Consider the following 576,716-nt stretch of genomic DNA (forward strand, 5'->3'; position numbering starts at 1 on the left):
CCCTATTACTCAGTGATGAATTCTTCTTGGTTTAATATAATACATTTAGAATATTTTCCATTGCCCAAAATATATCATTTGCTTTCTTTTGATAGACTAGGGGTGTTATCTATCATTGGCCTCTTCGGACTTCCCCTAGTGTGGGAGAGTGACAGTGTATGAAACATTACCTTCTGGCCACTATCTTCCCAGAGTGATCCTGTATGTCCAGGTCAGGTAAAGGGAATAGAGGAATGCTTCAACATTAAAATTGGTAATAGTTTAATACTAAATTACATTTAGAATATTTGTCACAATCACAAGGCTCACTCTGATAATTATGACCAATGGACAAAGATTTTGATAACATAATTATTGTCACAATTCTATCATTAATCAATCCAGGTAACAGTCTGAAATTGCCATCAGAGATCGTATTGTTAAAGTATGTAATTGTTCTTTAAGGGCAACTTTTAAGAGTCCAGTTTTTTCTTGAATCTCATGAGCATCAATGCACTATTTTAATACCTAAACAGCAGTGATAGTTGCTGTCTAATATTATCTGATTTTATAATTTACTTATTAGCTAAGAGTTCCATAGTTTACATACTATTTTCCTTTAGATACAGGAGTGTAGAAAGGAGGTGATTATGATTTGTTGAATATCGTTTAAAGTGTATTTGCTGGGCCTTTTGATGAAAGATATAATTTATTTTCCCCAAGACTTTTAGACCTTTTGAAGTATTATTAACTTCTGTTTTTCTGACTGGGAAACAGACTCTAAGAGACTCTTTCAAGTTTACACAGTTATTAAGTGCCAAAATAATAATTCAAATCCAGGGCTGGTTGCTCCAAGAGTAAGCTCTAGCTGTATCATGTTAATTTTGTTAAAGCCCCTCTCATTTAGTAAAGATTGAAGATCCACCAATACATTTATCCTCTAGAGATCTTTCCTTGCTCTCTGTGTTAGTCTGCTCTTTTCTTCCTGGACTTTCTTCAATTCCATTATATTTTCTATCTACTGTTTTTCAAGAATCACAAATAATAGATACTACATCTTCATAAAAATGCACAAATATTTTGCTTTTTCTTATACACATTAAAGAAAATGTTATTTTTGACTTATTGAGAGTTTTAATTTATTTATAAATCTTTTTTTCTCTTTTCTAATATTGATTTAGATCACTAAGAAAGAAAGTAGATTACAGATGGTATTAAATGTTTTATTCAGTTAATTTTCAATGATTCATGTTTTATTCAAAACTACACAATTTTCTCTGAAGTCAAATTATAAGGATAAAATGGACTACTAGTACTTTAGTGTTAGAGAAATAGTAAACTTTGCATTCAGGAAGTTTAAGTTACAGGCTAAATGCAGAATATTAGAAGAATGGAACACAATAAAATTGAGTTAATCTTCATGATAATCATAACTGTTAGGGTGGAAGAGTAATAGTTTAGAGATTACCCAGATACAATATCTGGGACATAAGTCAACTGACATGATGCACTGATAATGTAGGTTTCAAATCAACAATTCTACTTATGATATGATATTATTGGTTATGAACATATTACCTCAACCTTGGCAGGAAGGGATCAATATGGTATGGTACCTTTAGAAATCTAGACCCTACTTCTGAAAATTCTAAAAATGTGTACAAGTTACATCATTGTCTTAATCTTTAGGTTAATAATCTAGAAAAGAATACTAACTTCCACTCCTTTCTCTCAAAATTACTTTGTTTATAACAGTGTCCTTTCAGTTCATTCATCATACCAAGCTCTTCCCTCACCCAGGGCATTTCCACATATATTTATTTTTCTTCTTGCTTTTCCCGTGATTCTCTTTGCCTCATTTGTCAGGTTTTAGCTTATTGTATGCCCTGTTTAAAGCCCTGTTTGCTTCTTGAGAACCAGCATGGTATACAGAGTGAGATACTGTTTGTTCAAGTGCTTTAAAAATGCAAAGCCCAAGTCTGTAATTCATATCTATTTAATTTAATAAACACCAATTCTAATTTAAATCTCCTGAATTAAATTAAGATGGCACCTCTGTATGAAAGCAAGTTCAATACTGACCACATGTTTTATGTCCAAAACATATTACTGTTGATTTTTGGCTTCATTATTGAGTCTTTCTCTCAAGGAAATATCCCTGAATTATGTAGTTAATTTGTTTTTTTTATTGTTTAAAGTATTACAAATAGTAGTACATATATCTCCTTTTCTTTTTTTCCCATTAACCTTTTCCCAGGCTCTCCTACCCACCCCCTGGCATATGCCCTCATCTCCTCCTCTCCCCCCCCCCCATTATAGTGTCTTATGTCCATTGGCTAAGATTATATGCATGCATACAGTCCTTCAGTTGATCTCCCAACTTTCCCGAGACTTCCCACTGTGATTTGACAGTTTGTTCAATGCTTCTCTGCCTCTGTATCTATCTTTTTGTTCATCAGGTTATAATATTTTTTATTATCCATAAATGTGTGAGAACATGCAGTATTTTTATTTCACTGACTGGCTTATTTCACTCAGCATAATGCTCTCCAGTTCCATCCATGCTGCTGCAAATGGTAAGAATTCCTTATTTTTTTTATATAGCAGTATAATATTCCATTGTGTAAATATACCATAGTTTTCTAATCCACTGATCTTCTGATGGGCATTTAGGTTGTTTCCAAATCTTAGCTATTGTAAATTGTGCTGCTATGAACATAGGAATGCATATATCCTTTCTGACTGGTGTTTGTTTCCTTGGGATATATTCCTAGAAGTGTTATTACTGGGTCAAATGGCAGTTCCATTTTTAAATTTTTTGGGAAACACCATACTCTTCTCTAAGTGGCTGAACCAGTCTGCATTCCCACCAGCAGTGCACAAGGGTTCCTTTTTCTCCACATCCTTGCCAGCACTTGTCATTTGGTTATTTGTTGATGATAGCCATTCTGACAGGTGTGAGATGACACCTCATTGTTGTTTTGATTTGCATCTCTCAGATACTTAGTGACTGAGCATGTTTTCATATGTCCCTTGGCTTTTTGTATGACCTCTTTCAAAAAGTGTCTATTTAGGTTCTTTGCCCATTTTTTGATAGGACTGTTTAGTTTCCTTTTGTAAAGTTGTATGAGTTTCCTGCAAATGTTGGAGATTAAACCCTTTTTAGTGATAACATTGGTAAATATGTTCTCTCATGCAGTGGCTTTTTTCTTGTTGTTTTGATGATGGTTTCTTTTTAAAAAAATATATTTTATTGACTTTATTTACAGAGAGGAAGGGAGAGGGATAGAGAGCCAGAAACATCTATGAGAGAGAAACAGCTATCAGCTGCCTCCTGCACACCTCTCACCAGGGATGTGCCTGCAACCAAGGCACATGCCCTTGACCGGAATTGAACCCAAGACCCTTTATTCCGCAGGCTGACGCTCTATCCACTGAGCCAAACTAGTCAGGGCTGATGATGGCTTCTTTTGCTGTGCAGAAGCTTTTTATTTTGATGTAGTCCCATTTGTTTACCTTCTCCTTAGTCTCTCTTGCCCTAGAATCTGTGTCTGTAAAGATATTGCTACATGTTTTTGTGAATGATGTAAGTTGGTGATCTAGTTTCATTTTTTGCATGTATCTGACCAAATTTCCAAGCACCATTTATTAAAGAGACTGTTTTGACGCCATTGTCAAATACTAATTGAATATAATGGATTGGGTAAATTTCCCGGTTTTGTATTATGTTCCATTGGTCTATATTTCTGTTTTTGTGCCAGTACCAGGCAGTTTTGAGAACTGTGGGGTGATAATATAGCTTGATATCTGGTATTATTATCCCTCCAACTTTGTTCTTCTTTCTCAGGATGGCTGTGGTTATCAGTGTATAAAAAAGCTATAGATTTCTGGGTGTTAATTTTGTATCCTCATACATTGTCAAATTGATTTCTTATGTCCAGGAGTTTTTTATGAAGTTGTTGGGGTATTCTATGTATAGTATCATGTCATTTGTGAATAAGGACAATTTCACTTCTTTTCTAACTTGGATACCTTTTATTTTTTTCTTCTTGTCTGATCACTATGGCTAGTACTTCTAGTATTATGTTGGACAGCAATGGTGAAAATGAGCATCCTTGTCTTGTTCTAATTTTTATGGGAAATGAGTTTAGTATTTGCCCATTGAGTATAATGTTGGCTATAGATTTGTTATATAGGGCTCTTATTAAGTTGAGGTATGATCCCTCTATTTCCACTTTGATGAGAGTTTTTATCAAGAAAGGGTATTGAATTTTGACAAATGCTTTTTCTGCATCAATTGATATTATGTGATTTTTGTCTCTCAGTTTGTTTATGTGATGTATCGCATTTATTGATTTGAGTATATTGTACCATCTTTGCATCCCCAGAATATATCTCACATGGTCATGGTTTATGATCTTTCTAATGTGATGCTGAATCTGATTTGCTAGAATTTTGTTGAGAATTTTAGCATCTATTTTCATCAAGGATATTGGTCTGCAGTTCTCTTTTTTTGTGTGTGTCTTTATCTGGTTTTAGGATTAGGATAATATTGGTCTCATAGAAAGAGCTTGGAAGTGTGCCTTCCTCTTGAATTTTTTTGAATAGTCTGAGGTGGATAGGTTTTAGTTCTTCTTTGAATGCTTGGTATAGCTCCCCTGTGAAGCCATCCAGACCAGGGCTTTTGTTTGCTGGAAGATTTTTTATCTCCGTTTCAATTTCTTTGGTAGTTATCAGCTTATTCAGGTTTTTTGATTCTCCTTGGTTGAGTTTTAGAAAGTTGTATTTTTCTAAGAATATGTCCATTTCACCTGGGTTGTCCATTTTGTTGGAATAGAGTTGTTCATAGTATTTTTTCCATAATCATTTATATTTCTGTGGGATCAGTTGTTACTTCACCTCTTCCATTTCTGATTTTGTTTATTTGAGTCTTCTCTCTTTGCTTCTTGGTGAGCCTGGCTAGAGGTACATCAATCTTGTTTATCCTTTCAAAGAACCAGCTCTAGGTTTTGTTGATCTTTTATACATTTTTTTTTTTTGGTCTCTATGTCATTTATCTCCACTCTGATATTTATTATTTCCTCCCTTCTGTTTATGCTGGGCTTTTCTTGTTGCCCTCTTTCTAAGTCTTTGAGTTGTATGGTTAGATAATTTATTACCATTGTTGTTTTTTGTTTTGTTTTGTTTTGTTTTTTGAGATAGGCCTGTAGAGTTATGAAGTTACCTCTCAAAATTGCTTTCATTTTGACCCATAGATTTTGGATTGTTGTGCTTTCATTGTTGTTTATTGCCATCATGCTTCTTATACCTTCTTTGATCTCTTTGGTTACCCAATCATTGTTCAATAGCATGTTATTTAGCCTCCAGGTGTTTGATTTTTTAAATTGTTTTTATTATAGTTGATTTTTAGTTTTATGCCATTGTGATCTGAGAAGATGTGTGATATGATTTCTATCTTCTTGAATTTGAAGACACTTTGCCTGTGTCTCAATATATGGTCTATCTTTGCAAATGACCCATGTACACTTGAGAATAATGTATATCCCATGGCTGTGGGGTGAAAAGTTCTGAATATGTCAATTAATTCCTTTTGATCTAGTGATTCATTTAGGACTGATGTTTCATTGTTGATTTTTTTGTTTAGAGGATTTATTCACTGATGTTAGTAGAGTATTAAAGTCCCCTACTATGACTGTATTGTTGTAAATCTCTCCCTTGATATGTTCCAGAAGTTTTTATATGTATTTGGGTGCTCCAGTATAGGGTAGATATATTTTTACCAGAGTTATATCTTCTTGTTGATTATTCCCTTTAGTATTATGACGGGGCCTTCCTTATCTCTTGTTATGTCCTTCACTTTGAGGTCTAATTTGTAAGGTATAAGTATTGCTAATCAAGTTTTTTTTGTTTGTTTGTTTGTTTTTTTTTTGTTTTTTTTTTTCATTTCCATTCACTTGAAAAACCTTTTTCCATCCCTTCACCATCAGTCTGTGTGAGTCCCTTTTTCTTAGGTGGGTTTCCTGTAGATAGCAGATATATAGGTCATGTTTCCTTATCCACTCAACTACCCTATGTCTTTTGATTGGGGCATTTAATCCATTTACATTTAAAATTATTATTGAAAGGTACTTGTTTGTCACCATTTTTATTCTTTGTCTGTGTTCCTTCTTCACTTCCTATTTCTTCTTTTTACAGCATTAAAAAGAAGACCTTTTAGCATTTTTTGCATTGATGGTTTTGTGGTAATAAACTCCCTTAGTCGTTTTTTGTTTGTGAAGTTTCTGATTTCACCCTCAATTTTGATTGATAGTCTTGCTGGGTACAGTATTCTTGGATTCAGACCTTTCCTTTGCATGACTTTGTATATTTCATTCCCTTCCCTTCTGGCCTGATGTATTTCTGTTGAGAAATCAGTCACTATTCTGATGAGGGATCCTTTGTAGGTAACTTTCTGTCTCTGTCTGGCCACTTTTAAGATTCTTACTTTGTCATTGATGTTTGCCAATTTAATTATAATGTGCCTTGATGTTGGTCTTTTGGAATTCATTTTGTTTGGGACTCTGTGAACTTCTTGGACTTGTATGAGTTTTATCTTCCTTATATCAGGGAAATTTTCTGTCATCATTTCTTCAAACAGGTTTTCTATTCCTTATTCAGTTTCTTCTTATTCTGGTACCTTTATTATGTGGATGTTGTTTTGTGTTCTCCCAAAGTTCCTTTAGGCTCTTCTCCTAGAGTCTAAAAGCTATTCTGTTTGGGTATTTTTTTATACCTTGTCTTCTAGCTCACTGATGCAGCCCTCCACTTCTTCTAGTCTACTATTGATGCTTTCTATTGAGTTGTTTTTTTTTTGTTTTTTTTTTATTGCAGCAATGCCATTTTTCATTTCTTCTTGTTTCTTCTTCATTTCCTCTTGGTTCTTACACATATTGTTGAGTTTGTCTTCCTTATGAACATTTTCAGGGATCTTATGATCATTTCTCTAATTTTTTTTATCTTACATTTTGCTTGCCTCATTTTGTTTACTTCCTTTTCTTGTGATGCCTCCTTTTCTTTTATATGCGGGCTGTTTATTTGTCTCCCCATGATCACTCCTCTCCAAGTGTCTGGTTATATAGTTCTCTCTCTTCTGTGTTGATTTAAAGGCACAAGATACAACAAAACAAGGCACAACACACAAGGCACTGAACACAAATGTATTCACTATACTAATAACCCCAAATAAAGATTACTACCAGAGAAAAGAGAATTAGGGGATTAAAAAAAAAGAGTGCAAAAATGATATTGAGAAAAGGAAAAAAAAAAGTAAGAAAGAAAAGAAAGAGAATAAAAAAAGAAAGGGAAAAAACTATATTGGGAGAAAAAGCCAATAGAACAACAACTAAAACAAAAAAATAAATGCAAACAACCAACACCCAGAGATGAATGCAAACTGCAAACAATAACTAATAACAAGCAAAGAGAGTAAAAGCAGAAGCAAAAAAGATAAACAATCACACAAACAAGGAAAACAAACTAACTAATCAAAAATCAAACAACCAACAACAATATGACAGAGAGAAAGAAGGGCAAAACAAAACAAAATAAAACAAACAAACAAACAAAAAATAAAACAAACAAAAAAAGAAAAGAAAAAGGAAGAGAGAAAAACAATTTGGATAGTGAATAAAGAGAAGAGAGATGTGTGTATGGACTTGGAGCAGGGAAGTGGAAATTAGACAGATAAGTAGAATTAATTTTTAACAGGGGGTAAAAAAAAAAATAGGGAAAATCTAAACCAGGAATAAGGTAAGAAGAAACAGTACAGCAAAAGGAAAAAATTGAGGAAGAGAGTGTTGGCATAAAGGTAAAGTTGAGATAGAGTACAATTATGCTAAAGAAAAAATTAAAATAGAATGTAGAACACTAATCCCAAAATAAACAAAAAATAAAATAAAACTTAAAAAAAATCCAAAATAATAGCAGTAATAATACTGATTAAAAATGAAGTAATTAAAAAGGTAAAATCAAGTGAGAAAAAAGAAAAAAAAATAGTTTCTTAAGTAAAAGATAAAAAAATAAAAATGTGCAGTAGTTAAGGTCATTCACTTTCTCTAACTGTTCTGCTTGGCAGGCCTGTTTCCTGTCAGGTAGCCAGGACAGTTTTGAAGTTCCCTGCATTTCCACTGTTCCTCTGTGTCATAAGCCACAACCCTTTTTTCATATAGGCAGTATTTCTTTATTTCTTAGCCTGCCTTTAGTTGTTATTTACACAAGAGAAAATTTGTGATTCAACCCCTGGGTGGCAGTGTTTCTGTATTGACATCTGGGCCTATAAGTCCTCTCTACCAAGTATTTAGATTTTGTTTTCTCTGCCACACTTAATAATGGACTGCCCCAGATCTGTTTTTTTTTTATTGTTTCTTTCCACTGTGATCCCCAGGTTCCACAAAAACAACTTTATCCTGCAATCTCTGGGAGTGTTTTCAATTGGGAGAGCCTATATATGGGGCTCAGTAATCAAAAGCAAGGATTTAAAGAGGGGAAAAAAAGCCAGGGTAAGCTCGACTTTTTCCTCCAGCACTGTGCATGACTCTGCACACATATCTGCACAAATCTTTTCCCCCAGGCTCTGCGCAGCAGGTATAGGGGTAGAACTTCAGGCTGCCTTTCTGTGCCCAATGCAGTTACGGGTTGATTTCTAGAGTTCCTTTCTGCCAGCATCCCTGTGGACCCCTTCCACATTCGAGGGCTAAGCTGACCCCAATGGCCTCGGATTTTGTGGGGTCCAGACTTCTGAAACTCTAGATTCGGCTGTGTGCATTTCTTCCTCTAGCCTGGATTACAGACCTCACCTTTCTCTAGGTGATATATGACATTTCTGTGAGAAGGTACAAGGCTTGTCCAAGTCTGTGTATTAGCACTGCTTGAAAATTGGTGTTCGTGGGTTCGCAGATGGTTCCTGGGTGTTGTGATTGTAGGGTTCTAGGGAATATCCGATTTCTTTCTAGTTGGAGGTAAGGCTAAGCTTCTGATCACAGCCACTCTACCCTTCAAGATGGCACGGTCTTTGTGGCAGAGCTGGCCACTCCAGGAGAGATTTCAGCAGCAGTAGAGGCTGCCCAGTCAGGGGAGCCTGTCCGGCAGTCCCCAACAGTCCATTGGTGTATAGCTGTCCCTCACTCACAAATAGACACTCCCCTGACATCCACGTTCTTTTTGTTCTCTCACCCACACACTATCTTGCAGCCTTCCTTCCCCTAACAGCCATCTTTCCCCCAAACCCACCTTTAATTCATTTTTATTCTTGCATTTTTCAATGTAATTAAGGTGAACTTTAAAAAATCTTTATTTATAGATTATCTCCCTGCTTAAATAATTTCACTAATTTTCCATTGTAGGTACAATTAAATTTAAAACAATGTTTTATGAGTTATAAAATGATCCCACTTCTTGTCCTCCCCTCTACAAATACTAACAGTGGCCTTTATGTTCTCCCAATGTCCTATGCTTGTTGCTACCTAAGTAGCTCTAATATCTGCTTTATTGGGAACACTTCTCTAAGGATCCTATCTAAGTAGAGAAATGTCCATGCAGTGCCAGTGGCTATCTCACCATATTGATGACTTCATACCAAAATGTTCAGTTATTTATAGTTTTTCTCCCTAAAAAAAATGTAAACTCTGAGCGGACAATGGGAAGCCCTCTTCACAGTGCACTTTACAGGAACATGACAAGCACTCAATTAATATTTGTTCCGCAAAAGGATTCCAACAATTTAATGACATTGTCAAGTATTTAATCATTTCTACCTAAAAGTCACAGTTATTATTAGAAAACTGTTTAAAACATCTTATATTGTGGTTTAGTCATAATTTAAAATATTTCTTTGTATGTGTGTTTTCTACCAAGATAACTCCCTATACCTTTCACTGCACAAAGCTGAGTACACAGCCAATTCTCAATACTAACTGATTGACTTATTGTAATATCCTGTAGTTTCAATTAGCTCTGCATGGCTACACATTTTTGTGAGTGTCAGAAATCTATAGCCAGAGTTTTCAATGCTTATATTGAAAGATAGATTTGTAGCAGTAGATTATAAATAATGAATGAATCTTCTTTTAAACTTTGTTCTGTTGAATTCAGTGTCAATTTGAGATTTTCCAGTCAGAAACCTGGAAGTCAGAACAAAATTTGAAGCCTATACTGTTACAGAAATTGTTCTAATGGTCTATTATATTTATATACAACATTAATAAATGAGAAAATATTCCTATATTAAAAATTTCACTAATTAAGGTTTCTTAGCAAATTAAAGTTTAAAAACTTTAAATTATTTTGAATGAAATAGGAATATTTCATTTATATTATTATTAAAGGAAACTAAAACAGTAAAAAATTCAGCTTATATTCTTCCAACTAATCTTAGCAATTTTTTAAAAATTTCAAAGCAAATTAAGGTTTAAAAAATTTGCATTGCTATTATTTCCATGCAAATCTAGCAGTTTGACTAATATACATATTTTATTCAGTTGACTAAATTTTTATTACAGACAAAATAGCCTAAAATTCCCTTAGAATAATTTATCATTTCACTCACACTATCAAGAATTTACTTAGTGCACAGGATTTCTCTTAACTCCTCATATCCTAACACCAATAATATTTTTGTAATCTCTAAATTACTTTATTTGCTCATAAACTCATTATCCTCCCCCCTCATATTAGAAAGTAAATTCAAGAGATTTGCCATCTAAAACTAGCATTTTAGTATATTTCTCCTACCTAAAATGATTTGAGAATATACTTCATATACAGCCATTTATGAATAGTGGCCATTCTTTAGTAAAATTATATAAAAAATTGACTTCAGTTTCTGTCAATCATTTGCAAACCTTCAAGACCATCAGAAAAACAATGTAGTGATTAATTAAGAATTATATATTGTAAGAACTCAATTGTACAGTAAGTTGTCTTTTTAAAAAATGCTTGTGAAGCCCTAACTGGTTTGGCTTATTAGATAGAGCATCAGCCTCTGGACTCAAGAGTCCCAGGTTCGATTTCAGTCAAGGACATGTATCTTGGTTGTGGGCACATCCCCAATAGGGAGTGTGCAAGAGGCAGCTGAATCAATGTTTCTCTCTCATGGATGTTAGAAACATCTCTATCCCTCTCCTTTCCTCTCTGTAAAAAAATCAATAAAATCTATAAAAAAAAAAAGATTAAAAAATGCTTGTGAAAATTGCAAGACCAACTATTGAAAGATTTATTTTCAAAATTATGTTCAAACCAAGATTTAGGTCAGTTAATTATACAAATAATCTCCAGATGAATATAAATATCCACAATTTAAGCATCAACAAAGTGGTGGTAGATTTTTTTTTGTAGTAGATTTAATTCATACAAAAATCTAATGAAGCAGGCCTTCATTATTAACTTCCATTGTGCAGATGAGGAAGCTGAGAGTAAAAGAAATAGGTGCATTTCCTGAAGCCATCTGGCTAGCAAGTAGCAGAAGAAGGTTTGGATTGACCATAGTCTCATTTCTAATCCTGTGAGGTTTCCTATCTGCAATATTGCTTTCCATCAATATGCAAGTAGGAAAAATAGTACACATTGCCGAAACTGGTTTAGCTCAGTAGATAGAATGTTGGTCTACGGACTGAAGGGTCTCAGGTTCGATTCTGGTCAACGGCATGTACCCTGGTTGCAGACACATCCCCAGTAGGGAATGTGCAGGAGGCGGCTAATCGATGTTTCTCTCTCATCGATGTTTCTAGCTTTCTATCCCTCTCTTCCCCTCTGTAAAAACTCAATAAAATATATATATTTTTAAAAAGAATAGTACACATAATCCTTTGCCAGCATTGTAATTTAAATATCCTTATGCAAATCATACTTGCAAATATTTTCTAAAACTGCAATACATCTCTAGCTAGATTGTCTACTTTCTTGATTCATAACATACTTTTTGCTTCCAGGGCATAGTGCACATGGTCATATAACAGTATAGCTATAATTATTTATTATCTTATTAGTAATACTATGTTATAATTAATCATTATAGTATGTATTGTTTTAAAATTGTTTGCTTACAATTCTATCTACTTACTGAGCTATGTGCATCTGTACTTGTATCTTCAGTCCCTGCAACTGTGCTTGGCAATTTAATAGTGCTCAATAAAAACTTATCAAATGACTGACACATACAGTGACAAAGCTGCCTTTTTTTTTTTTTTTTTCTGTTAATTAAGGTCTCTTTTTCTTTAAAATCCAAATCATGAACTCTTTAGAAATTATACCCGAAAAGAACCTGGTGTCAGTATTTGATATGTGTCATAATATGCCCTTCTGTCAAACTTACTCATATACATAATAACATATGCATAGTAACATGTGGTTAGAGGGACTCAATAAGAAGATGCATTTACTCAGAACTAATCTGTATTGGATCATGCCAAAATTTACCTGAAATTATCTAGTAAATTAAATTTACTTTCACATTACAATAATTGTTTTAAAAAATAATTATTTAATAGTATATGCCCTTAAGAAATATAGACTTTTACAGATGCCCAATTTATAAAACAAGATAAAAGCAAGTTATAGAACAGAATAAAATATTGTCTTTATTCAAACTGGGATACATAACCCAAGCTGTGACTGCTTGTGCTCTCCCTAACAGTCTTTGCAATCTGTAAACAGTGATAATCCCTTTGGACAAATGTAAAATGAACAAAAAATGCTTGGAAAAAGCAGAGATTTTATTAAATTTTGATGAACTGTAAATTATATTATCTGGTAGGAATAGTCCATCAAATCTGAGTATGTCTTAAATAATGTGAGCATCCCACATCAGTAAAAGGCTAGAAAATAAAAACCCAAAAAAGGGAGAAAAAGGTTATCTTTGAGGAGAAAAATATGGACAAGACTTCCGAAAACATAAGAGTCTAAAAAAAAAAAACAAACATATATATGAGCTTTGAGGAAAATCTATTCCTGTACATTCTGGACCTTCCCAGGAATGCTACCAGTTATGGAACAAGCTTACATCATCTCTTACTATCATCTCTTATGGCTTAACTAAAGGCTCGATGCATGAAATTCATGCAAGAGTAGGCCTGCCTTTCTTCTCCCAGCTGCTGGCACCAGCTTCCTTATGGCACCCAGGACTCAGGCTTTTCTCTCAGCTCCAGCTTTGTCTGGAAGGTCCTCTGGAAGGACGTTGAGTCTAATTAGCATATTACACTTTTATTGTTATAGATTAGCATAGCCTCCTGTTTCCGTTCCCTTGTCTTGCTTTCTTCCGGTTATTCTTAACATGGCTGCTAAAGTGTTCTTAGGAAATATATCAGATGCCCTCACAACAGTTTTCTACATCCTTCAATAGCTTTCCATTTCATTCAGAATAAAAACTAACATTTTGCACTGACGAGTAGTAATCCATAAGCACCTCCGGCAATGCCCACCCCCCCTTTTTGCCTCAGTTTCAGGTTCTCTGTCCTTTAAACACGCGAAAATTTAATATGCCTCAGGTTCCTTGCTTTTCTATAATCTCTGCCTGGGGTACTGTCCCATAAACATGAATAGAAGTGCTTTCACTTCTTCTTGGACACTGCTATATCTTATTATTAATAGAGTCTGGCAGATTTGTTAGATTTCAACCTCTTCTCTCCACCACCCTCCATTTCCTTTTCTGATTTAACTATCTCTATAGATGTCTTCATCATTTGATGTTCTCATTTTCTTAAAATTTTATTTAAAAATGTATGTACAACGAGAGTATGGATTTCAGTTTAACTTATTTTTTTATTGACATATTCCCATTACTTTGACCAGAATTTGGCAAGCAATAAGTGCTAAATTTAAAAATGTATTTGAATAACATGTATTGTGGCTATCTGAATACCCCCAGAAAATTGTGCCAAATAGTTTAGAAAACAAATGTGCAAGAAAAGTAAACACACACACACACACACACACACACACACATCAAACTTGGAAACTTTTAATGTTCAATAATCTTATAAAATAACTGCTTAGCATTCTGTTCTTTTTTTATTTGATTGACTGCGATATGACTTTGGTCTCTTGCTTTACTTCAAAAACTACTAACATCAAAAAGAACAACCGATGCATATCTATACTAATAAAAGGGTACTAGGCTAATTAGACTGATCATTTTCCAGACATCCTTCCCGATGTCCTTCCAGAAAAAGCCACGGCGGGGGGGCCAAGACAGAGGTGGTTAGTGGTGACCAGACTGGCAGAGGAGAGCAGTTAGGGGCAAGCAGGCCAGCAGGGGATGGCAGTTAGGGGTGAGCATGCTGGCAGGGGATGGCAGTTAGGGGTAACCAGGCCTGCAGGAGATGGCAATTAGGGGCGACCAGGTCAGCAGGGGAGAGCAATTAGTAGTGACCAGGCAGTCAGGCAGGTGAGTGGTTAGGAATTAGTGGTCTCAGATTGCAAGAGGGATATCCAACTGCCGGACAGTCAGACATCCTCCAAGGGGTCCCAGAATGGAGAGGGTGCAGGCCAGGCTGAGAGACCTCCCATGCACAAATTTCATGCACCAAGCCTCCAATATATATATATATATATATATATATATATATATATATATATATATATATATATATATATATAAGAGAGAGAGAGTAGAAGGGAGTGGAGAGAAAGAGATACTAGAACTCTTGTGAAGGAAATGGCACTTAATATTTTTTTCACTTAAGTTGGAGATGAATAAAATGGTGTCAAACATTTAGAAAATATGTTTGAGTAAACAATGAATGGATAGATGAATTTTTAATATAAATAAAGTTTATGAATTTAAATGTGAACACTTTAAAATAAATTTAAAAATTACAATCCAAGTCTTCTAAATATACTGATAATGCATTGCCTCTTTCTTAATATGAGTTGGCAGAATATAAGCTAAATTTTTACTGTTTTAGATTCCTTTAGTAATATAAATGAAAGTACTAAAATATTCTAGAAACTATTTTATAATTCTATTTATGCTGATACCAAATAACTCCAGACACAAAATTTTATTGCACTTTACTTTACATATGTTTTTTGTTCTCTCTGTCACTATAAAGTATTATTCCTCTCCTATTAATAATTCAAAATTTTTCAAAATTTTTTTATTGATTTCCCATGCTACAACCACATTAGGTATTACAAATTAACTATTAAATAAGACATATTTTATGATCTCTAGAACTATCCTAGCCTTGTAATGTAATCTCTATTTTTCCAGAAATTACTGCCCCAAAGAAGGAAACATTTTTTTGTTTTCAAATCTTGACACACAGACACACACACACACACACACACACATACACACACACAGTACCAGAAAGCTCACTTGTAAAAATGCTACAAGTCATTCTTTTATTAGTGGAGAGTAATCCTATATAATAATAGGCTAATATGCAAATTGTCTCTAAGAGTTGGAGTTTGACCCACCAGGAGTTAGACCACCAGAGGGCAGTGTGGAACATAGAAGGTGTTGGGGACATGACACTGGCAGCAGGCAGCAGGCAGCAGGCAGCAGGCAGCAGTGGAGGCACTGCCATCACCAATGGGCCCCGAAGAGAGTGGGGCCATGGTGGGATAGTAGAGCAGGTGAGCGGGTGGTGCCAGGCCAAGGTGGGTATGAAGGAAGGCCCCAGCCAGTGGCGCAGCAGGCAGCTGGGGAAAGGGAGGTGCTGGCCAACTGCAGACAGCTGCTAGGGACCCTACCCAGGTACAAATTTCATGCACTGGGCCTCTAGTTTAGAGATAATTACCAGCCTCCAAAGTCATAATCCCACAATTCATGAGAGAATGTTAAGAACCCCCAAATCAGCCGAAACCGGTTTGGCTCAGTGGATAGAGCATCGGCCTGCGAACTGAAAGGTCCCAGGTTCGATTCCGGTCAAGGGCATGTACCTGGGTTGTGGGCACATCCCCAGTAGGGGGCATGCAAGAGGCAGCTGATCGATGACTCTCTCTCATCGATGTTTCTAACCCTGTATCTCTCTCCCTTTCTCTCTGTGAAAAATCAATAAAATATATTTTTTTAAAAAGAACCCCCAAATCACTAGTGTATCCTTTTAAGGAATTTATTCTTGCACATTATAGGAAGAAAAACATAGCAATGAAAGAGTGTCTGAGACAGATAATAAAAGAAAATACCTGTGGCAATTACAGTCTTAAATTTATTTTCTTATATATTGTCTTTTATCATGCCTAACTAATGAGATTTTTATAAAGACTAAATGAAACGGTTGTCTGACTTTTAGTGGATGTCACAAAATTATAGTTCTCTTGGTTGTCCAGATCATTATTTAAGAAGAAAATTATGATACATTAAAAAGTCTACTAGTATATTTAAAGATAATTCACATTTAATCTAAGAGTCTATCTTGTATGAATACATTTACTTTTTACATTTTTTCTTACTATTGAATTTATTGGGGGTGACACTAGTTAGCGAAACTATAAAGATTTCAGGTGAGTAATTTCACAACATATCTGTACACTCTACTGTAGTGTGTGTTCACGATCCCAAGTCAAGTCTCTGTCCATAACCATTTATAACTCCATACTCTCCTCCACTTTTCCTAATCCCCTTCCCGCAGAAATCTCCACAATGTCCATGAGTTGTTGTTTTTTTTTCCTTTTTATTGCCCAATCCCTCCACTTTCAGCCCAGTCCCCTGAACACCCCACCCCAAAGATGTGAGCCTGCTCTCTCTCTAAAAGTCTGTCTCTATTTTGTTTCTTAGTTCATTTTGTCCAATTATAAATGAACCTGGAAAGCTTGTATGAATAGATTTAGAAATCTAATATGACCTTCAAATTTATCTTTTGTGTGCCCACTGTCATCTTCAACTATAATTTTGTCCTAGAAGTATACATTAAAACGTCAGTAGATTACAGTCTCAGAAACTCTATGTAGTGTGATGAATTTTAGATTTATCTATTGTAATATTTTTAGACTTTACAGTATGCCTGTATTCAGTATATATCACATATGCCATACTCTATAAAAAGTGAGACTTCTCATCTTTTATGATGGCTAACAACTATGAAGCATAGAACGTGTGAGCCCACTGTAGTTGTACTAGGAGACAGGCTCCAGTGCAAGGGGCCCCTTGGTTAGCTTCCCACAAAGCTGGCAGTCATGTTCTTTTGGAGTGAGGACCAAAAAAATATTGACTAGTGGTAAAAGTTATAAAAATATACTAAATACCTCATGTAACAATACCCAAATTAGAAATTAGAAGCCTATTTACTTACAGTAAAAATATTTAAAATGAATTATATTTCTCAGAATAAAACTCCTTGAATAAAAAGCACAGTACTCTTTCTAAAACAGAGTACATTAAGTCCTCACTTAACTTTGTGGACAGGATTTTGGAAACTGACTTCAAGTGAAATAATTAGTTTTTTTAATTTACTTTTAAAAGCATTTTTACCTTTCTTTTTATTTTATAATATATTTTTATTGATTTTTTTACAGAGAGGAAGGGATAGGGATAGAAAGTTAGAAACAATGATGTGAGAGAAATGTTGATCAGCCACCTCCTGCACACTGCCTACTGCGGATGTGCCCGTAACCAAGGTACATGCCCTTGACTGGAATCAAACCTGGGACTCCTCAGTCCTCAGGCTGATGCTCTATCCCCTGAGCCAAACCACTTAGGGCCGAAATTATTTATTAAAAAACAGTTTTACAATAACACTGTAGATCAATTAACAACTACAATGTTTATTAAGCAATCATTTAATTGCTACTTAGTTAACTATATGTATATTATAATGATGATTAATAGACTTTGAACAGGTTATCCTATATAATAAAAGGCTAATATTCAAATAGACTGAACAGTGAAACAACTGGAACAACGGAACCACTGGTTGCTATGACATGTGCTGATCACCAGGGGGCATGTGCAGAACTTGGCGGGTGTTGGCTGTGGCAGGATGATAGAGAGGTGAACAGGAGTGCTAGACCAAGGCAAGGCACCAGTCACTGTCATCAGGGCGAGCCTCTGGTGGTTACTGAAAATTCTTCCCTCCCACACACTGTGATCCCACCCAATAATCACACCTGCTGCCAATGCAAGAGCCACTGCTCATACCCACTGCCAGCACCAGTCCCAATCACACCTGAAGCCAGTGCTGAAGCCACTGCTTGCACTTGTTGCTGGTGTCCAGTGCTAGTCCCATCACTTGCCGCCATCACCAGGTGCAAGCTATGACTGCTGGCCCTGATCACCCCTGAGGGCTTCTCCACCTTCCCCTGCTCCTCAGGGGTGATTGGGGCAGCAACCACCACTGGCACCCACTGCTGGTGCTGGCCTCAATCACTCTGCGCCATCAGCAAGTGGGAGCAGAGGGAGTGGGGCTGCTGACAGACAGAGGACCAGGGGCCATAATGGGAGGGATCAGGCAGGGGCACGGAGGATGGACTGAGACCCATCCCTGTGCTTACCCAGCCTTGGGGCCCATAGTTCCTTTCAAGGTGCATCAAGTTGTGCACTGTGCCCCTAGCATTTATATATTTGAAGAAGAAATATGAGCCCTTGATTGCATCTATGAGATTAGTTAATATTAGTGCTATCTGGTATTATATTTCATTCATTCCTGGAAAGAAAATGTCATTATAAGACTATCTTCATTTAATTTCCAATCCACAATGTTGTGCACTTATTTTCAATGACATCCATTCATTTTAAATGATATTTTCTAGTAATGTGCATAGATATGTTTCATTAAAATAAAACAAAGATAAACAAAAATGAGAAATCTATAGGAACCATCATGAGGCATGAACCTTCTCTAATTGAATCATAATTCCCATTCAAATGCTTCTATTATAATTATATAGAAGCAACTTAACAGTCATTGCAGGAGGGCTGTGAAAAAGACGCAAGATAATCAAAATTCACTTTTCCTGGATAATGACACATCTAATTAAATGTATAAAGAAAAGGATTACTAAAAGATAAATGTTTCAGCCAAGAAATTTCTTGAATCCAAATCTATTGTTTATTGCTTAAATGTTTGAGTTGTAGAACTTTCAGTGTAATTTACTGAATATCCATGTTAAAGTTAATAATTATATGAAGAGTTATATGTAGGCATTAGTAGTAAATTCTTGAATATCCTCCAGATGTATAAGGGAACTATGACAATAATATGAACACTCATATCATGTAAAAGATTCTCATTGACTAAAAGGACAGTTTAATTTAATTAAACATTGGAATCAGAATAAGTGAGTTTATTTTGCTTTTAGAACAAAGTAAATTGTGACTATTAGGATTCTTAAAAAGTGATTTTTATTATGTTAATGTCTTCTCTATAAGTTTGGATATCTCAAATCTTAATTCAATTGAATCACAAGTCAATTGTAAATTAAAACAGGCTAACCAATCATTCTTTGCTTGATCTTCCAGTCAGCTGCAAGGCACATATTTCTTCCATGTTTGCTACCTCTTAGCATTAAACCCAGTATGCAGTAAGTGCTCAATTAAACTTTTTATTTTGAATAGTGGATAAGTAAATGAATGAGTGCAGTATTTCAAAAAAACATATTTTCAAGGTTTTTCTTTTTTCTAATATGTAAAGCTAAGTCATATTTTAGTAAAGTACTACTTTCCCCTCTTTCCTTCTATTATTTTTATCTGGCTTCTCTTTCTTTCTTTTCTTTTTATCTTTCTTTCTTTCTTTCTTTCTTTTTCTTTCCTTCCTTCTTTCCTTCCTCTCTTCCTCTCTTCCTTCCTTCCTTCCTTTCTTCCTTCTTTCCTTCCTTCTTCCCTACTCACCCCACTTCTTTCCTAATAATAGTATAGTAACAATAAAATAAAAAACATAAAATGACATCTTTTTTAATCATTTCCCTTTACCATCATTTTAGACATACTTTATTTTCTAAATCCTATGTATTTTACTTAATTAGATAAATTATATTTAACTATCTTTCTCAGCAAAATATTGTATGCAGATTGATAAATATAGAAAAGTAGTTAGTTTACATAATAGACTGAGAAAATGTTTTAAGCATATGAAATATCACTGTATGTATAAAAATAGAAATTACTCTTAATCTATTAAGTATGCTTTCATATGTTTAATTCATGTTCCTTTACTAAAACTCAATAATATATTTTGTTTGAGTCATATAAATTACTGACATTTAAACAAAGTACTGCAGAGTAAAAGGGGAATACAAAATGGATTTTTAGGAGAACAACCAAAGAAATTTTACATTATCACTTTTGAATGGTCATTGATATTATGATGAAAATGTAGACATAGGACATTTGTATTATTTATTTTATTTTATTTTAATTGAATTAAAGTTGAAATTGAAATAAAGTCAGAAAATCCACAAAGCACCAATTACTATGGAAACCATTTAATTATATGCACTCAAATTCCTACATGACCTCTGATGGAAAGTTTTCTCTGCCCTGTTTTTGTTGTGTAATTTCATACACTCTTTCCTTCCCTAAAGGAAATACTTACTTGATTCAGTTCTTGGATAAAAATGACCTGTCACTATTGTTTGCTTTAAAGGGCTTTTGCTTTTTTTAAAAAAACAACACTGAATACTGAAAGAAAAATAAAGACACAAGGGATTATAGATCAGCTGCTGTGGTATAAATCAATATTTAAAATGCATAATAGTGACTTTTCTTCCCCCCAAAGTAGGATTTTTTTTTTTTTTTTTTTGGTGTGTGTGTGTGTGTGTGTGTGTGTGCGCTTAATTTCTTGTTTTATTAAAACGTCAAACTATGTCTAGAAAGACCTTGAAATTTAGCTTTGGTTTCTATTTAAATTTACTGCTCAACAACTACTTAGTACAAGAACAGTAATACAATTGCAATTTAATGTTTGATTCCTATGCCCTGTTAGGGTTGCTGAAACTGGTGATTTCATGAATGGACAATTACCATACTCCTGGCTCAGTTAGGGAATCCACTAATTCTCTAACCTCCTACCTTCAGCAAAGGGGACTGGTATGAAAAATCTCCAACCAGTCACACCTAGAAATGCATCATAATCATCATCCTTCTTAATATAAATATAGGATCAGACAATTCTTTCCTTCTTTAAGAAAAAGTCTTTATTAAAAGTATCACATGACCCTTTTATTCTCCCATTGACCCCTTATAGCCCATCCCTGCTTCCCGCCCCAGGCCATCACCACCCTATTAGCATCTGTGTCCATGGGGTATGCATATGTCATACAAGTTCTGTGGCTGATCTCTTCCCATCAAACCCTATCAGCTTCTCTTCTTTAAACAGATTTTTGTAGGATAGTAACCTTTGGATATATATATATATATATATATATATATATATATATATATATATAATAATTCCTCCTTATCCAGAGTTTCTCTTTCTCCAATTTCAGTTACCCACACTTAACTATGGACCAAAAATATTAAGTAAAGAATTCCAGAAATAAACAATTCATAAATATTAAATTATGTGTCATGATGAAATCTCCCACTGTCCTGTTCAGCCCAGCCCAGGATGTGAACTATCCTTTTATCCAGTTTATGATGCCTCCTGCTGGGAGGTCACTTAGAAGCCTTCTTGATTAACAAATGGACTATCCAGGTATGGTGGTGCTTGTGCTGAAGTTACCCTTATTTTCATTAACGATGGCCCCAAACTTCAAGACCATAAGAGGTGTGATTCTGGCCATGTGGATATGCCAAAGAGAAACCTTCAAGTGCTTTCGTTAATTAAAAGGTATGTATGGAGGGGCAGGTACACAACATTCATAGGATTCTGTACTATCCCTGGTGTCAGGCTTCCACTGAGGGTCTTGGAAAGTATTTTCCCCAAATATAGATAGACTACTGTATTCCTTTATTGCTTAAATTCTTCCAAACATTTTGTGTTATGATTTATGTACGAAAAGACGGTGCCTTGACATTCTTTTAGCATTTTCTTCCATTCTCAGTTTGCACTGAGAGGAGTTCTCAGTCTAAGGCTGCACCGATTTCGCAACCCTGGCCCCCTGCACTCAGGAGCCCACCTTCGGATTTCTCCTGTGTGCCTCTGGCCCCCCGCGTGGAGTGCCACCGGAGGGTGTTACTGACAGCATCACAATGGGAGTGTCAGACCGGTGGCATCCTCATCCTTGGGACGCCAGTATCCCCGTTTCTTCTGTGTCTCACTACAGAGGAACTAAGGCTAAAGGTTAAAGGATGCAGTCTATTAAATAATGCAAACCATTAACCTTCCACCTGCACACCGATGGCAGCCTATTAACTTGACGCTGCTCTGATTCATGGTTGGTGTTTACCGGTGCTCAAGCACAATGCCCGCTTGCTCTACTCCCATTGCTGCACAGCAATGCAATGAAGAGGATGAAAAAGGTGACAGGACCCGCGCAGAGGGACAATAAGAGCAGCAGCTTCACTTGCATAAAGAAGATTGAAGCCTCCCCTGGCCCTCCCTCCCTCCGTCCCTCCGTGTAGGCCCCAGTGCACAGCTGCGTCACTTACGGGGAGGAGGAGGCGCTGAGGCAGAGAGAAAATTGTACTGTGAGGACCTTGACAGCTTTTCCTTTCGCCTCCCTATATATTTCCGGCATATTAATTTTTCTCTCTTTTACAAACGGACTCTCTAAAACCACCCTTCCCCACCTTGCAGGAGGCATTTGACTTTCTCAGAAACCCCGGGCGAGCTCTCAGAGGGGCAGGGATAGGGGCTGAGGTGCACGCAGCAGACTGGGTGCGGGGAGCGCTCCTTCCAGACTTGGGGCTCCTTCACTCTCTCTTCACGCTCTCCGGGCGCTGAACTCAGCTGCAAGGACTGGATTCCCCACACCTTTCCCACTGAAGCTGTGCATCCAGGGAGGTGTATCCAGCTACCTCCGCTGCCTCCCTGAGCTTCCAAGCGCTCCGGGCAGCTCCCTCTCACGCATCTCCAGCATCAGGGACGTCCCTCCCGCTGTCAGGACGGAGCTCCTGAGCGGAGATCGAGAATTCTCAGCCCTCGGCTCCCCTCTCCAGCCTCTGCTCCCACAAGTCCTGCGGACCTGACCGCAGCTGAGCCGCTCAGCTCTGCTGTCCGAGCTCCCGAGGCGCATCCCGCCTCCTCGCTGCCTCGGCTGCTGCTCCGGGTGCACAGAGCTCACCAGCCTCCTCCTGCAACCCCGGCTCCCGGGCTTCCCCCGCCAGCTGGCCCCGTCCACTCCCGCCAGCCAGCCGAGCTGCCTGAGCCGTCCTTGCAATCCCAGCATGTCGGGATCCGGACGCAAAGACTTTGATGTGAAACACATCCTGCGACTCCGCTGGAAACTCTTCAGTCACCCGTCCCCGTCCCCGGGCGGCCCGGCGGGGGGCGGCTGCCTGCAGCAGGACGGCAGCGGCGGCTTCGAGCACTGGGGACCCAGCCAGAACCGCCTGCTCAAGAGCCAAGAGAAGGGCAGCGTGAGCACCTTCTGGAAGAAGCCTTCCTCCTCCTCCTCTTCCTCCTCCTCCTCCACTTCGTCTTCCTCCCCATCTTCTTCCTCCTCTTCCTTCAACCCCTTGAATGGCACCCTGCTGCCCGTGGCCACGAGGCTGCAGCCAGGGGCGCCCCGGCAGGGCACCCCGCCGCCGGCCCGGACTCTCTTCTACGTGGAGTCCCTAGAGGAGGAGGAAGTGCCCGGCATGGACTTTTCTGGGCCGCAGGAGAAAGGGCTGGTCCTGCAGGAGCTCAAAGTGGAGCCGGCCAACTCGGGCCAGGCAACAGGTGAAGGATGCGGACACAGGTACAGTAAGTCCCCCTGGGACCTCCAAGCAGCTCCCAGTTTTCACTCCTTCCTCCCTCCCTCCCCTGGGTGTTTTGCTAATTAGTAAGTCTGAAAGGTTGCAGGTTGCACATTTTGGGTAGGAGATGCCAGCAGGGTTTTTGTTTCCCAAGTTGTCCTCTCGTTAAAAGTTTGTTCATTAATTTCTGTCACTTCAAACGTATTGCCTTCCTTCTGCAAGTCCTCAGAGTTGTCATCACAAATGGAATGTATATTCACTTGGATACATCTCTAGGTGGAGCGGTTCTCATGTTTCTGAGGATATAGGATTCTGGCATTCAACTATAGTACTCTTCCAGTTATCTGATGTCAGGTGAAACGTGTTTAGCCACTACTCAAATGCACCTTGTATACTGGTCTCATAACTGGCTTATCAAGTTATCTGGGATCCCTGGGGCTTGAATCTCTATTCCAGGAGGAATGAGGTGCACAAATGAGTAGCCTCCTGGACAGTGGATTTGCACCCCCCTCCCCCCGACCTCCATGAAATAGCGTGTTATTCTCCGTCCTGACTTCTTTTTATCCTTCTCTACTTTTGCCTTGTTCAAAGTCTTAGAATTGAACTGTTGCTGAGCCCACTGGCTTTCAGCTTATCTGATTTGTTGGCTCAGCATGGGATTGTGTATCCTTACTAAGCAGGTCAACATTATTTCCTGTTTATTTCTAATGTTTTTACCTCTTTGGGTAGAGTTCTACTTTTAAAACTTATAGAAAATCTTCACACACATGAAACTTCTTCAAAGTTTTACATTTTTGGAGAATGACTCATTACTCTGCAACAGATAATTGCTGGGTATGGCAAGTAAGGAGGCTATCAAAAGATACGCATTTGTCTTATATGATATCAGAACACATTATTATATGATATCGGAACACATTTGTCTTATATGATATCAGAACACATTATTGAAATAGGAAATTATAATGAATATGTTAATAAAACTTAATTACCTAACAAATTAGAAACAGAAGCAACTTTTAAAACTTGGCTGGTTGAATCAGCTTCTTGTGAATTAAGTCATATATATGTGTACTTTAATTATGTTGACAAATGTGAGTTTAGAGATATAAAGAAATCCTTGAATTGCTTCATTTATATGGATTATGTAGGTTTAAATTTGAATCTTAACAGCCTTGAGCATAAACACAGAATAAATGTGAGATAATTATTTTAAAGAAGAAGTAGCTTATTTTGCATTTTTCAAGTATCTTAAAGTTTCTCCCCCCCACATATAGGAGATCAAATGTAAGTTTATCTATTATTCAAATAAGATATTTTACCAGAAGATTAGAATTTTAGGTATCAATAAGACCATGAAGTTATTTGGTTTATGCATTCACTCATACCTGTAGCTTTAGACCTATATATATTTTTTTAATAAAATATGTTGGGTTTTACCCAGTTTTGGGCAATCATTCATAAACATTTACCAATTCACCTTATATATTTAAAATACAGACAAAACATTTACTACTTGCTATTTTATTAAAATTGATATATTGTGACTCAGTTCAATAAAAAGTAAATGAATTGTTTTGTGATGTCTTCAAGTCAGCTTAAAATATTTGATGTTCTGGGAATATTAATGTTTGATCATTTAAAAAACAATTTGCTTTATAACAAATATAGTTGTATCTAAATGAGACATATATGGCATGAGTAATTTCTGAAAGACTTTCTTGTAAGTTGGAGGATTTGAAAATATTAATGGAATATTGACATAAGAAACTATAATAAAAAATAAAACCAATGACTAATAGCTCAGTTAGGGAAAACAGCATCAGAGTTAGCTCCCAGTCTCTCTCTCTCTCTCTTCTTAACATACATCAGTGCTTTTATTCACAAAGAGTTGTAAGTGAAAAGTATTCTGAAAATAAGCCTGACATTACCTTAAATATTTACTATTGGAATGGAAGTCTTCTATGGGATTTTATATATGTAAACTATTAAAAAATCAAATTTTATTTTATTTTTAAATTCTTATTAATGCTTAAATCCTTTAGATTAATTTAAATTTCTCACTGGACAAACAAGTTAGCACTGGTTAGTACTCTCAGGGATATTGTATAAACCTAAACCTTCATAGAACATTGACTCTGTTATCATGATTGATTGAATTTATACTACTAACCTTAACAATTAGTCATAATCAATATTATCTTAACATGCGATAAAAATAAGGTTCATTTCACAGAAGAGACAACATTTCCAGATTTATATACTGAATGGAAAATAATAAACAAAATAATTTGTAATGTTGACTTACTTTTGTTTCTATCTTAACTTATGCAGCAAATCGAGATAATGTTTACAATGATGAATGAGTACATAAACTATATAAACCCCGAATGATGATTTTGATTACTGTGGTCATTATTGCATCATTGTACTATGATGTCAGTGACTTGATCTTTAGCAATTAGTTATCTTTTATCAACTCTGACTGCTATGCTAAAAAAGTGTTCATATATAAAGCAAGAGTCAGCCTCTTTTCTGTTCTCTTCTTGCATAGTCTCATCTTCTCTCTATTCATCTGGTCTCATACAAGTTAGGAACATTGTTCTAGACAAGTATAAGCAGCTCAGTTTATTTAAATTGTTGTTCAAACAACAGCTGAAGGATGCTCAGGGAAAAGCTGCCCATATTCTCAGAATTCTAGAAAGGTCAAATTATCATGGAGGTGAAACATAAAGGCAGCAGAAAGACAGTGGTAAACTAATTTGTTGCCCAAACCCAACCTTTATCTTACTCCACCCTGCCAGACATACAGAAACAAATCTCAGTATTCTAATACCTCAACCATTATATCATTTAGAATTCTAACTTTTACAGTAATAGGCTCCTGACCTATGCTTTTAATCATTTTTCTCTACTGTTCACACTTAGTTGTTGGAAAGTGTATAAAAATCCGAGCTATTCAGATCAGTATATGTATTTTGATATGAATATTTTTGTCCAAAATTTTATATGTAGTAAACTGGGAAGCCAAAGAGAAATATTTATATTCCTGCAGTGTGTACAGATATGAGTAGAAAACCTGTTTTTTGATTTTCTAAATTGTCCCAGAAGGCAGTCATCTGATTCCATGGTTTTAGTTACAATCCCTAAACTCTATATGTGCAACTCAAAACCTAGACCTCCCCTGACCTGTGGTCTGACAAATCCACCACTCTGTAGTGAATACCACAGAGACAGCACATATACATATAGAAAATTGAGCTCATACTCTCCTTTCCCTCTTGCCCAATGTCCTTCTTCTCTGTCATAGAGGATGGCTTTCTATGCATTGGTTTGTGCAAACTAGAAATCTGAGTCTTATGTTCCAAATCCTCATCCCCACAATTTTTAATACTTTACCTAAAATTATCGCTTTTACTTGAAAAATGCCCCCATATTTGTCCCACTTCTTTCCATCCCCACTGTCTACACCGATTCTAAGATATTGTCCTCTTTCAACTCAAATGCCATCTGCATCATATTCCTTCATTAAATCTGCCACCTGTAATCCATTCTCCTTTCTAGAATCAATGAAATTATTTTAAAAATCTGAATTATTTTGCCACATCCCTGCCTCTCCTCCCCCTGATCTACAAAACATTTCTACAGTCCTCTGACCTCAATCCATACTTTGGGCATCTAGGCCCTGAGTGATTTGTCCCTTATATGCTAGCAAGGCCCTTCAATCACCAACCTCCCCATCACCCTCTGCCTTCAAGACTCCATGTCTTTATCATTTTCTCTGCCTCTGGGCCTAACAAACTTATTACCTCTCCTTGTATAGTGACTCCCCTTTTCCAAACACACCTTTTCCTGAGTTTATTCCTCTTCATCATTGAAATGTCTTGCATAAAGATCTTCACATTTCTCAGAGAAGCATTCATTAATTCTCCCAGGCAAATTTTTAACTTAAAAAAGATTTTTGGAATATGCTATCCTCTTGTTTTATGTTCTTTGAATAACTGCTCTCTACTTCTTAATTTCTTATTATAGCTTATAACCATATATTAATAGTTGGGTTGCTTTTGTTGTTTGTTATTAACTACAGTTGCCCAGTGGACAGGGTGTTTGTTTTGCTCATCATTTTATCTCTATCCCAGAACATGTAGTCACTCAATAAATGCTGTTGAGTGAATAAATATTTTTTATAATCATAATGAGTGACATTGATTACAACCTAGTTATTTAGAAGGTAGCATGATGAATATTTATACTGTGTAATTTAATATTCAGAACCACTCTATGATTCTAATACAATTGGTACAATGATTACATAAATTAGAAAACTGAGATATAAACAGGCAATTAATTTACCCAGAGTCACAGACTTTTAAGCAGTACAGCTAGAATTTTTTTGTAATTCAACTTTTTATTTTTTTTGTTTTAATTTGCTTGTTCTTTTATTACAAAAGGTCTTTTGTACTTCATTGAATGTATGTCTTTGTTTTTTTTCTTTATTTCTTTATTGATTAAGGTATTACATATGTAAGTTATCCCCCATTGTCCCTCCCCCCACTCATGCCCTCACCCCCTTGGTGTCTGTATCCATTGGTTAGGATTATATGCGTGCCTGCAATTACTTGTACTTTTATTTTTCAATTAAAATTACTTGGATGGCATTCTGCAAATAAGCCCACAATATTCAGGTGCCCTCCCCTCTGAACATGTTTGCTTTAAGAAAACAAGAAGATCATAAAGGAAAAAGAAATGAGACCACTAGGTTGAATTTGCAGGTACCCAAATCTCCAGAGCTATCTGAAAGAAAGATGTGAATATAAATGCCAGATTACGTAATTACAACTTTTAATTATAAAAAACACAAAAGATCAATGCTAACTGAAAGACAGTATTCTGGTTTTCATTAATAAATTTCAATAAATACTTTGTAAATTATATTATTGACATCCTTTAGGTACTATTTTTAAATAATTTTAAAGAATTATAGAAATCCTCCCTATTCAATCAAAATCAGCTTTCAGTTAACAGAATATAATACTGATCAAATATTTGTTTTCATTGGTTTGTTTTTTTCCAAGCCTCAAAGAAAATTTGTGTATCTGGGGAAGATGCACTTCTACCAATTACATGTTAAGTCCTGTCTTATTGATTTTAATTAATAGTTCTTATAGAAATTACAGAAAATTGAGATTTGCAGTATATTTTAGAGTTAAATCAAGTATCCAAACATGAAAATGTGCATAATTTTAAGTGGAATCTCAAAGTAATTAGATTCTATTTCCTTCCTCCCTTCCTCCCTTCCTCCCTTCCTCCCTTCCTCCCTTCCTCCCTTCCTCCCTTCCTCCCTTCCTTCCTTCCTCCCTTCCTTCCTCCCTCCCTCCCTCCCTCCCTCCCTCCTTCCCTCCCTTCCTTCCTTCCTTCCTTCCTTCCTTCCTTCCTTCCTTCCTTCCTTCCTTTCTTCCTTCCTTTCCTTTTCCTCTCCTTCTCCTCCTTCTTCCTCTCTCGTTCTTTCTCTCTATATTGTCTATATATAATTTTTGTCTTTTTTTCTTCTTCTTTCATTCTTTGTTATTGCTTCAGGTTAGAGGGTAAGTCTAGTCTCTATTATTCTATCTGGGCTAAAAACAGGAGCACAAATTCGTCTTTCATCCTGACTTGAATAAAATGATTAAAATATTATATATTTTCCCAGGACTTTTTCATCTTAAATGTGTTTTTTTAATTTTCTAATTTCTGGGCAGATAATATGCAGATATTCATATTACTAAACATGATCTAACCAAAACCACTGCAACAGAATCATAAGTTATTTATTATATGAAAATGTCATGCCTTTTGAGAAAGAAAACAGTACAAGTAAATCTTTAAAAACCATCAGTGGATTATCAAGTACCAAACATTCAAGCACTAATTTGGATAAACTTCTCTATTGTAATTACATGTTAATATAACAAAGTTAAGGTAACTGAAAAGTAGATATCATATTTAAATTTTATTATAAATGATAAAAACTACTCTAAATTTATTTTCAAAATAGTAAAGTTCAAAGTTTAATCTTAGAGTTAGAAAGTGAGGATAGTTTATATTCATAAATTCAAAACTACAAAAAATCAACACCAGTTTTTCCATTTTCTCTGAAGCTCAGTTAGTTGTGAATACTGACCTAAGGAGACCCCTTGAGCATTGAGTAAAATTGAAATCTGCCACGGAAACAAAACAAAACAAAAAAATCCCACAAAGATATCTTGAAAAACAGCATCATGGTTAATTCTTCCATTCCCTCTTAATATAAATCCTCCCAATTTTTTGATCCCATAATTTAAGTTTTTCCATAATTTTTTAATTAAGATGAAAATGCTGATTTATATAAGTCAATATCTAGCAATATCACTAAGGAGAAAAGGTGCCAAAATAAGGTGCCATGGCAAACTATCACAAGTATAAAAAATTTCCTATGAAAATCAGTTATTAGAATTGAAATAAGGCCACCTAAAAGATGGAAAAGGTTGGACTTAGAATTATGTGCAGGGAGACCAAGACAAAGTGTCTTTCAAAAGAGAGCTGTGCACATGGCTTTCTGACTACTATGCTGTACATCCAAAACTAATATAGAATTGGGTTGAATGTGGACTGTAATTGAAAAATAATTAAGTAAGTAATTAAATGTGGCATTATCAGCATGCAGTTGGTTTTAGGATCCATGGAGTGATAGTTTACTAAAGCTATCTAAGATATCACAGTTGGAGGAAGCAGAGTGAGGGATACATGGGACTTGCTACTATTTTTACAACTGCAGGTAACTAATTAATCCATGAGCTTAAGGAAACCACCCAATTGATGAGACAGGACTATTCAAAATTAGAGGGAATAGTACCTGTTTATAACAAACAGAATGGAAAAGCTCATAATTCATTAGAAAAATGTGTGGAAGGACATTCTGTTAGTAATAGAAACTGACTAGTCTTAGAATGAATACTGGTGTGGTACCATTTAATAAGTCTCAATAGTAAAAACCAGAACTATTAATCTGTTTCCAAGTAATTAACTGTGCCCTATAACAAACTTGAAGAAAAACTTAAAGTAAATTTTTAAATGTCTAACACTTAATTGAAGACAACTAAACAATAAAGAAGTGAAAATATATAAACTATAATGAGAAGCAAAATCAATCAAATAAAAGTGGCCCAAGACTGTAACAGACAAGTTCATTAAGGCAGTTAAAACTATATTCCTTATGTTCCAATAGTTAACTAGGTTATAATACATATGAAAAGATCAAATATCAAACTTTTAAATGAAAATATAACTACAAGGCCTGAGATGAAAAATATTCTGGATGATATTAATGACAAAGCAGAAATTGAAGAAAAAGATGATGACCTTTAAAACATAGCAATGAAATAATCTATAAATATATAAAAGCCCAGCAACCGAAACAGCAGAACAACCAGAAGGATCAGAACTACTGGTGGCTAGATGTGCACTGTAACAGCCAACCAGTCTGACTAGGCCCCAATCACCCCCTGATTGACCCCCAACATCCCAACTGAGGGCAGGGCCAGCTGGCCTCCCCACTGCTGGTCCAGCCCAATGGGACCCCGTCGTGACAGTCCAGCTGAACCCCATTCATGCATGAATACATGCACTGGGCCTCTAGTCTAAAGTAAAACAAAGAAAATGACACCAGTTGATATAAACAAACAAACAAACAAATAAACAAACAAATAAATAAATAAATTGTAACTATGTAGGTTAAAAATTTTTAAAAGATTATTTTTATTACATATATATATAGAACATTTAAAAGATCAATGATGGATAGGAAAACAAAAACAAAAACTGCAATACGTGTTTTAATTTTATTTTATATGTAATATAAATGTATGATAATAATAGCTTTAAGACTGAGAATGGAGAAATGTAGGTATAATATTGCAAGGTTTTTATAGTAAATGTAAAGTGATATATCATTTGAAGTTAGTCTCAGAAATATATGATAAATCCCAAAGTAACACTATATTAACAAAATAATAATAGCTATCAACCCAACAAAAATATAAAGTACTGTTATAAAAATTATTGAATTCAACTAATAAGAGAGGAAATTGGAACAAAGATAAAGCAAATACAAAATGCACAGCTCAATTATAATCTGAAAGCTTACTATATCAGCAATTACATTAAAAGTAACTATTCTGTACAGCCACAATTAAAAGTAGAGATTATCAGATTGTATAAAAAGTCAAATGCAATTATATTTTGTTTACCAAAAATATAGTCTAAATTTAAACATAAATATTAGTTGAGAGGAAAAGGATAAAAATATATATAAAATTCTAAGATTAATAAAATAAAGTTATTAATAAGAATAAAGAGATGGATGTATTAATTCCAGAAAAAGTATATATCAGAGCAAAATATATCAATCTGATAAAGAGCATATATGTAAAACCTACAGCTAACACTATATTTTTGAAAAGCTAAATGTATTTCCTCTAAGATTTGGAACAAAATGAGGATATCCTCTCTTACCACTTTTATTTAAAAAAAACAAACAAAAGGCATCTGTGTTGGAATGGAAGAAATAAAACAGTTTTCTATTATACAATAATTGATGACCTTTAAAAAAAGAAGTTACATGGCCTTTATGTTTAGTCATAATTGCTTATTAGAACAAAATTCGTGGTATCTATTAAAAAATAATGAGTATTTTTAGCAGGATATGAAATAATTATATACAAAACCAGTTATATTTTTATGTTAACAAGGAACAAATTGAAATAATACATTTCATAGTAATATCAGTAAAGTATGAAATACCTAATAAAAACCATGACAAAAAAATGTGAGAGATCTATATTCTGAAAACAATAAAATAAAGCTGATAGAAATCAAAGATATAAGTAATGGAAAGATATACTATAATATGTTCATGGATCAAAAGACTTACTATTATTAAGATATCTATTCTTCCACAATTGATTATAAACTATACACAATGTTTAAGAAAAATCTTTTTTTTTTAATTAAAAATTGACAGGATTGCCTTGGCTGGGTTGTTCAGCTGGTTGACACATCATCCTGTTCACCAAAGGGTTTCGAATGTGATTCCTGGTCAGGGCACTAACTGGATTGTGGGTTCAGTTCACCTCAAGGCGTGTATGGGAGGCAACCAATTGATATTTCTCTCTCTCTCTCTCCTTTCTTCTCTCTCTGTTGACAATTATTCTAAAAATTCCTTAAAATTTTTAATGGATCTAGACTAAACCAAACAACTTTGAAACAATGAACAAATTTTGAAATAACACTGCCTAACTTTCTGACTTATTTTGAAGCTACATTAATTATGATAGTGTGTTATCAGCATCACAATATATAAGTAAAGTACATACATAATTTTATAATAGCATATAATGATATATGTGTGTGTGTATCTCTATATATACTATAAAATATAAAACAAACAAACTAGTCTTCCAACACTGTGATTGACTGAAAAAAGGGTGTGATGAGCCAAAGAAACTCACTGCATGTTACATTTCTCCTTAACATTTATCTATCTAAGTCAGATGAACTTGTCCATTGTTTTAATTATTTAATACTTTGAATAGAAATTTAATGCTAACTTGTCTTGAATCACATATTGAAGCCAAGCGTCTTTTTAATTTGATATCTAACATTTGCCTTGCAGAACTTGATAGTGAAATATTCACATGGAGTCTTTTGCTGCCTTCCTTTTCTCAAAAGATAAGAGAAACATACAAACATGGAAGACAATCGTTTTACCAAAAGATTTAAAAGAATATCGAATAATTTTACAGTAAGGATTTCTATAAAGAAAGCTCAAAAGTTTTATGTGAGTATATGGTACTTGTACCATTAAATAGTGGGAATCATTTCCATTGCCAATACTAGAGAAGAAGCAATATGACCCATGAGTTTTACCTTAATGACACAGAAAGGAATGTGCTATGCAGTCTTCTCTTTTTTCACTTGCCTTTTATCAAATAACTTGGAAGCACCACTAAACATATTTCCCCCACAGGAAAAAGAGCTCTATCTATCTTACTATCCTAACAGTTGTAAAATATTTGCATATAATAATTATCCCTAAACAACAGCCTATGACTTATAAATAGATATCTTATCAGAAGAATATGCTTTCAATTGTATAAGTGAACTTGTATTATTATAGAGTTTCTTAAAGGACAGTCCTTAAAATATTTTCTGAATGTAAATTTACTTTTTATTTTCCTAAATTGGCACATCTAAGGTGAAGACTCACTTGTATCTCTTTTTTTTCCTATATTGTCTCTCATTATTTTATTTGCCATACCAAATTTTCACCTAAGTATAGTAAAAATCAAAAAATTTATTCATCAGTAAACTCCAGAAAAATATAATTACAGAAACTGAAAATATGTATTATGTCAGTAATAGAAAATAACTAGTCTTATAATAAAAAAATACTTCTAGCTTATGTTTTTTCTAAGTTAATATTGTTTGCCTTATTTTAATGTATTGGCACCCAAGGTTACATGCAACAATGTAAAGAAAACTAGAATCAGCATCAGAAAACCTAAGCTTTTGGGTAAACTCTACCTATATAGGAAAATGTTACCATTGCTGCTTAAATTACTCTTTACCTCATTTTCTCATTGGAAGATGATGGGAGAGGGAAGAAATACTTTATAGCTAAAGCATTCAGGCTTTGTCACAAAAGAAGACAGTGGATCTTTTCCTGTAGTTGAATCAGCTTGACTCTTAGAATAGCAGCATGAATTAGACTGCATTTCTTCTACTTAAGATATGAACTGAGCTCTATTTCAAACACTTAAGGTTTATTCTGAACCAAATGTACACTTTCACTCAGTGACAATTATTTTAAATCAGTTACTTTTTTCCAGAAAATATGACAGCTTCCCAAGATTAAAAGAGGTGTAGAAAACTCCCTTTCTTCACAGAATAAAAATAAAAAGTAATAAAATTAAACACATGAGCAATTATCAAATTTAACTTGTGTTATACAAATTATGTACATATTAAAAGGGATTTTTCAAGGTACAAAAAAGAAAAGATCCTGATAAAGACCAGCGCTACAATATACAGTTTCTAATTAGAAAAAAAAGAAGCAAGTAAATGAATATGAGTATACCAGGATAAAATATCAGGTGATTTGGCTGGGGCTATAGATCATAGACAGACAACCAGACCTTTCAGATCATTTTAAAGACTAGATTTTACTTACAGTGGTGGGAAAACAATGAACCTAGCTGATGAAATTAAAACACTAGATTTGTTTTTCCTGTCAAAATATGTTAGATGGACTAGAGAAAATAGGGGTACAGCTGAAAATAGAAAGACATTAAAAGCTAAAATAACTGTCCTAGTGAGGAAGTATTACTAAGAAAAGAGACAGAAGAAAATAAAACATTTGGAAAATAAAATGCCCCAACTGCCAATTAATTGCGTGTTTAATTGTAAAAGAGGTGGACAGGTAAGAGTCCTAAAAATTTCAATGGGCAAATCAGTGGATATTTTGTTGTTGTTGTTCTATAGAGTGGGTTATGCAAGAAACTGAAAGGAAGAAAATTATTTCTGTTTTGAACAATCTGAGTTTAGAAAGTAGCTGATATCATTATTTTATTTAAAAAAAATCCATGTGGAATAGTTGCAGAAGGGTAAAAGAATATAAAAGTTAAAATTTAGGAAGTTATAGTAGAGAATATATTGGTTCTTAAGATTTCACATAAAGAATAGACCTGAATAGTGACAGTACCAAATATATGGCGATAAGAATGAGTTAGTAACTTGAGATAAAAATGTGGAATTGAAGGAATCAGGAGCAGGGGTTACTTTGTATGATGAATCATTTATAAAAGATTGAATATGCCCAGTAATATAGTTGGATTTGATGGGTCTTGATGTCTTCAATGATTAGAGGGCATAAAAATGACAATATGAGGTAAACTAGTTCAAGCAGCTCACTTGAGTCTTCAAAGGTGAAAGGGCTTTGTTTCTTGAGTATTCAAGGCCCATAGAATAGGTACCCAAATGCAGTGAAAAACATTTCTAGACACTACTTCCAGGTGACAGGGTTGTGAGGACTCTGAATAGCCTATCAAATGAGAATGGTGCAAGGGAAGCAAAATGATGTATGAAAAATTTGAAAGGGACAATGCAAGTTTCAGACTGAATCTCAAAATGAGATTTCCAAGTCTGTCCTCTCCTCACATGCATATTTATCGAGGAATCATGGCAGAGTGTCTGAAAGCACGTAGAGGCTTAAACAAATAAAACATAGCAGTTGAACGAGGAATGTGGGTAGTATGGCCTATAATACCAGAGTTAATGAAACTAGATTGAAAATGCTTGTAACATGTCACTTTTTCCTATTAGACAGAGCTGTAACTAGGTTTTAATATTGTCAGGTATAATTTGCTAGAGAGATTTTATATAGAACTTCATTAGTAATCCATGTAACAGTACAACCAATATTACATAATAATATTTTATTAATAGTTATTGTTATTAATATCTTACTAAGCGTGACAAATTAAACATAGTATATATAAGATTCAGTGCTATCTGCATATGCAAGCATCCCCTGGGATTCTATACCCTGCAGATAACAAGGAACTACTGAATCTTTCATAATATCATCTTGCCATTAAGGTAGTACTGCAGCTAGAATATTTTTATTTAGCCTATTGTTGCTTTAATAATTCAGCTTTGTCCTCATTGAGGTTAGATAATGTGGCAATTGATTCTTGTCATTATTTTGCTTCCTTGAAAGTAACCTGTACTGATAAATCTACTGCTAATCACACCCCTCTCCTACCTGGTATGGCAGGTCAGGTTACAGTACACAGAGCAAATAAGTTTTCCCGTGCTTTCAATTTGGCATCTGTTTTTTGTTTTTGTATTTAAGTCTTACTACAGCAAAGTCTCATTACAGCAAATTCTTTTCAGGATCTTACATTTGGAAGGGTTTTCTTGTTAAGTAGAAACCCAGTTCCCAAAATTGTGTGGTACTGAAAGGTCATTCTGAATTTTCACCTCAACAAGGATGGAAAGTTCTCAAATGTGCCATAGTGGGTGCTAATTACACTAGAAGTGAATCAGCTCATTGAGAATGCCTTTAAGGTTCCAATTTAGGAATTACTGGACAGCCTCTTTTGCTCCCAATAACATATTTGGCCTTGGAACCAGAGACTCAAGTTACACAGCATTAGGAACAGAATCAAAACTATCTCCAAATACCTGTTGGCTTCTGCTGTGACCTGTGGAATCTAGATTATATTATACTTTTGGTGAAAATTATTTTCCCATTCATCACCTACAATAAGCCATGTTATGAATGATCTCCTTCAAATCTATCTTGAAACAATTACAAAATACTATTATATTTTTAAGGAATATTGCTGTTGGCAGGGGAAAAAAAGAAAAAAGAGAGAATGTGCCGTGATATACAAAGAAAGCTACAAATTCATAAACTATCTCCAAAAATAAATAAATGACTTTAATATATCCTGATAGAGCCAACTTCATGGCTGTGCAATCTGCCATTCTCTCAGGGACTTGAGCTTAGAAGAGTCCCATGTTTGGTTTTAATGCTCTACTGTCTCCCTGTTGAAACTCTTAATAATATTGAACAAGGGGCCCTGAACCTTGACTTTGCACCGAGTCCCATAGTTATATAGTCATTTCCTTGTAATCCTGCAAATTAAGTACAAGGAGTCTTTCTTTCTCTTGGGTCTTACATGTTTTTATTTTTCTCTGGAATACTCTGCCAATCACTGAAAAACTATTATTTAAAATTATTGCAAGAAGCTCTCTCAGAAAGAATCCCAAAATCTCAGGACCTTCCCAAATTTCACTCAGGTCTTGTAACTGATACTACTAATTATGTAGTAGATCAATGACTAAAGCAATACTTTTAGAGCAGTAATTAAGCATTTTATCACTCTCTAGGCTGCATAAATTAATACCACATCAGAGCCATTAAACCAGGAACTTAAAAAGCAAGATGTCTATGTGGAGACATAAGGAAGAAACTATTTTTAGTAACATTGGGGACTGGGCAGAGGGTATGGCCATGGAGATTTATTAAATTCACTCTTTTCCCACTTACGTTGTCATTGATTCTCTTAGCTAACTTAGCATTTCAGTGAGTTAAAATACAGGTATAATTCTTTACTTTGAATATTTTGAGTGGTATGAGAGGAGAAACATAGGCATGTAGAAAGAAGGGTGGCAGTTATCGGTTTGCCAAGAGGCAGAGGAAAGAGTGACAGGCATAAAAATGATGTCCTAGCCTCACTTGAGCAGTGGAGGAAGACACAAGTTGCCTTGTAAAAATGACATTTTCCTATTTTTCCCTGAAATAAGTCCAAGTACACTCAGAGTAAAATGGCTCTTTCTGCTTTAGATGGAGAACTTTATTTTAATGTCTTACACTTTAATCCTAAACCTTTGTAAACACAATCTACCTGAAAGCATGAACATGTAAAAAAGGGAATTTTCTATTTTGATCTTAATGAATCTAATAATTTCACTGGGTGAATTTTTGCCTTCTTCCCAAGCAACCCCATTTTCTCAAATCCAATCCAGTCAGCAGAGATGGAGTCAATGTATTCTCATACAAAAAAATAGAGGGTTGCATTATATTTCTTTTACATAAATCAGACAAGTTCACAGATGCACTTTGATGAACTCCCTGCCTCCTATAAGTGGATTCATTTCCACATAATATCTTCTTTAAAGAATCCAATTTTCTCAAGTTAAAAAGAATGACTAGTAATTTGAAATAAAATTAGTTCTCCTGATTGGTAAAATTAAACACAGTTCCTGGTAATACTTTAGTAAAATATGTAATTCCATAATCAGATATGAATGTTATCCTCAAATAATGGCATGGGAGAAATTTCTATTTAGTTAAATATTTAAGGATATTAACTTAGTTCTAAATTCCATATGGCTTTTTTTTCTTAGCCATCATATCCCAGTCTTTGACACCCACTCCTCAAGGATGATCAATCCATATAGGGTAAAGCTCTTTGCATGATATAATTGCTTCAAAATACCATAAGAGATAAAGCCATAAAATACTTTGTCAAAAGCAGACTAATGTCAAATATGAACTTAAATTTGTTAATAAAAATCAATTTAAGTTCTACCAAGTTAAGTAATGCTTCCCCCCCATACATACTTTCTGTGTCAAAACATTTTTCTGATTATATTTTTCTTTCAGTGAGGCAGATGTTTCAGGACATCAAGGAAAACAAAATGAAAAAAAAATAGGCTATTTCTGTTTCTTTTTTAAAATAACTACAGTGGTTGTGAATAGCTAGATTTTACCCCCTATTTCCTTATCTATCTGAAGGTAAAAATCTTTGATTCCTTGATTTTATCCTATGTAGTTTGGGGACATGTAGGATTATGATAATTTATCTCTCATTCCATCTGTTACAATGAGTTAGCTATTACACCTCAAAATTTGTAAACTCTCTAATCCAGACTTCAACACATTTTATTGGCTTTTGACCACCATGTATTTTGAGTAGCTATATATTAAAAGGACATATTTTGGAAACAGAAGATACAGTGTGCAATGGAGAAGAGAGGGACTCCGGTCATTTAGATAAAGTCTTCATTCAATTGAATTATTATAGCTTAGATAAATATCTGATGATCAAGTCATATATTTTAGTGGCAACTTTTGGACAGTGACTAGTGAAATTAAAGAGAATTGAGGGTACTGGTTTTCTCTTTCTTAGAAGTCTATAGAAGTCTGAGCAAGAGCAAATGTGTCAGACTGTCAGCCAAATATCTATAACTAGAGAGAGAAAAGTAAGATTAACAAAGAAAACAGGAGTAACAAAGATAAAGAGAAGCAATGGTAAGGGGTGACAAAAATAGTCTAAGATTCTCATTCTATGAAACTCGGCTCTGAGAGATTTTAAAAAAATATATTTATAGAGCTTACTTGTGAACATGTCATGTAGAATTTGATGAGGACATACTTGTTTGATTTTCTCTCAAACCAGCAGTCTTTTGAGAAGAGCTAATCCAATACAAACAAAATATTTTTTTAAAAAAAATTAGGTTCTAACAAACTAATGGATGCATTCCTAAAACAGATTGAAGAATTAAGATCTGAAAGGAAAGTAGAAGCAGCCCAGGGAATGATGAATTTAGTTGAACAGTTAAAATAAAACAAAATTGCTTAGATCTATAAGCTCAACAATTGAAGTTTTGATGCCCAATTAACACAAAATGAAAGTTTATAAGTGCATGGAGACTTTTTCATAGTAGCAAATGCCAAGTCTGGAAAGATTATCATTTTATGAGAAAACAGCACATGGACTCTGCATAGATCTTATAGTGAGGATTAAAGAGGATCAAAAAACAAGAGAAAGTCATGCAATCACAAAAGCAAAAGTTGGAGCAGAAAATCAGATAGAAAATTCAAGGAGAAAGAAAAGAAGGGGTCTGATGATAAAAATAAAAGAAAAAAATAGTGTGAAGTTTAGATACTGAACTAAAGGAATGTGATACAAAAAAATGAGATGAATGGGACCTATAAGACATGAAATCTCAAGGTGACATTCGGTCCATTAAACATTTGCATGGCAAAATCTCAGATCAAGCAGAGGACTGTGTTTTAAAGAACTGAAATAGCATAAAGTAAAGAATAACAGGTGGTAGATGGGCAAAGAGGAGTCAAATGGGGACAGAAAGAGACTGCTTTGGGCCACAGGCATATGATGCAGTAAGCAGATGATGTTTCATTGAGTTATACACTTGAAATCTGTATGGTTTTGAGAACCTCTGTCACCCAATAATTTAATTAAAATAAGTTAAGAAGCTCTAGTGGAATTGAAAACATATAGAGCTCAGTTTGTCAATAAAAAAATAAATCCAGGATTAATGTGACCTATAGGATTACAGAACACAAATAAATGGAGATATATACCACTGATAACTTACCCATATTTTTCGGCGTATAAGACGACCCCTAATTTTACAGTTAAAACATAGGTTTAGGCCTATATTCACGGTATAAGACTACCCCCCCACTTCAAAGAAAAGACTTACTTTGTCATCAAGATCTGCAGGTAATTTTTGTGCAATTTTGGTCTTTTGCCCCCGATTTTCGGTTGACTTTTTTTTTCGTTTCAAAAGTCGTCTTATACGCTGGACAATACGGTAGGTCCTATGTCATATTTTTCTATCTAGAATGTTTAAGGACATATTACCTAAACATGTGGCTCTACTAGTTTATAATTGCAAATTTACTCTCTTGAATTTTGAAAAGAGAATTAAACATTAGTATTCATGTGAATCAGAATACTTGAGATTATATCCTATTTTTACCTTTTTGTAAATAAATGAAAATGTATTTGGCTTTTAGTTACAAAAATAAATTATATTGAATTTAATTTGCTTAACAAGTGATAGAAGAAACCACACTATTTTTTGCATTTTTAAAATTTTGAATTGGAAGTAAAATATATGTATACCAGCCAACAATCTTTCTCTCTCTGGTGCAAGAAATTTGTTCATGGAGGCAGGAGTATCCCTCAGCCTGGTCTGCACTCACTCAAATCTGGGACCCCTCAGGGGATGTCCAACTGTCGGTATAGTCCCACAGGGATGGGGCCTACACCAGCAGTTAGACATTGCTCTTGCAATCAAGGACTACTGGCTCCTAACCGCTCACCTGCCTGCCTGCCTGATCGCTCCTAACCATTCTACCAGCTGGCCTGCTCACTCCCAACTGCCCCTCCTCCCACTGGCCTTTTCACTCCCAATGGCCCCCCAATGCCAGCCTGATTGTCCCCAACTGCCCACCCCAGCCAGCCTGCTTTCCCTCAACTGCTCCCCCACTGGTCTGCTCACCCCCAAGTGCCCCCCCTGCTGGCCTGCTTGTCCCCAACTTCCCCACCACCAGCCTGCTTGCCTCCAACTGCCCTCCCCTCCTGGCCTGATCACTCCTAGCTGCCATTGCATTGGCCCTGCCACCATGGCTTTGTCCAGAAAGATGGCATATTACCTTTTTATTAGTATAGATGTTACCCAAAATTATAGATAAATCACATATAGTTGTTAACAAAATTAGCTATATTTTATCAAATGCTTTCTATATATACTATACTGAGCCTTTAGCATAAATCATGTTATTTCATCTGTAACTAATATCTGTGGGATAGGTAATAGTGTTATTTCATTTTTCAAATGAGAAAATAGGCTAAGCTATATCACAAAGCCCAATACTTGATAAAGATAGAATTATAAAACAGATTATATATATAAAAGAGTAATATGGAAATTAACCATCAATCTGCTACAACCACAAGCCATGACCACTAGCCAATCAGAAGTGAGTATGAAAATTAACCAACCAAGATGGCTGTGCCAAAGGAGCAAGCAGTAGGCTTAGGTTTCCCTGGTAATGGAGGAAGCCAAGCTTTCCGCAACCCTGGCTGGCCCAGGCCTCAACTCAAGGCTACAAAGTTTCAATTATAGAGGATAAATAAATACCAACAAAAATGTTGGTAGCCATGGAGCTGGAGAGAGCAGGAGGCTTAATTTGCCCCCAGCAATGGAGGAAGCAAAGCTTTCCACACACTCTGGCTGGCCCAGGTCTCCAGTCAATGCTACAAAGTTTCAAATATAGAAGATAAATAAATCCCAGATACCCTGCAAACCAACACAGTCCGCTTGTCCAGGCCGCCACACACCCTAAGGGAACTCCTCCTCCCCTGATCCAGGATACCCTTCAGAGCAAACCAGCTGGCCCCCACCTATGCACCAGGCTTCTAGCCTATCTAATAAAGGAGTAATAATCAAATAGACCATCTCTCCAACACACAAAATGGCTGCCCCCATGTAACCAAAGTTTGCTGTCCCCATGTAGACATAAGATGGCCATGACAAGATGTCCAGCAGGGGAGGGCAATTGGGAGGGATGAGACCTAAAAGGGAGGGCAGTTATGGGTGACCAGGCCTGCAGGAGAGGGCAGTTAGGGGTGACTAGGCCGGCAGAGGAGAGAAGTTGGGAGCAAACTGGCTGGCAGGGGAGCAGTTAGACATCAATCAGACTGGCATGGGAATCTTTAGGGGGTGATCAGGCTGGCAGGCAGAAACAGTTAGGGGTAATCAGGAAGGCAGGCAGGCGAGCAGTTGGGACCCAGCAGTCCTGAATTGTGAGATAGATATCTGACTGCCTGTTTAGGCTCGATCCCACAGGGCAGTCGGACATCCCTCCAGAGGTCCCAGATTGGAGAGGGTGCATGCTGAGCTGAGGGACACCGCCACCCTCCCCTTATGCACGAATTTTGTGCACCAGGCCTCTAGTTCTACTATATTATACTAGAGGCTCGGCACACAAAATGTGTGCATGGATATTTTCCCTAGGCCTGGCCTATGATCAGGGCCATCTTTCCCAGCTACCTGCAGTGGCCCCATCCCCAATTGGAGTCTGATGGCTGGGGGAAAGGACCGACAGGTCAGCCATTCCAGCCCACTCACCAGCCCTGCCACCATCACAGATTGCTCTCTGTGTGTGTGGGGCATCCGGCAGGGTGGGGGCCTTGGACTGGCACTGTCTGCATCCCCCACCACCCATGCCCAGTTCCCCATTTGTCATCGGGCCATCGGAGCTTACTGACTGGAGGAAGGAACTGAGAGGTGGTCAGTGTGCCTCATAGTGACTGGTTGAACAATCATTCTGCCATTAGGGTCAATTGTCCTATTACCCTTTTATTATATAGGATAGAGGCCTGGTGCATGGGTTGGTGCTGGCCAGCCTTCCCTGATGGCAGGCCCAGATTAGGGTGGGGGTCCCTGCTAGGGGACGGGGTCACAAGGGCTAGGGGCCATAGGCAGTTTGCAGGCCTGCCACCCCCCGCCCCCCCGATTGGGGTGGAGGTCCCTGCTGGGTGGCAGGCTGGCTGCACCAAGGGTCACGTTCGTTCTGATCTCTGGTCTCTGGTCGTTCTGCCATATTGGTCACTGGGATTTTATTATATAGGATAGGGAACATTTAATGTACGTACTTATCTATATTTATACAGATCCACAGATGAAGAGATATACTGTAGTAGTAGCTATTTTATGGAACTACACACAGGAATCATCTCTATCTTAATCTTATTTAAATGATAGAGTTTGGGGACTTTTAGCTGACAACATAACAGGATGAAACTCAGGAAGCCTGGGAGAGGAGTAAGTGTATTTTGGCAGGGATGTGAATATTTTGGGATTAGACATTGGACTATCATAGGTAGATCTTAGAATGTCTCTGTCATGTCCACATCCTTTGCCTGAGTATGAATGAGGCATATAACTTGCTTCTAACAGAATTTGGTAGACTAACAGGATATGGTAAAGCCATGATTAATTTTAATTATATTACAAAAGAAATAGGATGATAGATATAGGTACAGATATAGCCATACCTACATTCTTCAGCATACATGAAATAGACTGTCTCCCTGCTAATTTAGAGGAAGTGAGATGCCATCTTGTGAGAAGACCTATAGAGAGAGCCACATGGCATGGATCTGCTGACGGACTCTCACAGCAAAGAAATGAATTGAGCCAAGAGTTAAGTTTAGAAGCAGATTCTTCTCCAGTTGAATATCCAGATTAAAAAGCAGCCCAGACAACATCTGGACTGTACTATTGGAGTCTTTAATCTTTATCTAAGCAAATGAAGACATAATCAACATGTTTATAATTTTAAGTTGTTAAATTTGTGATGTGTTATTTAGCAATAAAAATTAATGTACCAATTGTGCCAGTTATCAGTTACCCAGAATGAAAGTAGTGCCCAGGGTTTGGGACTTTCAGTTTTAAATCTGGAAAAATCACTGAGCAAACTGGGACAAGTTGGTTAAACTAAACCTCCCTTACATTCTTGTTGGCTCTGGGGTGCATTTTAAAGGATACTTTGTGTGATTTCAAAATGTCCAGAATTTTTACAAAAATAATTATCCTTTGTCCTGATACGTACTTTGCAATATTTCTAAAAAAAGGAAATCCCTAAATGCAGTGATTGAATTAAAAGAGTATAAGGATGATACATTTCTAAAGATGATATTAAAACCACAGGACAATCTTTTAAATTGGTTGAACATTTATCAATTTATAGCATCATATTTAAACAAAATAAATTTTAAAAGCACTTCTATTTCTACATAATAGTAACCAGCAATCTGAAAGTGAATTTTTTAAAAAAATATTTTATTGACTTTTTACAGAGAGAAAGGGAGAGGAGTAGAAAGTTGGAAACATTGATGAGAGAGAAACATCGATCAGTTGCCTCTTGCACACTCCTTACGGGATATGTGCCCACAACCAAGGTACATGCCCTTGACTGGAATTGAACTTGGGACCCTTGAGTCTGCAGGCTGATGCTCTATCCACTGAGCCAAACTGGCTAGGGCTGAAAGTGAGTTTAAAAAAAAACCAACAATTTACAATGACATAAAATATTATCAACTACCTAAGACTAAATCTGATGAAAACTCTGTAAGTCAGCCAGAATGAAACATAAAAAAGTGTTGATAAAAGTTTATTAAGACCTAAAGAAATAGAGAGACATCTCCTTTTTATAGATTGTAAGACTTTCTGTAGTTAGTAGGTTTTTATTAATAAATGTTTAGATTTAATGCAATTGGCTTCAGAACCTCAGATAGTTTTATTGATAAAATTGACAACTGATTTTAAAATCTGTGTGGAAATATATAAAATCACCATAACTTTTTTTGAAGATGAATGATTTGAAGACCTACACTTCTTGATTTCAAGGTTTAGTATAAAACTATAGTAATCAGGACAGTATAGTGTTAGTGTACAAAATAGAGATAAAAGATCAATAGAACAGAATAAAGATTCCTAAAATAGACTATCACACATTCACAGTCAATCGATATTTAATCAAGGTTCCAAGTCAATTCAATAAGGAAAGAAAGATTTAAAAAACAAAAAAAAATTGTACTTAGAACAACAAAAAACTTGTATATTAGCAAACTGAAACTAAACTTCTACCATAATCCATATCCAATAACTAATTTTATATGTATCACAGACCTAAATGTAAAAGCTAGAACCATAAACCTTCCACATAAAAATGTAGTAAAATATTTTTATCACATTAATGCAGGCAGTTTTTTTAGATTAGAATTAAAAAGTTCTTAACATGAAAGAAGAAATGAAATAAATCAGATATAAAAACTTAAAATATCTGCTAATGAAAATATACTATTAAGAAATTAATATAAAAGCCAGAGAGTGGGGAAAAGTATTTGTCAAATAACTACTTTGGGTAATAGAAATGTTTTATATTTTATATTGCAGTATGAGTTACACTTCTATATATTTGTCAAAAGAAAAAAATATATCAGTGAGCAATATAATATTAAGGCAAAATTCAGAAATAAGAAGATGGACATAGTTAACTAAATGAAATATCAAACATTTTAATGACCAAAAATATGTCACCAAAAAGCAACTAAAAACAATTACCTGTAAAATTCATTTAAAATGCTAATAACTTTAGGGCATGTTATATATAGATATATAATAATAATAGAAAAATTAAAATGATGATCAAATTTAGTGATTTTGCTCAAATTTGGTAATAGTTTATGATAACATCAAGGAGTCTCATTCACACCCATTAATCTGACAAACAACTTAAAAAACAATCACCTCAATTGAGGTTGGAGTTTTGAAACAGGTAACAAAAGGAGTACTCTAATTTTCTAGTAGAATTGTGAAGTATTATATTAGGAAAACTTTCTAAAGACAGCTCTAACTATTAAAAATATAGATATTCTTTTTTAATCCTCACCCAAGGATATTTTTCCCATTGATTTCCAGAGAGAATGGAAGGGAGATGGAAGTGGGAGAGAAAGAAAGAGAGAGAGAGAGAGATTGATTGCCTATCCTAGCTGGCACCTATCTGGGCATGCCCTTGACTGGGAATAGAACCTGTACCCTTGACACTCTAATCACTGATCCAAGCCTATGAAGGCAAAATACATATATCCTTTAACTTAGAGTTTTTCAATCTTGGCATTATGGATATTCTGGCCAGATCATTGTCTGTGGTGGTGGTGGTCTGTCCCGTGCATTATGGGGTATTTAGAGCATCATTTGCCTCCACCCACCCCTTCCAACTGTGGCAACCCAAACTACCTCTGGACATTGCTCAATATCCTTTGGAGGACAAAGTCTTTCCTGGTTAGATCCACAGCTTTAAGTTACGTTGTCAAAATATTTTTGTTATATTCGTATAGTAGCAATTTTCAGAAAAAATATGAAAAACTACCAAAAGTATAAGTGGTACAACAACACCATAAAGTATTATAGTACCATCAAAATAGTGAATTAGCATTATTCAGAGGAACGTGCATGATGTATTATTTAGTAGGAAAGAAAGAGGGAAGCAATGTAGAAAGAAAGATCAACTTAAAACATAAAGAGCACTTAGAATTTTTATAAGCTTCTATTTGTGTATTTGAAATAAAAGTGTGTCTGTATCTGTTAAATTTTTGCAGCACCATTTATTGAAGAGACTATCTAGACTCGATCATGTGCACTCACCTGTTTTGTCAAATATTATTTGAACATAGTGGCTTGGGTCAATTTCTGGGTAATGTTCTGTTCCATTGGTCTACATGTCTGTTCTTGTGCCAGTAGTACAGCTTGATATCTGGTATTGAAATTCCTCCTACTTTGTTCTTCTTTCCCAGGATGGTACTTGAAATATTAGAGGGACCACTCTGTAAAGTATATGATTGTCTAACCACTATGTTGTGCACCTGAAACTAATACAGAATAATATTGAAAGTGAACTATAATGGGGAAAAATGGAAAATTGTATGTTATGTTTTTCATTGTCCTATACAATGAAAGGATAATATGCAAATAGACCGAACAGCAGAACAACTGAACAGCCAATCAAGGGTAATATGCTAATGACATGCTAAGGATGCTCAACTGCTCATTATGATGTACACTGCCCACAATGGGGCAGATGCTCCAACTGTTAAGTTAGCTTGCTGTTGGGGTCAGGCCAAGCAGGACTGAGTGAGATGGGCAGGACATACCCTGGAGCTCTGCCGCCATCCCTCCTTGGCCCAATTGTGCACTGGTGGGGTCCCTTAGCCTGGCCTGTACCCTTTCACAATCCTAGACCCCTCAAGGGATGTCAAAGAGCCAGTTTCAGCCTGATCCCACAGGCCACTCCCCTTGGGAGGGCGCCAGATGCAGGGCTCACGGTGAGTGCTACTGCACTCTCTCCCAGAGAACTGATTGGGCTGGTAGGAGCTCTAGGCGCAGTGGACTGTGGGTTTCAGCCCGATTCCTACAGGCCATCCAGAGGGACCCCACTCATGGATGAAATCATGCACTGGATCTCTAGTCATAATAATGAATAAATAAAAATGAAGAAATAAAAGAATTAAAAGCATATCAATATGTATGAGAACATAAAATAAATGAAATTGTTAGTAGAAAACTAAATTGTAACACAATTGTGGCTAATCAATATATCAGCCTGTCAGCATATTTATAAAACTTATATGAATAGATATACTAGTGAGGAAGAGGCGATATAAGAAAGATAAGAAGCAATATTAACTTATAGTTTTATCTAGTAGATACAGAATTACTTTAAAAGAATATGTGGTAAATGATTTAATTTTAAAGCTCCTTTCTCCAATTATTATACCTCTTTCTGCCTTTATGATTTCCTTCTGGTAAGTATAAATGACCGTGTGGTCACTTAATGGCTGCACTCTCTGAGCCTTTGCCAAATGTTGACAGGTGTCTGAAATAAGAGCCAAGCAATGTTGGCACATTCCTCAGATTTATTCCCTGGTCCATTAAGACAGCACTCACAAGGCAATAAGCAGACACACAAAGGCAATGAGAGACCTTTGCCAACCTGCATCCTTTCAGACTCTGCCAGACTCTTACACCAGGCTGCATGTTGACTAATGAACAGCATGCTGTACTACTGGCAGTGAACTGCCACAAGAAGATACATCTTGGTACCTGTCCACAAATCCTTCTTTTACCTAATGAATCAGAGATTGAATCACTATCCAAAACCATGGAACGCACTATCATGTCCTAATATAAACCTGCACCAGAGATCTGCTAAAGAACCTTCCCAAAAACATTCCTAAAGAAGGAAATCAATGAAATTAACTGTATAAAGTATGGGTTAAGAGTGCAATATCCTGAGTTCAAATCCCAACTCAAATATTTAACTTACCTAGATGTGTGACATGGGCAGATAAGTTAGCTTCTCTAGACTTCTTTTTCTCATTCATAAAATGAGGCTAATAATGTTACCTGTTTAGTTGGATTGTTTGTTGTAGAGTTAATGTTCTTAAAACAGTTAAACAGCAGCCAGCACATTATAAATATATAAATGTTTGCTATAATTATTATTCCTCTGTTGAAAACATTTATACTATGTTTTTAAAATACTCTATTCTAGATGGGACATTAACAAAGAAGTAATGTTCTAGACATGATAAAAAGGAAAGTGAAAGAGCACAGCTTACATAGGCATCATGAACAGAGAAAGTTATGTGTATCGGTATTTCACTAGGTATCTGCCATAGCATGTATGCCATGAATTATAAATTTTAGTTAATAAGAGAACTACCTGGGAGTCTTTGAATGATAGATATTGATATGCCCTGGCAAATTTTAATTCAGTGAATGAGGTACAAGTTCTACAAATAGGAATTGCTAAGATATGGGGTTAACCATGTCTGGATAACACTTATATGGAACAAATTACTGAAGTTATTATTGACCCTGCTTTGGTTCAGATCGATATTATAGGAAGACCTGAGAATTAATCAACTGCAGTATCTTTGACATGCTTGATAGTTTGTGTTTTTCTCAAATGTGACCATTCTGTCTTTAATTACTTGGGTTAAATAAATATCTTAAAACTGGTCCATTTCTTTGCTGGCCATCAAACTGTGCAGTTTACCAAAAGAAAGATCTAATCATTGATGCTAACAAGAAAACCAATGTGCATGTTTTGAGGTAGCTCATTTTAGAAAATTGGTTGTTTAAATTTGTTCACTTCAACATAAAATGCATTTCATGTTTCTGATAAATATTTAATGCAATATATTACTTTGTATGTGTATATATTTATTTTGGTGAAATAATTACATAAATTTAATTTAAAAAATATGTTTATGCCAGTGTGCTGCATGGAATCTTGACATTGAAAGAACAGCAGAGCTGGCAGCCATTAGTTGGACTCACCATTCTTATTGCAGAGACGAGAACTCCAGGAGACTAAGGCCCTCAAATGTTAATTGACCTTTACAAGGTCCCAGATCTCATTAGTGGCTTTCCAAAGGTCTAGAAAACTATTTATCTACAGAGCCAACCAATACCCTTCGGTAAGCCTCCTGGCCTTCAAATAACCTTGAGTTTGCATATTTTTCATAGTCACATTTTTATTAGTATTTGAAGAGAAAATTTGGAAGTAATACAAATGAAAGTTTTCTATGATTACATTTGTCATTAAAAACTTAATGGCTTATTTAAATAACTCCTTAAACATTATTAATTGGCTAATCCTAAATACTTGTGTGTGTGTGTGTGTGTGTGTGTGTGTGTGTGTGTGTGTGTGTGAATGAAGAGTCTATTTAATATGACCTTTTAAATATAAGCAGATGAAATTGAATCTACCATCCGCACTGTGAATGTTGTAGTAAAAAGAGTGTTGGCTGGTGCTTAAGTGGTCTTAGAGTGTTCTTTAGCATAATTTTTTATTCTTTACCCAGTGAGAGTTAAATTTCCTTATTAGAGCATGCTATGCAGATGTAGGGAGAGGAGCCGAGCAATGCCAGCTCTGTAAATTCTTCCTGTCTCAGCCTAGACCAGGCTGAGAGGTGAGAGGCTCTGCCAGGCAAAGAATGGCCTTCTAGAAGGCACCTGCAAAGAATGGGTTAATAAAAGCTTTCCCAGGAGAGAATTTTTGAAAGAATAATAAATATGGACTGAATTCTACTTGACCTTTTATTTAACGAGGAGAGAGTCTTTGGGAAAGAAAAAGCACAAAACCTAATGAGGTAAATATCACAGAAAGGGCACAGCACATACTCAGAGGTTTTACCTGGCTTCTATTTCATATTATCCTTTCTAAACTTTTTATACATATAATGTGGTTCCTAACATTTTTAGCTTTATAAACATTTTTATATAATTTATTTTAAGAATAATTTAAGTTTATAGAAAAATTGAACATAAAATACAGAGAGTTCCTGTAAACTTCCCAAAGCTGCTTCCTACCACCACTGCCCCAGTTTTCCTTACTATTAGCATATTGCAACAGTGTTGCATATTTGGTACAACTGATGATACAATATTGATACATTGATTTGAACTAGAGTTCATTGTTTACACTAGAGTACCTTCTTTGTGTTATATTACTCTATGGATTTTGCCAAATGCATGAAGTCATATACCCACTATTCCAGTATCATATACAATAGTTTCATTGCCCTAAAAACATTATGGGCTTTACATATTTATTCCCCTCACCAAACCCTTAAAAAGTGGTTTGTTTATAGTCAAAACAAACCACTTTTTAAGTAGTTTGTTTATAGTTCTGCCTTTTACAGAATGTCATATACCTGGAATCACACAAAAGCCATTTCAGATTATGTTAACTTAGCAGTATGCATTGAAATTTCTTCTATGTTCTTTAGTGACTTGATAATTCATTTTTACTACTAAATAATATTTACTTTATAATGGATAAACCACTGTTTGTTTATCTAGTAACCAACTGAAGGACATCTTGGTTGCTTCCAATTTGGGATAATTGGGGATAAAGCTGCTATACATATTCATGTGAAGATCTTTGTATGCACATTGGTTTTTAATACATTTGGTGAAATATCTAGGAACATAATTGCTGTGTTATATGCTCGGAATATGTTTAGCCTTTTTAAAAAATATTTTTTTTTATTGATTTCAGAGAGGAAGGAGAGGAAGAGATAGAAACATCAATGATGAGAGCAAATAATTGATTAGCTGCCTCCTGCATGCCCCATTCTTGGGATTGAGCCTGCAATCTGGGCATGTACCCTGACCAGGAATCAAACCATGACCTCCTGGTTCATAGCCTTTAACTAAACTGTTGAATTGTCTTCCAAAGTGAAAGCACCATTTTGCATTCCCATGCAACAGTTGATCTACATCTTACTAACATTCAATGTTGTCAGTATTTTGGATTTAGGCAATTCTAGGAGATGGATAATGGTATATTGTTGTTATTTTAATTAGCAATTTTAAAATGATATATGATATTAAACATGTTCTTCTATGCTTATTTTTTTTATCTGTGTATCTGTCTTTGGTGAGGCATCTATTTAAACTTTAGCCCACTTTTTATTTTTCTTGCATATGGATACAGTTCTGTTTTTAGATAATTGGTGATTTTTGAGACTTTTGGATAATTCTATCTAGCCCTAACTAGTTTGGCTTAGTGGATAGAGCATCAGCCTGCAGACTGAAGTGTCCTAGGTTTAATTTTGGTCAAGAGCATGTACCTTGGTTACAGGAACATCCACAGTGAGGGGTGTGTAGAAGGCAGCTGATCGATGGTTCTCTCTCATCAATGTTTCTAACTCTCTATCTCTCTCCCTTCCTCTCTGTAAAAAAATCAATAAAATACATTTAAAAAATAATAATCCTATTTAATAAAAGAGTAATATGCAAATTGACCGTACCTCTGCTATACCCACAAGTCATTCCCACCAGCCAATAAGGAGCAATTATGGCAAATTAATCCAACCAAGATGGCTGCGGCCACAGAGCTACAGCAAGCAGGAAGCTTGGATTTCCCAAGAAATGAAGGAAGCCAAGCTTCCCTGCCACCCTGGCCATTCCAGGCCTACAATCAAGGCCAAAAAGTTTCAATTATAGAAGATAAATAAATCCCAACAAAAATGGCAGCAGCCATGAGCTGGAGAGAACAGGAGACTTGAGTTTCCCCTGGTGATAGAGGAAGCCAATTCTCCACAGCCCTGGCCTATCTTGGCCTCCACTACAAAGTTTCAATTATAGAAGATAAATAAATCCAACAAAATGGCTACCACCATGAAGTGAGCAGGATACTTGGCTCCACTCAATTATAGAAGATAAATAAACCCCAGATACTAAGGCCTCCACTTGGGTCACCAGGTGGCATAGCCGGCCTGCAAACCACCACAGGCCCCTTGCCCAGGCTGCCCCACACACCAAGAGAATCCCCATCCTGATCTGAGATACCCTTCAGGGCAAACCAGCTGGCCCCCACCCATGCACCACGCCTCTATCCTATCTAATAAAAGAATAATATGCAAATTGAACATCACTCCAACATACAAGATGGCTGCTCCCATATGATCAAAGATGACTGCCCCATGTGGACACAAGATGGCTGCAGCAAGATGCCAGCAGAGGAGGATAGTTGGGAGGGACCAGGTCTGCAAGAGAGGACAGTTGGGGGCAATCAAGCCTGTAGGGGAGGGCAGTTAGGTGTGACCAGGCCAGCAGAGGAAGGAAGTTGGGGGCCACCGGGCCTGGAGGGAAGGGCAACTGGGAGGACCCAGGCCTGCAGGGGAGAACAGTTGGTGGATACCAGGCCTGCAGGGGAGGACAGTTAGGGGCATTCAGGCTGGGAGGGGAGCAGTTAGGCATCAATTAGGCTGGCATGGGAGTGGTTAGGGAGTGATCAGGCTGGCAGGCAGATGTGGTTAGGGGCAATCAGGAAGGCAGGCAGGTGAGCAGTTGAGAGTCAGCAGTCCTGGATTGTGAGAGGGTGGTTGGGCATCCCTCAAAGGGTCCCAGATTGGAGAGGGTACAGGCTGGGCTGAGGGACACCACCACCCCCTCCACCCCAGGTTTCATGTACTGGGTCTATAGGTGATTAATAAAATTATATAGAATTCAGGTATACAATTCTATAATTTATCAACTGTATATTGTATTGTGTGTTTACTACCTCAGGTCTAGTCTTCCATCATGATTTATCCCCCCCTTTACCCTCTTCTACCCTGTTTCCCCGAAAATAAGACAGTGTCTTATATTAATGTTTTCTCCCAAAGTTGTGTTAGGTCTTATTTTCAGGGGATGTCTTATCTTTCCATGCGCTAGGTCTTATTTTTGGAGGATGTCTTATTTTCAGGGAAACATGGTACCTTTACCCACCCACACTCCTTTCCCTCTGGTAATCATCATATTGTTGTCTGTGTCTATGAATATGCTTGTTTGTTTGTTTTTGCTTAATTCCTTCACTTTTTTTTTTTAACCAGGTCTTCCAAGTTCCTTTCCCCCATTTTTTTTTAAATGTTGAGTTGTGTAAGTTCTTTACAAATTTTTAATATTAACCCCTTTTAGATGTATCATTGGCAAATATATTCTTCCACTCAGTGGGCTGTCTTTCCATTTTGTTGATAGATTTCTTTGCTTTGCAAAAACTTTTTAGTTTGATGTAGACCCATTTGTTTACACTTTTGGTTTGTTTGTCTTGCTTGTCCAAGGAGATATACCAGGAAAAATATTGTTATGAGAAATGTCGAAGATTTTACTGCCTATATTTTCTTCTAAGATTTTTATGGTTTCAAGTCTAACATTGCAGTCTCTAACCCATTTTGAGTTTATTCTTGTGCACGATGTAAGAAGGTGGATTAGTTTATTTTTATTTTTATTTTCTTGCATGCATCTTTGCAATTTTCCTGACACCAATTTATTGAACAGACTACTTTTACTTTATTGTATGTAATTGCTTTCTTTGTCAAATATATTGGCCATAAATGCATGGATTTATTTCTGGGCTGTTCCCTTGATCTATTTGCCTGTTTTTATGCCAGCACCATGCTATTTTGATTATAGTGCCTTGTAGTGTAGTTTGGTATTAGGCAGCATAATTCCTCCAACTTTTTTTCTTCTCAACATTGCTGTGTCTATTTGGGCTCTTTTGTAGTTCCATATAAATTTTTGGAATATTTGTCATAGTTCTGTGTAATATGCCATTGGTATCTTGATAGGAATTATGTTGAATCTATAGATTACTTTGGCTAGTCTGGACATTTTACTGATGTTAATTCTTCCTATCCATGAATACATCATATGCTTCCAATTATCCGTATCTTCTTCAATTGTTTTCTTCAGTCTTTTATACTTTTTCACGTACAGGTCTTTTACATTCTTGGTTAAATTTATTCCTAGGCATTTTATTGGCAGATGACATGACACTGTATATAGAGTAACCAAAAGATTCCACCAAAATACTACTAGAACTGATAAATGAATTCAGTAATGTGGCGGGATACAAGATAAATATTCAGAAATCACTTGCATTTTTATGCACCAATAACAAACTATCAGGAAGGGAAACTATGGAAACAATCCTATTAACAACTGCATCAAAAATAAAATTTCAACTACATCTTACTAATTTTTGTTGCTATTGTTGCCTCCTCAATCTGTCCACTGCTGATAGGGGAGTGTTGAACTCTCAAAAAAAAAAAGTGGATTCATCTCTCTCTCCTTGCAGTTCTATCAGTTTTTGCCTCACATATTTTGATACTTTGTTATGAGGTGCATAGATATTAAAGATTATTATATCTTCTTGAAGAATTGACCATTTATCATTATGTAATGCTGCTTCATATAATTTTTGTTGCTCTGAAGTCTATTTTGCCTGAAAGAAATATAGCTACTACAATTTTGTTTTGATTAGTGTTAACCTTTCATGCCTTTCTTTACCCCATTATAGCTACTATATGTTTTTATATTTAATATAGGTTTTTTTGTAGGCAACATATACATAGGTCTTATTTTTTCCTACTCTGAGAGTGTCCATATTTCAGTTGTTTTATTTAGACCATTTATATTTAAACTACTTGTGAATAGTTTCAATTACATCTGTTATATACTTTTTTCTATGTGTTGTCATTATTCTTTTTTCTTTTATTTTATTTTTTCTATCTTCTTTAGTTTTAATTGAGAATCTTATCTGATTCAATTTTCTGTCCTCTCCCAGCATGTAAATTATACTTCTTTTTTTTTTTAAAAAAAAAAGCAGTTGTTAACTTTGAGTTTGAAATATATAGTTATGAGTAACATAAATCTACTTTCTAATAGCACTACAGCTTCACAGGTAAATCAAATACTTTATAATAGAGTATTTCCAGTTTTTCCCCTTCATTTGGTTATAACATCACTGTCATTTATTTCACTTATCCACAAGCTATAATGCATTGGTAAATGCATTATTGCAATTATTTGGAACAAATTGTTAAATTAATTAAGAATAAGAAAAATAAAAATTTCTGTATTGTCTTTACTTATTCCTTCTTTAATACTCTTCCTTTCTTCATGTAGATCAAAATTTCTGACCTATATCATTTTTCCTTCTCTCTAAATAACTTTTTTATTTTTAATGTTTCCTATTAGGCAGGTTAACTGGTGGCAATTGTCTCTATTTTTGTTTGAGAATATCTTTATTGCCCCTCATATTTGAAAGATAATTTCTCTGGAAAATAATTTTAGTTTTGTGTTGTTGTTTTTTTTATTTCAATATTTTAGATATTATGCTCCAATTTCTTCTTGCTTGAAAAGAATAAAAGTTTCTGAGGAGACTTTTAATGTAATTTTATCTTGTTCTTCTACTAGAGGCCTGGTGCATGAAATTCATGCACCAGGGGGGTGTCCCTCAGCCCAGCCTGCACCCTCTCCAATCAGGACTCCTAGTGGGAATGCCTGACTGCCCATGTAGGCCCTGCAGGATAGGGTCTAAACCAGCAGTCAGACATTCCTCTCACAATATGGGACTACTAACCCATAACCACTTGCCTGCCTGCCATCTTGATGGCCCCCTAACAGCTCCCCTGCCAACCTGATGCCCAACTGCTCCCCTGCCAGCCTGATCACCCACAACTCTCCTCCCCTGCTGGCCTGATTGTCCACAACTGCCCTCTCCTGCCACTACCTGCCTCCTCCACCAGGACCCGCCTCATCTGTGCCTGGCAGTGGAGATGTGGAGACTGGCCTCCTCTGCACTGCACAGAGCCTAGGACCCCAAGTCTCACCATGCAGAGTGACCATCAGACCCCAACTTCAATGTGCATGTGGCCATCTTGTGACAGCCACCTTGTGATGACATGAGGTTGTGACACCACCTAGGCTACTATTAGTATAGATAGGCCTGTTGTTTCCCTCTTCTTCCTGGCTTCTTTGAAGATAATCTCTTTGTCACTAATCTTTTGCAGTTCAAGTATGATATCCCTAAATTTTTATTGTTTTGAATTTATTCTACTTAATGTTCTCTTAACATTACATATGCTACACTTTTTGGATATTTTACACCATTCTTGTTTTATGGTGTTCTTTTTTTATTCTTTGTATTTCAACTTTGGAACTCAATAATGGCACATCTTCAAACTTACTGGTTATTTCCACAACTGTGTCTGGCTCACTGACGAACCTATGAAAGGCATTCTTCATTTATGTTCCAATGTTTCTGAATCTTACATTTCTTTTTGTGTCTTGCTTAGAGTTTCCACTTATTCACTTACATCTCCTATCTGTTTCTTGTGTGTTGTCTATTTTTTCAGTTAGAGCCTTTGCTGTGTTATATTCAACATACTATTTTTCCCATTAGGGTCCTAGACATAGTTATTTTAAATTCTCAGTTTGATCATTCCAAAATTTCTGCCATATCTGAGTCTAGTTTTCATGCTTGCTCTGTTTATTTTTTGTCCTTTCAATATGCCTTGTATTTTTTGTTGTTGTTGTTGAAAGACATACATAAAGTATCAAGTAAAAGGAAATGAGGTTTTATGACTGTTTGGTTAGAAGTTAGGCTGTGTTTAACTGCTTGCTGAAGCTGTGGTGTCAGAGGCTAAACTTTGCTCTGGTGCTCCTCTTTTAGTCTCCCTATATTCTTTGAATATACCATGAGACTCTTTAAAAGCATCTAAGTCTTGCAGTTCTTTTAGCTGCAGTCCCCTTTTATGATGCAGTAGCATTGCCGATGTGGTGGTACAGTGTGGGGTTGTGGAAACACTCTGTAGTCCTATGATTTGGTCTGTCTTTCAGTGAGCCTGAGTTGGGTAGGTAACTCCTTTCCTGTTTTGATAAAATCTCAGTAGGTTAGATTATGGTACAATAGTTCAATATTTTCCCTGGAGGTCAGACCTTGTTAAAAAGAACATAGAACTTTGAGGATATTTCAAAAAAATCACTTTTTCCCCTTTGCCCTGCTGGAAGTAACAAGGGATTTTTTTTTTTTTTTTTTTCAGATCTTCAACATAAGCTTCTGATAGAGGGCTTGTGGGGTTAAAACTCAGAAAAAAACATGAACTTTCTCTAAGACTGAGTCTCTAGAACGTTTACCTCTCAAGCTCAGTTTCTAATACTTTAAATTGATACTTGGTTTTTCTTATTTAGAGGCAAAATAAAAGAGTATTAGCAAATAAATAAATCTACTTAACCATTTATATGAATTTATTATCAAACTTTTATATCAGAATTTACATGAAGCCATAAGCTAGTTAGTTCTTCCAGAGAGGAGCAGACACATACTAGTAATTACTATTTCAACACACAAAATAGTCACAGTTTACACACCAGAGCCTACGCATAGCCACTGCAGGTAATGACCCCAAATACAATGTTGGCGGTTCCTCGTAGGTGCGGTGTTATTTGTGAAACTTAACTTGTGGTTTAAAACTCAAATAGTATATGTCACTTCATAAAATATAAGAAATTAAAACAATTAACTGTATTCAATACACTATACCTTGTTTCCAGAAGACCTTAATAAAATAACCATAATTTGTTGATTTATGTCATTGTAAATAAAATGAAATAAACATTATTTTCCTTTATACCATTTGAAAGGTCCCATGATCAAAACTTGAGTGAACAACATATGATTTAACATGACCAAAGAAAGTTTGAAAAGAAATAGCATATCCTCTTGAAAGTAAAACTCTGGCAGATACAAAATATAAACAAAACTTACTTATACTTTATGCACTATAGTAAGTTTAAGAGTTGATGCATACTTTTGCTGCTTTGAAAAAATTCTAGTGTTACTTGAAATAATGTTAAGTAATTACATAGAAACACATGTAATTCTCATAAATCAAAACTAACAAAATATCAGTGACAATGTTAAAATGAATATTCGGTTAAAAAAAAAACACAACAGAGAGAGAAGACAAATGATGCATATTCACTTATATGTAGAATCTTAAAAGAAAGAGTCTAATGCACAAAAATAGAGATTTGAAAGTGGCTCCAGGAGCTGGAGTGTGGGGGAAATAGGAAGAGATTGGTAAAAAGATATAAATTTTCAGCTCTAAGATGAATAAGGTGTGAAGATCTAATATAAATCATAGTGACTATAGTTAAAATCAGTATATTTTATAATTTAAATTTATTAAGAAAGTTATTTGAATTTTATTAAGAAATCTACTAGAATTCTCAGAAAACATAAAAAGTAAATATATAAGGTGATATATGTATTAATTATCTAGAATTGGAGAATCCTTTCAAGTGTATATGTATATCACATCACACAATATAAAGTTTAAATATATTACAATTTTATTTTTTCCTTTATTTCTTTAAAAAGGTGACAAATGCCCTAGCTGGTTTGGCTCAGTGCATAGAGCTTTGGCCTGTGGACTGAAGTGTTGATTCCAATCATGGGCACATGCCTGGGTTGCAGGCTCGATTCCTAGAGGGGGGAATGTAGGAGGCAGCTGATCAATGATTCTTTCTCATCATTGGTGTTTCTTTCTCTCTCTCCCTCTCCTTTCTTCTCTGAAATCAATAAAAATATATTTAAAAAAATAAAAAGGTGACAAAATTAAAAAGAGAGGGAAAAAACAGCACATAAAAGTCATATAGAAAAACCATTATGTTAGATCCATACCTCAAAAAATTTAAGTTAAAATTAATTTGGAGTTAGCTTGATTTTCATATGATAATTGGGTGTTTACACATACACCAGATAGATCCTTTAGAAAAGAAACCAAAGCATTTTTATTTACATGGAAGAAATAACCCTAGAGTTAACAGAGTAATTCAACCCACCACCCACATTCCTTTAGTGTTAGCTTGGTAGTGTTATCAATGTGTCTGAGATGGTCTGAGTGTTCCAGAAGGTGGGTGTGTCTGCACTAGTCATTGTGCAAGATTGTCAGTGTTTATGGAGTCTGCCTTCTTACTAGACTTCATGGGGTGGCAGTTATATTTCTTTTTACTTCATTCTAATTTTGATTACAATTTGCCGCACTGCTCGGACGTGTTACCTGAGGACAGAGATGGTTATGGTGGAAGGAATGTGGAGAATGGCAGCTCTCGCTGGCTCTAATGGCAATTCTGGATCACAGAGTTCTTGGAAAGTCCCACTTTGGGGAATTTCTTTCCACAAGCATAGTATCTATAGTCTTCCCAAATCTGTGTGTATAGGAATTGTCATCCCGGGTCCTTGCCTTAGCACTGCCTATTTCTTTTTTCTATTTTTCCTTTTTCCCATTCTGTAAGAGAATTTTATTTGAATCATCTGTGCATATTGGACCACAGTATTGGAAGGAATTGATCTGAGTGGCAGCTTATTTCTTGTTTCTCCCAAGCTCTTCAGACAGGCTTAATTTCCATGTTAACAGAAAGTAAATGGAAATAAATGCAATATTTGAATAGTAAAAGAATGATCATTACAAGGTGCTTTGAACAGTAAATGTTATTGTCAACATATTACAGAAGATAACCACTGAATAGAGGATACTTTTTACATATTACCTTTTTCTTCCTAAAGTATAATGTGAAAATGCTTGGACATGTATTCCCAGGTTTGAATAGTGTGCGTTTAATATGGATTTTAAATATTTGTTCAGTCACTGGATGAACATGCCATAACAGCGTTATACAGCTGAGCCAGATGACAAACCGATATTAAGAAAACTAGAATGTGAGACCCGTGAAGGCAGAGACGTAGTTTTCTTAATTCTTATTTTCAGTGCTCTGTTGAGTGCCCTAGAACAGGCTTATTAATATTATTTTACTTTTAAAAACTAAAATCTATGCATTTAGAATCATAAAGAAAATGTGAATCAGAACAAGGGAAAACATGGTTAGGTAGGTGGACAGATTAGTGTTTGTTTGTTTTCATATTTTTAAATTTATTGATTAAAGAGAGAGAGAAAGAGAGACAGAGACAGAGAGAGAGAGAGAGAGAGAGAGAGAGAGAGAGAGAGAGAGAGAGAGATAAACATTCATTTGCTGTTCTACTTTATTTATGCATTTATTGGTTGATTCTTGTATGTGCCTTGACTGGGGATCGAACCCACAACTGTGGCATATCCAGAATCTATAACCAACTGAGTTACCCAGCCAGAGCTTGAATAGTACAATTTTATTATATTTATGGGGGTGACACTGGTTAATATAATATTATAGGATTCAAGTGTACAATTTCATAATACACTACCTGAATATTGTATTGTGTGTTTACCACACAGTCAAATATCCTTCTGTCTCCATATATTTGTTCCCCTATCTCCTCTGCTACTTCACCCCATCTCCCGCTGGCAACTGCTATATTGTCATCTGTGTTCATGAGGGTTTTCTTGTTTGTTTATTTTTTGCCTTCTGTTTTGTGATCAGTGTGATAAAGGATAAAATTCATATGATCCTATTAGTAGGTGCAGAAAAAGCATTGACAAAATACCAACTAAATTAATATTTAAGAACTGTAATATAAAATGATTGTTTTTCATTCTCTTATAATGCAATCTTCCCATTTCCAGCAGAATTATAACATATATTATGGTTACAAATAGAAGTATAAGAACTTAGTACAGGCCATAATGTGCCGTGTAAATTATCTACTATAATTCCAACCATGACAGTGACAAGGGCCCTTGCAGCATGCTTTGTGGACCTCTTTCTAATAACAAGGAGAAACTTTATAGAAGATTTTTCCCAGAATCATCAGACTCTGGACTAAATATTTCTCACTCTACAGGAGGGGTTATGAATCTGACATAATCAATGGAGTTGAGGATAATTCTGTTAATTTCCCTGATTTACTAAGTCAGTAACCTACAGTTAAATTATCAAAAAGGTTTTCATCATGTCTCTATTTTTTTAATTCTATTTAAACCCTACTATCTTCTCTAAGTCTATATCCCCATGTTTCACACATAGATCCTGGCACATACCTGGTGTCCAACAAAGATTTGTTAACTTTCTTCATAAATATTTCTTTTAAATAGATCTCCCATTGTCAGGAGATTTAGACTGAACAAATTAGTAATTTTACCTTTACTTAATATGAGTCTAAAATGTGCTTCAATTTTCTCCCACCTCTTGAGAACTCAAGCTTTAGTGTAAATTCACAGTGCAGACAGTAAAGAGCACAGCTGGTAAACCACAGGGCAAATTTGCAAGCCCTTGTGCTGCTTGATTTAGCTCAGTTAATTACTGTTTATTTTGAATAATTATGCTATAGTCTGTGGTTTAAAAAACATTTTTGTCTGAGCAAATTGATAGAAATATTTATCAATGTCTTTAGTTAATGCTTTAATTTCCCCTACAAAATCACTGTGGAATGCAAAATTTAGCTCACTATTCTCCATAATAGGAGCTGATTTATGCTTAGCCTTCTCTTTTAAATATTTTTTGCTTTATCTTGGTTTTGATGAAGCAATGCATGTTAGTGGTAAACCTGGGAATTCTGACTACCATCTGTCTGATCCACCTGCTAAGTCTTACGTCAACTGATACTCAGGTGTCATTGAACAAAGGCACAGCTTCTGGCATCAAAGTCAATCTGTAAAAGTCCTGGTTCTAATAGGTTTGCATCGCTCCCCTTTGCACAGTTTATTTCCACTAAAACACATACATTTAAAAATAAAATCCAAAGAAAAATGTTATGTTTCTTAAAATCTTCCATCATTCATAAAAAATTATTTTAAATACTAATTGATGATGCAAGTTATAGTTCTTTCCCTGTGTTAATGAACATTCAAAAATTTTAAACGGCTGTTTTTCCCCCCACTTTGTAGTGTATATAGATGTCACACTACAAAGTTGTATACCTGAAACTTATATAAGATCACATATCCATATAAAAAGTGAAATAAAACCTAATGACTGATTTGTTGTTAGTGCTTGGAGAAAGAACAGGCAGGCACATCAGCATTCAACCTCCAGCTCTTAATCAATTGTTTCCACTTCTTCTCAATCAATGTCCTCTTTCTAAAATGGCTCAACGTGTAGCACATAGTCTAGAGATATTTGACCATGAAGTTGGAGCTGACAATATCCAGTGGTCGGCAAACTCATTAGTCAACCGAGCCAAATATCAACAGTACAACGATTGAAATTTCTTTTGAGAGCCAAATTTTTTAAACTTAAACTTCGAAATAGACTCGCCCAAGCCGTGATATTTTTTGGAAGAGCCACACTCAAGGGGCCAAACAGAGGCATGGGGCTCGTGAGCCACAGTTTGCCGACCACAGTCCTAGGCCATCTCCTATATTCAAGGTATGAAATACTATATTATATTCAAGGTATGAAATACTATATTCAAAAAATATATCACCACATTTTAGAAACTTGATTAGTATTTACTTTGTCCTTTACCAATATCTGCAGCCTTAGATATATAAATCTCAAAGTTAAGAGACATGTTGTGCTCTGATGGTCACAGAAAAATATGCCTCAGACTTTAGATATGGTTTCAAATGATATTAAATAAGGTTAATGATTTTAAAATAATGTAAGAAGTGAAGCAAGAATGTAGCAATCAATATTTATTTTCTCCTTCCTTTCCCTAATTTTTCTCCTCGTTGCCTCTCATAACATGTTGGCGATAAGGGAGTTCCTCTGGTTCAGACTGAAGGACTGATGTGGGAGAATTAATGTTGGGCCAGGAACTGAAAATTGAGCAAGTGAGCAGACAGGGCCCTGAGCCAATTTGTGACATTTTAGAACAAAAGAAGCAAACAGGGTCAACAACTTTTATTTATTCTAGGCAACTCTATTTGAGAATGAAAATTATGAACTACTTTTCCCTCCTCCCTATGCATACAGGCACATCCAAAAACATATTCAGAGATTCAGAAACATCAATGACACCATTGACTTGATAATTATGTAGTCAGAATTCTGAGGGCTGTAACAGGAATCAGGTAATTGGAACTTTATTCAGAATAGTTAAAATTTGAAAATAATCCAACAAGAAAATGAATATATATTTTTTAAAAATTTATTATGTGGAATAAATTTTTTTAATGATTTTTTAAATAATTTTTTTTAAAAAATGAATATATATTTTTTTAAAATTTATTATGTGGAATACCATTGAGAAAAAAATATTTAAAAAATGTGATTCTCAAAAATGTTGAGCAAAAGGAGCTGGACACAAAGGAATACATATTTTCTAAACTTATCCATATGAAGTCCTATGAGGAACTGGAGATATCTATGATAATAGAAATTAGACAAATCTTTGCCTGAACAAGGGATCCAATAGGGATTTGGCTGCTAAGGAATACAATGCAGCTTTCTGTATAAGGAACATAAAATATAATTAAGTTGGGATGGTGGCTTCACACATTTACACATTAGTTAAAAATTGACAAACCTTACACTTTATATGTGTGCAACTTACTGCATTGAAGCTAGAACTCAAAATTAATTACAAGAAAGTAGATAATTAGAGGGTCTGAAGAGCTGAAATCTCCAGGTAACAATGCCAAGGAAACAATTTTTAGGAGCCAGTTTTTCCCACCTAGCTTTAGACCCAAATCTCAAGTCTGTGTGCACTGTCATTGGCAGGTGGCCAGGTTATGTATCTATTACATTTCTTCATCTATTCAAAATATTTTTACTCTAGCAAACACAATATAGGCAATTGTCATTTACTTTGTGAAGCTTACTGTTAAGTGGATATTGATCAAACAATTGAAAATATGAAACATTACTACCTTGGCAAGGACTTTCATGACAGATGTATGGACAAAGACCAAGTGACAGTTGTAACACCCTTGTATATATTAATTGATATGAGATATGCTATGACATTCCCATATATTTAATATTCACCTCTAAGTATTAAATTCAAATTTTAAATCTGCAGAAGCTCTCTACATTACCTTAATATTTCTAAGGTTTGTACTGAAATTAAAATTTAGGGCAAGTACTTCTTATTCATCTTTTCATTCAAGAAACCTAGCAAATTATTTGATACCAACTGGTCAAAGTAAATATTCATTCTCTTTTTATGCTGGTTAATTAACTCTCATGAATAATAGTAGCTTTGTGCAATCTGTGCCCACGTCTTTTAATTAGTCCTCTAACTGAAGCTTGGAAATCAATCATTTCTCATAATAGGCATTGTTTATAGCTTATAATTATCTTATATAATAAAAGCCTAATATGCAAATTGTCCCCTCAACCAGGAGTTTTACCAGAGGATGGGGCCAGCCATCCAACTGTCCATGGCCCCTCCCCCTGGTCAGTCCCACCCTGGCCAGCAGTGGAAGCAGGTGGCCATGGAAGGGAGGTCCCAGCTGGTAGCCAGTAGCCATTAGGGACCCTACCCATGCACAAATTTATGCACTGGGCCTCTAGTTATCTTAATATTTTGATGGATATTTTCCTAAAGAAGAAAACATTTTTAGTTTTTATGCTTGGGGTTGTTTTGAATTAACCTGGCTGAGTTTAAGAATGATTCATACCCTAAGAAGAAAAGTAATCCATCCAGTTACATAAACTCAAATATAAATATAATCTAAACTGAAACTTGATATTTTCAAATTTTATTCTCCCAGGCAGCATTTAAAATGCAGTGAAGCTAGGCATTTGTGCAACACAGTTAGTTGTGAGGTTGCTTGCAATAATGTATTTATTAACAACAGAATACTGAATATTTTTATATTCTTTTTTTTTATTAGTAAGAATTCAAAAATACCTCAACAGTTTGCTTTTGCCTCCTTGGATTCCTATGGAGTAAAAAGATGAGGTTACAAGATTTTGTAAAATCAGTAATTTTGTAAAACCAAAATTCCATTTTACTTAAATTGAAGTTTCTGATGAAGAATGCTATCAAGTGGGTTTAATTTGAGATTAGCATCATGATTGTTAGGCTGTATTTTGCATTTTTTTCTATTTATATATATATTTTCATTTACATTTATTCATGGATAAATTTTTAATGACTAAATGGCATGGGAAATTAGAATATGAGTGGAAGTTATAATATAAACATTACTGTATATAATATATTGATCACATCAGAAGTTGCTTGATGATCCCAGTTTTAATAAATGCATTATATTTAAATCTTTAAAGGTTGTAATTGCAGTTTTGTTTTTTTTTAAGTTGAGATTCATCCTTTTTAGAGGTAAAAATTATGTACTTATTAAGGTTGTCTGTGGAGTGCTTTCCTGTAAAAAAGTAAGTCACTGCTCTTAGAAAAATATGATATTGGAATATAGAAAATGTGTATCTCTTAAAGTTCTTATGTTTATTACCTACAATAGTCTACTTAACAAGAAATGATTAGTGATGTGATGGATGTGGATGCTTAGAGCTGTAAGTAAATGTTTGGAATCACTGATGAATTAAAACTGAAATATTTTCAGAGGAAACTTTGGATTTGCCATTAAAAAATGTCAGAACCTGTGGCTAAATTAACAGAAATAAGTATCTCTAGGAAGCAGCCATAATGTGGTTGGGAGAATTAAAGTAAAAATGGAACTTTCATATAACAAATAAAAGTCTGTGTTAATTAGGGTAAAAAAGAAGAACAAATAAGATATTATATAGCTTTGAACAGGGAAAAAAAGGCAAATTCATTTAATTTTTAAAGTTTTTATTTTTATTTTATTTTATAACAAATATTAATTGTGTTCATATAACTAGAATATAATCCTGTTAGCCAAAGATGAATTGGGTAGAAATTCCTGAAACTGATAACAATAATATGCTTGTCCACAAAGGCAATTATAAAAATATTTTAAAATAAACAAATAAAACCTATAATAACACGAGCATAAACAGATGCTATACTCACTTATTCATCAATGAATTTATTTATACTCAATTTAATGAGTATCAATTTTTGTCTTGCACTGACTAAAGGTGAACCATTATAGTTACACTTAAACAAATAGAAGAAAAATAAGTTGTGTATCTTTATTGAGAAGTTGTGAGGTAGATTTCTAGCTCAATATATTTATGCACCCTAAATAATTTATTTAGGGTGCATGTAATACAAATATATCTCAAACATTTTACTTTCACATCTAAATCATTCAAATACTTTAATGCTGGTAAAGTCAGATGATTAAATTTTAAATGTTCATGCATACCTCAAAATTTCTCATGTTTTCAAGACAGATAGTGCTATGTGTATTTTTTGATATCTCTCAAATTTATCACGTTTTGAAGATTAATTTGTTTCTGACTGTATGACAGAAGCTGGAATCAAATACTTCTTCAGCTGAAAAGAAAAATAAATAAATAAATAAACACGTACACAAACAGAAACAAAAAACAAAACAACAAGGAGATAGGCATTGGTAGTGACCCCAATAAACCAAACAGAAAATGGCTACTATGACAAAAGTTAAATAAAAATGTAAGAACTCTCATATTACTGGTCAGATAAAAGTTTAAATTCAGACCTGCCATGGTGGATGGGCTAAAGAAAACACCAGATTTTTTTGTAGTGACTCCAAAGTGGGCTATATTCCAAGAGTAAGTACAAAATTTGATTTTCCTCACCTATTGAAAGGTAATCTGTCTATATTTTATCTTCTTAGCAAAAGAAAATTTAATATTCTTAGAGAAATATAGTATCATCAGGAATATATATATATATATATATATATATATATATATTTTTTTTTTTATACACAATATCTGTTCTTGAATAAATATACCAGGCTTACCAAAAACAGTATTGAATGACCAAAATCAAGCACCTCCTTGCCTAAAAAACTTAGCTAATTAGCAGAAAAATATAAATTAATAAATAAATTTAGTATAGATGCTGGATGGAAGAATGCTATGGAAAGGTACTTTAACACCTCTAAATTAGAATAAATCATTAAAAATGAAATTTGTAGATTATTTTTATAAGAACTTAAAAATTATAAAATTACAAGTAATAAATATTATAAAAGGTGTACAAGAATTCTACACAGAAAACTGCAAATATTACCAAGATAAATTAAAAAACTAAATGAGTGAACAGAGAGACCATATTCAGTAATGGGAAGAGTCAATGTCATAAAGATGTCAATAATAGATTAAATTATTCCTCAATTGAAATTCCACCTTTTTCTAGAGGAAGTCATGAGCTAATATCATACATTCATGGAATGTTTAGAGATCAAAACCATTTAAAAAATCTTAGAGAGATACTCTGTAAAATATCAAAGCCTATTAAAAAGCTATAAGAAATTGAACATTATGTTGCTGATGCTGTAGAATAGAGGAGTATTTAATTGAAATAGAAACAAAACTACACATACTTGGCATATAACAAAGTCACCATTGCAATAGAGTGGAAGAAATATATACAAATTAACAGTAATAAAAATAGTCATAGGGATGTAAAGTATAGCACAGGGAATATAATCAACAATTTTGTAGTAGCTATCTATGTTGTTAGGTGGGTACTAGACTTATGGGATAATCACCTCATAAGTCACATAAATGTATAATCACTATGCTGTACACCTGAAACTAATATAATATTGTAAGTCAACTGTAATTGAAATTAAAAAAATTAAAAATAATTAAATACAAATAAAAAAATAATTAAATACAAAAAAAACACTGGGTTGATTGTGTATCTGCAAAAAAAAATTAACATATCAAAACCTGTTGGGGGAAAGCCCCCAAAGTTTAAATTCAGGATTGATTCCAAGGAACTGACAGACAGCCTTATTCAAATTCATGAGAGTTTTAATAGGAGAAACCTACATACACAGGCGAAGCAGCTGCTCCAGCGGTGGCCAGCGTGGAAGAGACCGACCCTCTCCCAGAGCAGAGTCTCTTTCTTATGGAGGCTTCATGGTAAAGCATATGGTGGGTAGTCACATGGATCACTAAGAAGAACAATGCACTTCTAAATTAACATACACCATCAGGCAGTTATCCACACACTTCACATTCACTAACCTCCTTCCTGCGGCTGACATTGATCTTTGGGCAACATTTCGACTTTCTGGGTAGTCAGCTACACCTGATGATGCAGAGAATTAAAGAGTAACCAAAGGTTATACAGAGTCCAATATTTCCCAGATGCCTTTACTGCTGAGACATATTGAATCTATGAGTAAGTTTCCCTACAATATCTTTTCATAATGTATACAACATGAGTGATAGATAGAGCAATAAAACATCTAGAAGAAATGTGAGAAAAAATGCTTCATGCATTGTGATAAGCAAAGATTACTTAAATATGATTCACAAAGTAGGAAGATTGATAGATTGGACTGTATTATAACTCAAAACGTTTGTTCATCAATCCACACCATTTGACAGTGGAAAGGCAAGCCACAGAGTAAATATACACTTACAAAAATGAACTTTTTTTAATCTAAAACTTATAATTTCTATAGGCAAAGAAGATGCTAAGAACCAACAATTTTAAAATAGCACACTTGAACAGGCCACTTTACAAAAACAGACACTCAAATGACAACTGATAGAATGCAAGTGTAAAACAATGAAATATAACTAAGTACCCTTCAGAATGGCTAAACTTTTTAAACAGAATAGTCAATATCTAGCATTTTTAAAGATTCAGTGCAACTCTCTGTGTGAGTATAAATTACTCAACTAGCATAGAAAACTGTTTGGCAATGTATACTAAAAATGAACACACTGACTTTATGAACCACCAATTCCACTTCTCATATGCACACCCTCAAATTAATTACATATGTGAACCCAAATGTAAGTAAAAATTTCATAACAATCTCTCATTGAAAAACCCATCAACAATAGAAAGGATAAAGTATGGCATATCCATGCACTGGACTACTTTAAAACAATACAAAAACGAACTACTGCTACATGCAACCAGCAAATCTCACAGATATAACTTTGAGAAAAATGCACACACAAAATAATACCTACTGGACACTTACATCAAATTAAAGTTCCAAACAAACAAGGATTTATTTTATTTGTAAAATTATATTTTATCACTTAAAATTGTACTATGATGGGTAAGTTACTTTTTCAGACATATTTGGTCTACCAAAACAAAACAAACAAACAAAAAAACCCCACAAATGTCTTTCTCATTACATTCTTACAGAAAGTAAAAGAGGTAATGTGTATAGAATACTAGCACAGTTTGTGGCAAAGAGTAAATAAATATCAATGAATATCAATGAAAGGACTTTCTCAACTCTTTTATCTGAACCTTTTCAGAACTTGTTTGTTTTTCCTGGTACCAAATTAGTCATTAAATCCTCTTTTCTCTCAAATATGTCTCCACTCTTTTTTCCTTCTTTTTTTTTCCATTACCCCCTTTTGAAGTAGACCTTAACAACAGTATCATACATAGTTTTCCTATCTTTAACCTCTTTCTCTGAATTAAATTTCTACAAAACATCTTTCACTTCCTCACAAAGGTTCAAAATCTCTCATTGCATATACCATAAAGAAAACTATTCTTAATGCTGAACATAATGCTTTCCCAAATATGGCACTCATCTATCATTCACATCTTCTGTAATCCACTAGATTCTTAAGGGTCCACTCTTCTAAGTGTTACACTTCCTGGGAAAGTTTGGTAGTTAATTATCTCTTTCTATGTTTTATTCATAGAATCCAAAATACTCTTTATCCTTTTGATTTCATATCATATTTTTTGAAATTCTATATATTTCCTCAAGATTACATTTAAATTTTACCATTTACATGCAGCTTTTTTGTCCTCTCCATTTAAATCAACAATCTAATCTTTGTTAATTCATTTTTGTTTAGTATGTTTATTGCAATAAACACTTTCTGCCTTGTATTTGTTTTGTTAATTGTGTACTTAAGTTTTTCTAACTCAATCATAGTTTCTTAAAGATCAAACAAAGCGTGCAATTCATTCTTTTATTTCTTTATATTCAAGAATAATGTTTAACTATTGAATTGATTCATCCCCTGCAGGGGTTCTTATCCCAGCATTGTGAAGGGGTTCAGCAATCTGGGGAAATGCTGTGCATAGATTCAATAAGGAGTCCAAAGATGAAAGATAGTTTTGAAAGGCATTGGGGATCAGAGGAGCTCCAGCTAAAGACTTTCTTTGTCTCAGGACCCTATGCTTTTTATTTACACAATTTATCCTAAGGCAAGGTGGAGATAATACACTCCAAAGGGTAGGGTTTCAAAAGGTAGGGTTTACAGAAGCATTGTCAGATTAGAAAATAGCCTACAGCCCTTCAGGTATTTGGCCCACAGGAGGCAATAACATGTAGATTAAGATGTCCTGAGCTGTCTGGCAGCAAATGATTATCCTATTCAGGTTGTGTGGTTGCTTTTTTTTTTTTTTTTTTTTACAGAGAGGAAGGCAAAGGGATATAAAGTTAGAAACATCGATGAGAGAGAAACATTGATCAGCTGCCTCCTGCACAGCTCCTACTGGGACGTGCCTGCAACCAAGGTACATGCCCTGGACTGGTATAGAACCTAGGACCCTTCAGTCTGAAGGCCGATGCTCTCTCCATTGAACCAAACCAATCAGGGCTCCTATCCAGGTTTGGGGGAGATGCTCCACATATTTGACTCAGCCCTTGTTGAGCCCCCAAGCTTCATCAACCTTTGGATGAAACTCTTGTAACCATGACATGCTGGAACTGGCTTCCAGCACTCTCCCACACCACCGCACCCATGATTTTGAACAGAATTTAACATATGTGAATGGGAAAGAGAAGAGGAGTCATATTCAGAGGAAATAAACAAATATAAAAATCCAAGTTAGATTTTTTTTCTTTTTTAATAAAAAGTTTTAAATTTTCTTTGTTGTTGTTATTGTTAATCTTAAGCTAAAAATCTTTTTTCCAATGCTTTTTAGAAAGTGGAAGGGAGAGGGAGAAAGAGAGAGAAAGAGAGAGTGGCATCAATGTTAGAGAAAAATCTTAATTAGTTGTCTCCCACACACACCGTGACAGGAGCAGGGAGTGGAGGAGTGAACTCGCAACCTAAGTATGGGCCCTGGACCAGGAACAGAACCCTTGACTATTTAGCACATGGGGGCAACACACTGATCACTTAGCAAAACCAGCCAGTACAGTTTTCACATTTTTAAATAGTACTAAATGTTGGCACACAACATTAGTTATTCAAAAATGCATTACAGAGTAACTATTATTGAAATATGCATGGCTGGTGTAGCTCAGTGGTTGAGAGTCAACTTATGATCCAGGAGGTCAAGATTCAATTCCCAGTCAGGGCACATACTTGAGTTGTGGGGTAGATCCCAGTCGGGGGTGTACCGGAGGCAGCCCAGCAATGATCCTCTCTCATCATTGATGTTACTATCTCTCTCTACCATTCTCTCTGAAATTAATAAAATTGTATTTTTTAAAATATGCTACAGTGTGTCTAGAACCTCTACTATTAATATTAATTTTATTAAATTCAAATTTTAAGAAATGGCTTTAAATATGTGAAAGCCTCAGTTTAATGGTAACTTGTAAGTTTGGAAAATAAAATATGTCAAGTATTTTTATTTATTTATTTATTTATTTTACAGTTCAGCTTCTATCACAAAAGTTGTCTCTTCCTTTGGAATATAGCTACTCCAAAATACTCCTAACAATACTAGAAAATTATGAAAAATAACCTAAATGTTCTCAGACTTGTACCTTACCCTTTTCACCAGTTCCCATAAGGCAAAACTATTGACTTTGCCTTTATATTTTATAGTTTAGGGGATTACTTGTTTCAAATGAGTGATACTTATGCTACATTAAACAGAGACATAACTCATATTTTATTATGGCTTCATTAACTTTGAATTCCACCGCTGATTGAGCAAATATTTTTCCTTGTGCATCAAAATTTTTGCTGCTTATTGGGAATCTGAATTCTAGTGTGAAAAGAACTAAAATTCTATACAGCTGCCAAGAGAGGAGATATCAATGATAAATAATATGTTATCTAGTGCCTGAATTATTGGAAATATTTGTCATATATTGTAGAAGAATAAACATAATGTAAACTTATTTGAGTTTAACAAATCAAATAACTCTATAAAACCAAAATGAAAAGAAAACTATTTCCATTTCTTTAAATTAGTATTTTATTTTGGTGCTCCCCAACCCCCCGAAAAAAAAGAAATGTGGATTTCCTTAGGAATTTTCTTCATATCTCAAAAGTTAGTAGAACAATTTGATCGACACTCCATAACATCAGCAAGGGCAGAGAGAACCATAACCCGCAGGTGGGGAGGGCCCCTAAAAGCATTGAAGAATCAGCTCATTCTGCCCTATAAATGCTTGGACAATACCTTTATGATGTGTTCCATTCCCATACATTTAAACAGTTCAATTAGTTTGTAACTTACACCTCCTTTAGACAATGTCAGTGTTGGAATTTCTTCCTTGTATTGAATTACATTTGATTAATGGAGTGTCTGCATGAAATGCTTGCCTTTTAACAGGACATATCCAAAATAGCACTATTTTGTGAATATCAAGTACCTGCTACATTGGTATTTCCAAATAAATGGTAATGGCTAAAAACACTGCCTAGAAAGAGGTTGAGAAAAACACTAAGATTTTCTATAACCAAAAATATAACCTGATGAGCTGAAGATAACTATCAGTAAAGAATGCAACCATGCCCTAGCTGATGTGGCTCAGTTGGTTGGGTATCTTTCCATGCACCAAAGGGTTGCTGGTTCATTCCCAATCTGGGCACATGTGCAGGTAGTGGGATTGATCTCCAGTCAGCAGCATGCAGTAGGCAACTGTGTGATGTTTCTCTCTCTTTTTCTCTCCCACTCTCTTCTTCTCTTTCTAAAAATCAATCTATATATATAAAAGCCTAATATGCAAAATGTTCCCATATGAGTTCAACCAGAAGACCAGTCGCTCACTATGACATGCACTGACCACCAGAGGTTGTGAGGAACAAAGGAAGGCAGCTGGGAAAGGGAGGCCCTGGCCAGCAGCTGAAGTCTCCGATTGGCCTGGATCGCTGGCCAGGCCTAGGGACCCTACCTATGCATGCATTTTTAGCACTGGGCCTCTAGTATAATAACAACAACAACAACAACAACAAAATAATGTATTCATATGTTATCCATTTCACTCATTATGTAGGGCCATATCTTCAATGCTCATCTTGTGAGATTTTGGTTTTAGGAAAAGCACAGTATTACTAATCCTGATTAAATAAGATGCTATAAAATCTCTACCTGATACATTTCTGCAACATAAAAAATAACTTATAAGTTTCCACATTTTTATATGAGAAAATATTTTGATTATTATTTTATAGACCAACCTAACTCCCTATCTTGCATATCTATTTTTGTGGAAATCTATGACCTACACATGCCCAAGTCTTTCCTATTGACATAGGTTATACTCCAGTGAAACTTGGCTAGGAAATATGATTTATACTCTGGTTTTGATTTCTATTGACAATTTTATTTCAAGAATGATGTTAGAAAAATATATATTTTTTTCAAATCTGCTACAGCTAGCTATGGAAAATGTGGGATTCATTTTTCTAGGAACAATAATTATTAGAAAATTAGTGCATGCATGTAAAACATTTTAAAAATGATACAAGGCCATTTTGAAACACACAGATGTTGATGATAATGTTTTGAATATTACCTATTGTAAATTTGTTCTGATAAAAAATGACATAATTAGGTCTTGATAGTTGACTACCAGGTTTCTACTTGTCTTTTACTGTGATTAAGAATATCTTTTAATATTACATAGGCTGAAGAAATACAAGTTTACATCATATAATTAAACTCAGATATAAAAATAAGTCAGTAACTCAAATAAGTGTATAAGATTGTCTATATTAATATTTATTTTATCTGAGTCTTAGGATACCAGTTATGACACATAAAAGGGAATTAGTCAATCACCATTGTCCTTCGGGGAATTTTTCAAGTGCACTGTATTTCAGTTCTGCTACTCTTTAAAAAGAGTAAAAGTTAAAAAAAAAAAAAAGGAAAACTTTATCTTACTTCCTTTAACTGAGCATATCAGAATCTCAATTTTCATTTTAATATTTTATAAGCTTAAACCTTATAAAACTTTAACTCTCTAGATAAAAGTTTAATTCAGAGGTAGATGTTGGCTTCTAAAGAAGAATTTATGAATAGGTGTCTTAAGAAGAAAGAAGGCTCCAGTATTATATGTGAATATTTTATATAAGAAAATCAATTTCCATCAAAAGGCTTCCTTTTGATGACTTACAAAACATCGAAGAATGACTTTCAAACTTCGGATGGATTCTATTACTAAAATGAAGGTGATAAAATTGCAAGCTATATCTTTTTCATAGTTTCTCCTTATCGATTCAAGTGATCAATTAAAGTTAAGGCTATACATTGATTATTTACAATTTTAAGTTTATTTTTCATATCTTGGGAAATATTTGTTGAATTGTCACCTCCAAATAAATTGTCTATTAATCTGTTTTATTCCCCATTTATTTTTCCTATTGTAATGTTTTGCAATTTTGTATAATTTGGTTTGTTATCAGTATTAATGTTCTGTCAGAAGACAACAAATAGAGTTATTATGTTTAGTTTGAGGGTAAGCCAAAATGAATTTGAACTCCATCTTCTGAGAACACCACATCATGTATTTTGGCCTCATTTTCTCATATATAAAATTGGGACAAAAATACCTTCCTTTCTCACTTTTAAGTTAAAATGGGATAAGGCACTGTATATAAAAGCATGTTTTAAATGATAAAATCCTGTGCAAATAAACTATTAAAAGTTTACAGACCTTAGCATAGTGTCATTGGTATGTAATAAATTACAAATGCTTGTATTTATGGTGATCATGATTATATTCTTCAGCAGATGGTGGGAGCATTCATGAAGTAACTGTAGTTCATTTGTGAGCTGATTTAGGGACTCATTAATGGTTTTATTGGTAATTCAATCAAGGTCAAGCAGTGCTTGCAAGAACTACTCTGAAATTTGATAAATTGTTGCCTAAGGTTTTTAAATTGTAGGTATAGAAAAATATAGCTTAAGCAAGAAATAATGAATTTTTTAATCTTAAATTTAGAGACAAAAATAAATATGTGAATTGGTTTAATTTATAGACAAAGTGTCAATTTTGTCACAAGCCTTTCTATGGTGGATACTCATCTAAACTTCCTTGACTTCTGTTTTCCATATTTATAAAATGGGATTTAATATTCACCTTCTGGGTAAAGAATGTTACAGGAAATATAAATTAAATAATGAATAAGAATATATCTTCTAAATTATAAATTGCTAATCAAACATTTATTATACTAGAACTAAATATATTGAATTCTATAAAATATGTCTAAGCTGTTACAAGTGAATTTCTCTTTAAGAGAAAATATACTTCTACCAATAATGTAGATCAATTTCAAGCAAGACAAAAATAAATAAAATAATTTTTATAGCCTTACCGTTATGCCTAGCTTTATTTTCCTATATTTTTCCCTATCAGGTATCATTTTTAGGTTTCAAAATCGTTCTAGAGAGCTGCCTTCTTTGATAAAGTTGATATAATAATATCAACCTGTAATAATTAAATAACCTCTTTTTCTTACCAAAGAATATGACTTGTACTCATCAGTCTTTTAACATTCAAATATGCCTTCAGTTAAATCTAGAAATAATAAAAAAAATTTAAGCTGAACCTTAAATTTTATTTGAAAATATACACAGATTTTAGTTATCTATACATTCTAATTAACATTAACATTTTTGATAGGTGTATAATCACACAGAGTGATATCACCTTATGCGTTTTCAAAGGGCCTATTTATTGTTATTTCAATCAGCCTTATTGAAACTGTAGGAAGTATTCACTTGAGTAAAATTTCTGGCAAATATAATTTGTTTAGTAGTATCACGTTTCTTTTCCTAACATTTTCCTTGAGACACAATGCTGTATTGTGGGGTGATTTATGCCACCTGAACTCTCCCCAAAAAGGAATTGAAATTTCTTGTCTGAGTCTTTGAAGGGATATCATTAATAATTTATTTGAATACTTCCATTATGTAAGGGAAATAAGATCCAGTGATACAAAGGGTTGTGTCCAAGGTTTCAAAACTGACCACTGAAAGTACCAATACTGGCCCCAGCTTAGATTTGGAGCGGTTTCCATTCTACCTTCGAATACTGTTTTAATTTATGCCTAGAAAGTTAGAAGCAGCTAGAGAAGCAGGATATAGTTACAAACCTTTATAGAAGAAAACTTACAAATTTAATTTTGTTTTCAATATGATATATTAATTAATATGTTTAGTTATATTGTTAAAGCAATGTGCTCAGAATTTATTTTGCTAAATTGACATCACTAAAACATGACATGCAGACTACTGCCTAGAAGTTAGTACATGTGTCCTTTGCAATAAGATCATAGTTTTAGTGCTTAATGAATGAATTTCATACATTATTATTGAGAAATAGTGAGTGGGTGAAGTAATCTGTCTTTACAGAACATAACCTTCATAAACTACCATATGGGCCAAATTTGTTCCAACATGAGTATATATAACCATGTTCTCTCTATCTCTATCTCTAATCTCTATCTCTCTGACTATCTCTATGTCTATGTCTATCTCTATATCTATATATTGTATATTTCTCTCTCTCTCTCTCTCTCTCTCTCTATATATATATATATATATATATATATATATATATATATATATATAATGCTAATGTCCTTTTGAAGCTAATTTGGATAAGATTAATATTTGTGTGCAGTGAACTAATTTTCCAGATTGAAATAGAATCTTCATTTTCTAAAGTTAACCAAAACTTTGTGATCTTGTGGGTTTTTTTTTTCTTTTAAAATCAAAATGGTGAAGCTAAATTTAAATACATTTATGTCTTACATTTATGATACTATGTTTTTCTGAATAGATTTAATGTTGCACAAACATTTCTGACCATGACTTATTCCTCTATTCTGTACTGGCAAGTCCATATAAATACTATAGTATGTGCATTGGGACAGTTCCATTATAGGGTTCATAAGAGAATACACATTTTATTGACTATACTATTTATAATCTCTATTGCAGGGTAAGTATCTGTTGAATGAATTTATTAAAAGCAGTCAATGTTACTTAAGTTTTTAATTATGAAGGGAAGATATGAAATGAAACATTACTAGAAAAACAATCACCTTACTGCTTTGGTTGAGGGAAGATGAAGAGGAGCTAGTAATGCAGCTTCAGTGCTTGTGTGGTACAGTATAAAACATTGGATGTGCAATCAGGTGAACCTGGGTGCAAGTCTACAGTCTGTCACTCTGTGGGATATTGGTGTCCTATTTATTTTCTGAGAGGTTTGAGAGTAGTTATCCTAATTTTTCAGAGGCTGTGTAAGGGTTCAAAGTGATAACTCATGTAAAACACCATCACAAAGTCTGCTACTATGGTCCGCCTGAATATCTCCCACCTTATTCTTTGTGTCCTTTCTCACTCAAGCCCCCAGTGACAAACACAAGAAAAGGTTTTATTTTTTGCATGTGTCTCTTCATTGGATATATCCTCTATCTAGAATGTTCCACGCAGCTGCTTTCTTGGCCAAATTAAGTCTTCCACAGTGAGCTTGCCCTGACCAAAAAGAGGGTCAACATTATGTCCTCACTTCACTTTAGAAAAAGAGAGCAGACAAAAAAAAAGTACAAAAGAACACGTGAACTAAACAAATATTTCCTTAGAGGGCATTTGAAAGTGTGGTTGAATGAAGAGATGAGGCAGTTTTCAGGAATAAGGTTTACAAAATTGATTCAAAGTTCTCTTGCCCAAGTTTTGACATGTGCTTATGAGTAATGTTATTATTAATATCTCAAGCATTTAAACTTTTATTGGGCCATTTGACTTTAGGAGTCTAATGGGAATTTATTGTACTTTTTGTCTTTTTTTTTTTTTTAATGGAGCTAAAATTGTGATATTTAATTATTAGCCGTTTCCCCCACTGTACTGTTTGCCAGGTGTATATATGAAACTCATCTCTGTATTGCCAGTTCCTTGTAGTTTATCTAACTTAAGGTAAATCTTCCATACATGTGTCATAAATTAATAATGTGGGATTTTTTTTTTTTTAGAACTCAAGAAGAGTTCTGGCAGTGTGACTAAGTTGGTGTGGTGTCATTCTGTGCACTGCAAGGCTGCCAGTTTGATTCCTGGTTGGGGCATATGGGCAAGACTGTGGGCTCCATGCCTGGTAGGGGGCATGCAGGAAGCACTATTGAAGTTGATGTTTTGCTCTCACATCTATGTTTCTCTCTCTCCCTCTTCCTTCATCTCTTCCTAAAAATTCATTTAAGTTATATTTATAATAAAAAAGAATGTAAGAGGAAAACACTACTTTTAGAGTATACTTGATAAATTGTTAGGAAAATGCTTGCAATTGAATGATTCTACTAAAACAATTGAAGATTTAAAAATCAAGATAAAATATGAAAAGCGCATTTGCATGCTTAATTTATTGAGTTTCTCATAGATTATTTTGCTTCTGATTGCAATGTGTTACTTAATGATTTTAGAAAATAATCCAAATTTCCCCTTGAAAAGATCACATTAGAGAAAAACTCACAGCCTTTTTATATGCATCAAGGTTAAGATTTGGGTTGACTTGGGTGTTATAGTTCAAATAGCAGTTTGTGCTGCCTATGTATAAAAGTTTAAAATAACTTAAAAAAATGAATTACTGTACATAACACCCATGAGAATTTAGTGTTGCTGTTTTCTTTTTATATCAACAAAATGTGGTCACAGAAGGTTAAATGATGTTCCCAAGGTTACTCTGTGAGTCATAATCAAAACTGGAAACAAAGCCCAAGAGTCCAGTTCATTTCGATGACTCCGAGATACTGACTTTATAAACTGATAGATCGACTATGTTGTCTAGAGGCTCAGGGGTGTAGTATTCTTTATTTCTTCTTCTTTTTCAATGGATATTTTTGTTGTTGTTGTTGTTCTTCTTCTTGTTAATCCTCACCTGAGGATATTTTTATTTATTTATTTTCTTTTAAAAAAATATATTTTATTGATTTTTTACAGAGAGGAAGAGAGAGGGATAGAGAGTTAGAAACATCAATGAGAGAGAATCATCAATCAGCTGCTCTTGCACACCCCCTACTGGGGATATGCCCGCAACTGAGGTACATGCCCTTGACAGGAATCTAACCTGGGACCTTTCAGTCCGCAGGCCGATGCTTTATCCACTGAGCCAAACCGGTTTCGGTGAAAATATTTTTCCATTGATTTTTAGAGAGAGAGTAAGAAGGAGAGATACAGAGAGAGAGAGAGGGAGAGAGAGAGAAACAAAGAGAGAGAGAGATATGTGAGGTAAACATCAAATTATTACCTCTTGTGTGGGCCCTGACTGGGATTGGGGATTGAACCTGTAACCAAGATATGTACCCTTGATTGGGAATAAAACCTGAGATCTTTTGATTTGAGGGCTAATGCTCTAACTATTGAGTACACTGGCCAGGACATATTTCTTTCTAATAATAAAGGTTAAAAGTCTACTCTAGCTAATTTTAAAATACAATTAGAAATTAGAAAATTAACTGAAAATTCATAAGATTTAAAAATAATATCAGCAAGCTCATTTAAATTCATGTATAGAGGATGACTTATTTTCTTCTGGGCATACCATTCCAAGGACACAATATTCATACATTTAAAAATATTAATGCTGTTTGTTACAAAGCAAAAGAAAAATGTAGCACACACCCAAGCATAAATATTGCTATCAAGTATTTTCAAATAAATTTTCAGCAAACTGATGAGGAATAAAATATAAAAATTTCTGTTTATGTTTTTATGTGAATTTGTCTATTTAATTTAAATAATTCAACATAAGGTAGCTAATACTTATTGAGTACCTACTATTTTATTTTGTCTACTTAAAAAAATAACACAGTTCAAACTGGTTTGGCTCAGTGGATAGAGCATCAGCCTGCGGACTGAAGAGTCTCAGATTGGATTCTGGTCAAGGGTATGTACCTTGGTTGTGGGGTGTTCAGGAGGCAGGTGATTGATGTTTCTCTCTCATCAATGTTTCTAACTTTCTATCCCTCTCCCTTCCACTCTAAAATAATCAATAAATTATATTTATAAAAAATAAAATTATGTAAGGGGAAAGGAAATGACCAAAATGATGGTGCTATTCTAGACATATTGGTAAGTCTCTTTAGAAGATTTTATTTGAGCAGAGATCTAAATGCAGTGAGGGAATGAGCCATGTCAATAACTGAGGTAGTTCTTTATAGGAGAAAATGAATTGCCTTTAAGAGAAAACAGATGTAAAGTGTTCTAGGAACATAAACAGACTCCAAAAGACCAATGTTGATTGAATCATGGGGGAAAAGTAGTGATAGAAGAGATAACATTGAAGAGGAGAACTAGGTTACATAGAGCAATATGGGCCATGCACAGAATTAGGATTTAATTCTGAGTTTAATGAAAAGCTGTTGGAGAGTGTTGGGCAGAGGATGGCAGGGGCTTATTTTTAATAGGACTGCTGCTGCTAGTAAACAAAAGTGAAGGAGAGGGACAATGGGTCAGGGTGGGACTGGTGAGGTGCTGAGACACTTTTATTGGTTTTTAAAAATGTACTCAGACTTTTGCTTCTGAAAAGATGAAATAGATTGACTCTATTTAAAATATATATATATATATATATATATATATATATATATATATATATATATATATAATTGATTTCAGGAGGAAAGAGGAAGGAGAGATAAAAAAAGCTGCATCCTAGATTGAGTCTGCACCTTAGGCATGTTCTCTGACCTGGGCATGTGTCCTGACACAGAGTTGAACCATGACCTCCTGGTTCATAGGTCATGCTCAATGACTTATTCTTCAAGATAAGTAAACTAAAAACTGATAGTAAAAAGAAGACAGACTGGGCAATGAGGAATGACACAGTGTGAGTTCTCCAGGCCTAATTTTTTGCCTTCTATGGCCTAGATTAGATTATGGAGAAGTCATAAACTCAGAAATGCTAATGGGTAAAGAAAAAAGTCTCCAGAATGTCTGATTTCTCTAGTCAAATCCAGGATTGGCCAGCCAAGCAAGACAGATAGTTTTAGACAGAAAACTCTTAGATATTGAAAGACATACATTAGACAGACACAGAGAAGAAAACATTACAGCCTCACTCTCACTCACACCAGCAAATCCTGAGTGGAATTAGAGTTCTACCATTACTACGATGTGAGGAGGTCCCACTGTTGTGGCTTCAGAGAAGGCCAAGGGGAAGTCTAGTATTTCATCCACACATGGTCCCTTCCCTAATCTTTCTCCCATATTCCTTCAGTTGAGACTATATAGGAAGCCTGGATTTCTAGCCCCACTAAAGTATAACAAGATACCTTTTTCCTCCCATTAGAATGGTATCAGAGGAATACTATTGAAGAGTCAAGATTTTTATCATCACTCATTATGAATAAAGCCATTCTTCCATGGTGTTGTGGAAGCCACATGGGAACCAGTAATAACTCGTTCTATCCATCCCAGTTAGAGTGGTATGTATCAATTGAGACATAATGGGGAGCCTGACCTTCCAATTCATTCTACCTATTACTAGCAAAGAGAACCTCAAGTGCCCATTCTTCTCCCACCCTATCTACAGATGCTGAGTTAAATCTCAATCTTGAAATAATGAGGTAGTTCTTCCCTTTTCCCATCAGAGCAATATCAGAGAAGACATGATAAAGCACGAGATTTCAATAAGATCCAGAGGATTAACCAATATAATAAAAGTGTAATATGCAAATTGACCAAACAGCCAAACAGCAGAATGACCATCCGGATGACCATTCGGGACCATGTTATGACACCCACTGGTGCCAGGTCAACCAATGCAGGTGCAGTGGGATTGGTTGGGACCTAGCCATCACCCCATGATCACCCTGCAGAGGGAAGCCCAGGCAACTAACCAGCAGGTTGTGAGGGAAGCCTGGGTCATGAAGGGAAGCAAATGCCAGCAGCTGGAGGAAGGAAGGCCTACTCTTGCATGAATTTTGTGCATTGGGCCTCTAGTAAAATATAATCCAAAAGGCCTGAATTACAATCAACAATCACTCATTATACTGATCTCAAACAGAATAAACAAATATAATCAACATAGACCAACACTAAGATGAATCAGGTATTAAATTATATCACCAGGTTTTAAAGCATTGATTATAGATTTATTTAAAGAAACATTATAAACATGCTTGATGCAAATAAAAATAGGAAGTTTCAGCAAATGCATAGAAAATATGAAGAACCAAGTAGAAATCATAAAACTAAGAAAATGTAATAATTGGGGGGAAAAACCTAATTGATATCAATAGCAGAATGAAGAAGCCATTCTGATGGTAAATCAATGGAAATTGCCCAATCTGAACAACAGAGAGAAAATAGACTGGGAAAAAATAGATCAGCATGTCCTCAGTAGCATGTAGACTATAATAAAATAGAAAACATTGTGTCATTAGATTTCCATAAGAAGATAAGAAGACAGAAAAGAGGGTGACTCTTAAAAAGTACTATAATAAATAATTGCTGAAAACTTCTAAAATTTTACATACAAAGCAAAACAAATAATGGCAATACTACACATAGACCTACATATTTAAGAATGAGTCTAAAATGGGATAAACTCAAAGAAATTCCTATCATGGCACACTATAATGAAACTTTTGAAAACTAAAGACAAACAAAAATTCTGGAACGAAGCCAGAGAGAAACAAAGCATTACCTATTTATGGGAAAAACAATTTTAAAGCCAGCGAATTGCTCATCAGAAATCATGGAGTTCAGAGGAAGTGGCACAATATTTTTCATGTGCTGAAAGAAAAGAACCATCAACCTAGAATTCTATATTGATTGAAAATACACTTCAGAAATGAAGGGGAATAAAGACAGGCTCAGATGAAAGAAAATCAAGTGGATTTTTCAATAGCAGACCTCATCTGAAAGAATGACTGAAGGAGTATCTTCAAACATAAAAAAAGAATTATAATAAAGGAAGCTTTGAATATCAGAATAAAAAAGAAAAGAGAAAAGTAAAATTATTGTTAAATGCAATAGACATTCCTTTGACTTATGAGTTTATTAATTGTTTTTCTCAGTTAACCAAAAATTATAAAACTATCTAATGTGGTTACCACTGCATGAAGATACATTCAATATAGTAAAGGGGTGGATATAAGGAAGGTGAAATTTTGACTCTTTACTCCAACTGGCAATATGTTGACACAATAGAATTTATTATTTATACTAGAGGCCAGTGCATGAAATGTGTGCAATGGGGAGAGGGGACGTCCTTCAGCCCAGCCTTCACCCTCTCCAATCTGGGATCCCCCTCACAATCCAGGACTGCTGGCTCCTAACTGCCTGTCTGCCTGCCTGCCTGATTGCCCCTAACCGCTCCATTGCCAGCCTAATCAATTCCTAACTGCTTCCTTGCCCACCCAATTGCCCACAACTGCCCTCCCTGCTGGCCTGGTCACTTCCAACTGCTCTCTCCTGTTGGCATGGTCTCCCCTAACTGGCCTCCCCTGCTGGCCTGATCACCCACAACTACCCTCCCCTGCTGGTCATCTTGACCACATGTTGGGCAGCCATCTTGACCACATTGGGTTGGTCATCTTGTGGGAGGGTGTAAGGGTCAAATTTTGTATTACCTCTTTATTATATAGGATATTAATAAATACTTAGATAACCATTAATAATAGTATACCAAGGGATACATTAAAATACACTAAAAATGAATAAAAATGAAATTTTAATAAATGTTCAAGATAGCCAAAGGAAAGTAGTAAGAAGACAATAGAGAAACATAAATCAGAGACAAAAACCTAAAAATAAGTAAAATGGCTATTGATAATGTTGTTCTTTAAAAAAACCCATTAAGGTAATTTTTTTAAAAGGCTACATTTGGAAAAAAATCTTTACCAACTATATATCTGCTAAAAAACCCATAACTAGAATGTATAAAGAACTCTCAAACCCAATCATAAACAACACAAACAATCCAATTAAAAAGTGTGCAGAAGTCATGAAGTAATATTTAACACAAGAGGATGTACAAATGGAAGTCACATGAAAAGATGTTCAACATTACTAGGCATTAGGTAAATAGAAATTGATACCCTAATGAGGTAGCTACACTAATAAAAGAGAAAGATGAAAATTGACCATACCTCCGTGACACTTACCAGCCAACCAGGAGTGAGTATGCAAATTAACCCAATCAAGATGTCAGCTTAATTTGCATATGCAGGCACTTAGCTGCCGGGGTGGGATACATGTCATTGCCATGGCAACAACGCAGTAGGCAGAAAGGTGGCTCAGGCCCAAATGAAAACAGTGCTGATAGCCAAGGGAAGGAAGGCCCTTTCTTGCATGAATCTTGATGCATTGGGCCTATAATTACAACATAAAAATTAAAATATTCAATTCCAGCAAATATGTGGAGAAACTGGATCTCTCCTAAATTGCTACTGGGAATGTAAAGTGGTCCAACCACTATAGAAAATAATATGGCACTTTCTTTTATAAAAAATACATTTAGAATGTGACCTAACAACTGTACCCCTAGGTATTTATTGAAGAAAAATGAGTAGTTATTTGTACACAAAAAACTCTGCACAATTTGTCATAGAAGTGCTCTTTGTCATAGCCCCAACCTGCAAAGAGTCCAGACAGCCTTAAACAGAAAAAAAGAAGAAAGAAAAAATATAAGGATTCACAAAACTATAGCAGCCTTCTTTCCCCTAAAGTTCTTAAACTCCTCCTTCCGGATGGAGTGAAATAGTGGCTCTACTCAGTCTCTGAATCTTTATAAACAGACCTGCTGGTAAGCAAAGTACTTTTAATATTTACCAAGACTGATTCTCCTTAAAGAGTTAAAAGTAATTTTTGTTTTATTTTTTTATTTAAGACATAACTTAACTAAATTAATATTACCAATGGTTGTTGCATTTAGTTCCTAAGTCTTTTTAAGGAGCACATTTTATTATTCTATAAATATTATAAATGTTAATATTTGTCACTATGCACAACATGATTTAAATTACATAATGATTTCATGAAGGGCAAATCTTGTTATTCTAATTTCCTGATTTTATTACAACATTAAGAAACGATGAAATGATTAGAGATATATTCAAATTTTGGTTAATTCAGTAATCTGGTTCAATTTCAATAAGTTAATTAGGTATGAAATATATTTATCTCATCCTAAACTTGATATGAAATTCAGATACATGTATACATTGCAAGAATAAATAATGGCTTATAATTTCCTAATGGATGCTCTTTTCCTTCTTCCTCAAAACACACACACAAGACACACACACACACACATACAACTACATTGTTTTTTCTCTTTTGGAAAATAACTGCAAAATTGTATTTCCTCTATTTCCTGTTTCTAACAAGAATTTTTTTTTCTCAATTCTACTCCTGATTTCATACAAGCAGTGGTACATAGAAATGCAGTTGCCATAACAACTGTTCCACAAACTTAAGGAAAACCCATATCATACTAACTGCTGAGTCTCTGCTCAGCAGACAGATGGAGAACCCAGGTTCATAACTTTCTTTTGTTTTCTGACTCTTCTAACCTGAAAAATTCATTTACCAGAGAAGAGAGGTGTTTTTGTGTTTGTTTTATTTTTTAGTAAGTCAATAGTAGATTACTTTTTACATTCAAAATACTTTAGTCTCTTAAATGTACAAGATTTTTAATAAGACAATAGCTCATTTAAAATTCAGGTATATTTATAGACTAAAACAGAATAATAAAATTATGCATGATTTTAAATTAATGATACTTAAGTTCCAGAAAGTTTTTTAAACAAGGTTGTATATATTATTGGATCAATTGAGTTGATTCTTAATATTTAAATAGCTGAAGCACAGCTATTTTTTCCTTTGTTTTTTCATCTTTATTGTCTTCCAACAAAACATTTTAGTGTCAGACTTTAAAATTTAAGGAATAAATTGGCATCATACGAATGAAATTCTCAATCTGCTGCAAATAATAGCTCTCCTTAACAATTCTAGCCTGCCCAGCTTAGCTCAGTGGTTGAAAGTTGACCTGTGAATTAGGAGGTCACAGTTTGATTCTGGTCATAATAATTAAGAGGCTGTCTCTTGCATGCCCCACATGAAAATGGAAGTCACATGAAAAGAAATTACTTACCATTGCTGTTTCTGTCTTTCCCTCTCTCTTCCTCTCTGAAATCAATAAAATTATATTACAAAATAAATAAAAACATAATTCTGGATTGTTTTTCCTCTTACATGCATTTTTAAAACTATATTTTTATTTTTGATACTACTACTGATGTGCTTCCCCCTCCCACCTTTGCCCACCTCCATAAGCCTTCACTCCTCCTTCGCTATGTCCATCATCTCACTACCGAGTGTGTCTATGGGTTATGCACACATTCTCTTTGGCTAATCTCTTCACCTTCTTTCATCCAGTCCCTCAATGTTGTCTTTCTTTATTTTAGAAAAGGCTATAATATGCAAGAGTGTGGTAGGAGAGAGTATAACTGAGGATTTGTGAAGACTTGATATTTAGTCTTTAGTAGGACCGAGTGGTTAGATTGTCATCAAGCAACATTTATTAGAAGTTTAAGAGCAGTGCCTATTATGAGGTTTAAGAGTAGTTGAGACAAAACTACATTCAGGGCTATTCCTTCACCACTTGTATAAAGGAGAAAATATTTTCTTTCAAAACATAGGCCAATAAAACATGAAGTGATTTAAGAAACAGAAAAAATAAAAGCAAGTAGTTCAAAAGAAAAATACTTGAGGAAAAATAAAGATAATTAAAATGTAATGAAATGTACATTTTAATATATATCAGTTGGTAAAATTAGATTTGTAATCTCGAATTAGATATTAAAAGCTCAGCAAGCAACCTGAAATTCTCATTTAAACATCGTATCAGGCAAAAATGCCTGGATCTCATGATAGTCTCCCCAATGACCTAGATGTGAGATGCCTGCTCCTTATTCTACACCCACACATCCACACATGCAACATATAATACTGAAAGAGAGCCAACATAATTCAAATAAATACTCCCATTCAGAAAGAAAGAAAGGAAAAAGAAAAGAGGTGACTCATCAGTACTGATCAATGAAATCCGAAAATACTGTTAAACTAATATCACAAAGGCCCCCTATCCCTGATTAGGCCCACCCTTGCTTCCAGGAAGTTGCACTTGACTTCTTCTTCCAGGGCACCTTCTTTTTTCTTTGTGCTCCTTGGTCACCTTCAATGGTAGACTTGGAAAATAAGCATTTCTTATTATCTGAACAGAATATTTAGGCTGATTTCTGCCTGTAAAAAGCTAATAAACTAAATAAGCTTTTATATGTTGAATTGTCATGGTCTCTTCTAATACAGACTTCCATCCTAAAATAAATAAAATAACTTCTAAAAATTTCAATCAATCAGCCCTATATGTCTAAAACTATACCGACAATTCATTCAAAATCTGACTCTATATATAAACTCAATCACTGTCACTTTGAGACTATCAGTTTTCATGAATCTCTACCTTGATCCTTTTCATTGTGTCATTTTGTCCAACTAAAGGGATTTACAGGCGTCATTAATCTAATCACATTTCTTAATGAGTACCTTATGGATTAAAATGGATCTGAGTTTTATTTTTACTGGTAGAAGGTAGGCAATGTTTTATTTTGTACCCCTCTAAATCTTGCAATTTCTGGATTCTTAGACTTTCACTTATTCAAATGGGACAATTTGTTTTTTCTGACCTCACTCCTTATATATCCAACTTTATCTAACAATTTTCTTCTAAGAATGTCTTTGGCCAGAGCTAAAATATCATTAAGTGTATATTTCTGCCTCTCAAATAGTACTGAACAGTAGGTTTACTAAATGTTTTGCCATTATATAACATGGCAGTTATTAGTTCAATCTTAAGAATGGATTCCTCATTTTTCACCACCTGGCTCCAAAGCCAATCCCAAATATTTTCGGTTACATTTAGTCAGCTGTTTGTAGTGATAAAGATGTTATTTGACAATATGAAAATGTTTTATGTTGTGCACTTTGAAAAATGTTCTCTCCTAGGTGACATTCAAGGGCATTTGAGAGGGAGTGACTGTCATGGTAGAATTGCAATATTGCTTTTTGGTTTTGTTTCCCCTGACCCCTTCCTGCTTCATGGAATGCAATCACTTCAGACTGCCTACACAGAGATCTTATTCTATATTCATCTCTTGTCTTGGTTTTGTGACTGCAAAGTTCTATCCTGAAGAAATGTGTGCTTAGTTGGGAGCCATGAAAAAGGGAAAAGAGTAACAACATTTACTTTGAACTAATTCTAAAAGGGATTTATGCTCCAATTGTTCTCCCTAGTCAGATTTTTTTCTTCTTCACCAAAATAGGTCATTCTATCTCTGTACTTCTTACTTCGTGTCTGTTTTTCCAGATCACTATTCAGGAATAGAAAGTTTGTGAACGAGAAGTAAAACTGTTTTTCTACCTTGTAAAAAGTGCTATATTTTTAAAACAGTCAAAATACTACAACAGTACTTTTAAATGTAAACACATATCCTATACATTGTGGTTTAATCTTTTATATCCACTATTGAACTTAAGAATACTCCCTCATTACAATGATGCTAAATTACCAACTGTATTCACATTGTGAGTGCATGCACAACCAATAGCAATATCTCAATAACTGTTGCTACTTAGAACTCTTTTAAGCAAAAATTGCATGTTTTAGAATATCTTATTAAATCATAGACATTTAATCAAGTACAAAATTTTTTAACTTCTCAATATTCTCCTTTCTCCATATTTTATAGTATACTTTGTTTCCCACTTTTCAATAATTCATCCTTCAATGCACAGTTCAAAGTGTCTACTTCTCTCCCCGCCCACATACAATGTGTATCAAAAGTGGGTTTGCAGTTGTTTGTATGGAAATAATAGCATAGCCGAAACCGGTTTGGCTCAGTGGTAGAGTGTCGGTCTGCGGACTGAAAGGTCCCGGGTTCGAGTCCCGTCAAGGGCATGTACATTGGTTGCGGGCACATCCCCGGTAGGGGGTGTGCAAGAGGCAGCTGGTCGATGTTTCTCTCTCATCGACGTTTCTAGCTCTCTATCCCTCTCTCCTCCTCTCTATAAAAAATCAATAAAAATATATTTGAAAAAAAAGGAAATAATAGCATAATTAATAAATAAAAAAAAGTAATATGCTAATTAGACCAGACATCCTTCCTAACAAAGCCACCGTGGTGGTGGTGGCCAAGGCAGAGACAGGAGCGATCAAGCTGACAGGGGAGAGCATTGAGGGGCAATCAGGGTGGCAAGTGAGAGTGGTTAGGGGCGATCAGGCCAGCAGGATAGGGTAGGTAGGTGCAATCAGGCAGGCAGGGAGATGAGCAGTTAGGAACCAGAGGTCCTGGTTTGTGAGAGGGATACCTGACTGCTGGCAGGATCAGACCTAAATGGGCAGTCAGACATCCCCCTAGGGGTCTCAGACCGGGCTGAGGAAACCACCCCCCCACCATGCACCAATTCTGAGCACTGGGCCTCTAATAATTAATAAATAATAATACAAGAATAGCCCAAACCGGTTTGGCTCAGTGGTAGAGCATCGGTCTGCGGATTCTGGTCAGGGGCATGTACGTTGGTTACAGGCACCTCCCCAGTAGGGGGTGTGCAGAAGGCAGCTGGTTGATGTTTCTCTCTCATCGACGTTTCTAGCTCTCTATCTCTCTCCCTTCCTCTCAGTAAAAAATCAATAAAATATATTTAAAAATTAAAAATAATAATACAAGAATATACTGTTTCATGTATGCACACTTACTTTTGCCCCATTCTGTAAATACATACTTCTAAGTTTTTAAATGATAGCAATTCTATTTTTAGATGTAATCTTTATTTAAAATTAGCTTTGATAAAATAAAATTTTAAGTACCCCCATATTCTAGAATATACAAATAATTAATTTATACTAAAAATTAAATACTATATGTCAGGCAGAGTGTTTTATTTTGATGAAACTAGTTAAAGATAAAAAATAAATAAAATAAAACGCTGTGCATTCTTGATTAGTATAGCAATTCTTTCTTATCCACCTTTGAATTTCTAGCATCTGAACATTTTTTGTGTTTTATTAGGTTCCTTATAAATATGTTTTATTATTTTTACTCATGAGAACATGGGAGCCCATGTTAGCTAATTGACTTATTCAATATCATAGTCAACAAGAGGCAATAGTAGGATAACAATCCAAATATGCTAACTCCCAATTCAATATTTCTATATATGTAACACGTGAATAACTGCAGTACATAAACAATTTAGAACTTTGTAAAATCATACTATACAGTATTTCTAAATCATTAAAACTGAGTATCTGAAAATGTCTTTTTTTTTTGTATTCAGAATAGAGATGTACACATTTATTAGTACTCTACTATTTCTTGCATAGAACCAACCACGTTTGAATACCCACTACAGCTTGTGAGATCCCTGTACATTTCTTTGTTCTTGATTACTTTGTTTAGCAATGCCCTTATAGATATTTCATACACCAAGGACTCTATTCAGCTCTGTCAAGACCAGGATTCCACCCCTGGAGCAGGGAAGGGGGAATAAAACCAAAATAAAACAGTCCAACAAGAATGGAAACTAACTAGACCAAGAAAATTCTAAAGGGGAAGAATAAGATAGAAAGGGAAGGGAGAGTAGGGGAGGGGAGAGGAAAAGGAAGGAAAGGGAAAGGAAGGGAAGGGAAGGGAAGGGAAGGGAAGGGAAGGGAAGGGAAGGGAAGGGAAGGGAAGGGAAGGGAAGGGAAGGGAAGGGAAGGGAAGGGAAGGAAAGGGAAAGGAAAAGGAGAAAGAGAAAGAGAAAAATAATGGTTGAGTGAAGCAAGGACTTTGAGATCCCTCTTTAAATACTCTTGGCTTTCTATGCCTTTTTCTAAGAGCTCCTTTCTCTTTATTATTTTTTTTTAATGTGGATTTCACGTTTACTCATGTTTTTTTTTAAATATATTTTAATGATTTTTTTTGCCCCCCTCCCTCCCTCCCATACATACCCTCCCTCCCCAGAGTTTTATGTCCATTGGTTGTACTTATATGAAAATGTACTTATATGAAATGTACTTATATGAAATGTACTTATATGAAAATGTCTTATAACTCTAGGTAGTACTATTTTGTTTGCTGTTGAGAGTCATGTTTAAAAACAATCCATACAATTCTATCAATTTTATGCCATTTGGGATCTTTTTTTATAGTTTCAGTTATACATTTATCTCTTCCAATTTGTTGAAACAGTAGTGATTCATGACTATTTTAAATTTCTAGGTGCAACTTCTTTTGATGCCATCAAATATTCATTTATCTAGATTGTTTATTTATTACTGATCCTGTTATGCTTTAACAAAGACTCTCTTTGAATATAAAACACTAGCAGCCAAAAGGATATCCTCTTGCCTTTAACTTCAGGCTGTTCCTGCAGAGAGCAGAGCATTTTGGAAGCCTTCAAGAGGAAGGTCAATGTGAGGAGACAGGGCTTGCTCTGACTTTCCTGAACCTTCAGAACATTTCACCTGAGTCAGTGCTTTTGGGACTGGTGCTTTGTTAGCCTTAGAGCCTCCACTGAGAATGCCCTGTCTGTTATGTCAGCTGACTGGGCAATCTATGGCTGGCATAAAGATAGTCAGAGAAAATTTACATATGTAAGGCAAATTAAGCACTGCTTTTAAATTAAAAAAAAAAGTTTAAAAAATACATCATAAGAAGAGTTTGGGATAGGCACATGTTTACAAATTAGGGTTATGATCTGAATTCAAATAGTATCTTTTCAATTTACCTTTCTTAACTTATATAGATATAGGAGTTAGGTTATAACTTTAGGGTGACAAACTTTCTTAAGTCACATGATCAATTAACCCAGAATCTACTACTTATACAGTATTATTTCATGCATATTCTTACTTGGGTGTTTTGTCCAGCAGTAAGAGCATAAATAAGAGGGGAAAAAGAAGACCAGACTCCATTACATAGCATGTACAAAAATTCTTAAAAATAAAAAATAAATGAAGTATCAACCTGAGCATCTGTATTTATGCATAAATTAATTCCACCTCACAATTGAGTAAAGAAGATAGCCACTTAGAGCCATGATCTGTGCTTCAAATAAGTAAATGGAGACCTTGATTCTCAATAGCACATCTTACTCATAGATTATATTTAAAACTAGAGGCCCAGTGCATGAATTTGTGCATGGGTGTGATCCCTTAGCCTGCCTGGTGATTGGACCAATTGGGGCAACTGGAGGTTGGCCAGGCAGGGAGAGAGGCCACAGGAGGTAGGCCTGCTGCCCTGATCGGACTGATGGAGCTGACCAGCTAGGGGGAGGAATAGTGGAAGGTTTGGTTGGCTTGGGGAGGCACCACAGGAGCACACTGACCACCAGGGGCAGCTTCTGCATTGAGTGTCTGCTCCCTGGTGGTCAGTGCGCATCATAGCGACTGGTCATTTCATTGGTTGGTTGCTTAGCCTTTTATATATATATAGATAGATAGATAGATAGATAGATAGATAGATAGATAGATAGATAGATATAGATATAGATAGATAGATAGATAGATATAGATATAGATATAGGTATAGATATAGATATAGATATAGATATAGATATAGATATAGATATAGATATCCATGAAAAAAATCCCTGTTTACTATTGCATAAAATTCTGGGCCACATTTAGTAAAACTAGTCAAAAAGCCTTGGCTATAGTTTATGTTAATGGCAACTTTGAATAGTGGAGATATGGAGGCTTGAATTGGTTAGATTCTTTCAGGGTCACCTGTAATTCATATATATGCACATCTCAGATTCTACATTAGAAATATAATACTTTCTTCATGGAACCTCTTTTAAAAATATTTGTTTTATTTTAAAAATATTTTTACACTTTTGTTTATTTCAGAGAGGAAAGGAGAGGGAGAGAAAGATGGAAACATCAATGATAAAAGAGAACCTTTGATCAGCTACTAAGTTGACAACCACTAAGCCACATCAGCATGACTCTTCATGGGACTTTTATATTATAAATATTAATCAGGATATATATATATATATATATATATATATATATATATATATATATGGCCTGATTGATATTAGAAACTCATAAACTATTAGCTACTATTATCCCTGTGATGTCCTTCTGACCAGAGTTTTTCATATGTGAGCATAAAAAACTAGGGGCACAAGAAGATTCTTCAGGAACTAAAAGGATTAACTGTATTTAAAAATACTAGTTTGTATATCCTCAACTTTCATAAGTGCCTTATTTGATCCTAATTAGACTGTATCTGTGCTGTGCAAACACTCCTTCCAAGTCCCTCTCACAATTATCATCTTCCAGAGAAAGAGAGAGAGAGAGAGAGCAAATTCTCTCAATCCAAATCTTGCAGTAGAGCATTGAGTGTTAAAAACTGCTGGACTAAATAAAAGGAATTCTAGAATACATTTATGTTGAGGAATAACCCCTAGAAAGCAAAGAAGGTTTCTATAAGAAAAAACCAGGACACTTTGTATTTCATCTTGGTGAAAAATTCATGATAAGCCTTTCTATTTATCTCTCCTCCCCCATTCCTCACTCTCAATCTTCCTGTCTATTTATGAATTATAATTCAGAAGTAGTATTGTTATCATGGGAATATAAAGTGCTGTTTCTTCACACTAAAACATTGTCAGATTTACAATATTAAGACTCATTTACCTGGGTCATCTGCTAATTCAGTTTAATGAGAAATCATTTCATACATTAAATGAGCTAAATTTGCTTCTATAAAATTATATATATATATATTTAAAGTCTCTATTAATCTGAATTCTCCAGAGAAACAGAACCCATTATATATACACATTTATTTGAGGAAGTGGCTCATAGGTTTATGGAGAATGAGCATCCTATAATCTGCTCTGTGTAAACTAGAGACCCAGGATAGCTGGTGATATAATTCAGTCTGAGTCCAAAGCCCTAGAGGAGCCAAAGGTATTGCTAATGAACAAAATTCAACCCAGCAAATTTGCAGATCTTATTGGCTTTATCAAGAGATGAATGTGGCAGCATCCCACTTATCAGAAAGGCACACAGAAGGATTGTTTTTATTGGCAGGAAAATGTTGCAGGGAAAAGAAAGGATTGTTTTAAGCCAAATCATCTTTGTGGGTGGGGAAGAAATGCCAAAGATTTTATCTTATCAAGCACGTGACCTCACTAATATTTATCAGAAAAATCCCAGGTTGGTTGTTTTAAAATTCCACTTCTGGGAGAGGTAGAAACTGCAAGTAGATTAGTTATGAAGTTTTGGATTGGGGACATGATTTACCAAAACTTACTGCATTTGGCTGTTGTTTCTTTTTTTAAAAGAGCATTAAACCTGGGCAGAGGGCAGGAGATGAGCTGAGCTGTCCCTGCTCAGCATGAGGTAGAAAAAGGAGGAATGCTTCCTTCCTCTGACTTCTGTTTTATTCAGACCCTCCTTGGATTGGATGATATTTGTTAACATTGGGAAGGTCAACCTACTTTACTGAGTCCATCAATTCAAATGTTAATTTCATCCAGAAACACCTCACAGACTTGCAGAAATAATGCTTAATGTTAGTACTCTGTGACCAGTCAAGTTTAAACATAAAATTAAACATTATGAAGCATATCAAAAATATCCAAAATGCTAGATCACATAACTTTGCAACTAATTAACTTCATGGTAACATTTTTTTTGTGACTTTCATCTTTGATTTATTAAATTCTGAAAATATAGGATCAATTTCATTTTTACAATTTATGCAATATTGAAAAAGCAATACCACTGTCTGCACATTTAAATCTGTGCAGACCTGCTTAGGGGGAGATTACCAATATTACCATTATAAAAGTACATATTTTTCCTTTGGAATTAGCTTCCTTGCATAGTTTTATTTTGATGTAAAAATGTTTATCATGAAAAGTGCTATAATAAAAAAGGAACAACTTGATATATTGTGGCATCTGATTGACACCTATACTTGACACCAATATTAGATTTAAATTTTCACATACTGGCAATAGAAAGGATACACAGACCAGTTTGACAACACTATGAGAAAAAGCAGAGTCATACTGTGAGAGTTTCTATGGAGAATTATCCTGTTTGCTTTAAAAAGTTAATATCATAGCCAAAACCGGTTTGGCTGAGTGGATAGAGCATCAGCCTGCGGACTAAAAGGTCCCAGGTTTGATTCTGGTCAAGGACATGTACCTTGGTTGTAGGCATATCCCCAGTAGGGGATGTGCAAGAGACAGCTGACTGATGTTTCTCTCTCATTGATGTTTCTAATTCTCTATCCCTCTCGGTAAAAAAAAAAAAAAAAAAAAAAATCAATAAAATATATTTAAGCCGAAACCGGTTTGGCTCAGTGGATATGGTGTCGGCCTGCGGACTGAAAGGTCCCAGGTTAGATTCCAGTCAAGGGCATTTGGTCAAGGGCATATACCTTGGTTGTGGGCATATCCCCAGTAGGGGGTGTGCAGGAGGCAGCTGACTGATGTTTCTCTCTCATTAATGTTTCTAACTCTCTATCCCTCTCTCTTCCTCTCTGTTAAAAAAAAAAAATCAATCATATATATATATATATGTATATATATATTATATATATATTATTTTTTTTAAGTTAATGTCATAAAAAAACAAAACAGGAAAATGTAGTTTGGAGGATTCAAGTGGCTCTAGATTAAACACATATGACAAACACATATGACAAACAAATGCAGTCTGTGAACTTGATTATATCCTAGATTAAAAATTAATAACAAAATAAGAACAAGTAGGGAAATGTAAATATAAACTGAGATGGTATTATAAAATATTCTGGATTTTATAGGTAGTGAAAATGGTTTTAAGTTTATGTTATATAATAGAATGACTTTATTCTTAAGACATTCCCGTATTTTCCGGCTTATAAGACGACCCCCTAATTTTACAGTTAAAACATAGGTTTAGGCCTATATTCGCTGTATAAGACTACCCCCCACTTCAAAGAAAAGACTTACTTTGCCGTCAAGATCTGCAGGTAATTTTTGTGCAATTTTGGTCTTTTGCCCCCGATTTTCAGTTGACTTTTTTTTCCGTTTCAAAATTCGTCTTATATGCCGGAAAATATGGTAATTAAGTATTTGGCTATGAAATATAATGATACCCTGGATATAATACCAAGTGTTTAAGGAAATAAATAGGTTTCCATGTTGTGGGGGAGGGGACACATAAGCACCTGCATATGGATAGCTGTAAAGCTATATAGCATATGTAACATTTAAAAAAAATATATTTTATTAATTTTTTACAGAGAGGAAGGAAGAGAGATAGAGAGCCAGAAACGTCGATGAGAGAGAAACATCGACCAGCCGCCTCCTGTACACCCCCTATCCGGGATGTGCCTGCAACCAACTTACATACCCTTGACCAGAATCCAACCCGGGACCTTTCAGTCCGCAGACCGACGCTCTACCACTGACCCAAACCGGTTTCGGCGCATATGTAACATTTTAATAATGAATCTGATGAAGGAATATATCAGTATAGTATTTTTATTCAACTTTTTAAATCGGTTTGATAGATCTAATAGTTTTGGGCATTTTCTAAATAAAAAGCTGGTGAAAAGTGTTATATTAACCTCTCAAAAATATGTAAAGATATACTTTTCCAACATTCTAAAGGTATAGTGAACAAAGGTAGGTGAACAGAAGACATTGAAGGATACTCTTTAAATAGAAGAACCCTTTAAGAGAAGACTAAGATGTATTATCCAAATAGAAAACATCATCCAAACTTCAATGTGAATAAAACATGATGTACTTCTGGGCTTTGTGCTGTAGTTTTCCTCAATATGGATTTTATCTTATGAGAATTCTTAATACAGTTACAGTTTTTCCAGATTGCTTGCTTTATAACCTATGCATCAAGGAGAGCATGAAATTAAGGTATAAAGTGGCTTGAGCTGCAACATATGCTTAGAGAATAACTTCACATCTGTCCATTTCAGAGGGTACCATATGAAATAACTAGCTCTGTTTTGCTAAATTTATCTAACCTCACTGTCTAGCTGATTAATTTTTATACATTAAAAATATCAAGTATCTTTTGCTTACATTCTTTACCTGTACTAGACTTAAAATCATGTAAATAGTGATTTCAGGATAAATCTAAATAATAACTAATATTTTATCAGTTCTTTATACAAATTTTAAGTAATACGCCTGTTTATCCAACATATCTTATTACAGATAAGCTATTTTTCTTTTCATAACCCAAGTACAATAAATAAAATGACACAAAATATTTTGATGTGTTCTCTTACATTATCCAAATAAGCACGAATAATGTTACAATAGTGACAAGAAAAATATATATAGAAATCAGAGCAATGGAAGATCCCAAAAGAGAACCCTGAAATAAATCTACATAAATAATAAACTTAATTTTGAAAAAGAATAAAAACAATACAATAGAATAAACATAAACTTTTCAATAAATTATATTGGAAAATGTCAAAAATGAATCAAGACAATTCTTTATACCCTTCACAAAAATTAATTCAAAATGCATTATAAACCTTACTGAGAAATGCAAAACAATAAAACTCCTAGAAGAAAACATAAGAGGAAATCTAGATGACCATAAATATGATGACAATTCTTTTTTATATGCCACCAAAGGCATGATCCATAAAAGAAACAATTGATTACTGGATTTTCTTAAAATTAATCATTTCTGTTCCATTAAAGACATTGTCAAGAAAATAGGGGGGATAGCCACAGAGTAGGAGAAAATATTTGCAAATGACATATCATATAAAAACAAAACAAAACTGTTATTCAAAATATACAAAGAACTTTTAAAATTCAACAATAAGAAAATAAAGCCTAAACCAGTTTGGCTGAGTGGATAGAGCATTAGCTTGCAGACTGAAAGAAAATAAACAAACCAATTAAAGGAAATAGTTCAAAGATACCTTGTCAAAGTAAATACACAGGGGGCTAATAAGCATATGAAATGCATATTAAAACAACAATGTGATAGCTCTCACCTATTAGAATGGGAAAGTCTAGAAGATTTGACAAAAGCAAATACTGCTGAGGATATGGAGCTACAGGAACTCAGATTCATTGTTGATAAGAATGTAAAATGATTTAGCCACTTAGGAAACTAGTTTGGCAGTTTCTTATAAAACTAAACATATTTTTACCATATAATCCAGCAAGTGTACTCTTTGGTTTTACCCAAAGTGTTCAAAATTTTTGAAAAGCCTACACATGGATGCTTATGGTAGCTTTATGTATAATTGCTAAAACTTTGAAGTAACTAAGGTGAATGGATATGTAAACTGTGGTACTTCCAGGCAGTGGAATATTATTTAATGCTAAAAACAAGTGAGCTATTAAGCCTTTGAAAGACATGAAGTGACTTTAAATGCATATCACTAAGTAAAGAAACCAATCTGAAAAGGCTACATATTGTGTGATTCCAACTATGTTAAATTCTGGAAAAGGCAAATCTATGGAAAAAGTGAAAGAATCAGTGGCTGCCAGGGGTTCGGGAAATAGGGGGATGAATAGGGGGCAGCACAAAAGATTTTTAGGTTGGTGAAACTAATCCATATGATACTATAATGGTGTATATATATGCCATCATACATTTGTCCAAATCTATAGGATGACAACACCTAGTGAACCCTAATGTAAATGAAGGACTTTGGGTGATAATTGTCAAGGCTTATCTTGTAGCAAATGTACCACCCTGGTGGAGGCTGTTGATAATAAGGAAGGTTATACATATTTGGGGCAGAGCATACACAGGAAATCTATGTATCTTCTGCTCTGTTTTGCTGGAAACCTAGAACTGTTGTTAAAAGCAAACTCTATTAATATATGCAGATAGATACATACAGAGAGAGAGAGAGAGAGAGAGAGAGAGAGAGAGAGATGAATCAGAGAGAGATTAATCCAATATTAGGGTAAAATAAGAACAATACAAAAATTAATATGCTATGACATATCAGTAACATTTTTGTCCAAGTAGTTTCAGGATACAGAATGAGACAGACAAGTTAGCCAACATTGAGAACACTGGTAAATGTGGTGATGGTAGATCTACACCCCTGTTGCTGCATACCAAGAAAAATACATAACTTCTAATTTAAGGACAATAAAATGGAACTACAAAAGTCATTTTCTTTTTCTTTCTTTTTTTAAAAATAATTATTTATTGTTGAAAGTATTACATATGTCCCCCTTCCCCCCCCCCCATTGGCCCCTTCCAGCTCACCCCTGTGCTCCCTTCCCTGCCTCAGGCCTTCAGCACCCTATTGTCTCTGTCTATGGGTTATGCATATATACATTCAAGGTCTTTCACTGATTACATCCCACCCACCCACCTCCCCTCTGAGATTCTGGACTCTGTTTCATGCTTCCATGTCTCTGGATCCACTCTGTTCACCAGTTTATTTTGTTACTTAAATTTCACATATGAATGCAATCATGTGATACTTGTCTTTCTCTGACTGACTTGTTTCACTTAGCATGATATTCTCCAGGGTTCTCCATGCTGTCTCAAAGGGTAAGAGATTCTCCTTCTTTTACTGCTGCATAACATTCCATGGTGTAAGTGCACCACATCTTTTTTATACAGTCATCTACTAATGGGCATTTGGGCTGTTTCCAGATCTTAGCTATTATAAATTGTGCTGCAGTGAGCATAGGGGTCCATACATTCTTTCTAATTGGTGTTTCAGGTTTCATAGAATATATTCCTAGAAGTGGGATCACTGTGTCAAATGGCAAATCCATATTTAACTTTTTTGAGGAAATTCCATACTGTTTTCCATAATGGTTGCACCAATCTGCATTCCTTCATGTAGTGGAGGACATCTTTTCCACACAGACATTTGTCTTACTTGGCAGAAATACAGTTAACCCACTCTATTGGAAAACACCTTGCTCTGAGGCCACTTAAGAGACTAAAAATAACAAAAGTCTTTTTTGAGGAAGTGTAATGCCCTGAGTCTTGAAGAACTAAGGTGAAAGAAAATGAAACAGAGGAAAAAAAGCAAAAGAAAAAAAAAATTGTGGGCCTTCTTTGAGCCACCTCAGCTAGTGAAGGTGCCATTATGATTATTAGAGCCTCAGTTTTGTTATTTTTTAAAAATATATTATATCGATTTTTTACAGAGAGGAAGGGAGAGAGATAGAGAGCTGGAAACGTCGATGAGAGAGAAAAATCGACCAGCTTCCTCCTGCACACCCCCCACCGGGGATGCGCCTGCAACCAACGCACATGCCCTTGACTGGAATCGAACGTGGGACCCTTCAGTCTGCAGACCAATGCTCTACCGCTGAGCCAAAATGGTTTCGGCTCGGTTTTGCTATTGATGCTACTGGGTAATTATTTGAATTTGCCTTAAATTAATCTTTTTCTCCATTTAAATTATTAAAAGAATTTTAACATTCAAGGGGAAGTAAAATATAGTAGCTAATGACATGAAGTCAAATTGCCTGGATTCACTTCAGCAACATTTCAACTGTAACTTTGGGTGAGTTACTCACCTCTTTGTAGCTTCATTTATAAAATCCTTATATGTAAAAACCCTGGATGGTCACATCCACAATGACCAGAAGCTCGACCAACCAGAATACAGTCCTGCAGACAGCCCTGAGTTGCCATGGTGACACAGCACTGACTGGTATGGCTGCAGGCATGGTGACCCAGCACTAACTGCTGAGGGGCTGCAAATCAGGCCTGGAAAGAGGCTGAAAGAGAGAAGCAGGATCTGATCCATAGCCTCTGTGGCAGTGTTGATCAGCACTTTCCTCTCTCTTTCTTTCTAGGCTGTGCCTCCATTTCTCTCCAGGACTCCACTGCAGCTGCTGATCAAACCTGACTTTCTGATCAGGTCCCATTGATAGGCTAGAGATGCTGACTGGCATAGAAACCGACCAATCAGAACCAAGTCTGGGTGAACTGGGAGGAAGCAATGGCTGCCTAGTAGGTGGAGCTTTTTATACTGACTGGCATAGAAACTGACCAATCAGGACCAAATCTGGATGAACTGTGAAGAGCTATTGGCTGCCTATGAGGCAGAGCTTTTGATGCTTACTAGCATAGTAACTGACAAATCAGAAGCAAATTGGCCAGCAGAGGAGGGCAGTTGGGAGCAAGATCAGGCCTTCATGGGAGGGCAGTTGGAGGTGATCAGGAAGGCAGGGGAGCAGTTAGGTATTAATCAGGCAGGTAGGAAAGTGGTTAGGGGGTGATCAGGTTGGCAGACAGAAGCTATTAGGGGCAATTAGGCAGGCAAACAGGTGATGGTTAGGAACCAGCAATCCTGGATTGTAAGAGGGATGTCCAACTGTGGGATCAGGCCTAAACTGGCAGTTGGACATCCCTTGAGGGGTCCCAGATCAGAAAGGGTGCAAGCTGGGCTGAGGGACACCCCCCCTCCCACAGTGCACAAATTTTGTGCACCAGGCCTCTCATAGAAGTAATAATAGCACCTACTTCCATGAATAATTGTAAACTTTACTGAGATAATATTTGTAAAATACCTGGTATATCAACTAGCCTGGAGTCAGTTATTCAATGTGCTAGTTGTTATTGTTCTTTCACAAACCCTGCTGCCCCTGCTCTTAGCAGAGAACAATACTGGTTACTTCATGGAAATGAGTGAGCCCAGCTGGTAAGGAAACTTTCTCTTTTTTTATCCTAAGTGTCAGTGTCTGAGTTTGGAGCCTTAACTCACAATGGCTTTGTTAATTTTGCAGTCCAGATCCTCCTTCCTCTGGGATCTGGATACCGCCTCTTCCTTTTAGTTCCACTCTCCAGCCCTACTCAATTTTTTTTTCCTTTTAGATTTTCAACTCATGTATTTCCTACTGGTTTTATTCTTTTAAACACATAATGATTCCATTTCAAAACACTAACGTAACCTCCCCTGTACTAAGATGCTTCTCTCTAGCTAGCCCTAAGGGTATTCTTCATGGTTTATAGTGTTGCAGGTATAATTTTTAGCCAAGTCTTTCCATTTATTGGAACTTAACCTTAAATTGTGATATTTCATTACAATAATCACCATAAGTTACTTAGTAGCATAAAAAATTCAGTGAAAACTTATTTTAAAATATTTCATCAACTTCTTTAGCATTTAGTCAGCTGACACCACCATTATTTTTGAAATTCTTTCATCCATTTGTTTTAGTGGCAGCAGTCTCTTTTGTTTCTCTCCTGTCTTTCTGGCTTCAATGCTTTCTTATCCCTTTAATATCAATGTATCTGAAGTCCTTCTATTTTTCACATACCATCCTGAAGACACCTCATTGTCTTAGTTTCAACTCCTAACTATACAATATTGAAAAGAAGCACCTTATTTTTTTTCTATCTGGGCCTCTCTTTAAACATTCAGACCCTTTATTCTGTTTGAATTACATTCATGTACTTCCAAATCCATAATTCAACAACTGAACCTCCTATATTTCTCATATATGGTCCATTTTTTCCTTGCTTCCAGTCTCTCTAAATAGCACAGTCATCTCACAAGTCATCTAAGCTCTAAACTTCAAAATCATTTGAAAATTGACTCTCTTCATCACTCTAAAATCAGTCGCTAATCCCCATTGATTTCTCATCTCCATATGCTCCAGATGAGATCCTCATTACTTTTGATTTGTACTGCCACCACAGAGACCTAATTAGCCTTGAAAAATAGGGAACATGATGGGAAAGGGGCAGTCTTTAAATCCCCACTTTCTGCATTCAGTTCTGGGCTCTGCCACATTATAGCTAGGTCATGTTTACTTTATCTCCCATTTTTAAACTTATAAATTTATAAAATGTGGATAGTCATACTACCTGTGTCATAGAATTACTGTAATAACTATTCACATATACAAAATCCTACCTTGCATATGTAAATACTTTAATAGATTTCTTTTAACTCTCCTTAAATTGTTCATCCATATCTTTCAAGATAATATATTAAACTTTTTTCTTCCCAATTAAAGCACTTTAAGATTTCACCACCAGCCTTAACTTATTTAAATTATCTTTCGCTCCTTCCCAGAAAGACCCCGAGATTCAGCCACAATTTCCAGACCTTCAATTCGATTTCATTTTTTTTTTTTTCAACATTAGGATTTTGTAGTCAGAGATGTGTGTGTGTGTGTGTGTGTGTGTGTGTGTGTGTGTGAGAGAGAGAGAGAGAGAGAGAGAGAGAGAGAGAGAGAGAGAGAGAGAGAGAGAGGGAGGGAGAGGGAATGTGTTGTCATGGTTTAGGTTAACTTCAGAGAACTATAGAAGAATTTTCTGAGGTGAAATGGTATAGCACTTTTAAAGGACAGAGCAGGATCACTGCTGACCTGCATTTTTGAGGTTGTTCTTTTTATACAAATGTCCATACATTTTCTTAGAAAAACTTTGAGTTCTGAAAATGATACTTTTATTAAAACATGCAAGAAATAATTTAATCTTCTGTACTTGTTTATCTTTAAATAAAAATATTCAAAATTGAAGGGTCTACCACTCAGGAATGACATAAAAATGAAATGATGCAATGTGTTCAAGAAATTATTTTTGAGGGAATAAAAAAAATAAATATAAGTATATTATAATAATATATTTCAACCCTATAATATATATATATATTATATTATATATTAGTGCTTCCAATTCAATGATGAATTCTCATCATGCTGTGAGTCACTTCTCATTAGTATAAATTATTTTAAAGTTTTCCTATAATTTTTTTGCTTATTTTTTTCATGAGCAATATGGCATGTGTAGTTTTAACATTGTTTAAAATTCTGTGTATAAAAATACATATTTGTAGAAATCTACTCTGATTAAAGAGAAAAATTAACTCACATGCCATGTTTACCAGCACATTTTTTTTCTACTAAAGCAAGTGTGTTTTGACTATCTGTTTTAGTTCTCCTATGTTTCAGCCCCAGAAGTTCAGTGAAAATTCAGCAAGTACTAACATGTTATCTATCAGCACTCATTTACTACATTTTTTTTATGACTTCACAATGCTTTAAACACATTGATATTACATAAAGGTCCCAAAGTAATTGGAATAACAACTTGAGCCTTGGAGATTTTCATTATATGGCTGATACAATGAGAAGTATGAGAAACACCCACGTTTTATTTTGTACTTCCTTATCCTTTTTCACTAGTTTTTATTTTGCCAGATTCAGTGATAATTTTCTTAGCTTTCACAGACAAAACATAGCATTTCCAGCCTGGCTGGCATGGCTCAGTAGTTGAGTGTCAATCTATCAACCAGGAGGTCAAGGTTTGATTCCCAGTCAGGGCACATGGCTGGGTTGCAGTCTTGATCCCCAGTGTAGGGTGTGCAGGAGGCAGCCAGTCAATGAATTTCTCTCAGTGTTTCTGTTTTTCTCCCTCTCTGAAATTAATAAAAATATATTAAAAACATAACTGTTATATAATTTATTTCTGTTTTTATCATCTGATAAGTGATATTGGAATTTTTAATGTGGATTACACCAGAGGATTCTGGCATTTAAAAAAAATAAATAAAAACAATGAATACTCTAGCTACTTAAAATGTTTGAATTTTTATAAACCTGTGCACTTTCCTATTCACTATCATTTTTATCTAAGTTTGTTTATAACTTTGGTTGAGACTGAATTTTATCCTATTATTTTAAAAAAAACATAATATTATCATTGGAAATATCACATTCACTTTAGCTAATTTTTCATCTCATTTGTTCAAGGAAAAATCATTTCTTTTTATCTTTCACTCAAATGTGGTAATTTATGTAAGCACCTGAAAAATGACATATTTTAATACTTTGTATTCTACATCTAAACTTATTAGTATTCTATTGTGTGGAGTATATGTCCCTAGAGACAACATCATATTTAATACATTTTTCTTCTCATTTTTTTCCAGCTCTCCTTATAATAGGTTGCAACCTGTTTTGCAAAGAATTATGCATATTTTTTACAATTATGAAATTTAGGATGTATTCAATAAACTCACCTATAATCACTGCTTTACACAGCTAGTCTCTAACAAGTAGTGGTAAAAGGGTTTGCCTTATTAAATCTGAATTTTACCACATGTAGAACACAGCCTGTATTTCATGGGTTAGAATTTGTTCTACATTACAGCTCCCACTGTATCCTAGTTATCTACACATTACAAGCCTACTAGGACAAACATAATACATACTATAATTATTTTTAACAGCTTCCCAATATTTTATAATACATAGTTAAAATGAAAATATGATACTGAATTCCTTTTAGAAATCTCTATGGAACATGATTTATTGAGTACAGAAAACAAAACAAACTACATATTAGAAACCAAAAAGCAGTTAGAGGCTAGTAAATTACAGATAAATGCTTCAAATTCATGAGGTAACTTCCACTCTGATAAAATTAAGATAGAAATACTCCACTACTGTTATACTACCTTCTGGCCCCCTCTGCAAATTACCGACAGGGAATGGAACTTGCAGCGGGAGACCAAAGCATTTGCTACTGTCCAGACTAATTAGAAGAGCTGAGAAACTCCTCCGCAGTCACGCAGAGTACAATGTAATCCGTAACCACAAATTGGTATTTGCTGCTGGGCTCTCCCATTTCCTTTTCTCTCTTTTTGTCAGAAACGTTTTGAAAGTATTATTTTAAAATCTAGAATTGCTGTCAGTATTGTACTTTAAAGTGATACTTTGGCCCATCCTAGGTGGCTTAGTATCAACCTATGAACCAGGAGATCACAGCTCCATTCCTGGTCAGGACAAACGCCTGGGTTGCGGGCTGGATACATGATCTTGCAGGACACAACTGGTCAATGAATTTCTTTCATCATTGATGTTTCTATCCCTGTCTCTCTCTCCCTTCCTCTCTAAAATCAATAAAAAGATATTAAAAAATAAAAGGATACTTTGTTTTTGACAATTTATATTTATGCTCACATTGTGAACTTCTCTTTATATACTTCTGAATTAAGAGGGCACCAAAATTTGGTTTACTTGACTTTCATTTTATGGTGATATTTTTACATGGCTTGTTTTAGTATCTAGTCTACAGTTTTCATGGAAAAAAATTATAAACAGCATACAAAAATGTATATGCAAATAATGATTGAAATGAAGAATAAAAAGGAATTATATATTTATATATATATATATATTACAAATATTGTGTAGAGGTATTTTCTAAAACTTTATGAGTTTCTAGCACAATCACAAGTTTAATATCTACTACCACTCAAATAGCATCTTAGAGCCTCCTTTTCCTGACCAAAGATTACCCAACAAATTACTTCCTGTCGCCCAGAAGTAGGAGAATGTTCTTTAGGCAAAAATCTGCCTTGAGAAACAGGATATTTAATGTTTTATTAATAAATTAAAGCAGAAATCCAGCAATATTTTAAAAGATAGGTGAGAGAGATAAATACATCTTTAAGATTCCAGTTTTGAAAGCAAATACATTAGACAGTTAAAATACTTAAAAGAATATGAACTTGTAACAATAAAAATTAAAAAAAATAAAATATAAACTAATACAAAAGAAGACAAATGCTAAACTAAAGCAAAACTTTTATTCCTAATGAAAAAAATTAAAAATAAAATAAAAAATATGGGGAATTATGCAAAGTAGGGCAATTAAGTACAAAATAAAACAAAACATGTATGCCCTCATAGCCATTTAATTTTCCTGGAAAATGGGCTACTTATGAAATCTTCAAGTATAACAGAATTCTAAAAATATAGTTCTGGAATCATCTATACTAATAAAAGGGTAATATGCTAATTAGACCGGATCTCTTCCAGACATCTTCTGGACATCCTTCTGGACAAAGACACAGTGGTGGGGGCCAAGGCAGAGGTGATTAGGGGTGATCAGGCCGGCAGAAGAGAGCAGTTAGGAGTAATCAGGCAGGCAGACATAGGTGGTTAGGAGCCATCAGGCAAGCAGGGGAATAGTTAGGGGCAATCTGGCAGGCAGGCAGAGTGGTTAGGGGTGATCAGGCAGGCAGGTGAGCAGTTAGGAGTAATCAGGCAGGCAGACATAGGTGGTTAGGAGCCATCAGGCAAGCAGGGGAATAGTTAGGGGCAATCTGGCAGGCAGGCAGAGTGGTTAGGGGTGATCAGGCAGGCAGGTGAGCAGTTAGGATCCAGCAGTCCTGGATTACAGGAGGAATGTCCCAGATTGGAGAGGGTGCAGGCAGGAATGAGGGCCTTCTCCTCCCATGCACAAATCTTGTGCCCCAGGCCTCTAGTTAGTAAAGAGTTCTCTAGGTTTTCACAAGTATTTCATAGATTATATGGTTATCAAGAGCAAATATTTTCTCTTTACATTAGGAAAAATACAACCTGTGGAGAACGCTATAGATAATTTGAATAATAAGAAGTAGCATAATTTAAAAATTCCTGAATAGAGTAATAAATATTTTGAAGACAGAACATTAAATCCTGTGCCTAAATTTTTCTAAGAACTAGATTTACTTACCTAGCAATATTGTAGCAACATTATCTATCTGGTCTTGTAATTTTGTGACATTATCCATTTGATATGCAGCTGTAAAAACAATAACAGGGCAGTGAAATTAAGGAAAAAACTTCCCAGATAGAAGTTGAGCCATCTCTTGAAACCAGTAGCCAAAGTTGAAAGCTAATGAAGAAAAGCCTAACTCCACAATTACTCTTTCTTCTTTCTTCTCTGTCAAAAGTGATGCTCTTCAAAATGGAAAAAAAAAAGATATTGGCTAAAGCAAACAAAATATCAGCGAGGAAAGAAAGAGTGCAAACAACTACTCAAAATAAGTTTAGTAGCTTGTCTAGATGTGTGATACTACATGTTACTCTGGACTAAGAAGAAGGAGGTAGGGACCTGGGACTTCAAAGGGAAGTAAGGCATTTCAAGAGCAGAAAAAATAATGTTCAGTAAACAAATGTTTGCTGAGCCATCTAGAGACAATGGGACTCAGAAAGGATTTTGATCAAAGGGACCTTGGCTAGGTTCTTCCCTGCCTACTATACCTGGTTCAGATTAAACCACAGTTATCTATGGTGGTAGTTCTTCCTGGCACAGGACTTCTATCTTAATTTCTTTAAGGCAGTTTGGGGAAGATCAAAGGTTCTTCCTGAATCTTTTGTTTCTTAAAATAATCTTTATGTTTGAGAGCACATTTTGGGGTGGCAAGTTTTCTTCCCTACACTTGAATTGCTTTGATTGATCCACAGAATAATTACAGAAGCCAACACACCTTTTCATGATCTGAGCTCTGCTTATCTCTCCGAAGTAACCTTTAGCCGGCACTATTTCCCATGTCAAATTAATTAAACATTCTCCTTCAAAAGTTCATGGTATTAATACTTTCCTGCTTCTGAGTGTTCCTCTATCTAAAATAACCCTTGTTCCCATCTCTTCTATCATCGCGTAAACTGAAATTAATTTTAGACTGTAATACAGAATAAAAAAGCATTAATTTGAGCAAAAAAAATATTGCAGCCTGAGGACAGACTCATTCAGGTAGCAACCTAGATTGTGTTCTGCCAATTCTTTTTTAGCAAAAGTCCCCCTTAGCATCCCAATTAGGCATATTTTATGCAAATAGGGTCTCTAAATTTATATACTTATGATTGGTAAAAATTGGGCAGTCCTGATTAGTTGGCATTATGCATCCTGATTAGTCATCATGGAGCAGCTCACATTGGAGATCAGAAACTCCCCTATAATAGTTGATTCAAATGGTATAGAGCAGTGTTTCCCAACCTTCTCTCATGATGAGAATCACCTGGTGGAGTTGTTAAAACACAGATTCCTGAATCCCAACTAAGAAGTGCTAAACTAGAATTTTTGAGAACATATAGGTAAAATTGCATACCTAACTTAGTGCTCTGTATATAACATCTGTGTTAGAGCACTAGTTAAGTATACAATTTTACCCAACTAAGAAGTGCTAAACTAGAATTTTTGAGAACATATAGGTAAAATTGCATACCTAACTTAGTGCTCTGTATATAACATCTGTGTTAGAGCACTAGTTAAGTATACAATTTTACCTATATGTTCCCAAAAATTCTAGTTTAGCACTTCTTAGTTGGGATTCAGGAATCTGTGTTTTAACAACTCCACCAGGTGATTCTCATCATGAGAGAAGGTTGGGAAACACTGGTATAGAGGGCATAGTGGAGGAAGCAGAGTTCAGTCTGAGGTTCTCTCTGGCACAGAGAGTGTGTCAGAAGCCTCTGCCAGCAAGTGGTCACTCTGCTGTTGTCATTTATAAATTGTTGATCCTCAGTTCATCTCAGCTGATAAATTCTCTTAGAGTTCACGTCACATGAATCTTTCTTCTTGGGGTCTACATTACACATGCGCACATTTTTTGAGCCATAGTTCAAAGTTTACCTGTTTCTTGAAGATTATCCTGAATCCTCAAGGCATTATGGACCGTGTGTTTAGTGTTTCCAAAAGATTCCCAACAGCCATCTATTATTGAACTTTTGTTATTTTACTTAGCACATTTTAAGAATATGTTGGTTTCCAAATGTTTCATTCTTATCTCATTTAATTCTGCTATACATTATGCTAAATCAAAGCCAACTCTTAAATTCCATGTTGTTATTGAAAAAATATTATTCTGCTTTTTTGAAATTGTAATGTAAGCAATATATTTGTCTTAATAACTATAAGAAGATAGTTTTAAAGATGTTTGAAGTTGCACAATTAGAATTTCATTTGAGACTTAAAATTGCCCACATTTATCTTTAGTTTTCTACAGAATTTCAATACAAGAAATTCAGTGGATACTGATACATCTTTATTACTCACAAGAGTAATTACAAGAAGCCATTTAGAAAGTCATTATATGTGGATAGAATTGATTTAATGTTTAACAATGAAGAATACCAGTGGATAGATAAATTCTTATTTACTTATGTTAAAGTTGTGTTTAAGTTATAAAGAAAAAAATGACATCTTGATGATAATTATACATAATACTTGAAGAAATATTTGTCTTTTAAGTGTCTGAAAATAAAATTGATTAAAATAAAAGCTGCCTTAGGAATAACTGCCAAAAATAATTTCCTATAGTGTACTTAAAAGTAATACTTATCCATGCCAACAGTTTTTCATATTGGTCCTCATAAGTTTTCTTCATATAAGATAAATGCCCACAAAATATGATAAAAATGTTTATTTTAACTCCATGTTAACCAAATCAGTGAAGTCTTCATATAAATTTAAACTATATTATTTTATTACTAATGCTAATATAAATGTTTTATCAAGGTCTTACAAAAATTAAGACAAATCGATGTCTCTCACTTGAAAACAAACTAACAACAATACCAAATCCAAGATTTGGAAGCATTGCAATTGTCCATCAGTAGATGAGTGGGTAAAAAAGCTGTGGTCGGTACATTTACACAGGCATACTACTCAGCCATAAAAAAAGAATGAAATCTTACCCTTGATATAGCATGAAAGGATATGGAGACCATTAGGCTAAGTGAAATAAGCAAATCAGAAAAAAGACAAGTACCATATGATTTCACTCATATGTGGAATCTAATGAAAAAAATTTACAAACAAAATAGAAACAGATGCATAGTTATAGAATAGGCTGACAGCTTTCAGAGTGGAGAGGGATTGAGAGGCTGGGTAAAAATGATGAAGCAGTTAATCAAAAAACAAAACAAAAACAAAACGCTCATAGTTGGGAGAAGCAGAAGGGTGTAAATGGCAGATAAATGATGATGGAAGGAGACTTGACTTAGGGTGGTGAATACACAATAAAATATAGAGATGATGTAGTATGGAATTATATACCTTAAACCTATATAATTGTATTTAATTGTCACAATAATTAAAACTAATTTTAAAAGTTGAATTCAGTTTTAACCAAGAAAAACAGTCACTTAGTAAATAGTATTAGTAAAATATCTCATGCTAAAATTGTGATATTCCTTTTCTCAGACATTGTGTAAACCCCCTTTTCCTCTATTGTATCCCATAGCTCATACCCTCCCCTCAATATGACTTTTTTTTAAATTCTTTTAGTGTGTCTGTTCTCACTGCATGCTAAGCTCTAAGAATGTATGTTCTTCTATAACAACATAACTTTTAATATGATTTCAAAGAATAAAAATTAGTTAAATGAATGGCAAGTCTATTTTTGAATGAATGAATAATATATTTTTTTACATTTTATTGTGTCTTAAATAGGGGTGATGAGAAGTAGAAAATGTATTTATATTGGTATACCAGGTATTTACCCCAGGGTCCTGAAGTTTGTTGAATTAACCCAATCTGAATAATATCACATGTTGGCTTTGCAAATAACTTGGGAATTATGGGATGAAGGCAATGGAGTTTCATGAAAAAGAGAAGGGAAGTGATTATATGAATAGGAGGGGGAAAAAAGGAATTTTTAGTGGTGCTGATAACCTAATGAAAGAATGTACATTTGATGATAATAAGCAAGTTATTCTTTAGCCATATGTGTTGGTGTTCATTCTAAGAATATCCTTAATTTTCAGTCTTCCTGGTCAAGATGTCTGCTTTTCTGTTAGCTTTACACAGTTGTTTGGAATACAATGTTGCTTTGCCCCAGTCCAAAGATTTTTATTTTACCCAGTTCAAACATTCCAAAGGTTCAAGGACAAAGATGTTCAAAGCTATTCCTATGGGATGGAGGCTCCTACTTCATTTTGAAATGACTGTATATGTCAATTTTGTCACACTTATGGAGACAGTGACCTTAGCCTAACCTCTCAATTTATGTACATTGGTGTCTTCAAGTAGATGGTTTTCCTGACCCTTGTTTAGCTCACCCTAAAAAAGCCATTGTTGTCTGCCATTGACCAGATGGAAGGACCGTTTTCCTTCTTATATCAGTCATTTTCTGGATACTGAACTTCCCACCCCTGCAGGTCTGGGTCTCCCCACAACTGCCCTCCCCTGCCGGCCTGGTCTCCCCACAACTGCTCTTTTCTGCAGGACTGTATTGTGAGAAAGATGTCCGACTACTGGTTTAGGCCTGATATCTGTGGGTCTAAACCAGCAGTCAGACATCCCTCGAGTGGTCCCAGCTTGGAGAGGGTGCAGGGAAATGCCCCCCTACCCCCAGTCCATGAATTTTATTCACTGGGCCCCTAGTTGGATAATAAATTTCTGTTTAGAATAATGGTTTAAAATTTCACACAGGATGTATTGGCCATTAGTTGGCTTTACAGGTAGGTCCCAGATAAAAGTTATTCAATATGAATATACTAGTAACATTATATTAGAGCTATTATATATGATTTAAAACCTAAGGCTTGGTTTATCTAAATACTTTCAATGATCTTTAGGTTTTGTAAATTTTACCTTATTCATCCTGAATCCATGCCCATTGTGTTAACACTCTAACTTAAATCTGATCTATATTAAATTTTACCTGTTCCATGTCTCTATTATCTCCTCTCATGATTAATAAAATAGTTTCTCAATATACATTCTTGTCTGCAGTGTCTTCTCCTGCTAATCCATATGTCTAATTATCTCACTCTCCTGCTTTTAAGTGGTTAAATGCTTAAAACAGCTCTTTTCTAAGTGTTCTGTTATGACAAGTTCCATGAAATATTTATAGGAGTTATACTCTGTGCCACTCTCTTCCTTGAAAAATAAACAAGTATAATAAAAAATAAATATTGTGCCAAAGAAAAATGTATTTGGGAGACAGAGCTAAACAAAATAAAGCTTGTTTTATTTATTTTCATATTCTTTGTTGTTTTCAAGTGAAACAGGAATCTCCAAAGAGAGGAAGTGAATGTGGCATTTTTGTAATTGATTCACTCTCCTTATTTTGATCCCAGGATAAAAGAATATTCCATGAAAAACAGCTCATTAGATTCACTAAGAAGACAAATTCTGATGTCTTTAATATGTCATTTAAAATATTTCTAACTTAGCTGGGATCTCTCAGTGGTTGAGCATAAACCCATGAACCTGGAGATCATGCTATAATTCCTGTTCAGGGTACAAGCCCGGGTTGTGGGCTTGATCCCCAGTGTGGCACATGCAGGAGGCAGTGAATAGATGATTCTCATTCATCATTGATGTTTCTATTTCTCTTTCCCTTCCTCTCCCTTTCTCTTTGAAACCAATAAAAATATATTTAAAATGATAATAATAAAAACCTATTTTTAGCATCTACTCACCAGATACCCGTGTGGACATCCTAATGCATTTGATCACTTCCTCCTATCTGAACATAGCATCCACTTTTCTCTGACTCATTTATATTTTCCCTTGAAGTTTTACTAATACCTTTATTCATCAAGAAATATTCTCATCATGATCTAAGGCAAAGTTTGCATGTGATTTATTGTTAATACTTTAAAATGTTTTCAGCATAATAGGCAAAATTATCTATAAATACAAAAGCCTAAGCTACAGGCTGTCTGGTAGCTATGACGCACACTGTCCACCAGGGGGCCATCACTCAATGCAGGAGTGGAAACCACAAGCATGGAAACATAGAACAGACAGATGAATCTCATAGGGAATGGGGCAGAATGGGGGGTGGGGGTGAGATTAACCAAAGATCTTATATGCATACTAGAGGCCCAGTGCAGGGATTCATGCACCAGTGGGGTCCCTCAGCCTGGCCTATGGGGATTGGGCCAAAACTGGCTCTCCCACATTCCCCAAGGGGTCCCAGATTGTGAAAAGGCACAGGCCAGACCAAGGGACCACTGGTGCACAAATCCATGTACCAGGCCTCTAGTTTATATTTGTAGTGTTTACAATTGCTATTTCAATTTGAGCTTATTTTTATATATTTATTTCCCATTTGTTGTTTTATTTTATTTTCCATTAGTTTCTGGAACTACACCTTTCCCTCTCTAACTAAGCATTAGGTCAATTCTGCATGTAGTGCTTACACTACTGTATGGTTCTTACTCCTTTTATATAAAGTTTCTGATTTGCATTTTTTTCTAAATTGAATACAAATATTTTTTTTCTCTACATTTCCTTATATATTGTTTTTTTTTTTTAATATTTGTATTGATTTCAGAGAGGAAGAGAGAGGGAGAGAGAGATAGAAACATCAATGATGAGAGAGAATCATTGATTGGCTGCCTTCTGCATGCCTGCAACCCAGGCATGTGCCCTTAACCAGAATTGAACCCAGAACTCTTGAGTCAACAGGCCAATGCTCTATCCACTGAGCCAAACCAATTAGGTCTTATTGTTTTTTAAAAGTGTTTTTGAAGATCTAGGTATTATTCTTCTGTGTGTTATATAAGTTAAGTAGTTTTTCCTTAAAAACTACTACTAGTACTTAAATATATTTAGGGTAATTTTCCTCATAGTGATAGTTAAACTATTCCTGTTGACTTTTTGTCTTTAAGATATCTATAATTTATGGTTTGCTTAATTATTCATCTCATTTAAATCATTAAGTATGCATCCCCACTAAATTTTCTTCTGTTAACAGTTTTGCCTTTTCTGCTTACCATTTAACACACCTGAATTTTATATCAGGTAGTGACTTAAGCTATTTTTAATTTAAAGCAAGTTGTCCTAACATCATTTATTAAATATTCTATCATTCTTTCATAGACTAGGTATGCCTAGTGTGGATCTATTTTGTATTTATGCTGCTAGGGATTCACTGAGGTTTTTTACAGAGGAGGGGAGGAATCTGTAGACTCAAGTATTTAGTCAAATTTGGGGATATTTTAAACCATTATTTCTTTAAATATTTTATCTGTCCCATTATCTCCCACTTTGCCTTCTGAGTCTCCATATTATAGTACAATAAATTACTGAAATTCTGTTTATTTTTTCCCATGTCACTGAGATTCTGTTTATTTTTTCACATTTTTTTCTCTGTTTTTTTTTTAACCTTTTTTTTGTCAACTCCTGCTATCACACTCACCAGTTATTTCCATAGTTTAGAAATTGTGATTTCCAGTTCTTAATTATGCTTTTATTTTCTGTTGGATTCTATTTCCCTAGTCACCTCATGCATTAAAACCATATTTTTCTTTACTTTTTTGAATTTATAATAGCATCTTTGAAGGTCTCCTCTACTATCCAAATATTTGGATCATTGTGAGCATTTTTGTTTGTTTGTTTTTGTTTCCTCCTTGGTTCTTTGACATATTTTTGGTTCTTCACATGTTTAGTAATTTTTATTAGCATGATAAATATTGTGTTCATGGAATAAAGAGTATGCATTGTGCTGTTTTCTTTTAAAGAGTATTTTTTAAAATATATTTTTATTGTTTTCAGAGAGGAAGGGAGAGGAACAGAGAGATAGAAACATCAATGATGAGAGAGAGTCAACGATCATCTACCTCCTGCACGCCTCACAGTTGGGATGGAGCCTGCAACTTAGGAATGGGCCCCAACCAGAAAACAAACCATTACCTCCAGGTTCATAGGTTGACACTCAACCACTGAGCCACACTGGCCAGCCTTAAAGAGTATTGATTTTAGTTCTGTCAAGCAGAACTTTATAGGAGGCCTATTTTGGCAACATAATGGATTAACTAAAGCCTTTGTTAGAGTGGGCATAATGTAGTTCTTAATCTACTGTATGATTCTTACTCCTAATATATGATCTTTCTGGTACTTCAGTTGAATGCCAGTTTATAAGGTCTCCCATTCTAGCTGAACCAAAGCTCCAATGTCAAGGCTCCCAGTACTGTGTGACTCAAGAATCTCTGCTCTTATCTCAGCCCAGTAGCAGCCAGGCTCCCAAGTCTTGTAAAGTGTCACCCTGTGCATGTGCAGCTCAACCCTTGGGCAAGAACCTGCAGAGAATTACCCCCACATATGTCTTAACACCACACTTCACACCCACACCTCTAGTCAGTCACCTCCTTTCCAGCACATAATTCCATTAGTAGTATTATTTTACCATACCAAACTTCAATTTATGTTTGCTTAAGTGCACTGCTTAAGTTCCACTTCCCTATCCCTCAGTGAAAAATGGCCCCTCCATGGGGAGCTGCAGTGCATGTTCACATATGTTTATATTCTAACAGAGATTGCAGTCTGCACCACCTATCGTCCAATACCTGAAAACAGTTGCCTTGAGCATTTGGTCTAATTTCATAATATTTATGGAGGGAGGCAAAGCTAGTACCATTTCCTTTTCCATGGCTGAAGCCTGTTACTGATTTGAACAGCCCGTATGAACATAATTCAATTATTTTTGCTCTATCTGCTGATCTGTCTGTCTACGCCTGGGGTTATTTTAATTCCCTTACTACCAGTCTTAGGAACTGGTCGAAGTAAAAGTAATAAAAAAGCAGAAATGGGTACCAGGAAGCCTTAATCACATGTTCATGCAATTTACTTCTGGACCTATGTCAGCCCTTCCCATAGAGAGCATTTCTATATATTGATGAAGTACTGATTTGCACATTCTCCCTTGTGATTTTGTAATCATAATGGCCTTGTCATTTCACAGTTGCTTCCTGGTCTCCATTCAGTCTCCTGTGACCAAATAGTAAACCAGAAGGTGATTCTCAAATCAAGAATTTTTTGGAAGAAAAACTATGATTTTACTCACAAATTCTTTCTGGGCTGCCTTCCATACATAGCTCCCTAGAGCTTCCCTGTAATCTACAGACACTTCTCCTACTATTTCATCTTCTGGGTAGTTATGCAGAACAGTTTGTTCAAAAGCTTGAGTCTGCAACAGAGGCCTTTCTTATTCGGGGCCTCAGGAAAAGCTAGTAGACTTGTGAGTTTATTGGAAAATATTTGGGTGTAGAGCATGTAACTTTGTATGCTATGTCTCCAGTGATATCACTTAAGGTTTTTCACTTTAATGTAATTTCTTAACATATTCAAACTACTGTACCCCTAGAATTTTCACCAATGTGACAGATCTCTTCAATTTTACAGGATTTTGTTCTTCCACCCTCTGGCAAATAGGACATTTAGTGTACTTGCTATTCCCTACCCATCAGAGCCAATAACATATTTTCACAGATGTCATGGAAATATGTGATGTTTTATGGGTTATCAAAGTGACAAAGGTTCTTGAAAACTGAAGGGAAAGGAGAATTATCATATCTCTGTGGTAAGACATTGAAGTGATGCTGATGTTCCTGATATCCCTAATAATATTGATTTAGAAACAAAGTGTGAAGTTTAATTTTGCACACTAAGGGCCATAGATTGCATTAATTTTATTTTTAGAAATATTGCATCTGGAATGTCAGCTACAATCATCATCATTGCTTGATTACATTTATGATAATCTAGTTATAATTCAAGATTCATCTGGAATTTGTGCCTACCACATGAATGAATTAATTTGGGATATGATAGAATCTCTACCTTTTCATATTTTAAGTTTTTAATGTGGCACTAGAATCTGCAAGTTCCTTATGATTACAGGATCGCCTTGATTTAACTGTAGTGGTAGGCATGTGGTGGATTGTTTCTTAATAGACTTGACAGTGTGGGCAAGAAAAACAATATGAAAATTGTGTCAGTTTCTCAATACATCTTTTCCTATCATGCGTTTTCTGGGACTGAGGAAATAACTGTAGGTTGAGTCCATTGGCCCAGTAAACATACCAGGATACAGACTTGAGCAAACGTACAACTTTAACCTGGCTGTCATATACTTCATTTTTGTCTCATGAATATGGTGGCATTCTATAGTTGTGAGGTAATATTCAATTCAGAGATAATATTAATAACTCCTCAAATATTTTGTTAACTTTGTTTTCTAGTATGTAGGGCCTATTATCTGAATAAATATTTCTAGTACAGATTTGTAGCAATTTTCAGGGATGTTTCTTAAAAGAACCTATTCTTAGAATCAGTGAGGACTGATTAGAACTTAAGTGAGTTAAATAAAGTAATTTAGGAAAAGAAAGAGCATAGAGCCCCACCATGGCATTTCAACTCTGATATTTCATAAATGACCTAAATTTTTATGATTAAAAAACTAAATGATAACTTCATGGATTATCTTTTCTACACAGGTTCCTCATGATTCATTCATCACTTGCAGAGACCTTAGTAGGTAGCTAACATTTACTGATCACCACTACTCCATCAAACTTTTTTTTTTTCTTTTCCTATAAAGTGAATGTTTGGCTCTTAGGGGCATATTATCTCTGTCACAATTATTTGACTTTGCTGATGTGAAAGCATCAATAGACAATATATGATCAAATGGGTGTGGTTGTGTTCCAATAAAAACCTTATTTGCCAAAATAGATGGCAAGGTTGATTGGACAATTGACAATGGTCTATAAAGATAATATAGCCAACATGGTTTCTAATTCTTAAGTACCTTCATCTAGTACAATAATGCCATTGATATCAAAGAGTTTAATTAAATCAGAATTAATAGAAATTGAAAAATATACCATTGCTCTCTTTAACAAAACATTTCTTATCAGTGAAAATATTATTTGCTATGCTATTCAGTAGTTATGGTTAAACATGCTTGTCATGACAGATCAACTGTGTTATTTCATATACATGAGATTTCTTCTACAGTATGGCTGGGAAATGGCACTACAGATTCTAGGCTTCTTACTATTATACTTCAGGCTTCCATTAGTCCATAATAGATTTTAGAGCTACACCTTCGAGTCCAGGGTGAGTGGAAGAACATCAATTTATCTCATTCAGGTCAACCTTAATATGGTACTCTCTGAAACTTTTCCTATAGGCAATTCCCAGGTACCTGTCTATATCAGTTAGCACATTACTGTAATTATGTTGGTGAATGGTAATATTCTTAGAGAAAGTCCTGCATTAATTAATCATTCATATATAAATTTTGCATTTTCTCAGAATTTTGTAGCCTTTCTCATTGTCAGAATCTTCCTCTGAGAAGTTGTCTTTCTTCTCAGAATTTGCCTATTTATTGAGGATTTTGAGAACCAAACACATAGGGATTTTATGGAATATCAAATTTTCTTTAATTTGAGCTTGAAGTTATTTAAAATATTTCAATTTTGTAATTTCAACATTTAAAAATACTTTTAATTAAAACAAATATTATATCTATGGATTATGCATTATAAAATTTACAAAGGGAAACAAATATTTTGTCTATTACATGATTACTAGAGGTCCAGTGCATGAAATTCATGCATAGGCAGTATCTCTAGGTCTGGCCTATGATCAGGGCCTATCTGGACCTTCCTTCCCCCAGCAGCCAGCTGCCAGCTGGGGTCTTTCTTCATTCCATGCTTCCCCCCTGGTGCTCAGCACATGTCATAGCAAGCAGTCGAATTCTAGGTCAGTTGAACTCCCAAAGGGACAATTTGCATATTAACTTTTTATTATATAGGACTAGTGGCCCGGTGCATGAAATTTATACACATTAAAATGAAATTAATTATAGGACATATTTTAATATTGCTATTTGCCCTTTCTCTATAATAGAAGTGTCAAAGATGGAAGAAAATTAATAAAAATGTATATGAAAACCTCCCTCCTGTCAGAGTCTTAGGCATGCCATGGGACCCAGAGTCAATTCCCTGCCCACCTGTGTGTGCCTCAAAATCATGTGAGACCCAGACCCAGCAGGCCCCACCTCCATCATAACTTGTTTGTTTGTTTGTTTGTTTGTTTGTTTTAAATATATTTTATTGATTTTTTACAGAGAGGAAGAGAGAGGGATAGAGAGTTAGAAATATCAATGAGAGAGAATCATTGATCAGCTGCCTCTTACATACCCCCTACTAGGGATGTGCCGGCAACCAATGTACATGCCTTTGACCGGAATCGAACCTGGGACCTTTCAGTCCAAAAGCTGATGCTCTATCCACTGAGCCAAACCAATTTTGGCATAACTTGTTCTTTTGCGTGTTTTTTAATTGTTCTGTTTTACCAAGGTATTTGTGTGTGTGTGTGTGTGTGTGTGTGAGTGTGTGTGTGTATGTGTTTCAATGCTTCTGATAAAATGCCTTACTTAAAATTTCAATTATCTTATAAAAGAAAACTGTACCCAGAAGCAACATTAATGACACTATTCATTTTTCTTGTACCTAAGTATTAGCACCTGCTGCTTGAACTATATCCTATTATAATATTTTCTAAATCTAAATCTCTCTGTTGGGTCTCTTAAAATTTTTGAAAATAAGGGTATTTAATATAACCTGACATTTGTTTTAATGCTGATTTACTCTTTCATACCAATATATGATGATGATGTTTCATTCTCTAGCGTAATAATACAGTTAATTTTTAAAAGGTATTTATTTATTTAACATTTCCCCCTTTCTTTTTTTTCATCATTTTTTTCTTCTCCTACTTTTTTCTTTATATCAAAGTTAACTCTAGATGGAGGACTTTTGAGGTTAAAACTATTGTAAGGTTATATTTTAGTGTCAAAATTTTTGGTCGTTTTGTGATCTTTGGTAATGTTCATAATAATCCTATCTAATAAAAAAGGTAATATGCAAATTAACCATCACTCCAATACACAAGATGACTGCCCCCATGTAGTCAAAGATGGCCACCCCATGTGGACACAAGATGGCCACCACAAAATGGCCAGAAAAGGAGGGCATTGTTGGTGATCAGACCAGCAGGGGAGGGCAGTTGGGGTTGACCACGCTGCAAGGGAGAACAGTTAGGGGCAATAGAGCTGGCAGAGGAGCAGTTAGGTATCAATCAGGCTGGCAGGAGAGTTGTTAGGGGGTGATCAGGTTGGCAGGCAGAAGAAGTTAGGGGCACTGAGACAGGCAGGCAGGCAAGCAGTTGGGAGCTAGCATTTCCAGACTGTGAGAGGGATATCCCACAGGGATCGGGCCTAAACAGGAAGTTGGACATCCCTCAAGGGTTCCCAGATTAGAGAGGGTGCAGGCTGGGCTAAGGGACACCACCCCCATGCACGAATTTCATGCACAGGGCCTCTCTAGTGACTTTAATAAAGTTATTATTGTAATAATGACTTATTTCAATTTAAAAATTATTAAGTAATGCAAAAAAATGGAAAAAAATTTAATTCCTCACTAAGAAATCTATATATATATATATATATATATATAAAAGCCCAGCAACTGAATGGTGGAACAACCAGAATGCCCCGTCATCCAGTTGCTGTGACATGCATTGACCACCAGGGGACAAACACTCAACCCAGGAGCTGCCCCCTGTGATCAGTGCACTCCCTCAGTGGGAGCACTGCTCAGCTGACTGGGATGAGTAGTGCTCCCACAGCAAGAGCAGCTGCTCAGAGGGCAGGTCCACAGCCACTCTGTTGACCAGAATGAGTGGCGCTCCCACAGTGGGCCAATCCCTACAGGCCACACTCCCTACCAGTGCATGAATCCATGCCCCAGGCCTCCAGTATTTTTATAAGGTAAATATTTATTTAATGGAATCATAATATGATGAGACATACAGTGTCTGCAATGTCCACAAAGTTTGCAGTGCTAAAAAAAAAATCAGTTATTTTTTCACTTAAATAAAATTATCATTTACTACACTTAGATCTTGCTCAAGGACTATCTATGGATAATTCTTTATTTAATAATATAAAGATGCTCTTTACATTATTTTTATCAAAACAAGAGCTAACTCATCACTCAAGAGAAACAGAGGACTGCTTGCAAATTTGCTTTGCTGTTTTAGTTTTACTCTTACAGACATTAACAAGTTATAATAAATCTGGGGTCTAGTCTTAGGGATCATTTTGTAGTATAATTATTGTATCCTTTAGTATTTTTATAATGTACATAAATGCATTATTAGAGAATGCAAGAGTATATATATTCTGATTAGAGTAGTTATGTTTGCTTTCTCTCTCTCTCTCTCTCTCTCTCTCTCTCTCTCTCTCTCTCTCTTGAGTTCTGGAAATTTTTCAATATTCAACAATCAAAATTCATGCTAGCATTTATCCTCTGCATGTCAGTCACTCTGTTAATATAAATTCCTTTACCAAAAACATATTGTGTGTTCTATTAAACAAATAAACAAAGCAAGTCATAATAAGTTAATATTGGCACTTGGCCCAGACCGTCATCTCATAGAATATTCTTCACTCATTTATTCGACAAATATATGTTATATTCCTAAAACATTCTACAGGCTATCAATGTATTTAAACCACCCTGGATCATTAGCATGTCAGGGCAACAACCCTTCCTCCCACCCAAGCTATGAGGATTAAAATAAATATTTTCTTAAAGAAGTTATATTTAAACTGATCTCTGAGGTTTAAGGCAAGTTACCCACAAGAATGTCCAAATTGTTGTAAAATCACAGAAAAAGAAAAATATGTGTCTGGAATCTCTAAAAGAAAGATGTGACATTCCAGAAACTGGAATTATTTATTATGGCTAGATTAAAAATTGATTTAAAGGGTATTAAAAGTTGAAACACTTTCAAATCATATAAGAAATAACACATGATATGGAATTTGAACCAGGAAGGCAGAGGCGTAATTGGCAATAGTCAGAATTTATGATGTAATAGCTTTAGATTAGCACATAGGTGAGTGTTTTAAAGTGCAAACAGATGAATAATTACTGGTTTTTATAGCTTTTTAAGTTAAGTTACAGTCTTACTTTCTACAAGTAACTATTTCCTGATGCACCACCTAAATCATTTTTGCCTGATCTCAATATTGTTAGCGCAAGAATAGGAAAATATACTTCATCTCCAAATTGTTTGGTATAGGGAAAGTAAATGTTCAGTCTTCAATTGTTTAACCCAGAAACAGGAAAGTATGTTGGTCAGTTCTCAGTAATTAAGGTAATAAATTAAAATGAAAGCTAAATTAAGTCACAAGGAAAAATAATAGTGCCCTTGGCCAAAGCAATTTTATTAGATGAGTGGTTAGGGAAGTAAAATTGAAATGGATTGAAGAATATTTAGAGAATCAGGAGTTAAAATAACGAGTGCATACCACACTTGCAAAACATCTAGTTATAATAGAAAATAGAGAAGAATCACTATGGCTTGAGTAGTTCATGAGGTCAAGAAAACATTTTATTAATTTTATTGTTTTATATAACTTAGATTGGGGGAACCTTAAGCAAGTTTAAATTCTGATGCGAAGAGATCCTATTGAACTTTTAAAATTACATTTTTTGTAACTTGAAGATTTATGTTATTGAGTGGCAATAACAATGTCATATTATATGAAGATTACAGTGTCACATTATACCATCTGAGATATTCTTAGATTAGAAAGCAAGTGTCTGGTTAAATTAATGAAGATATAAAAATTAGAAAGTAATAGAAATAATCCAATGTCAGATTTTACTTAGTACTTACAGAACCCACTGTAAAAATCTAATCTATTTCTTAAAATGTTAAGGTCTCATGTGTTGAACTAATTTTAAATAATGAACCTTAGCATAAAAACCATAAGTGTTCTGATGTGAAAACTTCTTTTAAAATCCTGAGTCAGAGGTTAAGGATAACTAAAGCCTGAGATCAGGAAATGATTTATAAGGAAATGTGCACACACTGTGACAGTGGCTTTATAAGGAGAAAATCAAGTCAAATTTCTGACAGATCAACCAACCTTCAAGAAAAGGAACTTATTTTCAGTTATAATATGGAGAAACTCAAAGCATAAGAAATTTAAGGGGAAAACGTTTAGGAGTGAACATGAACTCTAAAAAATATAGTTTAAAAGCCAATTTCTAGTTCTCTGTTCTTTTAAGATTTAAGTTCTTTCAAATTACTTTTAACATTTTCAGAAAAGCCCATATTATAGTCTATATAAGAATATTAGGATGTACATAAAAGCAGGTGCTGTCTGGTAGGTGTGGCTCAGTGGTTGAGCATCAACCTATGAAATAGGAGGTCATGCTTGGAGTCCCTGTCAGGGCATATGACAGGTTTGTGGGCTTGGTCCTCAGTAGGAGGCATATAGGAAGCAATTGATCAATGATTCTCTCTCATTATTGACATTTCTATCTCTCCCTCCCTCTCTGAAAAATAACAAATATATTTTAAAAACTAAATAAAATAAAAGATGGTGCTATCTTGACAGTAATTAGCTTTTAGACTAAGTACTGTCAAATTCTATGTCCTGTTCATGTTACATCTATGGTCTAAGCCAAGCTCTAAAAAAGTATTATTCTATTTTTTCCCTATTTGTGCTAATATTGCACTCAACAGAAATTGGGTAACTTGAAAAAATATATATTAAAGTATTATCTTGATAACATTTCCCAGGTATAAAACTGTCAGTGAGGTGTAAAATTTTCTGCCCTAGGTATGTTATGTACCTTGTAAGAGATTAACATAAAGATCTGAATGGATCCTTTATACCTAATCTCTTTTAAAACAGTCTGGAGGAGGAAGTAGGAGGGGAGCCTGAGAAGGACCAGCTGAGCCCAGGTTGGAGGAAACACCTGACCATGTGGAATCCCAGTGCCGGGCATCCAGGGCCAAAACTGTATCCCCCTAATGTCAGGTACCCTGGAGGTTCCAATCCTGCCCATCTACTGCCTGTCAACCCTGCCTTTCCTCCGCCCCCTTTCCTCCTCCCCCTAACCCCTTTCCCACTCCCCAGGAGCTCCCCAGGGGAATCCAGCTTACCCCCCAGTCAGGCCTCCTTATTCTGTGCCACCACCAGCGTATCCAGGATACCAACCACCAGGCCCCATATGCCTCTCCATATCCACCACCTGCCCCTGGCATGCCTCCTATTAATCCTTCGGCTCCTGGCATGGTAACACCAGGAATGGTGACTGAGAAGAAGATATGGAAGAAAATGAAGAAAGCTCAAAAAAAGTCACAGGCGCACCATAATCATGGCAAGCACTCCTCCTCCTCCTCTTCCAGCAGTGACTCTGACTAAATACAGGGTCTGGACCTTACCGTCAAGTCTCTCCAGTTCTGCTCTCCCATCAAGCTTCAATGCCATCTTCCACTGGGGAAAATTAGCCATTGTGTCCCTCAACCCATGGACCCCAACCTGAGCATCACTCCTGCTATTCAGCCTTAACTGCTTAGGGGAAATGGGGGGAAAAATGCCATGAGCGGAAACCTGTATGGCTTAGTGGATAGAACATCGACCTGCGGATTGAAAGGTCCCAGGTTCGATTGTGGTCAAGGGCACCTTCCTTGGTTGCAGGCACATCCCCAGTAGGGGGTGTGCAGGAGACAGCTGAAGGATGTTTCCCTCTCATTGATGTTTCCAACTCTTTATCCTTCTTCCTTCCTCTGTAAAAAAATCTATAAAATATTTTTTTTTTTTAAATCTGGAGCTACTCTTCAGGTCAGTCTCAAATATCTTGACTTTTAGACCTTATTCATGAAATCTGGTATCAGACAAGAAATATCAGATCTCAATGGGACAGCTTTAATTTATTTGGCAACTCATACCTCTGACTTGACTCTCCTTAGTTCCCTGAGAACCGATAATAATACATTCATTCTAGGTTTTTAAATGCATCTTGCAGGGCCTTTTGTGACTTTTCTATTTAATGTGTTAATCTGTGGGATAATTCTGCTGCTCTTGTTGCCTATGCCTGACCTACATTCCTAAAACATATGCTGGGAAATGACCATATATTGGGTTGTAATATATAAACTTGTGAAAAGCAAACATATGGTACTGAAAAAAATTCTATGAGTTTAAAATTTTGAGGAGAAAGTTGTAAAGTATGATGAAAATAACTATACCTCATAGACAGATATTGTAGTTAGCATAGGACACACATATTTTCAATTGATTTAAATGTAAAACTTGTCTATAGTTTTTTGGGATAGCTTTGTACAGAAATATTTTTTTAATTATGTGTTATACATTTTTCTTATCTAACCCTAATGGACTTCATTTATTTTTCCCTATTATATTACACTGGCAAGGCTCTCAGAAAACTGTTGAATAAAAGCAGTATGAATAGATTTCATTTTCAAACTCAAAGAGAAATGGCTTCCATTAAATATGATGCTTTCTATCTGAATGAATTAGGTGGCTTTATAAGAGTAAAATGTGCACCTTAATTAAATCCAACTTACTTGTGATGCATTATCAACTATATATTTGACACTTTTTTATTATACATATATTTTTTAATGTACATTTCCGATTTGATTGCTAATATTTGGTTTAGGATGTTTGCAAATATATTTAGGCGAGAGAATGACCATTAATTTTTCTTCCTTGTAACATTCTTTTTAGGTTTTGTATTCATGTTATATTTGCCTCATCAAATGAATTGGGGACAAGTTCTCTTTTTCTGTTCTTTGGCAAGTTCTAAAAAAGAGGGATTTTTGTTTGTTACTATTTATTGCTTTGGTATTACTATGATGTGTAGTTTTCTCTTGGAATTTATGATTTATGTTTATAATTTATAATCTTTAATAGATTTTTGACTTTTGATCATTGTATCTTCAAATGTTTGCCTCATCATGCTTCTCCTCTACTTTTATAGTTATAATTATATGAATATTATAATTTCATACTATGTTTTATGTTTCTGAAAATACTTTTTATTTTTTTATCTCAATATTTTAGTTTAAATATTTTTAGATCACTTTGTCTTTTTCATCTGCATCCAGATTGTAAATTCATTAATTTTCCAAAAATATCAGGTTATAGCATTATATTTATTTATTTCCATTTGATTTTTTTCATATAGCATAATATGCTGTGAAATTCTTCAGCTTGCTGCTAAAAGATATCAATGACAGATGTTTTCACATCTATTAAGTAATTATGACCCATCTATTCAGAGATTCCTGCAGCATCTGGGAGCCTGTTTCTATTCTCTGTTATTCTCCCTATGTCCTGTTTCTTTATAGGCCTGATGTTCTTTTTCTTTAATGGCAAGCATCATATATGTGCAAAAGAAAACACAGAGTCCTGATGAGGTTATCTTTTACTAAAAATAATGTATTTTGACTGTTTTCTGACATTTAGATTAGGAAATTACCTCATTGCAATTAGAGATTTTACTTATTTAAATCTAAGTTTCAGTCTCTGCATTATCTTATCTTTTTTCAATTTCCTTAACCCCTAGGATACAGCCCTTAGGAAGTCTAGGTGAGAGCCTGTGTATTTATCACAGTCCCTTTTCCCTGTAGGTCCTTAAATTCATATGTTTAATTTTCTAGCTCTGTTTAACTCCTCAGCCTTCTACAATGCATTCTCTGTCGTCTAGCATGGCTTAGGAAACATGGTTCACCATGACAGCCTTACCTACCATTCCCTCCTTCATGGCCCCTCTTTTACCTTTCTGGCTAATGTTGGAACCCACAATGCCAATATCCTTTATTTCCCCAAAACCTCATGACACTAACAAAAGTGTGCTTAGCTGCTACATTATATTGGGCTTCTCATAGTCTCACCCTATGCTGCTTATAATTAATAAATACCCAGGGGGTGGGACCAACACAGACTAATGAGCTGACCTTCAGGAATTCGCCTTTACTAGAGGATCTTGGCCCTTCATGGCATAGCTGCTTTAGTAGCTATTATTAAATGCAAATAATCATTTTGATGTTATATGTAACTTTCTTTCTGGTGCTTTTGGTGAAGTATTTAGTCAGCTACGAGTTTTTGCATTGTAATTGGAAATAGAATCTTCAATATTGCCCTCTATCTTGAAATAAGCCATTTTATTGTTATTCATTACTCTCGATGGTTGTGGTGGACACATCATATATATAAAGATGGTGAGAGTACTTTAAAGTCTTCATCATGAAAGAGTAGTTTCATGTATGTTAATACATGTAGTAGCCATACTTAAGTATCATGGACTTTTTGAAATCCTTAAGTTTGATACTTATGATTAAAATATAAATAACTGAAGTAATACATTCTGTATTGTATATTTTTGATCAGTTAGGTACAGAATATTAAACAGTAATTTATAATTTATTGTTAATCTTTTATGAATCATGTTTTGTAATTTCTCATAATAAAATTCACTTATTTCTGTAAAGCAACATTTACCATACCTCACAAAAATAATAATTTAAAATATTATAATAAGATGATCTACCTCAATATAAAATGGAATAAAGAAACATCTTATTAGTAATTAATTTTAGACTAGGCCTGTTTGTATTTTACTATGTCTGCGACTTTTTCAGGTTTACTAACTTTATGTTATTATAAATACAGACAACTTATCTTTTAAATCTTTTTAAAGACAAAACTGCAGATAATTTATAATTTATTTACGGCTTCCTGAAGAAAGTTATTTAATCTAAAATAGATTTTTTGTTTTGTTTTGTTAATCTTCACGAGAGGATAAATTTCCATTAAATTTTAGTGAGACTAGAAGAGAGAAAGACAGAGAGAAACATCAATGTGAGAGAAACACATTGATTGGTTGCCTCCTGCAAGAACCCTGATCAGGGCCCAGGCCAGGGTTTGCCTGCAACCAAGGTATGTCCCCTTGACTGGAATTGAACCTGGGACCCTTTGGTCCTCAGGCCAATGTTCTATCCACTGAGCCAAACCAGCAAGGGCCAAAATAGATTTTTTTTTTAAATACTAATAATGATGAAGTTAAAGAGAGAGTTGTTGATTTTCTTTGTACATTTTTAAAATTGTGAATGTAGTTCTGGACAATCTGTGGGCCTTATAAACACCAACATTTTTGTGTGTGGTTTGCAGGCTGTCAGCAACTAGCCATTCATTAGCACCTCAAAGTGATTTGGACTCCAGCAGCTCTGAAGAATTCTATCAGGCCGTTCACCATGCTGAGCAAACCTTCAGGAAAATGGAAAGTTACTTGAAACAACAGCAACTCTGTGATGTTATCCTGATTGTTGGGAACCGCAAGATACCTGCACACAGGTATAGTAATTTGTCTTTCTTGGAAACATGTATTCAGGCGTTTAAAAGTGATAGTCTGGTAGATAGATTACAAACTTTCATGATTAGAGAATTAAAAATTCATATTTCTAAGAAGGCTTGGGTATTTTTTGTTTGCTCTTATTTATTTCTTTAATAATCTTTTAAAGAAATAAAACAAATATGATCAGTTCAAAAATACAACTTCTGCCCTAGTGGGTTTGGCTCAGGGGATAGAGCATCAGCCTGTAGCCTGCAGACCACAGCGTCCTGGCGATTGATGTGTTTTTTTTCCACATCGATATCTCTCTCTGTCTTTCCCTTTCTCTTCCACTCTCCCTAAAAGTCAATGGAAAAATATCCTAGGGTGAGTATTAACAACAACAACAAAAATACAACTTACAATTATATTGAATGGAAATCAACCTTAAAGTAGTATACAATGAATGGCCAGATGCATAATAATCTGTAATAACCTGGCCACTCAGTGTGTGTGTGTGTGTGTGTGTGTGTGTGTGCGTGCGTGCGTGCGTGTGTGTGTGTGTGTGTGTGTGTGTGCGTGTGTGCGTGTGTGTGTGTGTGTGTGTGTGTGTGTATTATATTATATTAGAGGCCAGGTACACAGTGGGGGGGGTGAGAGGAGGGGGAAAGGGGTTTGGCCTTCAGCCCAGCCTGCACCCTCTCCAATCTGGGACCTCTGGAGGGATGTTCAACCACCCATTTAGGCACTGATATGGGATTGGGCCTAAACAGGCAGCTGAACATCCCTCTCACAAGCCAGGACTGCTGGCTTGCAACCACTCTCCTGCCTGCCTTCAAGATCAGATGCACATGGTCTTCAGACATTGCTTTTTTCGCCTGCGGAGCTACCTTGTATCAGTAGTAGATGTTTAGACATAGTGCCACCTTCCTGCTCTCAGGTGAAGGAGAGTCCTGAATGTCAGGTGGCAGAGAGCTGTCTGACCAACCACTGATTCTCTAGGGGTGGGACTTTCTCCTCCCTGCCTGCAGATGGCTGTCAGGCCACTGAGAGCTGTCTGACCAATGGCTGGTTCTGGCTGATTCTGTGAGGTGGGACTTCCTCCTCCCTGTTGTCAGAGTCTGGGTCAGCACAAACTGGGAGACTGCATCAAGTCCCCCTATACCAAAAGACCCAGAGACAACTCCCTGCCCACTTGCGTGTGCCCCTGGACGTAGCATCCACCCTCATGGAGGGGCTGACAGGCCCAAACACTTCCAGAAGCTGAAAGCAATGAGGCTGGATCTGCTGCAAGAGGAGGCCAATCAGTGTTTTTCTCTCTCCCTCCTTCTCCCTCTCCTTATCCTTCTTCCTCCCACCCTCTAAAAAGAAAAGAAAAAAGAAAGAAAAGAGATATATAAGCATATGCAGGGTGTCCCAAAATGTATAGACACACTGAGTAATTAAAAGCAATGTTTATCAACATAGATTTCATTTTCAAAATGTAATAGAATCAACTGTTAAAATGTGTACAATTTTTAAACTGTAAGAATGAGCATTATTATTTTGTTGCTAATCCTCGCTAGAGGATATTTTTTCCATTGATTTTTAGAGAGAGTATAAGGGATGGGAAGAGACACAGAGAGAAACATTGATGTGAAAGAGACACATCAATTGGTTGTTTCCCACACCCACTTGGATGGGACCCAGGATTGAGCCTGCCCTTTACTGGAATCCAGAATGGAACCTGCAATTCTTCATCCAGTCCACAGACTGATGCTCAAACCAGTGAGCAAACTGGCTAGGGCAAAAATAAGCATTCTTGACCAAATGAAAAATGAAATAATGATATGTGCTGGGGACATAAAAGACCATTATCTTCAGACCAAAACACTAGGCATTTCATGAAACAGCACTTTCTGGTTTTACTTTTGTCCATGTTTAATAATGAATTTAGTTTTGTCAAGAATATATGTATTACTTTAATGTTCTTTCCTGAGCACTAACATCATGAACATAATTGAGGTTAAAAGTGGCACTTGAAATAATGTACTTAGAAACACTTAAAACATTTCATATAGCAAAAAATATTTTGTAAGTAAGTTAGATATGAATACTTTGGGGTAGGCAAGTAGGTCTGTTTCTCTGTACTGAGAGAAAGCTTACTTATAAAGACCATATTTGATGGCTGAGGAATAACTCATTTCTTCCATTTTATTAAATGCAACATTCACCCAGGTATCTCAATCAGCTTGAGAGTTTATAAGAGCTCTGTACCAACTTCACAAAAACAAAACAAAAAAGGCTCCAATGGTCCCAGGCAATATCCCCAGCTCCAGTAGCACCCATGGCCCCCAGCTCCCAGCACCTCCAAGGGTTGGCCTACTCCTGTGATTCAGGAAGGTTTCTGTGGCCCCAAGTTCCCAATAGGACCCCTGAAACCCTGAAGGCAGACAACCTCCTACAAACCCAGGTTCTTGACTAGACCCAACCAGGCCAACTACTACATACCCCAGTTTTTGATCCACCTTGCACCAGGCCAGCTTCCATATCCCCAGATATGGACCTAGAGTAGATGTTGGTTTCCACAGATGTAAGCTTTCTGCTTATCCCAGCACCATATCTTCTTCAGCAGAACAAATCTTCAGGCTGGGCCCCCAAACTCTCTGGTTATGGACTGACTCTGGAGACCCTAAGCTCCGAGTTCCCCCAGCGCCAGCCACAATAACTCCAGCCTCCAATCAGGCTCCTATGAAATCAGGTTCCCAGAACACCCAACACCAATCAAGACCCTGTAAACCTAGATGTCAGGCCCAACCCAGTGGTCCCTTGTGCCTGACTGGCCTCTGTTGATCCAGGACCTCTGTTTGCACATGCAGCCCCAAGTCACAGGGCAGTCACCTCAGACTCAAGTGCCTGACTCCCCCCAATGACACTAGGCTCCAGGTCTACCCCTGCAGAGTCAGGCACTAAACTGGACCTTATGTACCCAAGCATCAAGACTGTCACCTTCTGACCAGTCACTAGACTTGTCCATCCAAAGACTCCAGCAGGAAGCCTGCTTTCAGACATCATCAATTGGCCCTCCCAGAATCCCTGGATAGGCTGACTGGTGAAGGGCTTTGATTGCTCAAGCCAGTCTGTAAGAATGGGAAGGGCACCTACTTCCTTAAATAATCACATACTATCCCAAGACCACAAGGATTATGAGCTGAGAGTACTGTACCGCTCAGACCTGCCTTACAAGAAATGCTGAAAGGTATTTTTTAAAGCTGAAATGAAAGAAGCCTAATAGGTAACATGAAAACATAAAAGTGTAAAACATATTAATAAAGCTAAGTGTATAGACAAATTTATCCTGTAGTATGATGGTGCATTAATCACTTAAGTCTAGTATAGAGATTAGAAGACGAGTGTTGAAAACAACTAGAGCTATAATTAGTTAATGGATACACAGTATAAAGAAGGTATATTGTGACATCAAAACATAAAATATGGGGAGGGGAATAAAAAGGTAGAGTTTTTCTACATGATTGAAGTTAAGTTGTTATCAACTTAAAATAGACTTATATTTATAGAATGTTTTTTGTAAGTCTCATGGTGACCCAAAAACAAAACCCTACAGTAGCTACAAAAAATAAAACAGAAGGGAATCAAAACATAATACCATAGAAACTAATCAATTCACAAAGATATACAGCAAGAGAGGAAGAAATGAACAAGGATACAGAAAAACAGTCAGAAAACAATAAGATGGCATTATAACTTCTTACCTATTAATAATTACTCTACAGATAATTGGATTAAATTCTCCAATCAAAAGATGCAGAGTAGCTGAATGGATTTTAAAATATGACCCAATTATATGCTGTCTACTAGAAAAAGACTCATTTCAGCTTTAAAGACACACATAATCACAAAGTAAAGGAATGGAAAAAGATAATTCAAAGCAAATGGAAACCAAAAGAGATTCAGGGTAGCTACACTTATATCAGGCAAAATAGACTTTAAGCCAAAACAGTAACAGGAGATGAAGATAGTCATTATATCTTGATAATGGGGTCAATTTATTAACAGGACATAATCATTATAAATAAACTAGAGGCCCAGTGAACAAAATTTGTGCACAGGGAGGGAGAGGGTAGTGGTGTCCCTCAGCCCAGCATGTACCCTCTCTAATCTGGGACCCCTCGAGGGATGTCTGACTGCCCTCTCACAATCTGGGACTGCTGGCTCCCAACTGTTCACCTGCCTGCCTTCCTGATTGCCCCTAACTGCTTCTGCCTTCCATCCTGATCACCCCCTAACCACTCCCATGGCAGCCTGATTGATGTCTAACTGCTCCCTGCCAGCCTGTTTTCCCCCAACTTCCCTCCTCTGCCAATCTGGTCACCCCTAACTGCCCTTCCCTGCAGGGTTGATCACCCCCAACTGCCCTCCCCTGCTGGCCATCTTGTGGTGGCCACCTTGTGTACACATGGGGGCAGCAATCTTGTGTGTTGGAGTTATGGTCAATCTGCATATTACACTTTTATTATATAGGATATTGTGGTAATCATTCCATAATATATAAATATTTCAAATCATCATATTGTATGCCTTACACATACAATGATACATGTCAATATCTGAATAAAAGTTGAAAAAAAAAAGGATAAGAGAAATTGAAAAGTACTTGTTTTTCATCATTTATATATCATTTACTGTCCTCCTTAAGCCTACCAATGATACTCAGCAATACATAAAACATCTTTTCCTTTCATGAATTAAAAGAAATCTTTGCCAAACATATTATAGCATTGGTTTCCACTCTGTTTGTGATGCAAAAGGACATAAAACATGATACCTTTCATCAAGAAGTTTTCAATAATCTTGAGAAGGAAAGAATAATCCATAGAACAACAAAGGAAATTATTATAGTTGCAAATAACCTCAACTAAAATATAAGGTTTTGATTCTAAGGGCAAGAAATAATCAAATAAGGAAATGAGTAGCATATGTTAGGGTATTAACATATGCTACTCATTTCCTTATTTGGTTTGATTGAGGATTATGAAATTTTTTCAGAGAAATTATGCTTGAGTTCAGACAGGAAAAAATAGGTATGTTATTTTATAGTGAGAATAATGTGGAAAAAAGAAGCAAATAATTTGTATTTATAAAAATTATTAGGCACTAGCTTAGTGAAAGTAAAAAGTTTGTAGAAAATACTGCAAAATTAATTCATAAAAGCAGGACAAAAGTGATTATGATAGATCTGAAAACCAGTAGAGACATTTGTGTTTGAAATGATGTGTATAATGGGAAACCCATGTAAGTTCTTGTTCTTGAAAAAGGAAGTGACATAATTAAGTCAATAATAATAATAATGTTAGTTAACAGTTACTGTATTGGATTTTTCAGGTTCTGCTTAAAATGCTTTTAAATATACTAGTATTCTAGCCGAAACCGGTTTGACTCAGTGGATAGAGCATTGGCTTGAGGACTGAGGGGTCCCAGGTTCGATTCCAGTCAAGGGCATGTACATGGGTTGCGGGCACAGTCGAGGGTGTGCAGGAGGCAGCTGATCGATGTTTCTCTCTCATCAATGTTTCTAACTATCTGTCCCTCTCTCTTCCTCTCTGTGAAAAATCAATAAAATATATTTTTAAATATACTATTCCATTTTGACCTGAAAGAGAAGGAAATCCTTATTTTCTTTATTTTTTTCTAAGAAAATAGAAAACTAAGAAATGAAGATATTAAGACATTCACCATGTAATTCATACATTGTGAAAATAGAATTCAATCGCAGTCAGTCTGGCTACAGAAATAGTATATTAACAACTAGAGTACTCTGCTTATCATATTTTACAAAGGTAGCTCTGAAAAATGGTCCAGCTTTAGAAAATTCACAAAAGATGAGCACTGCAAAAATGAGCTTATGTAGAGTTCACCTAGCCATGAAATAGGAGTATGTCAATGCCAAGAAAGAGATTAACAGAGAAATATTTTGAAGACTACTTCTCAGAGTCATAGGTCAGATTTCCTGGGAGCAAACTAGGCGACTGCCATTTATGTGTGCATGGTTTATTTAAGGGGTGTCCTCAGAAGAAAGGAAGCAGCATAGGGCAGAGGAAGGAGCAGAGAAGTGATGTGGTTTCAGCTGGAGCCTTGCTCATCTTTAGCTCCCAAGATGCTTTGGGGCATGAATTGCTGCGGGGCTAGTCATACTCAGAGGTAAAGAGGTGGTATTTTTTTCATACCCTTCATGTGTAATAAATATTCTATCAAAACAACACTTTTTTTAATATATGTTTTATTGATTTTTTACAGAGAGGAAGGGAGAGGGATAGATAGCTAGAAACATCGATGAGAGAGAATCATCGATCAGCTGCCTCCTGCACATCCCCCACTGGGGATGTGCCCACAACCAAGGTACATGCCCTTGACTGGAATCGAACCCGGGACCTTTCAGTCCGCAGACCGACGCTCTACCACTGAGCCAAACCGGTTTCGGCAAAACAACACTTTTTAAATGTACCAGTATTTAGTAGAACCCTGCTATATTAAGGGGCTAATACCTTAGAGAAAATATTTAGTAATGAATTTAAGTATGCCTTATTTATTTGTTAGGTGGTGAATTACTTACTTAAGCAGTGGTAGTCATCATCAGAGAAAAGCAATTTCCAAACAATTTCACTGTTTCCACTAACACTAATTTATTTTACTGAATTGGAAAAATTGATTTCCACTGGAGTTTTATATTTATAGTATTAGACTATGTTCTATGAACAGTGATGTTATGCTTTCTATCAGCTCTTAAATAAAAGATCTTGAAATACTCTTATCACTGTACCTTACTGATAAAGACGGTGTTTTCATATAAATTTCTTTCACTTGGAGACAAGTTCCTGTTGGTCTCAAGAGCACCTTGCCTCTACAACATTCGTGTTTATTTCTCCCTCGAAAGAGGCCACAGTGAGTCCTAAATATTCAGACTCATAAATAGGTGAGAAACATAAATTGGAAAATTAAATCTGAGTGATCTTATTGTCTGAAAATAAGTTTTTTTGTGTGTGTTTTTTCCCCCAGAAAATGTAGTATTCACCTCCATCATGTGATATAAAATTTTATTTATTTATTTATTTATTTAGTTAGTTAGTTAGTTAGTTAGTTATTGTTTAAGGTATTACAAATAGAAATACATACATCTCCTTTTTTCCCCCCATTGACCTTCGCCCAGCCTCCCTTACTCCCCAGGACTTGCTCTCAACCCCGCCCCCCCACCAGTGTCTTGTGTCTGTTGGTTGTGCTTATATGCATGCATACAAGTCCTCAGGTTGATCTCTTACCTCCCCTAACCCTCCCCTACCTTTCCGCTATAGTTTGACAGTCTGTTTGATGCTTCTTTGACTCTATTTTTGTTCAATAGTATATAATGTTCTTTATCTTTCACAAATGAGTGAGATCATGTGGTATTTATCTTTCACTGATTGGCTTATTTCACTTAGTATAATGCTCTCCAGTTCCATCCATGCTGTAGCCAATGGTAATAATTCATTCTTTCACAGGAGCATAGTATTTCATTGTGTGGATGTATCACAGTTTTCTAATCCATTCATCTGCTAATGGGCATTTAGGCTGTTTCCAAATATTAACTATTGTAAATTGTGCCGCTATGAACATAAGGGTGCATATATCCTTTCTGATTGGTATTTGTTTTATCGGGATATATTCCTAGAAGTGGTATTACTGAGTCAAATGGAAGTTGCATTTTTATTTTAAGGAAACTTCATACTGTTCTCCACAGTGGCTGCACCAGTCTGCATTCCCACCACCAGTGCACAAGGGTTTCTTTTTCTCCACATTTTTGCCAACACTTGACATTTGTTGATTTGTTGATGGTAGCCATTCTGACAGGTGCGAGGTGATATCTCATTGTTGTTTTGATTTGCATCTCTTGGATAATCAGTGACTGAGCATGTTTTCATGTGTCTCTTGGCTTTCTGAATGTCCTCTTTCAAAAAGTATCTATTTAAGTCCTTTGCCCATTTTTTTCATTGGATTTGTTTATCTTTTGTTGTTATTGTTGTTGTTAAGTTGTATGAGTTCCCTGTAAATGTTGGAGATTAAACCTTTATCAGAGATAACATTGGTAAATATGTTCTCTGTGCAGTGGGCTTCCTTGTTTTGTTGGTAGTTTCTTTTGCTGTGCAAAAGCTTTTTATTTTGATGTAGTACCATTTGTTTATTTTCTCTTTATTTTCCATTGCCCTAGGAGCTGTATCAGTAAAGATATTGTTATGACAAATGCCTGCTATTTTGCTGCGTATGGCTTTTTCTAAGATTTTTATGGTTTCCCATCTTACACTTACATCCTTTATTCATTTAATTTTATTTTTGTGTATGGTGTAAATTGGAGATCTAGTTTCATTTATTTGCAAGTATCTGTCTAATTTTCCCAACGCCATTTATTGAAGAGACTATCTTGTCTCCATTATATATTCTTGCCTCCATTGTGAAATATTATTAATTGAGCATACTGGCTTCTGCCGATTTCTGGGTTCTCTGGTCTATATGTCTGCTCCTGTGCCAGTACCAGGCAGTTTTGAGAGTAGTAGCTTTGTAGTATAGCTTGATATCTGGTATTGTGATCCCTCCAACATTGTTCTTTCTCAAAATTGCTACAGCTATTTGGAGTCTTTTTTTTTTTTCCAGATGAATTTTTGGAGAATTTGTTCTAGGTCTCTGAAGTATGCTGTTGGTATTTTAATGGGGATTGTGTTGAATTTGGGTAGTATGGACATTTGGGTAGTATGGACATTTTAATTATGTTGATTCTACCAATCCAGGAACATGACATATTATTGTGTTTTTTCATGTCTTCCTCTATCTCTTTTCTTAGTGTCCTGAAATTTTCTGAGTACAGATCCTTTACCACCTTGGTTAAATTTATTCCTAGGTATCTTAATTTTTTTGTTGTTGTTGTTGCAATGGTAAGTGGGATTGCTTTTTTAATTTCTTTTTCTGTGAGTTCATTATTGGTATTTTGAAAAACCGTAGACTTCTGGGTGTTAATTTTCTATCCTGCTACATTGCCAAATTCATATATTAAGACTAATAGTTTTTTTTATGAGTCTTTGGGGTTTTCTGTGTACATCATGTCATCTGAGAATAAGGACATTTTACTTATTTTCCAATTTGGATGCCTTTTATTTCTTATCTGATCACAATGGCTAGTACTTCCAGTACTATGTCAAACAGGAGTGGTGAAAGTGGACATCCCTGTCTTATTCCTGTTCTTAGGGGAAATGGTTTTAGTTTTTGCCCATTGAGTATGATGTTGGCTGTGGGTTTGTCATATATGGATTTTATTATGTTGAGGTATGATCCGTCTATTCCCACCTTGCTGAGAGTTTTTATTAAGAAAGAGTGTTGGATTTTATCAAATGTTTTTTTCAGCATCTATGGATATGATTATATGGTTTTTATCTCTCAGTTTGTTTATGTGGTGTAGCACATTTATCGATTTGCAGATATTGTACTACCATCCTTGCATCCTTGGAATAAATCCCACTTGGTCATGATGTATGATCTTTCTAATGTAATGCTTGATTTCATTTGCTAGAATTTTGTTGAGGATTTTGGCATCTATGTTCATGAGGGATATAGGCCTATAATTCTCTTTCTTTGTAGTGTGTTTATCTGGTTTTGGGATCAGAATAATGCTGGCTTCATAGAAAGAGCTTAGAAGTGCTCTTTCCTTTTTTGAATTTTTTTGGAATAGTCTGAGGAAGATAGATTTTATTTCTTCTTTGAATGTTTGATAAAACTCCCCTGTGAAGCCATCTGGTCCAGGGCTTTTGTTTGTTGGAAACTTTTTTGATGACTGCTTCAATTTCCTCCTATTCAGATTCTGTTATTTCTCCTGGAAGGTCTTATTTTTCTAGGAATATGTCCATTTCTTCTAGGCTGACCAGTTTGTTAGAGTAGAGTTGCTCATAGTATTTTTTACTTATTTATGATTTTCATATTTCTGTAGGGTCTATTGTTATTTTACCTCTCTTATTTCTGATTTTGTTTATTTGGGTTCTCTCTTTTTGCTTCTTGGTGAAGCCTGGCTAGAGGTTCATCAATCTTGTTTATCCTTTCAAAGACCAGATCATGGTTGTTTCATTGGTCTTTTGTATTATTTTTGTTTTTTTGTTTCTATGTCATTTATTTTCACTCTGACCTTTATTGTTTCCTTTCTTCTGCTTACACTGGGCTTTTCTTATTGCTCTCTTTCTAATTCTTCAAGTTGCAGAGTTATTTGGTTTATTACCAGTTTTTCTTGTTTTTTGAGGTAGGCCTGAAAAATGGACTTCCCTCTCAGGATTGTTTTGAGTGTGTCCCAAAGATTTTGGATTATTGTGTTTTCATTGTAATTTGTTTCCAATATGGTTTGTATTTCTCCTTTGATCTTTTTGGTAACCCACTCATTGTTTAATAATGTGCTATTCAGCCTCCAATTGTTTGAATTATTTCTGATTGTTCTAATTTTATGCCATTGTGATCTGAGAAGATATTTGATATGATTTCAATCCTCTTGAATTTGGAGAGACTTTGCCTGTGTCCAAACATATGGTCTATCTTTGAAAATGTCCCATGTGTGCTTGAGAAGAATTTATATTCTGTAGTTTTACAGTGGAATGTTCTAAAGATGTCAATTAAGTCCATCTGATCTAGTGAGTCTTTTATGATTGATGTTTCTTTGCTAATTTTTGGCTAGAGGATTTATCCAGTGATGTTAACAGGGTATTAAAGTCTCCTACTATGATTATGTTGCTGTCAATCTCTCCCCTGATATCTTCCAGGTGCTTTTTATGTATTTGGGTGCTCCTGCATTGGGTGCATATAGTTATATCCTTTTGATGTATCGATTCCTTTAGAATTATGAAGAGGCTTTTCTTGTCTTTTGTTATGGTCTTCACTTTGAGGTCTATTTTGTTAGATATAAGTATTGCTACCTCAGTTATTTTTCATTTCCATTTGCCTGATAAATATTTTTCCATCCCTTCACTTTCTGGTTGAGTCTCTTGTTCTGAGGTGGGTCTCCTGTAGACAGCATATATATAGGTCATGTTTTCTTATCCATTAAGTCACTTGATGTCTTTTGATTGGAGTTTTTAATCCATTTACACTTAATGTTATTATTGAAAGGTACTTGTTTATAGCTATTCCTGTACTTTGTGTCTATGTTCTTTCCTCCCTTTCTATTTCTTCTTTTTTACAGTATTTCCTTTAGCATTTTTTGCATTGCTGGTTTGGTAGTGATAAACTCCCTTTTGCATTTCTTTTCTTTCTTTTTTTTGTGTCTGAAAACTCCTAATTTCTTCTTATAATTTTGATTGATAGTATTGCTGGACAGAGTATTCTTGGATTTAGTCCTTTGCTTTGCATCACTTTGTATACCTCCTTCCATTCCCTTCTAGCTTGATGTGTGTCTGCTGAGAAATAACTTGATAATCTATGGGGGGATCCTTTGTAGGTAATTCTCTGTCTCTTGCAGCCTTTACGATTCTCTCTTTGTCATTAACATTTGCCATTGTAATTGTGATGTGTCTTGGTGTGGATTTTTTTTTTTCCTTCCCCATATCAGGAAAGTTTTCTGTCATTATTTTTTCAAATAGGTTTTCTAATTCTTGCTGCTCTTTTTTTCCTTCTGGCTGCCCTATTATATGTATGTTACTTTGTTCCATTTTGTACCAAAACTCCCTTAGGCTCTCCTGCTTTTTTATTTCTTTTTTCTCCAGTTGCTGTTCAAATTGGGCTTGTTTCTCTACCTTGTCTTCCAACTCATTAATTTGGTCTTCTGCTTCTAGTCTACTGTTGAAACCTTCCTTGGTGTTTTTTATTAGAGCTACATCACTTTTGATTTCTTCCTGATTTTTGCATAGGTTGTTGATTTTCTCATCTATCCAGTTTACCAATACTCTGGATTATTTTTCTGTCATGTGTATGCCTCCATTTCACTTATTTTTTTTCTTGGCAATTCCTCTTTTTCTTTCCTCTGGGGATTGTTTTGATGTCTCCCTATTCTAACTATCACTAGAAGGTTTGATGTCTCCCTATTCTAACTATCACAAATACCAAGTTGTGGGGTCCTGGACCATGTGCAATGGGAGCTTCATGCCACTCAAGTGTCACTGAAGAGCTCCCGCATCGAGGCATGTGGCTGTCATGGGTTGGAGGGAGCCACACTTGCTTAGGATCAGATCACCTGCACTTAGTGTGGCCTCATGTGCGCATCTAAAATCAGGGAACCCACCTGCGCCACGCTGAAACAGAGACCCTGCTGGCATGTGTTGAAAATCAGAGTCCCCTAGCACATGCCAGGAGTCAGAGTCTCCCTTTGCCCATGGTATCCGAGTCTCTGTTGCTTAGTGCAAACTTGCATGGACAGATAGGGTCCCTATGTGCATATGTGCTGGGAATTGGAGTCACTGGCACTTCCGCCCTTGTGGCATAGGGTCTAGCCATGTGACTGCACACTGCAGGAAATAGCCTCTCAATGTCTGTGTGCCTAGGCTCAAATTCAGGTAGCAGAGCTGCCCTGTGTGGGCAGGAGGCCTGCTTGTGTGGGGTGGGTCTAGCAGTTCCTTTGGCACTGCACTGAGCCTGCAGGGAGGGGCTTGGGCTCTGTGATTCACAGAAATCTGCAGCATGGATGTCTGGAATCTTGGTGTCTGTGGGTCTGCAGTTGTGGTCGCAGGACTTTGTCTCTAGTGGCTCAAGAGATGGTATTTTTATACCTGGGTTCTAATGGTCAATACTGTTGGGCCACCCACATGTGAAGAGCACATAAACTCCCATTGGGCAGCTCCTGTTGGGCCATATGTAGTTCTACAGAAAGGGTAGCTACAAGAAGTTTATGTGCATCACTAGCCCAGGGCACATTGGTGTGCCTCATAAAGGGAGTATAGGCAAGGCAAAAAACAAAGTCCAGTATAAAAGGAAAGATGGATTTCATATCTTATTGGATAAGTAATGGAGGAGAAGACATAAATACTTTTATAATATCTACTCTGAAAATTCAATATATTGGCGGTACACCAGTTAGAATAAGGGAAGTATAAATGAAAGAAAATCTCACAGGGAAGACTTTGAGTTAGTTTAGGGAATACTGAAATGTTACTGGGATATCTGGTAAGTTTTTTTAGGATTCCAGATGCAAGGCTAGATATAAAACTACCATAATAATACTAATTAAGACCATGGTTAAAAATGATTCTGAAGCAGTGAGTGTTAAGGCAAATATTTAGAACCCTGATTCAAAGCCTAGAGAAATGAAAGGGTCAAGAGTAAGAGTCAGAAGAGAAGTCAGTGAATCAGAGGTAAGCTGAGATAAGAAAGTCTGCACTGCCTTAGCTAAAATGGAGATTTAATGATGGAGTGGGAGGTCAACAACGTTAAATATCACAATAAGTTGGAGTGGACTTAGAAAAGTTTAATAGGTTTTGAAGGAAATACATTTATGGTGACCTCAATAAGATTTTCCAGAGTGGCTACATTAATCCACTTATATATGCATTTTTGGCTCCTGCTTTTCTTGCATTAATAGGAGCTTTATATGCACATATAAAGATATTACTTTCTGTTTTTCATTACATTTCTCTTCTAAAATGTAATGCAAATTTTATGTTCATGAAATCTAAATGCATTACAAAGTTTTCTGCACTTCTCTTACTGAGTTTGCAGTATTTTTGTATGTCACAGTTTTGGAGATTTTATGTAATTATTTAAGGTTGAATTATCTAGGTCTCACAATATTTTTTTTTATATGGAAGTGGCCCTGTTATAAATCAAGTCTTTATATGTATAAGGTTAAAACAGTTAATTTTTTTCTCAATATATTTCTTATGCATTAGGAGAGAAATATAATCCCTCTGGTTTATTATAATTTGTTTTCATATTGCATAATGTTATCTTTTGTTATATTTTTTGATAAAACTAATTATTTGACACCGATTTATCTAATTGGTATATAATAAATATTTGAAGATAACCATGCTTTATTTTTTTTTAAGTTATCATTCATAATGCTAAAAAAATAAACTATAAAGTATATAGGAGTCAACCAAGAGTACACAAGACAATTTTAAGGAAAACATATTCTCTAATAAAAGAGTAATATGCAAATTGACTGTCACTCCAACACACATGATGGCTGCCCCCATGTGGACACAAGATGGCTGCCACTGGATGGCCAGCAGGGGAGGGCAGTTGGGAGGAACCAGGCCTGCAAGAAAGGGCAGTTGTGTGCAATCAGGCCAGCAGGGGAGAAAGTTGGGAGGGACCAGGCCTGCAAGAGAGGGCAGTTGGGTGCAATCAGGCCAGCAGGGGAGGGCAGTTGGGAGGGACCAGTCCTGCAAGGGAGGGCCATGGGGGCAATCAAGCCTTCACGGGAGGGCAGTTAGGGGTGACCAGGCCAGTAGATCAGGGATGTTGGGGGTGACCAGGCCTGCAGAGGAGGGCAGTTGGTAGAGACCAGATCCACAGAGGAGGGCAGTTGGGGGGGGGGGCAGGCCTGCAGGAAAGGGAAGTTGGGAGCTACAGGCATGCAGGGAGGGACCAGGATTTCAGGGGAGGGCAGTTAGGGGTGACCAAGTTGGCAGGGGAGGGTACTTGGGTGAGGACCAGGCCTGTATTATTTAGTAGATAGTGGTGAAAAATGGGTGAGGATGTAGAAAGACATAAAATTGGATTCTGATATAAAAGGATAGAAGAACTAAAAGTGAAATGAAAAATGCATTTAAAATGGTAGAACATAATTTCTAAATCAGTTTTTAAAAGTACATTCCATAAGGTAATTATAGATTAATAGATGGGTGATAGATACACAGATATATAATTGATTGATAGGCAAACAGACACAGAAAGATACGTAAATGGATTGCTCTGTACTCCATTGTTGTTGACACTTAGCATTTTGATGCTTTATATTGACTCCCTAAATTAGATCTTTTGACTCTTTCAGGCTTGTTCTGAGCTCAGTCTCAGATTACTTTTCTGCCATGTTTACAAGTGATGTTTGTGAAGCCAAGCAAGAAGAAATCAAGATGGAAGGCATAGACCCCAATGCCCTCTGGGATCTTGTCCAATTTGCATATACAGGTACAGTAAAAGATGAAGCTTCACACTGATGTCTTGTGGATTTTAGAATTTGAGTACAGGATTTTAAAATTTAAAGAAAAATACAGCTTGCATCTTTTATTTTATTTATTTATTTTTCCATTTGAAAGACTAACAAAGAAAAGTCAGACTACTTTTTCTTTTGTCACTGGAATTATAAATGTATATATGTATACTAGTACATATATCAAATTCCTTCCACTGATAATTTAAATTGGCTTATATGCCCTGGCATGTGTGGCTCAGTTGGTTGAGCACCCCATGCATTAAGAGGCTACTGGTTGGATTCCCAGTCAGGGCTCATGCCCAGATTTCTAGCTTAATCCCCAGTAGGGGGTGTGCAAGAGGCAGCCAATTGACGGCTCTTTCTCATGGATGATTTTCTCTCTCTCCCCCTCCCTTCCTTTCTCACTCTAAAATTAAATTTTTAAAAATTCAATAAAATAAAATAAAATGGCTTATAAAATAAATATCAGATAGAGGCACTGAAAAGAGAAGCAGTGAGGTCATTAATGATCAAATAAGAATTTGTTCATGTCCATATTTAAAATATTGGGAAGCAAAGAGGATTCTATTTTTTTTTTTCATTTTGAAGTAGATGTGTTCAAATAACTCTTTATTCTTTGCAATGTATTATTTTAATTTTAAAACCTTCATAGAACATTTAATGTGGATTCTATTAACTTTAAATGGACAATGAAAATACATAGAATTGTGGAAATGATGAGATTTAAAAGCTATTTGTTTCTTTCTGGTCCTCTAAATTGACATTTTATATTGGTTTATGCACCTTATAAAGTTTAGTGCAAATAGCTTTGCTAACTTAGCAGACATTAGTTGAATGTCACTTGATGTGCAAGTATTAGCTCTGTCTCCGGAACATAAACTAATGAGTAAGCCACGTCTTGCCTCCCAGAAGCCCATGGTCCAAGTGCAGAAAAGAGATGATGAAATACATACGATATAATGCGAGGTATTAAGAGAGAGTTAAAAGGCATAAAACCTGCTCAGAGCATTATCAGGGTTCACATTCATTTAAAACATTTTAATAGCTTTTCAAGACTCGTGAGATTAGAGGAGACGTTATAATAACTTCTTGTGATTAAAAGGAAATAGTATGAGTGGATACATTTTAGGAATGGAATGTGGCTCATTTTGCCTAAACTATTGATGATTATATTAAAAAAAAAAAAAGAAGAAGAAGAAGAAAGAAAGAAAGAAAGAAAGAAAGAAAGAAAGAAAGAAAGAAAGAAAGAAAGAAAAGAAAGAAAGAAAAGAAGGAAGGAAGGAAGGAAGGAAGGAAGGAAGGAAGGAAGGAAGGAAGGAAGGAAGGAAGGAAGGAAGGAAGGAAGGAAGGAGGAAGAAATCAAGGGATGGAGGAGGGAGGGAAGGGGGGAGAGAAGGAGGGAAGGAGAGAGGGAGGGAGGGAAGGAGGAAGGAAGGAAGGGGCTTGATTATCAAAGCATCAGGATTCTTGATTAAGGAGCTGCATTTTTCAATATTTCTGGTCACAGAGAAATAAGACACGGTGCTTAAAGATCAGCATCTAAAAGCAAAAGACCTTGGAACTAGTAGGAATCTAACTTCTTTGAGAGAGAATAGAATCATAGAGAGAATCTTGTTAATGCCAATTTAACACTCAGTGAGTGAAGCCTCTGGAAACAAAAATGCACCTGCTTTAGATGCTGAGTCTCAAAGCGGCAATGTGATGGGGAGAGACATTTCCCAGACTCGGTAATTTTAAAATTATGTTTTGTCAAAGCAAATATTTGCTCTGGGCAAAGTTAAGCAGGTAAGCCTTTATTGAAGGCTGTTGTAATCTTGGAGGGGGACCAGAACGGAGTGTTTACTTACCACGCTAAGGGAAATAAGTCAGACAGAAAAGGGCAAGGACCATATGATTTCACTCACAGGGGGAATATAAAATTGAAAGCAGTAAATGAACAAACAACAAAAACAAACAAGCAAAAACTCATTGGCACACAGTGCAGAAGCTATCAGAGGGAAGGGTGGGAGCAGCAAAGGGGAAAGGGTCACATATGTGGTGATGGAAGATGCTTTGGCTCTGGGTGATACACATACAATGCAATGTGCACATGGTGTATTATAGAAATGTATACTTGAAACATATTATTTCAATAACCAATGTCACCCCAATAAATTAATAATTCTGCCAGAACAAAAGGTAGAAGGGATAATTTTAGAGTGCTCAGGTGGGAGAGAATATAGGCCATCTGTGTTTGCTAATCGGCTGTATCTAAGAGAAAAGTAACGCCTCTCCTATCCTTGGGACAGAGGTAGTTTTACAACTTGAAGCAAGGAGCTCACTCCAATTATGCTCCTGATCTCTCACAAAACTGAGAGACTGGATGCTCTCTCCCTTGATGTCGGCATTTCAAAGGGATGGCTTTTGAGAAAAAACATTTCTGGATTGGAAAACTGTCAAGAACCTTTTTAAAATAGTCACACCTCAAAGGAGGAAAGAAGGAATTTGCATTTACTGTTTTTTTTCTAAAGCAAATCCTCTAAGAAAAAAAGGGAGGTCAAAGGACTAGCAGCAGGAAGAAGCAAGTCTAGTCAGCTGATGGGGAATTGAGATCATTTTGGTCAATTTCAATTTGCATACAACCTGAAATAGTAGCAAAGGATCATGGCCTCCCAGGCAAGAGTAGCAAACACAACCGCCTTATCGTTTCTTGGAAAGAAACAAATCCTGAAACTTACATGCCAAGAATCCTTCTAGCAACAGAAAGGCACGGATCCAACACTTACAGCTGCCATAGCCTGGCAGCCTGGCATTCTCTTGTGCAAAACTGGGTCAAAAGACACTCATCTTGGTGCAGCACAGAGTTGGAAGATGTTTCCAAGCTCCCCGCTGAATGCAATGACCTAGATTGGGCTCTGCTTTTTAAAGGGCAGACAGGATGCAAAGCTGCCTTTCAGCTGCCACTGCCACTTTGGCCTGTGCTCTGATACTTCTGTCTTCCTGGTGATTGCTAAATTTCCAATTGTTAGTTTAGAGAAATGCCCTAGATGAGGACATACTTTTAGGCATAATGTGAAATCTGTACCTGTCTTTAGCTACATACAATGTAACAAATTACAGCAATAGGAGTGACCACGTGAGCAATAGTTTAGGAAGGCAAGGATAGGAGGTATCTGTGTGTTTCTACTTAGATTGCTAGCTGACTTCTAAGACTTTTTGTAGAAGACTAAAAATAAATGTATCCCAGAAAGTGGTAAAAATGAAAAAGCAGTAAGATACTAAAGTTTGGGAATATTTTCTTAAATTCTAAGGTTTGGGAGGCTTTAAAAAAAAACTAAGGAGGATCAACTATATCAAGAATTGATTGATAACTATTATCTGTTAAGGTAATGTGTTCAAAAGACATGAATAAGAGTGCTCAAAATGATTTCAAAGGAAACATTTTTATGAGATCTGAAAAATATCTGAGGTTTGAAAACAATAGGTAACTAATTAATTTCATCAACTTAGAAACTAAGAAAATGAAACAATGGATAAAGTTAGATTAGAATGAAATTGGGTTGTTATCACACACTTATACGCTTGTCAAACTTGTGGCCCAGCAAGCCACTTCCAGCCCACAATGAATATTTTGACTGGCATGAGCTTCAATAATTACAGAGCTTAATAATATTTTATTTGAAGAAAGAGCAATTGTCAGTGGTGAACAAGGGGATCTCTGCCTCAGGCCAGAGATAGTACTCTGCACTCCCACTAGTCTTGCTTATAGGAATAAATTCAAACAAGAGACAACAAATAACAGCAAAAGCAGGCAAGGATTTACTTGTAGGAAAACAATACACTCAAAGAGGATCTGAACAGAGAGCTCAGATGGCAAAACTAAAGGAGTGCTCGGCATATGGGTGTTTAAATGATTTATACCTCTAGGCTCAAGCCTCCTAGGCAAGAAGCAAGTTATCCTTCCAGTTAATGTATTTAAAAAAAAAATGTGTCTCTAAGTTTTAAGTCTCCTTCGTCTAGGTGCTAAGCCATCATTTAGACCACATCCTGGAAGGCTCTGACCCTTTCCTGCTCCCATAGGGTCCACCACCACGACTGTCCATGTTCAGTTTGTCATGTCACTTATTTCCTCCAAGCCCCAGCCGTCTCTCCCAGCTGATACCTTTCCATCTACAGAATCATCTTTTAAAGATTTCATTTAATAAAAATGTATACTTGGTAAGATGCGGAAGACAGCTTTTCTAATTACCCCAATTTTCTCCTGTCCCAGCAAATTAAAAAGAGAGGAAATGGGATCAGGATCCTGGTAGAGTTTCAGTAAAAACTAAATTAAATATTTGGAAACTAATTTTTTTTTTTCTAACTGGAAAGAGACCTAGGTATTGAGGAGTGAGTGCAGTGGTAGTATTAGATCAAATGGGTATAGAGTATTTTGTAAAGGAAGATGTTATCATAATAAAACAAGTTTAATACTAGACATATGTAAGATAAAATAAAGAAAACCAATATGTTTTTTGTGTTGACAAAATTAAAGAAAATCTTAACTTAATTATTTAATAATTTTTAAATTTATTGGAAGCATAAAGGGTAAATATACAACTATTGAAATGTAGACTAATTACTACAGTGTCAAAGTTAGTTTCTTTTCTTAAAAAAAAAAGGAGGGGTGGCACTTTGTTAGGTTGTTATCACACACTTATATGCTTGTCAAACTTGTGGCCCAACAGGCCACTTCCAGCCCACAATGAATATTTTTGTGGCCCAGCCAATATAATGATATGTAACAAACTTTTTAATAAAAAAATCATAACTTAATTTTTACAACATCCTGCTATACATTATCCTATCTAATAAAAGAGTAATATGCAAATTGACCATCACTCCAAGACACAAGATGGCCACCCCCATGCTGTCAAAGATGACTGCCCCTATGTGGACACAGGATGGCTGCCACAACATGGCCTGCAAGGGAGGGCAGTTGGGGGGACCAGGCCTGTAGGGAAGGGAAGTTAGGGGAGTCCAGGCCTATAGGGGAGGACAGTTGGGGTGGACCAGGCATGCAGGGGAGGGCAGTTAGGGGTGACCAGGATGGCAGGAGAGGGCAGTTAGGGGTAATTGGGCTGGAGGGGAGCAGTTAGGTGTCAATCAGACTGGCAGAAGAGTGGTTAGGGGGTGATCAGGCTGGCAGGCAGAAGCGATTAGGTGTAATCAGGCAGAGGCAAGCAAGACACTGGGAGCCAACAGTCCTGGATTGTGAGAGGGATGTCTGACCACTAATTGGGCTGTTGGACATCCCTGTAGGGGTCCCAGATTGGAGAGGGTGCTGGCTGGGCTGAGGAACCCCCCGCCCCCTCCTCGTGTGTGAATTTTGTGCACTGGACCTCTAGTTATATTAACAAACTACAACGTTCACTAATGACTGATTACTATAATCATGTTGCATTCATTTCCCTTATGCGCCTTACATGCAGTCACACCATTCCTGTCCACTAATACTAGCAGCAAATATTTTAGCAGCTGATTGCCATGTTATTAGTCTTGTTTGGTGTGCACAGTAGGAAATATTACACTTTCAGAGAACAAGAAAAATAGGTTTATTTTTGTTACGCTTATTATCTTGTGCAGCTATTCAGTGTCTGGTAAGTTAATGTTCAAGAAAAAATATTAATTTTTTATTAAAATGTATTTTTTATGTTAATGATTATGTGTTTATTTCAGCCCTTTGTATTCAGCATGTCTCTATTGAAATAAACCTAAGTTTCTATGAAAATTGAAGCTTTTGTTTTTTGCAGCCCACATAAACTTAAATCTTGTTTATTTGGCCCGTGTTAGCCTTTGAGTTTGACATACTTGCCAGTGTAAAAGTTCAGGAGTGGAAAAAAGAGAAAAATCACATTGGTGCTAGAAATAATTATATTTCTAACAAGTTCATATCACTTTTCTAAATTCTTAATTATGTTAAGTAACTTTGACATATCTTCTTTTTAAACTTTCCTTAATGTTTTTTTTTTATAGATTTTTACTAGGAAATCTGAGATTAAGAGTCATTCATGGAGAGCAAATGCTCATTTAAGCAACAGGCTGTTTATAAAATAAAATATGTCCTCACTTAATGTCATCAATAGGTTTTTAAGTGAAATAATGTATAATGAAACCAATTTTAGCATAGGCTAATTGATATAAACAAGAGTTAAATTCCTGGGGCATCTCATCAAAATTACAACAAAAACAAACAAAAAACACAATGTTGAACAAAATGACACAATTTGAGGACTTGCTATAGTGCCCTTTTACAACACTCCCCTTAAATTTAAAGTTTGAATATTTGGTTGTGATCCAGAGAATATCCTATATAATAAAATCCTAATATGCAAATTGACAAATGGTGGAATAACTGGTCGCTATGCACTGACCACCAGGGGGCAGATGCTCAGCATAGGAGCTGCCTCCTTTTGGTCAGTGTGCTCCCACAAGGGGAGAGCAGCTCAGCCAGAAGGTGGGCTCAAGACTGGTGAGTGCAGTGGCGGTGGTGGGAGCCTTCGTGGCAGCACTAAGGAGCAGTGAGCTGAGCTGTAGGGAGCAGCAAGCATGCAGGCAGTAAGTAGTGAGGGGTCAGGGACTGCTAGAGGGCACAGGCCAGGCAGAGGTTCCCCCCCACCCCAGTGCACAAATTTTGTGCACCAGGTCTCTAATGTAATTATAAGTTGTATACTAGTTTTATAAAATTCAGTGAAAAATATTTGATTACTTATTGAATGAAGAGAGTCACACTAGGGACTAGAAGATAAAATATAAATTAAGTCTTCATGAATACAGATTGGAATGACAGACCTTTAAACAAGTTTGATATTAAATAGAAGTATTAGCATAGTAACAGTGAAAAAGAGCTTGTCACTTTTGTTTTCAAAAGTAGTAACATATATGTATCATTATGCACTATCTCGGCTGTAAAGTTTTAAAGGAACTTAGTTTTTAAAACATTTTTCTACATGTTCTGAAGTCTCTGTTCTGTAATTATACTCATCTAGAAAAAATACCTATTATTTTTATTATTTGTTTTAACTGCTAACACCTAAATTTGGAATAATGAAGTCCATGCTCTTCTAGAATTAATCTACAAAACATCTCTGAAACATGGATTCAGAGAAGAAAAGGAAAAAAAAATGTTTACAGTTCCCATTATTCTATTTTCAAATTACTTAGAAAGGTATAGAACTTTATAAATTCCATCCTAAACTTTATAAATGTTACATATAAACATTTTTTGTGAAAACATTTTTGAGAATTACATATTTAATATTTCAAATGAACATTGACAAAATTATCATGAGATAGGTCAGAACTTTGTTAGCCTCTTTTGAATTAACATGAGGGGACAGTAATTTTTTTCAGTGTTTGAGACTCTGGAGTGGTTTTTTAAAAATATATTTTATGGATTTTAGGGAGGAAGGGAGAGGGAGAGAGAGCTGCCTCCTGCATGCCCCCTCCTGGGGATCGAGCCCACAACCTGGGCGTGTACCCTTGACTGTAATTGAAACCAGAATCCTTCAGTCTGCAGGCAGACACTCTATCCACTGAGCCAAACTGGCTAGGGCTACTGTGGAGTTCTTAAGCAGCCCACTTAGTGATATAAAATACCCTGACAAAGATCAATAGTAAGATATTAATCTATTACTAGAATAAAATGCCATAACACAAATTGAATGGTACTTTCTGTACTAAGTCAATACCCTTTTGTATAGTATGTGTTATGACAGAGTTCTTTGAAGTTATCTCCTGTCCTCAAAATAGTTTGAGTAGCTTAGATCGACTCCCTTATTGCTATATGGTGAATCACTGCTGATTAGGTTCATGCTTCCTCACAATGGAATGCTACTTACCTGCAGGGAGCAATGGTGCCTAAAAATTTAAGCTCATTAATGGCTAATAGTTCTTTTCCTGTGAATGCACTGAATGCCTCTCAGGTTTTACTGAATGCCTACTATGTGCCATGACCTATAATGGGCTCTGGAAAACACTATGCTGATTACACACATTCCCTACCTCTAAGAGACTTTCCAATTTAGGCTTTAAAATAGCTATCCTTTGTTTTCTTTTTGGGGAGGAGGGTTTATAAACCTAGTTTTGATGTATACAGCCTCATATTTTCTCATTAAGAATGGTATAAAACAAATTTTGAGGGCTACTGTATTGTTTTTGTATCTATATGTATTTCACCTCTAGCCTAAATTAATGACGGCATTGTGAAAATGAAAGAGAAAATTTTATATATTTGAACAGATTCTCTGTATTTTAAAGTGGTCTTTGAGCTGATAAAAACGTATTTCTTTCTTATCTCTTACATAGTCCCTATGATACTGACATTCTTAAAAATAAATTCTGTTCATTGGTGTGTAAGGAAATAGAGTTCGAACAAATATTGGAGATGGGATTACAGGGTTACTAGCTAAGTGTCAGGTCCTGTAGAGAACTGATAAGGACAAGATTTAATAAAGGAAGCTGTCCATAGAAGTAGTATTAAGAAGAGGGGTAGAAAATTAAACTGCCAAATAGCAACCCTTTAATCACCCTGAAGTCTTAACTTGCTTTTTTAAAAACAAACACAAAACTTTGTGTGCTATCAAGTTAATTAAAGACTTATGCTAGGGAATATGAAGATAACTTCTGCTTACTGCCAAATATTTGCATGAAATAAATGCATGAATATAGGAGTTGATATGTTTAATGTTCTGCTTTAATATTGAACATTTAGATCAATATATTCAGCCTAGACTGAATATTCTAAAACCTCCTCATAATTTTTATTGTAATTAAAAGTAAATTATTCTTTCATTTTTATTACTGGTTTAATTCAAGTGACATGAATTATGCAAGCACATTAGCAGGACATTAGTTTTAAACTTAGGATTTTTACTAGATGAGAAAATTATGTTCTCAATTTAACTTATTAAACCTTTAAAGACTGGTTTTATATATAATTACAACCATAACTTGAGTTGTAAAAACACTGACTTAACAATTTTAATAGGATGTTAAAATTATGATTAAATACAGAAGTAACAAAAAATAAAATATTCTGGTGTATATTGATTGCCATCATACCAATACCTTCTACTATTTTACCAAGAAACATTGTGTGTGTTCAGTACTGAGTAATAGAAAGCTAATTTTGAAAAAAAAAATTGTATCAATAAACATGCTACATTTTGTGAATATTGTACAACTTTTGTTGTTACTGAAATACATTTTGGCGTTATGCTGTGGAATTTTATAGATGAACTAAAAAGAAATAATTGTGTGAAATTCAATATTACTAGTTATAGAGGAAGGGTTATGCCTCTCTACACCATAGCTCACATTTACTTTTAAAGTTTCCAAGTAAGAACAATCTCTTAGGTCTCATAATCAACTTTAAAAAATATGCTTTAATTTTAGTTTATTGTTCCTCTTAGTCTTTTAATTGTTCACATTTTCCTCTGTTTTGGGTACTAGAAAAGCAGAGACTGAATCATATGCCATTATACCAATTGTGCAGGGAACATGCTATGTATTCTTGTGCATTAATCTTATAGTGAACTATATTTCCTCAGGATTATTTCATCTTCACTATAACCCAAAATATCTACTTCATACAATTGATTCTGTTAGCTTTGAGTGGCAGTATAGTATAGTATAGTATAATATATGGCATTTAACCTCAGAAATATCTGAGGGTTTCTTCAGCCTTCACCAGGACTGATATTCAACTAAAACTCAGTATGATGTGGGCAACCCAGTGTTGGTTCTGGGCATTTATTCTAATTGGAATGTACTTATTTCTTACTTTTCATTAAGTATTTTGATTATATATTTCAGGATTCCCTTTTTGTAATTTGAGGTCTTGGTCAGGTTACATGGTTTTATAGAGTCTTATATTTATTCATCTGTAGAGTAATTTGAACAAAATTAGCATAATGCTTAGCATATTGTAAGCACTCAATTATAATTGTTATTCATAATAGGTATTTTTATAAGTCCTTCAAATCCTTTCCATAATTTGTTATTAAAAATCAGAGATGAAGACTGAGAACTGGGAAGAGAATAACACATTGTTGATAAAATATATATTAATACTTAATCAAATTTATTATATGATTCTGTATTACAATATACTTATAATTCATATGAATTGTTAAGTGTACATTTTAGGAGTATATTTTTTTTAAAATCACCTTGTTGTAATTTTGCTACTTTATATATTTCAGGTGTGATTTTTATCATATGTTGCATTCAGTATTTTAGCATAACTTATTTCATTTGATCCACCCAGTCACATTTTGAAATGGGCAGTTAAATCAAATCTTATTGTCTTATACAGAAATGAAAACACCTTTAACATAAAGATCACCAAATTTCACAAATATGAAACCATAGTCCAGTTTCCTCAATGACATTGCAGTCCTTTTAACTAACTCCAAATTTACTCAAACTTCTGTTTTATTAAAATGCTTATAAGTACTTATGTTATTGACACATTAAGTGAAAAATATGACTTTCCATTAATATAGTACCAACTTCCATCAAATATAAATTTTTCTTAAAATTAATTTTATTTTATACAAATCATGAATAACCTGAAGAAAGTATATAGATGTTAGTTAAATGCAGAATTATTTGTAACTGACCATAGCAGTATTTGAAATAATTCTCAACCTTGAATGTCCACAAATCATAAGTGCCACTTAAGTATAATTTTGTTTTATAATTTGTCTAAATAAAAACACATAAACATACTATGCATGTTCAATATTTAACATTTTTAATATGTTTCAAAAACATCTCAATTATGACTCACAATATTTGGCTTTATCTGACAGTTGGGAAAACTCAAACACCAACTTTAGGTTTCTAAACAATGCATACCTTTAAAATGCTAAATAGCCGAAACCGGTTTGGCTCAGTGGATAGAGCTTCAGTCTGTGGACTGAAAGGTCCCAGGTTCAATTCTGGTCAGGGGCATGTACCTTGGTTGTGGGCACATCCCCAGTAGGGTGTGCAAGAGGAAGCTGGTCGATGTTTCTCTCTCATTGATGTTTCTAGCTCTCTCTCCTTCTCCCTTCCTCTCTGAAAAAAAATCAATAAAATGTATTTTAAAAATTCTAAATAGATCTCAATACTTTCTTATTTATTTTATTTATATATATATATATATATATATATATATATATATATATATATATTTTATAAAAAAAAATATATATATATATATTTTTTTTTTTTTACAGAGAGGAAGGGAGAGGGATAGAGAGCTAGAAACATTGATGAGAGAGAAACATCGACCAGCTGCCTCTTGCCTACCCCCTACTGGGGATGTGCCCACAATCAATGTACATGCCCTTGACCAGAATGGAACCTGGGACCTTTCAGTCCACAGACTGATCCTCTATCCATTGAGCCAAACCGGTTTTGGCATCAATACTTTCCTTTTAAAATTTAATACAGCTGATGCTATTTGCAAATCACGTATGAGAAAAATGAATATAAATAAGAAAACAAACAAAAACAAGCAAACAAAACACCACTTGAGACTAGACTCTTTTTTAATTTCTTTATTGATTTATTTATCACATATTTGTCCTCATCCCCCCATTCCCATCTCAAACCCTTCCCACACATGCCCCCACCCCCTGTTGTCTGTGACCATTGGTTAGGATCATATGTATGCATACAATTCCTTCAGTTGATTTCCCCTCCTTTCCCCCACCCTCCCCTACTTTCCCTCAGAGGTTTGACAGTTTGATCGCTGCTTCCCTGTCTCCGGGTCTGTTTTTGTTCATCAGTTTATGGTGTTCATTATTTCCCTAGATGATGTGATACTAGAAATAAGAACTAAAAATGAGACAAGCAATAATGGTTTGCTGAGAGGCAAATGAAACAGTCTGTAGTGAGTTTTATTCTGGGCCAACAGTTCTTTTGAGTCCCAATTTCAATGTCAAACAGTTCCTTATGTGTACATGTCAGCAATGATATTTCAGTTCTGGATGGTGGACAAATGGTGGTAATGCAGGTCTGACCCTCTCTGGTTTGGTCCTGGGCAACCTGCAGCAAAGCACAGCTGCTGTCTGCTAGTACAGCAAGGCGGTCAGCATCTTCCATCTCTGGAGTGTTTCTCTTCTGTCTTCATGGCTGGAGCAGTCCTGTCTTCTTAAGACATCCAACCCTAGTCAGTGTGCTCAGTTGGTTGAGCATCATCCCATGTACTGAAAAGGTATGGTTGGATTCCAGTCAGGGCACATGCCAGGGGTTGCTGGCTCAATCCCTAGCAGGAAGCATGCAGGAGGCAGCTCATTGATGTACATAATGTTTTTCTCTCTCCCTCTCTCTTTCTCTCTAAAAATCAATTTAAAATATTTTTTAAAAATGTTTTCTAAAAATTCCATAAATTACTACTTTGCCTGATTTGAGAAAGAAAATTTATAAGAATCATCAGCACTTAATTTTAAATGCTTTGTCTCTCTCAGATAAAGAATAGTAAGGGCTACCCAACAAGGAAAATGGTTTTCAGCTAAACATGAATTGCATGTTCATGATATTCCTACGGAATACCCGGATCTATGACTCCTTTTATACTGTGCTTGAACTTTCTTCTTGAGCACATTGTAGCTACTATTATACTTCTCTCACATTCCTTAACCAGACAAAATACTCCAGCCAAATGGCATTCACACACGTCTGTTTCCCACCCCATCTTTTCTTCTTCTCTGGAGAAATGTTTATGACTAGCGAGTGGAAAGGATAATGCAAAATAATAAAATTTAATGAAGAATAGTAGAAGTCAACCTTGCAAGAATAATTATAAAAATAAGTTCACATTTATTTAATATATAACATTTGCATTTCTGATACAGCCATATCAGCAAAATACAAACAATATTTAGAAATGTGGGTCATTATTTTCATGTTTTCCTGAGCTAATCTACTTTATGTTTAATAAGCATTTTTGAGTAGTACATAAGTTTAATCCAAAAATTACATAATAATACAATTTTTATTTTTCTTACAATTATTTCATTAATCAAATTAAGGAAAACTTTTTTAGGGCCTCAAGTACAAACCTCATTTTTTATATTTATTTAATTTAATTGTGCATTTTACAAAATGGCTTTAGAATGAAATATATAAATGAGGGAAAATAAGGTGTTAGTAATATGATATAACTGGATACACTAGGGTAGTGTTTTGGGAAAAGATTTCATACATATATGAGAATCAAATGTATAATTTCTCAATAGCACTTTGTAATTATTGCACTTCTGGTTAATTGGGACTAAGAAATATTAAGAATATGAATTGTTAGATGTGCAGATTTCAAGAAAAAATTTGAATGCTTATTGTCAAAAAAGTGATCATCTCTGAAAATGACTAATAATGATAGCAGAAAAGTGAAAAGATAGCCTATCAAGTAGATTTGAGAGCCAAATTAGTGCTCCCCCCAAAATACTTGTTACTTCTCTCCAAAACAAACAAACAAGCAAACAAACAAACCCTAAGACCAAACAATCTGGCAATTTCGAAGTCCTGGAGTAGAGGAAGTGGGTGGACAGCCACATGCACAGGTATGATGGTAGAACTCCCAACCCGAGCAGAATAAAATATAAAAATTGCTGACCTTTTTTCACATTACAACAACCCAAGGTAGTGTATAAAATACTTGAGCACCCCAAGATGAAGCAACTTTGTAGATAATATCAATTCAAACCAGGTCTATGAGAACATGATCCTCCATACTGTTACAATAAAATCTGTCCAGTGAGAAGGTACATTCTCTGAGACTTATCCCCTTCTATTTCTCTATGTTCCTGATTGAAGTGAAACACAAAGGGAGAAAATATGGAAAGTCATTTACAAAGTCACAAGATTATAACTTAGTTCATAATTTTGTTTTTCATTAGACAAGTTGTATGAGGCTTTGAAATCCAAATAAAAAAGACCTAAAAAGGGCATTCCAATTCACATCCACAATATCCATGATACGATTTGCACCATAAGAAAATGTCTAAAGATTCCATTTTTATTCATAAAAGGATATATCAATTTGTTTTAGCTTCTCAGTCATCAAAGCAAAGGAAGAAACATGATCACTCTGATAAAATAAAAATAAATATTTTGCTTAACAAAAACACAGGTTTTTTATACTAAAATCTGAGAAACAATGTTTTCCAACATCTGAGAAAATGTTTCTAAATATTTGAATATTTGTAATACCATATGATGTACAGTACTTCACACATCTTCACTAATATGTCAAAAGTGGATATCATAACACATTTCAGAAGTATTTTTGGCTGATTTCAATTCAAATGATGTTGTCCAGATACACAGATTACTAATAATTTCATTAAAGAACAGAATAATAAATCTATGAATTAAACTCATTTGGGCTCAAGGTGCATTTAATTGAAAGGAAAAAGTATTATCTATGCTAAGAATAATTGTACTACATAAAGGTGTCTATTATAAAATACTTAATTCTGTAATAGGAAGAATGAGTATATATGTGGTATTTATGATATACAGTTTACCAAATTATATTTCTTAGAGTGGAAGCTTGGAAAATGTGTATAAAAGTATGAGTTGATTGTATTTATTTACTTATTTTATTTAATTTTTCTCACAGCAAAAATATCCTATTGAGTGACAGGCTGTTTTAACCTCCATAACAAGTAATAAAATGTCTACAGTTGGTTAGGAACAGAGTTATAAATTATAATATACTGAAAATATGGAACATACACTATAATTACAGTAAAAAATTTAAGCTGTGCATAAATGTGTATTAAGGGAATGTTCAGAATATGCCCAGGTTTTCACTCAGCAAACACATCCTTATTCTTTCCAAATGATCCAATCTAATAAAAGAGAATCATGCAAATTGACTATACCTCCATTACACCCACAAGCCACACCCACCAGCCAATCAGGCGTGAGTATGCAAATTAACCTAAACAATATGGAGTTTGACAATATTGGTTCATTAATTCAACATGTACCATTTTAATGTAAAATGTTAATAACTGGGAAAAACAACTATACTGTATAAAAAATTTCTGTACAATACTGTAAGTTTTCTATAAATGTAAAACTTGTTTTTCTTATTCTAAGAAAAAACATTCATTTCCCCTATGAATTACTAACATATTAATTTAGTTTTAATTTCTAGTGTGTCAATTATATTATTTATTTATATTTTCATTAAAGAAAGATAGATGGATAGACGATAGAAGAAATATAATATTTACTTTATGAATTTCATTGGCAATTTTTGTACCTATCTAATAGAATGCATTGTTTTTTCAATGTAACTATATTTATAAGTGAACTATGGTAATATATCAGATTGTTAATATGATACCACTTGTATATTAAAAAATAAAGCAGCATAGATTTGTAATCTTCTATAATGTGAGTTTTTCTTCCCCATTCTATTTTACATGTTTTCATTCCAATGCAGCATAAGTTTAACTATATTGTTATATTGAAAATCAGAGTTTAAGTCTACTGCTACATGTTTTGAAAGCTCAACTGCTCTAGTATTTAAATAAAGTGAGACTATAGATAAAAGTTGCACACATTGGTGATAACTATTCAAAACTCATTTCCTTTTTATTCCCCAATTGATTCAAGGGATGCTTACTTTAATTTTATAATTCTAATTTAAATAGGCTCAAAATCAATCAGTGAGGTTTTAGCCCATTTCTAATTATTGAGTTCAACATGACTAAATTTTTCCCAAGGAACCATACAAAAAATAATTTGGGGAAACTTTTTGTAAACATTTATTTACTCATGCAAAAAATATATATGTATATATGAAGGAATAGTTTCTCTTGTGATGGGTGTTTTGCTGCCTGAATCTGAAACTTGACGGTATGGCAACCACGAGGGAAACAGCAAGTGACGTGAGCTGTCTGTCTCCTGATGTGATGAGCTTTTCAATCAATCACTTCCGGAGACAGCCTTCCTCTGGATTTGACAAGAGAGATAAATATTTCCTTATTATTTGAGAAAAGTTCTCATTGTTTTATGATACTGTATTCACAGGATCTTTCAGTACCCATAATTTTACCAAAGTATAAGCTATTTTTTTGCCAATTTTCTGGGGTACCTAACTTGAAAACATTAAAGCTAAAACCATTTGAGAACTTTATGCCTTGAAAGTTGACTTTGAATTAAAGTATAAAATTACTTTATTTTTTTCATTAACAGTAATCATGTACTTTTTTGGTTCTCTTTAAATAAAAAATATGGCAGATTTTTGCCTTTTACCATCTAAGTCCATAAGATAAATGGGCAGGTTATAGCTATAAAGAAATATATCATGCATGAGGTAGTACAAATTGTGTTCATTCAAGCTCAACACTGGCTAATATTCCATTTGTGCCTTCTGGCTTTTACAAATGGATATATTCCTGGTTGAAAAAAATAGAACATTTAAAATTTTTTGAAATAAACATTGCTTATTTCTTTAAAATTTACATAAAAATTACCAATAAGTATCTAATAAAAATTAGTCTATAGTTAAACTGCCAAAAGTCAAAAGATTTTCTTGTTTTAATAGGAAAGAATGGATAGATGGCCTGTAAAAATGTTATAAAAATTGTTATGAAACACAGGAATAGACCCAAAATTTAAATCTAGACTGAAAAATTATTTCTATAAACAAATATTTTAATATCCTATAACTTTATCACACTGATATAATATCTCTGAATCACTTTTCAAGAGTTGAACAGGGAAGATAAAAATACAAATATGCACACACACACATACACACACACACACACCACATACACACATCCACCTGCCATCTTAATATCAGTTTTACACATAAAATTATTTTAACAGTATTATGGTCATGATAATAACATATGTGAAGTTGCCATGACTATAATATGTTATGTATATTATAAATTCTAAGAAAGAAGTTAATATGTAACACATTTTTTCAAATTATAATATCCTCTCATGCTGATCTTGTGAATAAAGTTTGAATTAAAGCCCTCAGATATTATTTATAGGTATTAGTAAACTTTAGTTATTTTTATTAACACTTGAGCATCCTTTTGAAGGAAAAACATAACTTCTGCTGAAGTGGATACATATAATTTAGTTGAAACTGCATTTGTATGTACTAGATGATTTTGAACATTACATGAAGAATGGACAGAGAAACTGAACAGATATTTTTCCAAAGAAGACATTCAGATGACCTACAGCCACATGAAAAGAGGCTCAGCATCACTAATTATCGCAGATATGCAAATTTACACCTCAATGCGATATCACCATACTTATCAGGTTGACTATTAGCAAAATGACAACAAATAACAAATGCTTTCAAGGATGTGAAGGAAAAGGAAATATTGGGCATGTTGGTGGGATTGTAAATTTTGCAGTCACTATGAAAAAAATATGGGAGTTCCTCAAGAAGTTAAAACTAGAGATATCTATCATAAAACCCAACAATTCCACTTCAGGATATTTACTTGAAGAAAATAAAAACACTAATTTGTAAAGATATATGCATCTTTATGTACACTGCAGCCTTATTTGCCATAGCCAAGATACTGAAGCAATTTAGATTTTCATTGGCAGATTAATGAATAAAAAAGATATGGTTCATATATGATATGAAATAATCAGTTACAAAAATTGAAATCTGGGACAATATAAATGGACCCAGAGGGTATTATGCTAAGTAAAATAAGACAGAGAAGAACAAACACAGTATCATTTCACTTATATATGGAGTCTAAAACTAAAACAAATGAACAAAAAAGATAAAACATAAAAAAGTTCATAGATATAAAGGACAAACTAATGGTTGCAGAGTGGAAGGGGAGGGAGATGGGTGAAAAATGTGAAGGGGAATAAAAAGTACAAACTTTAAGTTATAAAATAAATCACTGAAATTTAATGTACAACATAAGGAATATCATCGTAACTTTGTATGGTAACAGATGGTTACTATACTTACTGTGGCGATCACTTCATTATGCACATAATATTGTAAGTTAACTTTAATTAACAAAGCAAGATGCTGGACTTTATGGACTTATGTTTAACTTGACTATAAATATAGGTTCAAATTATATCTAGCAGATTGGCCTAAAGTTTTGAGAAACACAATCATACATGTTATGTTGTAAGCGATTTTATAACTCTCTGCCCTTACTGTGCAGGTTGCTTGGAATTAAAGGAAGACACCATTGAAAACCTCCTCTCCGCAGCCTGCCTTCTTCAGCTGCCCCAAGTAGTGGAAGTGTGCTGCCATTTCCTCATGAAGCTTCTGCATCCTTCCAACTGCTTAGGAATCCGAGCATTTGCAGATGCTCAAGGGTGCATTGAATTAATGAAGGTGGCTCACAGCTACACAATGGTAAGAAAATTTAATATTAGAGGCATAGCTGTAGTACCAAAGGCTAAAATAAATACTGTCATTGCATTGGACTGCTTTTTAAATTTTAACATAAATGTTGTATGATGGGTGCCTTTTTATTATGGAATACAATGCAAAACATTACATAATGGACTTTATTATGGCTTTATTTATATTTTATAGGCAATACAGATATAAATATTATTTATTTTAGATTTTATAAGTTGCTGTTCCTGGAATATCTATCTTTATACACCCACTTTCACAGCTACCCTTTTTCCCCCATTTATTTAATTTTTTTATTGAAGGGCTAGCAGTTTCTGGAATTAAAATTTTTCTTTTGCATTTTTCTTACAACCTCTCCACTATGGACTGAGTTGTATCAAGCAAAAATTTATGTTCAATTTCTACCTCCACTGTGATGATATTTGGAGATGGGTATTTATATAGATACTAAAAATCATTTGAATTGTACACTTTAAGGTGTGACTTTTTTTTACATTATATTCATTCTAAAAGAGAATAAGCAATTACAACAATTTTATCCTCATAATTTTTCACCCTAGAAATAATAATTTTAAAAACACTTAATATAGCCTCTGTCTTAAGCAAGCCCTATAAAATTGCTAACTATTTTTTCTATTTTTATTATTAACTTTATTAATGATTTGATTATTATTACTGGAACAATCAATTTTAAAGTATAAAACTTTGCCTTTCCAAGTCAGGAGAATAATTCATATAAGATAAAACTCATTAAGCTTTATTATTACTATTTATTAAAAAGCTCTTATTTTGACATTAAACAATTTTTCAAACCACTAATAAAACATTTAGTCATTTAAAAGTCTTCCAATTATTTTTCTTAGATAGAATTTCAATATTATATTAGTTTTCTTCTTTAATCCTTTAAGAAAACTAGTAAATTACATGAAAATGTAGTAATACAAGGAAAGATACATGCTTTATAATTCTATCATCAAATACTTCTTTCAAAATTTTTCATGACTGGGTACTGTACTACTATTGAAATTGCATGAACCATATGAAATCAATGTAAACAAATATTTCATCAACTGAAATATCAAAGTCCAACTGTCAATTAATTATACACATTTTATTATAATTAGGATCTCCTGGTTTAGCTAAGCCGAAGAACAATATGGTTCCATATCCACAGGGATAATGGTCCCTTCTGGTCCAGTTTGAAATTATTAATTTAGTAATAAAAATGTTTTTCTTGCAGCTGCTTAAATTGTTCTATAATTTGTCATTCAATAATAGCAATATTTTTAGGCACTTAAAATGTATGCCTTATAATAAAATGTATTTAAAACAGAAACTAGAAGAGCTTTAGCTAACATGTCTGTTCAAACTTAAATGACTTTTGATTTCATTTAAAATTAATATAAGTTAAATTTAAATGAAATTTCATCTCTATTGAAATTTAAATGATTTCAAATTCTTTTGGAGGCAAAAGCTCTAGTATTCTCTAGATGTGCATGGGTTGCTATTTTAGTGAAGAAAATGTATTGAACAGTTGTCTTTCTAGACAGTTTTCTCTCAGTTCCATAAAATTATGAGATGAATGCTTGTATCTCATATTATAATTTCTCACCACATATTTGCTTCTGATCCTTATTTAACCATGCATATGTACTCATCCAGTCTATTCAGTCTGTGCTTTGTGAGCAAACCTATTATGCTATGATTTTTTTTCTTGTTAACGATGTTATAGTAAATCATCCCAATTTTCCTATTATCTTCAGGACTGAATTAACTTTTTTATTTGCTATAATTATTTATTATTTCAAAAATAAGATTTATTTGTTTAAATTTTAATTTTCTTGCTAAGATTTTTTAGATATGAACTTGGTCTTCAAAGTCTAGATATTAACTTGCTGTCTATACTGGTATATGTTTTCTATTTATATTATTTGTTAACTTTTCTTTAGAAATTTCACTCATTTATTTGGTTTCAGCTATTGATTTTTTTGTGGATGATTCCAAAATCTATTTAGGGAAAGGACCCAGCTTGGCAGTGGTTCATGTGTAAAAATACTGGAACATTTTTATTGTGAGCTCATTATTAGCCAGAAGTGTGAAATCAACTTTAAAGCATTTGAAGTTTGGTGGCATAAATATAAAGATAGCAACAAAATAATTGAAGGAAATAGCTACCCTTGTTCTTTAGTAGTCAGACTTCATTATGAGACCTGTGTTTAATTATGTACATCAAATTTTTTAAAACATTGGAGAATGATAAGCAGAAACAGATGAGAATATCAAGAATAGTAAATATTTTATCATTTCTTATTAAGAAAAGTTGGAAAAACTATGGGTTCCTGTGGCTGGATACTATTAGGAAATGAAAATAACTGTCTTCATGTATTTGACAGAACAAACTTGTATCTAAAACACTAGCATTTAAGTATTATTTTGTTTTCTTTTATTAATAGTATAATCTGTTCAAAATAAATACATAAAATAATATTTTAGTTTATTTGCTATGCATGAAGAACAATGAAAATTTCAGAGTCAACTTTAGTTTTCTGATATTTCTTTCTCTTCTGGGTTGTCTATTTATACTGATCACCAGTGCCACTTCCCTCCAAGGTCAGATCTGCCTTTAGAAGAGACTCCTGGAACTGCATTTTCCAGAAATCCTCTCTCCTTATGGTTCTGGGTTAGAATTTGCCAATAAGAGGCATTCACACAAGAAATGGAAAGTTAAATAGGACACCATTATTCTCCACACACAGTTGCACGTACCTATGTGGGCAGATGGAAAGTTGAAATAAATTCTAAAGGAGACCTTGAAAGTGACTTCCTTCATTGTGGACTGAAAAAGTTGATGGGAGCCTTCCATAGATTCTTATGAAATATGGTGCCTCTATGGAGTGTTTTTGAGAAGAATTCCCATTAAACTGAATGTTGAGATTATTAGAAATGTCCTTAACCTTGATTTCTATAGTGCTATACAAAAGCTGAGTAGGTCTCCAAATCCACAGAGTAGCTTGTTTTCTTAAGCTAACATTGTCTTCAACACATACCCCAAAATAGTAGTTCATCAAACTCCATAGTTTGATATGCATAGGACCCTGCACCTAGCTACATGGACATATTTAAAAAAAAAAAAAAAAAAGAGAAAGAAAGAAAGAATTGGTTTACCCTTCATATATACATATTTGCTGTGGATCCCTTTTGCTTGTACTTCACTTGAGATATTTTTTTTGTCTGGAATCTTTGTTATTTAATCCTAAGTGACCTTTCAGTTTCCTAATTAAATTAATCCATGACTAAAAAATATCTTGAATCTTTTCATGGCATTCTTTTTCTTATCTTAGTATTCCTCTTCTTAGGGTTATGTTATGTCATCCCTTAAATAATTAGTTATCTATTTTATGTCTTTATGACTGGTTTTCATAATTGTACTGCAAACTCTTCTGTGTCAAAGAGTAAGCTTTTCAATGAAATTGGTTTTGGCCCAACAATGCATTTAATACCTTGTAATGTATTAATTAAATCACACAGTTCTTTGGTTACTTTTTCAGGATGTGATTCTTCACACTTCTGAATTCAGTCAACAAGATTACACATGGTTTTCCTCTAACTTTCTTTCCAATTGCATTTCCTACCATTATTTTCCTGTTCATACAGTTCCAGCCACACTGACCTTCTTACTGTTTTTTTTTTATTACATCAAGCATATTATCACCTGATGACCTTTGTGATTTTTTTCTTCTCTTTGCCAGAAACACACTCTACCAAATATTTATATCCTTTTTCCCTCCGTCTCATTCATATTTCTGCTCAAATGTCACTTTCACAGAAATCTCTCTGAATATCCTATATAATAAAGAGATAATATGAAAATTAACCCTCACATCCTCACAAGATGACTGATTATGACAAGACTGGCAAGAGCGTTAGTGAGGGACAACCAAATGACTGAAAAAGCAGGCTGCATGAGGCAACCAGGCTGGCAGGGGAGGCAGTTGGGGGAGACAAGCTTCCAGGGCGGTAGGGGAGGGCAGTTAGGGGCAACCAGGTCAGCAGGAGAGGGGCAACTGGGGGCAACCAGGCCGTTGGGGGGGGCAGTTCAAAAAGATCAGGCTGGCAAGGAGGAGGCAGTTGGGGGTGACCTGTCCAGCAGCAGGGGGCAGTTAGAGGAGACCAGGCTAATAAGGGGGACTGTTAGGGACAATCAGGCCAGCATGCTGAGTCAGTGAGGGGCAATCAGGCCAGCAGAGGGAGCAGTTAAGGGTAACTACAATAGGCAGGCAGGTGAGCAATTAGGAGCCAGCGGTCCAGGATTGTGAGAGGGATGTCTGAAAGCCGGTTTAGGCCAGGTCTCTAGGATTGGGCCTAAACCGGCAGTCGGACATCCCCCAAGGGGACCAAGGCTAAAGAGGATACAGGCTGGGCTGAGGATATCCCCACCCCTGTGTATGAATTTCATGCACCAGGTCTCTAGTTGTATTTAAAGTGACACTGTCTTCAAAATTCTCTATTTCCTTATACTGCTTTATATAATTCAGAGTGCTAAATACATCATGTCTTAATTATGCATATATATAATAGTTGTTGTTGTTGTTGTCTATTTATGCCATTAATCTGGTAGCTCCTTTGTAGCATTGTTTTAAACTTCTGTAGAGAGACTGGGGTAATTCTAGCTTCTTCATTGTGTTTGATGATAACAGTTACCTCTACTGGTACTGGCCATACACAAGTGTATAGTATGTATCAGGGATGGTTCTCTATAGTAAACATACTTATTTAATTTAATCCTTTCAAAACTCTTACAAGTTTTGTGTTATATCCATTATTTAAAATAGTTAAATAAGGTTTAGGGGTGTTAAATAATTTACTCAAGAACAACAGACAGAGCATGGTAGAATGTGGATTTTACTTCAAATTCCATGCTCTATCTAATACATTAATAACTATACCCATAATATTAAGTCAGATTTCTGATATCTGGATATTTTTAGAGAAATTGATATCTTAAACCAAAAACAAGAGATGATACCAAAGAACTCCATATTTTTTTCCTTAGTTGTTGTTCTTTTTAATGTGTCATTTTTTTTTACTCTCACTTTCTGACTGGTGCTACCAGCATGGCATAAAACATTTCGTAATGTTTACGCTGGAGGCAGAAGCAGTGGTAACAGAACTAACTAGATGCCACTATGCTCTATCAGTAGCCTTTAAAGGTTGAAGTCACAGAACAGAACTGGAGCATAAAAGCTTCCTGAGAGATTGTAAGAGTAGCTGCCTTTTCAGAGTCTGTTACACTAAAAAAAATCCTACACATGCATCATCTGTGTGTCCTTCACAGCCATTAGAGCAATGCCACAGAAAAAGAACAAGCTTGATTGATGTGGTTTCTGGTCATGATTTGAAATACCTGACATTCCTCATGGTTTCTAGCTAGGAGCATGCTTTTTACCTTTAACAATAACCCTTTATATTCACCATAAATTAGAGTTTCCTTTGGGACAATAGATTTATTTGTTTTTCTAAGTCATTAAAATAAAGTTTACATCATCCATATTTTTCTTTTTTCTTCAGGACTATGATAGAATGCATTAGTATTACAATGTGTTTTGAATGTTGTCTTTTTCTTTTTTTACATGCATTACTTTGGGTTACTCCTTTTTGTTGCCATATATATATATATATATATATATATATATATATATTCTGAGTAGTAACTTTCACTTAATATATAAATACTAAGTTGAAAATTAGCAAAATTTGACTTTCAAATTTGTTTTAGTAACTTTATAAGAAATGAAGTTGTCAGGATGGGTACAAAGAGTAGCTTGGGGGACAATTGACATTCATGCTTAATGTTCACAAACAGGAAGAAGCATGTGGAAGTCTAGCTAGAAAGGATCTTCCTCTTATTCCTGTTTTGTTTCTGTTTGTTTTTTTTTCTTTACTTGCTTTGTCCATAAATTAGACTCACAACTCTGTACAAGCAGTTTTTATTTGTGTTCTAACTCAGTCATTGGCAAAATTATAGTGTACTCCCTAAGACTGAAAGGTTATTGTAGTAAAGGAGCTTTAAAAACTTATTTTTAATTATGCATGGTGTCATACACAAACAAGATATGCAGATTACACTGGAAAAATTGATAGAAATGTATAATAAGTAGTAATGTTATAACAAATAATTATCCACTTATAACAATTGTAGTTTGACTATAGAGGGCTTTTAGTAGGGTTCTATAACATAACTATGCATTTATAACAGTTTCAAAGGCTAAGCATAATCACAGATTATCCAATAAAAATTATAAGCTTTTTGAGGGTTCATTTTAAAAAAGTCCTTTTTTTTCTATTCAGATGCTCTTCAAAAAAACCTAAAATGTTTTTTAATTACCCAAACTAAGACCATTCTACTTTAAGAAGCATGTCCTGTTTTTTTGTTGACAGTGAAAGTGATAATAATATTGGTCTATTGAAAAGCATTCATTCATTTTAAGGATTCTTTCATTTGCATATTTTAATTTTATTTCTTTTACTGATCAATTTCTAAATCACAAAGTTGCATAAAACCACAATTCAAGTAAAGTTTATTATTTAAGTGTATTAGGTTTGTTATTGTTGTCCAGCAGATTTAAATTTTCCTAGGGGGGCTGTGTGTCTTGAGTTGATGCTATGGCAATAATATAGTAACGGTTCATGAAGCAATGCAAATGTTAAAAACTATTCCATAAACACATATCTAAAGGACTTGCATTGTAACTTTTAAAGTGTCTGTTAGTGTTTAATGATTTAAATCATCTAATTAATAGAGTGCCTTTCTGTGCTAAGCGATATTCCTACATGATTAGAATAGCTCACAAAGGGCTTCCAATGTGATGTCAGAACAAAGAAAAGCCAGAAACTTTTTGCCCTTTTCAGTTTGCAAAGCCCAGTTCAGCAAACAGAATTAATAATTTACTTTTGTTCAACTGAGAAAAAATTCTAATTTTTTTTATTCATACGAAAGTCTCACTTTATTATAATAATTTGCACATCATGAATTAATGTTATAAAATATTTATATTTTCTGATGAGGCGATGAATCACATAAGGCTAATTTCTTTCTATGCTTCCATTTTAGATTTTTATTTTAATCCCATTTTTCTATTAAAGATAAACCTGTGTTTAAGGATATTTACAGTATTTTTTTAAAGAGGAAGATAGATATAGTTCAAAAGAAACATGATAAATCAGTCTTTGCCTGAAGGGAAACCCAGTCTGCCTTTTGTAAAGAGAGCAAAGTAGAGATGGTGCAGATCATTTTCTTAAAAGAATACTTTCAGAAATTTATTGTACAATCAGATAAATTCAAGGGAAAATAATGTTTAATAGTGTATCATATTTACGCCCCAGGCCTCCTGTTATTGTAAATATATTGACATAATGATCAGAGCTAGATTACATATTCCATGAGGTTACCCCTGCATCTGACATGTCTACTGTCAGTTCTTAGTGTAGCACCTTTATCGTTTCAGGCACAGGTTAAACATTTGGAAAAAAAAAGTATAAGTGAATAAATACATCCATATATTGGGTGAGGGCATGTGCTGGACGTTAGGGGTGGCCAGGGAGAGGTCAATGAGGGAAAAAGGAGACATATGTAATACTTAAACAACAAATGACTTAAAATAAAATAATTTGAAATGTTTTATTATAAATTTTGTAAACTTAAATGAAACATTATAAATATATTTTAAAATATATTTTATTGATTTTTTTTTACAGAGAGGAAGGGAGAGAGGTAGAGGGTTAGAAACATCAATGAGAGAGAAACATTGATCAGCTGCCTCCTGCACACCTCCTACTGGGGATGTGCCCACAACCAAGGTACACGACCTTGACTGGAATCAAACATGGGACCTTTCAATCTGCAGGCCTATGTTCTATTGAGACAAACCAGTTAGGACAAAATATTATAAATATTAATAACTGCAACTGAAACACATATTTCAATTACCAAGTTTGTATATACTTACATTTTCAGTGGATCTATTTCATATTCAATGTTTATATTTAAGTTTTTAGTACTTCAAATGAAAATTATTCTTATTTAAATTTAGATTTCATTAAAGGTCACCATTCTGTCAGGGGATAAATATAAAACCTGGTGAGCCAACATAAATGACACATGCTACCACAATAATTCATACCAAACCAAATGTTTCCTATTTTTTTCTTTTAATCATTATTGTTGAAAGTATTACAGAGGTCCTCCTTTTCCCCCCATTAACCTCTTTCAGCCTGTTCCCATCCACCCCCACACCATAGGTCCTCACAACCCCATTGTCTGTGTCCATATTTGCATACAAGTTCATTGGTTGATCTCTTCCACCCACCCTCCCCTGATTTCCCTCTGATGTTCAACAGTCTGCTCATGCTTCTGTGACTCTGGGTCTATTCTTGATCATCAGTTTATTTGGTTCATTAAATTCCACATATGAATGAGGTCATGTGATACTTATCTTTCTCTGACTGGTTTATTTCATCCAGCATAATACTCTCAGGAGCATTCATGCCATTACAAATGGTAAGAATTTGTTTGTTTGTTTGTTTGTTTGTTTTTTTAATTGTTGTGTAGTATTTGATTGTGTAAGTGTACTGTAGTTTTTTATCCATTCATCTGCTGATGGGCAATTAGGCTGTTTCCAAGTCTTAGCTATTGTAAATCATGATGCCATAAACATAGAGGTACATATATTCTTTCTGATGAGTGGTTCAGGTTTCTTAGGATATATTTTTACAAATGGGATGACTGAGTCAAATGTGGGTCCCATTTTTTAATTTCTTGAGGAAACTCCATATTATTTTCCACAGTGGCTACACCAGTTTGCATTCTCGTGTTCATAGATTGGTAGAATCAACATCATTAAAATGTCCATATTACCCAAGGTAATCTACAGATTCAATGAAATATCTATTAAAATAGCAAAGGCATATTTCATAGACCTAGAAAAATATTCCAAAAATTTATGTGAAAGCAAAAAAAAAAAAAAAAAAAAAAAAAGACTCTAAATAGCTGCAGCAATCTTGAGAAAGAAGAAACAAAGTTGGAGGAATCACATTACCAGAAAACAAGCTATACAACAAAGCCACTGTACTCAAAACCGCCTGGTACTGGCACAAGAACAGACATATAGATCAGTGGAACAGAACAGGAAAACCAGAAATTAACCCAAGCCCTATGCTCAATTAATATTTGACAAAACAGGCAAGATCATATGTTGGAGCAGAGACAATCTCTTCAATAAATGGTGTTGGGAAAATTTGACAGTTATATGCAAAATATGAAACTGGACAGCCAACTTATACCATACTCAAGAGTAGACTCAAGATGGATAAAAGGCTTAAATGTAAGGCTTGAAACCATAAAAGTTCTAGAAGAAACCATGGGCACCAAAATCTCAGACATCTCTCATAGCAATATGTTTAACGATACATCTCCTAGGAAAATGGAAATTAAGGAGAATATAAACAAATAGGACTATATTAAAATAAAAAGTTTCTGCACAGCAAAATAAATAATCACCAAAATAACAAGAGACCCCACTACATGGGAGACCCTATTTGTCAATGATATATCTGATAAGGGTTTAATCTCCAAAATATTTAGGGAACTCATACAACTTAACAGCAGAAAGACAAACAATCCAATTAAGAAATGGCCAAAAAACCTAAATAGACACTTCTCCAAAGTGGACATATAGAAAGCCAAGAGACATATGAAAACATGCTCAAAGTCACTAATCATCTGAGAGATGCAAATCAAAATGACAAACCTGTCAGAACGGTTATCATCAATGTATCCTATTTTTATATATGATTGGAAATTACATAAAACAACACATTCTAAATAATTTAATATTAATGGATAATAGTGACCAGAAATCAGCAGAGTTCTGAAGAGGGGGATTCAGATCCTGACCTAAGTAAATTCAACAAATACTATACCAGTATTTTATGGCAGGATTTATACTAATAAGCACTTATAATTATATTTTTATATTAGACAATGTTTATTTGAGAGACATAAAAAAGTATTTTAGTTGAATTGGAGTTATATAATCCACATTTTTAAAAAAAGACTTTCTTGAAAATAATGAAGATTAAAGACTTTTTAAAACAAAATGGGCTATTTCATTGATACTAATTTATTTAAGACTGAAAATTTCAAGCCAGATATTTTACTGTTCTAAGCATTTGTTGAAGATAATTTGCATTTTAATTGGATCTAAAGTTAGAAGAACATGGAGGGATTTCCAAATATATAAGTAAAGATGGAATTCAGTTTTTGCTCTAATTTTATTTGAAATGAGAATAAGCAGATTATCAATTTACAGAGTAGTATTTCTATTTTTATATCTGAGATATGGATGAATAAATGATGACTATACAGAGGATAATATGAAATGTATAAGAAAATGCATACTTTTTAAGTAAATATAATGCAATTGACCTAGATAAAAATTGATGAAATGAAAACGGGGTTTATTATACCTAGTCACTGATTTAAACATAAATGCATATATTTACATTTATAAATAGGCATCTGTATCATCACTGACTGCATATATTAATTAGAGGAAAGCTATATTGGTAAATAGTATACTCTATATAATTCTAGTTTACATTTTTAAAAATACACATTTTTCAATTATACATATACACTTGTATTATGGTCATTGTTAGCATATTAATCTTTAAATTTTAAATTTTTATAAACTTGACACAGAATTAAAAAAATAATGAAGGAGCCAAAACCGGTTTGGCTCAGTGGAAAGAGCATTGGCCTGCCGACTGAAGAGTCCCAGGTTCGATTCCGGTCAAGGGCATGTACCTTGGTTGCGGGCACATCCCCAGTGGGGGACATGCAGGAAGCAGCTGATCGATGTTTCTCTCCTATCAATGTTTCTAACTCTCTATCCCTCTCCCTTCCTCTCTGTAAAAAATCAATAAAATCTATTTTAAAAAAAATAATAATAATGAAGGAAATACGGGGTGGGACACAAATAGGTTTATAGTTGTGAGGATACAAAATAAAATGTTTCTTATACTATTATTTATTAATCATTGTATTATTTTTCATATGAACAATTGTAAACTTACTTTCATTCCACCCTATATAGAAAACAATTAGAATCCTATCTAATAAGGAGGGAATATGCTAATTGACCTTCACATCGTCACAAAGATGGCAGCACCCATAGCCACTAAGGAGGGAATATGCTAATTGACTCCATGCCTTCAAAGATGATGAAGCTCACAGCCACGAGATGGCAGTGCCGAGTCCACTCAATTCTGCAGGTGCAACAGGCTTACAGCAAAGTCGGGGCTATCCCCAGGTGGGCCCAGCCATTCTGCATACCTGCCTCCAGAGTCCCCAAGTACCCACAGTCCCCCAGCCACCCAGGGCCAGCCCGAGGTACAGGGAAGCCTTGGATGGCAGCTGCCTGGGGCCACCAGAGGCTCAGGTACCCAGGGCTGGCCAAGGCTTGCGCTGCCAGCAATGGCAGTAGCAGAGGTGTGATGGGGGCGTCAACTTCCCCTGATCATTGGGTCACCTCCTGTCCCTGACGACTCCTGGACTGTAAGAGGGGGCAGGCCGGGCTGAGCCCACACCCCCCCTCCCCCCGCAGTGTATGAATTTTCATGCACTGGGCCTCTAATATTGTAATAATGAGTTAACTTTACTTTGTAGAATGTGCTGACAGATATCATTTGAGGATGCAATGATGTATTTTCTTTTTCTTCAAAAGAAGAAAGTAGCAAGCTTTATTTTCTTAATTATTCAGAAAGATTATGTGGCAGTATGTCATTAAATCTTGAAAATCTCAACTATTATCAAAGACTCTAAAGCATGGTTTGTAAGTTGCCAACATTGTGGTTTGCATTTAAACAGTCTGCTTCAACAGGTAAAACACAGTTTGTTAGTTGTCAGTGATGGAAACATCACTTGACATAGAAAAGAATATTATTTTACCAGAACATTTGGAATGAAAACAGACATTTTTATGAACCCACTTGAAATTCATTGTTGTAAATCTACACCCCTTTGTTTTTTTTCTTTTACTATTCAAGTCATAGAATGCTCTGAAAATTATTGCCTTATTTCAAAAAGGCAGAAAAATGAGTGATATATTTCAGCTTAGTACAAATAAAACTTGGGAATAACCATACCTTAAGCTAAACAACACCAATATCTATAAATTTTCATAGATACTACATACTCTGACATAATGGGCAATAAAGATGAGAATCAATGAAGCTGGAGATTCCAAGAAAAAAAACAAAAACAAAAAAACTTTTGTGATAAATCATTAAATGAAAACTTTCCAACTCCATAAATAGGTTGCGTAAAAAGAATAACACAGGCCAACCATCATCTCGACATTCAATGGTATTCTTCAATATAAAACAGTAGTAGAAAATAGATTTATCTTACTGGCTAAAGAATAGCAATTTATATCGTAATCTAAAATTTCATTATCTGTTTTTGAAAAGCAAATATAATTCTATATAATAAAGAGCTAATATGCTAATTAGACTGAACAGAAGAACAACCATCAGACAACTATCCGGACAACCTTCCAGACAAAGCCAGGGTTGCGAGGGGCTGTGAGGGCCAAGCCCCTTGCACAAATTTTATGCATTGGGCCTCTTGTCTATATATATATAAGCATAAGCAACCATTATTGCCAATTGACTGAATGACCCGTTGACCGTCACTATGGCACTCACTGACCACCAGGGGGCAGATACTCAATGCAGGAGCTGCCCTATGGTGGTCAGTGTGCTCCCACAGCCAACCTCCCACAGTCCCTTCCCCATCCCTGGCCAGATGGCCCAATTGGCCCCAATCACTGGCCAGGCCGAGGAGCTCCACCTGTGCATGGATTCGTGTTCCAGGCCTCTAGTGTATATATAAATTTAGATTTTGAACAATACATAATTTCCTAGAAGGATTAGTTTTCATTTCTTATTGATTTTTTTAATCCAAAACTATTATTATTAACATTAGAGGCTCGATGCACAAAATTTGAGCATGGAGGGGAGTGTCCCTCAGCCCAGCCTTCACCCTCTCCAATCTGGGACCCCTTGAGGGATGTACAACCACACATTTAGGCCTGATCTCCAAAGGATCGGCCTTAAATGGGTGGTCCCTGGACATTTCTCTCACAATCCAGGACTGCTGGATCCCAGCCGTTCACCTGCCTGATTGCCTCTAATGGCTTCTGCCTGGCGGCCTGATCACTCCCTAACCACTCCACTGCCAGACTGATGCCTAACTGTTCCCCTGCCAACCCAATTGCCCCTAACTGCCCTCCCCTGCTGGCCTGGTCACTCCTAACTGCCCTCCCTGCATTTCTGGTCACCCCTAATTGCCCTTCCTTGCTGGCCTGGTTACCCCTCAACAACGGCCCTCCCTGCTGGCCTGATCACCACAACTGCCCTCCCCTGCATGCCTGGTAACCTCCTAATTGCCCTCCTCTGGAGCCCCCCAACCAACTGTCCTCCCCTGCAGGCCTGGTCCCCTGAAACTACCCTCCTCTGCCAGCCCAGTCACCCTTATCTGCCCTCCCTGCTGGCCTGATCGCCCACAACTGCCCTCCCCTACATGCCTGGTCCCCCTCAACTGCCCTCCCCTGGAGGCCTGTGTTTTCCCCCAACTGCCCTCCTCTGCAATTCTGGTCTTCACCAAATGCCCATCCCTGAAGGCCTGGTCCCCTGAAACTGCCCTCCCATACAGGCCTGGTTTCCCCCAACTGCCCTCCCCTGCAGGCCTGGGTCCTCCCCAACTGTGCTCCCCTGGAGGCCTGGTCCCCTGAAATTGCCCTCCTCTGCCAGCACAGTCACCCTTATCTGCCCTCCTGTTGGCCTGGTCACCCTAACTGCCCTCCCCTACAGGCCTGGTCCCTTTCCAACTGCCCTCCCCTGTTGGCCTGATCACCCTAACTATCCTCCCCTGCAGGCATGGTTTCCTACAACTGCCCACAACTGTCCTCCCCCTGCCAGCCATCTTGTGGCAGCTATCTGTTTCCACATGGGGGCAGTCATCTTTGACCACATGGGACGGCCATCTTGTGTCTTAGAATGATAGTCAATTTGCATATTACTATTGCAATATATTATTAGATAGGATTATTTTGTGCAAATTTTGCATATTACTATTGCAATATATTATTAGATAGGATTATTTTGTGCAAATAGGTTTCTTACATATCATATTCTAAATATTAAATACTGGTACTTAAAATGTTTATTAATAGTATTTTAGAATTATTGACATTCCTTGAAGTTTATAGCTAAAATAATGAGAATGTATCCTGGTTGGTGTGGCTCAGTCATTGAGTGTGAACCCATGAACCAAGAGATAACTAGTTTGATTCCCAGACCAGGCGCATGCATGTGTTGCCTGCCCCATCCCTAGTGAGGGCCGTACAGGAGTCAGCCAATCGATGTTTCTATCTCATTGATGTTTCTACTACTTGATCCTTCTCCCTTCCTCTCTAAAAATCATTAAAAACATATTTTTAAAAAAATATTAGTGTAGAATAACACTGAGATTTAAGGAGATAATTGGTCATATTATCGGCATAGACATTGTAGAGTAATTTACAACCAGATAGGTAAACTAAACTAGATAATTTTTCAAGCTGTTCTTTAAAACACGGGCTGAAAGTCTAGAATGCACTCTTACTTATTAATTTTGTCCAGAATATGTTTCCACCAGTGTTATTTTAATCTTGGTCAACAGTATCATTTTTTAACTAGTTTGTTTCAAAAGTTTCCATAATCTTCTGATCACTAAAGGTACTTGAGATTTCAACACTTCTTGAGCAGAAGAAAAAGAAAAAAAAAAAAAAAAGTAAAGTATAAGTGAAAAAAATGCAATGAAAAGTATATGCAACTTTTTAACTAAGTTTAATAAAACTGTGTGTCTTGAGTAATTCATTTGAGATCTCTCTCATTGACTGTAAAATGATGAAGACCATACAGGTTCCTTAGGATCCCTTGCAGTCTTATGGTTTTACAAAGATCCTGTTAAATCTAAAATTCATGAAACATAAGTGCATTTCTAGATAATGTGGATAAGTGCTATTTTGTCATAAAGTAATAAGAACTTAATGTCACCACAAGTGAAACATTATCTAACAGCAGTTGGGAATCAATAAATGATTATAGAAGAATGAATAAACGTTTTTCCTGCTTCCATATGTTTTGTGTTTTATAAAAGGAGCATTATTGCCGGGACCGGTTTTGCTCAGTGGATAGAGCGTCGGCCTGCTGACTGAAAGGTCCCAGGTTCGATTCCGGTCAAGGGCATGTTCCTTGGTTGCGGGCACATCCCCAGTGGGGGGTGTGCAAGAGGCAGCTGGTCGGTGTTTCTCTCTCATCGATGTTTCTAACTCTCTGTCCCTCTCAATTCCTCTCTGTGTAAAATCAATAAAATATATTTTTAAAAATAAATCAATCAATCAATAAATAAATAAATAAAAGGAGCATTATTGAGATATAATTCACTTACCACACTGTCCACCCATTTATGTGCTGGTAATTCATTTCCTTTTTTTTTTCTTTATTGATTAAGGTATTACATATGTGTCCTTATTCCCCCACTTTCCCCCCATCCCTCCCACTGGTGTCTGTGTCCATTGGTTAGGCTTATATGCATGCATACAAGTTCTTTGGTTGATCTCTCCCCCTTCATTTCTTTTATTGCTAAATAATATTGCATTGTATGGGTGTACTTAATTTTATTTATCCATTCATCACTTTATGGACATTTTTATTATTTACATTTTGAGGCCATTATGCATAATACTGTTATGAACATTTATATGGATGTTTTGGATGGATCTAATATTTTCCTTTCTTTTTAAAATATATTTCTTATTGACTTCAGAGAGAAAGGGAAAGTAGGAAAGATAGAAACATCAATGATGAGAGAGAATCATTGATCAGCTACTTCCTGCATGCCCCTTACTGGGGATCAAGCCCACAGCTTGGGCCTGTGCCTTCATCTGGAATCGAACCTGGGACCCTTCAGTCTTCAGGCTGGTGCTCTATTCACTGAGCCAAACCAGCTAGTGCTGGACCTAATAGTTTTCTTTCTTTTGGATATGTAACCAGGAGTGAAATGGTTACATGGTAATTCTATATTAAATATTCTGAGTCATTGAAATGCTGTTTTTCAGAGTAGCTGCACAATTTAACATAAGGATTCAATTTCTCTATATCCTTGACAACATTTTAAAATTAACTTTCTTATTGACAATAGCCACACTAATAGGTATGAAGTGATTATATTCTCATTTTGATTTGCATTTCCCTAATGCCTAAGAAAACTGAGCATCTTTCAATGTACTTTTTGGACATTGTTTATATTATTTGGAGAAATATCTGTTCAACTAAATTGCCCATTTTAAATTAGGTTATTTGTCTTTTAATTGTTGAGTTGTAAAAGTTCTTGTAGTCTAGATAGGTCTCTTAACAACTATATAATTTGCAAATATTTTCTGCCATCTTGTGGGATTGTTTTGTTTTTTCTCTTTCTTCTTGATGGTATACTTTGAAGACAAATGTTTTTAACTTTTACGTACAATTTATCTATTTTTTTATTTTGTTGCTTGTGTTTTTTATATCATAACTAAGAAATCATTGACTTATATAAGGTCACAAAAATTTCTACTTATGTTGTCATATATGACTTCTATGGATTTCGCTCTTACATTTTGTTGTTTTATATATTTAGTTAATTTTATCTGTTACATATATTTAGTTAATTTTTTCATTTTTAATCAATGAGTACATATTATATTTTACTGTTTTTATTGTTATCCAATTTTTTTTTATAATTAGCCCCTAACCCTGACTATCAAGTCTATACTAGTAGTATGTTTCATATTTTTTCTTTTTAAAAAATATATTTTATTGATTTTTTACAGAGAGGAAAGAAGAGGGATAGAGAGCTAGAAACATTGATGTGAGAGAAACATCGATCAGCTGCCTCTTGCACACTCCCTACTGGGTATGTGCCTACAACCAAGGTACATGCCCTTGACCGGAATCGAACCTGGAACCCTTGAGTCTGCATGCCGATGCTCTATCCATTGAGCCAAACCAGTTAGGCCTCATATTTGGTTTTGTTTTTGTTTTTTTCTCTTAAAGCAAGTCTTTGGAAAGACTAGAGATTGAAATTTACTTCATTGTAAAAGCATCACAAAAGGTATAACACTTGGGAGCAAATGCTTATTATTAAAATGTGAAGGAAAACTTAAGAATTTTTTCTACAATAAAAATGCCAAAATAAAGCTTATTAGTCAGAAAAATAAGTATCATCTTCCTTAAAGCCAAATTGAGCATAATTAGTAATTTATAAGAAAGAGATGGGAGAGAGAGAGAGATGAGAGAGAGACAGAGAGAGGAGAGAGAGAGAGAGAGAGAGAGAGAGAGAGAGAGAGAGAGAGAGAGAGAGAGAGAGAGAGAGAGAGAGATTAGTTATTTTGGCCATAATCTGAGGAAAAATAATGCCAAACATGAACTATATATGTAAAGTACAGAATATAAGGTGCAAGGCTAATGAAAGATATTATTGAATTTTTATTAATACAGCTAGGTCCACCTTTTCTTGGAAGAACAGGTACTCTTTCTACTATTTAAGACTAATTCTTCCACTTGCTTCCTTGATCATAACTCTACTCTCACAATAGAAATGATGTTTTCTGTTAAATAGCTTTTTCCTAAATTGTCATTTTTTTCTTTGCACGAACACAATCTAACCAACATGTTTCTCTCTTTCCATTCTACAGTACAATCTTCAGTTGCTGTAAATGAGAAAGGGCTGAAGGGAGATGAGTCAGCATTGTTGGGTGATGGGCCTTTTAGTAATGATAAAAAGACCAAGTTTGGCTGGAGATTACACTTATGAGGAGTTTGGAAGTAGTCTGGAATTAATGAACTTTTTTTTTTTAAATCCTATATCCTTCTGCTCCTCATTCTTTCTTCCCACCTGCACACATAACACAAGAGCACCTGTCTAATGAAGGACAGGCAGTCCAAGAGTAAAGCCACAAAGAAATTTAGTAGGATCGTTTGATCCGGTTCTCATTATTCAGAGATATGGCTCAGAAACAGTGGAGGAAGAATTGGGATTCAAGGAGGAAAGTTAGTGAGCGATAGTACAGTGCAAAGGTTAAAATTGGACTTTGAAGCTAGTTTCCCTAACTTGAATTCTGGCTTCACAATTTGAATTCTGAGTGTAGTTTAGCAAGTTAATTAAATTTTCTGTGCCTCAATTTCATTGACTGTAAAGATTCTACCTATCTCATAGCATTGTTAGGATTAAAATATAGTTAATATACTGTATGTACACTCTTAGAACATCCACTGATTGGTGGGTGCCAGGCCAGAGGTCATTAGTCAGTGCAGCTGGTCCTGAGGCAGCCAAGGCATCCCTTGTCTGGTTTTGCTGCGTTTCTGGGCCTGGAGCTGGAATACAACTGAGGCCGATATGTTATCTTTGGGGAGGAAAAGGTCAGAGGTGTAAAGCGTCTGACCAGTGATATGAAAGATCTGGGGTCCAAATCACATTACCAGTGATAAGCTAGGGAAAGAAATGTTACCCTTGAGGTGAGGTTCCTATTTTCCCCTTGCTATGCATCTGGAGCTTTCTGGCTTGGTCAGTTTCTGTACCTAGCCCATTATTCTTGCTCTGGGGATCTAACAGTTTTTATTGAATAACTGGAGGCCTGGTGCACAGATTGGTGCACTGGTAGGATCCCTCGGCCTGGCATGTGGGGATTAGGCCGAAACTGGCTCTCCAACATCCCCTGAGGGGTCCTGGATTGTGAGAGAGTGCAGATCAGGCCGAGGGAGCCCATGATCCTGGCCAGAGAGGGACTGAGGGAGGCCTCCGGGGCCTCCAGCCTATCTCATTCAGTCCCAATCACCCAGAGCTCAGCAGCAAGCTAACCTACTGGTCAGAGTGTCTGCCCCCTGGTGGTCAGTGCATGTCATAATGACTGGTTGAACAGTCAAACAAGCGGTCAAACACTTAGCGCAGTATGCTTTTATTATATAGGATTGATCAAATGAACAAATAATAGAGTGGGCACAATAGAGTGAGGGAGGAAAAGGGAGTAAAATTCCACACACTATTTAGAAAAAAAAAACAGGAACAGGGTTAGGCTTCGGAGGCTTTTCTCCACTTTGAGTTTGAAATAACCACCTTTTAGCAAATAGGGAGGATAGATGTTTAAGAGAGATTGGTTGCACTCATTAGTTTCAGAAGTATTTACAAGCTGGGATTAATTAGACTATTCCAGCTCTCAGTCCATATCTGACTTTAGGTAGCAAATGCTCTTTTGGAACACTTAAGCCTTGCTGTGTAAGACTGAGTTGAACTGAATAGACCCTGTTATCACACTGACATGGAAGGACAGGCACTGTATCTGCATTAATAGATTTTCTGCAAGACACAAGCATTATAAATCTTGTCACAGACAATAGGAGGGACTTGACCTCCTGTGTAACCTTACCTTATCAGATTTCTAGTAAGGTATTTGATGATGTTTCTTTTACTGAAGGAAGAGGTTTTTAGTTAATTCCAGAGAAAATGTTACTGCAATTGCAACCTGGTTTTTATTCCCTCGTAGCTAAATTTTCGTATGGAAAAAAAGTATATTTTCATCTGTTAGTTGGTCAGTAAGATCATTTTCATTTTCACATGCAGAAGCCTCCTCATTATCTGCCACGCTGGTGCTGAAACAGCATGAATTGTTCATTTTAATGGAGAAATTTACTTTATGAAGACGCTGAAGTGGACTGGGGTTAACATTTATGGCTGTTTATGTATTTGTATATTTAATATTTCTGTTTATTTCATGTTCAGCCTTTACTTTATGAGTGCATACAGAGGAGAATGAATGCTTATGAGGCATTTTGTGGCAGAGATACACGATCCAACAAATAAGTTTGCTGACCACTCTCTTTTTTTTAGGAACATTTGTGAATGAGAAATTAAATGAAGAAGAATATTTTGAATTCATTGTTACCCTTTAATCTGTGACTGCTTTTTGTGTAAAAAGGCATGTCTACATACATATTTATAATGTAAAAAGCTCAGGTTGTCATGAATTTAAGTAAAATTGAATATTTTCTGTAAACATGCCAAAACAAAACAAATAAGTACCTAAGAAACCACATTTGTTTTTTTTATATTACTCACCAATTTAGCTTTCTCAATTTATTTCAAGCCAAGTGTAATTTTATATTACTTTTTTACTCCCTTTGCCTTTTTGACATGTTTTACATAAGTTTGCCTAATTCTTTACTGTGACATTGATTTAGGAATGTAGTTTTTATTATAGTGGCTCATTAGGTAATGACTGAATCCCTGTTAAAATAACACTATGAATTAAAATATAAGTAATGCTCTGAAACCGGTTTGGCTCAGTGGTAGAGCGTCGGTCTGAGGCCTGAAAGGTCCCGGGTTCGATTCCGGTCAAGGGCATGTATGCTGGTTGTGGGCACATCCCCGGTGGGGGGTGTGCAGGAGGCGGCTGGTCGATGTTTCTCTTTCATCGACGTTTCTGGCTCTCTATCTCTCTCCCTTCCTCTCTGTAAAAAATCAATAAAATATAAAAAAATAAATAAAATAAAATATAAGTAATGCTTTACTCCTTTAACATTTATTTTCTTTCCTAATTTTCTTTTAAAATTAAGTTAAGCTGGGATTCACTGTGCTCCAAAATTTGGAGTTTGACAATCTCATACATTTTAAATAAATGGGAATTCTGGTGAAGACGGTAGCACTGCTTTCATAATTCCTTTTATAAAGCTCTAAAAAAATGAATGAAAAGAATCAAAAAGAAGAAAAATGCTTCCACATTTGAATTAGAGAATTACATATAAATCAATAATGTAAATTCTGAAGAAAAAAGTTATCAAATTATGTAAAATCTGGCCAAATGTAAAAGGAAATAAATTTGACGCTTATTTTCTTTAATATATATCATGATATAAGAAGATGAGTTGGATGACAAAGTAGATTCTACTTTGAAATATGAAAGGACACAGCTGGGCTGTAAGAGTAATGAGGGTACTCTATTTATATTGCACTAGCCAAAAAGCTGAAAGAAATCTACTAAGCTTTTTTTTTTTAACCCATTATAACGAAAACTTGAAGGTGAGACAAAGTCAAATGGAGATTTTTAAAAAGCCAAATATCTGAATAGATTGTTTTGGATGATAAACTCTGGAAATGTTTCAGTCTGCCTGACTTGGTCACCCAGAGACTGGGCAAGGGTAAAGTCTCAGGACACTCACTTAAACTTACTATTAGACCTCCCTGCAGAGCTGGTTCTGCCTCTGTGATACTCTGATACTTTTCAAAATGAACTTTACTTTTTTAATGTTTTTATTTGTTGACTTTTACAGGGAAAAAGGAAAGGAGAGAGAGAGATTCATTATTCCACCAATTTATGTATTCATTGGTTTTGGATGCTCTCTAACCAACTGAACTACCTTGTCAGGGCCAAAATAAACATTAGTGTCAGCTTCTCTATCTCCAAATTTTGTTTAAATGTCTTTTTATTTAGGCTTACTAAATACACAAATTTCTTTTGGGAGAATTTACATATTTATATTATTAAATCTTATAAATATAGTTTCATTATATTAAAGTAGGATAATTAAAATGTGAGGACTCAATGTTTACTTGATAGTATGATAAAAAACTACAAATTCTCTTGTCAGATAAATTCATATGCATTCTTCTTTATACTTTAGTATTTTTAATTTTTTAAATTACATTTGACATATAAAGTTATATTAGTTTCAGGCAAACAACCCAGTGATTAGATATTATATAACTTACTAAATGATCACCCAGATAAACCTAATAGCTATATGATATTATACATAGTTATTGCAATATTGTTGACTATATTCCCTATGCTGTACTTTACATCCCTGTGACTATTCTGTAACTACCAATTTTTACTTCTTCGCTTTTTGCTCTCATCTTTCCAACTTCCCTACCATCTAGCAAACTTCAAAATATTCTCTGTATCTATGAGTCTCTTTCTGGTCTGCTTGTTCATTTATTTTGTTATTCGGATCTATTTATCTATATATCTTTTGACTGGAGCATTTAATACATTTACACTTAAAGTAATTATTGATAGATATATTTATATTGTCATTTTATTATTCATATTTTCTATCTTTATTTTTATTCTTCTTAAAGAATATCCTTTAAAATTTTTTGTAATACTGTTTTAGTGGTTTAGAACTCTAGCTTTTTCTTGTCTGGGAAGCTCTCAATTTTAAAAGATAACTTTGCTGGCAGAGTAATCTTAGTTCTTTGATTTGCGTCACTTAGAATATTTCTTGCCAATCCCTTCTGCCTGCAAAGTTTCTGTTGAGAAATCATCTGAGAGTCTTATGGGAGCTTCCTTATAATTAAGTAACTGCTTTCCTTGTGCTGCTTTTAAGATTCTTTGTCTTTAACATTTGGAATTTTAATTGTGATGTATCTTGGTGTGGGCCTCTTTGGGTTTATCTTGTTTGGGGCTCTCTGTGCTTCCTGGAATTACATGTCTATTTCCTTCACCAGCTTAGGAAAATTTTTTCCATCATTATTTTTTAGCATAGATTTTCAAACTCTTGTTCTCTCTCTATTGCTTCTGGCATTCCCATGATGAGAATGTCGGTATGTCCCAGAGGCTTTTTATTTCTCACTTTTGTTTTTTTGTTTGTTTTCTATCTCCATTTTTATATTTCATATACCTTTGCTAAAGTTCTAAGTTTATCTACTCTCCCTTAATTTCATTGGGCATTTTTATAACTAGTGTTTTAAACTCTACACCTACTCGATTGCTTGTCTCCATTTCGTTTAGTTCTTTCTTAGGAGTATTTTCCTGATCTTTCATTTGGCACACATTTTTTTTTTGTCTCCTTATTCTGCTTTCCTGTGTCTATTTCTATATGTTATGCAGTGCTGCTATTTCTCCTATGCTTCCTATAGTGGCCATATGTAGTAAGTGTTCTGTAGAGTCCAGTAACACAGCCTCCCAATCACCTGAGCTGGGTACTCCAGGTGAAGCACCCCAGGTATTCTGTGTACACCCTCCTTTTGTAGTTGAGCTTTGATTGCTGTTGGCAGCTCAATGGGAAGGATTTACCTACAGGCCAAATGGCTGTTAGAACTGGCTGTGACTGCCTTGGAGGATTAGCTATGTAGGGGCCAACCTCACAGAACAGGACTTAACTTCAGCAGGGTTCTGATGCCTCCTGAGTCTGCCCTGTGAGTGTAGGAGGTTGGCTGGTACTCTGATGTAGTCTAAAGCTATCTACTAAATACTCTGGCTCTGAGGCCTCTCAAGAAGTTCAGGCAAAGGTTAGCTGCCTTGTCCTGTCCAGTTCCACCTGGTATGAGCTACAAATCAATTTACAGATGGTTGCTATGTGGCCTGGGCTTAGAGGTACTCAGCACTCTGCTAGCACTTTGTTCTGGAAGAATGCTGCCCCTCTAGCTCTCACCCCAATGCCGGACAATTCAGTTTCTTCCTGTATTTCCCTGGTGCACCAGGGAAATCATAAAGTGCAGATTGGTTGAATCAATCCTGCTTGATCATTGCAGATATTATATTCAGTTGTCTGTCAACGAGGCTTCTTTAAATATTAGTCAAATCAGTAAGTGATTACCACTCAGCTTTTTAATAGGACTAACTATGCTACTTCAGATTTTGCTCTCAAGTTATTCTTCTAATCTTATGTTTTGCTACTTAAGTGGCAGGAAATTCCCTGAATTATAACTTGTATATGGATAGACAGCCACTGAGGAAAAACAAAATGGGAACAGGCAGTACTTGTGTGCCTATTCTAAAACAAATGGATTCATGGAAATCACTAAATGAACTATAATAATAATAAAAGCAGTAAGTTACATACCATAATTCATAATGCTTTATAAATTATGCTATGAGTAGAACTCCATTCAATACAAATGTGTATGTTCTGGGATAAGTGAATTTGTATGTGCAATGATTTGCACATTGATTTGCACCCAAATAGGAACCATGCCATTGAAATCTGAAATTGAATTTAATTGGATCAGTAATCCATTTCCTCTTAGTCACAAATGTATTGTTTATTCAAGATTAAGATTGTACAATTAAAGCTCTTTGTACCCTCTCCCAGGGAATTACATGTTTACCAGAACATATCCACAGTAATTATTTTTAGTACAAAATGATACATTTTGCTGTTTAAGTCACTGGAAAACAAAATTGAATGAGTGTTAGATCCATAGCACAGGCTTCATTCATCTTGTGTTTCCCAAGGCTACTCTCCTTCCCTTCCTCCCTCAGATGCTTTTCCCATGCCTAGGGCATTCCAAGGCTGAAATGTTTGGAATCCTCCCTGCCAAGTGGCATCTGCCCTAGAGAAAATCAATCGCTTTCTTGCCCTCAAGTGGTACTGAGACCTAAATCAAGTCATGGCTGAAAAAGTGTTTCGTGTGTATGAAGGCACCACACTTTCTGAGAGTTAGAGTTTACTGGGGGATAGATAGCCACATGAAAAATAAACTACATAATTCTCAGATGAGTTAAAACCACGTGTAGGCCCAAAGTATCGGCGGAGTATTGAAACACCAATCTACGTTTTGTGTAGTGCATTACCCCAAGGAGGAACCACTACATACATGGTCATTGGGGACCTGCTCATTGGTAACTAGAACATTTTAGGTCTTTAAAGACCCAAAACTGGGAGCATGTCTTACTCACTTGCTGCCACAATCAGCCCTGGTCCTGTTCCCAACAAAGAGTCTGCTACTTTCCAGTGACCACTGCAGAGAGATTGTAGATAAAAAGTGGATAGCCTCACAGAGAAACCAAATGGTCAGGAGACTCTTTTAGGAATAAGCCAAAGGACCTAAGGAATGCAAATTAGCTGAAGAAGAAAAAAAAAAAAAGGCAAGACAACGGGGAATTCCAGCAGAGTACAATGACTGGACACTGTAGAGCAGGGAGACATGCTGATGCCCATGTCCTCCCAGACTTAACCATCTGACAGCTCCCAAAATACTATGCCCAGAGCATCACTGGCATGAAAATACCATGGGGAAATCAGGCAGGAACATTTTAATAAAATGTTTTTATATAAAAAAAGAACACAACAAACTAAAAACATAATTCAAAGATATATGTACATTAACAAAAGTCAATGCCAGTCACATTATTTGCCAATGAGTTTATAAGTCCAACTTAAAAGGTAATGAGAAATAGCAAATTCATGTCAATTCTAGCATCTCAAGAAAAAGTGGATGAGCTTTAGCAAATGTGTGTATCAAATGAAGGACATCATTCTTTGATGACATATTTGATGAGAAATTACCCAATGGAAAGTCGGTTCATATAACTTGTTAAACAATGAAAATGATCAGGCTGTGGAAGAGAAAAAAAGTATTTTATTTGAGCAAAGGATTGCAATTTCAGAGGCACAGATTCAGATAGCTACCCAAATTGTGCCCTAAAGCGAACAAAGAAAGGCAGAGTTTATAATGACCAACCCCCCAAGAGCTGCTTCCATTTCACTTGTTCATGTAAATGAAGGATGTTGGTTTGGTTAACAAGGATTATTTAGGTCCTTTATGCAACTGAAGAATTCTGGTTGTCAAAAAAAATTGTTTTTTTCCAAGGTGCCAAAAGTAGATAGTCTGGTTGCCTTGGTAAGAAGAAAGTGGAAAGTCCTAGAGGTTGTTTCATGGCTAGCTTAAAAATCTCTGAGTGGGACATGGATAAGGCAGACTTCTTCTTGACTTCTTGGCTCCATTTTAATTTCCTTGACATAATGATTTTTATCTTGTTCATTTCCATTCACAAATTGAAAAATTCAAGGGTAAGGAGATTGTGTTTTAGACAGGCCTAGTTTTGTTTTCAATAAAATATAGTCTCTTTCATCTTTGCATCCCTTGGTTTGCTCCAATCCCAAATTCAGCATAATTCATGTTATAATTCTTTACTGATATCAAATCATTAATTACACCTATTCCTTTAAATGCTATACATCATTTTTATCTAAATTATATGATGAATTTTAATGTTTTTTTTTTTAATTTAGCATGAAAATTTTTATCTGTAGTGTACTGACCATTCACTACATGGTTTGCAAACACTGAAAATTTGTGAAATAGTCTTAAATTTTGTGGTCGGAATAGCTCAGTAAATGCACTTTGAGAGCTTGCCATCCAGGTACCTTGTTACAGATGATGATACAATGTTGAATATGATAATATTTTTCTATTGCAGAAGGTTTTCAGTGCAGTGGGTTTTGCTTAATTCTTTGGGAGCCATAAAGAAAGGATCCCTTGATTCTGATAAACTTGGGGAAGACCACAAATAATGAAATGCCTGGTGTAAGCTTGGGAAAAGAAAATAAAACAAAAAAAATGCAATAGATAAAGAATATAGTGAATTATCATAATTTGGGGGTTTAATCCTTTGCTTTTACTAGTTTCATAAACTCACCATGTTTAAAATGCAGTTATCTTCATCACATAGTCATAACCTAAACTACAGAGACTTTAATACCATTAAAAAATATATTTTTTTAAAGCCCAAAAAGTCACATTTGCAATGAATATAATTTCATTGATATAGATCTTTGTTATCTGATAAGCTATTTGGGAAGTATTTTTGAAGATAATGAGAAAACATCTGGACTTTAAGATAAGAATTTTAAAAATTTCTTCCTGACAACAACAACAAAACAATGACTGCAAAGACTGAATGAGTCCTGTTTTGGATTCCTCAATAATGGAAGTGGTTTATTTATATTTTGCAGCTTTTCTTTTTTTTAATATTTGCTATTTTAATCTTGTTCATAGTTCAATTTATATATATATATATATATATATATATATATATATATATATATATTCTTTGGAATAAAACTATGTAAAATATTTTGTAACTTGGTGATATTTTTCATTCTTGAAACATCATTTATGTAGTTATGGATTCTTTTGAAATTCCTTCTGCGTATAAAAGTGTGCTTATTCTGCACAAGTTTTGCCATAAAATTATTAAGATTTCCTCTGAGCTAAAATATGACAAGTAAGCAACTAACTTTCAGTTTTATTCCCCCTTCTATTCATTTCTTTCTCTTTTTGTGTCTCTTCTCTTTTGAACATTCAGTGAATTATAATTTTTATATAGAATTATTTCTATTATGAAATAGAATTATACACATGTAGTTCTATTATGTAAGTAAATAACTGGAAGTTCTTGTAATTTAGGTGAAGCCATTAGGATTTTCCTTAAATAGAATAAATATTTCTAAGTTAGTAATATGCATTAGGTATAGTTACAGAAGATTATTTTTAAAGGTAATTTTAGTGTATATACCAAATATCATAGTATTAAAAAGAATACTTCATTTTAACCTTGTGAAATGATAGGCAAAATACTGTAATCCACTCTACATTATTTGGTAAATTTTGAAGAAATATTGATAAATATGAATTCATTTATTATACTGCTCAGCCCTCATTTATCAAAGGATACAAAAATAATATAAACTAACATTTCCTATAACTTCAAAAATTGATGTCCAAATCACCTAGTATACCGAGTATATATTATTTTTGGTCCTGTGTAATTTTCTAAGTTATACAATTTGAGTAGATGCAACAATCCATGTGTGTGTGTGTGTGTGTGTGTGTGTGTGTGTGTGTGCGCGCGCGCGCCCGCGCGCGTGTGTGTTTTGTTAACAAAGGAATCTTTTATTTTAGTGAAGTAGTTTTCACATGTTCTCCTCAAATTCCCCACTTAGGTACATCGAGGGGATGTGTAGACTATGTAACTGTTATACTTCCACGTTTATAGGTTTGAGTTTTTGAAACACTGAATTGGGATGTAGAAAGAAATAATAACTACCCAAGGAATAAATTATTGTGTCAACTATTCTTTCACGCTATTTCTTCACCATATTCAGACTTAAATTAGAACACTAAATGACTAATGCTTACATTATAATCTACAATTTCTAATCCTCCTGGACCCTTGAAAATGTTTCTCCATGTTTTTTCTTGGGTAATCTATTCCTCACTCATGGCCTATGGCCTATGGCCTATGGCTTTAATCATTATTCACTATATATATATTAATCATTATTCACAAAACATTATATATATATATATATATATATATAACATTATATAAATTATATATAAAACATTTTATATATAAAACATTTATATATAAACATAAATATATATATCAACACTAAGACTTCACTTCAGAGTTCCAGAGTTCACTTCTCAAGCTCTGTGTATAACTGCTGACATTTAGTGTGTTCTAATTAAAATAATTGTGTTCTCTAAGACATTCATTATATTATAGTTCCTAGCATTTCCTATAAGGTTTCACCATCTACAAGGTAACTTAGGTAAATGAACTAATGACTGAAATAGATTACTCCTTTTTATTCATTCCTGTCATCCAAATAACTTCCATGTATTAAAATTCTTATTCTGAAATGCCTATTGCTAATATAATTTTTTTTTTTAATGTATAAATCTAAGGGTGCTGTGACTTGATTTTTCATTCCTGGAGTAAAAAGCCCCATTCCTTTTCAAGGCCTCAAGAGCATTCTTTCACAATGCTCTATTTCATTTAATTTGCATGTTTCTAGTTATATCCATTTACTCTATCCTCTCCAATTGTTCACACAGAATATTACCTACATTGTAATTTAACTTTCCTCCTCATTACTAGTCTTACACAATGAAGAACTGTCCATTTCTAGCCATGACATTCAAATGATTTGCCAAGCATTCATGTAAGTAAAACAGCTATTCAGAATTATTTGAACCTAAAAATAAAATTTACATATAAACACAAAATGTTATGAATAACTTATACTAAACACTAGAGGCCATTGCACGATATTTGTGCAAGCATAGTCCTTCCTATCCCTGGCTTTGCTCCCGGCCACCTGGGAGCTGGCAGACCCCCACTGCTGGCCATAGTACCACTCCTGTAGCACCCTCTGCCCCCATGCCCAAATAGCTGGCATTCTGACCCACCAGGCCTCTCTGTACCTACATATGCAAATTAGCACATCATTGTTGTTGGGTTAATTTGCATATCCACTCCTGATTGGCTGTGGGCATAGTGGAGATGTGGTCAGTTTACATGTTTGTCTATTATTAGGTAAGATTCCTAGAAAAAGATTTTTTTTAAGAATACAACTACTATGTAAATAGAATGAAAACCATAAATATCTTCTGTTCATAACATTATCATAGACTAGATGTCCAGTGCATGAAAATTCATGCACTGGAGGGTGTGTCCCTCAGCCTGGTATGCCCCATCTCACAGTCTGGGAGCCCTTAGGGGTGGGAGGCAACCTAGTGATCAGGGGAAGGTGATGCCCCCATAGCACCTCTTCTGCTGCCACTGCCAGCACCGCACGTCTTAGCCAGCCCTGGTTACCTGAGCCTCAGGTAGCCCTGGGTGGCTAGGCAGCATCCAAGGCTTGCCTGTGCCTCGTGCAGCCCTGGGTAGCTGGGCAGCCACCATCTGAGGCTTGCTTGTGCCTCAGGCCAGCCCTGCACAGCTGGGGTATGAAGGAACTGGGGACTCTGGAGGCCAGCAAGGCTGAGGGAACTGGGTACCACCATCTTCTGGCTGTGGGTATTGCCATCTTTGAGGGTGTGGCAGTCAAATTAGCATGTTCCCTCCTTATTGGCTGTGGATGCCACCATCTTTGAGGGCAGGGTAGTCAATTAACATGTTCCCTCCTTATTGGCTGTGGGTGCCTCCTTCTTTGCAATGGTATGAGGGTCAATTAGCATATTCCCTCTTTATTATATAGGATGTTTGACCATTTTGAAACTTATGGTGGTAATGTCAACTTTGCTCATGATATCTTAGTTACCAGTATAGCACACTTATTTATAACTTTCATAGTCATAATGAATTTATATAGAATTATATATTTATTTAAAATTTCTAAATGTCAAATATATCTTAAAATGAAGAATAATCAGATACTCAAAATTATGTTATAGAACACAAGGCCCTCGGGCCAAATCCAGCCCGCCAGGCCTTGCAATGTGGCCCGCACCGCGCTGTCATCACTGCACTCCGCTGTCAGTTTATGACATTGTCAGTTTATGACTGTTCAGTAAACCATTCGGCCCGCGATTTAGGCTGGATTTTAGATTTTGGCCCCTTCTCTGATTGAGTTCGACACCCCTATTATAGAGCTTAGCTACAAATGTAAGACACCAGTGGGCCTGCACTACCAGTATATCAACTATTTATTTTTTGAAGCAAAGATTACAGCAATATTTTGTAAAGAAATAGATGGTGGTGATTGTAAAGATATTTTATATTTCTGAGGTTTAAGAGGAATTTTGAAAATCATAGGTAATATGAATGTGAAAATAAAGTTAAATCAGAACAAAAACAGATCCTGAAGAATAGCACAAATGATTTCAAGATATTTTAATATGGTTATATTCTTAATACCTTAGAAAGTTTGCTCCAAACAAAATATATCTTTTACATCATGCTTCAAACAAAATATATTTTTTCTAGTCCTTTGATAGTTATACTTTTGTAAGTACACTTGGTAAGGTGGAGCAAGATGTAAAAAGTATGCATAATAATTGCAGGCAAATTAATTGTCATTACAAACAAAAATATAATATGTGAAAATTAGAATGAAAATGTTTGTCTCTTTTGTTAGCGTGATATTCTAGTACCAAAAAGAATGAATGAATGAGAATTAAACTATAGTCAAAACTGGTTTTACATGCAAGATAAAATAAGAACTATAGATATATAATTATCAGATTAAAATTTTCTCATTATTAAAATATACTAATTGTAGAAAATTTTGAAAATCCAAAACTAAGTAAAATAAACCAAAGGGGAAAAAATCTCAAAATATTGTCACTAAAAAAATAACAACTTTAATATTAACCATGTTTTGTTCTAGCCCTTATTTCCTTTATATTGACTTACAAGTGTGTGTAACTTTTACTTGATCAATTGGGTCTTGAAGGGGCAGTAAAAACATGGAATGTGTTGTTTTGTTTTGATTTGTTTTGTTTTACAAAAGCCCTGTTAACCTGCTTTCTGGTTCTCCTTTCCCTGGCCCCACTAAATAAAATCAAAGACAGGTACCATGACTCCTCTGATGATTGTAACTAATGAAAGTTCCCCCAGGCAACTTAGTCACAACAATAGCCTCATTTCTTTAATTAAAATGTCCAGACTTGTCAAATACTTATTAGGTGAATCCTGTGGAACTTCAGTAATTGTTTAATAAGTATCAGTTCTCATGGGATGATAAGAAGGAAAGAAAACTCCTAGAATACTTACCTACTAAAAATTCACTATGTGAGGCCACTTATACTAATCAAGATTTCCATGCCAGTCATTAGAGTTCCTCCGGAGATTCTGGTACACTGGATCAATCTAGGCTAGGGCATCAGTTGATTAGTGTGGCAATTATAATCTCCTAGGTTTCTGTAATAATGTAAGTTTGTAAATCTTAGATTACTTATTCCAGCATTCTACTCCCAGACATTTATTAGGGACTAATTTGGCAAGAGATAGTGTGGCATGCGTTTAAGAGTTTGAGTTTTGGAATCAGGTTGCCTAGATTTTTAATATGTTACTTTTAATGACATTGGAAAGCTAGTCAAAAAAAATTTATTATAACTCACATGTAATTATAACATCCCCCTTACTGAGTTGCAAGTATTAAATAATACATTGAATGCGGTAGAAATTTAAAGTATGAAATCACAGGCTTAACACAATGGCAACTACCTCACATGATCCAGTGGCAGGAAAGCAATACTTTTGTGTAGGCTAAGCCAAATGAAGTGTATATTACCTTTTAATATACAGAATCTAACATAAAGCCTGACACAGAATGTATAACGAATATTTTTTTAATTAATGAAAGATAAATGATCACATCCACTTTTCAATAGCAATAGTTATAAATTATATCTTACTAGCCCCAGAATTTGGTCAATTAGTATAAATGGGAATGACAGAGGAAAGATCCCCCCATGTTACAGTACATGAAGATGTTCTTTACATGTGATTTTTAAAATTCTTCATTGTTTCAAGTATTACATCTGTCTCCTTTTCCAACCATTGACCTCTCCCCGGCCACTCCCACCCCCAACACATGCCCTCGGCCCCCTGGTCCATTGGTTATGCTTATATATATGCATACAAGTATTTTGGTTGATCTTTTGCCTCCCCTTCTCCCCTCTCCTACATTTTCTCTGGGGTTTGATGGTCTATTCAATGCTAATCTGTCTCTGAACCTATTTTTGTTCATCACTTTATGTTGTTCATTATAGTTCACAAATGAATGAAATCATGTGATATTGATCTTTCTCTGACTGGCTTATTTCACTTAGCATAATGTTCTCCAGGTCTATCCATGCTGTTGCAAATTATAAGAGTTCTTTCTTTTTTACAGTAGTGTAGTATTCCATTGCGTAGATATACCACAGTTTTCTAATCCACTCATCTATTGATGGGTACTTACACTGTTTCCAAATCTTAGCTATTATAAATTGTGCTGCTATAAACATAGGGGTCCATATATTTTTTCTGACTGGTATTTCTGGTTTCTTAGGATATATTCCTAGAAGTAAATTACTGGGTCAAATGGAAGTTCAATTTTAATTTTTTAAGGAAACTCCATACTGTTCTCCACAGTGGCTGCACCAGTCCGCATTCCCACCAGCAATGCACAATGGTTCCTTTTTCTCTGCATCCTTTCCAGCACTTGTCATTTGTTTATTTGTTGATGATAGCCATTCTGACAGGCGTGAGATGATATTCATTGTTGTTTTGATTTGTGTTTATTGTCTCTTGGCCTTTTGTATGTTCACTTTCAAAAAGTGTCTATTTAGGTCGTTTGCCCATTTTTTTTTTAATTGGATTGTTTATCTTCCTTTTGGTAAGATATATTAGTTCTGTATAAATTTTGAAGATTAGACTCTTATCAGATATTATATTGGAAAATATGTTCTCCCATGGAGTGGGCTTTCTTATTGTCTTGTTGGTGGTTTATTTTGCTGTGCAGAAGCTTTATATTTTGATGTAGTCCCATTTATTTATTTTCTCCTTAGTTTTCATTGCCCTAGGAGCTGTATCAGTAAAGATATTCCTACAACATATGTCTGATATTTTTCTTACTGTGGATTTTTAAAAGATTTTTATGGTTTCCCTTCTTATGTTTAAGTCCTTTATCCATCTTGAGTTTATTTTTGTGTATGGTGTAAGTTGGTAATCTAGGTTCATTTTTTTACATGTATCTTTCCAATTTTTCTAACACCATTTATTAAAGAGACTGTCTTGACTCCATTGTATGCTCTTGCCTCCTTTGTCAAATATTAATTGAGCATAATGGCTTGGATCAATTTTTGGGTTCTCTGTTCTGTCTGTTCCTTGGTCTATGTGTTGGTTCTTATGCCATTACCAGGCAGTTTTGAGAACAGTGGTGTTGTAATATAGCTTGATGTGAACTATCACAGAGAACAGATTAACTTCAAACCATCAGTAGTAAATCTTCCAAAAAATTTAAAGAAATCATATATGATAATTGATACCAATGTTGTTCAACAGCATTTATTTAAGCCATAGTGAGAGACAACATCATTTAATGATAAAATATGAATCCTGAAGCCAGAATTTAAAACTTTTTAGGCCTTTCTCAATGACATACAATTTGTATAAGGTTGGAATATTTACTTAAACTCTTTTAACTTGAGTTTCTTCAAATGGCAAATATAGACCGCCACGCAGATTTCTATGTTTCACAGCTATTGTGAGACTAACATATGTAAGCCATGAGGTATGTAATTATTGTATAGAGTTCTGTCTTCATAAAGTACCAGGGCCAATGAAAATAGGATGCAGGAAAAGTAATTTGAATTCAACATAATGATTTTTAAAAATATTTTATGTAGTGCCTTCAGTTGTTAGAAGATTTCCTTTAAGAGGAAGGATATGTATGTTGGAGATTTATAAGTATATCGAGAAGGGGTCTCTACAATGGAAATATTGAAAACATACACATATATTTTTCTAATATTCATATGCTTTTATTCTCATGGTGAGGATCTTTATAATATTTTCATCGCTATCTAATAATTTCTTGGTTGAGACACAAACAATTTAAACAAAGTAACTTTGTCAGGAATTCTTCCACTTTCATATTTATTGACTTTAACAAAGTTTAAATCTCAACCTTAATGTATTTTCACATAAAAATGAAAATTAAATTAATTTCATCAATGTTTTCTAAGATCATCTCTTGTGTTGAATTTAACAACTAAAAATCTGTTTTACACATCAATATAAAACTATATAGAAGTTAAATTTATTTTATTATAATCAACTAAGAATGGAATTTGATGATAATTTAAGTGTGTGTGTGTTTTTTAATATAAAGAGCATATAATAAGCATTCTTTTAAATAAACATGAAAAATTAAAGAAATAATATGATCATTGATGTAAACCCATTATGGTTCAGCTGAATGTTTTCATATGTAATCTGTATTTTCTTTATACTGTGTTCTTCGGATTATATAGCTGCTCTCTCCATTTTTACTTCTTTGTTGATCTGTGTACTTTCATATTTCTTTATCTCCTATCCTTTGGTATCTATATGTATCTAGTATAAATTCACAAATAAAGTCCAAGGATATAGTTTAAAATATTGACAAGTTAATTTTTCGAAGTTTCAGTTAAAATTATCACTCTTTCTTAAATAGGAATCATTTTGTTTTGCAATTTCTCTCTTGCTTCTGCCTTTTCCTTAGCCCATTTGAGGTCTTGTCTTGTCTCATTATTGTATTCAATTTACCCTTAATAGGACACTTTCTCTACTTTTCAAGAGGCTCAGACATGCATTCATTATAAAATCCATTTTAAACATCTCAGTTGTTTCAGCCTTTGAGATAATTACTGAGCATTTAGTCAAGCAAGATGGGTCTTATCTTTAAAAATAATTGAATATTATTGTAAAACTATTGTATTGACTTTTCTCTTCTTTAGCACTGTAGTTCTCCAATGAACAAGTTACTTCAGCTAGCACTATATTCACCATTGAGCTTTTACTATGTAGTATATTATTACATGCATGCTTCTATACCCATCCATTGACTGAAAGCATTCTTTAAGGATATTAATGGTAAATCTATGGGCTTTTTCAGTTTTCACTCTCGGAAATTTTATATTTTTCAGTGTGTTAATTAAACTTTCCTTCTTAAAATTTTCTTTTTCTATCTCATAGTTATCTTCTTTTGTTTCTTTTCCTTAGATCAGCACTATAGGCCAAATCATAAAGAACTTTGACTCTCTACCAACTAAATGATTTTGATCCCTTTTGTCCCATACTTACCTTTTCATGAACTTACATTTCTAACTTCCTGCTAAATATTTTTTCAAACAATGTGCCTAATCAATTCAAAAGCAACGAATTATGCAAAACTTGTTGTATTTTACCAAGTGTTAAACCTTTCCTGAACATCTCCATTTCTGCCAAAGGAATCACAATTTATTTGGCAACCAGACCCCAATTTGGTGTAAAATTTAGGGTGGCATTTAAAGTCCTTGAACTATTGGTTAGTCTACTTTGTTTTCTTTCATATGTCATGTATTTAGTTAAAATATGTCATCCTTTTACCCCTGAGAAAGATTGGCATTTCCTCCCACGTACACCACACACATTTCTGTCTTTCAAATTTTCTGCTACTCTTCCTGAGAAAGGCTGAGCCTCTCCTAGTTAAGATTGGAATTTCCATGGGTTGCCCTTCAAACCCTTTACCTAATTAGCAGTAGACAAAGTCGCACCAGGTACCAATTTAGTGGGTAAAGGGATTTTCTCATCCTGACTCACATGCAGTTAAGCCTTAGAACAACCTCTGTGTGGCCTTACCCTCATTGTAATAGTAAAAAAACATGCCTCTGGGTGGGGTGGAGATTAACATGGCTAATGAGACATGGGAAGCATGAAGAAGCATGTAGTAGTTCCACTTCACAGGCACTAAAGAATACCCACCTCTGCATAGTTAGATGTCCTAATTAGACATCATGTTTCTTGCTTTAACTTCTTTAAAACTGTTCTTGCCTTTTTTTCAAGGAGCAGCAGCCATTTTCTTTTCTCCTCTATACTGTTTTCCTTCCATGCAAGAGCTATTTAATAAATTGCCCTGAGTCTTAATTCTCTGGGTACCCTCTTTTTTTTTCTTCTTAATTTTTAAAAAATTAATTTCAAAGAGAAAGGGGGAAGAAGAGAGAGAAACATCAATGATGAGAGAGAATCAATGATCAGTTGCCTCCTGCATGCCTCACACTGGGAATTGAGACTGCAACCCAGGTATGTTTCCTGACTGGGAACTGAACCGTATTTTTTGGTGCTTAGAATGACACTCAACCATTGAGCCATGCTGGCCAGGCTATGAGTATTCTCTTAAATTCTACCCTGGAATACCATGGCATTCTTTCATTAAGTTTAATTTATTAGCCAAATCTTTAATGGAAATTTACCTACTTTAGCCCTTGGTTATATAAAACACATCCCAAGAAATAGTTATTTGTAAAAGGAATGGTTTGAAGATATACAAATTTATGTTTAAATTAACTGCATATCTAGGTAGGTATCCTTGAATAAATTTCCTAATCTCTATGAGCCTCATTAAATGCACAAAACCAATCAAATATAATAATATGAGTGAAGTGCCTTTCAAAGTAAAATACATTCAAGTTTAATTTATAATATTTATATTACTTAGGGCGTTTTTCTAATAATGTCATTTTTTCATTAACTTTTCACTGTCTTTACAAATAGACATTAAATATATGAATAAAAACGACAATATAAAATTTTTCCACATATAATTAAAACTCTGTAATTGTTATTTCTATACCATTTACCTATTTATATGCACTGTGTCTTACAACTATAAACATTCCATGAGTTTCTTGTTTGTGTTTATGCTGGTAATTGGATTTACCGCTTAATTACTTATTTTCTAAAAGGGAAGATCTGTGTTTCCAACATAGAATCCAAAGCAAAGCTAATGGGTGAAGGTTTAATAGGATACGGGATCTTAGGGTTGCAAAATTAAGGGCAAAATGGAAAGTAGGGGAGTAAGGAAGGAAAGCAAATACAAGGTAGTGCATTTCTGAACTGTTTACAGCTTAAACAGAAAAACACAATTGGTAGTTTAATAATTAGAAGTGTCTTCCAAACAGGCCACATGAGACCATTGTGACAACAGATCTGTCCATCAAGGGGATAAAAGGAAAGGAGTTAACAGTCAGCACATTTATCTGTTTCTCAAAGGTCAAAGTTTATATCACTGTGCATTATTTCTCCCTTCAACGGTGTGTTAACTCGCTCTGTTGACCAGTTAGTAGTCCTACATTCTAATGCAGTGAAACTCTTACTGTGTCTACTGGCAGAAGTATTCCCTCCTCTAGAATCCAAAATGTCTTGCTGGACAAATCCTAAAGTTGTGAAGAAGTAGAACACATAGTCTTAAGTGGATTACTGGGAGTAATAGTGAGAGAGGATAGTCCCAAATCTATAACTTGTTTCCTTAACCTATAAATTCTCACATCTGAGGATGTAGAATTAAATATCAGAATTGCTTCAATTGTATCTTATATTGTATCTTAGAAAACTGTAGCCCAATCATGTGTGGTGCTGTGTCCAAAGCTAGTGCTTTGTCCAAGCCTCCAACATGCTGTTCCACCATTCATTCTTCAGGCCAGATGTTTATAGGTGATGAAGTATATGATAAGACAAATGAATCTCATTGCATGAGCACAGAGTTATATTGCCTTTGCCATAAAATAGGTTACATTTTCCAAGGAAATGCTGTCAATCATACTATATCAGTGGATAAGGATTTATCTTGGCCATTGAGTGGTGTTAAGGGGCTAAGAAGGTAATCCTATATCCAGAAAATGTATCTATTCAAGAAAAAGATAGATTTCCACTTCCTGCAATATAGAAGGAAGCCTTGTCTTCCCCAAAGAATTATGTCCTATTAGGAATGAGTAGTAATATAGCTAGGTCAGCCTTGTTGATGGGGGAGGGGGTCTCATATTTTCAGGCTTATGGATAGTTTCCAGCCTTGCTATTATGTTCATCCCTTTGTGGACCCATTGCAGAAGCACCGAGGAGGCTAGGGAAGAAGATAGCTGATGTCCATGATACCAGTTACATGTCTGAAAGCACCACCTAAGGCCTGCTTCACGCTTGTGGGAACACACTCTTCCTCCTTCCGACCTTCCTGAGTCTGACTTCTGTTTATTTGTTCTGGTCAGCTCTAGGGTCCCTTAAGAGACGAGTCACAAAATAACAAATTGTGTAATTTAGGAGATTCTCCATCTGACTTCAATTCTCGGCTACCGCCATGTAAAACTAGCATTGCACAACATAAAGATGAACAATAAAATATATGCTAGCAATTTAACATTTCAATGTTTTGTTTAGATGATATTAAGTAATAAATAAAAAAGCAACATACCAAATCAAAAGGTAGACGGCTGAAGTAAAGGAAAAGCTTTGTATGTAGCTTTACTAGGCCTTGTTTTCAAGCTCTTTAAGGTGAAAGCTCTGCATCTCTACCACTGCATTGTGCCTCACACATTATGTATCCAGCCCTGCCTCCAGGAGATTCTGATACATGGAAAAATTTGAGAACTGTTTTTCTGACACATCAAGAAATCAATGAGAAAGCCTTGCCAGCTGTTTGTATCTCTCAATTACACAAATATATCTAAGAAGATAATCACAGAGAAGGGCGATGGAACTATTCCACCCACACTGAGGCAAAATTTCATTTATTGTACAGCTTGCATTGGCTCCATTATAACCAGAAAAACATAAGGTATCTCAAAGTTATCACAAACCCTTATCGGAAATGTTGTTTCCTTTCTATAGTTCACATCTAACCTAGCAAAGGCTGCAGATTTATTTGGTATAGGATCAGAGGTATGTTTAATTTATATACTTGTGGTGGTATAATTCTCAAGATATCTCATATTCCCCTTAAATTGGTAGACTCTCAGTCTGTGAGCCTTCTTTGATCTAGAAATTGTATAAAGGGCAATAATTTGCTACTGTAGTGGCTAATATAAAATTTGTATCATTCACACAAAGCTATATTCTGAGTAAATGCCCATCCATCTTACCCAAGTACCCCAAGATACTTGAAGATCAATTCCATAGATTACTATGGATCTAGGCAATCTATAGCCACTCAGGCTTTCCTGCTCTGTTTTTGCTGGTTTGTTTTAATTGTACCTATCTTGTCTCTGATGATTAAGTGATGCCATCTAGATTCTTCCATTCTGAAATGTCAGTATTTCCAGTGATATTAAACCCCAGAAGATCCCCCACTCCTAAACCTGGCCTTCTTAAAATTATGGTAACCTCCTCATCAGCATTCTTTGGGCCCTTCAAGGAGCATGTAATGAAGGGAGTTTCAGTTCTTTCCAAGTAATCTATTCTACTATTTCTACCTCTCTCACTTTTGTTCTCTTTCTCAATAATATGACAGTTAATTTCTAGCATTTTTAACTTATTTGTAGCAGGGTGTGACTCTCCATCCTTCGGTGTAATATCCATGTCCAGTAGTAAAAATATCTCTTAGCCAGTATGCTGAATCCCAAATAATGAGTGAGTGGCCTACTTGAACAAATTATCTTGTCTTCATTCTTATATTCCTCAATTTGTCCTAATGGCCCTCAAGATCAACCACAATACATATTTCTCCTTAGTTTTATTTACACAATTAGCCAGATCCTGAAATTGCTTTGATGTGCATATTATTTCTGCCTTAATCAGAGCTTTCACTTCTCTACCCAGGTAGTACTAAGACTTAACTCTGGTATTTAACCTACAGCCAATGATTGTTGATGAGGAAATGAAGTGAGATAAACAAACCATCTTAAGTGTTATTATTTTTTGTTTTTGTTTGATATGGCTTTTTATTTTGTTTGTTTTTATAGTAAAGAAGAAGTGACTTCTCTGTATTCTAGAAGGGAAGGTTTCAGAAGAATTTGAGGGTTAGGGTTTTCAGGTTTGTCTCCCCCTTTACTTATCCCAATTGACAGGCTCCCACTATTTCCCTGTCAATTATGTGTTTTGTTTTTTCTTTGAAAAACAATCAACAAATTTTAATTCATTTGTGTACCACTTATAAAATGATATGACCTTCAATACCTAGCTTATCTCTCATTAGTTTCAGTTTCTTTATGTGTAGAGATTAAATATTGTAATCTATGTAAACTATGATATATTCCTTATTTATTATTCTATGATAGATTATAATCTCTCCTCATTATCTAGTGTTAGAAACTCGTATGTCCACTTATATGTCTCCAGAAAAAAACACGATTTTGCCTTGATTTATTCATCAGTCCAGGTATTACTCTGAATTTTAATAGAATCTCATAAAAATTATTACAAGGTCAATGGTAATATGATGTAGTAATTCGAGCAAAAGCATTCCAATGTAAACTCATAATCAATTACATTGCAATTATTTTTAAATTTATGATAAAAACAAAGACACAGTAGTTATTGAACCAATATCTAAATTTACCATTTTATATTAACAGCTTTAAAGTACACTAAGTAGATAAAACTATAGGCAATGACAATGCTTTTCCTATGATCATTTATATAAAAAAATGGTTTGATAGAAAAATATTTTTATATAAGTTGTTTTCTATTGCATAAACTAAACCTACTATAATTGAGTGGTCATAGGTTTAAGAGTTGTATTTATGGCTGATGTCCTTATACATATTATCAATAATTATAGGGTATCAAAAGAAGATAAAGAAACTAAATTAAGTTTAAACTATTAGATTTGTTGAAGTCTTATACATACAAGCAACCAGATGTCAAGGTGTATAACTAGGACAATGAGCCAAATGGAAAGTGATAATTGAGTCTTTATTCACTTATGGTGACAGTTTAAGCAAGATGCCAAAACTGACTTCACACTATCCCATTTCCCCCCATAGTATGGCATCAGGTTAGGTATTGAGTAATTCATTTGTAAGTCAGCAGAGACAGCAGAACTCATCTCACTGTCAAAATACTTCAAGCAGAAGATTCCTGCTAGTTTATGGGGCTGTAGGCCAAGGAGAATGAGAGGGGGAGAGCTAGAAATTGAAAGGTATGGAGTCAAAAAGTGGAGAGGACACCTCCTGGTGTGTGGAGGACACTTTCTCTCTATGAGTCCTGCCAGGAAAAGCATCATCATTGCCTATCGTTGGGCCAGAAAGATCTCATAAAGGATTGGTTCTTGAAGCTATACTCCTTAACTCCATCACTTAATCCCTTCAGTGCCTGAGCAGAAGCATAGTTTACCCATCATAGATTTGAAGGAGTCAGATATCACTGGTTAATCTGTTCAAGGACACACACAAAAGGGCCATAATAAGAATTATCCCAAGTATAATAATAGTTCTACCTGGAGAAGTAAATGTAACTAAACCGTTACCAAGCAAAGAAAAGAGGTCGCACGCTCCACTAGAGTTTATACTAGACAGCCAGAAGCCCTTCTGTCTAGCTTTTAATGAACTATTCTACTTTATTGGTTTCATTGATTCGGGTGTACCATGAATTGTCTGTAAACCTATGGCAGTTTGAGGATGAGTATTGGGGATTAAAAAGTTGCTTTGTGTAGACAAAACAATCATGGTGGTGGAAACTGCACCCTTTGATTCAGATATTCAGATTATTCCATGTCTAATAGGAGTCAGTAGACATTTAGGGACACATTTCACTTTTGTTGTGTCAGAGTCCAGTCGCAGCAATGAGATACCAGAAAGATGCATGGTTAGAAAAATGTTCACTTGTGTTCTACAGTATCACAAAAATCATGTTCATCTTCAAGATCAGATGTTGTGTTATAGTCAATAGTTAATCAAACTCTGGGCAATGACAATGTCTGGAATATGTGTTCTTTGGGTTTAGTGAGGTGATAGTTACATGGGTACTCTGTGAGACCGAAGATAATTTAGACCCTTCACCCTCCCACTTCTATATCTATGCTGTTATTTCTGAAGGTTCCCACATGCTATCAGTTCAGGGCTGGAGGAATCCTCCATGTTAACTGAAATATGGACAAGCTATCCTACATCACAAGTAAGGATAGCACCCTTATCTAACCAAAAAATAGTCAACCCAAGTCTTCTGTCAAAGGTCCTCTTATGTTCCAGGCAAAAAAACAAAAACAAACAAACAAATAAAAAACCTCAAATTGATGACCATTTTTTTTGAAGTTCCTCTGGGCAAAATCTCATGCCCTGTACATGAAAGGTATTTGGAGAAGGAAGTTGTTCTCTCCCATATTTTACAATGTAGTAACAAATCTTATCCCCCATACATTTAATTTTTTGGATGGAAGACCCTGGCAGAGTATTCTATTAAGACTATGGAGTCAGCCTGGTTGGGAGGCTCAGTTGGTTGGAATGTCATCCTCTAAACTAAAAAGGTCACAACATGTTGAGTGCATCAGATACTCCATAATTAGGCCCATTGATGTGTGTGTTAATGTTTTCGCCATCCTGGCACCAGGTATTGCAAGTATCTATGTCCCCTGTGCACTTGTACACTGGTATTCAAAGGCCCAACAGGTGTAGTCACCCTCATCTCCCCATTCAACCCTGATCATGATACAGAGTCTCTGATTTCCACTGCAAAGAGAGGAACCTCTGCCTAACTCCTTGTTTATTTTTTGAAAGCCAGCCCAGAGGTTCTTGTAAAATTTGGCAGGGCTCTCCAATTTATCTGTAGACTCTCTCGGAAGAGTGGAAGGAATAGTACTTGTACCATCATGAAGCAGATCCTATTGGGCCATTTGGTTACCAATAGGGAGCACATCAATCTTATCCTTTGAGACCTTATTATTGAATAACCAGACTCAGAAACCTTTTTTTTAATATATATATTTTTATTGATTTTTTACAGAGAAGAGGAGAGAGAAATAGAGAACTAGAAACGTTGATGAGAGAGAAACACCGACCAGCTGCCTCTTGCACACCCCCTATTGGGGATGTGCCCGCAACCAAGGTACATGCCCTTGACCGGAATCAAACCTGGGACCTTTCAGTCCACAGATCGACGCTCTACCACTGAGCCAAACCGGTTTCGGCCAGACTCACAAACCTTTTAAAGAAGGTCCTTAACCAGTTCACCCAAGAGAGGGCACCTGATTACCACTCTTATGCTGCTCTTTCTGTTAATCAGTCTTTGCTGATTTTTCATGACTACTTTTTCCATTTCAAAGAATTTGTCAGTTATGACTCTAATTGTATTGCAGCTTGATGGGGGCTGGGGGTGTTAACTAGATTCTATAATCTTTTTAGACAATTCTAGACAACTAAGTCTGTTTAATAATCTTATTACCTACTGTTCCCACACCATCATCATAAGCCCAAAGGACAACTATGGTGGCTTGCTAGGTTGCTATGGCCTTTGCCAGGATGATTCAGTCATGTTTTCAATGGCAGCAAACTTATCACAGTGGGACAAACCTGTGGACATTAAGCTGAGGGGGGGGGGGTGTCCCTCAGGTGTGAATGCTCCCTCATAGCTGACTACTCCCTTCTTCCTTAGACAAACCCACAACATTTTGTAGAAAGGGTTTTATAATGGCATGCTCTCCACCTTTGTTTTGATGAAAATCACTCAAAGGTATATGGGTTATTGGATGAAATGATCTTGAATGGGCTTTACACAATTTTTCAAGAAAGTAACAAAACTCAATTTCTCACCACAGTGTAGGAAGTCTGTCCATGTCAGAGACATGCTTAGAGCTAATTTACAGCATCTTTTGATGTTACTCACATATGCGGGGACTAACATTTTAGGGTCCCCTCACCAGAGGACAGTGAAAATAGGCCAGAGCTGCTTCCCTAGCAATTTAGAGCCCCATTTGTTGGATTTCTAATTTGACACAAAGGTGAGTTTGGCTAAGGAGTTGGAGGACTAACTAAAGAAAAGGAAGAATACTCTTCCTGAGATAATCTTCAAAATAACATTTTATTGTTAGATTCTAAGTAGATGATCATTTAAGTATTAGTTTTGGGGAATTTAAATTTAACTAGATAATATTAGTATTCTATTAATCAAATAACCAAAATTGCCTTCTCATTTCTTCAGTTTATAAGAAGCCTCAAAAATATTTGGAATTCCTTGAGAGTAGAGCAATGCCTTACCTCAGGAAACATTTGTTGTATTTAGTGTATTCACTAAATATTTAATGTATTTAAATGTGTTAGTTTGTTTAGTGTATTAACCTCAAGGAATGCTTAGTATTTTTTATTGACTTTGTTGGGGTGACATTGGTTCACAAAACCATACAAGTTCCAAGTGTACAGCTCAACAAAACATCATCTGCACACTGCATTGTATCCCATTGTCTCAATCAACGTCTCTTTCTGTCCCTATTTTTATGCCCTTTGCCCACCTCCACCTACCCCCATCCTCCTTTTCCTATGGCCATCACCACACTGTTATTTGTGTTTCAGATAAATTATCAGTATATTTAGATGTACAGTAAATTTTAGTTGAATGACAAACTTGGTATGGCTTATGTTATACCCATAAGTTCCTCCCACTAAATTTTTGAAAAACAAACATGAAAAATTGATAAACTTGAAAGTAAGGTATACTTTGGTAAGTAGAATTATGAAGTTTTCTCTCTGTCAAAACTCCCTGGTTATCTACTCAAACAGGAATCGTCTAGTAAGTATCGCTGTGAGGCAACTTTGTAGATGGAATTGAAGTGACTAATTAACCAACTTTAAGACAAAGTGATTACCTAGGAGTATTCAAGTGAAATAACATGAGTACCTAAATACAGAAGAAGAAGCAGAAGAGCCCATAGAAAGATGTGGCATAATAACACAGAGAAGAGATGAAGCAAAAAGGGAGGTAGGAGAGATTTGAAGTTGAGGATTGAAACTCTGCTGTATTTGAAGCTAAGCTGAAAATAACTCTCAGATCAGCAACATGAAAGGAAATGGGGATATCAGTCACATAATCACATAGAACTGAAGTCCTAACAACCGTAATAAGCTTGAAAATGAATTCACTCTCCAAGACTCCAAAAATGAAGGAGGCTTGTCAATATTTTACATTTGGCCTTGTGAAACCTGAAGCAGAAAATCAGCTGAGCTATACTTTTCCTGGAATTCTGGCTTCAGAACTGTGAGATAATCAGTGGGAGTATTATTAAGCCAATAATCAAGGCGGGAGGGGGGGAGGAGTTACTTAATAGCTTTATTACATGTAAAAATGTGTAAGTATAGTAATTTTAGAAATAATGAATAGCCATTTCTATACTGAAACTTTCTGAGATGGCAATGTGTATAGCTATTATGAGGTATGAACTTCTATTTTTTAACAGTGGTCCTTATATCTTTTTACTGCATCTTATTTATAAAATAACTAGAGGCCCAGTGCATGAAATTTATGCAAGTGTAGGCCTTCCTTTACCCTGCTGCCAGCACCAACTTCACTGGAAGCCCTGGCTTCATCCATCCGGAAGGTCATCTGGAAGGTCTGGAAGGATGTCTGGTCTAATTAGCATTTAATGCTGTTATTATTCCATGGAATTTTATTATACAGATAACATTCCATGGAATTATATTGAGCTTCAGCTCTCATATTTAATTTATTGTATATATTAGCATATGTTGTAATATAGTTAATCATGCTTTTATTTGCTGAGAGATAAATTAATGGCATGCACTAAATGATTATTTGATAAACTATAATAAAATTAGTATATATTTGTATAACTGTTTAGAAAATTACCTGTCTTGATTCCAATTATTTTACATAAAGTGAAGTATACACTTTAATTAATTTTCATTTTATGGTTTTATGAAGAAGAATTTTTATAGCTCCATTCTCATTTGTACGTGACTTTTTGACAATGATTGCAATTGTCTGATATATAAAAAGTTTTAAATGAGTTAAATATAAGATAATATATTGTGCTGTGATTTTTTTAATGTTGGTTGTAAGCAGCTAGTAAATTAGTCCACCCCGGAAGAGAAATAGTCTAAATCCTTATATTAAGCAATAAATGGGAATAAGAATATAATTAAAAATTTACATGATACTGTAGAGACCGTTTAGACCTTAAGATTGCAAAATTATAATGTATCCTTTGTTAAAGAACATTAGTGCTGTGTTTTTGTTTTTGTTTTTTGTATTGTTTACTGCAAAATAATCAATGAGACTATGTAAGCAACTTCCATACTCCCATTTTTCTTTCCCTTTTCCCACTATACATACATTTTAACCCAATATTTTAGATTATACCAATAACAGACTTTCCTGACAAATCATTTATGCTTAAAAGCATAAGAAAAAAAAGACTATAGAAACATGGATTGAGTAAGCAATCCTCTTTTGTCTTTGAAAAAAATTATTTTCTGTTAAGATAAGAGATATATTTTCTTTCCATTTTGTATAAGTACAACATGATAACTACCTGATAAAATGTACATTTTTATACATTCATGTAAATTCTTGCAGTCAATTTTCCGCAAGATGTCCTAGCTGGGAAGACCGAAATATTATCTTGCATTAAAATTATCTTTATCTGGCAAAGTTGTAGAGGATCATTATTTTTATGCTTTTTCAAGCATTGCAATTCCTTTAAGAAAAAGTTTATGAGATCTGGTGTCATGCACACTTTGTAGCAATGAAAGGAAATAGCTTTGAATGCACAGTATGCTATGGTCTCATCATTTAATTGGGAGTGATACCGTTTCTCCTGTGGGCTGGCCCAAATATGTGGCTTTCATAGAGATTCTGCAGAGATTTTCACTTTCCTTCTAACTTTTCCAGGAGCTGCCATTCTCAACATTTCCATAAAACATCTAAAAGAAACGTGGTAAATAGTAATAACAATGCAGAGCAATTTATGAAGGAGCGGAGAGAGATAGGTTTAGGTCCTACCAAGGAGTTAATGTGCCTAATATTAATAATTGTAAAAATCAATACTACCACTCTGGCTAATAATTTATGAACGGATAGTGTTACATAATTTACAAAGCAATGAACATGCTTGAGAATGGCTAATTAATGTCTGTTAAACAAACAAAGAAAAAGAAGTAGAAACGTTCAGCTGACTGAGCTCTTTTTCTTGGTAGTGAAGTTTATAAATTATCTCTACACGCTTCCTTTTTCATTAGTAGATAATAGGTATCACATATTAAAATTGTGTATGATATATCTCAGTATCAGAAACTGAGCAATTCAAGGATTAATGAATTTCTTGAAAAAAATTCCATATACTTTGCATATTATTAAGTTTAGGAGTCTTTTTTTTTTCCTAGACTCTACTGTGCTTGAAAGCAAATCAGATAAAGGACTATAGGCTAGGTGTTGCTGTAGACCTCATTTTCAAGGCGAGGAAATTATAACTTAGAATAATTAAGTGCCTTTGCCTAGGAACTCATGACTAGAAAGTATGAGAATTGGGATGTTTTTACAATCCTCCTTACTAAAATCTTATTTTCCCTATAATTTCTAAACTTTCATACCTCTTTAGCAACATTTTGTCAAAAAAAACGAACTCATAGACAAAATAATCTTTCATCCATCTGATAATCTTGAATAATGACTACCACAAATTATTTTATACTGGACAGTTTTTAAATTGTTAGGAAATGCTCCTTCTTTTAAAAACTGAGACTCTGCTATTTTTTTTTTTTTTATAAAGAGTTACTACCAATTAAGTAGCCACACTTAATAGGTAGGTAAGTGTTAATAAAGAAGTGGCAGCTAGACATTGTATTCTGCCAGATTTAGCTCTAAGTAGCTTTGCTGTAGCAGACCAAAACACATGTGGTGTATACTACTACTGTTAAATGATATATAATTTAAATAATTAAAGAAATTATACTCCATAGTAATTTTCTAAGCACTCCTGACAAAATTGACAAGCACTGTTATATTGTGCCACTGAAAACTCTGAACACTTCTTTTCCTGTTTTATTATCTGAATAATATTAATTATTTCTATATAGATACATATATATGACGGAAATAAAGTTAGTGTTTGCTATATATATATATATATATATTTATCTTTTCCCTTTATTATAATAACTGGTGAGCATTACACAAAAAGACTATATGAAGTAAGCATTCACTTAAGTGACTTCAAAGATCATTTCGAATTTGAGATTGTGTGAGGTTGCAAAGATTCCCATTTATAACCCTGCTGGATAATATGAGAATTGAACCAGATGACTTCAACATTTTTTTTTATTACTCTCCAAATCTATGATTTTATGAGAAATCCTTCTTTGAATTGGGAATTGTTATTTCAGAGAGGAAAGTTGTCTATCTCCTCACTCAAACTCCTCCTTGGCTTCCTTTATTCCACTTGCATTCTCATACTTTGGACTCCATTAAATTCTCCATTTTTTTTCTCTTTTGTTAAAAATATACATATTTTTCTTATAATATCACACTGTCCTCTGCATTAGAAAGTGACTTTATTAGGGGCCAGAAGGCTTCTTGTTTTCTCTCTGTATTTCTAGTATTAAGAGCATACTTGGAAAAAAAACAAAAAACATTCAACAAAATTTTGTTTCATAATAAAATAAAAAAATAAAATGGAGAACATAAAGAAACATGACAATAGGCAATAGAAACACCACTAGAAGGCTGAAGAGACTGGAGGCTGAGGGAAGGGTAGGCTCGGTGGAAAGCAGTAATGGCCAATGCTTATCCAACACTTGCTATATGTCACCTACTTCTCCATGAACAGTAAATTTAATTTAATCTTCACACTTACTCCTCACAACAGTGTTTTAAAATGGATACCATTTTTTAATCACACAGCCAGTGGGTAGCAGGGTTGGGATCTAAATCCTGGCCAACTCCCCATGCCAATTATAGTCCACTAGAGGCCTGGTACATGAAATTCATGCATGGGGGGAGGGGAATGTCCCTCAGCCTGGCCTACACCCTCTCCAATCTGGGACCCCTGTAGGATCGGGCCTAAACCGGCAGTCAGACATCCTCCTCACCATCCTGGACTGCTGGCTCCTAACTGCTCACCTGCCTGCCAGCCTGATCACCCCCTAACTGCTCCCCTGCTGGCCTGATCACCCCCAAATGCCCTCCCCTGCCAGCCATATTGCACCCAACTGCCCTCCCCTACTGGCCTGTTCACCCCCAACTACCCTCTCCTGCAGTCCTGGTCTCCCCCAACTGCCTTCTACCTGCAGGCTGGTTGCCTCCAACTGCCCTCCCTGCCAGCCTGATCTCCCACAACTGCCCTCCCCTGCTGGCCTGATCACCCACAACTGCCCTCCCCTGCTGGCCATCTTGTGACAGCTATCTAGTGATGGCCATCTTGTGGTGGACATCTTGTGATGATGTGAGCACATCACACAAGGGCAAGAGGACCACCTAGGCTTTTATTAATAGAGATTGATAATACATAATTATGAAGCCAGATTATGGAACCAAGCTATACCAAGAAAGAGGTGGAAATAGGTCCAGGTGAGCACTTAAGAATTAGGGTGCATACATGTTTCAGAAATCAGAGAGAGTAAGTCCAAACTAGATGGGCAGAGAACCAGAAGGTGAAGTAAACCAAAGGCTAGATAAAGCAGTAATTGTAATAAGACATGAGACTGTATTCCTATTCCTACTTTTATCCTGATTAGCAGCCCACTGAGCCTCAGCCTTCTCATAGGTAAAATAACAAGGTGTGAATTGCAATAAGTCTTTGATCCCTTTGAACTCCAAGGTGGTACTCAAAAGTTCAGGCAGCAATTTTGACATAGGGATTAAAAATCTAGGCAAGGCAAATAATCAAAAGCTCAGGAAAATTGGTTTTAACCTAAAAAGTTTAGAGTCTTGTTAATGTTGCAACTTGAAGTTACCTGTAACAAGAAGCCCTTGATGACTAGGAATGGTGCCGTTCCCCACCCTGCCTTTTTAGAATTTTTAAATTCTAGAGGCAGTAGGAAAAAATATAAATCAAAGAGAATCTGATCCTGAGAGTAGACCAACACTTTTTCCTGTACCTGACACTCTTTTGGGTCATGAGAAATATAATATTTCTAAAAGGTGTCATTATATAAAATAAAGAGCCTATAAATTATCATTTAAAATATTGGAAATAATTAGGTTTATGCAATAGTTTTAACATAGCTATTTTTTCAATTTTCTTATGTATTATTTTCCTAGGGTTGCTATGACAATGTACCAAAAACTTGGTAGCTTAAAACAACAGAAATGTATTCTCTTACAGTTCTAGAGGCATGTGACTTTGCCACTTGAGGACTGTGCCCTCTCATTAGCCAAAGGCTTGAACCTGTCCAAACGCTGTATCCACTCTACACAAAAGGTAAACAAGCCAAAGAGTTTTGATGCATCTCGTTACTTTTTCTCAGAAAACATAGAGGTAGGCAAGATGCTCCAGCAGTGGATATCAGTGCGCATTGATATTTTTTTTTCTTCTTAAGTGAATAAAATGTAATGAAACTGAGACAATTTCCAGAGCTAGATTATTAAAAATAAATAAATAAATAAATAAATAAATAAATAAATAAATAAATAAAATATCAGGCATGTTTTCATTAAAATAATAATTGATGGGGAAAAATAAAGAGAACTCTGGAACTAAAGCAATTAAAGTGATAACTTAATATAACAAGTGTGAGATCCAGTAATATGATTGTAGCTCCTCATTTCCAGTTTATTCCTAGCAGGTTTTACAAACATTACTTGTTTTTAAAAGATTTACTGTGACTCACAAAGGTATAACATTATAGAAATCTCTCTAAATTAGATATAAGAATAGAAGAAAAAGAAAATCTTCTGTAGTAATATAAAACAAAACCATTACCAGAGCTGTCTGAAAAAGAAATCAAACTATAAAAGGCTATAGCCTTCCTATCAGATACATCCCAGTTGGACTCAGTTTTCCAGAGGGCAAATAAAAAAAGAAATTTGATCAATTTCATAATTTACAAGACCCATGATAAGAGCAAACCAATTTACTCAAGAGAAGTGAAAGTATTCCTGCTACTAAAACCTGAAAGAAATTTCTCCCAAGGGCCATCATAAAAAGGACACTGTAAAATATAATGAAATATGCCTTGATGGTATCACAATATCTTTATGATAGACACCACTGAGTTCCACAGAGCTACTTTTTTATATCCCTCACTATGTACTAATGGTCCAGCTATACAATTATGTATGTAGTTTCATAGAGGCATGGGTTTTTAAATAACTGCGAAAATAGATGGTCAGAAACATCTATCAAACATTCATCAAAAACATCTTTACCTTACTGTAGCTCTTTAGAGAAATTTGGTGGGTCTAAGTCTCAGACACTTACTTGGGTCACTCAGTAAATAGGTATCAGGCATCTATAATCAGGTAACACTGTATTAACCACAGAGGAAACACAGGAGACAAAACAATGCCCAGGAAATCAGCTATTCTGTGATGTCAATAAAAAGTAAATAAATATGACAGATGACCTGAAAAAATTAAAAGTTGACATCTTCTTGTGAAAACTGAAAGCCCATCAAGCCTGGGATTCAATGTCAGGGATACACTCATGACATGGGTCAGGACTCACTTAAGAAAATAGGTTTGACTCTGCCCTGACCTACAGATTAATGAGCACTTGCTGAGTCTTCTACTGTTTGGAGCAGCCACAGTGACTTTATTGGAAGAGATCTAATCCCTCCATTTCAAGGTGTGTTTGTTTTCCAAAATAAGCATCCTATTGAGATTTTTAGGATAAATGTGGCTTTTAAACCGAGAAGCCTTAGTTATAGCTTACTTGGAGATATATCTCAGGAGACATACAGAGGCGGAGAGGAGGAGAGGAGGATAAAAGAGAAGGCCAGTCAGGCCTTTGTTTTCTGTATCAGTATCTCGGCCACAGAGGCCTCTCTGCTAAATGTAAGACAAATTTTTTGACAAGTAGTTTTTACAAAGTGTTTAAAAAACACTGCACTGTTCTGAACTATTTCCAATATTTTATTTAAATGATAAATACATCTATTCAATAACTATGTATCGCTCATCTGTTACGTTGCAGGGCTTTTGTCTCGAGGAGCTTATCGTTTGTGTTAAGTCCCCCAAGAGCACCAAAAATGAGGCTGCAATTGGCTGTTGTCTTAGAGATATGAATACCATGCACTATATGTGCATATAGTAGACAGTTGGTCAGAAGAAAGGGGAGTGAGCAGAGGGCTCAACAAGCCCATAGATAATACTGTATGTAGCTTTTCAATTAAGCCTTTAAAAAAAAAAAGCAGAAACTGCCAAAACCGGTTTGGTTCAGTGGATAGAGCGTCTGTAAGGTCCCGGGTTCTATTCTGGTCAAGGGTACGTATCTTAGTTGCGGGCACATCCCCAGTGGGGGGTGTGCAAGAGGCAGCTGTTCGATGTTTCTCTCCCATCTATGTTTCTAACTCTATCCTTCTCAATTCCTTTCTGTGTAAAATCAATAAAATATATTTTTTTAAAAAGACAGAAACTAAAAAACAAGGCTGACAAAATAATTTTAAGCAACAGATTGAGTGAGGAAGGTATGTCAAACAGGATAGCAAAGGGAATCAGTATAATTTTTGTGACTGAAATGCAGATACAGTAGAAAATGATGTCTTGGGGTTAGGAAGAGGTGAGGCCATCAGGAACCACTGTGGCTACCCAAGAGATTTGAACCAAAGAGGACAACAAATGAAACCAAACCACACAAAAACTTTAGAGGAATGTCATGAGAAAATTTATATTTTAGAAATATTACTTTAGTATTATTGTGGAGGATACAATAGAGAAAGAAGCTAAGAATAGAGTCCAGCACAATAATTAGAAGGTGATTGCAGCAATCCAGAAGAAAATTAACAGGAATCTGAATTAAACTAGAGAAATTGTCAGGAGAAGAAGGAAATACAAAAGATGATTAAAGGGTGGCATGTTGTAGGGAGTGGCTCTAGGGTCAAGCCTCAGGCTGACCTGAGACAGGGCCACAAACAAGTCCCAGCCTGGAGGGCAGAGCTCTCCTAGCATTGTTAAGCCTGACCTTGTAGCCCTCCCTAATTCCTTCCTAAGTAGCTAATGGGCTGTGGAAGGTACAGCAAATGTTGCCAAAATAAGAACATTGCATACCTGTTAATCTACCCTTGTTTTAATCGGACTATAAAATAAGGCGTCCACTTGCAGGCTGGGTCTTTTGTGTCCTCATCCAGGCCTGGGAGATCCACAGAGCCCCAGCTGTATTCTCTTGTCTGTCTTTTATTTAATCCTTCACAGCCTCTCCTCAGGTTTACGCTTGGCTGTGCTGGCATGGGGGCACAGAATGTATGAGATTTTGTGACTTCTATGGACTATCTGTGCTGTTTTATTTCCTTCTGAATATATAGGGATGTATTGTATGTGTTACTTTACTCTCTAATTTTATTCCCACTTTCTGATCCATGTATAAGTTGTCAAGCTTTAACATTTTTGAAATGCTACTCTTTTCACTGAATCTCACATAGCAGTCCACTTGAAACTTAAACATTTAATCGCTTAGTGTATTCTGCCTGCATAACAAAGCTCCACATTATAATCCCCCTGTTATTACAAGGTCTGTGCTGTCTTGGTTACATTTACACTTCAATTACAATAACAATGCTTTCATCTTAACAGCCTCTAGTTTCTGAAGGATTAATTCTCAAGGATTATGTTATAATGAGAACAAAGGTTATTGACTACTTTTCTCATTCCTTTCTGAAATGCTTTGCTAGCTAAATAAAAGTGAAACCAAATTTATGCCAAGATGTTTTCTCTCTGCAGGAAAACATAATGGAAGTTATAAGAAATCAAGAGTTTTTACTGCTTCCAGCTGAGGAGCTCCATAAACTCCTGGCCAGTGATGATGTAAATGTTCCTGATGAAGAAACCATCTTCCATGCACTAATGATGTGGGTGAAGTATGACATGCAGAGAAGATGCAATGACTTGAGTATGCTTCTTGCCTTTATAAGACTGCCACTGCTTCCACCACAGGTAAGTGTGATGCTGTTTTAATAGGTACAATTTACTGAAAAATCTTATGTTCAATGTAACATGAAAAATAATATTAACATTAAACTGTTAAAATCACTTTAAAGTTTTTTATATATATATATATATATATATATATATATATATCGTATTTGGGATAATAATAATGTTTAATAAGTATGTATACATGATATACATACACAAACACATACATACACACACACACACACACACACACACTTGAAGGCACATTTGCCAAACTAAGTTTTATGACTCTCCCTACCATTATTTATTCACATTTTTGTTTTTAGTTTTAATCAAATGCTTTTTTAAAAGTAGATTTGATGGTGGAAGACTGATGGGCCATGGGTCATGGCTCTAAGTCCCACAGATGATGTAATAATAGGTGTCTGTTGAAATGTGGGAAGCTAGATGTTAAACTGGAACTCAATTCTACTAAATAGTAGGACACACCCCAGAGGAGGACAAGAATGTAACCAGGGCTTCACCTTTTCATGAAATGCCTTTCCTTTATACCACCCCCACCCCCAATATTTTGTCATAAAAATGGGAGATGCTCCTACCTGTCCATCTCATCTAAACTATTACATCAGAACAACATGAACATCTTACTGGCTTATTTGTTCTAAGACTATACATTACATATGCATTTTTTATTCTTATTGGTTCAGCTGCTGTATCTTGCTTGGTAAAATATTATATTTATTTATTTTATAAAATAAAATATTTCTTTGTTTGTGTGTAACTAATAAAAGGCTTTTAAGGTAAATCTTATATAACTTCCAAAAAACACAAGAATAGCATATAGTCAATTCTTCATTCCTCATCTCTCAAATGGGGTCATTACAAACATAACTTTATATATACTTTCAGACAACAATGTACAGGAAGAAAGAGTAAAACACATTTTCTTTTCATAAAATGGGCCCTTGGTTATAGGTGGAACTATTGCTTCCATAATTAATACTTATGAATTGCATGTCATTATAGGTATTTTCCATACAATATTTCTAATCTTAAGAACACAGTGGCAGTCTTATATTAATATTAATATTAGTTATGTTGTACAGAGGGGGAAACAGTTTTAAAGAGATCTTTCAAGGGTCATAGACTTAGTAGAAAACGCAATTTTTCTGCAAACCTGGCTAGCCAGATAGGAGCATACACAGAGGCATGTCTTCTGTGAGTTCATGTTGGTTACCTGTTTGCTCTCTAAATTGGAAGCTCATAAAAATGTCCTGAAAACAGCAGTTCTGAAGGTCCCCATTAAATGCTGGAAAACAAAGAAGAGCAGGGGTATAGGAACTAACATCACATTTCTTTTATTAGTTACAAAAATATAAAGTGTATATTTTATCTCATTTAATTTCTATAATATCTTTCTGTATTGAATGTTATTATTACCACTTGACAAATAAACCAAATGCGAATCAGGATGATGGGATGATAGCTTTCTTTCTACCAAGTTGTAGAGCTCAGATTTCTCTCTATATAGGGAGGGAGAAGAGTGGGTTTACAGTTGTGAGTATGCAAAACACAGAGTTTATGTTTATTATTCTTATTTATTGGTTACTGCATTATTTTCCATTTGAACAACTGTGGACTTACTTTTGCCACACCCTGTCTATGAAACCAATGTGTGATTTTTCCACTGCTGGAGAATGAGTTCAGTATTTATTTGGCCTCATATTTACAGCAATGTCCAACCAATATTAAAAGAGAATTTAGTAGAATCTAGGATTTTTCAGCATTTTACACAAACTTTCAAAGTTGCAAAACATGTTAAGGCCCTTAAGAAAAGTCATTATGATAATCAGGGAAGATTTTTGCCTTGATCCTGGAATCATTAAATAAGGTTTTGTCTTTAAATCTTACAATATTTAATATATATATTTTGCAATATTTAAGTGATTTGTTGATATACACTCTAGTTGTGTAATTATGTTATACATGTAATTATGTTATATATTATAATATGAATTTTAATAATTATATAATGTTAAATTGTTATAACAAAACACAGTATTGTATTTTAAAGTGCCCACATTATTTAAAGGAGTTAGAGTCTGCATTTTTCTAGTGAAGTAAGGGTTTATTTTGCAAAAGATGTATTAAAGGAGACAAGAAAATAATTGGGCTTTTGTTTCTGTAATATCACTTTTATAAAGCTAAAGATAAGTTTCAGGAGAGCAAGGGAACAATATTTGGAAGACCAGTTGTGAGTAGCTTATGATATTGTTCAACAAAACATATAAAAGAACTGACAGAAACAAGAGTAAAAAAGACAAAAATTTAGAAATATTTAAGATGAGGGAGAGACAGAGGAAAAAAGAGAAAGAATACATGCTTTCGGGGTAAAATTAAACTAAATAACCTATAGATAAATTTACAGCTATGAGTTTCTATTCAGCAAATGCATGGAAAAATTTCTCCAGTTAAAATAAAGACAGAAAATTCAAAAACAAAGGAAACATATTAAAAGATTGATTAGAGACAAAGAATAAATTTAGATTCAGTAATAGTCTTATCTCATGAAGCAACTGACCAGCTTGATTCAGGCAGATCTCAGTTCAGCCATTTCTCAGAATTTCCATTTCATGTTTATTATTATTAGGACCATTATGTGTGTTTATGAAGTTTACAAGAGAAAATCTACTCTGATATTTCGTATTATTTACAAATGAACATATTATTATTATACATAAATTATGGTAATTTGGTACTGAACAATATAATGAATATGTAAATTTTGTTACAGAATGACAACAGTGATAAACACAATGAGTTGTCTACATTTATGAGGGGGTTTTTTTGTGTGTGTGTGTATTTTTTTCTCTCTTAATTCCTTCACCATTTCAACCAGTTCTGCAACCCCCCTCCTCTATGACAATTGTCAGTTTGTTTTATGACTCTATTTTGTTATTTTCTTTTATTTATTAAACCCCACATAGGTAAAATCATATGGTATTTGTCTTTCTCTTGATTGGCTTATTTCAGTTAGCATAATGTTCTCTGGGTCCATTGATACTGTCACAAAGGGTAAAATTTTCTTCCTTTTTATAGCCAAGTAGTATTCTATTATGTAAATGTACCATGCTGTTTTATCCAATAATCCACTGATGGATACCTCTTAACTCTTACAAATGAATAAGGGAAAACCAATTTCTCGAACATTAACACAATCCATCTTCATTCTTTGTTATTTTTATTCTGTTTTATTCATTCTGACTTTTCCCTGGTTTGCTTGCTGCCTTAATTAATGAATGATATCAGCCTTTCATCAAATAGATAAACTTCACAAAATGACTAAGAGTTTATAAAAATTGTGGAGTGATTTTACTCTTCTCTAAAGAAACTTAAACGGTTGCTTTAAAATATAAATTTATAGGTAATACATGCTTCTGAAGTCTTACAAAAATTTTCTTAAATATTATTTGTATCACGGTTATTTAATTTTCTTATGATGTTCACAGTTCAGGTTACAACATTAAAAAAAAAACACGAGATGTTTATTTCAACAAGTTTTAAGTCAACAGGATTTTAATGGAAAAAAAAAGATATGCACATGTTTAAATGTATACATATATATTATTCTCTGTGGTGAAGCAGAGAGAGTAAATTGAAATCTGATCTGAAAATCTTATTTTTGCTGCAGTATACGAAGTGTCATATTCACATTATCAATTTTATTTCAGATTGGATTATTCCAATTAACTTACAAAGATGTAGGGGTTTTTTTAGGCATCTTAAAACAAAATTTCTTGTATTCCTTTGTGGCAACTGCTCTAATTATCTGTTCTCTTTTCCAGAAAAATATACAGTTATTTTTTGTAGTCATTAAATCTGTTTATTCATCATTCTCTCTACAACCTGTTATAGTTACTCCTTTGAAGTGATAAAGGTCAGCCAAATCCTCCATGCTGTCATTTTCCCCTTCTCACTTATTTTCATCTTACTTGGCATCTCAGCAGCATTTGACACAATTGATCTGGCCACTCATACTCAATTGTCATAGCTGATTATTTCTACTCTGTAACGTTGCAATGTCTAGACACAGTTTTCTCTGCACAGACATTCACATTTATTTCTGTGCTTTTAAATACTTTATGGGAGTCAGTTACCAATTCTGAATTTTTATCTCTAGCCCGAAACTTTCTTTTCTTTTTTCTTTTTTTTAAATATACATTTTATTGATTTTTTACAGAGAGAAAGAGAGAGAGATAGAGAGTTAGAAACATTGATGAGAGAGAATTATTGATCAGCTGCCTCTTGCACACCCCATACTGGGGATGTGCTCACAACCAAGGTACATGCCTTTGACCGGGACCTTTCAGTCCACAGGTAGACACTCTATCCACTGAGCCAAACCAGTTTCGGCCCAAACTTTTCTTCAAAGATAGATTCAAATACCCAATTAGCTACATGACATCTCCAATTTAATATTAAATAGCACAGTCCCTACTCAGTAAGTATTTGCTAACCAACAAATGAAAACTTTTTGCTAGGTTTTAGGAATTTAACTACATTTATTTTAACTATCTGTGGACGTCTTATCTTCTTAGACTATGAGAGACAGCTCTACAACAGTGTAAACTAGAAAGCTAAAAGTGGGCACTAGAACACTGTTACAGAGGAATCAGAACATGATTCAGACTTTACTAAAAATCTTTTACTGAATGGATAATGACAGTGGTCAGCAAACTCAATAGTCAACAGAGCCGAATATCAACAGTACAATGATTGAAATTTCTTTTGAGAGCCAAATTTTTTAAACTTAAACTATAGCCGAAACCGGTTTGGCTCAGTGGTAGAGCTTCGGTCTGCAGACTGAAAGGTCCCAGGTTCGATTCCGGTCAAGGGCATGTACATTGGTTGCGGGCATATCCCCTGTAGGGGGTGTGCAAGAGGCAACTTGTTGATGTTTCTCTCTCATCGACGTTTCTGGCTCTCTATCTCTCTCCCTTCCTCTCTGTAAAAAATCAATAAAATCTATTTGAAAAAAAAATAAACTTAAACTATATAGGTAGTTGTTATTAACTTAATTAGGGTACTCCTAAGCTGGCCTTTGCTAAAAATTCAAGGGGCCAAAGAGCTGCATGTGGCTCGCAAGCCTCAGTTTGCAGACCACTGGATAATGGGAAGGCAAACTTGAATAAGATATAATTTCTCACCTCTTTGTTCCCTTAGATATATTCATAAAACATAAATTTAGCAAAATCACTTTCAAACCTGTCAGTGGTGCATTTAAAAACAACTTGGCTACAAGGAAAAAGTTTTACTTGCATTGCTAGCATAATGAATCAGAAAACAAAATACATTTTATGAAGAAAATAAAACTGAATTTAAATATTAAAACAGATCATAAGCACTTTTGTAAATATTAAATAATATATGTAGTATTTACCACGAGGCCACACAGTTCAAAAACAATTATTTTTCTCAATTAAACATTAAAGCTAATTTTACATTTTATTCATGCTTACTTTATATAAGAATGATAAAATTAAAATAGAGTGCAATATTTGTAAGAGGACTAAGAAAAATTGTGGAACTTTTGGAACAAAGGCAAAAGCTGTTTGTATCATTAAACCTTTTCCAGTGATTTGTATTTAGAATTCAGTGAATTTTTAAATAACTCTTGAAGTTACTTTAATATTTTAGTAAGTGGAGTATATAGAGATGAAATCTAAGCCTTAAAATAGGACCCTTAGACTTAAGAATATTCTTAAGCTTTGGGAAAAATCTCAAAACTTAGTAGAGGAAATGTAATTGGTTTAATTACATAATTTTTTTTATTTTTATAAGTAATTTTTGGGGTATATAGATAAAATACATTTGTTCCTGCATCCAGTGCTCACATTGCTGTTTTTATAAAATATTTTTGCTTATTCTTTTCGGATCAATTAGGTGGCCTGCAGAGTGATACAAACAGTGAGTTAAAATTCAGGGAAGGTGAGGATGAAAATCATTAAATATCTGGGAAACCACTATAAGAACTTTGGAATGTCCTCTGTGTGTAATAGAAGCTACTGCGGGGTTTTGAACATAGGAGGGTCTGATCTAAGGTACACAAATGCACTCTATAGTTGCTATGTTGAAAATATCTTGAGGAAAACAAAAGTAGTAAATAAAAACCAGTTACTAAGAGACATGAATATAGAGATGAGAGATTTTTTTTAAGGAGTTAGATGAGGGTAATGAGGTAGTAGCGATGGAGATGGTGAAAAATGTATGTGTTCTGGGTATATTTTAAAGTAGACTGGCTGGATGAGAAAATGAGAGAAAGAGATGAATCATAGAAATGCCACAATTTTTTGGTTTGAACCCCATTGAGAAAGGATGCTACGGAACACTGACTCTAAGATTTCTGTGAGGCCTCTAAGTGGAGATGTTGAGTAGGCATTAAATGCATCATTCAAGAGTTGTGCAGGAATGGCCAGGATATAGGTATAAATTAGGAAGTTGTTTACATTAGATATAATTTCAAGATGTGATATGAGATGGTATCATCAAAAAAGTGAGTATGGGGAAAAATGAGAATGATGTTCTGGGCAATTTAAACATTTCAAAAGAAGAAAGATTCTAGTGACCAAAATGGAGAAACTACTCAAAGAGAATAAAACACTCAAGGAGCTTGCTTGATGTCCTGGGATTGCAGGGAATAAATCATCACAGAGGAGTGCGTGACCAGCTATACCAAATGCTGCTGAGAGGTCAAATAGAATGATGCCCAATAATTTATATTTTTTTAATTCCACAACATAAAGGTCATAGGTGACTTTGACAAGATAAATCAAGCAAACATGAGAAAAATGAAGTTTAAGAGTAATTATATATAGAATAAATATATAGAACCTTTAAAACTGCAAAACTGAACAGAAAATTTAGTCTGTAGGGTTTATCAACTTTGGTCCACTTAGGAGAAAGATAAACACATTGAAATTTCAAGTTGGGGTATTAAAGAAAAAGAATAATTCTAACAAAGAGTTGGAAGTAAAAGTTAAGGAAACTAAAGAATACAGAAATATGGTAGGTCTTCACACTGTCATTTTGTTCAATGTCATTTTGTTGCTAACTTTGATGAGATGCTGTAAAAACTTATTTCTTATTTATATCAATTAACCTGTGGCAAATTTAGTTTCATTATATGTAGTTTCAGTTAAAGTCACAGAACCTATTGACAATATTAACTGACAGTATGTACTGTAGCAGACATAAGGAGCAGCTACTACCTATTGAGCTAAACTAGAGTACCCAAGGAAGCACCCAACATCACTACTAAACCCCAGAAGTAAGATTTAGATCTCCTTGAAGAGGGCACAATGATGGTTCGCTGGACGTCAGAGAAGAGGTGAAAAAGTGACAGAACTGGCTAGAAATCTGTCCTCTAGAACTCACTATAAATTTCTATCTAGGTGTCTCAATAGAGATGCCCTCCTTCAAAATCACTCGAGGGACCTTCTGGTTGGGGGCAGACTCCAGGAGCTCCTGGCCAGTATGCACTGCAGAAGGCTAGGCACTGATGAAACTGCATTCACTGCAGGAATCCAGAGAGTGGACACAGTTAACAGGAAAGCAAACTTTTTCCTCCTACAGAGTCTATCCAGAGCCCTCTGCAAAGTTTACCATAGTGCCAGCTGGTAAAGAAAAATTAAATATTTAAAGGGCTCGGGTCCATTTTCACAAACAGTGAAAATGGATGATTTTGGAGCTGAGAGTCAATAAATCGATAAAGGCCAAATAGAGGGAGCAGAGTCAAGCATGTTTGTAAATCCACAGGTATAATCTAGAAAATTTCATGATATAAGAGGAAAAAAAATGATTGGAATATTTTCTTTGGAAGTACTAGAGTATGTAAGATTTTATGCACAATGGATAGATGGCTATAGAAAAGAGATTTGAACATTTTCTATGTCAACAGGTAAAAAGTAAAAATACATGTGAGCAGAAGTTGGTAGGTTATCAGATGCAATGGTATGTGTATTTATTTGGATTCTTATAAATTAATTTAGTGATTATTACATTCATTTAGTGTTTGATCTGGAAAGGTTACTTAATTTCATTGGACCTCAGTTTCCACATCACAGCTATGAGAAGATGGAAATATTCCTTCTGACCCTAGCATTGTATGAGTGAAAATAGTTTTTAATTTTCTAAATATTGATGCCTATTCAAAATTATGTGACTATGTGATTTTATAGAGAATTAAGAAATGTATACCTCCCTATGTTTAAACAAACAAACAAAAAGATTCATATTGTCTCAAACTTCTCATGATCCTTTCATTTATTCAAAATATACTAAAGAAAAACAAAAAAATTAAAAAATAAATAACTCTTTTTGCTCAATTATAAATTGATTTTAGTGAAATATAAATCCCTTCCATTATAGTCATTTTTTTCTTCACAATTATCATTTACAATTTTTAAATGGCCAAAAATGTTACAACTTAAAAAATAAACTTTAAAATGATTTTCTTAACTTCTATAACTTAAACATCCCTAAGAGGCAAGGAAACAAACTGTGAACTATGTGAAGGAACCGCAAGTGAATTGAGTTTTATCACACATGTACTGAAATTACTATTCTGAGATTTTAATTACCAAGATTATCAGTCAAATCAAACAGTTTATTATATTAATGAATCAGAAAATGGAAAACAAATACCCCCTAGAGAAGAGCTATTTAACACCAATGGCTATTCAGAGAATCAGGCACATATATTTTTCCATTCAAAAAAAATGAAAAAAAGCTATAGGTCACCCCAAATCATAAAGTTGTTAATTTAATAATATTTAATAAGTAGCAAATGGTATGCTGCTAATGTAAAAATATGATAAATACTTGTTTATTATCCCATATAATAAAGAGCTAACATGCAAATGGCTGTCATGCCCTCATGCACTCACACCTTTGTGCTAGAACTGCTCACTCAACACTGAGGAGAGAGGAATGGGGACCAGCCAGGCACAAAAGAGCTTGTGAGAGAAGAATGGGGACCAGTCAGACTCTGGCCTGGGAGAGGGACACGCTGCCCCCTACCCCCCTGCAGTCCCGGACACCAACAGGCTGCATCTGTGCCTGAAGCCTGGGAGAAGGACAAGATTTCCTGCGGCTGTGGCCCAGGCAAAGCTGATTCAGGTACTGGGTGCCTGTGGTCAGCCAGCTGGAGGAAAGCCCAGGTCCTGGGTGCCTGCGACCAGCTGAAGGAGGGAATCCTGGGTCCCGGCTGTGGGGTGAGTTGGAGGTGGTTAAGGGTGATTAGGCCAGCAGGGGAGCAGTTAGGGGCAATCAGGCAGGCAGGTAGATGAGTGGTTAAGAGCCAGCAGTCCCGGATTGCGCGAAGCAGTTGGACATCCCCTTAGGGTTCCTAGAATGGAGAGGGTGCAAGCTGGGCTGAGGGACCAGCCCTCTGTGCACAAATTTCATGTACTGGGCCAAACATTCAAAATTTATTGGAGCATTTTTTTCAAAATATGAAGGAAAATTTTCCTAGAATAATCTTATTGGTGCTGAGTACTGTTTCATGTTCTAACTATGAAGAAAATGGCACACATACCAATTTACTATTTCCCACATATACATCAAATTTTCCCATTCAATACTCCTGATGAATTGAGAAAAATTTACTTTCTATATAATCAGTTTTTTTTCATTTTTATATAATTTTATTAATATTGTATTTTTTTGACTAAATGAAGTAACTTTTATTTTTTTAATTTTTTATTATTTTTTAACTCTGTCTTTTTATTTATTTATTTTTAAAATATATTTTATTGATTTTTTTGCCCCCCTCCCTCCCTCCCATACATACCCTCCCTCCCCAGAGTTTTATGTCCATTGGTTGTACTTATATGCATGTACACAAGTCCTTCGGTTGATCTATTATCTCCCCCAGATCTTCCTCCCCTCCCCACTGTAATTTGACAGTCTGCATGTTGCTTTACTGTCTCTATATCTGTCTCTTGGTTCATCAGTTTATAATGTTCTTTATCATCCACAAATGAGTGAGGTCATGTGGTGTTTCTATTTCATTGATTGGCTTTTTCCCCATCAAAATACGAATGACATATTTCACTGAAATATGAAATATTTGAAAACAACTTCAGATTTTACTATTATAAAAAACTTTTGTTATTCTGTCATTGAGTTCATCAAGTATAATTTATTAAGTGGATACGTATATTACTTTTCTCATGATATATGTAATATCAGTGCTAATATTTGTTAATAAAATTAACAAATACCTTTGTTAATTTTAAATCATTTCCTACCCACTGTTAGCTTCATTATCAGGCCAATTGATATCAGTGTAGAATTTGTTTTCCACAATGGCCATAATGTTTTGCAGGTAGAAATTGAGATTTTGAGAATTAAAGCAAACTATTTTAGGTAATACTTTTAAGTGAAAATTTCATTGATACATGTAAAATTAAATTTAGGAAGCCTAACTCAAACAATTTTCCCCCCACTGCTGATAATAAGCTTTCATGCAAAAAAATTGTATCTTTTGACTCATGTCTTGGCATTTATCCCATGTTGAAGTATAAGCTGTCATTACGACACCCACAGCAGAAGTGAAAACACAGATGCTGAGAAGCTCAGTATTTCAGATTATATCTCAAATAGGAATCTAGATAATTTAAACACTAAAGCCTATTTTTTTATTAAAATTAGTTTTTTTTTTGAACAAATGAGCAATATTTAGTTACCTATAAAATTTTTCTTGAGATTCATAATCACATTCATGTTATGTATTAACTTAATGTTCATTATAACCATCATCTTAATAAATATATTGCTATATCTCTATTTCTCTTCATAATTACTATCTTTAAATGTATTTTATTGCATTTTAATGAAAATTGATATTTACCCCTGTATATCACCATGTTAAAATTGTACTTTTACAGTATATATCTATGTATGTCTGTTAACATTTTCAATAACCATAATGCCTACTTTATGATTTATTATCAGTAAAATATGGTGATATATTGCTCAGTTCTTTATGCATCTTTTCTCATCAAATGTTTCACTACATATCTATTTTTGTATTATGGATGCTTAGTTTACAAATAAGGAAAGGGAAACTTAATTTACCCAAAGTTAGGTATTATATATAGTGGTTAAAAAATATTATTGCAAAATATTAATTTTTTAAAAAGGTATTTGCATTTAGATAATCAAAATCCTATCAGTTTTGATAATCTTTTTTCTTTGACTCTAAATGAATTATAGAACTATAATATAAAAATAACACTGTGATGTGATGCTTTAAAATATCTCAAAAATACTTCTAAGAATCTATTTCTTTTCACTAAAAAAAATATATTTTTGTTTGGCATGGAATAATAATTTGATAAATTGATTTTTAAAGAATCAAATTTATTTATCAATTTTAAAGCAAAATATTTTTTCTTCTAAAGAACATTTTTTAAAATACCATGTTGAAAATAGCTTTAAAAATAAAAATTATATAAATTATATTCTATCATCAAACTCTTTTATCATGTGGTTTCTAGGACATGGCTACATATATGTTTTCTTATAGTCATGGTGTGACAAGAGATTGCAATAACTAACTTTTTAAAAAAATCAGGATTTTGAGTATATGAGAGTTTATCAATGACAGAAGGTAAAAAAATGGAAGAGGATAAATGAAAAGGTAATATTTGTATTATTTATTTAAAAATACTTGTGGCATTCATGACTAGTAAATCTGTTTTAAGTGTAGGGATAGGAAAACATCTTTTGCTCCTACCTTTATAATTTTTTTCTGGCTGGACTAATAATCAAATGAACATGAGGCATATTAGCAGGAGAAAAATAACCAAGTTTAATATGTATGTACACATGGGGGCTCCATAAGAATGTGAGGCCCAGGACCTGATAGGGCGGTAAAGTCGGATAGGCCACCTTGAGCTAAGGAGAAGGGAGGCTGTGGTTTGGGACTTTAAAGATCAGGAAGGCAATTCACATGGAAATAGAAAAGCTAATGTTTAGTGAGTAAATGTTTGCTGGGCCATCCTTAACAATGAGACACAGAGAGGAGTTTGATCACAGAAGCCATGCTAGATTCCTTTCTCTTTCTATCACACACTATTTCATGTTCCACTCTGGGACCTGTGATATCTCCCTTCCTGGAGCAGGTCCTCCATCTAAATTCCTTTTAGGCAGTTAGGAGGAACATCTAAGGTTTACGCTGAGTCTTTTGTTTCTTAACAATGACCAATTTAAAGTAATCACTACCCTAAAGAGACATCCTTTGGGATGGCAAACTTTCCTCCTCCTGAAAAAAAATAATGTTAGTGAATAGAAATAATTAAATTTTATTTCACATAAAACAGTTGGATAAACTACCTTAAGGAGACTTTAAATTATTTTTAAATTTTATTTGAATGTGTGGGGGGTGACATTTGTCAATAAAATTATAGAGCTTCAAGTGTACAATTCTAAAATACATCATCTATATATTGTATTGTGTGTTCACAACCCAAAGTCAAGTCTCTTTCCATCACTACTTTTCCCCTTTTCTACCTCCCCCAACACCCATTTTCCTTTTGTAATCATCATACAAAATCATCTGTGTCTATGAGTTTGGGTTTTATTGCTTAATCCATTTACCTTTTTTACTCACCTCCCCCCCCAAACTCCTCCCCTTTGATAACTGTTGATTTTTTTTTTCCACCTATGTTTTAATACAATGATGTTCCTAAAGTTATACATTCCTATTGAGGTATTTCTGCAAAATTTAAATCCTTGACAATTCCATGATTTACTTGTTTATTTTTTTAATAACTCAGGCAGTCTAGAGTTATATTATTCAAAACATATGTACATTAAATGCACATTAAGCATATGTATAAGAGCTTTATGAGCTTTAAAGCCCAAATTTATCCATATTTCCCAACGGATAAAGTGACAAATATTGATGTTAACATTGTTAATTACTACAATAGGTGTGGTTTGTGTTATTAAGCCTTCTTATTATATCTCTATTTCATCTCTGAAATATTTTCAATGATTTGCTCTAGATTAACATTCCCCAACCCTTTGTCCCTGGACAGATATTATTTATATATATTCATCACAAAACTGTTTCATGTAAAAATAAGTTTATAAACTCATTTTTATATCCACCTTTTGAAATTTCATAATGCAGATTGTCAAGATAAAGTCTCTCAACTTATTATTTGGAGAAATTAGAGTATCTTCTTCAATGGAGACTGGGGTTGGGATCCTTATGATATCTCAAAAAAATTTTTTTCTGAGAGTCACACGGGAGGATGAGTGATTTTTATTGGTGTGGAATTGCAGCCCTGGGTTTCCAAAGTCTCATTCCAGCCATAGAAGTGTAGCTGGTATTTCAATAAAGCAAAAAGCAAAGCCAGGGTCCAGAGTGTCAGGACCATGTTGCAGCCCGGTCCAGTTCCGCATCTGGTAGTTGCAGTCCATTAATCCAGTTTGTGCAGAGTTCTCATGGCTGTGGGCCATTGGGAGAATGCCAGGAAGCAGGAGTTACAGAGCCCCACATGTCAGGAGGTAAGCACAACACACCAAAAGCAACAAAAGCACAAGAGCAAGTTCCTTTAGGTAAGAGATTAAATATCCCAAATATTTCACCCTTGCAGTGGCCACACCCATCCTGGCCCATGACCTGTTCCCAAGTGTGACTGACAGAAAAGGGCCTCCCCTATGTCACTCGAACTTTACTAGGCACGCGTTTCTCTTCCCTTTGCTGGATCTCCGGGGAGTGTGAAGTTGTAGCTGCCTGACAAAGCTGCCCAATGACATGCCTGAAATGTTTGGCCTTCCCTTTGGAACTTACCTGTTATTAATAACGAGGTTAAAATGACAACAGTATCAAAATCTCCTAATAGAGAGTCACTTAATTTGAATGTGTGAAATCCCTGGATTTCCTGAAGAGGCCCAATTTTAAGCAATGGCTATTAAAATCTCATGGAAAGAATTATCCACAGAACACACTAGGGAAACACTGTTCTTGGTGGTCCCATTTTTTTTTTAAAGTTTTGGAATTCTCGATGGCAAAGGTTTTAAACAATGGATGTTCATTTAGAGTAAGTTATCCTAAATTAAAGGTGTTCTAGATGTGTTTATATTTACAAAATTGGCTTTCTTCCATGTCTAAGAAATATCTACAAAGTAGCCTGCAAAATTGGCTTTGCCGAACCGGAAAAGCAGCATATTCAGTGAATTCAATAAGCTGACCTAGGAAGACCTGGAAATAGAGTCATAAATAATAATAAGTGTGTTATTCTCAATTCAGTCAGCTGTGCAGCTTTTCCAAACCATTAAACAAGTTTCCAATTTGCTACAATTCAGCATAAGTGCTGTTATCTTTCAAAAGGTGGCTAAAAATTACAAATGGCAAATATATGGTAAGAATTTAGGATGTTATGAATATTTAATCATAATGAATACCTGAAATCTCATTTCAGTCAGTAGTCACTCATAATATTCGTCTATTATAAAAACAAAGTTTTCCCTACTAGATTTCATGCTAATGTTCATTATAGCTAAGATATATATATATATATATATATATATATATATATATATATATATAATTGGTTTGATCTTTGCATTTCAGGCATAACCTGAGCGCAAAGATCTATTTAAATGGTACAATGATATGTCCATTTCACCTGATTGCTCATTTTTTTTTTTTTAAGAAAGTAGAATACCATTTTGTCATGATCCCACCTGATCCATTCTTCACTTTTTCATAGTTTATTTTTTAGTTTATCTTAAGGAGACATTTGGAAGCAGATATAGCAGTTAGGAGGTATTTCAAAGTCAAGGTGATAATGATGCTAGCCTATCCAGGTTTGCAGTAGTAAATATATTCTTTATATATTTTGAAGGCCAGATTACAAGTATTGTCCAGTAGATCTGATGTGTTGAATGAGAGAAAAAAAAAACGATGACTCAATAAGGATGTTACATTATATGCCTATTTATAAGGAGGAAGGTTCCATGAATGGATGAATGGATAAATGAATGGAGATCAAAATAGATAAAGATAGAGATAAGCAATAGAGAGGGCGAGAAATGTTTAAAGAATAGACTCTCACTAAGCAAGGTATATTTTCTTTTTAATTTTACTTTATTTCTTTTTATTAAAATGTTTGGGGTGACAATGGCTAGTAAAATTACATTTCAAGTGTACATTTTTATGGCACACGATCTGCATATTGCACTGTGTGCCCACCACCTAAAGTCAAATCATCTTTTGTCACTATAGATTTGACCTTCTTTACACTTTATATTCCACCCTCATTTCCTCTGGTTATCACCATACCCATGTCTGTGTCTATGAGGTTTTGTTTGTTTTTCTTGTTTGTTCATTTGTTGCTTTCAGTTTAATATCCCGCACATTAGTGAAAGCATATAGTGTTTAACTTTTTCTGTCTGACTTATTTTGCTTAGTACGATGTTCTCAAGATTTATCAATGTTGTCACAAATGGTAACATTTCATCTTTTCTTATGGTTGATTAATATCACATTGTATATATGTACCACTTTTTGTTATCCAAATAATCTAGCAAAATGTTTTCATGTCTTATTCACCATGAATAGTGGTGCAATGAACATAGGAGTGCATTTATCTTTGCAAATGAATGTTTCTAGATTTTTTTTTGGATAGATACCCAGAAGAGGGTTACTAGGTCATATGATAACTCCATTCTAACATTTTTTTTTTAGGAACCTCCATACTGTTTTCCCTAGTGGCTGTCCCAGTTTACATCCCCACTAGCGTTCCTTTTTCTCGATAACCTCTCTAACACTTAGTGCTTGTCTTGTTGATAATAACCATTCTAACAGGTGTGAGGTAATATTTCATTGTAGTTTTGATTTTCATTTACCTAATAGCTAGTGAAGTTGAATATCTTTTCCATTATCTGTTAGCTGTCTGTATTTTTGGGGGGGTATGGAGGGAGAAGTGTCTGTTTAGGTCTTCTGCCTAATTTTTAATTTGTTTTTTGGAGCTGTATGAGTTTATTGAGTTGTTTGAGTTCTCATATATTTTGGATATCAACCCCTTGCACTAGCTGGTGTTTGCAAATATCACATTTAGTTGGTTGTTGTTTTGTTGGAAGTTTCTTTTGCTGTGCAGAAACTTTTTAGTTTCATATAGTCTCATTCATTTATTTTTTCCTTTACTTCCCTTGCCTTTGGTGTTTTGGTAAATGCCATTACTTTGAATTTTACTAAATGTCCTTTTATCCCTCTCGACCTAGGATCTTCTTGAAATATCCTTTACTTTTCTCCATGCTTGGTAAACAGGCATTTATCTGTATTGATTCAGGATAAAAAAGATTCCCTGTTGTATTCATTTACTACATAACGCTTGGCTAAGGATGCCTTTTTGTTTCCTAGAGCAATTTGCTCATATTTCTATTAGTAGTTATCATTACTAATAGAACATTTTTGTTACATCATTGTAGATGCATCTCTTTTTATTAATAAATTATCACTCCTTTGTCTTAAAAATGAATTATATTGATGTTTATGTTCCTAAGACAGTGCCTCTAAAGCAGTATGAACATAATAAATATTATTACATCAATTAATTAAATGCATTCTCCTGAATGTTAGAAATATTCATCTTAACACATACTTCTACAAAGAGAGAAGTCATTTAATTTTTGTAAATTATATCATCTTGTTTTTAAGCTTCTATTCTTAGTGATGGCAGAATAAATTATACTTAATAGTCAGAAAACATTGAAATTAAGGAAAATGATATGGTTCACAACTACGACTTTCCAAGTAAGGCTGCCCTTCCCTCTCAAGTGATCTCTAACCCATCTTCCTTCTCCCTGGATGGTATCTGTTGAAAGAGGATACTTATGTGTATTTACAGTGGTGGAGATGCTTATGTTGCACATGCTGTCCTCTGAGTCCTGATGGACTCTCAAATTTCAAACACATAACACAGTGCTATTAACTATAGTCACTCTGCTGTACATTGTTACCCTGGGACTTATTTATTTTATAACTGAAAGTGTGTGCCTTTGACCATGTTCACCAGTTTTTGCCATCCACCCTTACCACTTGTCTCTGGCAACCACCAATCTGTTCTTTGTATGGATGATTGCAGGATTTGTTTTTTTTAAGAGTCCACACATGAGTGAGATCATATGGCATTTGTCTTCCTCTGTCTTATTTATTTCACTTAGCATAATGACCTCAAAGTCCAACCATGTTGTTGAAAATGGCAGTTTCCTTCTCTGTTGAAGCCAAAAATATTTATAATAATATATATAAATCTATTGATGGACACAGGTTGCTTCCATGCCTGGGCTACTGTAAATAATGCTACAATGAGCATGGGGTGCAGATATATGTGTGGTTTTTTTTGTGTTGTTTTTTTTTTAGTTAATGTTTTTATTTTCTTTGGATAAATAGCCAGAATTAGATTAGACTTGCTGAATATGGTTAGTACCACATTAAACAAATATCTATATACTAGTGGCCCAGTGCACAAATCCATGCACCTTGAAAAAAAACTGTGGGCTGTGAGGCTGCCTTGGGCAGAGAGGTGGGTCTCAGCCCAACCTCCTCGCCCTTGCCAGGCCCCTCCTGTCTCAGCCCCTGGTCCTCTGTCTGCTGATATTCCTGCCACTGCCACTCCCAGGCACTGACAGCGCCAGCCCCACTTGCACCAGCTGATGGCATGGAGCAATTGGGGCCGGTATTAGCAGGGCTGGTGCTGTCAGAGGGTGCGAGAAGTGGCTACTGGCCCAGTGGCCATCACAAGCAAGGGGAGATAGGAAAGCCCTGAGGGGCAAATAGGCCAGCAGCTGCCACTTGCACCTGCTGATGTTGCCGAGCAATTAGAGCAAGCGCTGGGTGCTGGCAGCAAGTGTGAGTGGTGGCTCTGGCACCTGCAGTGGGTATGAGTGGGGCCAGCATTGGCAGCACCGGGCGGGACTGCAGTGCGCAAGAGAAAATAATTTTCAGTAAGCACCAGAGACTCAACCTGATGACAGCGACCTGCTCCCCGCCTTGGACTGGCACCCCGCTCATCTGCTCTACCATCCTGCCATGGCTGATGCCCATGATGTTCCATGCTCTGCCACCTGCTGCTGACACCACCATGTTCCATGCATGCCCTCTGGAGGCTGGTGGTCAATGACTGGTTGTTCGGTTTTTCCGCTGTTTGATCTATTTGCATACTAGGGTTTTAGAGAGAGAGACTAGAGGCCCAGAAAACAAAATTTATGCACAGAGGTGGGGTGTGTCCCTCACCCCAGCCTGCACGCTCTCCAATCTGGGACCCCTCAAGGGATGTCTGACTTCCAGTTAACCCAATCCCTGTGTGGCAGTTGGACATCCCTCTCACAATCCAGGACTGCTGGCTCCCAACCATTCTCCTTCCTGCCTGCCTGAATGCCCCTAACCGCTTCTGCCTATGAACCTGATCACCTGCTAGTCACTCCCCTGCCAGTCTGATCAATGCCTAACTGCTCCCTTGCTGGCCTGATTGCCTCTAACTTCCCTTTCCTGCAGGCCTGGTTCCGCCAACTGCTCTCCCCTGTACGTCTGATTGCCCCCAACTGCCCTCCCCTGTAGGCCTAGTTACTCCTAACTGCCCTCTCCTGCTGGCCTGATTGCCCACAAGTGGCCTTTCCTGCCAGCCTCTTGTGGCTACCATATTGTGTCCACATGGGGGTGGCCATCTTGTGTGTTGGAGTGATGGTCAATTTTATAAAAGTCTAAGCTTGAATGTTGGACCAGTAGCTATAATGTGCAATGACCACTAAGGGGCAGAGGCTCTGACCAGCAGCTAGGACACACACTGACCATCATGGGGCAGATGCTCAACCCAGGAACTGCAGTAACTTTGCAGAGTTCCCTCTTGCACTCTGGGACCTCTCGGGGGGATGTAGGACTGCTGGTTCTGGCCTGATCCCTGCAGGCCAGGCTGAGGGACCCCACCTGTCAGAAGGACCCTGCTCACTCTGCAGACATCCACAAGCTGAGGTGCAGCCAGCAGGGAGAGACAGAGGAAGGTTGGCTCCAGGGTGTGTCCTGCCTGACTCACCCAGTCCTGCCACACCATTATAATGTAAATTATATTATGAATTATTTGTTAGGAACTTATACATTACTTTTTGCATACCACGAAGTGTCTGTCATTTCAAAACCCTTAGTATTAAGATTAAAATTCTTATACACTGAGTGGCCAGATTATTATGATCTCTTTATGCATAATAATCTGGCCACTCAGTATAATATATATTAATGCATGAGTTTGTGCATGGGTGGGGTCTGGCCAGCCTGGCCATAGTGGGGTGGGGCGGTGGGGATATGGGGAGTTGGCCAGCCTGCCTGCTGGTCAAAATCCTGATCGAGGGAACAATTTGCATATTAGCATTTGCATATTATATAGGATATGCACTGAGTGGCCAGATTATTATGCATTCAGAGATCATAATAATCTGGCCCCTTAGTGTATTTTATTTTATCCCTGAAGTTTGTTCAGTCAAGTTGTTTGAAAACTCATTTCATGAGCAAACTTTAGAAACTCTACAGAGTATATGCTCAGTGGAATTAACATCACTTGGGAGAATTATTATAATCCCTTATTGACTTGCAAGATGCATCTACCTTGATGTTTTTATAGAAACTTAATTCACTGATGATGATCAAAAGAGGTATGTTGGGCTTTGATCAGAGTAAATCTAAAGAAAATTTGCAAATATGCAGTGATTAAAATTCTATCTCCATCTTAGTGAAAGGAGGGAAGTGAAGTACAAATTGATACCTTATAATTACCGTGAGAGAAATTAAAAGGCTTTAATTTAAAAATAAATAATATAAGGTTAAAGCAAAACAAATATTTAATACAAGGTCCACATTATTATTGAAATCGGGGAATCCAGTTTTCCTAATAGTACTGAATGCAGTCTCTTCAATTGCTTTCCTAAAGATTTGTGTCAAAGAACTTTCAGGATCATCATTTTCTTCTTACCATCAGAATTAATGTCTCTGAAATAAAACAAGAAAGAAGCGGAGGAAGAATTTTCAATCTTTCTTCTAGCACCAGGTACTCTTTACAGGCTTGTGGTTGTTACTTCTGGACATGGTGTGTAGGCCACTGACAGATATGTCACTTCCAGGAAGGTATACTTGAGGATGACCTTTGCACTTAGTCCATTACACTTGTTAACTATAGTTAGTTTATGGGCATTACCTCCTAACTCAGTGAAATTTCATTTTGGGAAAATGCACAGAAAGGCAAGATCACACTGAAATCATAATTAAATTTTGTTCTTTCAGGATGGTTTGAATTTGGGTTATGATTTGAGTACCTCATTTAACATATAATACAATTTCAGGCATGCTATACATCTTTTGAAAGTAAACAGCAAGGCAAAGACAAACGCCTGCTAATAATTTTATTCTAGAAAAAGATAAATGTTATTGATGCATCAATATTATTGATGCAACAATATGGTAATGTCTCAAGTATAACATCACTAAAAACAAATACTGGTCCTTAAAGTATCTTTGTCATGTAGAGTATAATACAAATATATTCCAAAAGTATTCAACAAGTTGAAAGTTGTTACCACGTGTGACTCAAAGGTTGAGAATGCCTTCAGTTAATTCAGTGCTACAGATTAAGCAAATCTCTGTATCATAAGTCTAATGATATCCTCCCCAAACATAAATGTACACTTTACATTCTTCTCAGTTTGTGTCTGTGTCTGATTCCTTGCTGAGATGGCAGAGATAACTTACCAAAGACTATGATCTGTGTTTCCCAATTAGAAATGTGTTTGTGAATGATTAAAAAAAAGAATAAACACAAATAATGGTCCCTCTGATGAATCTGCACACATTTGAACATGTTATTTTCCAACTATCCTCTTGCAAAATAAAATCACAAATAATATAATTTTATAAAAATATACTCTTCCAGATTTCACCTTTAAAATTCAAATAAATACAGTTAATATTTAGAAATGATGCAACTATATATAAACCAATAAAAGCAAAATAAAAACTATATTTTTTATTGGTGACTACTAAGTATAAGCAATACAGTACAAGGTCATGAATTGAGAACATCACAAATCATAGTCTTAAATCTTAAGCATATTGATTTATATATGAAAAGATAAACTTTTAAATGTTCATCTAAAACAAGTTGAGTAAATAAAGATTTAAAAATCACGTTAAAGATGTAACAAATTGTTCATGTGGATGATAGCAAATAGAACAGACTTTCTCAGAGTACAAGGTTGGTATGGAGATACAATAAGAAATGAACCTCAACTAGGTGCTTTAAGTTATATTAAGAAATACAAGTGTAATGCAAGAAATTAAAATTAGACAAGATAGTAAATTTTGAAAGCTTATGATTTAAGGTATTATGTGGGAATAGTCCGAACATTTTTATGATTGTTTGTACCACATAAAATATTTCAAATTATTAATCTTACTTAAAATTTCAAAGAAGAGTTGATAAGAATGTCAACCAGTAAGATGGCTTTTAGAAAGGAAAGGAAATAGTGCACAAGATCCCAAATCATTTATATAATATAATTTTGCTATTTACTGTGACTGGAAATAAGCATACCATCAGCTGGATATGGAATAAATCACTTAAAATATAAATATTTGTTTGGTTGTTAAGCAAAGATATTCCTGAAAGACCATATACATATTTATGAAGATGATTAATTTATGCAAGTAATTTAAGATATAATATTGAATATATTTTTGCCTATACATTGTATGCGTTTAAACTTTAATAATGAATACATCATTTAAGAATCCTATCTAATAAAGAGGGAATATGCTAATTGAGTATCATGCCCTCAAATATGGTGATGCTCACAGCTACAAGATGGCAGCACCCAGTTTCCTCAGCCCTTCAGCCACCCAGGGCCAGCCCTCAGCCACCCAGCCACCCAGCCACCCAGGGCAGGTATGTGGTGCGGCCGGGCCGCCCCCCGTCCCCTCAGCCCTCCAGCCACCCAGGGCCAGCCTGAGGCGCAGGAAAGCCTCGATGGTGGCTGCCTGGCTGATGTCTGAGGTGCAGGCAAGCCTCAGATGGTGGCTACCCAGCTGCCCAGGGCCAGCTGAGGCTTGTGCTGCAGCAGAGGTAGCAGCAGAGGTGTGATGGGGTGTTGTCTTCCCTGACTGCTGGGTCACCTCCTTCCTGAGAGCTCCCAGACTGTGAGAGGGGGCAGGCTGGGCTGAGGGTCCCTCCCTCCAATGCATGAATTTTCATGCACCGGACCTCTAGTAATAGTATAATTAAAGTAATTGGTAATTCACTTAAATAGTTAAGGAACAATTTCTAGCAGCCTATAACCCTGTTAATGATACCCAACAAGAGTTGCCTGATTTCTCCTGATTTCCTATAAGTTTATGACTAACCATAACTAATAAACCCTTAAGTGTCTACACAGATGACATTTGATTAAAGTCTCATCTGACTGATAAAAACAAATTGTGCCGACTATGACCTGAGCAGTTATGTAAGTCTTCAATTAAAGAAAAGAACTAAAACTGGACTCTTAGAATTGAGTCATAACTTAATATTACACAGACATGGCTTTAAAAAAAAAGGCACGATCTACTCATATTAAAGAGTATAATGAAACATGGAGTAATGTGCACTATTATTGAGGGTTAGTGGATATCTAATATGGAATTGTATTATAGAATTTTTGGTATGTTGGTCTGAGAATGTTGAATAATATCTTACAAACAATAAGTATATGATGCATGGTTTTGAATATAGTGTAAGCATGAACACATTAACATACGTGTTCTAAGGGATGGGAAGTGGGGTGAACTTGAGTAGAATAAATTAGTGATGAGAGAGGCTGCAGACATCTGGAATCTGTTACAGTGCCTGGCACATAATCAGTGCTGACAGAATGTATGTATGTATGAATGAATGAATGAATGAATAAGTAAATGAATGCAAAGTCTAGGTAGGGGTGTCGAACTCAATCAGAGAAGGGGCCAAAATCTAAAATCCAGCCTAAATCGCTGGCTGAATGGTTTACTGAACAGTCATAAACTGACAATTTCATAAACTGACAGCGGAGTGCAGTGATGACAGCGCAGTGTGGGCCACATTGCAAGGCCTGGCGGGCTGGATTTGGCCCGCGGGCCTTGTGTTTGACATATGTGGTCTAGAGCCTACTTAGAATTCAATGAATATTTTCAAGCAAGGAAGAAGATTGCTTATTTCATTTTTAGAAATTCTGAGTTTTCAAAATACATATGAGTCTGTAAACTCATAATAAATAAAATAAATAAATAAATAAAAGTTAATCATAAATGATAGCAGCATTAAACCTATTTCATCTGTTGCTAATAAGAACTATTATTTCAGTTAATTTTATGAGCTCTATTTGTTTTGATGTCATTATTCTTCTCTATTTGTACTGTCAACCTAGCCCATTACTTTTCCTTTTAGGCAATCAAATATTTCTGTATTCAGAATAAAATTAATGAACCTGCTCCTTATTTCACAGATGGCTTCTTTTTGTTTTTACAAACACTTGAGCAATAATCATTCAGCTGTACTGATGCAAGCTTAGCTTGTCAGGAATTTGTGTTTGTTTGTTGTTTTTAATGATAGCACTGAAAGAGAAAACAGAAACTCTACTATATCTACTTTTCTCACGTATTTGAAAATAGATATAATATCCTTAAATAATTTAGCAAGAATAGTGATTTTACCATAAAGAGGAAAATATATATATATATATTCTGCCCTAAGCCAAAATTATTTTCAACTAATCTTAACAGGACTTTAAGTGTATACCAGGTTCTATCTACTCATATTTATGAGTTTTGTTCAGGTTTCAGACTTATAGTCTGGCTATAGTTCAACTATTTATACTGTTCCAGTCACAGCCTAAACTCAGATAGAAACTGAGGAAATACTGTGAGCATTGGTGAATCAACTAACTTATATTGCCAAATTTTCAGTTCACTTGTCCATTTTTCTCTGATTTCAGAAAATCTATCTGAAAGGGAGTAGATATACAGAAAACTATTCTAAGAATGAAATAGTTCATGTTTTCCCTTGAGAAGTGGGTGAGCCCTACCTATGACCTCACCATTTATTGTGTTGCTACAAAGTTTTTTGATAACTGAACTTTCTCCTTTCACCAGCACCTTACACTATTAAACAGACTACTTAGCATTAAGTGCAATCATGTAATGTCTTTAAAACTGCTTAATTAAAATACCTGATAATATTTTATTTTTATCAGATCTATTTATAATACGTTGACTTAGAAATTCATTTTTCATTCAGCTTACTGCATGTAATACTTTATCTTTCATTTTATTCATTTTGCCAAGCAGAAAGTTTGAAAGAATATGTATAAAACTGTCACTTGCTCTCTAAGGACTGTCACTTCTAGTAAGACTCAAATTTGTTTTATAGATTCAAATTCTGTAAGTTGATTTTTTTTATCACAATACCCAGTAGCAAAACAAAACTGACATATTATGCAATAACATGGAGTATATGAAATTTTGTCACATTCACATGAATATGAGAATGTTTTCATAACCTTGATGGCCCAAGGATATAGTGTTAGAAGAGACAATATTTTCTTTTGTCCATAGTAAGTTTCAATTTATATTTCCCTAAATGTTTATTCACTATTGCATTCCACCTTTCCATGGATTCCATGATCAAATGGAATGTATAGATGTGTTTTCTATTCTTTGTACAGATTCTGTTCATTACTTGTATTTCAAATTATTCCTTTACCAATTACTTTTATTTAAAAATAGCATGTAATAAAGATATTTTCTTATTTATTGGCGTGTTACTGAAACATTTGCTTAGTAACATTAATTTATGACATTTTAAAAAGGTTATCTATAATCCTAATTTTTATAATGAAAATATTCTTTTGATGTAAAATTGGAGTTGTATGCACTTTATATAATAAGAATAGGTTGTGTAGCACAACTGAATCCATGTATTTGATTTTGTTTGCTTATGATGATAAAGTAGTTATTTATACTATTAAGTATCTTCATATGTAGATTAGTATAGAGAATCATTACAAAATTATCTCGAAGAAGTACATTCTTTGACATCTTATGGTAATTTATACACGAAGAAGAACAAATTTGAATTATATGAAAATTTATTTTATTTTATTATTTGGAATTTGGAAAAATGTGAAATCTAGCTACATTAATACTGCATTCCATTTTGATGAAACAATAGTTTTAGAATCATAATTTTCAATATATTGCAAACAGTTGAAATAAATTCATCTAATTATTCTTAGAAAACTAAACTTTGAGGACTGTCTATGTGTAAACACACAAAATCAAAACACTCATCAATATTTTCATGTAGTCAAATATATTTTAAATATATGGTTCAATTCCTTATAAATCAACACATTATTTGTATTATAATAGCAAACAGTGGACATTACTAAGAACTATTGTTTTAATAATTGCACTTTTAAAATATATTTTTATTGACTTCAGGGAAAGGGAGAGGGAGAGAGAGATAGAAACATCAATGATGAGAAAGAGCCATTGACTGGCTGCCTCCTGCATGTCCCTCACTGGAGATAAGCCCAAAACCTGGGCTTGTTCCCTTGACTGGAATCAAACCCAGGACCTTTCAGTTCCCAGGCTGATGCTCTATTCAGTGAGCCAAACCAGCTGGACTTTATTTGTTTCTAATCAAAGCAAAGTTAGCGGTAAAACCAGTGGAACTTAAAAACAATGTATAAAAAGAAAGAGTTTTAATGCACACATTTGTAAAGAATATATTTATTCTAATCAAAACTGCGTAACATTTCTAGCAAATGGAATGTTCTGACAAAGTAACTGTTCAGAGTTCTAACTATTTATTGGTAAATTATTCTGATTTTTCATATTAGTCAATGCTGAAAATCATACATAGGGTTCTTATATAAATTTCTTGACCATGTTCTATTCTGCAGTTACAGGTTTGTGCTGTAACTCATTGATCATTATTTAATCACAGAAAAAAAGTATCAAGGTTACAAAGAAATAGAGCATATTTGTAAAGTGACTGCCAAGTATCAACCTCTTAGAATTGTATGTACTTTTACTAGTTAATACAACTTATACTGCCCTTCACATTGAGCCTCAGGATTTTTTTATTTTATTTCTGATATATCATCTAAATGACAAAATATTCTGAAACATTATTTGTTTGTAAATGGTGAATATTTTCTTGAGTTATAATATATAATTAATTTAAATAGTAGTAGTTGATGATTATTCTAAGTTTAAGAATGTACTAACAGTAAAGATATTGAAAAACTTTCAAGGGCATTTATTTTTGGAAACTGAATTCTGCTATGTTTATTCCTGATTGCATATGGCATTGGTATGTAGAATCTTTAGAATAAAATGCAATGTGTAGATAACTATTGTACAAATAATGTACAATATAATGTACAAAAACTTTAATATATTTCTAAGTAGTATACAATTATTGAAACAAACAATTATTGATACTTTTATAAGTTAAGCAAAAAGCTGTCACAATAGTTCAGTTTTCATTAAAAATTGAAGAATTTTTAAAAAACAAAACTAGTTTACATTTATATATATATTTCAGAGAGGAAGGAAGAGGGAAAGAGAGATAGAAACATCAATACTGAGAGAGAATCATTGATGGGCTACCTTCTGTATGTCCAACACTGGGGATTGAGCCCACAACCTGGGCATGATCCCTGACCTGGAATTAAAACCTGATTATCAGCTTCATAGGTAAATGCTCAACCACTGAGCCATGCAGGCTGGTCTGTCTCTTATTTTATAGAAAGGAGAAATATTTGTATTAATCTTGGATCATTCCAGAAAATTTAAAGACAATTCCAGTTAAAAATCAGCTCAGTCATTTTATTATTCTGACTTTGTGCCTTATTTTAGGATGGAACAGTAATCCTAAAAATGTTGTCAGAGAGATGATATAGACACTAGTCATAATATAATAAGAAAGATATACTTAAAAATAATAACTTGAAAGCACACAATAATGAAGAATTCAGTTTTTTAAAAAAATATAGAACTTTGTCAAATGATTAAAAGAATACAAAAGTTAATATATTTAATACAATGGTTTGTTAATAAAATGAAAAATATTAGTTAATTATAGAATACCTTGGTTATTTTATAGAAATAATACAAATCTTAATTTCATTTTGTATAGCTCCCATTCCATAGTTTAAAATAAGTAATTCATAATATATTATCACTATGCATGCATCTATGAACATAGAGTAATTAATTTTTAAAAATTATTACCATGGGACCCAGAGTCAAGTCCCTACCCACCCATGTGCACTCAAAATCATGCAAGACCCAGATCTGGCCAGAGCCCCCCCTCCTCACTGTAAAAAATCAATAAAATAAAATAAAAAAATTAAAAAGATTCATTTAAAAATAAATAAATAAAAAGACTAAATAAATTAACTTAATTAAGGTTAAATTTATAGCATTAAAAGTAATTATTTAATTTTATACTGCCATCATATATTAACTCACTCACTCAATAAACATTAGTGTTCAGATGAGGTACAATTTTCTACCAATGTAGCAGAAAAGGTCAGTGAGCTAATGTTAAATTCTTTAGTAAATACTCATTAATTTTCTAAATCTATGTAACAGATTTAATTTCACTCAAAATGATATATTGATTCATTAAGAAAGATAACGTGATACTTAAAGAATTAAGATAAAAAAAGATAATGTAATGAGCAATAGAGGAAGAAGAAAATAAAGCATACTACAGATATGTTCAAGGAAATATACACAGAAAAATTTGTGGGGATGAAAACCTGGAGCGGCCAAGAGAGACATAATGTGACTTAAAACTGCTGCTCTTTCTCTGTTGTTCTCTCAGGTGCTGGAGTTTTCTAAATAAATTCTTTGTTTCACTATTAGAAACTATTTTTTGTGCCATTTTTTGAGTTGTTTTCTAATCTGCGATGGATTTAAAATGTACCTGGGACATCTTAAAGGAAATAAATAAATGCAGGGTGGGGCAAAAGTAGGTTTATGTGAAGCACAGTTTATTCTTGTATTATTATTTATTAATGATTGTGTTATTTTCCATATGAACAACTGTAAACCTGCTTTTGCTCTACCAGTATTTATGATAGGATTGCTAGGAACTAATTTGCTGAAAGTTACTTTTTAATTTCTTTCACCAGACATGTTTATGGCCAAGACAGGAAGTATATTTGATTTATAAACAGCTCTTGTAAGAGAAAAAAAAATGGAAAAGAGATCTCTAGAAGGTTCTTTATACTATGTCCTAAAGTGATAATAAAAAAAAATTGAATGGATAACAATATCCATTCTGTTTCTTTTAGAATTTTACTTATATTTATTTGTTAATATAATTAATTCTTATTACATTCTGTATACCTCTCAATAAAGGGGTAATATCATAGACATTAAGCTTCTAATTTTAACTATTGATGTCATATGCACATTTCCATAAAGTATTAACAGCATTTGTGTGCTTTTTACAGATATTGGCTGACCTAGAAAACCACGCATTATTTAAGAATGATCTGGAATGTCAAAAGTTGATTCTGGAAGCAATGAAATACCATCTACTGCCAGAAAGAAGAACTCTAATGCAAAGTCCAAGAACTAAACCTAGAAAATCTACAGTTGGAACTCTGTATGCTGTAGGAGGAATGGATAACAACAAAGGTATATAAATCTAGATCTATGTGTAATACATACCCTATGTCATACCGTGACACAATTTGAACATTGAAATCTATATAATGTCAACAAATTCCCATAAAGTTCATTTTATCCGTTAAGATTTAAGATTAAGGGGACAATTAGAAAACACCTCTTATTTTTAGTCTGTAGCTGCTGCCTCTGCTTCTTATTCATCTTTAAATCCTTTAACTCTAATGCATTATGTTCAAATTTCATACAAAACAAAAAATAGGGGATTTAAAGCACAGGCCAAATAGATTTTGGACATATTTAGAACTGTATTTCCATTCTTAGTAAAGAAAATGTAATGTCACCAGGTACTTGCTTGTTGAAAGTAATTTTATGTAGAAAGTTTATGCTTGTGAGAAATTCTGAATTTCACACAGAAGCCAATCAAATAAATAAACAATTACAAATAAGTGTAAAAATGTGACAGTTATAACTTACAAATTTAATAGGTTTAATAGTTTTGGCCTGCTGACTGAGGGGCTTGGGTTCGGTTCCAGTCAAGGGTACATGCTGAGGTTATGGGCTCTATCCTTAGTAGGGGGCATGCAGGAGGCAGACAATCAATGATTCTGTCTCATCATCAATGCTTCTATCTCTTTTTCCCCTCTCCCTTCCTCTCTAAAATCAATAAAACATATTAAATAATGATAATAATGTATGCAATTAGAAAACAGTTTAATATCATCAATAGGGAGTGATGCATTCCCATTTTAGTCTTAATTGACAGATCTTGTAGATATTAAATGCTTTTAAGTAGTTTAATTTTTTTTTCAAAAGTCTAACTCTTATTAACTGGGATGTTGATTTCCAATAATTATCATATTAAATGAGTATTAAAATAATAACATATAATAAGCATAACCATCACATTTAAAGTGTACATAATATGTTGCTGTAAGAACTACAAAAATGACATTAATCTCACTTCTTTGTTCTCTCTCTCTCCTTCCCTGTCATCCTGTGTCCTCCATTTCTCTCCTTAATATGCACTATTACTTTAAGTCTTAAAGTTTAAAAGAACATGTCAGAAATTTTGAGAGAAAGGTATAATGGTTTAAAACCCTCCTTTTTAAACTGTTAAAACAGGAAACATCAGGTACAAATCTGACTGAGAAGTTATTAGAAGTTATACTAAAATTCCAAATATTTTTTTCAAGTTAAGAAAATAAATATTAACCTATATCTACCTTGTCCTTATGAGAGTGATAAACAACAAATAACATGCGCCCCATGACATGATTAGCCATCTCTTAGAGTAGATGGATGCAAAGGAAACTCCATATTGTTTTCCACAATGGCTGTAACACTCTGCATTCCAACTACGACTGCTCTGGGTTCCCTTTTCTCTGCATCCTCACCGGCACTTGTTTCTTGATTTATTGATGGTAGCCATTCGGGCAGGTGTGAGGTGTTCTTCCATTTTAGTTCTAATTTGCATTTCTCTGATGATAAGTGGCACAGCATGTTTTCATATATCTATTTCCCATCTGTACATCTTCTCTAGAGAACTGTTTATGCAAGTCCTTTGCCCACTTTATATTGCATTGTTTGCTTCCTGGTATTGTATAAGTTTTTATATATTTTGGAAATTAACCCTTTTTTTAAAGTATCACTGACAAATATACTTTGGGTTCCCCTTTCATTTTGTTGATGATTTCTTTTACAGTGCAGAAGCTTTTCAGTTTCATGGAGTCCCATGTGTTTATTATTATTTTTTTTCTTCTTTTTTTCCTTTGCCCTAGGACAGAGGTTGGCAAACTCATTAGTCAACAGAGTCAAATGTCAACAGAACAACAATTGAAATTTTTTTGAGAGCCAAATTTTTTAAACTTAAACTATATATATAGGTAGGTACATTGTTATTAACTTAATTAGGGTACTCCTAAGCTAGCCTTTGCTAAAATCTCAAGGGGCCAAAGAGCCACATGTGGTTCACGAGCCACAGTTTGCGACCACTGCCCTAGGAAATATATGAGCAAAAAATACTGCTATGAGAGATGTCTGAGATTATATTGCCTATGTTTTCTTATAGGGTTTTATGATTTCACAACTTACATTTAAGTCTATTGTCTATTTTGAGTTCATTCTTGTGTGTGATGTAATTTGGTAGTCTAGTTTCATTTTCTTTTCATGTACCTATACAATTTTCTCAACATTATTTATTGAAGAGACTATCTGTACTACATTTTATGTTCCTGCCTCCTTTATCAAATATTAGTTGGCCATAGAGGTGTGAGTTGATTTCTGGACTCTTTGTTCTATTCCATTGATCTATTTGCCTGTTCTTATGAGAGTACTGCTGTTTTGATTATAATGGCCATGAAGTATAGTTTCACATCTTTTGGATACCTCCAACTTTTTTAATCATTTTCAAGATTGCTGAGGCTATTAGGGGTCTTTTTTTCATATACATTTTTGGAATATTTTTCCTATATCTATTAAATAAGTTATTATTTTTTAAAAGATATTTTTATTGATTTCAGAAAGGAAGGGAGAGGGAGAGAAAGATAGAAACATCAGTGATGAGAGAGAATCATTGATTAGCTGCCTCTTGCACACCCTCTACAGGGAATCAAGTCCCCAACCTACACATGTGCCCTGACTGGGAATCAAACTGTGACCTCCTGATTCTCAACCACTGAGCCATGCCAACTGGGCTGTTATTGGTATTTTGTTGAATCTATAGATTTCTTGGGTAATATGGGCATTTTAATTATGTTAATTCTTTCAATCCATGAGCATATGTGCTTCCACTTTCTTGTATCATCATCTACTTCTTTCTTTAATGTCCTATAGTTTTCTTACTATAGATCTTTACCAACTTTTTTAAAACTTTATTTCTAGGTACCTTATTTTTTGTTGCTGTTGCAAAGAAAATGAGATTGTTTTCTTAGTTTTTCCTTCTGATATTTAATTATTGGTGTATAAAAATACCACCAGTTTCTGGGTATTAATTTTGTATCCTGAATTCACTTATTAAATCTAGTAGTTGTTTAGTGGAGTCTTCAGTGTTTTCTATTTACACTATCATGTCATCTGTGAGTGGTAAGAACTTTACTTCCTCCTTCCAATTCGGATGCCTTTTATTTCTTCCTCTTGTCTGATCACAGTGCTCAGGACTTCCAGTACTGTGTTGAATAAAAGTTGTGAAAGCAGACATCTGTCTTGTTCCTGATACTAAGGGAATCGCTTGTAGTTTTTGGTCACTGAGCCTGATGTTTACTGAGAAATGATTCCTCTATTCCCACTTCATTGAGAGTGTTTGTCAAAATGGGTGCTGAGTTTCATCAAATGCTTTTTCTGAGTCTATTGAAATGAAAATGTAATTTTAATCTTTCCTTGTGATGTATCACGTTTATTGGTTTTATAATATTCTGTTAACCTTGCATCTCTAACATAAATCCCACTTGGTCATGGAGTATGATTTTTTTAATATATTGCTGGATTTAATTTGCTAATATTTTGTTGAGGAATTTAGCATCTATGTTCATCAGGGATATTGGTTTATAATTTTCTTTCTTTGTTGTGTCTTCATCTGGTTTTGGAAATAGGATATGCTGGCCTCATAAAAAGAGCTTGGAAGTCTTTCTTCTTCTTGAATCTTTTGGAGTGTAGACACAGCATTTAAATAAATGAATAATAAAAAATACTGGTTGAATTTGATCAGCTTTTGGCTAGGACTGAAAAATAAACAATAAATTAATGTTAGTACAAAAATCACTACACCATTCAAGAACAAAAGCATGTGACTAATTTGAATTTTTAAACATGGTGAATTAATACAATTACTAGAACATAAAAGAATATGAGCTATAGAGTCTAATTAGTTAAGCTGTTTGCCAGAATTTGAATTTCCGTAATCTTCCACATAGCTATTTGAAATTAAAGAAATTATTTTAAAATGAATGTTTATAAGAATTATAAGTGTATTTAATTTTGGCATTAAATAAAACTAAGTTTGTTTATTAATACACTTAACCAGTAAGGTAGATGCTTAAAATAGTGTTATAATACAAGGAGTTTAAAAAGATTTGCTGATTAAATCAGGAATAAAACAAAAGTAAATTCTTTAAGGATTTTTATCATTTCCTCAACCTGATAAGAATTGGATATTAATATATTTCATAAACTTAAATAAAAATATAATACTTAATATAAAACCTCAAAAAAAAATTTTTTTTTCCTTTTGGTGAAGCAGAAGCTTATAGGACCCCAATGTTTCAGGGTATTTAAAGAGTAACTGGGACATTTTCAAGGTAATTCCATGTATTTCCATAGTGCTTTTATTGCTTAGGAGTATTTTCCACACTTTATTAATTTGTGTTTTCCTGAAATAAGCATTAGTATTTTATCTTGAAATTGTTTTCTTTTTTCTTAAAATTGTTTTCTTTTTTCTTGAAAGGTATTGAAAATGTATAAAAAAAGAAAGAAAGAAAGAAAGAAAGATAGAAAGAAAAAATGATGTAGCACACAAAAAAATTGGAATTAATTTTTCATGACCAATTTAAAGAACAATGTAATACAATACAAAACCATATGGTATACAATATGTGGTATGAGTTTTTGAAATTACCTGTTTATATTATGCCTTAGAAAGGGCAATGTAAACATGCCTTGCTTTCTTCTTTAGCTCGGTGAAAAGTGGGATCCAGATGCTGTTTCATGGGACTGGTAAATTATGGGCACAATTTTCTGTAGATATTATGAAAATTCAGAGCACTGTCCTCTTCTCTGCTTTCTTCTTTTATTCACACTAGAGGCTTGTGCACTGAGGAGGTTCCCTCAGCCCAGCCTGCACCTTCTCACAGTTTAGGAACCCTCGGGGGATGTCTGACTGACAGCTTAGGCCTGCTCCACCTGGGGAGGGCACTGACCAGCAGGAGGAAGCTCTTGCATTGAGTATCTTCCCCCTGGTCATCAGTGCACATCATAGCAACCAGTCATTCCACCATTCAGTCAATTTGCAAATTAGCCTTTTATTATATAGAATATCTATGCATTCAACAATTATGCACATCTTTTTTGTGTCAGGCTCTATGCTAAGAACTTGTGACTATAATGAACATTATTCATATGAACCCTGTCCCAGAGCTGCCAAACTAATCTGTGAAAACAAATAGTAAGACAAATATTTATGAGTAAATGAGTGCTGTCAGAAGGGAATTGCAAGTGCAATCAGTACAATGTTTGGGAGCCGTCCCAGTATAGTGAAAAAAAAAAAAAATAATAATAAGGAAGTGCAAGGGAAGTATTTGATGTTGCTTTTTTTTTTTTTTTTTTCCCCTAGCTGAAATCTAAAGAATTACTAGGCATTCGTTTAGCACATTATTGAAATGTCAGAGTGGTTATGGTGGTAAATTCCAGACTAGAGTTACATCAAATGTGAAGTTTTATTGTTGAAGGAATGTGACATCTTCAAAAATGGAGAGAAATTGTTATGCTGGAGTACAGCCAGTGGGAAAATGAAAGCATGTGAGTGGAGGAAAGATACAAGCATATTTCAGGGGAAGGCTTAACCAGGTTGATTCTGATTTGAACTCTAGAGGTCTTCGAAAGTAGGTGATGTTTCTAGTGGAGAAAGCAGCCTTTAAAATCAGAAAAATGCCTGTTCAAATCTAGGAGTGTCACTTTAAATTCTAGTACTTTATCCTTTCTCAGTATTATATTCTATTTCTGTAAAATTTATGATAATGAAATGAGGTAGAGTATGTAAAGAGACTAAACTATTACAAGTCATTCTAACATGTTTGATATCAAAGAGACTACAGGAGAACTCAGTGACAACATGTGGCTGAACTTCCTAATCATAATATGGAATAAGGTGAAGTCATCCAAGAACTTTGGAGGCATGAGACTATAGTGGTTTCTACAAAATATAGTGAGGTGACAGAGGAGAGAAAATAAGACAACAAGATATTCATATAAGTGGTATTTATATAAATTATCACTATGTTGCATAAGGAAAAAAATTTTATACCAATATAAACAAAATTGGAGAAAATTGTGTACCTCAAAAGCATAAGCATGAATAAATAATGGTGCCATATACTTGCAGTCTTACTAACTATAATTCTATTGGATTAAAAACATTTTTAGGTACTCACATGTTGAGTAGAAAATGTATCTTTCTGATAACTTTGCTAATATTTTTTTTTCTCCAAAATTATTTAAAAATATTTATAGCCTTTCTACTGTCCATTTCTAAGCATTTCTAGGGTTCCCAGATTATCAACTCACTCTTTTGTTGAGAACCTACTAATTTCTAGTCAGTGTTCTTGGTTCTGGTAAACTAAACAGCAACAGTTTCTGGCCTGTTATAGCTTAAATTATCTTTAGGAGACTATAAACAAGCATACAAGCTATTATAGTTAAAGTGATGATGAATTATAGTGAAATATAATATAAAGAAAGGGTAATGGAGAGTCAGGAGAGGAGACAGTGTTGCTATTTATAAAGGTTGGCTGGAAAAGGCCACTCTGATAAGTGAAATCTATACTAATAAAAGGGTAGTATGCTAATTATACTAGGAGAGCTTCCAGACAAATCCATGGTGGCGGGGCCAAGGCAGAGGCAATTAGGGGCGATCAGGCCAGGAGGGGAGGGGAAGTTGGGAGTGATCAGGCTGGTGGGGGGGTGGCAGTTGAAGGTGAGCAGGCTAGGAGGGGGAGCTAGTTGAGGGCAAGCAGGCTGGCTGGGAGGGGGGGAGGGGGACGACAGTTGGAGGCAAGCAAGCCAGCTGCGGGGCGGGGGGGCAGTTGAGGGAAAGCAGGTTGGCAGGGGGGCAGTTGGGTATGAGCAGTCTGGTGGGGGGGGCAGTTGGGGGCAATAAGTCTGGTGGGAGGACAGTTAGAGGTGAGTAGACTGGTGGGAGGGGCAGTTAGGGACTATCAGGCCAGCACAGGGGCCAGTTGGGGGCAATAAGGCCAATAGGGGAAAATTGGGGGCAATCAGGCCAGCAGGTGGGGCAGACTGGTGAGGGGGGGGGGCAATTGGGGGTGTTTAGGCCAGCAAGGGGGGGGGGGCAGTTGGGGGTGAGAAGGCCAGCAGGCAGAGTGGTTAGGGACAATCAGGCAGGCAGGCAGGTGAGCGGTTAGGAGCCATCAGTCCCAGATTGCTAGAGGGATGTCCGACTGCCGATTTTGGGCCTAAACCAGCAGTTGCACTTCCCCTGAGGGGTCCCAGATTGAAAAGGGTGCAGGCCAGGCCAAGGAGCACCCCCACATGCATGAATTTTGTGCACTGGGCCATTAGTATTATATATAAATTTCTATGTAGAAATCCAACCTGTTTCTTTCTAAAATGAAGACTTCTCGACATTATTATAACCAATAAACATCTTTAAAGTGCCATTTTCTCTGAATATTTATATTTTGTTGATATTTAAGAATAAGAGTTGGCAAACTAGCCCACAGGCCAAATCTAGCCCACCTTCTGTTTTGTATGGTCTTGGTTTTTATATTAAATTAGTTGAAAAATGCCAAAGAAAGAATAATATTTCATGATGCATTTAGTAAGCATTTGCATTTCATAAAATTCAAATTTCAGTGGCCATAATGTTTTATTGAGACCAGCTCATTTGTTTACCCATTGTTTATGGCTGCTTCCCCCTATTATGACCACATGGTTGCAACAAAGAGTCCCATAGAAGATACTTTCTGGCTCTTTCCAGGAACCATTTTCCAACCACTGTTACAGGAAAAAGAGACCTCTCTGCGATATTTCTAGAAACTCCTGCTGCCAAATGTCACATTCCCTTAACGCAACTCTAATTTACTGTCAGCTAGAGTAGGCAGTTTCTGTGCATGTTTATAATGTCCCATCATAAGCAACCTCCTGCGCTACCTGCTCATCTGCCTAAGAGCATTCCTTGAGGTATTGAGAGTGAGCTCAGACTGTGAGTGGAGAAAAGGTACAAGTAGACTTCAGTGGAGGGCTTAACAGGGTCGATTCTGATTCCTGGTGTGTAGAAAGCCCAGTTCTTTAAGTAGAGGATGGGTTATTTAAAGCTCCTGAGACAACCCCCAACCTTCTGGTATAGAAGTCTGAGATTCCATTGTAATTTCAATTCCAGCATTACCACTTTTTCTTTTTATACTCCATTTATCTCTTTTTTGGCCAATTCTCACTTTAATTATCCATTTTATTTTGAAAAATGACTTCTATCACTACAAGACAAAACGCAACACGATAGCCTGTGCATGAAGCCAATGACAGAAGTGCAATAATTAATCACCTTTCTGACTTTGAGAGATGTGCCATGATTGGCCACTGATTATGATGAGCATCTGTTATTTGAGTAGTGATTTGTGGACTGAAGAGCTAACAGCAAAGTTTGTACTTTATGCAAATTATGCACAGTTAATATACAAGGGAGGGCAAAAGTAGGTTTATAGTTGTAATACAAATAAATAATACAAGAATTACTAAACAATAACAAGAATAAACTTTGTGTTTCACATATTCACAACTATGCACTTACTTTGCCACACCCTGTACTATAGTAACTGAAATTTGTTGGGGACTGGTGTTATTTAACCAAATCATGGTAACTGAAATTTATGGATAAAAGAAACATGTAAGCCAGGGCTGTCTGTATTTAAGGAGATATTGTAGAATTATGCTGTTTGGTACAGAGATATAGGACTAGAATGCTAGGGTGTAATGCTGACAGAAACTGCAAAGTCCTTCTCGTAGGTACAAGCCTGTAAAGAAACAGTCCTCCTCTGTTTGGCTGAATCAAGATTCTGCTTTCTTCTTGACAGTGTGGAACCAGGCAAGCACAGGGTCTCTGGCTGGGATTAAGGCACTTACGAAACCATTTAGTTTTTAAAAAGAAAAAGATTACACAAAGAGTTAAAAGCCTAAAATGTTTCAAAGTGATATTCTTTTCATGCAAAAGAGAGAAAAGCACTAAGAAAATAGCACTATCCCATTGTTCTGTTTATCATCTTATGGGAGAGAGATGTGAACACTAAATGGAGCCCAGCTAAAGGTATACCAAGTAGGCAGATGGCATGTCAAGGTCACAGTGGCAGTGACTCTTCTCTTAGATAGTAATTGATTGAGTGCACAGGAGAAGAATTAAACTGCCTTTTATTTCTGTATATTTGCATTGTCTCCTTGTTGACAGCCTAGTCACAGCCACAGGTCAGTTATTGATTTTCACTAAGCCTGGTGTCTGATGAGACAGCCCTACCTCTTTCACATGAATGCAAAATGAATTTTTTTAATATACCTAATAATAGGAGACTATTGATAATTTTTTAAAAAGACCAGAAAAGCTTCAATTCTTAACTATAAAAACTTTTTTCTTGAGACTTTTTTTTTATCGAATCATTTATTATAGAGCCTATATCATGGTAATATAATTAACGTGTACTTCAGATTTTCACATATCTAAAATTTTAAAGTTATCTAGCCTAGGGATAAACTCCTGATATATTTCTCTTCTTATTCAAAGGACTTTGCCAGATCAGTTTATCTTGAATTTGCCTCCTTACTCTGCATTATCATATGTATTGTTGAAAGGCAAAAGTGGAAAGTGAAATAAAGAGGTAGAATTAACCATCTTGACCTGATTTTTACTTCCTTAGCTTAAGCTGGACAGGCTGTTCTATCAAGAACTTTTAAAGAAAAGCTTTTCATACTGCAATTCCTCAACTGAGTAGTTTTTAAAGCATTTAACTCAATAGTAATCATTGTGTGGCTTAAGAAAATGATTCACTTAGAATTCTCCCATCAGAAAAGAGCTTGAGCATTTGCAATGAACTGGGGGAAATAACTTAAAAATGCTGTGCGGATTTTCCTGAAGAAAAGCAATAGAATAAAAGAAAGCCTACTCCTTCATCTTTGCCCTTTGGAATGTCTGCCTCAGTAACTCCGTTCAGTCACTTTGGTTCCACTTCAGTACTTCATTTTTGAACTTGAAGTGTATCCTTAGAGATTACCAGTTCAAGGTCATCAGTTCATACAGAGCCCTAGAAACTACTGAAAACCATGAATGGCATCATGTCAGCCGGAGCTGGGTTTGCTGAGCCGGGTTTGTTTTTACAGACACAAAGAATTGCTTTATGGAAAAGATGTCTCCTTACTGGGCCACTAAGGGATTTTCTAGGGAAGAACCATACTTCCCCAAGGATCTTAAGGAAAAACTAAATAAAGTTGAAGCATCTATTTATTTAAAAATGTTTAGAATCAGAAAAAAAAATATGCTCATTGTCAAGTTAAATTTCAATTGTTTATATTATTTCCAGGGAGTCAGCAGACAAGAAAGTTTCAGATCCCAGAAGTCATGACTTCATTGAAAAGTGAAAAAAGGCTCTCTCAGGTGAAAAGTGAATGATCTATCAGCAAAGTTTTCTTTTGTAGCGTCAGCTTCACTAGAAAGAGACGAAGCTCAGTGACTATCTAGGCTGCTAATATTTCTGGTGTCTCTTTTGAAGGTAGATCAAAGTTAAAATTGTAGGTCAAATTTCTCAAAATTTAGCTTACCGATACTTTAGTTTACTTTTTCGTAGTCAGAGAATTGGGCCAAGTCACTCTACATTTTGTAGGTCTTTCGATGAATGTGGATTGAATAATAACTTTGTGTGTTGTAATAAAATGACCACTATATTTATAAATCCTTGAGTACTTAGTACATTATTTTTAAATCAATCTCCCTATGAATATACAGGAATAGAATTACTTCAGACCCACAGGGGGAAAAGCCTGTATGTGTGTTTGTGCATATGTCTCATGCATTCCCGATCTTAATCCTCCAGTGTGTGGCTCTTCTCTGGCAATGAAAAAGACTCCTCAGGGCTAGTTTAAATTACTGCTATGTTAGAGAATCTCAGAAAATAAGAAGTAAACGATTTAAAGATAAGTAGAAGTCATTATACTTTTACCTAACATGTTACTAATTTAAGCGTTCACTTTGAAATGAATAAATATCAGTAGATCCCTGAGAGCTTTCAATTTATATATCTTAGTAAGGGTGGATGCTGGTTTATGAAAAAGGCAAAAGTGTATTTTCCAAGAGTTTATAGTTTAAATGGAGAACTCTTGTTCTTTAACTGCACTTATGAAGAGACATTTTAATGATTTTGTTTCTGCCATACAGTCAGTAGTACTAGAACTAGAACCCAAATATCACTATAGGCATTTAATATTTTATTCACCAGTGCCCATATTTTTAATGAAAGCTAGAAAAATTCTAATATAATTATGTGAAAAGTGTTTGTTGGAACCTAAGGTATTTTAATAATAATCTACATCATTCCCCCCTTATCTAAAGTTTTGCTTTCACAGTTTCAGTTACCTGTGGTCAACCATGGCCTGAAAATATTAAATAAAAAATTTCATAAATAAACATTTCATAACTTCTAAATCACATGCTGTGCTGAGTAGTGTGGTGGAATCTTGTACCATCCTCCTCCATTCTGCCCAGGACATGAATCAACCCCTCGTCCTGCATCTCCACACTCTGCTACGCACCCATTAGTCACTTAGCAGCCTTCTCAATTATCAAATGGGTTATCAGAGAGAGAGAGAAAGGGAGACATTGGCACAGCTTTCATCACAATATCTATATATATATATAAAAGCCTAAGCGACTGAAGGATTGAAAGACCAACAACCAAATGACCGAATGACTGGTCGACTGGTTGCTATGACGTGCACTGATCACCAGGGAGCAGACGCTCAATGCCGGATCTGCTCCCTGGTGGGCAGTGCACTCCCACTGCGGGAGCACTACTCAGCTAACAGACACCAGATGCCAGAAGCGCAACTGTGGTGGTGTGAGGCTTACCCACCTTTGTGGCAACACTACTGAGTGGCAGTGGTGGCAGACACAGAGGGACAGGGATGAAGGAGAGTGGTGTGGCACCGGCCCAGGACTCGGGCTCCTCCTCAGCCACCTGCCACTTTGCACACCACTGCATCCCTCGAGGGATGTCAGACTGCCTGTTTTGACCCGAGGGTTACCAGATTATAAGAGGGTGCAGGCCAGCCTGAGGCACTCCACTGGTGCATGGATTGTGCACCAGGCCTCTTGTGTAGAATATATAGATTTCCATACTCTCTATGGTTTTGGCATCCATAGGCTGTTTAGGAATGCATTCCCTGTGGATAAGGGGCAGGGGTGGGGTGGGGGGAGAGAGATACTGTAAATAGCAAGGGCATGGTTCATTTTGGCAAATATTAGTTATGAAACTAAATGTTTAATTTAAAAATATCAATTTGTATGAGTTTATGTTCAGGGAACATATATTAATATAAAATATATATATATATACTTGTAATAATACTATAATATGTATTCTTTTGCTATAAAGTTATTTTATTACTAGAGGCTCCGTGCATGGATTCATGGGGTCCCTCAGCATGGCCTGCAGGGATTGGGCTGAAACTGACAGTCCATTGTGCCTGCTGCTCCCGCCTGCCACTCCCACTCATCCCGGCACTGCTGCACCTGCCATAGGCTCACACCCTGTTAGTCCTGATCAGGAGAGGCCTTTGCCACAGCAGTGCTCACCAGCCATGAGACCTGTGCCTGGTGCCCATCCCAAGGAGGGTGTGGGGGTCAGGATGCAATTAGGGATGGAGGGAAAGGAATAGATACTGGGCAGGTGGTTGAATGCCCTTGCCAGCCCAGGATGCAGGTTCATCCGAACCACTGATGTTCATGCGGGTAGCCAGAAGCCACCTGGCAGTTGCTTTTATATCCTTTCTTCCTTGAGGAGCATCTAGGAATGAGTGCCTGAGGCTGACTTCCAGGAGGTTGGTGGTGCTGTCGGGATCATGCCAGTGGCATCTGTCCTTTGGTGCCTGGCCTGTTCTCTAGAGATTGGACCAGCAGGAGGACTATTGAGGGAGGGAGTGGCTGGTGGGCCACTGGGACGGGTCAGTCAGCTGAGCGGCAGTCTCGCTGTTGGAGCGCGCTGACCACCAGGGAGAAGCTTCTGCATTGAGTGTCTTCCCCCTGGTGGTCAGTGCACATCATAGCAACTGGTTGACCAGTCTTTTGGCCATTCAGTTGTTTGGTCATTTAGGCTTTTGTATATATTGTTGGAAGTAATGGTGATCAGAACACTACCATCTTTAACTTAACTTTCCAAAAAAATCCATTTCTTAGGATATTATTAGCAATATCAAAAGCTGTCTTTAAATATAACAAATTAGTATTTTAATTATAAAACTAAGACATATTTTTGGCAAAATATATAAAATAGGAAATTAAAAATAAAATAAAAAACTCAAGTACCCCATTTTTTAAATTTACTATGTATTTTAAAACACACAATGAACACACACACACACACACACACACACACACACACACTTCACACCTCCCAAAAAGTTGCATCAATTTAATGTCATCCAGCTGTTTATTTTGTTTTGTTTTTAGCTTTTTAAATCTTTGCATGAGGATATGTTTACTGATTTTTTTTTAGAAAGACATGAAAAACCTCAATTGGTTGCTTCTCATACCTGCCCAATCAGAGATTGAACCCACAACCTAGGTATGTGCCCTAACTCTGCCCTAGAATCCAAACAAACTCATTTTTGTGCAAGAGAAAGACACTGCAACCAAGTGAGCCACACTGGCCAGGGGAGCCAGCTGGTTTTGATGTCAACATCACAATATTACATTTTCTTTTTAATTAATTTATTTTATTAATTATGGTCTCACATAATTGTCCTTATCCCCCCATTCCCATCCCAAACCCCTACATATGCCCCCACCCCCTTGTTGTCCATGGTCACTGGCTAGGCCCATATGCATGCACACAAGTCCTTTGGTTGATCTCTTCCCCTCACCCCCACCCTCTCTTACTTTCCCTCTGAGGTTTGAGAGTCTGATCGCTGCTTCTCGTTCTCTGGATCTGCTTTTGTTCATCAGTTTATGTTGTTCATTATTTCCTCTTTCTAACCCTTTTAGAAATATTTTAGAATTATTTAATTGTTTGGAAAGCATAAATACATTTCTGAAGTTTGCATGTCATGACCATAGCTTTCATGTTAATTGCCTACTCACATAATTAGCCTATTTCTATTTAATGTTTCCAATTTACCGCTTTTTTGAAATAATTATTTAATTTATTGGGGTGACATTGGTTAATAAAAGTATGTAAGTTTCAACTCTACAATTGTAGCATAAATCAATTATAGATCTGTATATTTACTTCTTGTTTTATAAAAAAAGATTTTTAAGTATCAGGGAAATCAATCTGTCCCTGACTCTGTTTATTTATTGGAGCCCTGGAAAGAGAATCAAACACTTGGTGAGTTCTGTGGCCATGTGTGTTATACTTGAGTTATTAGTTCAGCTAAGGTTATTCTAGTGTAAAGAATAGGCAGAGTCCAAGTTTACTTATTCATATATTTCTAAAGGATACCTAGCTATCAAAACATTGCTTCTTTTGAATAATAAAATGTTTTTCATTAATTGGAACAGCCATTTTTATTATATTAGACTTATACTAGAGGCCCAGCACACAAAATTTGTGCATAGGAGTGGGAGCCTCAGCTTGGCCCTGGCTTCCTCAGGAAGGATATCTGGTCTCATTAGCATATTACACTTTTATTATTATAAATTTGAGAAACATAATAGATCTTATGAATAAAATCAATATTGAAAAAACGAAATGAGCTATATTACCGTGAAATATGTTTTAACAGTTTCAGTTAAACATCTCACATTAAAAATATTGTTCTTGAATAAGTTTACAAGTGTTTATATAATAAAATATAAGCTAACAAGCAATGATCTTTTTTTCAGTATTTGGTCTTCTTTTATTGATTTCAGAGAGAGAAAGGGAAAGGAAGGGATAGAAACATTAATGATGAGAATTATTGATCTGCTGCCTCCTGCACACCCCCTACTGGGGATTGAGCTCACAACCCGGGCATGTTTCCTAGCCAGGAATCTAACTATTCATGAACCTCTTAGTTCATGGGTCAATGTTCAATCATTGAGACAACCCAGCCCGGCTATGTATTTTTTATAGATTAAGTTTACATTGAATTTTATGTTCCTACATACTTTACAAAAATAGCTTTAGGATAACATTTATCCAGTTATATGAAAAGTATCATTGCAGAGAAAATATTTGTTAAGCAGGAATAAAAGTTTTTACTTTTTAGATAATTTTTTAAAGATGGCATTGAAAAATTCTTATAGTCATAACGATAATTTTTGTGTAATCAATATTTACATTTCTGCCTGCTGTAAATAGAATCCATTTATAAAATAATAATAGACTGCTATTTAGCTATGTGTACAGATATAAATGTAAATATATCATAAAGCTTAATGCTGGAGTTTGAAGTAGTAATAAAAATGTCAAAATCCAGAATTATGTTTGGTTTAAATTAATTTAACTAAAAAAATACATATATGTATATATATATATATATATATATATATATATATATATATATATATAAAAGAATGCCTACTTCTGATTCAAAGCCATAATTTTAATTATTTGTATAATTTATAATGGTTCACCTTAATAACTAAAATTATTACCTTTAAAACCTTAGAAAAATCAAATATTTAGGGAAGTTGGCAAATTAGATAATCAATCAATATAAGATTTTATAGAATTAAAATCACTTAGATTATATAAAGAACATAACTTATTTCAAATAGGTCACTAAAAGTAAATTATTTACTTTTATTAGCAAAATCAGCAGAATAGCGGCCAGTTCTACATGAAGAAAAAAAATTAAAACTATTAAAATAAGTCAATTTGAATGAATGGGAAGAATCATACTAAATTTTAATAAGATAACTTGTTATTTTATATGTGAAAATGATTTTCTTATATAATTACAATGAATAAAATAATGATACTTTGTACAAGGCATTCATAAAATTATTTTGCATTTCTCTAGAAACCCAATTGTAAAATATTAGAAAAAAAAATTTTAAAACCCAATCTCTAAATACATAGTAGTACTGAGGGAAGCTTGGGTCCTGGGTGCCAGAGGGAAGCCAATGCAGGCAGCCGGGGGAAGGAAGGCACAAATTTCATGCATCGCGGCTCTATACATAAAAAGCTTTTAGGAAAGATTGTAATATGATTGATAAAGATAGATCATCATATATCTCTAAATTCTTTTGAAGTATTCTCCAAATACATATTTTTAAAATATTAAATTAAAAAAAAAAGAAAAAGAAGCATCACACTGCCCTGGTTGGTTTGGCTCAGTGGTCAGAGCATCAGCCTGCATTCAATAATTCTCAGTCAAGGGCATTGCAGGTTTTCTCTCCGCCCTTACCCCCGCAACACCCCAATATGGGCAAGTGCAGGAAACACCAATCGATGTGTCTATCTCAGTGGATCTCTCTCTTTCTTTCTCTCTTTCTCTTCTCTCTCTCTCTTCCTTCTTCCTCCTTCCTTTTCACTCTCTGAAAATCAATGGAAAAAATATCCTCAGGTGAGGATTAAAACAAAACAAGAATAACTGATATTTGTTTGCATATCTTAAAATTGACTTTCAAAAGTTTTTGTTTTTAATGCATAAGACAAATTTAAAGAGAAACATTGTTAGTAATTTATTAAAATCACTCTTCTTTATTCTCAGAATTACATATATAACATGTACAGCTTAGGCATTAAAAAGTTTAATTTTTTCAGGCTACGATTATGCTATACTTTTTAAAAGGCAAACAGTGATAGAGGGAAATTATAAAATCTACTGGTAGAACTGTATTATGCCCCAAATGATTCTACTTAACTGATATTTTAACATGGCACCAGTATGTAATTCAAAAAAGCTGAACATTTGTGTCTATTTGATAATTAGTATCCACCAGGTAGAGAAAATATAGTGATAGTTAAATTACTACTCCCTTTATTTTTCTGACATGTTTTCTTTAAGAAAAATGAACATGACAAGAACATTTTCACATCCTAAATTTACACTACTAATGATTTGTACAACTTGATCAAGTTGTATATTTTAGTAGTAAATGGTGACTATATGATTTTGTTTTATCAGGAGCTACAACCATAGAGAAATATAACCTCAGAACAAATTTGTGGATCCAGGCAGGGATGATGAATGGCCGAAGACTGCAGTTTGGGGTGGCTGTTATTGATGACAAACTCTTTGTAATTGGAGGTCGAGATGGCTTAAAGACATTGAACACTGTTGAATGTTACAACCCTAAAACAAAGACTTGGACTGTCTTACCACCGATGTCAACACATAGACATGGTCTAGGTAAGATTTCTTACTTTATTGATATTACTTTTAGAAATATTTTTATTAATAGTGAAAATATATATAAAAGCATGGTATTTTTGTTATTAATTATTATTAATTTTAGGTATGCCAGGGCTTATGTAAAACATTGTTTTAAAGTTCTTGGCATTTTCCTGTGTTGATCAATGTGCATTTAATGGTTGAGAGAAGTTAATGATACCAAAATGAATAAACCTCAAACTATCCACAAAGCGTTCACAATTTGACATTCATTTAATATGTGAAATTTGATATAACAAATGTAGTGCCATCATGGAGAGGCCAGAGCAATATAGCTCAGAAAAAGAAATAGTTAATGTGGATTAAGAAGACTCACTCCACATTACTGGATAAACAGGTCTAGTTATATCTTTGCATTAAATTGTTCCATCTTGGAAAATCCATGGGGAGAGGACCATATAGTTTTAGAGAAAAAGTGACTCCTTAGCTATTATCAGAGGTCAATATGATAGGATTCACTTGATCTTTACTGTGGAGTAACCTGAAGATAAGAGAACTACACTTATATCATAAGATCTGATTGTGAGTCTTGTCTTGAATCTACTATTTAATATTGACATGATTAGGGGTCAGAAATTAAATTATGAGCCTTAGTTTCCTGGTTCATTACCAATTCAAGGTCATTAAGTAGATTAAAAAAATCTAACAATGATAATTGTCAAGTCCCATACTAGTATTTTAAAAAAAGAGGAATTTAATAAAGACTATCAGTTATTAAATTTTCACTTTGTATCATGGGGATTATATGAAAAGAAATTACTTTTTTTGAAGTTCTAGAATATGACAGAATTAACTAAGTGTCTTTCATATACTTTGAATATACACATTAGAGAGAATCAGGGTGTAATTGCAAATCCATTGATTTAGACATTAATAGGCAAGCAAAATTAGAGAGCATTTCAAAAACAAATATTACTGAATAGAGGCCCAGTGCATGAAATCGTGCACAGCAGGGGGAAGGGGGCCTTCAGCCCGATCTGCACTCTCTCACAATCCAGGACACCTAAGGGATGTCTGACCTAAACTGGCAGTTGGACATCCCTCTTGTAAATCCAGGACAATGCATGTACCAGTGACCATACTTTTCATACAGGCGAAAGGCATCTTACTGTTGTATGGGCAGCTACATTTTTTTGCCCTAATTATAAAAAGTAGTATATAATATGATCCTTCTGAGGCAGTAGTACCATTTTCCCCATCTCAATGGGTGGAAAAACTTAAGCAAAGAGAAGTTAAAAAATTGGCTTTGTCACACAGTTATAAGTATGAGAATCAGGGCTGATGACAACATGTGCAAGCCAAAGTTCATGCATGTCATCGCTGCATCATCCTGTTTTTTCAGTAATAGAGTAGCCTTGCAGTTTTTAGTTTTAAACCAAAGAGACTGTTCCCAATATATAGGGTAGGGTCTCTAGGCTTGGCTGGTAATCAGGGCTGAACTGTGGGATGAACAGCAAGTGGGTGTGACAATTGGGGGGACGCGAGGCCACTGGTACCCCCCTTGGCTGGTGGCCTGGTACCACCCACTCACTGGCCCCAAACGGGGGCAGTTCATGCATTGAGTGTCTGCCACCTCGTGGTCAGTGAGTGTCATAGTGACCAGTCATTCTGCTGTTCAGTTGATTTGCATATTGGGGTTTTATTATATAGGATAATTTAACTTTAAGTTCTCCAAAACTGCATTCCTCATTCTTGTCTACTATCAATCCAAGTGAAAATAAAAAATAAATTATTAAAACAGATGAACTAAATCAACTTATCTTTATTATCATCTTTTTTTACCTCCTTTTCATCAGTTTGCTCATTAGTAAATTATAAAATAACTAGAGGCCCAGTACATGAAATTCATAGGGGGGCTCCCTCAGCTGGGCCTGCATCCTCTCCAATCTGGGACCCTCTCACAATCCAGGAACACTGGCTCCTAATCACTCACCTGCCTGCTGGCCTGATCCCCCTAATGGCTCTCCCCTGCTGGCCTAATCACCCCCAACTTCTCTCCCCTACCAGCCTTAACGTCCCTAACTGCCTAGGCTTTGCTACCATGCCTTTGTCCAGAAGGATGTCTGGAAGGTCTTCTGAAAGATGTCTGGTCTAATTAGCACATTACCCTTTTATTACTATAGATAATAAATGTCTGAGAAAGTTTAAGTTCTAAAATTCTGTGTTTTATATAAAAGCCATATAAATTATTTAAATCATATAGAACCAAATTAGAATATGAAAAACATGAATATCAAATTATTTTCCCCAGATAATATTAATGCATATACAAGGTTTTCTTCTATGGTTTTCTTCCCAAATAAATTAGAGCATTTTGGCTTTCATATCCATATAAAAGCTCTATCAGGGGTCCTCAAACTTTTTAAAGTGGGGGCCAGATCACGGTCCCTCAGAGAGCTGGAGGGCCGGACTATATGAACTACTAATTCCTACTGTAACACCTTGGCTGCGCTCACTGCCCAAAAAACCTGGCGGGCAGGATCAGACTCCCCTGGGGGCTGCATGTGGCCCTCGGGCCGTAGTTTGAAGACCCCTGCCTATGTGTTGTTTTTATTAGTTAACTAACATTCTATGCTCCTGTTTGGGGGAATATAGAGAATATGCAGTGTGGATTGGACTATTTAAAATTTAATGACTCTCCTTTTTTTGATTTAGAAAATTTAATTCATTTCTATTAAGGTTCAATTATGTAGGCTATTTACATGTCAAGAGAATATACATGAAAATGTTTCACCAAGAATACACCTTAAGCAGTATAATTTCATGTGCTTCAAGTATACTAAATCCTCTTTGCCTCAAATTCTATTACACCAGCACCAGAGCTGAGCAGGAAGGTAATCTCACATAATGTCTTTTGCTTTGTCTTATTTGTTAACGAGTTCATTGTAGAGGGTGATGTGGAAATAAGACTCCATAAAAAGTTACATGTGCCAAGTATCACAACATCAAAATATAATTTAGCTTTTTCACAGGTTTTAGTAGTTCTCAATAGTTGACTATTTTCATGACGAAGCCTCTCCTCCTGTTTTGTACTCTGTTGTTTTCTTTCACTTCTATCATCAGGTGGACCACCTCTCCTGTTACAGCATGCTGTCAGGTTCTTACGTGTTTTACTTCCTAGGAGTTTTCTGTTTTGTTCAGTGTTTTAAAAAAACCCTCTACTACAGAACTCCCCAAGAGCTGATCTGATTGAATTAGTAGGTAATATCACAGCTTAAGGCATCAAATTCTCATTTCAGAGCATCTCATACAGAGCTAGCAATGTCCTGTAGATATAAAGCTGCCTTTGACATGGATGCCAATCCAGGTCCAATCAATTGAAGCTAGATTGATAGTGCTGCCCTGAGCGGCAAGCTGGATCCATGTTCTTCTCTCATAGAATTTGAAGAATAAAATTCTTGGACAATGGATTTTAAGCAAAAATGTGGAAATTTATTGCAAATGTATGCAGACTACCACATGGGGAGGGGTTCCCAAATGGATAACCAGTGAAATCTTTTTGTCTGTGGGTTTATAGATGCTGGCAGCTTCTTTGTCTATATGTGCTACTTTCTAATTGAAGCCTTCCTCATTTTATGTCCCCTGTGTTTTTTTTCAACTTCCCCCTTTTCCCTGCATGGATCGGGTCCATGGAGGGAAAAGAGGGATGTTATCAAAGTTTCAAAGCTCACCCAGTGCTTCACCTTATCTTCTCTCCCTTATCCTATACAATAAAAAGCTAATGTGCAAACTGTCCCCTCAGGAGTTCGACCAACCAGGAGTTTAACCACTCACTATGACATGTGCTGACCACCAGGGGGTGGCACAAAACAAAGGAAGGCACTGGCCAGCAGGTGGCAGCCAAGAAAGGAAGGCCCCTATTGGCCTTGATCACTGGCCAGGCATAGCGACCCTATCCATGCACAAATTTTGTGCAGTGGGCCTCTAGTCTTGTTACATACTTCTGTCCTCTGTGTATGTAAAATAAACTATCTGGCTCTGACTGGTTTGGCTCAGTGGATAGAGCGTCAGCCTACAGAATGAAGGGTCCCAAGTTTGATTCTGGTTAAAGGCATGTACCTTGGTTGCAGGCACATCCCCAATTGGGTGTGTGTGGGTGTGAGTGTGAGCACACACATGCAGGAGGCAGCTAATCGATGTTTCTAACTCTCTATCCCTCTCTCTTCCTCTCTGTAAAAAATCAATAAAATATATATTTAAAAAATAAAAATAAAAAAATAAAATAAACTATCTGGCTGCTTGGAACTATCTCTGACCCATCACGCATGCATTCCTTTCCCATGGACCCTTCCCTAACTGCCTTTCCTTATCTCTAAATCCTTTCAGTAGTAACACAAGACACATGTATGTTCTCTGATGAACCAGAGTGCTTCCTTTAGGACCAATCACATTCTTTATGATCAGTTGCATCTCAGGAAGTTCAGCATTATGTATCATACTGAAATGCAATTAACATCCTCAGCCTGCGATTCTTGCTCCTTCAATATAGCATATTAGTCTTTGATTTATCTTCTCTCTTCTAGGAACTTCTATTTACATAGATGCAATATATCATGTCTTATAAACTTAATTTTTTTATTTATTTGATACATAATTGTAATATCCAGCCTTTCAAAGTGATCTTAATCTGTATGTACCATGATATTAATTGTATATATTGATCTCAATTTGTTTTTTTTAATTTTTTTTAATTTACCTTTATTGTTCAAAGTATTACATATGTCTTCTTATTTTCCTTCTTGACCCCTTCTAGCCTGCCCTCTCCTCACCACAAGCCTTCACCACACTAATGTCTGTGTCATGGGTTATGCATATATGTATGCATATAAATTCTTGGATTAATCTCTTCCCACCCAGTTACCCACCCTTGCCTTCCCTCTGAGATTTATTTTGCTCTTCCACAGTCTGTTCCATGCTTCTATGTCTCTGAATCTATTTTGTTCATCAGTTTATGATACTGGAATTTTGGACTGGAATGCGTAGTGTTCCCTGGGCAGAATGGCTTTTCCTGGGCTCTTTGTCCATTGGAATCCAAGAATGAAACCACGGATGGAAGATGGTAAAGGAGAAATTTATTGAAGAACAAGAACAGACTTCCATGTGGGGAGAGAGAGAGAGAATCCCACAGCACAGACTCCCATGTGGAGAGGGGAAAGAGTCCCACCAAATTCCTTTTTCCATGGTTTATAAAGGTGCAGTTCTTTGTGTCTTGATATCCACTCTGATTGGTCAATATTTCCCTTATATTTGGTCACCATAGTAACTCCTGAGCTCAAAGGTCAAAACCTCACATGGGACTTATGAGGCACTCCTCCCTCATTGTTCTCCAATTCCCTCTGGACTTTCTTCCTCCTCTTTATTCTGTAAATATGATCTTTTGCTACTCCCCCTTCCTTTATCTTATGGAAATGTAATGCCTCTCCCAACTCCCTTGTTATGAAAATGTACCCTTTGCAGCTTTGGAACCCAGTGCTTTTCCCATGGACCTCTTAATTCCTAAAATTTTCTAACCCTGTCTATTTCACCCCTAAAAATTCCTTTTGTTTAGATTTCACATGAGTGAGATCATGTTCCTACTTGGCAATAAATTATAATTATTTTCTTCTTTTTAATATTATCAATAACTTCCTTTTCTCTGTGAGACAATTTATTATACCTTTTACAAATTGTTGTCTTCTTTTTTATTTATTGCTAGAGGTCTGGTGCATGAAAATTCAGCCCGGCCTGCCCCCCTTCTCACAGTCCAGAAGCCCTCAGGGGTGGGAGGTGACCCAGTGATCAGGGGAAGAGAATGCCCCATTATACCTCTGCTACTGCCACTGCCAGCAGCACAAGCCTCAGCCAGCTCTGGTTACCTGAGCCTCAGGCACCCTAAGCAGCTGGGCAGCAGCTATCTGAGGCTTGTCTGGTCCTCGAGCCAGCCCTGGGCAGCTGGGCGGCTGAGGGAACTGGGGGACTCAGGAGGCAGGTGCACGCACCTGCAGCCCCAGTGGGGATGATGGGACTGGGTGCTGCCATCTTTGAGGGCAGGGCAGTCAATTAGCATATTCCCTCCTTATTGGCTGTGGGAGCCACCATCTTTGTGACAGTGTAAACTTCAATTAGCATATTCCCTCTTTATTAGATAGAATTGGTGATTATCTTCTTCCTTTTCTTCCCCCTACTCCTTGACAAGTTCTTTCCTTTTCTCTTCTTCCTGTTAGCCTTTTCATCTCCTCCTGTTTCTTCTCTGCCTTTTTCCTCCTCTTCCTCATCTCCCACCATTTATTTTTCTTCCTTTCTTTTCTCCTCTTCTAATTCTATTTAACAGTCATTATAACTACTAAAATATGTAATTTTTAACTGTGCACTCAAGTGAACATATGAGATAGTTTAACTAGTTGAATGACAGACTGAGGCATTTGCCATTCTTGTGTCCTCCCCAAACGTTCAATAGTGGATAGGGGAATTATAAGTCGGCATAAAACTCTTATCCTGAAAGTTAACTTTGCCCATCCTACCTGATATTATTCCTAAAAGGTAGGGACACATGGTGATTTACTTATATTTGCACATCCATTTCCTTGGGCATTTTTTCCTTATCTCTGATACCCTTACCACGGGTCTGGGAGCTGAGATGAGGAAGGAATGGTCTGGAGTCTGGATCTACAGGTTTGATGCTGCTGTTAGCAGTTCCCCATCCAAGCTGGGCTCTGAGGGTAGCCTGATGTTATCTAACCCATTATGGCAAGCTCTCAGTAGGCACTGCTGTTTCACTGCTTGCAAGTGTAGAAGTCACAGTAGCTCTTCTAAAGAAAATATGTGGTAATAAAAACAGCACACACCAAGTTTTCCTCCAGGATATTCCCTAAAGCAGTTCCTTGAATTTCTGTCTCACTGAGGAAGCTGCAACTGATTACTGATTTGCTAATTTATTTATTTATTTATTTTTTTACAATTTTGATGTTAATTTTTCATACACATATCATGACTCTCCCTTTGGTGTAATCATCAAGATTAGTTTTGGGTGTAAACCAAAAGCTGCCTGAGCTAATTTTCTATATTTTCAGAAACTAGAATGTACTATATTATTTCCCACAGTGAATCAGTGCCTACTTTGTGGTACACAGTGTAATTATAAAACTGACTATGTAATTTAATATAATACATTCACATGACAAGAGGCTAAAGTCTAAAGTAAAATTTAAAATATTAAATACAAATGCAAAATATTTTCTTTGACCCAGAAAGCTAAGCTCCTCTCTCCTTAATTTATATGAAAAAATAAATAAAATCCTTGTATAATTTTACAAGAAAGTCACATGAATTATTTGATTGCTAAAGATGATTATGTTGTCCAAAATATTTTATAATTATCAATAAATGAAAAATGAGCAATTTTTCAATTGCTGCAAAATCGCATCATTCTGCTGCATAAAATAGTGTGTGAACATTATATTCATTTTAAGTCTACAGCACAAGGGAGCAATGCATCTACCTAGAGGATTAAACTAATTAAGAGCACAGTTTGCTCATTTTAGCATTTGGTTCTGTGAGCCACATTTTGGTACATCCTGCCTTTTTCAACACATTTTATATTGTATGAAATTGAATAAAATATCAGTTCAATAAATGTTTTGCAATTAAGTTAGTTTCAGAAAAATTGATAAAGATTACTTTAGTGCTATTTTGTAAGATTCTCTAAATGCCAGGCACCATGTTGTATGTTAAATACATGATGAGGGCTCTTTTTGTTTTTGTGTTTTTTAGTTTAAATTGATAAAATTCACTTACCATAAAATTAAGTTTTAACATATAGAGTAGATACTTTTGAGTATATGAACAGATTTGCTCAGCCATCCTCATTATCAAATTCCAAAACATTTTTGTCTTCCTAAGAAATCCTGAACAAGAAGAACAGTCACTCTTTATTGCCCCAAATCCCTAGCCTTTCATAACAATTACTCTACTTCCTGTATCTATGGAATTGCCAGTTTGGGACATTTCATATAAACAGAATCACATAATTTGTGGCCTTTTATGTATGATTTCCCTCACACAACATACACTTTTTAATAGTTATCTATTTTTATAGCCTGTATAAATACTTCATTTCTTTTATGGTTGAATAATATTCCATGGTGAGAATTTACTACATTTGATTTATACATCCTAAATGATAAAAGGCTAATATTGAAATTGCCCCCTCCACCGGGAGTTGGACCAGGAGTTTGACCAGGGGGCAGGACTAGCAGACAAATGTCTGCAGCCCCTCCCCCCGGCCAGCCTGGCCTGATCAGCCCCAATTGGGGCAGGCCAGCTGGAACCCACCCATGCATGAATCCATGCACCTGGCCTCTAGTAATCAATAAAAGGACATTTAGGTTGTTTTCACTTTTTAGCTATTATGAATAAAACTGCTATGCACATTCATGTATGCATTTTTGTGTAGATTTACAATTTTGTTGGATATATACATAAGAGGGGTATTACTGATTCATATGGTAACTCTATCTTTAACAAATGGAGGAACAAACAAGCTGTTTTCATAATGGCTACACCATTTTCTGTCTCCTCAGCAGTGTATGAGGATACCAGTTTTCCCACATCTTTTCCAACTTCTGTTATTATCCATTCTTTTTCATTATAACAATTGTAATGTATATAAAGTAGCATCTCATTGTACTTTATAGGCATATCTCTAAAAAATAATTTTCAAAAACATTTTATGTGTTTATTGGCTATATATATATATATATATATATATATATATATATATTCATTCTTTGGATAAATTTCAGTTCAAAGATTTTGCCCATATTTTGTTTGGGATTTTTTTTATTAATAACTTTTTTTAATATAAAATTTATTTTATATTCTGTGTAGTAAGATTTGACTTTGTTCTTCTTTTAATATAGTTAAGATTTTGGAGGGCTTTTTAAGTTTTTTACATTTCCATAGAAATTTTGGGATTAATTTTTCAATTGCTGCAAAATCGTATCTGGGATTCTGATATTGATTGGACTGAATCTGTGGGTCAATTTGTCAGGGTTTTTTTTTTTTTTTTTCAGTCTTCCAATCAATGAATATTAAATACCATACTATTTAGGTAGGTCTACTTTCTTAAATTTCTTTTTCTGCTAAATTTATAGCTAAGTTATCTATTATATTTGATTTTATTATTACATGGAATAATTCCTTATGTTTATTTTCAAATGTTCCATTGCTTATGTATAGAAATACAATTTATATTTGTGTAGTGAACTTATATCATGAAACCGAAGAAACATTTTTATTAGATTAGTAGATTCTTATAGATTTCTTAAGATTATATATAATAAAATTATTTTATCTGAGAAGAAAGATGTTTTTATTTTTTTTTTTTTTTAATCATGATTTTTATTTCATTTAGTTGCTTATTTACCTTGGCAAGAACCTCCAGTACAAAATTGAATAGAACTGACAAGAGAGGACATTGTTGCCTTTGCTCTTAAAAAATGTGCTTTCAGTCTTTCATCATGAAATAAGATGTTATCATTGTTGTTTTGTTGTTGTTGTTTTGGAGAGGCTTATTATTGTGTTACAGAAGAAGGTCATTTATATTCCTAGTTAGGTGAATGTTTTATCATGAAGGGCTATTGACTTTTATCAAGTATTTTTTCTGCATCTATTGAAAAGAGTATGTAATTTTTTCCCTTATTCTACTAGCATAATGTATTACATCAAATGCTTTTCTGATTTTAATTCACCTGAACTTCTTTAGACAAGCCTCATTTGGTCATGGTCCATACTCCTTTTAATAGGTTGCTATATTTGCTTTGTTAGTATAATGTGCAAAATTTTCATCTATATTTGTAAGGGACATTGGTCTGTAGTTTTCTTGTGATATCTTTGTCTGGTTTGAGTAACAAGGTAATGCTGGCTTTGTAGAATAAGATGGGAACTATTCGCTGTAACCTATGAAAGATTTTTGTGAAATATTGATATTACGTTTCCTTTAAAATCTCAGTAGAATTCATCAGTAAAGTTAAGGGAACATAGGCATTACTTTATGGAAAGTTTTTAGATTACTAATCACTCTTTACTTTTTATTGGTCTGTTAAGATTTCCATTGCTTCTTGAGTCAGTGTCCGTAGTTAGTGACTTTGTCCATCCCAAATGGATACCTAAATTGATAGCATATAATTATTTATAGTATTCCTTTATAATCCATCTTATTTTTATAAGGTTGGCAGTAATGTCCCCTATTTTATCCATGATTTAATAATTAAACATTTCTCTATCTCTTATTCAGTTTAGGTAAAGTTTTGCAATTTTGTTGATCTTTTCAAAGAATCAACTGCTAGTTTTATGTTTTATTTTGTTTTACAATTCACTATTTTATTTATATCTGTTCTTTCATAACTATACATTTTTATAGCTATACATTTCCATGTAAACCCTGATTTAGTTGAACTCCATACATTTTGAACTGTTGTGCCTCATTTTCATTAATCTCAATGTATTTTTTCATCTTTGATGTTTGTTTTTGTTAATCTTCACCTGAGAATATTTTTCCCATTGATTTTAGGGAGAGTGGAAGGGAAGGAGGGAAGAAAAGGAAAAGAGAAAGAGAGAAAGATCAATCTGAGAGAGACATATTGACTGGTTGCCTCCCACGTGCACCTTGACTGGGCTGGGGATTGAATCTACAGCTCAGACTTGCCCTTGCCCAGGAATTGAACCTTCAGCCCTACCATGTGAGGGCTGATGCTCTAACCACTGAAATATACTGGCCAGAGCTGAAGGAGTGTTTTTAATTTCCACATGTCTGTTATTATTGTCATACAAATTACATGTTTATATATTATACATCCATCAACATGGTTTTCAATCCATTGTTTTATGCAGTTATCTTTTAAGTAAGATAGAAGAGAATAAATTGTTACTGAAACCAAAATGTGGAATGTTTGAGTCTGAGTTCATTGTCTCATAAAACCAAAGAATGGCTTTGTAGACAAAAATGGCTAGAAGAAGCAGTTTATTGAGAGAGGCCAGTCCAGGAAAAGGAGCAGCTGGGGTTCCAGGAGCAGGCCAGTGTCCAGAGCTTCTGTCCCATGTTGCAATCAGGTGTTAAATTCTACTCAGGGTGTAGAGAACCACCCACTTGGCCACGAGCCTCATGGGTGCAGAGGATGTGCTTCCCCACCACAGGAATGTCAGGAATCTATTGTGCACCTAGGGAGAGAGAGAGAGAGAGAGAAATAATACTAAAGGTAACTCTCCCTTTTTAATTTAGTGGGTGGATACAGCCTTACTAGCTCCTGATTGATCTTTTCAAAGAATTCTATCTTAGCAACATCCTTGAGATTGGTTTATACACCTTACTGCCTTGTGATTGGTTATCTGCATGCTGCCTGTCTTAGCAACACTCATACGTTTTTGAAATCCATGACTCTCCTGGGTGTCCTTCTTTCCCTGCCCAGTCTGGGTGTCTTAGTAACTCCATCCAGCTGGGTTCCTCCGTTTTATTTCCTCCTCCTCCCATGGTCCTAATTCCTGACTTCCTAGCTTCCCTCTGTCTCCTCATTATAAACAAAAAATGCATTTATACATTATTTTAAAAATATATTCACCAAACCATAGCTTTTTATTCTTAATTTGGATTTGTGGTTTTGTAGACTGCTGCGAGGAGAACAGCTTTACTGCCAGGTAAAGCCTTTGTGATTGCCTACAATCAGGTCTGAACTCATGTCTTCACCTTCACTTCCTGCTTACACTAATCTTTAAAGCAGCCAGGGATGAAAGCTCAATACCTTCTCAGATTTTATCTGAACATGTGTACAACCCTGAACGTGCACATGACCTTCAAGGGTATCAGGAATGTATCAGTCTTTTCAAATCCCGCCCCCCCCTCCATGGACATATTTCCCAGTTCTACTTTTTAAGTTTTCGGTCAACTTTTTGTTACCCCAACTCTTTTTACCACCTCAGGCAGCTGTGATGTTAAATACAGTTAACTCCTGAACAACACAGGGTTAAGGGCGCCGAACTTCCACACAGTCCAAAATTCTTTATATCTTATGTTGGCATTCTGCCTAGGTGGATTTCCAACTAGAGATTTAAAATACTAATTTTGATCTTCACTAGGTTAAATCCATAGGCATAAAACCTGGGGATACAAGGGCAAACTATCTATTTAATGTAATAAAATTGCTTATAAATAAAACCACACTGTTCTAACCAGTGTTTGTCAAAGGACAAATGTAATTGCCACTAATTTATTTTTTTGACACATACCCTGGTCATTCTCAGTAAATGAAAACCTTGGTCAGGTGAAAGAAGGACAAGCCCTACATGTGAAAGCTTCCAGAAAATTGCCAGATAGGTCATATCATAACAATTTCCTAGGAATTGATGTTTGTGGAATCTTCAAACCTAGTCCAGCCTTCTCCACTGGCAGCTAGACTGATGAATTTCATAACTTACCTTAACTGTGAGGTTGTTGATTACTGCAAAGCTATGGAGGAGGTGAAGGGAATGGGATATGTTAAAACATCACAAAGCTTGTTGCTCTTATCTAGATAAAGTTGTTTTTCTTAAATAAATGCTCCTCAGATCATTTTAACCCTTGGGTTATTTTCTTCTTTTTAAAAATATATTTTTATTGATTTTTACAGAGAGGAAGGGAGAGAGAGAGAGAGAGTTGGAAACACTGATCAGCCACCTCCTGCACAGGCTCTACTGGGGATGTGCCTGCAACCAAGGTACATGCCTTTGACTGGAATCAAACCTGGGACCCTTCAGTCTGCAGGCTGACCTTCTATCCACTGAGCCAAACCTGTTAGGGCAGCCTTAAGTTATTTTCCACAGTTTTTTGTTGTTGTTGTTGTTTTGTGTGTTTTTGTGGGTTTTGTTTGTTTGTCTGTTTTTCCAATGCTTTCATTAGCTTTATGGAGTAGTGGGTCTTTGGAGGAACTCAGTCTTCCATTGCTACAGATGGCAACATTAAGGATTGTTTTTGCATGGGTACAATAAGTAGATACTGACTGATCCATGAGCAAAAGGAATCTCTTAAAATCATAATGGTTATTAAAAGCTTAGAAATGACATACATGGTCTTTCCATCAGCAACAGAAAAACATTTTCTTTTTCAAATTTTTAATTTTTTCCATCACCAGGAAAACATTTTCAAAACAATGAGAATAACACTTACATTGTGTTTTTGTCAACGATGGTAAATGACCCCTTGGAAAGTAAGGTCAGCCATGCTTGAGCTGAAAAACAGCATATGCATAATGAATGAACATAATACATAAATCCCCAAACAATGCACTTTTAACAGAACTAACAAACAAGAAAAACATAATGGTTATCTTAGAAAACCAAGTAAGTGTCCTGCAACTTACCTGAAACCAAGACAGACCTGGTGATTCATTCAAGATAAAAATTACATCCCTTTGAAAGGCTGGTTAGGACAAAGATGCTTCCATGGAAGACACTGGAGCTGGCGTCTCTGCTTCTGCCTACTCTTTGTCTGTAACTCCCAGTTACATTGCCCCAGAATCTAGATACTGCCGCAAACTTTGCCAAATCAAAAAGAAAACAAAATTTTATTTTTTCTCTTTGCTTTGTTCATTCCAATTTAAAGTCTTGTTGGGAGTATCTTATTGGCCAAACTTTATTTATAGGAACAGGCATTAATTCATTTTTAAGAGTCAATAAAAAGAAATAACTCAACTTATTTAAGTTGATAAAATCCCTGAGTACACACACACACACACACACACACACACACACATATATATATATATATATATATATATATATATATATATATATATATATGAAGAAAGGAAACCCAAAGTGACATTAACTATGAGACTTTTCACTGGCTTTTAGAAAACATACTAATAACAACAAGTAATAAATAGACTGAAAAAATCAACATAATAAAGTCTTGTATATATTTGTGATATAACCCATTAGACTAGAAAATATCATTTTAAACTGGTCTTAAAAGAAACACTTGTTTCAGCTTGGTCTTTTAATTACATTTCCTTAATTACATCAGTGATATTTGTCCTCTTCATATCTTTTTTACTTTAAAATTAATTTTTTCTCAAAACCAGGAGGACCTATGTTTATTAAAAGGGTTCTTTCTTTAGAGTTTAAAATTAAAGATTTAAAACTATCAATTCAGTATCAGATATATTATAAAAGATACAGTAAAAATAAAAATATGTGCATATAATAGATACATTGGGATGCAAAAAAGACTTTTTTGATAATATTCATTCTTATACACATTCATAAGAACATATATACAAATGTATACACCCACCCAAAATTTCCAGTAATTATGCATTTCTGATTGAGAAAATAGGGAAAATTCTGAAGAGGTTATGGGACACAAGAATGTGTTATAGCAAATAACTTAACTATCTTTGTTTGAAATTTTAATATTTGAGTAAACAAAATATAATAATGTCACATTTCTTATTACTTATTACTTATGCAGATGTGCTATAGACATAAAAATGTTTTGGAACATTTGCTGCTTTACTTTTATTTTATCACTTTCTCTGGGAAATAAAACATATGCCACTAGTAATATCAGCAAAAAAGAAAGTGAGAGGAAAAACAACAAACTCAACTCTTAATAGAATGCAATCTCATATACACTGATTTATAAACTATAAATATCATTGAAGTTCTTATTATATATTTAGTCTTCTGTGATCCTGTAACGTGTTGAATTCTAAGCTTAGATATTTCCTGGTACCTTTCCACTGAACTATGTTCTTATTTAAATAAACATTAATGACTTTTTAGTGCTAAGAATTCCATTACAGATTAGGGAAAAAGAGAAGGGAAAAATTTTTTTTTTTCTATTTGCAATAATACATATATATATTGCAAATTCTCTCTTGCAAATAAAAATTATATATTCAGGTAGAGATATTGTTTTACTTAATCTATTCTTCATTTCCAGAGGTAAAATTTCATACCACATTGTGTTATTTATCTTCAACATGATTCCTATAGTCTCTGGATATCCCATCCCTTAAATAATCAAAAATTATATTTTAGCCTGGCCAGTATAGGTCTATGTCTTATCATTGACCCATGAACCAGGAGGTCATGGTTTAATTTTTGATCAGGACATTTGCCTGGGTTGCAGGTTCCATCCCCATTCGGGGGCATATAGGAAGCAGCCAATTGCTGATTCTCCCTCATCACTGATGTTTCTATCTTTCTCTCCCTCACCCTTCCTCTCTCTGAAATCAATAAAAACATATTTTTACAAATTATATTTTATCTTTGCACATGGTATTCTATTAAGGAATACAGAGATTGTATTCTGCAGTAGTGTTAACAATTTGTGGGCTGAATAGAGAGAATTCCCTTTATTGTAGTATGTTTTAATAAAATGCTACAGGCTAATAGGACATATTCTAGAACACTGGCCCTTGAACCTAGGTTCTGAATACATATACTTTCCCCTTATGTGCAACCTTTAGAGATGTACCTGTTTTGTCTACGGCCATACCACCCTGAACGCGCCCGATCTCGGAAGAGATGTACCTGTTTTATCTAAGAGTCGCAGTATCAATTTTCCTGAGAATGTTATATTTAATGTCACTAAATTGGTTCTCTCCTATGAGTTAAATGTTATCAATTCTGGAATTAAATTTGCAGCCTAACAAGAACAAATATGCATGTGTTTTTGTTAGCAATCTTCACTTTGCTTAAGTCTATATTTATTTGCTTGTTTTTCTATTCTTTTGACCACCTAGTTTTAATAAAAAATATCAGTCTCTATTTTATACATTTTTGAAATCATCTTAATTTTTCAATAATAAAATCAGGTATTAAGTTAAAGATAACTTTAGCACAGGGGTCTTCAAACTACGGCCCGCGGGCCACATGCGGCCCGCAGAGGAGTCTGATCCGGCCCGCCAGGTTTTTTGGGCAGTGAGCGCAGCCGAGGTGTTACAGTAGGAATTAGTAGTTCATATAGTCCGGCCCTCCAGCTCTCTGAGGGACTGTGATCTGGCCCCCACTTTAAAAAGTTTGAGGACCCCTGCTTAAATATGAGTAAGATTTGTGTAAGAATGTTTATTGGTTAAATCATTCAAGCATTCAGTTGCACTACTATACACTATAATACTCACGTTAGAATAAAAAGATGTTGCACTCAAGGATCTTACACTTGAGTGAGAGACCAGAAAAGTTAAAGGACAATTAAAATGAAGTGGTTTAAGTACAATAAATAAGAATGTTGTGATTATATTGTTTTAAGTTAAGTGATAATTAAGAAAAATTTCTAATGGGAAGTGATTACTAAACTGAGCTATTAAAAATTAGTAATCAGACAATCTGAACTAAAATTACATTTGAATAAACAAAATGAAATGTGTAAAACATAAATGTGAAAGAGAGCATAAGATATTTGATTAACAAATCACTAGGTTATTAGAAAACAAATTAGTTTCAAAGATGTTGGATTATCACATGAATATATTTTAAAATATAAAAATAGCCTTTGTTATATTTAATCTGTAGCACAAAACATGTATGAGAATATAATATGACCTCTGTAATCCCACTCTATGACAATATTATAATTAGAAATTTAATAAAATCTGTGAAATGTTTATTGCCCAGGTATATTTGAATTTGCCCCAAATTTCAAATAATAAAGGTATAAATTCACCTGCTTTCCTTGAATACAGAAGGAATGAGATTGGTATTTTAGAGGGTAATCTATTCACTCACGTGAATCACCCACAAAGAGCTATTAACAGAGAAGGAAATATATTAAATCAACTACAGAAAGCTCACCACTTCAGCTGCTGTTATTCTGTTTTAGACTGCTAATTTATTGCTTGCTTTTGCATATTTTAGATTTATCTGGGGAGATATTTTATTTTATTTTACATTTTGACTTTTTTCATATATGTCTTCCACCTGAATGACCATGCAAATCATCCATATCTCAATTTAAAATGCAGGTTAAAGCTGCTTTAATATAAAATACCTATAGTTCTAAACAATTTCCCATCTCAATGTGCAGGTGGTAATGGGATGCCAAAGTAAGGAAAACAAAAACATTATGTAGACTAATTGCTATTTAAACCTAGAGAATATCTAAGGGTATTTACTCAAGAATCTAATTTTTACAAATGAGAACGCCGAGGGTGAGAAAGATTACATAACTTGCTGAAGTTTATACAGCTCTTTAGTGGCAAAGTTTGGTTTGGAATTCTTCATAACTTTCAGGTTTGTTTTGACTTGCTTTGCTTTTTGCATTGATTTTCTACCTCACTGTAATTATGTGTTTGTTACTATTTCTAGAATATATTAAGTTCACTCTTCATAGTAAATATGAGGAGCTTAAAAATATGATGAGCTTAAATAGGATAAGCCAGGTTTTGTGGAGCTTAAAAATGGGACCATCCTTAGGGCACCAGAAGGAGCCTGGTGAGGGGCCTTGAACCTTAAGCTTCAACAGCCTCACAGGAAATCCCTTCTCACTGAGCTGGGTAATCACTGTGAACTCTAAAACCATATTTTGCTTTAGTCAATTAATTATGTAATTTGATATGTTTTTATTTTTATAAGGGTTACTAATAATAGTGTTATATTACATATAAATTCATACTGCATTCAAGAATATATTTAGTTTCATGAATCTCAGATGGATTGGAGAGAGGGAAGAGATTAAACAAATAATTTATATGCATATAGGTATAAACCATGGACGCAGAGGATAGACAGATGGAGGCCTAAAGGGGGAGGGGGCGGCAAGGAGGGAATCAATGGGGGAAAAAGCAGACAACTGTCATATTTTCAATGATAAAGATAAAATTTTAAAGTAGAGTATATATAATTTTAAATTTTCTAAAAATTATTTTCTTTTTCATGGAGTATAGAAAAGTCATAAGCACCATAGCCTATACCTTCAGGCTATAAATGTACTATTGCTTAAAACATTTTAAATGACTCCCTGAATAGCCAACTGAAAATCTGTGAATGAGCATTTTTATGATTTTTGGTAGAGAGACTGATTTGAAGAAAGATTTATAATTCTTTGGAACTATTGCTCATATAAGTCTAGAGATTTATAACTTAATTACAGCTACCCTGAGATTAACTATAAATACCCTTGTCATGGCCAATATTGTAACACCAGTAAAATGGTCTTATTTTCTATTTTATTGATGTGATATTATGATTTTTTTGTACTGTAATCCTTTAGCCATTCAAAAAATAGATTTTAATTAAATTATCCCAAAAAATATCTTTTCGTAAAAGTGAAAGAAAATACCACATATATATGTCTACATATAATTATATTTTAACTTTTAGGTGAATCAAATCAAACCTCTTCATGATTTTAATAAAATTACCATTGCTTGAATGTAAACCCAAAATATAATCTTTTGTTTGCTCTGGTGTGATAAGCACCCAACACATTTAGGAAACCAAATATTTTAATGAATTAATATTTTTAATTAAAAGAGTGTGCCCTATAAACTTGAAGGTATTGCTATATATAACAATTATTTATATGAATAGTATAAGAATGTTTAATTTTATAAGACAAGTAATATAAATGTTTCATTTTTGAATCACTACTATTTATTTTTATGGCATTTGACTGATCTTGTAGGCTCAGTGTGCCTCTGTCCTCATTTATGTAACAGCAAACACTCCAAGATACTAAGTACTGAGGATTGAGTGCATTAGTTATGCCATATATAGGAAGTTAGTCCTACCCTTAGTCATGATTTATCTATTAGTTTGATTAGATAAATTCATAATTCAGGACTGCTAGGAAATGCTTTATACAAAAATATATGCAATTTATTTTCCTTTGCCATGAGAAAGGGATTACATTGTCAGAATTAATATGGAAAAAAGTTTGTTTCAAAAACATTTCACCTTTTCATAAGACATAAAGCTCCGACTCACAAAATAATAAAGATGAAAAATGATGACCTAGCAACATTTTATTTCCTGATGGTTTCAGTTAAAATATAGTTTCAAATGTAGATGTTCAAATAGAATTTGGAAGTAGCTTTAATGGTAAGCTGACTTATACAATAACAAATAAATCACAAGCCTTCAGTTAAATTTTCCCTGAAAAGTTAATATAAAAAAAAATTATAACATCAATGTGTTCCACTTGAATAGAATGACATAAGCTACTTATACCTTTCTTTATCAGTTACATGTAGAATACATTTTAAACTATGGGATAAAAGAAAAGAAAAGAATGCAAAAATGAATTCATACTATCTTATATAATAAAGAGGTTGACAATCATGTTCTCCCAAAATGGCTGCCTATAACCAGGCCAGCAGAGGTGTTAGTGAGGGACAACCAAATGACTGAACAAGCAGGCTTCCTGGGGCAACCAAGTAGGCGGGGGTTGGGGGGTGGCAGTTGGGGGTGACTAGGTCAGCAGGGGTGTAAGTGAGGAGCAGTTGGGGGCAACCAGGCTGGCAGGGGTGTAGTTATGAGTGACCAGGCTGTCAGGGAGGGGGCTGTTAGGGGCGACCTGGCTAGCAGGAGGGTGCAGATAGGGGCAAACAGGCCGTCAGGGGGGCAGTTAGGGGAAATCAGGCCGGCACACAGAGGAAGTGAGGGGCGATCAGGCCAGCATGGGTGGGGAGGAAATTAGGAGCAACCAGGCAGGTGGGCAGGCAGGTGAGCGATTAGGAGCCAGCAGTCCAGGATTGTAAGAGGGATGTCTGACTGCTGGTTTAGACCCAATCCCTAGGATCTGGCCTAAACTGACAGTCAGACATCCCCCACGGGGTCCTGGATTTGAGAGGGTGCAGGCTGGGCTAAGGGGACACCCCTGCCATGCACAAATTTCATGCACTAGGCCTCTAGTATTTTATGTTTGGTAAAAGAAAAAAAGTAAAGCAAAAATCATTTTCATTATCTTACCAAACAGTACTATTTTACATTCTTAAAGGATGGTAAAAATGCACAATAATTAATATCATTTTAACATAATATACAAAACCTCAATATATTAAAATTTAAGAACTTAAAACAGACCACATATTTATATACAGTATCCGTGTGTGTGCGTGTGTGTGTGTGTGTGTGTGTGTATGTATATATACATATATATTTGTACTTTCATGTTAAAATTTAATTAAAGCCTTTTTGACTTAGATATTTTAATACATTTTCAACCATATATGTATATATTTATGATTTTGTTTATTGTTACAAATAACAATACATTATAATTTTATCCTCAAAGGCCTAAATTTCAGATTTCTATGTTAAGATGAGTATTGCTCATTGTTACTGTTCTTTTTAGCACACAACTAGTGTTTTTCTTTGATATAAACTCTTTTAATAAGGTTAAAAGAGTCTTTTTTTGTTATTTTTGCAATAAAACTATTTGTCTCACTTTTCATCTTGTAAAGTAATTAGCTTTTAATATAGGATTTGTAATAACACTGGCAGACTTGGATAATAAACTGAACCAAACTAAGTTCAACTTAATGTTTCATTATGTTAGATCAAAATGTTCAGTGTCATTTTTATACATTCAGCAAGGACTTTGCTGAATACCAAACAGAAAACTAAACAAACAAGATCCTCATATTGATTTAGATTTTAAGGTAACAGAAAACCATGTATTTTATAGCTGTTGACTTTAGGTCAATGTATTTCAATTCTAGCACAATTTCTTTTTGGAGATATATAATAAGGGAAATGCTATACTTATAAATAAAATGTGTACATTATTATAATAGTTACCAGAGGCCTGGTGAACGAAATTCATGCACGGGGGTGTGTGTTCCTCAGTCCAGCCTGCACTCTCTCCAATCTAGGACCCCTCAAGGGATCTCCAACTGCCCATTTAGGCCCAAACCTGGTCAGACATCCCTCTCACAATCCAGGACTGATGGCTCCCAACTGCTCACCTGCCTGCCTTCCTGATTGCCCCTAACTGCTTCTGCCTGCCAACCTGATCACCCCCTAACTACTCCCCTGACAGACTGATTGATGCCTAACTGCTTTCCCCTGCAGGCCTGGTTCCCCCAACTGCCCTTCCCTGAAAGCTTGGTCCTTCTCAACTGCCTTCCCCTATTGGCCATCTTGTTGTGGCCATCTTGTGTCTACATGGGGGCAGAATCTTTGGCCACATGGGGGCAGCCATCTTGTGTGTTGGAGTGTTGATCAATTTGCATATTACTCTTTTATTAGATAGGATAGAGGCCTGGTGCACGGATGGGGGCCAGCTGGTTTGCCCTGAAGGGTGTCCTGGAGCTGGGTGGGGGTTTTCTTAGGGCATGGGGCAGCCTGGGTGAGGGGCCTGTGGTGGTTTGCAGGCCAGCCACGACCCCAGCAACCCAAGCAGAGGCCCTATTATCTGGGATTTATTTATCTTCTATAATTGAAACTTTGTAGTGGAGGCCAAGGCAGGCCAGGACTGCAGGAGCTTGATTTCTTCCATTGCTGGGGGCAACTCAAGCCTCCTGCTCTCTCCAGCTCCATGGCTGCTGCCATTTTTGTTGGGATTTATTTTTCTTCTATAATTGAAACTTTGTAGCCTTGAATGTAGGCCTGGGCCGGCCAGGGCAGCAGGGACACTTGGCTTCCTCCATTGCTGGGGAAATCCAAGCCACCTGCTTGCTGCAGCTCCATGGCCGCAGCTATGTTGGTTGGGTCAATTTGCATACCTGCTTCTGATTAGCTGGTGGGCATGGCTTATGGGTGTAGTGGAGGTACAGTCAATTTGCATATTACTCTTTTATTAGATAGGATAACCACCCTATTAAGGTTTTCAAAATTTTTCTGTAAGAAAGTTTCTCATTTTCATGCTATCACATTAAAATAACAATAAATTTGCTTTTATATAAAAAAACTGAGTTACATAATATGTATGTTAATGACAAAATAATGAGTGTCTCTGAGGAAATACAAACAAATTATATATATGAATATATAATACAAATGTCTTTTATATAAATACTAAAGGCCCAATGCACAAAATTTGTCTATGACAGGGGTGTCCTTCTGCCTAGCCTGCACCCTCTCCAATCTGGGACCCCTCTCACAATCCAGGACCACTGGCTCCTAACTGCTCACCTACCTGCCAGCCTGCTCTCCCCCAACTGCCTCCCTGTGCTGGCCTGATCACCTCCTACTGCCCTCCCCTCTTGACCTGATCACCCTTAACCTCCTCTGCCTCAGCCCCACCACCATGGCTTTGTCTGGAAGGATGTTGGGAAGGTCTCCCAGTCTAATTAGCATTTTACCATTTTATTAATATAGATATTGATTTTAAAATATAAGAATTTGGGTTTCTTTGGTAGGTATCTGTAGCTGGAATCTACTTTTCTCCCCCACATACTATCTATGTCAATGAAAAATACAGTGTTAAATTCTGAAATATATATATATATTTGCAAATCAAACAAAAACTAGATAAACTACTTGATTTGTATGCTAAACAAATTGCAATCCTTTGTAGCTACACACAACAAAAATTGTCTTTTAAATTAGGCAATAGAATCCCCATATTTGGCTATACTTAAAAAGGCCCTTTAATATGCCACTGAACAATCTGTTACAATCTTATAACCTTCTTTTCAAATCGCATAATTTGTTTTTGGTGAGGGAAGAGGTGCTTATAAAATATTTCATCTTATTCTACATACTTTAATTTAAAGACCACACATTTCGGTAAGAAACAGAATATTTCTACCAATTATACAAAACAAACATGATTGACATAGCTAATGATCTTATAATAGGCCACACCAGAATCTGCGCTTCTGAAGAGAGTTGTTAAATGACAACAAACCACTCTTATTTGCAGCAGCTAATTTCAATTTCAATTAATGGGTCTCAAAAACTGAAGTAAAAAATACATATTTTAGTTCTTATGCAGACATATTCTAAAAAATTACAGAGAATATAGAAATTAAAAGATTTGTATTTTTATGTAAAAAACAATTTTAAATTGTTGCTCTACATTATCTTATGCTAAATGTATAGATTCTCATACATTTGTTAATAAAAAGACAAATGCTTGAATCTATTATTTTTATATTTACTTTAGGATTTTTATCTTTTATTTAAACAACAGACCTATTATTATTTTCTAAAACACAGTTTATCATTTTTTCTTATTATAAAATACATACACATACACACACACACAAACACACACACACACACACATATATATATATATGCCAATGTTAATTATATACAGTACATTCAAATAAATATTCCTATTGATTTTTCTTATTTTGATTATGACAAATATAAATAACCATGCACAAAAAGATATTGATTATTCAATATCCTCAGACAGTAACTGTTTCTGAATTTTAATAATTGCCAAACTTTAGAAATACATGTATAATGTCACTATTGTATGTAAAATTTATAACTAAGAAGAATAAGGAGAGAATTCTAAGAAAAATGGTGCAAAAAGCAATCGGGTTCATTTGAATCTAGACCATTTTTTGTTTCTTCTTGGACTTTTTGAACTTGACCTTATTTTTGATTCTTAATATATGAAATCACAATAAACTAAGAGTTGTATTTAAAAAAATACTAAGTGTTAAAAACACTCCCATTGCAAAACCAGTCTGACTCAGTGGACTGAAAGGTCCCAGGTTCAGTTCCGTTCAAGGGCATGTACATTAGCTCAGGCATATCCCCAGTAGGAAGTGTGTAGGAGGCAGCTGGTGGATGTTTCTCTCTCATCGATGTTTCTAGCTCTCTATCCTCTCTCTTCCTCTCTGTAAAAAAATCAATAAAATATATTTTTTAAAAATAAATAACTCCCATATACCTTAAGCATATTTTACTTTTTTATGATATTGTTGACACTATTACAGATGTCTCCATTTCCTCTCCCTTTGCCCTCCTATTACGCACCCTCCCAACCCAACCCCCACCTTCCATCTGGCCATCACTACACTGTTTCTGTGTCTATGGGTTATGCATATATATATATATATATTATTTGTCTAATCCCTTCATCTTCTTTCATTAAGTTCCTTCTCCCACCTCCCCTTTGACAGCTGTCAGTCTATTCCAGGCATCCCTGACTCTGTTTCATCAGTTTAATTTGATTTTTAGATTCCACATATAAGTGAGATCACATGGTATTTGTCTTTCTCTGACTAGTTTATTGAACTTAGAATAGTAATCTCTAGGTCCATCCATGCTGTCGCAAAAGGTAAGATTTACTTCTTTTTATGTCTGCATAGTGTTCCATGGTATAAATGCACCACAGCTTTTTTATCCATTCATCTACTGATGGACACTTGGGCTACTTTCAGATCTTGGCTAGTGTAAATTTTGCTGCTATGAATGTGTCAGTACATATATTTTCTTTTAAAGCGGTGTTTTGGGATTCTTAAGGTATACTCCCAGAGTTACATTTTTAATTTTTTGAGGGGATTCCATACTGTATTCCACAGTGGCTGTACATAATTCTCACAACAGCCCCTTCAGGTAAATGCCATTATTACCACTATTTTCCAGATAAGAAAACGGAAGCTGCAAGTTTTTAAGCATATGATTTGCTATCATAAGGATACTAAAAACTTTTTTGCACACAATGTCATGCTCTAATCATTACTTTTTATTAATATTCTGATTCAGTTCTAAGTTACAAAACACCTTCATATCAGTCAATAACTTCCAGGCAATGGACAAATCCATAAGACTTACTTACTTATTTATTTATCTTTATTGTTGAAAGTATTACAGATGTCCCCTTATTCTCCCTTTGATCCCCTCCACTCTGCACTTGTCCTCCCTCCCCCTTTGACCTTCACCACACTATTGTCTGTGTCCAGAGATTATGCATACAAGTTATTTGGTTAATCTATTCCCAACCCCCTTCCCTCTGAGACTTTTGAATGGAATTATGTGTGTTTAGCTAGAATTAAAAAAAAAAAAAAAATAGGTTTCAACAGGTAACATCATCTCAGGAACTAGTGAGCAGTTATTTTCAACTGCTACAATTGCATATTTTGCTTATGCTAATTTTCATTTGTTTCCATGTAATTGAAGACAGCTGCATAGGTATAACAGAATTGGCATCTACATATATAAAAGCCTAAGGGACCCTTGTGACCAAATGAATGGAATGGCTGGAACAATCGGCTGACCAGTCACTATGATGCACACTGTCACCAGAGGGCAGATGCTCAACGCAAGAGCTGCCCCCTGGTGATCAGTTCTCTCCCACATCAACCTCCCAAGACCAGCCAATTTCCCCCAGTTCCTCCGCCTGTCCCTCCCCCCAATCTGGCAAACCACATCAGGCAGGCCCCCTTGAGCAGGCAGTAGGCCTTGTCTAGCAGCCTGCAGGGCCCCAGGTCCCAGCTGGCAGCCGGGAGGCCCTGACTGGCCCGACCCTATTTGGGACTGGGCAAGACAACCCCGATAGGTCTTGACTGTCGGCCAGGCCTAGAGACCCCTATCCTTGCATGAATTTTATTCACTGGGCCTCTAGGAAGTAAATAAACATGTTTTTCTCTGCTGTCTCAAAAGTAGCATTTTCTAGTATTAGCTAAAACCTGTATACATCCATGACATTGAAATGATGTTCTAGGATCCTAGTCTTACTGCAATTATTTTATATAATTTATACTATTTATTTATAAGTTTTGTAATACTAAAAGAATACAAATCTGAAATAATATCTTAGTGAAATTTATTGTTTTGATATTATATTTTCACCTTTTTATTCAAGTCTCCTTATTGAGACCATTATGGCAAGGACTAAAGAAACATTACAACATCAGTTTGATTAAACATAATGCACCCAGAATTATGTTATACTGTATTATTCCTCCATCTTAATACTTAGGAAACCTTAACACCTAAAACTATGCACCCCGATCCCTTTATTGTTAGCCCCTCTTTGCAAATAAACTATATCTGGTTCTCACTTTTGTCTAGAAACAGCTCATATAAATCTGTGCCAGCAAAGGTCAATTGCTGCCAGAATGCAAGCAAGCATGAAATGACAGATAAGGGCCATTATTGAAAGAGTCTATAGATAGGGTCTCTAACCTTGTCCTTACATCTAAAAATTTATGAAATATTTATTAACTTGTCTGCATCTCCCTAAAAGATTTAGGATGAGAGGTGAAAGTTAAGTGGTTTATTAAAAGTAAAATGAGGGAGTTGATTCTCATTGCTTAAGATAAGTTTGAAGACAATGGTTAAGAAACTGTCAATATGTAACCTTGATCTCTCCCCTTTATTTATTTCTCTCTGAGAGATGTTCACTTTCTGAAACACAAATCTGTCTATTTATCTGTCTATGAAGAAGCAGCTCCTTAAAGTAATAGTCAAAGCTCATTAATATTTACTGTTTGTCTCATGCCATTTTAATCTCTGCTACTTCCCTCTCTTACTATACCCTAAAATTTATCATGCTAGATATCTTACCAAGCTAGATACACAAAGCTGCTTTATAGCCTGCTTTGTTCAAGTTGTTGTCTCTTCCCAGACTGTTCCTTCCTCTGTTTCCGACCTAACATTTTTACCCATCCCATAATAGTTAGTCTAAGGTCATTTCCTAGGAAAGGTCTTCCTTTATCAGCCATGGTAATGCAAGTTACCTTCTCCTCTGCGTTCATGATATATAGTGGGTGTGGCTTAGCACCCATTATTGCAGATCATAATTGTTTAATTGAACATGTTTCACACTTAGTCTCTTAGCTTCTAAAAGAGACTATGTCATGCTCATTTTTTTCAAAATATTTTTTTATTGATTTTTACGAAGAAAGGGAGAGAGAAACATAGAAGTGGGAGACAAACATGGATTGGCTGCCTCCTGCATGTCCCCTGCTGGGGATTGAGCCCACAGTTCAGGCATGTGCACTGACCAGGAATCAAATAAAAAACCTTCAGTGAACAGGACAATGCCCATTCAACTGAGCCACACCAGCCAGGGCTGTCATACCCATTTTTATTTAACTGCTCATAAATGCCTAAAACATTGCTAGCTCACATTAAAACTCTCATTAAATGATTATAAAATACTGTCATCAATGGTAAATATCTATATATATCGAAGACTAAACAACTGTCCAATTGTTGGACTGGTAGCTATGACATGCACTGACCACCAGGAGGCAGACGCTCAATGCATAGGCATGGAAACATGGAACAGACTGATGAATAGGTCGGAGGGAAGTGGGGAGGGGAGAGGACAGGAAGAGATTAACCAAAGATCTTATATACATACCGTGTTTCCCCGAAAATAAAACATCCTCCGAAAATAAGACCTACTTACAGGTTTCCTTCTGAGTGAAATATAAGGCAACCCCCCCCCCCCCCGAAAATAAGGCTCCCCCTAGGCTCTGTCTCAGAATGAAAATTAATTTACCATACCGTATACAGGTAATAAATTTCCTTTATTTTCATTTAACAATAAATGTGTTCTGTATTCTTCTTCATGGAAAAATAACACATCCCCTGAAAATAAGACCTAGCGCATCTTTGGGAGCAAAAATTAATATAAGACACTGTCTTATTTTTGGGGAAACAGGGTACTAGTAGCCCAGTGCACGGATTCATGCACCAGTGGGTTCCTTTGGCCGGGCCTGGGGGCACTGGGCCAAAACTGGCTCTCCAACACCCCTTGAAGAGTTCTCTATTGGGAGAGGGCACAGGCTAGGCTGAGGGACCCCCCGGTGCGCATGCACTGGGCCTCTAGTATATTAATAAAACCTTTAAAAACATTTTAGTTTCTTTTAAGAACCATACTTATTCAATTTCTATAAGTGCCTGATATTCAAATACATATATATTTAGTCAAGAAATCTCAGTTCAAGAAATAAATAGTTAATAATTAACAGAAGTACACATAAGACCTTAACTAATGAAGTTATTAATAATTAGTCAGTGGGTTTTAATCATACCACCTCAAGGTCAATGCATAACAAAAACAAACTATATACAAATGTGGGGACAATTAATCCCTAAGAGAGTCAGAGAGAAAGTATTATTTTAATAGCTAGAAATCTCTTGATATGCTAGACTTGACCTTATACTTGATAAAATATCTTCTTTAAACCTTTGGACACTTGTTTTAGTCAAGACAACAGTGCAATTATTTTTTATCTGCTGTTTAGATAGATTTTTTTAAATGATAATTATATAACTCTTTACTTTTAAAAACTTTCATGAAAATGACCCTGGAAAAATTCTATGATTCACTATTAATCAAACTACGTTGCCTTAGAAAGTTTACACTGTAATTTCTTTTTGGTTTACCATACAGAAATTGTTCCTTTAATCTGAAAAAACTCAGATTATTTTATATGAAATAATGGGAAAAATGTTTTTTAAGTCCTTAAAATATAATTGTTTCATCTTACTATTTGCAAAAAGAATAATTTTTAAATAAAACATCTAATTTTTAATTTATAGTTTTTACTTTATAATTTGAAATTTTATTCTGTAAGCATCTATACTAATAAATGCCTAGGTGGCTATAAGATGGCCACCCATGTCATAACAAGATGGCCACCACAAATGGCCGCCCCCATGTTGTCACAAGATGGCTGCCACAAGATGGCCAGCAGGAAAGGGCAGTTGTGGACAATCAGGCCAGCAGGGGAGGGCAGTTGGGGGTGATTGGGCTGGCAGGGGAGGGCAGTTAAGGGTGACCAGACCAGCAGGGGAGGACATTTGGGGGCAATAAGGCTGGCAGGGGAGCAGTTAAGCATCAATCAGGCTAGCAGGGGAGTGGTTAGCAGGCAAATCAGGCTGGCAGGCAGAAGTGGTTAGGGTAAGGTAACCAGATTGTCTCACTTTTGAACAATTTTTCCCACATCCCGTGGCGTTTTAAAAAAGTCCCAATTCGGGACTTTTTTAAAACGCCACGGGATGTGGGAAAAATGGTTGAATATGGGGACTGTCCCACCAAAAGCGGGATGATCTGGTCACCTTAGGTTAGGGGCAATCAGGTAAGCAGGCAGCCAAATGATTAGGAGTCAGCAGTCCCAGATTGTGAGAGGGATGTCAGACTGCTGGTTTAGGCCTGATCCTGGAGGGTTCCAGTTGGAGGGGTTGCAGGCTGGGCTGAGGGACACCCTCCCCACACAGTGCACGAATTTTGTGCACTGGGCCTCTAGTTTATTAAATAATTGCCATTAGTTCAACATTATGTTCTATATTAAAACTTAAATATGATCAACATTCAGTATAATTTTTTTCATAGAAAAATTTTTTAAAGCATTATCTCTTAATTTACTTTCAAATTACCACATAACGCTTTCCACATTTTTATAGGGATTCTTTACTATCAGATTTTGCATTTCAAATTACTGAAGAAGATCAATTTTTACTCTAGGCTTTAGTTTGCTGAATTAACAATTTTACACTTCCTATAATCTTCCATGGTTCATCTACTCATGCCACTGGTGAACACACAATTATTGAATGTTCATTAAGTCTAAATGACAGTTTTAAGTGCTTTTTAAGATGCAATAATTAATCAGGGGGAAAAAAATCTTATTTTCACAGAAACTGCAGTTTCTTAGATACAAACCCTAAATTATTTTAATACACTCCAGAAAATAATACAAGCTTTATTTTAAAAATGCCCTAAAACAGCTGCATTATTTTTTTCAGGTTGGTAAGGAAAATAAAATTTTATCTCTGGAAACTTGAATAAAGATTTAAATGATGGGTAAAATTTTAGATGCTACAGAGATCTTTTGCAGTATAGGTTCCAAGATAAGAAATGCCATGAAAGGTAGCCTACATGAAACATAGATGAAACACTGAGTATTATATCAGGCTGCTTTGAATAATTTATCAACATACTACTGGTAAATGGAGTTTAAAAAGTCTGAGGCCAGATATTAAATAACATATCTCATAATAAATAACATAATAAATAACATATCTCATAAGAGAAAAATCTTTAAAGTTTTTGAGCATAGCTAGTTTTTGTTACTGGAAGATCAATCTTAATTTCATAGAAGTATCAAAAATCAGTTGGAGAAAGAAGGTAGGCAGGTAGCAAACTGATTTAGAAAGCTGCTGAAATATATATACAGGGAAAATTAAATGAGACAAATTTGATTTCTTTGGAGAAATCAAAAAGAAAGACTGGATATAAAAGTTATTTTGGAAATAAAATTTTCCATTAAAATTATTACTATGTGATTGATCTATTAATAATCTATAGAATTAATTTTAATATGAATGTGATATGATAGTGATTATGTTAGTGTAGATCAATATTTATTAATTGAGTAGAAAATATATTGTTAAAACAGTTTTCATTTGTCAGTGTATAAAACTTGCTAAAAAGAGTAAGTCACTTATAGTAAACATGGTTTTTCTCACTACTCCTTTCAAACAATAAATGTTGTCTATATATTAAAGCCAAAAGTAAATAAACCTGGGTTTTGCAATATTTAGAATAGTTAAGCAAATAATTCCAGTTTAAGCCTAAAAGAAAAAGCAATGAATAACATGTTTGTTTTCATTCCTAAAAATATTTTTAGTCACAAATAAATGTAGCAATAATAAATGTAAATTATATATACCCCTACCTATTCTCTTTCCTGTTTCTTTTCTGAAATGGTGGAGAAAAATCTTACAATAATATCAATTGTCCTTTCCAACAGGGTGCTGTACAGCAGATAGTCATTTTTTCTAAGTTGTCAATTTATAGCAGGTAATCCAATTGGAAGGAGATTATGGTTTATTTCTCTAGAAGTTAATTTAGACTAACATTCTTACTACCCATCACATTTATGTCTAAGCCCAGCTTGTTCAAGTTTGTATCCTCAGGTCAGATACTATTGATTGCCTCTCTACCAGCTACCTCACTTTATCTTTCCTGAAATAATCTCATTTTACTTGGATACCATGTGAGAAGTCCAAGGAGTATCAGGAAGGAAAACCTATTCCCTTAGACCAGCAGTCTGCAATGGGTGTGCAGCAAGAATGTTTTTAAAAACACAATTTTATTTATTTCAGAAAAGAAGGGAGAGGGGGAGAGACACAGAAACATTAAAGAAAGAGAATCACTGGTTGGCTACCTCCTGCACACCCCTACTGGGGCTCTACCCCACAACCAGGGCATGTGCGCTTGATCAAAATTGAACATGGGAACCCTCAGTCCACAAGCCAATGCTCTATCCACTGAGTGAAACCAGCTAGGCAATAATTTTTAAAATATGTAATACCTGACTATTTGTAATTAGTTAGAGGCACTGATCTATTTTCCCTTAGATTATCAAATAAAAAATGACAACAGCTGCTGGGGCTGATCAGCAAATCCTGAGTGATGGATGAATGGTTACTCTGACACACAATTGCTATGAAAGAGAGAGCTAAGGGACTGCCTGGCTATAGGAACCAGACAGCTTCATTTGCCTGCCTCTTCAGGCTTTTATTGTAACAGCAGTTTGGTATAAAGTTTATCTAAATGGCTCCAAATTAACGATCTCAAATTTTCTATTCTACTTGTCATTTATATAACTTCCTTTCAACATTTCTCATTATGGATATTTTAGAACTTTCACAAACTTTTCTTAAGAACCTTACAACTTTCAGAAATAGCCAGCTGTAGAATCCACTTCCTTTTTCTTTCAAAATGCTTCTCCATGCCTCATGCCTTCTATTATATCAAAACCATAGTTTCTTTAAAATTAGTTATAATTCTTACTCCTTAGGAACTTTTATTTTTAAGTTACATATAAGTAATTAACATTCTCAGATGAGCAATACATTCACATTTTTAAAGAGATATTTCAAATAGAATATAAGGCATACATTAACAGATTCAAATCCATCTTCTAGATTTTCCATATGAGGCAAATTCAGATTACTAATATTTTAGTATCCTGTTATTTCAAAATACCTAGATATTTAATAATTTTTTACAATTTAACCCAACAAACTCCAAAGTTTTAAGTTACCAAAGACTTTGGAAAACTATGTTTACACATATATAATTATCACTGAAAAAGCTTTATCACATATCTTTAGTTTTAGCTATATGTATTTGGCTTAACAATGTTTAGATTTTAAAGCAAATTATTATTACCCAAGGCAATTTCTTGGCCAATTTTGTAACAGAAATAACTCAACGGCCTTTAGTGGTTTTAATGTAAAAGTTTTATTCTATTTTATTTTTCCTTGTAAAATCAAAGTGGCCCCCACTGCTATTTCTGCAGACTGCTATAAGGCATTTCTATAGGTCTAATAATCCTAGGAAAAAGACTTATAGGGTTTAAATTATTTCTTTTTTTTTTCTTTCCGAATAGACTAACAATATGAAATCTTGCATATAAGAAGAGATCTTAAAAACAGAAACAAAATACCCTACAATTAATAAATGAGTACTCATAAAATGGTGGATTAGGACATTAGCCTTAGAATCTTATCTCACACTAACCAAGCACAGCAAATGGGTTGAGTGGCACAAAGCCCAAACAGCAAAGACAGTGGATTCTCTATGTTCATAAAATGGTGAAGTGCAAACTAAGTCCCCCCAAAATAAGAAAGCAAACAAAGAACATCGATCAGTAACCAAGTTACATTAACAACAGTCAAGAATACTCATTAGAAACCAAAGAACAAAGAGACATAAAGCAACAATAAAAAGACACTCCCGTATACAATATTTATAGGCACGCATAACCCATAGACAAGACTTAATAAATCTGAATCTTTTTCATGGGTCTTTCAGAAGATGTCTTAAAGTGCCTGGGACATTACAGCCAGAATTTGGCCCAGAGTTCTCCCAGGTGGGGTCACCAGTGAATACCCACAAACAGCCTGTTGTTCACAGCTCTCATCATATTCTGCTCTCCATAAGAAATATTATCTATGATCCAGAGTTGTTTTGGCCAAAATATGCCAGTCTCAATGAATCAAATGGTAATTTTCAGACAAGGCATTAAGGAGTCCTTTTGTAAATGGACTGTTAGCCCAATTTTCTCTAATGCCTTTCCTCATTTCTTAAAGGTATTAAAGGAGAGTGGCTTATGAATCCCTTTACCTTGCTGATCTTGTATAGCTACACAAGCCAAAAGCTCTCCTCCTAACATAGCTGCCTGGCACATGATCCCATAACTGAGGATCTAGTTGATGAGCCTTCCCACACTGGAGGGGAAGAATTGGGAAGACACCTTAAGTATTATATTATAGGCTCTACCTCAGGAGGAAGGGGCAATGGTAAGTCCTGGCATTCTATAGGCTTTTGATCCTCAATATAAAGTAAGCATAGTGCAGCTCAAACAAGAACCCACATAGTTAAAGATGACAAAGGAACTTATTATCCCTGGGCCTGATTTTTTTTAAGTTCCTACCTACTTGCTCCCAGAGATCAAGGTCTAATGTTCCAGCCTCAAGGAACAAGGATTATCCTATATAATAAAGAGCTAATATGCAAATAATTATTGTGCAGTAACAGCTCAGATACTCAACATGGGAGAGAGGAATGGGGACCAGCCAGGCATAAATAAACTCATAAGACAGGAATGGTGACCAGCCAGGCTGTGGCCTGGGAGTAGGACAAGCCACCCATCCCATAGTCCTGGCCACCAATTGCTGAGCCACACCTGTGGCCCAGGAAAGGGTCAAGCTTCCTACCCTGTGGTCCCAGACAACAATGCCTATGGCTTCAGCTCAGATGAAGCTGCCTACCCAAGGTCCCCTGTGGTTGTGGCCAGCCCAGGTGAAGCTGGCCTGGATCCTGGGTGCCTGCAGCTGTCCAGAGGGAAGGAAGCCCGGATCCCAGGTGCCTGTGACCAGCCAGAGGAGGGAATCTGAGTTCTGTGTAGGGGGTGAGGCAGAGGCAGTTAGGGGTGATCAGGCCAGCAGAGGAGCAGTTAGGGGCAATCAGGCAGGCAGGCAGAAGTGATTAGAGGTCACCAGGAAGGCAGAGGTGATTAGGGGTGATCAGGCAGGCAGGAAGAGGGTTAGGGGTGATCAGGCAGGCGGTCAATAAGGCAGTTAGGCAGGCAGGAAGAGGTTAGGAGCCAGCGGTCCCAGATTGTGAGAGGTAGTTGGATATCCCCTGAGGAGTCCTGGATTAGAGAGGGTGCAGGCTGGGCTGAGGGATTCCCACCCCCCAACTTGTTGGACAGCTGCTGTCAGATTGCGAAAATGTAGCTGAGACACAATCCCATCGTACTTGGAAATGCCAGTGGGTTCCAATGAGTTACTGCACAGTTACTCTTAGTTTTCTTACTCTTCATTTTTGAGGTTCCACCACATCCAGTTGTGTTCCTTGGTCATCACATGGGGCACCACTTGCCAGGGCAGACAAGCAGACCCTGAGCAATGGATGAATGATTACTCTGATACCCGATTGCTGTGAAAGAGAGGGCTAGCAGATTGCCTGGCTATAGCAACCAGAGAGCCTTGTTCACCTTCCTCTACAGGCTTTTATTGTAACAGCAGTTTGGGATAAAGTTTATATTTTAGTTATAATCAGTAGGGTAAATAATCTTGGGAGGACACGTGTGTCCACAATGTCCTTTAAGCAAGGACATCTAAAGATTAATCATAAAGGTTCCAGTAAACTTTCACAGACTTGCTTGGAAATGTCAAGGAACAATTAGGGGCAGACACCTTTGGCCAACTTCCCTAGGTTGGAATTCTGATAAGCAGAGCAGGCTGCCTTCGCCTAGGATGGAATTTCCTCCTTACAGACTTTCCAACCAAGTCTCCTGTGCTCACCCACAAACAGCCAACACAACAATAGCTATCTGGTGTCAAAATAATATCTTTTTTATTACATCAGCAAAAAATATATTTTTTGGTGTGCCACATAACTTTAATAATTAGTTTATATGTGCCATGAGATGTAAAAGGTTGAAAATCACAGCCTTGGACAGTTATTATTCTGGACTAAAGATAGGCTTGTAACTGAGTGTTGGACAGGGAAGTATGGAAGAAATCTGCTGGGAGATTTCTGAGAATCCTCCCTGACAAGACAAAGGTTATCTATTCTTACTTCCTTCTGCCTCCTGCTACCAGTTCCCACTCATATTCTTGAGTGGCTATAGTATTATTACTATTTCTAATTATTATTATTATTATTATTATTTATTATTCTATGCTCTTTTTGTTATACAGAACACAAAATAAAAAATAAAGTAAAATATGTTACAGATATTTTTAAACTTAGTATAGCTATATTTATATATACAGAAAGAGATATAATCTTATAGACTCTTTTTCACTGTTTTTGTCTCACAACCAAGTGCTGCAGCAAAGCAAAGAAGAGAAAAATTTGGAGAATCACAGAGGAATCTATAATAATCTATTACAAAGCAACTACACATAATAGAGGATACAATTCTCCAAGCACACTGCAATACTTTCGTAGGGTGTTATAGCCAATAAACACAAACTTGGTGCCTTAAATTTTTTTAAATATATATATTAATAATCAATAATATATATTATTGATTCTCCACAGAGAGGAAGAGAGAGAAACAGAGAGTTAGAAACGTTGATGAGAGAGAATCATCAATCAGCTGCCCCCTGCACACCCCCCACTGGGGATGTGCCCACAACCAAGGCACATGCCCCTGATCAGAATCAAACCCAGGACCCCTTAGTCCTCAGGCCGATGCTCTATCCACTGAGCCAAACCAGCCTTGGCTTAATTTTTTTTTTTTTTTATTTCATTCTTCTGGAGGACAGAATTCCAAAACCAACTTGTCAGCAGGTCACTTCCTCTTGAGGGGCCCTAGGAGAGAATTCTTCCTTGCCTCTTGCTGCACTTGGAGGATCCTGCTATTCCTTGACTTGTGGCCACATCCCTCAAATCTCTGCCTCTTCGTTCTTGTCTGCTCACTGTATTTACAGTCTCCCATGTTTTTCTTATAAGGACACTCATTTAATTTAGGGACCATCTTGCCTAGTTAAAAATGATATCCTCATCTAAAGAGATTTAACGTAATCACAATCAGAATAAGGTCAAATTCACATTTATACGTTATTAGTGACTCAGCTTGAAAAATTATGAGACCCTGCCCACCCACACACACCCCGCCCACCAGCACATGGTCCCGCCTTGACACCCTAACATCTCCACCTAGAGCTGGAGAGCCCCTCGCCCCATCCCTGATCCCTCAGGCCTTCTCTGGCTGCTTCAAGCCCTGCCATCAGTCCTGCAAGTCACTTTGGGCCAATCTCCTCCAGGTGCCTCCCTGGTTCTGCCCCATCTCTGGCGCAAGGAGGTGGTCTGTCATGCTGAGTATGCAGCCTCCTCCTGAATGGTCATTATGGCATGAGACCATTAGCTTTTTATTATGTAGAACTAGAGGCCCAGTGCTCAAAATTTGTGCACGGGAGGGGAAGTCCCTCTGGTGGGTCTGCGTCAATGCAAGAGTTCTGCGCTGGCCTGACCAGAGGTCCTCTGCAGCCTGGTACGAAACACTTGCCTCATCGTTGGGGCCATCACGCAAGCAGTCCCCCTGCCCCAACCATTCTGAGCCCGCTGCCCAGAGGCCCTCTACAGCCAGGGTGGAATGCTTGCTTATTGCCGACAGGTCACTCACACTGCCTGCTCTCAGCGGCTGCCCCTCTGGGGCTGGGGAACTCTGATGGGACTGAGAGGACTGGGCACCAACATCTTGTGGCTATAGGTGCTGCCATCTTTGTGACGGAGTGACAGTCAATTTGTATATATTCCATCTTTATTAGATAGGATTTGTATTGTTCTAAAATACATAATACATGTTGGTAGCAATACACTTTTTTAAAAACAAAATTGGAATATTTGGTGGATATTGCTAAGGATTTAGGTATAATCTAAAAAGTCAGAAAGTTGAATGCTCCTAGTTGAGTGGACTAGAACAAAGTCAGCTAGTTACAGAGTAAAACCCAGAACAGCAATGGTTTAACAAGAATAAATCAAGGATTTGTGCATCTGTGAGTAAGACCACCATTTAGCTATAAAGCCCTGAGAGCACCAGCAGCTTTGCTATTAGTCCTCTGTGTTTAACAACACCTCATTGCCTATATGCTGCTTCCACTCTATTCATTGCATCATCATTACAGACAGCATATCTATTCTTTAGTCAATTTGTTTCACCTGCCTAAAAACAACTGATGTTTTATCTTTTTTTATAGTTTAATTTTTGAGTTGTTATGTGACCACTTAAAAATTAGTGGCTTTATTATAATAGGATATGAAAAAACAGGTGAATGCTAATTATCAGTAACTACCACATAGATAATATAGAAATCAAAGATAAGTGTTTAGCCTTTCAAAAATTCAGTTGAAAGGGTTTGACTGTAATTATAAAATAATTTTAGTTTTGATTTAAAAAATTCACCTTGCCTGCAATTAGTATGTAGTAATATGATAGCTAAACAAGGGATTAGCTAAGAAATACTCTTCAACATTTTTGTATGAGCATGATTATTGGTAAACAAATATTTACTCCAATAGATTTTTCATAAATTATATTAATATATTAATTATTTACTCTAACAGGAATTTTATAAATTATAAATATATTGTTTAAAACTACCATTCTTGTGCAAACCCGATCACTAACTCTGCATGAGGTTGCAGAAGTGAAGGGAACCAGGTTTGCTAAAGTAATTGTGGTGATAGAAATGTTTTAGCCTCAGAAGCTACTGAGGTGGTTCATTCTATCCCAGTACAGTGTGAAAAGAAAAAAAAAACAAAAAAAAAAACTACCATTCTTATAAAACATGCAAAGGTACACATCCTATCTAATAAAAGAGTAATTGACCATACCTCTGCTAAACCCACAAGCAACACTCAATAGCCAATCAGGAGAAAGCATGTAAATTAACCCAAACAAGATGGCTGCAGACATGGAATGAGAAGGAGGCCTGGCTTTCCCCAGCAATGGAGGAAGCCTACCTTTCCAAACACCCTGGCAGGCCCAGTCCTCCAATTAAGGCTACAGAGTTTCAATTACAGAATATAAATAAATCCCAACAAAAATGGCAGCAGCCACAGAGCTGGAAAGAGCAGGAGGCTTGAGTTGCCCCTGGCAATGGAGGAAGCTAAGCTTTATACACACCCTGGCCAGCCCAGGCCTCCACTCAAGGCTACAAAGTTTCAATTATAGAAAATAAATAAATCCCAGATTCCAGGGCCTCCATTTGGGTTAAGTATGGGGGCATGGCTGGCCTGAAAACCACCACAGGTGCCTCGCCCAGGCTGACCCATGCCCCAAAGGAACACCAACCCTGATCTGGGACACCTTTCAGGACAAACCAGTAGGCCACCACCCGTCTACCAGGCCTCTATCCTATCTAATCCTCCTATCTAATAAAAGAATAATATGCAAATTGACTGTTACTCCAACACTCAAGATGGCTGCCCCCATCTGGTCAAAGATGACTGACCCTATGTGGACATAAGATGGTTGCTACAAGATGGCCAGGAAGGGAGGGAAGTTGGAAGGGACCAGGCCTGCAAGGGAGGGCGGTTGGGGGCAATCAATCCCGTAGGGGAGGGCAGTTAGGGATGACAGGCTGGCAGAGGAGGGAAGTTGGGGTCGATCGGGCCTGCAGGAAAGGGTAGTTAGGTGGGACCCAGGCCTGCAGGGGAGATCAGTTGGGGAGAACTATGCTTTCAGGGGAGGGAAGTTATGGGTGACCAGGATTTCAGGGGAGGGTAGTTAGGGGTTACCAGGCCTACAGGGGAGGGAAGTTAGGGGAAAACAGGCTGGCAGGGGAGCAGTTAGGCATCATCAGGCTGCAGGCAGAAGTGGTTAAGGGCAATCAGGACAGCAGGAAGGCAAGCAGTTTGGAGCCAGCTGTCCTGGATTGTGAGATGGATATCTGACTGTTCTTTTAGGACCCATCCTACCAGTGAATTTCATGCAGCAGGGCTCTAGTTAAATAATGAGACAATATAATTTCTAATATGTTATTTGCATATCCTGAAGATAGCATTGTGCACCCTCTGAGGAAGAGGTCCTCTACTTTGGAGACCACTAGTACTTCTTAAACTTTAGTGTGCATATAACCCAAGAATTTTTTTTAAATGAAAATTTTGATTCATTAGGTCAAGGGTGAAATGCTCTATATGATTCCATAAAAATATTACTAGCAACTAAAACCCATATAGAAAATGCTTACCTTTAATTTTTGCCGTCTTACATAAAAATGTGGGATAGCTTGCTACTTTCATTGAATTATCTTGAAGAAAAATTATACAGAAAAGTTCTAAAAGAGATTTTACTGCAGAATTCTCAAGGGAAATAATATCTGCAATAGCTAACTATAAATATATAAGCAATTACATATTTTTTATTAAATTATTATCTGTGTACATATTTTAACATTGCCCCTCCTCCCATATAAACCCCCTCTCCCCAGAGTTTTGTGTCCATTGGTTGTACTTATATGCATGTATACAAGTCCTACAGTTGATCTCTTATTTCCCCCAGATCTCCCTACCCTCCCCGCTGTAATTTGACAGTCTGCTTGTTGCTTTACTGTTTTTATATCTGTCTTTTGGTTCATCAGTTTATAATGTTCTGTAATATCCATAAATGAGTGAGGTCATGTGGTATTTCTCTTTCATTGACTGGCTTAGTTCACTCAGCATGATGTTCTCTAGTTCTATCCAGTTGCTGCAAATGATGAGAATTCCTTCTTTTTTATGGCAGCATAGTATTCCATTGTGTAGATGTACCAAAGTTTCTTGATTCAATCATCTGCTGACGGGCACCTAGGCTGTTTCCAAATTCTAGCTATTGTAGATTGTGCTGCTATTTACACAGGGGTGCATATATCCTTTCTGGTTGGTGTTTCTAGTTTCTTGGGATATATTCCTAGGAGTGGGATTACTGGGTCAAATGGGAGTTCCATTATCAGTTTTTTGAGGAAACTCCATACTGTCCTCCACAGTGGTTGCACCAGTCTGCATTCCCACCAGAAGTGCACGAGGGTTCCTTTTTCTCCGCAACCTTGCCAACACTTGTCGTTTGTTGATTTGTTGATGTTGGCTATTCTGACAGGTGTGAGATGGTACCGCATTGTTGTTTTGATTTGCATCTCTTGGATAATTGGTGACTTTGAGCATGTTTTCATGTGCCTCTTGGCCTTCCTTCTGTCTTCTTTTGAAAATATTCTATTTAGGTCCATTGCCCATTTTTTAATTGGATCATTCATTTTCCTTTTATTTAGTTGTATAAGCTGTCTATATATGTTAAAGATTAAACCTTTATCAGTCGTATTATTTGCAAATATGTTCTCCCCTACAGTGAGCTTTCTTGTTGTTTTGTTGATGGTTTCTTTTGCTGTAAAAAAGTTTTTTATTTTGATGTAGTCCCATTTGTTTATTTTCTCTTTAGCTTCCATTGCCCTAGGGGCAGTATCAGTGAAGAAGTTCTTTTGGCATATGTCTGAGATTTTGCTGCCTGTGGATGCTTCTAGTATTTTTATGGTTTCCTGTCTTATGTTTAAGTCCTGTAACCATTTTGAGTTTATTTTTGTGTATGGTGTAAGTTGGTGATCTAGTTTCATTCTTTTGCATGTATCTGTCCAATTTTCCCAACACCATTTATTGAAGAGACTGTCTTGACTCCATTGTATATTTGTGCCTCCTTTGTCAAATATTAATTGAGCATAGTGATTTGGATTGATATCTGGGTTCTCCATTCTATTCCATTGATCTATATGTCTGTTCTTGTGCCAGTACCAGGCTGTTTTGAGAACAGTGGCTTTGTAATACAGCTTTAAGTCTGGTATTGAGATCCCTCCTACTTTACTCTTCTTTCTCAGGATTGCTGTGGCTATTCGGGGTCTTTTATTGTTCCAAATGAACTTTTGGAGAGTTCTTTCTAGGTCAGTGAAATATGCCGTTGGTATTTTAATGGGGAGTGCATTGAACCTATAGATTGCTTTAGGATGTTTGGACATTTTGATGATGTTGATTCTACCAATCCATGAACATGGTATGTTCTTCCATCAGTTTACATCTTCCTCTATCTCTTTTTTCAGTGTCATGTGATTTTCCACATATAGGTCCTTTACTTCCTTAGTTAAATTTATTCCTAGGTATCTTAATTTTTTTTGGTGCGATGGTAAATGGGATTGCTTTTTTAGTCTCTGATTCAATACATTTTTTTTAATTGGTAACTTTAAACATCAAAAATTAATTTTATAAATTTTTGTCAGAAGAAATCATACAATTATTAGGTTAGGAACACAAAAAATGACTTTAGAGTCCTGACTGGTTTTGCTCAGTGGTTAGAACTTTGGCCTGTGGTTTGAAAGTGTTGTGGGTTTCATTCCTCAGTTGTGGATTTATTCCTGGCTTTGGTCAGGGCCTAAGTGGAGGCAACCAGTTTATGTGTCGCTCTCATATCTCTCTCTTTCTCTCTCTCTTCTCCTTCTCTCTCTCTCTCTCTCTCTCTCTCTCTCTCTCTCTCTCTCTCTCTCTCTCACCATGTCCTTTCTCCAACCTTTTCACTCTCTCTAAAACATCAATGGAAAAAAATACCCTCTTTGGATAAGGATTAAAAATAAATGACTAGATATTTCTATTGTTTTCATTAGATTATTATGGTTTAATGCAGGTTTAACATTGTTACATGAATATAGCACAGAAAATATATTTTTGCATTGTTGGCCTTGCTTTCCTACTTCTGTAAAGATATTTTTAGTAAGCACAAGGAGGAAATTGAAGTATCATTCTGATTTTCAAATTATTCTGGTCCAATTATTCAGCTCACTTACTAGTAATGAGACTTTTCTGCAAGGGAATTATTGCAGCTGCAAAAAACATGCAAATCACATTGGAAGGCATCCAGAGTTCAGAAATCCTGTGGTAATCTATATGAATATCTTCCTTTATAATCTGAAAGCATAAAGTATGAATATTTTCAAAGTAAACTTGAATATTTTTTCAAATTTGGTTTATTAAAATAAACAATTTTTGGAATATAGTTCTTATTCAACTATTAGAGTTGTTTCGGAAAGAAATGTAAGTTTTGAAAGTGAAAGAATATGTTATGCTTTCGTCCTGCTTGCAGATCTTAACAAAGGAGCTTTAATAACTAATTCTATTTATACTGATTATACTGACTATTTATTTTTATAACAATTAAAATTTACTAACTTAATTATCAACCAGTAATAAATTTATACTATGACTTTTATATTTAATCTACCAACATAAATGCTATAAATAGATACTCTTTAAGAATGTTGAATCTAAAGAACAAAATAAACTGATGAACAAAATAAATCCAGAGACAAAGAATAAGGCAGGGGATGGGGAGAATTAACCAAAGAACTTATATGCATATATGCATAACTCATGGACACAGACAATAGTGTGGGGTAGGCCTGGGAGGTGGAGGGGATGGTGGTGGGAAGGCAAGCTAGAAGGTGTCAATGGGAAAACAAGGGGATATCTGTAACACTTTCAACAATAAAGACAAATTAAATAAATAAATAAATAAATAAATAAAATGAAAAAAATAACTAGGAGAAACATTAAAATTCAATCTAAAAATAATCAGCTATTACATTAAATATAGATGCATTAAATAACCATGTAAGTCAAAGATCAATATTTTGGAACAAAACAATCTTAATGTAGATTCATTAATAATTTAAAAATTATATCTTTAAGGTGAGAAACACTCCTGTATAGAGAAGAAATATTTCATAACTTAAACTATAAATTCAGCAAGAAAAATTGAATTCATAAATATTGATAGCATACACTGAAATAAAGTAAGAAAGTTAAAATATATATTATATAGAAATTTTTTAATTAGAAAAATATTACTGGGAGAAATTAAAGACAATCTTAATAACATAGAGGTGTATACTATGCTCCATTAAAATTGATGTTATATTGCTTAACACAATGTTGCTCAAAGTAATAAAGTATTTGAAATGGTAGTATAAAAATATTCTTCAAAGTAGAGGCACAAGATGTATCATCTCTGATATTTAGAATTTTCTTTCTTATATGGACATAAATAAGAAAAATTTCTTTAAGTTTGGAAAGCATCTAGGTCATACTGTTTATTTTTGGTTCTAAATGTTTTTAATTTTATGATTAAACTTTAGTAAACAGTTTCTACATCATTGCAATTATTGCCTAACAGCTACAGCCTATTCTGAATAGCATCATATATTTTACTATCAATTTTTAAAATATGTCTTTATTGATTTTTAAAGAGAAACGGAGGGTGAGAAATGGGGTTTAGAAACATTGCTGAAAGAGAAACATCATCAATCAGCTGCCTTCTGCACACCTATACTGGGGATTGACCCCGCAACCAAGCCTGACCAGGAATTGAGCTAGCAACCTTGTGGTTCATGGGTTGATGCTCAGCCACTTAGCCACCCCATCTGGGTTTACTATCAATTTGATTTTTAAAATCTCACTGTGAGCTAAATCTATTCAGTTTTCACTTGTATGTTCTAGGTGTGACAGTACTTGAAGGCCCGATTTATGCTGTGGGAGGCCATGATGGCTGGAGCTATCTGAATACAGTGGAGAGATGGGATCCCCAGAGTCAGCAATGGACTTTTGTTGCAAGTATGTCAATTGCCCGAAGCACAGTTGGTGTAGCAGCATTGAACGGCAAGTGAGTATATTTTAATTTTTTTTTAATCTGGGGCAAAAAGAAGTTTTTGAGTGAATATTCTTATAAACGAATTTAGTGAGATTATTTAATTAAAATCTTTTAAAATATCTTCAGATTTTAATTGTTTTAAAAAATTAGTCTTCATGGATAATTGACAAATCAAGACTGTATTTTTCTGGTTGTCTCTTCATATAAAATAGAAACCAAAATTTTGTCACATGAATTGCTGGTTAAAGTTGTATCAAATACATTTCATAAAAATTACATTCACTAAAGATCGGCAAACTTAATAATCTTTCTAAGAAAAGTAATATTCTTTCTGAGGAGAATTCAAAAGGATACAAGAGCCCTAGCTGGTTTGGCTCAGTGGATAGATTGTCAACCTGCAGACTGAAGGGTCTCGAGTTTGATTCCAGTCACTTATCACTGATTCTCATCATTGATGTTTCTATTTCTCTTTCCTTCTTCCTTCCTCTCTGAAATCAACTAAGAAAAAAAAAAAGTATATATATTTTTAAAAAAGGGTACAAGAAGTTAGTACCCAACATATAATTGTTGCCTAATTATAGCAGTCTGGTCACTTTTCACAATTTTTATTTCTTTTACTCTATATCAGGAATTCTCAGCCTTAATACTCTATTTTTTGAGTCAGATACATTTTTGTTGGGGGTGAGGCACTGTCCTGTGCATTGGATGGTGTTGAACAGCATTATGAGATCCTATGCACTCGGTGCGAGTTACTCTGACCCCGATGTGACAACCAAAATGTCTGCAGAAATTGTCAGATGTCCTTGGGGATGGCTAAATGCACTCCTTCTCGTTACCTTGAGAACCCCTGGCCTAAACTAAGTTAATAACACATCTTTGCCTGGACAACTGCTCAAACTAACAATCTGGTCTCACCGCTCATTCTGATACAGTCCATTTGCTAACGCAGTGAGAACAACCTTTTATAAATGCAGATAATGTCATTATTCTTCAAGGGCTTTCTTTGCAATTAGAATAGAATGCATATCTTTACCTACCAGCGTATAAGACGACACTGTGTTCTAGTAAAAAGCCTGTTCAGATTGGCCAGAGTCAGAGAGGTGGTCTATTAAAAAAAGAACTGGTGTTGCCTCGGAAGTGGGGGGGGGGGGGGGGGGGGGGGTAGTCTTATACAGCGAATATAGGCCTAAACCTGTTTTAACTGCAAAATTAGGGGGTCATCTTATACGCTGGAAAATACGGTACAAGGACCAACTAGATCTTGTCCCTGTCTACTCTTTTTCTTCTCTATACGCCAGCCAAGTTGCCCTTTTATCTATGCATCAAATACGGCAATTTCTAAGCCAACTCAGTTCTTTCGTGTTTGCTTTGTTGTTGTTTTTGTGTGTTTTTTGTTGTGGTGGTGGTGGTGGCTTTTTTGTTTGGTTTGGTTTGGTTTGGTTTGGTTTTATTTGTTTGTGGTTTTTTTTATTTTATTTGTTTTTGGTGTGTTTTTTTTTAAGAGTTTTTTATTTTATTTTTTAATATATTTTTAATTGATTTTTTACACAGAGGAAGAGAGAGGGATAGATAGAAACATCGATGAGAGAGAAACATTGATCAGCTGCCTCTTGCACACCCCCTACCGGGGATGTGCCTGCAACCAAGGTACATGCCCTTGACCGGAACCGAACCTGGGACCTTTCAGTCTGCAGGCTGACGCTCTATCCACTGAGCCAAACCATTTTCGGCTTGTTTTTGTTTTGTTTTGTTTTTTTGTTCTGTGTGTGTGTGTGTGTGTGTGTGTGTGTGTGTGTGTGAGTGATGCCATTTCTAGCAAGTCTCTGGTACCTATCCTTCTCATTACTCAGGTTTCATCTCAGGATTTGTCCACATGATGTTATTAGCCACTATATTTAAAATAGGCAACACTGAATACCTTCCCAAACTATTTACTTATTATTCTTGAAATTATATATGCTATTCTTTTTGTCTCTTATCACTAGCTTTACTAGTATATGTTCACTAAATGTTGATATTTTATAAGCATCATTCATTATTATATTCCTGGGTTTGATAGCCCTTTACCATATGTACTCAGTAAATGGTGAATGAATTGCCCTGACTTTTTGCTAATCCTCATCCAAGGATACTTTTCCTTTGATTTTTAGAGAGAAGGGAGGGAGAGATGGGGAGGAAGAGAAAGAGACAGAAACAGAGACAGACAGATACATTGATTGGTTGCCTCCCTCCCTCATGCACCCCCACATGTCCTCATGGGGCAGCGATGGAAACTGCAACCCAGGTACATGCCCTTGACAGTGAATTGAACTCTTGACCCTTTGGTGGGACTCTAACCACTGAATGGCACTGACCATACACAATTTAGTTATTCTAAATAACCTTTGACCCTCTAAATTAGGGGTGTCGAACTCAATCAGAGAAGGGGCCAAAATCTAAAATCCAGCCTAAATCGCGGGCCGAATGGTTTACTGAACAGTCATAAACTGACAATGTCATAAACTGACAGTGGAGTGCAGTGATGACAGCGCGGTGCGGGCCACATTGCAAGGCCTGCAGGCTGGATTTGGCCCGCGGGCCTTGTGTTTGACACATGTGCTCTAAATGTATTTTCTAAATATGTGTGAGTGTGTATATTTGCAAAGTTAACAATTATAATAGTAACTTAGAGGACCAGTGCACAAAATTCATGCATGAGGGGAGGGACCCTTCAGCCCAGCCTGCACCTTCTCCAATCCAGGACCCCACAGGGGATGTCAAACTGCCAGTTTCAGCCTGATCCCTGGGACCTGAGGATGTGCCTCCTGCCCCAGTGCCAGGGCCAGGAGGCCTGAGGCTGTGACCCCACCCTAGTGTTGAGGCCATAGGACCTAAGGATGAGTCAGGGAACCTGAGGCTGTACCCCACCCCCCTGGTGGGGCTTGACAGGGGACCTCAGGCTGTGCCCCCCACCCTGTGGGTCTTGATGGGGGTGGGGCTGGAAGGATTTGGGTCTCATTCAATTTTGAGGCACACATAGGTGGGTGGGGACTTGACTCTGGGTTCCATGGCATGCTTCAGACTCTGACAGGAGGGAGTTTTTCATATACATTTCTACTAATTTTCTTTCATCTCTGATACTTCTATTACAGAGAAAGGGCAAATAGCAATATTAAAATATTTCCTCTAATTAATTCCCTTTAGATGTGCACAAATTTTGTGCACCAGGCCATTAGTAAGTATACAAATTCTTTGGTTTATTTCTTCTGGTACTTTTAGCCCCACATCAAGATATGTCAGCAAATTTTCTTAACAGGGATGAGAAATATTCTTACACCTTTATTATCTTATTTATTTGCAACATTATTCTGTAAGGACAATTCATATACACATACACACAGACTATATTAAAGTTACTCATCTTATTCTAGGTTTTTAATAATTACCTTGCATTATAACTTTATGATCCTTCTGTAATACTTTACTTTGAAATATCTTAAAATATGTTTGTGTTTTTATAGATCTCAGCCAAACTCAATCAGAAATAAATGGGATTAAAATCTAATAAGTGAAATATTTAATGGGCAATGTTTTATAAATTTCATATGTTGTTATAATTGTATTGTTGATCAGTTTCTTCTAATACTTCTTTTAACTTAGTTATACATGAAATTTATTATTTGGATTGTTTTTCTTTTTCTTTTATTTTTTGGCCAGCTAGAATATTTAATATCTTAAGAAATTATGTTTTACTCTAAAACATCATTCATACTAAACATCAAAATGTGTAGTATTCAAAGTTTTTACTTTTTATTTGAGTGCATTTTCCCAAATTTTAATTTTATTTTATGGAATATTTTAAATAATGCAACACTTACTTCAATTAATGTTTCTCCTTTAAAACAAAATTGTACAGCTTTCATTAGAATATCTCCCCACACATACACACACACTCCAGGTATGATTTAATGGCCTAAAAAGTCTGTGGTTTGATGACTGTCTACTAATGTCTTTTTTTGTTTTTCTGTTTTACCCAGAAAAAAATATAATCACTAGAAAGTCACCTTTCACTTTAGACCCACAGCAGAAAATTGTTTCAGCATCACCCTTTGACAGTTTTTCTCTCTCTCACCTCTATTGATGTGTGTTTTCCCCCTCTTATGTCATTTTCAAATCTCTAATGTGTCATTCTAATCTGACTGTTGCTTCTCTGAATGTGATTTTGAATAATTTTCCTAATTAAGGCTAATCAAAATAGTGAACATCCCTCTTGAATTTAGATTATTCATGATGCCATTTGTTGTGGGAAAACAAGAAGTTTGTTTATAGCTTAAAATTAATGCATGTATTCTGATGAATTTAAGAGCAAAAATTATATCCATTTCATGAAACATTTTTGTCAGTCTTCCAATAAGAAAGAGTATGCTAAGTGGCAGTTATATGATCTTATGTCAGCACAGCCACAAACTTACTTGATAAATAAAGAAAATACAACCAAACAATTAGCAGATATTAGTTGTATATGGCCATATGACTCCTGAATATCTCCACTAATGATTCTATGTGATTTTTTTGTGTGTGTGCTTTTAGCTTTAGGTTGGTTCTTTCAAACTTTGTACCTAAAAGCTCTTTCTTGTTTGTTTATTTTTATTTTCTCAGCTCATGCAGCAGATACTGACACTGTCTGAGTATATATCTAAATGCTTGAATTTTAATAAATGCATTCTATTGCCCCTAGTAATTCCCCAAAATAATGGAGTTTGTTTCATTATTCTATTAAAAACTTATTCAATCAATCTTTCAAGATCTTATGTTAGTTATATTCATGGGAGAGTTGCCATTTCTGCAAGTCACAATTTTTGCAATTGCAGCCTGAATTTTATACAACTTGAAGAATCATGAGAATAAGTGTCAAAGTCTGTTGTTTTATTGGTGTGCTCGGTATCTAGCACAGTAACTACCTTATGCCTCAAGGCCCATCACTTGTTGGGTGATTCCAAATACCCTATTTCTATTTTTGTATTCAAACTTCAATATTGTCTTTTCTAAAAGTGGAACTCCAAATTCACATAAGCTTTTATATAATAAGAAATTTATATTAAAATTTGTATTATCTTAGAATCAAACAAATTTTTTTTAATGAAACTCCTTGTTTACTGAATCTCACTTGGTAGGATTGTAATTTGCCTCCTGGGGGACATGGAGGTTGTGAAATGACTTTTAAGCTGGGACTTGATTGATTTAACAGATTTCCAGAAAGTGGGGAAATCAATGAGAAGCAAGGAGAAGGAACAATTTGTGTCAAATCCTTGAGTGTGAAATGCAAACAAATGGAAGAGCATTGAATTTGGTGGTTGGAATATAATGAGAGACAGTGGCCCTAACAGATGGGATATAAAAGCAGGCCTCAGGTTACATAACAACTTGGCTAAGGTAAAGATGTTATAAAGGTTAAAATAGGGCAGTGACATGCTTGCATTTCAGATTTATAAAGATCACTCTGGTGAAGAATAATGTGTAATTGTTCAAAGAAATTCCATCATAATAGTGGATTGGCTAAGATGTACTCCAGTGGTTCAAAGGAATTATTTGATAAATCATGCCTCAGTATTAGAATGTATCAGAAACAACAGATAATTCATGTGTTCCCCAATTTGAGCACAACCAATACCAGGCTCCACAGTCTGGAATACTGTATCTTTTATGATTTTGAACTCTTCTTTTTTCTCCTCTTCACTTTTACCCTGGCCTTACAGTCATCCTATGTCCCAGACATACTGAATCCCTCTGATTCCTTGAACATGCTTTGGTAGTTCACACCCTTTTGCCTTTTCACATACTCATCTCTCTGCTTTGATTTTCTTTCTGTTGTTTACTCCTAATAACTTGTGACTGTCCGCTTAGTTTTTCTCCTCAGATTTTCACCTAATCTTCAGGGACATTTGAAAACTCTCTAGAACAGTGTTTCCCAAACTTCTCTCACGATGAGAATCACCTGGTGGAGTTGTTAAACTACAGATTCCTGAATCCCAACTAAGAAGTGCTAAACTAGTTAAGTGTACAATTTTACCTATATGTTCCCAAAAATTCTAGTTTAGCACTTCTCAGTTGGAATTCAGGAATCTGTAGTTTAACAACTCCACCAGGTGATTCTCATTGTGAGAGAAGTTTGGGAAGACTGCTCTGGAGTGACAGCCTAAAACAACTCAAGCTCTTTATGGGCACGACATTCCATGTGGCAAGATCAGTACTAACAGGATGCAGTTTATTAGACTTGAGAAAAATAGTGTCAGGAAATATCAAAACAACAAAGAAAGGGAATGCAGAATTTTAAGAGGGGTAGAGCATGAGTTGGCAAGGAAAGAGGGAGGAATTAAGCATAGAAGCAGCCATTTCCATCAGGTTTAGGCTGTTGAATTCTACCAAGTGTTGGGATGTGGTTAATTGACCCAAATTAATTCACATATTTAAAATGGTGAGTTGTCTTTCTTTTTAGGAAATATGGGCACATTCTAATGCATTAAGGTAAGTATTTTCTTCCAAACTTTAACCCACAATATTGCATGCTAGCCATGTTTTAATGGCAGCAAGTCTCATTCTGAGTTTGCCCCATGCATCTGCATTTCTAGAAGGAGGAACAAAAGCAGCATGCAACCTGTTGTCAGCTTCCCAACATACACTCACTGTACTATCAGGCTCCTCAACAAGTATTTCTCACAAATAGGTTCGCTGAATGGCAGAGGTGAAGTATTCTGACAGCAGGATCTATCAACAAGCCTTCTTTTGGGACTAAATTAGAGTTCTCACTGGGACACAAAGGATCAAACAGAGTCATGGCTCTAGGTAGCTGCTTCGAAGTGTTTATGTTATGGGGGTTGTGAAATTTTTACACTTTTATTATGCAAAGAAAGTGATAACAACATACCATCTGGGTAACCATATTATGAATCAAAATCATAATTAATATCACAGGCTAATCAGTAAAACCTTAAAATATTTAGAACATATGACTGGAGGCACTTTCCATAGCCATTTCTGGAGTATGCACTATTGATAAAGTATGGCAAGTACTAAATAACTTTACGTGGGATACACATTGGAAATATTTCTGGAAGAAGACAAAGTAATATGATGAAAGATTGTCTAGTAGAGACACAGCTGAATTCATTGATGAGAGATGAAGGAGAAGCAACCTAGCCCCTATAATAAGTAGGTACTTAAGATAGAAGACACAAAGGCACACAGGACTGGAAAAGGCTTAGTGTTGGGTCAGAAACTTCTAAGTATCTCTTAATACTCATTCGCTCTTTTTCATATGACGATATAAACACCAATTGTTAGGTAGGCAGATGGTCACCTAGAATAAGAACATTTCCAGCATCTTACCAGTTAAGTATTGCCATGTGACTGAGTTCTGGCCAATGGCATGTAAGATGTGAGCTGTGCACTTAAAAGATGGAATCTTAAAGGCAGAAGATGTACTCTTTCTTCCACTCTTCTGTCATCCTGCCACGTGAACTATGGCTGTGATAGTAAGAATAACCTTAGCACATCAGGACAATAGGGTTCATAGATAATTTAGCCATCGGGTTTTAGCATTACTGTACATTTTCCAAACAAGAAGTATTGGCAACTTTTTTTCATACTATCTTATTCAGAGCATTTGTAAATCAGACAGGTTTGGAAGATAGAAACAGTGTCTTTCTTTGGGGCAGAGAGCAAAATTGTTTCTTCTTCAGAGCAAAGGTTAGGTAGGTTTGTTGGCATCCTCTTTTAACGAATAAGCATTTCATAAACTCAGTGACCTTCAAATGTGAGAAAAACCCAGTGTGTGCAGCATTTACCCGAGTCTCTTTGCATCAGCCTGGTGGGACTTGGGGGAACGTGAAGCAGCAATATAAACATGAAGCTCATACTACCTATTGTGCGGTGAGTAATAAAGTAATTTTTCTCTGACCCAGGAATCATGTGTCTTCTCTCAGCTGGGACAGGGCAATCTGTTAGCTGCCAAGAAGGGTTAAATTCAGACTCTTTACAGTTCATGGCAGAGGTGAGACTCTACGTATGACATAGTTAAAAATGGGAACAGCCTGGTTCTCAGTATCTGCAAAGCCACGTTACACACATTTGACCCATATCCTAATACATGCTTTATTTCCTGCAACTGTTATTTTGTAGTTACTAGACTAGTCAATATGTGATACCCAGTCACATGGCAACTAGACTTCAACACACTGACACCTGGTCGCTAAACTTTAGGTAAAACTCATGGGCATGCTGAATAAACACATGCAATTGGGAAAGCAGTAGGGGTGACTGAGATTCTTGCCATACTCAGCAAAATTCTACAAGAGTTTGCTAAAGTCAGGAATATTTCTGATTCCCTGCCAATGTTTGCCTTGCAAGGGAAATACTAGTTAATATGCAGAGAAAACTGAACTATGACTTGATGATTTCTGAGAATATTTTTTTTCTCATTTTCTCATTGCCTCAGAATGAAACTCCAGCTCTATAGCAGGACTGACCACCTTCATTCTCCTTTGAATCTTCTCATTCTACTAACAGTATCTCTTCTTTTCCTCCCATCACTACAACCACTTCCATCAACATGACATACCTGCCACTCTTTATTTATCACCTTCTATGACCTTTCATGACCCTTGTCTTTACGCATAATGTTCTCCCTGCTTTCTCCCCTACTTCATCTTTCAAATTTCTACTCATCTTTCAACTATAAGTTAAAATGTCACATTTCCTTTCTCCTGAGAAACTGTCAGCTGTCACTTTCTATCTTTTCAAAGAACAGATTCTTCTTGGTCTTCAGATTCTCAACATCGAACTTGTCCTTGTAGTAACATAGCAGGAAATCAGTCTACACTATATTTAAATAGATTTTGAGGGGAGATCTGAGAAGATAACCTTTGATAATTGTCCGTAAAGTTTGATGCATACCTTTTAGCATTTATTCTAACTGCTTAGAATATCGTTTTTTATATCCTTGGGTATTTTTATAGCTTTAATGTAAATACAGTAATATTATTATTATTGTTCTTATTTGTTTTTACATTTAAAGTTTTAGTCACTTAGCAAATGTCTGTTTCAAAATAAGTAAATTATAGATAATGGTTAATAGCATATATTTGTAAAGTACACAATTTTAAAATCTTTTTAAATACTGAAATATATTTATTAATTTTAACAGTAGATCCATAAAGCAGTCCTAAAGGACACTCTCATATATTTTACATAAGTTAATTTTTTTAAATTTCTTTTTCACAGCTTATTCTTGAGGGGGAAAAAATAGTGTATTTATTCTTTTCAACTAGTTTTTCCCTAACATAAATAATTTATGTTATATTATTAAAGTTACAATAATTTTATTACTGATCTATAGACTATATAGTACTGTGAAGGGCATTAAAAAAGCTAGATATCAAGTAAAAGAAACCACTGGTAACCTAGCTTAGGCTTTAGTAAATAACTTATAAAGTAGTATTTACCATACATATTTATAAAACACTTATTTTACAAAATGAATTGTCAAAAATTAAGTCATTTGTATTAAAGCATTATATAAATTTCTTTCTTCTATAATCCCTTGTGTTATTAGACTTTATTAGGGGAGGTTTACACAGAAGAGAGACTGAATGAATAGTGGTTTGTAATATATGTACTATTAATTATATTAAACTAAAGGCCCAGTGCATGAAAATCCATGCACTAGCGGGGGATCCCTTAGCCCAGCCTGCCCCCTCTCACAGTCTAGGAGCTCTCAGGGGCAGGAGGCGACCTGGTGATCAGGGGAAGCAGACACCCCTATCACACCTCTGCTGCTGCCACTGCCAACAGTGCAAGCCTTGGCCAGCCCTGGTTACCCGAGCCTTGGGCATCCCTGGGTGGCTGGGCAGTTGCCATTCGAAGCTTGCCTGTGCCTTGGGCCAGCCCTAGGTGGCTGAGCAGCCAACATCTAAGGCTTGCCTGCATCTCGGGCTGGCCTTGGGTGGCTGGGGGCTGAGGGCAGGTCCAGCTGCACTGTGCCTGCCACCCCCTGCTGGGATGAAAGGACTGGGGGACTCCAGCGGGGCTGAGGGGCCTGGGCACCACGGTCTTGTGGCTATGGGTACTGCCATAGTTGTGATGGCATGACAATTGCCTATTCCTTTTTATTAGCTAGGATAATCAATAATAACATAACAAACTTTATAGGATTGTTTAATTTTCAAATAAAAACCTATACTATTGTAATAGGCTCAATATTGACTTTTTTATTGTAAGCAATATGTTATATTAATTACAATTACTATTATATACATTTTGCTATATATTTGTGTATGTTAGCATATTTAATAATCTCAGAAAAAGAAAATGTATGATATATTGCTGCACAGAAATAATGTATTGTCAGCAACACTGAGTTCAGATGTAGCAAAACCATAATTTATCACTGTTATGTGTATAAATAAATAGAACAGCTTAAAATCAATAAGTCCTTTAAAACAATAGACAAAAGAGGGAATGCTTTTCTTATATATAAACTAGGTGCCTCGTGGGAAGATACCTAATAGGCAAAATTCCTTCAAGAACATTTAAATTTTAATAATAATACATTAAGCTATTGCATACTTCCCTTAAGATAAATCTTCAATATAAATAAAACAAAAACATAAGTGAAGTTCAGATTTCAGAAAGTTTTTAGGAAGATAAAAATCTTCTGAGTGAATAATTATTTCACTTCTGGGTGCTTTTGCAGGTTAAATTGTCCGATACTTGTTCTTCAAAATGCTCCTATTAGTTAATATCAACATGTAGCAAGATTGAGAGCTGGCAGACAACTTGTTGAGTAATCAAGCGAAAAAGCATTATGTCCATAAAAGTCACACTAGGGCAATCAGAAACACTTTATGATGGCAGGCATTCAAAGAAACTTAAAACAGCTTTAAAAAATAACTCTCCAGTATTTGAATCAGTTTAACTACCTTGTTTTAGAGTTAGTAAAATATAATAGAGCATAAATTTGTAAATATAAGACCTGAATTAAATTATATACTTAGCAGTATATATTTATTTATAAATTGAAAAGTACCGAATTGTCTATTTACCAATGTATTAAGCACAATGTCCACTAATAAGACAAAATTTTTATCCTAATAACATCTAACCATATAAAACCAAGCAAATCATATCACCTTCTTCTTAAAAAAAAAAAAAATGTCTTATGGGTTCCTGTTTCACTCAGAGTCAATATCTACAAATACCTGCATGAAATTCACCCTGTACCTTCCACCTCTCACCTTATCTGCCACTCCCCCCTCAATCTCTGCTCCAGCCACACTGGCTTCCTTGATGCTCCTGGAACTTGGTAGTCACCTGTTCTGTCTGCCTTGAATCTTGTTTGTGAGATATCCCTGAACTCACATCCAACCACCATTGTCTTCTTCAAATTTCTGTGCAAACATCATCTTCTCAGTGAGACCTTTCCTGATGATATATTTAAAATTATAACCACAACCCCGCTCTTACCATTGCACACTTGACTCCACTTCCCTGCTCTGTCTATGTCCACAGCACCCAGTCTTTATAAAGAAGTGTATGCGTTTATTTTTGTTTGTTATGTCTACCCCTTATTTCAGAAGAATTGAGTGCAGGAATATTTATCCTGTTTTGCTCATGGACATATTTGCAAAACTTTAGGTGAAGTGAGTGGCATAAACTAGGCATTTAAAAACGTGTGTTGAGCAAATTAATAAATAAATGCAACTCTGTTACTCAATGTGATGAAATTTTCATAGCGATGACCAAATAGAAAAGAACTGTTTTATTATAAATAGTATATTTTTAATCTTTTAAGTATCATTTATGTTGTAGCACTTATTTTCCCAGGTCTGTAGTATATCTGTCATTAATGAAATAACTATAGGAAAATGAGTGTAGTAAGTAATAAGTTTCAGCAATATTCAGGCATATTAACATGACTGCACACATCTTTCCTGTAAAGACTTATCTATGTAACATATTAGCTATAGGTTAAGCACTGATTAAGGAAGCTGATGTTATGACAATACTGGCTTAGTTATTCCATTTTGTTGGCATTCTAAATAATAGGGACAGAACACAAGAAGTAGGCATGGTTTACTTGCCAGTGCAAATCAATTGCTCACCAAGTAAGAGAATCCGTTTTCTTTTGGTTATGGTAATTTTCAAGAAAAATTGGGGGTAAATATGTCTTTTTCTACATTTTAAATAATAATTCTTCAATCTGTATTTAAATAATATATTAAAATCTTGAATTATTATAGTATGGGCATAAGCAGTGTAAATCTATCTAACATTCTAGAAATAGCAGGTTAGAAAATTAAAATTGTTTTAATTTCATTTGATATTCTGCTTATTGCAATGATGGGAACTCTAGGCACATGCAGTTATTTATAGAGTACCTCTAACAAAAATTTCCATGTGAAGTAGTATTTCAAGTATATTTGAGACTCATACTGTGATTACATTTATCTTTAAATGGCATTACTTTTCCTACATTTTGTCATCCATACTACAGTATTAAGTCATGTTTTTCCCATTGTGTTTTTAGGTTGTATTCAGTTGGAGGTCGCGATGGAAGCTCGTGTTTGAGTTCAATGGAGTATTATGATCCTCATACAAATAAGTGGAACATGTGTGCTCCAATGTGTAAAAGAAGAGGGGGTGTTGGAGTAGCTACATGTGATGGTTTCCTTTATGCAGTAGGAGGTCATGATGCTCCTGCTTCAAACCACTGTTCCCGGCTACTCGATTATGTAGAAAGGTAAGACCTCAAGGACTCTGCTAAAGTGAGAGACGGTGCACATTACACTGATGCCTCGTCCAAGGGATTGTAAAAACTACGTTTAGGAAAGGTAAAATCAACTCCTCGAGTTTCTTCTCTCAATCTCTCTCCTTTGCTCGCTCAACAACCCAGAACTTATTGTTATATATGTTTTATTTTGTCCCTGCACATCACTTAGAACTATTATATTGTATGTATTAAGAATTAGAAAGTTATAAAAACTCATGATGAGATTGCCTATTATATAAGGATACATGCTGATATTTGGGGAAGTGAGAACAGGGAATATTGAGGTTAATTGTTTTATCAGCTGGGATAGGATAATGTATATGGTTCTTACTCCTGCTACACAGCCATGACAATTCCATGATTTCATTACTATCGGACCCAGAATGACAGCTAAGCTGCAATGTGAGCACTGCTCTTCTCCATGTCCAAAGGGAAAAGCCACAGTACTAAATTGTTCTCTGGCCCTTAAAAATTTTACTTGCAAGAAATATAATTATCTTCTGTGTATACTTTGGTGATAAGCCAATCACATGGCCACAGAAAACTTCAAAGGGTGTGAGGACAGTATCCTAAATTATACCTGGATGAAGAACAAAATATCTGGTGGATCACACTGATGACTAAAACAATTTCCCTCTTGATATTGAAAAGCACGTCCTTGATACTCATGCTTGTAAGTGGTATGTAGTCAGTGGGAGAAATGTTCTCTCTCTCAAGATATTTTTTTTCTACAGATATATGGTTATTTTTACTGAGAATAAGTTCAATGGCAAATGATAGCCTTTAGTGTACAGGCACTGCTTATACTTAAGTCACATCTTGGATAAAATACACAAACATGTTTAATTGTATTGCCATTCTGTATTCTTTTATATACACAAATATGCAATCATTTATGTTTTATTTAATTTTTCATTCATTTTTTTAAATTACCGCTAATAGTCTGGCAGCGTATTCACATTTTCCACTGCTAACTTCTTGGGAAAAATGTCAAAGAAAATGAATATGATGAGGCTCCTACTTTTACCGTGAATACCTTGTATAAATGCTACCAATGAAATGATATTCCATACATATATTCCCTTCTAACTTTACTGTATAATGTATTGAAATGCCGTTTGTGAACAGAGACATAAATAATTCAGCCTAGGAATACATTTATGGTGCAAAATTAGATTTAAGTAAGCATAGCTATTTTAAGTTATAGGAGTGCAGTGGGTATAAGCTGTGTAAGTAATGCAGAAGCACATGACATTATCCTGATTCTTATTCAAGCTCATGCTAGGTGGCAGATTAATAGCATTTTTGCAGTTTCTACAACATATATTCTGTATTGATGATTTAACATATACATCATCAATAAATCAAGGGATTGCTGTAAAATTATTTTGCACATATAATGTAAAATGTTTATAATTATAGGCAAATAAATCATTAGGTATAGCAAGAAGTAGTGTACAATGTTGTTTTAAACATAAATATATGGGTGGATATGTAAGTGGACAAATTTTATTTATAGGACAATAATTCTTATAGAAATGTAAAGGTATTATATAATGGTGGTATTAAAGTACATTTATGTAATATTTATGAAAAAAAATGTTAAGAGTCAGGCTACCCTACACACAAAGAACACTGGCATTTCAAATCAAATCAGGTAATAAGACAGAGACTGAGCATGAACAGGAACATTAGAATGGTTGATGAAACAGAGAAAACTAATTTTGTAGCCAAGCCTCACTCCACGAACAACATCCTAGGGGACAAAATCAATGTCCAAACTATGCAGTAAGTTCTAGCAATTTTAGGCCCAGGAGGTATACTCCATTAGAAAAGTCACCTTCATCTACTTACTTATTCAATGTACATTGTTTCAGATGTGTTTTTCACTGTGCTACATAGAGCTTAAAATGTACTATAGAAAAGAGACAAAGAAGTAGCTAATTAGAACTCTTTAAGATTAGAAACAAAACTAGAAACCAGACAATGGATCAGAAAAGATGCTGAAAGACATCAGTCTACTGCTGGCTAATAACAGATCAGGACCCCATTTACCCTTAAGTGTGCATATCTGGCCAAAACCGGTTTGGCTCAGTGGATAGAGCTTCAAGCTGTGGACTGAAAGGTACTGGGTTTTATTCCAATCAAGGGCATGTACCTTAGTTGCGGGCACATCTTCAGTAGGGGGTGTGCAGGAGGCAGCTGGTCAATGTTTCTAACTCTCTATCCTTCTTTCTTCCTCTCTGTAAAAATCAATAATAATATATATATATATATATATATATATATATATATATATATATATATATATATATATATATTTTAAAATTTTGCATACCAGTAATGAGAATTCGTAGGAGAGGGGTGTCAAGACAATAGGAACCTACAACACCTGCCTTTGGGATACCCACTTCTTCCAATCTTCTTGTGTAGTAGCCTGATATAATATAGGGTGTCCCCCAACAATGTATAAACAGTTTAACAGCTGATAGCTACTAAATGAAAATAAAAGATTAATTTAAAATAGACAAGTTAATCAACATGATTCAATACAGTAATAAACGTATAAGTAAGGGCAAAAATAATGATAAAAGGAAATACCCATTGCCCGACCAGCATAGCTCAGGGGTTGAGTGTTGATCTAAGAACCTGGAGGTCACAGTTCTATTCCGGGTCAGGGCCCATGCCAGGGTTCCTGGCTTGATTCCCAGTGTGGGTGTGCAAGAGGCCAGGAGGAAGTCAATAAAGGATTATCTCTTATCATTGACAGAGTTTCTATCTCTCCCTCTCTCTTCCTGTCTGAAATCAATAAAAATACATGAAAAGAACTAAAAAACCATTAAAATAAAAACTCTCACCAAATTTGGAAGTAAAATTAATACAAAAATTGATAGTAAGATATTGAAATACTAGAGGCCCGGTTCATGAAGTGTGTGCACAGGTAGGTAGGGCCAGCTATCAGAGCCAATCAGGGTCTCCCTTCCCCAGCTGCCAGCAGGGGTCTTCCTTTGTTCCATACTGCCCCTGGTGGTCAGCACAGGTCATAGTGAGTGATTGAACTCCAGGTCTCCTGGTTGAACTCCTGAGGGGACACTTTGTTTTGTTTTGTTTTGTTTTTTTTGTTTTTGTTTTTTGTTTTTTTAATATATTTTATCGATTTTGTACAGAGAGGAAGGGAGAGAGATAGAGAGTCAGAAACATCGATGAGAGAGAGTCATCGATCAGCTGCCTCCTGCACACCCCCCACCGGGGATATGCCCGCAAACCAAGGTACATGCCCTTGACCAGAATCGAACCCGGGACCCCTCAGTCCCCATCCGACACTCTATCCACTGAGCCAAACCGGTCTCTGCCTGAGGGGACACTTTGTGTATTAGGCTTTTATATTGAAGTTTTTTATTAAATTGAGAAAAAAGTTGCTGTCAATACCATTGTCCTTCAACAATTTAATAGAGTAACTAACCATTGGAAACGCAATAAAGGGAAAGAAAATAACACTTGCAAAGGAATGAATAAAACTGTCAATATTCAAGTTTGCATGATAAATATCTAATGATAATCTAAACAAATCTAAGCAGAAACTATTTGAATTATTGAATTAGTAAGGTTGCTATATACTCAGTCAATTTATAAAATTAAGTATATTTCCACATATGAGCAATAAATAACAAAATTAATATATAAAATTACTATTAAAATATCTAGTAATAAATACTAGAGAGAAAATAAAACATTATTCATAAAAGCTTAAAAAGTTTTAAATAAGTGGAGGGGAATGCCATTTTTATGGATTAGAAGATTGAAAATCATAAGAAGGTGAATTGACTATAGGTATAATGCAGTCCTTATTAAATTATAAACACTTGTGTTGCCGGAACCGGTTTAGCCCAGTGTATAGAACATCGGCCTGCGGACTGAAAGGTCCCAGGTTCAATTCCAGTCAAGGGCATATACCTTGGTTGCGGGCACATCCCCAGTAGGGGGTGTGCAAGAGGCAGCTGATCGGTGATTCTCTCTCATCAATGTTTCTAACTCTCTATCTCTCTCCTTTCCTCTCTGTAAAAAATCAATAAAATATATTTTTTAAAAATTATAAACACTTGTGGATTGTGATTGTGGGTATATACACTGAAAACCTGATTCTATAATTTAAATAAAACAAAAAAGAGTCCTAATCCCAAGAAAACCTTGAAGAAGAAATAGATATTAAGAATAATTTTAAAGTCACTTTGATAATCTCATGATAGCTATTATGATGTCAGTTTATAGGAAAAATAAATTATTTTATTTTTACTCATAATTCACAAATAGTTTATTAAAAATCAATTCAAATATAGATTGCATAATTATTTTACTAGAAATTTGAAGACTGCTCTTTCGGTTATTTTAATTTTCTTTTACTTTTTCTTTGCTTCCTCATTTGTCTTTGTTTAACAAGAAAACCTACCTGGCTACAAGCCATTTCTGTGTTGTTAATATGCTTTCTAGCTGAAAATTAGCCGTATAAACTTAGAAAAATGGGCATTTTCAATTCTATTTGCTATCAAAGTAATGCTTTTATATTTTAAGCAATTCCCCTTTAAATATTTTAAGGTTGATTCTTATCCTTAAGCTATAGAAATGACCTTGCTTGAAAATTAAAGATACCTGAAAAACTTGAATAGGGATTTTCAATGAGAAACTAGGTTTTGTTCTCTAACTGCTATCTGCCTTGAGCAAGTGTTCCCTTTGCAGCCAATTTTAGCCACGGTGTATGTACAGTGTTTCTCTTGCTTGAGGGCTATAAACCTTAATAGAGTTTCTGATGCAGAGCTCATACTCTGACCAGGAAGGCCATGGTGAAACGTAGGAAAGGAAGAGAGCGTAAATATGAAGGCAGCCCCTGCCTTTTCCTTTTTCTTTTTAGTGAACAGGAAACCAGAAACTCATTCTCTAAATGCTTAGAACTAAATCTTGTCAAAAACCATAAATGACAGTGACAGAGTTCACTATTAGTAATTGTTTGAAAATAATTATACATCTATAAATCCTTCCCTAAGCTAAAAAAAAAATACAAACAAAAACAAACGAACATTTGTTTCATTTTGGGGTAGCAGTCCTGCATATCTCTAGGCTGAGAGTTTAATTTATAAAACTCTGAATACAGGAAAATCAATTTAAAGTTATTAATGTGAAAACAAGCATAATTATTATAGTTAATTTTGAATTTATGAGATTACTTTGTAAATATCAGGGAAAGAGGATTTGTTTGGGAGGAGAGAAAGTTGTACTTGGTACAACATTGCCAGTTATTAATTATAAAAGATTGGATTACACATATAAAGTATATTACCTACCATTAATGAGAGGTACATCTAATTCAAAGGTTTAAATTTTATAAAAGAATGCACTAGATTTTTAAAATTCTCTTCAGGAATGTTTGTAAAGTGTAAAAGAAATGATATATATTTCTAAATGTAGGATATTATCTTTAAAGCATATATTATCTTTAAAGCATATAACACACTCAAATGTGTTCTTATTTTATCCTGGAATATGAGTATTTGAGAATTGTTTTGATATTTGAATACCACTTGAAGATTCATAAGCTTTCAGTAATTCATTTATTATTGCTTAGTGTATTACTATTAGCTGTTTTCTCTGTTCTTCTGCCTTTTCCCAAAGTGATAAATGAAGTCTGCCTCATAGACAAGCTGCTGAAAAGAATTCTATAAAGCTAAATAAAAATTAATTGAGGACTAATATATGACTTCAAAAAAAGCAGTTTTAGTGAATTGATTGTGACAGAAGCTAGATTGGTTTCTATTGAAGAATTAATGAAATAAAAAAATGCTCACTGTTTGCCAAAATTAAAGTATATTATACATTCTTCCTTTTAAAGTTATATTTACAACAATAATTTTCTGACAAACAAAAAATAAACAATACAATATATTCCCCTACACTCATTACCCAGCTTCAACAACCATCACCAATCTGTCATTCTTGTTTTATTCATTCACCTTCACTGTCCTTCCTTTTTCCTAAAATATTATTTTAAATAAATTATTCATGATGTCGTTTTTGCTGAATATATATCTGATTTCATCCCAGGAACAAGCAAATAAAATAATCAGAGCTTTATATTTCAACATAGTCACAATATCATTATCACAACTAATAGAAAGTTCAATAATGGCTTATTAAACTCTGATGCCCAAAATTAAAATTTCTAAAATGTCTTAAACATATTTTAATAGTTGGTTTGTTTAAATTGAGATCCAAATAAGGTCCACTCATTTTGTTATGTTTTAAAATCACATTTAATTTATGACAGTTACTTCTTATTTATTTATTATTACTGTTGTTGTTTTTAATTGAAAAATTCAGTCATTCTGTGTATAAATATACTATTTGACTCCTTGTGGTGTCTTTTCTTCTCTGTCTACTTATTTTTGGTCCTCATTAAAATACATATTTATAAATGTCAAAATGTTCATGATATAAATTTAAATATTATAAAGAAGATTATGATGGCATAGATTGTGTCTGTGTTTGTGTTTCTATATATCTGTGTCTCTTTGTGATGGTTGCATTTATTACTTGCTGCATGTAAAATTGCATTTTGATTTGCTAGACAGCCTGTGCTTTAAAGTGGTCCTGGTTTTGCAAGCATTCAACCAGTCTCTTGTTTTATAGGCTGTCCCAACTTTTTTAACCATGGAGTGTAATTGCATGTATTATCTTGAATAACATGAATATTCTCTATAAAACATGAATTACTGATCCTTGGGGTACTTCCAATCATTTGTTATAACAACCTTCTTTATTACTAGTAAACTATAGGTGAGGTTTCTTTAGCTTTTTTGTGTGTTTGTTTCTTTGTTTTAAGAGTTTGTGGGTTGAAAGTTTCAACTGGTGAAAAACAAGATTGAAAACAGAAAGAAAGAGTATATTTGCTGTGTTTGTAAAAAACAAAACAAAAACAAAATTTTTCATTCAGTCCTACCCTCAGCTTCCCCCTACCCCTTATCAGCAATAAGATAAAGGGAAAAAAGGAGAGGATGAGCAAATTATCCTGAAACTGTTAAAACAGCAGGGAGGAGTTGGATGGAAGAATGTAGCCTTGAGAGTAGCTTATCTTAACCTGTAGTTTGAACAGAGGAGTCAACAATCATGGAGTTTAATTACCAAGTGTTTCTTATAAGTTGTGCAAGGCCACGGCAATAAAACAGAAAGGCCTCTTTGCTGTCCTTAGAGATATTATTACGGACTAGGGGCCCAGTGCACAAAATTTGTGCAGTGGGTGGGAAATTCCCTCAGTCAAGCCTGCCCCCTCTCACAGACTGGGAGCCCTCAGGAGATGTCTGACTGTTGGCTTAGGCCCGTTCCTCTGCAGGAGGTGAATGGGCTGATCAGGGGAAGGCACCAGCCCCATCACCTCGCTGCTGCGGCCACTGCCAACCATCACAGCTGCCAAGGTGTTTTCATCAACATGAACTCCAATCCCTTCATCATGAAAAAATGCCAACTTTCTTTAGGCTTTTTAAAGATGTGTCTTTCATAGGATATGACATTTCTTTCTTTCTTTTATTTTATCCTCACCTGAGAATATGTTTCCATTGATTTTTAGAGAGTATGGAAGAGAGAGGGAGAGACAGAAAGAAACATCAATGTGAAAGGGACACTTTGATTGGGTGCCTCCTGCACCAGCCCTGACCTGGACCCTGGCCATGAAGGAGCCTGTAACCTATGTACATGCCCTTGATTAGAATCAAACCCAGACCCTGTGGTTAGCAGGCCAAGGCTCTATCCACTGAGCAAAACTGGCTAGCACAGGATATGACATTTCTTAGCTCCTCCAACAGTAGACCTTTGTTTTTCCTCGAAGAGTGTGGTGGAAAAACCCTAGATCACCTTCTTGAATTCTCATAACCCAAGTTACCAGGAACACTGAAAGTGGTGGCATACAGGGAGTTTAGCCAATGAGTGGTCAGAAATGGTGTTTACGCTTGAACTGGTTTGGCTCAGTGGACAGAGCATCAGCCAGCAGACTGAAGGGTCCCTGGTTTGATTCCTGTTAAGGGCGTGTACCTTGGTTGGGGGTACATCCCCAGTGGGGAGTGTGCAGGAGGCAGCTGATCAATGTTTTTCTCTCATCAATGTTTTCAACTGTCTATCCCTCTCTCTTCTTCTCTGTAAAAAAAAAGTCAATAAAATATTTCAAAAAAGAAAAGAAAAGAAAAGGTGTTTCCTCTGCAGCTCATATGCAGAGGACCCCCTGTATTGTGTCCACTGGGTTAGGAGCATGTCCCCACTCCCATGGGAGCACGTCCCCAAGGCCAGCAGCCAGTCCCGCACTGTGGGTGTCAGACTAGGGACATGGATCCAGGCCACTGCTTGGTGCTGGTACACACGCAAGTGACTGCAAGGCAGGAACATCCCCCGCATTGCCATGGTGCTGGCACCCATAGGCTTGGAGTGGCCAGGGGCATTCTGGGACCCCGGCCACTCATGGCCTACATGCAGGCCTACAAGATATGCTTGCCCTGGGTCATGAGAATGTTCTCTGGACCCAGGCCGCTCAGCATCTGCATATGCAAATTAACCTACCATCTTTGTTGGGTTAATTTGCATACTCACCCCTGATTGGCTGGTGGGCATCACAGAGGTTAGCTCAATTTGCATCTTTCTCTTTAGATGTCCCCATTTTCCCTTATTTTCCACCTCCACCCAGCTTTTACTCCTCCCCCCCACCCCCATTCCTTTGCATTTACTCTGCCGAGGTTTTTACTTCTTACTAGCTTTCTTGTTCCTGTATCTGAACCTATGGTTGAAGATTAAAGGCAAAGAGATGTTTTAATAATTCATTTTATTTTTGCTGAAGTAAAGGTCATTAACAAAATTATTCTTCAGATTTTTGTTACTTAAAATATAAAATATCTGTATTTACTGTATGGTAGTCAAACTTTCTGAAAATTAGATTAATTTTGGTTTAAATTCAGCATAATAATTTATATCCCCTTCTTTATTTTTTTGATTTACCAATATCTCCCTTATAAAAAATCCTGAGTTATATCACTAAGATATAGTTCTGTTAATGCTGTAATTATTTTCCCAAGTTTCAAAGGCTCCCTATTTTCCTATTGAGAAAACACAAAACACCATCTTACTCTGGGAATCAAACATCCATAAGTTGATCACAAAACACCTTGCCCTGGTTGGTGTGGCTCAGTTGGTTGAGCATCCTCTTATATACCCAAAGGTCACTGGTTAGTTTCCTGGTCAGGGCACATGCCTGGGTTGTGGGCTGGATCCCCAGTAAGGGCTGTGAAGGGGGCAGCTGATTTTGTTTCTTTCACATAGATGTGTCTCCCTCTCTTTCTTTATCAACCCCTCTCTCAAATTAATAAAAACATATTTTAAAAAAACACATACACCCTTTTTGACACTCTACTGTTTCATACATCCTTAAACTTAGCTATACCGCACACCTGCTTTCCTTAAAGGTGTTATGCATTTTTATTAATACTTCAATACTTTTACACAAGTTTTTATATATAGCAAACTTAGGCCAGACTTTCAGAACAGGTTTAATGGAGAGGTCAATAGTGAAGTATTGCATACTTCTCTCCGGTTTTTAACAATTACTTCTGTTTCTTTATCATAACACTTTGATTATGCTGTGACAAATAATTATTTGCATATCTGACTTCCTTATGAAAATAAACGATTTTCATACTCATTTTGTTAAATGACTGCAGCTTTATAAATAAGAATCTAGGCATATGTTTTAAATACCATAAAGTTTAGAGAGCTAAACATTGTGAATATTAGCCCTTGAACACTTTGCTCAAAAAAAATTTAGCTTTTAGAAAAAAAAAACAAAATTCACAATTTTGTTTTTCATGGCTTGCTTTTTGGGTGGGCATCATTCATATAGTAAAAGTTGAATATGTTAGAATATGTCTTATTATCTTTACATTTTAGATATGATCCCAAAACAGACACATGGACCACTGTGGCTCCTTTGAGCATGCCCAGAGATGCTGTTGGAGTTTGTCTCCTTGGTGACAGGTTATATGCCGTTGGTGGCTACGATGGGCAGACATATCTCAACACCATGGAATCCTATGATCCACAAACTAATGAGTGGACACAGGTAAGGTTGTTGCCAGCACACTTTACTTCAAATACAAGAAAGAATTTCATTTACTTTCTTTGAAGGAGAAGGATACATACAGTAGTCTACCTATTCAAATTACTCTGAACCCAAAGTGATTGATTTAATCTATTGTGTTCATTTTGTAAAAGTTCATTTAGTTACATGTTGTTGTGCACTTCTCTCTAATGTACTCTATCCTATATAATCAAAGCGTAGTATGCAAATCATCCCCTCCACTGGAAGTTCATCCAGGAGGTAGGGCCAGCCGGGGAAAGGGAGGGAGTACCCAACAACCACCAGCTGCTAGGGACCCTATCAGTGCGCAAATTTTGGGTAGTGGACCTCTGGTATTTTAATAAAATTTATATTTAAAAAAGTTACCAAAGGCAAAAATAAAGGTAGAATATATTGATCCACAAAACCCTAACTTCAGAATATTTGATTTTAGAGATAACTGTTATTAAGAGGGTGGAAGCCTGCAGAAACCAACTTTCTGCCTTCCATTTTTGCTTGGCTGTGTTAGGTTTATCGTTACCTGTTGCAGAGAAATTTTCCATGGGGTGGAATCTCCAAGTAGCAATATTCAATAACAGAGAAAATAAAATAACTATTTGTTTGAAACAAACAACAAGGGGCTCTGAATGGTCTGAAATGTATAAAACACTCATCCCTGGATAATCACTTTGGCCCGATAAATATGGAGTGAAATGATTGGTTGATCTTAGGTGAAGCGTTATCCTTTAATACACACTGTAGTTAGAGACTCAGTTCCCATTTTAGTTATATAGCTAAATAATTTCTGCTGGTGTGTATGAGTATTGAGGGGGAAATTAGGCTAGAGCAACTTAACTAAAGTGGAAAATACCTTGTGCTATATAGCCTCTATGCCATTGCTTGTAATGGTGAAAATGGATATAATATCTTCTGACTTGTGTCCTCATATTCAATTTCTTCCCTTATGTCTTTTCCAAATCTCACTGTCTCTATTATCTCATTCCTTTATCAGAAACCTAAAAGCAAAATATTGTAGAAACAAACAAACAAACCTTTCCATTAATGGGTGAGGTGAAATTCCAAAGCATTATTTAGTTGAAATAGAATAACTTCATCTCTCATCTTTCTGGGTGAAAGGTTTTCTTTTTTGGTCACAGAAATTGACTAAAATTTATCTGAAAAACTTGAACAGCGCTTAAAGTAAATTTCTTTTTAAAATATCTACTTTTAAAGATATACCACTCCCTTGATTTTCCCATTTAGAAATCTGTTCATACACAGTATTTATATATGCTGCATTTAAGTACAAACCAAATTCATAGCAGGCTACAGTACCTGGCTATGAATCTCACTCCACTCTATGAGAAAGCTCTTTGATTCCAATGAGGATAGATGAAAGTCATTAAGGAGGAAGAAAGAAGGTAGAATGAAGGAAAGAAGGGGAAGTGTATGAAGAACTAGGTCCCATGATTTTTAAATATTTTACTTTAATTTGTGAGAGAGAAAGCATTCTTTCTCCAAAAAGCAGAAAATATTAAAATGTTCATAATTATTGCACTAAAATATTAGAGGATATACTTTAAATTCTTATCTTTCAGATATCCTAGTGTTTACCCATGAAATATTGCATGGATTAATGATTGTTGATTTGCTAAGAAAATGTACCAGTTCAATGGTATGCATTTTTTAAAATTTATTTTAAAATATATTTTTATAGATTTTAGAGAGGAAGGGAGAGTTAGAAACATCAATGATGAGATAAAATAATTGATTGGCTGCCTTCTGCATGCCCCAAAGTGGGGATCGAGCTCACAACTGGGATATGTGCCTTGGACAAGAATTAAACACGGGACTCTTGAGTCCACAGGCCAAGGTTCTATCACTGAGCCAAACTGTCTAGGGCCAATGGTATATATTTTAAATGTGCCGCTTTTACAAATGAACATTAAGTAAAGGAAGTTAATTCAGATATAAATGAGATAATATATCTTTATTATATACTAAAGGCCCAGTGCATAAAATTTGTGCACTAAGCCCAGCCTGTGCCCTTTTGCATTCTGGGAGCCCTTGAGGGATGTCAGTTGGATATCCTTAGCACTGCCAAGGAGGTGGGAGTGGCTCCCATCACTGAGTCTGCACTTGCCAGCCATGAGCCAGGCTTCTGGCTGAGTGGTGTCCCCCCTGTGGGAGCACACTGACCACCAGGGGGCAGCTCCTGCATTGAGTGTTGCCTCCAGGTGGTCAGTGTGCATCATAACAACCAGTTGTTCCAATGTTTGGTAGACTTATATATTAGACTTTTATTAAATAAGATGGTCTTTGGTTAATTACCTCCCACCCTCTGACCAATGATCAGGGCCAGCGAAGGACGGAGGAGGTTGGCCAGCCAGGGAGGGACCATGGGAGAGCTCCAGGGCATGTCTGGCCAGTCTCGCTCAATCCCGATCAGCCAGACCCCAGCAGCAAGCTAATCTGCTGGATGGAGTGTCTGCTCCCTGGTGATCAGTGCATGTCATAGCGACTGGTCAACCAATCAACTGGTTCCCCACCCATGGTCAGTGCATGACATAGTGAGTAGTTGAGTGACCTTCTCAAGTCATTAGTATATTACGCTTTGATTGGTTGAGCAGACAAGTGGACAACTGAACTGTTAGCATATTAGGCTTTTATTATATAGGATTCACTAGTGTCCTGGTACAAAGATTTATGCATATTGAAAGGAAATGAATTAGAAGAAATATTTTAATATCACTATTCACCTTTTTCTATAATAGAAATGTCAACCAAATTCACAATTGACAATGACAGGTTGAAACACATGCATGCGATGCCAAAGAGAGCTTTATTATATGTATCATGCATGTGCAAGTCAATTTAGCCACATATTTTCATGTTTCCTCAAAAATAAGACATCCTCCAAAAATAAGACCTAGCACATTGAAAGATAAGACATCCCCTGAAAATAAGACCTAGCGCAACTTTGGGAGAAAAAATTAATATAATACACTGTCTTATTTTCGGGGAAACAGGGTATTTGCATAATTAGACCTGCCTTCTGATTTAGCTAACTTTTTCAGCCCAGTGAAGTACACCAACTTCTCTTTCAAGTAATTGTCAGCAACACAGCAGTAAATATCAACACAAAGCAGATTATTGTTGTAAATCATGCAGTGAGAACAAAGGGCAAAATATTTAACTGTAGCAGTGTTTGACTATATTCTGCACGGTGAGAAAACCTGTAGTCATTTTTAAGATCCACCATTTCAAATAAATAGATAAATTTGGGCCAAAGTTGAAAAGGGTAAAGCTCTCTTGAATATGTACATATGTAGAATATATCAATTGGAATTGTGCCCACAATAAATATATCAAATGCTTAAAATAGCATGATAAATTCTGCTATTTTTGTGGCTATGGGAATACTTATCACTAAGATAGAACTTAAGTGTGTATGATACAGAAATCTTCCTTCAGAAAATGATATGTAGAAGGAGGGCTGACAGATGAGTAGTAGTGAACCAAATGAAAATATGGGGAGTGGTTTAAGGAACAGAATTTCACAGGAAGGAGAACACGTGGCATGTTACATTGGGTAAGAAATGAACTGATGAGCAGCAATAAGTTTGGAGAGATAAACAGGGTCTGTGATCTAGGGATAGAAACCATGTCATAGAAGTTTGATTTTATAGTAATACTGAAGATAAGTTAATAGAGAATTTTAAGCAGGAAAGGTAAATAATCAGAATTGAGCTTTAAAAGGATTGCATTTGACAGTATGTAAGAAAATGGTTCAGAGAAAGATTAGTGTGAGAGAAATATGTTAAGAAAATATTGTACTAATCTACTTTAGGGTTAAGAAATTTTCCTTCTCTTGTAGTTCCTTTGGATTGTCTAATAATTAAATGGACATAAACAGAATAAATGAGTGAACAAATATAATATTTATTTATAAGATCCCATAAATATGAGACTCAGAGAAGTGATGAAAGCAGAAAGTTTTTATACTATTTAAACACATAAAGAATAAATCTGTGAATAATTGGCAAGACAAAGGGACTTGGGAATGGGCTAGTACAGTGGTTGGCAAACTTATTAGCCAACAGAGCCAAATATCAACAGTACAATGACTGAAATTTCTTTTGAGAGCCAAAATTTTTAAACTTAAACTTCGTCTAATGCCACTTCTTCAAAATAGATTCTCCCAGTCCATGGTATTTTGTGGAAGAGCCACACTCAAGGGGCCAAAGAGCTAATGTGGCTCATGAGCTGCAGTTTGCCTACCATTGGGCTAGTAAAATGATGAAGCAGTAACAAGGTTTGTTCATACAGACTTTTGGGGCCTAAATTCTCTATCTCTGGTGATAAAGATATTTTCTACCCTCCTGGGTACAAGGTGGGTATCATGAACAGGGGAGATTTATCTTCCTGATATCCGGGTAACAAAGGAGTGTCCCTCCTAGACTGCTAATCTCTTAAGTACCTTTAATTTAAATTAAACAATAATAAAAGTGAAATATCTTGGGGTGGCATATTCTTCTCTTTTTTATACTCAGGTTAAAATTGTAACCTGAATTAAGGTGAAGACCATGGAAATGAGTGTAAATAAGTTGGTCATAGTTGAGTATTCAGATATAAGGTTGAGTGAGGTACAATTAAGGGACACAGATGTGCCCCAGGTTTTTCTTTTGAGCAGAGTGGTGTCACTCACTGAGATAGAAAACACACTAGGAATAGCTCTTTTTTTTTAAAGAATAGAGTTTCATTTTTAATACAGACAAATATACCTGAATAGAGACATACATGCAGATGTTGGTATAAAATTAAGTTATTCACTTTATCTGAAAAACTAAGCGCAATTAAGCACAATTTTCTCAGCATTAAAAGAACATCAATCAAAATGTCAAACCCAGAGGGAAGGTAGGGGATGGTGGGGGTAAGGGGAAGAGATCAACCAAAGGACTTGTATATATGTATATAAGCCTAACCAATGGACACAGACAATAGGAGGGTGAGGACATGAGTGTGTGGGGGGAGGATGAAGGAATAAGGACACATATGTAATATCTTAATCAATAAATATATATATTTTTTTAAAAAGAACAACAGATGGTATTTGGGAAACTGCAGAAGACATGACTACCTGGTATTCATCCCATTCCTATGTAGTGATGGCACTTGAGCGCATATATTTTGTAGGAGTTCTTTAGATGACTCTGATGTCAAACAAGACCTGAAAATCACTGGAAATTAAAAGAGAGATAATGGAAAGGGTGTGTATCTTGGAGTCAGGCAGATTTTAGGTTGTATACATTGATGTTTTGGGTTCACATATTGTCTCTGGACATTCCATTCACACACTTGTCATACAAAGATAACAATGTGTGATGAGATTATGCAGGTGATTGTGGTGTCCTATAAAAGTTATTATTAACACAATATACTATCAATAAGTTCACATGCCCTTTTTCTCCTTTCATTTTGAGCAGTTAACTATATTAAAGACAAGAAACATTATATTAAAATCTTTTTTAAAAATAATGTATTAAATAAAAAGAATATAAAATGCCATATGGGAATTTTTTTAACCTACAAAGGAGTGGCAAAAATAAATACATTTAAAGAACTAGTAGATAATGATGGTAATTTTTATATTTAGAAAGTAAGACTATGTCCCTTTCTCAATAAGGTAAAGTACGTGTTCTGAGGTTATTATGCTCTTAGCTATTCTATTTCTTACATTTTATTCTCTTTCTTTTCAGGTTGAAATAATATCCAGCAATTTCTAGTCTTCTTTTATATTTTTATGTACATAAATTAGTCTTAGAAAACTGTAATAAAAATCATTGATATAAAAAAACTAAAATTATTATAATCTTGGCTTACATCCATGGAATAAATTTTTATTACAACTTTGTAAAAGTTACTGTTTTAATATATTTTTAGCCAATTTCATATTCATGATTATTTTTGAAAATCTCAATTCTCATCTCAATGACTATCATAAGGTGGAATTTTTAAAATAAACCCTATGCCAGTTGTAATTATGGCCTATTTATGACAAAATATTAAAGTTCTTGCATTGTATGTCTAGGTTTAGGATGAATGAATAACACATTCAATTCATTATAATATCAAGTGAAATAACTTCAAAATGATTTCAATAAGTATAATAGCTATTTCATCTAAAATGTATTCTAACCTATTACTGTAAAATATTTTACAAATATGTCCATGCAAACTCCAGAATAAATCTTTGCTGGAAACTTTTAAAGCAGTTTTATTTCACTAGAAGTCATAAAATATCTTATTATTTTATTAAAAATCATATAAGTTATATATTTTAAGAATGTTAATATATAAATTACTTCTCTTCTATGAATGCCATTTTCATCAATTACATTTTTGTTGTACTACTTGTAGATAAATTGGGAAATATAATAAAATTATTTAGATTTCAATGATAAGTGTCAAATATATTAGAATTACTACATTTTTCAAAAAGAGTAATTTTTTTTTCTTAAATTGTGTTTAATTTTTTCAACAGATGGCTTCCTTGAATATTGGGAGAGCAGGTGCCTGTGTAGTAGTCATCAAGCAACCTTGACTTATTTTTATTTGGAGAGATTTTATTTGTTGGAGTAGTTATTTTTATATAAGATGGCAAGAATAAGAATTTTCTGAGATGCAAATTCATCAAGAACAAGGATTTCTGCAGAATCACCTACTCATGTCAATTGAGGCAGAAGATCAAACAGAATTCTAGAAAACAATGAAATATCAAACTGTTATCTGGCCATGTATTAGTTCAGGAATGGTCATTGGTAATCTGTTTTGTATTGTAGCATCCAATAGCTGGAGTTACCAAAGGCTTGTTTTTCTTGAGCAATTAAACGGAGAAACCAATATTTGTGACATGGATAATTTCATTATTTATAATTGCTTGATAATATCTGACAATATTCAAGAGGTTGCCCAGTGTAGAAGACATGATATTTCCATCTGACAGAATCTGATTGGTTTACTGTTCTCCTAATCAGATGTGGTCAGATCAGGAGGCAGAATTATGTTTTATAAAAACAAACATGCGTCTTCCTCATTTTCCTAATCTAACCTACAAGGATAATTAGAGAAACAGATTCATGCTTGGCTCAGACATCCAGAAGACAAACTGACCTGCTAATCAAAGCTGCATATGTCATCAGAAGCGATGGTTGGATTTTATTGCAACTGCATTAGCAATTTAAGCTGGCAGACACAAAGGATTGTTTCATTAGGCTTATCATATTGCTTTGTTTTTTGAATATACTGAGCCAAAGTATCAGTACAATTACGGGCTCTTGCCTATGTTGAGGTCATAAGCATGGAAGCTAGTTATTCTGAATGTTATTTATATATATATATATATTCATTGCATGTTGAAGTCCTTTAGAATTTTCTTTATAAAAAAACAACTTAGAATTTGAGACAGAAATCTAGGATCCATTCATTTGAAGTATTAATAATCATTGTTAGAATGAAGACAGACTTCAGATTTTCATTCCCCACTTTTCAAACTTGTTACATTGCTATGCATATTATTTTATGCCAAATGTTTGTCATTGTTTACAGCATAAAGTGGAAACATTACACAATGTCTTTAATAGATCCATGTACATTTTAAATACAATTAATAAATGATAGAAAATTTGCCTTTATCAGTGTATCATTCTTCAATCAAGAAAGATAAGCAATTGTAATTGTTTGACTTTTCAAAATTCAAGTTTATATCTCCATCCAAGCATGTTTATTTCCTCTTAAATGCTATGGTTACAAAAATGCAATCTTTTTTTTTTTTTTTTTTAATTTTGACCTAGGATACGTTATTATTGATTTTAGAGAGAGAGGAAAAGAGGAGAGAGAAACATCTATGTGAGAGAGAAACATGAATTGATTGCCTCTTAACCAGGAATTGAACCTACCATCTGGGTAATTGGGAACCAATCTCACAACCTTTTGGTATATGGGACAATGGTGCTCCAACCAACTGTGCCACACCAGACAGGGCTACACAAATGCAATCTTTAATTACTGTTTTCTTCTGTAGTCACTCACTTGAAATGAGTTAATATTGTTTTCTAGCATCGGTGCTTAGAAAACATCCGATAACGAGACTGCTGTTAATTGTGCAAGATCTAAAAAAGGCAAGAAAATCCCTCTTCTTGAGTCAATATAAACCATGGAATTGAGTTATATTATTAGGTGGTAAATGTGTTGAAATCTAATAACCAAATAAAATATTGTTTAATACTAGTAGTTTGTAGTTTGTACCAAGAAACTGTTAGTAAATCTGATATTTCCCAACATGTATATGTAGTCAATTTTTTAGTCACTTTTTTTTTCAGAAAAGCAATATCATTATAAGTAAGATGCTAAGAATGTATCAATGATTTTTTAAAAAATATATAAATGTCCTGGTTGGGTGGCTCAGTTGGTTGGAATATAATTAAAAATGCATAACATGAAAATTGTCATTAGTATATTAAATTTTTTCTACACACATTTTCTTCAATACACAGACCATACAAATAGCATTAGCTAATTAGCATGAGGTATATAATTTAATTTTACAATTTCAAAGAATAGAGGGGGAGATAAAGTGGCATATGTCTATTTTTAAATAATAAAGATTTGCAGTGGCCATATTTAAAACTTGGTTAATAAATTTACCAACATACTTTTCCATATAAGTAAATTTTTTGCCTAAATCTGAATTTTTTCCAAACAAATGCATTCACTAAGTATTTTAAGGTTTAAAACATATTAGCTTAGTACTGCTTATACTGCATGCAATGAGTCTGTGCATCCAATTGGCCATATGAGGACACTGAAGCAGTTTTGACAATGAACTCCAAGCTTATATGAGATAGAGAGAAGAGATATCATTGGCCATTTACTGAAAAGAACATTGTCTATCATGGTCACAAGTTAAATGAGTTCTAGGATTCAGCACCTACTTTACCATGTCTCCAATCTAGTATTCAGTTACCCTAAAAATCCCCCTTTGAGATGAAATTTCTGCTAAAGACAGAAGAATCGGTATTTGGCTGTTCAACTAATAAGACATCCCTAAATATAGGAAACATTGAAAATAGCATCAATAAGACTAGTTTTTCCACAATATTGTTCACTTAAGAATTTATGATATCCCTGGACTATTTAGTTTTATAAGTATCAATAGTACTATAAGATCATAGAATATTCTACAATTATTTTCAGTTTTAATGATAAAGTAATAACAGAGCTCAAAATTATTTACAAAGTACTACAATAATTTCTCCAAATCTTCAAACAAGGTAGTACTGATTTTTATTTTTATCTTGTGTCTTAAAGGCCAATAAAACACAATTTTAATATTTGAATAAAATTTTAAAAATTGAGTTTGGCTTAGTGGATAGAATATCACCTTGCATACTGAAGGGTCCCAGGTTTGATTCTGGTCAAGGGCATGTACTTTGGTTGCTGGCACATCCCCAGTGGGGAGTGTGCAAGAGGCAGCTGAATGGATGTTTCTCTCTCATTGATGTTTCTAATTCTCTATCCCTCTCCCTTCCTCTCTGTAAAAAAATCAATAAAATGTTTTTAAAAATTAAAGGATAATATATTTAGCCTAGATACTAGAACAATAGATTAAATGGGAGTAGAATTATTTGTGCAATCTCATGAGAAATACTGGTGAAGATGTAACAAACTTCTAACCCTGTAGAGAATTTTTATGAATTTATTTGTGCCAAAATGACAACATTGCCAGGAAGCAAGATCTGAAAATACTCCAGAGTCCTAACCAGAGTGTCAGCCTGCAGAATGAAGGGTCCCAGGTTTGATTCTGGTTTGGTTGCAGGAGAGGGGTTGCAGAAGGCAGCTGATTGATGTTTCTCTTTCATTGATATTTCTAACTCTCTATTTCTATCCCTTCTTAGAGATGACATTTGATAACAATGAAGGGTTCCAGGGTTTTGTGCTTTGGTGGGAGATTTTTCCCTGAAGGAGCCTGGACAAATAGGGATACTCTGATATTCCAAAAGTATGTTATCTTAAATGCAAAAAGACAACACACAGTCGCAGTTAAGGCAAAGACTGAATTTTGTCAAGGAAGATATGGGCCTAATGGCATAGCTACCCACCATGACCACTTTTAGTTAAGTTTTCATTTCAGACCATCCTATGTGGTTACTTTGGGTCTCTGAATTGTAAGCCTCCCCATGCAAGACTCCCCTGAGTTTGTCAGGTTTAGTATGTGGCCCCTTTTTGTCCATAAAAATTACCTTGAACTGGTTATTTTTTAAGAAACAGAAGACATAGGAAAAGCTTAAAACCCAGTAGAAGTTGTAAGGGACATTGATAAGGGAACCCTCCATTTGTAAGGGTGCCCTGCTTTTAATAAGAGGAAGAGGAAGAAAAGGGTTACTAAATCTTTAGAAACCATTAACAATAAAAAAGGTAATGACCTAAATCTTCATAAAACCACAACCATGTTTACCTTACTTTCCCTGAGAGCCTCCCGTAACTGACTCCCCTACCCCAACATTTTTTGTCTTTAGCTGGAGATAGCATATAAGGTGGTGGCTTGGTCCATTTCAGAAAGGTACTCAGGTTTCCTGGTTATCTCCCATTTACACAGGAAGTAGATATGTTATTAAATTTCTGTTTATTTTTCTCCTGTCTGTCATTTATTACTGGGGAATTTCAGCCAAGAACCCAAAAGGGTAGAGGAAAATTACTTTTCCTCCCCTATAGGCAATTTTTATTAATTTGTTACGTACAAAGTTTTCTTATAAAGATTCTACTAAATAATTACCCTTCTAAGTAATTTCAAAAGGCCTAATGTATAATCATGCGAACTGTTGTTGTCTTGTATGTAAAATTAATATTTTGTAATAATATAAATGTTATAAATTATTTTTGCTCTAAGTTTCTATAATGTGATAGTCACAATTAGATACTTCATATATATAAATTCTAATATGTGAATTTATATATTATATACATTGATATAATACTTTCAAATTGATCATTTTTACATTATTTTTTGGCTTTTGGGAATAGAAAATTTATTGACATTTAAATTTCTTATACTTGAAAATAAACAAACATGATAAACTACTACACACACAATATTACATATTCAGAATATATATAAAATACTGCAAAAGTGAAATTATTAATTTTATTTTATTTGCTTCTCGTTGCCATGACAGGGTAATGGAAATGACAGCCCTGCACGTGCCAGGCACTGTGCTCAGTGCACCTTCCCTACAAGTAGCTCGCAGACGTGACGGAAGACAAAACAATAAGCACATGATTACATCACACTCGAATAATGTTGAAAAATAATTCTAGGTTGGTATGGGAAACATGTGAGGGACATTTAATTTTATTGTTGAATGTGATGCCTGAATCCCTGAGAATAATGTTCAAAAAATATATGCTTCTCTGCTTCATTGGTAGATGAAGAAATTCTTTTCCTTGACCATTCGAGGTCATTTACTCTGTCCATTACTACTTATATGACAGTGAACCTGGCAGCAATGCGGTAAATGGGTGGCAGTGTAGGAAAAAATAAATTTTAAAGACTCTTCTCCCCCAAAGGCAGCAAGGAAAACTTTTATTATTAAGGTATTTCAAAGACTGAAATAAGTATAATCATTTTATATATCCAAGCAGATAAATGCATAAATTTCAAGATAAATAACGAATCCACAGGTAAATGCACTGGATAGCACCATTTGTCAAACATAATTCATACTATCTTTATCTGGTAGTTGGGGTGACCATTTATATTAGCTCACAAGCCCCATCCAGGAAAAAACACATAAAAAGTTAAGACAGCAAGTAATTTTGCATCCAGGAGCAAGGACTCCACCAAAATGAGACTTCCACCCTCCTATAGGAAATGGGAAGGGTTGCAATCTTTCTTGTTTATTACACTTCAAAGAGATGGCTCCCAAGTCCTTGAGACAGGCATTCTTGTGCGATAAAGCTGACCAAGTCCTCTCTAGTTTTTGAAAGAATTTGTATACATTTAAAAGGTAGGATAAAGTAGTAAGAATTTTTCTAAAAATTTTTCTACAGGTTTTCTAAAGTAAATTTTCTGAGAAATAAGAAGGGGAAGAAATTCTTTTGTGTTATTTTCCACAGAAAGAATTAAGTCTTTTACTTTATTTGTATTTGTCTTTGTTACCCATCCAAAGTCCTTGTGCTTGATGCTTTCAAAGTCCAAAACTCAAAACACCAGACTTTGAAATAAGGAAGTTTTATTGATCAAGAAGATCCCAATCAAGAAGAGAAGAGCTCTAGTTGAAGAATACATTGCAGGCTTCTTCTGTCAAAGGAAGAAAAAAGTGGGAGTGGTTATTTCTGTAAAACCTCAAGCCCCAAGCAAAACTCCTCTAATGAGTATACCATATTTTCCGGTGTAAAGATGACTTTTGAAATGAAAAAAAGTCAACCGAAAATCGGGGGCAAAAGACCAAAATTGCACAAAAATTACCTGCAGATCTTGACAGCAAAGTAAGTCTTTTCTTTGAAGTGGGGGTAGTCTTATACAGCGAATATAGGCCTAAACCTATGTTTTATCTGTAAAATTAGAGGGTCGTCTTATACGCCAGAAAATACTGTAGTAGTAGTTATTAGCCTGAAGGTCATGGGAAGAATGAGGCCCAAACCAAATGGAATCAGGGAGAGTGAGCATTTCACTTTGTCACATCCTTAGACAGTAGAAATTTGTGTATTTCTCCTTTAGCTGTTTTTCTAATTCACTTTAGGAAATTTGTTCTTTTCCTCTTTTCTTCTCTATTGGGGTCAAGTGAGACAATGATCTAGGTTAGGAGTCTGCAAAATATACTATAGGCCAAATGCAGCCTGCTGTTTGTTTCTTTATGGCCTATGAGTTAGGAATGGTTTCACATCTTTAAATAATAATATAAAGAATAATAATATTTTATGATACATAAATTACATAGAACTCAAATTCCTGTATCTATAAATAAAGTGTTATTTAAACAGAGACTTGAATATTTCTTTATGCGTTGTCTGTGGCTTCTTACAGATAAAGCATGGCAACAGAAACCAGATGGCCATAAATCTTAAAATATTACTTTCTAATCCTTTATTAAAATTAAAAAAAAGTTATTGACAACTGATGAATGTATTTGCTTTTCACAATCTAGTTCCTGGACAAGGACTTTGCTATTGTGGAGGAGAGATATATTTTTCTCTACCTTCCTAGGTTCTTTTCCCTTCTCTTTAGGTCTAATAATTAAATCTACATGAGAAAGATAAGCAAGAGAAAATGAACAAATTGAATTTACATATATATGCATGGGAACCCTATATACATGACATGGTCAGAGATCCCACATACATAAGATATTTAGGGGCAGAAAGTTAAAATGAGTTTTTTATGGCATTCTGAGCTAAGGATGAGATGAGGTTTTTTGGGGCTTGAAAGGGTTACTGCAGAATAATAAAAAGAGCAGATGTTCTGTAATCAGAAGTTGCCATATATAGGTAAAATCATTATTTCTGGAGATAACTCTTATTTGTATATAGATAACATTATACTAATTATATATTGGTATCTTTATCTAATATAAGTATTCTACCACATTTTCCCCCCTCTTAGGACAGATCATCATTGTTAAGATATTTGAATATGCTTCTAAATAACTATTTTTCTGCCGGGACCTGTTTGGCTCAATGGATAGAGCGTCGGCTTGGGGACTGAAAGGTCCCGGGTTCGATTCCGGTCAAGGGCATGTACCTTGGCTGCGGGCATATCCCCAGTAGGGGGTGTGCAAGAGGCAGCTGATCGATGACTCTCTCATCGATGTTTCTGACTCTCTATCTCTCTCCCTTCCTCTCTGTACAAAATCAATAAAATATATTTAAAAAAAATAAAAAAATAACTATTTTTCTGTTTAGTAGTAAGAAAAAAAGTTGAGATACAACTTTTTGGAAATTCACAATTGTCACCTACCCTATTCCCCATTCCTCATTCCCTCACAAACAAAATGTTGAAATCATTTTAAAAATAATACATATTTGGTTGATCTCTTACTCCCTTCACCTTACGCCTTCCATCATAGGTTAGACAGTCTGTTTGATGCTTCCATAACTCTGGTACTATTTTTGTTTGCATGCATATGAGCATAACTAATGGATACAGGGGGGAGGGGAGGCATGTGCTGGAGGGTGTGGGTGGATGGGGAGAGGTCGAGGGGGGGTAAGGAGATTTATGTAAGACTTTAAAAAATAAAGAATTTAAATTAAAAAAAATAATGCAGAGTTGAATGCCCATGCTTTTTCAACCCCCCCCCCACCACCTATTATAATTTCTATTATCAGACATAAATGATGTATAATAATTAGCTGGTACAACTGATATATTTAGATATTAACAGGTATGGAAGAAGTTTATAGCAAATTTATTTTTTATTTTATATCTTTGAAGAAGAGAATTACATTAAAGCTAGTTTCAAGTCAATTAATAATTAATATAATTTCTAAAGATTCTAGGAAGCAAGTAATGAAGTGTATACATTAAGGAGAAGGGCTAAATTGCATGTCCAAGCACTGCCCTGATTGATTTTTACTCTGATCTTCTCACAAAATTACATTTGCAAAAAGTAACCATGGAGACTAAAAGCTTGACTACTGAATTGAAGTAGCAAGGGTTATACCAAAGAATGTAATAAGGGGAAAGATAAGGTGTTTCCAGACTCAGACTTGTCTTATGTTAACACAAGTAAGGAAATGACCAAATAAAAGAATAAATCATGTAAATTATAAAACCTGAAAAGGAGTCTTTATGCAAATTTACTTTTCAATTTATATATGATACCTATAATTTTTCTTTTTTTATTATTATTATTAGAGTGTCTGTACTACCTCCAGCCTCTGCAGGATGTTATTTCAAATGTGTCTGATACTTCAAATAACTTCAATGAAACTGCTTCTATCCCATAAAAGGAGATATATAAATTTTGAACCATTAACCAACACAAAACTTTGAGAAACCCTCTTTGTCAGTTAAATGTTTACTAAATGGGTGGGCCATTCATAGTGAAAAAGATGCCAAAAATACAATTTTATGGTTTATTAATTATATTAATTTTAATAAATATTAATTGAATTAATTCTTTTTTCTCATTATCTTATTATTATAAACTAGAGGCCTGATACGCAAAATTCATGCAAGAGTAGGCCTTCCTTCCCCCCACTGCAGGCACTGGCTTCCCTCCAGCATCCGGGATCTGGGCTTCCCTCCGTCCACCAGCAGGCACCCAGGACCTGGGCTTTCCTCCAGCCCCAGCTTTGTCTGGAAGGCCATCCAGAAGGATGTCTAGAAGGATATACAATCAAAGTAGCATATTACTCTTTTATTATTATAAATGTAAATATGCTACATTAATTTTTCTACATTCTAAAAAGTCAACAACACTGATTAGATACCAAAAAAACTAGAAATAGAGAAGTAGATTACTCAGTAAACTAAATACTTACTATTTATTATATATTATATATTATATTATATATTATATATTATTATATATTATACATTATATGTGTTATTATATGTTATATATTATATATTATATATTATATATTATATATGTTAGTATATATTATATGACATAATATATAACATATATTATGTTATATATAATAACATATATCATATATATGTTATTATATATAATAATATATATAATAACATATATATAATAACATAATATATGTTATTAGTCATATATTATGCTACTAATTAAAAAACAAACAAACCACCAAGCATGACACTTCAAGAATTTTCAGAAAAAGAAAAATAAATACAACTCAGCTCTTCAATTGGCTTGAAATTCTATAAGCATATAGAAATGACATATTTATATTAAAATGAATAAATTATTCTCTATAATTTATAGGACAATGATAAATTAAATGTGATATGTTTATATTCAACATATTCACCTGTCAAATATTCACTGAATACATCTTGTAATGTTAGGAATCCAAGTCCATATAGGAAGATTAATTTTACATCTATAACAGTGGAAAGGAAGATACTTATAAGCAAATGACTGCTATACTCTGAATAAGTGCTGTTATAGATTTAAATGGCAGATGTTAAAGAAGTTGAGGCAACATCAAATTGCTTGGTAAGATAAGAATGATTTATCTGCGAAATATCTTATCAGGATAGAAAGGTCTGGAGGAGGGATCTCAATTAGGCTTAAAATAAGATGTAGAAAACAATTTTTTTTTCCTCTAACCACCTCCCACTGGTTCCAGCAAACCTAATACTGCTAAATCTTGGTATGAGGGAGGTATTTCTGTTTGGTCTTCTCTTTAGAGGCTCAGAAATAAATCCTAAAATATTTCATGATGAATCCTTAGGAACTACTAGGAATTACTGAATGAACTTCAATTTTACTAATTTAGGTATATTTTGTTTCCCTTACATGTATAGCAAGTTTGATAATATACATTCCAGAAGTATTTTAGTGGCTAAGAGGTTATAATTTGGATTCAGAAAACAGGCTTGTGCATAGGCTCTGCCTTTTTCCAGGTATGTGACTATGGCAAATTACCTAACATATTTATTCCTGAGCTTTCTCACTATAAGGATATTAAGAAGATTAATTATAAAAGTTATTTGAATCACTTAGCCCAATGTCTAGTCCTTAGAAAATCTTTGATAAATTTAAGAGGAAAAAACAAAAACAAAAACAAAAAAACATAGGCCACTAGAACTGATTATAGCTATGCATGGTAATTGTTCACAGAAAAACTCAAAAGGTGTCAACTATAAGATTGTTTGCTAATCAACAATTATTTTAAGAGTCAATTTGTATAAATAAATTTTTAAATATGTTTTCTGATAAACAAAGCCCACGTTAATATTAGCATTAAGTCTGAATCAGACAAAAAAAGGTTTTATTTGCATAGCATAAGTTAAGCAAATAACTGAATAAATGATTTCCTACATTAGGAAAGTAACTTTGTAGTAGAGGAAGAGAAAAGCTAATATATGACAGTTGAAAAAAAGAAAAACTTCCTAACCCAAAAGAGCAAATCATCAAGCATCAGCAGCATCTATAAGTGTATAAAAAGTATTGTAAGGACAGAAAAAGTCCTCTCTTTTTCTTTGCTCTGGCTTTCCATAATTTATGAGAATCACCTGGCAATTAAGCCTCAAGATTGTTGACTCCTGTGATTCAAACAGCTCCTCTGTTCAATCTACTTTCAAGGTTGCATTCTTCATCCTCCTCCTCCCTGCTGTTTTTCACAACTCAGGAATAATTCACACCAAGGAGACTTTAGTCAGTAGAAAGTCTCCCCCCGCCCCGCCCTCCCCCCCCCCCCCCCCCCCGCATACACACACCTTTCAGATAAACCCATTTTGAACTCTTAATAACTTTTTCTTTACGTAAGTTTTCTAGGCTTGGGAATAATACTGATTAAGACACCTCATTAGGACATCTGTCAGACTGTCTCCTGGAAAGGAAACAAGCTATAACTTTTAAAGACAACCTCTCTGGTATCTGCTGAACTTCAACACAATCCCACTCCCTTCTTTGTCATTTAGCAGATGCAATTGCTTGCCTTTTTTTTTTTTTTTTTTTTTTTTCTTTTTTAATTCTCACACAAGGATATTTTTTTCCATTTATTTTTTAGAGAGAGTGGAAGGAGGGAAAGAGAGATAGAGAGTCATCAATGTGAGAGAGACCCATCTATTGCTGTCCGCTTATATGTGTCTCAACCAGGGCCAGGGATCGTCCCTGCAACTAAGGTAGGTGAGCTTGACCTGCAATCCTTAGGTCTGTGGGTTGACACTCTAACCACTGAGCTAAATCAACCAGGACTGCAATTGCTTGCTCTTTAAAAGCAGAAGTCACCCTTGGTTCCCTTTCCTGTATTGGCTAGCAATATTTAGCCCCTTCCTTACTTGGAAAGTAAAATAAGTTTCCTCTCTGCATCTCTTCTCTTAGTAGTAAATTCTTTCACAGTCTGTGTCACCGGCCAAATCCTAACAATTATCTCTCCCTGTCACATTCTAACCCTTCCTAATGGTCAGATATTTACCAAATTTTATTCAATATATTAAAAAATAAGTCTTGTGAAAGACAAAATTTAACTGACAATTGCATAGTAGATTGTATCAGGCTATTGGAAGAGAAGAAACATTCACTAATAAGGATATTTATTATAAAAAACTAGGGGGAGCCAAAACCGGTTTGGCTCAGTGGTAGAGCGTCAGTCTGCGGACTGAAAGGTCCCGGGTTCAATTCCGATCAAGGGCATGTATGTTGGCTGTGGGCACATCCCTGGTGGAAGATGTACAGGAGGTGGCTGGTCGATGTTTCTCTCTCATCGATGTTTCTGGCTCTCTATCTCTCTCCCTTCCTCTCTGTAAAAAATCAATGAAATATATTTAATAAAAAATTAAAAAAAAACTAGGGGGAAACATAAGGTTTCATAGAGTTACATAAGCAAGGGAGTCATGAAAAAGGATGACAGTGAGTCTATTTGAAGATTGGAGATGCTTAAATTTTGGAATATTATAGGAAAGGATGACACTTTGTAGGTAACTTTCTCAGAATACAAGAGGGAAGGGGACTTTTTTTCAACCTCCTCTCTAGGAATATAGGGTTCAGATAAATTCAGTATCATGTCATCAGTTCATAGTTTGTTCAACATATCATCAGTTCATAGTTTGTTCAAGATGAATTTCATTTAATGCTGAACAATTCTGAGGGAGCCTAAACTTCCTGAGTAGAGTAAATCAGGTTCTAAGAAATGATTTCTCAAAGACTTATTGGTATTGCTCTTGTAAAACCAATTGAATCCACTGTTAAGAAATTGTGTCACTGATCAGTTGATTTAAGGTTCTAGATATCAGGTATCTTAAAAGAAGGATGACTAGCCCTAGCTGGTTGGGCTCAGTGGATAGAGCATTGTCCTGCGAACTGAAAGTCCCAGGTTTGATTCCAGTCAGGGGCACATGCCTGGAGTGCAAGCTTTATCCCCAGTAAGGAGCAGGTAGAAGGCAGCCAATCAATGATTCTCTCTCATCATTGATCTTTCTATCTCTCTCTTCCTCTCTGAAATATGTATATATGTATATATGTATGTATATATATGTGTATATATGTATATATATGTGTGTGTGTGCATATATATGACTAAAAAGGAACAGGTGTGTGTGTGTGTGTGTGTGTATGTATGTGTGTGTGTGTGTGTGTGTGTTATTACTTAAACACCTATTAAAGAATCAACAGCTGAACTCCAAGTTTCACCAATCTACTGAATTCTAAGTGATCTGTAAGGGAAAAATCTTAAGCTTGGTAGAGTCAGGAAAATTATAGATATTCTGTGAATTTCTTTCTTGGTATTTCAAATATGATTGTTGACCATAAAGATGCCAGAGGTTTCCGAGAATAAAGGTATAGCAGTTGTTTCCAACCATGGCATATGGACCCTTTCTGAAGGCCAGAGTCCGTTGGTTGTTGAGCACAGTCCTTTGAGTTTCTTGAAGCTCTAAAGCTACACTGTCATTGCTCTTCATGATGTTGCATAGTCTTAGTTGGCTCTTGTACAAGGGAATACACACATGACTCAAACATTTTGTCAGACTTCACAGTGACCAGACAGAGGTTTGTCTAGGGGAGAAGTCCAGCAAAGACTAGGCCTACTGCAACAGTGATTTTTTTTTTGAGGTTTTTTAATCACAATGTCAGCTTTAGCTCACAGAGTTTCATATCTTGAGGCATAGGGCCAGCCACAAGGCAATCTAGAGTTCTGACAGGGATATGAGGATTCAGGTTTTAGTACTTAGTGACACTGAATCAGGTAGGAGGGAGAATTACTCAAAACAATAATTTAGGGGGTTGTAATGATATTGAAGAAAACTAGAAGAAATGAAAATTTCAGCAAGGTAACATGATCCACTTAAATGTGAGGTAGTTACTAAATTACTAAATTAGATTTTCCATTTCTGCAAACCCATCAGTTATCTGAAATTTACTAAGTTGTAACAAAAAACAAACAAAAAACCTTAAAGGCAGTGAACAGGATTGGAATCTGATAACCTGGAAGGTTGTTTTCTATTGAGCTATGTAAGTTATCTCTATAGTTTCCCTTTTACCTTTTTTTTTTTAATATATTTTATTGATTTTTTACAGAGAGGAAGGGAGAGAGATAGAGATAGAAACGTCCATGAGAGAAACATCGACCAGCTGCCTCCCGCACACCCCCTACCGGGGATGTGCCCACAACCAAGGTACATGCCCCTGACCGGAATCGAACCCGGGTCCCTTCAGTCTGCTGAGGGGATCACTGAGCCAAACCGGCTTCGGCCCTTTTACCTTTTGATTAAAAAAATAATTTTCTTGTGTATGGTGTAAGGTGATGGTCTAGTTAAATTTTCTTGCATGTACCTGTCTGGTTTTCCCAGCACCATTTATTGAAGAGACTATCTTTACTCCATTGTATGCTCTTGCCTCCTTTGTTAATATTAATTGAGAATAATGGCCTGGGTCAATTTCTGATATCTCTGTTCAGGTCTATTGACCTGTTGTATCAGTACCAGGCTGTTTTGAATACAGTGCTTTGTAGTATAACTTGATATCTGGTATAATGATTCATCTAACTTTGTCCTTCTTTCTCAAGATTGCTGCAGCTATTCAGGGTTTTTTGTTTGTTTGTTTTTTGTTTTGTTTTGTTTTTGGTTCCACATACATTTTTGGAGTGTTTGTTCTAGATCTGTGAAATATTCCATTAGTATTTTAATATAGATTGCATTGAATCTATATGACTTTGGGTTCTATGGACATTTTAATGATATTGATTCTACCAACCTATAAACACTGTATTTTCTTCCGCCTATTTATATCTTCCTCTATCTTTATTTCAACATCCTGTAGTTTTCTGAGTATAGGTCTTTTTCCTCCTTGGTTAAGTTCATTATTAAGTATCTTAGTATTTTTGTTCTAGTGCACTGCTGGTAGGAATGCAGACTGATGTGGCCATTGTGAAAAATTATATGGGGTTTCCTCAAAAAATTTAAAATAGAACCGTCATTTGACACAATGATCTCACTTTTAAGACTATATAATGAAAAATGTGAAACACCAATCAAAAAGAATATATATACCTCTATTTTCATAGCAGGACAGTTTACAATGGCTGAGATCTGGAAATAGCCCAAGCTCCAATCAGCAGATGAGTGAATAAAAAAGCTGTAGTAGATTTACACAATGGAATACTTCAAGGCTGAAAAAAAAAATGAACTCTTACATTCTTACCATTTTCAATAGTATGATAGACCTTGACAGTATTATTGGAAGTGAAATAAGCAAGAGAAAGATAAGTATCATATGCTCTCACTCATATGTAGAATCCAATTAACAACTTTTATGATGAACAATATACATCCAGAGACATAGAACTATGAAACAAACTGATTAATTTCAGAGGGAAGGTAGGGGTGGAGGGTGGGTATGGGGGAGGTATTAACTAGCATATATGCATATATGCACAGGCCCTGGACACAATGTGGCTGAGTCTTGGAAGCGGTATGTGCGGGAAAAAGAGAGTCAATAGGGAAAAAACAATAATAACAACAAAAGACAAACAAAGCAGACATCTGTATTACTTTCAACAAGAAAGATAAATTTTAAAAATAAATTTATTGATTTATTTTTATTAAATTTATTGGGGTGATGTTGGTTAATAAGATCATATTGATACCATTTTAATTTAACATAGTTATGAATGACTGGAAAGGAGCAAAGGAAAGGCCAAATATTATAGTCATTTGTGCAGTTTTGCCAGTAAGCTGCAGTTTAGACACATGCCCAGTAAAGTCTGAGTGACATAGGGAAGGTACTTACCTGTCAATCACATCTGGGAACAGAGGTCATTGGCCAAAATAGGCATGGCTACTACAATCATGGGAAGATTTGAAATATTCAATCCCCTAAACAGAGGAGTTTGCTTTCTTGGTTCTCTCTTACATGCTGTGCCTGACTCCTGGCTCATGGAGCTCTCATGCTTCCGCATTGACTCACATGTCCCTTGGCCATATGGACCCCACACACAATTGACTAATGGACTGCTAGTGCTAAACTGGACCCAGCTCCACCATGAAATGGAAACTTGGGACACTGGCTTTGCTTCTAGCACTACTGAACTGCCAGGTGCATGTTTCCTAGGACCAGATTGAGGGAAATGGAACCTTGAAAACCCAGGATGTAATTCTATGAAAATATAGCTTCCTACCACATCAATCCTCCCTCTTCCCATGAAGACCTCCAGAAGTGCTTATTCCAGCGACACCCGAAGAACCCCCACTCTCACTAGCTTTGATGGAGAAAGATCATGCAAGCATTTCTCCAGTCCATATAATAAAAACCCAGTGATCATAACACCATAACCATAAAAAAAAAAACAAAAAACCGCACACCAGGAGGCTTCATGTGCAGTGAGGTGCACGTGGGTGGGTGGGGCCATGCGATTTCGCAAACTGGGCTTCTAGTAATAATATAAGATTCAAATGTACATTTCTATGATGCATTATTTGCATATTGTATTGTGTACCCACCATCCAAAGTCAAATTGTCATCATATATGATGATGGAAAAAATAATTTTAAATAATGTTTATCCTTGATCATAAAATGAGGCTGTTTTTATTAGATTTGGATTGATTACTTTCATATGTATAATAACTATGATAATTTACTATATGAACTTTCTTGAATTTGCTTTTCTGGAATCTCATATTGGAGAGTCTCAACTTGGACTTTTAATATCCTCTTTAGACTATGAAGTCAAACCAAAAACTTAGCATCAGATTTGTTCTGTAGTACCTATTACTTTGGGTGCATTCTTCTCTCTTTAAGGGCCCCTTGAAAATGTCATTATATTCCTGAGCCTACAAGACAGTAAACTTTCTTACTCATCTATAAGGGTGGAAACCCTATAAGAAAACTCCCATGACATATAAAACTTATTTTAAATACATTTCTATGATTTTCTCCTGTTAATGTGTCCTTTGTCCATTTAATTTACAGATCAAATCTGGGAACCTAAGAGGGTCGAGTAACACCTTTTTCTCCTCTACAATTTTTCATTTCTGATTTCTTAATACATATCTTTGTTATTATTGATCTGATTATTATTGTTGTCATAATTATTTTATTATAATTTTGTTCTATTTCTCCTCCTTTTTGTTTATCCAAGAAACATCACTGATTTATTTTGAGAACTGGAATTATATTTATAGCCCTATCATGTTAAATGTTATTTAGTGTCAACAATTACATTTTCTTTATATCTGATTGGAAAAGACATCCAATATCCCCTAATAATAGAACCATGGTTTATCATTAAGAGGCAGTAGGTTATAATAAAGCTGATTTGCTTTTTTTTCTGTATTCTTCATAGTCAACAATAGAAATAGAGACTGGTGTACTTGTTAAGTTGGATATTTGATAGACTTTATAAAAGCAATTTTCAATAGCAAATAAGAAACAAAATTGAACAATAAATAAACAAAATTTAAATGAATTTCATATTGCCTAAAACATCATGAAGACAAGGAATAAGAAATTCTGTTGCTTGTGAAGCATACATCACATACTTATTTTTTCCTTTTCGTTGGTAAAAGCTATTTGGGGGAAATAATTTTTTAGGAGACTAGCAATTATTATATTCAAATTTTACTTTCCTTTTTGCTCAAATATGATGCAATAATTTAATAAATGTGTCCCATTGAAACTTCTTCCTGGGTGATATCCCACTACCACCACACACTTACAGAAGTAATCTATATATATAAAAGCCTAAGTGACCATTTGACCAGTAGCTATGATGTGCACTGACCACCAGGGGGAAGATGCTTAATGCATAGGCATGGAAACATGGAACAGACTGGTGAATTTCAGAGGGAAGGGGGGAGGAAGGATGGGGGGAAAGATTAACCAAAGATCTTATATGTATAGTAGAAGCTGGATGCACAGATTCTTGCATTTCCACATGCCAGGCCGAAACTAGAGTACAGGCCAGGCCGAGAGACCCCACTGGTACACAATCCATGCACAAGGCCTCAAGTAGGAAATATAGCAAATGTCATTGCCTCTTCTTAATTTCCTCCCTCCTTCCATCCTTCCTTTTCCCTACACTCATCTTTCTGCCTTTTAGCAATATCTACTACACTTCTGGAACAATGCTTTACTTTAATTCCACCCATTTTGGTTAATCAAGAACTGTCAATTTTATTGACCTATTTCTTGACCAAAGTTAACTTGTTCATTGGTAGCCATTTCTCAATAACTGGTATCATTATGCACTCACATCAGGAACTTGGGTGATGATAAATCCAATGTTTCAACATTGAGCTACTCTCACCATTTCTATTAGAGTCTGAAGACTCACATAGATGCTTGGGAGCAGACACAGAATGTATTCATAGCTGCTTAACAATTTTATAGGCTTTCCAGATAAAGCCTATACCACAGGGATCTGGCCTAAAATGGCAGTTGTACATCCCCTGAGGAGATCCCAGATTGGAGAGGGTGCAGGCTGGGCTGGGGGACACACACACTCCCATGCACACATTTTTGTGCCCTGGGCCTCTAGTGTAGAATAATTGGTAAGGTTGTATATTATGCATTGGTATAACACCCTTTCTGCTAGAACTCCACACATTAAATATTATAAAAATAATGCTTAAAAGAATCAATGAAATATATGATTTAATGGTATAAACAAATAAATTGGTTGATGGTAATAAGTTGATAATAATTGTGCTATTAATAAATTATACTTTAAAAAAACCCAGATATGACAAAATATATAGAACATGAACTATAGAACAGAAGTTATGTCATAAGATATTGTTTTTTTTAAAAAGACAAGTTAAATTAGCATAATCTATTTGAACACTAAAGATTTTAATGTTCCCTTTTTTGTATATAAAACAAGGCTTGAATAATAAATATTTTTACCAAGATCATATAGTCATTAGCAGCTAAATCTATCCATATTCAAGACTTAATTCTTATAAACATTATTGACATTATTATAAATGAGTTCTATGTGAAGATACAGATAAATCCTATATAATAAAGAGGTAATATGCCCATTATCTGTACATCAGCCCACAAAATCAATGCACTTGAACTTATATAAGAGATATAAGAAAATTCTTGATAAATTATTGAGAAAATATTATTTTAAAAACTTTTTTTATTTTTGAAACTTTTGTATGATTTGTTGAAGTAAAACATTTTCATCTAGCTGTACTTGTTACTCATTACAATTTTAATAAGAAGTCAGGTGACAGAAAAACAGGCATGAAGTAGGAAAAAAAAGCATTACTTACTTAATTTGTCAATGTATAAATCTCTTTACTAGACTAAAGTGTTTGCAAAGTGTTGTAAAATACTCTTTTCTCCAAGAATAAAATGAAGATTTGATTGACAAACAGCACAATCTTAATTTTTTTATTAAGTGAATTGGATTTTTTAAGTGCTTGATGTTTCCTCTCTGGATCAATGAATCTTTTTTTTTTTTTTTTTAATTTCCCCAAGGTGGGAACAGTTGAATTAGAGATCGTACCTTTCTTTTGCCGTTCATTATAAAGCCTAACAGAGTGGTCCATCAATGTCAATTTGTGTGTAACATTTTCAGTTAGGTTCCCAGGATTCAGAAAAAGAATACCACGGCAGCTAGAAGCCAGGACCTGCTCTTTAAATGGTGTTTCTGAAGGAGAGTGGTGTGCCTGTGACTAGCTCTTCTGAAGAAACTAAGCTGAGAAGCCTTCAGCAAAGAGAATATTATATGAGAATTAATTGATCTTTTATGGAAACAGAAAACATTTCTTGAAAAAGAAACAACCAGGCAATTAATTATGAATAAGTTAAATTGGGATCAGAAAGGAATAAATTCCCACTACCTTGTTAGTTTAAAGTAAGAATGATAAGAAAGAAGAGAGAAGCAATTGGTTTCATCCATATAAAGTATTGATTATTCAAGATGAGAATATATTACTATTTGAAATGTGGCATTCTAAATGACATAATCACAATATTATAGTAATTTAATTAATTATACTCAACTTGATTACCTTATATAAATTAAATTGTATGAACAATTCGATTTTTCAAAATATTCTTTGGAACATACTGTTATATTCCAATTGCTTTTTACAACTGTTGAAAGGTTTTGTAGAAAATTGAATATAAATTTAGATAAACAGTTTTATTTGACACAAGATTTCCACACCCTTTAAAATATCAATGTGTACTTTAAATAACTAAGAACAGGATAGAGTTTTCATTATTTCTTCAATAATTTTCCTCCCCATCCACTTTATTCATTGATTCAGTCAATCAATCATTCACTAGCTTAGCAAAACCTTTCTGTAGTGTCCTCCAAATACCAAGCATTGTTTCAGGCACTACGAATATAGCAAGGAACAAAACAGACAACACTTTCTACCTTCCAATATTTTATTTATAATTTGTGTACTAATATTCTCTGTAGCAGTCTTTGAAAACTACAGACAATATTATATAATAAAGAGGTAATATGCAAATTGACCATCATGCCAACACACAAGATGGCCACCTCCATGTGGTCAAAGATGGCCACCCCCATGAGGACATAAGATGGCCACCACAAGATGGCCAGCAGGAGAGGGCAGTTAGGAGTGACCAGGCCTGTAGAGTAAGACAGTGGGGAAGAGCGGGGGAGAGGACCTAGGCCTGCAGAGGAGGGAAGTTTGGGGCAATCTGGCCAGCAGTAGAGCAGTTAGGCATTGATCCAGCTGGCAGGGGAGTGGTTAGGGGATGATCAGGATGGCAGGCAGTAGATATATACTAGATATATATACACTAGATATATATTAGAGGCCTAGATATATACTAGATATACATTAGAGGCCTGGTGCACAAAATTCGTGCATGGGGGGGTTGTATCTTTCTCACAATCCATGTCTGCTGGTTCCCAATCATTAGAGCTTACAATTATTATTTAATTATTGTTTAATTATAGGAAGCTGCCATCTATTGAGTTCTGTAATGTAGCACTCACTATGGCAGTTTCCATATCTCCTCATTTAGCCCTTACAACAACCTGGCAAATTATTATTGTTACCTTCATATCAAGGGAAAAGAAACAGAGATACATCAAAGTAAAATGAGCGTGTTCAAGTAGGCAGTTAGTTAAGTATTAACAAAAGAGAAAGGACCAAATCAACCAGACACATCTGATTAAACAGGATTAACTTTTCAGTCCCTTGGGGGAGTAACATTCCCCAAACAGAGTAAAATATCCTGCTTAAGTTGTCTATGAAGGAAAGATAGGTTTACAGTCACACAGGGGGATTGGGAATAACCAGTATCATTCTGCTTGATTAATGGGGGAGGAAGAAAAATTCCTTTTATCAAAAGACAAATGACAAAATGGAACTGTGAGTCATGTGCAGTAGGAGCCAAAATGGTGAGCACAGAAGGGGGAGGGCACTAGCCTGGGAAAGTGTGCACCTGGCCTCTAGTATATATATATATATAGATATACTATATATATATATATACACACACACACACCCCCCCCCGACACACACACACACACACACACACACACACACACACACACCATATTTTTCGGACCATAAGACGCACCGGACCATAAGACGCACCAGTTTTTAGAGAAGGGAAATGAAGAAAAAAAGATTCTGAAACAAATAGTGTCCTAAAATATTTTCTGTGCATTAAAACCCAACATCACAGTCATAAACACATGTAATCAACCCTGTAAAGTAAACAGCAGCATTTAGAACCATTTTAGAGCCGGGCAAGCACACAGGGACCACACAGAGCCAGGCAAGTAAAAAAACTTTTTTTTACAGTATATGTGTAGGCTATATTTGGACCATAAGACGCAGGGACTTTTCCCCCCCACTTCTGGGGGGAAAAAAGTGCGTCTTATGGTCCGAAAAATACGGGGTGTGTGTGTGTGTGTGTGTGTGTGTGTGTATATATATATATATATATATATATATATATATATATATATATTAGAGGCTCTGTGCACGAAATTCGTGCACGGGGTTTAGCGAGTGTCTCTCAGCTCAGCCTGCACCTACTCCAATCTGGGACCCATCAAGAGATGTTCAACTGCCCGTTGGGATTGCAGAATAACCCAAAACTCAGAGAATCCAGGTAAAAGACTGGATAGGGGAGGGCACAAGCACAAGCCCTGGAAAAGCCACAAAGACATTGGGTAGGTTGAAAGAAAGTCTGCTCTTTCCTGGAAAACAAGGAAATATATGGAAGCTAGACAAGGAACCGGTGTGAGCCCTCCTTGGAGCATGCTCCTGCCTCTTTCTCTGGAGCTTCACTTTTTCTGCCTTCTTTGCTCCTAAACTCTAAGGGTCCCAGGAGACTTATAACCAGGGGAGCAGTGAGGAATGGCAGAGGTCTCTCCTTTTGCCTCTGTAACTTTATTTCCCAAGTCCACGCAGCTACTGCCCTACAGCACCGACTCTGTCTCTGGGAGAGTGTTCTGTCACTTTTTGCTCTTATTGCCAGCATCACTTAAAACTCCTCCTATGTGACTCTTCCTGAAATTCTTCCCCCTAACATTGCAGAAAGACCTATTTCCTCTGGTACTTCACATAGTGGCCCTTATCATTGAAATCTGGTCTATGAGAGGCCAAAGATAACATTGGTTTAACCATTGTCTGCTCTTTAGTAAGTCCTGAGTGCTTTCATAAGACTGTGGATAAACATAGTGACCTAAACACTTTAGAATATGCTCAGTAAATTGGAAGTACTGAATACATATTTGTGAACAAAATTAGTGATATGTTTATAATGAGAAATATTTTTACTCTCATTTACAAATAAATAAATCCCATACTAGTACTGAACATAAACGTGATTATCTCAACTTTGATCATTAACTCACAATAGTAAGGGGCTTTTATTTATTTACTTATTTTTCATTCCCAACCAAGCATATTTTTAAAAGGTGACAGAGATGATTTGACTGTGGGTGGTGGGTACACAGTGCAACATACTGATCACTTATCATAGAAATGTACATTGGACATCTATATAATCTTACTAATCAATGGCACCCCAATCAATTTAATTAAAAACTTCTATAAAAATTTGTGTACACTTAAAAAAAATAAAACAAGATGTGGTTTCTATTTTAACATACCGTATTTCAAGCATATGTTCCCCAGTCTACGTCTTTAAACTTATTTAAATATATAAATTTACGCTTAGATATGCTCACACACACCACAACTTAAATTTAATACATTTCCATAAAAAACAAAACCAACAGTTAAATTGGTTTCTTTTTATTGTATGTTGATTTTTGTTAATAGAATGTATTGCCTAAAGAAAGACAATTTTGGTCGTTATAATTGTGTCCTGGTTTGCATGTTTGAAAAAAATTACAACAAACTCGGCGCTATTAGTCAATACTTATTGATCACTGAGTTAATTATTCAGGTATAGTGATCATATATTACAGCAATAGCATTTAGTTTTATAATAATAAATTACAATTTTAATTAGAGATTCTCTCTTGTGATATCTCTTATTAGTAAGGATCTCTTTATTGCTATTTAGAATCCTTATATGCAATCAATACTCTATTAAGCTTTCCAGCTAATAGTTTGTATGAATCAAAAAGTTAAAAGATGCCCCCAATGAAAAAAAAACAATCATTGTCATTATTATTTTGTTGTTTAATATTTATTGTGGACCACATTTCTTCACTAGGTTTTGACACTACTTATATTGGTTTTAAAGATTTTAGTAAAATACCTAATAAAAATGAGAAAACTTTCTATTATATATTGCTTCATTTTAAAATTACTTCTCTTCCCCAAGTAGCAGGAACAAAAGCCAGTGGATGATGTTTTTACATTCCGGTTACACATTCATCCTGAAATAAACCCATTTAGGATTTACTCAAACAAATTTGAGAAACCTTTCGTAAAACAAAGGAAAATGCATTGTCAGAAACAGATTTTCTTATGTGACTATATTGCCCCAGTCTTCTTTTTCTTACTTAGCATTCATTGCAATCTATTGTGTTGAAAGGGATTTTACTGGAGAGCTGTCTTTAAAAGAGTTGCTAACTGCTTCATTACCATTATTGATTATTTCTCTCTTCTGAGACTAATCTTTAATGTTAAACTGACCTTTCATGTTATTTTAGGCTTCTTTTTGCTCCTTTGATATATTTCCTGTTGTTTACAACTGAAGTGTACTGCTAGATTATGAAGGCTTTAGAAGAGTGTTTTAATGAGTGCTCTGTGTGACTTCTCAGTTTCAATACTGGAATGCAAACAAGCCCTTTTAAAGTAACTTTAAATGTTTCCCAAATCTATGCAACTAAATTGTGACCTTTTTGAAAGAAGAAATATGTATTTTGTTTACCAATGTATGCCTCAATGCCATGTTAATTTTTTTTTTGTGTTGAATGATAATTTGGCCTTTGAAAACAAATGGAAAAATATTTTTGGCAATGATTACCCTTAAACAATGAAACTGACACTGGAAATTGGACTGGAATGCGTGGTGTCCCCCTGGGCAGGATGGTTCCTGGATTCTTATCTGATGGAGTTGAAGAATGAAACCACTGACGAAAGATGATATAGTGAAAGGTGGAAATTTACTGAGAAACAAGCACAGACTCCCGTGTGGTGAGGGGGAAAGAGTCCCACTGAGTCACTTTTACTATGGTTTGTAGAGGCTGCAGTTCTTTGTGACTTGATATCCCAGCTGATTGGTCACGATAGCAACTCCAGAGCCCTAACCAGGCTCTCCATGTCTTCTCCCTTATTGTTTTCCCATTCCCTTCCAGCTTTCTTCTTCCCTCTCTGGATGAGGGGCTTCCTTCCCTTTATTTTGTAAATGTGTACCCTCTGCAGCTCCCAGCTCCCTTATTCCATGGAAATATGCCTTTCGCAGCTCTGTTGCCTGTACTTTTCACATAGACCCCTTAATTTCTAAAAGTTCCTAACCCTGCCTATTTTACCCCTAAAAACTCCTTTCAAAATTTGGTATGATTAGTACTTAATGACACATATGATAAGTATATTAATTATGAATCACATATTAATTTCTTAATGTGCATGGCAAATGATTGTCGTGTGCTTGGCGAGCACTGACCACAATAAGCTCCACTAAATATTATAGTGCTTATTGAGCATGGACTTATCAAAACTGCCCTCAATGCCCTTTTCACAGTAGCAAATACTCATAGTCAAAATTGGTTAGCTCACGGACATTTCCAACTGTCAACCATCATATTCCTCCAAAACCCTACTCATGCTGACCTTAATAAGTCACAGCATCTTTGCAAATTAAAGTTAAGCACCCGAATGAAAAAAACAAAACAACATGCCAGTAGGCAAGGCTGGAGTGAGGATGAGAGCGTGAATGAGTGAGTGGGCGAGTGTGCAGATATGCATGGGTGTGTAAGCATGAATGAGCCTCAGTTGGATGTTAGGGGGATTCGGGGTTGGGCCATTTGGGTTCTTCTGTCCAGGAAGCCGCTGCTGCCACTACAGCTTCTTGGCAGCACTTCTTGCAACTCAGGCTTGACCAACACATTATCTTGGAGGATTTGTGGGGTCCTATTCGGGAAGAGGCTGTGGGGAGTAGCTGCAGCCTTGCCACCAGCCAGACTCGCTGTGGCCCAGGCCTGTCCATGTGCCTGCCACGGATCCTGCCAAGGATTCCCCATGCCTGCCACAAACCCCAACCAAGCATCATGGCCCTGGCCAGACTTGCATGATGGCCCGGACCTTGTCCTCGCTGCAGACCTCACCCACCAGGCAGTGGCCAGGCACTGTGCTTATCACTGCCTCCACCACTGCACCTGAGGCCACACAACCAGAGGTTGAGACCAGAACCGTAGTGAAGGCCGGGGAGGGGACTGTAGCCTCCACAGAGCTGGAACTGATGACCAGATGAAGAGTAATAGGCTGCAGATATGTGGGTAAGATGGGGGTTCCTCAGACAGGCCCAGTGGGCACTAGTTGTGGAGACTGTGAAGTGGGTGCAGCTGTGGAAGCTTAGGGCTGATGTCCTTGGACAGAGTCCCTAGCACCCTGCCACCATCCAGCCTGGGAAGTTCACCCTGATATGCCAGCAGGAAAGGCCACACAGTGGAGCTCAGGAACAGCCTCCAAGGGGGATCTGAAGGGCAAACCCAGCACTGAGTCTGGGACCCTTTAGGAACTACTGCTGGTAAGCAGAAAAGGGACAGGTCAGTAGGACCTGGAAGAAGGATCATATCTGCCATTCTGGAGCACAAGGGAGGTGCCCTCTTTCCCACTGGCAGAACATCTGATTTGCTTGCTTTGACCCAAGGCAAGGGTTGGAAACCTGTGCCCCTGCAGGTGGCAGTGAGGATGTGCCAGTGATCCAGGCAGGGCTGAAGCATTGGATGGAGGGGAAGTGCTCGTCCTTTCCTACAAGCTACTGGCACCATCCCTAACACAATCTGATTAAACCATCCTCACCAAGACCAGGATATCCCCCCAGAGCCCAGCTTCGTGGGGGAAGGGGAAACAGCTCAGAACAGTGAATCTGAGGCAGACCTAAGCTCTAGGCTAAGGAGACCCCTCCAGCTGGACTATTAGGGGCTCCAGCCTAAAAGGACTCAGTCAGGTTGACCAGGGGGCAGGAAGGAAGAGGAACTCACATAGGCCTGCACCAGAGAAGCTCCTGGGAAGCCCAGGATACTCACACCAAGGGACCAGATTCGACAATATCGGAACAAAATATATTGGGCGCCACAAATAGCAGACCCAAAGGTGTGTGTGTGTGTGTGTGTGTGCACGTGTGTGGGCATTTTCTTTTCTTTTTTTCTTGTTTATCTCTCATTTCTTTCTTTCTTTCTATTACCTTTTTGTATTTCTCTTTCCTTTTTATTGTTATTACTAATTTTTCTTATTTTGTTTTTCTATTTTGTTCTGTTCTTTTCCTATTTATACTTTAAAATATTGATTATTATTACTTTCTAAATTTATTATTATTATTTCATTTATTTCTGATTCCTTTTTAAATTATTTTTTTGTTGTTTTGTTTTCTTTTTATTATTTTTTAATTGATTAATGTGTTACATACGTATCCTTATCCCCTCCTTACCCCCTCATCCCCCCACTCATGCCCTCACCCACCTTTTGTCTGTGTCCATTGGTTAGGCTTATCTGCATGCATACAAGTCCTTTGGTTGATCTCTCCCCCCTACACCCACCACCCTCTACCTTCCTTGAGGTTTGACAGTCTGTTTGATGCTTCTCTGTTTCTGGATCTGTTTTTGTTCATCAGTTGAAGTTGTTCATTATATTCCATAAATGAATGAGATCATGTGATATTTATCTGTCTCTGACTGGCTTATTTGGCTTAGCATAATGCTCTCCAGTTCTATCCATGCTGTTGCAAATGGTAAGAATTCCTTCTTTTTTAACACAGGGTAGTATTCCATTTTTTAGATGTACCAGTTTTTAATACACTCATCTGCTGATGGGCATTTAGGCTGTTTCCAAATCTTAGCTATTGTTAATTGTGCTGCTATGAACATAGGGGTGTATATGTCCTTTCTGATTGGTTTTTATGATTCCTTGGGATATATTCCTAGAAGTGGGATTGCTGTGTCAAATGGGAGTTTCATTTTTAGTTTTTTGAGGAAACTCCATATTGTCTTTCATAGTGGCTACACCAGTCTGCATTCTCATCAGCAGTGCATGAGGGTTCCTTTTTCTCCACATCCTCGCCAGCACTTGTCATTTGTTGATTTGTTGATGATAGCCATTCTGACAGGTGTGAGATGGTACCACATTATCATTTTGATTTGCATCTCTCAGATGATGAATGACTTTGACCATTTTTTCATATGACTCTTGGCCTTTCTTCTGTATTCTTTTGAAAAGTATCTATTTAGGTCTGGTGCCCATTTTTGTTTGGGTTGTTGCCACTATAGAAAACAGTATAGAGTTTCCTCAAAAAATTAAAAAAATAGAACCGCTGTTTGACCCCATGATCCCACTTCAGGGAATATATCCTAAAAAATCATGAAATTCCTATCAGAAAGAATATATGTACCGCTATTTAATTGCAACATTATTTAAAATAGCTAAGATTTGGAAACAGCCCAAATGCCCATGAGTAAATAAATAAAAAATAAAAAATAAAAAAAATAAAAGAAAGAAAGAAAGAAAAGAAAGCAGTGATACATTTGCACAATGAAATATTATGCAGCTGTAAAAAGAAGGTTTTCTTGAGACAGCATAGATGGACTTGGTGAATATTACATTGAGTGAAATAAGACAATCAGACAAAGACAAATATGACATCATCTTACCTATTTGTGAAATCTAATGAACTAAATGAATTGATCAACAAAATAAGTTCTGAGGCATGGAGGCCTGGGACAGACTGATATATCTCAGAGGTTGTGGTGGGACCAGAAGAGATAAACCAAAGAACTACTCATGTCTTCTACTAGAGGCCCGGTGCACAAAACTTGTGCATGGGGGGTCCCTCAGCCTGGCCTGCTCCCTCTCCAATCTGAGATCCCTCTCACCATCCAGAACGACTGGGCTCCTAAGCGCTCACCTTCCTGCCTGCCTGATGCACCTAACTGTTCCCATGCTGGCCTGATGGTCCAAACCGCTCTCCCATCATGGCCTGATCCCCCTAACTGCCCATCTCTGCCAAGGCCCTGCCCCTGCCCTGATGCCCCCACCCCCCAGGAGCAGTCTCCACCTCCGAAGCAGTGTGACATTAGTGCTGGGCAGGCCTGCACACACAGCCAGTTGACTGGTCATGACTGGGACACTGTTAGGACCAATTAGCATATTACCTCTTTATTATATATAGATGCCTAGCTCATGGACACAGACAATTATGTGGTGAAGGCCTTGGTGGGGTTTGGGGGGTTAGGCGGTTTATGAGCTGAGCAGAGAACAATAATAAGAGGAATGCAGGACCTCTGTAATACTGTCAACAATAATATATATATATTTAAAAAAATAAAACTTAGAGTTCTATTCAATAGATTTACTGCAGTGTTATTAATTTTTATTTATGCATTTATATGTATTTACTTATTTATTGTTCATTTTCTCCCACTATCCTAAACTTCATGAGAGCAAGAAAAATGTTTAGTTCCCTCACCACATTTTGTGTAATTATACATATTTATATTGGTGTTTAGTAAATATTGTGAATGAACTATTAGTGTTTTGATGATCACTATCAAATATTATTATTGATTTTTCTAAGGAAATTACTATACAATTGAACACTAATGTACAAACAATAATAATTTTTAAAATGTCATACTATTTTAATGGTTGAGAGGAACTCTGGGGAAATTAAATCAGATTTCTCCTTTCCCAGATAATTTAAGCCCTTAGAAGTTAGAAAAATTAACAATGGTTACACATAAACAGTATCAAAATATAATCTAAGGCCTAATTATTCTTTCTTGTTTTTCATTATTACTTGGATTTTGTAACTTTTGATCCAGTGCCATTGTAATTATATATATATATATAACCACTTGACTTACTAGTAGTTGTATTTTATTTGTCCATGTTACTGTTAGAATATAAGCAATATAAATATAGGGACTATATTTATCTTTTGAATATGATCTAGTACAATCCAGTGCAGTGACAAGCTCCTAAGAGCATACCATAACTGTTTCAAAGGACTACAAATATGCCCATTCCTTGAAAAAAAAAAAAAAGTACTATCTTTTCATGAGTTGGACATGCAAATTACATTTTCCAGGGCTGTATAGTACAGTTTGTATATTCACAACCTAGTGTTTTTGAAACTCTGGGTGTTCTTTGGATTATTTGCAAACAGAGTAAAATTATATGAATAATTGTCCTTTTTACCCTAATTTCAAATGTCTAATAATCTTTTTTGCATTGAATAAATTGTCTTTTCATTCTAGTAATTTTCATAAGCTAGCGATAAAAAAACACACACACACAAAACTTTAAAATATTTTAAAAAATATTTTCTAAAGGTGGTTTTCTCCTTAACATAGTATTTTAAGCATTTCAAGCTATGTCTTATTATAACCAAGGAAACATTATTACTTAAAATTGTATGGTGCTTCAAACATAAAGTATTTAGAACATTGCTTTTTACTTTAACAATTCTGGATTTCTTACTTACATAACACAGTTCATTACTCCAGTGTTTTTAATACAATGTAAACACAATTTTAAAAATAATGTCTTTTTTGAAAATTGTAATTATCTGTATTTGACAAATTAAGCTTGGATTTAGCAGGGATGTCTTATTCTGTTTGGGCTATTACAAAACACCACCTACCAGGTAGCTTATAAACAGTAGAATTTATTGTTCACAGCTCTGGAGGCTGACAGTCCAAAATTAGGGTGCAACATGATTGGGTAAGGGCCCTCATCTCATTGTAAACTCACCTTGCTGAAGGCTGGAGAGCTGAGTGGCATCCCTTTTATAAGAGTACAATCTCATTCATGAGGCTCTACCCTTATGACCAAATCATCCCTTCAAGGCCTCACCTACCAATATCATGAACTTCGGGCATGAGAATTTCAACATCAAAATTTTGAGGGGAAATAAACATTCAGACCTTAGCAATAGGTGTTTCGTATTTATTTTCTGACACCTGCTAAATTGTATTAGTGATTCCAATCAATTGTGAAAGATCAGAAGAAGCTTTACCCCCGCTATATATTTTCCTTTTCCCACTTCTTCCTGGATACTCAGTATAACATCAACATCAAGACAACTCCCAAATAAAAAGAGATGCACACTAGTAGTTTAGGTGTTTACATGAAAGAAGAATACATTGTATTATGTAAAAAATTGTTTTGCCATTTAAATATTCTGATATTTGGTCTTTAATGCATGAAACATGGTTAACGATAACTTCAGAAAGTACATGAAAATGTTAAGGCTTAGTTTGTGCCAAAAAAAATGCTAGATAGAACTACTGATCATACTTTCAAACCATCTATATGATCTACATATTTTTCTGTCAGGCTTCAGTACTTTAATTGCATAAGCATTACATTTTCATGTTAAATATGAAAAATGCTATATATATAGTAATTTAATGTTTATCCTGTGTGTGTTTATGTATGTGTGTGTAGAAAAAAATAAATAAGCCATTATATTATGAAAGAGATTGAATAAGGGAGTGAGATGTACCTTTAATGTGAAGATGTTATAACTTGCTAGAAGTCTGAAAGAAAGCTTGCAAACCACACATATTTATTTTGACCTTAGAGATATACGTGTGTTAAATCCCAACTAAAGTAAATCTTTATTTGTAAAGAATTGCTATGTGCATTTTCATTTTCATTTTAACTCAAAACAATGAAGCACTACTAATTTCCTCTCAATGTGTTACTTTAGTTATGTGGAATAAGTGAGTTAGGATTAAGCATTGTCTGTTATTCACATTTGTTGTTTACATAAAGCATTTATGGAATCTATTTAGACACTGGATTTAAAAATTCAAGAGAACTGTGAAAAGTGAAAAAATTATGTTGTTGATTTTTGTGAAATCAACTGTGAAAAAATCATGTTGTTAATTTTTTTTTAATCTTATGATTTTTCCAAAATCTCTTAGAAGGTTAAATTTAATATGTCTTTAATTTATTTGGAGTGGTATAAATTAGATGCCAAATTTTATTTTTCTGCATGTGGCTATCCAGTTTTCACATCATTTGTTGAAGGAATTATCCTTTCTCCATTGAGTATTCTGGGCTCTCTGTTTGATTATATCGGTCTATGTGTCCATTTTTAAGTCATAATCATAGCTTTGTAGTATAGTTTAAAATCAGGAAGAATGATTCTTCCAGCTTTGTTCTTCTTTCTCAGGATTGCTTTTGCTATTAGGGGTCTTACATAGCTACTTCCATACTGATAGCTACTTCCATATTAATCTATAAAAGGTTAAAACTTTTCCTCTAAGATGAGGAACAAGGCAGAGAAAGGGTGCCCACTTTCACCACTTTTATTCTAGTACATGCTAGAGAAATTAGGTAAGACAAAGAAATAAAAGGCATCCTTTCTGAAAGGAAAAAGTATAATTGTCATTATTTGCAGATATTATATTCTTATATATGGAAAAAATGAAAGTTTCGACCATAAAACTATTGATTTTAATGAAATAATCAGTAAAGTTGCAGGTTGTAAAATCAACATACAGAAACAACTGCATTTCTAAACACTAATGACAAAATATCAGAAGAAATATAAAACCATCCTATTCACAATAGCATCAAAACAACAAAATATATATGATTAAATTTAACCAAGGAAGTAAAATATCTACACAATGAAATTAAAAATATGTTGATGAAAGAAATTAAAGAAGTCACAACAAATGGAAAGATTTCCATGTTTATGGACAGGAATAACAAATATCCTTGATGCCCATGTTACCCAAACCCATCCATCAAAATTACAATCACATTTTTCATAGAAATAGAAGGAAATTCTTTAAAAAAATGTGTTCAAACACAAAGGATTCAAATAGTCAACCCTCTCCTCCATTCTAATAAATTAATAAATATTGGGGGGACTTTAAATCATAGAAATTATAATTAGGTAATTTTTTTCCTGATTGGAACATGATCAAAGTCATTAATCATCTAAGAAGCGCAAATCAAAACAATAATAAGGTACCATCGCATACCTATCAGATTGGCTATCATCAACAAATCAACAAATGACAAGTGCTGGTGAGGATGTGGAGAAAAAGGAACCCTCTTGCACTGCTGGTCAGAATGCAGACTGGTACAGCCACTGTGGAGAACAATATGGAGTTTCCTCAAAAAATTAAAAATGGAACTCACATTTGATCCAGTGATCTCACTTCTGGGAATATATCCAAAGAAATTAGCAACATCAATAAGAAAGGATATATGCACCCCTACGTTCATAGCAGCACAAGTTACAATAGCTAAGGTTTAGAAACAACCTAAGTGTCCATAAGCAGATGAAGGTATTAAAAACCAGTGGTACATCTACACAGTGGAATACTATGCTGCTACAAAAAAGGAACTTTTACCAGTTGCAACAGCATGGATGGAACCAGAGAACATTATGCTAAGTGAAATAAGCCAGTTGGAGAAAGATAAATATCACTCATATGTGGGATATAATAACCAGCATAATTTGATGAACAAATATAGATCTAGAGACAAATGACAGGGGAGGTATAAGGGGAGAGGGTAAGAGAGCAACCAAAGGAATTGCATATATGCATATTAGCATAACCAATGGACACAGACACTGGGGCAGTGGGGGCTTGCCCAGGGTGGGAATGGCTGGGCAGGGGATAGTTGGGGGGAAATAAGACATATGTAAAACTTTAGACAAAAAAATAAATCACCGTGGCTAATGGAAGCATGCAGGGATACTTTTGGCTTTTCATACAGAAAACCAAGGCTGCCAACATCTTGTAATAATCCTAGTGTTGGCAAAGGAATATATCTATTTTTTTTTTCAGCAATCCTAAAATATCTATGTGCTAAATATTAAATTTTCATATGAAGATGATGAAATGAAGAATTCCAGTTTCAGAGGAGAATGAAAAGTTTTAAACATAACATAGGTATTACAATGTAGATAAAATATTAAGAAGTTACACATAATAGAAATTATATTTTAGCCATAATTGTTTGATTTTTTTAATAATACATTTTATACCATAAACAGCACTGAATGAGAAAATATTTACATATCAACATACATAAGTTAAATTTTATAATATCTGAGTAATTTCCTAATGATTTTTTTCACTCTACTTCTTTTGGTAGTGAAAGTAAAGTAAATATGAGAAGACTGGAAATCTGAACTAGTTACATAGATATGGGACTAATAAATATGTTGCCATTCAACCATTATGTATATACTAGAGATTTATTTTTTACTTAATGGAAAAATATTTTAAGTGTTAATAAATATAGCTGTTAAAATAGAGTATGGACACATGCATGGACTCCCAACCTTGGATCCATGATAGACAACATGATAAATTCTGAAATTCTGCCAACTGTCAACGATAACTAATTGATAATGATAAGTATAAAATGTTAGCATAGAAAATCACTTTGAGTAGATTATTGCTGTCAAGCCTCAGCTGACTGTAACTAAGACTCAATATAACAGTTGCTTTAATGTTCCACAGGGTATGCTCTGGGAGAAAAAATGGGGAGATGATGAAAATTTTTCCTCTAATTTGTATGATATCTGTGTTCTGTGCTAAAGAAAATAAAATTGAGGACAGCATAATATGTTATTACATTCCATTATTTTGAAATAATATGGGACCTATTAGGGTCTTGTACTGTTCTCAACTTTACCCAGCAGAAAAGTTCTTTCACACATTCTTTGATGTGAAAGTTTGCTTAAATTTCAAATGCTTATGGTCACCATCTTTGTGGATGAGGATGGTACTACAATATTATCTTTCAGTCTGTAATTACATTGAAACAGGAAATGAAGGAATTGGAAAAGCTTGTTCAGTGCATTAAAAAATATATTTTCTACAAGGATTGTTTTCCACCTCTTTCCTCCCTCGGCAGAGTGTAGTCCTCCTATATTCATTTGTAATGAGGGAATTTTTAAACTCAGTTATATACTAAGATGTGACTTAAGAAGCTAATAGTTGGAATGAAATTGTTGTACAAACCACTGGCAAAAGAGAACGAGTGAAATACTAAGTAAATAGGGTACATTCATTCTCCAACTTTAATATACTTACAAATTGTATAAAGGAAAAAAAAAACACATTACTTGTCTAAAACTGAGTTATCATTTTCATTGTCCAAATCACTGGAAATAAAAAAAAAAATCATGTGACAGTTTTGCCAATAATATCTAAAGTCTTTAAGCTTTTGCTTTTTTCATATATATCTTAATAGAGTTCTTATATAATGTTTGTTTAAAACTAAACAATTCACCACCACGCAATATAAAGGTTTTAGTTCTATTTTTTTCCTACTTCTATATTGTTGTGGATGGGTTTTGCAATTTATAGATATTAAAACAATGGGCAACACAGTGAGGACCATAAAAACTCAGCGAGTTTCACTCTTTGGCAGTAATTCTCATTTTTTCCATCAGACCAAAGCAATAAAAACACTGAGAGAAAAATCTTAATAGGATACATGGCAATTTCCAGTCCTGAAGGCTGAGTTTTTATCTTTTCTATAAGCTGAATTTGCTATTACTATGTTCTTTTGAGTGATAGTGCATGTGTGTGTGAGAGAGACATATATATATATATATATATATATATATATATATATATATATATATATATATATATAAACTTTTAAGTCTTAATAAAGTTTTGACTTTCTTTTTGCTATTTTTATTATATAAAATTACTACAAAAGAATCATATGCCAGGCTGGTGTAGCTCAGTGGTTGAGTGTTGACCTATGAACCAGGAGGTCACTGTTCTATTTGGGTCAGAGCATGTGCCCAGGGTGTGGGCTTGATTGCCAGTAGAAGGTGTGTAGGAGGCAGCCGATGGATGTTTCTCTCTCATCCTTGGTGCTTCTATGTCTTTCTCCCTCTCCCTTTCTCTCAGAATAAAATATATTTTTTTTTTTAAAAAGAGTCACTTGATGAAGATATTTAAACATACAAAATAGAGACCACAGAATCAAGCTTGATAGGTAATTAATTTCTTCCTTCCTGTTCACATCTCTCTATTAGTGGAACTCTCTTTAAAGATTTATTTAGTATGAAGCATTCAAAAGTTATTGAGACATGAAGCACAATCTGAATGCAATAAAAAAAAAGTATTATTTAGGTATTATACCACGTAACACTTTTTAGTATTTAGAAAGCACTACTACAAAAAGTGAACACTCTGGGGTACTTCCTCAATGAGTTTGTTTGAACTTCCTATCTGGTTTTTCTATTCCTAGTTTTTGGTTACCTCATCTAGTAAATTGATTTCTAGCTGGTCTTCCTATAGTAATCTTAGTGTTTGTGGCAATCCATCTTCCAGAGAACTTTATAGATCTTTCCTTCTAGAGCATTTTCTTCTTCTTCCTGTGCATTTACAGAAAAGCAATTATAAAAGAGCTCTGTGTTTTCTTTCCAAACTCAAAATGTATCCTCCATTGTTTAAAAAAAATATGGACAACATGACACTGTCTATAAATCATTATGAAATACTGCTATGGTCCTTACAATTCTTCAAGTTTTATAATTTACTCACATTAATTAATACATCCACCCATATCGGTTGTATTTTTGATTGACCATTTATGGGTTTCCACAGTCTCCAAACAATGGAATAAAATGATTTGTTTGTTACTTCAGAAAAAATATTAGATAAATCATAATAATTTTAGTAAAACACATATTTGTAAAAAAGACATGTTTGCTATAAAAACAATAAAATAAATGCTCCTGATCCAACCATCAAATCTAACTCCTAGAACCTTGCCCTTATATTTTACTATGCAATCTGTCCAATTTCTTCTCTTTGCATCTCCCCTGAGGTCATCACTACTAAAGTTAATCTTTATAATTCCCAAGCCCAAATAGCTTAAACCCATAGAGCTCTGTTTTGTTTTTCATAAGACTTGATATTAAAGGTTTCTTGTATTAATCTACAATTTGCATTATTTCACACAATATTATACTTCTATGAGTCTTCCATGTTGTTTCCTAGAGTTCTTATACACATTATCTAGTAAAGTTAAACATATATGTAATTTATGCCCAGGAAATTTTACTCTTAGGTATATACCATTGGGGGGGGGGGGGGGGGCGAGGGGAGAAACTTATTCATGTTTATTAGTTCATATGCATAAAATTGTTTATTATAAAATTGTACATAATAACAAAATAAAACAAACATACTAGGAGCAATTCAAATGCCTACAAAATAGAGAAAATTTGGATTTGGATAAATAAATTGTGATAAACAATGAAGCTCTAAACTAATAAGGAGGATGACATCTATCCTAATAAAAGCCTAGGTGTTCCTCAAGCCCTTGCGCAATGCCAGAAACTAAACATTGCCACTAGTAGTTAAATGTGAAAAGGGAATTCGGAATGCTGGCCAACCTTAATCACTCTGAATGGTCGGAGCTATTAACTCATTGTTTAGTTGAGATTTGGGTAGTTAAAGCAACCTCCAGCTGTTTAGCATATGTAAATTCTTGCTGATTGTCTATTATTGGAATTTCTTGCCAAAGGGAAATGGGTGTTTTCAATAACCACAAAAAGGCCAGAGCAGTGGGTGGTCCTCCCCCTAGAATGGGCTTCTGCCTGGCCCCCCAGTTTTCCAAATTAACTCTTTTCCAGTCTCTTTTCATTTGTGTGCGGCCTTCTCTAGAAACCTGACTCTGAACAGGAATCCTGAACCACACAGAACGTGATAAGGGATCCCATAGCATGACTTCCTCATGTCATCATAAGATGGCTGCCATGGGAGGGCAGTTGGGGGCAACCAGGCCTTCAGGGAAGGGCAGTTGGGGGTGACCAGGATGGCAGGGGAGTGTGGGATCCCCTTTCATGTCCCTCATGGTTCAGGGTCCCGCTGGAGGGTTTAGATTCTGGAGAAGGGCCACACAAATGAAAAGAGACTAGAAGAAATTTAATTTGGCAATATGGGGGGCCAGGCGGTAGTCCAACTCTAGTGGGAGAACTATTCACTGCTCTGGCTCTGCTATCCCTTTCATTAAGGCTATGGGGAAAACATTCATAGGCTTAGGCAGGAAATAACAGAAATTTACATAGGACAAACAGTGGTGGAGGCTGCTTCAGCTAACAATGTCTCCACAAAAGGGTGAGTGGTTAGAGTATTTAATGTTGTTGATAGCCTTCTTGGCTTCCTTTTCACATCTCTCTATTAGTGAAACAGTAATTTGTTTGTGGCAGGGGAAGGCAGTTGGGGGCAATCGGGTTGGCAGGGGAGGATAGTTGCAGTCCAACAAGCTGGCAGGAGAGGGTAGTTGGGTGCCATCGGACCAGCAGGGGAGGACAGTTGGGGGCAATTAGCAGGAGAGCAGTTAGGTATCAATTAGGCTGGCAGAGGAGTAGTTAGGGGCGATCAGGCTGACAGACAGAAATGGTTAGGGACAATCAGGCAGACAAGTGGTTAGGAGCCAGCAGTCCCAGATTGTGAGAAGGATGTCCCAGATTGGAGATGGTGAAGGCCAGGCTGAGGGTGCACAAATTTCGTCTACAAGTTTTGTGAACCAGGCCTCTAGAAAATAAAGAAAGAAATACCAGGAATTTTACTGATGCATTTTAAGATGTCATTTAATATCATTTGAATTAATATAGTAGTCTGTTCTAACTTGTTTGTGTAGTATGAGGAAGATTGATAGGAATAGACAAAAATATTTCTAACATTTATCATAGCAAATAAACATATTGAAACAAAAAAAGAGAAAATTGATAGCTTTAATTCTCTTATATGTCTGATATCTTAGTCTTACGTTACAAAATTTGATAGTCATTTCTTTAAAAAAAAACTGAACTGATTGCAATTTTATATTGCTTTTAATGTTGCACATTAATAGATCTTTATTAATGTCATTCATGTCCACTAATGCCTGGTCATAAAAATCTAAGCATACTATTAAACACACACACACACACACACACACACACACACACACACACACACAACTTGTCAGTTTAGATAGGAAACAAAAAAATAAATATAACATCAGTCTTCATTCTGAAAAAGAACTCTGTGATTCCTTCTGTGCCTGAGAAATTCAGTTGTAAGGATAAAAAAAACAATACAGAAGTCCTCTAGGAGGTAACAGACTAGTAGTGCCAACAAATACAAAATATATTCAAAACAACCTAGGTAGTATTATACTAGTAATTTCAACAATGTGGTTTGAGAGCAGAGTAGAGAGTGAATGATTTACCAAAGAAGGAATCAGATATTGGTTGTGGGCCTTGAAGCTGAAGTCAAGGGCAGAATGTAAGCACAGGTGCATGTTGTTCAGGCAAATGACACTCAGTTCCGAGTACCTGGGTGTTGTGCCAATATGGAACACATTGGTGATATAAAGAGCATGAAAATGAAAACTAGAGATTCACATTTAGAACTGCCTTATTCTTCAGTTTCAGACTTATTCTCTAAGTAAATAGGAGCCACTGAAGCCTCTTAAATACTAAATTGTGTTGTCAGACACAAATAACGTATCACTTTTCCTTCGACAAACAATGCTGTTAAAAAAATACAAAGTGAAAAGTAAGAAGACAAAGCAGCATTGATTTGTTTATCACCCCCCCAAAAAAGATTCATATTAACATTTAAAGTAAACATTATAATATTGCTTTCCTCTTTTCCTGAGACTACTCCTTCAAAATTGTCCCTAACCTCCAAAAACGATTTATCCAGATCAGGGATATCAAGATTCACATCTTATTCAAATAAATGAACTATTTACATTTCACTCTTTAAGCTGACACTTTTACCTTCTTTTCAACTGATTACATATAATTGTATTTATTTCCTTTATGAATAACACTTTTTACCTTCTCTTGTTCTTAATCACCTTAGTTACTTTAAGATACAATTCAACTCAAAGTATTATATTAAAGAGGTTTTAAGCTGTTTCTTTTTCTATGAGAAGTTTTATGCCTTGCCCTCATGTTATCATTACTCTAGCAATAAACACAATAGTATTGTCAAGAAAAATGTTATGGATAGGTTAATATCACTAGAAAAATGAAAATAATCACCTCCTTCTAAAATGAAAGTATATCTAACATTTTCTCTATTTCTTAACAAAGTAAAAATATACAAACTTAGTGTCCAGACTGAAATCAAGTGAGTTTTTTTTTTTTAATGAAAACTTGAGAGGAATTTATTTAAGATTGAATCAGTTGTTTAAAATCTCATTGCCTTCTATTTCTACCCCATATACTGATTTATAACTTTAGTGAAAACCCAGAGTCTATTATGTTAAACATCATAAGTTTCAGGTAAGTTTGGGAAGTATAGGTGATTTGAATTGCAACTGTGGTATAGTTACTACATTTAAAAAATATAGTTTATTGATTTTTTTAGAAAGAGAGGAAGGGAGAACAGAAAAACATCCTACTAATTAAATGTCTCTTCTTTCTCTTCTTCTCTTGCATCTGCTTCTGAAGTTGTGTCAGAAAGGAACAAAGAATGCCTATATTCCCATAACAAAGGCATCTTAGTAACTAGGTCACTCACAATATTTAACAACTTGTTCAACATCAACATAAGAAATAGGCAAATAAATTGGCACCTAATGGAAAAAATGCACTAAAAAGTCTCCCTGAAAATTTAAATGGCAGCCACAGTGAGCAAGACCTGCATTGTGGAGAGCGGCTACAGTGTTTGGACAGGTTCAAGCCTGGGACAAAAGAGAGGGCATGATACTCTTGGGTCAAAGCCAATTACAGTTCTAACCTTGACCTTATGGTCCAAACCTGTGGTCGCACGTGACTGAGTGATATGGGCTGCTGGAGGAGCAGCAAGTAAACAAAGCTTGATCAGGTGCATGTCATTGAATAGATTTGAAACCCATGAGAATATTGTACCCACGCCCTTAATTTGCCTTGTGGAATCTGGCTATAAAATAAAGACTTGGCTTGCAGGTTGTGGCATTGTCTCTCCATCAGAGAGCAGCATCCCATCTAGACCCAGCTTTCTTCTCTTGTCTGTTTTTTCTAAATCTTTCACCGCCCCCTCTCAGGTTCACTCATGGCTGTATGGGCTCAGCACATAGGGTATCCAATGTGGGGCTGACTATGGGGAGAAGGGGTCTGAGTTCAGGGGAACTGCAGGTTCATCATGGCCATGCCGGCTTGGCACACTGCATCAATATTTTTAGGTTTTATATATTGTTATCTTGGCATGCTTTGGGCATTAAAGATGGGTTGACATCATTACTGGCCAACTACGTGTGGTGATCATCTCCGCCCAAGCTCCACATTTTATCCTTGAACAGTGATGCCAGTGTAGACGCTAAAGTAACTCAACCTGTGGTCATTGAGTTCTGAGTGACCCAGGGCTCTGAGAACCATCCCATTTCTTGGCTTTTAGTCTCTGACTTTGGATATTTATTTTCTAAATGCCTGAGCACCAGGTGAATCAGATTCATAAACCTGATGGTGGAGACCATTATGGGAACTGTGAAGAAGGAGTAGTCAGGGAGGTGTACAGAGTTCTGTCTGCCTAAGTCCAACAGGATTGTGATGCTTTTCTGAATTCCAAGCAAGATCCAGCCTATCTGCAGGTTCCTCCCAGTTATTATGACAAGACACGGGCTTTCTCCTGACACTACAGCTTGTCAGAACTCAGTCAAAAGTCAGGGATTTTTTGAGAAGCACTCCTTTTAGAGATCAGAGTGGAAGCATTTACTCTTTTTCTCTTACTATTTGCTCTGTGGTACAGACCCAGTTCCACTCAGTGACAGTCTTATGGTACATCAAGGTCAGCCACCACCCACCATATGCCTGCAGAATTTTGTGATGGGGTAGGGTCTCTGGGATTCATCAGGTGAGGCCAGCAATGTTCATCAGGCCCGAAGAGATCAAGATTTGATTCTGTAAAGAGAGGACACTGAAGAGAAGTGACATGGTTTGGTATGTGTTTAAAGAAAATGGATTATAATAAAATGTAGACATTTGGTGAGTTTGAGAAAAATATATATATAAAAAAAAACACAAAGATTCTAAACAATAGTAGGGACTACCAAAGGATACCAATATTTAGAAAAGAAAAAAGAAAGCTTTTCTTTTGTATTAGTATCTATTCACACTGACCTCTATTCTCGTCAATAATTCCTTAAGAACTATACTTTTTTTAAGGTTAAGTAAAATATATATGGACTTGAGCATATTGTACTCACAACTGAAACTTGCTTTTGCTACACCCTATATATACTGGGCGTGTGTTTTAATATTTCAAAATGTGTTCTCTTTCCTGGGAATAAAATCTAATTGAATTTTCTTTACAGAACAAGACGTTCTTCCATATTTTTATCAAAAAAAGGGGATGATATCAATGAGAATTCCAAGAAAGTCAATTTATTAGGTATATTTATAGTCAGACATATATTAGGTTTCAAATTATGTCTATATATAAATAACTAAACTATCAATACAACTAAACTTTGAAAATAAGTGGTTTTAAGTATTCAATTATGATATTATGATCAAGATGATGTGGTATTGAAATTGGAACTAGTGTGTGGCTTTGAAAGAGAAAAGGCACTTGTTGATAAAGAGCTTTGCTAAATCAATATGTAGTTCATTAAATTAAATTTAAAAAATCCTTATGCTAACTGCACTTTGAATTAATATATCTAGTGGCAAAATTTGAATATCAATAGCTAAGAAATCCATTGTATATTGAAGTGTTTATTATAAAATCAAAATGAAGTAGTCACAGACTTATTTATAAAAATAATTTATAACTTTGAAAATAAAAATATTCAATTACTATTGAAACAATATTACAGTTAGTCATGGCTAAACAATACATATATATATATATATATATATATATATATATATATATATGCCAAAAAATTCATTAGTCTTCTGTTCTTTGATGTATTTGTTTAATGGAACATTTCTCTTCTGATTACAACTTTTATAATTTAATTTAAATTTGTTAACATCAATCTAAGTCCTAAGTAAAAAGAAACTTTCATGTATGGTATACTATTTTATTATTGGGCTAACTAATTATATTTATCTCTTATAAATGTATTATGACATGTTTTTAGGTTGGAATTGAAGGATATATTTATTTAGCACCAATTCAGTTGTTCTAATTGCAGTTCTAATAATTATTGAACCACATTTCCCACAATGTTGGAGTAACTCTTTGGTACAAAACTCAAAAGAGAATAAACTCATTAATTTATTTAAAATATATTTTTATTGATTTCTTTTTCAGAGAGGAAGGGAGAAGGATAGAGAGATAGAAACATTGATGAGAGAGAAACATCGATCATCTGCCTCTTGCATATTCCTTACTGGGGCTGTGCACGCAACCAAGGTACATGCCCTTGACTGGAATAAAATCTGAGATCCTTGAGTCCACAGGCCGATGCTCTATCCACTGAGCCAAACCAGTTAGGGCTCATTAAATTATTTTAATCAATGTGGAGCTAGTGTTTTACAATCACCACATTGGACTTGAACAGCCATAATGCATCAAACTGTATTTACTGATTAAAAAATCAACTTGAACACAAATGAAAGATAATCAAGGATGCCTCACAATTAAAAATGCTTGGTCTCTGCCTAGTCAGTTTGGCTCAGTGAATAGAGAGTCAGCCTGTGGACTGAAGAGTCACAGGTTCCATTCCAATCAAGGGCTCAATCCCCACTTACGATGTACAGGAGGCAGCCAATCAATGATTCTCTCTCATCATTGATGTTTCTATCTCTCTCTCCCTCTCCCTTTATTTCTGAAATCAATAAAAAACATATTTTTAAAAAAATGTTTCATCTCTTACTTGGACAATTGGTAAAAGCTCCAAACTCCCACTCAGTTTTCTCGTTTTCTCCAATGTATTATGTTCAAAGCAGATAGTTCTAAAACGTAAGTTGTGGTATGTTATCCACATGCCGAGAGCTTGCACTTGGAGAAAACTGCAGTTATTTATCATTACCAATCAGGCCCTGTATCTTCTATACCCTGAAGAGCGCTCTAACCTGATCTTTAGTCCAATGCATCAGACACACTAGCTGTTTTCAAATTTAATACTATTCCAAGATTCCAGCAATATATGTGTTTGTACAGCATTTTTCTTCTGCCTAGAACTCAGAACTCTCTCCTTCTTGCTTTTTCATGCTTTTATTCCATCATGCTTCTGTATAAATGATCTTCCCTAAACACTTTCTCCAGAGTTTGCTGGTTTCTGTTACTCTCTAGTCTTTAGAAAGCTAAAAAGGACTAATTCCAATATAACCCTGATATTTGGGGGATAGTGATCTGAATCCATACATTCTTTTTTTTTTTTTTTTTTAATTTTTAAAAAATATTTTTTCCAGAGAGGAAGAGAGAGGGATAGAGAGTAGAGAGTTAGAAACATCAATGAGAGAGAATCACCGATCAGCTGCCTCTTACACACCCCCTACTGGGGATGTGCCTGCAACCAAGGTACATGCCCTTGACCGGAATCGAAACTGGGACCTTTCAGTCCACAGGCCAACACTCTATCCACTGAGCCAAACTGGTTTCAGCTCGGTGTACATTCTTGATAACCTATAATTAAGTCACTGCCTCCTTTCCAGATACTGGTCTTGCAGGACCCGTTACAGAGGCAATGGGACTGTGGACAGTGCACTGCCCTGGATGGATGGCTAGTAATGCTGGCACCAGGCCAGACCATCAGATATGGCCTGGAGACCCCCGACACCTGGGGACCTTCTTGGAAGGACTGCAAAAAGAACCAGAAGCATAATCCATGTTTGCAAGTCAAAGACCACAGGGAAATATAAAGGAAAGCCCCATGCCTGTTCCTTCAAATAGATTTGGAAGGCTGTTCCCTGAGTCCACTGGTGTATTAAACAGTGTTCCTCATCTTCTTTGAAGCATCCTTGGTTTTCTTTGGTCTTCTGCAACAGTCTTACTCCGTAATTTCTTTCTTTCTTAATGGAACTTGCCATACTTTTTTACTATTTTATTACTTGGATAACTAATTGCATTTCTCTCTTCCTTTCCATACTGTAAACTCAAAAGGACAGGGACTGTATTTGTTTATCTTTATCCATCTAGCACTCAGCACAATGTTGGCACAAAGTAGGTGCAAATATTTTAATAAGAAAATCACTTGTACCAAACATCTGGATTAGTACTTACTTTTTACACCTTCTGCTCCCTATAAAATTGGAATTTTATTGGTAGAAAAAATTGTCACCTTGTTTTTCTAATAGCTTTGGTGAATAGGAAACCAATTTACTCCTATCCTCATGCCCTATTCCTCTTTTGAATAATTGCATTCATTAGCAAGTTGGCTTTTAAGAATCATGAGTACATTTGGAGTTTACATAAGAACCAAAATTATGTCATTAATATAATTCCCTGTAATAGCCCCTTGGTAAGATACTATAGAAGGTCACTGTGGAGGGATAGACATATTAAAGCCAAGGTATCTCCTGATAGTAAAGGAATGGCCATCTTTCCTCTGTTTATGTTTTAATGTTTTTCAGACATGCATTATGTAAAAAGTTTATCTCAAATAAGGGACATTGGGCCTGCTGCATAGAAATGACCATGAGGGAAAATGGAGTCTGGGACAGTAATCCAGTCTCAGTACCAGGGCCAAAGGAAATGAGAAAGGGCTGGCTCTGTACCACATGTAGCTTCTCTGGAATACTCTACTGAGACATAGAGGAAACACTTGGGCAAGATGGAAGCATAAACTAAACAGTCACCATCTGTTTGAAGGACACTATCTAGAAATAATTCAGAAGGTGAGATATTGTTTCCTATTGAAAGATAACTATATCTTGTGAGAAAATCAGCACAGTAATGAGCAAGGTTCTCTTGAATTGTGGAGGACTAGTTTTCTATAGGAATTATAACAAAAGTAACTGCAGCAAAAAATCTGGCCTACTATAGAATTACTTAGTGTGAATCAACTGAGCCTATGAATCATAGGAAGGCTGGTGGATGAATATCTGCAAGTGAATGGTGTACTCCTTCTCTTACAGCTACAATACTTGAATTTCTTTTTCCCTAATCACACTGCCTCCTTCTCTGTGTCCCCTTCGTGCCCCTTTATTGAACTCTCCCTTCCCTTTCTCTAGTAAAGATGTAAAGATACTAGTTATGGTATTTAAAGTCCACCCAAACCCAGTATGATTTCATTTAATTGTACACACAGAGACCCAGCTTCCAAAGATGGTTACCTTTCAGGTGGACATGAATTGAGGGAGTGGGGGACATTAGTCAACTCAATATATTTCCTCATTTTATTCCATATCCAGTTTTTCTTAAGATCACCTCTCAACGAAAAAAAAAAAAAAAAAGCATTTTAAATCTGTTTAGAGGTAACTTTTGGAAAAACTATAATTCCTTGACTAACAACCATGCAAGGAAGGACAGATGTTTATCAAGATAATACCTAACTCTGTTTTCTCTCATTGCTTTTAGAATAATATATAGGACAAGCCAGTCTATGGATTAATGAGGGAAGCATTGCTTTTCTATAGAAAGCAAGAGTTTATTCATCAATAGAGAAGACCCAGCTATTAGAAACCAACAAGAGCCCGGAGATCATGATTGGAGATGGATCATGATGGGGCTAGGTCAATGGGGGCTGAAAATAAGGCTGAATAAAGTAGAGTTTATTTCTTTTTTATTTTATTTTTTTGGTATAGCAAAGGTGGGAAATTATTGAAGAACAAGTATAGACTCCCAAAGGGGGAGGGAGAAAGGGTTCCCTAGAGTTTCTTAATAATTGTGGTCTTATGGGATTTAGTAATTCATATATGTCAAGGACTACCTGGAGCTAGCCCTAATATGCTGGTGAATTATTTAAGTTGAAAAAAAAAAAAGGACAAAGTTGGGTGATAATGGAAATGAGGTGGAAATGCCAAAACTAGCTTGTGGTCAAAAGGCTGAAAGCATAGCAAAGAGAGTAATTTATTATATAAGATTAGAGAACCCAGCTGCTGCCTTTGATCTCCTGGAGGGCTCTGAGGATAATCACTTCTCTAAAGCCATGAGGAGGCACCAGTATTGTTGGAAGCCACTGGCATGGTATCTTCTGCAGGCTGAGATTGATGATAGAAAGACTGTTGTTCCACCGGATAATATAATGTCCGTGGTAAAAATAGGACTACAAAATAGCAGAGGCCACATTTCAGAGATAAGAGAGGCATAATTATAGCAACGGTTAAAAGGCTGAAATGATACCCATAACCCCCAGGGATTTTTGGATAGCTGATAGGCTATGGTGTATTTACTCGCAAAGTAGATGACCAACCACTGAGTTGGTCCTATAATTAAGAAACTTAAAGAGTAGGGGACCAGAAGGCTAAGGACAACTGTAACAACGAAAATCACAATTCTTAGCCCAGTGTTGAGCTGAAGCATTTATCACACACAAGGCCCTTTGATGGAAGGGGAGGACAAAGCTCCTTGGGAAATAAGGATTTCATGCTTCAACATATACATACATAGTAGTAATTATTTCAATATATCTCAAAGAGACCTTTGTCTATTCACCAGAGTAATTGTATAGTGGAGAAAGAAGAATACTCAAATATATCAAGGACTGCCAAATATCATTTCAGCTGTCATTGATACTAGGGGTCCCTTATTAGAGTAGAGATTTCACATTCAGGGTCCATAAAAGTGCCATATTCCCCATAAATGAGAAAACAGCTAAACTGAAGGAGCATGAGAATGTACTCTTAAAATATATAGCTAACACCCTAATGATGACATCCTTGTAGTCAGGACTGTGTTCTTTAAGATGAAAAATATACTAGGGCCCAACAGCCAGTATATGATGAGTTATTGGACTATTATATATGGGTTTGGGATCCAAGGCTTGAAAGTAGAAGGAAACTTTTACCATCATTCTAATTGAGTTACCTGTGGAATTTCTGCTTTCCCGTCCCTATAAAAGTAGACTCTGTGTGACTAAAGACCCTGATCCCTGAAGGTACTATTTTCCCAGGGGAAACAGCTAAAACTATGCCTACTGCCTAATTACATTGATATCCTTATTTCAGGAGACTAAAGGGCAATGTCACTATACTATCATGGTAAATTGATCATCCTATATAATAAAAGCCTAACACCATAAGTGTCCAGTTCGTCCAGTAGTCCATTCAACCAATCAAAGCATAATATATCAATGATATGCTAAGGCTGCTCAACCACTCTCTATGACATGCAATGACCACCAGGGGGCAGACACTCCAACTGGTAGGTTAGCTTGCTGCTGGGGTTCAGCCAATCAAGAGTATGGGAGATGGGCTGAACACGCCCTGGAGCCTTCCAGCAGTCCTTCGCTGGCCAAACTCCTGCATCCCTCTCCAACCCCAATCATGCACCAGTGGGGTCCCTCAGCCTAGCCAGTGCCCTCTCGCAGTTCAGGACCCCTCAGAGGATGTCAGAGAGCCAGTTTCAGCCCAATCCCACAGGCCAGGTTGAGAGACCCCACTGGTACACGAATTCATGCACTGGGCCTCTAGCTTATATATATATATATATATATATATATATATATATATATATATATATATATATATATATATATATAGTTTATGTGCTATGTGTCCAACTGTCCAGCCAGTCACTATGATGTGCACTGAACACCAGGGGGCAGATGCTCAATGCAGGAGCTGCCAGGATGCACATTGGCCATTTACAAAGAAATGGCACCATGGACCTGGAGCCCACAAAACAACACTTGGCTTCCCCCAAGTGGGACACAGGGCCCACAACCACCCCAGACCAACAGCCCACCAAATCACAGCCAACTCTGCTGAGACTCCATGGTGCAAAATACAGCCCACAGCTCAGCCCAGAAACACTGGCTGTGGGCACGGGATAATGACATCAAGTAGCAATGCCCAGTTTCCTCTACCTAATGACAGGCCATTTAACAACAAATGGCACTATAGACCTGGCACCCACAAACTAACACTCAACTTCCTGCAAGTGGTACACAGGCTCTGCCACCACCCTGGAGCAACAGCCTCCCAAATTGCAGCCAATGCTGCCAAGACCCCATGGAGCAAAATGCACACACAGCCGAAACCAGTTTGGCTCAGTGGATAGTGTCAACCTGCAGACTGAAAGGTCCCAGGTTCGATTCCGGTCAAGGGCATGTACCTTGGTTGTGGGCACATCCCCAGTAGGGGTGTGCAGAAGACAGCTGATAGATCTTTCTCTCTCATCGATGTTTCTAACTCTCTATCTCTCCCTTACTCTCTGTAAAAATTCAATAAAATATATTAAAACACAGCAACAAACAAACAAAAAATGCAACCCACAGCCCAGATAAGAAATGGTCACTGTGGGTGCTAGGTAATGATGTCACATAGCAACACCCTGTGTGATCTATAATACAATAATAATCTGCTTCGTGTTGATATTTACTTCTGTGTTTTTGACAATTACCTGAAAGAGAAGTTGAGGTGCCTTACTGGAAAAAGTTTAGCTAAATCAGAAAGCTGGTCTAATTAAACAAGTTTATTCTATATATATAAAAGGGTAGGTTGACTCATGCATGCACGATACAAATAAAGCTCTTGCTGGCACCAATCATACACATGAGTTTAGATCTGTTATTGTTAATCGTGAATTTGGTTGACATTTCTATTATAAAGGACAAATAGTGATATTAAAATATTTCTTCTCATTAATTTCCTTTCAATGTGCCCAAATTCATGTACTGGGCCATTAGTTCTACTATAAAAAAGCATAGACAAAACAATGGAATCCATGGAACTGGTGTTTCCATGCCTAGTGACAACTGTAAATGAGCAGGGCTACCAGAGGCTTAAATCCAACAACAGAACAACTGCTGGTTGTTGATGAGGGGAATTTTGGAAGGCATGATGAATATTACTGCCTTTGTACCAGCTGAAGCAGTGGATATTGTGGACATCCTAGTAACTCTATTTTATTATACAGTGATACTTTGTTTTAAGTAATTTGGCCAGCCAAATTTTTAAACAAATTGTTAGAGGACAGAAAAAAAAAATTGACTTGGTAGATGAGTAGATGCATAATGCATTTCTCACTTTTCATCTCTGCATTTTCTAAAGTATAAAAGTCTGGCTTGTCATAATATTTCAAATAAGATGTTAAGAGTAAAAATTCACTATAATTTTACCATTACCTATTAGAGTTTGGCATCCTGTGTTGATACAGAAAGTTGTGCCATCTCTTTGACTATTTCTGAAAACAGAAGGCTTGCTAGACAAGTTTGCAAACATATGAGGAGAAGAAACTGTGGAATGCTATTTCTAGGAAAAGGAGAATGAGAAGAATGCTCTCCCAAGTTCCAACAGTTTTCAGAGTCTTCTGAAGAAGAAAAAATAGTTTTCTGAGAATATCAGCAGCAAAAGAAGCTTGATGGCTTGTTGGCCTTAAACACTGACCCCCATGTTTTCAAAATATCGTTTTAGGAGTAATGATTCGTAACAGAGGCCCAAGAGGGGTCATTCCACCACTGATATGTGCCTAGTTTTTAAGAAGCCTACAGCTGTATCCTTTTGTTTCCTTCTCATCCCAGAAAACCAGAGAAGACATAACTCCAATACATTAATCTACATTTTAAAGATAACATAGCACAGAAAAATAGACACTACTTCCTTCTCACCCCAAATACCTGAAACTGAAACAAACCATTCAGGGATTGGTTGAAGAAAGCAGATGATTGGTGACTAGAATTGGATTGTAATTGGAGGTGAAAACAGAGGGCTTTTTGGAAATTAATAACAGAAAGTACATAGAAGGCATTATGTAATCTTATAATTAAGGAATTTGCTAATCATTATAGAAGAAAGATTCCATATTATTCAGTTGGGATAAATTTTTAAATATAAAGAAGTAAAAAATATACTATGTCCAAACTTACATGTATACCCACAGAATTTACATTGTTTAATAAAATAAAGTGCAGTACCCAGAGAACATAAATGTCCACTATATTACAGCTAAAAGTAGTGACAATCAAGACACATCTATGTATCACTAGTGGAAGGATTCTCTCAATATAATAATTCAAAAGCAAGTAATTTATTTGAGAGTTAATCCCATTAAACGCCTGTAGTTGAGTATGAAAGTAGACAGAAAATGGAAGAAAGCCTATTTCTTCACATTGTCCCCAACCCTTTATTTGATATACAGAGTATTTAGGGTCAATTATTTACAAATATGAGAGCTCTCTCTGTTCTACAATTTCCCTAGTCATCCTTTCTCTATATATGTGGGTGGATAGATGATAGATAGATAGATGGATGGATAGATAGATAGATACTAGATACAAGAGGTGTTAAAGTAATGGTAAGGGTTTTGGAAACAGAATCACTTAGGTTGCCTCCTGACACACCAATTGGCTGGTACAACAAGTACAACAGCCCACCCACAAAAATAACTGGTTTATAAAAGAAAAGTAATTTCTTTTGCTCACATATGTATGATTTGATCAGGGTGTTAGGGAATTTTGTCACTGTTCTATGTGGCATCAGCAAGAATGCCTGGACTGGGGCCAGAAGATCCATTTCCAAAGACAGCTCAATCAACCTGGCAACAAGACTGGTGCTGCTTACTAGCTGGATGCTCAGCTAGAGCACTGGCAAGAGCTCCGTGCACACAGCCTTTCCATGGAGCTGCTTACATTCCACAGAGCATAGCAGCTTCAGCACAGAAACTGGCACAACTTCACTTCCCTCTCACTCTATCAGTCAAAATAGTAACACAGCTCTGTGGTATTCAGGGAACAGGGGCAAAGAAACACTTCTTCAAGAAAAGAGTGAAGACTTGCAATACTGCCAGAAGCCCGGGGGTAAATGGCCAGTTATTTGGGCTCTCTTTAACATAGAAGGTGGAACCTAATCCCCCCTGGTCCTCAGCAGTGTGACACATCATGAAATCCTAAATGTCTGGCCACAGGTGGGGTTTATGTCTATCCATCAACTGGAGGAAGGGAGGATCTATCACAACCAACATGTTGTTTTTCAACCATATCCATTTGCCCAAATTTAAAGGTGAGAGAGACATTTCATTAGCTGTGTTGAGAATACTTTGAATTTCATTTGTATGTTTTTGCCCCTTAGAAATCCTTTGTGCCTGCAGTAATTTTAAAAGATGGATAATCTTCAAATGCCTCTTTCTATAGGTAAAATGAAAAAAGTAGAAAATAAAATACCTTTCAGCTAAGTTCTCAATATATCTTTGCCTCTTTAACAAATCAAAGTAGTGTTTCATGATGCAGCTAAGACAGGCCTATCAGTTTGAATTTCTCCATGCTCTGCTTCCTGCTCCCTTTTCCCCCCAAAGCTTCCCCTGTCTTAATGTGTTTTCAGATCACTTCTTACCCATTCCATTTTCCTGACAGTTTTGTTTGCCACTAGTAAGGCTTGAATCTGGCATTGAACATAGGTATGACCAGGGGAATACTCAGAGTTTGTTAGAAGGAAGATCACCCTGAAAACGAGTTTTCTTGCCTGTAAGCTCAAATATCTGTTGAGTCAGATGGTTTTCCCTCAACAACTCTGCCTTCCTCCTAAGGAGAGAAATAGCCCTGTGAAGGCAAGTCTTTGTGACTGAATAAAAACAGGATTAGCTGTAGGGTAAATTACTTGTGTGCTGAAATGAATTCTTCTCTCTGGCTTTATTTTGAATGATATTACCAATATCCCTCACGAATATACAATTGGACGGCCAGATTTCATATTGTTTTTGATGAAATGAATAAATTCAGTGGGGATAACCACTGGTGCTGGGAGTCTCCGAGACCTGAGAGCCTGCACTTATTCTGAAAAGTTATCATATAAGAACAAAAGACAATATAAACTCCAAACAGGCGAGCTGATTTCATGTTTGCCTCAGGCAAACCAAATGTTCACTGTTAATTCACTGTTGAATTGTAAAAGTAAAGGCTATAAAAGCAAAAACAATCTTTGTTGTTCATTTTCCCCCCCATTGTGGTTCCTTGATACCCTGAAGTAATATGATTTGCTAGGGATGATGTGGAGAAGGGTTAGTTAGAATTACAGTACTGGAAACTTTCAATTGTTTTAACAATATGGATAGGAGTGTTAAAAAAAACAAACCGTTTATGTGACAAAGGTTAGAAATATTGTTGTAAAGATAGGAGAACTGAATTCCAGTGATCTCTTTCCACGTTAGCGCCATAGTCAAACCTGTGAAGTTGAGGTAAAACAATAACACCACACGTTATTTCTGCTGTCCTGGCATTCATTTAGAGGGGCAAGGGTTTTTGAAGCATTGGCCATAATAACCAGAGAGCTCAATTATATTCAAATGCTATCTTATGTGAACAAAAATCTTTGTTGTTCAAAAATATCATGTTGCACATAAAATGTTGTTTCTAGCCTAGGTGAAATTATACCAATCAATTCATATAACTTGTGATGAATCACAATGGTATAGCAGAATTTTTGTCCTCAACATTAAGAATAAAAGTTTAAGCCGAAGCTGGTTTGGCTCAGTGGTAGAGCGTCGGTCTGTGGACTGAAAGGTCTCAGGTTCGATTCCGGTCAAGGGGATGTACCTTGGTTACGGGCACATCCCCAGTAGGAGGTGTGCAAGAGGCAGCTGGTCGATGTTTCTCTCTCATTGACGTTTCTATCTCTCTATCTCTCTCCCTTTCTCTCTGTTAAAAATCAATAAAATATTATATTTAAAAAAATAAAAATAAAATAAAATAATGTTTAAAAAAAGAATAAAAGTTTAATTTCCTAGCTTTCTCTACTGAAAAAAATGGGAAGGTAAATAATAATGCCATGATACTTTTATAGGAGTCTTACTAATATGATATCAATTGTTTTTCTCAAATATTATGAGACATGAGGGTCTTGAGACAAAAAATATTTACCTAAATAAGCAGAACTAAAGAAAGGCTAAACATGAATTCAGACTCATATTTTTACTGACTTCAAAAACTCTTGAGAAGACTTAGAGATAAGAGAGGCAATTAGGGTAGGATCCATGTGAAATAAATGTGTATGTGATAGGCAGTGCCAGCTCCAAACTGCCAGAACGTTTATCTTTCAAGCACAGAGGGCAGCATAATGGTACAAGAGAAAGAGGAGCAGGAGGGAGAATGGCGGGTGGGCTTTGAAGCTTTGAAATTGATGCCAGGTGAGGAAGGGGGAAATTGGCCACTTGGGAAAGAAACACGAGGGTGTTGGGTCTGGGCCCTCTGCCAGAGCCTGGACCTTCTTGGATACAGGGTATTCAATCAAGAAGATATGAAAAGTCCTGGGTATTTGAGAGAGTCATTATTGCAGGACCCATTATTGTAGCCATTGCTAACAAGGAACCACTAGACAAAACAGTTCGTCAAAGTGAAGTCCCACACAGTAGCCGCACACCAGCTAGGTAACAATACATCTTTCCCACACAACTGCAGCCACCTCTGTACCCACATCAGCAGCCTGCTGTTTAGTAATATATTTTCTCCATAGTACAGCCTCCCACCAAGCAGTCCAGCCTTACACAGGAGCAGCCACCTGTGGCAGTAACAACTTTATACTACTTTATACTAACAAAAGAGGCTTCTTGCTAAATAGTGACCTCAGTCTTTTGGGTTATATAAGGGTATGCTTGCACAGTGTACATACAGATTACTGTGGCCTTGCTTTTGCACCTGTGTATAGTCCTGGGGCACCCTGATTAAGATTTCCACTCAGAGTGGCCTTGGATATCTAGTGTGCCTCTACACTCCAATTGGCCTTGAGCATTTGACATACTGTGAATAGGATCCAGACAGAGGGTATATAAAATGAGGAAGGGTCCAATTAGAAAGTAGCATGAACAAAGAAGCTGCCAACATTTATAAAGCCTTAGACAAAGAGACTTCCCTGGTTAACCATTTTGGGACCCTTCCCCAGGTGGGAGTTTGTATATGCTTGCAGTAAATTTCCACACTGTTGCTTAAAATCTTTTGGTGTGCAAGTTTTGTTCTTCAACTTTGTAGGATAATAACCCAGAATAAGAACTCCAGCTTGCCTTTACACATTATAACTCCTACAGGTTCTAAAGGTTATCAAGATCATTTATTAGATTTCCTGGTCATAAAGAAAAAAGCTTTAGAATATACCCTCCCCCAACAGGTAAAAATGAGAAATCCTTAATAATTGTAATTATTAAGAAATCATTAATAATTATGTTAACAATGTAATACCTAATTTTTAAATTAACTTATGTCATAAACCTGATCCTTTAAAAGGTATTAGAATTAATTTTATTAGACATGAAGTTCTCTGGAATTGTCATATGTCCAGGGTCATTAGTTTCTAGGGCTGCTATAATAAGTACCACAACATTGGTGGCTTGCAACAGAAATGTGACGTCTCATAGTTTTGGAGGATAGAAGCCTGATCAAGTAATCAGCAGGGTTGGTTCTCTCTGAGAGTTCTGGTGGAGACTCTGTTCCCTGACTCCTTTCTAGCTTCTGGGAATGGCAGTCCTTGTCATTCGTTGGTTGATTGATGTATCACCCCAATATCTGCCTCAATCTGCCTCTCTGCTTTTCTCTTATGAGGATACTGGTCATATTTGATTAAAAGTTTAACATACTCCAGTATGACTTTATCTTAATTTTCATTTTAACTGAATACACAAAGATTCTGTCTCCAAAAAAAGTACATTTGCAGGTATCAGGGATTAGGACTTCCACATGTCTTTTGGAGAGACACAATTCAGCCCATAAAATGTGGAAACCAAGCAACAGATATTAGTTAAAAAGAGCAAACGGAAGTGTAAAAACTGAAAAAGCTGGGTAGGTATATAATAATGTAGTTATCTATTTATTTATTTGTACTAGTTCACAGTTTATTAAATTTTTTTAAAATTTTATTTTAAATTTACATGTGGTATCCAATTAATGCATTGCTTTTAGAGTAGCTTATATTATTGATGTGGGTATGAAGCTTTGGAAAGTTAGGAATTTGAACAAACTACTTCAATGATATAATGTGCATCTCCCCCCTCTTTGCCTAATATACATTTACCAATTTTAAGATTTCTTTGCTGAAAATTTATCTTCAAGAAATCTTTCTGGACCTTGCCTTTGAGACTTATAAATTTTATTCTCTAAGAAGTTTCACAGAATACTCCAATATTTTAATTGAAAACAATTCCGTTTTAAGAACTTATAAATGTATCATATTTTCATATAAGTAGGAATTAATAAATTCTTGAGAAATTTTTATCATGCATAGTCATCATATCCTTGGTCCATATTTTTATTTTCTAGTGCTTAGACCCTTTCTTGTAAATATTTCCTCAAATAACTAAAATTATACTTCAGTAATTATGAGGGTTCAGTTAATATAGAGAATAAAGTATAGAAGATAATGCTGAAAACAATTTCATAGAACATTAAAGACACTTCCTTTACTTTTCTTGGCACAGAGAGTTAAGGAGCTATTCATCTGGAAAGCAAATAAAGAAGCTTTAGGTCAACACTAATTTAATTTTTCTACAAAGGGAAACACCTTCCCAGGACTATGCACAAAGCAGCAGTCCACCTGGAGCAACATCTGTTGGTTGAACTGCTTAGAATTCGAGTCGTCCTGTTTGTAAGCACTTTTACTTACATGTTCTTTGCTCACATTCTATGGGTCTGACCTACACTTGCTCATATAATTTAAAAGCCATTTGAAACCTGATATAGTTTATTTTATTTTATTTATATCTTTTTGCGCACCAGTAGTGATGTTCTCATAATACACTAATACTCAGGTGTCCTAAAAATGTTGTTATTTGCTTTTGGTTTAGAAAGTAAGTTGGAGTTGTCAAAAGTATATGTATTTCTCTTATTTTGAATGACTGTTTTTGGCTTTTATGTGGCACAGATTCCAGAGCAAGCACAGCAGTAGACAATACTTATTAATTTTTATTCTCACCTCCCATCTCAGAAGGTAGTTACCTAAATGCTCGACTAAATTTGAAGAAAAGAATGCTATTACTGTAGCCCATATTCTTCCCCTAACCTCCTGACATAGGCTTACTGGCCAATTAACTAGTCAACACAAAGGCAGTCATGTAGCACACTTGTTTATCACTGACATGAAGGGCAGAAACATCAGTCATGCAGCTCTTCTCCAAACCCAGGTTCCGGCTCATGAAGGCAAGCATTTGGAAGATGTAATTAACTTTTCAGGGCATGCAATGCTTTAAGAGTGTCATATGGAGGAAAGGCTACAAAAATTTTAAAGTACAGTCTACAGTTAAGATCTCCATAAGATGAAAGATATAAAGGGGGATTATTTCAGGCACAAATAATTTTGGGAGTTAGTTTTAGGTCAAACGGAGTTAGTTTTACCTAATTCATTTTTTTTTTTTTAGATTCCTGAATATGAAAATGTGCACTGTGAACCATTAAAAATAGGGATATACTGTTAATGGGTTCTTCATCCAGTTCAGATGTGGAGGTATGTTAATGGGTTCTGCATATAATTCCTATGTGAGCTATGGGGTTTTCTAGAGATATCATCAGATTCTAAAGGTAACAGGCAGTCCCACAAGACTTCCCTCCACTTCACATGACAATCACTAGCCCAGTTGCCCATGCTTTTGACTTGCCAGCTAGTAGTAATTGGATGTTCCAAGAACTCCCTGTAACTCAGGATGCCAATTACAAGTCCAGATTGTTATTTTTATTTCTGGCTGACTGGTTATAAATCAGAAGCTCCCATGACCCCCTCCTTGGATTCAATTAATTTGCTAGAAGAACTCAGAGAATTGTGAAAAATATTTTACTTAATAGATGATGGTTTATTAAAAGGTTATAACTCAGAAACAATCAGATGGAAGAGATGCACAGGGCATCTCTAAAGATTTCTTTGTTACATATCATATTTATGCATTCCTTTACCCACAGCTACTATTTCCTTCTCTCCATTTGTATCCAAACTTTTCCACTTTTAGAAGGGACATCAGGTTCACCACTGTGCTAGCATAGGTTACAGGCTGCAACAATAATCTAGCAACTGCCTCCCTCTCTATTCTGTTTACTTCTATTCTGGTAGGATAAAGTTACACCAGTGTGCAGCACTGGTGTAACTATCTTCACTATTAGCCCGAATTTTGTCAGATGAGATGAAGGCACATCCTGCCTAATTATACCCTTATAGATTCACATAAGTATAAAAACATAGTTACAGCTTCTTGCTTAGGAAACATCCCTACTTCTTGTCCATGTAGTTGCAACCCTAGTCCTATCACCACTGCATCAAGTAGGGGGGGAAATAACAACATTCTGAGGTGACATGGGGAAGAAGGACTGCCACCATCCTTCCTCATCCTCTCATCTACAGATCCACCAGGAAAAAAAACATAAGAAAAGAAAAAAAGTGTATCTTTATAGTGGGGACATTCCTTTATAGTGGGGACATTCCTTTAAACATTCCTTTAGTGAATCTTTATAGTGGGGACAAGTATATTCTCTATTAAAACTATTACTCTTGCAGAAACTGGTTTGGCTTAGTGGATAGAGAGTCGACCTGCAGACAGAAGAGTCTGAGGTTCAATTCCAGTCAAGGGCATGTACCTTGGTTGCAGGCCCATCCCCAGTAGAGGGTGTGCAAGAGGCAGCTGGTCGATGATTCTCTATCATTGATGTTCCTAATTCTCTATCCCTCTCTCTTCCTCTCTGTAAAAAATCAATACATTTAAAAAACAAACAAACTATTATTCTGAGGAATATATATTTCTTTTTATTGTTGAACATTATAGACTATAAAGTGTGTTCTTTGGACTGAAGAAATGATGGTCAGCCACCCAAATTGATACAGTATCTTCTTCTATTATGTTCTTTTTTTTTTTTTTTTTTTTTTTTTTTTTTTTGTAATATTCTGAGCATTTACCACTGGGTAAGTGAAGCCTAGCACAGAGTCAGTGTCTGTTCCTGTAAGCACCCATTCATAGCCCCTCAGGGCTACCAGCATCAGTCTCACATGCCAGCTATGATCACAGCCTTCCTGCCAGGGAAGATGCCACAAAGCCATCTGCAGTCTCTGTCTTCTTGGCAGACAGGCAGTTATTATTGGCATTTGTGCCTCAAAGGATGCAAGAGGGGTGTGTTTAGATTCGGCTATATTTAAATGCTGCAGTACACCATGTTCACTTATTTGGTGTACTGCACTTATGGACCTAGATGATCACCTTAAGCGAGTACATAGAGATATCTGCTTGTAGATTCCAATCACATTCTCAACCTGAAAGGGAAATCTTCTGAAGGCCATCACCACATGCTTCTTTAATGCGGCCCTCAAATTCCCAGTGATTTTCATAGGGCTGTCCTCATTTGGACATCCATTCAATAGGCCGTATTTCCATTGCCCTTCTGTCTGACCATATGACCAGGCCATTGACAACTGCCCATCAGTCAGTTAAAAAAAAAAAACAAAAAAAAAAACACATAAGAGACTTTATCAGTGTTTAATTAGTTTGTAAGTCCAAGAAAGCAGCATGCAATTCAGCCTATCAGAATGGTGGCCTTCCAAACAGAATGTTGTCCATTCACGTTGGAACTGCAATCCCAGGCCAAGTAGCTCTCTGTCGTTCAGTTGAAAGCTACTTATAGGGGCACTGCCTATTTGACAATGGAATCTAGAAGCTCTCCAAGCAGTTCCAGAGTCCGTCCAAGGGGGAAAAAGAGGCTCCCTGTTTTTGAGTAGCTACTCCTTCTATTCCTCAGGCAGCATGACCTTGTATAAAGTACTTGCATTTTATTAGGAAACTCTTCCGGGCACTGCCATTCCCATTGGAATGCTTCTCTGACATCATCTTGGACTTTTAGATAGTTCCTATTTTAAGATCACTATATGTCTTCAATCAGAGGAGTAGCTTCCATTCACAGGTAGTAAATGAACCTGAATGGAAATTCTCTAGTCCACCAAGTCCCAGTTAGTAGTCATTGATGGGTAGTGCTCACAGGATTTTGCCATAAGCCCCAGGGTATGCTCACATGAAGAATCTGTCTCTATCAGCACTCTAGCTTCTATTCTACACTGCTTGGGCTCAGGCAATATTACTGGTTCCCATTTAGCTTGTCTTGTTAACATTGCCTGAAGGGTAGATTTACATGCCTTCTGTTTTACAGTACAGTGAGTCTCCACTTAACATGATTGATAAATTTTGTGACTTTAAGTGAAATGACATATAATGAAATCCATTTTACCATAGGCTAATTGATATAAACAAGAGCTGAGTTACTAGGCATCTCATCAAGTTATAACAAAACAATGTTAAACAAAACATTATTCAAGAACCCCCTGTATTAAGTGGGAAAATGTCCCTCAGTGAGATACAATATCCATTTCTATAATACAATCAGGTAAAATAGATGGAGCCACTTCACTGAAAGCTTAGTCAAGCTCACCAGTTCTCCTACATGCTTTTAACCTTAATTCTATCAACTCCACTCTTTCATCAACTCTTCTGTTTCTTAACCATAACCTCTATTAGAACTTCATCTATAAGTTTTGGTTTTACAATACTAGATAGAAAAACTATTCTCCAGATAGATATAATACTCATTCCAGAAAATATTCAGGTAAAAGAGATACTTCTTTACATAAACCCTGTGTAAGCATTCCAGCTTTTATAATCCTATCAGCCTTCTCATTTTTGTATTTTCTCATTGTAGCACTAGGCAGGGCTTCAACAATAGATTTTGATACATAGCACATTGGATTCTAGTATCAAAGGGCCCTGGTAACTTCTCTTCTCCACCTCCACACCAATTTATTCATTTCCAGCCAGGGTTCAAGCCCAGAAGGCCTGGCCCTTTGATCAATCTTTATCTTGAATAATCAATAGAATTAGTGCCCCAAGTGATTGACAGTCAGGTTTCCATAGCAATTTCTGACTTTAAATTTTTTTTCGAAATTGGGGTAAGTAGAGCAGACTTGCTTGGTGGGCCCTTGAATGTTGGGGGACTAATAGGAACTCTCTTGACTCCCTGAAAATTTGGTAGAGCTGTATTGAAACCTTTGTTTTACCCACCAATGTCCATTTTATTAATTTCATTTCTTAATAACCATGTAGCAACATCCACCTTGCTAGGAGGAGTCCTGTGATTCTTCCCTTTCTGTTTCCTCTTTATTTTGCTCTTATCATATCTGTGTTGTTCACTTAATTTCTTAATAAAGTTTTTAAAATGTCCACCTTGTTTGGAATAGTTTCCAGACTCTCCCCTTAGCTTCTTTCCATTACCTTATTAACAATATTTTATTAACATCTGTAAAACCCAGAAGGAGAAGCTGAGGCAGCAATTTCCATAAGGCTTCCTGTACTGGCCCCCTTTGCAGCTATAAGGTTGTATAGGTGCCCACATTCAAAGGGGCACTTAACCATGGCATTTACCATGACTTTGGTAATTGGCATATTCATTGGGGGAATATTCTGGTCATCATAAAGTCAGTCCCACATGGCTTGCATATGAAACCTATCAGCTAGCACATCTGGGGCCTTCCACTTGGCATTTATAGGAGGAGATGGACAGTCCCCCTTTTCAGGGTAAGCAGACTTTGCAGTAGCTTTTATCCAGTGCACCCAACTACCTGAATCACATATAGCTATATGTTCTATAGTGTCCTGTGGGTTCTATATCAATCCAAACATTCTATTCCATTCTGCAACATTCAAAATTAAAGACGCAGTTCCTAAATTAGTTACACTATTAATCCATTTACATAAAGATTCCACAGGATACTGATAATACCAATCCACAGAATAAAACAATTTCTTCACCCTCTACACCCAAGTTTTAAGAGTTTTCATGTTTTGCCCTTCCCCCAGATTTACTACATACTTGTTGACCAGTTTATTATAAAAATATACATCTCAGGAATAGCCAGATGGAAGAGATTCATAGGGCAAGGTAAAGAAAGGGTGTGGAGCTTCTGTGCCCTCTCTGAGCATCCCAAACTACCCAAGTCTCCACCTGTCCACCCACCCAGAGGCTCTCTGAACCCCACCCTTTTGGGAGTTTAGGGAAGTTTCATTACATAAGCATGACTAGCAATTGAGCTCAATCCCCAGCTCCTCTCCTCTCCTTGGAGGTCTGGAGAAGGGACTGAAAGCAACAAATCTTTAATCACAAGATTGCTTCCCAAGGTGACCAGCTCCTGTCCTTAGGTGCTCAACAAAAGTCACCTAATTAATGTAACAAATGTTACCACAGAAAATTCCAAATTCTTTAGGTGATCTGTGCCACAGTCCAGAATGAAAAACAAAATTATGTATTTCCTATTATCACAGTATCACAGTACATTTAAAACTTCATAGAACACACATCATGGGACTTAATTTCAAAACTTCCATTTTAAGTGTGACAGTTGACATCAGTGGAGCTGTTAGGAGCAGAAATAAAATATTGGAAACTAATTATGATTATAAGAAATATTAATCATGCTCTGTTAATCATGATGGTTCTATTCGGATTAGAAAGCACATTTTCACAGATGTATGCCCTGGGACATGAGAGCTAACATTGAAATTCAGTCCATCCTCTTGTCCCAAGAACTGCCTATCATTATGGAAAGATTAACAATCTCCTGATTGAGACAATTTAGTCCTGGAGGCACCTGCTCTTTACAATCCCTAGGCCCTACTGCCTGTAATCTGAACCTGAGGTGCCCATGGTGCCCAGAGGTGCTGCCCTCTGTGACCCCCCTTCCCCAGTCCACATGACTTGTAACCTGTAATGATTATCCCATGCCCACTTTCCCATACCTGTAACTCTTACTTTCCCACATAAATTTTGTCCTTCTACCCAATATAAGCAGCTGGAGAGCAGATTTTTGTGGATGACCTGCTGCTCTCCCATATTGCCAGCATTATCGGAATAAACACTCATATATGATTCAACCCTGTCAATTCTTAATTGGCTCAAGAAGTGATAGGCAGCCCAGACTCCTTGATTATCTGGTTACAGAACCATTTTAAAATACATCCAGATCAGCTTTTCTAGAGGAACTGCTTACATGTCTTGAACCATTCATTGTACTGTTTGGAATGGGCACATCTTTGGACCAGGCCAAACCAATATTGACTTACAAACAATTATTTGACAAGTCAGCAGGACAGAAGATATTTTGACCACAAAGACTCATATGAGCTTGTCTCTGGAATTTAGTATAATTTGAGAAAACAATGAAGACAATGCCTTTTTGATATCATGATGATTATGGAGTCTCTATCTGAAGTTAAAATCAATAACCAATCATGTATAGCCATGAGTAGCTCAGCTTATTGGCACCTATAAAAACCCTTTCTTTCTTCCTTTCATGAATTGTTTCTTTCCTTTTCTCATAAGAAACAACAACAAAAACTTGCCTTCATCTTATAATCAGGACACGGTTTGGTTTCCTGCCTAAATCTATACTTCCATAATTGTAATTCTGTGATGCCGACTAAATGCTTGTTGCCTCTCATTTCAGTTTTGCATTTTGAGGTTAACATGACAAACCATAATCTATAAAAATGCTCCTCATTCATTGTGGCTGTGGAATGGGAACTAAAACATAGTCATTTATGTTGGAGACAAAATAGAGTTGCCCACGAAGGCTCATTAAAGAAGAACAAATCTTAACCTTAACAAATATAAGTTGATTAAGTAACAGCCTTTCTCAGAAATCAGCAGAGGATGATCAGCCAATTTCCAATGCCATGTCTGTTCATGCCATGTTTTGGTCTTCTGTGTTCTCCTGACTCAGCTACCCTGCTTCAAATAAGGAAGCAAGCAGCTTGACAAAAACAAATGATTTACTCACTTACCCCACAAAAACTCTTAAGACCTTTAGCAACTAGAAATTGATTGCTCACAGAGACATGAGTTTCCTGGATATGAAGGTTGAAACCCTTGCAATAAACACATTTTTCTGAATGTTTTTTCTTAATTCAGTGTGTAGAGTTTGGCTTTTGACATAACAATGACATTTAAAAGTGCGCCTCCCCCCCCCCCCAAAAAAAAAGGTAGTCTCATAGGAGCTTGTCTCTAGTATCCTATATAATCCTATATAATAAACAGGTAATATGCAAATTGACCATCACTCCAACACACAACATGGCCGCCCCCATGTGGTCAAAATGGCCACCTCTATGTGGACACAAGATGGCCAACGCAAGATGTCTGGCAGGAGAGGGCAGTTGTGGGTGATCAGGCCAGCAGGGGAGGGTAGTTAGGGATAACCAGGCCTGCAGGGGAGGGAGTTGGGGGGAGGACCCAGGCCTGCAGGGGAGGACAGTTGGAAGGGACAAGGCCTGCAAGGGAGGGCAGTTGCGGGGGGGGGGGGGGGGGATCAGGCTTAAAAGAGAGGATAGTTAGGGATAACCAGGCCTGCAGGGGAGGAAGTTGGGAGCAACCAAGCCAGCAGAGGAGGGCACTTCGGAGCAACCACTCCAGGAAGGGATAACAGTTAGGGGTGACCAGGCTGGCAGGGGAGGGCAATTAGGGGCAATTGGGCCAGCAGGGGATCAATTAGACATTGATCAGGCTGGCAAAGGAGTGGTTAGGGGACAATCAGGCAGGCAGGCAGGCAAGCAGTTGGAAGCCAGCAGTCCTGGATTGTGAGAGGGATGTCTGACTGCCCGTTTAGGCCCACTGGGACTGGGCCTAAAAGGGCAGTCAGACATCCTTGAAGGGTCCCAGATTAGAGATGGTGAGGGACACACACACCCCCACCCCATGCACAAGTTTTGTGCACTGGGCCTCTAGTTTAGTATAATTTGAGTGAGAAAACAATAAAGGCAATGGATTCCAGGTCAGGGCACATGCCCAAGTTGCCACATAGATCCCCAATGTGGGTTGTGCAGGATGCAGCCGATCAATGATTCTCTCTCATCATTGATGTTTCCATCTCTGTCACCCTCTCCCTTCTTTCTTAAATCAATAAAAATAGTTTAGAAAAAAAAATGTTTTCTTTAAATGTATTTATATATAAATGTTTCATTTCTATTTACACAATTTTTATTAATTTATTTAATCCCTTCAAAATCTCCCTCCATGATCCTTACATTTTTAAGAGGTAACAGTGGCAAAACTGTAATTTATTTCAAAGTAAAATTCTCATCTTATCCTTGAATATTTTAGATTTTAAAAACATGGTTTACCTTTGAAAATGAAGTGTCCTGCTGTTACTCAGAAGTGCTGACTGCTAGAGTTAAACATGATAAATTTTTAAAAACCTATCTCATTTTATGAAGCACTTTATTTTAGTCTTAAAGCTCAGGACACTACTTGACCAAAGCTACATTCAGCAGCAAATAGTGAGAGATCAGCACCATACAACCAGCTAATTCAGATTTCTCTCTCATCTTCTAACATTTAAATTATCCCCCTAACCACACATCTTTCAGGAAAATACTTCTATACTTACCTATTCTTATTACCTCTTTCAGTTTTTTTGTTTGTTTGTTTGGTTGTTTGTTGTTGTTGTTGTTATTGTCCTCACTGTTCATTTCTACTTTTAGTTCTGTGGTTCTGTTAGTCAGTTAATCTAAATCTTTCTTCCTTTGAAAACAATAAAATGGAAACTTCCCTAGTGGTCATTCTATTTTTATTGTGTTCAATAAGCTTTTCCCTTAATTTCCTATGTTGGCAGATTACCCAAGGTATCCATACAAATCCAATAATGTTTCTTTTAGCATTAATGTTACAGACTACAGCAGGAACAGACAGAGGTGTTATCTTTCCAACATGCATCAGCCCTGCCCACTATGCACAACAATGCAGTTAAAATTAGTTTAATCATACTCTATTCTTGAGAATTTGCTGTGTAATCTCAGCCCATTTGCCTTGGTGACTGATTTAAACTATGCCTATTCCAATGAGCATGGAGCAATGCTGGAAATATTTGTCATTGGCTGAATAGAGGCCTCCCAAAGATGTCTCTGGCATGATCCCCTGAATCTATAAAGGTTACCTTATATGGCAACAAGTATTTTGCATATGTGATTAAATTCAGGATTTAAGGTTTAGAGATTATTCTAGATTATTTCCTTGGGCCCTAAATATAATCACTCTAGAGGTCCTGCCAGCCAGGTACTCCTTTCCTTTTCCTGGCAGGCCCCGCCCCCTCGTTGAACTCCCAGAACTCCAGGTTGAGGGGACAGTTTGCATCTATGCTTTTATTATATAGGATGAGTCATTATGAGAAAGACCCATGGGGTGTCAGAGAGCAAGGAGTGGTCTTATGATGAGGAAAGCAGAAACTGAAGTAGTATGCTTTTGGAGATGTTGACAGGGACCACAAGTGAAGGTATGAAACCACTAGAAACTGAAAAAGTAAAGGAAATCAGTCTCTCCTCAGGGCCTCCAGAAGACACCAGTACTGTAGACACCTTGAGTTTAGCCCAGTGAAACTGATTTCCAGAACTGTATGAAACTAAATGTGTGTTATTTTAAGCCACTAAGTGTGTGGCAAATAGTCATGTTGCATAATTTGGTAGGTGACCGAAAAATACACAGGAGTACTTGGAGATTCAGGATAAACCCATTTATCTTCAGATATTTCCCATGTGCTAGTACAGGACTCAGGAGAGCCTGTTTCCAAATCCTGAGCCCCAAATACGGAGGAAGCTTTCCCTTTATATCCTTTAGTTTCTTTGTTCCCCAAATATGGATCAGACTTCCGGACCTTTCATGGGCTTTGCAAAAAGCTCTGTGTGTTGGGATGGGGGACGTGAGACCACACCTAAAGGTCTGGCTCGGTGCCAGCACTGATAACCCCCCTCTGGGGGTTGTGTGTGGTTCATGGTTCATAACCTCTGTAAAATGGGAGTATTTGGGTAAATAGGTCTTGCAAGACCAGATAATTAAGGAAGGGGCAGTGAGTTAATTATCGGCTAGCAGGAATGTGCATTGGAAGGCAGGTTATTGGCACAGATAAAGATTGCTAGGCCCCCATCTCCCCAGTGCATTTTCATGTTCCCCATCAGTCACAGTAGCAACAGAATACTATTAGGATGTAACCAATTAGGATGTAGTCAATGGGGTTAGGATGTAATCAATAGGGTTTTCTTGTGTAGTTAGTTAAAAAAGAAATTTCTTTTTTTTTTAATTCTGTGTGGTACATAGAAGAGATGTGAGGTAGGGAACTATTTAAATCATTAACCACTATGATCAAGGTTGGCTTGAACTTAGAACTGGCAAATATAGGGAAGTTACACACACACAAAAATTTTTTTTTTACACAGAAGCAGAAGCCTAGCCATCATCAAGACATGGTTGAAACCTGCAATGATTCAGGGCTGTGGTAGTTCCATAAACTGTAGATTCACTCATTATTGAGAATAATTTTCACTTACTCGCAACAGGAAGCAGCCTACTTGTTACAAAAGTGTTGCACAAAGCCTAAATTTTTAAATAAACATCTAATATGTTTTCATAGTTGATTAAAGCAAGAAAGAGGCTATCCTGTTTTGGATCAGTGTTAGTAAATAGTAACAACTGTGAAAATTGGCATGGTATTATGGTGCTATATCCTTATTGTTCAACAAATAAAATAGGTGTTTATTAAATATTTTTGAATAGTTTGATAATTGAATATAAAAAGTACAAAATATGACTATGGTACCACTATCAGCTAATACTGACTTAAAAATGTGTTTATAGCTATGAGAGACTGAATACACAAATCTACAATTGCCAGACAGTGAATGACAGCAGAATTCTGACCCACAACCTCTGTAGCACCCAGTCAGGAAGGCAATGTCAACTTCTGCAGAAATCCTCTCAAAACAGTCAGCACTGGGTCAATGCCTGCCAGCTCCTCTATATTTGCTCTATGATTCCAACTCAAGACAAATGGGGGAAAAAACAACAGCACACACACACACACACACACACACACACACACACGCCAAACAGACTCACAAATCAATCACACAAGATGCATAGTTTCTAGTTAGCCTGCCTCTAGCTGTCCCTTGGCAATGACCTCCAATGAGAACATCCCTGAACTTATTCCTTTTTTCACTGTAAAGCTTTCTCATTATCCTGCTTTATTTGAGTTTCTGCCAAAAATCAGAGATGATGGCTAGCTCCTTTGCAAACTGAGTAAATACTTTCTGTTTCTTTTCATTTGGATTGTCTTTGTTTCCACAGCTATGCAAATGAGGCTGATCATAATCTTTCTCCAGATGTCTGAGAACTAGTGGATGTCTGAGAACTAGTGTCTGTAGAGAGCTATCTTCTCAATAAAATTTTACCAAATAAATGGGTCAAAAATTGTTAAAGTGTAAACTATATAGATGGACATTAAATTATTTATGTCCATAAATAATATCACACTAATCTAGACTTGGCTCCAAGTTTTTCCACTGGGGCTTCAGTTAATTCATTTATTAGTGTTTGTTTTTGTTTTTTTTGTTTTTTTTGTTTGTTTTTAAATATATTTTTATTGATTTTTTTTATAGAGAGGAAGAGAGAAGGATAGAGAGTTAGAAACATCGATGCGAGAGAAGCATCGATCAGCTGCCTCTTGCACACCCCCTACTGGGGATGTACCCGCAACCAAGGTACATGCCCTTGACTGGAATCGAACCCGGGACCTTTCAGTCCGCAGGCCGACGCTCTATCCACTGAGCTAAACTGGTCCCAGCTATTAGTGGTTTTTTTTTTTTAATGTATGCAAAAATTAAAACTCTCAGGAATGGGGCTAAACAGGACACAATACTGGACAAAGAGAGATCCTGCTCCTGATCCCAGGAAGTTTGTTTTCCAGAGGGGTAGAGAGGACACTGAATGACATGTTTGCATTATTATATATCAAATGATAATTTTAGTAGGGGCCAAGGTAGAAATTCAGGAAGTTAAAAGAATATAAATGGCTCCAGGCTTTACTCCGGGAACCAAGAAGGACTTTGTGAAGTAGGGCTAGAAAATTAGCATGCTCCTCCCTCTGATTATCTTCTTAATCTTTGGAGATGAGTCATAATTCCAGGAAGGGTTTGCAACCCAAATGACTGCAACTGAATTTCTGTCTTTGTGAAAGAATGGGCATAAAAGTAGAAATCATTTCGGCTTATTGGAAAATAAAGTTACATTTCTTACATCCTAGAGCTTTTGAACTCTGATTCATACCCACTATTCTTACATACCCTGAGGGGATAGAAATCATTATGTCAGAACCATTTATTTTCCTTGAAGATATAGCTGTGTTTTTACAGGGAACAAGCCATTTAAAAACAATGAGTAAAGGCTGCTGGAAAACCCTTTGGCTTTTGTTTCCTGCAAAATATAGGGCAGACTCCTTAAGTAGAGTTGTAGGTATTCTCTTCATAATTTATTCCCAAACCTGTCTTCCCCCACTGTCCTAGGACTATCCATCACTCCTTTTCACACCCTTAGTATTTTCAACATGCCAAGTTTCTTTTCCTTATACATGAAACATGTTTGCATAGCTCCATTTTTTCTTCATGTGCTTTAATTGACTTCAATTGCATTGTTTGCTTTCCCTCACTTGTATATTCATTATATAAAACCAGGCTAAATATGTCCTCATCTGTGAGGCTTTTTAAATGTGTATTTTATTATTGAACTAGAGGCCTGGTGCACAAAAATTTTCTTTAGGCCTGGCCTGCAATCAGGGCCCCAGTTGCCAGCTGGGGCCTTCCTTTCCTGGCTGCTGGCTGCTGGCTGCTGGCTGCTGGCTGGGGCCTTCCTTCATTCGGTGCCACCCCCTGGTGGTCAGTGCATGTAATAGTGAGCTATCAAATTCCCAGTCTCCTGGTAGAACTCCCAAGGGGACACTTTGTATATTAGCTATATATATATATATATATATATATATATATATATATATATATATATATATATATAGAGAGAGAGAGAGAGAGAGAGAGAGAGAGAGAGAGAGAGAGGAAAGAAGAAGGAAAGACAGAGAAACTGATATAAGTGTGACATCCATTGGCTGCCTCCTGCATGCCCCCTACCAGTGATCAAGCCTCAAACCCAGGCATGTGTCCTGACTGGGGATCAAACCAACAACATTTTGGTGTACAGAATGATGTTCAGCCAATTGAGACACACTGGCCAGGGTTCTGCGGGCCTTTTTCCATTCAAGCCACTTCAAAGAAATCCTATAAATTCCCTACATTATTATTATAATGTAGCACATTTTCTTAACACTAATTTAGGATTTGGACAAGAAAAACAAGTTGTCTTCATTAACAGCATTTATATATGATTGTTCAAATTTCTATTTGACTTTTTAAAATCTAAATCTAATTTATTATAAAACTATTTAACTTAATACAATATAATGCTTCATATAAATAAAGAATCTCAAGAATATAGATTATTATTTAAAGTTATATTTACAATTTTGGAAAACCATTTATTTGGAGCTGTTATGATCAGTAATTTATAGTGGTTAAGAGGTCAACCTCTCAACTTGACTTTTGGATCTGCCACTTACTAGCTGTGTGACCATGAGCTAGTGATGTCAAAGTTTTGTGTCTCCATTTTCTGGAGGCACATTTTCTGGAGGGGGCATTTTAGGACTTGATAGAGTATTGTAGATTGGTATACATAGATGAAAAGAGCTTAGCATACTGTCTGGTTAATAGTAATCTCAGCACATTTTACCTATTAAGTCTATTAGCAGTGATGATTGAAGTGATAGGAAGAGTAGGTGAGGGTCAGTATCAATGATCGTATGAGCCAGATAACATGCTAGTTACTTCTTCCATTTAGGAGTTATAGTCTACCTAGCAGACAAAAACATAAGCAGATCAATGCACAACAGTTTGTTTGGTGTCTCAATAGAAGACATAGAGGATCAGGAACATTGTAAAAGAAGCACTAGAGAAGAAAAAACATCTAGGGTGAGTTATGGATTCTAATGGAAGCTAGCAACAAAGCAATACAAAAGTAATGCATATACAAGCATACAGGCACACATGAATACATGGGGCATTGATACCTGCTTATGATACATCAGTGGTAGCTAATACCGTGGTCAACAAAGAAAGATATATCTTAGATTGTGAAATGATTTGTGTTCCACAAGAAGATGTTTGGAGTTTTCATAGAAGGTGTTGGGGAAAAAAATTAAATATGATAATTTTATTATTGGGAGCTAGACATGATTAAATTAATTACTTGCCATTAGTGTGGAAAATGGGTTAGGAGGGAATGATGTAGGAGCAGGTAAATCAGGTAGAAAATAACTGCATTAATTCAGAAATAACCTGCAAAACCCTAAATAGAAGTAGTAGAAGCAGTATATAGAGTAGCAAAGTACTGTTTGAAAAATATCAACAGGATTTACAATAGAAGAGTAGAAAAGTTACAGGTGGGAATTGAAAATCATGAGGTTTGAGAATGTTATATAAATGTGACTAGTGAAAGGAAAGTGAAAATTGAAGAAAGATAAACAAGAATATATAACTGGCTTCATGATACTGAATGTGAAATATTTTCTGCCTTACTTTTGTTTAGTCAACTTTGCCTAAACTTGGAAGATGACACTACTTGAATAAAATATAATAATAGCTAAATAAATATTTATTACTGACCTTATGACACTGATGATGTAAATTGTTTTGGAAAATAAAACAGAAGGTAAACATGTAAACTCATTATGTTTCTGACATTGTGTTATTATATATTATATACTAGAGGACTGGTGCGTGAATTCGTGTATGGGTGGGGTCCCTCAGGGTTTCCTGCGGGGATCAGGCCAAAATCAGCAGTCCAACACTACCTGCCACTCCTGCCTGCTACTTCCACTCATCCAGGCCCTACTGGGCCTACTGTGGGCTCACACCCAGTCAGTCTCACTCGGGAGAGGCTGGTGCCACCATAGCAGCGCTCACCAGCTGTGAGCCCTGCATCTGGCACCTGTCCCAAGGGGGTTGTTTGGGGGGCAGGGATGTGTTTGGCCCTCTGAGCAGGTTGTGGAATGTCCTTGCAGGCCCAGGATCCAGATCCTTCCTGCTGACATTCACACTGGTTGTTGGGAGACACCTGGTGGCTGCTTTTATATTGTTTCTTCCTTCTGGAACATCTAGGTAGGGGAAGTGGTGGAGGTGCCCAAGACCAACTTCCAGGAGGCCAGAGGTGCTGTCAGGATCATGCTGGCAGCCTTATCTGTCAGTGCCTAGAGATTGGACCTGCAGGACTACTGAGGGAGTGAGTGGCTGCTGCCAAGCTGGTGGCACAGGACGGGTCAGTCAGCTGAACCGCACTCCAGCTGTGGGAGCACACTGATTACCAGGGGGCAGCTCCTGCATTGAGAGTTTACCCCCTGGTGGTCAGTGCACATTATAGCAACTGGCCAACCAGTTGCTTGATCATTCAGTTAATAAAAATATCAGATATATTGCAAATCCGTTTTTGTATCAGAAGGGTACAGTTATTCTCCGTGGAAGAGAAAAGGCTCCTCTCGGATTAACACATTAATTTTGTGCTGACAATTTTGTGCTAATAATGTGCTGACATTACAATAAGAGTCAGACTTCAAAATATGAGAAGTATTGTCTTGGCATATAAGAAACATAGTCTTTTGTGGCTTAGATCTCAAAAAAAAAAAAATTAGAGAATGCTACTGGATATATAAGAAGGCAGAAAAGTGAAGTGAAAATAGTGAGGCAATACTTAACCAAAAACACAGTTTTGTACAGTCTGAACTAATTTTCATCTGCTTTAGGATAAATACAATGCAACTCAGGTTTCTGGTTCAGGAGATATAGATTATAATTAAAAACATTATTTTTTCTTTTGTTTTAGAGGGAAGGAAATGAATTCAGATATTACCTGGACCCCATCCCCAGAGCTTCAGCCTCACCCAAAATATGGAGAGAAGGAGGGACAGGGCCCAGACTTCCATAAAGCCCACCCCCCCCTCGCAGTGGACAGAGGCCCCACTGCAGCCACAAGAAGGGGAAGAGGCAGAGGAGGGAAAAGGAATTCCCTCTCTGAGCACAAAAGCCCCCTCCCAGGCAGAAGAGCTGCCCTGTTTGCCCCAGGGAAGAGGTGGAGGTAGGTTATGGGGCAGAGAGAACCTCTTCCCTTTTGTATATTGTTTTATAAGGGAGGGAAGGAGGTTTTGGATAATGTTGGTTCTTCAAAAGCAGGGAATGAAAGCCAAACAGAAACTCTTTTTTTGGTCACATGTTCCTGCCTCCAAGCTCCTAAATCCTTCAATGGGAAAAGGGGAAACAGAGGGTAGAGGCTGGATGTTTGAGTCTTCCTGAACCCACAGATCCCCTCAAAAGAAGGCGAGGCAGAGAACAAAACCAGGTCTCCCGCATAGCAGGTGAGAATTCTGCCACTGAAATCCCCTGGGTGCCACCGTAGAAGTACAAATTAATTGTTATGAAATAGTCACAGGGATGTGGGCATAGTACATCACAACATATTGTGATAACTATGTACGATGCCCGGTGGGCACTGGAAATATCTGGGGAACACTTTGTAAAGCATATGATTGTTAACTACTACGCTATACACCTGAAATCAATACAAAATGTTGACAGTAAATTGTAATTTTAAAAGGTTAAAAAAAGAATAAAGTGAGTTAGCATGGGGGGGACAGCTGGGTCCCACCAGGAAAAGCCCTTGGGAGGTTCACGTGAGAAGCAGCACCCTCTCTTGCTCTGCCTGCCTCTCTAGCAGCTCCCCCATCTCCACCGGGCCTGTGGCAAAGACTGTACCAACCTCAGCTCCCCCAGCAAACTGCCCTGCAACTCCTCCTCCAGCGGCAGCAGGCTGGCCTGCTCCACAGACTCAGGCACACTCTTCTCGGAGGGGGCCGGACATCACTCCCCATTCCAGAACTCATCCAGGACGCAGTGGGCCTTCCAGGAATTGAAGACGATGCCCAGCTCACATGCTGTCCACGTGCTCATGAGGAGCTGCGAAGATCATTGTGTTGCCTCCCACGTGATCAGCTCCGTGTCCAGGCCCTCGATGGCTCGGCATAAGTGGAGGCTGCATATCTGTTACAACGACTTGGAGGTACCTCCACTCAGCAAAGTGCTCATCTCGAGCTTGCAAGACAGATCAAGCTCTGGAACCATCTTTTGCCCCATGTGGGAGTAACCAGGTACCATTTTTGTGCAGCAACTTCCCTGCCAGCTGAACAATGGCGTGAATCATGTAGCTTTGCAGACTCAGATTTATGTGTTCCTCATTTGCCACCATGGGTGCCAGCTCTATGCCTTTCCTTATCCTTTTCCTCCTTCATGCCCTCCTGCTTGAAGCCCCGCCTGCCCTGAAAACTTTGCAAATGTTTGGCTCAAAGTAATGGAAGGTCAGAGGCTGTCTTCTCCTTATGAGCACCTTAGGAGCCAGCCGCCTTTTGACAAGGTTAACAGCTCCCTGCTGCCTCTTGCTAGAGGGCACAGGTCAGCCTCCCCGGGCGCTTTGACCTTCTGCTGTCCGTGCTGACTGTGGAGCTGACATTTCAGTTTTGTCCAAGAGGTGAACTTTGGTGAACTTGAGACATAGTTTTTTATTCTGCAACAGTTTGTTATATATGTAGACATCTTATGAATAAGCAAATACATCCTTTATCCAGTTTTCCTGAAGATTTACAGAACTGACAAGATGTTCATTTAAGGTGAATTGCTTTTGAAAACAATGCAAAGTCATTCTTTCTTCATGATTTCTTAGTTCTAGATCTCAGATTTGTCTTTTGTGTATAATTATAATCTCTGGAGGTTTGTTCCTCCTCCCACTTCCATCCCTCCTATAAATATGAGAATTCTATAAAGCCTGTGTAATACATAATTGAACATTTTATACTATCAAGTACATATTCTTCCTATCTATATATAAATATATAAAAGCCCAGTGACAGAACAGGAATGATCAGAACGACCAGTTAACCAGTCTATGACATGCACTGACCATTAGGGGGAAGATGCTCAAAGCTGGAGCTGGCCCCTGGTAGTCAGAGCTTGGCTGACCAGGATGTGTGGGGCTCCCAAAGCAGGCCGATTCCCATAGGCCATGTCCCCCACCAGTGTATGAATCCGTGCAATGGGCCTCTGATTAGTTATGGTTTTAAATGCAAATAAACTAATACTTTGTGGTAAACAAATTTTGTGTTATCTCTAGAAGTATGGAAACTATCTGTCATATAAAAGGCCCATGGCCATGATGCCATAACGCCATCACAATCAAATAAGCAGTAGCTCTCGAGGCAGACAGGGTGGGCATGAGCTAGTAGTGGCAATGGGCAGGGCGGCCAGCTGAGGCAAGCAGAATCAAGCTACTCGTGCATGATTTAGTGTGTGCTGGGACTCTAATGTAATAATATAAAGTTCAGCATTTGGCACTGGAAAACATTTTACTTAATGTGTGTTCGTTTCTTTATAAAAATGTACTTTCACCCTAGCATTGTTGTAGGTATTCAGTGACTTAAAGAGATAGTTCATCAAAAGTACTTAGCATATATTTAAGATGTAATAAACATTATTAATTATCTATTCCATTCCCATAGAGAGATTTCAGGAGGAGATAGGCCAGATGGTGCAGTGAATTGCCTAGCTTTATTTTTTCTTTTTCCTTCAGTTTTTCTGTTGCCGAAAATAACATTATAGGACCAGTGGGGTACTAAAGCTGACTTTTGGAAGAACTGATAGTGAACTTTTTAGGAATTTTGGAAGTTGGTTGATGTATGTTGGTAGCTTGAAAACAGCAACGATAAGAATATGTACTTACACCAATCAGCCCCAAAACGCAGTTGTTAAACACCTACTGGGATGATACTAAAATTAGCTTTATTATCCCAGCCAGTAGTTTCCCCTGTTCTCTGAAAGAATCTTCAGATAATAAAAAGATTGTTTTTTTTAATTGGAAATTTGTCAATTTTTATACTGTTAAATGTTTACTTACAATATGACCCCAAAATTCTACTCCAAAGTATTTACATAGGCAATTATATATTCAAAGTAAGTGTTATTTTTAATACTGTTAAGAAATGCCAAACAATTCTCCAGAATATTTATGCCACTTACTACTCCTACCAGCAGTGTGTGAGTTCCAGTTGTTCCACACCATCACCAACATTTTGTTAGATTTTGGCTTTATGTATGCTATTGAGTGGGAAATGATGGAACATTGTAATTGTAATTTGCATTATTTTGGTTATCAAAAATATTGATTATTTTTTCATGAATTTATTGGCCATTTGTATATCTTGTTTTGTGAAGTTTTTATTCAATTTTGCCCATATTTATTGTATTATATTGCTTTTTTATTACTGATTTGTAAGATTCTTTTATACATTGTGGACATACATTTAGATTATAAATAATTTGACATATATTAGTAACATTTTTTTCCCTTTCTGTGATGTCTCTTCATTTTCTTTTTTTTAAATGTCTTTTTAAATAGATTTTATTTTTAAAAAATCTTTATTGTTGAAAGTATTATAGATGCTCCCCTTCTATCCCATTGATCTCTGCTAGCTCTCACCCTCCCCTGCCCAGGCTTTCACCACACTCTGTAATTGATTTTAGAGAAAGAGGAAGGGAGAGGGAGGAAGAGAAACACAGATGTGAGAGAGAAGCATCGATGGGTTGCCTTCTGCATGTCCCCCCACCAGGGATGGAACTAAAACCAGGGTAATGTGCTCTGACCCAGAATCCAGCTGGTGACTGTTCTGTGCAGGGGATAGCATTCAACCATCAATCACTAAATGATTATGATAAACTACATTGGACAAGGCTTCATTTTCTTAATGGTGTTATTAACAGAAATTTTTAGTTTTTGCTGAAGTTCAATTTTTAATATTTTTCTTATGTCAGTGCTTTTTGTGACTTGCCTAATAAATCCTGTGCAAACAGCAAAAATCTATTTTCTGACCTCTGGTTTTGAAGTATAAATAGTCTACCACTCTAATTATTTTTTTGCTTCTTAGTGATTGCCCACACTGACCTTCTGATTCAAGAAATGTGATATGACAAGTTAAAATAATCAAGAAAAGTACTCCTGTTGGAAGTTGCTGAATAAGTCTGGTTACTCCAAAAGCTTACTAAAATTCCAAAGCACCTGCACAATGATTTAGTATGTTATGTTATTGCAGAGGAGATTATATTTGAGCTACTTCCCTCAAAGAAGGAAAGAAAAAATATCACATTTTAAGTAACATTCTATATATATAAACCATTTTATGTGGATATAAAATCCCAAATACATGTACATATGTAACCACCTGGGAAACTCTTTCACCTTCATAGGCTAATAATGTAATTAAAAGTTAAAGAAAGTTTAATCTCTAGTATTTTAAGACAATGGTTATACAAATGCAAACTCAAGACTATTTTGCAGAATATATATAGAGTTGCTACAGAAAGATTTAAATCCATACTAAAATATAAAAGTACAAACCTTGGCAATGTTGTTTTTTTCCTAAGAACCAAAGTGATATAGTTATGTATGATCATAAGCATTTTATAGGAAAACATCATACACTTCCAACGTGATGCTTGATTGTATAGCACAAGTAAAGAAAGGGTGAATTCACACAGGCTTTTCTTTTAGTCATGACACAGGCCTATTAAATTTCAATTCATTTTTATGTGTTATATTTCAAGTACTTCTTTTGTAATCAGGTTTAATCACTGAGCACATAAATTATTTCTAACCAACTGACAATCTAAAATTTATTTATTTTTTTGTTATTCTTCAACTGAAGGTATTTTTTCCATTGATTTTTAGAGAAAGTGGAAGGGACAGGGAGAGGCAGAGAGAGAGCAGCAAATATGTGAGAGACACACATCAATTGGTTGTCTTCTCAGGTGCCCTTACCAGGGCCAGGAATGGAACTTGCAACCAAAATACCTGCCCTTGACTGAAATGAAACATGGGACCCTTCAGTCCTCAGGCCCAGCACTCTATCCACTGAGCAAAACCGGCTAGGGCAACAATCTAAAAGTTAAAGTGAATAAAGAATCTTTACTTAATGGATTTACAATTAAGATTGTTGTGTTTCTTGAGAAGGAATTATACCTAATCATCTTATTTATATGTCAACTTTCCAGACAAGATGCATGTTTTTACAAACTGTGGGTAGAAGAAAAAGTAAACAAAGAAACATTTTATATTTTTAATCTTATGGTGTGTATTTCATAAGTACTTGGACATTGATTGCATATAATGCAGTTCACCTGAATTATTGTATATGACAGTTTAAACATGTGATGACCAAAGGTTTAGGTAAGTATACAGATTGACCTATGTGGGCGTATTAGTTGTCTCTCTGTTTTGATTGGCTTAGCCTCCCCTGACAGTGTTAAATTTTGCCTGAGCCCTGTGCTTCTGGAAGAGCACAGGTAAGAACACCACTCTCTACCCGTTCTGTGTTTTAGGAAACGGCCTACTGCAAAGAGTTCTCTTCATATGACCTTGATGAGATTCACTGGATAACCCTCTAGTTTATCTAGGACAAGGCTGGACACAGACCCTCCAAATTCCCATCCTTTGTCTCATAAACGATTAGCTGAACTCTATGTGCCACTGGCCAATGAGGACAAAATGCCAAGCCACCTGACTTGCCCAAAATCTAGTCAGCTTTCCCTATGTCCCTCCTTTCTGGGCTTTTTCTGAGAATCAGCTGAAAACCATTTCGGATTAACTTCCTAATCACACCACCTGTTCATCACAGTCTCATACTGTGTTCTTTCTAGCTTTGCTTACATATTCCTAGAAATGAAATTCACTTCTGCCTGATCTTTGAAAGGTTCATAGATCTTATATGTTTGAAGTAGTCTCCCTATGGTCATAATCCTCCTACCCTTAGTGCTATAAGTCTTTTTGAATAAGGCTCCCCTTACCTAATGTTGAAATTGGTTTTAATTAATACTCCATTTGACAATTATTATCAATTTCCAATTTAAGAGAAACTTAACATAATTTATAATAGTTTATGCAAACCCATCTGTACAAATAATAAATATAATTAGGATCATTCTCAAGTTTTGAGAGTTTTACATATATTTTTAAGAAGAAGGGGAATCAGAATTATTTAGTCTTCATTTAAATGCTGCCTTGGGTTTTAAAACAATTATACGAAACTTACTAGTATGACTATATTAAAAAACTAATCAAGTATCATAAAATTGAAGTAGAAAATGAAACAAACCAAAGACATTCATTAGGTAGAATTCAGTTTTAACTGTATAATCTGTATAAAATTCAGTTTAACTGTAAAGTGACTTTCTTATTAATAGGAAAGTTTTAGCTGTAGTCAAAAGCCCATCTGCTTATAGGGTGTGGGTGAGTCAGGGTTAAAGACAGGAAGCCATCAAGTATTCATGGAGAGTTTACTCAATATCATATCTCAAGTGAGTAGCCCAGGCATAGCACATAGTGTATACTGGCTCAATTCATTTAAAATGAATTTCTGATACCTTTTTAACACATGCAGACTTCATTTATTATTTTACTTCATTCAAAATTCAAGGTGTCAGTTCTTAGACTAGATTGACAAAAAGGCGAATGTACATATTTATTTATGGAAAAGAGAAAATGAATTTGGAGAAATGGAAAAGTGACAGGTATATGACTTTATCACTCATTTTCAAGTTTAATAAGATTTCTAAATTTTATGCTTAGTCATTTTGAGATGAAGTTTTGCATGGACTTATGCATTTTTGGACCATTTATATTTTATTTTGAATTTATAAACTGATTTTATTATATGACATAATGAATATTTAAACTGCTGTCATGATAGTGTTTTGTGAGTTAGTAAATATGTTTAATTCCAAAAGTCTAACGCAACATGAATGACAATTTTAAAATCAGATTAAAAGTTAAGTTGCTGAGAACCATGATCTTGACCCTGAAAATGTAACATTAAAGGTTACTGTCAGCTGTAGTACTAGTCACTTTTGATGTCTTCCCCATCTCGGTGTGTATTTTTCACTTACATTCTAAATTAATAGAAAATGGCACCTTTTCTGGTATTCATGTATGGAAATTGATCTGAATGTTATGCACATATCCTACAAAACACCTCACCCTCTAGTCTAGCCCTTTTCTTATTTCCTCTCACACTATGTGTATTAATAATGTTGCCTCAACATCATTCTGTTAGGAACCTCAGGATGTGACCTTCTTTGGAAATAGGAATTTACAGATGTAACCAAGTTAGATGAGGTCCTACTGAAGTAAGGTGGCCCAGAAGTCCAACATGACTATTGTCCTAGAGACGTTTGGACAAGAATGCAGACATGCATCAAGGAAAGCAAAGGTTTCCAGAAACTTCCTGAATCCAGAGGAGGCAATAAAAGGTTCTTCTTGCCAAAACCGGTTTGGCTCAGTGGATAGAGCGTCGGCCTGCGGACTGAAGGGTCCCGGGTTCGATTCCGGTCAAGGGCATGTACCTTGGTTGCAGGCACATCCCCAGTGGGGGGAGTGCAGGAGGCAGCTGATTGATGACTCTCTCTCATCGATGTTTCTAACTCTCTATCTCTCTCCCTTCCTCTCTGTAAAAAAACAATAAAATATATATTAAAAACAAAGAAAAAAGAAAAGGTTCTTCTCTTCAGACTTAGGACAGACTTGACACTTTGATCTGGACTTCTAGCCTCCGGAAGCGTGAGAGAACGAACTGCTGTTTTAAGTCTCCCAGGCTGTGATGCCTTGTTGTCAGCAGCCATAAGAAGCCAACACACACTCCATTCCCCCAAAGAACTCTTGTGTGAGGTTTTTAGGAAAGTTATTTACAAATGAGGATAAAAAGGGAGAGCTCACAGAATGGCATGTGTTTCTAAGGACTGAAGGATGGTATCATTGATTATATTATATTAAAGAGGAACATCATTTTAAAAATAAGATCTGATTTAAATAAGGTAACAGTAGCTACTATAACATATCCAAAAATATGTAATGACTTAATAATGATGAAAGCGATATTTCTCATTCATATAAATTGCCCAAAGCAGGTGTTCCTGATTAGAAACTAATTCTCCAAATGTACATTCAATAACCCAAGGTCCTTCTCTTGTTTTATTCTGACGTCATCAACACATTGCTTCAAAATTCACTATGGAAAGGAAAAGAAGAACAGTGTAAAAAGCTGTTAGTTGGTTAGATCTAAAGATTATATACCACTGTGAAACTGTATCCCATAGTCAGAACTCATTGCATTATTACAACTAGGGATTCAATAAGAGACCCAAAAAACCAGGTAGTAGAGAAAATAGGATTAGTAAAGGATCAGCTAATCTCTGCCACATGGTCAATTCATTTGGATAAGTAATCACTAAGCTATTATTATGATAAATCAGGAACGTGTGTTGTCAGTCCTTAAGTAGTTATAATGGGATTGTCTATAATTCAGAATTCAATTTAAGCAAGGTTTAAATGACTCACAATAAATTCAAAATAATATTGTTATTTGCCTTTTCTACTAATATTTAGATTTTAATATTAACTAATTTTAACTTAGCTTCACTGGCATATTCTTGATATTTATGAGAATTTTCCACTTCTCTCCATATATATTTTCTGAAATTTTTAAAATAAAAATCACCCTAGCACTGATTCAGGAGAGAGATGAAATGATGTTTACATGTGTACTCACTTCCAAACCATAGTCATACCAGTAATATAAAAGTGATAAACTTCGGAAAGCAGAGGGAAAGGGAATGGAAAATGTCATGTCTCAGAGAGAACTAATGGAAAGAACCTCAATGTCAGTTGTGACATTTGAAAGCATTGTTTAAAAGAGCTATTCTAATTATCATTACAAGAAAGCATCCTTTCGCATTTTTGGGGTAATATTTTCCCCCCCAATGATATGCCTTGTGTTTGTAGACTTAATTATATCTTGATCTATAAAAGTTAAAGCTGTTAATAGTGTTCTCAGGTAGTTATACTCTCCCACTTCAGCACAGAGGGCTTCAGATAGTGTCTTCACTCTTCAGCTGAGCTGGGACCTCCTCAGCTGTGCTGAGGAGGCAGTGCCTGCAATATTTGGACATACAATTTTGAGTCAGAATTGAACTCAGCAGGGTCTTGAAACCTACTAACACTATTATACTTTCAATCTCTTGTGCTTAAGTTAATAATTAAAGAGACTACAGAATTCATTTTCAAAATGACTTGATCAATGGAGTTAAGTTTTTCGTTGTCCTGGAACAAAAATGCCTGAAACAAATGTTTCTCTCTGCATCTCCATCTCCCTTTCCCTGCTCTTTTCATTACTCTCCCTCTCATCACTCTCTGGAAATTGTCTTTTCAACCCTTTGTCTTAGGAAATGTTATATTTTATATGGAAGTGAAAATTGGAAGGGTTTATTGTTGCATTTCAGTATCATATATAACAAAAGAGTAATATGCAAATTGGCCCTAATGGCAGAACCACTAAAAATGACCAGTCGCTATGACATGCACTGACCACCAGGGTGCAGATGCTTAATGCAGGAGCTTCCTCTGGTGGTCAGTGCGCTCCCACAGGGAGACCTCATGCAGCCACAAGCCAGGCTGACAGCTGTGAGTGCAGCAGCAGTGGTGGGAGCCTCTCCCACCTCCTCCACAGCACTAAGGATGTCAGACATCCCCCAAGGAATCCCAGGCTGCCAGGATGACTGACTGTGAGCGTAGGCCCATGCCCTGGAAAGTGGGCCTAAGCAAACAGATGGACATCCCCTGAGGGGTCCCAGATCATTGAGGGCATAGGCTGGGCTGAGGGACCTAAGTGTATGAATTTGCGTGCACCAGGCCTCTAGTCATATTTATAATAGAAAGTAAAACATATTTTACTAAAATTGTAATTGAAGGCTAAGTTGAATTTGTGATTAAAGAAGAAACAAACCTCAAGTTAATGGCAGTTTGTGCCATGCCGGTATAGCCAAGGGTTCAGTGAGCCTGAGGAGGGGTGGTGAAGGATTAAAGAAGACAAAGAGAATACAGCTGGTGCTCCGTGGATCTCCCATGCCTGAAGGAGGTCACGGAAAGACCCAGCCTGCAAGCTGAGGCTTTATTTTATAGGCAGATCAAAACAAGGGTAGTGGTCATTATGTTTACAGTGTTCTTGTGAGTTTCACTTGTTTTGGCAGCACTTGCACCTCCCATAGCCCATTAGCTACCCAGGAAGGATCTAGGGAGTGTCAGAAGGTCAAGCTTAATTATGCTAAGAGGACTCTGCCCTCCAAGCTGGGACTTGTTTGTGGCCCTGCCACAGGTTAGTCCAAGAATTAACCCTATAGCTGTTCCCTACAGTAGTTATTCACATACATACACACACACAGCAAAATTAAAACAAGAACAACAGTGAGTTTAAGAAATATGTAATATGGTGGATTAAAAATAATTACTGTTATCCCATTTCAGGCTAATTATTAGCTGTCAGTACCATTCCTAATTGTTGCTGAAATTTGATATCACAATGTGAACATGCAAGCAGAAGAGACTGAAGTTGAAATTGCCTAGATAGAAGTAGTTTGAGAGAAAATGGGAATCTCAATAACCCCAAGTAAGGAAGTTGCAAATCTTGTTATTTTTTATCAAACAGAGGGCAAAATGCTATCTGTTGCACTTTGCAATGTAAACCACATATCCAACATGATTGTATATCATGAGATTTCATAGGGGAAATTCAGGATTTTAGAATGAGTTAGCTTTTCCCCTTCTTATAGATTCATATTCTGTAGTAAAGATACAGGCTTAGGTAGAAACTGACTCACTGGAGTCAGTTTTTGCCTCTGGCCAACCTCCAAGGGTGGTTGGGATCCCAGAGCCTGTTGGGATGAAAAGACTCACTTACCAACAAAACACTTGTCAATGTTAGCCATTGAGGCAGTCAGAGCCAAAACTGGCAGGAAGACTGAGACATGGGAGAAGCCTGATTCCCGCAGACTCTTTTCATGAATCCTCTCTTATATACTACCAGACAGTCACAGGAGACAATCATTTATGGTATAAGTGCAGATAGCAGGGACAAGTACAGAGTAATTATACCTCCCAATCCTGAACTATTGTCTCAAATTTTCCAAAGCAGATGCCTCAATGGAGGTAAACTGAGGGCTAGGGAAGTGAGTCCTCAATAAATGAGAATTGTTACTAGTAAACAGATACTCTAAATTCCAGCTCTAAAACCAGGAAATATAACAGCACAGTATCTGGCTTTATGGGAGTTGCTTTCACAGTGTCCAGAATTAAGAAAGTGATTGGTCTTTCATTTAGAAAGTTCAACACCCCAGTCACATTTGCTCTCCTCACACATATACGAAGAACTTGCAAACAAACCTGAAGGAGGTGAGCTGATAAAGAGATTCAGCACCCAGTAACTGCCTCCCATCTCAGATGTAGTCTTGATAATACTTATTAATATGGGGCTCCTCTGAAAGGTCATAACCAAGAGGCATGGAGGGTGGGGTAAGAGTAATGGACAAATATACTACTTCCAGAAAAAAATACCAACAAAAAAATAGAAAGCAAACACACGAAAAAAAACATCTAGGAATCATCCCGCTATCAAGGCAAAAAGTTCATACAATTCTTTTGACCAGGCTATAAGCTATGAAACAATGATAGCTTTGCTTTGCTCCCAATTATTTTTTTATCCAAGGATTACTTTTATTCCTGCATTTTATATTGTACTAGAGGCCCAGTGCACAAAATTGGTGCATAGGGGGTTGTCCCTCAGCCCAGCCTGCACCCTCTCCAATCTGGGGCCCCTCAAGGGATATAGGACTGCCAGTTTAGCCCGATCCCTCTCACAATCCAGACTGCTGGCTCCCAACTGCTCGCCAGCCTGCCTTCCTGATTGCCCCTAACTGCTTCTGCCTGCCAGCCTGATCACCCCCTAACCACTCCCCAGCCTGATTGGTGTCTAACTGCTCCCCTGACAGCTGTTTGCCCCCAACTTCCCTCCTCTGCCAGCCTGGTCAACCCTAACTGCCCTCCCCTGCAGGATTGATCACCTCCAACTGCCCTCCCTTGCAGGCCTGGTCCCTCCCAACTGTCCTCCCCTGCTGGCCATCTTGTGTCCACATGGGGGAAGGATCTTTGACCACATGGGGGCAGGCATCTTGTGAGTTGGAGTGATGGTCAATCTCCATATTAGTCTTTTATTAGATAAGATAGAAGCCTGGTGTATGGGTGGGGCCAGCTGGTTTGCCCTGAAGGGTGTCCCAGATTAGGGTGGGAGTTCCCTTGGGGCATGGGATGGCCTGAGTGGGGGGCCTATGGTGGTTTGCAGGCCAGCCATGCCCCTTGGTGACCGAAGTGGAGGCCCTAGTATCTGGAATTTATTTATCTTCTATAATTGAAACTTTGTAGCCTGGAGCAGAGCCAAGCCTCCTGCTCACTCTGTGGCTGCCACCATTTCTGTTTGGATTTGTTTACCTTCTATAATTGAAACTTTGTAGCCTTGAGTGGAGGTCTAGGCTTTAATAATCTGTAATAATAAAAGCATAATATCAAATTAGACCAAACGTCCTTCTGGATGAAGCCAGGCTGCGAGGGAAGCCAGGGTCCCAAGTGCCAGAAGGAAGCCAGTGCTGGTAGCTGGGGAAAGGAAGCCCTACTCTTGCATGAATTTCATGCATTGGGCCTCTAGTTATCATATTTCTAATGGGAATCAATCATTACCCACTTTCTTTCCATGTGACTTTTCAGAGACTGAACTAACCAAAAGAACCAGAATAGGCATACAACTTAAAGAAAATAGTATCACTTTCCCTTAGCCAACTGAACTTTTCGGGGTAAGGAAACTAACAAAATCAATTGCCCATCCAATTGTTGTAGTGGTAGTATTATAATTATTATGTCTTGGAATTTTGAGTTTTGAGAATTTCTGTAAGCATACTGTTATACTAGTAAAAAAGATACCTATGTTAATAACAGAATCAACTCAAGAAAGTGGATCTGAGCACTAGGAGACTAAAACTTGTCTGGGGTGATATTATTGTCACAAACATTCCTAAATCTAAAAGTATCTAGACTTCACAGTTATGTGGGGGGGGGGGGGGGGGGGAAATTCCAGTTTTCAATGACAATAGACTGGCTTTTCTTTTAACTGATATTAAATATTTTCCTAGGATAGATACATGCAAATCCTATTTTTTTTTTTTATCTCTGAGTTTTAGAGAATATCTTTATTTTGTCTTTTAAGTTAACTGAGAGTTTAGTAAAATCCTTGGATCAAAATTATGTTCTTTCTGAGTTTTGAAGACATGTGTACTCTGTCTGAAGTTCCAGAAAGATATTGCATTCCAATTTAATTGCTGTTCCCCCATTCAGGACCTGCTTTAAACAAATCTGAAAGCTTTTTATTTTTTTCTCTTTGAAATTCGGAAGAAAATTTTATAGTAATGAATTGTTTACCCTCATTCTGTGTCACCTTCTGTATGTCATTTGAAATTAAAGAACACTGTATTCCTTTTGTTTAGAGTAACTTTTGGTCTCAATTTATGAGTCATAGATTTTAATTTCTGATTTGAGTCTCTCATACTTTTTTATTTATTGTTTTCTCTTTATACCCATTCCCCTCACTCAGCCCCTATTTTTTCCTGAGAAATTTCTCCAAATTCACACTCCAAATTACTCTACCCACTGCTTCACTCCCTTTTGCAATGGTATTTAAGTGATTTTAATTCCCTTAATTTACATTTTCTGTTACAACCACATCCCCCTGCTGGACCACTCACCTTTTCTCCCAGTACAAGATTTAACCCATACAACAACCTCTAAATAAAGGTTCTTCTACCTGGTTTTACATAATTCACACTTAGCCATCTTATTTAATCTAATATATCACATTATCGGGAAATTCTTCTTCAATTTTAAGGTTGTTTTATCTTTATTAAATGTTATTCCACATTGATTGCAAATGCAATTCTTTCTAAATGTGTTTAATAATTTTTCTTCTATTTTTCACTAAGTTTTTGCATCAACTTCACACTTCATAAGTATAATGACATGTCTTATAGACCATTGTAATACTTGTAAAGAATATTATAAATATGTGTGAAATGAATTATTTATGACAATGGAAAGAATGTTCAATTTTTTATTCTAGCCTCTTATATAGTTCTTATTATCTTCTTAAAAATAAAAACTTCTCAGGGATTTCTGTCATTATTATAGATAGTGATTAATTTCCTAATTCCCACAGCCCCCATTAACGGTATGCTTCTATTTTTATTTTTTTAATGCTTACATATTTGCTCAATAGCTGTTATGAGACTATTACCTAGATTCTATTTGTATTCACACTGTGGTCACAATTCTATCCTTATAGTTTTAAATTTCTCTCTCTTCCTGTATGCATGGTACGCTTGAGTCCATGTTTCCACAACTGCAACTAAGAATTTATTCTTCATTGGTCATTCTTGTGGTAGTCTTAACATCATACAGCCAAATTTCAATCTGAGAACATTATTTTGATCATCTATAATAATAAGACACTTGTAACACATCTCACTTGTAGAATGTGCAGATGCTATTTTTGTATTTCTGAATTCTTACTGCATCTTGCAGTTGCCATCTGCGTTTGTTGATTTATGTTTGTCTTTGAATGTATATCTCATTTAAACTTCTGAACAATGAAGAATCTGAAATTCACAGAATATAAGCAAATTTCTCAATATCCCTCAGTTATACAGTGTCAGAGCTACCTTACTCATTCAAGCCTCTGCAGTATGGAAATCTATTTTAAAATCAAAGCTCATGCCCTGACTGGTTTGGCTCAGTGGATTGAGTGTTGGTTTGTGGACAGAGAAGTCCCAAGTTTGATTCTGGTCAAGGGCATCTTGGTTTCGGGCACATCCCCAGTAGGAGGTGTGCAGGAGGCAGCTGGTGAATGTTTCTCTCTCATCGATGTTTCTATCTCTGTATCCCTCTCCCTTCCTCTCTGTAAAAAAACAAAAAACAAAAAACAAAAAACAAACAAACAAAAAAAAACAATCAATAAAATATTTAAAGAATAAAATCAAATAAAGGTCATGTGTCACTCACTTCCTTGCTTGAATTCTTTAATTACTCCCTATCATCCTAAAGATTAAGTCTAAATTCTTAAGTGTGATACATAACCCCTTTCATGAATTGGCCCTCTTTTATAGATCGTGCTTCCTGTTTTGCTTTTTTACACCACAAACTTTTTACCAGGTGCTTCATTCACATAGTACATCACTTCATAGTTGTATTCTTTTATTTGTACAATTTCTTTTTCTTCAAGTTTTGGCATATTTCTTCTCTTGATGCTTTCCAACTGGGTGGTTTAACTGTTCCTCTTCCATGCTCTGCAGCACTCTGTCTGTTTGCTGAATACATAGACACCAGAGGTATTTCCTCTTTGCCTTTTACACCAGCATAGGAACTATTTGAGGGAAACACCTTTATTTTTATTATTTCAGTATGGCCATTTCACCATGCTTGTCATGTAGTTGGTATAAAACAAGTATATTTAACTAATTTTTAAAATAGAACATGAATCAAGGGAAGGAGGATTGGATCTGTCGAGAGACAGAATTTTATTTAGCATGAGTATAGTTGGTTTGTATGTTCATCAGATGTGGAGGGACCCTTCTACAGGGGATCTCATTTTCAAATTTTTCAAAAACAACATGAATTTTAAAGTGACATTATGCTATTGCTGCTGCTGCTGCTGATGATGATGATGATTTTTACTAAACACTTGTGTTAGGCTAAGCACGGTAATATATTGGATAATATATTCATTTCACAACAGAGGGGCAACCAATATCCCAATTTTCAAGTGATGAAATTGAGAACAGAAATGTTAAGAAAATTGCCAAACCATTTAAAAAGGGGAATATTTCAAAGAAGTGCAATATCTTTTCTACACCATCACAAAGTCATAAATTCTTCTCTGGATTAGATTTAATTTGAATTGTCAATGGAGATATTACTATCTTTGGAAAAAGAACATGTTATATCTCAATACCACCTCAATATTATCTCTTTATATATAATATCTTTCATATTTACATATTTATCTTAAATATATTAATTAAAAACCTACAGAATATTCATTAATAGTTATTAAGTTGTTTTTTGCATATGTTCTATTCCTTGGTTGTAACTGAATTCCTCTAGAAATTTGTATAACTTCCTCCTTATTAGCTGAATCCATGTTTACCTTTTTTTATTACTTTGTATCAAGCTATACCTTAATAAAACAATAAACTTCTAATTATATAATTGCTAGCAAGTGTTAGTAAAATATATTGAAAATGCAATTACAATTAATGTATGACAACTCCAGCTGAATTGCCAGAAATAAGACTGAAATTTAATTGACTTTTCTTTTGCTCATTTATTCATTCCACATATTTATGGAATAACTATGTAGCCAGTGTACTATCCTAGACACTAGGAGTACATAATTGAGCAAAACAAACAAATTGAAGCATCCTCTTGGAGATTACTAGCCATTTTTAATTTACACATTTTGAGAAAATTATGCCACATTAGTACAATATGTCTGTACAGGAAGAAATTACCACCTCTGGCATAAATGTATGGATTCCTTTCATCCCTTTTATTCACTTAGATGACAAAAAAGTGACCTGTTTGGGAGTAAATAAAAAAAAAAAAGAATATTGATACACATCTGAAACACAGAATTTGTTTTTTTTCATGGAAATTAATTCTTGACTAAAAATCAGATTTTGCTTTAGATTCTGGTGACTTTTCAGGTCAAAATAATTAGAAATGACACAATCACCCTTTCAGCTAGTTCTAATGGTCTGTTTACTCTGGGAAGGAGAACATGGAGTTGTTGCTCTTCTTCTTGGAATGCTCTTCCTATTCTTTATAACACGATGCATTCTTATTATCTTTTTAAAGATAGAAATCCAATATCAAGTCTTAAAGGCAGCCTGTATGCCATCCCAAGGAAAGTAACCATTTCTCTAGCTGTGCTATTATTTTGCCATGTGGTCACCTTGAAAATTCATCTAACATATGACATCGCATTTATTTATTTATTTATTTATTTATTTATTTATTTATTTGCCCTTTCTGACTGTTGGGAAATCTTGAATGTAAAATTTGTTTATGATTTTTCCATTCCACCCTCCACACCCCCCTAAAGCACAAGGTATAATGTCTGGCATATTTTGGCTCATATAGTAAGACAGTGTTTTATTAAGACACTAGAGGCCTGGTGCACAAAATTTGTACATGGGTAAGGTCCCTAGGCTTGGCAGTGATCAGGGCCAATCTGTGGGACAACCAGCAGGGTGAATGGAGTCCCTGTTCGCACCCACCTTTGCTGGCCTGGTGCCACCCAATTGCCAGTTCTGTCCCCCACTGCCGCCACCAAATGGGGCCTGCAGGCTAGGGGAAGCTCCTGCATTGAGCATCTGCCCCCGATGGTTGGTGTGCATCATAGTGATCGGTCATTCTGCTGGTCATTCTACTGTCCAATCAATTTGCATATTATGGTTTTTTATATAAATATATTAATGAATAAGTATCATACAAAATGTTAGAAATCAAAAGATTTTTTAAAATATATTTTACTAATTTTTTTACAGAGAGGAAGAGAGAGGGATAGAGAGTTAGAAACATCAATGAGAGAGAATCATTGATCAGCTGCCTCTTGCACACCCCATATTGGGGATGTGCCCACAACCAAGGTACATGCCCTTGATCAGAATCGAACCCGGAAACTTTCAGTCCGCAGGCCGATGCTCTATCCACTGAACCAAACCTGTTTCAGCTAGAAATCAAAAGACTTTTTAAGATGTTTTCTAACTTCTCTGACCTTGAGTGATATTATTAATGGTTTCTTAAATATTTTTGTTTCATTAATCTGTGATGTAATTTTATACCGTAATGGAAAATATTATTTTTGGGGGGTGAGCATTTGTGTCAGCTGAATGTCTGCCAGAATATTGCAATCATATAATTCTTCTCCTGAAAAGAACATGTTTCTTATTACTAGGAGCTAGAATTGAATAAATGTGTCTTAGATCAATTGTAAAAATGACTGCTTCTCTTGGTAGACTTTAAATGTCTAAGATCTTCATGAGTGATGGATATCAAAGATAGCATGGGAGGTAAGAAGTGAAAGTTGCAGGCTAGGACACTTTATTTAAAATTGATCTCTTCCGTGAGATAAAGATGTTAGCTGAGGTGCACAAACTGCACTTTAAAAACCAGCTTTACATCATTCAGGAGGTAATGGTATTATTCTTCTTATTTAGTAAAGCATTTCTAAAACTTTCAACTCTTCCAAGGGGAAGAAAGGGAGAGTGTTTATCTGAGCCTGATTCTCCGTGCTTGCTGCCGAATTGGAGTTGGCAGAGTAAGAGATCCCCAGTGAGACATTCAGGAATTGATGGTCAGGTCCCATAGCCCAAAAGCCACTCTTTATCAGGGTATTTATCTTCCAGGGTGAGTTTGGAGTTTCTGCTGTTTTTGAAATTCAAGAATATTAACATTAATTAACTCCTGGTTTACAGTCACACCCATACCCAGACTTTTTAAGAATTGAGTGTCTGTCTGCAATGCACAGGGATGTACATAGTGATGAGCATCATTGCTTCAAGCAAAATTGTCAGAGCAGATGATTTACTCATCAGGAATTGTGCACATAAGAATGAGTGGACTGAGAGACAGAAATGATGAACTTTGTTTATTGTCATACATTAGTATCAATTAACAGATTGGGTGAGTAGAACTCACCGTGAGAGGCAATAGGGCTAAATGCAAAGTTATTTCTAAAAATATTATTTTAGAATGACCTGGTATTCTGACATTTTCAGAATATTGATATTTTTATCAGATATATCATATAATTTTAAAATAAGAAATGAGATTTCCTATTTTATCAAATGTAGTTCCTGTTAAAATACCAAATGAATTTATGCTCATGTTTAAATTTATTTTATTTTTCTAATAATATTGGACATGGTTTAGAACTTAGAGAATATAAACTCTTGTTTTCTTGGTATCCATTATCATATTGCCATTAAGGTTCTCTTTTTTTACTGTATATTTGAGACGATTACAGTAGCTCAAGCAAATAAAGATTCATTTATCTCACGCAAAAATAAACACAGGTGGTAGTCTAAGACTGAGATTCTGCCTCAATAATGACAGGGAATGGGTTTCTTCTAAATTCATTTCCTTTTCCTTAGTGATGACTACTGTGCTCCTCGTTGTCACCAGCATTCTATAAAGCACATGTGTCAAACACAAGGCCCGCGGGCCAAATCCTGCCCGCCAGGCCTTGCAATGTGGCCATCACTGCATTCCGCTGTCAGTTTATGACATTGTCAGTTTATGACTGTTCAGTAAACCATTAGGCCCGCGATTTAGGCTGGATTTTAGATATTGGCCCCTTCTCTGATTGAGTTCGACACCCCTACTATAAAGGAAGAAAGAAGGACCATCAAGGTACTGACAGTTGACTTCCTTTTATTTCATGGGTTGGAAGTGTGTGACATGAGCACTTTTAGGTTCAAAGGAGTTTAAAAACATGTTAGGCATTTTAAAATAATTTTCAGCCTCTCTTTTAGAGGCAAGGTAAAAACCATTTGCTGTTGAATGAGCCAGTCTATAGTATTTGTCACATTACTTCTGAAATGTAACTATATAGGTAATGGGCAAAAGTAGGTTTACAGTTGTTCATATGGAAAAATACATGCAGGCTATGGTTATTTCTGTAGCTTCATTGTTATTAAATAATAACACAAGAATAAACTCTGTGTTTCCTGTAAATATAATTTTAACCACCTGTGTTATCATCTAAAGCCTATGGCTGACTTTGCTTATTCTGTATTTATTGATTTCTCTATATTAAAACTATTTAGTTGCAATGATATCTGGTGATACTAAAATTCCAAATTAAATCCTATTAAGTTAGACAAAAACTTTTAAAAAAGTGAGTGTTGAAATAAATAAGATTATATATCTTAGAAAAAAATACAGACTTCAGAAACTCACAGTCAGTGGACTCTATAATGTGTGTGTGGAAGTGCTGGGGGTGGGGGGAGCAGCATTAATGACCATAAAGAAGACATAAATAATATTTATTCCTGTGTCAGCTCTGGCCACTTTGAATCAACTATGTTTTAAAGCTCTAAACAGGGCAATTAAACAAAACAGATCAATAAAAGGCATTCAGATTAAAATGCAGAAAGTTAAACTATTTACCCATGGCATGACCTTATATAAAGAAATCCACTAGAAAAATATTAGCAATAATAAGTTCAACAGGTTGAAAGAAACAAGTTGCAAACACACAAATTACTTTTATTTTTATGTATCTCCAATGAATAACAGGAAAAAAAATTTTAAACATTCTATTCCAATAACATCAACATGTACAATATAAAAACCTAGTTATATTGCATGCTTTTATACTTGAAATTACAAAATACTGTTGGGAGAAACTGAAGAAGCTTAAAATAAATGGAAATATATACCTTTTTGATAGATCAGAACACTTACCATTCTAAGAATAGTGACTGTGTGAAATAATTCCCAAACATGCAAATGGGAGTGTAAAATGGTATAACTACTTCGGGAAACTTGCAAATTAAAAAAAAAAAAAAAAAAATCTTAGACTTTTATATGTCCTGTGATGTTATGACTTCCTAGCTATAAATTTATGAAAGAGAAATACTAGTAAAGTAAAATGTCCACAAAAATATGTATAACAAAATGTATTCCTGGTCTCTTTAATATAATATTGGAATTATTATTATTGGAATTATTCCTGGAATGGAGCTCTAATCTTTAGCTGAGTATTTTCTAAGACAGCAGACTTTTTTCTTAGGCAGGTAAATTCTTATTTTTCTGCATCTATTCATAGGGATGTAATAGACTGGGCAAAGAGGGAAATGGTCAGTGCCAATTCTGTAATGTCATGTGCAGGAATTACTGTCAAAAAGCTTTGTGTGGGAGGTGAGGTCAATATGATCACAGTGAGCAGCAAATGCTGAGGGAGGTTTATTCTTTCTTATACTGTACTGGCAAAAGTACGTGTAAAATCATGTTTAAGGAATAAATAATTGTCTCCCTCTTTCCTCTGTCTCCTATTGGTTCTGTGTATACACAGACATCCTTTTGTTTCTGTGTCTTTGGAGAACTTTACTAGCACAGCATATACCCCACTTTCTTCTTTTGCCTCTCATTTGTGATCTGATTCAATAAAATATTGTTCTAATATTTCCATAATTATCTTATATCTACACATATTAATATATCTATATATGCACATATAGGCATATATATATGTATGCTATTATATATGTATGTATACATATATATGCTGTAATATATCTTCCATTTTAAAAAATCTTATCAACTCTAAAAACGTATTTATGCCACATTCTAATAAAAAAATTTTATACCACATCTCTTCTGACTTCTAGTAACTTGATTGGTTCTTTTTGTTTTTTAACTTAATGTCAATGTAATCATATGATATCTAATTGTGTGCCTAGATTCTTTTACTTATCATAATATTGTTGATATTGTGTGCCTAGATTCTTTTACTTATCATAATATTGTTGAGATTCATGCAATTTATTGCTTAAATTGATAGATAATTATTTTTTACTGATGAATAATTGTCTAATGTATAAAAATACACCATGTGTTTGCCTATCCTTTCTGAATGTTTTAGTGGTTTTCAGTTTCTGTCTGCTATGAAAACAGCTGCGATAAACATTTTATATATGTTGTTTTTGCTTTGCTAGTATTTTGTTGAGGATTTTTTTATTTCTATATTTATTAAGGATATTGGTCTGTAGTCTTTTTTTTTTTCTCATGTCATGCATGTGCCTGGATTTAGCATAAAGGTAATACTAAAATTATAATTAAGGGACCCCACCGGTGCATGGCACTGGGCCTCTAGTGTGTGTTTAGTCAACCTTTCACTTTCAACTTATTAGTGTCTTTAATGTAAAGTATGTCTCTTGTAGACAGCATATACATATATTTGGATCAGTTTTTTTATATATTATTTCTAACAAGGTAGAAATAACGTTCAAAATTTAGATTTTTTTTAGAGCCTCCTTTGTCAAATATTAACTGAGCATAGTGATTTGGGTTGATATCTGGGTTCTCGATTCTATTCCATTGATCTATATGTCTGTTCTTATGCCAGTACCACAAAATATACAATGGAGTCAAGAAAGTCTCTACAATAAATGGTGTTGGGAAAATTGGACAGATACATGTAAAAGAATGAAACTAGATCACCAACTTACACTATACACAAAAATAAACTCAAAATGGATACAGGACTTAAACATAAGACAGGAAACCATAAAAATACTAGAGGCATCCACAGGCAGCAAAATCTCAGACATATGCCAAAAGAACTTCTTCACTGATACTGCCCCTAGGGCAATGGAAGCTAAAGAGAAAATAAACAAATGGGACTACATCAAAATAAAAAGCTTTTTTACAGCAAAAGAAACCATCAACAAAACAAAAAGAAAACCCACTGTATGGGAGAACATATTTGCAAATGTTGTCACTGATAAAGGTTTAATCTCCAACATCTACAGACAGCTTATACAACTAAATAAAAGGAAGATGAATGATCCAATTAAAAAATGGGCAATGGACCTAAATAGAATATTTTCAAAAGAAGACAGAAGGAAGGCCAAGAGGCACATGAAAACATGCTCAAAGTCACTAATTATCCAAGAGATGCAAATCAAAACAACAATGTGGTACCATCTCACACCTGTCAGAATGGCCAAAATCAACAAATCAACAAACGACAAGTGTTGGCGAGGTTGCATAGAAAAAGGAACCCTTGTGCACTGCTGGTGGGAATGCAGACTGGTGCAACCACTGTTGCACTGAAAATGGTACTCCCATTTGACCCAGTAATCCCACTCCTACGAATATATCCCAAGAAACTAGACACTCCAATCAGAAAGGATATATGCACCCCTATGTTCATAGCAGCACAATCTACAATAGCTAGAATCTGGAAGCAGCCTAGATGCCCATCAGCAGATGATTGGATCCAAAAACTATGGTACATCTACACAATGGAATACTATGCTGCCATAAAAAAGAAGGAATTCTCATCATTTGCAGCAACCTGGATAGAACTAGAGAACATCATGCTGAGTGAAATAAGCCAATCAATGAAAGAGAAACACCACATGACCTCACTCATTTATGGATATTAAAGAACATTATAAACTGATGAACCAAAAATCAGATATAAAGACATTAAAGCAACAAGCAGACTGTCAAATTACAGCAGGGAGGGTAGGGAGATCTGGGGGAGATAATAGATCAACCAAAGGACTTGTATACATGCATATAAGTACAACCAATGGACACAAAACTCTGGGAATGGAGGATATGTATGGGAGGAGGGGCAATGTTAAAATATGTACACAGATAATAATTTAATATCGATAAAAATATTAAAAATAAATAATAAAAAATAAAAAACTTAGATACAATTTTCTATATGCTTTATGCCAAATTCAGGCTTGTTGAAGAGAACTATTTATTATTTACTATGGCTTGGCTTTAAATATATTTTATTGATTTTTCACAGAGAGGAAGGGAGAGAGATAGAAACATCGATGAGAGAGAATCATCTATCAGCTGCCTCTTGCACATCTACTGGGGATGTGCCCACAACCAAGGAACATGCCCTTGACCAGAATAGAACCTGGGACCTTTCAGTCCAAAGACCTACGCGCTATCCACTGAGCCAAACCAGTTACAGCAACTATAGCTTGGCTTTAAACTATTGTATATGCAGTAACTGATGGGCTATTTAACTTCTGGTTGTTTACATACTTTAATTTAGACAGACCATGAGGTTAAAAAAAATAATTATAATACTTATAAGAAAATGTAATGCAGCCGAAGCCAGTTGGCTCAGTGGTAGAGCGTCAGTCTGCGGACTGAAAGGTCCCAGGTTCGATTCTGGTCAAGGGTATGTATATTGGTTGCAGGCACATCCCCGGTAGGGGGTGTGCAAGAGGCAGCTGGCCGATGTTTCTCTCATCGATGTTTCTAGCTCTCTATCTCTCTCTCTTCCTCTCTGTTAAAAATCAATAAAATATATTTTTTAAAAATGTAATGCAGTATAAGTGACCTTCAATTATATTTTAGAGTCACCCAAGATTGGACACATGAAATAAAATAATTTTAATTTAAATTATAACATTAAGATTTTGATTTGCAAATTGATATGCATGCTCATAACATCTTTGTTTTGAAAGTAAAAAGAATTTTAGTTTTGGTCTGTTTCTAATTATTGGAGGTATAAGCAAATCATTTTTTAAAGTACCAGTTTTTTATTTTTATTTTTTAACATTTGTTGTGATAAATTATAAAGCAGGAAAGAAAAGTACAACTTTAATTCAGCTCTCTCATGGTTGGGCATTTTCTAATCAACATAACTATGGGGTGTCCAACTTTTTTCTTTTTGTATCTATATTTGATAACAAATGCAGTTAATAATGGTTATGATAAAAGAGGTTACCTTTATTGAATCTGTACTCTGATCCAAGCTCTAAACTATTAGTGTCACATTCTAATGTTTGTATTTCTATTTTTCTTAATCTCTCTCTCTCTCTCTCTCTCAGCCTGTATGTGTTTCTTTATTTCTGTTTCTTCCTATATTTCTGTCTCCCTAAACTTGGCTTCTTCACTCAACCATAGAGCTGCTGATACAATTTATTTTAAGAAATTGGCTCATGCTGTTGTGAAGGCTGGCATGTCTAAAATCCAGAGTGGGCTAGAGACAACGCTATAGTTCAAATCCAAAGACAGTCAGGTCAAAGACACAGGGAAAAGTCGAAGTTGCAGTTTAAGCAGAAAGGCCGTCTGCTTTCAGAATTCCTTCTTGTTTGGGGAGGTCAGTCTTTTGTTCTATTCAGACCTTCAACTGATTACAAGAGGCCTACTCACATTATGGAGAGCACTTTGTTTCACTCAAAATCTGCCAACTTAAAATGTTAATCACATTCAAAGTGTCTTCACAGAAACATTCAGAATAAAAGATCACCACATATTTGGACACCATTGCCCAGCATACCTTGTCAAATTTGCACAGAATGCATTTTCTTAAACCATACTTAATCTCCAACTACAGACAATAACAAGACACACCTACACCTAATATGATACAACTATCCCGCATACAACAGAAAACACACTCTTCACCCAGAAGAGAGAGAAAATCCCTTAAGTAATGTTCATTGTTTTTTATTTCCTGTAACTTAAACACCATGATGTAAATTTAACAATACTTAAATTCTCTGATATAAAATCAATACATCTTATATTACTTGGTAGGGGCATAAAAAATGGGAAGAAAACAGATACTTTTATATATGTCTATATGCAAATATACACTGAGTGGCCAGATTATTATGATCTCTGAACACATAATAATCTGGCCATTCAATGTATATGATATATGAATAATATATATCTCGCTCACATAAAAACATGCATGTATAAATCACACAAACATATTCGTAACAAAATAAGGAGGAAACACACATAACAATGACAGTCCTTGTTTCTGTAACTAGTCACATGACCGTAGCTGCTATTTATAACTGCATTCTTCTACTACTACTTAGTATTCCCTTTGCACTCAGCAAGCACCTTAGCTAGTCCTGGTTCATTACCTGGTGAGGAGACCCAAACCTCTATTTTTGAGGGCCTGGGTTATTAGTAGACCTGCCTGGATTGGATTCTATAGCTTTTCATTAACTTTAATCATGGGCCATGATAATATTAAGAGTCACCCTAAGGGACCTCCTGCATCCCAGATATACTCTTCCTTTCCTCTGTTGTGGAGGAGCAGTCCAATTACCCTCTTGGTAGCCAGGATCATTCATTCCAGCCAACACAGTAACCCTCTTTTTGCCTGTAGATTCAGAGTCATGACGAATCCAAAATGATCAGATGACAGTTTTAACTCTTAGTTCACTGGAATCATTGTCTTCTCGTGAAAGCATTCTTTCCTCTGGAAATGAGACCTCTAGTCCAACAGAATACCAATTTCAGAAACAGGAAGCAAACACTTTGCTAATGGTCACTAGTGGCAATAGTAAGTTATTTAACTCCCATTTACACTCTTTTATTCCTGTATCCGTGAATCTAGACTCTTTGAGGAACAGCACCATATACTGGACACCGATTCAGATCATGTACAGTCTCTCGGGGAGAAACTTGCACCAGTCCTGCAAGGTATTGGCTCCTAGCTGGCACCAAACTGAGTCTTAAAATGGTCACTCCACTGATTTTATATTAATCTCATAAAAAAAAAACACACCTCAGGAACATTCAGAATAATATTTGACCACGTTATATGATTTCTGTGATCCAGCCATGTTGACAAATAAAATTAATCATCACATTTGATATGATCATTTATATTTTAAGCTAAATTAGGAATAATCTGCCAAAACCGATTTGGCTCAGTGGATAGAGCATCGGCCTGTGGACTGAAGGTTCCCAGGTTCGATTCCGGTCAAAGGCATGTACCTTGGTTGCGGGCACATCACCAGTAGGGTGTGTGCAAGAGGCAGCTGATCAATGTTTCTCTCTCATCGATGTTTTTAGCTCTCTATCTTTCTCCCTTCCTCTCTGTAGAAAATCAATAAAACATATTTAATAAAAAAGAAAAGAAAAATCTATCAGTTGAGTGATTGTGATATGAGGAGGAGAGAGAGTACTATTCATCATCACATACTAAAATTGGTATTTTAGATATCTTGCCTATTTACTATATTTATAAATGTATACTGATTGGCTTAAATCATTATTTTATGAAACTGTTTTTTTCCTTATTCAATAGTAGAGTCCCTGGTGGCTTTTCGAGGAAGGGCTCCAGAGCGTGTTCGGTCCATCTCGCCCAGTCTCCATTGGGGTCTATTGGGGCTGGCAGGCTGGGGAGAAACCGTGGGAGGTTGGCTGGCCAGGGAGAGACTGTGAGAGGGCTCCAGGGCATGTCTGACCCATTTCGCCTACTCCTGATAGCTGGACCCCAGCAGCAAGCTAACCTACTGGTTGGAGCGTCTGCCCCCTCATGGTCAGTGCACATCATAGTGATTGGTCAAACTGTTGGAAGGACAATTAGCATATTGGGCTTTTATATAGATAGATAGATACTTAAAACCATATAATTTCCATTATCCCTCAACCTTCTTTGACACCAAGTTCTGAGCTGATTATGAGTCCCATCATGTGGAAACTTCCTTTCTGTTCTGAACAGAATACCACACATCTGCAACAAATTATTCTAAAAAAAAACACACAAAAACAAAAACAAAAACACAAACACATTCTGCATAGTGCCACTCATACCCAATGGGTCCTTGAGGCATTTTAGTTCTGTGTGGCATTATTCTAAAATATCTTCCACTTACCAAATGTTCTTAAATAAAAGAATTCAATCATATCCCCACATTTGTTTTCACTGAGAATCATTTACCACTGATTTTAGCTAAAGCAATTATTAGTGTTCGAAGAGGCAATGCTTACTAGTTGTAAAGAGGGCCAAGAACCCTGTTTATCTTTCCCCCAGACATTTCTTTCCCCAGCTTTGGAATTTTTTGTCCTTGCATAACTTTACTATTTCAATGTTAGCGCCTGTGTTTTTTAATGGCTTGTTTCCTATGGTGAAGTGTATGTTTCAAATTTCCCAATTCTCTGTTCTCACAAATTACATCAAAGAATAATTATCCAGCTCACAGTATATTTAGGTCTCTTTTAGGAGTTCCTGAGTGTATGAGATAGATAATAAGGATCTCTATCCTCATAGAGATCTTCAAGTTCCTCCTTCTTCATTTGGATTTGTTCAGCTGAATATTATAACATTTTGGTCTTATCTTTAATTTTCACTTTTTTTTCAACCATATGTGAATTTTTAAAAAAAGAATAATGATAATGTACAGACATTTTCACAAAAACAAAGGTAAGGGATTTTTCATCAAGATAAATTCACTTCAATAATAATGAAAAATTCATACAAGGGTATTTCTTGGATCACATGATCTCACACATCTAGAGGAAATAATGAACAACATAAACAGACCCAGAGAAAGAGAACCAGCAATCAGACTCTCAAACCTCAGAGGGAAAGTAAGGGAGGATGGGGGTAAGGGGAAGAGATCAACCAAAGGACTTGTGTGCATACATATGGGCCTAGCCAGTGGCCATGGACAATGGGGTTTGGGGGGACAAGGCATATCTAGGGAGGGGTTTGGGATGGGAATAGGGGAATAAGGACAATTATGTGAGACCATAATCAATAATAAAAAAAAGAGACAGACCTGAAATACAATAAAAAAAAAAAGACAGACCTGAAATACAAGGAAATAAAATTTTAAAAATGTAATATAAAGCTTATCCATATAAAAATGATAATAATGATAATAACTTATAATTTATAACAATGTATAATTTGAAGGAATAGAAAATTTCAGACCAAAACACTGTATTAGCATTAAGGTTTTATAAGGTATTTGTATTTGTAAGGAAAATAGTAAATTTAATTATCATTACATTTTTTTAAAGACAAAATAGTAGAATTTCAGGGGTAACCATTAAAAGAGGAAAGTATAAGAAAAAAATAGGAAGTTTTGGAATAATAGAAATAAATAGAAAATATTATCAAATAAGAAAAACTCATATTTTGCAGGAGGGTGGTTTGTTACAAAACTTTGAAAATTAATTTGGCATTATCTTATATATTTCTTTATCTTCAAGTCAAGCAATTCAATTCTTAGGTATAAAATCTAAACATGAAGAAAAATATACAAAAATGCTCATAAGCAAAATTATTAATAATAGCTAAACATCTGGAAATAATATACATTAAAGAATAATACATAAATAAATCACAAAAAAATGGCCTCAGCTGGTGTGGTTCAGTTGTTTGTATCATTATCTAGGCCACTGAAGGTGGCGGGTTCCATTCCCCACCAGGGCACATACCTAGATTTTGGGTTCTTTCTAAGGTTGGGGTGCATACCAATGCTTTTCTCTTGGTTCCATATATATTTTTGGAGTTTTCGTTCTAGGTTTGTGAAATATGCCCTTGGTATTTTAATAAAGATTGCATTGAATCTATATATTGCTTTGGATAGTATGGACATTTTGATGATGTTGATTCTAACAAACCATGAACACGGTATATTCATCTACTTGTTTATAACTATCTATTTCTGTTTTCAAAGTCCTATAGTTTTCAGAGTACAGGACTTTTATCTCCTTGGTTAGATTTATTCCTAAGCATCTTATTTATTTATTTATTTATTTATTTATTTATTTATTTATTTATTTATCTTTTTGGCAATAGTAAATGGCATTGCTTTTTTAGTTTTTCTTTCTGATAATTTATTATTTGTGTATAAGAATATACCAAGATAAAAAGCTTCTCCACAGCAAAGAGAACCATCAACAAAATGAAAACAAATCCCATTGTATGGGAGAAGATGTATGCCAATGATATATCTGATAAGGGGTTAATTTCCAAAATATATAAGGAACTCATAGAACTTAATAAAAGGAAGAGCAAGATTACAGATTTACAATTTAAAAATAGGTTTGTTGGATACAGTCTGCATGATCTGTTTACCTAATCACAATCTCTTCCCCCAACCCATGCACTGCTCAGACCTGAACCTGGTACAAACTTTCACCTGCCTGCACACACCTGCTGCAACAGCTATATCAAGAGGCTAGTTCTCACCATGGAGTATTTTGGTTCCAAATATCATTCCCTTTTGCTAGGTTCTCAATGTTTTCTTGTCAAGGCTCTATATGTAAGACTGTGAAAGTAACAATTTTGCATATAATCCTAAAGTCCACACTTTGAAACAATTAGGAAGGTAATATAAAATGAGATAGAGATCAAAATATAGGTAATTTTGTGTTGTATTGTGTTGTGCTGTGTTGTTTTAGAGACTGCAGTTTGTGGCTGAACCAAAATGATATGTTTGGTAATTCCTTCACTACCAACCTACACCTTTGAACTCCTTAAATAGGATGGACAATTTCTCAGCTGCCTTTGAGTTAACTGCACTCTTTTATTGGCTAGAGTTGTTAAAGATGTGGAGCACAAGTCAATCTTACATTTTATTAATAACTAGAACCCGGTGCACAAATTCATGCATAGATGGGGTCTCTCTGCCTGGCCAGCAATCTGGGCCAATCAGGGCTGTCTTGCCCAGTCACCATTGGGTGATCAGGGACAGCCAGCCAGGGGGAGGGACGTTGGGAGGTTGGCTGGCCATGGGAGGTTGGCTGTGGGAGTGCACTGATCACCAGGGGGCAACTCCTGCATTGACTGTCTGCCCCCTGTTGGTCAGTGCATATTATAACTATCAGCCAGTAGTCTGGTTGTCTGGTCGTCCAATTGTAACAGTCATTTAGGCTTTTATATATATAGATAATGACAATTGTTAGAACAATTTTGTAAGATTACGTTTCATTATCTCCTAAAACTTAAACATGCACACTCTCTGTATTTATAAGGCTATTGATAGCAATACACATGGATACACAAATACAAAAATACTCATATAGAACCCAATTATGTAGACAAAAAGTATAAAATTTTGGGTAGTTATGTGGATATGGTTGATAATATTTTCTAAATTACAGATTATTTATAATATACAGTAGTTATTACATAACTTTGGATAAAAGTTAACAAGTGTTTACTGGTGCAAATTTTTTACTGGGAAACATGGTTTGTGTTTCCAAATAATAGTTCTTACTCTCATCAAATATATTGTTATAATATTTTATGTGCATAGAAGATTTGTCCAATCTAGATTCAGATCATCATGATTTACTTTCAAATGAGTTGTGACTCAAGCTCTAAATATTATTTAATGACTTAAATATGATCCATTTGTTTAAACATTACAAAAAGCAATTAGATGTAAAGGTACTGCTTTGAAGAAGCTTACTCAGAAATAGGGGTAGAGGGACACGAAGAAATTATATAAATTTTTATACATGTTATGCTATAAATCTGTATGGAATATTAGAGGGGTAGAAAAGCTGATAGGATTTCTATTTGAGAATATTGTACCAGGAATGGCTTTTGAAATGCAATAACTTGAATAGAGTCAAAAATATAAGGTAATTTGCCTGAGCATGTAATGGCAGAAATCAGGCTGGCAGGAAGGAACAAACCATATGCACTCCGCACTCGGTAACTCAGAATAGAACGGTTTTATTTGCACCGGTGCTGGCTCAGCAGAGCCGCCTCCAGAGGCTGAGCATGGAACAAAGCGGGCGGGGCTCTTTGTCTCCCATATATGGCACACACGTACATTCTAGACATTTTTTCTATGTTATATGTTAAGCTTCCAGGTATCTGTTGCAGTTTGGCGAGGGGGGCCTTAACCTGAGAAAGCAGAAGCTTGACTGGCAGCGAACCCTACTGGAGCAGAAGCAGAAGAAGTGAGCAAGATTACAGAAGCTGAAGCACAGTTATGGTGATGTAAGCAGGGAGGGGGCTGGCCATCTCCAGCTGTCTGATGTGGAAAAAGATTTTCCAGGGAGGAGATCAGAGGAATCAAAGACTTGAGAAAATTTAAATAATCAAAATCCCTGAAGACTATATTTCTGGAAAGACAAAAGTGTTTTACTTCACAGATATCTTTAAAGAAAGAATAATAATAGTTATATCTAAAAATTTTTTATTTCTTTAATATCAAAAGAGAAATTAACATTCATTTAATCACCTTATTTTTAGGAATGTATGAATGTTGGGGAATTTCATTATGGCTGAGAGAAAAATCTCATAGTATTGTACTCCTTAAAATCAGTTACCCTTTATTTTATTTTCTTTTGCAACACGACAGAAACATTTATTTGCATTTTTATATTTCACAGCAAAAATCCTAAGTTCTAGTTACCAATAAGTAGAAACAAAGCGCACATATAGGGTTATACTTATACCGACAGAACTTAATATTGGCACTTAGGAATTAATAGCATTATTATTTTCTTTCCTTTTTTTTTTTTTTTTTTGCTTTCCCCCCCAAAAACCTAATTAAGATTATGTTGAATGTGTCTTAATTAATAAAATAAAAGTTACTATAAAACCAGGTTTTACTGTACTGGTCAGTGTTAAGTATATTCTTGCTGTTACGCTATAGATTTCCAAAATGTTTCTATCTGCAATGCTATCCCTATACTCTTTAAACAACAAGTTCCTATTTTCTACCCCACAGATACTGGTTTCCACCATTCTACTTTGTTGTTCTATGAATTTGACCACCTTGCACAGCACATATACCAGTTTATGAAATCCTAAAGTATTTTTATGTGACTGACTTAATGTCACTTACTTGCATATTGTTTTCAAGTTTCATCCATGTTATTCCACATTACAGGATTGTCTTCTTTTATTAATGAATAATGCTCCATTGTGTGTCTATACCATATTTTGTTCATCCATTCATCTGAAGATTAAATCTGTGCTCTTTATGCCCCTACAGCAGGGGTCTTCAAACTACGGCCCGCGGGCCACATGCGGCCCGCAGAGGAGTCAGATCCGGCCCACCAGGTTTTTTGGGCAGTGAGCGCAGCCGAGGTGTTACAGTAGGAATTAGTAGTTCATATAGTCCGGCCCTCCAGCTCTCTGAGGGACCGTGATCTGGCCCCCACTTTAAAAAGTTTGAGGACCCCTGCCCTACAGTATGTTGGTGAGGATGTGAATTCAGTCTTGTTTACTGTTACTAGTATTGCAAAATGGAGCAGCCATTCTGAAAAACAGTGTGGCAGATGATCAAAAATTTTAAAAGTAGAACGACCATATCACCAAGTGGTCTAAATACTAGATACTTATAAAAATAATTGAAAGCAGGTTATTGAAAATGTGTTTGCAAATTTATGTTCTCAGTTGCACTATAGGTATCCTTTGTTTTACTCTTCAAAGACATTTTGAAGTTCATGCATTCCAGCTACAAGTATTGTTCATTTGTAAGAAAGATTTTTCTTGGTATTAGTGTATAATATAACCACTGAGGTTGAAGTTGGCACTCTATAATGAAAATGTTAGTGTTTAGCATATTAGCCAGCTACTAAAGCTAATATATTATTTTCATGGGAGCAATATTTAAAATATGATTATTGTATTATTATAAATATAGTAATAGTTTCTGGGTAAACAGCAAACAATTTATACTTTCTAGGTAGGTGTGAGGAAAACATTAAATTGTATACAACAATACAATTTATGTAGTGTAATATTTAACAAATTCTAAGCACAAAATAAGCACAACATAGGTAAAAAAAACAAACAAAAAAAACCCACACAATGCAATCTTTGAGCAGAAATGGGAATAGGTCTCACAAACGCCACACACTTTACTCAGCAGTGTTTCCTTTTCATCCAGCAGCTTATGAAATATTTATAGAGAAGGTTGAAGACTGATTTTCTAGCTCCTATTCGTATTGCATGGTGCATCTCTAGATAAAAGTTACCAGTGGAAATGGAGGGTTTGGTCTGGGAGATACATCGGTAGGAAGAATTGAACAGTCTTACCAAGAAGGAATGTTTACTTTACATTTATTACCAAGTAATAGTAAAGAAAATCACAAATATTTCATCAATTATAATAAGGACAGTTGAATTGTGTTAAATATTTCATGTTTACTAACACAACAGTTGAAGAAAGCACTCTGACTCATTAATTTTTTTTTTTTTTTGCAAGCAGGATGATCTTTTCAAAGATGAGAATTATGCTACATTAATGCTTCACATTTTTCAATAACTTCCCATTGCTCTCAGGTGTTTATTTCTCCCATGCAGATACTCTAGTTTCATGAAGTAAATCATAGTAATTTCACTTCCTTAAGGATATCTTCCTGAATCTTCCTTGATAGGGGATTTCTCCCAATCATAAAATCTCAGATTATCTTTTTTTTTCCCTTTGGAAATATTCATTAATTTTAGATATTTGTCCAGTGACTCCCTTCTTACTGTGACCACAAACTCGATGAGATCAGATAGAATGATTGTTTTAATCAAATTGCTATTTAAAGAATGAATCAGTACCTAAGTGATGAGATAAGCAATTTCTATACCTTTGATTTAAAATATCATCAAACTAGAAAACCTGATGTCTTTAGCAGCATACATAGAAAAAGAAACAAGGACTATAAAGGCCACAATGAAACTTCCATTGAAAGAAAACAAAACAAAACAACACTGGAGTATTAGTAGTTAAATTATTGTTAAACTCTCAGAACAATTTTCATTAACAGTAAGGCTAATATTGAACACCTGAGAGCTGTTTGAAACAATAAGAATGGTAATATCCTACACTTTTAAAAATTTGCTCACAGCTATTTTATATCTTCCACAATATGTGCCAGCTTCATTAGAATTTTAAGACCTGGTTAGACAGGAAAAAACTTAAATGTCTTCTTTTTTATTTATTTTATACATTATTTATTTCAGAGAGAAAGGGAGAAACGGAGAGAAACATCATGATGAGAGAGAATCATTGATCTGCTGCCTCCTGCATGTCTTACGCTGGGGACTGAGCCCACAACTCAGGCATATGCCATGACCAGGAATCTAACCATGAGCTCCCGGTTCATAGGTTTATGCTCAACCATTGAGCCACACCGGCTGGACTTAAATGTGTTTTTTACACTATATGAAAGCTGTGTCTGAAGATACCTGCGTTAATGTCCTATTACTGCTGTAACAAATTAGAAACCAACTTAGTGGTCTAAAATGCTATCAAACTATTATCTTTTATTTCTGGAGCTCAGATGTCTAAAATGGGTAGGCGGGGTTGGAAACCTTAAGGGAGAGTCTGTTTCTTTGCTTTTTCTAGTTTATAGATGTTGATGGCATTCCTTAGTTTGCATTCACTCATTACTTCAAACTTTGCTTTCGTGGTAACAATTTGTTCTCTGACTTTCACTCTCCTGCCTCCCTTTTTCTCTTATCAGAACCCTTGTGATCACATTGAGTCCCCTTGGATAACCTAGTATATCTCCCCACTTGAATACCCTTAATTCAACTACATTGGCAAAATCCTTGAGCAGAAAAGGAAGTGCTAGTTTAATAAAGAAGAAAGAAGAAAGAAAGAAAGGAAGAAAGAAAGAAAGAAAGAAAGAGAAAGAAAGAAAGAAAGAAAGAAAGAAAGAAAGAAAGAAAGAAAGAAAGAAAGAAAGAAAGAAAGAAAGATAGAAAGAAAGAAAGAGAAAAATACAGAGGTACACAATTCCAAAAATGTCCTGGCTAAGTCATATTCTAGTAGTCAGGAGACTGAAGACTAGGAAAAAGTATTTAATAAAATATTTCCATTACAGCTGAAACCGGTTTGCTCAATGGATAGAGCATCTGCTTGGGGACTGAAGGGATCTAGGTTCGATTCCGGTCAAGGGCATGTACCTTGGTTTCGGGCATATCCCCAGTAGGGGGTGTGCAAGAGGCAGCTGATCGATGGCTCTCTCTCATCGATGTTTCTAACTCTATCTCTTTTCCTTCCTCTCTGTACAAAATCAATAAAATATATTTTAAAAATATATTTCCATTACATAAGGAACATAGGTTTGAAAAAAGTTTAAACTCAGAAGGGTAAAGTGCTAGTTATTGGTTCTTTCTACCATTTCCTCAGTCTGTGTACATTATCTATTTGGGAACAGTTCTTATACCAAATATTTGGTAAAGTTCTTGACACATAGTAGGTTTTTATCAATGACTAAATCACACCAGGTGAGTTAAGGTTTTATGACAGATTAAGTAGTAAACATTTCTGTAGAAAGAATGACTTGATTTTTTTTTCTTTAATGATGACAAACTATCACCTCATCTAATTATTTTTTCTTAATTTTATTGAGCTCTTCACATTCTTTCATCTGATCAACTTATATATTCAGTACATAAATTGTGTGACTTTATTTCTCTCTCTGGAATGACAATTGCCAGACTGTGGCTGCCCCTCTGCCTCCATGCCTGCCCAGGTCACTGGGCTCAGCCACACCATGTACTTCCCACTTCTGCAGAAATGCTGAGTAATTCTCTCTGTTACTCCAGCTGAAGGGAGTGCCAGCCACAACCTGATTCCCCCTTTCTGGGGGCTGAACCTCCAGGTGCACTATGTACTACAGGGCTGTGTCCCTGGCTCCCTTGAGTACTCTCTCTTCTTGCCTCCCGGATTTGCAGACTACATTTTTCAATGCACTGATTTCTCAGACATGTTGGTGCACGAAATCTTTTGTTTAATTATAGATGTTCAATTTAATGAAATTTCAAAGGGAGAGACCAAAGAGATCTCTCACTCTGTTATTTCTCTGATGTCATGCAATGAGTAACTTTTAATAAAAGGTTCAACTCAACTTTTAAGCTAGCACTGCAGTTCAAATGGAAACATTTGTATGCATATACTGCCACCTGGTGGAATTTCAGTTTATGATCTGGTAGATATTTAGTATAGTATTTCTAATGTAAAGTGAAGGAGATTAAATAAAATATACCAAAATAAAAGCAAAGTTCTAGATAAATTTGTAAAGATAGTAAATTCTTACTTTGTGTTTATATTTTTGGGAATCTAAACATAAGAAAAATAGAAACAGTGGTGTTAGATTCCTAATAAATTTATTCTGAACTATGTATTTTGTAGTGTATATAGAAAATTATATACAATCCATTGTATCCTAATGATTTATATGGTTTTGCACATTGTATATGCTTTGCATTTATGGTATTTTCATAAATAGGATTATGTACCTCAGGGTAGCTAAAACTGTTACTGGCTTAAAACATCTTTTGTTAGGAGAATTGACTGAAAAAATGAAAATGCTACATGCTTAGCAGTGTTTTATTAAATTTGTAAAATCTTGAGAGGTGGAGTTTTGCTAAAGTACAGTATTCCAGGAACAAGAGTCTACTCTTAGTCTTTTTTTAAACTTGGAAGAAGTAGACTGTATGAAACAAAACACTCCATTTTTGGATGCTTAGTCTTGCTCCATGGAGTTCTCAGGAGAGCCCCAAAGAAAGTAGTTGCAAAACCTAATATGCTTAAGACTAGTTGCAACTCAGTTTTGGTACCTTGGCATAGCAAGAATTCATTAGTTTCAAGGCTAGATCTTAAGTTCATGATTTAATTATATAATCCTATATAATAAAGAGCTGATATACTAAACAGACCAAACAGCAGAATAACCTTCCAGACATCCTTCTGGATGACTGTCCAGACAACCTTCTGCACAAAGCTGGGGCTGTGAGGGGCTGCAAGGACCGACCAAGGCAGACAGGGCTGCGAGGTTGAGCCTTTTGCATGAATTTCGTGCATCGGGCCTCTAGTTTTATAATAATAATCTAGACACTTAAATGCTGAATAACTCCTCTTCATCATACAAATAAATAATTCTCATGTTTTAGGCTTCTACAACTGTGAAGGTTTTTCCTTCTTCAGGGATAATGAGACTGTGTAGACCTTTTGGTATATCCATACCATCTTCTTTGTTTTTATATAAAAAAAATATATTTTTATTAATTTCAGAGAGTAGGGGAAAGGGAGAGAGAGAGAAACATCAATGGTGAGAGAGAATCACTGATCAGCTACTTCTTTCATGTTCCATACTGTGGATAGAGCCCGAAACCCAGTCAAGTGCCCTGAATGAGAATGGATCTGCGACCTCCTGGTTCACAGGTTGATATTCAACAAGTGAGCTGCACCGGCTGGGACCATCTTACTTCTTGATCTTGTGTTTGTCACACTGTGTATTTGTGAGCTCTGAATAAAAGAATCCTTAAATGTAAGCCATAACTGCTGCCTGTCTTTAAATATTATCTGATTTTGTACCCTGGATTATCTTTCACATCTGATTCTGAATATTACATTTATTTACTTGACTAGGTCCAAGATTTATTGGTCTGAAAATATAGTCATATCCAAGAACCAATAATGTAAACCCACCTATACATTATTATTCAGTTCTATCTTATTTAGGAAGACATGTATAACCAATATAGCAATTCATATATATATTAATGTCTATTTCCCATTTGCCAATTCAGATTATATTCTAATTCTTCAAAAGTCTTCAAAAAACATTTCTTGTTTTTTTCAGTTTGCTTTATATTTTTGAATGTTATTTCCTCTTTTTATTGTTTTCTTACTCTTCTTTTCTCTCCCTTTTTATACATATCTCTGATTTAACAACCTCTCTTATATTTCCTTTTTCCAATGTTGCTCTATATGTCAGGCAGTGAAAATAAAGAAAAATGATATCTGGCATATCTGCCATATTTGAATTTTTTTAAAATATTTTTTTGATTTTTCACAGAGAGGAAGAATGAGGGATAGAGAGTTAGACATATCGATGAGAGAGAATCATCGATCAGCTGCCTCTTGCACATCCTCTACTGGGGATGTGCCCGCAACTAAAGTACATTCCCTTGATTGGAAAAGAACCTGGGACCTTTCAGTCTACAGGTTCTATCCACTGAGCCAAACCGGTTTTGGCTGAAATTTTTAAATTACCAATTTTAGCACTGAAAATCACCATAAATTTTATCAGATTCTATTTTATTTTTATGCATTTATGAAGAATTGCATAAAAAATATCAAGTTATTGGGCTAAAATTCCTTTGAAAGTTTTCCAGAGAACTAGATTTATCACCTAATTTTCCCCATCAGCCTTTTCTAGTTTTCCGACCTTATTTCCTAGTTAATCCAGCTTACTAATTCCATAAAGTAATCATTTTTGTGCCTCATAACATTATTTACACTCACGGTTTTAAGTGAGGTGTGTCATAGTGGCTCCCTATTTTAATGATAGTGATGTTGAATTCTTCTGTTTATTAGTTCCTTAATTTTAATTTTTACTGTCTTTGAATCAAATTATTTCAATTATAATAAGTATCAAATGAGATCTTATCATTTTAAATTTTTATATTTGCATATTTCTCCAAAAATGTATCCTTTTGCAAATATAAAATAGATTTAGGGGTTTAAGGTGGCATTAACATAGGTGAAGTGGAAATAAGATAAATACATTCATATTGTTTTGCGCTTCCCTATTAGGAAGCACCACTAGGCTCTGCATCTTCTTCATTCATTGAATGCAGTGATCCTTACATGTAGAATTTTAATCTAATTTTTTATCTTGATTTCCATCCCTTCTTTTCTTCTTATTTAGTCTTTAATTATTATTTTTTATTTATTTATTTATTTTTTACTGAGAGTTTAAAATTTTTTATGTTCTGCGCTGAGGACCTAACACAACAGAGGTAAAGGCAACATTTTTGCCTTTAAGAAGCTCACAGTCAAATTTGGAAGATCTCTGTTCTTTGAAATTTTCTTCTTTCAGTTTTCCTGATGGACAAAACTCTTCATTATTCTTTTTCATTTTTGAAAGTTTCTCTCTCTCTCTCTCTCTCTCTCTCTCTCTCTCTCTCTCTCGCGCGCGCGCGCTCTCACTCTCGCTCTCACTCTCCTCTTCTCTCTGACCCAGCCTTAAATCATCCTAGATTTTGGTTCCTTGAATACCACTGTTCTTTCTCCATATAGTAACTTTATGATTTCATTGACTCTGGTTTAAAATACAAATTATATGCCTCTTTTTCCAAGTTAATTTGCCCTCCTGGATCTCTCTTTGAAATCTAGAATTAATTAAACAAAGGCAACACACAGAGCTTCAAAAATGTCAAAATTGAACAAATAGTCTTCCTCCCAGTGCCTATTTCTTTTGTATTTTCTCCCTCTGTGAGCAGTACTGTTTGATATATTAACACAGCTTAGAACCTAGAAATCATTTTTGTCTTATTTTTCCCCCTTATCTCCTACTGTGATTAATTCTCTATTCTCTGATTTCACTCTCCATGTATTTTTGCAATCAATCTATCTCCTCTATCTTTATTATTTTTGCCTTCCTTCTGATAACTAAAAACAAAAACAAAAAACACCTTAGTAACTGTTGCCTCCTTTCTTGTGCTTACATATCCCCTTCTTACACATGTCAGAGTGACACATCAAATGCAATTTTAAGTGATTATGTAAATACTTTAATGGCTCCCTGAGTTTACTGTAATAATATCAGTCTTCATATATATATATATATATATTTTAATTGACTTTTTACAGAGAGGAAGAGAGAGAGAGAGAGAGAGAGAGAGAGAGAGAGAGAGGGAGAGAGGGAGAGAGAGAGAGAGTTAGAAACATCGATGAGAGGGAATCATCAATCAGCTGCCTCTTGCACAACCCCTACTGGGGATGTGCACACAACCAAGGTACGTGCCCTTGACCGAAATCGAACCAGGGACCCTTCAGTCTGCAGGCTGAAGCTCTATCCATTGAGCCAAACCGGTTTTGGCAATCTCAGTCTTCTTAATCACATATTCAGAATCTAAGATGTTTTATAAGCCAATGCCTTAAATTTTACCATCTAATAAAGGTAAATTGCTTTTGGTATCAATATGTATCATTTTCATCACATGTTCAAATCTAAAAGCCTCCAAGTGTCCTGTTTACTTGCCTCACTGCTGTTCATAAATTAAGACATCCAACAACAAGCCCAAATTGGCTTTCCATGTTTGGTTGGGCTCCTTTTTTGTAATCTCCTATTGCAAAAAAGGAGATTGACTTCCAATTATGCATCATAATCAGCTTTTGTCTAAACATTTCTGTCCAACTTTTCCTTATATCCATTTCTTTTTCTTTTTTCTTTTTTTTAAATATATTTTATTGATTTTTTACAGAGAGGAAGGGAGAGAGATAGAGAGTTAGAAACATCGATGAGAGATAAACATTGACCAGCTGCCTCTTGCAAACTCCCTAATGGGGATATATGCCCACAACCAATGTACATGCCCTTGACTGGAATCGAACCTGGGACCTTTCAGTCCGCAGACCGATGCTCTACCACTGAGCCAAACCGGCTTTCATTATTTATTTTTTAATATTCACCGAAGGACATGCTTAAAGAGAGGAAGGGGGAGAGAAGGAGAGAGAAAGAGGAGAGAGGAGAGAGGAGAGAGGTGAGAGAGAGAGAGAGAGAGAGAGAGAGAGAGAGAGAGAGAGAGAGAGAGAGAGAGAAGAAGAAACATTTATATGAAAGAGAAACATCAATTGGTTGTCTTCCATACCCATGCCAACCAGGGATAGAACCAACAGTGAGGTATGTGCCCTGACTGGGATTGAGCTGGAAAGTCTGTGGTGTATAGGACGATGCTCAACCAACTGGACCCCTCTGACTGGGTCCCACATCCATTCCTAATAAACTGTGAAATCTGTGAGGATGGAGATGTCCAGTACGCAAGCATAGTGCTCTAATGCATGATAGGCTATTGACCTTTCCACAAATAAAAATTTGAAATCATAACATTACATTAGACTTGAACATGATTTATTATGTATACAATTCAAATATTAATCCAATCATGTCAGTTTCCTGATTGAAAAACTCCACCAGTTCCTTTCTGTACTTAGCTTGAATGCCTTAAGAACCTTCTTGCTCCAATTTTTACAAGACTTACTGCTTCTATGATAGAGCAATGTTCTCTTAGATCTGCATGATTTACTCCTTCATTTCCTTCTGACTTTTGTTCAAATTTTACCTTATCAAAAAAGTATTTTTCTAACTATGGAAATATTTCTTTTCTACTTTATCCCCTGCTTTATTTTGTTCATAGTTTAGTGCAGCATATATATACTGAGTGGCCAGATTATTATGATCTCTGAATATATAATAATCTGGCCACTCAGTGTATATCCTATATAATAAAAGGCTAATATGCAGATTGTCCCCTCAACCAGGAGTTAGACCAGCAGGCAGGCCAGCCAACTGCCATGTCCCTTCCCGCTGGCCAGGCTGGCTGTGTATATATATATACACACACATACACACTGAGTGTCAAGATTATTATGCGTTCAGAGATCATAACAATCTGGCCACTCAGTGTGTGTGTGTGTGTGTGTGTGTGTGTGTGTGTGTGTGTGTGTGTATTAGTTATTTATTCATCTTCCTGAGTTTATCAAACTATATGTTCCATAAAAACATTTATGTTCCTCTTAAACTGGGGAGCTCAAAATCAAAACACTAAGTTAAAGCAATATCATACTCCACTGTTATTATTATTATATTTATACTTTATACTAGAGCTACCTATTTACTTCCATAAAAACTGGGATTTTAAGTAATACTTCTAATTTCTCCTCAATGATACTTTTAAAACATATATTGTTAGTTGATTTTTAGAGAGAGGAAGGAAGATGGAGAAGAGAGAAACATTGATGCAAGAAACATCAATCAGCTGCTTCCTACATGCTCCTTGCTGGGAATTTAACCCACAACCAGCACATGTGCCCTGACCAGGATTCAAACTGGCAACCTTTCAGTGCATGAAATGACACCCAATCAACTGAGCCACACTGGCCAGGGCTCATAGATATGTTTTAATTATGGGAATGATGACTTCTTGCCCAAGAACATGTAGAAATTATCTTAATTGAAACTGTTTTTCAACATTATTCATACGGAGAAATAAGATATAAGTAGACATAGAATATATTTGGTTATTAAACACAGGTCCTTTGCCATAAGCAAAATAGGTGTTCTAGAGCCCACAGTGAGAAGTTCAGAACAGGTGCGCAGCCCAGGAGTCCCGGTCATGCCAGCAACCCGAGAAGTGCAATGGGCAGACACCCCCCTCCCCCCGCAGTCCCCCACCTCTTCATACACACAGTGCAGCAGCCACGAGGAGGGACTCGGCTGAAATGAGGGGGGAGAGAGCGGACCATCCATGATCTAGTGGGCCCAGCGCTGGGAAGGGCACAGGGAAGCCAGTAACATCTGTCTCAGAATTACTTTTATTATCATCAGAATGTGATTTTCATAGCTTATATGAAAGAGGAGTAATAGTTGTAAAATAAGAGTGAGCATTTATGGAAAAGAACAAGATATCTAACAAGAAACAATCGGTCTTGAGAATGAGAATGTACTCGATGACATTTTACATCTGCACCAGGAATACTGGGGACAACTCAAGAGCAAATTGATAGCATGATATAGACTGGAATTCTCCCAAATCGGGTAAAATGGTGAGAATGTATGGAATAAACTTTGAAGGACATGATAAACACAGCAGTTTCAACATTTGATCAACTGTTTGTCAGAGCAGAAGACAGAGCAGAGGGGAAGCACTCATAAATACTGTGTAGGAACCCGTCTTTCCCAAGTTTTCAAAGAAGACCAGTTCCTTCACGTGAAACTGCATGCTGCCTGGTCAAATGCTGATGTTTTAGGAAGTTTTCAAGTCCTCCAAATGTGGGAGGTGAGGCCGCTCTGTCCTGCCATCAGGCCCAGGGGAAGCGCAGAAGGAAGGAGGTCAGGGTCTCCTCCTGGGCTGGCTGGGGACGGAGGTTTCCCGGAGCCCTGCTGGATTGGGTCCTCCTCCTCCTCCTCCCAATGCCGGGGCCGTGGGGCGACTGAGGGGAGAGGAGGTTGGACCTGGGATCCAGGCAGGAACCAAAAGGAAGACTATTGAGTCTCAGCCTCCACACACAGGTTCCCCGCCAGGAAGAACCAGCCCTTCTCCCAGCCTCTCCACGTAGGCACGTTTCCATGGGGATATGGACAGTACCTGCTCCTCTTCTGCCTCCACAAGGACTGTAACTTCAATGGCTGTTGGAAAGGAAAGGAGAAGAGATACTAAATATTCTTCAGTCTGCAGGCCGACGCTCTATCCACTGAGCCAAACCGGTTAGGGCTAGAGATACTAAATATTCTTAAGGTGACCAGAACGGGTGAAGAAAAGCCCATCTGTGCCCCAATGCGGAACATAAACCCAGTGGGTGGGCTTGGAGGGGAACCTCGTATCACGCCAGCAGCCCACGAGAGAGAGAGGTGCTCAGAGGGTTACCTGGACCCCTGGGGAGAGCTCCTCTGGCTCCACCAGGCCTCCACCAGGAAAGCCACCATGAGCACTGCGATGAAGGCGGACAGTCCCAGCCGGACGAGGTTACCCGTGGTGTAGTCTGTTGATGCGGCACCGGGGGAATCTGAAAGGGAGAAGAGGGCCACCATGATGTCCCTGCTTCTCAATGGCCTAGCAGAGGTGACCATCCGGGCCTCCGTGTGTGTCCCGGGCAGTGCTCAGCTGTTCCACATTACAGCTGTGATCATGGAAGCAACAGGCGGAGCGCTATGAGAGTTGTAGTAGTGCTTCATCTTTCTTATATTTTCTCAGCCTTACCTCTCTTCCTTCATTTGTTTGCTTTCACCTCATTTCCACCTTCCTGCATTTCCTTTCTCCTTCTCCCTCCTTTTGTGTGCAAACATCACAGAGAATCACTGAAATTCAGCAGCTGCATGAGCATCCGTCCTCACAGCACAGAATGCAGCCAGCAGCGAGCTCAGGTGAACTTAATAGCTAAGCACCATGACCCGCCTGTGTTCAGCTGCAGTCACAAGTGGCTCAATCTTGCCACTGGTCCTCGTTCCTGAATAGCAGCCTGCATTTATATCCCCCCATCTCGCTCATCCCAGCTCGTGCAAAGGTGACCTCTCAACCCACCAGCACCCATGTTCCCTGCAGGCAGAGTCCATGGGGGAAATGGGTAAGGACCCTTCTTCCCAGGAATTAGGGAGCTGTGGGCACCTCGCAGGGCTGGCCATACAGACCTTGACCTAATTGTAAGACATTCACTGACTGCTTTAGAAGATCCACCAGCAGGAAATGTAGCATGCAGAGGTAAAGCACAGTGTGCCACAGCAGGAAACGAGGTAACCACAGATTATTCCGCCATAAGTATCAGGAGATTAAAAAAAAACAACAACAAAAACACCACATTGCATCTGTCACCATCAAGCAGGAGGCTATTGAATGCCACATTCTGAGAACAAAAGAGAGTTCTGCGTAGTTCTCTTGCTAAAAGCATCCGAACTTTATGAGATGCAGAAAATGGTGGGAGGAATGGTGATAAAGACAGGCCTGGTAATTCTGAAGAACAGCATGAGAAATTAAGAATTCAGAACAAAGAAGGAGAGAGAAACTAATATGGCAGTATAGGCAAATGCCTAACTGCAGCGTCACACAACAATTTCAAAATATACAACTAAAATATAAAGTGGACATTATCCAGAACTACAGGAAAGTTGACTGACTGGAAATTGTACAACTAGAAGGAAAGAGAAAGCCAGATGGACGATCAGAGGAGCTGTAAAAGCCTAAGGTATAGAGACATGGAATGTGCTTAGGGAGAGGACGAAGCTGAAGAGGAGGAGGCAGCTGAGTGCTTGGCTGGCGCTCCCTAGCAGGAAGGAGATAAAAGCTCTGGACTGTGCTGAACCCCAGTTCTGTCTGTACTGAACCTCAGTTCTGGGCGAGACCCTGGGGTCCCAGGCTCATACAGAGGGAATCTGGGCTGAAAGGCAGAAACTCAGGGGAGCGGCAAAAGGCAGAGTCCAGGAGGCACGCACATTGTGCACAGAGGAAGGACTATTGACTGTGCTGCTGGATTGCCCTAGTGAGAAGGAGACATAAGCTCTGGACTGCGCTGAGCCCCAGTTCTGACTGCACTGAACCCCAATTCTAGGCCAAACCCTGGGGACCTAGGCTCATATGGAGGGAATCTGGGCTGTAAGGTGGAAACTCGGAGGAGCGGCGAAAGGCAGAGTCCTGGAGGCGCGCACGTGGTGCGCAGAAGACAGATTGTTGACTGTGTCTCTGGATATCCCTAGCAGGAAGGAGACATAAGCTCTGGACTGCTCTTAACCCCACTTCCAACTGCACTGAACGCCAGTTTTGGGCTCATTGGGGGAGAGACTACACTGTCTGGTAGTGGGTGAAACTCAAGAGCACCTTTCTCTCAGAGGTGCTTGTAGCGAGTACTGAACACGAAGGACACTGAGGAACACTGAGACTCAGGAACCTAATAGGGTGGGGCTGACAGAAAGCCAAGGCTGTAGGCTCCACCCTGAACTCTGCCCCATCCAAGCTGAGCACAGAGGCTTTTGCAATTTTCCAAGTCTAGTCAAATAAGGCTGTCTCCCGGCATAGGCACAGCTGATCCTCACAGCCAATTGGCCTGGAGGTCAGTTCCTCCCAGTGATACCAACAACAATCAAGACTTAACTACAAAGGGCTATACACACAGTCCACAAAGGGGTGCACCAAGAGGGTCCACCTCAGATAACTGGGAGGCAGACCCACTGAACCATATAGGACACCTTAACCCACAAAGCCACCCTATCAACTAAGGAAAGCAGCGAAAATGCCGAGACAAGGAAACAGATCACAAACAAAAGAAATGGAGGACAACAAGCAACTGGATATAGACTTCAAAACCACAGTTATAAGGTTTTTCAAGAATTTCCTAGAAAAGGCTGATAAAATAAATGAGACCTATGAGGATATGAAAAGGGATCAACTAGAAATAAAGAATACATTGTCTAAAATTAAAAAAAAATAAATTATACAGAGTCTTAAAAACAGAATGGAAGATCGCAAGAATCAAGTCAAATTTTCAGCTATTTGGAACACAAAGAGCCAGAGGACACTCCTCCGCAGAAGCAAGAAGACAAGAGAATCCAGAAAGTTGAAGATAATGTAAGAAACCTGTGGGACAACTTCAAACAAAAAACATCGGAATTATGGGGGGTCCCAGAAGATGAGAGAACAATATACCGAAACATATTGAAAGAAATAGTGACAGAAAACGTCCCCCACCTGGGGAAAGAAATAGACTTACAAGTCCAGGAAGCGCACAGAACCCCAAATAAAAGGAATCCAAAGAGGACCACACCAAGACACATCAGAATTAAAATTCCAAGAGCAAATGACAAAGAGAGAATATTAAAAGAAGCAAGAGCAAAGCAGGTAGTTACCTATAAAGGAGCACCCAAACGATTGTCAGCTGATTTCTCAACAGAAACCATGAAGGCCAGACAGGAATGGCAAGAAATAGTGATGATTAGCAAGAACTTACAGCCAAAAATATTCTACCCAGCAAAGCTATCACTCAGAATTGAAGGCCAGATAAAGAGCTTCACAAAAAAAACACAAAAAGCTAAAGGATTTCATCACCGCCAAACCAGAATTATATGAATTGCTGAAGGGGGTTCTTTAGGAAGAGGAAGAAAATAAAAATTATGAACAACAAATACGTAACTATCAACAAGTGAATCTAAGAACCAAGGGAATTAAAAAATCTGATGACCAATATTAACTGGTGAATATAATAGAATCAGAGTTATGGAAGGGGAGTGGACTGACGATTCTCAGGGAAAAGGGGAGTGGGGGATGCGGGAAGAGACTGAACATAAACTGTGCACCTATGGATAAGGACAGTGGGGGGTGGGGAAAGGGCAGAGGGTGGGATGGGAACCTGGTGGAGGTGAGCGATGTGGGGGGAGAGGGGGGAATGAAGAACATTTGTAATATGAACAATAAAGATTTATTTAAAAAATAAAAATAAATGTTGGAACCATAAAAAAAAAAGAACAAAGAAGGGCAAAGAAGTGGAAATTAGGAAGTGAGAGGCAGAAGATGACATAATTTTTTATTGATTTTAGTGAGGAAGGGAAAGAGCTACAGGGAGGGGTAGAAACATGAATAAGAAGAGAGAACCATTGCTCAGCCGCCTTCCACAAGCCCTCTACTGGGGATCAGACCACAACCCAGGCACATGGCCCAAATGGCAATTGAAGTTCTCAAAATGTTGCAGGAACCTTACCTGTCACCCAGATCGGGAGCTCATCACTGGGCTTTGAGGCTAGGAAAGGAGCCATTGGTAGGTAGTACACACAGCTGTAATTCCCAATGTCCCTGCGTGTCACACTGGGAAGGGAGAAGTCTGTCTCCATTCCTGCTGGACCCTGGAGCTTTATGGGTGTAGACATTCCCTTCTTCAGTAGAGCAAACATGGAGGGTTCAATCACATGCCTGGGCTGCTGGCACTGCAGAGTCACGTTTTCTCCTGCAGTCACCTCACCCCTGTGGTGTGCGTGGAGGGAAGGTTTAGGTAATTCTCCTGTAAGAGAAGGAAGCTCAGAAGTCACGGTCAGAAGGCTTGTTTTCCTGACACTCCAGGGAGTGTGGGAAGTGACAGACACCTGACCTCACGCTCTTTCTGCTCTGACTCCAGGAAGGAGATGTCCCTCCCACAAGCCCTGGGTGAAGGCAGGGTCCTCAGCTCTGCTCCTGTCCTTCTGCAACTTACCTCCCATCCACACTGGAAGGGAGACCCCTGCTCCTCTCTCATTCTCTGGATCCCCCCTCATCCCTGTCCTAGGGAGATGGTGTGTCATTCTGAGCACCCATCCTCACCTATCACCAGTAGGAGAAGGACATCACTGAGCAGTGACCTTCTGCTGGGGCTCTCTGTCCTGTATTCACAGGTGTACTCTCCAGAATCACGGGTTGTTAGGTCAGTGAGGAGAAACTCTGCCAGGCCCTCTGGGGAATCAGGAGATGAGATCTTCGAAGCATTGTTCTTTCTGAGGGTAAACTTTATGTCCCTGGAGTTGATCTCCCCAGTAGGAGTGGAGCATCGCAGTGTCACATGACTGTTGGCAGGAAGCACCCAGCTGGGCAAGGCCTGGATGGAGGGCCTGGGAAGTGATTCTGGAAGGAAGCAGAGTCCAGGCTGGACTTGATTCACTCACCTGCTCTTCTGAAGAAAGAGGAGGGTGAGGGGATTTGGAGCCAAGGAGAAGGAAGGCTTTCCTTTAGAAACACTCACCATCTCTTCTTAGCTCTTGACCAGCACACAGCCCTGCAAAAGAACTGTCATGAGACAGAAGCTCCTGCCTGGAGCCCACGTCATCACTGGGCCCTGATGGCTGAGGGACCCTCTCAGGGGCTGGTGATGGCAGTCAGGCTTTTGGGATTTCTCCCTTTTCCCAGGCTGGGCTCTGCTCTGCTCCAAGGACCTCCAGCAGACCTCCCAGAGGTTCCCCAAGCTGCTCACCTCCCAAGGCTCCCAAGATCTTTCCACCTTCCACAAAATTCTATAAACTTACCTGTTCTCAGCTTCAGTCCTGAACCACTTTTTATCTCACCAGTTCTATTAGGGTTTGTATTATGTTTTCTAGATCCCTCAGTCTTGTGTGGGAGGCTGTAATCATGAGAAAGATCAGGGAAGCGTGGTCACTGGGTCTAACCCTGTTTTCACTCATGATGTTACCTGAGGCCCCACATAGGCCTCAATCTTCTGACAGTTTCATCTGTGATAGCGAACCCCATAGTAAAGTCTACCAGGCACCTTGGGTGACATAAATTAAGTCATAACAATCGCTTCCAATTTTTTTAAAAAAATAACTTTTTATTGATTTCAGAGAGGAAGGGAAAGGGAGAAAGAGAGAGAGAGAGAGAGAGAGAGAGAGAGACATCGATGAGGAAAGTCGTTGATTGGCTGCCTCCTGCACATCCTTTACTGGGGATTGAGCGTGAAACACCCAGCTTGTGCCCAGACTGGGAATGAACTGGGGACCTTTTAGTCCATGGGATGACACTCAATCCACTGAGCCACCAAGCTAGGCTGCTTGCAGTTTTTAAGAGAGTTCATGGAAGATTAGGGCAGGGAAAGGGACTGGGGGGTAAGAGTCCAGCTTAACCTCTAAGTTAAGCTGAGATAAGAGACATCATCATAAGGCCTCGTGAAGCAATTTTAAGTGCAGACCACAACCCCTTTGATGTGGCATCCGCTGGCTGAGTTTCAAGCAAAATTCTAACACAGTGAGACGCTCCTCAGTCCCCACCTCTTCAACACCAGCCCTTCTCCCTCCTGAAGGCACTGCTGATGGGGAACAGGGAGCCTATAATTGGGGGCTCCTTCATGACTGTGGAGCACACACATTCCCACACTGAGAAACACTTGATACTTAAGTGGCCATAAAAGCTGCAGCACGGATCCCGACGTGTGTGAAGCAATCAGTAAATAGAAGGGGATTATTTCTGTTGCATTCATCACATCTCTCTGTCAATCCACCCTTGTCTCAAGTCCCAGTATACCAATCCTAAGAAACTTACCAAAGAAGAGGAGAGAAAGGAATCCAGCCATCATCCTGGCTTGCCGCTAGATTCAAGAACCAGTTTCAGTTTTACAACCACAGGAGGAAGGAAAGCTTGATAGGGGTGCTGGTGTATTTGTCCCAGACCATTTCTTCCTTCCCTTCACGTGACCCCCCCAGGTTTGATGTCACAATCACATTAATTACTTTTTATTGTTAATCCTCCCTGAAGACTAGTTTTGCCTTGTTTTTTAGAGAGAGGGAAGAGAGAAGAAAGAAACATCAATGTGAGAGAGACACATTGATTGGTGTCCTCCACAGGCCCTGAGCAAAGCCACAGATCAAACCTGCAAGCCAGGTACCTGCCCTTGACCTGCAATCAAACCTGTGACCTTTCAGTGTATAGACTGATGCCTTAACTATTGAAATAAAGTCATTATTTTTATATATATATTTTTTTATTGATTTCAGACAGGAAGGGGGAGAGAAAGAAAACCATCAATAATAAGAATCATTGATTAGGTGCCCCTCTTCGCCCCCTACTGAGAATTGAGCCAGCATCCTGGGCATGCGTCCTTGACCTGAATTGAACCCAGGACCCTTCGGTCCACAGGCCAACGCTCTATCCACTGAGCCAAACCAGATAGGGCTGAAATCACATTCTGGAAATTAAACCAGTCACTGTCACATGGAACATTCTGAAAATGACAATGTTTTGGAGATAGAGAATAAATCATTGGTTGCCAGGGTTGAAGAATGGTGTTAGGAAGGGAGGTGGGTGTGATTGTAGAGAGATATCATGAGGGACATTTTCTTGATGATGGATTAGATCAGTTGTGGACTGTGTTGGTGAACATATGATAAAATGTGATAAAAAATGATAGAACTGTGCACACACATTGTGTTCATGTCAACTTCTTTCTTTTTATTGTAATGCGTGAGTAATGGAACCGTTGGGAGAAACCCAGTGAAGAAATCTGTGCTATTTTCAAACTTCCTGTGAATCTAGAATTACTTCCAAATAGACTTATTAAAAGCGGGAACTGTGTGAGGAGGAAAAACACAACCTAAACTAAACACGCACAGTCACCCACCGGGGAGTGGGAGCCTCGCTAAAGTGGTTCCCTGCGAGGCCAGGGTGGAGACTGAGCAGAGGTGTTGGGTGTTGGTATAGGGAGCACCCACTGTCTCTTCAATGCCCCCCCCCCCGCCCCATCCTGTCTGTAAATTCAGACTTCTGGTTATTTTACTGCACTTGACCAGAGAGTAGCCATGGCGTTTATTCTCAGCACGAGGCACGAGTTTTAGTAATTGAGTGGGAGACACAGAAACCTTCTCCCGATGCCTGAGGTGTCCTTGAGCTTCACAGTGAGAAGTTCAGAGCAGGTGAGCAGCCCAGAAGGAGTCCCAATCATCCCAGCACCCTGAGAAGTGCACTAGGCAGACCCTTCCCCTCCCCTTCTCCCCCCTCTCGCCCCCCCCGTCCCCCCCTCCCCCCCCCCCCCGTCCTCTACCTCTTCATACACACAGCACAGCAGCCATGAGGAGGGACTCAGCTGCAATGAGGTGGAGAGAGAGTGAACCATCCATGATTTGGTGGGCCCAGCGCTGTGAAGGGAGCAGGGAAGCCAATAACTTCTGTCTCAGAATTACTTTTATTATCATCAGAATGTGATTTTCAGGGCTTATCTCTGGAGTTATGAGAGGAGATAATAGTTCTAAAATAAGAGTGAGCATTTATGGAAAAGAACAAGATATCTAACAAGAAAATAGATCTTGAAAATGGAAATATACTCAACATTTTACACCTGCAAGAGCAAATTTGATAATATAATATAGATTTGAAATTCTTCTAAATTAGATAAATTTGTGAGAATGTATGAAATAAACTTTAAAAGACGTAATAAATACAGCAGTTTCAACATTTGACCAACTGCTGGTCAAAGCAGAAGATACTGGTAGAGTGAAAGGAAAGCACTAATAAATACTGTATTTGTATTTCGCTGCTCCTCTGAGTTGGTAGAGTAGCTTTGTGTGCTAGGTGTCCTATGTGGTTCAGTGGCTCAGCCTCCCCAGTTACCCGAGGTGGACACTGTTGGTGCCCCCTTTTGTGGGCTGTGTGTACAGCCTTGTTGTAGTTAAGCCTTGATTGTTGTTGGTATCACTGGGAGGAATTGACCTCCAGGCCAATTGGCTGTGAGGATCAGCTGTGTCTACGCTGGGAGAACTTCTGTGCTGGAGACAGCCTAATGAGACAAGATTTGCAAAATTGCAAAAGCCTTTGTGATCAGCTTGGATGGGGTAGAATCTGAGGGCTGAAAAGACATCCTTGGCTTCCTGTCAGCCCTGCCTTATGAGCCCCCTGGGTCTCAGTATCCGTTGGTAATCACTACAAGCACCTCTGAGAGAAAGCCACTCTTGAGTTTCGCCCACTGCCAGACAGTCCAATTCTCCCCCATTGGATATTGATTCCCAGAATCTCGCCCTGAACTGGAGTTCAATGCAATCGGGAGCTTCTGTCTTCTTCCTGCTAGAGAAGGCCAACGGTGCCCTCAGCAGTCAGTCCTCTCTGCACGCATTCACATGCACACCTCCAGACCTCTGCCTTTCGTGGCTCCTCTGAATTTCCATGTGCTTTCCTCTTTTCCTGACAGTCCAGATTCCCCCCGATGAGTCTGGGTCCCCAGGGTTTTGCCCGGAACTGGTGTTCAGTGCAATCTGGAGCTTCCGTCTCCTTCCCGCTAGAGAAAACCAGCCAGGGACTCAGGTGTCCATCCTCTCTGCTCTTGTCTTCATACCTCAGCCTTTTGCAGCTTCTCTGATTCTCCATGTGCTTTTCTCTTTCCTTCTAGTTGTAGAATTTCCACTCAGCCAGCTATCCTGTGATTATGATTGATGTTCGTTCTGTCTTTTAGTTGTAGTTTTGAAATTGATGTACAAGGTAGCAGTTTAGGTGTTTACCTATGCTTCCATCTTGGTTTCTCTCACTCACATATCTTTAAAGTAAACATCAAGTCTGTTTATGAGGATTCTTATAAGAAAGATTGATTTAAGCCAACGGATGTTGGTTAGGCCTATGTTTCTAAGAGATTTCCTCTTTTTACTCTGTGTGAGCCGAACAGTTTTGTGTCTTAGTAGCAAAAAGGGGGAAATTGCCAGGCCTTTGTGCTAAAATTGCATGGGACAATTTTAGCATGAGCAGTGATTAGAGCTCTAGCCCAGGCACTGAAGGGTCGTTGACTCAGTTTCCAGTCAAGGACACATACTTCGGTTGCAGGTTCAATCCCCAGTGCTGATCAGGACATGTGTGGGAGGCAATCAATCAATGTTTCTGCCTCTCTTCCTTCCCTCCTTCCCTTCTACTCTCTAAAAATCAATGGGAAAAATACCCTTGGGTAAGGATTGTGTGTGTGTGTGCATACACATACACACACACACACACATACCACTGAGTGGCCAGATTATTATGGGTTCAGAAATCATAATAATCTGGCCACTCAGTATATATATCAGTGTTTCTCAAGTCAATATTTCTCTCTCTGTCCCTTTCCTTTCTCTCTAAAATTAACAAAAGCAGCCCTAGTTTGTTTGGCTCAGTGGATCTCATCAGCCTGCAGATTGAAGGGTCTCAGGTTCAATTCTGTCCAAGAGTACATACCCAGGTTGCAGGCTTGATTCCCAGTTAGAGGGTATGAGGAGGCAGCCGATCAATGATTCTCTCTCATCACTGATGTTTTTATCTCACCCTCTCCCTTCCTCTCTAAAATCAATAAAGAAATATGTATTTTTTATTTATTTTTTAAATATATTCTATTGATTTTTTAAAAATATATTTTATTGATTTTTTTAACAGAGAGAAAGGGAGAGAGATAGAGAGCTAGAAACGTCGATGAGAGAGAAACATCGACCAGCTGCTTCCTGCACACCCCCCACCGGGGATGTACCCACAACCAATGTACATGGCCCTGACCAGAATCGAACCTGGGACCTTTCAGTCCGCAGACCGACGCTCTACCACTGAGCCAAACTGGTTTTTGCAAGAAATATGTATTTTTAAATAAAAATTAATAAAAACATATTTGAAAAAAAAACATGCACATGAAATTAATCAGACACAAAAAGACAAATATTGTATGAGTACACTTATGCAAAGTACCTAGGACAGGCAAATTCATAGAGACAGAAAGTAGAACAGAGGTTACCAGAGGTTGAGAAGAAAGAAAATGGCTTATTGGATAATGGGTACTCAGTTGATATTTGATATAATGAGTAAGTTTTGGATGATGATGGTTGTATAACACTATGAATGTTGGTTTTTTATAATAAATCTTTATTGTTCAAATTATTACAGGCAGCATGACTCCAACTCTGGAGATAAAGATCCCCTAATTGGGGAACAAGCCCACAACCCAGGCAAGTGCCCTTGACTGGAATCAAATCTGGGACCCTTCAGTTCACAGGCTGACGCTCTATCACTGAGCCAAACGGATTAGGGCGAGCACGTATGATTTTATCAGACATCATATAACTGACCACTGACCAGTGCCTTAGATTTTATCAACAGGAAAGTCTGTTCAAAGCTAGCATCTGATACCTCCGTCATGACTAACTGCCTTTATAACAAAGAAATGGTAGGTTTCAGGCTCAGAAGCTTGACAAGCAACACTGTATAGTTGAAATATTGTTGCCTTGGCCGGTATTTCTCAATGGTTGGAACCTCCACCTACACACCAAAGGGTCGAGGATTCAATTCCCAGTCAAGGGCACATACCGGGGGTTCAGGTTTAATTCCCAGCCCCTGTCTTGGGGCACATGAAGGAGTCAACCAACCTGTGTGTTTCTCTCACATCAGTGTTCCTCTCAATCTCTTTCTCTCGCTCCCTCCCTTCCATTCTAAAAATCAATGGAAACAATATCCTTGGATGAGATTAATAAAAAGATATGTATTGTAACCTTGTTTCTTTCTCATTGTATTGACTTCATAGTTACCTTATATTTGACACCAGGTTTTTATTCATGCTAATTGAACATGCTATCTTGAACACTTTTTTTTTTATTCATGCTACCTTGAACACTTTTATTTAAACAAAATATCTGAGTCGATAAGAAAACCATGAGGCATTTAGCAAAAATCATAAAGTTGGAGCAAGTCTCATTGCAATTTAGAAAGCACAGGCTTAGGGGTAGTGTGGGTCTTGGCAATATTTTTTTTTAATATATGTTTATTGATTTCAGAGAAGAAGAGAGGGAGAGAGAGGAAAAAACATCAATGATGAGAGAGAATCATTGAGAATCATTGATCTGCTGTCTCCTGTACACCCTTTCTGGGGATCGAGCCTGCAACCTGGGCATGTGCCCTTGACTGGAATTGAACCTGGGACCCTTCAGTCTGGAAGCCAACGCTCTGTCCATTGAGCCAAACGGCTAGGGCTTGGCAAGCTTTTTGATACATCACATGCACTCAGTAAACCACAGTTGGTGTTATAATTTCTCCCCCATTCAAACCTCTCACCAATTATATTATTCTCTGTGGCCTCACTCCGCTCCGCTAGACTTACTGAGCAGAGGAGAGAAGCAGGTTATGGATCACAGTGTCACGTTAGCCTGCCCTGGAGTCCTGCACCATCCACAGAAGCTCCAAAAGCTGGGACCGTCACAGATCACCCTGACTGGAGTGTGGGCAGCTATGACCTTTCTCTGACCTCTCACTTCCCTCCTCCACAGCCAGTTTCTGGAAGCATGTTGTGCCATCGATGGCAGCGTGTTCCTCCCAGCTGATCTTCAAGAAGAACTTCCCCTGTCTCCGTCCATTTCAGGCACCAAGCAGGCAACCCCCCTAGATGCCTAAGGCAGGAGCCTGCAGAGTTCTATGGAGGAGATGAAGGTACTTTGCTCAAAAATTGTGGGAATCCTGGGCAAACCTTCCGGTTGCTAGACATTGTGCAACAGGTTCAGAACTAAGGGCTTGGGCCAGATAGTTCCGTTGCTACAGAAGACTCAGACCCTGGCAATGTGGTGAGTCTACGAGGTAGTATATGTGTTCACATGAATATGTACCCAGCTACATGTGTAGACACAACAGCAACATACACAGCATAAACAGGGGGTAGCCCTGGCCAGTGTGTGGCTCTATTGGGCATCATTCCATGCACTGAAATGTTGCTGGCTCAATTCCTAGTCAGGGCACATGCACAGGTTCTGGGCTTGATCCCCAGTAGGGGGTGAGCAGGAGGCAGCTGATCAGTGATTCTTATCATTGATGTTGCTATCCTTCTCCTTTCCTCTCTCTCTAAAATCAATTTTAGCCGAAACCGGTTTGGCTCAGTGGATAGAGTGTCAGCCTTAGGACTGAAAGACCCCAGGTTCGATTCCAGTCAGGCACATGTGCCTTGGTTTCGGGCACATCCCCAGTAGGGGTGATGCAGGAGGCAGCTGATTGATGATTCTCTCTCATCGATGTTTCTAACTCTCTATCCCTCTCTCTTCCTCTCTGTAAAAAATCAATAAAATATATTTTTTAAAAATAAATTAAATCAATTTAAAAAACACATTTAAAAACATAAAAAATAAAATCATCTTCGACTTCTAGGAAATGTTTGTGTGACTAACAGGCTCTCAGACAGTGGCTGCCACCAAAACAAAATGACCAGAAGGTGTGAAACCACAAGCATTTCTTCTCTTTTCCTCTCCGTCTGCTTACCACCCCTTCACACTGCTTTTTGTCTCTAGGTCAGAAAATATTTATACCTCCGCCACTTAGAAGAGTAAGTCCCAGTTTACCTATTTTGAATGATTGCCAGCTTCACCATACAAGTGATTTAGTGTGCTTCCAGCCCATTGTGTTTGGTAAAATTCCTTTGGGTCTCATTGACTGGAGATAGGTAAACTGAGGCAAAGCAAGGCAGGGTCCCTTGCACAAAGACAGAATGGGAGAGACAGCTGCAAGAAGTGGAACCCAGCTCGGTCTCAAAAGCTGTTCACTTCCTGTTCCACGAAATCACCTGAAGCTGCTTCTCACCCCTCAGTGGCGAAGTGTTTCTTTGTCTCGGCACTGTGCTGTGGATGCTGCACAGAGGGTCTGAGTGATCACTTTCGTTCTCTATTGCTGTGTTACAATACTACCACAATCAAAGTGGCGTAAGCAACAAACCCATTATTCTCTCTGAGGGCCAGGAAAGCAGGCACCACCTATCAGGATCCTCCGCTGCAATCACCAGTGTCAACCAGGGCTGGGGTCTAATCTGAAAGCCGTACTGGGGAAGGACCCACTACTGAGCCACAGTGCAATTCCAACATGAGCCACCTGGAGTGAGCACAGCCCTCACAGGTTAGGGGCACAGTGCCCACAAGTCTGCCCCTCATGTCAGACACCAGCTGCATGCTCAGGCATTCCTTGGCCACCTGCACTTCTGACCAACAGCCAGACATGGTGGTGGTTGTTCCCACTACTACCTCCACTGAGATCCAATAATTTCCTTGAGCCACTGGAGGAATTCAAGGAAGTGCTATACTTAGGTTACAATTTTATTATATAAAGAATACAAATCAGTACCAGCAGGGAAACTTGCTATGTCTTCAGGATGTGTCCACCCCCCAAGGACATGATGGTGTGTCACCAACCGGAAGCTTTCCAGTGTCCGTGTCCAGCATCTTCGTTGGGATGCCATCACACAGGCGTGGTTGATTGGATTACTGCCCACATGACAGAGTTTATCCCCAGCCTCCCTCTCTTCCCAGAGGACTGGCTGATAACACCTGGCTCTGGTCCCCAACCTCCTCATCACATGGTTGGTCTTCCTGGCAGTGATAGGACTGAGTCCTCTCTCTGCATATCACTCTATGTTAATGATACCTTCCACTTAAAAAAATAAGTGTTACTTTTTTAGAGGGAGGAAGCGAGTCGGAAGTGGAGATTGAGGAAAGGTTTCCTCATTTGCCCAGTCCTCCAAGGGCCCTCTGCCCCATCGCCCACCCCCTTGTTGGCAGTTATTCCTGGTGCCAGAGCTTCTCCTGCTACATCTTGAGGGCTGAGTACACGCACGTTTCCGGGGACTGCGGCACCTGGGTGGAGGGGCCCTCGCGCAGGGCTCTGGTGTTCAGCTCAGCATACGTCACTCCCTGCGGTTCTTCAGCTCGGGACACCTGCGATCCTTCATCCTGGGGGAAGCGAGAGAAGAGGGCCAAGTCTTCCAGGGAGGAGGACTTACTTCATGGTGAGGCTTGGGTGGGCACAGTAGCAGTGTGGTAGACGGCTTTCCAGAGCCCCTCCCCAGAGCCTCCTACCCCTCAAGCCTTTGTGAGGTTCCCCCTCTTTCCTTTCTTTTTAATCCTCACCCAACGATGTTTTTATTGACTTTTAGAGAGGAAGGGAGAAAGAAAAACATGGATGTGAGCTAGAAACACTGATCCAGTTGCCTCCTGTATGTGCCCCAACCAGGGATCAAACCTGCAACCTAGGTATATACCCTGACCAGGAATCGAACCCTGATCCCTTTGGTGTACTATTTAGATGATGCTCCAACCAACTAAGCCACTGGCCCAGGCAGGTCCCCTCCCCTCTTTAGCCGGACTTAGTGTCTTACATCTATCAAATAAATGCAGAAAAAATATATATACACCCAAATGACTGCATGTTGTGTCAAAGATGAGCGAATGAAGGACTATGCCTGCTCCCATGCCCACTTCTCTGCTGTCCCTGGAAGTCCCGGGCTCGCTCACACTGATGAAGCCAGCTTCCATGTGAGGAGCTGCCCTATGGAGAGGCCCCCATGGCCGGCCAGTGTGGTCTCTGGCCAGCAGCCATCCAGGAAGTGAGTCCTGGCAGCAGCCATCTGGGTGAGAGTGGAAGCACAGCCTCTCCTAGCAAAGCCCCGTTCAGGCCTGCCCGGCCGCTCCTCACAGCTGTGACCCAGAGGGAGCCAGCTCAGCGCTCCAGGTCCTCCCCACAGGTGGGCGGAACGATGGGCTTTAAGCCACTGTGTTCAGGGATGACTTCTTACTCAGCAACAGATCGTTTATACAAACAGTTACCAAAGTGAGTGTTAGTAGGAAACCCTCAGGATCTTAAATCCTTAGGGACAGAGCCAGTTAGTTACTGCCAGGGATGGGGGAGGGGAGGAGGGAATGGGCATGACTGCTCCAAGGGCCTGAGGGTCCTTTGGGGGAAAATGTCTGGAACTAGATGACGGTGATGTGGCACAATATTGTGAGCTTACCAAATGTCGCTGAATCGTACACGTTGCAACCGTGAATTTTCTGTTATGTGCATTTTGACACCGTTTTTTTAAAAATTGAATTATAAAAGGGAAAAATTAAGGGTTACTTCTAACATTGCTACTGATAACTGATGCAGGGTCTGCTCTGTGGAGTACAGTGCGGCCAGTGCTTTACAGAGGGATCTTACCATATTTTCATCACAAGGTGGGATTAGCCTGGTTGGTTGGGCTCCGTGAGTAGAGCATCAGCCCACAGACTGAAGGGTCCTGGGTTCACTTCCAATCAAGGGCACGTACCCGGATTGCAGATTCACCCCCGCACTGAGAGCTCACTTAACCATCCCGTTAATCCTATGAGGAAGTGCACCCCCTTAGGGACTGGGAGGTGTCCTCACAGAGGCATCATGGGATGAGGGCCCCATGGCCAGAGTCGCACAGATGAGTTCAGACCCGGTTCTCCTGGGATGCAGAGGAAGGGCTGGGGCAGATGAAAGCAAAGGCCCAGACCGTTGATAGAACTAAAGCGGGGCCATGGAGAGCCGGGACTAAGCAAGGGGATGATGGGAAACTCACCAGGGCGGGAGAGCCACTCTTTGTAGCTAGAGACGCATCTGGAAGGGAGAAGATTCTACCATTTGTTCACTCCCAGCTCCAGGAGTCATGTCTACACACACATGCGCACAGCTACACATGTACTAATATACTCCCATAATGCACATGTGTGCACACACTAATGCAGGTATGCATGCAGTATTCACATAACACACTCATACTTATATTCACACAAATATCCAAACTATTCATGTTCACAAACAACATACAAACCACACAGATACACACATGCATACTCAAACAGTGCACACATTGTACTCGTTCTGAATGTATACATGTATGTGTTCACATGAATGTGTGCCAGACTACATGTGTAGACACATGTACCCAGCAACTATGTGTGCACACCCCCCATGCCTGCATTCCATACTCCTATACACATTTACAAGCAGACACACGGACCACCCCCACCGCCATTTTCTTTTCTGATTGATTACCTGTCACCACTTCTTCCATTTTCTTAGAAGAATGGGAGCTGTTAGAGAGAAACAGTGAAGTATTAGAGATCAAGGAAGTTGGGGGGAGAAATCAAGATCCTGTGTGGGAGGAGGTGAGCCACAGAGAAAGTCACCCATCTCTCCAGCTCCTCCTCCCAGCTCAGACACCCCCCAACCCCTCAGGTCTCCAAGTCCTCACATGCTCAGGAAGGTCTTGGGAGCCAGGGAGAAGGAAGTGGTTGGGGACAACAGGGCCATGAGGAAAGAAGCCAAGGAAAAGACACTGAGTGAGAAGTGGAGGGTGGTGGTAAGAGAGAACTTAGAGATTTGGGGTGGTCGTGGGAGCTGGTCTGGGGCACACAAAAGGTTGATGTAACAAAGAAGGTGAGGTGGCCCAGGGAGGGAGGGAAGACCAGTGAAGTGTTGGCTGATGGGGTTTGAGTGGCCTACCTTTTGGTCGTCTTTTTAAGAGCTGCCCCTGGGGATGAGAAAGGAGGGGAAGGGTGAACGTTGTGGTGTTAGCCTTGTCATTATGTCTCCCCCTCTGCCCCCCAAAGACTCAGCCCCTGCTCTGACTCACCACAGCAGGTGTATTTGCAGATGAGGAAGGCTGCAAGGAGGAAGAGTAGGGGTACGATGGCAATGAGGATGATTTCGGTGGTTCCTTGAGGGGAGAGCAGAGGAGAGGCCCAGTTGGTTTCCCGAGACCTGTACTGATACCTGACCGTGTCTACCATTGATTGTGTTCCTGGGACATGTGGGAACTCACTACACTTCTCATACTCACAAGTATCCCGGGAGAGAGAAAGAATGATGCCCATTTTACAGAGGGTCAGAGAGCTGAAAGGTTTTTAAAGGCACCCAACTACTGAGTACCCACAGCTGGGACACCGACCCCACCCACCTCGAAAGACGTTGCATTGAACCACAATCTTCTGGCATCACCAGAATATAGAGAAGCATCCACAAGGACGTTCCCAGCAGCAGAGAGCTTTCTGGGAGCCTCATCAAATGTGTTTAAAGGACTCTGTATCCCAGGAGGGTCTCTTCTCTTACCTAGTGTCACTCCTGCCATCTTGGGAGGCCCCATTTCATCTAGAAGACAGAATTTAAGTTCCAGAACAGCCATCGCAGTATACCATTGGTATGTAATTTTTAAAGTCTACATCGCAGAGGTGTACCTATATTGTAAGCGTATTAAAGATGTGCACACAAATGATAACGCAAAGGCCAGGGTGGACGTTTCCACAGGAGGGGGCATGATGTGGGGAGGAAAAGAGGACTTCATTTGTGGGAAGAAAGCGACTTGTAGCAAATATGACTAAATGGGACAAGTGTCATTCTGGGTGGTGATACATGACTATCTTATTATTTCTATTCAGTTAGGTAATATTTTTCAAATTTCCAAAAGAAAACAAATATATATATATATATATATATATATATATATATATATATATATATATATAGTATATTATAATATTATATGTAGAATATATGGTATATATCAATATTACAATAATTATAATTGAGATAATTTCTCTGTGTGTATACACTGAGTGGCCAGATTATTAGGATCTCTGAATGCATAATAATCTGGTCACTCCGTGTACTTCTCTTGAGTACCTTATTTATTTGATATCAAAGATACTATAAATCATACGCCTGATCAATTTTACCCTTTGCATTTGCTGATAGAAAGTTCAGGGCAAATAGGTAGTTGATCTCCAGTAAAAGTCTAGAATACTTTTGGTGACCATTTGAAATACAGATACACTGAGTGGCCAGGTTATTATGCATTCATAGATCATAATAATTTGGCCACTCAGTATCTATATACATATAATATATATAATAACCCTGGCTGGTTAGCTCAGTTGATTAAAGAACATCCCAATATGTCAAGATTGTGAGTTTAATCCCCAGTCAGGGCACAAATAAGGATCAACCAGTGAGTGCATGAGTGGAACAACAAATCAATGTTGAACTCTCCTTTCCTCCCTCAAATCAATCATTTAAAAAATTGTTAACCATATATATACATATATTTATATATCATACCTAATAAAATAGTAATATGCAAATTGACCATACCCCTGCTACACCCATAAGCCACGCCCACAAAGCCAATCAGAGTGAGTATGCAAATAAACCCAACCAAAATGGCTGTGACCACAGAGAGGAGGAGGGAGACTTGGGTTTCCTTGGCAATGGAGGAAGTCAAGCTTTCCCACTGCCCTTGCCAGCCTAGACCTCCACTCAATGCTACAAAGTTTCAATTATAGAAGATAAATAAGACCTAACAGAAATGGCTGCCACCATGGAGTGAGCAGAAGTCTTGGTTCCACTCCAGGCTACAAATTCTTAATTGTAGAAGATAAGTAAGTCCCAGATACCAGGGTCTCCACTTGGATTGCCGGGATGTGTGGCTGGGCTGCAAACCACCACAGGCCCCTCACTCAGGCCACCCCATGCCCTAAGGGAAGCCCCACCTTATCCAGGACACTCTTCAGGGCAAACCAGCCAGCCCCCACCCATGTACCAGGCCTCTATCCTATCTAATAAAAGAATAATATGCAGAGTGACCGTGACTCCAACACACAAGATAGCTGCCCCCATGTGGTCAAAGATCCTGCCCCCATGTGGACACAAGATGACCAGCAGGAGAGGACAGTTGGGAGGGACCAGGCCTGAAAGGAAGGGCAGTTGTGGGCTATCAGGCCAGCAGGGGAGGGCAATTGAGAGGGACCAGGCCTGTAAGGGAAGGCAGTTGGGGGTGATCAAGCCTGCAGGGGAGGGAACTTGGGGGTGACCATACCAGCAGAGGAGGGAAGTTAGGGGCAAACAGGCTGTTAGGGGAGCAGTTAGACATAAATCAGGCTGGCATGGGAGTGGTTAGGGAATGATCAAGTTGGCAGGCAGAAGCAGTTAGGGGGCAATCAGGAAGGCAGGCAGGTGAGCAGTTGGGAGCCAGAAGTCCTGGATTGTGAGAGTGATCCCAAATTGAAGAGGGTGCAGGCTGGGCTGAGGGACACCTCCCCTGTGCATGAATTTTGTGCACTTGGTCTCTAGTGTGTGTGTGTGTGTGTGTGTGTGTGTGTGTGTGTGTGTACTTATATATATGACACATGCTGATTGGTAATATTTCTCTGGAGAACCCAGGATAACACAGCAGGACAGAATTCTCTTACATCAAAGGCAGCTGTGGTTCCAGGCTAAATGGAGTATCTTGCCCATTTTCTGTACTGCTTCTGAGGACAAGATAGTAAGAACCCAACCTAGTGTGTGCTGAGTGCCTACTCACATAATCAGCATTTCATCTTCCCCATAGCCATGTGCTGTTTTGTAACCCTACTGCATGGAGAGATTAGAATAGAGGAAGCATGGGTTTTATTTTTTATAGATAAGCAAACTAAAGCTCGAAGAGGTTACTTGAACTGCAAGAGGTCACACCTGTGAGTAGCGGAGTGTGGCTGGAGCCACATTCTGATGTTGCTAGCTCTGTGCTTGTGGCACTCATTGCTTCATTAGCCGCAGTTGTGTTGTCCATGCCTTGGAGTTAACAAAACAGAAGAAAACAGACCTGAGATCCCGGAAGCGCCCCTCCTTCAGTTCGTGCTTCAAAAGGAGTGGCCGCAGGGAGCTCACAGTTTCCTCATAACCGGCCCACCACATATTTCCTCTATACCCCAGCTCCTGCCTCAGGGCCCTCACTTCTCTACCTCACCAGGCTTGGCTTCCTTCTCAGAGCACCACCAGGAAGCGGGGTGTTAGTCACCACAACTCCTCCTGTGCACTCATCCCTCCCCGCCTGCTGCGCCCCACTTTCTTCAGAACCAGAGGCGGCATTGAACTCGCTAAAGTTCAGAAGCAATGAATATCTGGGAAACTGTGGAGACAGATCCAACTTCAGAATGAAGGGAGAGAAACACATGAGTGACCTTGAAGATGGGTGGTGCCAAGTGAGGTGACAAATATTTCCTGAACAGCCACTGGTTTGGGACTCACATTTAAAATAATTAGAGGCGGGAGGATCCAAGATGGCTGCACAGGTAAACACCTAACCGCAGCTGCACAAAACAATTTCAATAAAATACAACTAAAATATAAAATTGACATTACCCAGAACTACAGGAAAGTCAACTGACTGAAAATTCTACAATGAGAAGCAAGGAGAAAACCAGAAGGAAGAGTGGAGGAGCCGTAAAAGCCTAAAGTATGGAGACACGGGGCCTGCGTGGAGAGGTCAGAGCCAGAGAGGAGGGGGCGGCTGAGTGCCTGGCTGGCATTCCCTAACGGGAAGGCGATAAAAGCTCCAGACTGTGCTGAACCCCAGACCTGACAGCGCTGAACCCCAGTTCTAGGCCAGACCCTGGGGATCCAGGCTCAAACAGAGGGAGCTGGGCTGTGAGGTGGAATCCCAGGGGAGTGGCGAAAAGCAGAGCCCCCGGAGGTGCGCACATTGCATGTAGAGGACGGACTGTTGACTCTGATGCTAGATTGCCCTAGCGGGAAGGAGACAAAAGCTCCAGACTGCTCTAAACCCCACTTCCAACCCCACTTCCAACTGAACTGAATCCCAGTTCCAGGCTCATTGGGGGAGAGACTAGACTGTTTGGTAGCAGGCGAAACTCAAGGGCACCTCACTCTCAGAGGTGCTTGCAGCGAGTACTGAAGGACCCTGAGAAACACTGAGACTCAGGAGCCGCATAGGGTGTGGCTGACGGAAGCCAATGCTGTAAGCTCCACCCTGAAACTCCGCCCCATCAGGGAAGCTGAGAAAATGCCGAGACAAAAGATCACAAATGAAAGAAATGGAGGACAAAAAGCCACTGGATATAGAGTTCAAAACCACACATAAGGCTGTTTAAGAATCTCTTAGAAAAGGCCAATAAAATAAATGAGACCTATGAGAATATGAAAAGGGATCAACTAGAAATAATAAGGGACCAACAAGAAATAAAGAATACATTGTCTGAAATAAAAAATATTTTACAGAGTCCTAAAAACAGAATGTAAGATCGCAAGCATCAAGTCAAAGATTTAGAACATAAAGAGCCAGAAGACACTCCTCCGCAGAAGCAAGAAGACAAGAGAATCCAGAAAGTTGAAGATAATGTAAGAAACCTCTGGGACAACTTCAAGCGAACCAACATCAGAATTATGGGGGTTCCAGAAGATGAGAGAGAGCAAGATATCGAAAACATACTGAAAGAAATAGTGACAGAAAACTTCCCCCACCTGCTAAAAGAATTAGACTTACAAGTCCAAGAAGCTCACAGAACTCCAAACAAAAGGAATCCAAAGAAGACCATGCCAAGACAAATCATAATTAAAATTCCAAGAGCAAAAGACAAAGAGAGAATATTAAAAGCAACAAGAGCCGAAACTGGTTTGGCGCAATGGATAGAGTGTCGGCTTGGGGACTGAAAGGTCCCTGGTTCGATTCCGGTCAAGGGCATGTACCTTGGTTGCGGGCATATACCCAGTACTGGGTGTGCAAGATGCAGCTGATCGATGTTTCTAACTCTCTTTCTCTCTCTCTTCCTCTCTGTACAAAATCAATAAAATATATAAAAAACAAAATAAAAGCAGCAAGAGCAAAGCAGGTAGTTACCAATAAAGGAGCACCTATACGATTGTCAGCTGATTTCTCAACAGAAACCATGCTGGCCAGACGGGAATGGCAAGAAATATTCAAGGTGATGAATAGTAAGAACCTACAGCCAAAAATAATCTACCCAACAAAGCTATCACTCAGAATCGAAGGCCAGATAAAGAGCTTCACCAATAAAAAAAAGCTAAAGGAGTTCATCACCACCAAACCAGAATTATATGAATTGCTGAAGGGGGTTCTTTTGGAAGAGAAAGTAAATAAAGATAAAAACTATGAACAACAAATACATAACTATCAACAAGTGAATCTAAAAACCAAAAAAAATTTTTTAAAAATCTGATGAACAATATTAACTGTTGAATATAATAGAATCAGAGGTATGGAAGGGGAGTGAACTGACAATTCTCAGGGAAAAGGGGAGATGGGGATGTGGGAAAAGACTGAACATAAACTGTATACCTATGGATGAGGACAATGATGGGTGGGGAAAGGGCAGAGGGTGGGGTGGGAACCTGTTGGAGGGGAGCAATGGAGGGGTGGGGAGAGGAACATGTGTAATAATATGAACAATAAAGATTTTTAAAAAAGAAAAAAAAGAAAAGAAAAAAAATAATTAGAGGCTCCAGGCACTGGAGGAGAGTATGTTGTCCCCAAAGTCCCTGCCAAGAACATGGGTATCTCACTAGAAACTATAGACAATGGGTTTGCAGAAGGATTTATCAGCTTTTGCACTGTTGACACGTGGGGCTGGATAATTCTTTATGGGGAGTGGGTCCTGAGCATCGTAAGGTCCTTTACAGCATCTCTGGTCTCTACCTCCTAGATGCTCCAGTTGTGACCTCCAAAAACGTTGCCAGGTGTTGCCATATGTCACTGGGCTGAGAACCAATGGTCTACGGAAAACGAGGGTTGAAGTGAAGGTGACTTTCCTCTCTTCTATCAGGATTACTGTCACCCACCTTGCTCAGCCTCCCGCCTGGACCAATCAGGTGACCCTCACATCTCCACAAGTTCAACGTGCTGGTGTGCAAACAGGTCAGGGTTCTGGTCCCACAACAGCTGCGTAAAACTCAGGGGATTACGAAAGGCCCCGAGGAAGCCCAAAGGAGAACCCTTGGCCTGTTTCAGTAATGCACCCCTGCACCTGCCCCCAATTATCTGCCCTCTAAGCACACCCCCACCGACATCCTCCGCTTTCCTCAGTGTGACCCCTGGTGACACTTTTCAGGACTTGGGCAGCAGCTGGAAGGTGTAGGTTGGGCTTGACAACAGCCACCTCCGCCATTCCAGGTCGCCTTTTATAACAGCGTCTGCATGTCAGAAGCAGCAATAATTCTGAGCATTGAGTAAGACACTCACAAGGTTCCTCATATGCCAGAATAAATGCAGGAATGGAAAAAACTATTGGCAGTTGTTGAATAACCAAAAGTGTTTGAAAGTTCCTCCTGTGGAGAGCAGATCCAACGTATTATGTCTTCCTTCCCATTTAGCTTCTTTAATTTCAGAGAGGAAATGAGAGGGAGACAGAAACATCAATGATGAGAGAGAATCATTGATTGGGTGCCTTCTGCATGATCCCACTGAGGATCAAGCCCACAACCCGGGCACGTGCCCTAACCAGGAATCCAAGCATGACCTCCTGGTTCATAAGTTGAATCTCCCTGGCTGGGATTTCCTCTCTGTTTTGTCACCCCTTTTGGAAAAGGCCATCTCACCTGTGCTTAAGCTTGCCACATATGATTGAACTGAGTTAAAGAGACAGACACACACCTGGAAGACCTTCAACAACATAAAATTTCCCACCGATCTCCCTAATTAATAGTAATGATGAGAACATTTACCATTATTATGAGAGGGAGACACATGTTCTCTGGCCTACTGTTTTCTGGAAAGTCTTCCATTAGGAGTGTATTCTTTTTTTTTTTCTTCATTTTTAATGTATTTATTATTTACACTTACCCTGTGCTGGACACTAGGCAGTGTGTCGGGGACACAGGTGCTAGACATGGGGGTGATGTCTCTTCCCTCCTGGAGCTTTGAGGCTAATGAGGGGTAACTGACAATGGAAATCCAAACAGGAGTGTATTCTTTGATAAGACTCAGAATTCAGAGGGAGAAGTTTTGGATTTCATGATGTTAATTACAGCAAATATTTATATGACATTTGCTACGGAAAGCATTTAGGTAAAATGAGTCATCAGAATCTTGCCATGAGTCCATCATGTTAGGTGCTATTATCAACCTCATTTTTTAAAATATATTTTATTGATTTTTTACAGAGAGGAAGGTAATGGGATAGAGAATTAGAAACATCGATGAGAGAGAGACATTGATCAGCTGCCTTCTACACACACCCTACTGTGGATGTGCCTCAACCAAACTATGTGCCCCTGACCGGAATCGAACCTGGGACCTTTCAGTCCGCAATACTCTATCCACTGAGCCAAACCAGTTTCAGCTATCAACCTCATTTAACAGATGAGGAAACTGAAACCGAGACAGGCTAAGTAATCTGGGGAAATGGGTTATTTGTTAATAGGCCCCAACTAAAACTCAAGTGATTATTATAATTATTTGCAAAACAAAGCTCCCTTCCGCACAATTCCCAACCATGGGGACCTTTACCTAGGTCAGTGGACAGCAAACTCATTAGTCAACAGAGCCAAATATCAACAGCACAATGATTGAAATTTCTTTTAAGAGCCAAGTTTTTTAAACTTAAACTTCTTCTAATGCCACTTCTTCAACATAGACTCACCCAGGCCATGGTATTTTGTAAAAAAAAAAAAAAAAAAAAAAGCCACACTCAAGGGGCCAAAGAGATGCATGTGGCTCTAGAGCCACAGTTTGCTGACCACTGCTCTAGGCCATCAGGCTCCCATAAACACATACCACAGGCTGGGCAATTTACAAACATCAGGCACTTTCCAGTCACAGTGCTGGAGGTTGGAAGTCAGAGGTCAAGGTGACTTCTGGGAGGCAGACTTCCTCTGTCCTCACATGGCACAATTGGACAGGGAGCTCTCTGGGGTCTCTTCTATAATGGCACTAATCCCATTCACGAGGGCTCCACCCTCATGACCTGAGCACTCTCAGAGGCTGTACCTCCAAATACCATCACATTGGGGCACTAGGATTTCAACACATGGTTGGGGGAGACATTCAGATCATAGCACCAGAGAAAAGCACCCTTCTTTCTCTTTGGAACTGCTCATTCCCCCTGGATGGAGTGGGGGTTTTCTTGCCTCACCAAGGGGGCAATTTGCATATTACCCTTTCATTATATAGGACTAGAGGCCCTGTGCATAGGATTTGTGCACTGGTTAGGGGTATGGCCTACAGGAATTGGCCTGCTGTGGGAGAGCCGCTCATCCCAGTCAGCAGAGTGGTGCTACCACTGTGGAAGCACACTGACCACCATAGGGTAGCTCCTGCATTGAGCATCTGCCCCCTGGTGGTCAGTACTTGGCATAGCAACTGGTCAAGTGGTCGTTCCACCATTTGATCACTGGACTTTTATTATATAGGATAGCCAAAATACGGAAACAGCCTAGGTGTTCATCAATATATGAATGGACAAAGCAGAAGCGGATATATGTGTGTGTGTGTGTGTGTGTGTGTGTACACAAAGGCACACTGGAATATTAATCATGTAAAGAAATGGAATCCTGCCAATTATAACAACATGAATAGACCTAAGCGGTATTATGCTAAGTGAAATAAATCAGAGAAAGACAAACACCATATCATTTCAGTTATGTGTGGAATCTAAAAGAACTAAACAAATGAACAAACTAAACAAACAGACTCGTAAGATAAAGAAAAACTGATAGTTGTCAGAGGGTTAGGTGATGGGAGTATGGGCAAAAAGGTGGAGGGGATTACGAGGTGAAAACTTGTAATTATGATATAAGGAAGTCATGGGGATGTAAAGTACAGCATAGGAAATACAGCCAATAGTCCTATATAATAAAAGGCCAATAAGCAAATTGTCCCCTCGGGAGTTTGACTGACCGCGAGTTCGACTGCCCTCTATGACGTGCACTGACTACCAGGGGGCAGTACAGAATGAAGGAAGGCCCTGATCAGCCCTGATTTCCAGCCAAACCTAGGGACCCTACCCATGCACAAATTTTGTGCACCGGGCCTCTAGTATCATAATAACTTTGTATGGTGGCAGATATATAGTGAACTTTTTGTGGTGATCACTTTGTAAGGCATATAAATGTGCAATCTCACTATGTTGTACACTTGAAACTAATACAATATATATCAAGTATATTTTAATTTAAAAGAGCTTTAAATTAAAGCCGACAAGTGGTAAGAGCATCAGCCCGAGGACTGAAGGTCCCAGGTTTGACTCCAGTTGAGAGCATGGAGTTGCAGGCTCAATCCCAGCCCTGCCTGGTCGGAGTGCGTGCTGGAGGCAACCAATCAATGTCTCTCTCTCTCACATCGATGTTTCTCTCTGTGTGTCTTCCTCTCTCTTCCACTTGCTCTAAAAATCAATGGAGGAAAATATCCTTAGGTGAGGATTAACACAAAAGCCTTTTTAAATAAAAATAAAAGAGCTTTATATTCCAGAATTTTTAAAAGTGGCTAAAATGGTAACTTTCATATTATGCATTTTTACCACAATTTTAAAAAAAAAAAAAGTCATTCCTTTAAAAAACAGTCCAGGCAGGAAAAAAAACCCCAAAACCTCCACTTGGTTGAACTAAAAGGCATGAATGGTAGAGAATGAAAATGAAGGGCATCAGGCGGGGATTGGTAAGATATGTACACATGTAATACCTTAATAAAAAATAAATTGAAAAAAAGAAAAAAAAAACAAAAACCTTTAAATTACAAAAAAAGAAAAAGAAGAAAATGAAGGGCATCTTCCAGAGTCCTCTGAGAATGTCTGGGAAAGATTTCCCAGGCCCTTTGCTATTCTTCCTCCTCCTCCTCCTCTACCTTCTTTCTGGAACCTTCTGTATAACTCTGGAAGGTATCATGCACACTTCCGTCTAAATGAGCGGTGGCCTGCCAGGCAGGGTCTTTGTGGTTAGATCTTATTTTCCCTGTAGCACCAGCTATCACAGATCCCCCTGCCTCCTGTCTTGTCATTCTCCACCACTCACACTCCCTCTGTTAGCAGAAGTTCCTGTCCATTCCTCCACGGGATCCTGGCCCTGACTTCCTTTCCCCACGTGACTTTCCCAAGCCCCAAGGTACTGTAGGGACCGAGCCTCCCTCCCATGTACTCAGGTGGCAGGAAGTCCACTGGCAGATAACCGTCCCCCTGATGGTCAAAACCTTACCTGTCACGGAGATGGCGAGCTCATCACTGGGCTTTGAGGCCTGGAAAGGAGCCATTGGTAGGTAGTACACACAGCTGTAGTTCCCAGTGTCCCTGCGTGTCACACTGGGAAGGGAGAAGTCTGTCTCCATTCCTGCTGGACCCTGGAGCTTTATGGGTGTTGAGGTTCCCTTCTTCAGTAGAGCAAACATGGAGGTTTCAATCACATGCCTGGGCTGCTGGCACTGCAGAGTCACGTTTTCTCCTGCAGTCACCTCACCCCTGTGGTGTGTGTGGAGGGAAGGTTTAGGTAATTCTCCTGTAAGAGAAGGAAGCTCAGAAGCCATGGGCAGGAGCCTTGGGTCCCGCTCAGGCTTGTTGTCCTGGCAGGTCCCCAGGAAGTGTGGGAAGTGAAAGACACCTGACCTCACCCTCTTTCTGCTCTGACTCCAGGAAGGAGATGTCCCTCCCACAAGCCCTGGGTGAAGGCAGGGTCCTCAGCTCTGCTCCTGTCCTTCTGCATCTTACCTCCCCATCCACACTGGAAGGGAGACCCCTGCTCCTCTCTCATTCTCTGGATCCCCCCTCATCCCTGTCCTAGGGAGATGGTGTGTCATTCTGAGCACCCATCCTCACCTGTCACCAGTAGGAGAAGGACATCACTGAGCAGTGACCTTCTGGTGGGGCTCCCTGTCCTATAGTCACAGGTGTACTCTCCAGCGTCACTGGTTGTTAGGTCAGTGAGGTGAAACTCTGCCAGGCCCTCTGGGGAATCAGGAGATGAGCTCTTCAAAGCATTGTTCTTTCTAAGGATAAACTTTATGTCCCTGGAGTTGATCTCCCCAGTAGGAGTGGAGCATCGCAGTGTCACATGACTCTTGGCAGGAAGCACACAGCTGGGGAAGGCCTGGATGGAGGGCCTGGGAAGTGATTCTGGAAGGAAGCAGAGTCCAGGCTGGACTTTATCACTCACCTGCTCTTCTGAAGAAAGAGGAGGGTGAGGGGATTTGGAGTGAAGGAGAAGAAAGGCTTTCCTTTAGAAACACTCACCATCTCTTAGCTCGTGGCCAGCACACAGCCCTGCAAAGGAACTGTCATGAGACAGAAGCTCCTGCCTGGAGCCCACGTCATCATCCTGACCTGGACAGGGGGACCACCCAGGGCTTCTGCTGCAAATGGACCTCTCATCATCGTGTTCCCCTCTGTCCCAACACCCTCCCGAGAACCCAGCTGCCATCATAGTCTGTTCGCAGCTTCTGTTAGTGGCTGGGGCTACTCTATCCAATTACCGCACAGATCCTGGCTCATCACAGCACACTGTCTCATCCTGCATTCGGTCCGTGTGAGAAACCCAGCATCGGGGTCTCACTGGCCAAAATGATGATGTTGGCAGGACTGCATTCCTTCTGGAGGAGCGAGGGGATAATCCATCCCCTGCCTTTCTTAGTTTCTACATGCTTTCATTGGCTTGTGGCCTCTTCCCCCATCTTTTTATTTTTATTTCTATTTTTATTTTTATTCTCACCTGAGGATATTTTTTTCTGTTGATTTTAGAGAGAGGAAAATATCCATGTGAGAGAAGCACATCAATTGGTTCCCTCCTGCATGTGCCCTGCCCAGGCCCTGGGCCGAGGAGGAGCCTGCAACCAAGGCACGTGCCCTTGACCAGAATAGAACCCAGAACCCTTCGATCCACAGGCCAGCACTCTATCCACTGAACCAAACTGGCTAGGGCGCCTCTCCCCCCATCTTTGCACCCAGCAAAGGTTGGTCAAGTCCAACTTTCTCTTCTGCCCCTCTCTACTGCTTTAAGGACCATTGTGATTGCATTGGGACCAACCAGCACCCTCTCTCTAGGGTCAGCTGCTGAGCAAGTTTGGGTCCATCTGCCACCTCAGTTCTCCTTTGCCACTGAAGGAGACATAGTCACAGACTCTGGCAATCAGGACTCGGACATCTTAGGGGAGCCTGCTACACAGTCTCTGTTTTTTTCTCTCTTGATGTACAGAAATAGCAATGATCTTCCCAACCCCCCTCAGCACAACACCATACCCACCCACAGCAACTGAGATGGGGAAAGAGATGGCAAGGGCATCTGCTGCTGGAAAGCTGGTCCTTTGCCCTTGGGTGTTCCTTTCTGCTCTCAGAGGATGCCTACGTGTCTCTGGCTCTGCCATCGGCCATGGGCTACCTCCCTGGTGCTCCAGAGCGAATCTCAACAATCCAAAATCTGTAAGATGCGGAGGAGTGATGCTTTGTCCCCCACCTTTCCCATCTGGTGGCTGTCCTTACAGCTCTGGACCAAACTGGCCCTAAGAAGTGTGCCTTCAGACACCAACGTAGGTGGTCTCATCTGATTACCTAGAGCAGTGATTCTCTACTGGGGACAGTGGACCACATCCTAGCAACTTGCCAATACACAATACAGGATCGTTAACTCTAGTCGCCATGCTGGTGTAACAGACCCCCAGAACTTACTTATCTTATAGCTGAAAGTTTGTATCCTTGGACCAACATCTTCCATTTCTCTCTCTCTCACACACACACACAGCCCCTGGTAACCACCATTCCTCTCTTTGTTTCTGTGAGTTCAGAATTTTTAGGTCCCCATATGAATGGGAACAGGCAGTATCTGTTCTCTCAGTGTGACTTATCTCACTTAGCATAATACCACCAGGCTCTATCCACATGGTTGCAAATGTCGGATTTGCTCTTTCTCACGGCTGAATAATATTATGTTACCTATTATAGCTACATGGCAGATGGGTAGACAGCTCTCAGTCCTCTAGCCACGCATCTGTTGATGGACACTCAGGTTGTTCCTGTGTTCTCACTATTGTAAATGCTGCAGTGAACATAGGGGTGCAGCAATCTCTGTGAGGTCCAGTTTCCATGCCCTCAGATATATATACCCAGAAGTGAAATTGCTGGGTCATGTGGCAATCCTGTTTTTAATTTTGGGGGGAACTTCCCCATGGCCACACAAATTTACATTTCCACCAGCAGTTCCCTTTCCTTCATGTCCCTCCCAGCACTGATCCCTCTCCTCGGCAGCGGCCATGTTGCCAGGTAGTGAGTGCTTGTACAGAGCCCCCATAGCCCACAGAGCCTCTGCCCCTCGGGCCTCTACCCAAGAAGCTCGCCAACACCTACTGAGCTCATGGCATCCTCTGTCACCTCCCCATTGGGTGCTCTGTCACCTCCCCCATCGGGTCCCCTGTCACCTCCCCATCGGGTCCCCTGTCACCTCCCCATTGGGTGCTCTGTCACCTCCCCCATCGGGTCCCCTGTCACCTCCCCATCGGGTCCCCTGTCACCTCCCCATTGGGTGCTCTGTCACCTCCCCCATCGGGTCCTCTGTCACCTCCCCCATTGGGTCCCCTGTCACCTCCCCCATCGGGTCCCCTGTCACCTCCCCATCGGGTCCCCTGTCACCTCCCCCATCGGGTCCCCTGTCACCTCCCCCAACGGGTGCTCTGTCACCTCCCCCATCGGGTCCCCTGTCACCTCCCCCATCGGGTCCCCTGTCACCTCCCCATCGGGTCCCCTGTCACCTCCCCCATCGGGTGCTCTGTCACCTCCCCCATCGGGTGCTCTGTCACCTCCCCCATCGGGTCCCCTGTCACCTCCCCATCGGGTCCCCTGTCACCTCCCCATCGGGTCCCCTGTCACCTCCCCCATCGGGTCCCCTGTCACCTCCCCCAACGGGTGCTCTGTCACCTCCCCCATCGGGTCCCCTGTCACCTCCCCCAACGGGTGCTCTGTCACCTCCCCCATCGGGTCCCCTGTCACCTCCCCCATCGGGTCCCCTGTCACCTCCCCATCGGGTCCCCTGTCACCTCCCCCAACGGGTGCTCTGTCACCTCCCCCATCGGGTGCTCTGTCACCTCCCCCATCGGGTCCCCTGTCACCTCCCCATTGGGTCCCCTGTCACCTCCCCATCGGGTCCCCTGTCACCTCCCCATTGGGTGCTCTGTCACCTCCCCCATCGGGTCCCCTGTCACCTCCCCCGTCGGGTGCTCTGTCACCTCCCCCGTCGGGTGCTCTGTCACCTCCCTCGTTGGGTCCTCTGTCACCTCCCTGCTCTAGGTTTTCCCAGCCGTGGCTTTCTCTGAATCTTTCTACCCCAAGCTACCACCTTTTATTCTTATTCTTCTGGCATTTTTATTGCCTATTGATTTGAGAGAGAGAAGCATGACTGATTGCCCCTGCATGGGTCCCAACCCGGAAACAAACCCAAAACCTGGGTATGTGGCCTGACCAGAAATGGAACTGGAGACCTTTTGGTGCATTAGACAACGCTCCAGCCACCTGCCCACAAAATCATGACCTTTGACATCCCCCAGCCTGGCTCGGTGGGAACGTGCTGTGTCTGGAACTGTGCAGACCCGCGTTTGGATTGAACTTCTCCATTTAGTGGCCAAGTGGCTTTCTGTGTCACATCTGTTTTCAGTCTCAGATTCCCCTCAGGCAAAAAGGGGATGTGACTATTCTGCAGAATTCTTCTAAGACATGTAACATGAGGTTGTAGAAAGACACAGGATTAACATTGACTCTGTGTGAGAAAGTTCTCATTCTGTCTCTTGTCTTTTCATCCTCACATTGATTTTTAGAAAGAGAGAAGACACAATGATGTGAGAGAGAAACTTTGATTGGTTCTCCCCCCTCCCCCCATATGCACACTGACTGGGGATCAAACCCACAACCTAGGTATATGCCCTGACTGGGAAACCAGAAACCTTTTTGGTGTGTGGTCAATGCTCCAATCAACTGAGCCACCCAACCGGAGCCTGTCTCTGTCTTGATCATATAAGAATACCATAGCTGGATACGAGTTTCCAACCCATTTTCTTTTTATTTTAATTTTTATTTATTGTTTTAAGAGAGAGATAAACAGCAATCTGTTGTTCCACTTATCTGTGCATTCATTGGTTGATTCTTGTATGTGCCCTGATCGGTGATCAAACCCACAACATCGGCGTATCAGGATGACGCTCTAACCAACTGAGCTACCCGGCCACAGCTCCAACCCATTTCTTGTGTTCACTCATATCTCTTAGGAAAAAATGACGGGAAATTGTGGCCCAGTGTCTACAGTCAGGAGCAGTAGTTATTAAAACTTAATCATACTATTTCCCTCATTGACTATTGGCAACTATATTCTATTTTTGATGAAGGATATTGATTTTCTATTGCAAATCTTCAAAATAGCTTTGAGCCTAAAAACAATATATGACCTGGCTGGTGGCTCAGTAGAGCATCGACCCAATATGCCAAGGTTCGAGCCCTGGTCAGGGCACATACAACAATCAACCAATAGATGCAGAAATAAGTGGAACAACAGATTTCCCTCTCTTCTACCCCTTCTCTCCCCCCATCCCTTTCTTTTTCTAAAATAAATCAATGGCCCGGCCTTTGAGCAACAACCCATGAACCTGGAGATCATGGTTCGATTCCTGGTCATGGCACATGCCCAGGTTGCCGGCTTGATCCCCAGTAAGGGGGTGTGCAGGAGGCAGCTGGTCAATGATTCCCTCTCATCATTCATGTTTCTATCTCTCCCTCTATCTTCCTCTCTTAAATAAAATATATTTTAAAATAAACAAATCAATAAAAATTTAAAGAATAAAAACCAGAAGCAATTTGAAGAAGAATATCCCTTATGAAAGAACACAGACATGCGCCCCTGCTGGTGTTGCTCAGTGGTTAGAGTGTCAACCTGAGAACTGAAGGGTCTCAGGTTGATTTATGAACCTGGGTTGCAGGTTCAATCCCCATCTGGGTTTGGGCATGTGCGGGGCGGCAACCAATGGATGTGTCTCTCTCACATCAATGTTTCTCTTTCTCCCCAGCCTTCCCTCCTTTACACTCTCTCTAAAAAATCAATGGGGAAAATGTCCTCGAGTGAGGATTAACAACAAAAAAGTATACAGACATGTCCGTAATAGGTATTCGGGGAATGAAAGTGTCTGCTCTTTGCACACCCACCGACCCCATTACTACTGGGCTTGAGGCCCCACAAGTCGCCCCAAGCCCAGTTGCCTTCATAGCCCAACTCGTCACCACCCTCAGCGGCCCTCCCCTGCCCACACTTACCAACACAGAGCAGAGCCAGGAACGGGAGGGTCATGGCGGCCCCCAAAGCCTCTTTCAAGGAACTTGCTTGAGTTTTGCTGTTTGTCAAAATGGTCTCTTGACTCCCGGATATGCAAAAACAGCGCCGTTTTTAATCCTCCCCGGGTAGATATACCCCCGGTTTCTGCCTCGCAGTCAAAATCAGGAAGTTAGGGCTATTTATTACAACACCCTGTCAAGCCACTTCCCACTGGCCTGACTCAGAGCCCCTGGCACCAGAGCCCACCTAAGCAGCGTTAAGGCACACGTGCAAGTGTGTGCAGTACGTGAGAACCTGCGCACAGGGTTATTTTAGAGCCCTTGTCCCCTTTTACCTGGGGATGGAATTCAGCTGGACCTATGGCTGAATGACTCCGTGTCTCTGGTCAGCAGGCCTTGCATGGATGTGACAGGTACAAGTTCAGAGCTATGCCCCTCGGGAACGTCGGCAGGCTGCAGCTGGGCCAGAGCTGATAGCAGAGAGATGAAACGTTGTGGTGGCATCGGGAGGGAGGAGAAAACGGACCCTGGAAAGGAAAGCTAAGAGAAAGTACTCCTTGCCCGGCCAGTGAGGTTCAGTGGTTGAGCATTTGTCTATGTACCAGGAGGTCAGGGTTCGGTCCCGGTCAGGGCACATAGCAAGAAGCAACCAGTGAATGCACGAATACGTGGTACAAGTCCATGGCCCTCTGGAAGTGCTGGGACTTCCTGAGCAGGAGCAGCCTTTCAGCAACATCCATGAGTGGACATAGGGATACCTCAGCCCCTTTGACTGTTGGGAAATAACTGTGAAGTGTGTGCTCCTTGCTAGCCTCTGAAGCTCAGTCAGTACTAAGTACCACAATATTAGGTACCAGCCATACTGAGCTCCAGCAGGATCGGTATTGGCAGCTCTGAGCTCCAGCGGGATCGGTACTGGGAGTACCGAGCCCTAGTAGGATTGGTACCAGTACTGGGAATACTGAGCCTCAGCAGGATTGGTATTGGGAGTACTGAGCCCCAGGAGGATCAGTACTGGCAGCATTGAGCCCCAGGAGGATCGTACTGGCAGCACTGAGCCCAGGAGGATCGGTACTGGCAGCACTGAGCCCCAGCGGGATAAGTACTGGGAGAACTGAGCCCCAGCACTACCATCCAGTCAGCATACAAATTTCTCCAATGACCTAAGAAATGTCCTTTCTATCAGTCTTTTTAAATAATTGATTTTTAATCTTCATTCTTCTTTAATGTTTTTATTGACATTTTTAGGGAGAAAAGAACGGGTTGGGGGGATAGATATCCATGAGAGAGTATAGATTTGCTGCCTCTTGCACGCCCTTTACTGGGGATCAAGCCCACAACCTGAGTATGTGCCCTGACCAGGAATCGAACCAGTGACCTCTTGTTGCATGAGACGATGCTCAACCACTGGCCATGCCAGCTAGGCTCTATCAGTTTAAAAAAATTAAAATCCAAATCCTCAAAATGGAGATATTGGAGCCACATTTAACACTTATGCTAATTTAAATGGGACAAAATACTCAATCTCTCTGCTAAAAGAAGAGCTCAAGGCCCTAGCTGGTGTTGCTCAGTGGATAGAGCATTGGCTTGTGGATTGAAGGATCCTGGGTTTGATTCCAGTCAAGGGCACATGCTCAGGTTGCAGGCTAGGTTGCAGCCTCAATCCCCATTGGAAGACAACAAAGATCTCTCTCTTCTTCTCCCTTCCTCCCTACTTTCTTTCTTCTCTCCCTTTTCTCCCCTCCCTTCCCCCACATGTGAAGGTACAACAGAAGGCACTGTCTACAAGCTGGGAAGAGCGCTCCCACCAGAACCCCGACCTTGGACATCCCCGCCTCCTGAACTGTGAGAAACGAGCTGCTGTTGCACCCAGTCTGCTGTACTTGGCTATAAAAACCCCAGTTGGCTGAGACAGATGTCCATAAAACTGGTAACACGGGTGGGTTCCTGGCGGGGAGCTACATGCCCGGAGCCAGGAGGGGCAGGGAGGCTGTTGTAGAGACATCAGGCAGGGGACATCTGTTCACGTCCCTGTCACTCAGGCACCGAGACCGATGGAGCGGCCAACACTTCAAACATCGCTGGTCCCGGGGCCAGGGAGAAGAGAGAGCTCTGGTGTGCCGCACCAGCACAGCCAAGGGTTTGGCAAGCCTGAGGGAGGGCCGGTGAAGGATGATGAAAAGACAGACAAAGAGAATAAGCTGGGTCTAGATGGATCTTCTGTGAGTGACTGAGACCACAGAAAAGATCCAGACTGCAGGCTGATGCTTTATTTTACAGTCAGAGGTAAACAAGGTAATTTACAATGTTCTTGTGAGTTTCACTTGTTTTGGCCATAAGCAAAATAGGTATAATTCCATTTAAGGAATTATATAATATTGACTAAAATCAAAGTGTTATTATTATTGCTGCTGCTGCAAGCTCAGGGATGTGAAATTGCTACAGCGACTTTAGGTGAAGTGCAGACAATGTTCATAGAAGACGAGTGAGAGAAGCAAAAATAAATTCCTAGAACTTCTATTGCTATATCGAAGAGGCAAGTTGTTTAGAACTCGTTGGCTTTGCATGCTTGGAATAGGGATATAAATCCAGGGAAAGTGATAGAATAGAAAATGTTAAAGAAATGGGCTGTACTTGGTGCCCATGACCAGGTTTGGCTCAGTAAATCACAAAGGAATAACACCTCGGCATGTTACAGTATGTCATACTCTGCATATGTTTGCATTTTGGAACAGATTGAAATTCTGCATCTCTCAGAAACATTTTTTCCCTCTTTTGCCCCAATTAATCTCTGCTGAAGAATTCTGCAGAGTTATTATTGGGATTGATGCAGTTCTACTCAGGGCAGTCACCCTTCCCATGTCCAGCTGCTTCAACAGAATGATCAATTTTGTGTGGAAGCTACATAATAAAATAAAAAAACCCCCACATATTTTAGTTATTTTTGGCTCTTTGAAATGTAGTGTAGTTAATTTGATTGATTGCAGAAAAATAAATTGTTAACATGAATCCATAATCCAAATAGTTGCTTATTTGGCTATGTCAGCCTGAGGTACAAATATTAGTTCCTGTACAGAAAGCTAGATGAATATTTTGATGTTGTATTTACAGTAAAGCAAAAATAGGCTCTATTGTCACCAATTATTTACGTTTTTTGGATTGGGGTTAGTGTAATACAGGATCTAAAATGATTTTCAGTAAACTAAAGACCCAAATGCTTCATGGCGGTTGGGGGGATATCACAAATGCTTTTTTGTTGTTGTTTGTTACAGAGAAACTACTTTATTGCCAATTAAGTAAATGTAGCATATATATGAAATTGAAATATGTTGACATATAATTAAGAGCATGGTGGGTTGTTTAGATGATATTTTAAATTATATGCTAGAAAGTGTACTCTATTGTATCTATTTAAATTTCTAATTGACTCTGTTAGGATGCAGTCTTTCTATACAAATAAATGGATTCTTTCTGTCAGAAAAAGCTTCTAAAAATTATGTCATGCTTTCCTATTAGAAATGACCCAATATTATCTCCACTTTTACAAAGGATTTGGAAAAAAAAAGTTGTAATTCTTTAATGGTGACATTTCTGACATTGGGTAACTGGCTGGATATATTCTAAGAAAAGAAACCTGTCTAAAACATCAGAAAACAGAAAATAGAGTGAACTGTATATAATCTTTTCATTATCTTTCACATGTACAAAATATAAGGTTAAATATCTGCATTCGATTAATCTAACATCACCTGTTGTTAGAAAATCTTAGTTTTATTCACCAACCAACTTTTAGTTTCATTGTTGTGTATGCAACTAATCAGTCCTTTTAAAGTTTGTAGCTATAGTATATACATTCTCCAAACTTCAACTATTACTAAGATTTTTTTTATTTGGCAGTCAACAATTGCTTTATCTTAATTCCCTTATATAACCACATCACTACGAAATTGTTTATATTTTCCTTGTCACTGCTCTAAACATAACTTCATTTTAAAAACGTTGTTTTCAATAATAAAAACATAAATCTTGTGTAATAGTAGTTACATCTAAGTCATCTAAGCTAAGAAACTGAGTTTTATTCTCAATTACTCCTTCATTGCTTTCATTTCCTTAATTATCTAAATCTCTACTTCTTTTTCCAGATACTGTCTAACTTCATGTTTTTTAATTGTTCCCCAATTCTGTTGATGTTTTAATTGGTGTACTATTATCATTTCTCTAGGAGTCAATATTATTTCTGCACATAATTTACATTGTATTCAAATCTGATTGATTGTTTTTTTCTCTAAAAATGTGACAATAATAATAATAAAAACAAATAAACAATAAAACTCAAATTGTTCTCATCTAATTAAATAATTTAAACGGTAGCAAACAGGCAGCTTGGGGTGAAGGTGAATGGAGGAATTGAGGAAAAGAGAGAGAGAGAGAGAGAGAGAGAGAGAGAGAGAGAGAGAGAGAGAGAGAGAGAGAGAGAGAACTCATGGACATGGACAACAGTGGGGTGGTTGCGAGGGTGGGGATGAGTGGAGGTGGAAGAGAGCATAGAGGGGATAAGTGGTGATGGAAAACAATGAAATAAAATGAATAAAAACAAATAAAAAATAGAGCCCAAAATTATTTGCCAGACTGTCAATACATTTTATTTTATTTTATTTTTTAAATATATTTTATTGATTTTTTACAGAGAGGAAGAGAGAGGGATAGAGAGTTAGAAACATCGATGAGAGAGAATCATTGATTAGCTGCCTCTTGCACACCCCCTACTAGGAATGCGCCCCGTAACCAAGCCGGTAATCAAGGTACATGCCCTTGACCGGAATCAAACCCGGGACCTTTCAGTCCACAGGCTGATGCTCTATCCACTGAGCCAAACCGGTTTCGGCAATACATCTTATTACTTATGCTATTTTATCATTTAAACCAGGGATGAGGAATGCCTGGCCTGTGGGTCATATAAGGCCCACAAAATCACCTGTTCTGTCTCTTGTCAAGTGAACCATAGGTGGGACTAGACAGTCAATAAGTCTAGGAGCTTTTTTTTTCAGGGCAACATAAATTTATTTTTTTTCATTTAACACTGTACATCTTCATATTATGTGCCAAGTACTTTTGTTAATGTAAGAACTACAACAATGAATGCAAAGGACAAAATTTCCCAGTATGAATGCCTTAGTGTAGTCCTACCAGAAAACTCTTTCCAATGACTCTGTTAAGGCTCTAGTAGCCTACGTTGCTCTTACATATATTCTAAAACAGTTTGTTGTCTTTTTTCTTCTCTTCCTAAAAAACTTTTTGAGTTTCAAAAGCCAGAGCATGTATTATCATTCTTCAGGAACCATTCTTGAGTCTCTTATGAAGAATTATTATTAGAGTTTTTGTTTACACTGTTTTTTTAAAATATCAAATATTATGTTATTTATAATTATTTGTTTATCTCACTTGATTGTTCTTAAATTTGGGGAGGGGTCATTGACATTTTTGAATATCTGATGAAATCTATATACCCTCTCTCCTGGAAACTGGTCATAAGTACAAAGTCAAGTTGAGCATAATTTCAATGGATACCAAATGTATTGAACCCTTTTAATGTAACCTAATGTTAACACCAAACCATGCATTTCTTGAGACCACTAAGTTTTATTTGTTTTGAATTGCCATTGCCTAGCAAATATTTTTTTGAGGAAATTGAGGAACTTATCAAGTAATGGCTACTGGGAATTCCAGGTCAATAATTTGATATGCTTTATAGGAATAGTAGATTCCACCAAACTTTTCATTCATGGTTCCCTGAGTTTTATAAAATTAAATCTAATGATTAGACCAATACATATATGATAGGGACATAAGTACATATTTTTAAATATTTTTGGTCAGTTCTTGTGTAAGTTTGAAAGTATTTATTATCCTTTGTTTATATTTCTCACATCTGCTTTATTTTTTTTCAATCAGATTGCAAGTTTGAGATGAAAAATTAAGTTCTGAAAGGTTATTTAAGGGAGCTTACATTTAACTTCTATTTTCAAGTGCGTAGGTGAGTCTGCATTTGGAAGCTTGCATTTCTGCTGTATGAGCTCAGTCTCTTTTGTGAAGGACAGCATTTGCAATTTAAGTCCATCTGGAACACCTCAAGCATTCAGTTCATTTATTAACTTATTACCAAGCTTGGCAAATGAATCCTCAGACTATCAGTGAGGCAGAAAACTTAAATGAAATTAGATAAACAGACTTTAATAGAACGGTATGTGTATTCACGATATTGAAAAGAGCTTCCTGTTTTTCATTTTTAGGAGTGTCCATTTATTTATCTTTTTGATGCCAGATTAGTATAAATTAGCTTTGCTCATACTTTGCTGCAGATTTTGGCCAGTGAAGATAAAAATAAATGAAATTACTTTTCTGGCCAGAAGAGGGAGATCTTGTAAAAATATTTGTAGCACAAGTTTAAAAGAATTTGGAGAGTTGCATTTAGATCAGTAAAAAAAAAATGATTAAAATTTCAAAAGTTAATCTTTTCTATGATTATGTCATTTCATTTTATAAAATACTTTTCTCTAGGAAAAATGGACATATCAATGTACATTATCCTGGATTTTACATATAAAACTTCATTTATATTAGTAATGATAAAAATGTAAATTATACATAAAACATATTATTACAGTTTTCCTCCAAGACCCCAATGGATACATGAAATGCAAATAGTATCAAACCTTATAAGACTATATAATTTTTCTATACACACCTATGATAAAGTTTAATTTATAAATTAAGCATAGCAAGAAATTAACAATTAGTAATACAATGGAACTCTTCTGACAATATACTGTATTAAAAGTTATGTGAATGTGGTCACCCTGTCTCTCTCAAAATGTGTTACTGTACCATACTCACCTTTCTGTGATACTTTAACATGTTAAAATGCCTATGTGATGAGGTGAAGTGAGCTGAATAAGACATTATTATGTAAAATAAGGGTTACTTAAACATAAACTGTGATACCTTGGCAGTTGATTTGATAACTGATAATGGTTTGAAAGTGTATAGAGTATGAAAATCTTGGACAAAGGGTTGATACACATCCTGGGCAAGATGATATGAAATTTTATCATACTACTTGGAATGGTATACAATTTTAAAAAGTATTATTTTTTTATTTATTTATGGCATTTTACATTTAATATCATTGCATGTTAGTTGACTACAATGACTGACTAAAAGCTAATCAAAACCAAAGAAAATAAAACTGCTGAAAAGGGTTACTATTTCATTAATAAGTAGTACTAGTCATATTTGGAGAGCTTTGTTTTTATTTCTTTTAATGAATTTACTTAAGTCTAAGTCTTTATTATTAACTAGCGGTCTGGTACACAGATGCGTGCATCAGTGGGGTCCCTTGGCATAACTTGTGGGGATTGGGCCAAAACCCGCAGTCGAAAGTCACCTGCCACTCCGGTCTGCTGCTCCTGCCCATCCTGGTCCTGCTGTGCCTGCCACTGCCACTGCTCTGTAGGCTTGTTGCTGCTCCACTACTGTCTCTGGGCTACTGTGAGCTCTGCATCTGGCACCTGTTGGTCAGCTGAGCAGCATTCCCACTGTGAGAGCACACTGACCACTAGGGGGCAGCTCCTGCACTGAGTGTCTGCACCCTGGTGGTCAGTGCATGTCATAGCAACCAGTTGTTTGGTCATTCAATTGTTTGGTCACTTAAGTTTTTATTTATATAGTAGGGGCCTGGTGCACAAAATTTACGTCCCTCAGCCCAGCCTGCCCCTTCTCAGAGACTGGAAGCCCTCAGGGGATGTCTATAGGGAACGGGCCTAAGCAGTACTCTGGCCTCCCTTTGTGGGAGGCAACTGACTGATCAGGGAAAGGTGCCAGCCCCATCACCCCGCTGCTGTAGCCACTGCCAGTCACCACAGCCACCAAAGTGTTTTCATCAACACGGACTCCAGTCCCTTCACCATGAAAAAATGACAGCTTTCTTTAGGTATTTTGAAGATGTGTCTTTCATAGGATATTCTTTCTTTCCTTCTTTCTTTCTTTCTTTCTTTCTTTCTTTCTTTCTTTCTTTCTTTCTTTCTTTCTTTCTTTCTTTCTTTCTTTCTTTCTTTCTTTCTTTCTTTCTTAATCCTCACCTGAGGATATGTTTCCATTGATTTTTAGAGAGTGTGGAAGAGAGAGAGGGAGAGACAGAGAGAAACATCAGTGTCAGAGCAACACTTTGATTGGTTGCCTCCTGCATGAACCGTGACCTGGAGCCTGGCCAGGGAGGAGCCTATAACCTAGGTACATGCCCTTGATCAGAATTGAACCTGGATCTGGGCCAAGGTTCTGTCCAGTGAGCCAAACCAGCTAGGGCAGGATATGACATTTCTTGCCCCTCCAGCAGTGGACCTTCATTTTTTTCTCCAGGAATAAGATGGAAAAACCCTAGATCACCTTCTTGGATTCTTATAACCCAAGTTACCAAGAAGACTGCACGTGTCAGCGTACAGGGAGCTTAGCCAAGAAAAGGTGTTTACACTCAAACTGGCTTGGCATAGTGGACAGAGCATCAGCCTTCAGACTGAAAGGTCCCATATTTGATTCCTATTAAGGGCATGTACCTTGGTTGGGGGCACATCCCCAGTGGGAAGTGTGCAGAGGCAGCTTATTAATGTTTCTCTCTCATCAATGTTTCTAATTATCTATCCTTCTCCTCTCTTCTCTGTAAAAAAATCAATAAAATATATTTTTTTAAAAAAGAAAGAAAGAAAAGAAAAGGTGTTTCCTCTGCAGCGCATGCACAGAGGATTTCCTGCTTTGTGTCCACTGGTCTAGGGTCATGTCTATGGGCACCGGGGGCACGCCCCCAAGCCTGGAGACCCCACATTTGCTGTATCCACCGGTCTTGGGGGGCACGAACCTGGGCTGCTTGGCACGGACACACGTACAAGTGGCTGCGGGGCAGGAACTTCTGCTTGTGGCAGGACATAGCCTGCTTGGTGCCCAAGCCACTTATCCAGGGACCCAGTCCACTTGGCGCCCCCAGCCACTCGTTCCTGGACCCGGGCTGTTTGGCATCAGTGTCTGTAAGCCACTCCTGGCCGGGGCGTTCTGGGACCCCCAACTGCTCAGGGGACCCTTCCTTAATTTATGACTCCCATGCTTTCCTAATTGTTCATTATTCTGCAGAATATCAGTTTCACAGGGCAAAGTCCACCTGTTGCCCTCCTCTCCCTCTCCCCCTTATCATGCCACATCCCTCTGTCTTCTGTGAATGTATGCCTTCCTCTTGTAATATTTCTTTATCCTCTGTAAAAGTAAGGTAAGCATTCTGATGGCCCCAAGCCCTCACCTATGCATTTCTGTCCCCTGGATCTCCTTATTCCTTAACTGCCTGTCCTGTCTCTAAAATTCCTTTCACTTGTTGCCATGCCAAAACTTCTTTATACTCATCCATGTGAGAGAACAGCAGCTATTTGCTTATGATATTGGAACCCTTTGAGTCCTCAGTGCAGGAACTCATTTTCGAAGTCTGTAAATGAAGTACTAGTTGGATCTATGTAGTTCTGGAATCTATTTGGCCTTTTCTCCTACCTACCAAGTCTCAGTCTAGTCTACAGAGAAGCAATGTGTTGAAATCTTCCTCAAGGAGTTCTTAGGATGTGGCAAAAGGCTTTTTTTTTTTTCCCCTCACCCATTTTAATTTAATCTTCACTGAATCATCCTACAATTTACATCTATACATCACTAAAACATTATGGAACTTTCCTTTAAAATTATTTTTATATTATTTGTCATTGAATATCATTCAAGGTGAAGGACTCCCTGTTTTCAATGACATGCATTTGTTTTTCAAGATAAAACAGTATTTATTTCTGTAGAAAATTTCATCAGAATTCAGAACAGAAATATAAAATACAAGAATGAACACTTTTGATGCCAAATTTGGATAACCTAAGCCTATTCCTTTCTCTCGTGGAAGGAGAGTGAAGCAACAGGAGCATATAGTAGGATGTCATTGATACAATGTTACTGTATGCAAAATAATACTATATATTGCATAGGTAGAGATAAGTATATAATAAAAACATGAAAACATGAATGTCATTGATGAACCACATATTCCAGCATGATAGTCAGCTTTAGAGAAGTAGAGAATTCCAAATTCATTTATAGCATTTAATTTGATAAGTTAGGAGGTGGATTCAGAAATATTTAGAGTGCTTTATACATAGTTTGTGTCTTCATTGTTGCATAATAAATAAAGTAAATATTTTAATCTATAATTTGGAGACATTTTCTCCTTTATTTCCTTCAGTTACCCTGAATTTACATGATGATTTTTTTTTTTTTTTTTACATTTTCAAGACCTAATTAAATGGGTCTCTAGCAGAAATAATGGCCACCAATCTATAAATTGGGAATTACATCTTTTGGTCCAGGTTGTTTTGAGAAATAAGAAAACAAAATAATACAAAGATGGAAGAAGACTACATTCTTTATCATTTCATTTACTAGAAAAAGAAGATACAATGCTATTTTTACACAATTGTATTTTATTTGTCTACTAGAGGCCTGGTGTACAAAATTTGTGCATAGGTTTGGGGGGAGAGGGGGAATGTCCCTCAGCCCAGCCTGCAACCCTCTCACAATTTGGAATCCCTCAGGGGATGTCCGACCACTGGTTTAAACTGACAGTCGGATATCTCTTTGACAATCCAGGACTGCTGGCCCTTACTGCTGGCCTGCCTGACTGCCTGATCACCCTTAACCATTCTGCATGCCTGTCTGATCACCCTTAACCCCTCTGCCTGCCTGCCAGATCACCTCTAACCACTCACCTGCTTGCCTGATCATCCCTAACCACTCTGCCTGCCTAATTGCCCCTAACAACCTCTGCCTCAGTCCCGGCTGCCATGGCTTCATCCAGAATGACATCTGGAAGGTCGTTCAGCTGTCCGGTCATTCAGCTGATTACTCAAATGCACTGAGCCATATGTGTCAAAATTTCTGTTTAGTATTGCTAGAATAAATTGAACCACCACATTGTTTTTAAAAGCAGAATTCGTGATAGCTTTTTTATATTATTATTAAATTATTATCTGTGTACATATCTTACCATTGCCCCCCCCCCATACATGCCTTCACTCCCCAGAGTTTTGTGTCCATTTGGTTGTACTTATATGCATGTATACAAGTCCTTCGGTTGATCTCTTATCTCCCCCAGATCTCCCTACCCTCCCTGCTGTAATTTGACAGTCTGCTTGTTGCTTTACTCTCTCTATATCTATCACTAATTATCCGAGAAATGCAAATCAAAACAACAATGTGGTACCATCTCACACCTGTCAGAATGGCCAACATCAGCAAATCAACAAACGACAAGTGTTGGCGAGGTTGTGGAGAAATAGGAACCCTCATGCACTGCTGGTGGGAATGCAGACTGGTGCAACCACTGTGGAGAACAGTATGGAGTTTCCTCAAAAAACTGAAAATGGAACTCCCATTTGACCCAGTAATTCCACTCCTAGGAATATATCCCAAGAAACTAGAAACACCAATCAGAAAAGATATATGCACCCCTATGTTCATAGCAGCACAATTTACAATAGCTAGGATTTGGAAACAGCCTAGGTGCCCGTCAGCAGATGATTGGATCAAGAAACTTTGGTACAACTACACAATGAAATACTATGCTGCCATAAAAAAGAAGGAATTCTCATCATTTGCAGCAACCTGGATGGAATTGGAGAACATCATGCTGAGTGAAACAAGCCAGTCAATGAAAGAGAAACACCACATGACCTCGTGATAGCTTTAAAAAGAACTTAGGGAGATTTCACAGGATTTATTGGAATCCCTAATGAGCATTGTGTTGGTTTTTTTTTTTTTCTTCCTACCTGAGAAATATTCTTTAGATGCTACTTATTTCAGTCACATTAATTATGATTCCAAAAGTCAGCAATTTCTCCTTGTTAAGAAACATATGTATATAATTTCCAGAGTCTGTTACTTATAAACTTCTGGGTCTCTGTGAGTGTGTGTGTTTGTGTGTGCATGTGTCTATCCTATGTAATAAAAAACTAATATCGATATGAAAATCTACCAAATGGCAAAACTGGTCGCTATGATGCAAACTGACCACCAGAGAGCTCATTGACCACCAGGGGGAGTGCTGCTCAGTCAGAAGCCCTGAGCTGGACTCACAGCTGGCAAGCGCAGCAGCAGTGGCAGAAGTCTCTCGCACCTCCACAACAGTGCTAAGGATATCCAGCTGACAGCTTAGGCCTGCCTCCTGGGCCTAAGCTGTCAGTCAGACATCCCCAAGGGTTCCTAGACTGTGAGAGGGCACAGGCTGGTCTGAGGGACCTCCCCTCCAATGCACAAATTTCATGCACTGAGCCTCAAATATGTATAATATAGTTTTGTCATTTTCGAAGTAAATTCTACTTTCAAAATGGCCCTTTTTTTGTTCCTTTTTTGGCTAGTTTTAGCAGGCATTTTCATTTTTGTCCTGATAATTACAAACCTAAGAGGTTGCTGAGTTCAGCCTGATTTAAAGGAACACCAGTAATGGGATAAATTGTTCCTTATTTACAATTATAACTTACTGTTATAATCATATGGGGAGCAGGGGTATCTAATTAGCCACACAAGGGCAGAGTGATAAATACCATAACACCCTTCTTTCTTTGTCACATATCAGCTAGAAATCAAAATCATTGTTTTTCTTGCATAGGACTGTGTATCTGTGTGTGGGGAGGGAGTAGGGGGCATGCACGTTAACACTGAGATCGATTTACTTGATAACTGGCTATCCTCTAAGAAGCACTACAAAGAGATCAATTGTATATCAAGTGAAAGATATATATATTTTATTTATAAATTCTCTTCAGTAATTTTTCAGTTTGGAAATATCTTAATAGTTAATTGTTCACTCTCAGTTTATAGCAAATTGATTTAAAAATAATTTTATTTTTTATTTTATATTCAGCATTATTTTTAGAACTTTTCTACAGTGATCAGATGACATGAAGTCATAGATGGTCAAATGCTACTTTTGGTTTGGTTACGTGACTTCCACAGATGTCTTCTAACAATAACACCTCAAAATTTGAATTTAACTTCAATTTTCGCATCCTTGTCACACTCCAAAAATTCTAAAAGGACACCATTCCTCCAAAATTAACCTCAATGTGACTCTTCAAGAAGAAGTGGTGATTCACTGTCATTCATAAGTTGGTATAGGTGAAAAGCATGAGAAAGAAGAAAATATCCATTTAGGCTTCAGCTTTTGGAAAAATCACCTGTCAAAATGTTAGTCAGAGCATCCTGCTTAAAAAGTCATGCATCTATACCCATTTTTTCTCTCAGCTTTTAACTGTTTCTACTTTTGCCCAGATGTAAACTTTTGCAAGGAAAACTGTTCTTGTCTCCTCTGCTTCTTTGAGGTTCATAAATTGCCTTTATTTTCACATCATATATTTCCAAACCTGTACTTAGAAATTGTTCTTTATATCTCAAATTCAGAGCACTGCACAGTTCAAATAAATATGAGGGTTCTGTAGGGAAGTAGGCTGTATTTAATTCTACAACCTAGATATCCCAACATGAAGCATAAAACTAGTACTTGCCCGGCAGGTGTGGCTTGGTGGTTGAGCATCAACCTATGAATCATGAGGTCATGGCTCCATTTCAGAACGAGACACATGCCTGAGTTGTAGGCTCGATCCCCAGTGAGGAGTTTGCAGGAGACAGCCAATCAATAGTTTTCTCTCATCATTGATGTTTCTCTCTCTCTTTCCCTTTCTCTCTGAAATCAATGGAAATATATTAAAACAAAAAACAAAAAACCTCTAGTATTTCTCAAAGTTCCAGTGCCTCTTCTGTTCAGGTTTTTCTGTATTTCCTAATCTAGAAAGATCATTTGTTTCTTCCTATTTTAATGAATCTGCTGCAGATTCCTAAAGGCTAATTCTAGGTCCATGATTTCTGCTTCTAAGCATATTTTCTTCCTGATTTTATCATTTCCCTGTTTGAGATTCACCCTTAACTTTATTCCCAGTTAAATCTACTCAGCTACAGAAGCTTAAATAAGCAAGGTTCTCTAATGAGAACCTTTATAGGCTGTGTTGTAAAGTGCACAACAAAATATTTTCCCTTCTTCAGTGTTCTCTTTTTTAATTTCACAAGATTTGGATAATTTGGGCTGTTTCAGAGAAATCAAAAACATTCTTATCTATTACTGTCTTTCCTATTGTTATGGTTGAACTGTTTCCTCTCAAAACATGTTGACATTGTAACCCCTAGCATCTGTATATGTGGCCTTCTATGGAAATAGGTTCTCTGCAAATCCTCAAGTTAAGATCAGGTCATTAGGATGATTTCCAATACAATATGACTTTATGTGTTCCTATAAAAAGGGGATATTCAGAAATGAGATGGGCACGCGTAGATGGAAGGTCATTTGAAGACACAGGGAGGATACTCGTTCACAAGGCGAAAAATGCCTAAGGTTACCTGAAGATAGGAGAGAGGCATAGATCAGATTCTCCTTCCCAGATCTCAGAAGAAATCAGCCTTGTTGACGACTTAATTTTGGACTTCTAGTAGCTGCCACGCTCAGACAATAAATTTGTGTTGTGTAAGCCACTGAGTTTGTGGTACTTGGTTATGGCAGCCACGGGAATGTAACATACCCATGAGTGAGTTTTTTTGCTCCATTTACTTCTATTAGACTCTTATGCCCTTCAAGCAAGAGCTGACTTTTTTTTTTTTTTTTTCCCAATTAAATTTGCTATTGACCTCAACTCTGTTTCTTCTCTACCTGATACAGGTAAAATACTGTTGCTATTGAAGGATCACCCTTTCCTTTCTTTCCCCTTTGTCTTGGGTCCAGATGTTTGTTTTACTAATATATTCTTCCTGATCCTGCTTTACAGGTCTCTTGGCATGAGAGATACAATTTTTGAATTTTTTGTGTGAAAGAACATCCATTTCTTTCGAAAAATAATACTCTTTACTTTCAGGGTAATTCCACTGAGGCAGTTATCAGCGACTTGTTCAGAAATCCTAAAAGCTGGATTTAATTTATTGTTTCATGTTTTGCTTAACTTCTGCATCTCATCCTCTATAAAGTATCATATAAAGGCTGGTGTTCTCTTATAATGGAAGAATTACCTGTTTTCCCATTTAGGATTATATTTTTATTTTACATTATTTAAGATTCTAATAAGCCAGTGCAATTGTTCCAATAAGCAAAGAACACTGTTAGAAGATATGATTGCATATTTTTCTACTTTACACCTTTTTTATAGAAAGCTCCAAATTAAAAACAAAACAAAACAAAAAACATTTGCTTACATCTTGATTCTGTCTTAATATATAAAATATTTTTGAATCTTGGTCCAGAAAAGAAAAAATAAATAGCTCCAATTTTGCTATTTTTTATTTTAAAGGTGGTTAAGTATGAGAAAATTACCATTCTTCTTCCTTATTTTGTAGATTTCTATTTAAGACTTTCCCCTTTTCTAAGTAAATCTTTCTCCTCTTGCTAAATCAACATTGCTTGGTTTTATTTTATTTTCAACACAGTTTCAATTCTGACTTTAAAAATACTGCTTTTTAAACTCATTTCATTCTTTACTATCTCTGGGCAGCCTAAGTTCAACTGACAAAGTGTTTATGAGAACAGTATTTTAAAATTACCACTTGGCCTTTGGGTTTATAGTAATTACAGTGATTTTTTTCTCTATCTCAGCTTAGAGGTATGATATCTTATGGTATCGAATCTCTGTTCTACATTATCTGTTCACTGAACAAATCCACCCCACTGTGAAGCTGATTTATCCACAGACTGTGGGTTTCTGAAAGCCACATTGTAATCTGGGTGAATGTCAGAGCTCGTTTGAAAATATGGGATGAGAGGTGATTATAGGAGCTTCTGGGAATGGCACAGGTATTTAAGTTATTCCTGTGGGAATTCATTCCTTGGCCTTGAATATTGTAGAGTAAGCCAGACCATTTGCTACTGTCCATCAACACCTTAAACCTTACACTAAAAATGTTTGGTTATTGTTGTGTGTGGGTTTGTTTGTTTGTTTGTTTGTTTTGTAAATGTTTTATTTTTCATTTTAAAGCCTCATTTTGTGTACCTGAGTGAGAAAAATACAGAGTGAGTAAAAACACTATTTTAATAACCATTGTCACCTAGTCTGTCTATAATTGCCTCATCTGAGATTAGCCTTATTGGAATGAAAATATTTTCACTGATAACTCATCTGTTTATAGTTTCACCTCTGCCACATTAAAATATATCTCACAAAACTTTGCTCCAAAATTAATTTATTTGTAAATGCACTCATATAGTTCCAAATCAACCCCTGATATGAAAATAGTTAAAATTGAATATAATATCTTGACATTCATAATTTTCTTTCTTCCCTGTCAAGAAGAAAACCAAGTGTGGTTTTTTAAGGGCTTTAAAAACTTTTGGACTCTTTTTCCTCCGCATGTCACCTCACCCCCAATTTAGGAATTTTGCTGGATAGAGTTGGCCATTGGCCACTAGAAAAATTAAAGTTTTCACTCTTGAATTCCTGAATGTTTAATTCCTCAAACTAAAGTTAAATTTTTACCACCACAATAAGTAAAAACAGGCTCAGTAATAAAGCATATAGAAAGAAGGCATATTTCCCTCACTTTGAGAGTTACCGTAGTTGTCTTAGGTAGCCTAGCTCATGGTCCCTTAGCCTGATGTACTAAGCTCAGAACTTGACAGTAACTCATTGTAGGATAAATGCAGGGAAATTATAGAAGCAAGGAGATGCTTAAGACATAGCAGAAGAAATTGTGAAATATAGAGTCACTTGTTTAGATCAATAGATTCGGAAACAGGGAAGTTAAATATCAGTCAGGAATGTTAACATGTCTTTAAGGCACCATAATTCTGCCTGCTGTTTTGCCGGCTGAATGTAGATAGAATATCCTGTGTGACAAGACAGTAAAAGCCATAAAAAGTAATGGGAGCAAGATTTGTCCTTCCTCATGAGGGGAGAAGACAAAAAAGTGACAGCCTTACTCTTCTAAAAATTGTATTCTTGCAAGTGAAAAAATACTTCATATATAGTATAATTGATATTATTGAATTTATCAGTGGAATTGGTTACCTACCAGGGGGAAAAAAGAGGAAGCAAATATCTATATGATCATCCATCAAAAGACACAAAAAAACAATTTATTTAATAAAATTCTACCTTTATTCTTGGTAATAATATTTAATAATGGTGGCTTTTAAAATATGGTATGAAAATCAATGACATTCAGAATATGAAATAATTGTGGTTGCATTAAAGTTAAATAACTACCAACTCTGGTATCTTGTATAAATTGCTGAATCACTCTAATTCTTAATTTCTCATCAGCAAAAATGAGTACAATCAAATTACCTATCTCACTGGATTGTCATAAAAATCAACAAAATGATAGCTTATTTAAAATCTATTTCAGTACTTTGTATATATTTGGTATTCTATGGGTAGTATGTACTTTTATATAGTGTTATATATGTATTAAATATGGAGCAGTAATGGTGAAAAATGTAAATATAATATATAAAATCATACTATTCATATGTGCCACATTTTTGTCGCTATTAAAATATACTTCCACAGTCTTCCTCCCCTCATATTTCTTTAACTTTTTTTCACAATAAGACCAAAGAAGGGGGTCAGAGGTACTTTATTATTAGGCATATAGATAAATATATTGTTTTCCTAGTATAGTGTCTTGTTAGCAAAACTAGGAAGAATAATGATTGATAAGTATATTGGTTGGTAAGTGTTTCATCTTCCACTATCAAGAAAAAAACAAAGCTAATGTGTAGTGTTTGCCCATTGCCATTGTGCAAATACTTTCCCCCATGACCAATTTTAAGATACTGAAAGGATTTTACTGCATGCAGAATTGACAAATAATATACAATATCAAATCTCATGTATAAAGAGCTTCAGCACACCACTATACACATTTGGGAATGAGGAATTGACTACTATGTGCTCCTTGTCTTCAGCATGATAGTCACTAAGTATAACTTCTCTTTAGCCATTGCACAATATTTTAAGCAAGTGCAACCAGACATCACCTAACCTCAGTTATATCCTGTGCTTCTTAGGGTTTTCTCTGAGCCCCTCTAACAGGGTTGCCTATAATAACTACTAGGCTTTCTGTGTATGCATGAACTGGATTGTGAGAGTTATAACATGCATTGGGTCAACTTGGACCAATGAGCAATGGGTAATGGCAGATAAATGATCCTCTTTTCCTCCCTAATTTTGAGCTATATTTTACATCGTTATGTGTCAGGGATGAGGATAGCTCATGTGCTCCCACCAGACTGAATGGCAGTCTTCTATAGCAGTAATTTTTAACCTTTTTTTTTTAATCTCTTGGCACACATAAACTAATTACTAAAATTCTGTGACATATAAAAATAGACTTTTTGCCCTTATGACAAAAAAATAGGTGTATATATATATTTTTTAACCATCAACTGAGGATATTTTCCATTGATTTTTTTTTTTTTGGGGGGGGAGTGGCAAAGAGAGGGAAAGTCAGAGAGAAACATCAGTATGAGAGGAACACATTGACTAGTTGCTTCCTGCACAAGCCCCAACTAGGGCCTAGGCCTGAGAGGAGCCTGAAACTGAGGTATGTGCCCTTGACTAGAAACGAACCCGAAACCCTTCGGTCCACTGGCCAATCCTCTAGCCACAGAGGCACATAGGCTCAGGCAGGTATAATTTTTTTTTTCTTTTACACTGGATGGCTATTTTTGTGTTGGCTATTGCCATTTGTTATTTGACAATCTAAGGGGAAAAAGTCAGGTATCAGGTGTTTTAAAAATTCTTATGGCACACTGGTTGAAAATCTTTGGTCCACAGTGTTTACTTTATCCATAATACAATCTCATGTTAGTGATCATTACATTTCTGTATTAGTCTTATTCAAATTCACAATCTGTATAAAAATGTTTTCTCAGGCACTTCATTCTGGAGAAAATGGCCTAACATACAACAATGTCTTCTTGCAATCCAGTTATTAAAGTTTATGAGGGTAAACCTGGGTGACATTGAACAACATTAAGCCAGCCCCTGGGAACTACTAATTTAGCTTCTGTTTCTATGGATTTACATATTCTGAATATTTCATACAAATAGTAACCTATATAATAAAAGGGTAATATGCAAATTGACTAAATGGTGGAACAACCAGTTGCTATTATGTGCCCTGACCACCAGGGAGCAGATGCTCAACACAAGAGCTGCATCTGGTGGTCATTGTTCTCCAACAGAGGGAGCATCCCTCAGCCACAAACCAGGCTGATGGCTGAAGATCTCAGAGACCCACTTCCTGAGCAGCGCTAAGGATGTCCTACTGCAGATAAGCCATCAGACAGACATCCCCCAGCAGGGGTCTTCAAACTACGGCCCGCGGGCCACATGCGGCCCACAGAGGTGTCTGATCCGGCCCGCCAGGTTTTTTGGGCAGTGAACGCAGCCGAGGTGTTACAGTAGGAATTAGTAGTTCATATAGTCCGGCCCTCCAGCTCTCTGAGGGACCGTGATCTGGCCCCCACTTTAAAAAGTTTGAGGACCCCTGCAAGGGATCCCAGACTGTGAAAGGATGCAGGCTGGGCTGAGGGAACCCCTCCCCACAAGTGCACAAAAGTTGTGCACTGGGCATCTAGTCATATAATATGTAGCATTTTGTGACAGTCCTCTTTTATTTAGCATTATGTCTCAAAGATCATTCATGTTGTAACATGTTTCAGTACTTCATTCCTTTTAATAGCCAAATAATATTTCATTTTATAAATATATTACATTTTTTATCCATTTTTAGTTGATGGGTATTTGGATTTTTCTATCTTGTAATTAGTATGAAAAATGCTTTGATAAATATTTGTGGGTTTTTTTTTATGTGGACTTATGTTTTCAATGCTTTTGGATATATAACTTGTGAAATATGTGATAACAATATGTTTGACATTTTGAAGAACATACAAACTGATTTTCAAAGTAGCTGAAACATTTTACAATTTTATTATTAATGTATGAAGGTTCCAGTTTTTCCACATTTTTATTAATTCTTATTTTGTTTTTAATCTATATTTTTTAATTTTAGCTATCCTACTAGATGTGTAATGGGGTCTCATTGTGGTTTTTATTTCCATTTCCTTAAAGACTAATGATATTGAGGATTATTTCATGCATATGTGTTTATTTGTATACCTTCTTTGGACAAATTGGGTGTGCCTATTTTCTTTTGGTATCTTGTATGTGGATGAAATGATTTTTTCATAATTCTTACTGTGGTAGTAGTAGAGAAAGTTTTTGTTTTGTTTTTTTCAATGGGTTTTGCAAAGCATTTGGTTATAGACTTCAGAACAGTAGGGAGGACCTAGTGAGATTATGCAATAATAATAAGATAATTCTAGCTCTTTATTATTTGAATATGTTTTCCATATTAAGAAGGATGGTGCGACAAATTCATTACTGGCTTCTGAGAGCTAATATCCAGGCCCTATGGCTCTATTCTTTTACAGAGAAGGCAATTAGCTAAAGATATGTGGTTTGCGTAAGATCACCCAGCAAGTTATTGGCATAGTAGTAGTGTGAACACATGGACTCTCGGTTTCCCATCTGTTGCCTAGTTCATTTGGCTGCTTTGTTAGGAGTGGGTGAATGTATGTATATTTATGTAGTGTTTCAGGAATGAGCAAAGGCAAGTAGGATGGTTTGTGCACTGTTTCAGATGCACACAGATAAATGGGATGATAGCAATTTTGTTTTTTACCCACTAACAAATATATTGAGGGTGTTTCTAACACTCGGAGAAGAAGGATGGCGCTGTAAATCATCACACCCTATTTTAAGCACTTGCACATGTAGTCTATATTTAAATAGATAAAGTAATGAATACTGATTTTACTCCCACAACTGCAATGTTGCAGACATGTAGATATTTGAAGGTGAAAATGAATAAACTAAACAATAAACTCATTGTGGTGTGTGTTTTTTTTCTAACATGCTAATTTTAACATCAAAACTTTGGGATGTGATAAGATATATACACTTTGTGTTACACATCATTATGAAAACACTGGCTCTACTGTAAGAGATAGCATAATAGTATTATATGTATCAGGAGGAGAAAACAAGTCTGTCTTTTCTGGATGAGAAAAGACTGAAAATAGAATCTTTTTATCCAACAACTATAGAAAGCATTGTACTAAACAAAACTGAATATATACAATGCAGGGGCAGGTGTAAAGTAGGAAAACTATAAGGAAGAGCTACAATCAGAGAGATTAACGGACAAAGATAAAAAGGATGAAGGATAATAAATCGACAGGGGAAAGAGGAAATGGGAACAAAAAGTCGAAAAGATCAGTATTTTGCATGCCTTTTTTTTCCTGCAACTTAGTCAGAAATAGTATCCAATGTTTTGTTTTGCTCTTTTCCTTAATTTCTCTGAGGAAGAGAGCTTTAAATAGTAACATGAAATAAGAAGACTAAATTACAGTAAGTATGCGGTGTTGTTCTCAATTGTACCTTTTGGAGACTGATCAGCATTCATATGCATATGGATTATGTGTACACTGCCCATAGCTCCTCCTCATCTACAGAGGGCAGGTACACAGATAAGAAAGAGAAAGATCATGGTAATCTCATCACTGCAAAATCTCCTCCTGCCTCTCCAAGGGGTGCTTCTTTCCCTCCAGCAGAAGGAGGACCGCAGTGGGAGAATGAAAATCCTATTAATTATATGGCACACACGTCAGAGAATAGGATCAAAAGCCAGATCACCTAAAGAAATACCAACTATGCCATGTTTGTGTCTTCCAAAGAAATCATCGCATTCATTTGCTATCTACTTACTTTGGAGTAAAAAATACATTCAATGATGGAACCATTAAGATAGAATAAAAGGCCAATTAATATAAAGCAATGACAGTTAGAGGTAGTGTTAACTAATATGTCCTTCCTAATTTTAAATACCCCAAAGTGAGAGATGTAAAGGGAGAGCATCCGAATGTTATTTACACTGATTATATGGCAGTCTTCTATTAATACGCCACTTTATTTTAAATGCATTAATTATGCTTATTAGTTTTTTTTTTTGTTTTTTTTTTTGTTTTAGAAGTGCATTGAAAAGGCTAGCAGTACATTGCAAGCTAAATTGAAATCTAATGGGAATATAATAAATAGTTGTTTTTTACTAAGGCACTAATGACAAGATATGAAATTAGAAATGTCTGAATAGATAATATTGAGTTTAATATCTGAAAATTAGAGTTGAAGAATATTCCTGATAAAATTATACATAAGACATTACATCTTGATATAGTCTAAAATTCTATCCTTCTCTATAAAAAAAAACATCATAACCATCAGAAAACTGGATTTTTTTAGAACTATGTATTTATGTAGCCATTCTGTAAATCTTTTTTATATATGAATAAAAAAAACAATTGAAAACATATCATTATATTTTAATCTTTTTAATTCATTGATGAATAAAACATCACACTAATAATCAAAATTTAAGAACATTTAACCTGCTCACAATACTTGGGGTAATATAGTATCCAAACAAGACATAGAGAAACATGAATAATTCAAGAGAGCAACACAATTCAAAAATTAATATTTGTTGCTGGACTCTAAAGGATATTATTTTAAGTAAAGGACTATATTCGTTTGAATTAGGAGCTCAAACCAATTTGTTGGAGGTCTTCAGCATGACTCCTGCTTTATTTTCTGGGCCAACTTTGTCATTGATATTTATCCTTCAGAGAATGCCAACTACCTAAGGTGTTCCTTAGCAGTCTCCTTGTTATATTATGTATTTTCTATTTTTACAATGCATGTGTCAACTTCAAGGATTTGATGGTGATTCACAAACTTTAAATTAACAGGGTGAGTACAAATTCCAAAAATGCCAAAGGGCAGAAGTGAACACTAACTTTTGTTGAGTTGTAGCATCGTGTACAAAAAAGTGGTTTGACAGCAGTGACAAAGAACTTAGCATATGACACTTTGAGGGCAAACAGCTTCCAGGGAGAGTAGGATTCCATTTTTCCCCTGCTAGATTGGGAGCTACGGTGCTTCAGATAAGTGACTTTCAAGCCTCAGGCAGCTAAATCTCAAGGAAACAGAAGATAAGTGGGTTTGGCAATGATGATACATAAAATAGTACAGTTGGACTTGTGATAGCCTATTTTTATCTATCCCACTGTCTGCTGTTCATCCCTAGAGATGTGGTCTTTTTCCCCTCCCTATCATTTTCTACCTAAGAGAGTTAATGGAACATACAACATCAATAACACTACTAATCTGTGAAGTAGACAGGAAAAATCTTTCCTAACATAGATCTAGAATTAAAGCACTATAAGATAGGAATCAAGAGTACAGACTCCAGTCTCAATTATTTTTTTTCCAGGGAAAGTCACTAATATCATTTTTGTATAAATACGAGAGTTGTAGTACTTGACACATAAGAAACTTTTTATCAGTACAATTTCATTAATCTAGCTCCTTTAATTTGTCATAACTTTCTACAATTCTTGTCATGTTTACACTTGTTTCACCTTTCTTTACCATCAGCAGCTGTCACCATTGTATTAGTTCTTTTAGATATTATATAATATGTCCACAAATTATATTCACCATCTTTGCATATACTGGAAGTATAGAGTTCTTTCCTAGTAATATGCCTGATTTCGGTATCAAAGTATATACTCTATGCCGAGACCGGTTTGGCTCAATGGATAGAGCGTCGGCTTGGGGACCAAAGGGTCCCGGGTTCGATTCCGGTCAAGGGCATGTACCTTGGTTGCGGGCATATCCCCAGTAGGGGGTGTGCAAGAGGCAGCTGATCAATGATTCTCTCTCATCGATGTTTCTAACTCTCTATCTCTCTCCCTTCCTCTCTGTACAAAATCAATAAAATATATTTTTTTAAAAAGTATATACTCTAATGTTGTAGTAATTTATTCATAAACATTTATGTGATATGGACCCAATTACAAATACATAATCCTCACAATCATATACAGACTGGTAATCCAGATCAAATATGAAAAATGCTAGTTCTGAAATTTATGGAGGGTGTTTATTGAATTTACACAAGAAATCCTTATGTGAAATCCCTACATAACAGCTCATGGAACAACATATTTTACTCAATAAATTCCCACCTTTAGGTTTTACTAATCCTGACACTTCAATGTTCCCCAAATTACAACTGCTACAGAATTCCTACCAAAAATGAAATAAATATAAGAACACTGCCCTTCTCTGTTCTTTCTAAATTTCAAAATGATATCATTTTCTTATATTTATGTTATAGTTACTATTGTTTTATGAACTTTAGAAATGTATTGGTTGCTTATATGATTCTAAATTCAATAGCCAATCATCAGTGGTGCTACTACAACAAAATTTCACATTGTTTTGATGTGTTATACACTCTTCCAATTTGTATCTAAAATTATCTTTATACTTCAAGTCATTTATGTTTCTTAGATTGCAACATCCACCTCATTTTACTTTTATTATTTATAAAAACTAAGTGGGTTTTAATGTTCTTATTCTCGATTATATGGTACTTTTCTGGAATTTTTCAAAAACTTTTATTTTTAAAGAAACATAGGCAGTAGTAAAGCAATATAGTATCCAAGTGTTCTATGATACAAATAACTACAGAGTTGTTTTTCTTAAAGTACTATTCAATAATATTGTTTAATATATATCTATAAATTTGGAAACATAATATAAATTAATTATGTTTTTAGTTAATAAGGTTATTAATATTATAGTAGTTAATATAGATTAACTACACATTTCATTAATTACAAAATGCTAAAGTTGGCAGTGAAAAAACGTAGAAATCTTGAAAGGAGGAATAATTATTCTAGAAATGAAAATATTAGAAAAAATTCTTTTGAAACTCCCCAATATCCAGGCTTTAAAATGTTTATTTATTGATTGATAGAGAGCGATAGAGAGTGACAGAGAATCATTGGTTTATTGTTTTGTTTATTTATGCATTCACTGGCTGCTTCATGTATGTGCCCTGGCCTGTGATTGAACTCACAACCTTGGTGTACTAGGACAGCACTCTAATTAACTGAGCTACCCAGCCAAAGCCCAAATTCCATTTTTTTACAGGTGAGTTCTACTATACTTTTAATGAATAGATATAATTGCTATTAATAGAAACATTTACATTTAGCATAATTTAGACTGGAAATATATGTATTAAATATAGCAGAGAAGGTGCCATGGGTGTGGGTGTGTGTGTGTGTGTGTATGTGTGTGTGTGTGGCATGGAAATTGGTGTTATGTAAAAAATGTAGTTCAAATAAAAGAGAAATGTCAGAAATATTACCTTATGAAGTTGACATTTTTCTCTCTTTTTTAGAGTATTCATATTTGTATTTTATTGAAAGTAAAATCATGTATACATTTAATATAGAAACAACAAATTTATTTTGTTATGAATCAAAAAGGCTTTTATAATCATACTAGGGACCTGGTGCATGAAATTTCTGCAAGAGGGGGTGTATCCCTCAGCCCAGCCTGCACCCTCTTCAATCTGGGACATCCGTTTAGGCCTGATCCCAGTGGGCAGTTGGCCATCCCTCTCACAATCCAGGACAGCTGGCTCCCAACTGCTCTCCTGCCTGCCTACCTGATCAACCACTAATCACTCCCCAGGCAGCCTGATTGATGCCTAACTGCTCCCCGGCCAGCCCAACTACCCTCCCCTGCTGGCCTGGTCACCCCTAATGGCCCTCCCCTGCTGGACTTGTCACCCCTAACTGCCCTCCCTTGCTGGCCTAGTTGCCCCCAACTGTCCACCCCTGCAGGCCTGATTGCCCCCAACTTACCCTCCCCTGTAGGCCTTGTTCCTCCCAAATACCCTTCCCTGCAGGCCTGTTCCCCTCCAACTGCCTTCCCCTACTGGTTCAATCAGCCCTAACTGCCCTCCCTTGCCAGCCTGATCACCCCTAATAGCCTTCCCTTTTTAGCCTGGTCACCCCCAACTGCCCTCCCCTGCTGGCCATCTTGTGGTGGCCATCTTGTTTTCACATGGAGGCAGCCATCTTTTGTGTTGGAGTGACAGTCAATTTGCATATTACTCTTTTATTAGATAGGATAAACGATAGTAGCAGATATTTTTACAATTAAAAGTTTACATTGTATATATATATTTTACAGCTTCATTCTTGAACATGCCTCAAGTTAATATTTTTCAACCTAAAACTTTTAAAGTATAAGTCTCCCATTCATAATTATACTACCAATGCATACATTTATTTTGATGCATATTTAGTTTATTTTAATTTGATTAATAAATAAGAAAACTGTTTTAAAGAAGATCAATTTAAAACAAGGCTATCTAAAGGTATGACACTTTAATATAAAGCACTATGAAAATATTTATAGTCATTAAACAAAATTGATTTAATAACTTATTTTTCATTTTAGTGCCACCTGAATATAAACAAAATGGGAATGCTTAATCCCTTACATTGCTTCTTGAGAGATTTCCTTGGTTTTAGATATGAAGTGAATGCTAGATGAGTCATTCACTATGACTCAGTGCCCTTGAGGAAGGTTGAATAGAATAGCTCATGTAGGAAAGATGAATTCCCTATAGCATCTCAGAATGTAACACTTTTAAAGCTAAGAATATTTTTCCACACAATTAACACAAAATTACATTGTCAGGGATTTGCCTTCAGGTCATTAACTAATATGTTCTCTAACAACTTGCACAAAGTGGATTAAAAAAACACTTTAATGTCTGAGTCAGAGCTGTGACTGATTTGGAATTAAACTGTGCTTCCTGGAATTCTATCAATTCTATCGGTGTTTCTATTGTAACCCTGCAATGACATTCAAAAAATTTATTTTCTACTTCATCTATTTTTTTCAACGTCTAAATGCTATTTAAACAAGATTCATTTGATTTTCTCATATTTGATCCTGCTTTTCTTACTATGAAAGCAATGTGTCATTCATCATAGAAAAAATATCTATGTTCTTTTTTTAATGTTGTGGTATTTGTACTGGGTAGAGAAGGATCATATTAAATAATATGTGACAAAGACAAAAAATTAAAATATTGGTCTTTATGAAAAAATTGACTATAATTCATGATACATTTTCCTAGGCAGAATTATAGATGAGCAGTATGATTTAGATGTATATATTTTTTTTACTTTTGCTATAATTTAAAGTACTTGAAATCTTTCTTGACATATGTGAGCAATTAGCAATCCATGTCATCTTATCTTTATTTTTTAAATTTTTTTTTATTAAATTATTATCTGTGTACATATTTTAACATAGCCCCCCCCTCCCATACATACCCTCCCTCCCCAGAGTTTTGTGTCCATTGGTTGTACTTATATGCATGTATACAAGTCCTTCGGTTGATCTCTTATCTCCCCCAGATCTCCCTACTCTCCCCACTGTAATTTTACAGTCTGCTTGTTGCTTTACTGTCTTTATATCTGTCCATGTCATCTTATCTTTAAAGTAGCTTACATTATTCTGAAATTTCATTTAGTAATAGCATGATTATTTCTATTCTTTATTTAAATTTAATAAACTATTAATAATTTTTAGATAACATTACTACTGTAGATGTTAGTTAACCATATTTTGCTGATTTAATAAAATGTGTTTATTTAAATTAATTTATATCTAAATGTATATTTTGTTAAAATCATAAATGTATACAAAAGAACAAACAATGTTAACTCAAGATGACTTGAACATTTTTTTAAACCTTAGAATTTTCAAACAAGTAAAAAGCATCAAATAATAACATAGAAGAAATACAAAAATTTTGGTTTAGCCCTGACCAGTTTGGCTCAGTGGGTAGAGTGTCAGCCTGCAGACTGAAGGGTACCTGGTTTGATTTCAGTCAAGGGCATGTAACTTGGTTGTAGGCACATCCCCAATAGGGGGCTTGCAGGAGGCAGCTGATAGATGTTTCTCTCTCATCGATGTTTCTAACTCTTTATCCCTCTCTCTTCCGCTCTGTGAAAAATCAATAAAATATATATTTTTTAATTTTGGTTTATCAGATAATTATTCTTTTTATTGCCTCAATCATGTTGGATAAAAGCCCTACATCAGTGACTAAGATCAATAATCACGTATTTGGTTCAAAGGACTGCTCATTGGTGATTGGGACTAGGCTCTTCCAGGTTGCTCTTCTGGTTTAGGCTGGACTCATGCACATGCCTGTGGTCAGATGGCTATTGGCCTCCAGTGGAATGACGGGTGGAAAATGAATCTTTTCAACATGTCTTCCATCTTAAAACAAACTAACCCAAGAATGCTCTGAGGTTAGTGTTAGAGGTAGTGGTGCAGAAGTAGAAATAGGCAAATGTTTTATTTAAGTTTTTAATGAGGTTTTGCTTGAGTCAGCTGAACATCTTCTTGGCCAAAGCAAGCCAGGAGGGTTAGCCTGGATTCAGTGTGAAATAACATTTGGGGTGAACATAAGCAACAATGACAAAGTAAAATCTTGTTTGCAAACTATCACATTTAGGAAATCGATTCCCTAGTGCTTATAGATAAGATGTATAGAATTTCTTTTGGGTCTCATTATAGAATTTCTTTTGGGTCTCATTTGTCACGGCTTTGTGTGTTGCAATGACTCAAATTTTATTATAATCACCCCAATGCAATAAATTTTGTTGAGATTTGTAATAAATTGTAATAAATTTTATCAAAGACACTCACTTTTTTCACTATGCAGTGGTAATAGTGATGGTTTCTAGAAACTGTATAGTGATGTGTTTTTAGGAAGGGCAGCATTTATCTTTATAGATGTAATTTTCCTGCCTCAAAGATATAGTTGGGGATTTTAGAGTTTAAAAATTAAATCTTAGAGAGAATCATAGATAATACTAGGTATTCTACTTTAATATTACTAATTAACCTCATCTCTTTCATGAGTTTCCTCAAAAATAATATGAATATAAAAATTATATGAACCATAATTATTTGTATGTTTTCTTTTGGATATAGCAAAATAAACAAGCACAAGCACTTTCCTCTTTGTTGATCCAATCGTATGTCTTTTTGGGTTGCAATCTGAATTTAATTTAGTGTATCACAATTCTTTCAGTACAAAATCTATAATTTCAAACAGCTCTAATATTTCTCTAGCATCCCTAACTATACAGTGATTTCCCTTTGGAGACCCCTAATGAGCCATTTTCTCAGAATTGCTGTCTGGCCTATTACAGTCCCTGAACATAAGGTGTAATGTCCTGAAAATAAAATAACTGGTGATCTATTTTCAATTATATTTGAATTTGTATAATTTTCCAGTTGTTTTCATTTGCTATATACAAAATACTGATATATTAATTATACTTTAAGGACAATAAATTATTAATACATGCTTCTGAAGTAATTGTGTAAATACTTAAAATATATTTTAATATAAATAAAATAATAATAATAGTGTTTTAGAAGAAAATGATCTTGCTTTATTGTCATTTTATTTTTATCCTTTTATTTTTCCTGTTTAAAATGTAAATCATGGTCAACAAATTGTAGATCATTAATATCTTGATATTTTTTGAAAAATAAATAATTGATATGACTATCTGAAATTAATTGAACAATAGTTTATTATTTAAAATGCACACATATTCAAGGATTATAAAGCATTTACATTTCATTGTTTTCCTTTAAGCAGTTTTCAAGTACTTTGATTCATGTTGGCTTGGTAAAAATTTAACAATCAGCTCTATCAGAAAACAACAACACTAATTTAGAGCATATACTAGTAAAGTTCAAGACATGGATATAAAGTCATGAATTCAGAGCTAGGAAGTGATATGTACAGTCATCTCTTTGAGCCAATTGTGAACAAGCTTTGAGTGGGCTTCAGCACCCCTGAGTCCTTGAACATTTTCTTTAAAATAGACATAGATGTAGCTTATTCTCATTATTCTTCTGATAATGAAGGATCCTACAGGGATTAATAATAGATATCATCTATGTGGATGTGGGCAAGGTATAAGAAGGTTATAGTACAGGGGCTACAGTAAACCAGAGATCATCACATTTACATGGCACAGCATTTAAATGTGGCAGGGGCTACAGTGAACCAGCTTAGCAACACATTTAAATGGCACAACATTTACTCAGTCTGCACAGTCCTCATTAATTCATTCATAGTTCCCAGGGTTCACTTTCTGTAAAATAATGTTTATTGGATCTTCCTCCCTAAAAAAGTTTCATTTTTATTAATAGTTCTTATATGAGATAATATATACATGAACCCTACACTGAGTGCCCAAATTATTATGATCTCTGAATGCATAATAATCTGGCCACTCAGTGTATATCCTATATAATAAAAGGCTAATATGCAAATGGTCCCCTCAACCAGGAGTTTACCCAGCAGGCAGTCCTGCCAACTGCCCATTCCCCGTCCCACTGACCAAGCTGGCCAGACCCCACCCATGCAGAATTCATGCACCAGGCATGAATATAAATATATATATATATATATATATATATATATATATATATATATATACTGAGTGGCCAGATTATTATGCATTCAGCGATCATAATAATCTGGCCTGTGGCCACTCAGTGTATATTAGCAAGAGAATTGCAGTTAGTAGGTCAGTGCACTCAGCAAATCATTGTTTCTTCTCAACAAACAGTGGTTTTGTAATTTAAACTTTAAAAAAGTAATTTTAAAATATTAAAGAATTGCTAATAACTTTTAGGACAAAATAGGATTTAACAGACAACATTTCTAGTTTAAAAAGTAGTGTCTTAAAATAATTTAGTATAACTTTGTTTCTCATTATGTGAAGGATTCATGAAGTTGTAACAAGTGAAAAGATAAAGTTCTGAATCCACCTGGAAAGCTTAATGTTAATTGAAATGGTATTGAAATATGAAGCATTTTAAAGCATAGTTATCAAACAAGTGAGAAAAATATAAAAACATATAAGGTTTAAAACACTTTAACATAATTCTGAGAAATCTTTGCAGGTTAGCCAGAATTTTTAACTCCCAACTTTAAATATCTTCTTTGCTATTTTGTAGCCACTTGGTGTTATACATATTTGGACAAGTTATTTATTCAATCTAAAGTCTTGATTGCCTTCTGGGGAAAAAATGTGAATAGTAATTATACCTAATTATAGGATACAATTTAGGGATTAACTAAAATATTTTCAAGATATTATTAATCTAGCTCATTAGATGTTAGTTATTAATATGCCTAACTTAATGTTGATAAAATTGCAGCTCAATGCACACAAATACTTATTACTAGCCATAGTTTATAGATATGCAAGCAAACACTATTACCATGAATCCATACATCTGGACAAAAATATTTAATTCAAATAGAGGACACAACTGCTAATAAGATATAAATATAATACATTGGTAAATGAAAAAAATGAATACATTGAGTTTTATATTCCAACCTTCTGCTCTTCACATTTCACCATTGAAATATTAAAAAGTAAATTTGTGAAAATATTTTCAGTGCACAGAAATGTAAAAAGACTGTGTCCCATATATGAAAAACTCTTAAATTTTAATAAAAAAGAAGATAAGCACTTCTATTTGGGTGTTTTTTGTTTCCTCATATTCCAAATCTTTGATTTGATTCTCAGAATCTTCTACTCTACTGTTAAATCCCTGCAAATTATTCTTTATTTCAGTTAGTTTATGCTTAATTTCTGACTGGTACTTTTTCACCCAAAAATACGAAGATAGCATAAGGAGCCTCTAGGACAACTTCGAGCATATCAACATTCTCATTATGGGGATGTGAGAAGGAGAAGAGAGAGAAAGATATTGAAAACCAACTTAAGAAATAATGGTAGAAAACTTCCCTTCCTTGGTGAAAGAAATAGTTATAAGTCTAGGAAGTGCAGAGAGTCCCAAACAAGAGGAATCCAAAGAGACCCACATCAAGAGACATAATTATTAAAATGCCAAGGGTTAAAGACAAAGAAAGAATCTTAAAAGCAGCAAAAGAAAAGCAGTTAGTTACTTACAAGGGAGTGTCCATACAACTTTCAACTGATTTCTCAACAAAAATTTTGCAGTCCAGAAGAGTGTGGCAAGAAATATTCAAAGTGATGAGTAGCAAGTACCTACAAGCAGGATTAAGCTACCCAGCAAAGCTATCATTTAGAATTGAAGGTCATATAATGAGCTCTACAGACAAGACCAAGCTAAAGGAGTTCATCACCACCAAAGTAGTACGTATTACATGAAATTTTGAAGGCCATTCTAGAAGAAAGAAGAAAGAAGAAAGAAGAAAGAAGAAGAAGAAGAAGAAGAAGAAGAAGAAGAAGAAGAAGAAGAAGAAGAAGAAGAAGAAGGAGGAGGAGGAGGAGGAGGAGGAGGAGGAGAAGGAGATATGAATAATAAAATACATATAAAATATGAACAATAAATAGATATCTATCAACAAGTGAATCCAAAAATCAAAATAAATGAACAAGGAGTCTGATGAACAAAATAAACTGATGAATAAAATAGAACTGGAAACACGGAACAGACTAAAGAACCTCAGAGGGAAGGGGGGAGGAAAGGTGGGAAGAGGTTATCCAAAAATTTTATATGTATACATGAATTACTTATGAACACAGACATTAGGGTGGTGAAGACATGGAGGAGGGGGTGTAGGAACTAGAGGGGATAGACAATGGGGAAAAAAAGAGGGACATCTGTAATACTCTCAACAATAAAGATTTTTTAAAAGAAGACAAACTATCAGAAAAATTATAACAAAACAATAATTGCTTTCATAGGAAAGAAATGTTGGTGGCCATAATGCATATGAAAAAATGTTCAACATCAGTAGCCATCAGGGAAATACAAATTAAATCACAGTGGACTAATGCTTTATATCCATTAGAATGACTAAAATCCAAAAGGCTGGCTGCATTTTTGAGAATGTTAAATGTTAGAGACTACAGATAGGAGGAATATATTCCTTGAGAAGAAAAGACAGGATGAAATTCTGTGTGGGTATAGAGGGATTAACTTTTGATAAATCTGTTTTCCTTTTAATAGGAAGGAAAATAAGCACAATGTGCACAGAGTAGGTAAAATTGTATTTGTGGTAAAGTGATAATATCAGAATTCTTGATATATTTTCCCAGGAACCCATGAAAGCAGGTTTGTAATTTGTTAACGAGAGAAGTGAGACTTGTTTGAGGTATTGAAAAAGAAGAGTTTAAAGTTTTGTTACACTGGAAAGCAGGGCAAATGTAGAATTTTTTTTAAAAAAAATATTGAATCCCTATTTGTATTTTAGGTGATTTTATAGTGTTAATACTACATATTTTGTGTAGGTAAGATACTATAGAGATGGAGGAGGCAGAGTCTAGAGTCAGACTACATGAGTTCAAATCCCATTTCTGAAATAAATTATAATGTGATCTTGGCAAAGGTAAAATTTTCTTGTGCTTCTGTTTCCTCATCTGTGTAATGGGAATACTGAAAGTACTTAGGTTGCATTTAAAGATGAAAAGAATTAATATATGTCAATATTTAGGTACTCAGTATATATTATTTTCTCTATGCTAACAGTAGCAATACCTCTGGCTATATTCAGCTACTCTGAATACAAGTACTGTAAAATAACAAGGAAAAAGACAAAGTATTGACAAAGAAGAAGCACATAGTTACAGGGATTTAGGATTGGACATTTTTCAGTTCAGTGCATTGAAGAGTGAGTTTGAAAGTAAAGAGTGCCCAGCTGGCACGGCTCAGTGGTTGAGCATCAACCTAGAAACCAGGAGGTCACAGTTAGCATCCTGGTCAGGGCACATGCCTGGGTTGCAGTCTCAATCCCCAGTGTGGGGCTTGCAGGAGGCAGCCGATCAATAACTCTCTCATCAATGATGTTTCTATTTTTCACTTTCCCTTCCTCTCTGAAATATATATACAATATATTAGGTCTAGTAATAATTAATGTCGTTTTCTAATACTTTTTTAAATCGAATTTATTTAAACAATACAACAAAATTTAATCAACAATATAGTTGCCGTTGTTTTCTACTACTTGTGCCCAACGCTCAGGAAGCATTTTAATCCCTCTGTTGTAAAATTCTTGTGATTTTGATGCAAAAAATTCGATCAATGCATTTTTGAGGCATTCTTCAGTATTAAATTTTTTTCCAAGAAGAAAGTTTTGCAAAGAACGAAACAAATGGTAATCAGAAGGGGCAATATCAGGAGAATATGCAGGTTGAGGAAGAACTTCCCATTCCAACTGGCGCAGTTTTTCAGCAGTGATTCTTGCAGTATGCGGTCGTGCGTTATCGTGGTGAAGAATTACGCCCTTCCGATTAATCAGCGCGGGTTCTTTTTCTCTTAAAGCTTGGGCTAACCTTTCCAATTGGGCACTATACACTGCACTTGTAATGGTTTGGGTAGATGGTAAAAGTTCATAATGAAGAATTCCTTTAAAATTCCACCAAACACACAACATCACTTTTTTCACATGCAAGTCAGGTTTTGGCGTGGGCTGCGGAGCCTCATTTTTGTCCAACCATTGAGGCCGCCTTTTCAAATTAACATACAGCACCCATTGTTCATCTCCGGTAACAATTTGCTCTAAAAACGGCAAACGGTTTTGACGAGAGAGGAGCGAACTGCAAATTGTGACTCTTTGATTACGGTTGTGTCCGTCAACTCATGAGGAACCCATTTTCCAAACTTTTGGACTTTGCCAAGTGCACGCAATTGATTGGAAATTGTTTTTTGTGAACAATTTAAAGTTGTCGCAAGCTCTTGTTGGGTAATTTGAGGATTTTGCACCAAAAGAGTTTGAAGAGCTTCTTGATCAAAATTGGACACACGGCCTCAACCACTCTTGTCATCTAACGAAAATTTTCCCTCGCGAAATTTTTCAAACCAACGCTGGCATTTTCTGGCGCTAACTGCATCTTGACCAAGAGCACTACAGATGTTTTTTGCAGCCTCACTTCCTTTTCTTCCTAATTGGAACTCGTAAAGCATGCAGTGCCAAATATGCTCTTCATCCGCCATCTTCTTAGCCCTAGTTTTGCAACAAAAACCAAACCAAACACAAACTTTTTCAAGCAAAACTTGTTAATTGCACTTCACACGTTCTATAGATACCACGTGTTTGAAGGTTATGTCAATACAAGTCAACGCCAAGCAAGATTTTAAACGAATGTTTAAAAACGACATTAATTATTACTAGACCCGAGATTTTATATATATATAATTCTGAAGGGTATAATATGGTACCAAAATGTAAGCTGAATATATAAGAAATAAAACTATTGGTGGGGGATGATAATACTGAAATATGCTGATGCAGCTAATGAAGTTGGATTTCAACATGAGTTGGGTAAGTAGGGAGATTAGATGTACAATATAAGAAGTCTATTCAGAAAATGGACAATTCACATTTTAAAAAAATATTGTTTTTTACTACTTTTTAGTTAGGAGGGGGAAGGGAGAGAGAGAAACTTCAAAGTGAGAATGAGACATATCCCCAACCGGGGATTGAGCCCACAACCCTGGCATGTATCCTGACCAGAAATGAAATTGGGAACTTTTCCAAGCACTGAATAATGTTCAGCCAACTGCTCCACACTGGTCACGTTTTTTAATCATTGTACTTACAAATCATAAGGGTCTTACAGCATGACAAGGATAGAAACTGAAGTGATATGGAAGAAAGAGTTTGGTTTTTGGTTTTTGAAGATAAGAAGGTTCAAGGATTTGTGTGGCACATTTCTGGACTATATATCTATGTGCATCTGAAGTCATACACATCATAAAAGCAGAAGGGTTGGGAAGGACTACTATTATAAGCCAGATTCCAACATTTTTCATGTCTGAACAATCATGAAGGAAAAGTCTGAATATGAAGTTTTACATAGGATAGAAAGGGGTATTTCATACCATGGGCTTCATTGAAACAAAATCTTTCACAGGAGGAAATAGGATAAAGGTTTTAGAAATAGTGAGAAATAAGGATACCCACACTAGTTCCATCTGTACTGGTGTTTAAAAGCCTTCAGTTGAAAGGTACATTGAGATGGCAGTATCAGACAAAAGGGAACTTTCACAAAAGTGGTTAAAGATATAGGACATTTGGTAAAATATTTTAGGGATGTAGTACCTTATGTGGAATTTCTACATTTCAGAGTCTAGAAAGAGCATGATGGAGCGTAATGAAAGAGAAGAGGCCTGTGAGCCTGAGACTTCTGATATTCAATAATGGAGCTTCCCCCAGGAGCTTAGACCTGATGATCTTCTAAAGCAGCGTTTTTCAACCGCTGTTCCGTGGCACACTAGTGTGCCGCGAGATGTTGCCTGGTGTGCCGTAGGTGCAGACAAGACAAGAATTTTATAATTTTTCACTATTTTGTTTACTTAATATTTCATAATAAAGTAATCATAAAATACTTTCTTTGTGTTTATTTGATTCCTATTCAAGAGAATTACTTTATATATAGTCAATGTAGGCACAGAGTTAAATTTTTTAACATTTTCTAATGGTGGTGTGCCTCGTGATTTTTTTCATGAAACAAGTGTGCCTTTGCCCAAAAAAGGTTGAAAAACACTGTTCTAAAGGATCCCTCACAGCGAGCTTTCGGGGAGGATTATGTATTCAGATAGCCTTTAGGTGGCTGCCCTTTCTGAAAACCATGAAGAGATATCTAGAAATGGACAAAAAGAAACAAAGATTATTTACAGTAAATAGTAAATGTATTGAGCATCACAATACATTCAAAACATTTCATCTTTTTAACAAATAATTTAAATAAAATTGATGTCTTACAATACATAAGAAAACTTTTTTTAATCCTCACCCAAGGATGTCTTTTATTTTATTTTACTGTTATTAGAGAGGAAGGAGGAAGAGATACAAAGATAGATAGAGATAGAGATAGAAATATTGATAGAAATAGAGATAGAAACATTGATGTGAGAGAGATACCTTGGCTACCTCTGTAGGAATCCCAACTGGGGATGGAAACCCACAATCTGGGTATGTAACCCTGACTAGGAATTGAACCCACTACCTTTACTGTATGGGACAATATTCTAACCAACTAAGTCAGACTGGCCAGATATATGAGAATATTTTAATGTACAATTAAGTATATACAACTTATTACATGAGGAAATATAATTTCAATATAGTATTTCATTAAAAATGACATTAACTAGAAGTTTTAGTAGAAAAAAATGTGTAAGTCTGTGAAAGTGAGTTATCATAGACCTTATGATGAATGATATCAACATAAATTGTTTTAAACCTATTCCTTAATTATGCAATTTCTCACTGTAGAGTGTACTATAAAATAAAACTCTGTAGCAGTGTCAATCCTTAGCTTAGCATTTGAATCCAAAGAGGAGACTGAAATTCTGATGAGTGTGTCCTACTCTTTAAGTCTAACCTGAGCTGCTGCTGATTTAGTTGTGATGTAATGATGACAGATTATTTCCTGAGAGGAGTCAGTGATAACCAGATCCACCCCATGGGAACGAGCTCTCTGACCTCACCACCAGAGAGTGAAATAGGCAAGGACCCTTTTCTATGAACAATACCATATCAAAATAAAAGTGTAGTCAACAGAGTGAATATCCATAAACCCCCTAGAACACAAACTTGGCCATTTCCTTTCCTTGCAGGCTACTGCTGCATCTTTTCAGGTTGGAAAAATGATAAAGGCTTGCATTTCTTCCCTGTCCTGATCGAACTACAAGTCAGTTCAGAACATCTCTATAAATCTTGTCTCCTCCAAGGCTGAATAATTTTATTTAAATGGTAGTTGTATACGGGGGGGGGGGGGGGGGGGGGGAGTAGGTTTACAGTTGTGAGGATTGAAACAAAGTTTATTCTTGTATTATTATTATTTATTAATCATTTTATTACTTCCCATATGAACTAGAAACCTACTTTTGCCCCACCCTGTATGCTCCAGGGAACAGTGGTCAGTAAACTCTTTATCAGATGGCAGACTCTCAAAGTATAAACTAAAAATGTTTATCTTCCTTTGTAGGCTGTGAAATCCTTAAAATCAGGGATTCATCTCTTTTCATTCTTTATACTTAAATGTGTATTTGTGTTACTTTATAGAGTGCTAATTAAAGGTTCCTAATAGATGTACGTTGACATTTTTGCATAAGTGGCAGCTCCTAGGAAAGGAAAAATGTGCTCTCTTTCTATACTTATACTTCTGTGCCACCAACATCACACAAGAATCAGAATAAGATAGTATCTGTTATCCTATATAAGAAAGAGGTAATATGCAAATTGACCCTCACACCCCACACAAGATGGCTGCCCCCATGTGGTCAAACATGGCCACCGCAAGGTGGCCAGCAGGGGAGGGTAGTTTCGGGTGATCAGGCCAGCAGGGGAGGAGAGTTAGGGGTGACCAGGCCTGCAGGGGAGGGCAGTTGGGGAAGGGATCAGGTCTGCAGGGGAGGGCAATTGGGGGTGACGAGGCCTGCAGGAAAGGGCAGTTGGGGGTTACTGGGCCAGCAAGAAAGGACAGTTTGGGGCAATCGGGCTAGCAGGGGAGCTGTTAATTGGCAGGGAAGTGGTTAGGGGGTGATCAGGCTGGAAGGCAGACGAATGGTTGGGAGCCAGCAGTCCTAGTTTGTGATAGAGATGTCCGAGGGGTTCCAGACTGGAGAGGGTGCAGGCTGGGCTGAGGAACACCCCTTTCCCCCAGTGCATCTAATATTCAATAAAAAGCATTGAATGTTGTTCAGTATATTCCACAATTGAGATCATGTGATATTTTTCTTTCTCTAATTATGATCAAAAATAGATCTAGAGATAGAGAAGCATTGAACAGACCTTCACACTTCAGAAGGAAGGCAAGGGAGGGCAGGTAAGAGCTCAACCAAAGGACTTGCATGCATTCATATAAGCATAATCCATGAATACAGACAAAAGGGGGTGAGGGTATGTGCTGGGGGGAGGGGGGAGGGTGAGAGTGGTTGGGGAGAGGTCAATGGGGGGAAAAGGGAGAAATGTGTAATACTATTAATATCAATATATGTAATATGTTAAAGATACTTTTTTAAAGTGTTAAATATTTACCCTGCTTTATGTGCCCAAAATTTACTATAATGAAAAACAAGGTACAGCACCAGCCCTCTGGCAGTTTGTAATGTAATGCAATTACATCTGTACCTTTAATAAATCCATCATGAGTACATTTAACTCAGTTTTTGCAGAATAGTTTTGTTTGTTGTTGTTTTTTAACAACATTCAACTAGATTAGTGATTTTCAACTGGTGTGCTGCAAGAATTTTTAAAACACACAATACTTGACTATTTAGTATTTTTTTTTTCTTAGCTTGTCAAATAAATGACAACAGCTAACATAACAATACTAGTAGCTGTCTGGTGTGAATGAATCAAAATTATATCTACTTTTTGTCAGATTGACTGCCAGAGGATAAAGCCAACAGCAGTTAGCATATTAATGCAAAAAGAATCATTGGGAGGCCAATGGACTTCGATATTGAGCAGGGCTGAAAAATCAGCAAAATGCCCTGCTGTGGGCTCAATGGCTCAAGGCAATTCCCTAACATAACCCTTTTACTGTTTACCAAACTTTACCTTTGATATGCCAGTAAGCATTGCTAAAGGAAAAATGTGTTTTCAATTAAATAAATAGTGGACCAGGCCAGAAGTTGGTTTGTCTCTTCAAGAAAGAGGCTCCCCCTGGGCCCCACTGCCTTCTAAATTCATACTCTTGTATAGCATTTCCATTTGTGTGTCAGCCCCTCCCTTCAAATCCTGAACCCTGCCATGAAGACTGTGGCAATTGGCAAAAAAATATATTCCCTGGAGTGCCCCTGAATTTTAGTAGTTTGTGTGTGCCATGAGATGAAAAAAGATTGAAAATCGCTGAACGAGGTCAATTATCAATATTAACACTTCTGAAAACTCCATTTCTTCTACAATTTTCATTGAACATACACTGAGACACAGAATCCCATTTCAAGCTCCAACACTCCTACTTTGGAGACCTTTGCTCTCTTACTCCCGTTTCTCTCTTTACTACATGAGATAGGACATCCACCCTCCCAGGATGGTAAGGGAAGGTGATCACTGAAGGAAAAATAAAGAGAAAGTGAGGAAGCCTGTGAACTCGCATTAAAATGTTTTGTACTGCCACAAACTTTTAAATTCCTATTATTTTATCAGCCTCCTCGTTGAGATCATTGGAATAAGCATTGCGAGGCAGAAGTGATATTCTTACACATTTTCCCCCCCACAATACTTATGTAAAACTTTATATTTACAACATAGTTCTGAATTTAAAGGACAAGTTTTAAGGAAAATATTTCCTCTTTGCTGTTAATTCTTTACAATATTCACCCTCTATCTCTGAATGTTACCACCATAACCAGTTAGTTCATTCAAGCATCACATTTCCTGCAGTACATACTTACAATAACCACTAATAGAAGTGTAAAATTAAAGTAAACCTAGATATCTCTCTCTCTATTTTTTTTTTTAATTTTAAGAACTTTATTTTGTTTCTAAGATCAAATACAGAGCAATGTCATGTCCATTTCCAGGATTTCGGCTCAACCCCAATAAGAGTCTACCGCCTTCCAAAGTTTGAATTTGTTTTCCGGAACACCCATGGTTTCCATGGCTTGCTGGATCTAACCCGACTCCTGCTCTCTGTCCTTTATGGGGCACCTCCCCAGCTAGCCCGGCTTATCTCCTGGCCCAGAAGAATCTTGTTCCACAGCTCCAGCACCCTGGTCTCCTCCAGAAGGGCCCTCTCCACCTCCTTCAGGGCATTGCTTTCTTCCCGGAGGGCCTGGTTCTCCTCGCGCAGGGCCAGCTCCACCTTCCACAGGGCCTGCTCCTCCATCTCCAGCGCGTTCCCCTCCTTCCTCAGGGCCAGCTCCTCCAGCCGAAATGCTCGCTCCTGGTGCTGCAGGCCCTTGATGTTCTCCTGCAGGGACCTGATCTCCTCCTGCAGGGCCTTGGCCTCCTTGCGGTAGGCCACCTCCCGGTTCCAGAGCGCCTTGGTCTGGGCTTTCAGGGCTTTGTTCTGCTGCCGGTAGGACTTGGTTTCCGTGTTCAGGATGTTGATCTTCTCCCACGGGGTCTTGCTCACCACGGTGTTCGCCATCCAGAGGTCCTGGTTCACCTGCCGCAGCCTCTGGTTCCTCTCGCGGGTGGACTGGTTCTCCACGAGAAAGCCCTTGTTCTCCCTCCGGAGGGCTATGTTCTCCACCCACAGGCACAAGTTCTCCTTGCGGAGCGCATTGTTCTCGTACCGGGACGCCTGGTTGTCCCTCAGGAGGTCCTTCTTCACCCTCTCCGACTCCCGTTGGGGCTCCTGTGGTTGACCTCGGAGGCAAGAGAAGAACCTAGAGAACATGCGCAAGAGCTTCCCTCTCTTCGTCTGCTTGGATTCCGAGCCGGCCATGGCCTCGCAGGGATTGTGTCTGAGCAAACTGGGCAAAGTCCGAGGGTCCTGGGGACAGGCAAAGGTGAACGAATGATAACTGCAACGGGAAAAGGTCCTGAATTTGTTGAGAATATGCTCCTATACGATTGGCTGCTGTTTCGATTTGCACAAGGACTACTAACTACTAAGCAAGGTTAGTGAGGTCCACTGCAGAAGAAAACGGGGATAACAGCAAGACAAGTCAATACATGAACTCTCAGGTTGATATAACAAACTTAAGTTTAACTAGATTTCAACACATAAATGACACATTAATAATTCTAGGTTGCAGATTGAATATTGTTCATGGTTAATACACTCAATTGCATCGGGTGCCAAACTAAACGATGTCCTAAACTATTACCAAACTATTAAGAGTCCACTCAGATACTCATTTCTTATAATTAACTTACCTGTATTGATGTTGAAAAATACCAGGCACTTAAGAACACCCGTCTGTCTTGGTAAGAACCAGAAAACACTTTCTAAAGAGCTTATATACACTGTCGTTGCTTCTCCCCATGTTTACTGAGACATTTATTGGTGCCAGCCATCCCTACTTACATTTCTGTGGCCTCTGAACTCTCTGCATGCTTGATTCCTTTTTTGTGCCAGAAAATAACCAAGGCAACGTTCTATGACATCTATAGTGATGTCACATAGCGCTGACACCAAGGAGGGCCACACAGGGTGCTTGACTTTTTAAAAAATATGGGTTTTAGGGAAGAAAAAAAAAGTAATTTAATTTAATTTTTGGTTGTTGTTGGAACCCTGCCTTTTTGTTTGTCTGCATCCATTTTCTCTAACTATTGCTAAGTGCAACCTGCTCCTAAGGCTTTCATGCTTCCTTTAGTCCCTCAGAAGGTATTTCCTTTGAAAGTCCTTTCAGAAGTTAAATTATTCCCTTCACAGGCCATTATTGCCAAGAAAACCCCTCCCAAACAATACATTGCTATTTGTTCTGTGAGGAGTTATTATGATGGGGAATAGATGTCAGACACCGGAAATGTGGACCAGATAGTAAATGGACGTTTTGAAATATGATTTCCTTCATGTTTTACATTCTGGCTGCTTTGTGGCCACTAGAGACTCTTTAAAAAAAATTAATATTTGATGCTTTTCTCTATTATTCAATGAATATGTATTTAGTCATTGCTTGTACATAAATTATTAGATTTTATTTGAAACACTGATTTTTGCTATTAGCTAAATAACTTCTAATTTATTGTATCGTAGAAATTGACAAGTGGTAGTAAACATTGTACAGTCAAATGTGAAAATATTTTAAATGACTTTAAGATTACTGCTGAATAATCAATGTTAGGCAAATTTGTATGTAAAGGAAATAGCACTGGCAATTTTTAATTTCAGTAATCTTATTTAAAGTAAATTCTATAGTCTTCAACATATATCTACTGCTGAAATATAAAACAACAAAATTTTATTTTTATAATTTTTAAATGTAAACTTTTGGTGAGATATTAAATTATTTCATAATATGTAGATGTCACAGTGCTTTAATTATTTATACTTATCAACTTATCATTGACTTAGGGTATAAATTTGAAATTTGAATATAGGATAAGATATATAAGCCCAAACCACTCACACCTGAATAAAGATCAGGCAATTTATTCATGAAACCAGCTTTTTCTAAGCCGCTGTTTACATTATATTTACTTTACAACTTTGAAACATGTATTTTTCTAACACTCATAACTCTTTATTAAACTTAGTAAAAATACTAAAAATCTTTTTGAGATGTAAGCTAATATAAAATTAAGAAGATCCATGTGAAACTGTTTGATCACTTTGTTTTTATTCTGATGTAAGTGAAATACCCATTGGATCATCTTCATTTATAATTGCATTGAGAAAGCTTTTCATGTGATTATGCACCACTTTTTTTTTTTTTTTTACTCTGTTGTTGAAAGTGTTACAGATGTCCTCTTCCACCCCCATTGAGCTCTTCCACCCTGCCCCCCGGCTCCAGGCCTTCACTTCACTATTTCTGTCATGGGTTATGTGTAGATGCATATAAATTCTGTGGTAAGTCTCTTCCATCCTCATTCCCCCTTTCTTTATACCAGTGTTTCTGCTGTTTTGATATTGCTACCATGGCAGCTAAAAATTCAGAAAGAGTTCCAAAAGACAAAGAACTCTGTGGGCATTCTGTATTGGAATGTTGTAATTCTTGAGGTTTAAGGGCAAACTAAGAAGAAAAAGAAAATTTGTTGCTATTGATTTATTGAATCCATAATTTAAACCTTTCCCTCAAAGAAACTATAGGCCCACATGGCTTCATTAGAAAATTCTTTTAAATATTCAAGAAATAAATAACGTTAATATTTCCAAGAATTATTTAAGATGGTAGGGAAAAAATAAATTTATTTTGAAACCACATCACCATAGAAACCTCACAAGAAAGAGTAACTATATTGTAAAGTGCCTCTTAAACACAGGTGCAAAAATCCTAAAGAAAAAGTTAACACAATGAGTTCAACAATGCTCAAAATAAATAGTATATTATCTCCAAACTGTATTTAATCATTAATGCAAAATTGAGTTAACATTGAGAAATCATTGAGTTAACATTGAGTTAAAATTAAGGCAATTTTCTTTCATAAACAGAACAATGGTGAAAAATTTCATCTCTTGCCAGGAGAAAAGTAATTTCAGTAGATTCAGAGAAAGCATTTGATAGCACAAAAAGCATTCGCTAAAACAAAAATCACTTTCATGATTAAAAACCAAAAACAAATCAACAATATCATTACTACAAATGTCCCCTTAGCACACTCGGAAGAGAAAAAAAAATATTTAATTCAATTATGAGTATTAAAAAAAATAAAACCATACACATGCAGAAACATATCAGATGATGAAATACTAATAGTTCACAAATATATAAGAATGTCCACCATCATCATTTACATTCTTCTTAGACTGTAAATGTCCTAGACTGTCTTACTGCTGCAAGCAGACATAAAATATGTAAAAATCGGGGGAAGGGGGATATAAGACTCTCACTATTTGCAAATAACATTGCAAATATTTGTAATACAATATTATTATTATAATAAGATAGTAAAACTATGGTAAACTATTAAAATAAGATTTAGCAAGCTTATTGGATATCAAATCAATCTAAAATCAGCTTTATTTATATATATTCAACTAACAAACAATTGAAAAATAACTTTTATAAATATTTATTATTTATGTTGGAGGCAAAAGCAAAATACCTAGAAAAAAACATATGCAAAATCACTATAAAGAAAAGTATAAACATTACTGAGAGGGATTACAGACATATAAATAACAGGGAGAATAGAACTTTTTAAGATTGGAAAATGTGATATTGAAAATATGTTAAAATTTATCAGTGATTTTATATGTCCAGTGGGTTTCCTGGAAAAATAATCCCAGCAATTTGTGTAGGCCTGCATGTGTGAATTGAAAAGCTGATTCTAATGTTACTAGTGAAATGCCAGAGATAGTTTTGACAATCTTGAAAAGAAGAGCAACTCTTTTTTTTCTTTTCTTACTTTAACCTCAGGACCACCATGTTTGATTTTATTTAATAACACTGAGCAAGTTTTAACTCAAATAATTATATCATTTACATCTCTCTTAACTGCACCAGAAATAAGTACCTTAAAAACAAAAGAAAATCAACTTTTAAATATCTATAGTCAATCAAACTGTGTAGTGTTAATTTAAGGATAAATATGTAAACCAGTGGATCAGAACCGGAAGTTCAGAACAGACACACATATTGGAACAAGACTGATGAATCTCACAAATAATAAAGGAAAATGAAATAAGCAATACATGTGATACTATTTCATTTCAATAAGATACAAAATCAAGTAATGATTTATGCTCTTATAAATCTGAGAAGAGATCACTTTGAAGAGGTAGAGATGTGCTGATGATGGGATGGTGATTGTGCCCAATTTTTAGTTCTAGGTGGGAATTCCTTAAGTTTGTTCATTTTTTGATAATTCATAGAGCCACCCACATAACTTGTACATTTTTACACATGCATGATTTACTTAAAAAAAAAAAAAAAAAAAAAAAAAGACAACAGGGCGGAAGTGTTGTGTGAATTGGCATACCTTTGTGTTTTTTTTAATTTATTTTTTAATCCTCACCTGAAGATATTTTTCCATTGAGTTTTAGAGAGAATGGAAGAGAGAGGGAAAAGGAGAGAGAAATATCGATGTGAGAGAAACACATTGCTTGGTTGCCTCCAGCATGTGCCCCAATCAGGGCCCTGGGTGGGAAGAATCCTGCAACCTGGGTTGCCTAGGTATGTGTCCTTGACCAGAATCAAACCTGGACCTTTTGGTCCGCAGGTCGATGTTCTGTCCACTGAGCCAAACTGGCTAGGGCTCTTTGTGTTTATTTTTATAGCAGTCTGCCACTTACGAACAGTCCTTTCTTAAACAAGGTAACTTTTTTCCATCTCCATTTTATGAAGAGTATAATGAGGAATACCTGACCTTTCTTATGATGTAACGTACATGTAAATAACTTAGAAGTTTGTTTGGCACATAAGTGTGATTCACTACCACCGTCACCATCACTATTTATTTATTTATTTTAATTTGCTTATAGTGAAAACAACTTGTAGAATATCTTTACATCTGTGTCAAATGCTACCGGCATTATTTCTTCAGGATTATAAAATTTACTGTTTCAAGATTTTCATTACTGACAAATGCTTTATTTCAGATCTTTTCAAGTAAATCATAATTTTTAAAAATATATTTTTATTGATTTCAGAGAAGAAGGGAGAGGGAGCTTCTGAAGCTCTATCCACTGAACCAAACAAGTTAGGGTTAAATCATAAACGTTAAGACTGTTTCTCCTTTTGTGTCATTTAAAAAAATAACTCTTTGGCTACTTATTAGTTGGTAATATTGGAAGATGCAGATTCAATTAAAAAAAATAAATGTCATGTTTAATAACAATATAATTCTAGAAAGAAAAGTTTCCAAGTTTTCTAATTTTTTTTATAAGTAATCATTTGTCAATTTGTAAATTAATCATCTGGTTTCAGACTTTTAATTTATTTTAATGTGTTGACTATTGCTATGTTCATACAATAATGTAATAATAGTGTTCATAAAAATCCAGATTGTCCTGTAGATAGGATATAATAAAGATTCAAAATCATGGCCTCAGGAAATTTCATATAACTGGTCAGGAAACCCTGCACTATTTTATAGCTAACATGATTTGTTTCCTGTGCTTTTTTCATTGAAGGCTTTGCACGTATCGATTGAATAAAACTATTTTATGAGTGGGTAAAAAATGTGGTCTTTATAAAGTTATCATTCTAGAATAAAGATGTCTTGACATTTGAACTAGTGCAGTCTGGCCCTGGCCTGGCCACTTTTCAGTTTTATGACTTTAACATCCCATTTGAGAGGGAGCTGCTGCTACTCTACAAGCCAGCCCAAGTGATTCTTTCCTAATGTAAAGCCAGGCCTGCTGAACATGAGCAGCCTCAGGAATACCAGGACCAGAGACACTGGGTGAGAGAATGGGGAAGTGGTAAAAGATGAAATAGTTCTTACATTTTAACTATGTTCCAAAAGTTATTTGAGTTCCAGAGATTAGGGAAAATAGCACAAGGAAAATAAGACAAGTAGGAATCAAGCATGATGAATGTGGTATTATTAAGATGTTTTGAGGAACCAAATAGCATTATTATTGTCTGAATTATGTCCCCTCCAAAAATGCTATTGTGTAATGCCAACCCCTGGTATTTCAGAATGTGAATGGAATATATTTGGAGAAAAGGTCTATAAATAGGTGATTAAATTCACATGAGGTCATCAGTGTGGGGCCTAATCAGTATGGCTGATGTCCTTAAAGGTGCGCAGATTTGGACACAGACAGGCACAGAGAGAAGACCTTCTGCAGTCAGAGGGAAAAGATCACCGTCTCCAAGCCTCGAGAGATATGAATCCTACTGACACTCTGATGCTGAACTTCTGTCCTCTGGAACTTTGAGAAAATACAGGTGTCCTCCCAAATATGTATACACACTTTGAATAACTATCAATTTCCTAGTTTTTGGCACATTTTTTTTTAATGGCAGTACTAGCAAACTAATAAAAGCATCATTCTTCTTTGATTAAGTAATAAAAAATTCACCTGTGAATTTAGATTTCATGGAAGAAATTGACCATCAATAGGTTGATTTTCACACTCCTACATTACCACTTTGCACAACCTTATAATTTCTACTTTTCATTTGAGTCCCTGATTTCTGACACCCAGTCTATATTTAGTTTGTGCTCTGGCCAACATTAGTACTACTCCCTTGTATTTTTTAAATATTTTTTTTATTGATTTCATAGAGGAATTGAGAGAGAGAGATAGAAACATCAATGATGTGAGAGAATCATTGATTGGTTGCCTCCTGCAGTCCCTTACTGGGTATCAAGCCCACAACCCTGGCATGTGCCCTTGATTGGAATCGCACCCGGGACTCTTCAGTGCACAGCCCTACGCTGCTTTATCCACTGAACCAAACTGACTGGGGCATGTGCAAATAATTTTGATCATGCACCACAGTGGCTGTTTCTTTGCAGCCTCTTAACGGAACTGTTATACTTAACATGTCTTTCTTATATGAAGGAACCAACTTGAAGTTCTAGAAAGCTTGTGTTTCCTTCCTAACTAAAGATTTGGGGCCATTGACCTAGCCCTGCACATACAGGCTTGGCGCTAACAATTTAAAACTAGAACTACCCCAGTTCTGTGAAGTACACACAGAATTCAGCTGCCACATGATTTAAAAACAGCAAATATTTTGAAAATCAGTTTATAAAAGAACGTTCAAGATGTAAAGTGCTTCTTTTTGCCAAAACGTGAACATTTGTTTCATCTGTGCTTACTTATTATAGGAAAAGTTCAAGGTGTGAAGCAAACAATGAAATCAGGCATGCTGAAGCTAAGTGTGCCAGCTAAAGGTATGGCTGTTAGCTTACAGGATCACAGGCCATCTAGTTCTTGCAGAGGGTAGCCTGAGGTCTGGTGCCTTTTGCTTACTAACCCTGCAAAGCCGACCTCAAAGTTTCAGACCTCAGGGATGAAGTTTTGCTGGCTGTTAAGACTCAGGTAGTCTGACAGAATACTGCAGCCCTGCAGTGGTCCCTGGGGAGCTTTTTCAGTGGTCCCTTTGCAAAGCCTAGAGGTCTCCGTCACTACTTCTGAACATCTTTCCTAAGGTGTTATCTTGGCTCAAGTCCCTGCAGTCACCGCAGAATGAGTTTGCACCCCGTGCCTAGATTTCAGGAATAAAAAGCCAAATGTTCAACTATAAAAGTATTACCTGCAATTTTATTTTATTTTTTGTTAATCCTCACTGAGGATATTTTTCCATTGATTTTTTAGAGAGTGGAAGGGAGGAGGAGGAAGCACAGAGAAACATCAATGAGAGAGAAACACATTGATTTGTTGAATCCCACTCATGCCCTGAACAAGGCTGGGATTGAACCTGCAACCTAGGCGCCTGCCCTTGACTGGAATCAAACCTGGGACACTTCAGTTCCCAGGCCAACACTCTACCCACTGAGCAAGCCCGGCTAGGGCAGCATCTCCCAGTTTTAAAATGTACCTTGCCCACAAACTAAAATCCAAGGCCCAGTGTGTACATCCAGTACATGGGTAATGTTAATTGCTTCCTTAAATTACTTTCTTGTTTTATGTTTTAGAACATCTAAAGAGTATAAGTTATGGTCTCTGAAATTAGCTGCTCAAAGTTTCAAATTCTCTAGGGAGGGACGGGAGCTTGTAAAATAAACTTTACAGAGATCATTCAATAGTACTTTCTGTGGGTAAGAAGAGTAGAGATTATCCATACCATTTTGAGATGAATCACGCTAACCTACCCAAAGCAAAATGAGTAAAAGTGATATAGAGAGATCAGAAAGTGATATTGAGAAGCTTCTGATGGACATGAGAAAGCATTTCCCTTTCTCTCTCACAAGTAGCAAGTGAACTAAGACCTACCATGGGGATTTCTCTTGATGGAAGGACATGAAGAATAGGTACCAGAGCCTCCAGTTCTATAAGAGTTCAGGTTAAAAGGTAAGTAATGCTACCCTAAGAAGCTTAAGGAAATGGCCAGAAAAGCAAGGGACTTGGAAATAAGACTTGAAGTTGCCAGACCAGGCAACAACTGCCTTTCATTTTGTTATATCTGTTTGAAAAGGTCAACATGTAAAACAAAAACAAGACAAAACATGGAGATCAGTTATGATATGTTCCGATTTAAATATCACTTTCAAGCCTAATATTCCATTTATTACCCTTTAAAAAACAAACATCAAAACCAAAAACATCTGCATAATTTTAACTTACCTTCAAAGAACATTTCCTAAAGTTACAAAAACAAAACACAATCACCTTAGTGGTTTGTGTGAGTGGAGCGACTAATTACTTTATAGAAAATTACCTTTCTTCCTTAAAACAGCGTGAGGCTGCCAAATCTACTCCAGTTGTAGTGAGGAGCCTTGTGCTTTTTGGCTTCTGGGCTCCATCTGTGTTTGTCTGCATCTGCTTTAGTCCTCCTCAAACCCCCCTTAAAAGGAGCGCCGAGAATCTGCAATTCATGTCAGGGCACCCAGCCAGATTAGAAGCTGCCAAATAGCAACATCAGGTTTTGTAAGAAACATTAAGTTACTTCAGCCTTCCCTCTAGCACTGCAATGATGGTGCATGAAAGGTTATGCAGTCTGAGGCTCCATTTCCACCCTGCTGGGCAAAGATGATTAGGAAGAGAAAATGTGAGGTTCTGATGTGATTTGCACATTTCATGGTGACCTAACCTTTTCAACTGCATTCTCATTGTTTGGTTATCATGTTAGTGATTTTTTTTTTTTTTTGTAGTTGTCACACTACAGCATGGAGAGCGGAATGTGAATAATGTCACATATTGCATTTTTAAAGTGTTATGCAGTTCTCCTCCTCACATCTTCAGTCATTCAGTACACTTTGTAGCAAAAGTGATATGTGTGTTTTCATGTCAGCTATTTTCTTCCCAAGAAATTATTGTGATCTGATTTATGATAAAGACATTTAAATTTCAAAAATGAAAACAATGAGAAACTTCAATGGCCAGAAATTGAATGAGATATTTGACTCATTTTTTCAGTATTAATTTTTCTTATCAATAATTATAATAATATTATATCTTTAGAGGTTTATTTTGAGATGTAAACAAATTATTATATGAAAAAAACTTTAAAGATGTATTACTAGAAGTGAATGAAATTAACTGCAATTATTATATTAATGCATATTTTGAATTCCAAGTAAAATTTAGGCATTGTTATAACATTGGCAGAAATTTAAATCTTTAAATATTTTGTGGTTTGAAAATCTGTTTTCACATACATCAATTCATTTGATTCTTATGGAAACTTCATAAAGATAATAATAATTTAAAATTAGAATACCCCATATAATAAGAGTAATATGAAAATTAACCATCACTCTGCTATACCCACAAGCCACGCCCACAAAGCCACACCCACCAGCCAATCAGAGTGAGTATGCAAATTAACCCAGCTAAGATGGCTGCTGCCACAGAGAGCAGGAGGGAGGCTTGGGTTTCCCAGACGATGGAGGAAGCCAAACTTTCCTGTCAGGCCCAGGCCTCCACTCAAGGCTACAATGTTTCAATTATAGAAGATACATAAATCCCCTGCCACCATGGAGCAAGCAGGAGGATTAGCTCTGCTCCAGGCTACAAAGTTTCAATTGTAGAAGGTAAATAAATCCCAGATACCAGGGCCTCTGCTTGGGTCACCAGGGAGTGTGGCCAGCCTGCAAACCACCACAGGCCCCTCACCCAGGCCACCCCCCATGCCCCAAGGGAACCTCCACCCTGATCTGGGACACCCTTCAGGGCAAACCATCTGGCCCCCACCCATGCACCAGGTCTCCATCCTACCTAATAAAAAGGTAATATGCAGATTGACCATCACTCCAACATACAAGATGGCTGCCCCCATGTGGTCAAAGATCCTGCCCCCATGTGGAAACAAGATGGCCACCACAAGATGGCCAGCAGGGAAGGCAGTTGGGAGGCACCAGGCCTGTAAGGGGGGGGGGGCAGTTGAGAGGGACCAGGACTGCAAGGGAGGGCAGTTGGAGGCAATCAACCCTGCAGGGGAGGGCAGTTAGGGGTGACCAGGCCAGCAGAGGAGAGAAGTTGGGGCAAATAGACTGGCAGGGGAGCAGTTAGGCATCAATCAGGCTGGCAGGGGAGTGGTTATGGGGTGATCAGGCTGGCAGGCAGAAGCAGTTAGGGGCAATCAGGAAGGCAGGCAGGCGAGAAGTTGGGAGCCAGCAGTCCTGGATTGTGAGAGGAATGGGCCTAAACAGGCAGTCGGACATCCCTCAAGGGGTCCCAGATTGGAGAGGGTGCAGGCTGGGCTCAGGGACACCCCCACATACCCCCTTGCATGAATTTCTTGTACAGGGCCTCTAGTTAAATATAAATGTCTATTTATTTATAATAATTAAAAGCAAAATATTTTTATGACTTATTCAGAGTCATGTAGGAGTGGACTATTCTACCTTTTCTAGGTTGTTTGGCTGATCTAATAATTAAATTGACATAAAACAGATTAACAGGAGAGAAAAACAAATTTGATTTTATATTTACAGGAGTCGCCTGAAAAAAAACTTGAGACAAAAAAGTGACTAAAGCAGACAAATGGTATATTTTTAAGACAAAAAAAAAAGGACAAAACAATAAATTTTGAAGAATAGACAACATATATAAGCTTAACCAATGGATGAGAGACACCGGAGTAGGGAGGAAGGTGAGGGTATGTGCTGGGGGTAGGGGAGGTCAGAAGAAGATCAATGGGGTGGGGGGAGGGGGAGTCATATGTACTACTATTTGTAATACTTTAAACAATAAAATAAAATTTAAAAACATAGAAGTCTGGGATTAGGACAATAAACTAGTGAGGAAGTAACAAGATTTGTCTATCCAATCTTGTTGTCCCTAATTCCTTATTTCTAGTGATGAGAGTCCCTTTATCTTCCTGGTACAGGGAGGGTACCTTTCACATGGGGGATTTATTTTCTGTTTTCAGGGGGACAAAGGAGGGTCACGGTGTTTTGTGTTCTTTTTTTCCCCTTTACTTTCATAATTTTATTTTTTAAATAAATTTATTCTTTAATGAAATTATATAGGTTTTCAAGTATAGAACACTATACCATTTTTATATTGCATTGTGTGTTTACCACCCAGAGTTGAATTTCCTTCCACCACCATACATTGGACCCACTTTGCCCTTCCATACCCAACCATCACCATTCCCTTCTGGTAAACACCATACTGTTGTCTGTGTCTATATGAGTTTTTGTTTATTTGTTTCTCTTGGCTGCACCTTTTGTTATAGCATAATCAAACTTCCCCATCACTTGTGGGAGCAAGGTGGCAGTTCTTGCAATATATTTAGAAGAATAATTTTCTAAGATTCACATGAGAGGATGCGATGTGGAAAAGGCTTTATTTGTATGAAGTTACATTTCTCAGCTTTCAAAGCATTCTGCCCCTTAAGCCCGTCCTGGAAAAGTTACAGCTAGTGGTCCAATAGAACCAAAAGCAAGGCCAGTGCATCCAAGCTAATTAAAGTACATTTGTCTATAGGGGTTTCCTACATGGCTGTGAGTCATGTGAGTGCAGGGGAATGCAACCCCTTACAACAGGAGTCCTAAGAGGGCCCTACAGATGTGGAAAAAGAAAGAAAAAAGAAACAAGAGCACATGCTTCTTTGTTTAGAAGTTTAAACATTCAAGTTTTGTGCACTTGCAGTGGACACTCCCATCCTGGCCATGGACTTATTTTCAGGTGTGATTGATGGGAAAACATCTTCCCACATCTCTCAGAAATCACTGGCCATGCATCTAAATTCCCTTTGTCCTGTCCATTCCCCCATCAATCAAGGGGGAACAGATTTGGAGAATATTAAATGCAGCTTTTTGACAAAGCTGTATAAATGCTAGTCTTTCCTTCTTTTACTATTATTATTATCATTGTTATTATTATTTTTATTTTATTTTATTGATTTTCGACAGAGAGGAAGAGAGAGGGATAGAGGGCTAGAAATGTTGATGAGAGAGAGACATCGACCAGCTGCCTCCTGCACACCCATTACGGGGGATGTGCCCGCTGAGAGGGCAGGGCAGGGGGAGGATGAGCTCCCGACTCCACCCCGCAGGGCAGAGTTATCCCTAGCCCTCACCCAACCAATCAGGGTTAGCCAAGGCAGTGACATCACTACCGACCAGAGTAAAACCCCAGGACTGGGTGAAATTCACTCTCTCTTCCACCATGCTGCCGGCATGAGTGGTATGGAGCCCATGCTACAATAGCATGGAAAAGGCTCTTTTGTTTATTGCATCGGATTCGGCTCCCTGGTGGTCCTTGGGGATCACAAAGTCTGGGCGTAACACCCTCAACCAATGTACACGCCCTTGACCGGAATCGAACCTGGGACCTTTCAGTCCACAGGCCGATGCTCTATCCACTGAGCCAAACCAGTTTCGGCTTCCCTTTCTTTCTTTCCTGTTAAATGATAACTAGGTTATTGCAATAGCATAAATTTGCTGTTTTCAGTTTTATACCCACACCTGAGTGATATTATATGGTTGTTGACTTTTTACATTTGACATTTTGCTTAGCATAATATTCGCAAGATTCATCTGTGTTGTTGCAAATGTTGGTATTTCATCTTTCCTTATGGCTGAGTAGTATTCCATTCTATATTCACAATGGCCAAGACGTGGAAACAAAGTGTCCTTCAATTGAGATTGGATAAAGAAAATGTTGTACTTATACTGAGTGTTCTTATAATATAGGCTGATTTTGTTTTTTTGTTTTTTTAATATTTTCTTTGATTTCAGAGAGAGATAGAAACATCAGTGATGAGAGAGAATCATCAATTTGCTGCCTCCTGCACATCCCCTCACCAGAGATCAAGCCTGCAATCCAGGCATGTGCCCTCGACCGGAATTGAACCTGCAGTCTACAGGCTGATGCTCTATTCACCAAGCCAAACCAGCTAGGTCATACAGGCGGTTTTAAAGGTCACTTTAATTAAAAATAATTAATTTGATAAAATGACATATTTTGGTGTGGCATATTCTGCTCCCATTTAGTCACTTGGTTACTATGAAAAGGCAGGACTTGAGGATTTTGGATACAAATCTATGACTGTTTTATACTGTGTATCTTCACAGATCAAAGGGATATGAAAATCTTAGAATTCTTGGGGAAATTTTTTCACCCTATACTGAATGAAGCATGTTTTTTCCTGCTTGGCTCATAGGTATAATTAGTTGGTAACTCCAAAAAGCATTATATATTTGTGTGTACACATGATTTTAAAGATGTCCCAGAAAAGAGGGACTAATAACAGAGTTTGAGATGGAATAAAATCAGAGGATAGATATGCCAAGATGCTGTAAACCAAGTGGCTTAGAGAAAATAAATAAATAAGCACAATAATAATACAAAAGACGACTTTATCCATGAGTTTAAATAATAAATCAATACTAGAGAAATATTATATTAATGAAGAGGTTGGTTTAGAAGCTTTATCATTCAGGGTATATTTTAGGTCCTTCATTACTTAAGTGTGAATGTGTCTGTTTCCTTTTTCTTTTCACATACTCACAAACACACTATTCACGCCTCATTTGCTTCCCTTTTCAAGAAATTTCCTGAATAATTACAGGGAGTATCACTATGGAAAACTTTCTTAATTTATTCAACTTTATTTAAAATAAGTTATCAAGAAAGAGATCATAAACTATTTCTAACAAGTCAAATGATCAATATTAATGTATCTCATTATTTTATTAGCCATAGACAACAAATGTATGTCCCACAGGATTCGAAGACCTGAGGTTATATAGAATGGGTCTCTCACAGTCTCACTCAAAAGGCAGAAGAAACATAAAGGATTTTGAGATAAAATATTACAAACATTTCTCCATATTGTTTCTAAATCACTTCTATCCCACAAATTCATATGATGAAAGAGGCAGAAACATAGGTTTATTATCCTATCTTGTCCAGGTCCCTTGTCGCCACTGATGTTTCCTAATGGGCAAATGCACCAATTGTTTCTGCATTCTGCTTTCAAAGAATGGGATTTTTCATATTTACATGTCAATGAAACTGCAGCCTAAAAGCAAGATGCACCAAATGACTATTCTCCTAAAGCAATTGTTAGGATAATTTAAATAATAAAGAAAATTAATTATGTAAATGTCCAGCTATTCTCACCATTTAGCCTAGATGCGTTCCCGCAGAGAACAGGAAAAGTTGTGCATCTTTTCTTCTTTCCCTCAATACCCTCTGAGAATAATATTCACGTGCACTAAACTGCTCAATAAAAACGATACACTTTTAAAAATAAGTATGCCGGCACACATACTGTATAGAAAGGAGCCTAACATACTTACAAAAACAGCATTGATATTTAGGGTTGAAGGGATGAAGGTATAATTTTAACAATAGTAGAATAGTTTATATCTCATAGTAAAACCAAGAAAGTGCCTTTTTATAGCACCTTCTATAGCTGGAAGGGAATTTGGAGATAATTGAATCCTACATCTTCACTTTAGGTAGACATGCTGATGTGGAGAATAGACTAAGCTTCTCGCCTAAGGCCATATCACTGGTTAGCAACAGAGCCAAGATATTTGACAGGGAGACCAGAGTACTTTTTTGTATGTAATAGCTGACTTTATACTGAGTGATAAAATTGTTTTATTTCTTCTTAAATAGTGAAAATTCTAGGAGCTTTTATTTTGTGATTTAAGGAGAACTTTTTTTTTCTGATTCCTGATTTTACATGAGCCTAAAGAAGAAAATCCTTCCTTGATTTTCTTAGACAATCCATGAATACATTTCTCTATGTTCTCTAGTGGCCCTTGAGTCACAAAGTACTTGCTTGTGATTGTAAGATTCCTGTAAAAATCCTTAGCTATGATTTTCTTGAATTTGTCTGAGGGGAGTAGAGAAGATACAGAGGTAGTACTTTTGAGCAGACCTTCACTTGAGAATGATAGCTAGAGGAGATAAGTGAAGAGGAGAATGGGGGTCAGTTTATTTATTATTTTTTTTATGAGATGAAAAAACCTATTTCAATAGCTCATATTCATTTAACAGACATTCACTGAACTTAGATCAAAAGCACATACAATATTTTTAAAGTAAATCAGAAGTGATCCCTGCATTTAACTTATGAGCAATGAACTGAGGGTATCAGGTAAAACATGAAGCACAGGATGAACTGAGAGCACTCTGAATAAACCCTTAAAGAAAACATGGGACAAAATTAATGCTGAGCAGATATTCTCAGGCACTAAATTAGGAGGCAATAAACCCTGTAATAATGCTTGTAGGATAATATAAAGAAAAGGGGTATTTGTGGTGGGATTGAATAAATTGGTAGGAATTTAACTAATATAATTTGACAGATGAGCATGAAGGAAGCAGTACAAGGAAAAATCAGGAAGGTAGAAAAAATAGTAGGCCCTTTAATAAGAAAGATTAAATATACTTCTGAAATGGTTTGTTCCTTTACAGTGATAATAAACTTATGTAAGGAATTTAAGTATGTCAACCTGTCAACTGTTACCAGATATGAATAATAAATTGGCCCAGATTGTTTTGTCTGTTTGTTTTTATTTTCTCTGTCAATTGCCTTCATTTCAGAATTGTACTCTCTTGATAAAATAGACCTAACTACATAATAATGGTCTTTCATATGTACACTAGAAGCCTGGTGCACAGAATTCGTACGTGGGGGTAGGGATGGTCTTGTAGCCCGGGCTTCATCCTCTCCAATTTGGGACCCCTCAGGGGATATCTGACTGCCACTTAGGCCCAATCCCACAGGGATATGGCATAAACCAGCAGCTGGACATTCCTCTCACAATGTGGGACTGCTGGCTCCTAACCACTCACCTCCCTGCCTGCCTGATCCCCCTAACTTCTCTCCCCCGCCGGCCTGATCCCTAACTGCTCTCCACTGCTGCCTGATCATCCCTAATCACCTCTGCCTCAGCCTGCCACCATGGATTTGCCCGGAAGGACATCCAGAAGGTCATCTGGAAGATGTCTGGTCTAATTATTACAATACCTTTTTATTAATATATATGGTTTTTGCTTTCTTTTGTCATGTGTCTTGTTCTTATCATATGTATGTTACAGATATTTGCATTATTTATATACCTGATACCATTATAATTAGATAGTTATTAATAATAGGAATGGAGAAAAAGGAGGCCAGACATTATAGCCATACCCTTTGGGCAGCTTCATCAGGAAGCTGCAACTTCACACTCTCTAGGAGCACTGGCCCATTCCCTGCAGATCACTGGGGGAATGAGTGCAACAAAGAGAAGGTAGATGCATGCCCAAGGAAGTTGGAGTGACATAGGAAAGCAAAAACCATCTAGACTGCTTGTCAGTCAAACTTTGGAACAGGGACAATTGGGCTAAATGGACATGGCCACTGCAAGATTATGAAAATTTGGGAACACATAATCTCCTAAACAAAGTAATTCTCTCTCTTGTGTCTCTTGGCTCATGGGACTCTCTCATCCATGCTTCCTTGCATGTGCCCATGTTTCCTCCATAACCCTGAGGCCCTGCAGACTCCACATTCAATGGAATGATGGTCTACAGTGGGGAACATATGTAAACTAGCATGATGCTGGATTGGAGACTGCTCCACTATGGCAGGGAAACTTTGGACACTGGCTCATTTTAGTCCTATTTAAACCACAGCTACACTTCTTTGATAGGGGACTGAAAGAGAGGGGGCCTTGGAGACTCAGGTTTTTAATTCCATGATAGTTAAATCACTTGTTATCCCAGAAAATTCTTTTTCTTGGGATATCACAACAATTTCATTCCTTCAGGTGGGAATGAGGATCTCCACTTCTACAAATATCGTTAGGGACTAAGTATGACCTATAAATTTCCATGTTTGCTTTATGACAGCCTACTGAATGATATCAGACTTATAAGTAAAGAAAATCAATACTATTTTACCAAAAAACAGAATGCCTCAAGTAGAACAGTTTTGAAAAATTGAATGAAAATATAAAAAAATCAAAGCCCCTCCCTAACAAACAACAGATTTTGCTGTTTCTGCCAAATATTGCTCTATCTCTAAGCCCCATTTCAGAAAAGGTGTGGAAAGTAATCAACAAAATATATATACATATATATTTTACAAAGTTCAGAACAATAAACTCTCTGAATGCAATTTAAATGCTTGGAAGTTGATATAAATCATTAATATAGTTTTTAAAAATGTCTTTAATTCAAGTCATATGTGACCATATCATTTGAGAATAAAATTGTTGGCAAGGACTTTGTTTTATTCACACAACTGTACAATATTTTTGGAGTGACTAAATGGTGTTTCTTGAGTATATTTAAGAGAGTTTTGTTTTTGTTTCTTTTGCATTGAATTATCCCTTTCATAAAATAAATCTTCACATGCCCTACTTACTCCTGCCTATGCTATATAATAAAAGGGTAGTATGCAAATTGTCCCCTTGACCAAAAGTTGTCTGGGAGTTCGACCAGGGGATGGGACCGGCCAAAGGGAGGGAGGGAGGCCCCAGCAGTAGGCAGCCTGGGAAAGGGAGAGAGTACCCGGCTAGCAGCCAGCAGCCAGAAGCTGCTAGGGACCCACGAGTTTCATGCACTGGGCCTCTAGTCCCTTATTGATGTACACAAGTTACCTGCTGCAAATACGTAGAGTAGGTATAGTTGCAGGTGATAGATCAAATGATATAGCCTGACCAACTATAGAAAATTTCCTGAGACCATGATTTTGAATCTTTATCTGCTCTACCAGACAATCTGCAATTATATGAACACTGTTATTACATTACTATATGAACATGGCACTAAACACATTAAGTTAAAAGCCTGAAACCAGATAATTCATCTCCAAATTGATAAATAGATATTAATAAAATTTTTTAGAAAGCTTGGGAACTTTCCTTTCTTCAATGTTGGTGCTATTAAATATGACATTTGTTTTCCTTTCATTGAATCTGCATCTTCTAATATTACTAATTAATAAACAACCAAGGAGTTACTTTCTTTGCCTCTCTTCTACTTAATTTGTTTAAATGACACAAAGGCAAGACTGCCTTAAAATTTATGATTTATCTGAAGGTCTGAAAAAAATGTGTTTGCCAAGAATGAAAATCTTGAAACCATAAATGCTGTGAAGCAATGTACTTGAGCAGCAGTGACATTTGAAGAAGATGTAAAGATGAGCTATAAATTCTTTTTAATCAATGTTCTGTTCTGATTCAAAGGAAGCAGATTATCTTCTCCTTCATTTAAACACAAAACAAGATTTAAGGGATTTTATAGGTATATTTATTTCCCAGCACATCTCCAGAAGTCCTCCAGCATAACTTAATAAATTTCCTAGGACATAGTAGCAACAAACAGAAGGCTAGCAGGGACCAGGGCTCTAACAAATATGGCCACTAAAATTCATGGCTCTTTAAAACGATTCTAGCATATAACAATAGCGTTTAGAATATGCTTCCACCATGGACATCTCAGAGTTCCAAGGAGCAGCCACTATGAGCTGAGTACAAGGTGCTGCTACCATGATGGGAATAAAAATTTAGTGATTATGCATTTGGCCACCATGAGGAATCATTATTAAGAGCCACAATGCGGAAAAAAGCACTGTGTACATGGGCTGCCCCTGGGATCAGAGACTCAATTTGCATACTGCTTAGAGAGCAGGGCAGGAATTATTCTTTTTTAAGAAATAAGAATAATTCCTATTAGAAATGGCCCACATTGTTTTATCTCAATTTCTATGACCCTCAGGGATATTATTATTTTTACTTTATTTTATTCTATTTACAGATAATAAAAACAATTCTGAGAAAAGCAAAAGCAAAACAAAACAAAACACCCCCTCCTTCTTCTCTCCCCCCCCCCCCCCCACACACACACACACACAACCCTTTTTCTTCAGAAGCTTGATGTTTTGGAGTCTTAGATACTCTCTCAGTGTTAAAACAATTAAGCCAGAGACCTTGAGGATGGAGTTCCTGATGAACCACATTGTCCAATAAAACAAGATTTTTCAAATTCTAATGCATTGATAGGAATATTTTCAAGTTTTTATGCAATAAAAGTACAGGTATCAGAGGTTTTGTGTTTCTTTGTTTTGTTTAAATATTTGTTTGTTTTGATTACATTGAAAATACATTCTTACAAACATTACAAGCTTTTCTAGGGAAGACTTTTCCTTTAGATTATAAAGGAATAACTTGTAGCAGACTAACCCTCCCACTAAGAACAGCTGTAGAGGTTAGATAAAATTAATTGTTATAAAAAGCTGCTTGAGCCAAAACCGGTTTGGTTCAGTGGATAGAGCATCGGCCTATGGACTGAAAGGTCCCAGGTTCGATTCCGGTCAAGGGCATGTATACCTTGGTTGTGGGCACATCCCCAGTGGGGGGTGTGCAAGAGGCAGCTGGTCGATGATTCTCTCTCATCGATGTTTCTAGCTCTCTATCCCTCTCCCTTCCTCTCTGTGAAAGATCAATAAAATAAAATAAAAAAATAAAAAAAGCTGCTTGAAACTATTACAGAACAAACAAAATCGCCAGAATTAAAGAAATCTGAGTTTTAATTTTCATATTAAGAGAATCACAGTGATAGTTAATACTTTATAAAAGGTGATGATGACAACGATGATAGCTAATATTTATACAATGCATACTATATATTAGGTATTGGAAGATGTGCAGTTCTTTCCTTTTTAACAGTATGTCGTCACTATTATTGTAACCTCTATTTTACTAATGAAAACATATCTAACAAGTGCCAGATTCTGGATGTGAAAACAATTTTCTCTGGCTCCGGGGATTTTGAGTTCAATCACTCTGCCATGGAGACTATCTGCTCATCAGAAGTAAAACGGATCTGGGTCCCAGAATCTCCACAACCAGCCCATGCCACCTGAGGTCCTTGGCTCCTGCTGCTCCCTCTGTTTGTCCCTTTCCCACCTTCATGTCTGACACGCTCTTTACCATTGGTGTTCAAGATCTTTGACATTTCATTTAGGTTTCTATGTAAATATCACCTTCTTACAAAGTTCTTTCCTGGCCTCACTGACTAAATAGCACTTTTATTGATTCTCCCTCCTTACCTTGCTTTCTTTGTTTACATGACACCAGCCATTATTCGTTTTAATTTTTATTATTTAAAAACATGTAGGTGAGCATGAAATATAGGATGTGGCTCACGCACACTCTGTAAGCTTCCCCACCTAAAACAGTTCCTGATTTATAGAATATATTCACGATATTTGTTTATCATATTAAACTAATAGTTTCTATTGTCAAAAATCCAGAAATAGCGAAATTAAAACCACCAGGTCAGTATAATAGATTTTAGTAGGAGTTTATTGTGCATATAAGAACAGTTTGCAAACTGGGCGCTTTCAAATTCAAACCTGATATGAGGCTCAGAGGCATGACATTCATTACAGGATGGCTTATAAAGTGAAAACTAGGAAACTGTTTAACCTTTGCAGTGACTGGTTATTACATTGGGGGTTTCCAGATGGCAGAGGATTGGTTAAAAGTGATTATCTTCTCCCATTTTTAGGAAGATAATCTAAGTTGTTTCATTTATGTTCATCAAAAGAGCTATATTTAGTTTTGCTATGTGGATTAAATAATTTTGTCTGCTCAGAGAATTTTCAAGTCTGGTCTCTATTTTGTATGCAATTTTGACATTACTTTTATTATTTAAGTTATTACAAGTTGCATTAGGGACATATAAAACATAGAATAAAGTACTGGAAACACTATAAAGTATAATGGCTGTATTAGTTTAGGTTCTCCAGAGAACACAACCAAAAGAAAATACATGTCATGAGAAGATTTATTATATCATGGGATTATGACCACCATAAAATCTCATGATTGGCTACTTCAAACTGGAAAACCAGGAAAGCCTGTGGTGTAATTCAATTGAAGTTCCAAGGCCCAAGAACCAGAAGAGTATATGGCTAAAGGCAGGAGAAGATGCATATCCCAGCTCAAACACAGAGAGCAAATTCTCCCTTCCTCTGCTTTTTTGTTTGTTCATTTGTTTGTTTGTTTGTTTGTTCTATTAGGGCACCTAAAGAATGGGTTGGATGATGCTTCCTGTGAGGGTGATCTTTACTGAACCAAATACTAATCCAGACCTAGCTGGTTTGGCTCAGTGGGTAGAGTGTCAGCCTGCAGACCAGAGGGTCTGGGGTTCAATTTCGGTAAAGGGCACCTAACTTGGTTGGAAACTCCTTCCCCTCATGGACCCTGGTCATGGCTCTTGTAGGAGGCAACCAACCACAATCTCTGTCTTTCCCTCTTTCTTCTACTCTCCCTAAAAACCAGTGGAAACGTTTTCTCAGGTGAGGTTTAACAACAAGAACAAAATGCTAATCCAAATGCTAAACTTTTCCAGGAATACTCTCACACACTCAAAATAATGTTTTACTAGGTATCTGTTCATCTTCTTAGTGAAGGTGACACATAAAATTACCACCACAATAGTAATAAACCATACAGTGTGAAAAATATCATAATTCAATTTCTAAAAATGAGTAGAGAAACCTTAAATGTTAAAATAGGGTATAAGTTGTTTAATTGTTTCTTTTTTCCTTATTTATTTGATCCCAAATAAAATAGCTAAGTGATTATCATTCTTGTCACTCATATCCTTTGATTATTGCCAATACTCTTAATTTAGAAACAGGAAACCGAACTTTTAAGTAACTACGTTATTATGTATGCTTTAAACAATTTAACCAAATTTAAACTTATGCCCATGTTATGGATCTGAAAATGTATTCAATTTTGGAAAGTGCTCTTAAAATAGTACTTTCATTTAATAAATAAGACATCTAAATATTTCATAATAAAGGACATAATAAGCTTATTTAGAGATTTTTCAGTTTTCTTTCTATTGTGTCTTATTCTATTAGATATATCAAACATATTGTGTCAATGTAGCATTTTTTTCTCTCCTGTGGTTACAAAACTGTTTGTCTTTAAAGGGGGTGGAAAACTGGGATCAAGTCACAAAGGCATTTTACCTGTCAGAGACTCGGAGCACACCACGGAGAGCAAAACTGATGGTGCTGTGCATCTGTGCATTCACCATTTCATGGCTCAAGCTGCTAGGCTCTTTTCTGCATGACCAACTGACTAATTGCTGTGCTTGGCCTTTTCCATTCTCTTCAATTAATGCAATGCACACTCGCACATAGCAACAGAGTCATCCATACAGAACAGAATCTGGGCCAGAATTAGGCTCTAAATCCCAGAAGCACCTGTTACAAATACAAAGCGCCCAGATGGTCCAGTCTTTGAGGGGAAGTGTCAAGCACTGACTTATCTGTCTTTCTTAGCTTTAGTTTAAGGTCAAAAACATGATCTGTTGGAAGTAAGGTGCCAAATAATAACACTAAAAATGCCTTGGATTTAGTATAGAAACTTCCTGATTTGTTTATCTCAATCTTCATTGCCCAGTGGAGCTCATTGTTATCATTTTCTAAGCAGGCAAATGGCTTTATTCTATGATTACATGGCAGGCTTCAGTATAATTAGATAGGTTTATTTAAACGCAGCTGTAAATCATAATAAAAAAACCCCTGAAATATTTTATTGTAAATTCAGTAGTTTGTATATTCAAACTTTAGTCTTTAATCAACTTCATTGTTTTGATTTTGTTTGGGATTCTAGAAAATGCAAAATATTACCTTAGCTTAGCTCAGGTATTTTATTTTTGTTTTCATTTCTTTATAGCATACAACAAAAATAATACATTATTATATTTATGTGTTTCAAATGAATCTCATTGATATATAATGTTTATGTTCTTTTTTCTTTCATTGACATAATATATAAATTGCATGTTTGTCACTTGCATAATCCTTAGCAACAACAATTTAGCGATTATCTAGCTATTTTATAAAAAATGTAAATATGATACATATAATTTTTGTTCCTTATTCTCAAATTCTACATGGTTTATCATGAACTTCCCTTGGAATTAATATTTCATGCAATTTATAAGCAAGAGGAAAAATTATTTTCTGGAAACAACCACTTGTTTGTTTGTTAAAAACTAAGTGGTTTTGCCCTAGCTGGTTGGGCTCTGTGGATAGAGCATCAGCCCACGGACTAAAGGGTCCCAGGTTCGATTCCAGTCAAAGGCACATATCAGGGTTGCATTTATGACCCTCAGTAGGGGGCATGCAGGAGGCAGCGGAACAATGATTCTCTGTCATCACTAATGTTTCCATCTCCCTCTCCGTCACCCTTCCTCTCTGAAATCAATAAAAATATAGGTAAGGGAGTAAGAGATCAACCAAAGGACTTGTATGCATGTATATGAGCATAACCTATGGGCACAGATGGGGGAGGAGGAGGAGGGCATGTTCTGGGGGATGGGGAGGGCTGGGGAGAGGTCAATGTGGGGCAAAGGAGACTTATGTGATACTTTTAACAATAAAGAATAAAAAAAAAACACTGAGTGGTTTTCAAATTTTGCAACCAATAGGGAAAGGGATTTGGGGTATTTTGTTTTCCTGCTCATGCCAAAGCTCTAAGGAATTTTTCTACCAAAGCAGTCACAGTGGCTGCCTCTCATTTCAGACTTGTAGTAGACACAAGACATACATTGCATTCTACAACTTTTATTCAAGGTCATGATTGCCAATTGACATAATTTATTTTCCCCTTTGATTTATTTTTTCTTAAAAGGGGATACATCTTAAAACAGAAAGATCTGGATATTTCTTTACTTTCTTACCAAGATTACTTGATATTAGTTACCACACAATAGTCATGTTCCAAACAGATTTCCTTTATTATCATTTAGAAATGTTACATATTTGGCTGAGGCATATTATAATTTTAAGCATTTCAATTAGAATATCTGTGAGTACTGAATTGTTTACATTAATAGTTTTTTTTTCTTTCACTTTATAAAACATCATATAAGAGCTCAAAAGGTTAAAAACTAGTTTACTTAAAACATGTAATCCAAAACTGGTTTGGCTCAGTGGATAGAGCGTCGGCTAGTGGACTGAAAAGTCCAAGGTTTGATTCCGGTCAAGAGCATGTACCTTGGTTGTGGACACATCCCCAGTAGGAGTTGTGCAAGAGGCAGCTGATCAATGATTCTCTCTCATCAATGTTTATAACTCTCTATCCCTCTCTCTTCCTCTCTGTAAAAAATCAATAAAATATATTTTAAAAACATGTAAAATGTATACATGTGTACATATATGTCAAATATATGTATAAATCTATATATTCTTTTTAAAAATCTATATGTTCTTACCGAAAAGTAAAGTACTGAGAACATAATATTCTTGAAAATAGATTGATATAAGATATTCTGATTTCTAACTAACTTTTATTTAGCCACAATACCGTTTTAGGAATTAATTATGAAATAAGCAATACACTTAAATATTTTGTTATACACATTCACAATAAACTTATATCTTGCCGAAACCAATTTGGCGCAATGGATAAAGCATCGGCCTGCAGACTGAAAGGTTCCGGGTTCGATTCCGGTCAAGGGCATGTACCTTGGTTGTGGGCACATCCCCAGTAGGGGGTGTGCAAGAGGCAGCTGATTGATGATTCTCTCTTGGATGTTTCTAACTCTCTATCCCTCTTTCTCCCTCTGTAAAAAATCAATAAAATATATTTAAAAAAAAACATATCTTGATTACAGCAAAAATTACAGAGCTTTTATATTGAAAGGTCATACTAATATTTTCACTCAAGTAAAATCCAGGTGAATTTCCATTTTTGTTTGAAGGATAATGTGCAAATTTAACTTATGACAGCGTTTTTCAACCGCTGTTCCGCGGCACACTGTTGCCTGGTGTGCCGTAGGTGCAGACAAGACAAGAATTTTATAATTTTTCACTATTTTGTTTACTTAATATTTCATAATAAAGTAATTATAAAATACTTTCTTTGTGTTTATTTGATTCCTATTCAAGAGAATTACTTTATATATAGTCAATATAGGCACAGAGTTAAATTTTTTAACATTTTCTAATGGTGGTGTGCCTCGTGATTTTTTTCATGAAACAAGTGTGCCTTTGCCCAAAAAAGGTTGAAAAACACTGACTTATGAGATGGATATACCTGCTCACCTCACTTTAAAATAACAGAGATGGAAATATTCACTTTGTAATATTGCTTGGTACTTGTTATAATTTAAAGTTGTAAAGAAGAATTTTGACCTTACAAACTAACATCTATCAAAGAAATAAGGTAAGAGTCTAGAAATAGCAGCTGATATATATATATATATATATATATATATATATATATATATATATATATTAAATTCCCAAATTTCTACTTGAAATATCTGCATGAGCTACCCAGAATGTATTAAAGTTAGTTTGAAGAAATCAAAGAGGCCAAATTTTGGAAGGAATTGCAGACCAAAATGAGTAAGAATGCATAGGACTACAAAGGCGAGTAGGCATTTAATTCATGTATCTGTTCCGGAAAGCATGGTTGACAAGGTAAGCATAATTTTTAATAGTTTTGTTTTGAGGACAAAATGTACTATGAACTTAATTCCATCATTGCAGGAAGTTAAGACTAATTTTGATTCATCTCAAATCCTCTGTGGATTAGTGATGTGTCATCGCTAGTGCTTTTAGCCTAGCGGTCTTCTAGCCTCCAGTGAAATTCCTTCTGGAGAAAGGTAAAATCTCTCAGAGCTGCAAATTATCTCTAACATTTTCACAATATATAGTGTCAGTATAAAAACTGATGAGACATTTGATAAGACTATATGATGAAAAACAAGAGAAACAACATGTCGTAGAAAGATAGAGGGAAGTCAGATGATGTCAGTTTTATTCACAACATTTAAAAATATTATGCCTAATATGACTAAGGAAATAAAAGGTAATATTGAAAATTTGGGTAGAAAACCAGTAGCTATTGAAAAACTAAACTAGCAAACCTAATATATCAGTTTATAAAGGGATTGCATAACCTTGAATGTATGTTCTCACACTGGGATCTGCAGTCAGTCCTCACTATTAACAAATTTCATATTTGTGATTTCATCTACTTGGCACAATTTATTTTAACTCCAAAATTGTTACTCATGGTGCTTCCCCTGTCATTCAGGGATATATGCGTATGCAGAACAGTGAAGACTGGATTACTCATGCACACAGCCCAGCTGAGATCAAGCAAGACAGTGCTCTCCTTTCTTATATCAGCTCTCACATAGGAAGCAAATGTGCTTTTGTGATGTAGTTAATGCCACATTTCTTGCATGGCTGTGCTTTCTACTGATACTTTCACTGTTTTAGATGGCCCCAAACATGGTTCATCATTGCTGTGTGGTGTTCCTAAGTGCAAGAAGGCTGTGATTTGCCATCTGGGAAAAAATATACGTTGGGTAGGCTTCATCAGGCATGAGCTGTGTTGCTGTTAGTCATGAGTTTAATGTTAATCAATCAACAATGTATACTAAATAAGTTATTTTTAAGCAGAAACATACATAAAACAAGGTTTTTGATAAATTGATGAAAATATTTTCAGGTATCTAGCCCTGTTTTTCCCAAGGACAAATGTTTCAGTATTTGCCAATTTAGTGTCCTCAGGAACCTTACATAGAGCATTAACTTCTCTGAGTAATAATAATTGACTTTATTATGGAAGGAAATTACTAATATAAACATGGACAAAAAGCTATAGTGTACATGAAGTATTATTAATATATATAAAATTTGAGATCTCCATAAGAGAGAAATAATAATGACCCAAAAAGAAGTGATGACTCAAAATTTTATCAAACATATGACAGATAGCCAGACACAGACAAAAATAACATTATGAAACTAAGCAAAATGAACATTAAGATGTGTAGGCTACCAGAATACAATTATTAAAATCCAAGAAGATATATTTAAACCATTCAGAATTTTTTTTTTTAAAAAAAGATTAACTTCAAGTAAACAGCATATGTTTTTTAACCACTTTTTTTTTTTTAAAGGAAAAATATAAAAACAACGGAGACAGGAAGCAATGAAAAATCATGTTAAAAATACTGAATGAAAGTTAGAGAATGGAACTACAAATGCCAATATCTGGATGAAAGGAGTCACAGCTTCACAGACATTTGAAGTAATGCCAGAGATAAGTTTCCAAAATGAGAGATTGCAAAACAAAAGATAAATGACTAAAGATACAAATATTAGCATTAGTTATCTATTCCTGAACAATAACTTATTCCAATATCATTGGCTTTAAACAAAAATCATTGATCATCTCACAGTTTCTTGGTTTGAGAAAGTGGGCATAGATAGTTTAGCTGGGTGTTTCTTGTTCAGATTCTAACCAGTGGTTACAGTTAAGTGGTTGTTGAGGGCTAAGATCATCAATGGCTTAGAGAGTCACTTACATGGTTTTTTGCAGAATGACTCAATTCTTCACCGGGTGAAACTTATGTAGGTGGCTCGACTCCTCACAAAATGGCAGTCAATATCCCTAAAACTGAACAATCCAAATGACAGAAAGTAAAGAGGAATTCCATAATGTCTTTTATGACCTAGTCTCAAAGTTCCACATCCTCAAATTCTCTATATTCTGCTTGTTTGAAGTGGTTGACTAAGTCTTTAAAGGAGTAGAGGCTAAAGAAAGAATCTTTGGACACTTTTGAAACCACATATTTAAAATAGAATAGAATAGAATAGAATAATAACTATAGTAGAGGCCCAGTGCATAAAATTTGTGCATGGGGTGGGGGGTACCTTCAGCCCAGCCTGCACCCTCTCAAATCCAAGACTCCTCGAGAGATGTCCAACTGCCATTTTAGGCCTGATCCTGGGCTTAGGACGTAAACTGGCTGTTGGACATCCCTCTCACAATCCGGGACCATTGGCTCCTAACTGCTTACCTGCTTGCCTTGTCTGATTGTCCCTAACTGCCTAGTCACCTCCAACTGCCCACCCCACCAGCCTGTTTGCCTCCTTACTCCCCTTCTGCTGGTTTGGTCATCCCTCACTCCCCCCCACATCCTTGTGGGACAGGTCTCCCCAAACTGCCCCCCTGTGGGCCTGGTCATCCCATGCAGCCTTAGTTTCCAACTTTCCAGATAAACACTTGTTAGGGCGTCCACACAGTTAGGGGCTCAAAGTCAGTTTTAAAACTCAAGTTTTACAAAATGAATTCAAGTCACATTATATGGAGTTACTTATACTAAGCCTTAAACACATTTCAAATAATTTCTTTTACTTAGAATAAAATCAGAGTAAGATCAGAAATACAATTCACATTTAAACTATAAATCACTCATAAAAGTAAATGCTTTCATTCCTATTTTAAATCACACAATAATTACTCTTACACTGTTTTAAATCCTTAAAACATCACACTAATATAACTATAACAGAGAGAGAAAGGAAGGGAGAGAGAAACATTGATTTGTCGTTCCACTTCTCCATGCGTTCATTGGTTACTTCCTGTATGTGTCCAGACTGGGGTATCAAACCCAGAACTTTAGAGTATTGTGCTAACACTCTAACCAACTGAGCTACCCAGCCTGGGCCTTATGTACTTTTTCCTATTAGCCCCTTTGACTCCAGATAGTAAACAAGCACATCTTAGTCACCATTCCTGTTTTTCATTCTGGCTGATTGGAGTTGTCAGCTTATCTTCCAAATAAAAAACTTGGAGAGGATGACATATATTCCCGTGGAATTTAAAACAGTGAGAGTTAGGAAACTCTCAACTTCATAAGGCATTGGTAGAAATCATTGAAAGTCGCTTTAATATTTCAGTAACTTTATTGAAATATTGCTGGAGGCAATGACCAACAGTAGTTAGCATATAAATGCAAGAAGTCCTCTGGCTGGCTAATGGGCTGAAAATCAGCACATTGCTCTGCAGTTGGCCAAATGGCTGAAGACAATCCCCTAACCTGATAATCCTTTTATTGCTTAGCAAACTTTATCATTGATAGGCCTGTTTGCATTCCTAAAGGGCAAATGTGTATTCAAGTAAATAAAAGCTGATGGGGTTCAGAGAGCCTCTCTGCTAGGGAAAGCTCTCTGCCTGGCCCCCCCCCCCAGGCCTCCTAAGTTTATATTTCTTGTCTAGTGTATTCATTGGTGTGTCAGCCCCTTCTCCAGACCTTGAACCCTAGCCGCAAATGGATGTGGCATTCACAAAATATTTATAAAGTATTAAGCAAATATCTTTAAGAATAAATAATGACTATTTTTTGTAAGGCCAAAGTTAAAACAAATGTGAAAAATATTGCTTTGCTTTATAAATAGATTTTATTATATATTTGCTGCAGTCCTCAATAGAAAATAAGGACACTTTGGGTTTAATTATTTTAGTAAATTCAGAAAAGATACAGTAAAACTCTTTGATAATGAATATCCAATCAACATGCATTGTGCTACATAATAGCCCAACATATGTAACATTTTCAAGTATGATTTGTAGATAAAATTGGTCACAACGGCTTGATATAGCAAGAGTGCTTTTTTTATATTTTTTCCCCCAAATGATACTCAATCCCTAGCTTCAGAGATGTGCGTTTTTCTTCTTGTTTCATTTATGCTATTGAATGTTATGTTCTTTTTAGGGCATATAATCAGATGATTATAATGGTATATGCTATTTTGGAGTATAGTGTGAAAGCAGTTTTATGTCTGCATGCTAAGGCACTTAGAACAGATGGTTTCTGTGCTTAAAAGTAAGAATATCAATTATGATTATTTGTAGATTTTGTGCAAAGGAAACCATGTATCTGTAATAGGAAATATTAGATTAAGTGCAAATGTTAAAATGATTATTAGCTTATATCTGTGTAAAAATACTCAAGTTTGTTTCTGTTTATATTTATATTTGTGCATTACAGTTTAAATGATACTAAAGGGATAGTTTCTTTTCTTTCAATTTTAAGTAAAATATAAAATCACATATTCAACAATATATGTGCCTAGTTCATTCAAAATATTGATTTGTTTTCTAGCCCTATGTTGTTTTTTCTTTATTACAAATTAATAGTAATAGTAATGATAATAATGGTCAGGAAATAAAATGTCCAAGGGACTCTTAAATTGTATATACTATCATAGCTGTAATTAATTAAATATCCCTACTGACATTCCCATGGTTAGCACATTACTAACTTAATGTATGTGAGTGATCAATATAATAAATACTAACACTTGTAATCACTACAAAATTTCAGCTATTTTTAAACTGCCAACATTATTTTATTTCAAATCAACACATATTAGGAAATTTAGAATCCCACAGACAAACAACACATAATAAAATCATTTGTAATCTTTCCACAGTAGTGATTTTTTTTTACCTATAAAACATGAATTTGGAAGTGATTCAGATCTATATACATGTGTTAATGGAAAAAAACCATTAAAACCTATAAAGAATTTTGTGAGTTTATTTGAGCCAAACTGTCGACATATGCCAGGAAGCAGAACCTCAATAAATTGAGATAATGCTCCGAAGTATGGTGGGTTACATTTCTATACATTGCAATCAAAGGAGGGACATAGGTGGGTTACATGAAATTCATTGGTGATGGATTAAGGAGGCGGGAGAAAGCAAAGTGGTGGGAAACCCATGGGATTGGATAAAAAGTAAAATGATGGGACACATACTGAGTGGGTACAGGAACAATTAACATGATAATGAAGGAATTTGTGGTATCAGTCCAGGAGCCCACCACATTTGTTTGTGCCCCAGGGGCTCAGGAAAAAAAAAAAAAAAGAAAAAAAAAAAAGAAAAGAAAAGAAAAAAAGGAAGTTACAAGTTACCCAGACACCTCACAGATAATGTTATCTTAGAGGCCAGAAGGCAAATGGGTTCAGGAAAGATCTAAGTTGATCTTTGTCAGGGAAAATATCTGCCTAGGATGTGACTACCCACTATAACCTGTTTGTAGTTGAATATTTAATTTTCAAACCATCTTTTGTGGTTATTTTAGGTCTCTGAGTTTGCAAGACTGCCGTGCAGGCCTTCCCCGAGCTTGTCAGGTTAGCACGCTGCTCCTTTAGTCCACACACGTTGTCTAATTTCATGAGACAATATTTTGGAGGAGTTAAATTTAAAAAGACAAAATAATTGTAACTTTAAAAATACATTTTTATTGATTTCAGAGAGAAAGGGAGAGAGAGAGAGATAGAAACATGAATGATGAGAATTATTGATCAGCTGCCTCATACATGCTCCCTACTGGGGATCCAACCAGCAGCCCAGGCATGTACCCTTGATTTAAATAAAATCCTGGACCCTTTAATCTGCAGACTGATGCTCTATCTACTGAGCAAAACTGGCTAGGGCTAACTGTAGTTTTCTAAAGATATATTTTTAGTAAATTTTAAAGAGAGAGGAACAAAGAGAGAAAGAGAAACTTTGATATGAGAGCAATTTATGGCTAGGTTGCCCCTTGCAGGTCCCCTACTAGAAATTGAGACCACAACTCAGTCATGTGCCCTGACCAGGAATCAAAGATGGAACCTTTTGGTTCATGGGACCATGGTCAACCAACTGAGTGATACAAGGCAGAGCGATTTTAATTTTTAATAAAATTCATGAAATAAATAAATAAATTTACTGCTAAGTTAAAATGCAGGAGGAAATCTGCTTAAATTAGGACAATCAGGCAAGACTTTTCTGTAAATTCAAGCTCATAGATACAAGATGAAAAAAGATAGTCAAACAAACAGAAGGAAGAGAGGAAAAACATTACATGTTGTAGATGGGCTGCTATATGAAAGATCATGACATAGCTGAGAAAGTAAATCTAAATGTAGGTGCTATTGGGTACAATTACCAAGTAGAAACAGGGCAGGAGAAATAGGAGACAGACAATACATTGCATTCTAAAATGTGGTAATGCTAGGATTTTATTCTAGGTTAAACAGAACACCAGTGAGGAGTGGGAAGAACACTTATTAGGCTCATAAAATCAAACTCAAGTTGACTATGATTAAAATTAAGGAGGAAGTGGGTCTGATTTATGTAGAAGGAGGAATTAATTGGACATGGGAATGGATTGGAATTTGGTAAGTGATAGGAGGATCATGCATAGCTCTCTCTTCTTAATTTATCCTTTGAACTATCAGATGGATGCAAACCTTTCATTGAGAGGGAAATTTCTGTAAGAAACAGAAAGATATCAAGTTTGAAATACTATCCTGTCAGATTTCCAAGGGAGGTTTAAGGTGGAAAGATAGATATACATGTCAGAAGAGAGGTATGACCTAGAGATATAACCTTGTCAATCCCAGCATAATTATAGTATTCAAATAAAATAAAATTGAGAGCTTATCTATGGAATGTTGAGAAGAAAAATGGAACTAGTTTGATGACACGAGGAAAAGAAATATTTAGAGGAGGGTGATTCCTAGGCAGCAATGCATCATAAACATTCTTTTAATTATAATGGGGAGGAAAGGAGGCAAGGGGGGAAAAAAACCTGTAGAGTAAGTTATAATTTGTTTATAAATATTTTTTATAATTTTAGTTTTTCATAATATTAAAATTAGCTAACTTTTGGGAAGTTTAATTCATTCAACTGTGATTTTATACAGTTTATTTCATATTTACTTTCCTTATATTTTGGTATATTGTTCAGGTATTTCTCAGAAATAAGGCATTATTTAAGACCATTCTAATTTTGTCCAAGTCCACATTGGCAATCTCTATGGATGTCTGTAACTGTGGACAACTCACTGGACAGGTTTCCAGTTGGAATATGAGTGAAGTCTTGCAACTGTAGCCTTCAGAGAGGCATCGAGTGAAAACTTTCAAGAGCACAACACACACACACACACAGAGACACACACAGAGACACACACACAGACACACACACAGACACACACAGAGACACACACACACAGACACACACACACAGACACACACACACACACAGAGACACACACACACAGACACACAGAGACACACACACACAGACACACAGACACACACACACAGACACACACACACACAGACACACACACACACACACACACAAAGAAAAACAAACAACTATGACAACTTTTTTAAAATAAGTTTTTCAAAGTATCTTCCTCCATTTTGGAAGCTTATTTGGAGGAGAGTGAAAATTCAAGAGGAGAAAAGCTAATCATGAATCTAAAAAGAAATGCAAGCACACCCTTCAAATGAAGATTAGCTACAGAGATAACATTGGTAAAATTAATTAAGCTTAAGAAGCAGGACTGTGTCAGAATCTTAGGATAGAATGACGAGTGAGAGGAGGTTTGTGCATCAGTAATTTAGATGATTATGTAAACTATGGTTTAATGAAAGGCTAGTTTCATAATTGACATGTAATGTTTGCTATTATTCATTTCTGCTAAGGAAAACTTCTATTCTACTTCCTTGAGGGTACATGCAAACAAGGAATACCAACTGCTACTAGTAAAATTTTTGGGGGCAACAATATAATTTATTTTAAAAATTGAGATACATTAGGAACAATATTGGTCAGTCAATAATTGTGTTAGAGCAACTGACATAAAGTGGAATCATGTTGGGTATACAAGGACATGTAACCATTATAATTGTACTAGAGGCCCGGTGCACGAATTCGTGCAACAGTGGGGTCCCTCGGCCTGGCCTGTGGGATCGAACCAAAACTGACTCTCCAGAATTCCCTGAGGGGTCTCAGATTGCAAGAGGGCACAAACCATGCCGAGGGACCGCACAGGTGCACAATTGGAGCCGGAGAGGGACATGGGAGGTTGACCAGTCAGGGAGACACTGCAGGTGTGTCTGGCCTGTCTGGCTCAGTCCCAATCAGCTGGACCCCAGCAGCAAGCTCACCTACTGGTCAGAGCGTCTGCTGCTTGGTGGTCAGTGCATGTCATAGTGAGCAGTTGAGCAGCCTTAGCATATAACGCTTTGATTGGTTGAATGGCCCTTTGGATGACTGGACACTTAGCATATTAGGCTTTTATTATATAGGATAATAATTTTTCAGGTGTTTTGAGTGGAGAGTAGGCTTTTAGATAATCCCCAAAGCAATCTTCTTTGTAAGAGGTCTCTGTGTGTATGTGTTTAGAGAGCTTTGTTGTTTTTGCTTGTTTGAAATGGGAAATACTTGGTTTAAACTTTGAGAATTAATCAAGAAGTTAATCTTCAAGTTAATAAAAACAAATTGATAGCTTTCCAGAATAGCTCAATTATGAGGTCTATAACGGATTTGTCTGTAAAAATACACTTTTTCCCCCCCTAAACATATAATATTAAAATTGTTCCAGTTATCAAACTAAAAACAGTACAATTATGAATATGATTCTTACAGAATAACAAATCCATATGTATATCTACATTTTTAATCAAACCACTAGATTCCACATCAGAGGTATTTGGAACTCAAATAGTTAATTCAAAGCTATATACTTTTTTAAACCTCAAAGAGCACAGAGATTTATTCTGGAAGTAAATTAAAAATCAAATGGTTATCAGTATCTGCACTATTTTTAAACACTAGTTATTTTGTCATCATTCTCTGTCATGTTAAAGATAATTCCCTAGGCCATACCAGCCTGGAGGGGAAGTCTGGGCACAAGCTAATTATAAGTCTGCTTCTTTATAGTTCAGCTCCAGGGACTTTGCTAAAAAGTGAGACAAATCACTTTTTACTTAAGAATAGGCAGACAATGTGATGCCTGAAGGTGTTTAAGGAACTGCCATTTTCCCTCCAGCCCCCATGGCCCCAAATTCTCCCACTCTGTAGTGCTCCCTGTATTTTCATTTAAATCTTATTTCCTGAGGTCATTGTTAGAGGATTTCTTCAGCAGGAGTAATCCTGTGTGCTGGGTGCTGGTATTTAGCCTGAAAAAAGGACATCTCCTCTGCACCAGTCACCATGATCATTTTCCATAAAAGGTAGTAATCTTTTCCCAGCTTTCTCTTGTCAAAGCAAAAATTTCTCTGGATAATCTTAAATAGGCAAGGGGGACTTTATTCAAAGCTATTGCACTAAGAGAGGGACCAGAACTTAGTCTGGACCTCATTCTGTTGAAACAAAGGATGGGAGATTTTTTAAGTGCTAGAGTGAGCTGGTGGAAACTATAGAAGATGTATGTTCAATGAGATATGTTGAGCCTTTTCTATGATTCTTGAGTTTGCAGATGTTTTTCTCTGCAATGAGGCCACCTGTGTTTGCTAATTGACACCATATATCAGTCTTAGGCTTCTACCACCCCCAGAGACTGATAGGAGTGCTATCTCTTTTGTTGTATTTCATTTCAAAGAGTTGAATCCTAGGTCCTTGAGAAAGATACTACTGGCAAAATATTTTTTTAAAAAATTCACACACATGCCGAGACCGGTTTGGCTCAATGGATAGAGCGTCGGCTTGGGGACTGAAAGGTCCCGGGTTCGATTCCGGTCAAGGGCATGTACCTTGGTTGCGGGCATATCCCCAGTGGGGGGTGTGCAAGAGGCAGCTGGTCGATGACTCTCTCTCTCATCGATGTTTCTGGCTCTCTATCTCTATCCCTTCCTCTCTGTACAAAATCAATAAAATATATTTTTAAAAAAATTCACACACATCTTAAAGGGATAGTGAAAGAATTTACAATTACAAGTTTGTTTGTTTTAAGTTAATGCTCTAAGGAAAGGATATGCCATTTGATGGTGTTTTGAAATTGACTATAAATAAAATATTATTTTAATGAAAATTATACCCCACTGATATTAATGAAAATATATTTGAGAAAGTTAGCATATTTTATTGTATTATAAACACTTGAAATGTCTGTGGACAAAAAAGTTTGTTTTGAAATTAAATACTGATGAAAAAATAAATCATTCTCTAGTTAATTCTTCTATAATAATCTCCCTTTCTTTCATAGACCTTTATATTATAGTAGAATATCATGGAAGCTATATACAGGGTGTAAAAAGTAGAACTTTAGAGTGAGATTGGCTCTATTTAAATCTTATTTCCAACTCTTACTAACCTAAGACCTTGAGCCAAATCTCCTATGTTCTCTGTAAACATTGATGATAGTAGTAGAATCTACCATATGTTGTTAGGATTCAATATTTTAATATGTGGAAAGCACTTACTTACATCTGCACCTAGCAAATATGGAGCTTTATCTTTGTTAGCTATTTTGTCTGTTCCTCTTCTTTTTATTATATTGGAATTGATTAAAAACAAACAAAACAAGCAAACCTCTGAATCACTGTGCAGCTAATATAAAGAAAAAACATTCATAGAGACACTCCATAAGCATGTTTGAAATACTAGAACAACTATTAGAAAGCAAAAATAATGTAGTATAATCAAAAGCTAATATAGGCAACAAAACTCAATTCAACAAATGTAATTTGATCCACCAAAATAACACTCCTCAGTATTTACCAAAGAGAAATGAAAACATATGTCCACAAAAAACATTGGAAGTAAGCCAATTGTCCATCAACAGATTTTATACAAACAAATCTTGGCATGTGTATACAATGCATTATTAATCAGCAATAAAACAAGAACAAACTAATGATATTGACAACAAAACGATTCATTTCAAAAATGATATGTTTGATGAATAAAGCCAGAAGTAAAATTTACAAATTATATTATTTCATTCACTTGAAGTTCTAAAGGGGCAAACAAGTCTATCATGTGAGAAATCAAGTCAGTGTAGACTTTTGGGTAGGAATGGGGAAGGTTTGACTACAAATTGGTAAGAGGGACATTTTTATTTGTTGGATATATTTTATATTTTGATTCAGATGCTTATAAAGTGCATGTTTGTTAAAATTCACTGCAGTAAACATGTAATATGTTCACTTATTTTTAATATATATATAAGATATACCTCAATATAGTTCATTAAAAAACACGAGCAGGAACCAAAGTTAGTATAAGAAATTTAGATTAGTGTTTCATGAATGTACACAGGTGATGATGAAGCAATGTTTATAGATGACTAGAGGCCTGGTGTATGAAAATTTGTGCACTTGTGGGTGTCCCCCAGCCCGCCCTGTACTCTCTCCCAGTCCATGAGGTTTTGGGGGATGTCCGGCTCACATCTTAGGCCTGCTCCCCATTGGTATGGGCCTAAACCATACATCCTTAGCAAGGAGGCGGGAGAGGCTCCTGCCAATGCTGCTGTGCTAGCAGCCGTCAGCCCAGCTTGTGGCTGAGTGGAGCTCCCCCTGAGGGAGCGCATTGACCATCAGGGGACAGCTCCTGCATTGAGCATCTGCCCCCTGGTGGCCAGTGTGTGTCATAGCAATCGGTTGTCACTGGCCATTCCATCATTAAAGTCAATTTGCATATTGCCCTTTTATTATATAGGATATTAACTAACTAATTGTTTAGTGAATAGATAATAATTGTATGAACTTGGGTCATGGAAACAGTTAAGGTACAAGATTGAGGAGAAATCTGTGAACAGGTTCAATAGAGCAAAAGATGTAATTGGAAACCAAGAAAACTGGTATAAAAAAAAAAAAGAGCTAAAACTTCATGAAAAGTAGGTGATATAAATTTTAAATATTGTAGATTTTTCAGCATCTGTACTATTGGGCACTTAGATAACTGATGGTTGTAGAAAAGACATTAATGTAATGGTGAGTCTAGAATCCAAATTGCGTTGGCTTGAAGTGTGAATGAGGACCTTGAAGAAGATAGATAGTGAAGACACCATTTGAAGAACAAAAAAGCAGTCCTGTAGCTAGAGAGCAATTGGTCTAGTGAGAATAAGAAGCTGTGGAAAATTCAGCATATTTATAGGCTGAGTAGAATAACTCAATAAAATGCATGAAGCTAAAGATTCAAAAGAAAGGTGTAAATGGCTAAGCACTTGAGCTAGTGGTTAGAAAAAAATATCTAGGTCAAAACAGAAAGAAATAGTTCTGGATCAGAGGAATGAAAATTGATTAAATGTGATATAAAGGAATAAACAAAGCTGTGAAAGCAAAATGTTTTCATGTATTTTTATGTACATTAGATATGTATGGAGAAAGTTTCTGTCGGCTATTTTATAAGAATCCAGCTTTGCTTCAATGATTTCTTAACTAAAAAGTTCAAATATAAGGGGAACTACATATATTTTGTGTTTACTGTAGGTAATGATTTATTTTATACTAGAGGATGAATGCATAAAATTTGTGCCCTGTGGGGGGGTCTCTCAGCCCACTCTGCCTGTTCTCACAGTCCGGGAGCCCTCGAGGAATGTCTTATTGATGGCTTAGGCCTTCTCCCTGCGGGCCTAAGCCATCAGTAGGCCTCCCTCTGCATTCTGCAGGAAGCAATCTGGCTGATCAGGGGAAGATTCTGTGTCCCTCACCCTGCTGCTGCTGCCACTACTGGCCTCTGCAGCCACCAAGGTGTTTTGATCAACATGGACTCCAGTCCCTTTACCAAGAAGAAATGACGACTTTCTTTAGGCATTTTCAAGATGTTTCTTTCATAGGATATGACATTTCTTTCTTGCTTGCTTTTTTTCCTCCTCACCTGTGGATATTTTTCCATTGATTTTTAGAGATTGTGGAAGAGAGAGAGAAAGACAGAGAGAAACATCAATGTGAGAGGAACATTGTGATTGGTTGCTTCCTGCATGAGCCCTGACCTGGGCCCCTGCCAGGGAGGAGCCTGCCACCTAGGTACATGCCCTTGATCAGAATTAATCCTGGACCCTGCGGTCAGGAGGCTGAGGCTCTATCCACTGAGCCAAACCAGCTAGGGTAGGATATGACATTTCTTAGCCCCTGCAGCAGCGGACCTTAGTTTTTTTCCTCCAGGAGTGAGGTGGAAAAACTCTAGATCACTTTCTTGGATTCTTATTAGGCAAGTAACCAAGGACACTGTTGAGAGGCAGTTTAAAGGAAGCTTAGCCAATGAGCCTTCGGAAAAGGTGTTTCCTCTGCTGCTCACACTCCGAGGCGGGACTGCTGTGGAGGGCCTGTCCTTGGCTGTGAGCGGAGCCTCCCCCTCTCCTTCTCCCTCTGGTCCACTCTCTAAAAAGCAGTGAAAAAATACCCTCTGGTGAGTATTAAAAAACAAAACAAAACAAAACACAGAATAACAGGCCTCCTTCTATAGATGTTGAATATGTAGGCCTGAAAGAGAGAATTATTGTGAAGATCCCTATATGAATTTTATTAACAATATTTGGAAAATTAGCCTAAGCCACACCAATGATTCAAGTTTGTGCTTTTCTGTGTTCCAGGGAAGAATCAAATGATCTTTTGTTTTGTTGTGTCAAAACAAAAATTTGCATGTGTTAAATACATAATTCTTATTCAAATACATAATAGCAGATGCAAAAGTTCTGTTTAACTCAGTGAAGGACTGGCAGGGTGATAATGCCCTTCAAAGAGATTGCCAAAGATGAAAGCCTGAAGTAAAACTGCTAAATTAGATACAATCTGGCTAATGTCCTATAGGACAATAAAACCATCACTTTTTGAATTGGTGTGTCTTCTAGATAGAAATTAGTTACATCTTTAAAAGCCTAAAAATTATTTTCATCATCTCACTTCGCTGATCATTATATGTAACTTTCCAGGGCTGTTAAATGTCAGAATATATGGAACTTATTTAATTGTAAATAGAGTGTCAGAGTTATGTGTTTCTAGAAAGGGAAATGATCATTCTGTGGGCCTCAAGGCCCCAATTATACTGAAAAAACTTGCTGTCAACGTTTTACTCTGGGCCCACGATCGGCCTGGGCGGCTGTGGGAGGGCCCACCTGACCTGCCTGGCCCACCCTTGCCTCTTAGGGCCCCCAATCAACCCAGAAAGCTGTGGGCGGGCCTGCCTTGTCTCTTAGGGCCTGTGATCGGCCTGGGAGGCTGTGTGTGGGGGCAGACCACTCTTGCCTCTCAGGGCTTGCTATCAGCCATGGAGGCTGCAGATGGGCTTGCCCTCTCCTCTTACAGCCTACGCTTAGCCCAGAGGCTGCGGGCAGGCCCCCCTGTCCCCGTCTGTGTCTGCTCAGGGCCTCACCTGTAGGCGAATCCTCCTCCTGTGACCTGTTACTGCGTTCCGGCCTAATTTGCATATTACCTCTTCATATACAGATTATAAACTCTTTACATTGTTACTTAGAAAAATCCTGATTTAATATATCTCAATAGTTTTTAATGAATTCCCACATTCTTAAAAAGATAGGTAGCACAGTTGTAGTCTCAAGAAACATTAACTGAGTAATAATCATAAATACAAAAATAGATATTATTAATGCCAGATTGGGCCTAATGCCAATTATAATAAAGGGAGGTTACACCAGTGGAGGCTTTGCAAGTTACTAAGAGTTAAAAGAGATTTTATGGAAGTAAGTTATACCTTCTGAAAATAGGTAGGATTTGGAAAAGCTGGAAAGAGGGAGAGAAAGAGATGAAGGAGATGGGAGGGGAGAGAGCAAGAGAAACTGAGAATGCCTTCCAAGAGCAAAAATGTGGAGACCAAAAACACTGTAAGTAAAAATAATAATAGAAAGAGAGAAAGTCAATCTGTCTTTTGTTGTTGTTTTTTTAAGCTAAACATGATTTGAATCCTACCAGTGATATAAATTTGAACAAATTACCTTCTTACCTTTTTTAAAAAATATATATTTTATTGTTTTTTTTTTTTTACAAAAAGAAAGGAAGAGGGATAGAGAGCTAGAAACATTGATCAGCTGCCTCCTGCACACTCCCCACTGGGGATGTCTCCCTAACCAAGGTACATGCCCTTGACCGGAGTAGAACCTGGGACCTTTCAGACCACAGGCCGATGCTCTATCCACTGAGCCAAACCAGTTCTGGCCCTACTTACCTTTTCTGAAGTTCAAACTTTCTTTATAGAAACAAAGCTACAATACCTATTGCACATATACATATTATGAGATATATGTAAATTATATATTATATATAAATGTTATGAGATATTATATATTAATAAACTATCAAGTTTCTGAAACATTCTTTCAATAGAAAATAATTACAGTGAAAGGATTAAGACTGTACTGTTGTGCTACTGCATGAATGTTGATTTGGGGAAGGAATTGGTAACTTATGTGTAGCAGTAGATGTGATTGAATATGCTCTGGGGAAAGATTAAGGAAACAGTAGAACCACAGCTTCCCTTTCCTCCCAAATAACCAATCAGTCATTAGAATTAAATTATTTATGTTAATGTTAGAATACATTACTTTCTACCTTATTCAATATTATGTCTCGCAGACTATTGGTTGCTGTCTCCTGTCAACGAATTTCCTGAAATTGATATATCTTGGTGTGACAGAGGACCATGATTGATTTCACCCAAATAGCACAGCCCTATTGGTTGTAAGTGGCATTCACTGCAGGAGAAGCTGATTGCTCATGGGAATGTATTCAATGTCTTCTTCACTTGGAATTGCTCCTGAAGTGTCTGAGCATCTTTTATTTCAACTGGCAAGGTAACATCATGTTTGTAAAATTATAAGTTATGTGTCCTGTAAAGTAAATTCTCAAATTTGTTTTCATAGAAATCTTCCCCTCAATAACTAAAGTTGTTATTTCACTTTTGTCATTATTTTACTTTAATCACTACACTTTACATCACATATTGGATTATGATAATAACCAATAAAGCATAGCAGAAGAGAGTAGACAGATGTTGTCCCTAAGAGAGGGGGAAAAAAAAAAACTCTCAAAAAGTTTATATCTTTAAAATTTAACATTAAGAAAATGGGGGGGGGGGGGGAAAACCCTTAAAAAAGAGACCAAAGACCTTAACAGATTCTTCACCAAAGAAGATTTGCCAATGGCAAATAAGAATATTAAAAGATGCTCCACATAACATGTCATCAGAGAAATTCAAAGTAAAACAATAGTACAGTAACTCTGCACACCTATTAGAATGGCCAAAATCTGGAACACCACAAGCTGCAGAGGATAGGAAGGAATAGGAACGCTCACTCTTTGCTGTGGGAAAGCGAAATGATATAGCTATTTTGGAAGGATGGCAGATTCTTACAAAATCAAACATACTAGTACTATTGCCATATAATACAGCAACTGTTCCACTTGTTATTTACCCAAAGCAATTAAAAACTTATGTACACACATACAAAAAACAACAACAAAATAACCTCTGTACACAGATGTTTTATAGTAACTTATTCAGCATTGCCAAAACTCGGAAGCCCTAAGACACTGTGGGTGGGAACGCAGACTGATACAACCACTATGAAAAACACTGTGGAGTTTCCTTTTCCTTTTTTTAAATAATAAAAGATATTGGTTATTTGAGAAATCAATGAATAAATATCATTATTAATAACTAAATTAATATGACAGAGAAAATTAATGTCTTTATCAATAATATCAAGACTCAAACCAAGGAAGTCACACAGATAAATTTTGAATTCTGTATTTTTGTCATTTCTTTTTATTTTTATAAAATAGACATAGAGTCTATATATATATATAAATTATGAATACACATATGTCTTTATAGATATATATTTGTATATATTTTAAGTGTAAAATCTGTAAATGTATTTATAGTCACACAAAGAGGTGTGGGTGTATGTGTTTGTGTGCACATGATATTTTAAATATTATTTACCTTGCTGCTTATCCTTAAAAAGTGAACAATAAAGTACAATAAGAAACACTATTTTTTCTTCATAAGCTTCTGGGCAAAATCAGTTTTTCATCAAATGTTTATATCTTACACATGAGTGAAATCATTAGTTTCTTAGATTTTTCTGACTGACTCATATCACTTAGCATTATATCACCAAGGCCATCCATGCTGTAGCAAATGACAGTGTTTCATCTTTGCTTAGGCTAGGTAGTATTCTTTTGTGTATTTGTACCACGTCTTCTTTTCCAGTCCTCTATCACAGGACACTTTGGTTGTTTCCATGTCTTGGCCACTGTGAATAAGGCTGCAGTGAACAAAGGGTGCATATATCTTTGTGAATATATGCTTTTGAGTTTTTCAGGTACATACACAATAGAGGATTGCTTTGTCACATGGTAACTCTATTATTAATTTTTTGAGGAATTAATGGACTGTTTTCCACAGTGGTTGCACCAGTCTACATTCCCATCAGCAGTTCTTCACAACCTCTCCAACACTTACTAATGCTTTTTTGTTGTTGTTGACAACAGCCATTCTAAATGTGTGAGGTGGTATCTCATTGTGGTTTTGATTTGCGTTTACCTAATTGCTTGTGAGCTTGAACATCTTTTCATATATCTGTTGGCCATTTGTATGTCTTATTGGGAGAGGTGTCTGTTCAAGTCTTCTGCCCATTTTTTAATAGGGTTGTTTGTTTAGTGTTGAGTTTTATGAGTTCTTTATATATTTTGGATAGGAAACCTTTGTTGGAGCTATCATTAGCATATCTATATTTACACTACACCAGCAACTTTTCATGTTCTTTATAGAGATTAACACCATGGGGAATTAGTCACTGAAAATCAAAAATAAGCAATTTGTTTCTGGATTCATGATATTCATGATATTCATTATATTTCCAACATCTGTTTTACCAGAGTATATAATAAAATTATGCAGACCAAATAAAAACTTTGAATAAGGGAAAACACTACCATCAGAAAAATATAGTTTCTAGGAAATGACTTTATACAAATAATGTTTATTGAAATTTTGTCTCACCAGAAAAACACACACACAGAGAAAAGCCTGCACTGTGAAGTTTGTATTTCTAGAACATAAGCAATGCTTTTGCAGAGCAGGTCATGGCCCACTCTAACTTTGACATCTTGCAACTTTTATTTCTCTACTGGTAGTACTATTTCAACGTCTAAATATTTCAGTAATATTGAAGTAACTGATCAGAACAGTAACACCACTTCTCTCATTGCTCATTTAGGGGAAGAAAAAATAGCAATCAATAGTGGGGAGGAGAATGAAAACATTTTTCTGCTGCACGTTTCTGAGGCATGATTGCCTTTATTTGAACTAATAGACATAGTGAAATAGAGGTGTATTTATTATCTATCAGAAAATAGTTTGAAGGAAAATAAATTTAGTTAGTAGTGTCAGAAATTATTTTCTTCCCTCCCTCTCCTTTTCCCCCTCATTCTTTTTCTTATTCTCCTCTTCCTCCTACTCCTCTTGTTTCCAAACATGGGTAATACTTTCATTTTGCATTAATTCAATCAAAGATTTGCATTGCATTCCTTCTATATGCTATACACTATGCTAGCCATCAGAAAACAATAGTCAACAAAAGGTGTATGAGCACCAAATATCATCCCTAATCAAAAGGACATCCTATTGGAAAATGTTTAAAATTCAAACAAGGTTTCGCTTACATTATGAAAATATATATTAGAGGCATTTAATAAATTAAAATATATTTCTGAATAATATTTTGTTCAATCTCATATAAAATAACTATCAAGACACTTTAATAATAGCTTGATTTGGATCGTATTAATTAAAATAAACATTTAACTTTTGTGTCATTTCCCTAAATAAACCATAAATGGATTTCTTAATTCCTCTTTCCTTTGGCCTTTGAGAAATATAGTGAAGGATATTATGACTGCTTATCTGCTCTTCTAAATAAATGTCCCAATGTATCAAAGTGGTAGCCAACTTTGTAGTGGTTTTGGTCACTGAAGTGTCTTGGTGATACAGTCTGCCAGTAGCTGAGCTTTTATTCACAAAATCTGACAAAAGAAATGACCTTGCTGCATATTTATAATTTGAAAAGGAAATTTCAGAGAATTACTTTCATTTTTAGCCAAAGAAATTGGACCAACCAAATAAGATGAATGAAGTCTTAACTGAGTGATTTTGGCAGTGAATAAATCAAAGTTTAGAAGTTGCTGTTAAGAGATTTTAGCTGCTAAAATGCCTCTAAGGTTTTATATAAGAAGGGCAAGCTGCTATTCAGTCATCCTGCAGTACAACAAGCTATTAAATGTGAAGATGCCTCTAGGGTTTGGTAGAAACAAAATCAATGAAGCAATGAAATGATCAGAGTCTCTTTGTATGCAGTAGTTTTATGGAACATCTGACATGTGTGTGTATGTGATATTGTATAACATATAGATGTTTAAACCTATATAAGAGGTATAATATAATATATATATAAAGTATTTAGCAAACTTTGCACTAAATGCAACCATAAAGACAGATGGTAAGTTTAATTGAGTTCTGGAAAATATTCAGAAGGAAATATATATTTTGATTAACATTATTTTTTCCCATCTCCTAACATTTTTGAGATTTAAAAAATAGCAGTGAATTTCATTAAAAAAAAACCTACAAAGTGTCTACTCAGAATATTAGATACTTTCTAGGACAACATTTTTTCTTTAAATAGTTCTATCCTACTATAATAAAATTGTTCTTCCGTGTTTTAAACTGTTGAATCCTGATTGATGAATTGCTCTTAAGAATCTGACAAACATTCGTTGCTGTTCTCTACCCAAATCTTACATTTCCTCAGAAGACCACCCATATTCACTGGTATTTGGTATTTTAGGTAAAGCAAACCTCTGGCTATCATTCTCTTCAGAATCTTTTAACTTTTCACTAATTTATAAATATGTATCCTGCTTGAATTACTTTCTCAGCTAATTTTTTTTTCAGTGAATGCCCTTTTGATCTCAGCTCTTAATGCTTTCTTTTTATGTGTGTGATCATTAAATTTTTGTTGTTGTTATTAAATTGTCTGGAATGAGATTGGTCAACGTGAACATCTAGGTTTCAGATGTGGGTTGGGTTTCTATGTTATAAGATCTGTGTATTGCACCGTGTGTCCACCACCAAAAGGCTTCTCCTGTCACCTTGTATTAGGAACCCCTCTACCCCCTTCCCTTTGGCAACCAAATCAATGGAATAGAATAGGGAGTCCACATGTATATGGACAGATAATTTATGAAAAAGAAGCCAGAAATGCACGATGGAATAAAGATAGTCTTTTCAATAAATGGTGCTGGGAAACTGGAAAGCTACATACAAACGAATGAAACTGGATTACAGTTTGTTCCCATGTACAAAAAAAATTAATTCAAAATGGATCAAACACCTAAATATAAGCCCTTAAACTATAAGTTACACAGAATAAAATATTGGTACCAAACTTATGAACCTGGGTCATAGAGAATATTTATGAACTTGACCCCAAAGTCATGGGCAGTAAAGGCAGAAACAAATGAATGGAACTATATCAGACTATAAAGCTTCTGCACAGCAAAAGACACTAACAAAATAAAGAGGCAACCAGCCATATGGGATAATATTTAAAAACAGTAGCTCTGACAAAGGCTTAATTTCAAAAATATATAAAGAACTCATAAAACTCAACACCAAACAAACAACCCAATCAAAAAGTGGCCAGAGAACCTGAAAATACAGTTCCCCAAGAAGACATATAAACAACCTACAAATGTAAGAAAAGATGGTAATTAGGGAAATGCAAATCGAAACTACAATGAGATACCACCTTACATCTGTTAGAGTGGCCATTATCAACAAGACAAGCAATATCAAGTGTTGGAGAGGTTGTGGTAAAAAAGGGAACCCTCATGCACTGCTGGTCAGAGTGTAGACTGGTACAACCACTATGGAACGCAGTCTGGAGAGTCCTCAAAAATTAATAATAACTGAAACCGGTTTGGCTCAGTGGATAGAGCATAGGCCTGCAGACTGAAAGGTCCCAGGTTCGATTCCTGTCAAGGGCATGTACCTTGGTTACAGGCACATCCCCAGTGCAGGGTGCAAGAGGCAGCTGATTGATGTTTCTAACTTTCTATCCCTCTCCCTTCCTCTCTGTAAAAAAAAAAAAATCAATAAAATATATATTTTTAAAATTAATAATAGAGCTACCATATGACCCAGCAACCCTACTTCTGGGTATATACTCAAAAAAATCAAAATCATGTATTTACAAATATGTATGCACCCCTATGTTCATTGCAGCATTATTCACGGTGGCCAAGACATGGCATCAATCAAAGTGTCCCGCAATAGAGGACTGGGTAAAGAAGACGTGGTACTTATACACAACGGGATACTACTTAGCCATAAGGAAGGATGAAGTAGCACCGTGTTCAACAACATGGATGGACCTTGAGAACATTATGCTAAATGAAATAAGTCAGTCAGAGAAAGCTAAGAACCATATGATTTCACTCATATGTGGGATAGAAAACTAAAACTCATGAACTCAATGATTCCTAAAATAAAACAATCAACTTTCATGAATGTTTGTCTCCTGGGAAGAGCAGTGGCTATATTTAAATCTGGATTGCTACTTATTGTCTTCTGATGTTACCCTAGAAACTTCCGTACTTTGCTCTTAACAAATTTGAGGATTTATACTTAACCATCCGAAGGACCCTAATAATACCTAAAATCATATGATTGATGCTCTTTTGATTGGTATTGGATTATGATTTGGCTCTCAATTTTTTCTATGATAATCAATTTTAGGCCAAGTACAATTTCTTCATAGAGAAGGCTAACTTTTGAAAGATTGTTTTAGATGAATATAACTTTATTACATATTAAAGTCAAATGGTAAAGTCAAAGTAGAAGTTTTTCTGTAATATTTTTGTTGTTTACCAGTAATGTGTACTTCAAATATTTTCTTCTGCTATTTATTATGCGTTGCTATACTTCTTCATACCATTTCTCAGTAGTATGACAGCTGTTAAAATTTGATTAATCATTGACTGTCTCTTCATAAATATGAACAGGTGTGAACCTATGAATTGGAACTATAAGTAAATTACTCAGGCTTTGTAGAAGGAGTAACATATTCAAGAAATGTTTTGTAATTTTAGTTTGATGGCATTTAAATTTTGGCAGTCTAAATTGTCCAAAACGTTAATGCTTTTCACTGTTTCTTTATAGTCAATATATAAATAATGCAATAATTCCTGTTTTATTTATTACTTGGTTTATTTATATTAACCTATTTTTTGGAGATAACTTTTTAAAATACATTTTTATTGATTTCAGAGAGGAAAGAAGAGGGGGAGAGAGATAGATACATCAATGATGAGAGAGAATAATTGAGCAGCTGCCTCCTGCACTTCCCACACTGGACATAGAGCCCACAACCCTGTCATGTGCCCTTGACTGGAATGGAACCTGGGACCCTTCAATCCACAGGCCTTTACTCTATCCACTGAACCAAACTGGCTACCGCTGGAGATGACTTTTTAAATATTATGACTTTAATAATATTATTTTGGAATATAAAATGCCTCTTAAAGTTATTGTAATATTATGAAAAGCAAAAATATCTTTGGGAGAAATTTCATCTTGCCATGGTAATAGACTAGTATTCACCATTTTATTCTACTAATGAATATCATGTTTTCTTACTTAACCTCATTTTGTCACATTCCCCCTTTCAATTATAAGAAATAATCAACCATTCATAACATAATATCTCCATATTCACATGATCAATCATGAGCTTAGGAGACCAAATAAAAATGGGTAATAAAGATGAAATAGTTTGAAATTTATTAAATTACAACAAACTGGGTTAAAAGCTTCCATTCAGACATTATTCTGCTTCTTTTCAACTTCAGAGTGGTTTTGTCAATGTAAACACTTGATATTTTCATGATATTAAATGAATATTTTTAAAAAATGAGTAAAACACTTGGGAAAACTTAAAAATGGAACATATAGTACAAAATAGTAGTGTGTGTCAATATTTCATTTTCAGATGCCATTATAGTTTTATGGTTATGTATGGAAAAGTTCTTTACCTTAGGAAATGCATATTTGTATAAGCATTAAGTACC

At 36.4% G+C, this 576,716-nt stretch overlaps 3 protein-coding genes across 9 annotated transcripts; 1 reads left to right on the top strand and 2 right to left on the bottom strand.

The window, feature by feature from the left end:
• Positions 1 to 23,224: 23,224 nt before the first annotated feature.
• Positions 23,225 to 337,626, top strand: KLHL1 (kelch like family member 1; the record flags this gene model as incomplete). 2 transcript variants are annotated; one of them, XM_084879715.1, is made up of 11 exons in its annotated part: positions 23,225 to 23,739; positions 129,746 to 129,928; positions 144,886 to 145,022; positions 163,248 to 163,444; positions 217,420 to 217,632; positions 246,217 to 246,403; positions 263,429 to 263,653; positions 307,113 to 307,275; positions 319,826 to 320,038; positions 330,038 to 330,209; positions 336,751 to 337,626. In XM_084879715.1, the coding sequence occupies 11 exons, from the start codon at positions 23,225 to 23,227 to the stop codon at positions 336,808 to 336,810; spliced, it is 2,265 nt and encodes a 754-aa protein (XP_084735841.1). In that variant the 3' UTR covers positions 336,811 to 337,626. The 2 variants fall into 2 exon arrangements, with proteins under 2 accessions (XP_084735841.1, XP_084735842.1); XM_084879716.1 differs by lacking the exon at positions 129,746 to 129,928.
• A 113,888-nt stretch (positions 337,627 to 451,514) lies between these two features.
• LOC311618583 (T-cell-interacting, activating receptor on myeloid cells protein 1-like) lies at positions 451,515 to 463,536 on the bottom strand (the record flags this gene model as incomplete). The annotated part of the gene is made up of 9 exons (XM_084876183.1): positions 451,515 to 452,429; positions 452,563 to 452,603; positions 452,842 to 452,980; positions 456,656 to 456,952; positions 457,249 to 457,545; positions 457,664 to 457,696; positions 457,944 to 458,038; positions 458,953 to 458,998; positions 463,467 to 463,536. The coding sequence occupies 8 exons, from the start codon at positions 463,534 to 463,536 to the stop codon at positions 452,597 to 452,599; spliced, it is 984 nt and encodes a 327-aa protein (XP_084732309.1). The 3' UTR covers positions 451,515 to 452,429; positions 452,563 to 452,596.
• A 2,730-nt stretch (positions 463,537 to 466,266) lies between these two features.
• On the bottom strand, positions 466,267 to 486,373 carry LOC311620331 (T-cell-interacting, activating receptor on myeloid cells protein 1-like). Of its 6 annotated transcripts, none has more exons than XM_084879635.1 (11): positions 486,192 to 486,363; positions 481,146 to 481,175; positions 480,732 to 481,028; positions 480,118 to 480,414; positions 472,651 to 472,749; positions 470,254 to 470,292; positions 469,778 to 469,861; positions 469,648 to 469,675; positions 469,198 to 469,235; positions 468,722 to 468,759; positions 466,276 to 467,090 (listed from the first exon to the last, which is right to left on the bottom strand). In XM_084879635.1, exons 1-11 carry the CDS (start codon positions 486,223 to 486,225, stop codon positions 466,947 to 466,949), a joined length of 1,128 nt encoding a protein of 375 aa, XP_084735761.1. In that variant the 5' UTR covers positions 486,226 to 486,363; the 3' UTR covers positions 466,276 to 466,946. The 6 variants fall into 6 exon arrangements, 5 of the variants coding, with proteins under 5 accessions (XP_084735764.1, XP_084735762.1, XP_084735763.1 ...); XR_014794680.1 differs by lacking the exon at positions 481,146 to 481,175 and adding an exon at positions 468,337 to 468,499 and having other exon boundaries at positions 466,970 to 467,090; positions 480,732 to 481,076; positions 486,192 to 486,352; XM_084879638.1 differs by lacking the exon at positions 481,146 to 481,175 and having other exon boundaries at positions 466,267 to 468,499; positions 480,732 to 481,076; positions 486,192 to 486,352.
• Positions 486,374 to 576,716: the final 90,343 nt, after the last annotated feature.

This window comes from Pipistrellus hanaki, assembly GCF_964339955.1.
Source record: "Pipistrellus hanaki genome assembly, chromosome: 3".
Classification (NCBI taxonomy): domain Eukaryota; kingdom Metazoa; phylum Chordata; class Mammalia; order Chiroptera; family Vespertilionidae; genus Pipistrellus; species Pipistrellus hanaki.

Excerpts from the sequence above, each read along its gene's own strand:
- LOC311620331 (XM_084879634.1), bottom strand. The coding sequence starts at position 486,225 with ATGACCCTCCCGTTCCTGGCTCTGCTCTGTGTTG. Across the intron at positions 480,415-480,731 it reads CCTTCTCCTACTGGTGACAG|GAGAATTACCTAAACCTTCC; the intron begins GTGAGGATGGGT and ends CTTCTCTTACAG. Across the intron at positions 469,862-470,253 it reads GATGGCAGGAGTGACACTAG|GAACCACCGAAATCATCCTC; the intron begins GTAAGAGAAGAG and ends TCTCCCCTCAAG.